This window comes from Canis lupus, chromosome 13 (assembly GCF_048164855.1).
Source record: "Canis lupus baileyi chromosome 13, mCanLup2.hap1, whole genome shotgun sequence".
Taxonomy (NCBI): Eukaryota; Metazoa; Chordata; class Mammalia; order Carnivora; family Canidae; genus Canis; species Canis lupus.
In genome coordinates this window covers 34,096,732-34,584,318 of record NC_132850.1, presented here as the reverse complement: position 1 = coordinate 34,584,318, position 487,587 = coordinate 34,096,732, and the positions used below count along the sequence as shown (strand labels likewise).

The 487,587-nt window shown below is 39.4% G+C and overlaps 2 protein-coding genes, 6 long non-coding RNA genes, 1 other non-coding gene and 2 pseudogenes across 17 annotated transcripts; 5 read left to right on the top strand and 6 right to left on the bottom strand.

The window, feature by feature from the left end:
• Positions 1–798: 798 nt before the first annotated feature.
• Positions 799–52,614, bottom strand: LOC140602865 (uncharacterized). Of its 4 annotated transcripts, none has more exons than XR_012005800.1 (4): positions 52,226–52,614; positions 41,534–41,666; positions 31,890–31,990; positions 799–1,478 (listed from the first exon to the last, which is right to left on the bottom strand). It is a non-coding gene; the product is annotated as an uncharacterized lncRNA (long non-coding RNA). The 4 variants fall into 4 exon arrangements; XR_012005798.1 differs by lacking the exon at positions 799–1,478 and adding an exon at positions 8,277–8,688 and having other exon boundaries at positions 52,226–52,613; XR_012005797.1 differs by lacking the exon at positions 799–1,478 and adding an exon at positions 8,277–8,685 and having other exon boundaries at positions 52,226–52,612.
• On the top strand, positions 22,444–22,549 carry LOC140603272 (small nucleolar RNA U13). Its single transcript, XR_012006283.1, has one exon. It is a non-coding gene; the product is annotated as a small nucleolar RNA U13 (small nucleolar RNA).
• Positions 51,363–163,428, top strand: EEA1 (early endosome antigen 1). 4 transcript variants are annotated; one of them, XM_072773063.1, is made up of 30 exons: positions 51,383–51,598; positions 73,782–73,874; positions 80,672–80,797; positions 85,116–85,240; positions 85,825–85,879; positions 85,968–86,033; positions 88,721–88,760; positions 89,652–89,765; positions 90,407–90,528; positions 91,361–91,516; positions 99,821–99,937; positions 106,394–106,732; positions 113,098–113,247; positions 114,256–114,375; positions 120,548–120,751; positions 123,210–123,410; positions 124,455–124,568; positions 126,974–127,129; positions 128,845–128,984; positions 136,027–136,357; positions 138,011–138,112; positions 143,729–143,923; positions 149,656–149,838; positions 154,812–154,997; positions 155,560–155,691; positions 156,659–156,844; positions 157,802–158,040; positions 158,311–158,431; positions 159,073–159,171; positions 159,858–163,428. In XM_072773063.1, the coding sequence occupies exons 1-30, from the start codon at positions 51,575–51,577 to the stop codon at positions 159,978–159,980; spliced, it is 4,359 nt and encodes a 1,452-aa protein (XP_072629164.1). In that variant the 5' UTR covers positions 51,383–51,574; the 3' UTR covers positions 159,981–163,428. The 4 variants fall into 4 exon arrangements, with proteins under 4 accessions (XP_072629165.1, XP_072629166.1, XP_072629164.1 ...); XM_072773066.1 differs by lacking the exon at positions 80,672–80,797 and adding an exon at positions 82,901–82,957 and having other exon boundaries at positions 51,385–51,598; XM_072773064.1 differs by lacking the exon at positions 80,672–80,797 and having other exon boundaries at positions 51,363–51,598.
• LOC140603248 (U6 spliceosomal RNA) lies at positions 101,332–101,404 on the bottom strand (annotated as a pseudogene).
• A 3,041-nt stretch (positions 163,429–166,469) lies between the features above and the next one.
• Positions 166,470–245,046, bottom strand: PLEKHG7 (pleckstrin homology and RhoGEF domain containing G7). Its single transcript, XM_072771588.1, is given in 28 exon segments — positions 166,470–167,061; positions 168,018–168,113; positions 169,670–169,683; positions 170,831–171,314; positions 171,972–172,053; positions 173,249–173,373; positions 178,465–178,531; positions 178,533–178,560; positions 179,077–179,172; positions 179,174–179,194; positions 180,988–181,057; positions 181,060–181,116; positions 181,119–181,143; positions 185,593–185,791; positions 186,585–186,645; positions 186,648–186,688; positions 188,492–188,571; positions 190,247–190,348; positions 191,378–191,482; positions 195,797–195,945; positions 205,006–205,099; positions 209,947–209,984; positions 213,211–213,299; positions 213,301–213,332; positions 227,495–228,232; positions 228,290–228,398; positions 244,591–244,656; positions 244,931–245,046. Coding segments are annotated over 28 exon segments (3,291 nt in total). The 3' UTR covers positions 166,470–166,954.
• LOC140603245 (U6 spliceosomal RNA) lies at positions 191,037–191,134 on the bottom strand (annotated as a pseudogene).
• A 25,211-nt stretch (positions 245,047–270,257) lies between the features above and the next one.
• Positions 270,258–271,073, top strand: LOC140602203 (uncharacterized). Its single transcript, XR_012005176.1, has 2 exons — positions 270,258–270,436; positions 270,540–271,073. It is a non-coding gene; the product is annotated as an uncharacterized lncRNA (long non-coding RNA).
• Positions 271,074–347,392: 76,319 nt separating this feature from the next.
• LOC140602862 (uncharacterized) lies at positions 347,393–353,298 on the bottom strand. The gene is made up of 2 exons (XR_012005794.1): positions 353,186–353,298; positions 347,393–347,518 (listed from the first exon to the last, which is right to left on the bottom strand). It is a non-coding gene; the product is annotated as an uncharacterized lncRNA (long non-coding RNA).
• A 24,538-nt stretch (positions 353,299–377,836) lies between these two features.
• Positions 377,837–389,989, bottom strand: LOC140602863 (uncharacterized). Of its 2 annotated transcripts, XR_012005796.1 has the most exons (4): positions 388,424–389,989; positions 386,359–386,408; positions 385,830–385,957; positions 377,837–378,300 (listed from the first exon to the last, which is right to left on the bottom strand). It is a non-coding gene; the product is annotated as an uncharacterized lncRNA (long non-coding RNA). The 2 variants fall into 2 exon arrangements; XR_012005795.1 differs by lacking the exon at positions 385,830–385,957.
• A 14,930-nt stretch (positions 389,990–404,919) lies between these two features.
• Positions 404,920–437,675, top strand: LOC140602202 (uncharacterized). The gene is made up of 5 exons (XR_012005175.1): positions 404,920–404,993; positions 429,812–429,881; positions 430,693–430,863; positions 432,805–432,926; positions 437,548–437,675. It is a non-coding gene; the product is annotated as an uncharacterized lncRNA (long non-coding RNA).
• Positions 437,676–450,386: 12,711 nt separating this feature from the next.
• Positions 450,387–462,105, top strand: LOC140602201 (uncharacterized). 2 transcript variants are annotated; one of them, XR_012005173.1, is made up of 5 exons: positions 450,387–450,598; positions 451,177–451,263; positions 452,201–452,985; positions 460,378–461,160; positions 461,693–462,105. It is a non-coding gene; the product is annotated as an uncharacterized lncRNA (long non-coding RNA). The 2 variants fall into 2 exon arrangements; XR_012005174.1 differs by lacking the exon at positions 451,177–451,263.
• The last annotated feature ends 25,482 nt before the right edge of the window (positions 462,106–487,587 follow it).

Genomic DNA, 487,587 nt, shown 5'->3' with positions numbered 1-487,587 from the left:
TCATTGTGGAGTCTGCTGGGTTTCACTCTCTACCTCTCCCTCTGCCCCTCCCCTCCACTCTCTCCCTCTCCAAATAAATACATTTTAAAAATATCTTTTTAAAAAAAAACCACAGAAATATTTCATTGATAGCACCATAAATCCAACCAGGCCTATTCGTGGTGAACTTTCATCTCCTCCTTCACCAGAAAGTGTACAATGAAAACAATGTTCTTTGGGGGTATAGGCTAGTTAAAGGAAAAGGAATATTATTTTCATTTCACTGCCACAGCATGAGTCTTCATGCAGAGGAGACAAGTGCTAAAACAAAGCATTGCCAGGAAGAAAAGCAGGATGAAAGGCCGGACAATTCACCTTTATGTCTGATGTACATTATAGTGGGAAGAATAAAATGACAAGGACACAGCGATTTTACACCTAATCCTAATCTTAGATTTTAGATGTTGTATGCTTGTATAAATTTTATTGTATTTTATTAAAAAAAATTTTAAGATTTTTATTTATTTATTCCTGAGACACAGATAGAGAGGTAGAGACACAGGCAGAGGGAGAAGCAGGCTCCATCCAGGGAACCCAACGTGGGACTCAATCCCGGAACTCCAGGATCACGCCCTGGGCTGAAGGCAGGCGCTAAACCGCTGAGCCACCCAGGGATCCTGCTTGTATAAATTTTAAATGAGACCAACAAATACAGAAATAGAAAAGGAACATCTTTCATTTTGGGAAAAATAATCGATATGCCAAAACATATGCCCTCAATTCAATTTTAATAAAGCAAATTATAGTTTAATCAAATCCATTTGTTATTTCAAAGATCTGAAATAATTAAAGCCATTGGATGGAATATCATACTATTTATAACATAATAATGAATATTTTAAATTAACTTCAGAACATGTGGTTATTTTATTTGGGCTCTGAAGAGTTTGTCTACCTTGGATCCAGAGTAAAGCACTGCTAGAAACCACAGTTGATTACATAATAGAAAATCCCAGCAAGGTATGCATCTGATCCTTACTTTGAATTAGTCTTGTTTTATTTGTCTTTAAATTAAAACCACGTATAATTTTTAAATTAAGACTAACGTTTTTTTTCATTTTGGTAAGCTATTAATAACAGCTTTTCCAGGACCAAAATATGAAGGAATCTAAGAAAGGATTGACCTTTTTCTCATTCTCTAAAACATCTAAGAATGTAAAAGTGAGATATTATAGCCTCAATTAAGCTATTCATTGTTACCAGTTGCTAAAATGCAATGTTGTTGATACTGAATTTCTGCATCCATGGGAAGTCCTGACAAGAATAGTTTTTATATAAGAAAAAAAGATTATAGATTGGAAATAAGTTATAGATTAGAACAATACTACATATCATTCTCCTTGGCCTGCTCTGCCCAATACTGTCGGCTGCAGCCATATGTGGCTATTGGGTGCTTGAAAAATAAAATCTTCATCTTCTTAGGTTCAGTAACGGGGGACCTGCAAAATAAATTAACAAAAGCCAGGTTAGCAATATAAAAAGGCAATAGAATTTGTATTATGGGGATCCCTGGATGGCGCAGCGGTTTAGCGCCTGCCTTTGGTCCAGGGCGTGATCCTGGAGACCCCGGATCAAATCCCACGTCGGGCTCCCAGTGCATGGAGCCTGCTTCTCCCTCTGCCTATGTCTCTGCCTCTCTCTCTCTCTGTGTGACTATCATAAAATAAATTTAAAAAAAAAAAAAAAAAAAAAAAAGAATTTGTATTATGATTTATGTGCCCAGGAGTTCATAAAAGGAAGTGAATCTCAAAGAAGGGGTTAGCCTTGGAGGCTCATATACCATTTTAACAGAGGAAAGGGTTTTGGACTTGAAGGGATGATAAGTCATAGAGAAATGACTAGCAAATATATGGGGGAACTGATGGAAGATAAGTGTTATCTTAGTAAGGCCTGTTGTTGCAAATTCATCTCCATATCTCCGGTGATTAACAGTAGCTCTTCCCTTCCTGGCACAGGGAGGGGATCATCTTTACAAAAGGAAATGTGTGCCTTGGCTTTTAGGCAGATAAAGAAGAGCAGAGAATCCTTCCAGTATCTGTTGATGCCCAACCCCCTTTATTTCAAAATAATCCTTATACCATAGTGGCATAGTTTGGGGTGCCATGTCCTGATTCCCTTCAGTTACAAAACTTAATCAAGATGTGCCATAAATGTAAAATACACACTAGAGACTTAATATGAGAAAAAAAGAATGTAAAATATCTCATTAATAATTTTCATATTGATTACCTGCTGGAATGATAATATTTTTATATACTTGGCTAATTGAAGTGAAATTGATCATTTAATTTCACTGGTTTCTACCTTTTTTTTGTTTTTTAACATGGCTACTACTACAACATACTACATTTAAAATGACATGTGTTTTGCATCATATTACTATGAGACAGAGCTGTCCTGGACATTAATGACTCTAGTTGAGGGTGTACTCGGATTTTTTTTTTTTTTTTTTTTTTATTTATGATAGTCACAGAGAGAGAGAGAGAGAGGCAGAGACATAGGCAGAGGGAGAAGCAGGCTCCATGCACCGGGAACCCGATGTGGGATTCGATCCCAGGTCTCCAGGATCGCGCCCTGGGCCAAAGGCAGGCGCCAAACCGCTGCGCCACCCAGGGATCCCTGTACTCGGATTTTAAGAGAGTGGCCTTTGCCAGCCGGACAGCAGATGTTAGCTTATTTACTAGAATGACAGCAATTTATACTCGCTTAAACAATGGGAAGACCTCCTAGGATGCTTGGAACACTGGAGAGCATTTTTGTTGTGTTTGTTTTTTTAAACTCCCAATGATATATGGGTAGTCTATTTGGGGTTACACTTTTCATGTCTACTTCAAAGACAATTCTCCATTCTTGAGAACGTAAGACAAGGACAATAAATCCTGAGTTGAATGGTTGGGATGAAATCAAGTCAAACAGGAGGAGGATCTGATGAAATAAAAGTTAATTTAAGAGTCATTCCCAGTGGCCAACTTGCATACAAAGAGTGTGACCATTTATACAAACATAACACAGCAAACGTAATCTCCTAGGTCACCTGAACCTGAGACAGAGTGAGGGTACAAGGTAATGGTAATGAAAAGAAAAACTATTGCCTTGCTCAAGCCACTGTCACTAATTCCTGGAATTTGGGGGAGTGTTACTTGATGGCTCAAGACGGCCATGGAGATGGCTGTGAATGAAGCCCAAGGAGTCTTTTTATCCCACATTTTCTCTGGGCTTCTTGATTCTGAGGTGGCTCCCAATCATTTCCAGGGATTTGGGGGACCAGAGACCAGTGATCTATGACCTGCCAGTTCTGCGCCTGCTCATAGGACTTTGGCGGAGCTGATGTCACTCCTCACATTTCTGCCCCCAGCAAACCTTGACAGCTTCTCTGTTCCCCCAGGGGCCAGCAGTCCTGAATTTACAACGGCTTGCCCCTTTGCACAAGGAACTAAAATTGTCCTAGCTTCCTTCCTTCCCTCTTTTCCTGTGGGGAATGTTGACCTTGGACTGACTGAGTTTGGGTCTGATGATCTTACCCTCAGCCTTTGTCCATCTCATGCTTATGTTTGGACTATGTTGAGTTTTACTTGAAGGTGAAGAAAGACTCTTTTGTGTCAGGAGAATGGCTTACTGCAAGAAACAGCCCTCTCCACCTGACTTCCGTAAGGATCATGAAGCTCCCCCTTGTTTACCTATCACAAAGCCAGACATAGACCCCATCAAATTCTTGCTTTTTGCCTCAGAAGTGATTAGTTGAGCTTGTCCCTCACTGATCAAAATCTTGGACTCTGGGAAGCACTTTCCTGTCACCTTCCCAAGCCTTATATTTTACCCCACCACCAGACAACCAAATGGCAGTTCCTGGGCCAGATTCAGCCCCAGATTTCCTTTATCTGATCCACACAGTATCAGAAATATTTCTTTTAATTAGTAACCACCGTTTTTAAAAATCAGGAGACTCACATAAATATTCTAGCTTCCCTTGAAAAATAGGAGCCAGAAACATTGTTTGCGTCTCTGCAAAGAGCAACAAGTCTTCTTAATTCACCTGCTTCTTCGCTCATTTCCATTACCTGCCCAGTCTGTGGTCTTGAATGCTTACCGATGACCATGGCACGAAGCAAATGGTACTTCTCTCATTTAGTTGTTTTGAGCTCAAAATAAGATAAAGTACACAGTGGCTCCCAGTAGGACCTCCATAACTGGTACTTCTCCATCCTTACTTGCTGGTATTTAGGCTTGTGGGCTTACACGGACTTTGAAGCATTTAAATAGATTTTCTACCTTGAATACATGGCTAATGATTAAAAATAACCACAAAAGAAAGGTTAGAAGCACATCTGAGATGGAGTAAGTCCTTAGGGGAAAAGAAGCTGACTTCAGAAGCTTGAAAAAAAATGTGTTTGAAAGATAAACCTTTTTCTTTAAGACTTAAATCTTAGACTGTAGTTAGGTCTTCCAAGTGAATCACTCAATCAATGAAATTGTTCACTGGTAAAATAGATGTTTTCCCTACACGGGGCCAAAAAAACAGATTTGATTGATTTTACAATTAAATTGAGGGAGGTGGCTGATTGTTTTTGCAAACTCATTCCTTGTCCTTTATTGATTTGGTTTAAAGTTTAGCCATTGAACGTTACAGTAAAGTGACTAATCCACCTTGAACTGACAAAAGCAAGGACAGTCACCAGTTGAAAGGACCATACATAATAAGCATGTGTCACAACTCTTACGGATTTTTTTGAGTCCAACTTTTCCTAGAAAATTTGCGTCTGATCACTGGACTATGAAGGCTAGAATCTCTACCTTGAGTTTAGCTCTGGGCCATCAAAGCTGCCTTGATCATTGCTGCTTGTCTACGGGGTTCAAAAGTTTTCCTAAGAAAACTGGCAGGTTCCATTTCCTTCTCTGAAGATTTCTTTGCAGATCTAAACCCTGAAGAGGTTTCTCCCTCCTACCAGTCTCACTTGTGCTTCCTATCAAGTCTACTGTGACCAACAACATATTTCAAAACTCCCAAGTGGTTCTTCTTCCCTCTAATCCTTCCTGAGCACTGAAACCAGCATCAGTTTCGGGAATGATGTGCTTAGTTCAACAGCTGTCAGAAGAACACCTCCCATTTACAGAATCTACAGACACCTCACACCAGGCCTTAAAGTCCTCATTTCTGGGCATGAAGTGCAGGATGGAATTTGGCAGAAGCCTGCCAGCCTCACCTCTTGGACTTGCAACTTCTCCCAGCCTCAGGTTTTCCTTCACAGTACATACAATATTTTCTTCTAGATGCTTCTCCTGGCTAGGCTTTTCTTCTTTGCTTTTGAAAAACAGTGTCACGTCTTTTCCCCAGTGGAGGTCTCTGAATGCATCTGGCCTTTTCGCAGGCTGCTTTCCTTTTTTTCTTAAACTTTGGTTGTGAAGCAAAATGCGGCAAATTTAAGTGTTTCATTAGCTCTTGCTAAGCTGCTTCCCCGCTTGCTTTGTCAACTCTTTCCAGGACTCAGTGAAAGTTTAGGCACTTATTTTGGTTTTGTGAAGTGAACTAGCACCCTCTATAGGCCAATCTTTTCATAAGTAGGAGAAACCATATCTCACAATAGAGTGTTAAATTTCTAATGCCAGGGCCTCAGGCAAAAAATCGCATTTGTCAAAATTATTCATGAAAATCCCTGAAATAATCGGCCAGCATGAAAGCCAAAAAAACTGGTTCTTTTGTTTCTCTTTGAATTTGGTGGCTGCCTCCCATTATCTGGAGCAACACTTCAACAGGGAAGGGAAGATGAGGTTAAATAGAGACAGTCTCTTTCTCCACTCCTCTTTCTGTCTCTCTTGCCCCCAATTTATTTTGGGAAGCTTGTATTCTTCAGTTCCCATTACGTGTATTCATCTGGCAACATTTATGACTGCCTGCAAGGTGCTAACCACCGTTACAGTCTCTAGCAGAGAGACCCCTGCTTTCATGAAGCTCACGCTCCCATGACCAGAAAAAGAAGATTGACATATAGGTTCTGAAAAGAGAGGAATTTTTTTTCAGACAGTGCTAAGTACGTTGAGCGTGCTGTTTGCCCCACTTTGCTGCACTTCTCTCCTGGGGTGGCTCCCACCCTTTCCTCCCTTGCTACTACCCACAGCTGCTTCGGCCTCCTGGGCTCTGGGCCTCCATAGCTGTGGGAGCATCTTTCCCACCCAGGGCCGACCAGGCAAGCCTTCCTCAGTGGCTGCCTGAAGGACGATAATAACCACTCAGAACTATGGGGGGTGGGGGATGGGGATGGGTATTAACACCCCACTGGATGAATTTGACCAGTGAGAGGCAAAAAAATCCAAAACTGCTACCACATAATTTCCTCTCCTCTCTTTTACCCCACTAGTGTGCCAATGCCTTGCCTACACTGCCTACACCTGGTAGCTTGTTAGAAATGCAAACACTTGGGGAGCCTGGCTGGCTCACTTGGTCAAGCATCTTCCCTCAGCTCAGGTCATGATCCCAGAGTCCTGGGATCAGCCCTGCATCAGGCTCCCTGCTCAGTGGGGAGTCTGCTTCTCTCTCCTTCTCCCCCAACTCATACTCTCTCTTGATGGCTCTCTCTCAAATAAAAAAATAAAAATCTGAAGAAGGAGAAGGAGAAGAAGAAATGCAGACACTCAAGCCAAGTCACAGGCCTATGGAATCAAGTCTGTATTTTAACAGGATCCCTGGGCGATGCATATGCACACTAACAGTTTGAAAAGCATCACTGTAAGAGGCAGCTGTTCCTCAAACAAAACAAAACCAGCACCTAGACACATCCTACTCAACTACTGAAAACCAAGGATAAAGAGAAATCTCTAAGGCAGCCAGAGAAAAAAGACAGGTTACAGAGGATCAAAGAATTACAGCAGTCTTCTTGTCAGAAGCTGTGCAAGCCAGAGGGCGGGAGGGTGTCATCTTTACCAGGAGAACAAAACGGTCAAAAATATCTTTCAAAAATGAAAGATAAATAAAGACTTTTTTCAACAAACAAACACTGAAAGAATGAATTATAAGCGGTCCTGCATACTCGGGAATCTTAAAGGAATTTCTTAAGCGATATTATATCAGACAGGAACTTGGATCTGCACAGAGCAATAGGGCTAGAAATGACATAAATGAAGGTAAATTATGAAAAAATTTTAAGCTCTATTTTTTTCTAAAATGGCTGGTGATTTATTAAAGCAAAAATAGTAACACCAGAGAATTGTATACAGCACACGTAAAGTAAAATGTTAACACCATGGTAGCACAAAAGATGGGAGGCACGAATCAGGAGCATATTGTTATAGGATATAATATTATTTGAAGGTAAGCTGCACTTATTTAAAGATCAACTGAATTGACTTTGTAAAATGCTCACCAAAAGAGAATATAAAAATATGCTTTTCAGCTATAGCAGAAATAAACCAGACATTAGTAACAGAAAGATATCTGGAGAAGCCTTAAATATTTGGAAATTAAACAACACACTTCTTTTTAAATTTATTTTAATTTTAAAAAGTTTGTCTCGGGACGCCTGGGTGGCTTAGCGGTTGAGCGTCTGCCTTTGGCTCAGGGCGTGATCCCAGATCCTGGGATCAAGTCCCACATCGGGCTCCCTGCATGGAGGCTGTTTCTCCCTCTGCCTGTGTCTCTGTCTCTCTCTCTGTGTCTCTCATGAATAAATAAATAAAATCTTTAAAAATAAATAAAAATAAAAAAGTTTTTCTCTTTTAATTTTAATTTCAGCATAATTAACATACAATGTTATATTAGTTTCAGATTAAACAACACACTTCTAAATAACCCGTGGCGCAAAAAAAAAGGAAGTCATGAGGGAAATTACCAAATATTTTGAGTTAAAGAAAAATGAAAAATATTGGTGACCTACAGTTCATGTTACAGGGAAATTATTAAATTATAGGGCTCACCCATTTTTTGGCCTCCCCCTCTACTGGTTTCTAGGTCACTGCCTAGGTGCTTCTTTGTTGAGGAAATAGGGTAAAGTAAGAAAACTAAAAAATCCAAGAAGGCTTGGTTGATATCCATAATAGTGAACCGAGGTGCAAATGGAGGAAAAGTGTCAGGAGAACTTTCTGAAACAGAGAGAGACAGCGGAGAACGTGAATTTGGGGGAAGCCACTGCAGAGCACGCAAGAGAACTCAGTGATAAGAGGGTGTCTGAAGTGTATTTTAAAGAGTTTTGCTTTATATTAAAAATATACCCCAACTTCAATATTTTATGAAAAAACTAAGCAAAGAATTACATTTCATTTGATTTTATTTTCCTGGAGGTCTGTTTCTTTGAATGTGACTCCAACACAGGACCTCATGAAGCCCCATCTAGCCAGAAACAGGCCTATCCACCCCCCCTTTCCACCATCCATTTCACCAAGGAGCATGTCCTTTTTTCATTCTCCTGAGGTCAACAGGTTATTCTTTTGTAATTTATGTTCTTCCTGAATCCCTCCCTGGATTTTCATTTGTTTCCTTTCCTTTACAAGGAAAAGCCTTTGTAAGGAAGAGGCTTTGGAGCACCTGGTGGGTGGAGGGGCTCAGTCAATTAAGTGACAGACTTTTTGATTTCAGCTGTTCAGGTCTTGATCTCAGGGTCTTGCTCTCAGAGTCGTGAGTTCAAGCCCCACGCTGGACTCCAACGCTGGGCGTGGAGCCTACTTAAAAGAAAAGAAGAAGAAATAAATTAAGGAAGAGACCTCATGCACTCCCCTGACCGGGGGGAGTAAATCCCTCAAGCCCTCTAGGAATGACCCCTGACATCTCACACTTACTTTGAGATCATATAACCTTCTATTTTCATCAGATATCTGGATGACTTGAGCATTTTGAAGTCCCATAGGACTTCCCTGCTCCACTCCAACCAGCAAATGAGGAGCACATGACCCAAATGAACCCAGGAATTTGAGTTCAGAACATAAAGACACACAGTTGGAAGGTGGCCAGAGCTGAATCATTTTGCTGGCAGCCTCCAAAATGTCCTCTTCCAGGAATCCCTGGTACTGAGATCCTTGGAGCTGTCCTGGTTTGGTTCTTTCTGAGACTGGTTTTCTCTGTCGATCCTGCATTTTCTTGTATTATTCCAATCAATTCTTTATTGCTTGAATTAGCCAGAATCTGTTTCTGTTGTTTGCAAGCAACTGATCATAACTGAGACAAGTGGCAACATAAAAACAGTACTGAGGGCTGTGCCAGACTCTTTTGAGTTGATCCTGCTGGTGTTGATGTAGGGCTCGGTGATGATTCAGTGCTCCCACAGTTTTCTCCACTTATTCTGCTGTGACACCTCTGATCTTAAGTGGACATTGTGCCAGGACATCATTTTGTCCCTCATTGGTGCAAACGCATTATTTATGTTTTGAGTTCACATTTGTTCTTTATTTATTAGTCTGTGTGTCAAGTAGTGGTACTTGACACTGTACAAAACCATTTGGGTCATAAAAGTAAATAGCATCCCTCAGTTATAAAGCAGCCATTCGAATGATCCGAATATGTTCATATTAAAGTTTTGACATTATCATTGAAAGGAAAACACGTCACTTAAAATAATTTTAAAAAGGCTGTTGTGGTAGCCCTGTGCTTTGTGTTGTAATCCAGACTTTGTCACTCTCCCTTCATGCATGGTAGGAATCATGACCAAACGTATGGTTGAGTACCATAAGCTTAAAAAGTTAACATATGCTGACACGAACAGAAATGTCACAAAAAAGGAAGCATAAGTGGCCAAAAAGTATAGGAAAGTGTGCCTAATTTCAGTAAGATCTAAGATGTTTAATGCATCATTCATGACGGTCTAGGTAATACCACAGTAATGCTCAACCCCAAATCACAGTGGCTTAATACAACCAAGGTTTATTTTTTGCTCATATTTTTCATGATTTAGCTTGAGGCTTTGTTTCATGGAATTGATTAAAATGGCATGGCCGTGTTAATCAATTATTTGAACTGGGCCAGTTTTTGGAATGTTATTGCTGGTAACCAATAGCCTGAGTGAGAGACAGCTCTATAGGGTCTTGCACTGGAAACGAAATACTCAGTCCAGGTGATAATACAGTATGGTGTGTATTCACAACTCAGTGACCAGCACAGTCCACCTAACCTCAAATGCCATGAAATTCAATCCTATTGTGTGATCAGGGAGTGGAAAGTCAGAAATATTTGGTGTGCAGTACTAACAGCTACAACAGGTGATCAAAACAGTAATAAACTTATTTTTCAGCTATCAGATCGGTCACTTGATAAAGATACATGCAACGTGGTCTCAGCAAGCACTTGGTAGCAGGTGCTCTCATGCATCAGGAGTGAAAGTTTTTTCATCATTTCTGAGGGCAGCTTGGCTGCACACACGCGTACACACACACACAGAGTGTGTGCATGTACTTTACCCTACAATTCCCTCTGGGAATTTAACCTAAAGAGATAGTCACAGTTATGAAAAGATAGGTTGACAAACACATTCATTACAGCGGACAAATGGAAAGGCCCCATGAATGTGACAACCTTGTGACGGCTGAGCAGTTTATGTTACAGCTGTACCATACATTGTGCTTCCAAAGGATCTAGAACTGAGTACTATCTTTATTTTCTGAGGTTAAATGACAAAGCAGCCTGTACACATTCGGTGTGACTTCTCACTGCAAGTGAAAAAAAAAAAAGCACTGCACAGTTTTTTCGCTCTCTGCTTGGGAGATCACAGCAAAGCCTGGAAATTTGCTGTTAGGACCCCAGTAGGGCTGTCCTTCCATGGGTGACTCTTGGGCTATTTTAGAGCTCTACTGTTCTGCATCCACAAAAGCTATGCTCCATTTCCCCGGAGGCTTGTTTGTGTTCAGGACTAGGGAAGAGGACAAACTCCATCCCCAGAGTTTTCTCAGCTCAGTTTTCCTCCCCTCCTGCTCTCAAGGGATTAGCGAAACACCCCATCCTCTCCATCTTCTCACTTTGACTCCTCCTGCTTCCTCCCCTCCTTTTACCTTCCTTTCTTTCCTGTTTCCTCAAAAGGCACGTTGAATAGTTTTATTTTTTTTAAGATTTTATTTATTCATGAGAGACAGAGACAGAGGAGAGAGAGAGAGAGAGAGAGAGAGGCAGAGACACAGGCAGAGGGAGAAGCAGGCTCCATGCAGGGAACCTAACGTGGGGCTCGATCCAGGACCCCGGGATCACATGCTGGGCCAAAGGCGGGTGCTAAACCGCTGAGCGACCCAGGGATCCCCACGTTGAATAGTTTTAAGTCACAGGTACTATACCCAGTGCTGGGACACCACAATGAACGACTTTCTCTGCCCCCCTCCCCCCCCAACCGGGGGCATTTTATCCATGAGCGCAAAGCAGAAAACGAGGCAATTGTAACAGGCCCCTGTGCAGGCACCTGCGAGGGCCCAAATCCTCGCTGCCTGCTGACGTTCCTGCCCGGGTACAACCGCCTCTCCTGAGTGTTGCCTGGATTGAGTTGCTTAGAACACACAGACCTTGGCAGAGCCGTGGGCTGTCACTCCCGAGCTCAGGTGATGGCCAGACCGCCCGTGTGCTCCCACCACCTCCCGCCTCCTCGCCCTGCTCCAGGGGAGGGCGCCCCCGCCCTGGGCCTCGGCCCTGTGCCACGCAGCCAGGGCCGACCGTCAGAAATAAGGAAATAGTATTCCTCAGCCACCAGAAAGGATGAATACCTACCATTACATAGGCATGGATGGAACTGGAGGGTATCAGGCTGAATGAAATAAGTCAATCGGAGAAAGAAAGACAATTATCCTACGGTTTCACTCATATGAGGGATATGAGAAACAGCACAGAAGATCATAGGAGACGGGAGGGAAAAACAGAATGGGAAATCAGAGAGGGAGACCAAACCATGGGAGAGACTCTTAACTATGGGAAAGAAACTGATAGTTGCTAGAGGAGAGATGGGTGGGGGCTTGGGGCAACTGGGTGATGGGCACGAAGGGCAGCACATGATGGGATGAGCACTGGGTGTTATACTATGTTGGCAAATTGAATTTTAAAAAAGGGAAATAGAAGGCAATCATAAAACCAATCATGTTCAAATCTAACAAGATGAGATTGCCCACTGAACGCTCGGAATCTAAGACCTCCTTGCTCCTTTTGTGGGTGTCACTCCTTAGAAGAGAGGTGATAAAACCTCAGGAGGACCAAGCTGACATATTGTCTTTGATATGCTCAAGATTAAAGAGAACTGAAAAAAAAGAATCATGTGGTTTTATTTTAGTTACTGCTGCAACCACCTGAATGCACATGTAACACTTACCTGTTTTCCATGACACTTTGCAAACACTGCCCTGCTCAAGCCCAAGACCCTCCTCCACAAATGTAGCTCAGTGCTCCTTACCTAGGGAAAGCTGTGTTTTTGTTGTTGTTTTTGTTGTTTTGGCTTAAAAAAAAAATTTTTTTTTTTAAAGTGGGCTCCACACCCAGCATGGGTCTTGAACTCACAACCCTGAGATTGATTGAGAATTACATTCTCTACTGACTGAGCCAGCCAGGTGTCCCAGGGAAAGCTGTGTTTTTAAGGCAGACCCAAGGCAGTATCTGCAGCTGGGTGCATGGCACAGTGGTGTTCCATGAATTTTCACAGTGTGCTACTAGATTTTGATCAATATATAAAATTGATGTCCCCCTTCCAGCCGAGGATACACGTTTTTCTGTATGTATGACAGGAGGCTCGGCAGAGTGAGTTGCGTATCCCATTCTCCCTACTTAAGAAACATCACCTTTCTGTGGAAACGGTGAATTGGAACAGTAGTCAGGACGATAACCACTCAACAGCTTCGTAGCTACATACATAAGGGCGACCCAGTGAATAGCAAAATAACTGAAGAAAGATTTTTCAATCTTCCAGAACTTGCTTTTTAAAAATGATTCACCTTGGGACATCTGGCTGGCTCAGTAGAAAGAGCATGTGACTCTTGATCTCAGGATTATGAGTTCAAGTCCCATGTTGGGGGTAGAGATTACTAAAAATAAATAAATAAGCTTTAAAAAAGAAAAAAAGAACCAAAAAAAAAAAAAAAACCCCAAAAACCAGCATTCACCTTTTCATGCCTTTTAGCACATTGTCCAAACTTCTAGAATTCAAAGATGTACCTAACCCTCCCATTTTAGGGTTGAGCAATCAAGTTAAAATCAACATTTTTGCAATATGTTCTCATGTGTTTATAGGAACAAATATTTCTTATTCATTTGTACTATCCAAGCAATAAAATATGACTAATGATTTGTGGTGATAAAATTCTCTCTGAAATGCTTCCTAAAATGCAACTTGATTTTTTTCTCTAAGATATATTATGAAAAACACTTTGAGTTTGCAAATGATTTGTTCCAAGTCACAACAGAAAATAATATTTCTTAAGGAACAGTATTTTTCCTTTCTCAGAGTTTTAGAATATGCCTGATGTATTTTTAAACAAATTAAACCAAACAGTATGGTCATGCCCCGGAAATGCAGGGGTGGGGGAAGAGGAGTGCAGGGGAGCAGTTGGGGGTACAGTTTTGTGCATAATAACAGAAGAAGGAGGCACAGGGTTAGAGAATTATTATTTCTTCTCTGGTGCAGAACTGGGCCATGTTTGGGTGCCTGCAGTGAGCTTGGCAGAAAGTCACTTGCTTCCTCGAGCTGTTATGTTCCACAGGACTTTCTGTCTACATGACTGTCTTAGTGAATGGCCTATTTTATAAACTAAATGCCACAGTACTTTCACATACCCAAATTAGAAGAAAAACGTTGACCCAAAATATGGAAATCTATTGAAATATCAGACTTGATTATCTTCTTGCTGCAATTTAAATAGTCATTCTTGCCTAGCATCCCCAAAATGATTTTATTTTATTTTTTAAAAGATATTATTTATTTATTTATTTATTTATTTATTTATTTATTTATTTGACAGAGATGGTGTTTGTGAGTTCAGGCAGGGGTAGGGGAGAGACAGAAGGAGAAGGAGAGACAGTCTCAAGCAGATTCTGTGCTGAGCACAGCCCTTGATCCTGCAACCCCAATTTCATGACCTGAGCCAAAACCAAGAGTTGGGCACTTAACCAAATGACCCATCGAGGCACCCTCGGCATTCCCCCCCCCCAAATTATTTTAAATAAGTATCTAACTTGGATTGAAATGTTTGAGTCCCAGACAGAAAAAAAAATAAGTCACATGAGGAGACAGGATATGAGGGATTCAGGTAACATTTTCTCTCTTACAGATTTGTGACTTACCCACCATTTTCTGGCCTGGAAGAAGGAGCTTTCACAGAAGCAAAATAAGTTCTATTTGCTTAAAAGAACAAATCAATAGCAATTACATTTAATTGGGACATTAATAACTGAGGAAAAAGGACAGATTGTCATACTCTAGATGGTCAGCCTCAGGGCATGCGGGACCTCAGTCTGGCTGGTGGGGAGGAAATGGAGTCTGAAACCAGGCTCAGGGACATGATTTGGCTGTGGCTCTGACCCCCATACATGCTGGCCAGTGGTCCAAGTTAATGTTCAAAGGGGAGGAATAAAAAATGTGATTGCACTCAGAGCTGATACCTAAGGGGGTCAATCGTGTCAGCAAAAGTCTCCAGGCACAGGTGACATTTCAAAATAGCAGGGAACTAATATCATACTTGCAAAATTTTTTTTTTTTTTTTTTTTTTTTTTTTTTTTTTTTTTTTAAGAGCAGAACCTCAGCCAGCAATTCAGGAGCCCGTGGAGAGTCTCTAGACCCCCAAGAAGAGGAATGGTGAGACTTGGCAATGCTCCAGCAAAGCAGAGCTGGGATCTCCTTCTTAGGGAAATTAAGGCAAACCAGACCCCCATAGTGAGATTTAGGGGAGTGTTATAACTCAGTGGGCCCACTAAATACATCACAAACATTGGGTCTACAGAAAAACAGCTATTTTCAGAACCACTCCCTTGTAAAACTGGGCTTCAGGGAGCTAACTTGAAAGATATTAATGTGAGATAACCAAAGTACTTTGCCCTGGTAAGTAGGGTCTGCAATACTCATTGAAGGTGTGTTGAAGGGATAGTCCTGTAGTATATTTTATGGAAATAAAGTATAAAAGAATTTCTAGAACCCCAAATGGTCAATGAACAAATGAAAGATGCTCAACTTCATTGGCAGTCAGGGAAATGCCAAGTTAAAACCACAATTTAGGAGCATTTCACACGCATCAGGTGTCCATGAGAACAGCATTGTAGCATTGCAAAAAAATTAAAATTACCCAAACATTCATCAATAGGATGGATATTTGACTTTGCAACAAATTTTATGGTAGTTTAAATTTTGTATTGTATTTTGCAATATGATGCTATATAAAGCAGTGAACATGAATGAACATGAGCGAGTAGAAAAAACTGAAAGCACATTCATGAAACAAATCCTTTATTTCTAGAATAACACAAGCTTAAATTATAGAATGAATCTAAATATGAAATTTAATGCAGAAAAGCACTTTGTTCTTACTTCTAACATAACACTTGGCAGATTCTATTGCACATTTTTATTTAGGTACCCAGTGACACAACATGACAGTAAGTTTTTTTATTAAAATGTAATTGACAAAAAAAATTTATTAGTTCCAGGTGTACAACATAATGACTCGATATTTGTATAAATTATAAAGTGATTGCCACAATAAGAATATTTACTATACATCCTGACACGGAGTTATAGAAAAATATTTTTCTTATGATAAGAAAGCAGAACATTCTGCTTTCTTGGCAACTTTCAAATATGCAGTCCAATATTACTGACTATAGTAGCCATGCAGTACATAATATCCCCATGACTTATTTATAACAGTAAGTTTGTACCTCTTGATTCCTCCCGCCCTTTTAGCCCATCCCCCTCCCCTGTGGCAGCCACCAATCCGTTCTCTGTGTCTGTGAGTTTTGTTTTGTTTCTTTGTTTTGTTTTTTAGATTGCACATATAATGGAAGTCATATGGTATTTGTCTTTCTCTGACTTAGTTCACTTATGTTATTGCAAATGGCAAGATATTTGCAAATTATATATCCAATAAGAGATTAATATCCAAAATATGTAAAGAACTGAAACAACTCAATAACAAAAAAAAAATAATCTGTTTAAAAAATGGGCAGAGGGTCTAAACAGACATTTTTCCAAAGAAGGCATACAAATGGCCAACGGGGATACAATAGGTGCTCAGCATCACTCATCATCAGGGAAATGCAAATCAAAACCACAGTGAGCTATAACCTCACACCTGTCAGAATGGCTAAAACCAACAACACAAGAAATAACAAGTGTTAGCAAGGATGTGGAGAAAGGGGCTGATGGTAAGAATGTAAATCGGTGCAGCCACTATGGAAAACAGTATGGAGGTTCCTCAAAACATTAAAAACAGAGCTACCATATGATACATCAATTTCACTTCTAGGTGTTTGTCTTAAGAAAATGAAAACACTAATGCGAAAAGATATCTGTACCCTTATGTTCATTGCAGCCGTATTTACAATAGCTAAAATATGGATACAACCTAAGTGTCCACTGATGAATGGATAAAGACACTGTGATACGCACACACACACAGCACACAATACACAATGGAATACTACTCAGCCATAAAGAAAAAAATCTTGCCATTTGCAACAGTTAGTGTTTTGAAGGCAAGAACCAAGCAGAACGTCTTTACAGAACGAGTACTGGATGACATTAGTTGAACGAATTAGTAAAGTGAATGAAGAGTGAAAGACACAGGTTGCTTAGCCGTCATCTCGTGGACCAAGCTCAAAGCCATCATTGCTAATCTTTGGCTCCTGCCCCTCCTCCCATCTAAGTGGCCTTTTCTGGAGCCCCTCACTTTTCCTTCTTATGTTCTTACTGGATCAATCAGGGCAAGTTGGGAGAACAACGATCTGCCCCCATAGCTCACTCTCGATCCGTATTTTTTCATCTCAGCTTGAATAGTCTGGATGTCTTTAAGGAAACCTTGCATATTGGACTGTGATTTTTCTATTATATGTATTTGTGTATGTTCATGGGCATGTTTTCATGTGCACATGCATAAAATTCAGGCTGAATGCCTAGGCCGAATGTTGATTTCAATACTAACCAGTAAATACAAGGCACTTATACACAAATCACATTAATCTGCTTAAAACCTTCAATGGTTTACACTTTCTTTCTACCATATCACTCCTAATTTTAGGGACACTTGGAAAAGTCACACACAGAAAAATAAATAAAACAAATGAAATGTGAACCCTGTGGCTACTCTCAGAGCACTTTGATGGGCCTTCACTTTAAGCGGCATCTCAGGGACATCTCTAGAATAAATCCAAAGAATAGTGTGTGCTAGGAGGGATGGAGGCCTTTAAAAATTCTAAAAAGGACAATAACAAAAAGAACGTTCAAAGAGTATTTAAGGCAGGAAAAACAAGAAAAAGAATAAACCTACTGCCAAAGGAACAGGAACAGATGGCACAAAGAAAATGAAAAAACCTCACTTTTGCTTTGATTTTCAAAAGCATCACTTCTCAAAGTGGGTTCCACAAAATGCTAGTTCTTGAGTACATTTTGCAGGAAGAACATTTGCATGACCAGATACATTTGGGAAAATACTCCGATTTCTTTACTGCAGGATTTATTTTTTTATGCTTAAGATGCTACAGTGTCATTTGAGACCCCAAGAGAAGGGTAGAGTCTTCACTGTAACCAGATTTATGTAATAATCGACACTAGTATTTTGCGGAATGCATTTTGGAAAACTGTCTTGAAGGCAAAGAGAATGGTTTCCAAGACAAAACTACATCAATAAACTAGTTTTGTCTTTGAGGGGAAAAAAAGAGAACTTGACTATTTTCAAAGATTTCAAATCTTTCAGCCCAGGAGATATATTCCAACTATGAAAATCAGTTGTGAGAAGTGAAAGAAAAGGTTAAACTTTACATTAGATTGGAAATGAACAAGTTGCATATCCAAAGAAACGTTCTAAAAACTTGAGACCAAAATACAATCTCCTCTTAACACTAAAATAGATTTTCCTTCCATTATGATTCTTCAAGTGACAGAAACCAACACTGACCTTTTTAAGGAAAAAAAAAAAAAAAGTGGATGAACTGGTGGGACTTTTACTGGGAAGAAAAATGAGAGACTGGAGACTCCGTCTTGAAACTGGGACAAGAACCAAGGAAGCTGGGCACACACGGAACCCAGAATATGTGCTTTAAAATTTGCCATGGCTGAAACAAAGTTCTTCAACATCTCCCCCCGCCCCCCCCATCGGTTACTCTGCTAAAGATGCTAAGTCCTGGGAGAGGGATTCCATTGGAACCTGCCTCTTGGCCAAGGGACAGCTGGCCACCAAGATTGTACACAATGGAGAGATGTGTTACCGAAAATAAAACAAACTGTTGCTAGAAAGAGAAAAATGAATGGTGAGTGGCTGAAAGTCAAAAAGTTCCCACTTTATGTTTCCTAAGAACAAGCTGTATCAGATTAATCTAATTGCCTGGAGTTGGTAAAACCCTGAAATGGCATAGAACTGTATCAGGGATTCATTGTGTGTATTTAACTCATTTGTTTATGTGTAAATATTCAATACTAACCAGTAAACACAAGGCACTCAAGTACACAAATCACATTAATCTCCTGCTTAAAACCTTCGATGGTTTACACTTAGAACAAAATACAAAATCCCTAATGTGGCCTCTGAGCCTCCTGGATTCTCTTCCATCCCACCTCCTTGGCCTGGCCATTCCAACCCCATTTCCCACACACTGGTGCGTCTCACTCAAGCCTGAGTAACTGGAGTCACTCTAGCCATACTGGGCCTCAGGTTAAACGCTGGTTCCTCGGAGAAGCTCTGCTAAAGCCACAGAGTCTGCCTCTCCTGCTGTTCCAGCCCCTGGCACCCTGGATTCTTGCTTCCTAACATAAATTGCACTCTCCCGTTTTTCTCCTGTTGGTTTACGTAAGACTCTCTTCCTCAGGAGATGGCACGCCTCCAAAATCCAAAGAGCACATCTCTCTTGTTTAATTCTAAAATGTTGTATCTAACACAGATCAGCGTTAGGCCGGTGTTGGCACACAGCAGATGGGAGTCAGGAATGAGTGTGGACTGTGTTTACCATGGAGTCTGGGTTCTGGGGACGAAAACCCTGATGACCACTGTGAAAAGTGCAGTCCAGGGGGATTGTAGAAAGTAATGGAAGGAACACCCTGAGGGAGGGCTACTTTGGCCATGAGGCAACCTCACGAGGTCTCTCCTCGCGTCCTTGAAGAGTTCCCCACAAGGGGGAAATGGGGTGTGGACAGCACCAGGCAGCCAAAGCACAGGGGGAGGAAGGGGAGGACCTGAAGGGTACAGGCTTGGGGGCGGAGGACGTGCCCCAGGACTGTGGCTATTGCTGCCTCTGCAGTCGGGATCTGAGACTTGGATGAAGACCGAAAGAATAATTATGAAACCTTCACAACACAGAACTAGAAAGAATGACTAATACACTGCCTTGTCCTGAAATTCTGTTTCCTCAAGTTTGCTGTAAAAATGTATTTCATGGGGGCACCTGGGTGGCTTAGTTGGTTGAGCTCAGGTTACATTTGGCTCAGGTCATGATCCTGGGGTGCTGGAGGTTGATCCCCACGTGGGGGTCCCTGCTCACTGGGGAGTCTGCTTCTTCCTCTGCCTCTGCCCCACCACTCTGCTCAAACTCTCTCTCTCTCTCTCAAATAAATATTTTTTTTAAAAAAAAATGCATTCTATGTTACATTCCTTGAACATTTGCTTTCTATTCATTAGTAATGTTTTTGTGTTTAACTATATTTGTAATTTAATTCATATGATTTGGTAAAGGATTTTTAAGAGAAGAGATCAATGGCTTGATATTCTGGAATGTTAAGTATGTTACAAAGTGAATTCGTGATGCCAGGAACATAAAATCCAAATGTTTAATATTCCTTTCTCCAACTCATGTGCTGTCAGCTTTTTCAATGGTTACCATGACATGATTTTTATTAAACTCTTACTTTTTCCCCCTTTGCACATCAGGTCTTCTCCAGAAATCTTTCATTCATGTTAAAACTCCTTATTGCATCCAATTTGCTGTAACAGAATTGCTCCTACACACACACACACACACATTCATCTAAGGATACATACTAATTCACTATCGTGCAGTTCTTGGTTGGTTTATGGTTCATTCCTACTTTGAATTCAGAATAAAAATGTACCCAGCTGACTCTTCGGTGAGTCAGTAAGACTTTTTATTTCCTAATTCTAAATCTAGTTAAGGCTGGAATAAGCAGTTCTCCACCCAGCAATTGTAATTAAACCCACTAATTAAAAAAAAAAAACAAAACCACACACATAGACCTTAATACATCAGTTAAAATGGCTACAGGTTATATCTAATAAAAATGGGAATCCAATGAGTATATAGTTCTGCATGTGACATATTAAAAAGACTGGCTGTATTTAATTCAGCTGATGTATCACGGTCAATCTGGTTCCTCATCCTCTGTTGCTGTCCCTTCCTTGCTTTGTTGTTTTGGTATTTAGTATACTACCCAGGTCTTCTTGAGTAAGGACAGAAAATAAACATTTGTTAGCACTTAGGCTTGATGTTCACCAACATCCCACTGACACATGAAAAAAAATAATCATGGAGCATATTATTTAAGTTAGAATTTATCTAAATCATTTCATTTTATATTTCTTTTAGAGGAGGGGTGGGGTGGGGGTGGGAAAAGAGGGAGGAAGAATCTCAAGCAGACTCCATGCCCAGCCTGGAGCTCAACATCGGGCTTGATCTCACAACCTCAAGATCATGACCTGAGCTGAAATGAAGAGTTGGATGCTTAACCAACTGAGCCACCCTGGCACCCCTAAATCATTTAGCTTAAAATAAAGTAGGAAATTCTATATGCTACGTTTAGGAAAACTACTTTATAAAGTGAAGATGAGGGTAAATCTTAATAGATTGCATGGATGTAGATAGAGATTTTTCTGTTGATAAGAATTGAAGATACAGCCTCAGAGGTGTGGATTATGAGTGAGAGGTAGCCCCACATTTTAAAGAAGGGTTCTCAACACACATACATGAGAGGTCTCATGAGAGGAACATTCCAGTCCAGCAACCATCTCTCCCACAGCCATTAGCAGAGAAGGCCAAAGATTCAGTTGGGCAGATGCATCTTTGGGGGGACTTCCCAAGAGGAGACAGCACAGTAGCATTTCTTCCCTGTGCACATGGGACATTGCTCCTCTACCAGAGCCAAAAGAGGGACACAGTGAGAGAGCTCTTTAGAGAACTGGGAGTACTAGCCAGAAAGGAATGCTGGACTCTCACTCCTTGGCCAGAGGCTTGCCCGGCGGGAAGAATGTGCACATTTGGCCTGTGCTGCTACAGTAGTGGAAGACAAGTGTGTTCTGGGAAGAATTTGACCAGGGTCTCCTGGAGTTTGAAGAGTATGGAGAAACAGTAGACTGGAGACTGCTGGAACTGCTCCTAGTGGCTGAATGATGATGACAGAGGGTCCTACCATTCAGCTGGGTGAGAATGAGCAACATTTTCCATGGACCAAGGGGACAAGATGGAGACTGTCTACCAAATGAGATAAAAGGACAGGCCATGCTATAATAAGAGACACAGGGAAATTTGAATTAGATGAAAAATTAAAGTTAATTTAGATTGGACTGGAATTTCCCATAGCTGAAAATGAGACTCTTCCCCGATCTGAAAGGGACCCTAAAGGTAAGGGATCTGCCTGAAATGTCACTGGGGGCAGAGAAGGGAGATCTTGTTTAAAGGCAGAGGGGGAAGGGGGCGCCAGGCTGGCTCAGTCAGTAGAGTGTGTGACTCTTGATCTTGGGGTTATAAGCTCAAGTCCCATGTTGGGTGTAGAGATTACTTTTAAAAACTTAAAAATTTAAAAAGAAGATAAAATTGGGGTAGCTGGGTGGCTCACTTGGCTAAGCATCTGCCTCTTGATGGTGGCTCAGGTCATGATCTCAGGGTGGTGAGATTGAGCCCTGCTTTGGGCTCTGTACTCAGCAGGATGTCTGCTGGAGATTCTCTCTCTCTCTCTCTCTCTCTCTCTCTCTCTCTTTCCCCCTACTCATGTGCTCTTTCTCTTTATATATATAAAATAAATAAATATTTTTTAAAAATAAAATGAAGGCAGAAGTGGGAGAAGAAAAGCTGTTTACTGCTTATGATCACTGACTCAGTACATTGAATAGAGCAATCACACCATTTATTTAAAAAGTAAGCTACTATACCACCTATAAAGTATTCTTACCAAAACAACAACAAAATATTTCTGAACCTGAATTTAATCAAGCCTCTTGAACTAACTAGCAGGTTATGAAAAAGATGGGAGATGGAAAACTGGCTAATGACACCAGGGGGCTGCTATCCATCAACTCCAGAATATTAGAAACACCACAGGACAGAACCTTTTGTTGTTCACAAGTGTCATGATTCCGTATCCAGCCACCATGTGAGATGTGCCTCGCTCAAACCTTGTCACAACATAATTGGCACCTTACCCATCTGAAGTGAAAAGAAGAAAAAAGAATCCCACGGGACAAAATCCCTTTTTTCTTCAAAAAACACATGGTGTAAAAGAATAAAGAAGAGGAATTGTTATAAGTTAAAAGAAACCTAAGAGAATGCCTGGATATGTAACGTGTGCACTGTGCTTCAATTTTTACTTGAACAACCGTAAAAAGACATTTCTGAGACAATCAGGGAAAGTTGAACTTGCATTGGATATTAAATATATTGAGGAGCTTTTATGAATTTGGGAGGGCATGATAATGCTATTATATTTTTAAGTTCTCATGCACTATAGAAACATTCTGGGGGATCCCTGGGTGGCTCAGTGGTTTCGTTCCTGCCTTTGGTCCAGGGCGTGATCCTGGAGTCCCGGGATTGAGTCCTGTGTCAGGCTGCCGGCATGGAGCCTGCTTCTCCCTCTGCCTGTGTCTCTGCCTCTCTCTCTCTCTCTCTCTCTCTCTCTCTCTCTCTCTCTATCATGAATGAATAAATAAAATCTTAAAAAAAAAAGAAAGAAACATTCTAAGATATTTATAGGTGACGAGATATGATGTCTGGGATTCATTTTTAAATATTGTAGGATAAAAGAAAATAAAGTGTGAATTTGAGAAAAGGATCAGTGAAAAAATAGTAGAATGGGAACAATTCCTGAAGCTAGGTGATGGGTACATTAATGCTTCATTATACTATTCTATTTTTGTAAAACTTTCTATGGAGTGCCTACATGGCTCAGTTAGTTAGGTATCTGACTCCTGATTTCAGCTCAGGTCATGATCTTGGGGTCCCGGGGCAGAGCCTCACATTGGGCTCCACACTCAGTGGGAAGTATTCTTCTATCTCTCTCATCCTCCCCTGCCCCTCCCCCTGCTTGTGCACTCTCTCTCTAAAATAAATAGATAAATCATTTTTTTTAAACTAAAAATAAAAAAATGTATAATAAAATGTTAAAAATTAAGTTAAAAAGATCTTTAGTATCAAATATTTTTATTTTTACTTTTTAAGGTCTGTGTTGTAGCAGAATGGTAAAAAGTTTAAGAGTAGGTGTTAAACTTAGTTTTGAATACTGGCTGCAACTGTTACCAATTATGTGATGTTAGGCAAGCCACTTAACTTTCTAAGCCCCATTTTCCCCTCTGTAAAATGGGAATAATAGTAATAATGCCTATTGTTGTTGCTGCAAAGGGTTTAATGAGATAATACATATAAAATTTAATAAACCACAGAGCTGATGCAAGTATTAGAGAAATGAGTAATGTCTGCAAGGAGGCACAGAGTAAGTGCTAATATTAGCTTAATTAGATTTAATTTTCACTTCTCTGTTCTCTGTTTGAGTTACTATCTTTGATATTATAACTGCCTTGTTATCTTTATATCTGAAAACAATGCTGAAGTGAAAATGTGCTTAGGCAGAAAGCCTCAGGTAGGGAACTGGTTTTATATCTCCTCACTTTGGAATACATCCAGACTTTACCTTTGATCAGTTGGAGTTCTATGATTGCAACTCACATAAACTTATTTTCAATAACTGAAGGGGAAAAAACAGATACCTTACAGGGGTGCCTGGGTGGCTCAGTCGGTTAAGCACGTCTTTGGGTCAGGTCCTGATCTTAGTGTCCTGGGATCAAGCCCTGCATCGGTCCCTGCTCAGTGGGGAGTCTGCTTCTCCCTCTCCTCCCTACTTGTGCTCTCTGTCGCTACCTCTGTCTCTCTCAAATAAATAAATAAAATCTTAAAAAAAAAAAAGATATCTTACAGCATCCAAGGACAATCTGGACCTAGGAAGGCTGACTAAGGGCAAGCTCAGGAACCAGGAAAACTCTAGTAGAGATCTGAGTAACAAAAAGCCATAATGTTTAAATTCCTCAAGTCACTACAAACAGGATGAATGAACTTGAATTATTTCAAGCCTCTGTATCACTTTGCTCAAGATTTGGCCCAGTTTGGGTCATATGCCCATCCATTGATTGGAATGGGGAAGTGGATTTGGTACCTCTAGTGACTGTATCTGGTGATGAAAGGGATTGTTATCTGTGTCAGACCACTAGTTGTTTTGTAATAGCCATTCTTCCGTTCTTTCATGGAAATAGGGTTTTAGCTGGCTGACTACCTGCCCAGCTAAATACTACATTTCCTAGCCTCCGTAGAAGCTCCATGAGACCATGTAACTCAGTTAGGTACCATGGGATAAAAGCAAAATATGTGACATGTCTAGGTTCTGCCCTTAATAGAATTGGAGACATGCTCCTCCTTCCCGTGGCTGAAAGAAAACTAGAGCTGGAACAGCCACCTTGGATCAATGACAGGAGTAGGGCTGTGAGATTTAGTAAATAAAAATACAATGCCCAATTAAATTTGAATTTCAGATGAACAAGGAAGCCTTTAAAAAAAAAAACATAAGTATGTCCCATGCAACATTTGGAGACAGGGAAGTTCAATATAAATTGTTAAGTGAGAATAGTATGTATGCACTGTATGTTAATGACCTATATGCTAGCGTATGTTTAGAAAAGTCACTTATGTTTAAATATGACCATTCTGACTGTGATATGAACATGATTTTGAGAGGAAGGAGAGGAAGAGAGGCAAGCCTGGACCAGTTGGCAGCATTACAAATGGAAAAGAGTAGACAGGGCAGCCCTGGTGGCTCAGAGGTTTAGCTCCACCTTCAGCCCGGGGTGTGATCCTGGAGCCCCGGGATCAAGTCCCACGTCGGGCTCCCTGCAGGGAGCCTGCTTCTCCCTCTGCCTGTGTCTCTGCCTCTCTCTCTCTCTCTGTCTGTCATGAATAAATAAATAAAATCTTTAAAAAATAAAGGAAAAAAGTAGACAGTTGGTGATATACATTGAAGATAAATACATGTGTTTTGAGAATATGCTAAATCATTACTGGTGGTTTTAACAGGGTGGGCAGAGTGTAAAATAATGTGGGAATTTCACATCCTAAATCATATAATTTTAATAGGAAATATTGAAATTTTTGACTTCCTAGAAATAAGAAAAACTGTATGTTTAAGTGCCATGAAAAGCTAAAAGATGAATGCAAAACTGGAAAAATATAAACTATAAAATATACCTTGGACAAAGGATTAATATTCCTAATTTATAAAGAGCTCCTACAAATCCAAAGGATAGAGATTAACATACTTGTAGAAAATTGGCAAAAGACATGAAAGTCACAAAATAAATGTGTATCTCCAAGATACTGAAAACATTCTACCTTGTTAACCAGAACAGAAAGGCATATAACAACTAGGTAGTATTTTCTTCCTAAACTGGCCTTTTTTTTTTTTTTTAAAGAACAATCTCAGTGTTGGTTATGCAATTTCCTTGAGTAAGGCTGTTATCAGAGAGTGGGATTTGGGAGTTTAGTTTGTCTGCAATGAAGTAGCTTTGGTGATGACAAAGCCAAAGGTAGTCCCCAGAGTAGGTCACATTTTGTGCACGGGATGATGGTGGCTGAAGAACTGGGAGATCACAGAATCACGTGGGTTATAAATGTCTAACACAAGTAACAGTAACTATTTGAGTATTGAAAATTACTGAGTATTGAAAACATGCCAGGCAAATGCTGAATGCTCTCCAAATTCTATTAAAGGAGGTGCGAATGTCCTTCACATTCTACCAGGAAAAAAACAAACAAAAAAAAACAGGTCTTGGAAAAGTTGAGTAACTTGCTATCTTTTCCACATTTACATAGGTGGCATATCTGAGATTTAAATGACTCAGAAACTCTTCATTCCTGACCACCATACTGTACTTCATTCATACTTACAATAAACATCAAGTATTAGGCAACTGCATTAGGAAATACAAGTACAGCAGTGAGCAAAATCCCTCTCTGTGTAGCTGATTGGCTAGAAGGAGACAGGCAACTAGGCAATTATAATATAGGGCCCTATGCGGTCTCTGAGAGACCCACCTAAAACCAGGGTAGGTATTAGAGCTGTCTTGTGCTTGCTCTTATCAGCTCACAAGAGCTGACTGTTACAGCAGCATTATTCATAATTGGCCCAAAATGGAACATTGATTAATGTTCATCAACTGATAAATGGACAAATAAATGTTGTATATCCATACAATGAAATATTATTCAGCAATACAATGAAAATGAAGTACTGATCCATGATACAACACATATGGACCTTGAAAATATGTACTAAGTGAAAGAAGACAGTCTTATAAACGCATACACATACACAAAGCATGTTGTATGATCCCATTTATGTGACATGTCCAGAAGAGGCAAATCTATAAAGATGGAAAATAAATTAGCAGTTGCCTAGGACTGGGACAGGCGGATGGTTGGAGGTTAGTGAATGTTGTTAAGGACAAGGTTTCATTTTGGGGTGGATGAAAATGTTTGAAAATTGATTGTAGTGGTGGCAGATGCACAGGTCCAAATATGTTAAAATTGATGAACTATCCATTTAAATGGGTGAATTGTATAATATGTGAATGATATCTTAATAAAAGTTATTTTAAAACAAGTTGACGATAAACATCTCTTCCCAATTTTTCATTCAATGATATATTGGTGGGAGTAGGGTTGCCAGATTTAGCACGTAAAAATACAGGACAACGAATTAAATTTGAGTTTCAGATAAACAGCAAATACTTTTTAAAAATAAGCATGTTCCATGCAATATTTGGGGCATATTTATATGAAGAATTATTCCTTATTTATCTGATGTTCATATTTAACTGGGTGTCCTGGATATTATCTTGCAACCCACGTGGAAGTATTGACACAACAGAAATGAGTAAATTCTACAAATCCCACTCCACTCCTCCTCCCCAGAGCTAATTGTTAAGCATGTATCAGGGCATCACTACCTAAGCTGTTAAAAAAGAGAGAAAGACAAAAAGTCAAAGGATGTAAAAAATGTATATATAATAAGCAAATACTAACCAATGCAAAGGTAGCATGATTATGTTCATATCAGGCAAAATAGATTTTAAAGCAAAAAGCTTTACTGGGATAAGAATAAACATATTGATAGAAGATTAACTTAATTAAGATTCAATAATTCAAAGTTCTATGGGCCCCATAGCACAGCGTTGAAATACTTAAAGTGCAAGTTGCCAGGACTGCAAGGAGATTCAGCAAATTCATTACCATAGTGGGGATTTTGATGTATCTATATCAATAATGAATAGGTCAATCATAAAAGATACTGATAAAAATATAGAAGATTTGAAAAATACAACTAATAAGCTTATCTAATAAACCCTCATACCCCAAAACTGAATTACATCCACTCCTGCCATAAAACATTTATGTAAAAACTTGCCAGGCTAAAAAACAAGTTTGAGTAACTTTTTAAAGAACTGGTATATGCAGAGGTGCCTGGTTGGCTCAATTAGTTGAGCATTTGATTCTTGGTTTCCACTGGGGTCATGATTCCATGGTGGTGGGATCTGGCCCTGAGTCAGGCTCCACATTCTGAGTGGGGTCTGCTTGAGATTCCCTCCCTCTCCTTCTGTCCCTCCCCATTCTCACACACACACACACACACACACACACACACACACAGACATACACTCTCTCTGTCTCTTTCTGACAAAAATTAAAAAATAAAATCTTTTTTATAAAAGGAACTAGTATATGCAGAGCATGTCCCTAAGTACAATGTGATTGAATTAGAAATGCATGTTAAAAGATTTTTAAAAATATTACATGATTGGAAATGTTATAAACATACTTATTGAAGAAACACATGTCTCAGAGAAGAAATTGTAATGGAAATTTAAAAATACTTAAACTTGGATGGTAAGAAAAATACATATCAAACATTCTGGAAAAGAATTCTTAGAGGAAAATGCATAATTCTCTGTGCTTATATTAGAAAGAAAAGTATACTAAAAGGTTAATGAGCTACCCTAATATAATCTATGAAATAGGAAGAGAGATCAAAAGAATAAAATCAGGGGCACCTGGGTGTCACAGTTAGGTGAGTGCCTCACCCTTGGTTGTGGCTCAGGTTGTGATCTCAGGGTCATGAGATCAAGCCCTGTGTCATGCTTTGCACAGAGTCTTCTTGGGATTCTCTCTGCCCTGTCTCTGTTTCTGTGTATGTGTCTCTCTCTCAAATAAATAAATAAACCTTAAAAAAGGAATAAAACCAAAGATAGTGGGGGGAAAAGGAAATAATGGTATAATATTGAATATTATATTATTCAATAACATACTGTATATGTCACATTCAATATTGTATTCAATATTAATTCAATATTATATTGAGTGTAATAATGAAATAATAATAAATGATTTAAACAGAAATTATAAGGAAAGAATGCACAAATGAACAAATTAAGGGAAAGTGGTTAAAATAATAAAAAATTGAATTGGCATTTTAACATCTTTCCATGCATGAAAAGAAACCTACTAAGCCCAGAGTACTTTATCAATGAGTTCTAATACACTTTCAATAGATAGAAAATGATGAGAAACAGTCCCCTCATTTTCTGAAGCTGGGTATAATGGTGATATCAAAAATAGACAATCTCAGTATAAGAAATGCAATCTATAAGCCCTTGCACTTATGAACACCAATGCCAAATCCTAAAACGAAATTGTAGAAAACTGAATACAATAAGAAAGACACAGATAAAGACTATAGAATTTTGCCAAGCTGATTATAAAGATGCAGGATTGGTTCAACATTAGAAAATCAACTAGTGTATTGGGCACCTGCGTGGCTCAGTCTATTAAGTGTTGGACTCTTGATTTCAGCTGAGGTTATGATCTCTGGGTTGTGAAGTCAAGCCCTACCCTGCTACAAGCCATGATGGGGCTTAGCCTACTTAAGGTTCTCTCCCTTTCCCCTGGCCCTCTCCCTCCCCCAAAATAAGAAAAGAAAGAAAATCAACTAGTGTGATTTTCCACATCAAGAGATTAAAGGCAATGTAATCATCTCAATAGATACAGAAAAAAAATTCAATAAACTTCAGCAACAGTTCATGGTTTAAAAAGCCATCTTAACCTGATTATAAGTACTTGAAAAAAGGTATAGAGAAAACAACATATTTTAATAGTAAAATATTAAAGTTATACTTTTAAAATCAACAAGACTAGGTTGCTTGTTATTGCTGCTTCTATGTAACATTGCAACGGAGGTCTTATCCAAAGCAATCCACAAGATAATAAGAAATAATGACTGGAAATAAAGTTTTGAAAACTATCATTATTGATAAAGGAAAGGATAGCCTTTAAAGAAAACACAAATGAGGGCACCTCGGTGATGCAGTTAGTCAGGCATCTGATTCTTGGTTTCATCTCAGGTCATGATCTCAGGGTTGTGATCTCAGGGTCATGAGATCCAGCCCCACATCAGGCTCTATTCTTAGCACAGAGTCTGCTTGAGACTCTCTCCTTCTCCTCTGCCCCACCCTCCATGCCCTGGCTCTCTCAAATACATAAATAAATCTAAAAAAAAAAAAAAACCCACAAATGTATCTGCTCATTTATTATTGGATAAAAGGGTTAAACAGGATCATTAGATTTGAGTTAAAAATATAAAAGTTTAGTTACATTTTGATATAGTAGCTAGAGTCAGAAAATGCAACAAAAATATATTTAGAAATAATTTTAACCAAAGACATGTAAGATCCTTTTGTAATGAAGTGTTAAGACTTTACCAAATGGTATTAAAGAAGATCTAAATAAATGGAGAGACAAAACATATTTATGGATTGAAGGATTCGATGATGTCAATATTTAGTTCTCCCAATACTAAGTTGATTGAAATCAATATCAATTAAAATCTCAACAGGATTGGGGCGCCTGAGTGGCTCAGCTGTTTAAACCCCAACAATTCTGCTCCTGGGCATGTATTTTATAGAAGCTCTTTTATATGTACTTCAGAAAATGAGAATATTCACAGCAGCACTGTTTACAGTAGCATAAACTTGGGAAAAACTCATATGTGGACTAACGGCATTGCTTTTGTGGTAGAGTTATCCAATGGTATATTGCACAGGAGAAAAAAATAAACCACAGCTATATACATTTGCATATTTGAATTAAAGAACCTGAAATTAGAGCAGAAAACAGGAGATTAGATAGAGTACAATTGTACTGAGAGAAAGGTAAATTATAGGCAAGACTAAAAATGTATGTTTTGTTAAGGAATACCTACACATGGGTGGTAAAATTATAAAGAAAAGAAAAGGAATAAGTAAAAAATATATAGTGAGGTATGTGTTTGGGGAAGGGCATGCAAAAAGACTTCAGAGATATTCCTTTACTTTTTTTTTTAAGTTTTTATTTATTTAAGTAATCTCTACACCCAATGTGGGGTTTGAACTCATGACCCTGAGATTAAGAACTGTATGCTTTTTCAACTGAGCCAGCCAGGTGCCCTTCCTTTACTGTTTCTATTATATATAAATTTTATAATACTATGTGTCAGCAAACTATAGCCCATGAGTCAAATCTTACCTGCTGCCTGTTTTTGTACAGCTACAAACTGAGAATTGTGTTTACATTATTAAATAATTTTTTTAAAGGAAGAATATTTATCACACATGAAAACTAAGTTAAATTCTAACTGTAGTATCCACAAATAAAGTTTTATTAGAACACAATGCCCATTTCTTTAGGTATTGTCTATGGCTATTTCATACTACAATAGCAGAACTGAGTAGTTGACCCAGAATGATATGACAGGCAAGTCCTAAAATATTTACTATCTGGCCCTTTACAGAGAAGGTCCTGAAAACTCTGCTATAAAGCTCATAAGTGTATTGTTTTTTTTTTTAATTTCTTTTTAAATTTATTTATGATAGGCACGCAGTGAGAGAGAGAGAGAGGCAGAGACACAGGCAGAGGGAGAAGCAGGCTCCATGCACCAGGAGCCCGACGTGGGATTCGATCCCGGGTCTCCAGGATCGTGCCCTGGGCCAAAGGCAGGCGCCAAACTGCTGCGCCACCCAGGGATCCTTCATAAGTGTATTGTAACACCTAGAAATAAAATTATATCATAAAATATTAACATTTAAAAAGTTATAGGAGTTACTAGCTTATTTTAGTAGATGTCTATACACTAGAAATTTGATTTTACAAGTTTTTATGCTGAAGACTGAATGAAATATTCCATGTGTATGGATTTTTTGAGGATGCAAGGAATTATTTAAGAAACATTTTCTTATTATGGCATGAAGTAAAGTCTATAATTGAGACAACAAAATGTTTATACATGATTATCAACTTGTATTTATCTCAATAAATTCCTTCTTTTCATATAATTATCAAATGTTTTGGATTGACAATATATTATTGATCAAATGATTTGAGGTTATTTAGATGGTAGCATTAAAAATATTATGTCAAAAAATATTACCTGATTTTCACAGTAGATGCCAGCAAGGGGATTAGTGGCTGGAAAATATAGGCAAGGAAAATTGCTTTTCCTCTATTCTCTAAAGTTTGGTGCCTGGAGCCCTGCAAATTGAAATGACCAAAGATGGTTAAATAGGAGAAGGTTTCTTTTACATGGAGAGCCCTTACAAAAATGAAGTGAGGAGATCAGACCCAAAGGCTTATATATCATTTTATCAAAGAACAATACATTTGTGGAGAAGGGACAAGACAAAGGAGAAAAGAGATTTGAATTTCTAGAAAGATGGAAGATAATGGTATTTTGCAAAATTTGTCATGCAGATTCCTCAGGTATTTATCCAGTCTCTGGTCTGGTAAGAGTTGAGCTGTCTCCAAGGATTAAGAATCCCAAGGATTAAGAGTTGTTTTCCCTTTCCAGTACAGAAGGAGACATCTTTATGGATGGCAAAGTTTGTCCTGCTTTTAGCTAGATGGTGGAGGGCAGAGAGTTTTTTTCCCCCCATGACCATAGTTTCTTATTGCCTTCAATTCAGAATGATGGTCATGCCACATTTTGGGGTGGCATATTCTGGTCCTCTTCAATAATGAGTGGCTGCTCAAGGTAGGATTATCTCAGTAAATTTCACAGTCTGGATCTGGTGTCCCCTCTACCCCACCTCAGCCCTCTTCAGAGAACACACACATTTCTTCTCCACAGATGCTGCTTGTTTTTCTATCTCATCATATGTCATTTCTATTAATCTCTCTATGGAAGGTTGGACAGGAAATTTCGTCTACTCAAGCACCACTACTGAGGGCTTCAGTATCCTTCAACCACAATTTAGTTTACTTTTTAATTTACTTTGGGCCTATTTATTATACATTTTTTCAATTTTTTCCTCTTAAAATGGTTTGTGTTCTTAAAGCCAAAGAACCACATCCTAATTTGATTCTACTCATTTATTCATTCAACACATGTTTTTGAGTCCCTATTATGTACCAGGCACTGTTTCAGGTATTGGGGGATACTGTAATGTAGAAAAGCGGAAAACACTCTGCCTTAATATCCTAATGGAGAGTAGACAATAAACAAGATAAATAGGTAAAATATGTAATATTAGAATGACAAATGGTAAAAATGACTGTAGGAGTAGATGGTAAATTGTAGAAAACCAGAGAGTGATTGATGCAAATAATCCCTAAGTGATTGCAATGCAAATAACCGTTGTCCCCTAGAGATGCAAATGATTTATGTCTGGTAGAAGAGATTACAACTCAAAGGTTAGATTTATTGCCCTGTGAGGTGTTAATCGGTTTTTATGTAATTTAGTAACCTTATTCCGGCATTTTTTCCCTCAGTGACTAGAAATATTTTGTCCTATGCCCTGTGGCTTATCACCTTTCTCACTCTCTCATTAACAAGATAAACAGCTCTTTGACTCTCTATCTGTATTCTGAACATCACAGTTTTTAACTTCCTGAAAATTCTATATCATCAAAAAAAATTGATATATTTAGCTCTGATTTGCCAACCATCTTTTTAATGAGCAAACAAAAAATTAAAAAGTACATATATTTCAAAATATATATGTTAAAAAATAAAACTAGAAACAAATCTTGTGGGCTGATTTTTAATATTCTAATGTTGATGGAATATTAGGCATTTAAAATGGAGACCATGAAGACCATACAGTTATAAGGGATGAAAGGTTATGAGAATGTTTTAAAAACATTTATATAGTTTTCGGGGCACCTGGATGGCTCAGCTGGTTAAGCATCTCAGCTCAGGTCATGGTCTCAGGGATCAAACCCTGCCTCAAGCTCACGTTGGGCTCCACGCTCCGCAGGGAGTCTGGTTGTCCACCTCCTTTTGACTTCATGCTCTCTCTGTTCCTTTCTCAAGTAAATAAATAAAAAATAAAATCTTTAAAAAATATATAGAATGTTAAAAGATAAACTGAGGCATATTAAACTTTTTGAGTTTTATTTAAGCAAAAATCCACTTCAAACTTGGCAATGTCAAATGAGGAGTGGTTAGTGGCACTCCACCATCAGGAGCTGGGGGACAAGACTTGTAGAGAAGGTACAGGAGCAAAGCAAGGAAATTGTTTGATTGGCTACAGACTAAGTATTTGCCCTATTTGGAAAAGGCTACTTGGTTGCTTGTGATTGGTTGTTCTTAGGTTTTGATTTCTTAGTCTTGAAGCATTTTAGGCTTAGGTTTTGATTTTCTTGGGTAGGCTGCTGAGGCATTAAAGCCACCTCATCAATGTTTAATTAATTTAGCAATAGGTAAATAAATAAAACATTTGAACTTGTAGAATAATATTGCTTACTCTAATAGTGTTTTGTATCAGTCCACTAGCCATTCAAGTATTTGAAATTATTAATAGTTCAGGCTCTGGAGTTAGACTGCCTGCCTGCCTTCAAATCTTGGCTCAACCACTTCTTGGTTTGGAAAAGTTATTTCATCTCTGTCTCATAGGAATATTGTGAGGAATAAATGAAATAACATAGGAAGTTCTCAACAGTGTTAGTAAATTCTTGTTACCTGTGAGCTTTCTGTGGAGTTACTTTGTCCTTGCAATGAAAAGTCAGGCCGTACAAAGTAATGTAGAGCAAGCAAGTACCCTTTGCAACTTAAATCGTCATGTAAATTACTTTAAAAACAATACAGGATGTTTGCAACGTTTACTAGAATGATGTTTCTCACTATTGGAAAATTCTACTTAGCAGAGCTTTTTTCAAATCAAAATGGATTCTTACCCACCAAAATAGCCCCATATTTTATCTTTATTCTATAGTATAATGGAACAGTTTACAACTTTAGTTTTTAGTCAAACCTAGGTCACAACAAACAGTGCTTTTTTTTTTTTTTGCAAAAGAACAAGAAACTTCCTAAACTAACTGTTACTCAAAGAAACGACCTGGGAAACATTTCTTCAGAGGATTTATGAGTAAACCTACTTCTGCCAAACGTTAGCAGTTAATAATTTCCCAAACTACAGAAAAAAATACCCTTCCCCCCAAAAGAAATACAATAAAATGAAAACAAAAATAGATACAGTTCCTTTGAAACTATGGACAGGATGATTCAAGCCAACTTGCTAAGCAGGTTCAGCAAATACTATGCAGGCTTAAAAATGACCTGGTGTTTCCAGATGTCTTAAGATTTGAAAAATGGCTTGGTCTTTCCAAGTGTCTTCAACTTTCCAAGTCAGAACAGAAGATACAACAGATCCCTTTATTCTATTCCATCATACCATATTTTAAATTCAACGAAGTTGCCAAAATTGAGGGACAGAAATCTCAGTTTGCATAACAACAGCTTAAACTTTGCAACTCCAAATTACTCCACTAAGTTGGTTGCATACTATCTTAATTTTTCCTCAGCATATAAAAGGATTTGAAGATGTTTTTTGTCACTTATTTCCCACCAGAAGATGAAATTATTTATTGTGAGCTTTAAATCTTTTTAAAAGAAACATTGGGCCCCAAATAAAGTCACTTTTGCTAGGCCCTGCTGGGACTTCATACCTACCCTATTGGCAGTTCCTGCCTCTCCCAGAGGTGGAATTTTAATCCAGTCAGTCTGGAATTTCCTGGTCAGTACTAGTGAGGTAATCTGTATGAGGAGAACCCCTGCCTTCCTCTCTAGGAGAAGGTAAACTTGCATCAAGTAATCATCTCTACATTTCCTTGTCCCACCCTCCTTCCGGCCCATAAAAAAACTTTCATTTTGTGCAACTTGTGGAGAGCTCCCTTCTCTTCCCTAGATGGGATGATGCTGATTCGTGAATCATTGGATAAAGCCAATTAGATCTTTAAAATTCGACTTACTCAGCTGAATTTTGTTTTTTAAACAAATTTTATCCTTGGATTTTATAATGCAATTAATGGAAGATGGTCGGAAAAAAGGCAGGCGGGGCCTAGTGCGTCCCCCACACCGTTCTGAAGAGGAAACTACCCTTAAAAGGAAAAAGATCCCATCCTGTAATTCTACACCACCCTGGAAGGAGCCCTCCACCCTTTCCCACGTAAACAACCAACCACCTGATAGGTAGATGAGCACGTAGACAAAAACCTGATTAGGTGACAGCCATGGAGGGTGAATCAGATGAAAATAGCTCACTCACAATCTCATAAAAACTCCTAAACTTAGAAACTCTGAGGCAACCCTCTGGAGTCCCCTTTCTCTTTGGAACCCTGTGCTATCGCCCAATAAACTATGCTGTGCCCCCTTCTTCCCAGCAGTGTGACCAAGAGCCTCAGCCACAAAAGGATAAGAAATCCTAGAACACAGTGGTGTTATATGTAGCAGTTTTTTTTTTTTTAAATAAGTTTCTTTTTATTTATTTATTCATGAGAGACACACAGAGAGAGAGAGGCAGAGACATAGGCAGAGGGAGAAGCAGGCTCCATGCACTGCTTGGGAGCCCGACGTGGGACTCGATCCCAGGTCTCCAGGATTGCACCCTGGGTCAAAGGCAGGCACCAAACCGCTGCGCCACCCAGGGATCCCTATGTAGTAGGTTGTTGAGTGAACCATAAGAGGAGGAAAAAGAACTTTGCATTTACCCTTCCAAGTTATTGGCTGAGACACCCTGTAATAAAAATCATGTGGAGAAAAAACCAAATAGTGTATTATTGTATATGCCTTATGTACACCTGGGAGATACCCAGGGAGAAATGGGCCACTCCCCAGGGAAGTCTAAGCCACCAGTTTAAAAAACCACCTTCAGCTTTTGTATTGGTCAGTCGCTGGGGGGATGACAGGGATGCATTTATGGGATGGAACCAGGATGGTATTCCCTCTTCCTGGTACTGACAGAGGACACTTATAGAGGTTTCTTTACAAAAGGATAACTTATATTCTGTTTTCACAGCTTCTGTGTCAGCCACTTCTCAAAAGGAGAAGCTCTAAAAAATCCTTATGCCAAAGAGGTATACTTTGGGGTGACATTCTGCTATCCATAGAACAAATTTTCCACCTGGATTTCAAGTGAATTGGGCCCCACCGTGCTCCACACCTCGGAAGAGATGTTTTAGATAGAAGGGGATCAGAATATGCTGCTTGGGCATGTTAATTATTTTGAGGTAAAGGCAGTTGGGAAACAGCAGATAGAATCAAGATTCGTTAAAATAAATGTCTGGTCCCAAGACGTAGCTGCTCCTGCAGGGGGCAGGGAAGGGGGCTGCCACATAGGCAAATCAAAGCTTAGACAGCCTTTCTGGTGGTAGGAGCCTGACGAGAAACATAGTTATACCCAGTCAACCAATCCCCAAAGGCCAAGGCAACTAGAGGCCTTCTCACTGAAATTGATGCTGTGGCCCCCGCTGAACAGATATTTTCTATTTGTCTCTTCCTTGTTCTTCATTCTTTATCCTACAAAAGCTTCTTGCCTTCTGCCTCATTTTTTTTTTTTAAGTTTTGTTTATTTAAGTAATCTCTACACCAATTGTGGGGCTTGAACTCACAATCCCAGGATCAAGAGATGCATGCTCTTCTGACTGAGCCAGCCAGGTGCCCCTGCCTTCTGCCCCATTTTGCTGTTCTCTGAAAGAAGATGTCCACTTCATGAAAGGTTAAATAACATTTGTTGGTAAAACCTAAGCTGTCTTCTTAAATCATCTTTATAACAGAGTTCTCTACTCTCCCTCTTTCCGCCTAAAAGCAGGGCATAAGCTTCTCCCCCCTGTACCAGGTGAGGAGAACTATTCTTATTTCTCATTAAGAGATAAACTCTGAGGCATATTAAACATTTTAAGAGTTTATTTGAGCAAAGCTGATTAGAATGGGACACTGCCAAATAAAAGGGGTTAGCATTCCACCCATCTACTCAGGGGTAAGACTTCTACTTGCTAGTGTCAGGGAGCAAGAACTCCTGTCCCTTTCAAGGGCCTTCCAACTGGACTAAGAATCAAGTCAGCATGAGACAGATTAGCAGAAGAAAATCAAACTTAACAGGGTTATATACAAGAAATCCACACAGACATGGCAATTCCAAAGACAGTCAGGCAAACCGAGGTATGTTTGTCATTCTGAACCAAGAAGGAGGGGGAAGGGGTGTGGGACTTCAAAGGGAAGTAACTCCATTCACAGGAAGATGAAAAAGAGTAAATATTTGGTAAACAAATGTTTGCTCGGGACTACAGATGGGTGACTCAGATTTCATGTGTCTCTGCTAATGACCCTTATTCTAGGAAAGACCTCCAATTTAGATTCTTCTATGTGATTAAGGGAGGGGTTAAAGTTTCTCTTGAGCCTGCAGGGTCTTGATTGCCTTTGGCTTGAAATAGTCTGCATGCCAAAGTAGCCCATTTGGGGGCAACCTGCCCTCAGCCCCTACACCAGTCACTTTCCTATCATTTATCTGCCTGAAATACCTAAACTCTTTTTCCTTTGTCTAGTCACTTCTCAACATATCACCCTTTGGTAAAATGATATATATGCCCACAAATCCAACTACTTCTTTGGGGTTTTCTCTTCTTTCTCTTCTCCTCTTTCTCCTTCCCCTCCCCCTCCCTCTCCCCTTCCTCCCTCCTCCTCCTCCTCCTCCTCCTCCTCCTCCTCCTCCTCCTCCTCCTTCTTCTTCTTCTTCTTCTTCTTCGTGAAGTCTTTATGCACATATACATATGAACATCAATAAAAATTGTCTTTTCTCCTGTTAACCTGTCTTTTGTTCCTTCAGTTTGCAGATCCTCAGATACTTAAGCTGAGAAGGTCAAGGAAAAGTTTTTCCTCACCTACATGGTAAAAAAGAGAGAAAGGAGACTGTGTTTTCTGAAAGTTCTTCTCTAATTTTCTCACCAGATTAATTGGTTTGCTTGTCCATTTTATATATTGACTAAAATCTGTCTAATGAAATATCTTTTGGTATCTCATTTTTTAGCCAACTAACCTGTAACAAGCATTGTCCTTAAACTCTTTTTAAAAGTGTACCATGTGTTTTTTATGTTGAACATCTTGAAGATGTTGATATTAAATATTTCAAAATTTTTAGAAGTGATAACATGAATGAGGTGACTGCTCTGAGTTATCAGATAGATTTTTTTCTCTTTTAACAAAAGAAAGCCTTTTTTAAAAAAAGATATTTTAAATTAATTAATGTATTTAGTTATTTGAGAGAGAATGAGCGTAAGCACAAACAGGGGTGGGGTGGGGAGGAAGAGGGAGAGGGAGAGACTCTCAAGCAGACTCCCCACTGAACATGGAGCCCCACACAGGGCTCAATCCCACGACCCATATTCCTAATTTCACTTGAAGTGAAATATGGTTCAAAATGAATAGGCAGATAGGGGATCTCAGCAGAGAAATGGAAATTCCAGAAAATGACCCAATGGAAATTCTATAAGAGCAAGACTATATGTAATTTATTCTTTAAAGATTTATTTATTTATTTGAGAGAGTGAGAGAGCGAGAGTGCATGCCAGGGAGGGGCAGAGGGAGAGGGAGAGAGAGAATCTCAAGCAGATTCTGTCCTGCTCATGGAGCCCCATGCAGGGCTCAATCTCATGACCCTGCGATCATGACCTGAGCCAAAACCAAGAGTCAGGAGCTTAATTAAGTGAGCCACCCAGGTGCCCCAGGTTTTTTTGTTTGTTTTGTTTTGATTTTTTTTTTAAGTACAAATAGATAACAGAGGAGAGAAAGTATGTATGAGAGCTGCTTTTTCACCCAAAACATTTTTTACACAATAATAATTTAACTATGAATAATAAAGTAAAGTACTTTGTCATCTCTCATTCCTCACTCATCTCACCATTTCTGTGGTAAGACATTTTCAGATTAGGGTATTATAAAGGACCATTTATTTAAATCTCAACTATGATATTCTACTTTAGATTTTCAGACTATTCAAAAGCTGTCTATGGGCTTAAGCAACATATTACTTAAATAGATGGCGTTTGGAATCTTCTAGCCCTGAGTTTCTATCAAATCATAAGGCAGCGATTGAAGTGTGGTAGGTCTAAATTCTATGCAACTCATCATTCTAATTATGCAGCCCAGGAAGGCCAACTGGCTGTCAAGAGACCTCAGGAAGTTCATTTGCATTGGTAAATTCACTATAGTACAAGCTCTGAATCTTTGCTTTGCAGGCTTAAAACTTGAACTTTTGTCAGCACATTGAAAGTAAAGTTTTCTCTAGGCAAACTCTTCCCACTCATTGAGACTGAAATGTCATTTTATTAATTTACAATGGGCAATAAAATATTCATGTGGATTGTTATGCTTGTATCAACAGGACCAGTGCATTTCCCCTTTACAGACAAAACTACCTGGGAAGCCAATTATAATTGAAAACTCTGGGGGTGGGGGTGGGGTGGGGGGTGTTCTGCAATCAGAACAAGAGGAGGTAGTTGAATGATGTACCTTAGGGACAAACTTGTCCTGTAGCCTAGAATGTTTTGAGTTGGCCAAAGTCTTTTCTTTCCCGTAAAAGGATTGGGTACAAAACTGAGGTGCACATAGGTTGTGTAGCTTAGTTAGGGAGTATTGGGTGGGGGGCAAGAGTTGGGCATAAGTAGGAATTGGATAAAGGGAGGATGAATGTAGGGAACTTTTCAGGCTTATGGAGGGAACATTCAGGAATGTAGGGAACTCTTCAGGCTTATGGAGGGAACATTCAGGAATGTAGGGAACATTTCAGGCATATGGAGTAGCATATGTAATGGCTTAGAGTAAAGAAAAGACTAATGAAGCAGAAAACTGCAATAATTCAGTATGCCTGGGTTGTACCAGTGCAAAGGAAATAATGTCAAGAGATAAGGACAGAGGGGTAGCTGGAGCAAGAGCATGTGATGACCATGGAAGCCACAGTAAGGGATTTGAATTTTTATCCTCAAAATGATGGGGAACTCATGAGAAATTTTAAGCAAGGGAGTAATGCTGATCAGATTTCTGCTTTAGAAAGATCACTCCAGCTGCAGTGTCAAGAATGAATTAAAGGAAGGCAAGACCCAAAACAGAGATGAGTTGGCATCTCAGATTAGAATGGAATGAGTTGAAAAATGGGATGATGTGAGGTAGAATTTATGGGAGTGGGTGATTAATTGAATATGGACAAAAGTAAAAAAGGGACAGAAAAAAAGAGGACAGTTTCTAGCTTGGGCATGCTGGTGCCAGCAATGATACAGGAACCCTGGAGGTCATAGGGAATTGAGTGAAGGGTGAGCAGAAGAGGCAGATGATGAGTCACTTTAGAGGTTAGACATTTCAAACTGAATGTGAGGGTTCTGTAAATCAAAGTGCATTTGTCCAGTAGGCTGTTAAATATTTGGGCTTCATATTATTTACATATTTATTGAAGAATTCTATTTTATTTTAGAGAGAGTGAGTGTGTGTGTGTGTGTGTGCGCACGCAAATGGGAGGAGGGACAGAGAGGGAGAGAGAGAAAGAAAGAGAATTTCAAGTATACTCCCTGCTGAGTGTGGAGCCCTCCTTGGGTTTTGATTGCACCATCCTGAGATCATGACCTGAGCCAAAACCAAGAGTCTGTTGCTTACCCAACTGAGCCATCCAGGCACCCCTTGGCTTCATATTTAGAAGAGAGACAGACTGCATATTTGGGGATCACCAGCAAATAAATAATATGTAATAGAAACCATAAGAATGCCCGGTGACCTATTGAGAAGGTATGGGAGGTAGGTAATAATAATAATACCTGTCACTCTTCTGTATACCTTCAGGTAAGGTCCTTCCAAAGTTGAACAGTTCTGGTACATGACTAGAAGCTTCACTTTCAAGTTCATGACACCATTTTCCAAAGAAGGCAGCTTCTTGGAAGATTTATTGAGCTAACAATCGCATAAAACAAACAAACAAACAAACAAACAAGTAAACATTCCACTTGTATTTGTTAAACACTTTAGTCTCAGAAGTCATACAGCAACTATTCATTTGGAACAACTCACGAAGTCCTGCTCATCTTCAAGGGAAGAATTAGAGTCTACCTTTTGGTGGGAGGAATGTCAAAGAATTTTCACATGTATTTTTTTTTCAGGCATATTTTAAAATCACCACAGGGAAAAAAGAGGCTATGTGTTTTGGAGGCTATACCCAGTAAGTTTACTACCAACAAGTGGTCTGAAATATAATTCTTCCCTTCCGTCCTTCTTCCTTTCCTTCCTTCCTTTCTTCCTTCCATTCATTTTTCAAAACTCACTTAACAGACATTGGCTGTTAAGTGAGTTATACTGTGACACTGTTACACTGTGTCACAATCAATAAATTCCAAATTCAATGGACATATTGTTCATTAAAAAGAGAGGGGCTTTTTGTTGTTTGTTTTTGGTTTTGTTTTTAACAGTGCAGATATGTTATCTTAACAGTTCTAGAGGTGAGACGTCTGCAATTGGTTTTAAGTCAAGGTGTCTTCAGGGATGGTTCCCTCTAGAGACTCAACAAGACAATGTTTCCCTGCCTTTTCCAGCTTCTGGAGGCTCGCTATATTTCTTGGCTCATGACTCCTTCCTTGCATCATTCTGACACAAGGAAACTGGAGGGGCTCTGTGAAAAAAACTGTTTTTTTTCCTTGCTTCTTTCCTGCTTCTGTTCTCGCTAGGACCTGCACTTCTGCCTTACAGAGGCCTTAATGTTTGTCCTCCTTATAAAGGTCAAGGAGTTTATGATTTCTTGGAGCCTTCCAGCACAATAGATAGTATCTAGGGGCTGACAAGATGAAGTCATCATGTATGTTTTCTAAGACCATTGACTCCAGACACCTTGATGCCAAGACTCCTGACTCTAGAGCATCAGTGACTTATGGAGGACACCTGAGCAAGGACTTGTTTGACCAGTTCCTGGATGCCTGTAAGGACACCTACACCAGACCATCATCCTCAGTAAAAACCCCAGACCTCAAGCAAAGATGAGACTCATTCTCCTTTTCCTTTCCAAGTCTCCTGGACATTCCCTCTATGTCTATGCTCTCTCTACATCTTTAATAAACTCTTCTCTCACTTCCTTCTGGTCCACATTTGATTTGTATCCTTAACTTTTATTTCTTTATGCATTTTTAAGTAGGCTCTAGGCCCAGTATGAGGCTTGAACTCATGACCCTGAGAGTAAGAGTTGCATACTCTACTTGACTGAGCCAGCCAGGTGCCCCACATTTAATTTCTATCCTATATGTAGTCAAGGACACTCTTGGATGGTCCTGCAGGACCCACTTTGGGTCCTCAGACCTGGCCTGCCAGCATCAATTCCAACACCTTGCTTTCACTGTCACATCTTTTTAAATTGTGGTAAAATGTACCTAACATAAAATCTAGCATTTTAATTATTCTTAAGTGGACCCTTAGTGACATAAAGTACACTCACATTATTGTATAGCCATTCCCACTATCCACTTCCAGAACTTTTTAATTGAAGAGTTTTAAAATGTTAACCATTGTTTTTATTATTACCTTCAATGCAGTATATGGAAAGAATCAGAGCTTTGTAGGCATGGATTAATTTCCAACGTCTGATCCCCATGCACTCATGTATGATATTTAGATAGTGTTGTAGACAACATGGATGACATGTCTAGTACTAGGCCAGACTCTTTGCTTTTAATTATTTAGACCTAGTATATGTGAACATATAGAATCCAGTTTATTTTCCAACATTTTTCCAGAGGAAAGATAGCTCAGCTTCTTTTTAACATGAGATCTTAATTGCTCAGCTTTCAGAGGCTAACTGGATCTGCTCATCAAATCCAAGGCTCCCTTGCTCCTTGTTGGGATGGACCAGTGGTAGCTCCTGCTGTTGCTAACCTAGGTGTGCTTTCCCATTTCTTCCTGGTTTTCTTAACTTCTGACTGTATCTATTTAAACAGTGCCCTCCTTCAAAATATCTTCAATTACATTTTTCCCTCTGGGCCCCTGATTGATACATTCCTTTTTGTGTGTGTGTGTGTGTGTGTGGTTGTTGTTGAAATAAATCTTACTCTGAATTCCATTATGTAGAACAGATAAAAGTGAAACTACATGAGCTTAAGCAAGGGTGAATAATGTAGGGCCTCAATTGCTTCTCCTCATCCTCTGAGAACATAGGATTTGAAGGAACAAATTTAGAAAAACACTGGACTGAGAAAACCCAAGGAAATGCTAGCCCTGACCAATGCTTGGATGACATCTCTCTTCCAAACTCATGAAATAACTTCACCTGACTTCGCACACATGCTTTGGAAGCATGTGAGAACACACCTTCAGGTATCTGAGTTCTACAGTGCATCCACACCATCTCTTATGGAAGTCCTTGTGCCTTATTGAATCTGGTTAGCTGTTCAGTTAGGGAGTCCACAGATTGCTTTCTCAGTTTGAAGGCTGATAAGAATGATGACTTAGATTTAGCTTCATACCAATTTCACTTTGATTTACTATTGAATTTTTTTTCAAATAGGCAATGTAAAGAATATTCACAAGATAAAAAAGATGAGTTATCTTGGACCCCATTGCTAGTCTAGTTCTCAACACGTGTGGTTTTGGAAAATCTAGGCAGAATGAGAAGTCTCCCAGGTCAGAAATCCTAACCATGCATTTTGGATGGGATGGCCATCTCAGGACTCAAGAGGTCCACCTGTTATCACAGATGGAAATTTTTCTTGTGTCATCTCTGCATGATTCCATGGTCTATTTTGTACTCCACTAATTTGTGACTTAAATGCAATAGGCTTGGCTATAGCCTATCACATAAATATTAAGGGCAGTATTTTTAATAGATCTTAAAACATTAACTGTTATTTTGGATCTTCACTAAAGCTGCTTCTGAAGAAAGCCAGCGAAGACCTGATACCTTTCTTGAGATTAATCAAATCAACTAGAGTATGGAGGAAACCAGTAGTGACTTCTGGAGAATTCATATTATCTCCCCACTCTTTTGAAGTCCTTGCCTTTACTTCCCTCTTCCTACTGCCCTCAAGGGCTGAAAGAAGCACAACTTGATACTAGGCTTCAATTAGTTGGTTCAGTGCTGCTAATATAATTTGTTAAAAGTGAGCAATTCAATTAAGTTAAAAAAATCTAAAAAAAAATCTCCTTGATGCCAAATATATGGTTAGTAGTCCTGTGTATATTCCTTAGAATTCCTTTTTTTTTAATATAGATTTTTTTTTAAAGATTTTATTTATTTATTCATGAGAGACACACAGAGAGAGGCAGAGACACAGGCAGAGGGAGAAGCAGGCTCCATGCAGGGAGCCCAACACAGGACTCGATCCCAGGTCCCCAGGACCAGGTCCTGGGCCAAAGGCTGCGCTAAACCGCTGAGCCACCAGGGCTGCCCTTCCTTAGAATTCCTAAACTATTTTTGCCTTACATATACAACGTTATCACCTGCACTGTGCTTATTGTGTTGTGATTGCTCATAGAATTGCTTCTAATTGCAAATGAATTATTTGGTTGTCATGTGAAATTAAAAAGAAGAAAAATGTTCTAACTTAAAGGTCAGGTATAAGTTGTTTCCCATAAATAGTGGGAAATTTTCAAGAGTCACATAACATACATACATACTAAATGAAAAGAAAATAGATCACCAAGTAGGATCAAAAGACTATTAAATTGCTCTCAAGATCATTGGATTTGAGTAATATCTTCACAAGTAGGAAGATACTAAGTTGAGGAACTCTTTGAGGCAACTGTTACACAAGTAGTTATATGCCCTTCTATCTTAGCTTGAGCTGCTATAACAAAATTCCACAGATCAAGTGTTAGAAATTTATTGCTTATAGTCCTGGAGGCTGGAAGTCTGAGATCAGGGTGCCAGCATGGTTGAGTGAGGACCACCTTTTGGATTGCAGACTTATTATTAATCTTCACATGGAGGAAGGGACTAGAGAACTCTATGGTTTCTTTTATGAGAATACTAATCACATTCATGAGGGCTTTCCCTTCATGACTTAATTACCTCCCAAAGACCCCCACCTAACTACTATCACCTTCAAGGGTTAGGATGCAAGTATGAATTTGGGGTAGGGGCATAAACAAACAACAGCCCTTCTTTTCTTCTTTGCTTCCTTGCTTGCTTGCTTCCTTCCTTCCTTCTTTCCTCCACAAATATCTATTGAGCACTGTTTTAGTTATTGAGGATAGAGCAGTGAAAAAGAGTCAAGGTCCTTGCACTCAGGGAACTTATATTATTATTGGATGGACATAAATACAAAGATAAAAAAGTCAGAAATGATAGTTTGCTCTGCTATGCAGAGAATTAAAATGGGTGATGTGATGGTTTGGAGACCACATCAAATAAGGTGATCCTTGAGAATATATCTCTGAGGAGGTGATTTTTTGGAGTTTATTTATTTTTTTAGTAATCTCTATACCCAGTGTGGGACCCGAACTCATGACCCCAAGATCAAGAGTCACATGCTCTTCTGACTGATCCAGCCAGGTGCCCCCTGAGGACACTTTTCAGGTACAATATGAATGCCATGAAGTTAGCCACAAGATGTCAGGGAATAATATTTCCTACAAGGCAGGAATGACCTTAGTGCGATTGAGGAGGCTGGGGCATAGTGAACCAAGGGGAGAGTGTTATAAATGGGAAGCAGAGAAGGAGGCAGGGCCAGATAGACAAGATATGTGAGCCAGGATGAAGTATTTGGAGTTGTGATTGTGGTGGGAAGCTTCAATTAAGGACAGTGACATTATTTGATTTGCATTTTTAAAAGCTGTTCTTTGCTGCTGTGTAGTTTATGGAGTAGAGGGAAGCCAAAGTAAAGACAGGGAGACCAACCAGGAAACCTTTACAGTAGTCTGGACAAGAGATGAAGGCTCTATGGCCTAGGCAAAGAATGGAAAGAAGTGACAGATTTAGGATATACTTTGGAGGTAGACTTATCAGGATTTCTGGTGGATCGGCTGGAAGAAGGAGAAGTGATGAGAAAAAGAGAGAAATCAAAGATAACTCCAAGATTTTTGGTTTGATCCAACTAAATTCCTGGTAGTAGTATCTAGTGAGACAGGCAAACTGGCAGAGAAGTAGTTTCGAAAATAAAAATGAAACAGCTTTGTATGGGCCATGTTAAGTTAGAGATGCTCATGAGACATCCAAGGAGAGCTGTGTAGATGGTTTGTTGTGCAGGTCTGGCAATCTGGGGAGAGGTCAGTGTTGAGATATAGGCTTGGAGGTCTTGGGCAGACAGATGAAATTCAAAGCCAAGAGATTGGTTGAAATCATTTCCAGGCTCTGTGGGACAGATAAAAAGAGGGACTGTAGACAAAGCAGGGAGTTTTGAACAATAAGCTATGCAGTAGAAAAGTCAAAGGAGTCTGAGAAGGAATGATCATTGAGGAGAAAAACCAGAAAGTGAATTGTCAAGGAAGCCAAAAGACTAAAATAATTTGAGGAAAGAGTGGTCAACTGCTCTCGGTGTAAACAAGGGTCAAATAAAGCCAAAGCAATAAAGTTGTTCGGGGATTAGACAACATGAGCAGTCTCATTCGAATAGGTGAGGAGGCTTTTATTTTATTTTATTTATTTTATTTTTGAGAAGGAGGCTTGATTGGTTGATTGGAGTGGCCTAAGAAGAAAGTGCGATGTAAGACAGTGAAACCACCATGGGTGTAAAAGCCATTTTGGACAAAGAAAGACCAGAGAAGAGAAAGAAGACCAGGAAAGGGAAATAAGATTGCTGCCAGACAGTGTCGAGAGCCTGTCTGAGCTCTGTGGTTATTAATGTAAAAGAAGTGTTGTAGCCCCCGCTTTACCTGTGCACCGCTGACGGTATTCAGCTGCCCTTGTGCAGACACAGTGGATGGAGAGCTGGGTTTGGGTTCTGCTAGATGAAAACAACGGACCAAGAAGAGAGAGGTGAAGAAGTTAAGCATATTCATAAGAATGGGCGCTTATCAAGTTGGATCATGGACTTGAAGTTAGGTTTTGATGGAAATGAGGTTCTAGAAGCAGCTGATAGTAAGAAGGTGAGAGGAGTCAATCAACTGGAGGTCTTGATGGAGTCAAAGAATTAATGGAATATTAATGTAAAGAGCTGAACAGATGGGGATTAGTGGCAAGGCAGGGTAAGCACAACGGTTATGTGTGGGAGCTGCTAAATTAGTGAAGGGTATTCTTACATTATTATGTCTCACTCACTGCTTATTTACTTTTGAGCAATTAAGTTCTCTAGTGTGTTATTCCAGTCATATCATAAGCTGCAGGGGAGCACCCAAACTTTTGAATAAGCCATCCAGCTGAACAGATGAGAGTGTCTTATATTATTAGGCAAAAAATTCCACAGGAGAATTCCAGTGTAGAAGGCCTTAGCATGTGACATTAATAAGCAGCTTTAAACTAGATTAATTTTTGAAAAATAAACAAAAAAGGGAGACAAATATGACTTTAAAGGAGAAAAAATGAAAACTTGTTTCCCATCTCTACTTACAACACACTTTTAAAAAAAGTTTCTAATTGTTTAATTCTTAAAATGATTTATTTATTTATTTGTGAGAGAGAGAGGCAGAGACATAGAGGGAGAAGCAAGCTCCCGGCCAGAGGCCGATGTGGGACACGATCCCAGGATCCCAGGATCATGACCTGAGCCAGAGGCAGACGCTCAACCACTGAGCCACCCGGGCGCCCCTATTTTTTATTTATAAGGATCTCTACAACCAATATGGGGCTCAAACCCACCACCTGAAGATGAAGAGTCATATGCTTTACTGGCTGAGCCAGCTGGGTGCCCCTACTTATAATACTTCTAACCCCAAATGTGTGGGGTTTTATTCTGCAGCAGGTAATTTGCTAATTCTGTGGACACTGACTGGGTGTCCTCTAATTAAATTCAGTTGTGATACTAAGCACCTGGAGTTAGTGCAGACCCTCCAGGGTCAGGGCTCAGTTCTGCAGGACAACCCCCGCTTCAGACACTGGTCACACGTTCCAGGTTGCAACTTTGCTTTGAACCAATTGGCTATAAATTGGGGGTTCCCACAACACCCTTCTCAGGTTTGAAAATTTGCTATAACAGTTCACAGAACCTAGGGAAACACTTTTCTTACTGTCACTGGTTTGTTATAAAAGATGCAACTCAGGAAGAGCCAAAGAGAAGGGATGCATAGGTCAAGATATGGGGGAAGGGGTGCAGAACTGTCCTGTTCTCTTTGAGCACATCATCCTTCTAGTACCTTGATGTGTTCACTAACCTAGAAGCTCTCTAATCCTCATGGTTTAGGATCTTTATGGAGGTTCCATAGCATAAACAGCCATGATTGATTAAATCAATGACCATTAGTGATTAACTCTTCCAGCTCCTCTTTCCTCCTGGAGGTGGGGGGATCGTGGGCTTGAAAATTGCAACCTTCTAATCATGCCTTGATCTTTCTGCAGATTAGCCTCCATCCTAAAACTATTGAGGGACCCCCAACCACCAGTCATCTCACTAGCATATACTCTTATCACTGTGGCTAGTCCAAGGGTCTTAGAAGCTTTGGTGTCAGGAATCAGGGTCAAAGATTAAATATTAGAACAAAAGCTGCTCCTAGCATCCGTTCAATCAGGAAATTACGAGGGTCTTAGGAACTCTGTGTCAGCAACAGAGACCAATTATATATTTATTAGGGCACATAGTTTTATCTTCCTATGTTGGTCAAAGAATTTCCCATGTTGTCTGAAAATAAAGCACCTTGTGTCTAGAAAGATGGAAAGTTGCACTTTGCTATGTTTGTCTGGAAATATTTAAGTGCACTATTATCAATGGTGATTAATAACGTATTAGTTGTAGGTATGACTATTTTGCTGCACTATGGACACACACACAATAAAGAACAGAACATGTCTGGAATAGAAACATATCACACCATATAATAATGGCTTTACACTTTACAAAAACATTTTATATTAACTCATTTGAAAATATTTGCTGCATCTTTTCAAACAATCTGGAAGTACTTTGCAAAAAAGCATCCCATTCATTGCTTGGGGTAGACCTGAGGTTTCCCCCCTCTCCCACAGCAAGGCCAATTACATTATTCCCTCTTTCTTTTCTTCCCTCCTTCCTTCCTCCCTCCCTCCTTCCTCCCTCTCTCTCTTCTTTCTCCTTCCTTTCTTTTTCTTCTTTCTTTCTTTCTTTCTTTCTTTCTTTCTTTCTTTCTTTCTTTTTCTTTCTTTCTTTCTTTCTTTCTTTCTTCTCTTTTCTTCCTTTTTTTCTTTCTTATTTATTTATTTTTTTAAATTTTATTTATTTATTTATGATAGTCACAGAGAGAGAGAGAGAGGCAGAGACACAGGCAGAGGGAGAAGCAGGCTCCATGCACCAGGAGCCCGATGTGGGACTCGATCACGCCCTGGGCCAAAGGCAGGCGCCAAACCGCTGCGCCACCCAGGGATCCCTCTTTCTTATTTAAACAATATTAAAGTCTTCCCTCTTCGTCCCAGGGTAAAGCTCCTGAACCTTGGCTTGTGAATGCTAGCAGAATGGTGGGACTCTGGAGCTGTGATTTTTTTTTTTTTTTTTTTTTAAGATCTAAATATTTTAGAGAGACGGAGAGCCGGGCAGGTGCCCATGTGAGGAGGGAGGGGCTGAGGGAGAGAGAGAGAGAGAGACTCTCAAGCAGACTCTGCGGAGCCTGGAGCCCAGGCGGGGCTCGGTCCCACCGCCCGGAGATCGCAGACCTGAGAATAAATCCACAGTCCCACGCTGCATGGACCGAGCCACCCCAGCTATGATTTTTGGACCTAAGTAACGACGTGGTGCCTGGAAGTCAGTTTGAAGTCCACACGCCCTGTTTATCTGTGACCTTCTTCTTCTCTCTCTCTTTTTTTTTGTTTTTTTTTTTTTTACTGAAACAGACGCATTAACGTTGCTTCAGTGGATACGCCTGTTAGCAGCACAGGACTTGAAATTCCTTGGGAGTCGGGCCACGCAGGGGCTTCCCAAGGAGAAGGGGTTAGAGACCTCCGCCGATTACAGACTGATGCGACGATCCAAAAAGGACGCCCCTAAAGTTCTCTTGCCAACTCAAATTCGTTTCTCCCTCTCCTTCCTTCTGCTTCTTTACTTTCTCTCTGGCCGAAATCAGCAGCGAGAAGGGAGGACAGAAAGGAGACCCGGGATCGAAGCCGAGGCGGGAAGCCCAGCGGACGGGAGAAGCGTGTCCGCGACTCCCTGCTTTGCCGCGGAAGTGAGGGTCCCGTGCAGCCTCGGGCAAGAGCAGGGTCCAGCCGACCAGCCTGACCCGGCGGCGCGGACCCTCCCCGGGGCCCTCCTCCCGCGGGGCCCGGGGCTCCCCGCCCGCCTCCCCCCGCGGGCTCGCGGCCGCCGCGCGGGCACGGCCCCTGACGGAGCGCGGGCGTGCGCTCGGCCGCCGCGGCGTCCCCCGGCCCGCCGGAAGGAGGGGCGGCGCCAGCGTCCCGCCGCCTGTCCGTCACGCGGCCGCCCACGCCGCCGCCGCCTCCGATTGGCCGCAGGCCCGGGCCGGGCCCCTCGAGGCCCCGCCCCCCGCGGACGGACAGGCCGGGAGGGCGTGGCGGCGGCGGCGGCGGCGGCGGCGGGCGGCCCGCCCGGCTGTCAGTTACGGGGGCGGCCCGGCCGGCGGGCGCGCGCTCCCTGTCGCCGCCTGTGGGGAAGTCGGGGCCGCCCGAGCGGCCGCCGCCACCGCCTAGCCCCGGCCTCCTCCCGGGTGCCTTCCCGACTCCGTGTCCCCCGCTCGCGCAGCCCCGGGTCGTGAGGGGGCCCGCGCAGGGTCCGGAGAGTCACCGCGGCGGCCCGGGCGGCGTTTAAACCATGTTCAGGAGGATTCTGCAGAGGGTAAGCGAGTGCAGCCGTCCGCGGGGCGGCACGTGAGCGGAGCCCGCCGCCGCCGCCGCCGCCGCCGCCGCGCTGAGGGGCCGAGGCGGTGGCTCCTTCCTCCTGTAGGCCCCGCAGCCGGGAGGTGGTTAGGCCTCGGCCGTCGGCGCCGGGGGCGGGCCGCGGGGGAGGGCGGGCGGCGGCGGCGGCGGGGCGGCGGGGCGGGCGGGCCGGAGCCCGGGCGGCCGCCGAGGCCCCCGCGGCCCCGCGCGCCCAGGCCCGGCCGGCGTCGCGCTCCCCGCGGGGCTGTCAGCGCGGCGGGCGGCGCGCGGCGGGCGGCGGGGCGGGAGGGTGTGGTGCGGCGCGTTCCTCCCCGGCCCGGGGACGCCGCTGCCTACCCGAGTCGGTGCCTCGCCCGGCGGGGAGCGCCCGGCCCCTCCGCCGCCCGGCTTCGCGCGCACCTGCCGCCCTGGGCCGCGGGGTCGCGGGGTAACGTGCCCAAGCCCGGCCTAGCTCGGGCCCAGTCGTGGTCCCGACACTTCCTGGCGAAACCCGCCGAGGAGGAGGAGATTACTCACTGTTGGAAACTTTTTTTTTTTTTTTCCGTCCCCCAATTAAAAATGCGTTTCCCCCTCTCAGCCCCGGTACCTTTTTTTTTGAGCTCTCCGAGAGTAAATTCGCAGTCCGCTTCGTCTAGTGTTCAACGCTCGCTCCGTCACTTTCTGCCAGCGCTGTCCCTACTGGAAAGCTGGAAAAACCTGAAGCTGTAAAGCCAAGAGCATTGGAAAGCTGTACGTGTGTTGTTTAGAGATCGACTCCTAGAATAAGAAGAGTATCATTTCCTACAAGCGTTGCTGTCACTCAAGGTTTTGTTTTGGATAGCTTTTCTTTTCTTTTCTTTTCTTTTTTTTTTTTTTTTTTTGGAATCTGAGAAGCTGCGACAAACTGTAAACGATTGAAAAGTTGGGGCAAACTGATTAGTTGGTTACTGAGGGAGTAGGATTACTGGTTCACAGGACGGAAGAAATTAGTGAATTTGTAGTATTTAGCCAAGGAATGTGCCAAAGACAGTTGAGTCATCCACTATATGGAAAGGGAGTGTCCTTGGCTCCTGCACAGCTTTGTGAAATGGTCAAGTCATGTGAGACTTGGTCGTGCATCAGGGGAGAAATAGTTAACTTTTGTATCTGCCGCCCTGTATTGACATCTGATGATTTTTTTTTTTTTTTTTGCAGTGGTTTTGTCAGAAATCTTGATAAGCTGATGATTTTAGCAATAGCAAGGACATGCCCTTTACCCCTGTCGTCCCTTCCTGGGTCCAGCAGTAAAGACGAGTGTGCATGATTTACTTGTGGTACTTGGAGAGGGTTTCCTTCTAGTCCAACCTGGAGGAACCGATTATCCCCTCATCCCTCAGACTGTGTTTCCGCTATAGTTGCACATCTGAAAATTAGTCTGCCTATGGTTTGCTTTAAAGTTGATAAATAAAACGAAGTGTTTCCTGACTCAGGAGTGGCGTCTGGTAGGGGCGCCTGGCTGGCTTCATTGGAGAAGCAATGCCATTCTTGACCTAGGAGTCCCGAGTTTGAGCCTCACATTGGGTGGAGAGGTTATTAAAAAACATACATGAATAAACTTTGAAAAAAAGAGTAGCTTCTGGTAGTTATAGTTTTCGGAAATACGGGATGCTTTCCCGTCCTCGTGGTTTAATGTTGTTAAGCATTACCGTTGTCTAAGGACCGTTCTTATATAAAGACCATGTGTTGGTGCATGCACGACTATTAATAGAAGTTTCAAATGAAACTGCAAAATTGGGATTCTGATCATTGCTGAGATGTGACATGCGATCATCACATATGAATAAGTCAGGTGACAGTTGACTTTTTTTTTTTTTTTAATTTTATTGATTTATTCATGAGAGAGAGGCAGAGACACAGGCAGAGAGAGAAGCAGGCTCCATGCAAGGAGTCTGAGTGGGACTGGATCCCGGGACTCCAGGACACGCCCCGGACTGTAGGGGGCGCTAGACCACTGAGCCACAGGGGCTGCCCGGCAACTTTCTTAACCAAGGCACTACTGATATTTTATGACTGGATAGTTCTTTTTTTTTGTGGGGGGCTGTCCTTTTGCATTCTAAGATGATGCTCTGGCTTCTGCTCACTTCATGTGGTTAGCAGTCCACCCCTCCCCCCACCCCTTTCCCCTTTTGTGACAACCAAAAATATATATATATACTTTAAGATTTTATTTATTCATAGAGACAGAGAGAGGGGCAGAGACAGGCAGAGGGAGAAGCAGGCTCCATGCAGGGAGCCCGATGTGGGACTCGATCCCGGGTCTCCAGGATCACACGCCAGGCTGCAGGCAGCGCTAAACCGCTGCACCACCAGGGCTGCCCCAAAAATATCTCTTGATTGAGAACCATTGTGTTAAGTGTGTATACTCTTTTATAGGGAAATTTGAATTGTTTCTCACAGTTACTTTTTCCCCTTGTGTATTTATATTGAGTGTCAGTAGTCACCAGACATATGCAAGGGACTGGGAAATGGTTTATAAGGTATGGGTCCTCCCTTTAAAACTCACAGCCAGGTAGGGGAAGTGGACATTTAACAGTGATTACAGTGCTGTGTAATAGAAGAAGTGTGCCCTGGGTGCCTCTGTGTGAGGGTGTTGGGATCCTCAGGAGAAGCTTCTAGTAGGAGGTCATATTCGCAGCTCCAAAGAGGGAGGGGCATGTCAGGCAGAGGGAGACCGAAATGCCAAGGCATCTTGAAAGGGTAGGAGGAATGTGAACAATTAAGGTTAGGAAGTGAAATGAGGTGCAGGGATAGGTGGGAGATGAAGATGCCGGGGTAGTAGAGGCTGGATCCCTAGAGGACTTAGACTACCTTCAGAGGAGTTCAGCTTTATCTTGCAGATGGCTCACTGTTATTGCTCAGCATATAATAGGGGTGTTTTGATAAAAACCTTAAAGAAATCTGGTGACTTGTATTATTAGTTTAGAACCTAAACTATTATTATTAAGTCCACAGGTGTATTTACTAACAAGTATAACTAGAATCTTTATGTAACATGGCAACCGTTTTATTTTACCCCACCCTGATAAATCTTATTTCTCAACAGAGGTAATAAGATACAAGATTAAGACAAAAATTGCTAATTTAGAGATTTGTTTGAAATAGTCTCCATGCTTTGGGATTATATTGCATTATTTTAATATTCTGTTTTAGATGGCCTTTTCTTTTTAACTTTTGTTATTTTCTTCTGAATAGTGTCCTTTAAAAAGCGTTTTTGAAAGAAGATACGGACAATATGCTTACAATCAGTTGTAACTCAGTATTTGAACGTTTGCAATGAGGTCCCAGGGTACTTGACAAAATTTGCTGCTGCTGCTGCTTTTTCTTCTTCTTTCCATTAACTTACTAAAAGTTGGCTTTCTGAGGCTTGAAAGGATCTGAATTAGAAAAAAAGAAATTAAGGTAGCTCCAGTATGTATGTATTGACTGTTTTGCTTAATGGTCCTCTGAAGAGAAATATGAATTTAAAGTGCTTGATGACTGTGGGGGCACCTGGCTGGCTGTTGTTGATCTTTGGGTTACAGGTTCCAGCTCCACGTTGAGTGTGGAGATTACTTAAAAATAAGATCTCTAAAAGGAAAAATAAAGTGCTTGATGGTCAGAGGAAGAGATGATCAGTATTTATTACTTGAGGCAATTTGTAAGTTTTGTTGCCATTTCTTAAGAAATTACTGTAATTTAGTGTATTAGATTTCTTTTCACTGGCATATATAAATACCATTGCCAAAGAAAAAATGGATTTAATTATTCTAGAATTGTAGAAACAAACAGCTTCTTTTATAGTCAACAGGTCCCTCTCTGATTTTAAAAATGAGGAAGTAAAAATGGATTAACTGATTTATCTAAGGCAACACAGTAGATGTCAAAACTGAGACAAGAGCCAGATTTTCCCAACTCAGTCCATTTCCCTTTTTCTGGCACCTCGTTGCCCTTTCCCCACTACTCAAATTAATATGATTGGCACTATGCTAATCACTGTGGAAGATATGGGGAAAATATCATATCCTTCCTTAAGGATGCGATTAAGTGCCAACGAAAATGATACACACAATGAAGGCTGTAGTGGTACAGAGAAGGAAAGATCAGAATGAACCTGGGTGAGTGGGGAGTCTTCTTGGAGAAAATGAGCATGAGACGGGGTTTTGAGGAATGTGTGTGTGTTTAGGAGAGGTCTTAGAGAAGAAAGTTTCTTTTTAGGAAGGAGTTACAGTATAAGCAAAGATGCAGAGTTGGGAATAAGTTCATTTTTCCCTGCCCTTCCTCCTTCCTTTGCACATTGCCTTTTTTTTTTAAGATTTTATTTTTATTTATTTATGAGAGAGGCAGAGAGAGGCAAAGACACAGGCAGAAGGAGAATCATATTGCCTTTTAATAAACAGATATTAATAACACTTGCTATGTGCTAGAAACTGGGGACACAGCAGTGAATAAGATACAGTCCTAAGCCTCAAGTAGCTTAACCCTTACCACATCTGGAGGCCCATGATGTCTTTCTGTCCTCCGTAGGTGCCGTTAATTTTGATTACCTTGTCAGAGGTCGGGGGTAGCCGAATTTTTTGATTATATAATATTATTTTTTTCTTCTTTTACAGTTAATAGCATCTACCTAGAAGATCATGTACATATCTTGCCCCTTACCAAAATTTGCCATTAATTTAGCATTCATTGTTCATTCTTGCCCGATCTAGTCTTCTCCGTAATGACTGCAAAATGATGATTTTTCCACTCCGGCATTCCCTTCACCTTTACCAGGTGATTCTTGGCTTTCCTGTTCTTCTTTCCTCCCTCTCAGCTTCCTTTCTTCTTTTCTATTTGAGTGGACTCATAATTTCAATTTTTAAAAGTGGTTTATAACTCATTACAATATTTAATTATTTTGGTGCTCATATTTGAACAGTGGGAGCCTTTTCAGTGTGGCTCCTATGTTTTGACATGGTCCTATGATTTTTTTTTTCTTTCTTTCTTTTTTTTTTTTTTTAGTCCTTCTTTACTTTCTGGCATAACAGTGTATTCATCCCTTACTCTTTCCCAGCCCTGAAATTAGCCATTTCTCTGAGGAGCCTTATTTCTTACAGTAGGGAATGGTATTAGAAACCCAAGTCTGGGGTGGCTTTCCTTCTCATTTCAATAGACAAATCTGACATTTTGAACTTTATTCTGTAGGCATTAGGAAATCAATAAGATTTTATTAAGCAGTGAAATATATTTGGTACGCAGGAGAGGCAAAATTTTCCACTACCTTCTTTGGGTGTCTGGCTGGACCTAAGAATTAAACATATAAAGCAGATTAACAGGAGAAAGGATACACGTTTTATTAAATTTTTACATATACACGGGCAGCTTCACAAGAGAGTTTAAAGTCTTTCTACAGAATTCGGGTGCCAGACACCCAAAGAAAGTGGATGAAATTGTGCCTCTCCTGCATACCGAATGTTAGAAGTAGCCAAGATAATAAGGGTTAGTTTAACAGGGTTGTTTATACAGATTTCTCAGCCCCAAATTTTCTGTCTTTGGTGATGAGAATAACTTTTTCTCTCCCTGTACAGTGAGGGAGCTTTCCACATGAGAATTTTATCTCCTTTCAGGAAGAAGAAAGAGGGTCAGAGTGTTCTTGTGTACCTGCTGCTTTAGTGCCTTTAATTAAAAATAATCAATATGCCAAAGTGGCATATTTTGGGGGTGACATCTTGGTATTCTTTAGGCACAAAGTAGAAGTTAAAAATGTTTGTTTTTAGGAAGATTAATTGGTCAGTTGCATGTGATACATTAACACCATAGGGGAGGAGTGCCTGGGTGGCTCAGTTGGTTAAGCGTCTACCTTTGGCTCAGGTCATGATCATGATCCCAGAGTCCTGGGATCGTGTCCCATATTGGGCTCCTTGCTCAGTGAGTGGTCTGCTTCTCTCTCCTTCACCCTCTGTTCCTCCCCCATTCGTGCTCTTTCTCTGTCTCCAATAAATAAATTCTTTAAAAAAAAAAAAACCTCAAACAACCCGTAAAGGAGTATAGGCAGAGATCAGATAGAAATTTTAATATTTTAGGCTCTGAGAAATTATGATTTGCATTAGAATGATGACAATGTGACAGAAAAAAGGATGATGAATAGGGAAGAAGACCTTTTTTTTTTTTTTAAAGATTTATTTATTTGAGAGAAAGAGAGGTGTGTGCACACACACACCTGTATGCAAGCAAGGGGAAGGACAGAGGGAGAGGAAGAGAAATCCTTAAGCTGACTCCATGCTGAATGTGGAGCCTATGTAGGACTCCATCTCATAACCCTGAGATCATAACCTTGAGCCCAAATTAAGAGTTGGACGCTCAACTGACTGAGCCATCCAGACACCCCCAGAAGACCTTTCAAGCATATCTATTCCTCAGATGTCTAGTATGGGCCCACCGTGTGCTGTGGATACACTGATGAGTGAAGAGACATAAACCCCTGTGGTGAAGCTTCGTGAAAGAGGAACTGTTCAGAGAATCCCATAGCTTTTTGGTCACATGAATGAGTCTTAAGAAGCACAAAGGCATGGGGAGATCCACGAGCATAAAGCAAGAGGGCCCTGATCTAAACTGAGATATTAGGGAAGGCTTCCCTGTCTGGTTACACATTTAAGTTTGATGGAATTACTACTAATTTATTAAATTTTAAAATGTGGAATTATTTTCTCTTTGTGTAGATTTATTTATAGTGTGTTTAAGAATAGAGATTGAGGTATAAAAGAACCAGGGCTAGAACTAAGTTTTTTCTGTTCTTATCCTGGTGGTCTTTTGCTTGTGCCAAAGAGACAGTATGATTCGTGGTTAATAGCCTGAACTCTGGGGCCATAGTCCTGGGGTGGTATTTGTATCCCATTTACTAGCTGAGTAACTTTGGGCACGTTACTTGATTTGTCTGTGTCTCATTAAAATGATCATAATAATAGTACCTGTCTCATAGGATTGTTGTTGTAAGGACTGACTGAATGAGTACCTGTCAAGGTCTTTGACAGTATCTGGCACATGGTAAGCTCTCTGTAAATGTTACCTGCTGCTAATGTTGGTATTTTATTATTATTACTATATACTCCAAATTTCTTTAAGGAATACTTTTCTTATCACTTTTTTTTTTTTTTTAATCATGCGTGTATGTTTGTGTAGACATTCATCACACCATTGGGCATTCTGTGCTACTTACTTTGCTGGGTTTGGGGATGAAAAAACTCTTAAGGAGTTTTAATGGGGGAGACAGATACTTAAATAATTACAAAATAATGTGATAAGTGTTAATAGATACCCAGAGGAAGAGTTCGTGAGTACAAAAGAAAAAGTAACTAATCCTGTGAGGGAATGTTTAGGGGGAGATTGTTGGACTGGAGATTGTGGAGGACCTTACAGAGGCTGGAAGTGATAAGCAAAGAGGAGCAAGGAAGAGAAGCCATCTTTAGAGACAGGGACCAAGGAAATGTAAGAGCATGAAACAGTCTAGCACAGCATTAGAAGAGTTGTGAATATTTCTGCATGTGGATGGGAGTAGTTATAAGAGATGAGATCAGAAAGAGGTTTGGACTTTATACTATATACAGTAAGGAGCCATGGAAAGTTTTTTTTTTTTTTTTTAAAGATTTTATTTATTCAAGAGAGACACAGAGAGAGAGAGAGGCAGGCAGAGACACAGGCAGAGGGAGAAGCAGGCTCCATGCAGGGAGCCTGACATGGGACTTGATCCCTGGTTTCCAGGATCACGCCCTGGGCCAAAGGCAGGCACCAAACTGCTGAGCCACCCAGGCTGCCCAGAAAGTTTTTAAATTATCAAATTTGTAATAAGGAAAACCCTCCAAAGATATTTTTCGTAGGTAATCTTTATAAAAAGTAAATTGAATGTATCGCTCTTCTGTCTAAAATATGTTGATGAATAATCATTGCCCTTTGGAGATGTCCAAACTCTTTGCCTTGGTACACTTGGCCCATAAAGCTCTGTCCTTTTATAGGATTTTAGGCTCATCTTCACCTACCTCTCTGAACATGCCCTTGACCTTTCCATTCTCACTAATTGTGTTTCTCACAACTTACTCTATTCTCTCATTCTTTCATACCTCTGTAGAAGAGCTTTATTCTGTTCAGACTGTCCTACCTCATTTGTAGACATTGCTCAATTCAAGTGACTCTGGGAGTTTTTTGATTACTTTTTTTTTCTTCTCCCCAAACATCCCCATACTAACTAGAACAGGCTTTTGGTACTAGACCATCATTTAAGGCCTGTGTTCCTCCATTTATGAGGGTGAGATCTTGTACAAAATTTCAAGCTTTCTGAAAAGCTTGAAATTTGCTTTATCTGTAAGTTGAGGATATTATGTATCTCACAGTGTTGTGGAAGGATTAAATAATGTTCATGAAGCATTCACTGCAGTATCCAGCATTCAATAGACATTTAGTATATGGTAGTTGAGTTCAGATCTCTAGAAAATTTATGTTGTTTTTGTAATTTATTTATTTGACCATTTCCCTATAGACTTGAGCTCCCTTAGAGGAGGTATTTTGTTTTCTTTTTTAGTGTGTAGAATCTAACTTAGTATTTGATGCTTGATGTTTTTCAGTAATATATGTTGACTACTTGGTGACTCTGTAGAGAGGGTGGCTCCATTAGGGAAGAGACTGGCTAGAAAATAATAACTTTTTAGTTCTAAAATTGCTGCGCATTATTATTATTATTATTATTAATTAATTAAGGATTTTATTTATTAATTTGAGAGAGAGTGAGGAGAGAGAGCACATGTGTGCATGAGCCAGGTGTGATGGGGGAGGGGGAGAAGCAGACTCCCCACCCAGCTGGGAGCCTGGTGTGGGGCTTAATCCCAAGACCCTGGGATCATGACCTGAGCCGAAGTCAGACGCTTAACTAATTGAGCCATTCAGGCGCCCCTAAAATTGTTGCACATTAGAATCATTTGGAATTCTTAAAAAAAAAAGAAGATTTTGAAGTCCCTCTATTGTATCAATTTCTGGATCTTCAGTTTTCAGTTCAGGAGATGAAGAAAACTTGAAGTTAGACAATGGCTTTAGGGATAGAGAAAGAATGATTTTCAAGAAAATTAAGATGTAAAATTGATAGGGCTTATTGACCTTTGAGTAGTTTGGGCAGCTGAGGGGGTGGTGGAATTGGACTAAGGTAAAGAATAGAGAGGGAAGAAGAACAGGTTTGGGAAGGAAGATGAATGTGAGCTAGACGAGTGCCCATCCCAGTGGAGATGTTCATAAAGTAGGTGGAAATATAGGTCCAGCACTTAGGAGACAAGTGGAGGCAAGTATAAGATATGTACAAATACATATCTTGAAGAGAGGTAAGTACTGAGAAGTGTACATTGAATGGAACAGTTGAGTCATACCTAGTTCAGTTTTAGGAGAGTCACAGGGACAAATTGGGAAGTAAGGAAGTAGAATCAAGGAGCACAGACTACTTTCTGAGGAATATGGAATAGAGGAAGCAGAAACTAATTAAATATTAAATACATGAATGAAATTTGTCATCCTTGGACAAGATTCTGATAAATGATTTTTATTTTCAAGGATTATAAACTTCCTCAATCAGTTTAAGTTGAAAGGGGGGTTTATTATAAAGTTTCAAAATGATCATTGAGCAAGAATTGCTGTACACTTGGGACTTAAGAGAATGTTGTTAGAGACAGAGGCATTTCTTCTCTTTGTTTTACTCTTTCATAGACTGCTGGCATCTTGTCTCTGATTCTGTGACCATCCTCCTTGTTGCTGCTTACTCAGTGTGTTCAAGACCCAGATGGTCATCTGACCGCTCAATTCTGTATACTTTTCACCTTAGCTTTGTATAACCAATTGGTCCAATGTCTCAATTCCCAAAATCCAAGAGAAGACTTTAAAATGTCCTCTGCATCTTTTCTCGTTGGATCATGCTTAGGTCTCTGGATGGCCAAAGACGTTCATTGATGGTTTAGTCAACTGAGGTTGGAAGTGGAGTGTGGTCATATAATACTTAGGACTATTCCTTCTAGGAGTTGTGGTACAACATACAATGTTGTGTAAACATACAATTTACACATTGTTCTTCTAGAAATAAACTTTACCATGGCTCTGAAATAGTGATAATAGTTATGATTAAGTTCATTTGATTCTAGGAATAAAGAATTCATCAGGTTAGCTCAAAAGTAGCATAGTAGTGAGTATAAGGATGCGCTCAGCAGTAAGAAAGATGGAATTTCATGGAAATTCAGAACCAAACATTTAATATGGGGTTGATCCTCTCAGACATTTTTACTGGAAGGCTTTGAAGGCTCCATGGCAGTGCTATCAGGGACTTTCTCTACTGGGCTTTATAGATTTTCACTGTAGAGTTGAACTGTTAAAGGACTCAGTGACTCTTAATATATTTGTGTTCCCTGTATCTAAATACTTTTGTTTCACCTTTCAGCTAATTTTCTTACCCTCTATTCTAGTTTTTTTTTCTTCACAGCTTCTGCATACTCAGAGTCTTTGGTCTTTTGAAACTTTGGTGAGGTTATAGCTTTGATTTGCTGAACACTTTTATGTACTCTTACTTTACCTTATGATTACACTGTTTATCTGTTTAGTGCCAGTTTGTGTGTTAATTAATCATTTCTTTTCATATATCGCAATTCACAGGCCTAATCATGGAACTCAGCAGTAGTTCACTCTTGGCATTGGGCACTTTTTCTTTTTTTGCTACTGGGCCATTTTATTTTATTTTATTTTTTTTGTTTTTTTTTTCCCCATTATTATTTCTTTAATGGTAACAAATAAAACCTCGTAATGTTTATAAATGACTTGGAAAATATTCATTTGTAAACCAATCAAGTAGGGTAATTATTCATTTTTTGGAATACAAGGAAAACAGTGATAACAAAGCTACCTTAAGCTTTAGATCGGGGCTTCCTAGCCTGTTTTTGGATCAAGAATGTTAGGCTCCGTAAGAATAGAGATGTTGCCATTCTAGTCATCACTGTATTACTGGCTTGTAGAACTATGTCCAGCACATAGTCATCCACATTATTATTATTATTATTTTTTTTTATTGGTGTTCAATTTACTAACATACAGAATAACACCCAGTGCCCGTCACCCATTCACTCCCACCCCCCGCCCTCCTCCCCTTCTACCACCCCTAGTTCGTTTCCCAGAGTTAGGAGTCTTTACGTTCTGTCTCCCTTTCTGATATTTCCCACACATTTCTTCTCCCTTCCCTTATATTCCCTTTCACTATTATTTATATTCCCCAAATGAATGAGAACATATAATGTTTGTCCTTCTCCGACTGACTTACTTCACTCAGCATAATACCCTCCAGTTCCATCCACGTTGAAGCAAATGGTGGGTATTTGTCATTTCTAATAGCTGAGTAATATTCCATTGTATACATAAACCACATCTTCTTTATCCATTCATCTTTCGTTGGACACCGAGGCTCCTTCCACAGTTTGGCTATCGTGGCCATTGCTGCTATAAACATCGGGGTGCAGGTGTCCCGGCGTTTCATTGCATTTGTATCTTTGGGGTAAATCCCCAACAGTGCAATTGCTGGGTCGTAGGGCAGGTATATTTTTAACTGTTTGAGGAACCTCCACACAGTTTTCCAGAGTGGCTGCACCAGTTCACATTCCCACCAACAGTGTAAGAGGGTTCCCTTTTCTCCGCATCCTCTCCAACATTTGTTGTTTCCTGCCTTGTTAATTTTCTACTGGGCCATTTTATAGGCTGCTAGCTAACTTATAAATATCTGCTATTTGGTCCAGCTGATCACATCTTTGGTCAGTTGGCAATAGACACAGAGTCATATAACTGGCTATCTTGGACTATGTTTTCAACATGGCGTATGGTAAGATAGCTTTCTTTAGGATGGAAACATGGCTTTTGCCCACGCTATGATTGATTGACATATTTAGTACAATAACATGAATAATTTAGTTGCATTGACATCTGTTTAAGTATTGCATAGACTATACCAGTAATTGAAATTTAAAATCATCCTTTATCCCCTCATTTCAGTTTATGGCTAAGTTTTACATAACTCTGCTAATATAGAAGTTTTTAGAGTCTCGTTGATACTTTATCAAGTATCATTGGACTTTATTTTTTGATATAATCTCATATTTGTTTGCAACTTTTAAGTATTTTAAGCAATCTAGTTTTAAAAATAAAAATATTTGAAAATAAAATTTTGTTTCTGGTTATGAAAATAAACCATGTACATCACAGAAATTTGAGTAGGTCTGAGAAGGAAAATCGAAAAGAAGCAAAAGTGTAGTATAGTGGATAGTTTAACATTAAGAGCACAAGCTTTGAAGTCAGATGGAATTCCAGCTTTGTGAATTACATTTGTAATCTTAGCTAACAACTTATTTAGCTTCTTTAACTGTATTTTCCCTCCCTTGGCTACATGGAAGCAATCCCTTTGACTTTATTCAAAAGATTGTTTTAAGCATTAAATGACATAACGTAGACAGAGAGCTTGGTATTCTTGCCTGTCAGAGAGGTTATATGTTAGCTATTACTATTAATAGACAGAGAATATTTCATTTAGCCAGACTACCAAACTGACATTTCTTTAACTAGTATAAAACTCAAGTTTCTTATGCGCATGATTTTGAAAATGCAAATGATTCAGAAGAAGCTGGTATTGAGTTTTACAATAAGATTCATGCCTCAGGGTTGTTTTGATTTTATTAAGTTTTTAGGTATAAAGTCACCAGGGCAAAATAGGGAAATCAGTAATTTGGAATCAGGAGATTTGAGTTCACGTTCTTTGGCAAATCATTGAGTTTTTCTGGGCTTCACTTTCCTTATCTGTCCACTGTGAGTGTGCTACCTTAGGTGATTTCTCAAGTGCTTTTTAGGTTAAAGCTGTTATTTGAAAATCAAGAAAGTACCAAGATTTTCAGTACCAAGATTTTACTAATGAAGATCATTTGCCAACCCTAAAGTAGCATTTTAAGTGAGTTATGTAACAAATCCAAATAATGTTTACCCTATTTTCTAGCACCTTTGCTGAGAAAAACTGTCTTCAGGAAGCAAGGATTCAGTGATAAAATTTGATAACTTGTGTAAGGTGACTGTCATGGCATTTGCGTGTAGTAGGTTCCAGAAGATAGTAGGTCTCCTTCTCTGCTGAGATCTACCCCCTGCCCTTCTGGTGTATGGCCCTTTATGAGTATCTCAGATGCAAGTAAGGTACATTCATGGTGGTAGATGCTTTGATGCAGCACTTAGATCTTCCTTCAGGATGGAAACACATTGCCCTAGCTGATTAGAGTTAAGGCTGCTGATGGCATAAAGCTGCATCCTTTTCTGGGAGTTGCCCTAACAAAATAAAGCTGCCCCATGCAAGATTTTGCTCCTTTCTTGGAAGCAGCCTCATTACTGTTCAATGTGGAGAATACAAAGAATCATCTTCTTGCCTTGATTTGGGACTTCTGTGAAGGGCCATCTAGCTTCAGGACTCTTGCTAGGATTAGCTGAGGCTGCTGTGGCAACTGTGTTGCTGATCAGTGCTGTTTATCTTCTCCTTCTGCTCAGTCATGCTGCTCCTGTGCTCACACAGGTGTTCTTGAGAGCACTGCCCAATAAACCTGCTTGCAGATTTCAGAGTTTCAGAGTCTGTTTCCTTGGGAACTCGAATTATAAGTCATCTATTTGAATAGTCTTTGTTAGAGATTTTTATATTATAAATGATGACTATTTTCAGGATAGATCTTAATTTTTATGAGCTTTGTGTTCTACTTCTTTGAAACTGATACTCTACATATCTTTTATAATAGGAATCCATAGCCAGTAGATTAGAATTTCTGTTAGATTCTAAAGTGCTGTGTAAGACCATTTGCTGGGATTTTGAGCATGGCCCATTGATGCTGTGTTTAGGAAGTTTTATTATCAGCACCATTCCCAGTTCCTTTGAGAGATTTTAAAACTTCAAAAATGAAAAGTGGCTTCTTCTCCAAACTAGAGTATGAACCCTTATTTTGGTATATTTTTGTGTCTGCCTATCCATATTTGTTGAATCAAAACACATAATACTCTAAATTTGCTTCACATATGTAGCTCAATTTTAACTATGTGTTAGATATTTAATTATGCATTAGATATTCAAAATATAGTAAATGTTAAAAAACTTACTCTTTTACTTAGTATTGACTTAACTATATGATGTCTGCAAACCCAATTAAGTTACTAATAACTTATGTATAGTTTTAATAATCACAATCACTTACTGACTCGGCTGCTCTTTGTTTCTTTCTTCCTTCCTTCCTTTCTCTTCTTCCTTTCTTCTTTTCTTTCTCTTTTTGACCTGGCTGCTTTTGAGAGGTAAATTATTTTCATGCAACCATTAATAATAACTGGTAGAGGTTTTAGAGTTTTGAAATGTCCATAAGTATATATAGAGATTAGAAATATAGTTGACTGTTTCTATGGACTTGCTTTTAAATTAGCCAGTTTAGGACCCAAATGAATCAGGGAATGGGAATTTTAGAGCTAGAAGGATCCATGATCATGATCCATGATCTATCCCTGTAGTATATCATTAAAGAAGTTGAGATTAGAGAAATTAAGTGTCTTGATGGATATCAGATGACTAAGAAATATTTTGGTTAGAAAGAATATTGAATTGGGATGTGGGAAACCTAAGTTTTAATTGCAACTTTACCATTAGAGAGCAGAGTGGTGTCTGTCCACTAAGCCAGATGTGCTTTCTAGGGCTTAGTTTCATCATCTATGAAGTCATACAATTGGAATATAATTTCTTTTTTTAAATTATTTTTTAAAAGATTTTATTTATTTATTCATGAGAATACGAGAGAGAGAGAGAGAGAGAGAGAGAGGAGAGGAGAGGAGGCAGAGACACAGGCAGAGGGAGAAGCAGGTTCCATGTAGGGAGCCTGATCCAGGGACTTGATCCCTGGTCTCCAGGATCACGCCCTGGGCTGCAGGCGGCGCTAAACTGTTGAGCCACCAGGGGTGCCCTGGAACATAATTTCTGAGATGCTCTCCAACTTTTCAAGTTTGATTCTAGTCTTAATAATGATGAGAGCGACTACTATTTGTAGTATATCAAATGTTAGGCACTGGTTTAAACATTTTAAATGTTTCATTTCATTTAATCCTTACAAGAGTTCTATGAGGCTGACATTAGTTCTACTTTACAACTGGGAGTTTGGGCTTATAGAAGTTAAATAAATCTACAAAGCTTCTAAGTGGGTAAACTAGAAGTCGAATGCAGGTCCATGTGACTCCAACTTCTATATTCTGAATCACTATTCCTGGATATAGGTGGACTTTTATTTTTGGAACACTTGATAGGCCCTGCTGAAAACAAGAGTTAGTTATATTAGGTAAGTATATGTTTCTGACCCCCTTCTCTGGCAGAGTGTAGTATTGTGTGTCAGTAGGTCAGGCAAGAAAGACTTAGGATGCAGAAGTATGTTGTGTATTAACACAAGATATTTTGGAGAGGGTTGGAATTAGCTGCAACAGGGGGGATAATCTCTTAGAAGTTACTTGGAAAGACAAATTGAATAGGGATTACAATCAGTTTAGTATTAATAATTTAACAACATGGGTGGCTGTATTTGCTTGCTCATTAAAGTTGTAGGATGGCTCTAGGTTAGGCGAAATTGCTCACATTTCAGAAAATAAGAATTGTTCTCAGCTGAAAGCTGATATAAATAAGTTAGAGTTAAATGTGGTATATTGGTAAAGAAGCTTGCTATTTCTTAATTTATTTCTTTAAAGTAATCCTACCCAGTATGGGCCTTGAACTTACCACACCTGAGATCAAGAGTTACATGCTCTACCTGTTGTGCCAGCTGGGTGCTCCAAGAAGCTTACTAATATTGTGTGTGATTTTATGATGGATAGAGAAGCATCTATGGAGTTATTTGGTGCCATAAATTTTTTAGGTCATATTATTGCAAAAGTCTAAGTAAGCCTTCTACTTCAGGATTTGATATGGATCAGGATATATTCGGTTTTAAGAAGACAGAGAAATAAGAAGGAAATCTGAGGACAAAAAAAAAGTAATTAGCAAAAATGAATTATGAGACAAGTTTAAAGGTGGTAGAATTATAGTGGAGATTAGAACGAAGAGTATTAGTGACCATTTTCAAGGTTGAAGACTTAGAATGAGCAAGAAGGACTTAAGACACAAATTTTATGTGGAGTTTGAGGCTGATATCCAGGAGTTAGAATTAGAGGAGTACAGAAGGTATAAAATGAAGAGTAGAGGGTCCCCTCCCCAGTAATCATTGCTAATAGTTTCTTTGTATTTTCCCAGAATTTTCTGATGGATATATCCATTAATATTATAAAAATATGATCTATTCTTTGTATGAGTTTGAAATTTTTTTACTTAATATAGTTTGGAAGTTTTTAAGTGCCAGCACTTTGAGAATTACTTTTTTTTTTTCCTTTTCTTTCTGAGAGAGAGAGAGAGTGCATGTGAAAGTGGGCAGAGTCGGGGGGGAGAGGGGCAGAAGGAGAAGGGGAGAGAGTATCTTAAGCAGGCCCCATGCCTAGCACGGAGCTCCATGTGCAGCTTGATCTCATGACCCTGAGATCATGGCCTGAGCTGAGATCATGTCCTAAGCCGAAATCAAGGGTTGGACACTTGATTAACTGAGCCACCCAGGTGCCCCAGAACTATTTCTTTTATATTCTATTCTATGAATTATCAAAATTTAGTTCCCTGTTGAAGGACATTTAGTTTTGTTTCCAGTTTTTCTGTTACAAACAATACTGCAGTGAACATGCTCGTACATATATAGGCGGTACTTTTGCTTGTGCATGTATAGGTGGTACTCTTTTTCACTGAGTAATTTCCTAAGTACTAGGTCAGAGAGTATGTACATTTTTTTTGCGTTTAGTTATGTTCCCACTAACAATGTGTGAGAGGCTTGGTTTTCCAACATTATTTCCACCAATGACTACTGTCAAAAAATAAAACATCTTGATATTACTCAAATGCCCTGAAAACTAGATTGACAATTGTCATTTAGTTTTCCAGTTGCTTGTTTAACTTAAACAGTTAAAAAAGAAAAGATGAAAAAAAGAATGATGTAAACTTGGAGTAGTTACATTAATCCTTTTTAAAAAATGTGCTAAAACTATTGGATGTCCTATTAAATTCAAGTAGACACTTTTATTGTGTCCTTACTAGGAATTGTGATGAGTACCTCATTCTGTATAGGGTCCCCAGCCTCAAAAAGGTTCCTTTTCTGTTTTGTGGAGAAGCTACCACATTGCATCTACTATATCTACTATATCTAGTTGTACCTGTTGCATAATAAACCATACTCAAACTTTGGCTTTGACTTAACCGCCATTTTGTTTGCTCTAGATTTTGTGGGTCAGCAATTTTGGGAGGCTTGGCTGAGTAGTTCTTCTACTGGACTCTCTTGAAGTTACTCATATAAGCAGGAGTTATTTGTCAGTTTGGAATGGATAGTCTAAGGTACTTACTCAGATTGCTGATTGTATTTGTTGGGCCACATAAGTCTAAGGTTAGTCTGGGCTTATATTATTGTAGCAGAAGAGTTTCCATCAATAAGAGAGCAAATCCCATTGTGCAAGTACTTTTCAAGTGTCTGCTTGTATCTCATTTGCTCCTCTACCATTAGCCAAAGTGAGTTTAGTGGCCAGAGTGCATGTGGGAGGGAATTACACAAGAAAATTACAAGGGCATTAAAACATAGGGGTGATTCATTGAGGGTCATTATTGTAATGATTTAACACAGATAGCACTTTCTTCTTTATATTATGAGTTAGTGTTACAAGAGTATAAATAAGAGACATGATAGAATTTAAAGGACAGTAGAATTTCTTATTTGAAAGAGGAAATTCATGAAAGGTTTTATGTCCTTTATGTGGAAAGGACTGATTTTATCAAGTTGCAAAATGATGATTTTCTAAATATTTCTTTTTTTCTGCATACATTAACTGACATTTTCCTGAAAAGAACTTTCAACATCAAGCAGACCATTTGGTTACCATGAATTTCTGGAAGGGCAGGGTAAATGTTTAATACTTTTTCTTTAAACACTAATTTTCAGATAAGAATTGGAACATACTTTAGCAATGATGAATGAGCCTTGCTTGTCTTTTGACTTTTTCTGTCCTTAAAGAAAGAGAACTCACGAAGTTTTAAATATATTTTATGAACTCATAGGTTTATATATATTTAGTAGGTTTCAATCAGTTGAAGTCTGAAATTTTTTGATGTGCAAATTGCCCTGCTTTAGCTACTGGAAGTGCCTTCAAAGTGACTTGTCATTTTGACAGGATCTGATTAGTATTTACTAGCTACTTTGCTTTTGGCACAACAGTATGTCCCAGGTTCATCTTGTAACATTTCTCCTCCAGGCTGAAATCAGCCATTTCTCCAAAAAGCCCTGGTTCCTTTCAGTGGGGAATACTATTTAGATAACAATGGTTTGGGCTCTAAGGGTGCTCATTGCTTCTGGGTTGTCATTGCTTTTAAGTAATAAGAACTAGGAAGTATTTATATCCATATATATGGCAAAACAAAACATGAATTCAAATTTAAGAGTATGAAATAGTTATACTATGAATTTATATCTTTTTTGTCTAATACTGAGTATCTTGATTCTTAACATTGATTGTTATTTTTTCCTAAAAAATACATAAATAGCTTTAATATAACAGTACTGATATTACCATTAATAAGATTATTGAATGTTACTGTGTTTTAAAAGCAGTTATTTTTGTCCTTGTATTATCTATGTAGTTCTTAAATCATTTGAAATAATTATTTTCTATGTGGTTGGTTTTACCACCAACTTGAGATTCAGTTAGGTTTTCAAAAAGTTCTTAAATTTTGAAAATTGAAATGACTTTTCCTTCAAGGAATGAACTTTTTTTCAAATATTGCAAGTAGCATTGATTTATTTTTTCTCAGAACTCTGCTTGCATTCAGAGCTCTTCCATTTAGCATTTAAATTTTTTAAGTTGTTTCCTACTTCTTTTTGTTTACATTAGTTTGGTTTCTCCGGCCAGGTTTTAGTCTACCCCAAGGCATGGTCCTTGTTTCTCTTATGCTCTCCTTATATGTCTCCTTATATGTCTCCTTATATGTCTCCTTATATGTCCTTTTGACATCCAGAGCCTTACAGAATGCTAGATACTCCAAGGGAGATGAACAAATGTGTTACATACTTTTTGGTTACTATAAAAGATTTCTAAATTTAGGTAATACTTTCTATAAAAACATAATTTGGATGATATTTATCTCCTATTTAAATTTTTAGCACAAATTATTCTTTTTTTTTTTTTTTTTTTAAAGATTTTATCTATTTATTTGACAGAGGAAACAAGAGAGAACAAGCAGGGGGAACAGGAGAAGAGGGAGAAACAGGCTTCCCGCTGAGCAGGGAGCTCCATGTGGGGCTCAGTTGCAGAACCCTGAGATCATGACCTGAGCCAAAGACACTTAAATCAGCTGAGCCACCCAGGCACCCCTAGCACAAATTATACTTATCCTCTTGTTTTCACAAAGTAAAACTTTTATAAGTAGAAAAGTTAGAATGCTTTAGATTGTTTGTTCAGGGTCATCATTACTGTAATTGGACTTCTCATTGAAGTAATGGGATTTTAGTGACTTAACAGAACAAGAAGTTATTAGACAATTTAGCAACAGTCAGGGAGAATGTGTTTAAAATATGGGTATGAAAAGCATCGATAGTTTCTCTCTTGTTTTTCCTTTTACTCCCCATTGTCTTGGACTTTCTTAGATCTGTTGACAAGGACTATTTTAGGCAAATATAAGAAAAGGTATTTTTGGTGAGGATAATAGGATTATGTAGATGTATCTCTGAATTGCTTACTTCACAGGGAAGGTAAATCTCAAATGAAAAGCCACCTGTAATCTGGAAAAAGAAAAGATAAAGAAATGTGGGGAAAATGTAATCCTTGGGAGATACAGCTTTAGTTTCCAGTGCTTTTAAGAATGGGGTCACTAATTTTAAAAGCCATTGTGGCATGAAGCTGTTGAAATGTTGATGGGTCAAAAATGAATTTCTGGTGTTATACAATTCTTTATATTAAGTATGTAATATAAAGGGTCTTTGACTTATTCAACATTGAGCTACTTTTTTTGCCAGGTGCATGAGTATCATTAAATCCAGATAGCTGGCTTTTATTTATTTATAAATTCATGTCTAAAGCATGCTGTTTTGGGAAAGAATCTTGCTTTGTTTTTTAGAGGAGAGTAGCTAACAGAATAGTTAAAACATGAGAATTTTATGGATTTTAACTGAAAACAATAAAGCCACACTCTGGATAAGCTTAGAAAGTTTAAGAAGACTACATTTTGGGAAAATATGACAGGAATGTGGATCATCCATTTTGCAAAGGTCCACTTATTTTTTTTACTATTTTTAATATTAAGAAAAATTTCAGTGTACAAATAATTTAACTGTGGATCTAAAATTCTAAAAAAAAAAAAAATGAGCAAAACCCAAGCCTGAAAAACTAAAAGCCAAAATATCCATAACTGTGTCTTGCTACAGAAATCATTATTTGTATTTTGGGATATATATATATCCTTTGAATTTCTTATAAATAGTTTTTATACATAATTGTATTTTTTAAATTTTATTCTATTTTATTTATTTTTTAAAAAGATATTATTTATTTATTTATTCATAGAGACAGAGACACACACAGAGAGAGAGAGAGAGAGAGAGAGAGAGAGAGAGAGAGAGGCAGAGACACAGGCAGAGGGAGAAGCAGGCTCCATGCAGGGAGCCCAACGCAGGACTCGATCCCGGGTCTCCAGGATCACATCCTGGGCTGCAGGCAGCGCTAAACCGCTGCGCCACTGGGGCTGCCATGTATTTTTTTTCAAAAAGATTTTATTTATTTATTCATGGGAGACACAGAGAGAGGCAGAGAGGGGCAGAGGGAGAAGCGGCTTCCTGCAGGGAGCCCGATGCGATACTTGATCCCAGGACCCTGGGATCACGCCCTGAGCCAAAGGTAGATGCTCAACCGCTGAGCCACCATACATAATTATAGTGTATATGTTTTCTCATTTTTTTGTGTAGCTTTTATAATCATTTCAATTAGTGAATTTCAAAGTATCATTGCCTCCTTATTTGGCATCTGTGTTGAATATTTAATAGTGATGAATAGGAGGTTTGTGTGTTGAGACAAGTATAGTGAATTGCTCTCAGTCATGGGTGCTTGAGGTACATTTCAGTGGAAATGTCCATAAATCACCAGTATGGTTTAGTGATTATGGGCCAGACTGCTTGAGTTACAGTCCTTTCTCTCATTGATTGGCCATGTGATTTTGGGCAAATTACTTAGTTTCCACACCTAAGTTCTCTTTTGTGTGACGTGAGAATGATGAAAGTATGTACCATAAGTGTTTTTTGCTAAGGATTATTAAGTTGGTTGTTGTGTTCCAAATCTTTCTTCTTGCCCAGTACTTTATTAGATTTTTAGTTCCTTTATGGTAACACCTAAGTATTAATGAATAATTATGTGAGAGGATAAGTGTTGCAGGAGAAAAAGAAAAAAGAACTTTAATCCTCCAAACTGTGTATTTTTGATAATGGAATATCAAGTATTGAAGACAAATTGGTAATGATTGGCATGAATGATCTGTGTTGGTCTTTTGAGCAACCCTCATGTTATAGTTTAGTTGGTGTAATAGACAACAATGTAAGAGGAATCAGAAGATCAGCGTTTTAGTTTTTTCTGATTTTTGTTAACAGTACAGTCTTGAGAAATCTTTGGGCTACTTTGAATCTCTTTTCTCATGTATAGAGGTGACATATGTCCTGCGTCTCTCAGAGATGGCACTATGATTAAATAAAATGTTCTGTGAAAGTGAGTTGAAGACTATAGGCAATACATATAAAAATAAGCTTTTTATTAATTTAAAAAGACTAAAAATGAGAGAATGCATGCAGAGATCTTGATGCTATATTAGGCATAGTCTTCAATAAAGGATAGCTGCTAGTACAGTTTGTTACTATATTGAGAGGACATCTACTTTTATGTGTAAGGCTAGCCCTGATTATTGTTTAGGTTATTAAATAGTTTGTGAATATATTATTAATATCTACTTTGATTTTTTTTCTGTGTTTCAGACTCCTGGGAGAGTTGGCTCTCAAGGTTCTGATTTAGATTCATCAGCAGCTCCTATAAACACAGTAGATGTCAATAATGAAAGCTCTTCAGAGGTATGGAAATAATTTGGCAAAACAATTTAGTGTTATTTAAGGGAAAATGAACAGATATTTGGAGTAATGGTCAGTAATTGTATTGTAGGAAACATTCTCATCCTTCTTAACAAACTGGAATGTGACTTTTGAATCACTTGTAGAAAAATTCTGGTATTTAGTTTTAAGACTGAGAAAGTGTATATTAAGACTGAAAATTAAATTGTGAATTTATCTTCAATGTTAATGTCATCTCAACTTAAGGAAGATTTTAAAATCTGTTTATAAAAATTACCAGGTGATTAGTGTTTGCACTATCATGACTACTGAGCTAAAATGAAAAATGAGATTATCTATGAAGTTTATACATTATTTGCTGTCTTCATTTATGATTTTTTAACAGCTTCTATCTATCAAAGTTTATTAAAAATTAATGAGGAAAGTAAATAAATCTAAGAAAGAACTCAAATTTTTGGAGAAGTCAGCCTTAGTAGTAAAGCCTTGCTTTATTATTATTATTATTTTTGACAAACAAGATTTGCTCATTATAGAAAAAGAAGAAAAGGAAAAAGAAGAGCATAAAAGCCATCAATAATATTGTCCCTAAGATATTGATGTACTCACATTCTACTCTGACAATTTCTGTCAGTTGCCCCTTTCTGGGCCCAGTTGTACTGTTAACCCAGTCCCCTTTCCTGTGTTCCCCCTTCTGCACCTCTTGGTTGGTGAGTCTGTCTTCTGTCTTTCTGAGTTTGTCTCTTTATCCACTCATTTCCCTGTTTTGTCTCTTTCTGGCCATCTGATTTCATATATATGGATATTAACCATGATGAGATCTAACAAGACCCTGAGAGCTAAGAGAAAAGTATCAGTTGAACTTTATTAAGAGCAAATTTAATTGTTAACCTCAGTCAGGCCAAAACAAAACAAAAAAATCTCCAGTGGGTAGTGAACAGTGCCTGGTAGTCTTGCTGTATTTACTTATTAGTGTTATTTTCCTACTGTCGGAGATAGTTTTACTTTCTTCTTTATCCTCAAATCTCTCTTGTGTCTTACTCTATCCCACCTTCCCTCAGGCATCTTCTATATTAGGAAATATTAGGTGAACACCAATCGTTTTGTCACCAAAGCTATTTGCATCCATCTTTATTCTCTCTTACTTTAATACATGAAAGATAGTTCTCTTTTCCTATCAGATTTCAATCCTTTCTCTTGTGTTCTGGATTCTCTTCTTTTCCACATTCTCATTTTATTTTCTCTCTCCTTCCCTCCTGCCACTTTAGTTTCTACCTATGTCATGAATTATTCCTATCAGCATACAAATACTGCTGTAGAGAGGTTCATATGCCCAGTGCTAGGGTACATAAGTGTCAAGGTCTCAGGTGATAACTCTATCAGCCTCTCTCTCTCAGGTTTGTTTCCCCTTTACCTTAAGGTTGTCATCCCATTTTGAACAATTTTTTAACTTTGTCCCCTTAGCCATCTATATGGAATTTGAAATATGGTCTTCAGGACTAATTTTTTAAATTAATTAATTTTTTTTTTTACAAAGGCTCCACGTCCATCGTGGAGCCTAGAGCAGGGCTTGAACTCATTACCTTGAGATCAAAAGCTGAGCTGAGATCGAGAGTCAGACACTTAACTGACTGAGCCACCCAGACACTTGGGTCTTCAGGACTTTATTATTTATTTATTTATTTATTTATTTATTTATTTATTTATTTATTTATTTATTTTAGGACTTTAAAGAAATAGAAATAAAGCAATATTTTGCTTTATATCATATTTATGTCATATTTTATATTTTGTTATATATTGATATATAATGTTTTCTTAATATGGCTGTTGTAACAAAAGTACTATAAACTGAGTGACTTAAACAACAAACACTTATTATTTCTCAGAGCTCTGGAGGCTAGGAAGTTCAAGAGAGGCAGAGGGAAGCAGAGAGAGAGAGAATCTCAAGCAGACTCCCCCCTGAGTGCAGAGTTTGACAGGACCCTGAGATCATGACCTGAGCCAAAATCAAGAATTTGATGCTTGATGGACTGAGCCACCCAGGCACCCCCAATTTTTCTTTAGTTGTTATCATCAGAATGATAGTTCAGACTATTTAGTTTAATGTATTGCCAGAAGCAAACATCTTTGTTCACTCTTTATCCCTTTCTAGTCTGACTTCCATCCTTGGTACCCACTGAAACTACTCACTTATTTTCCTGGTCCTTTAGCTGGAGAGGGAAGGCTCTTTTTGTAAGTGCTCACTAAAGTGTCCCTAGTACCTAGTCTGGTACTAGTCCCTAGTACCTAGTTGCCAGCTTCCCTAGTACCCAGTCTGGAATATATGAGGCAAAAGAAAATCCAGTGTATTTATTACTATGTCAGTCCTTGGATCCTGAGATGCTTAGCTGGTCCACCTTCTCATCACCTTTCAGAATTTTCTTATGTTTCTTTTGTTTTATATATAACGTCTAGGGATGTTAGGTGTAGCTAGCAGGAGGAAATGGGGCAAGTCAATCTATTCCATTTTGTCTGCAACTGGAAAACTAACGATTTCATTTATTTATTTATTTTTAAAGATTTTATTTATTTATTTATGAGAGACACAGAGAGAGGCAGAGACATAGGCAGAGGGAAAAGCAGACTCCCTGCAAGGAGCTTGATGTGGGACTCGAACACAGAACTCCAGGATCACGCCCTGGGTCCAAGGCAGGCACTAAACCACTGAGCCACCCAGGCATCCCTGAAGTCTAATCATTTAAAAGTTGGATCATTTATCTTTTTGTTTTTGAAGTATAAAAAAAATTTTTTTTAATCTATTCTGGGTATAAGTCCTTTATCAATATTTTGATTGCCTCCTATTTATCCTTATTGGTTAAGGCTGTCGTAGGCTTATAGGGATGGCTGAACATACAATTAGCCTGACACTGGACAGGTTGAAGTCAACAGCAGTTTGCTAACCACATATACTTATGGCCCAGGAGAACACTGTATGCCTTGAAGAGCCATATGAGGACTGAACTTGGGAACAAAATGAACAACCACGGGCTGTGAGAGGCAGGGTTTATCTTATTATCAAGAGGATGGGGTGCCCCTTGGTTCCTGCAGGAGATTGTCATTGGCTTGTTTGAATTATTCTGTGGGCTGGCAGGGAACTGAAACCTGCTACTTAGGGATAAGCAGGCTCTGTGAAGAGGAGGTTTTTTTTTTTTTTTTTTTTTTTAAGATTTTATTTTTTAAGTAATCTCTACATCTAATGTGGGGTTTGAACTCACAACCCAGAGATCAAGAGTCATGCACTTTACAGACTAAACCTCCAGGAGTAGGGTATTTGACTAGAGGATGCTCTTTGTGGGAGCAGTGTGGGAAGGGCACTTGCAGTTAGGCCATTTGAAGCTCTCCCATCACCACCTGAGAAAGCAGGGCATAGTATTGGGCCATAATTTTGGACTTTACACCATAATCAGATATATGTGATGTGTATATTTTTTCTGTCTGTGGCTTTTCATTTTGTTAATGGTGTTTTTCAAAGAGAAGAAGTTTGGAATTTTGGTCAAGTCCAGTTTGTCAGCCTTTCTCTTTGGTTAGTGCTTTTTGGGTCCTTCTACAATTTTTTTTGCCTACGCCCCAGGATTGCAAAGACTTTCTGCTATGCTTGCTTCTGATATTTTTTTAAAAAATCATTTTAGTGTATACATTTAAGTCTGATTTATTTTAAAATATTGTGTATGGTATGAGGTAGTGCTTGAGGTCTCTTTTTTTCATATGGATATGGAAACTAGTTTTCTATATGGTTATTTCAGTACTATTTTTTGAGAATATTACCTTTTCCCATTGATTTAAATTTTCCCTTTTATGAGAAATCAGTTGACCTTATATGTGTGGTTGTATTTCTTTGTGCTCTGTGATCCAGGCATACAGAACTCCTGCTTTTAAGGTGTGCCAAATTTGTTCTTATCTTTGGGCTTCTATATGCTGATCCCCATACCTTACCTGCCCTTTTGCTTTTTTGTCTGGTTAACATCTGATTATCCTTTAGGTCTCATTACAGATAATTACTTTTTCAGTAAACCGTACTTGAGATTCACATGTGGAATAGATGCTTCTTTTGTGTGTTTCTGGGAAATTGTATTTTCTATCCTTTGGTAATGATTATTATTGTAAGATTCATTTATTTACCAAATATATATTGTTGTCAGACATCGTTCCGGATGCTAGAGACACGGCAGTGAGTAAAATAGTCAAAAATTTTTATCCTGGTAGAGGATGTTCTAGTAAGTGGAAATAGGCAAAATCCCCAAAACATACAAAAAATGGACAGAGGGAAACGATTGGTGTTAGAAAAATAAAGTAGGGAAGGAAGCATAGAAAGTGTTCTGGGTTGTTGCAATTTCAAATAGGATTGTAGGGAAGACTTCTCTGGGAAGGCATAGCCCAGGAAGAACCGAAGGAAGTGAGGAAATGAGTCATGTGGTTCCTGGAACCACTGTGTTCTGTTCTGTTCGCGTGGAGCAAGTAGAAAGTCTCTGAGGTGGGAGCCTAGCCTGTCGAAAAAGCAGCAGGGAGGCTGGTGTGGTTGGGGCGCAGTGAGTGAGGAGAGACTGGATCTGTGAGGTAATCAGGCTCACCTCATGCAGGGCCTTAGGGGCCTGCCTCAGAGGCCTTTGTGCAGACTTAGGTTTTTTACTTCTGGTGAGATGGGAAGCCCTTGGAGAGTTCTGACTAGGGAAGTGACAAAATTTATTTACATTTTTATAGGATACATTCTTGCTGCTCTGTGGAAAGTAAACTGTTAGTGGGGTGAGGAGAGAAGCAGAGGGACTGTGGAAAGCGATTGCAGTGATCCATGTGCAGGGTACCGTGGCTTGGCTCAGAGTGGTGACAGTGGAGGTCCTGTGGTTCTAAATATATTTTGAAGGCAGTTCTAATAGGGTTTTCTGGTTAGCGGGGTCTAAAATGTAATTTATTTTCTTTCATAACTTTTTCAAGAAGCCTGTAAGCTTCCTGAGGATGGGGCTTTGCCTTATTTTACAATTATGTTCTCAGAACCAAAGCATAATGGCTGGAATCACACTCATAATCACACTGAGTACATACTTTTTGAATGAAAGATTGAATGATTGTACATGGAAGCTGAGGGTGAAGAAACCAGTAAATTGAGAGGCAGCATAAAGCCATCATGGCAGAAATAAATGCACTGATGTGTTCTTTTAAGTAATTATTATTCTGTACTTCCAGCACTTTGGACTGTGGTTGCCTGAACATAACCCTTTTTTCAGTAAAAAGAATTCATATTCCTCACTTTCATCCCCTGGCTAATCTCCTTTAAGGGTTGTTAACAAAAGGAATAATGATAATAATGATAGCTAACATTTATTGAATGTTTTCTTTGTATCAGATGCTATGATAAACACGTTGCATGTATTATTTAATTCTCATGAGGACCCCCCTCCCCACCCCCCCGGCAAAGAAATAGGTATTACTATTACTCCATTTCACAGAAGAGGAAATTGAAGGTCCTATAAGCTACTAAGAGTGGTGTGAATCCAGGATTCAAGCCCAGGCCTGGCTCTTAACTGCTACCCTGCCTTGCCTCCCACCTTGGGACTTTGTTTATAGTCATTGTCTCCTTTGCTATTATCCTAAGTGACATTAGTGACTCAAGGAACACCCTAGCCTCCCAGTTCATAAGTTTTCAATGCTATTGATGTTATTCTTTTCTAGCTACTCAAGTTCGTAACAGTACCTTCCACCTTATTACTGGGCAGAATAGTTGACTTGAGATGTTAAGACCAAATGTTCCCACGACTACCTAGCCCCTCAAAAACCTTCTCATATTTTTATTACTTTTTTGGCCTTGCTGAATATTTCAGGTGTTTAATTCCTGTCTTTTCTTCTAGCCTTTCAGTCCTTCCTGACTTCATTTCTTTCTTCTCTAACCACACATCTAATGACAATATTTATTGAACACTTAAAATGTTGCAAGCACTACACTAAGGATTTTATGTACCGCACAGTAACTCTAGAGGAATAGGTGCCAACATTAGCCCCATTTTATAGATGAGGAAATTGACATTTAGTAAAGTAAAGTGATTTCCTTAAGGTTATATCGTCAGCATTGGTCGAATCTCAAATCCACATCTATTTTTGACACAAAAACTCACAGCTTTATAATCTTTATCCTTCACTATAGTCTTCATTTTATTTACTTTAAACTGTAGATCAGTGTGGCAACCCACATTTTAAAGTAGAGCTATTGTTAGGTATGGAGAATCTGGGAGATTGACTGAAAATGATTTTGTTTTGTGTATAAATTTAGAAGGAAGGGTCCCCTATTGGGAATTATGAGTGTGGACAAAAATGGGACTTAGGCTAGTGGAATATGGTGAAGATTAAAAATTGCTTTCATTTTAAGAACTTTTTTTTGTTGAGAGCATTATCTCACATAGAGCTGTTTGTTGTAACTGCCAATCATTTCTTGATCTAAAATAAAGGCTAACTTGCCAATAATGGCTCTCAGATAAATAAGGACAAAGTGTCCTAAACAAAAAGAGTAATTAATATTCCAACTAAAGAAACTGATAACTATAATAAAATTGAACCAATGGGAATTTCCAGCAAAAGAATGGAAACTAGTTTTAGTTGTCCTATTTTGGATAGATCTTTCACTTTTTCTATATAGTTACTATGTGAAAATTTCCCTTACATATACTAAAAAGAGATATATTAATTATTTTCCTATTGTGTCTGTTTTCATTGTCTGTATTTTGATTTATAGATAACTTTTTATGTATATCCTCCTAAAAGTTGTTATTTCACAGGGTTTCATCTGTCCATTATGTATGAAAAGATGTATAACTGCTATTGATTTGTCGGAGCATTACCAGCAAGTGCACACTGAAAATGAAACAAGAGGACAGGAACTGCTTAATGACTCCAGTGTTACTGTGGGTCCTATGTATTTTGCCTTAGCAGCTTGGTTATGGGTTGCTCAAAATAGCTTTGTTTTTTCTTGCCTTGGTGTTGCTTAACTTTTTATGCTACAAAGGGAATATGGATTGCTTTAATTATGCATGCTTAAGGAAAGGTTCAATAAGGAAAACAGGCTCTTGGGAAGTTGGGTTGCTCTTACTTTTTCCAGCTGTCTTTTTTGTGAATCTGTAAATAAATATAAAAGTTTAAGTTAATATTTTTGCATAAATTTTGCCATGAAATTTGAAATATAGAGTGGATGATATTTGATTTCAACATCTGTATGTTATATCTTTATTATTTAGTTAATGCTGATGAATGTTTTAAAATGCTTTAGGTTAAAATGCCTTACTCTTACATGGAAAGAGGACTTTGCATATTAATTGCTACTGTGTTTATTTGAGAAAATATATGGCATTAGAATCTGGATCTACCACTCTTTGAATCTTTGTTTTGACGCCCTGGACTTGAGGAAGGTGACAGAATGGCACTACTCATCATTAACAGTGGATTACCCAAATGTTTCTCTGTAGCGTGTGGGACTGGGGTTTATCTAAGGCTGAGGGTGGAAGCCAGTGAGGGGAACTATTGCCCATTTGCAGACTGGAAAAAATTTCTTAGATGATCTCTTTCCTTTGAAAATTGTTGCAGTATTCTAAAAACAAAAGAAACATAGTTTTTTCTTCCCATTCTTTTGCAAATCTTACAAAAGAAGGAAACTTCTTGTACCCAGAAAGAAAAAAAAGTTTGTTTCTCCGTCTGGCAATTACATATATAAGAAAAATATTTTATCAGACATACACTTATTTATCATATTAATAGTGAACTTATGTACCATGTATTTTGGTAGGTAAAGGAGATAAAAAGGTAAGTAAGATATGATATCTATCCCAGGAAATTTCTGTGATAAATATTTGCAAAAAGAATGCAGTGGTGATTCAACTTGAGGGGAACCCCAGAAAAACTTCACTGGGAAACAGTTAAACCAGGACATTTTCTAGGGTTACGGGGAAAATGGGCGCATTATAGGAGGATACCAGTTAAATTAGTTACCTGGTGCAAGCAAGGAGAGAGGCATAAAAAATTCTTAGCATTCTCCTTCGCATTTCACCAGTGTCTTCCTTTCAGAACATGTGTGTCAAGTTTTCTTCTTTATGGGTTAACCAAAATGAAAAGACACAGCGTCACCTACTTAAATAAGAACTTTCTTTTTAATTGAAAGAACACTTGGTATAACAGGGATGCCAGAAGTGTCAAGTCAGGTTCTTAGCTGCAGTGTATCTGAGAAAGGATTAGAGCTAACTGAAAGCTAAGAGTGAGGGGCTTACTGTTTTTAATCTTAAGTACAGTGTGTGTGTGTGTGTGTGTGTGTGTGTGTGTGTGTGTGTGGAGGGGGAGGAAGTTGGTGAGAAATTTGGAATGATTAAGGGAAATATAACTGCCAGTTTTTAGTGTTTTCTTGTAGTCTACATTTTGTGGAAGTTATTGATCTAGTTAACTTTAGTTCCCTTGGAGGTGGTTGAGAAAAAAATAGAGAAGCAGTCTCTTAATATCCAGAATTAGTATTACAAAGTTCATGAACTATAAAGATCATGCACTTTATTCATAAGACATCCCTCAGATATTCATTCTGAGCTTATGTTACTGTCATTTTAAATGAGTGATGTGGTTTTAATAAACTTTTTTCTTTATCCTTCTCATCTATATCAGGTGGGCATTATTAGAGCATGTGAATAATTTTAAGAAATGATTGTGGAAAGACAAAACAGGGTGTAGGAAAAAACTATAAAATGTGGATATAGAAGTTAAAGAGGCCAGAATTAATAAAGTAGAAGCCACCCATTCAGTGATTAATATTTATGTCTCTGAGACATCAAACAATAGTTTAATATCATCTATTTAAGAAGATGAGAAAGTATATGTATTTTAGAAAGATTTCTTTTTATCAGAAATGTCCCCAAATTAAAGTGTTATTTAAGCATGGAAAATTCACTTAGGTAAATCATATGGAATATTCAGTTAGGTGGAATATTTCTATAATAAATATATATTACTGAATTTCTAAAATTTCTCTTTAGGGATGAATCAGTTCTTTCTGGAGTATTAACCTGGTAATATTTAGAAGCTCTAAGAAGGTATGGCATACCTTAATGTGACATTAGCTTTCTCCAATTCTTAGGTATCTAGAGCCAAAATCTGGAAGTAGAGACAGTAGTCAAAAAGCCAAACTTGTAAAGATTAAATAGATTTAAAAAGATTAAATAGTATAACTGGTATATGGATTCTCTGAGGAATATTCTATAATTTGCTTTCTAATTACCAGTAGAAGCTGAGATGCAAAAGAGAAATGACAGGCTTAATAGTATAGGGGTTGATGTACTGTTACAATGAAGGCATGTTAGCTCAACAGTATTGGATAGGAGTTTCTTATAAGAATGACAGGTTAAGCATCACGTGGAACCATTATAAAACATGATGGTAGATAATAGGTGATTTTGAAGAAAGAGCATAACATCAGTTAGATTAGCACATAGGCTGGGAATATTCATTCATCCAAAAGACAGTGCTGAGCACCAAAGATCTCTACGGCCTAATGGCATCATTCAGATGTCCAGAGTTACATCGTTAATACTTCCAGCTTTGCTCATTTCAGGAGTTTCATAGGAGATCATTGCATTCGTTTACCTGTTGTGCCTCTGCCTTTTCCCTCTGGCTCTGTGACCAGGATACACCAGTTTCCCAAATGCAGCGTGACTATGTTTCAAACCTCCTTCCACACTTTTGTTAGAATGCCTTTCTCTTATTTCTGACAAGTAACTGCCACTCAGTCTTTAAAGGTATCTTATTCCAGTGTCCCATAGTCAGTGTATATACACAGATACATTATATATCTGTGTATTTTTTATAAAGCATTAACTCCTGCCACAGGCACAGGTGGAGTTCTCTTTTCCTGTGTTCCCATAGCTCTTTATGGATCCTTGTGTTATCTCATCGTCTGCTCATGTTTGTCTGCATGTCAGTATCCCCAAGATGCCGCGAGCCTTGATTCTGCCTCGTGATGTATGTAGATGAGAAATGATGATATGCTGTTTGTGAGCGTCCAATGAAGGAGAAATTTTTATTTTTTTTTAGTGTTTACTTGTTTAAAGCATTTATTATTATGCTCAGGCTGTCCTTGGAAGGTTTTATAATCTGCAAACTGTTAAAGCTCTTCTGTTTTTTTTTTTGTGTGTGTGCGCCAAATTCTGCCCTGTTAGGTTCATTCATATTTTATATATATATGAAGTAGGCTTCACTCCCAATGTGGGGCTTGAACTCATGACCCTGAGATCAAGAGTCACATGTTCTAATGACTGAGCCAGCTGGTTGTTACTTTATTTTATGAAATAAATATTCAATGTAGAAAATAGAGAGTATGTTCAAAAATACTACACTAGCCAACATGGGTAGAAAGCTCTGTTGTGTTGTGTATTATAGTGAATGTAGAAACTTGACAAGCTACCAAGAATAGTGCTGGAGGGAAAAAGCAGTATATATGCAAAGGCCCTGAAATGTGGAATACCATGGTATGTTAGGGAACATAGTTAAGTCAGAGGAGTGGAAATGTTAGTATAGTTGGAGAGAGTGAGAGATGTCCAGGCATCAGAGTGGTTAGGTTATTGAGGGAATACTCATGCAGGACCTTGTATGCCATAGCTGTATAATTCTGAGATTATTTATAAATGTGTACTATTTTATGGGACTATTAACTTTAGGCTTTTACAGCGTTAATCTTAGGTTAGCAAGGAATTTACTGACTATAGTGCTTCTCAATCATTGTAAATATTCTGAAGTAATTCTAAATTATTTACTATATTACCTTCTTCCTCAGTGATCAGAATACTTTCTGTTTTAATTTTTTTGTTCTCATTCCTATGAAGTAGATTGGGGCAGATATTATTTTACTAAGGGGGATATCTAGAAAGAGAGAGAGAAGATATGATGGTAGATCTTTTCAACTAGTCTTCTAGATTAAACTAACTTCTCAAATTAGACTTCTGTATTCTAGCCATCGATTCATTCAACTTAAAAGATGGTTGTAAAGGTTTTCTTTTTGTTTTATAAATTTCAACCAGAGCAGGCAGTTAGTACCTTTACACATTACCAGAATTTGGGCCTAACATCTTAAATTACAATTTATTAATGGCACCATTGGTGTAAGTAGTAACAGTTGACTGTATTTTGTGATACATACATTGCTGTCTTAACAGTATTAAACACCATTTTGTAACCTATTCCTGCCTCTTTCTGTAGGGTTTCATATGTCCCCAGTGTATGAAATCCCTTGGATCTGCTGATGAACTTTTCAAACACTATGAGGTAGTTCATGATGCTGGTAATGACTCAAGTCATGGAGGAGAGGCTCTTGCTCTGAAGCGGTACAGTACAATCGCTTTGAAGTATAATGCTGTTATGAACACATGTGATATGATCTCTTTCCTGTGTTAGGGCCTTGAGTAGTGTGCTCACTGTTCTTTGTCTCATTGACTCTTAGGTCAGGAGCATAGAATGTGAGAAGGTTTGACAGGACTCAAGGAACAGAAAGAAATCAGTGTTGCCTGAGCTGAGTGAGTGAGGAGTAGTGTTAAGGCAGGAACTATACTGTATAGATTGTATAGTCCTTGTTAATTAGTTTAGATTGGATGCTAACTGCAATAGGAAGCTATTGATCCTTATTATTGGTAGATTAATGGGGGATATTTTGTTTCTGGCTCAGGTACTTGATGATTATATCATTTCTATGATAAAGTGTTTTTCCATTTATAAACAATGAGCTTTTGGAATAAAAGTATTTTTCTAAGGGTTATACATAAAATTCTATACGTAAAATTCTAAGGCAGTTTTTTTTTTAAATTGAGAAAACTAGAATATTAATGTACAGTCATTAGCCATGATTTATTAAGAGACCAGGTTGTTAGAGAACATTAGCTATTAATTTCTTTCTTCCCCAATTTATGTTTAGAGATGATATAACACTACTTAGACAAGAGATCCAAGACCTTCAGGCATCACTTAAGGTAACAATAACAATGATTATATTTGTTTATTTTCAGTGTTTCAGATAATAAATCTCTTGAAATTAAAAATCTTTTTTTTTTTCCTTAGGAAGAAAAATGGTACTCAGAAGAATTAAAGAAAGAATTAGAAAAATTTCAAGGGCTCCAGCAGCAAGTAAATGCTTTTAAATACTTGAAGTGTGTTTATTAGTTGTTTGTTTATTAGAAGTTGTGTTATTAGTTGTTGAAAATATGCATTTTGCATTTTTTTAAATTTATTTATGATAGTCACAGAGAGAGAGAGAGAGGCAGAGACATAGGCAGAGGGAGAAGCAGGCTCCATGTACCGGGAGCCTGACGTGGGATTCGATCCCGGATCTCCAGGATCGCGCCCTGGGCCAAAGGCAGGCGCCAAACCGCTGCGCCACCCAGGGATCCCGAAAATATGCATTTTGTAAGCAGGTGGCCTGATACAAGTAACTTCTAGTTTACTGTATTTAATAGCTTACAGTGTATGTCTTTTGTAATTCTAATGAATGCAAACAAATATTTGGGAAGCTAATATGTAACTTCTTAAAGGTGTTCCATTAAGAATCCCATTACCTGTGAAGTTTTTTTTATACTAGGCTGCATTAATTCTAATTTTCTGACAATATTCCTAAATGGTTAAAAAATAAAGGTTCAGACAATAGTGAAACTCTTCAGAACATGTGTTATGACAAATTGGAAGTCACTAAATTGTCTACTAGTAGGGAAAGAGTTATTAACTTTTTTGTTTACATTAGTGCAGATTGAAAATTGGAGGAATGGTTATATTAACAATTTTAGGGTTTTTTTTTTTTTAACCAATGTTGGGTTTTAAAAAAATAGAATAAAAATACTTATATATGTGTATGTGTACGGACACACACAGCTTTATATAAAAATAATACATGAGAAAACCAAATCATTGGTCTCAAAAGTGGTTTTTTTAGGGTAAGATTCTGTTGGTATATAGTTTATCATATTTTCTAAAGAAAACCTTAACCAATTATGATTTTTATGTTAAAATTATATTGGCTTTTATATAACAGCTACTTAAAGAATCATGGAATAATGAATTTTATCAAACATAGTTTTCATTTGTAATAATAAAGCAGATACCCTTCAATAATAGTTGTAATATTTTTATAAAATAATTAGTGGTCCCTTTGCATATTAGTATATTGTGAATTCAGGCTTTTTGCCTTTTTTGTTTTTTTTTCACCAAAAATTGTCATTTGGACTAAAAAAAAACCCCAAATGAGAACAAGGTAACATTCTTATTACTACTCAGCTTCTGTATTTGAAGTGAAAAGAAGTTTTTAGTAATCTACCATACTTACGGTTCATTTACTCATGTTTTACATAGATGCATTAACAATTAACATGAAACATATGCTGTATTATTTTCTGTACCTGAAAACAGAGGAAACTGTTTTCTACATTTGGGATGACTATTTCACATTTAATAAATGAATTCTCCATAATGCATGGTGAAATTGCCTTGGTATAGGAAATTGACTTTTGGGGGAAAATGTATTTAAATATTGATGATTCTTATCAGCCAATATGTCTAAATCTAATGTGTAGGAAAATAAAAAGGCAGATATACTATGAAATGCCTTATTAAACTCTTTCAGATATGTATAATTCTTTAGAATATGGAAATAATGACTAGTCAGTGTAGTGTTTTATTCCTAATGTGCATAATAAATTAACTTTATGGAATATATTATTTATGCTTTTTTGTTTTATTATATATTTTATTTATTTGACAGAGAGAGAGAGAGAGTGTGAGAGAGCACAAGAGGGGGAGCAGCAGAGAGAGAAAGATAATGAGAGAGAGAGAGCAAGAGTGAAGGGAGGGAGAGGGGAGAGAGGGTGAGGGAGAAGCAGACTCCATGCTAAGCGTGGAGCCCGATGCTGGACTCTATCCCAGAATCCTGGGATTATGACCTGAGCTGAAGGCAGACTCTTAACCAACTGAGCCACCCAGGTGCCCCAATTTCTGCTTTTAAAAAGATGATTTATAATTCTGAATTAAATATTTGTGCTTTTAATGCCAGGGATAACTCTATGGCATATTTTAGCTTTTGCAAATCTTCTATGTTATAGGATTGAATCTTTTACATTTTTTTTAAAGATTTACTTATTTATTTGAGAGAGAGAAATCAATATATATATATTGATTAGGGGGATTGACGAGGAGGGGCAGAGAGAAAAATCTCACTGAGTGAAGGGCTTGCCTTGAGACTTAGTCCTGCGACCCTGAGGTCATGACCTGAGCCGAAACCAATAGTCCATGCTTAACCAGACTGAGCCACCCATGCACCCTTATAGGATTATGAATCTTATCTGCTGACTTAAGTATTGGCTTTAGAATCTATGTTTATAATTCATAATAATTTATGTTATTTTTAAGTCTTTATTGGTGTGCCTGGGTAGCTTAGTTGGTTAAGCATTCAACTCTTGACCTCAGCTCAGGTCTTGATCTCAGGGTCATGAGTTCAAGCCCAGTGTGGAGTCCACATTAAAAAATAATAATAATAAAAAAATAAAAAAACTTTACTGAATTTATGAAATTTAAGATGCTATTTCAAGACCCATAATAAAATATATATTAATATAAAATTCTTAGAAGCAGTAACTGCAGTTAGATTGTTATGCCAGTCTGCCTAATGGTAGTTTAGAAATTTGGAAGATTGTGAACTGACCAAAATTTCATTAAAATCTTATTACTTCCCTGACAGAATGTGGCTTTAGAGATTTTTTCACACTGACAATGGTAACAGTATTATCTTTTCCTTTTAATGTGTTTGTTTATGTTTTGTTTTCATTGAGGAATCTAAACCTGATGGATTGGTGGCTGACTCATCAGCAGGTAACTTAAAACAGATATTTTTTCTTTTATTTTATTTTTTCCTTCTTGCTCATTCTTCTTTTTTACTTTTGACTTTTTTCCTAATGCCTGCTGCATGAATTTGAATTGTGGTTATACTTTATGGCTTTAAAACAGTGAAAATAATAGTCATATTTTAGGTTTAGAGCATTACCTTTGAACTCCATAATTAATCAGTCAACAAAAATCTTAGTGTATTCTTAGTTCATTATATTCTGTAGTTATAAATAGACTCCTGGAATATTACATTCATACAGTTTAATGAAAAGTTAAATCTATTTTAAGGAGTGATGTACTCTTTTTCTCTTGAAATAAAATGACGAAACTAGCATCTTTGTAATTGACTTCAACTGAAGCAATGCTCAATGAATAATTAAAATTATATTTTGAGGTTAGCTGTTCTATTTACTTTCTCTCTGAAATCTTTTTATGAGAATGAAGTATTAGGAGTTGACTGCATATTTTAGTTATTTTATTTAAGACCTTGATTTTAAACAATTTCTTACTTCATTCTCATTAAAATAAATTTTATTTAGAGAGGCAGAGTATATTTCTTTCTGGTCAGTTGATGGTTATAAGAAAATAATATGTGAAGTCAAAATAAGCTTGACATGAATATTTATAGATTATTTGGGCATTATGCTAAATATTTAACTTGTTTTATATGTTTATAAATTATGACTTATGATTTAAATGAATTAGATATGCTTAATTCTTAAAATGTTGAGATACTCTTTGTAACTGGATGATTCATGTCTTTTTTTATGTTGATTGTCTTTACTTACTACAATGATTAGGATATAAGTAATAACAATTTAAGAAATGTAATTAGCATTAATTATGTATTTGAATAACAATGATACTTTTTTGTAGAACTACAGTCTTTGGAACAACAATTAGAAGAAGCCCAAACAGAAAATTTTAATATTAAGCAAATGAAAGACTTATTTGAACAGAAAGCAGCCCAACTTGCTACTGAAATTGCAGGTAAATTGAATCAGATTTTTTTAGCCAATAAATCAGTCTTGTTACCTTTCTGCCATTGTATATCCTAGAAATAAGGCATTGATTTTAGCATATTGTATTGTAGTGTGATAAGGCATTTGTTATAGACTATGGTGGTGATTACTGGAATTTAATAATAGAGTTTCTATATAAATTATTTGTCTTCTCACCTCCTCCTTTCAAAGGACTGATTTTTTCCTGTAAAATTCTTGAAATTTAGAGAAGATGAATTTTTCTGGAGGAGGGGTATGCTTAAAGATTAACAAGTAACATTTTGAAGAAGTTACATCGTATATAGATTTAACATTTGGTTATGCTAATCAATTACTTTTTTTAAAAAAATGCATGCTTTTAGGTAAAATTACATGATTAAGTCTACATTAAAATGCTAATTAGTAACTGCTGTGTGGAATTTATGTAGACAAAAACATTTGATTAGTTTAAGTTCATCTCATTTAATCAGAAGTAAAAGTTTATTGTATATATTTATGGTTATCTAAGGAATGTGAATTTGAATCAATGATATGTAGATATAAATTGGGTAATATACAGGAATTTGTAAAATTGTCCTTTCTTAGAGTTAATGTCATGAAACTAATGTTTATATAATTATCTGTAATTAGATGTTAAGTCAAAATATGATGAAGAAAGGAGTCTTCGAGAAGCTGCTGAACAAAAAGTGACACATCTGACAGAAGAATTAAACAAAGAAACAACTATAATTCAAGATCTGAAGACTGAATTGGTAATTTAGAAACCATTTATTGGAATGTACTTTTATAATTTTGTAAATTAAAAATGAAAAAATTTTGAAAGTATGGAGGAAATGGAGAAAATAAAAATTTTTATAGTTCTATCTTCTACACATATCCTAATAGGATTTTTTACATAGAGATGGAATCTATGATACAAAATTTATTATCTTAACATTTTTGGTGTTTTTATCTTAATGTTGTCTTTTTGCTAATTTCTGTATCTGCATCTCTGATCCTGACTGATTCCCTGCACTTTGGTTTTATAAATCCATCAATTTTTATTAAGATACTTCTGATTGCATTTGTAGCTTTTATTTTAAATTCAACAAGTGAAGCATCAAGTCATCATATTTTCTCCCCAACCATATTTCTGTCATTGGTATCATACATCTTCAACATTCTCACAATGTCTAACAACCTTGAATCTGTCCTTGACTCCTTTCTGTCCTTTATTAAGCACTCAATAAATATATGAACAAACTCAACCATATCAACCTGCAGCAAACCCTAATTATGCTTACATCTGCTCCTTTATTTTTATTACCAGTTTCCTAGGATAGAAAATGAGGTATTTATGCTTCAAAATGTGACATTTATCAAGTGATTGTTATGACCATTGGGTGTAGTTTGTGAAGGAACGACAAGCAAATAAGATGCTAAGGAAATTATGAATTTGCTATTTTATACCTTAAGTGGTAATACTGTTAAATAGGACATATATTGGGAAGTAGAGAGGCTTGTGGGGGAAAGGTATCAGTCGTCAATGTTTGCAGTGCAATAATTGATATCAAAGATTATTTTCATTTTCAATGTGCTTTACAGCTTCAGAGACCTGGTATAGAAGATGTTGCTGTGCTGAAGAAAGAACTGGTCCAGGTTCAAACGCTAATGGACAACATGACATTGGAACGTGAGAAAGAATCTGAAAAACTCAAAGATGAGTGTAAAAAGTTACAGGCAGAATTTGTTAACTCAGAGGTAAATAAGCTCAGTATGCCTAAAAGTGATTGTTGTTAACTTGGGTAGTATATACTGTTGAGTAAAGCCAACATTTGAGATTTTTCTGAGTGATCTATCAAAACAGGATTTGACTTTCATTTGTTCTGATTGATATTTGTATATGGTCAGTCTAGTCTGAGAGACAATATTTAACTTTGCTTTATGAAGCTAGACATTCAAAGAATGTACAAGAGTATTATTTTATTTAATAAATGATGTATATTGTGGAGAGATGATATTTAGAGTTAAATTTGACCCAAGCTAGTCAATAAGTGGTAATTGAGTTTATCTCAGTTTGATATGGGTATGATTTCATTTTTTACACTTGTATTACCAATGTTCAGAAAAAGTATTTAGGAAAAACTTAATTTCTAGTAGACTTGTTTTTCCTTGTTAATTATTGAATTACGTTGTTGAAGGAAATCTTAAAAATCAGCTAGTCTAACACTTTACTCAAGATTCCACTTCATAGCATCTGATAGGTGATTCCCAATTCTTACTAGGTGGTGTGTGTATGTGGGGGAGGGGAGTTGCATTTTTCTTCATAAGTCAGCCATTCCATTGATTTGACATTTGTTTTCCTATAATTTACATGCACCAGTTCCAGTTCTTCTTAGGAATTACACAGAATAAATTGTTCCTTTTTCCACATGAGATATTTGAAGACTGTTCATATTTACTCAGTTCTTTTTCTTCCAGGATAAACATTTTCAGTTCTTCTGCTGTTTGTCATGTGACTTGACTTTGGCCTGTTAATCCTTGATATGATTATGTCAGTATAGGACAAGTTCTAGGATATGGAATAAATATATTTGCTTAAAAATGCTAACCTTTTTCCTTTTTACTATATTACAGAGGATATTTTGTTATCTATTAATATTTTATTAACTATTATTTGTAGTTCTTAAGAAGCTCCCTTATGTGATGTGGACCTCTGCTTTTCACATTTTCACTTTAAAAATCTGAATTATAATGACATTTCAGTTTGCATTTCTCTCCTAGCGTCTTTTAAGCTGGTGATCTAAAAGCCACTCTATTCGTAATTAGTAACATAATTAGCTATGGAATATCAATATTGTAGATAACCATGTTGTCCTTTGTCTTACTTCCTCCTGAATCTTGTCAATGGGGGAGTGGTGAAAGTTTATGGCTATAATATGCATAACTATGTGAAGCTTTATGGTGCTTAACACCTCAGACCTCAAAGTTTATGAACTTCATTTTTTTTTTTTTTAATTTTTTTACTTATTTATGATAGTCACACAGAGAGAGAGAGAGAGAGAGAGGCAGAGACACAGGCAGAGGGAGAAGCGGGCTCCATGCACCGGGAGCCTGACGTGGGACTCGATCCCGGGTCTCCAGGATCGCACCCTGGGCCAAAGGCAGGCGCTAAACCGCTGCGCCACCCAGGGATCCCCAAAGTTTATGAACTTCAGATGCAGATTTCCTAAAATTGATCTTTGTAGCCCAATGACACCTAACCCTACAGTTTTTAAAACAATTTCAGAGAGTTCATGAACTTACAGAAACCAGTTAAAAGCTTCTAATAATGTAATCAAGGAGATCCTTAATCAGATAAGTCTCATGAGGAAGAAATCCCATTCTGATAATGTGAAAGCAGAAATACTTCAATCTGGGTGAAATGAGTCATTTATTTCTGTACTTAATAAGAATTACTTTTGATTAAATCTGCCTGCCCACTAGTATTTTTCTGATTTTTAAAAAATTATATTCTCTTTTGTTTAAAGAATTCCTTAAATTTCAAAACAAATGTAATGGAGTGACTAAAATTGAATCACAATAATGGCACTTGTATGATACATCTATTTTAAAGTGCAGTCCTCTCTGACCTATTCTTGCTGAGAATATGGAGTTCTAAATATACTTGTTAAAGAAGTAGAATTAGAACAGGAGAATAAATTTATATATTTACTTGCATTTTGGGAAAATATATGTGGGAAAATATTTCTGAGTAATATTTTATTTAAGAATTACTTTAATATGGAAGATTTTTATAAATTTGTATTTTTATTCATGTAGATTAAATTATATGTCATGAGGAGGTCATTTAAGATGAAAAAGTATAACTAGAGTAAGATTTGGGAGAAAAGGATTTAGTGTCTTCCTGCAGGAAACAATGATTTTTTTTTTTTCTCTTGGAAAGATGTTTCTGGAAAAGAAAAATGGCGTAGAAATCCATTCTTCACATCTTTCACATTTTCTTAAAATTTATCTTTTTAAGTGTTTGTTTGTTTATTTATTTATTTATTCATTCATGAAAGACACAGAGAGAGGCAGAGACAGAGGGAGAAGCAGGCTCCCTGCAAGGAGCCTGTGAATGTGGGACTTGATCCCAGGACCTCGGGATCATGCCCTGAGGCAAAGGCAGATGCTCAACCACTGCCACCCAGGCATACCTTTTTAAGTATTTTGAAATAAATTTTAAAATAAAGAGATTTATTCATGCTGAATAAATCATATTTTTTTTAAAACAAGGATAATAGTCCCTTCTTAGTTAGCTAATAGGTATGTAATGATTGAGACCTCACATTATACTGAAGTATTTTGAACAACTTTATTAAATAGTAGCATAAGAGTTAAAGTAATATTATTTATTATTGGAAACAAACTCTTACTTTTTGAGCACCACTAGGTTCTGGATACAATGCCAGGTATTTTAAATATATGGTCTCATTTGTTTCTTTTAACCTGCAAATGGAGTATTATGTTTGCTTTATATGTTAGGAATCTGAGGCTCAATGAAGGTCAATAACTTGTTTAAGTTCATGTCCCTCATACTAGGAAACTGGGACTAGAACTGTGGTCTTCTCCAAAGCTTGCAGTCTGTCCCTATCATGTTCTCTCTCATATGGGGTGGTCTGATGATTGCCTTAGAAGTAAATCTGTGCTGTTAATCTTGGTCTAATACTGTTACTACTTTTTATATTTTGCCATATCGTATGTTGTAATATTTATATTGAATACAACTTAAAATACTTCTGACTTGTTTTATACCATTTTCATATTAAAAAATTAATGTCTAGATATTCCATTTCATTTATTTGTTTATAACTCCATTAGTTTTTAGCTTCTGCTTACTTTTGAAATATCTGACCTATATTTTACTAATTTATTAAAATTCAATCCTATTTATTCTCATATTTGTTAGTGAATTATGAATGAAAAAATTCATATATTACTACTTTATTGAACCTAAATATTGGTATCTGAAACAAAATACATTAAAAGGAGCTAAAGGAGATAAAAATGTAATGATTTATTTGGTATTTCTAATTAAGGCTGAAGGCATAATCTAATTTACATTATTAAGTATGTTCTTGTGTTCCATTACTTTATTTATATATACCTCATGAATCATTGACACTTTTTTGGTCCAGATATTTTAGAAAGCATATAAAAAAACTCATTCCAAAGCATTTGAAAATACTTTATAAATAGCTATGTTATAGATCAGAAATTGAGGATTTAAGGGTTAAAAAAGTATTATTTTAAAAAATTTACATTATTGAAAATATCAAAGCCATAATCAACTTGTATTTGGTATTAAATGGAAATGATCTTTTAAGAATTTTATTTGTATTTGTATTCCAAGTAAATTCATTTTAAAAACTAAAGTATTTATAAAGATGGAACAAAAATGATTATACTCATGTATAATTATTAAAGAGAGTACTTAAGTATCTTTTAAAAGCATGCAAATATCAGAGATCAGATTTAGTACGTTTGGACATTTGTATTGTATGTTCATTGTGTACTTTTTGTCAGTCTTGTCTTCCACCTTTCATCCATCATTTTATTATTTTTTTTTCTGCTTTCTAATGGAGATGCTTAAACTTGAGGTAATGTGTTTTTGGAAGGTTTTTAATATTAGTAATACATAGAACTTTCTATTGTCATATGGCAATTTTGTGTTTTAAGGCAATCTCAGAACTTCAAAGATACTTTCATTTTTTTGAATCAGGCAAATTTCAACCATCTTTAAATGATTATTAGTAGTAATATAGTATTAGGGCAATAATTATTCTAAAGCACTAGAAGGATGTTTGCTCAAAATATCTTTCTTAATTTTTTAATTTAAGATTTAAGAGTAAAGATCCAATGTTGAATTCAATAACATGGCTTCAGGGAATTGCAGACTATTTTGTTGGGTCTGATATACTGGGAACAAAAATCTATTAACAACTTGGAGACGAATTACTCATTCCTTTAGTGAGTATTTTTTGAATGTCTGGGGTCAGCAACTATTTTAGGTATAGAGAATACAACAGAGAGTAAGAGTGCCTACTCTCATAAAGCTTATATTTCTTTCTTTCTTTCTTTCTTTTTTTTTTTAAGATTTTATTTATTTATTCATGATAGAGAGAGAGAGAGGCAGAGACACAGGCAGAGGGAGAAGCAGGCTCCATGCTGGGAGCCCGATATGGTACTCGATCCCGGAACTCCAGGATCGCGCCCTGGGCCAAAGGCAGGCGCTAAACTGCTGAGCCAGCCACTCAGGGATCCCCCAAAGCTTATATTTCTTTGTAGAAGCTAGACGGTATATAAATAAAGCATGATAGTCAGTTAATGCTAAGGGCTATAAATAAAAATAAAGCAGGAAAATTAACAAGTCAGGAAACAACAAGGATGTGGAGAAAGGGGAGCCCTTTTACACTGCTGGTAGGAATGCAAGCTAGTGCAGCTACACTGGAAAACAGTATGGAGGTTCCTCAAAAAGGTGAAAATAGAGCTACCCTATGAGCCAGCAATTGCACTACTAGGGTTTTACCCCCCAAAATACAAATGTAGTGATCTGAAGGGGTACATGCACTCCCATGTTTATAGCAGCAGTGTCCACAGTAGCCGAACTATGGATGGGAAGAACCCAGATGTCTATTGACAGATGGATAAAGAAGATGTGGTGTGTGTGTGTGTGTGTGTGTGTGTGTGTGTGTGTGTGTGTATGGGAATTCTACTCTGCTATCAAAAGAAATGAAATCTTGCCATTTGCAATGATATGGATGGAACTAGAGGATATTATGCCTAGTGAAATAAGTCAATCAGAAAAGGTAATTTTCACATGATCTCACTCACGTGGAATTTAAGAAACAAAACAGGATCATAGGAGAAGGGAGGGAAAAATAAAACAAGACGAAATCAGGCAGACAAACCATAAGAGATTCTTAATCAAAGGAAACAAACTGAGGGTTGCTGAAAGGGAGAAGGGTGGGGGGATGGGGTAACTGGGAAAAAAATAATAAAGCAGAGTATGTATGCGCAGTAGTGAAGCTGGCAATAACGTGGGACAGTTTTAGATAGAAGGATCAGGGAAGGTCTTCTCAAAGAGGGTGTGTGTGAGAAGTAAGCAAGAATCAGGGTGAAGAATTGAGAGCAATCATTCCCAGGAAGAGGGAGTGTAACTTAGAGCCTCAAGGGGCAGATGAGTCTGGCCTGTTATACACTGAGGAAAGTCAGTGTGGAGAACCATCTTTGTTGGAGTTTCACCCATAGTCCTACTTGAACAAGAATATATCTATTTCTTTTTTTTTTTTTAAGATTTTATTTATTTATTCATGAGAGACACAGGGAGAGAGAGAGAGAGGCAGAGACACAGAAGAAGAAAGGGAGAAGAAAGCTCCATGCACGGAGCCTGATGTGGGACTCGATCCTGGGTCTCCAGGATCAGGCCCTGGGCTGAAGGCGGCGCTAAACCGCTGAGCCACTGCGGCTGCCCGGAATAGATCCATTTCTTGCAAATTTTGACTTTTTAAAAATTTTTATTTTTTCCCTCATACAAGCATAATACATGCTTATTGTAAAAGATTAAAATGATTTATAATGTACAACAGAGAAAGTGAATGTTTTGTAATTCACTCGCCTCCTCTCCTTGCCCATGACTAAAATATACCTTTTGGTATAAATTCTTCCCACATCTTTCTTTTTTCCACCCTTGAGTAAAATAAAAAATTTCAAATGCTTGCTTTTTAAAAAATTCTAGTTAAATAAATACACTTAGTGTACAAAGGATAAATGATACACCTAATGTTTAATTCTTTAGGTATTAAAATTATAAACTCATAATGTGTCTAAAAACCATAAAATATAACAATATTTTTGGATATATTTGCTTTACATTTTGCTTGTTTTTTCTATATGTTGGAGTTAATCAGCAAGGTAGACACTAGAAAGATACTACTTACTCTTGGCTTACTACATCTTATAAACTTAAATGCAGAATCATGGAATATACTCATAATTTGCATCTTAATATATACTGTTATTTCTGTTTGTTATGTACTTTGCTAAATCCTTTGATACATAGTAATTTAAAATAGCCAAATTGTTCCCAATATTTCTATTAACATCCCGTAATGCTACTAATAGAAAATGATCTGAGATTCAAAGTTGTTAGATTGAAATAAACTCCCAATATTAATAAAAAGGTTTACATGATCAGTTTAAGAAAGAAGTTATTAGGTTATACCTTTAACTTGAATGTAGTTAAAAATAATAAATATTTAAACATTTCCTTCTTTGGAGCGCCTGGGTGGTTCAGTCAGTTAAGCATCTGACTATTGATCTTGGCTCAGGTTTTGATGTCAGGGTCATGAGTTCAAGCACCACGCTGAGCTCCATGCTGGGTTTTAAACATTTTAAAACTTAAAAACGAAAACAAACCCAGCATTTCTTTCTTTTAAGTATATAATATACATATAACATATTACATATATATCAGTTGTTATTATTGAAACATGCTGTATAAGCTGTAACTATAAAGCAGTGTGATAGATTGCTTTTCATCATATCAGAATTGGTTTATTTACATGAATATTTTCCTTAAAAAGTCAGGCCAGGAAGATATCTTAGACACGCTGTCATTCATAAAAACATTTTTGAAACCTCTTTTAACTGACTTTAAACCAGTTTGGAAAATACTCAAAAAACTAATTTCATTAACTTAGGGCTATTAAAATAATAAAAGTCCAAGTGTTTGATCATTCAGCTCAATTACTTAATCTCCTTTACTAGATGGTTTCCAAAACTTTAAGCCAAAGCACTGTCATGGATGAAGATACATACCTTTTAAAAAACAAGAATCCTTTGAAAAAAACAAAAAGTGCTGTACATACTGGAAGAATTTCCAAAAGAAGAGTACCAGAAGATCTCTTGGCATTATTGTCAAGATAAACTGATAGCCTTCTAAGGTTTCTCCCTTGAAAATGAAAGTACTCATTTGTAATATTTGATACAGATAACTACTGATGTGTTAAAAAAAAGTTTAAAAAATTTATATTTTTCATGTGAAGTTTATTTAATAATAAAGAATATAGACAATAAAAATGATTGTAATTTTGGGAATGTAATAAGTGAAGCCAATAAGCAGTATTAGAAATACAGAGTTGTTTTGTTAATATCACTTGCAGGAAACCATACTTAAAAACAGTACTTAGTCTCTTTCTCTCGAGTTGTTTGAAACTCTCATGTAAAGGAAGTTTCTATTTCCGAGAGCTTTGCTTGTTTTCTGTTATTTTTTAAATGATCAGACCATTGTCTTAATTTCATTAAAACATTTTAAAACGCATTAAAGCAAATTCATGTCCAGCCATTATACCTGATCATGGAGTGACCCAGCTTAATGAAACTTTATCTAATAAAACTATGTAACTTCTTTGGACAAAGACTTTACTTTATAGTCAAAATGATTTACCAACTTTCCAAGTGATTCTGTATGGTATGTTTGCATTTATTTAACATGTTTTTAAAGTAAAAAGAAAAGACTATCCGATAGAAATTGGGAGAAAATATAGGCAATAGCTTGCATATCTTCTTTAAATCCAGAAGGATTGAAGTATAGAGCTTCAAAGCCAGTAAATTCAAATTTACAGTTTGATGCTGACTCAGACACATAAAGTAGGATGCCAGCTCTTCATTTCTTGCATTATTAAATAAATGAAGTGCATTTTGGATAAATTTTAAAAGTTAATTTTCAGACATGTGGGGTGGCTATAGGAGTGGTAGGAAAAAGAACTGAGTTGAAACTTCTAAGTATTATTTCAATTTAACAACAGTGACAAAAATCTGTGTAACTTAAAAACCTTTGGATGCTCCTATTTCCTTTTCCATTTTAGTTTTCTCTAATTTCATTTTTCTTTTCTTTTTCTTTTTCTTTTTCTTTTTCTTTCCTTCCTTCCTTCCTTCCTTCCTTCCTTCCTTCCTTCCTTCCTTCCTTCCTTCCTTTTCTTCCTTTTCTTCCTTTTCTTTCTTTTCTTTCTTTTCTTTCAGGCTACAATAAGCCAGCTGAGGAGTGAACTTGCCAAAGGCCCCCAGGAAGTTGCTGTATATGTGCAGGAACTACAAAAACTTAAAAGTTCACTTAATGAATTAACACAGAAAAATCAGGTAAGAATTTAAATACTACATATAGTGGTGAATTGAATTTGTATCTTAAAGTTTAATCTTGTGTGTGTTACATATATATTGGCACAAGTACAATGTGACTTACTCTGGTTTTAAGTGTTAAGGACCTTCACATTGTTATGAAATCAATCTCCAGAACTCTTTTCATCTTGCAGAACTAAAACTCTACACTTTTTGAACAACAACCCATTCAGGGCCATCTTCTGTAAAGAAAAAATTCTCCTTGAGAAGTCTTGTCTTCTCTATCTCAATACCGTATTATTATACCTTTACTTCTGACACCAGATGTGTGAGTGCTCCACACAGCAGTTCTGTGACACCAGTTGGTGTCATACAATGTAATTCAATTCTGACACCATTTACTTGGAGATAGTGTCAGATCCCACAGTATAAGAGATTAGTCCCACAAGACTGTGCCCCTACCCCAACACCCATTGAAAGTCCATCTTGTTATCTGTACTTTGCATCAAATGGCTGTAGATAGGAGGCTCCTACATCCTACAACCCTTTCTTTAAGTAATTTGCTAGAGTGACTCACAGAACACAGGAAAACATTTTACTTACCAGACTACTGGTTTATTTAAAAAATGGTACTTCAAGAGCAGCCAGATGGAAGAGATCCTTAGGGTAAGTTGTGTGAGAAGGGGCATGGAACTTCCATGCTCTCTCTGGGTGCTTTCTATGTGTTCACCAACCTAGAATCTCTCCAAACCCTGTCCCTTTGGGTTTTTAAGGAGACCTCCTTATATAGGCATGATTGATTAAATTATTTGCCATTGGTGATTAATTCGACTTCCAGCTCCTCTTTCCTCCCGAGGTCTTGGTGATAGTTGGGAGTTGGTGGTGGGGGTCCAGTTGAAAGTTCTAGCCCTTTAATCCCGGTTGATTGCCACGGTGATCAGCCCTCATCCTTAGTTAGGGGCTTTTTAAAAAATCATTTCATTAACATGAACTCATTGGTGGTTGAAAGGGCTTTGCTATGAATAACAGAAGACATTTTCTTTGCTCTTATCACTTCCAAGGGTTTTTGGAGCTCTTCCAGAAATGAGAATGAAAAACCAAATGTATATTCCTTATTATAAATTACAATCACACTTTTGATGCACTGAGTTTTTGACTTGATATAATCCGGTTTCTCTGTTTTTGCTTTTAGTGTCATATTTAAGAAATAATTGTCAAATCCAGTGCCATGAGGCTTTTTCCCTGTTTTCTTCTAATTGTTTTATAGTTTCAGGTCTTAAGTTTAGGTCTTTGATTCATTTTGACTTTTTTTTTTTTTAATAGAGTAAGGTAAGGATTTACTCTCATTCTTTTGCATATGGACCTTTTGTTGAGAGACTTGTCCTTTCCTATGGTTTTGACACCATTGTTTAAATTCCTTGTGCAGGGACCATAATAATATTCTCTGTATCGTTCCAATTTTAGTATATGTGCTGCCAAAGTGAGCACCCATTGTTAAAAATCATTAGACCATGTATGTGAGTGAGTGTTTATGGGCTCTCTATCCTTATACCAGATAGTATACCTTATACCTTATACTATATGTCTGTTTTTTTTTTTTTTTAAGATTTTATTTATTCATGAGAGACACAGAGAGAGAGGCAGAGACCTAGGCAGAGGGAGAAGCAGACTCCCCGCAGGGAGCCCCATAAGAGGCTCCATCCCAGGACCCTGGGATCATGACCTGAGCCAAAGGCAGATGCTCAACCACTGAGTCACCCAGGAGCCCCTATATGTCTTTCTTTTTGCCAGTACCATACTGTTTGGACTATTGTAGCTTTTAATAAGTTTTGAAATCAGGGAATGTGAGACATTCAACTTCGTTCATTATTTTGTATTTTGTAATGTTAATATTTCCCACCTTGTTTCTTTATAGATGAGCAACAGATAACAGTTTGGGGGCAGGGCAGGTATTGATTAGTATTTTTCTTTATGTTTTTACTTTTTTGGTGGTGGGGAAGTAGGGAGTCATTAAACACTTTACTGAGTGAATTTGTTGGCTTTGCTTGAACCTAATATTTTGGTGAAATATAACAAAGGAAACACCAAAGAAAAGAACATGGTAGAGGGAGAAAAAAAACAAATTGACTATAAACTTCGAGCCTCCTTCCAACAGTCAGATAAACGAACTTGGAAGAAGATCTGCCAATTCTTGTCAAGTTGTCAGACTATAGCTCTGGCCCACAACTTAACCACAATGTCATGAGAAACCCTGGGGAAGAACCACTAGCTAAGCTCTTCTGAATTCCTGACCCTCAGAAACTGTGTGAGATAATAGATATAATTTTTACCTGCAAAGTTTTAGAGTAATTTGTTGCTTGTGCCATTGGCCAGTAGTTCTCAAACTTTTGATCTCAGGAATGCTACATATTCTCAGGTACCCCAAAGAGGTTTGATTTTTTGGATTATATCTATGGGTACTTAGTACATTAAAGATTAAAACATATATTTAAAAAATATATATGTATTTATTTTAAGAACCTTCTTAAATATTAATGACCATATTTTCCAAACAAAAAATAATGGTAATATTTTATATTTTGCAAACCTCTTTAATGTCTGGCTTAGTATTAGAACAGATGGATTATCATATCTGCTTTTACATTTCATCTGTTGTGATATGGTTGAAAGGTATGAAGAAAATTCAGTCTCATATAGATATGTAATTGGAAAGAGGAATATCTTAATAACCTTTTCAGATATATAGCTATTTTTATCTGATACTATACCAAAACTAGATAAGGCATAGTTTCTCAAAAGTTAGTTACAACGGAGAGTCTGAAACCATACCAATGCTATTTTTATACTTGTAACATTAAATTTAGTAGTTTTTCTTGCATTTTGAGTGGATCTTTCTGGTGCATGATTTTATAACATCATGCATTAGTCAGGTGGAAAATATTGGTTGTGCAGATCTTCCAAATATTGACAGATTTCATTGTACCATATAAAAACAGTATCATTTGCCAATATCACCGTCAATCTTAGAATAGACTTTAAGTAGGAGGAAGTGTCAAGCTCATGGTGATGGATACAAGTTTTCCAAAAGTCTAAGCTTCATGTGGAAGCTGAATTGTATTATTATACTATATTTATTATTTATTATAGTATCAGTTCTGTTCTCTTAAGTGACAGGTTCTTTTCTTACCCAAGTCTGAAATATAATGGTTTGTCTGTTACTCTTTCCAGTAAAAATGGTGTTTCATGAAAAAAGCAACTAGCTCACCTTATAATTTGATACTATTAATGCCCTTCTGTGTGACAGTTATATTCTTTGGTATGCAGTAGAAGTGATCTATGCATACTTCTCTGCTTTTTAACATAGATTTTATTTTTCCTTGCTCTTATAAATATTGCAGCTATGAACATTCACATACAAATCTCATGCATCTGTGTTAAAAATTTCTTTGTTATGTACTTCCAAGTAAATTTGCTGAATTGGAGGCTACACACATGTTCAAATTTAATAGGTGATCTCAAATAATTTTACAAAATATATGCTTACCATTGTTCATTTCTTTGTCAATTCTTGATGCTGACTTGATCTTTTTGTCTGGCTTATTAAAACCTATTTACCCTTCCACCTCCCTTTTTCTCCTGTCAAGCTATATGTAGAAGACATCTACATAAAATTTAGTTTTATTTTTGTCCCTCAGTTTGATTTTTAATTCCTTTCAGATCAGAGTTGACGTTCTACTTTTCGGAAACTGACCAGGATATGTACATGATGTGAATGCTTATGATCAGTGTCATTTGTCATGCAATTTTAAAACATTAAACTGTTAATAAAGGGCATGATTTGACATTGATAGCCTCAAATGTGTAGTCAGATAATGAAACACAAATTGTATATATGTATACATACACACGTATTATTAAAGGAAGTATTATGGCTATTTCATGAATAATATATAAATCAAGATGATTTAGTCTGATAAAATTGGAATATTATTGACTAGGGAATAATAGAATCTTCTATTAATCTTAATAATCCTTATATAAGTTATAAGACCTCACTTTTTTTTCCAAAATGTTTTCCTGTTTAGGGTTTGCTCACCAGTTAAAGTAAGGACAGACATGCATCCTTTTCTTATTATCCTTACAATTTGCCTCTTTCACCCCTCCCTACCCTGTGTCCTTGGCAAACCATAATTGTTGACAGTGGTGATATCTACATTTTGAATTTGGAAGTCTTTGCACATAGTCTTATGAAGGCCATTTCATAAAATGCCTTGGGCTGTTTTTGTGTGTGGCTCAGCAGCATCAAGGTGGATAGATAATATTTTAATATACAGCGAATGGAAAAAATAATTGCTTTTATGCTACTGTCAAGATCTTCAGCATTAGATAAGTGTTTTGTAATTAACTGCTTTTGAAACCTTAAAAGGGGAATATTGAAGAAACTTCCTTCTTAGTTTCTAATAAAAATCATACTCTGACATTTAAACAATTCTGCAGCTCAGTTTAATTATTTTTATATAAATTCTGGAAAAATCATATGCTTACTTAAAGCTACTAATATAGGTCATTGTAAGAGACTGAGTAATTTTTTGGGTTTCACCTCTCACCCCTTTTCCATCTTTTATTACTTTTCCCTTTCTAGCAGTCCTATTATTAAGTTGCTGATAGTCTGAAGCAAGAGCCAGCTATGGCTAGTAGTTCTATTGCTGTGTGTTACTACTGTATTACAAAGTGGCATATTGAGGAATATTGCAGGACAGTGGTCAAAGGCATGTTTAAATCCCAACTTTGCCACTGACTGTGACACCCTCTCCAAGTTTGTTTCCTCTTCTGCTAAGAGATGATATTTTACCCACTTGTATCTCAGGAGCGATATGTGTCTTAAATAAATTAATACTAAGCCCTTAGGCTTAGACCAGTATCTGGCTTTTCGTAAGCACCTCAATGTTTGTTGTTTTTGTTTTTATTTGATAAGTGTGATACAGCATTGGGTCAAGATGAAGGTGGAAGTTTTCCCAACTTACTGCCTACTAAATCAGGAAAGGCTTTTATAGAAGACAACTTTTTAGCTTAATCTTCAGGGATCCTAAGGAACATTTCACATGGCAGAGGGGTTAATGGCAATTCATTTTGAGAGCTAGATATGCAAAAGGCACGGGAACACCTAAGAGCATAAAAGAATATGAAATGTCGGGAATTTATAGTAGTTCAGTTTGTTCTTTGTCACCAAGCTCTTTTGAAGAACAAATGAGATGAGATCTCTGAAACTCCTTTGTAAACCAGCAAACTTTAAAGAATTGCCATCCTTTTGCATTCATTCTCATTACCTGGGCAAGTAACAAAGTGAAAAATGGAGTAATACAGGGAAATTTTCTCTGAGATAATCTGTTGAGTGAATAATTGATGAGGAAATCAAGAGAACTGAACATTTAGAAGGAATGAATTTTGTTTACCCAATGACAATTGTGTAATGAATTAGAGTTAACAATCATTTATTTTTAATCATTATCATTATTTTATTTATTTTTTTTTTGAGAGAGAGAGAGAGAGAGAGGAGGGGAGGGACAGAAGGAAAGGGAGAGAATCTTAAGTAGTATCGATACCCAGCTTGGAGCATGTTATGGGGCTTGATCCCACAACCTTGAGATTGTAACCTGAGCCAAAACCAACAGTCTGGGCGCTTAACACAGATTGACTTGTCAGATGCTTATAGTGACTTCCTATTTAGTTATCTTTCTTAACAGAATTGAGTCAAAATTCTGATCTATGTCTTATGTGTAAGTGTATTGACTTAAAACATTCAGTATTAGTTGTAACACCTCCACTTAAACCAGATTTTGACATTTGATTAGACTGGTCGATCCAAATCTTTGAGGAGGCGTCATTTTTATATTTTGTACTTAAAAATATTAGTAACATGACAAAATATTAGACGGGTAAATTGTTTTTAGATCACTATTTTTACGTAACTAAAAAGATATTTAAGTTAAACTTATGACTCTTAAAAAAGTGTTTAGCAAGAAGAGCAAAAATAATCAGTAGCATCTGCATACCAGAACAGTGAATAATATTGATATGCTAAAGCTCTTATCAACTATGAAATTACAACACCCCAAATCAGAATTGTCATTAGATATTGTTATTCAAAATAATTTTTGATGGTGGAAGGTAGTTTTAATATTTAACTCAAATGGTAGAATAAAAATATGTTGCATACCCTAAGAAATCCAGCAGATTTTAGTGTTTGACTTTATGTCAAAATTTTGTTGGTAATTCTTAAATTATATTAGTAGAGTTTAGCCAAGTGGACCAAAAATAAAATAAGTTAGCATGCAATAATTTAATCCTTTTTGGCTAGAATATGTTCGCTGTTTTTATATTGCAGTTTTGACTAATTTTGATGGTACTGCTATAAAGATTGAATAATTAGAATAATTGCAAATATTAGCAAAGGAAATTTTTACATTGATATTTCAGAATTTGTCTGAAAAGTTGCTGAAGAAAGAACTGGAGTTCACTCAGTTAGAGGAGAAACATAATGAAGAATGTGTGAGTAGAAAGAATATACAAGCAAGCCTTCATCAAAAAGATCTAGATTGTCAGCAACTTCAGTCAAGATTATCTGCATCTGAAACCTCCCTGCAGAGAATACAAGCAGAACTAGGTGAAAAGGGAGAAGCTACACAAAAGCTCAAAGAAGAATTATCAGAAGTGGAGACTAAGTACCAGCATCTTAAGGCTGAATTTAAACAGCTACAACAGCAAAGAGAAGAAAAAGACCAGCATGGGTTACAACTCCAAAGTGAAGTTAATCAAGTAAGAGATGTTGCTTTTATTTATTGTAACTCCTCCTATGGTTTCTTAGTGTGCTTGATAGTTATTTGACCATAATATAGTTCTTAAAAAAATACTGTCATTTAAAAAAATTAACTTTTAAATTAAAAATACAATTAATTAATCGTGTTAATACAATTTTAAATTACAAAAATATTGTAATTAAGAAAAATTGACTCTTAATTTTCACAACTGATAGTTTTGAGTCAGATTTCATTTCCTTTAATTTCGGTTTTCCTTAATGAGAAAAAAAATATTAGCCCTCATTATATAGTATTCCTGTGAAGTGTTTATGAGTTAATAACCTATAAATTACTTAGGATGGTGCCTGGCACATGGGAGGTACTCAGCATATATTAGTTCATTGTAATTAATTCAAATTGTTGATCATTCTTTACTGTAGAAATTCTTATCTTTTTTCTTTTCTTGTTACTAAATTTTCAAAATATAATTATGGTTAAACTTAAACTAATAATATAAAAATTAGATATTTTAAAACAAAAACCATGTTAGTCTTAACTATTTTTATAATAATATCAAACTTAAATTCTGTATTCTTATTTCTTATAGGTAACATTAAAAATTGATTGAAAAATGGAAATTTAGGGGACACTGAAGGCTTCAGCCACTTTTTTGATAACATTCAACTATTTTCACTTAAATGGTAGTGATCCTTGTTTTTATGGCATCAGTCCTTCTGTCTCTTGGCCTGAGATAGTTTTCTTATTCCTCTTCTCCTTGCTGAACACATCACTTACTTCACTTGTCACTTTTCTAGAAGTCCTTTTCTGAACATTGCCATTTCTCCCTCCTTTGACCTCCTAATGTTGGCTTAAGCATGTATATATTTTGATTGTTTCACTTGCCACAGTATAGTATATTATCATAACTTATGTGTCTTTCCTTACTAGATTCTGAACTCTTTGGGTACAAAGACCATGTCTTACTCATTTTTTATTTTCACTACTTGGCACATTGCTTTTTTTTTTAAATTTATTTATTTATTAGAGCACGCAAGTATGAGCTGAAAAGGGGCAAAGAAAGAGAGGGAGAGAAAGAATCTCAAACCTACTGTGCATGAAGCACAAGGCCTGATGTGAGGTTAGATCTCATGATCCTCAGAACATGACCTGAGCTGAAAATTAAGAGTCAGACACTTAACCAATTGAGCTACCCGGGTACCCCATTCACATTGATTGTTAATCAGCAGATGTTTTAGTGAATAACTTAGATATATGATGTTCATTTCACATAAACAAAATTTGGCATTTATGGTTTCCAAAAGACATCATGTTTTATTTGTTGGGAGATGTAGAACTGAAAAAAGGAAACCATACTTACCTTAAATGGTTTTGTGAAATCTCATTGAGGATAAGGCAAGAACTATCCTATATGAAAGAATGTGAGGATTATAATAAAATGATCCCATATAGGATAGGAATTTGGAAGAGTTCCTCATTTGTTTTCTTCCCCCACAGTACTTCATTTGTGTGATTATTTTATCCAGTTATTTGATCAGGAAAAGCTTTGTGTAAAACAGAGGTGGTACATGAAATAATGAATATTCTGTAGATATTGACAAGTTTGGAGGTAGGAGAATCTTCCAGGAGGAAGAATTAGTGAGAGTAAACTAGTGTCAGGAAAGTATTGTAAGAACTAGGAAAGTATATCTCTTAATATAGAGTGTGTGTAATAGAAGTGGACTATTGTGATTGGAAAGAGCATTTGGAACCTTATTATGTGGGGTCTTGAATAGCAGGCCGAGGAATTTGGGCTTTATTTGGTTGTCAGTGGGATGAGGAGCATGAGGAATTTTTGAGAACCTACTCAAACATATTTTTAGATAAAGACTTGAACATGTGATTAGTGGTTTAGTCACAATTCTGTGATAAATAAAGAAGTTACACTGAAGACCTTCAAGTGATACCATTTATCTTCTTTCTTTAAGCATTCTTCCTTCAAAATATGTCTCATACACTTTTCATCATCTACACTGCTCCTGCTCTTAATTTAAGCTACTTTATTGGCCTTCGTAACGTTTTCCTTCTCTTGACCTCTTTAATCTGTTTTCCATGAAGAAGCAGAGGTATCTTTTTAAAACATGAAGGATATCACTTTGTCTGCTTACAGTGGCTTTGCATTACACTTTGAAATTAATCCAGATATCTTACTTTGGCTTGTGAGTTCTGCATGTAGCATCGCCCACACTGTGTCTTCAAACTCATCTCCTACCACTGTTAAGCTATGTTGATCTCCTTTTAGTTCCTCAAACATACCAATGCTCCAAGCACTTTCCTGCCTTAGGTCCTTTGCCCATGTTTTTTTTTTCTTAGTGTGCCCTTGACTTCGGTTCTTCAAAAGGCTGGCTCAGGTGTCATTTCATCAATAAAAACTTCAGGACTGCTCCATTTAAATAGCTTGTTTTCCATATATTTTGGACCCCTTTTTTATTTCAGCAGGCTTTTTTATTCTTCTTTATAACACTACATTGTATAATTAGTTTTTTGTTTACTTGCATGTTGTCTACCATTCCCCTTGGACTATGAACTCCTTAATGTGAGAAATTTATTTTATACTCTGTCAGCCTGTGTATTTAGGGCTTTCAGCAAATATTTATTAGAAGGATGGAAATAAATCTCACCTTAAACCTTTTTTTTTTTTATATTCTTAAAGAGTATAGGCATGAACTGGGTTTATTTTGCTCTCTATTGTGTCCTTAGCACCGATTTCAGTAGTGACAAAGTAGATAGCTGGCAACTGTCAACAAAAGAAGACAAAGCAGCCTATATTCTTCATATTTGTGTCTATGAGCACAAATGTGTAAATAGCCATAGATGTGTAAATAATGATGTTACGTAATTTAAAATCAGATTGTCATCATTTTATTTTTTATTTATTTTTTATTTTTTAAAATTTATTATTTATGATAGTCACACACAGAGAAAGAGAGAGAGAGAGAGAGCGAGAGAGAGAGGCAGAGGTATAGGCAGAAGGAGAAGCAGGCTCCATGCACCAGGAGCCTGACATGGGATTCAATCCCGGGTCTCCAGGATCGCGCCCTGGGCCAAAGGCAGGCGCTAAACCGCTGCGCCACCCAGGGATCCCAGATTGTCATCATTTTAATTTTTTAAAATTATCTAACCTGCATCTTGAATAGCATAGTGGATTGATTGGTTGATTGATTGATTTAAATGTTTTATTTATTTATTTTGAGAGAGGGGGAGAACGAACATAGAGTGGCAAAAGGAGAGGGAGAAGCAGGCTCCCTGGAATCATGACCTGAGCCGAGGGCAGAGGCTTAACTGACTGAGCCACCCAGGCACCCCATGTGTTGATGGATTTTGTTAAGCACCAGCCCACCTTAGTTAATATTTGCATTTAGAATAGAGTTTGGCACTTAGTAGATATTGTTAGCAATATAATGAGTAAAGAATTATATATATAGGTGTACAAATTGAATTTATTATGGAGTATATACATATATATGTGTATCTCAAAATAGGGTAGACTATTCTATTAATAATTTCAGTGTTTACTATTTTTACTGTTGATTTAACCTCATTTTCTTTAACATGTTTACTCTACAATGGTATAGGCATCATTGTTTAAGTGATTTTTGGCCTGCTCCTACCCTTTGATGGCCTTTTTTGAGACTTTATAGTACATATCCCTTTTTCTCATCCCTTTAGTAAATCTTCACTTCAGAGCAATAGTGCTCTTTAATTTGGTTGGTTCTTGGTTCTGTCTGCACGTCAGAATTACCTGAGGAGATTTAAAAAATTAGCAATATCAAGGCCTCCCTTGGTCCAATTAAATCATAATCTCTTGTATAGTCCTGGGCACTGGCATATTCAGACATTTCCCCTGTAATTAACTGTACTGTGCTGTTGAGCTTGAAAACTACTCCTTTTCAAAGTATTACTTTTTGGCAAGGGATTTCTAAAGTTTCCTGAAGCTGAACATCATCTGATTGTTGTTATGAAAACATGGATTTCTGGGCTTTAGCTTAAATGTATTAAATCTAATCTTACATGGAAGGAGTCTGATTATCTGTGTATTAACAATGATATCAGAAGATTCTTTTATTATTATTTTTTGGTGTGTGTACGACATAGTGATTTGGCAAAATCTGTATGTTAATGAATGCTCACCATGATAAGTGTAGTCACCATCTGGCACTCTACTGTTTTATTACGATATTATTGATTGCATTTGCTATGCTGTACTTTTCATCTCTCTGACTTATTTTATAACCAAAGTTTGTACCTCTTCATCAGCGGAGATTCTTATCCAGCAAGTTTAAGACGCTAGATGTGAGTGATGCCAGTTTGTAAGAGATCACACAGTCTAGGTGCTTGTAAAATGAGTTTACCTTGAAGGCCTCCTTTGCTTTTGCATATTAGAATTGTGCCTAATTGTTGTAGTGAGAAGGTTTGAAACTTACTTTATAGAGCTAATCCACTGCATTTTAAGAAGAGGCATAAGAAGAAAGATGTCAGAGTGCTGGCTAAGGACAAGATTAAAATAAATGCATTCTCTTAGACTTGTTTTAGTTAGATGAAAACATGTTTTATTTTAAAAATTAACTTTAGAGGGATCCCTGGGTGGCGCAGTGGTTTGGCGCCTGCCTTTGGCCCAGGGCGCGATCCTGGAGACCCGGGATCGAATCCCATATCAGGCTCCCGGTGCATGGAGCCTGCTTCTCCCTCTGCCTGTGTCTCTGCCTCTCTCTCTCTCTGTGACTATCATAAGTAAATAAATAAAAATTAAAAAAAAATTAACTTTAGAAAAAAATAAAATAAAAAAATTAACATTAGTTTTCTTTATTAAGGATAGAGTATATTCTAATAGCCACAGGTTGTTTCACAGCATAAGAGAATAGTGAGTGTCCACTTTTCTGATAGAACTTTGATCATGACCAAATATGAATTTTTATGGAGAAATATGCATGTGTAGCACATATAAGTATAAACATGACACATGTTAATATTTTCACATTTAACATGAATAGTTTTAATTGAAAGCAATTGTACAGGGTGTTATTAATTTTTAATTTTGCTGAGGCACATGCCTTTGCATGTGTTATAAGGCTGGTATGTAGGAACACTCTTAATGTGTAAGCCTTGCTAAATGTTTTGCAACTTTAAAAAATATCATACAGTTCATTTTCATTCTATATTCCCAGCACTCATGAAGTAATTTTTCTGAAATTAATACAAGCTTTTTTTCTTTTTTTAAATGGATCTACGATTTCTGGTACTATTAGAGAAAAATAAAGAATTTGAGAAAGTGATGGTTCTTAGCTCTAGGACAGATCTCTCCTTTAGTTTTAACGGGGTGGCAATTTTAAAGTTAATGAATGAAGCCACCTAATGGTTTTTTAAAAAATAGTCTTTCTTCTCCTTTATTTGGAAATTATGTGCCAGTTCAAGGATTTGGGATTGCTATATGCTCTATTCAATACTCAGATTTAGGAAGTAAATTGTGGTGGTACATAACTATGAAAAAACAATCACTTGAAATTAAAAAAAATACTGTGGAATAGGTGTGAGTGTGTTGATTGATTGATCGATATTTATTTATTTATTTATTTATTTATTTATTTATTTATTTATTTATTTATTTATTTATTTATTATTTTTTAACTGGACTCATAACCCTGAAACCAAGACCTGGGCTGAGATCCAGAGTTGGAAGCTTAACCTGCTAAGCCACCCAGGTGCCCTGAGCATCTTGATTTTTAAATTTTATTTTATTATTATTTTATTATTATTATTTTATTTATTAGGTTCCTCAAATGCTTCTAACACCCAAGTCCAAATAAGAGCCTTTGGTTCACTGTAATTTTGTTGTTGTTGTTGTTGTTGTTGTTGTTGTTGTTGTTGTTTAGAATAACAAAAAAACCCTAAAGCTGTGATGTTTAATCACAGTTTTATGTGATCCATCATAATTTATGTGATTAAAATTCAGTTGAATCTTAGGTTCCTCCAAAGTATATGAAAATTAAGATTTATACTTATATTGGTAAAAAGAAAACATTGTTTAGAAAGTAGGTAGGTGGTGGGGATCCCTGGGTGGCTCAGCGGTTTAGCGTCTGCCTTTGGCCCAGGGCGTGATCCTGGAGTCCCGGGATCGAGTCCCATGTCGGGCTCCCGGCATGGAGCCTGCTTCTCCCTCCTCCTGTGTCTCTGCCCCTCTCTCTCTCTCTCTCTCTCTCTCTCTCTCTCTCATGTCTATCATAAATAAATAAATAAATCTAAAAAAAAAGAAAGTAGGTAGGTAGTGTTAGTGATGTGGGGATGATGTATAGTATATATGTACTATACAAACTATTTTCTTTTTAAAAGTTACATAGCAAACTTCTGGAGACAGAACGTCAACTAGGTGAAGCTCATGGTAGGCTAAAGGAACAGAGACAACTTTCAAGTGAAAAATTGATGGATAAAGAACAACAAGTGGCTGATCTACAGCTCAAACTTTCTCGTTTAGAAGAACAGGTAAGCTAACACATCAAATGAGTTTATAGTAGTTTATTGATAGATTAGAGGCATCTTAAGTATTATTATGGTTCAGTTTTTTTCAAGAGCTTTAATTGGACATTTTTTTTAAACTTTAAATTGACATTTATTTTTCCTCACTACAAACATCTTACTTATTATTAACTGTATTAAGTCATTTTGTTGTGACTGTATTCTCTAAAGTTCTCAACTAAAATGTGTTATAAGAAGACTACTTTTTTAGCTTTAGGCAAGATAGATTCTGGGGATCAACCTTTTTGAGGCTGATGAAAGGGAGGAGTCTTCCTAACCAGTAAGAACAACTTCCCAATAAAACAGCTTAACAGGAACACAGTGAGGATCTTTAATGACACATATTGGGTGCATATAAATTTTGAGTTTACATTTAAGAATTTTCACTTTTACAATTTAAGCATAAAATTGAATGCTCTCCTAATTAAAGGTGTTGCCAAAAATGGTAACTATTGGTTAAAGTAAAAGTTATCATTGTTAAATTATTTCTTTTACTAGGATTGAACAAACATTGAGAATTAAAATCTGTAACTTCATCAATAGATTTTATTCTAGATTCAGAATCTTAGCTGTGGTAGATGACCCCATTATTTTCTAGTAAGCAGTGATAATGTTGTGGAAAAAAATAAAACTAATATTGATACTATGGTTTAGATTATTATTACAAAAAATCTGTATATAATCAATTCCTTGATCATATTAGTATACAAAAAGCATTAATAAACTAAATGCCAACCTGGGGAAAGAATTCTATTCTTAGGGTTAGAGTCTATTCCCAGAGAATGCTTTCATAATCATGAGATTAAGATTCTATAAGTAATAGATACTGCTTTTAAAGTTGATTTTATATATTGTCAGAATTTAGGTTTTTTTCTTCAGACTTGAGAATTTTGAGAATTAAAGTAATGCCAGATCTTTATGAATGATAGCATTATGCCTTTAAATTGTCAACTGACAGTCTACATTTTTTTTAAGTTGAAGGAAAAAGTAACAAATTCTACAGAATTGCAGCATCAATTAGATAAAATGAAGCAACAGCATCAAGAACAACAAGCTCTTCAGCAAAGCACTACAGCAAAACTTCGAGAAGCTCAGGTAAATATTAGCCTTTTAAACAGAAATTAACCAAATCATTATTCTTTTTTTGTGGTAAAACTGTATAATGCAAAAAACTTGATTGTGAATAGTTTTGATAGTTTTCAGTATCTGGATAATTTGAAACTCTGTTTCTTTCAATTGCTATTTTGAAATTTTCTATTTTAAAATTATAACTAGACTTATTATAAGTAGACATATTCATATAAAATATTTAAATTTTATTAAATTTCTTTACTAAATAAATTTACCTATTAAGTTTATTTAAATAAAATATATTTAAATTATGTATACAAAATAAATTATTACTTATTAGTTTAAAAATACCATATTTGAAAAATTTAAAAACTGCAAATAAAATTTCCTGATTTAGTTAGCCCAGTAAAAAAGAACATTTTGTGTTTTCTACAGTAGAACTTGATATTTATTTGTCCCATCTTTCCCTGCTTCAGAGCTATCATATGAACTTTGGAATTGTAGGTATAGAAAATATAAGAGATTGGGTTAAATTTATATAGATTCTATAGTGTACCTTAGAAGATTGAAAGAAGTAAAATTTTTGTTTTGTTACAGTGAGGGGAAGAGGGTACCCAAGTGTTTGAAATGAATTTGAATTTGATGTTCATTTATCCCTTCAGTCTTTCATTAATTCATTGAATATTACTTAGCTATATATGTCAGGCACTGGTAAGCACTGAAAATAAAGAGATGAGTAAGACACAGTGCCTGCCTTCTAGAAAATGGCAGTCTAATGATGTGCACACAGAAACAATGTTGGAATTTAAAGGAGGCTGTAAGTAACTTGTCTATCTTACCCTTCTGAGTTTGGAGAGTGGGATGGGAGTCAGATGGATAGAGATAAAAATATTGTACTCATTTACTTGTTATTTCATTTATTGGGTCACAAATGTGTATTCATGTCTACTCTTGGCTAAGGAAATGATTTTGTGGATATGGCAGCAAATGAAATAGACAAAGCTATCTGCTCTCATGGAGTTTAGTGAGGGAGACAAAAGAAAAGCCAAGGTAAGTAGGCAAAATATGTAGTGTTAGATGGTGACAAGTGCTATGGAGATGCAAAAGGGACAGGGAGTAGAAAGAATCTGGGAGGCTGGAAGGGGTGCTGCAGTGTTAGATAAGATTGGCAGAGAAGATGAAAGGCCTGAAGAAAGGGGGGGTGTGAGACATGTGGATATCAGAGAGAGCACCAGTACATTAAAAGGCTGTAAGGCAGGAGCATGTTTAAGGAATATCAGGAAGCCAGTGACTAGAGTGGTATGAGTGATGAGAAAGGGGTATAAGTGATGAGACATAGGTAGAGGGAGAAGCAGGCTCCAGGACCCTGGGATCACGACCTGAGCTGAAGGCAGACACTCAACCACTGAGCCACTCAGGCACCCCCAAGTGTGCTTTTTTATAGTATACCCCAGAGTTAAATTTATTCATCTGGTCACAGACCAAGCTGAAAATGACAAGCTTTCAATAACTTTAGGCAGGTTGTCTCTTAGACTGAGGGGAGAGCAAGGGGTTGAGTTAAACATGCTTTAGTTCCTTATTCTAAACTTTCAGTTAGTTAAATTCTCATTCTCTGGGGAAGAATAAGAAAAGGATGGCAAAGAGGCCAGGCAAAGTGTTTCATTATGGAAACATTAAAAGTCCTAAAATTAATTAAAGAGATGTAATCAGTGTTGTTATAGATGAATATATGTATAGAAGATTACTATGGTAGCACAGAGGGCAGTTATCTGAGATAGAGTCTGGAAAAGAGCAATCATTGGAAACCTCTTAAAAGTGACAATTTGATTGCACTTTTGCAAAGGATGTGCAGATGGTTTCTGGGTCGTGAAGATGATGATAGTAAGGAGTATGTTCCAAATAGAAGTTAAAAGGACAAGGATACTAAAGCTGACATGAACTAAACTTTTAGGTTTTGCTGAAGCTTAAAATATAACTTAGAGATTAGTTAGAGTAGAGGCCAGAGCATTAGACATGAGTAAGTTTTATAGAAGGTCTTGGGCGACATTTATCTTTGAAGATAGAAAGGTATTGAAGGTCTCAAGATAGAACTGCTGTAGCCAGATTTGATTTTTAAATAGGTCATTGCTGTGTTTGTGTGAAAAGTAGATTTCAGAGGGAATATTCTGAAGCAGGAGTTCAGCCAAAAGACAAATATATGCAGTAGTTTAGATGAAAAATAATAATGTCCTTATTTCAAGCAATTGTTAAAAGATGTCATAGGGCAAATCTGAGTAATACTTGAGCAGAAAATAAGTAGGACTTAATAATTAGGGAATTATTAGTAGGGAATGAGAGAGAGAATGACTTCCAGATAGATAACACTGGGTACATGGTAAATGGAGGTGTCATCCACTGTGTGAGTGGATGTGAGACAGATGCCCATTTCATTGGCTAAAACTTCACCATGATAAGTTCAGGTTTGGACATGGTTGAGGAACCTATAGGATATATTTATTTAAAGCTTGGAGGAGAAAACCATGTTATATTTGTACATATAGCTGTGAGCTAATATATATACATATATATATGTATGTATTATATATATATGTATGTATTAGCTGTATATATATGTATGTATATATATATATAGCTGTGAGCTAATATATATATACATACATATATATGTGTGTGTGTGTGTGTGTATATATATATGTATGTATGTATTAGCTGTGAGAAACATCAGTATATACGGAGTAAATGGAATTATTAGAATAGATATGATCATCCGGGGAGGGAGTGTAATGAGGAGAACAGATAACTGGTAACACAGAACTTCTGGGAAATACTAGCACCTAATGGCATGGATGAATGGAGGAAGAACAGCCCAAAGAAGGAGAATGATCAAAGTAATTAAGGAGAACCTGCAGAGTGGAAGTCAAAAGAGTGAGGAGAGTCAAAGGTTGGGAGTAATCAGCAGCTTCCAATGTGGATGTGTAGTGGGGATTGCCAAGTATGATAAGTGAAAAATGTCCATTAAACTGTAATTGTATGTTGTAAGTATATATTCTTATATGTTAATAAGTCATTGACCTTGTTAAACATAATTTAACAAGCTGCTTTTTGATGAGTAAATGAGAGATGGGGGAGTTGGAAAAGTGAATTTGAATTTCTTTTGAAATTTAAATATGAATTGTATAAAAACTGGGCAGAAATGAGTGGAGTTTGGTCTGGGAAGCGTTTTTGAAAAAAAGATACTCGGGGGATTCCTGGGTGGCTCAGTGGTTTCGCGCCTGCCTTTGGCCCAGGGCGCGATCCTGGAGTCCCGGGATCGAGTTCCGAGTCAGGCTCCCGGCATGGAGCCTGCTTCTCCCTCTGCCTGTGTCTCTGCCTCTCTCTCTCTCTCTCTCTCTCTCTCTCTCTCTCTCTCTATGTCTATCATAAATAAATAAAAATAAATCTTTAAAAAAAAAAGAAAAAAGAAAAAAAGATACTCGAACATGTTTATAGTCTAGGACAAAGGGACTGGTAGAGAGGGAATGGTTGAGCATATTGAAGGAAAGGTGACTGAAGTAATAATAAGGTATTGAAAAACTATGAAGTAAAAAAAAAAACTGTGAGGTAATAGGAACAATGGGTGGTGGTAAAATTTATCTTCTTTTGTAGGATATTCTTTGAAGTTTGAGAAAACAAATACGGATCTATCTACCTATTTTTATAGATAAGGGGATTGAAAATCAAGGCACATCACCCCTAAAACTTCACCCACCTCTCCCTTTCTTTTGGATAAAGATGGCGATGGTAATGGTTTAATGAAAGGCAGGCAGAGATTAAGAATCTGGAGAGAATTTTGAGGCTTTTAAGTAGTTACTGAGGCAAATATTTGAGAATGAGAACCTTAGTCAAGTGAGAGGATTGACAAGTATAATGGAGGTTGGACTCTAGAACGCTGTAGTGGCAGCAATCTTTGAAGATTTATGATTTTGCTCTAACAGTACTTGGAAATGTAGGTATGGAGTCAGCAGATTATAATATTATAGATTATAATATTGATCTAGGATTGGGCCTTTTTTTGGGTGGCTGTGTTGGGAATTTGGAGGTGAAAGCAATTGGAGAATGTTGAATAGCTAAGAGAATAGTTAAGGTTAGTCCATATCCATTATATTAGGTTCAGAAAGAGAAATGAGATGTAAGCTATATACACTAGAAGAAAATTGAGATCAATGTCTCTTTGACATTGAAGAACAGAAATGAGGTCATGAAGTTGGAACATGGTCAGGAAGTTGTGGCCATAGAGTAGGAGAGTTGAAATTTTTCATCTGGTACAATTTCAAGTGATTACAAGATCCTACGCGTGAGTGATTGAATAGGATGAGTAAAGGTCCAGGAATTAAGATGATATGAATATTTGAGGCTGTGCTCTTAATTCTCTATGTATTTTGTGTTTCCCAGGAAATTGGCAGAAATTGGGATTGAGAGAAAAACTAAATCAGGTCTCAAGTCTTCAGTGAATGAGGTAGGGGTTTATAGATGATAGCAACACAGAATAGAGGTTAGAATAAATGAGTGACATATTCCTCAAAGCAGCATGAAGTTTTTACATGATGGGGAGAGTTTTGGGGTGAAAAACCAGGAAGGAATCAATCTCTGTTGCTTGCCTAGCAGAATGGTCCTTATGTATCTGATAGTGTTAAGGAGGTATCATCATCTGTAAAGAGTGAACCAAATTTCACATCTGACTTGGAAATAGAGTGACTGTTTTGGAAAAAAGCTTAGGCCTGGAGCTGTGGTTCCAGATGATGAGTGGGATGTGGAAAAAGGGGTCATTAGTGGCAGGAGTTAGAGAATAAGAACAGAAAGGTTAGGGTGCCTTTCATCATTTTGTGATTGAAACTTAGGGAGATGAGAAACATGTTTGAAAGTGGTCTCAGATGGTGCAATACTGGTGCAAATTATTGAGAGTACCTGGTGGTTGCTGACTCTGTTTGAGCAAGATAGTGTGGTGTACTATAAGGTTTGCAGAGGGGCTTGTTAGGGCCTGATTCTAGGGAAAGGTTCTCTCTGGCTGTCTTAGAATGATTGGATCAAGCCAAAGGCTGTGGGTTAGATAGCTCCAGAATATTAATGGGCATTGTCTGGGTGCGGACTAATGCACCCTGCTCTGTGTAACATTTAGGCCCTTGGTAGAGTAAAAGAAGTGGTCCTTTGATATATCAATAGAAGAGCCCTATTGGAATATTGAAGTGAGCCTTCCTGAGTGTGTGTATTAGAGTGCAGTTCTTTATTTCTCACTTCATTCAACAAATATCTTAGAGCATATGTATCTTGGATACATCAATGAATAAAGCAGACAAACATCCTCACCTTGTGGAGCATACATTTTAGTGAGGGGGTGGAGGAAGACAAATAAAAATGAAAAATAAGTAAATTATTTAGTGTTTTAAAAGATGAGTGCTATGGATATGGAAAAAACATTCAGGAGAAGGAGTATTGGGAAAGGCTGGAATTTTATTTTATTTTTTTAAAGATTTATTTATTTTAGAGAAAGAGTGAACAGGTGCATGCATGAGTTAGGGGGAAGGGCAGAGGGTGAAGGAGAGAAGCAGACTTCCTGCTGAGCACAGCAATGTGGAGCTCAATCTCAAGACCCTGAGATCATGACCTGAGCCAAAATCAGGAATCAGATGCTTAACTGCTGAGCCACCCAGGCACCCCGAAAGGCTGCAATTTTAAATGTAATGGTTAGGGTAGGCCTGATTAAGTGACATTTGAACAAACATTTGAAGGAGAGGGGATGAGCCATGTGACTTTGTGGGAAAGGTATTCTTTCTAGATAGCAGAAACAGTGCAAAAAAAGGCCCTGAGGTGGGAGTGTGCCTGGTATGCTAAGGAATGAGGAGAGTCTCATAGGTCTGAAATGGGTTAAACAAGAATAATAGTGGGCAGTAGGACCGAATGTTAGAGTAAGAATGTGGCTAATTGAAGGTTTTTTTGTTGTTTTTTTTGTTTTTAGTTAAATTCTAGTTTATTATCAATAATACAGATTTATATTTTTAAATACATAGTTCTAATTATTTAAGTTTACCATGTTAAAATGTAATGAGCAACTAAAAAATGTAAGACTAAGAGTTTGAGTTGTAAAATGTATTATCATTTTGTTGAGGAATAATTTTTTAAGTTCTTTATCCTTAAGGTAGTAGTTTTCACTTCTTTACAGAATGATTTAGAACAAGTACTACGTCAAATTGGTGATAAAGACCAAAAGATCCAGAACCTTGAAGCCTTACTACAGAAAAGTAAAGAAAATATTTCCTTACTAGAAAAAGAAAGAGAAGATCTTTATGCAAAAATTCAGGCTGGTGAAGGAGAGACTGCTGTTCTTAACCAGTTACAAGAAAAAAACCACAACTTACAGGAACAAGTAAGCATGACAAATGATTCTGTTTCTAAAATTGGGTTTGTAAATCTTACTAAGTGCTTTATTTAAATGACTCTTCATTCTGGTAATTTTTAGTACTTTTTAAGTATTATTTTTTTTTGACAAATAACATCTCATTTACCTTAGAGGTAGTTGCTATTGTAGTAAAAGTAAGTTAGCATAATCTGACAAAGTTTCAGTTCATGTCCCAGCATGTAACTTTTTACCTGTGTGACCACAAGCAAATCATTTCACCTTGTCATCAGCTCATTAGAAAATTAGAGATGTTATTAACAGTGCATTCTTGCCTCATGGCATTTTGTGATGTTTTGAAAAAAGAATGAATAACAACGTATATTTATAAACTGAAAGTACTAATTGTTAGTTGTCACTATGTATTGGTTAATATGCAGGCTTACTAGTTACTTATATTTTGGTCATTATATGTCTGTGAAATACATAGCTAATAATAATTTTGGTAAGTTGCTTATATGTAGTTTAAGAGAAATTTACAAAATTTTACTTAATATATTTTCAAACTGAAAGAATTTATAGTTACTTTTTTGGAAGAATTGTCCAATAAGAGAGTTATAAGTATCTAAATGAGACCATTGTAAAACAAAACATCAATAGGTAATGGCACTTTTCTAATTCTTTTTAAGAGAATAAATAAAAACAAACCTATCTACTTGAGCTTCCTGCCTTGTTGGAGTAACAAATACCTATTTGGTCCTATCACCATAAATGACTAGAAAAGTAGGGAAAAAATGTGTAAAACCACCGCTTCCAGATACTGTACAATAAGCAGTGTGGGGCTTTGATTCAGGAGAAGCAAGGGAAGTGAACCTTTTGATCATTCTAGTTTCTGACTTGGAGACATTTTCCAGACTGTGGTGCAGGTTGGGGGGTTCCAGGGAGCACAGCAGTCCCACTGCAGTCAGGGGTGAGAGACGAGTTCACAAAGGGTGGGGCACCTCACCTGTGCAGGACAGACTATCAGAGAGGGGTGGGGCCAGGGGAGAGAGCAGCCCCAGCAGTCTACTGAGGTATTCACTTGGGTCCTTAGCTGGCTGCAGCACTTTGCATTGGCACGGTGGGATTCCGTGAGGCTGGGCCGTGAGCAGTTACTAGGAAGCTGCAAACTGAGACGTGGTCAGGACTGGGAGATGCTCAGGTTCCAGCAAGGGAATAAAGACGTAGTTGAACACTTGGGGGACATTTAGTAAAACCCCAGAAATGTCACACCATAGGAAACTAAACTGCCCTAGGGTAAAAGCTAGTGTACACCTGGCCTAATAAAGCATAAGAACAAGCCTCAAAAGGATCCAGCTGAACCTCATGTATATTAACTGCCTGCTAGAACAAAATTAAGTATTTTTGAAAGACGACAACAAAATCAAGACTTGTTCCATAAATATCAAAAAATTGCTGACGTTCAAAGAAGAAGAAAACATATATGGCTCTTAAAATATGCTTATAAGGGAAAAATTATAATAATGGAAATAGAAGTAGAGATGATAAAAAAAGAATTAAATAGAAACGTATAATTGAAACTTCATTGGATGGGCTTAATAAATTAACCAAATAGAAAGCAGTAGAGAACATTAAGACAAACCATTGAAACTGTCCAAGATGAAGCACAGAGAGAAAAAAAGGCTGGACTAAAAAACAAAACAAAACAAAAAAAAAACCAAAAATCCAAAACAAAAAAACTATGCTTTAGTGACCTGTGGGACAGGATCATGTAATCTAGTATACATATAATTGATGTAACAGAAGGATGGGGAGGAGAAAAAGATTTATTGAAATGATGGCTGAAAAAAATTTCAGTTCGATTAAAAATAATGAACCCACAGAGTCAAGAAACTCAATGAACTCTAAGCAAGGTACACCAAAGAAACATCACATAAATTGGATTTCATCTAAATTAAAATTGCTTGCATTTCAAAAGTTATCATGATAAAAGTAAAAGCCAAGCACAGACTAAGAGAAAATATTTGCAAAACATATAACTGACAATTCAGAAATATTCAGAATATATAAGGAACTCATTATTTAGATCAGTGATTGGGGCTAAAGATGAGTAGAGGGTACTGACTGCAAAGGGGCATAAGTAAACCTTTTGGGGTAATCGAAATGTTTTCCATCTGTGGCAATGGTTAAATGAGTGTATATATTTATTAAATCTCAAGCTGTGCGACTAAATTTGGTGAATTTTATTTCATGTGAATTATAGCTCTGTAGAGGTGGTTTTAAAAATAATAAAAATCTCTGAATTTGTTATAATTTTGAGTGCTTATTTTTGGAAAGATGTGAATAAATTAAAAAAAAATATGAGATAACTTATCATAAAGCACTTTAATATTCTCATGGTCCTTAAATTTTTTTGTTTTGTTTTGTTTTTTTAGTTCTTATTAAATCATTTGTGACCTTCATAATTAGAGTCTTGCTTATATGATAGGTAACTCAACTAACAGAGAAGCTGAAGAATCAGTCAGAAAGCCATAAACAAGCCCAGGAGAATTTGCATGACCAAGTACAAGAGCAGAAGGCACATCTTCGAGCTGCACAAGACCGTGTTCTTTCTTTAGAAACTAGTGTCAATGAATTGAATAGTCAATTAAATGAGAGCAAGGAGAAGGTCTCCCAGCTTGACATACAGGTAATGTTGAATTATGCAATTTAATGTGAGTTTGTCTGAATAAAACTTCTATTTAAGCCATCAAATATAAATTCTGTTTCTCTCTCCTTGTGTCTTTCTTTGTCCCTCATCTTCACCTCCCTCTCCCTCTTTCTACTTTACTTACTAGTGGAAAGACATTGGGAATAGGAATTAAATAAAGGTTGTGTTTAGACAGTTTGTTGAGCTTTTGTGTTTGCCTTTTTTGCTCTTTATGTTTTCTGGCAATCTAATCTGAAACCACCCGATCTTTTTTCTTTTCTTTCTTTCCTTTTTTTTTTTTTTTTTTCATGAAATCCTTGTTTTTTGTTTTTGTTTTTTTTTAATTCAAGTCATTTTCTATTATACCATTATATTTCTGTGTTAAAAACTTTTCGACTTTGATTTTTAGATTTTATTTTAAAGGTTTAATTAAAAAATCCCTTTTTATGTACTATTATATGATTTTAATATACATTCTTTCAGAGGCCAATATAGGTCTTGTTCAATGAATCAGTGATGATGGGATGGGAATTAAAGTATTTATTTTTCCATTCTTATTGTTGGTTTCTCATTCTATACTATAGTAGAGAAGGTTATAGAAACATTTCTAAGCCTTGATTTTATATTAGGAAAATAATTCAATTGGAAATAAGAAATATAAAATAATATAATAAGGGATACTTAATAACTTGGAAGAAGAGGATATATATTTGTAGATGAGTTGTATGTTAACCCAATATTTGGAGTCCAATTAGAGAGAGGGAGATGTGTTTTGGTGTCATGTAGGGGCATATATATCATCTTATATATCATGATAAACTTCATCATTTATGCAAACATTATTAGGAGTCTCTTTTCTCCTACTCATTCCTGTTTGAGGGATTATCACATACTTATTTTTCAATGTCTAAATCCTTACTTTTTTTTTTTTTTTGCCAAAGGACCTAGTTTTTAAAATAATTTAGTGACAGAAGCAATGTATATTCAAGCAAGGGGAAATCAAGAACTAAATATGAATTAAATGACTGGTCAATTTTGTTACAGATTAAAGCCAAAACTGAATTACTGCTATCAGCAGAAGCAGCAAAAACTGCTCAGAGAGCAGATCTTCAGAATCATTTGGACACAGCCCAAAATGCATTACAAGATAAACAGCAGGTAGGTAAACCTGATGCAGTTTCATCCGATAATGTAATGTTTTGTTAGATGAATTAATTGCATACATGTATAAAAGTGATTCTCAGTTTTATTAATGTCCTGATCAACTTGCTTTTTCCCTTTAATTTCTCCCTGATTTCAGAATCAGTTGAGTGTTGGATGCAGGAGTCAGACAGATGAAGATAAAAATTCATTTTTGTTTTTGATAAAGCTTAACTGGTGTGCACCTGTGGTTGGGCTTCTTAATATTATATTACTCTTTAGTATAGGCCATGGTGTGGAGCTGAAGTATCTACTCCTAATTGTTGAATTGTTGCATTCCATCAAGTGCCAATGATTGGGAAAGAGGGCCAGACTTTCACACCTGTTTTTAGTAGGTAATCTGGGCCATGACTTGGATATACTTACCACTTGGAAGCAGGAAAAGAGTACCACCATGTATTCCATTGCAGTAAGAGTTACTCTTTTACCTTGGGGGTAAGAATAAGGAGGGTTATAGGGAGTGCAGAAGTTACTTTTCTCAATACTGCTGATAAAATAAAAGCTTACTACTTTAGGGCCAAGATAAAAATACTGAAAGATATTTTTCATGTTTTACCAGACAGAAAGTTTTAAAATTTATACTTATTTTACAGGTAACACTGGTTGTTGGTCTAATTTTTTTTTAAAGCAGTGTAGTAATATATTAAGTGAACAAACTAAAAACTTTGTTTTCTATATTTTACCCTAAGCTTTAATCCCATTTTGCTCCTTGGATGGAATGTTTACTCTTAAATTTTGTATGTATCATACCAGAGTTTTATAAGCATTGAATAAATACATGTGTATACGTTTATATATAAACACATACACACAACACACACACACACACACTGCTATTTTTATGTACATAGAATTACTGTGTATGTATGTTCTATAACTTTACTCAAATTTTTGCTAAATATGTCTATTTTCTGAGCACGAGGTCAGTGCTAGAAACTGTAATAGAAAGAGTATTTATAAGAATAATCACATAAAAGTCTAACATTTTTCTGCCCAAAATATCACTAACAAAGTTTGAAAGCACATAGCAGAAGAATAAAACATTTTCTAAAATGTGTCTGATGAAGGGCTTAATATCCTTTTATTTAAAACACTTAGATAAGAATTAAGGAAACCTACAGAAAAAGTAAATGATCAAATATATGTTAGCAAATGTTCAAGTTCATTAAGAATCAATTGTAAATTAGTATAGTAACAGAAGATGCCCTTATTGAGGTAAGATGTCTGTGTTTAACACTAGAAGGTTTGGAGAGGGTGTAAAAGAATAAGCCATCTTCATACATTGCTGGTGGTTGGCTATGTTAGTTCAACCTTTTAATGATGGTAAGGAAAGCTGTTTGGCAATATTTTTCAAGAACTTTAGGATTTTTCATTCTTTAGCTCTTTTTAGTTCTTTATCCTAAGGGAATAATCCTAGCTTTTAGGGGATGCCTGGGTGGCTCAGTGGTTGAGCATCTGCCTTTGGCTCAGGGCGTTATTCTGGGATCCTGGGATCGAGTCCTGCACTGGGATCTCCACGGGGAACCTGCTTCTCCCTCTGCCTGTGTCTCTGCCTCTCTCTCTGTGTCTTTCATGAATAAATAAGTAAGATCTTAAAAAAAAAAGTCATAGCTTTTAGGATGCTCTTCACATTTCTGTTAATAAAATGAAGAAAGTTTATAGCAATCTAGGAATCTAATGCAGGACATTTGGCTAAAAAATGATCTGGATCAAATAAAATAGAAATTTATGCAGTCAAATATCATTATATTTTAGAAAATGATGTCACAATTTCATGATACATTTTTATGTTAAAGGTTAAAATAAAGCAGTATGTAAAGCAAGATTCTCTTCCTGTTTCAAAAGTATAAGACAAAGAAACAGAAAAGACTAAAAGGAAAATTATCAAAACATTAATAGTGACTATTTATGGGTGGTATTTACTACTGGTAATTTGTATTTTGTTCTTTCAGTGCCTCTAGATATTACAAATTAACAAGTTTAATATATGTAGTCACTGTTTTTAAATGTTATTTTTTAAAATGGCATCTTGAACACTGAAAACAATTATAAAAGCGTTACTTTATTATCAGCCTATTTAATATTGTTATATCTTTTGGCTCCTAGAATAATTCTTTCTAGAAAAGGTTATTGACTGGTTATGCATATAAACTTGGTAGCTCTTACTGTGTGCAGTTTCAGTTCAGGTCCTTTATACTGGTAAATACAACCTTTGATTCATTATTAGACTTATTTCTAGTCTTACTCCAATAGTTTCTTAAATAAAATTAGAATTTTCAATTTTACTTTGATGAAACATTTGGGCATACAATAAAGTAAACCTTCCTATTACTAAAGTTTTCTTCAATTGTGCTTGTCTATAGGAGTTATCTAAGATCACTACTCAGTTGGATCAGGTCACTACAAAGTTGCAGGATAAGCAAGAACATTGCAGTCAGCTGGAAAGTCATCTTAAAGAATATAAAGAGAAACACCTCTCTTTAGAACAAAAAACTGAAGAATTAGAAGGTCAAATTAAGGTTTGTATAAAAGATATCAAATTTACCTATATTTTCTGCTGCTGTAGTAATGGAAACTGATAACTAGAAGGAATTGAAGATTTAAAATTTGTAAACACGAGTGAAGTTGTGATATAAGACTTTAAATTATATGTAATATTCAAGTTTTATTTTTGAATTCCATCTTTAGTTCTAACTTGGTAGAGTTAGAACTACTAAATGGGTAGCTTTACAAATGGCAGCTTTAACATGTATACTAGTTCCTTTGTAATGTGTAACTAACTATTGCAAAGAAACAACCAACCAGGGATCTACTCTAATTATATAAACTTATCATTTTGTTGTTATGAAGCCTCTTCTGTTCCATCATTCCCATCTCTTTAGCTCCTATTCCAATATATATTTCACATATGACAGACTTCTTCCTTTTTTAAACTTAAAATTTATACCTTTTGAATTTTGTTTTTAGTTTAATGATAAGTTTATGCTGTGGTAAACTACTTCTTATTTTAACACGATTCCAAGTGAAAGTGTTGATTTACTAAAGAGATTAAATGACTAGACCTTTCAGAAGAGGATTTGACCTCAGTCCTTTTTCCTTTAAATGGGATCTACTATTAATTAACTATATCTCAAATGACTATGTATATGTAAGTTATATCTTCACAATCAGATGAAACACTTCTGTAGAACTACGTATATACATACACACACATACACTGATACAACATGGGAGAAGGTTTATGTTTACAATTCTGTTTAGGGATTTCTTTTTCTTTTCATTATGGTCAGTGATAATAGTAATGACAAATGACTTTTTGTAATGGTTGAAAAGAACAGAGACCATTTACTGAAAAGCATCTAATGAGAATTCTCTTCGGGTATCTTCTACAAGTAGTTATTTAGAACCAAGAATGTCTCATGTGATTAACATTTGGTAATTATTTTAGGAAGTATTCTATGTGTTTTATATAGCTGTTTTAAAATTTTACAGTTTATATCAAATATCCAGTATAAGTGTTGAGTAAGTGCCACAGATACAGAGGTTGGTTTATACAATATATAGGGTGCAAAACTATTACAACTGTATAAGAAAATGCCTTGCTCATCAATATTTAAACTTTATACTTAACAGCTTGATTTTGTAAATTTGTAAAAATACAGCTATATGTATGTGTATGAGACAGAAACTATACTATGAAGAACAGCCATCTCTAAACCAAGAACTTAAAGGTGCAAAACCAAGAATTTAACTGACTTTATATTTAGGGCCAATAGGTGTTAACGGGAGGGATAACATGACAACTACATTTTAGTTTTGGATATTTATAATTACATTGGTGTTGTTCACTGAATATAAAGGATAATATGTTTTAAGTGGGCCCATGTGTAAACCTGTTACCTAGTTTTTTCATACTTGAATTAATAACTTTTATTCAAATAATAGATATAATTATTTTAAGTTTATTCTCTTTAGAGTTAACGTTTAAAAGTAGAAACTTAGTGACTGCCTGTCATGTATAAAGCCTGCTGGTAGGTCCTCTGAAAGATTCCAAAATAAATAGTTCCTTTACTCAGTAATAGCTGGGAAGGAAAAATGTGTTTTTATTATATCATAAATATTGTATGGTTATTATTGTCAACACCAATGTAAATATAAACAAAAATGTTATATTTAATAACAGATGGATAATTATTGGCATTAAAATGGTTACTGTATTATATTTCTTCCATAGAAACTAGAAGCTGATACTCTTGAAGTTAAAGGAAGCAAGGAACAAGCTTTGCAGGAACTACAACTACAAAGACAGCTGAATACAGATTTAGAGCTTAGAGTCACAGAATTGAGTAAACAGCTTGAAATGGAGAAAGAAATGTAAGCTAATCTACTTTAAGGGAGAGGATTATAAACTAAGTATTAAAATCTTACGGTTTCAGTTTTGCTTTTGCAGTGCTTAAAGATTTATTAAATGTTTCTTATGTTGATTCTGTAAACTCTGATGTTAATATGAATGAGTGAAAAATAAAGCTGTCATAATATGGTTAAATTTACTATCACTAGAAAGGATTGAAAGTTTGGGTCATCTGGTCTCTTTTCAACAGTAATGTGGTACTCATTCCTCTGGGTTAAAACAATTGTTCTGAGTTATTCACTGATTTGAATAAGTTAATGTGAAAGTAACAAATAGAGGAGTATTTATATATATCACCCACGAACAATCAGGCTTCCTCTTTGAGGGACTATACCAAATATGGAATGTATACCTTTTTTTATTTTTTTTTATTTTTTATTTTTTATTTTATTTTTTTTAAATATTTTTAATTTTTTTAAAATTTTTATTTATTTATGATAGTTACAGAGAGAGAGAGAGGCAGAGACACAGGCAGAGGGAGAAGCAGGCTTCATGCACCGGGAGCCCGATGTGGGATTCGATCCCGGGTCTCCAGGATCGCGCCCTGGGCCAAAGGCAGGCGCCAAACCGCTGCGCCACCCAGGGATCCCACCTTTTTTTAAAATAAGAAATACTCTATTTAGCTTTGTGATGCATCTTGATAGATTGTATTTATGAGCACAAGGAAAACACCAGAATCAGTTTATCTTTTTAAAAATTATTATTATTATTATTTTTAAGGATATTATTTATTTATTCATGAGAGACACAGAGATAAGCAGAAACATAGGCAGAGGGAGAAGCAGGCTCCCCACAGGAAGCCTGAAGTGGACTCAAGCCCTGAACCGGGATCATGCCCTGGGCCAAAGGCAGATGCTCAACCATTGAGCCACCCAGGCTTCCCTTAAAAATTATTGAAGTAAAATTTACATACCATTAAATGCACAGATCTCACATACACAATTTGTTTGAGTTTTATTAAGTGTGTACTCAGTGTAATAATATGCGCCCCCTTCCCCACAAAATTTTTATTACTCATGGAGTTTCCTTGGGGTGCCGTTCTAGTCAAAACCTTGTAGATGCTATAGTTCTGATTTCAGTGTCTATACATTGATGTTGTGTAGTTTTGAATTGAAATCATATAGTATGTTTTGTTTTTTTTTTGTGACTGGCTTTTTTTCACTTACTGTACTGTTTTAAAAATTCATCCATGTAGTTGAATAAATATTGTTCCATTGAATGAATATACTATAATTTGTTTATCTAGTCTTTTGTTGGTGGGTATTTTTTGGGTTATTTGCATTTTTTGTCTGTTTGATAAAGGTGCTGTCAATATTCTTATATAAGCATTTTTGTGAAAGTTCAGAGTCATGGTGGGATAGATGTATGCTTAACTAACTGTATGAAAAACTACCAGACTTTTTCCCAAAGTGTCTGTACCATTTTATACTCCTACTGGGAATGTTTCAGTTGCATCATATCCTTGCCAGTATTTGGTGTTGTTAGTTTTTTAATTTTAGCTATTTATTGAATATTAAATGGTATCTTATTGTGGGCTTAATTTGCATTTCTTCATTTGTGAAGTGTAAATTATTTTGCCTATTAAAATTTTTTTCTCATTGGATCTTCTTACTATTCTTTGTGTATTCAAAATACTAATCCTTTTCCAGATAACCAGCCAGCTAACCAGACAGACAGCTAGATTATCAAGACATTTCCTAGCAGCTTTGCTTTACGTTTTTTTGGTAGTGTCTTTCAGTGAAAAAAAAAATTTTAATTCTGGTTGAATTCAATTTATTTGTTTTATTTTATGTTTAATGTTTTGTGTCTTTTCTAAGAAACTTCTGCCTATCCCCATGGTTTATGAAGAATTCTCTTATGGAAATTTTATAGTTTTAGTTTTTACATTTAAGTATAGGATCTGCCCTGAACTTATTTTTGTAAGAAGTATGAGATAGGGGTCCAGGATCATCTTTTTTTCCCGTTCATCATGAAGTTGTTCTAATACCATTTTTTGATAAAACTTCTTTCTCCCAATGAGTGGCCTTTGGTGCCTTTGTCAAAAGCAGTTTACCTAGTATATGTAGGTTTATTTATGGGTTCTATTCAGTTCCATTGGTCTATGTTCTGTGTGGTATCCTGCCAGCATGTTGATTTTTGTAGCTTTGTGGTATAGGTCTTGTTATATTGTATCAGCCCTCCAACTTAATTGTTTTTCAAGATTATCTTGAGTCTTTTAAGTTTATTGCTTTCCATATAAATTTTAATATTAACTTATCCATTTCTACAAATAAATTATTGGGTTTTGATTGGAATTACAATGAATCTGTAATTCAATTTGGGGAGAATTAATGTTTTAAGAATACAGAGTCTTCTAGTCCATGAACATGGTATATCTTTAGTATTTATGTTTTCTTTAATATCTCTCATCAACATTTTGTTGTTTTAAAAATAGGAATCCTAAATATCTTTTGTTAAATTTAATCCTAAATATTTTATGTTTTTCAATTTTATTGTAATTGGAATTGTTTTTAAAATTTTCTGATTTCTTGTGGCTTGTATAAAAAAGCAATTGAATCTTACTACCTTTAGCATTGTTAAATTCACATTTTTGTTTTGTAGAGTTTTTAGAATTTTCTAAATGGATAGCTTTGCTGTTTGTGAATTAGCAACAGTTTTACTTCTTTTTTTCTTCAATCTGTAGGCCTTTTGTGTTCATTAAAAAGTTTTTTTTTTTTTTTATTTACTGTTAGCTGACATCTACAGTGAACTTTTGAATAAAAAGATAGTGGATATTCTTGCATTGTTCCCAGGCCTTGATAGGAAACATGAAATATTTCATCATTCATTTTGAGGTTAGCTGTGTTTTTTTTTTGTTGTTGTTGTTGTTGTTTTCCCTAGATTCCTTTATCAGATTGAGGGCACTCCTATCCATACTAGTTTTGTTAAAACTTTTTTTGTCAACTTCTTTTTCTGTATCTATTGATCATATGATTTTTCTCCTTTATTCTGTTAATATGGTAAATTACATGGATTGTTTTTTTAAATAGTAAACCAATCTTGCTTTCCTGGGATAATTCCCACTTGATCATCTTGTATTATTCTTTTCATATATTGCTGTATTTGACTTGATAATACTTTGCTTAGAATTTTCTGTGCATTCATGGGGATTTGTTGGTCTGCAGTGTTCTTTAATATCAGCATCATAGTTTTGGAATCAAGGTTATGTCGGTCTTAAAAATAAATTGACAGTTTTCTTTCTTTCTGAAAGGGTTTGTGATAGGTATAATTTATTTTTTAAGTGTTTTATTGAATTCATCAATGAATCAACTGACCTGAAGTTCCCTCTGAGTTGTTTCTTAATTTGGAGTTCTATTTATTTAATAGATACAGAGCTATTAACTGTTTTCAAATATTTTACTCGAGTCAGTTTTGCTAATTTGTGTCTTTGAAGAAATTTGTCCATTTCATCTAAACTTCAAATTTATTGGTACAGTAAGATCATTACACTTTTAAGATCTGTAGTATCTGTAGTGATGTCTTTATTATTTACTCTGTTAATTTATGTTCTCTATCTTTTTCTTGATCAGTCTAACTTGGGGTTTATCAATTTTATAAAAAAAAACTTTTGATTTTGTCAAATTTTTTTAGATTAGAACTTTATTTATTTTTAAAAATTATTTTAAGTAAGCTCCATGCCCAATAGGGGCTCAAAACTCACAACCTGGAGATTAAGAGTTGCATGCTCTACCAACTGAGCCAGGCAGGCATCCCTGATTTTGTCAATTTTCTATTTCATTTATTTCTCATCTTTTCTTTAGTATTTTCTTCTGTCGACTTTGGTTTCAGTTTGTTCTTCTTTTTATAGCTTTTTAATGTGGAAGCTTCCCTGTGACTGTTCACCTTTTGTAGTATCTGTTTCATTTTCAGTTACTCACCCTCTTTGTAGTTTGTCAGGTTTCTGCAGGTGATTATTATATGTCGTAGTATAGCATGACACTTTTTCAACAGATAGAATAAATTACCTTGAGGAAGATTGTCTTTTCCCATTTGCACTAAGTGCTTAATGGGCTTATGACAACTCTGAGTATAAGGGTAGGTTAGTTTAGAAGATACTAGGATCTAAGAGATTCAGTGATATATGAAAATTCAGATGTCCTTGGTGGCAGAAGGGGTGTGTGCCTGCAGACATAACCCATATTTTTATAAAAGTGCTGAGATGGAGCATCTTTTCTTACTTCTAAGGTAGAATTAGTCTCTTGCTTAGCTTGTTCTTGATGCTTGCACTGGGTCTTTCCATAAGATCTTCAGTGGACACATACTTACCAGAATTTTGGTGGATAAAAATCAGTTCCACTCCATTCATCTGGATATATCTTCAAAGGAGGGCTTATGACTAGTCACATTTCAGTAGACTTTACCTTTAAAGGCCAAATAGGCCACTCTGAGTTGACAGACTTGATCTGTGTCAAGGGTATGAAGGTTTTTGACTCTCAGTAGTAAAAATGGAAGCTGAGAGCCTTGGAAAGATATCCTTTAGGGAAATGAAATAAAAACCCATCAGATTGATGATAATTAAGTTGTTTGACACCTTTATGGTTTTTGTCTTTGTTTGGGAGTGATGATAAAAAAAATTTCTTGTATTATTTCTAGTGAAATAAGTCCTGATACTTTGAGGATATAGAAGTGCATTGTATGGCATTCCTTCTCACTGTTAGCATCATGGTTTAGGGTGCATAGGTATTTGGGGAGCACATGTGATCCCTTATATCATCCCCTGAGTAATTTAATTAAATTAATTTACTTCTGGAACCCAGTCATCAGTCCATGAAGATCACTTCCAAGTTGGTTCTTGTTCTTCTTCCCAAGGCCCTGTAATCCCAAAGGTGCTTCCATTTCTAACGGGCTCAATGTAAATGGGCCCATTTCTATTGTATGTTCTAATCTTATGTTTAGAACTCACTTAGGCTTCCCTATCATGTTGAGATAGGGAAACCTTTTAATACTAAAGTCTTTTTTTTTTTTTTGTCTGTATACTTTATGGAAATGTTTTGTTTTATTTTTATTTTTTGTGTGGAATATTGTATTTCTCCTGTACTACCTTGGAAAAAAGGACTAGGTAAACACATCTGGGTTTGTCTAAACTTTACCCCTGATCCCAGGGCTCAGCCCAAAGAACAGGGTAAAGTTTCCCCTTTTATCAAGCCCACTTCCATCTGTGTATCCAACTCTACTTCCAACTGTGATCTTACAATATATTTTCATTAGTGTATAGTGTAATGTACTTTCTAATATCCTTTGTGATTTTATTCTTTGATACATGGAGTATTTAGAAGTATGTTGTTTACTTCCCAAGTATTTGGAGCTTTTCTTGATAGCTGTTACGTCTAATTTAATTCTACTGTGAACAGAGAACATACTCTGTAAAATTTAGACTTTTCATATGGTCTTATCACCCAGTGTATGGTTTATCTTGGTTAATTTTCCATGTGTACCAATGTATATTCTCTGTTGGATGAAGTGTTTTATAAATATCAACTAGGCAAGGTGATTAATAATACTTAGAAAAAGGTTTTTTTCTTTTTTTTTTTTTTTTTTTGACTATAGTTGACACACAATGTTACATTAGTTTCAGGTATATAGCATAGTGATTCAGCATCTCTATGTGTTCTGCTAAGCTCACCACAATGGTAGCTACCATCTGTCACCAGACAACACTATTACAATACCATTGACCAGGTTCCCTATTTTGTATTTTTTTGTTCCCTTGATTTATTCATTCCAGATAATGTTTAACTTTCAATATACTTGCCTTTTTCCCCCCTGTGGTTCTGTCAGTTTCTGAGAAAGGAGTGCTAATCATTTCCAACTATGATTGTAGATTTATTATTTCCTTTAGGACCCTTTTTAAAATTAGTTTTACAGTGAACACAGAAGGCTTTATTTCTGTTTTGCCTTCTTTGATTCACATAGTCTTATGATTTTATAATAATTATTTATGGGGTAGCATAGTTATATATATCAAGTCCTAATTTTAGAGTTGCGTATAAATATAATTCTGGTATTGTATGAATACCCAACTTCCACAATGTGGCTAGTACATCTTTTAACAACCTCTCTTTAACATATTATTAAATTTATACTGATTGTATAAAGTATATCAGAAGTAGTATGCATTCCAGAAATACTGCTTTGCATCTGGTTTTATTTTCACTTTAAAAATAGTTGATCTTTAATAAATGTGTTTCTCTTTTCTTTTTCTTTTTCTTTTTCTTTTTTCTTTTTTCTTTTTTCTTTTTTCTTTTTGTGTCTTTTTCTTTTGGTGAGTAATTTTATTCCTTTTATCAAAGCAGCAGCAGTTTTTAACTTTCTTAAAGCTGTATCTTCATTTCCTTATTCTTGAAGCTTATTCACTCAGGTGTAGAAAACTTATGTTAAGGGACAAAAGATAACAAGTCTCTTGTATAATCTGCTAGGCTCTAGAATTAAAGTAAATAGTTCGTCTTTTCTCTATGTTTGAAATGAAATATCTCTCTCTTTTTTTTAGTTTTTTTTCTGGGTTAATCATGTTTTGAAGCTTAATATATAAAGAGACATAATGTATTTTATATTTTCAAGGAAGAAGACAAAGTTCTCTATATGCGTGGGGGTTAACACAATGAATAGGTTCTTTAAAGTACATGGAAAACCTTTTCTGGCTATTGTAGACTAGAGGCTCTGCTATATGTACAATTTGGGGGGCATCCATTGCAACAGACAAGACTGGATTAAGTAAGGAGTCTTAGATAGTCTTGGCTTTACCATTAATTTATTTAACTTGAAGAAAACCATCTTTATCTGTTAAGTGATCAGATCAGATTTAAGGATTTTCAGTTTTATGACATTAAATTATGATTTTTACATCTGAACTACACAAGAAAGTTTTAAAACAAAATTATTAATTTAAAAATAGCAATTAATTTTTAATGCTAAGTTAAGAATGCTAAATTATGCATTATTTTAAAAACTTATTTCTTAAATATTTAGAGTATCCAGTACAAAGTTGGATCTACAGAAAAAATCTGAAGCCCTTGAAAATATTAAGCAAATGCTTACCGAGCAAGAGGAAGAAAAAAAACTCCTTAAACGAGAAATTGAAAATTTAAGTCAAGATGCAAAGATGCAGCACAAGGAATTGAATAACAAAATTCAGACAGCAGCAGCAGAACTACAAAAAGTGAAGATGGAGAAAGAAACTCTAATGACAGAGCTTTCTGCAACAAAAGAGAATTTTTCAAAAGTTTCTGAATCTTTGAAGAACTCTAAAAGTGAATTTGAAAAGGAAAATCAGAAAGGAAAAGCTGCTATATTAGATTTGGTTAGTTGTTTATGTTCACTACGTTAGGTAGAAGTGATTTTTATTTAAAATATACTGGTTTTTCTTCTTAAACCCACTGTTGACTTTTTATCCTACATTTAAGTGATTTTAAATAATTCTTATGAGGAAGGAAAGTGGGATTGCTTAACCTGAGAAAAAGATATTAGTGTTTGTGTGTAAAATTTCCAGAGGCCCAGGAAGCTTTTAGTTGGATATACAGTTTTTCTCTATTGTGTTACAATGGATTTGGGAGAGATAGCTGCCTATTTGTACACAGAGACATTTTCACAGAGAATGTAGCTGCTGGTACAAATGTTATTCACTTGCCTGAAAAAAACCAAAAAGATCAGAAAGACCTTGTTGACTTTTAATTCTGGTACTAGAAACTTTCTAATTTTCTACTGAATATTCTAAGACTCTAGATAATACCGTGTCTTAGAGATACCATAAAACATATTTAAACTATATGAAACAAAAGTCACACAGTTTCAGGAAATGCTTAATGAGGGCTTGTATTCTCAGAAATATTTTATCCCATGGACGCCTGAGTGGCTCAGTTGGTTAAGCATCTTGGTCTTGGCTCAGGTCATGATCCTCGGGATCCTGGGATTGAGCCTCATGTTGGGCTCAGCATGGAGTCAGCTTGAGTTTCTCTCTGTGTGCCCCTCCCCCTACTCATACTCACTCTTTGCTCTCTCTCTCTCTCTAAAATAAATTAATCAACCTTCAAAAAAAAAAGATTTTAACATGGAATAACAGAGTAACAGCAAAAGTAAAATTCTCTTGTTTTAAATATAAAAGTCAGTGAAAGTATTTAGTAGCACAAAAAATACATGATATTTGTATGGTTACTTTTATGTTCCTTTCTGTTTGGAGAATATATTTCCTATCTTTACATCTTTCCTCTTAAGTTGTGATTGTTTTATGTGAATTTATGTGTATATAATATATATGTATACGTAAACATATTTATATGTAATATAAATCACATATTTAGTAATATGTAATTATTCTTTATTTTAACACTTTCTTTTGCAAAAATTTCCTTTCTTCCATTTTTTTAAAAAAAATATATTTATTTATGAGAGACACAGGCAGAGGGAGAAGCAGGCTCCGTGCAGGGAGCCCAATATGGGACTTGATCCCAGGACTCCAAGGATCACGCCCTGGATTGAAGGCAGGTGCTCAACCACTGAGCCAGCCAGGCATCCCTCCTTTCTTCCATTTGGTTGAATATTGTTGTTTTACTTTTATGAGCTTTTTAAAAAATAGCTCCCTGCCCAAATGGGGCTTGAATGCAGTACCCTGAAATCAAGTCACATGTTCTACCAACTGAGCCCAGGTGCCCCTCGTTATCCTACTTTTAAAATAGCATGACACGTTAATTAATTACAATTAATTGTGTGACATAAAAATATGGTTCCTAAAGTGTTGTGCTGGTTGATGATAGAAGCTCTTAACCTTTTTCTGTCCCTCTACTTTACTGCTATAATATTTGGCTGTTGTATAACTGAAATGGATGATTCTATCCCATGTTAAACCATCAGTGATTGTAGTTTATTTCCATGTGTGGATCTTACTAAGCATATAAATCAAACTTCTTAAACTTACTACAAATACTTTCTGTATAATGTAGTTTTCATTTGTTTTTAGGAAAAAACTTGCAAAGAATTAAAGCATCAGCTTCAGGTACAGACAGAGAATACACTTAAGGAACAGAATGAACTGAAGAAGTCACTTGAAAAAGAGAAGCAGGTAAGATTTTTTTCTGTAAATAAAATATGAAGAATAATAAAGTCTATTTTCAAAATAATTTCACACTTAAGCCAAAGGAAGTTTATTTCTCTGAAATGTAATGGATCACAAAAATAGTTTAAAATTGTCATTTATGTTTTATCTACTACTAAAAAGATTTAAGATAGTTTATTTATTTATTTTTTATTTTTTATTATTTTTTTATTTTTTTAAGATAGTTTATAATAAAAGACCCAAAATAAAGGATTATAACTAATAAAGTTAATTGAGTCAACTTACTATAGAATTATAACTAGATAATTTAGATTAAGGAACATTATTATGATTGGGAAAAATACCTTGATAGGCTTTCCATAGAAATAACATTGTAATGGCTCTTTATTTCATGGATGTCTAGGTTTAATGGTATGTTAATGGTTGTATAACAATAGTTTTTTTCTGTGATTAATGCTTTTATTACTATCCATCAAAAATAAGCAAGCAAATGAGTAACTAAATGGGTATAATATATAATTCTTATTCTCTGAAGACCTACCTCTAGCAGTTAGAGTCTAGGAATACAGTTTTTCTAGAGATCTGGTTTGTTAAAGCAGCAAAACCTAGACCTCAGAAGTCTTTTATGTGATTGTAGTCTGGTTGTTGATTTAGAGGAGACCACCTGTGTTTTAGATACCCGTCATCAAGTGGCAAAATTATAGTGGCTTAGTGTCAAGCTCTGAATCCAGATTGTCCAGATTTATATCCTGACTGTGCCATTTGCTAGGTATGTTCTTTTGCCTTGTTTTAGGCAAATTGCTTAATCTCTCTGTACTCCTGTTTCCTCAGCAGTAAAATGGGGCTAATAACAATCTATGCCACAGGATTATTGTAATTTTTAAAAATTCTATTTGAATTCAGTTAACTGAGATACAATGTATTACTCGTTTCAGAGGTAGGGGTCAGTGATTCATTAGTCATATATAACACCCGGTGCTCATTATATCACATGCCCTCCTTAATGTCCATCACTCAGTTACCTATCCCCTCACCTCTTACCCTCTAGCTACTCTGAGTTTTGTTTCCTATGATTAAGAGTCTCTTATGGTTTGTCTCCCTGTCTGATTTTGTCATTTTATTTTTTCCTCTCTTCCCCTATGAACCACTGTTTTGTTTCATAAATTCCACATATGTGTGAGATCATGCAAAAATTGCCTTTTCTGATTGACTTATTTCATTTAGCATAATATCTTCTGGTTCTAACCACATCATTGCAAATGGCAAGATTTCATTTTTTTGATGGCTGAGTAGTATTCCATTGTATATATACCACGCCCTCTTTATCCATTTATCTGTCGATGGACATCTGGGCTCTTTCCATAGTTCGGCTATTGTGGACATTGCTGCTATAAACATTGGGGTGCAGGTGCCCCTTCAGATCACTACATCAATATCTTTGGGGTAAATACCCAGTATGCAATTGCTGGTTCGTAGGGTAGCTCTATTTTTAACTTCTTGAGGAGCCTCCACACTGTTTTCCAGAGTGGCTGCACCAGCATGCATTCCCACCAGCAATGTAAGAGAGTTCCTGTTTCTCTGCATCATCGCCAACATCTGTTGTTTCCTGACTTGTTAATTTTAGCTATTCTGACTAGAATAAGTGGTATCTCATTGTGGTTTTGATTTGTATTTCCCTGATGCCAGGTGATGTAGAGCATTTTCTTATGTGACTGTTGGCCATGTGTACTGCTTCAGAGAAATGTATGTTCATGTTTTCTGCCCATTTCTTGATCTGATTATTTGTTCTTTGGGTGTTGCATTTGATAAGTTCTTTGTAGATTTTGGATACTAGCCCTTTATCTGATGTGTCATTTGCAAATATCTTCTCCCATTCTGTCGGTTGCCTTTTGGTTTTGTTAATTGTTTCCTTTGCTGTGCAAAAAGCTTTTTATCCTGATGAAGTCCCATAAGTTCATTTTTGCCTTTGTTTCTCTTGCCTTTGAAGACATGTCTAGCAAGAAGTTGCTGCAGCTGAGGTCAAAGAAGTTGCTGCCTGTGTTCTTCTCTGGGATTTTTTTTTTTTTTAATTTATGATAGTCACACACAGAGAGAGGCAGAGACATAGGCAGAGGGAGAAGCAGGCTCCATGCACCGGGAGCCCAACGTGGGATTCGATCCCGGGTGTCCAGGATCACGCCCTGGGCCAAAGGCAGGCGCTAAACTGCTGTGCCACCCAGGGATCCCTTCTCTGGGATTTTAATGGATTCCTATCTCCATTCATTTTGAGTCTGTTTTTGTGTATGGTGTGAGGAAATGGTCCAGTTTCTTTCTTCTACATGTAGCTGTCCAGTTTTCCCAGTATCATTCGTTGAAGAGACTTTTTTCCATTGGATTTTCTTTCCTGCTTTGTCAAAGATTAGTTGATCATGGAGTTGAGGGTCTATTTCTGGGTTCTATATTCTGTTCCATTGATCTGTATGTCTGTTTTTGTGCCAGTACCATATTGTTTTGATGATTGCAGCTTTGTAATAGAGCTTGAAGTCCAGAATTATGATGCCACCAGTTTTGGTTTATTTTTCAACAATCCTTTGGCAATTTGGGGTCTTTTCTGGTTCCATATACATTTTGGGATTATTGTTCCATCTCTGTGAAATAATTTGATGGTATTTTGATAGCGATTGCATTGAATGTATAGATTGCTCTAGGTAGCATAGACGTTTTAACAATATTTGTTCTTCTAATCCCTGAGCTTGTAATGTTTTTCCATTTCTTTGTGTCTTCCTCAATTTCTTTCATGAGTGTTCTATAGTTTTCTGAGTACTGATCCTTTACCTCTTTGGTTAGGCTTATTCCTTAGATATCTTATGGTTTGGGGTGCAATTGTAAATGAGATGGACTCCTTAATTTCTCTTTCTTCTGTCTCGTTAGTGTACAGGAATGCAACTGATTTCTGTGCATTGATTTTATATCCTTCCACTTTCCTGAATTCCTGTATGATTTCTAGCAATTTTGGGGTCAAGTCTTTTGTGTTTTCTTTATAGAGTATCATGTCATCTGCAAAGAGTGAGAGTTTGACTTTTTTGTAGATTCAGATGCTTTTTAGTTATTTTTGTTGTCTGATTGCTCAGGCTAGGACTTCTAGTACAGTATTGAACAGCAGCGGTGATAGTGGATATCCCTGATGTGTTCTTGTATTCTTGAAAAGCTGTCAGTTTTTCCCCATTGAAAATGTTACTCACTTTGGGCTTCTTGTGTATGCCTTTTATGATATTGAGATATGTTCACTCTATCTCTACAGTGTGAAGAGTTTTAATTAAGAAAGGATGCTGTACTTTATCAAATGCATTTTCTGCATCTATATGTTGAGAGAATCATACGGTTCTTGTTCTTTCTTTTATTAAACTAAACATTTATTAGTGTATCAGATTGATTGATTTGTGGATGTTGGACCCCCTTGCAGCCCAGGAATAAATCCCAGTTGGTCGTGGTGCATAATCTTTTTAATGAATTGTTGGATCCTATTGGCTAGTATTTTGATGAGAATTTTGGTGTCCATGTTTATCAGGGATATTGGTGTGTGATTCTCCTTTTTGGTGAGGTCTTTGGTTTTGGGATCAAGGTAATGCTGGCATCATAGAAAGAGTTTGGAAGTTTTCCTTTCATTTCTATTTTTTGAAACAGCTTCAGAAAAATAGGTATTGTTTTTAAATATTTTATTTATTTATTCATAAGAGATACAAAGAGAGAGAGGCAGAGACAACAGGCATAGGGAGAAGGAGGCTCTATGCAGTGAGCCTGATACAGGACTCAATCCGGGGACTCCAGGATCACGGCCTGAGCCAAAGGCAGATGCTCAGCCACTGAGCCACCAGGCGTCCCCAGAAGAATAGGTATTAATTCTTCTTTAAATGTTTGGTAGAATTGCCCTGGGAAGCCATCCAGCCCTGGACTCTTGTTTGTTGGGAGATTTTTGATTACTGCTTCAGTTTCCTTGCTGGTTAGGGGTCTGTTCAGATTTTCTATTTCTTTTTGTTTCAGTTTTGGTAATTTGTTTATTTTTTTTAAAGATTTTATTCATTTATTCATGAGAGACACAGAGAGAGAGGGGCAGAGCATAGGCAGAGGGAGAAGCAGGCTCCATGCAGGGAGCCCGATGCGGGATTCAATCCTGGGACTCCAGGATCATGCCCTGAGCCTAAGGCAGACACTCAATCACTGAGCCACCCAGGCATCCTGCAGTTTTGGTAGTTTATACATCTCTAGGAATGCATCCATTTCTTCTGATTGTCTAATTTGTTGGCATATAGTTGCTCATAATATATTCTTATAATTGTATTTCTTTGGTATTGGTTGTGATCTCTCCTCTTTCTTATATGATTTTATTTATTTGGGTCTTTTTTTTTTTTTTTGTAAAGTTTGGTCAGGGGTTTATCAGTTTTATTAATTCTTTCAAAGAACCAGCTTTTAGCTGTATTGATCTGTTCTACTGTTCTTTTGGTTTCTATTTCATTGATTTCTGCTCTAATCTTTGTTATTTCTCTTCTCTTGCTGAGTTTAGGCTTTATTTGGTGTTCTTTCTCCAGCTCTTTTAGGTGTAAGGTTAGGTTGTATATTTGAGAACTTTCTTGTTTTTTGAGAAAGTATGCCATAGGATTAATAAGAGATAAATAGGTTTAAATATTTCAAAGTGCTTGGAACCTTTAACATAACAAAATAAAGGCTCAAATGTTAGTTATCAGTTTATCATTGGTCATCATATTATAATAATCATCATTGTTACACTACCTGACTCCTGTTTTGCACAAAAATATTTTCCTTTGTGTGGGAGATAAGCTGAAGCAACCATATTTAGGAGTGAAACTTTTCAAAATTAACTTTGAATATGGTCAAATGCTCAAGTTAAGTTCATAAGGCAAAATGCATAAAACATGGAAACATGACTTTGGCTGGAAGGGCAGGAGATCATTGTAATTCACTTTGACCATAGTAGAACCTCAATGTGACTTCTGTATGATACCTAATTTTGAGAATTATATCCTAGTAGATTATAAAAACAAGGTAGTAGCACAATATTCCCCAGAGCTCTGAATGAGGAAACTATTACATGGTATAGTTCAGTATCATCAGTCATAGACTAAACATATTTGCCAAAAAAAATTTTTTTTTTTGCCATAGTTGATATGGAGCTATCCGTTTTGATTAATCATGGCTAATAAGCTAAGTTGGCATTTTGAGAATATTCTTGAAAGATAGTAGACATTCCAGAAATCTAAAGATTGATGTCAATATTCCTGTTTTCTACAGTACAAGTTTATACTATTCTGGCTCATTTATATATATTTTTTTATTTTATATATAATATATACCAAATATATACTTACAAGTTAGAAAGGGAGGTAAGGTTAAACACATATTGAAAATTAATCCAGCATGTTATCTAATAGCAAATAGTGTCAATTAGGAAAGCTTCATGAGGGCAGAGATTTTTTTTTGTTTGGTATTTTGATTTACCACTGGTCACCTTTGGCCACCAGGCTTAGTAGTTTCTACCTAGAGTAGTGCTTGGCATTTAGAAGGTCCCCAGTAAACGTGTCTTGATTGAATGATGAATGCTAATAAACAGGTTTTATTTTCTTTTAGACTTCTCATCAGTTGAAGTTGGAACTCAATTCAGTTCAAGGACAAGTTGTACAGGCCCAGAATACTTTAAAACAAAAGGAAAAAGAAGAACAACAACTTCAGGGGACCATAAATGAGCTGAAGCAATTGACTGAACAGAAGAAAAAGCAAATTGAAGCACTCCAAGGAGAAGTTAAAACTGCTATTTCACAGAAGGTAGTAATACGATATTTGTTTACTTTTTATGGGAAGAAAATCTTTGCAGTTCATAATATAACAGATGAGTTGCAGCAAAGAAAAATTTATATATGTTCAAAATTTTTCTAAGTAATTTTTCTAAGTATTTTTTAATGTATAAAAGCTCTTAATTATGTAATTAAGTATGTAAGTCTGGATTTCCATTCACTAGAACCATGTTTTTAGATAATCTTTATTTCAAATTAATCATCTGATATAAAATTACCTTTTTTTTTTTATTATTCATGAGAGACATAGAGAGTGAGAGAGAGGCAGAGACACAGGCAGAGGGAGAAGCAGGCTCCACACAGGGAGCCCAATGTGGACTCGATCCCAATCTCCAGGATCCCACCCTGGGCTGAAGGTGGTGCTGAGCCACCGGGGCTGCCCTAAAATTACCTTTTTATGTAATAATATAATTAACACTTAATGTTATGGAAATAATTTATATAATATTTCTAGTGCATTAGAAAATTTTAAAGGAATTTAAAAATTATCCTTATTAAGGGAAGATAATCAAGAACAAAACCCATAAAATGGTACATATTAAAAAAATTCAGGAGTGTAGGTTTTATGTGGTTAAAATTGTTTGATATTTCAAGTTGCATCTTATTGGTTTTCATTTCTCAACTATTCTAATTTATTATTGAGCATCTATTTTTTATTCTTAAATATATTTTAGTACTTGTCTGTACCAAGAGTTGACAAGATAGATTGTACTTAATAGTTGAACAAAAATAACTTTTCATTACTGTTGGTATGTGCTTGCCAGTTGGTCAATGGAGAAGAGAGAAGTGAAGTCTTTTCTTCTTCTTTTTAAAGATTTATTTATTTATTAGAGAGAATATATGAGCAAGAGCAGGGGAGAGAAATGGTGGGGATGAGTAGAGGGAAGGAATCTCAAGCAGACTCCGCACTGAGCATGGAGCCTGATGTGGGCTCCATCTCACAACCTTGTCTCACATGCAACCCTGAGATCATGACCTGAGCTGAAATCAAGAGTTGGATGTATAACCAACCGACAGAGTCACCCAGGCGCCCTGAGAAGTGAAATCTCTCTTATGTAGAACAAACAAAATATGTCCTGTCATTAAGAGTGGGCTATCACATTATGAGAGGAAAAAAAATTAACCTTGCAAATAGGTATTTTATGTTGACAACTGTCAATTATTTCTATTTCTCTTTACAAAAGAGTAATTTTCTAATAACACAAACAATAGTAGACAAATTTGCCTGTGCATTTTTGGTGTTATATATAATCATAAGTCAGGATATAATTATCACAATACATTTATTGTATGCTTTGGTATCTTGAGTTAATTCTTTTCCCCCAATCTATTAATATCATATTTATGTATTCCCTAGATCTTCATTTTTATAGCATACCTTCATGAATTAAAAAAAAATAAAACCCAGCTATTTTTAGCACATTTTCTTAAATTATTAGTTACAATATGATTTCTTTTAGATTTATGATTAATGTATATTGCCTATACTTTGCATGGCTTTACTAGATTACACCTTAAGAATTATGAGAGCTTAAAAAAAAGAATCATTTAAAGGAAATGCTTTTATTGGTAGATGTCATAGTTTGGATTGCTATAACAAAAATACCATAGACTTGGTGGTGTAAGCAGTGTGTTTATTTCTCACAATTTTGTAGGCTGGGAAGTCAAATATAATGACACTGGCATGTCTGGTGTCTGGTGAAGACCCATTTCTTGGTTTGTAGACAGATACTTTCTTGCTGTATCTTCATATGGCTGAAAGAGAGATAATCTTTCTTGTGTTTCTTTTTGTAAGGACACTAATCCCTAATCACTAATTCATGAGGGCTGTACTCCCATGACCTGATGACCTCCTAAAGGTCACAGTTCCAAATAACCATCACATTGTAGATCTGGACTTCTTCAACATGAACTTTTTTTGGGGAGACACAAACATTCAGCCATGGCTATATTAGTTTCTGTTAGTGTATGGATGCTAAAATAAGCACACTTTTTAACTTTGGGATAGATGGTGGATGGCATTTTGGGGAATGTTGGGTTGATAGTCAATGTAAATTAGACTTTGAATTTAGAGTAACTAGAGAATCATTGAAAGGCAAGTATAATTTGGTTTTGTTGGGGAGCTGTGTAGCATGGAAAGAAGGATAAATTTTGGAGTTAGGCAAGATCTGAATTTAAATTTTGTGTGACACACATTAGATTTATGGTCATAAGGAAGTGAATCATCTTTCTGGGCTAAATAAAATGGAGTTATAGAGTTGTTGTAAAGATTAAGAAAACATATTTAAAATATGCAGGACTGTCCCCAGTGCAGTATGTAAGCAAAATAGTTTGCTATTACATGGAAGTATGTCGGTGTGCATGATTGACTATGCAGTGATGGTCTGTGACAAAGTTACAACTGTCCCACAATGCAATAGAAAAAAAAAAAAACAGTGTTTAAATGGATCTAGATATGTATGTGTATGCACTTATGTAATCCACACACACAAACCCACACACATATTTTGGATATATATGATTGTTTGGGAGCCACTGATCAAGGATCCTGTAAGTAGGATCCTGCAAATAAGTCAAGGCCCCTATACTAAATTTATTTGAAATCTATTGTGGGAATACAGAATGAATAGGATAGCACCCTTAACTCTCAAGTAGCTTATAATTTAATAAGGAAGTAGGTATGTAAGGGAAAAACTAATGTATAAAGGAGAATGAAACAAACTTAAACAGAAATATGAGAAAAATTAGAACTTAATGGAAATTTTGACTGGCTTTCTAGGGAGCTAGCATTTTAACTGGGCCTTTGGAGATGATTATAATTTTAAAACATTAAAAAAGAGGAAATTAGATATTTCAAGGAGCTAAACAATATTAGCAATGTTTGTAAGACTTAGAAAATGTCATTAAAGAACATTAGCTTTTGGAGTACATGGTAAATGGAGAAGTGAGGGGAGGGATAAGGCAATAGAATTGGATGAAATCAGATCACAGTAGATGATATATAGTCATTTCCACTTTAAAATTTTAATATTGGAGGATTAATAAAGATTTTTAAGAAGGATGGAATGTGATCAGATCAATTTTAGAGCAAAAACTGGTCAGTTTGTGAAGGGTAAATTGTAAATGACTGACCTTCCTGTATTCTCCTTTGGAAGTTTGGGTTTACTTCTATTAAAGCAACTGTCAAACTGTTTAATTGATGTCTTTTTTTCTTTAATTTCCCACTAATATTTCTGAGTTCCTTAGGGTCAGAGAACTGTGTCTTTTGACAAATAAACCATCAATAATTATTTGAATGAATGAATGAATGAGTTTGTCAGAGTAAGGATAATGATAGCCCAAATATGAGCCCAAAAGGGCCTTTAATTAAAGGTTGTCACTGAGATTTTGCAGAGGGCTTAGTTGAAAGCCATGAAGATTAGATTAAAGAGAAAGAAAACTAGATTTGTGGGGGAAAAGTGTTAAAGCAAAGAAGTAGTATTCTATAAAAGAAAATGTGTAATAGCAATATAGTTCTCAAGATGAAAAAAGAGTCCAGGAATTATTCATCATAAAGAATCTAAGTTGGAAGAAGTGGAAAGGAGGTGACATGGGATTCTATGAGATAACATATAGGGAGATCAAACCCCCTTTCCTCCATAGGCATTAGCACCACCTCCTGTCAGTCGGCCTCCTAGCTCTCTTGAATCCATTCTCTTTTCTTATTTCCCATGACCACAATCTTAGTCCAGGCTATTTTGTTCTCTATCCAGGCTATTAGAATAGCTTATTAATAGTCATCCCAGGCTTTTCCACCTCCAATCTATTTGTCATTTATTCATTTAAGAAATATTACTAGGCACCTATTTTATACCATGGCACAATTCTGGGTGTTGGAGATACAGCCATGAACAGACAAGGAAACTGTTTTCATGGAGCTTACACTTTTTGGGGAAGAAACTAAAGCGGGTGATATGAAAGACAGTGATGGGACAGAGTCCTACTAAAGACTGTGTGATCAAAGAAGAAATCAAATCTGAAGAGATTTGAGCTGATACATGAAAGACAAGAGCTGTGTATACAAAGGTCCAGATGGACAACTAGTGCAGAGACCTTAAGCTAGAGCAAGCTTGGGATTTTCTAAAAATAGAAGACCAACATTGGTTAAATATAGTGGGAGAGTAGAAGAATGATATGAAATGAGCTCAGAGAAGTAGACAGGGGCCAAAGCATATACATGCAAATTTATAGATTATAAGACAATAATAATGATAACTTTGTTCTAAGAATAATTAGAATCAGTTGGAGAATTTTGAGCGGAAAATGGTACAGTCTGACTACAGGGGGATAAAGGAGCAAGCAGAGAAGGCACTGAAAAAGTGTTGGTAGTAGTCCAGACAGTTATAATGATAGCATGAACTGAAGTGTTGTTAGGAGTGAGTAGATGATTTGGGAATATATTTTGGAAGTTGAGTCATCAGAACTTGCTGATTAGATGATGAGAGATGATGGAAAGAAGAATCAACTACATTTGATGATGGAAAGAAGAATAACTACATTTGTGGCTTATATAAGTGCATAGTTGATAATATTTATTGGGGAAAAGTAGCAGCTTTTTGATAAGCAGTGTCAGGATCAAGAGTTCTGCTTAAGATAGATATCTATCACTCATTGAAATGGAGATGTCAGGGAGTACTTGATCATAATGAGGCCAAAGTTTAGGCAGAGAGGTTAGGGCTAGAAACATAATTCAGAAGTCAGTTGTAAATAAATGATATTTAAAGCCATGAGTGTAGTTGAGATCTTCTAGAAAGAGACTATGTATGGAATAAAAGAAGGACAGGGACAGAACCCTGGGGTTCTACAATATTGAGAGACCAAACAAAAGAACTAGTAAAAGATTTTAAGAAGGAATGATCAATAAGATAGGTGCCCTGAAAACAAGCTTGAAAAATGTTTCTAGGAGGGAACATCATTTGCCATTTCAACCTCCCATACAACTGGGAGGTTAAGTAAGATGTGGACAAGGAGATGATGAATATTGAATTTTGGAGCAGGAGGGTCATTGGTCATTGGTTAACAAAAGTTGCATTGAAGTAGTGTTTTTATTTTAAAAGCCAAGTGTTTATTTTCCTAATGTGCACACAAATTTTAAGTATGTCATATTTGTACATATCTCCTGAATCTTAAAAACTAAAGACAAGTTTAGAGAAGTCAGACCTTTGCAAGATTTTCCTTTCCTTCTGCCTTGTTAATAAAGATAATCTGTAAAAATTTCCCAAGTTATTCTGGAATTTCAAGGAGTAGAAATGATAGACTTTAACACAGTAATGACTCTTTTATTTCTTTCATATAGAAATTTCCTTTAGTTCAACCTTAAATTACATCCTCTTCTAAAGCATCTAGCACTGCATCTTCTATCAGAATGTGGTTATTATTCTCAGTCTCCCGACACATTGATATCACCCAGTGAAATACTTTTTTTCTTTACTTAATGCTTTTTTATTTTTTGGTTTTTAAATCGGGACTTGTTAGATTTTGGATTTTGTACATACTTTAAGTTTGTAATAAGTAAGTAAGTTACTCTTGATTAAATAAGAATTTTAGGACCTAAATGCTGTTTACTTTGTTCTCAGGAATCTTCTTAGTTGTGTGGATTTCATTTTATATTTGTAACTGGTTTTCGATATGCATACTGTTCTAAATAACTATTGTGTGTTCCAGACAGAACTTGAGAGTAAACTACAGCAGCAGTCCACACAAGCAGCCCAGGAACTTACAGCAGAGAAAGAAAAAATGTCAGTGTTACAAAATACCTATGAAAAAAGTCAGGATAATCTAAAGCAGCTTCAGTCTGATTTCTATGGGAAGGAATCTGAGCTTCTTGCCACCAGGCAAGATCTTAAGGTATAGTAAAATATATCACAAAAACTCAGTAAGTTGCTTATAGACATTCATTAAATGGTTGATTTGAGCCAGATGGGCAAGGGAATGTTAGTATTTATAGAATGTGATGCTTCTTTTCTGTTATTATTTTTGGAGTAACGTGCCTTTTTTTTTTTTTTTGTAACATGCTTTTTAAAATTTAAATTGTTTTATATTATAAAATGTATAGGTAAATACAGGCATTTAAAAATAACATCTGTAATAATAAAATAATTTGGAAATATGTTAATTACTGCATTATTAGCTTATCTAAAGACCGCTGTCTATGGAAGAAGGTAACTTTTAAAAAGGACTGCTGATGGAAAAATCCAAGGAGTTTTAAAATGTAAACCACTTGTGAAAACGCAAGCATTTTCCTGTTGTTTGTCAGGCAGTATTGACTTTAGTTTTTTATATTGGTCAACTTCTCAAGACTACCAGAAAGTCTAATGATTAAAATTAAGAGATTTAGCTCAAAGTAAACTTAACCCTAATTATCTAAACATATATGGAAACCTTGTTCTTGACAGTACTGTTTTAATCAGTTAAAATATCATGTTAAAATGATTAAAATATCATGTTAAAATGAAGGATATACAAAAAGGATAGTTTTTATGTAGCATTAAGGATGAGTTCTCTAAGATAAATGGAACATTTTTGTTCTCTCCCAGAAGATTCAGCTTAGTTCTCTCTATTTTTTTGTCATGGTGCAGTATTATGCTTTTTGTTTCTTCCCTGTTTAGTTTTTTTTATTTGTTTAATTTAAAGTACATTATTGAAAAATTTTGTTGAAAATCACAGGATATTTATATGTTATATATAAATATAGTATGTCTATATTTTATTATAGGCTGTTATAGGGAAGACTTTATGAGGGAGAAAGGACTTGAACAGATTCTCAAGGATATATAGAATTTGAATATATAGAGTCATGAGGAAGATCATTTCACTTAGGCACATTTGGGAAAACGTGCTGCAGGGGAAATGACCAGAGCCAGGAGGCAGTTACCAGTTGACTACCATGCTATTTTGTGTCTGGTGGTTAAGTTTTAAAAGATTGGGATCAAAAAATCATGAAGTATCTTAGACGCTTAACAGAGATGATTGGACTTTATATTTGAGGGGGGAAATAAAGAGTCTCAGCAGGAATAAAATGAAGAAAATAGTACTTTGGACAACTTAACCTGGAAGAGGTTTATGGACTACTGGATTGGACCTGGATAAACTAGAGGTAGGGAGATTAGTTAAGAGGCTATTATCTTCTTTTCTCCATAAATTCCATTAATGAAGGTATGAATTGATTACACTGGGCTTAAAGTTCAAGAGGAAGGAGCAGAAGAGATGAATGAGAGAGATCGGGTGAAACAGGAGGGCTAAATACAGATAGGCCACAATGGAACCACAGGAATCAGTGGTGACTAATGATTTGACAAAGAAATAGGAAACTTGGGTCAAAGAATTTTCCTCATGCCAAGTTGTTATAAGAAGAAAATACCACCTGACATTTAGAGAGTGTCTCAATTGCTCTGTTTTCTAGTAGTTTTAAATTATTGGTATTTTTTTTCTTTTTAACACTATTAAAAGGCAGGGAAGGTCTGTGGAAGAGTTTGGACTTTACCCTAAAGGCAGGAGGGACCACAGAAAAGATTTGCTTGGATCTGTAGGTTAGGTCAGTGACTGGCTGAGGATAAAGAATGGATTGGGGAGCAACAGGGCTGAGTGTGGAGACTAGAGAGGACACATGGCATAATCCAGGTATGTGTGATGGCAGAAACAGTAAGGATGGAGAATGTAGATGAGTTAGAAGGATGTTTAGCTGATCAAAGAGATGAAGTTTAATAATTGATTATAGAAGTCCTATAGAAATCATACTAATTTTTTTCTCATAGAGCTGTATTATTTACCCAAGAGCATAACCTGGTGACAGGACATAGAGCTCTTAGATCAGTATTCTTTCACTAAGCTAACAGCTCTTTTTATTATGCTTGAAAACTACATTGTATACTAATAATTTTATACATGAAAGAAAAATTCAAAAGATTGAAATGTTTGGACAAAAAGGGAAAGTGGAGGAATAAGGCTACTGAGGAGTTTTTCAACTATTAAGAGACATGGCTAGATCCTCTATTCCAAAGCCTCCTTTTGCAGATGAGGCTAAGACCTGGAGTGCTTTGTGGCAGGCCCAAAGTTGCACAATGACAGACCCATGATTAGATCCCAGTTCTGATTCATAGCCCTTTACTCTTGTTATCATTTCGCTAGGATTTTTAAATATAAAATAGAATATTGCTGAATTCTATTAGTAATGCATCCAAAAAGAGAAGTATCTGAACTACTTAGGAAGTTTAAAAAAAAAAAAAAAAGAATTCCTGGAGAACTTCAGATGATATTTATGGACCAGAATAAGAGATGGTTATCAGCCATTATTTTTCTTTTGCTTCATTGATGTTATATGATCTTGTTGCTTGGAAGTGAGAAAGGGAGAGATTGAGAACTTTGTTACATGACACCTGCCTAAGTCAAGGCTGCCATCTGTGGGCTGACAGTGTACTACTTCAAGACACCAGTAGAATGGAAGACAAGCTGGCCTGATCTATGCCTTTAGCCCCATCTGCTGGATTATTTATGAAATACTTATATGCTTGTTGACTGGATATTTCAAGTTGGCTATGCCCTGTGCTATTCTTTACTGTTGAAGAGAGATAGAAGTGGAATTTAACTTATATTTTGTACCCTGGTAAGTTTAGAATTAAATATAAACCATTAGCCTATACCATTCCTTATGTCATTTAACCAGACATCAAGAAAAAGCAATAACTAGAATTTTAAGTTTTATTTTGAAAGAAGAAAGGGAAAAATTGTTGGGCAGGCAAGAAACAGTAGTTACCACAGAATGCTGCAGAAATTCCTTTTTAACTGCACTGCTATAATGTGATTGTGGTATTCAAGGTCAAGGTTGGTAGTTGATATACTCAGGGATTTGCCTGTTCCAGTGGGAGTAGGGTGGTTAAAGATAGGTCCACAAAACATTGAGTGGGAGAGGGGAGTTCCTTAAAGGAAGAGATGCTGAGCAGATGAAAATAATATGGACTGCAACAAGAAAGATAAAAGGAATATTTAAAAGGCATGGCAGTATATCACTGAATGACAGAGACAAATATTCAGAGATAAGAGCAATATGTCTAGGCATCTTCAGAAAAGAAGAGTGCAGATTTTGAGCTTGATTTTAAAGATTTAGTCACTGGGATTTTGGGAATTTAAAATTCTATTGGATGTCATTTATACCATGGGCAGTTTGGAATTCTTGTGGGCAGAGATTGGGGGTACTGTTAACTTAGTATTTAGCAAGCCTTGGTGTAGTTAGTGTTAGATCAGGACCTCTATTAGTTGATAATAATAATTGCTATAGACTGTATGGGCTAGACTTTGTCAAATTGTATTATTTTTACTTGAAATCACTCTCACCCTTTGTGATACTTATGCCAGTTCCCACATTTACCATGAAGGCTTCTGTAAACACATTCCAGGCAAGGTTCTCTCACACACATTGTTTTTCTGTGCATTTGATGCATAGCAAATGCTCTCCTAGTGTGTATAGGTTCCATTTTACATGCTGGTTCTGTTTTTCAGGTATGGAGTCAGCTTCTTTAAGTCAAGGACTCTCTCTTACCTCCCTGTTTACCTAAGGAGCACACTCAGTTAATGGTTAGCTGCTTGATTAGTAAAGGACTAGTGACTTAGAAACCTTAGGGTTTTTTAGTATTCATTGGAAGCCATTGGAAATTGAAATTTCATTTTTATTAGAAAGACTTCTGAATTGGGTTTATTTGTAAGGAATAAACTTTCTCCTTAAGAAAGCTTGAGAAACTACTTAAATAAGGTCTTCATTTAAAATTTTTTTATCTATTTTTTTTTTCATTGAATAGCCAAGCCTAGCCAGCAGGGATCTTTCCTAGATTTTATCTTCTGCCTCTTTTTCAAAGGAACTGTGTCTACAGAATAAGAAAGATGAACTTCTTCCAGATGGTAGAAGAGCATCTTAGAGTTCCTCTCCTTCCCTGATGATTCTTTACAGTTGCAACTGAGAGTGGCAAGGTTCCTGCCACCATCCATCACCCACTTGTTGCCATAGCTACCCTGAAATGGAACATAATAGATCAGAAAGCTTGCCCTTTCCACCAGCTTTGGCTTCACAAAATATTTCAGCTTTAGAAGAGTCAGTAACTATGGGCATTGTTAACTAACAACACTACTTCTACCATATAGATTGGAAGTTAAGAGGCTGGGCTAATGGCTTTGTCAGAAATAGAGCCCCAGATGTCTGGTTGATTTTCTTTTGGTTCACTTGATCAGGTTGGTAGACGTGAAATACAGTTTTTCTTTTTTTTCCCCAAAAATAAAAAACTTTTTTTTTAAATGTATTAAAGATTTCAGCATGTCAAGGGACATCATAGATCCTGTAAGACATATATGTATATGTAATATAGATGTAGCATTTAAATACATCTCTTTTTAAATTGTTTTTCATGTCTTCCCATTTCTTCTTCTTCTTCTTCTTCTTCTTCTTCTTCTTCTTCTTCTTCTTCTTCTTCTTCTTCTTCTTCCTCTTCCTCTTCCTCTTCCTCTTCCTCCTTCTCTCTCTCCCTCTCTCTCTCCCCCAGCTGCCCTGAGGGTGTTTGATATGATCCCTTCTTATTTGATATTTAATACTTATGGATTATTTCTAAAGGTTTTGGAATTGCTTCAATTTTATTAAGTGTTTTATACTAAAATTGTTTCCTTAGGCAAAAGAGTTGTCTAGTGTTCTTTCTCTTTTGCGTAATCTTACTGAAGGGTATAAGAAGCTATCTTTTTATAGTATTTTGCTTTCTACTGTGCTTATGCTGTTGTATTTCTGTTAAAATTTGCTAAAAACAAAAAGACATATAATAATTTGGGAAAATTGTTTTTAAAAGTCTGTAGAAGAGAAGCTTTCTCTAGCACAGGAGGACTTGATTTCAAACAGAAATCAAATTGGAAACCAAAATAAATTGATTCAAGAACTGAAAACTGCCAAGGCTGCATTGGAGCAGGATTCTGCAAAGAAAGAACAGCAGTTGAAGGAGCAGTGTAAAACACTACAAGATATTCAAAAAGAAAAGGTATTTATTTTATTTTCTGACTAAATCTAGAATCTGAGAGTTGCAGTGGCTTTAGAAATAATCTAGTCAAATCTCTTACCTGATATAGGCATCACCTTTATCTTCAATAGCTCTCCTTAGATGTACTCTAAACCCTTTGTTCCTTTACTTATCAAATGAGGATTAAAAAGAGCTATTTAGTATAGATATTAAATTAGGTAATATGTAATACTATTAACTAGTGCCTTATAAAGATATTGCTAGTAATAATAGTAATAGTGATAACAGCATTAATGAGAGAATAAGAATGGTAGTTTTGGCTAAATTTTGCAGTGTTCTTATTTTGGCTAGATACTATTCATTTTATGGTATTAACAGTATTTAATGCTTATAAAGATCTTACTGTTGTTCACATTGTATAAATAAGGACATAGAGGCAAGTGAAGGTAAGTAGTTTGCTCAAGTTAACTTAAGTAGAAAGGGACAGAGACAGTGTCCTAAATAGTAGCAGTTATTTTCTTACATTGATTTTCAGTTAAGTATTTACTTTAAAATTAGTTTTTAATAAATTATTTTTCTACAGTCACTGAAAGAGAAAGAACTAGCAAATGAAAAATCTAAATTGGCAGAGATAGAGGAAATTAAGTGTAGACAGGAAAAAGAAATTGCTAAATTGAGTGAAGAATTCAAGTCCCACAAGCAAGAAAGCATAAAGGTATGTTAAGATAATCATTTTTCTTTCCTCTGTACTGTATTGTCATTTAAATAAAAAATAAATATGTTACTGAGAACTTACTGTATGCCACACATTGTTTTGTTGTTTTGACAATGCTCTCACCCTTTTGTTGAATAGTGTCTATCTATATGTATATTGAAACTATGTTACTTATGTTTTCAGATTACTGAATAAAGCAGAGTAACTGTACTAGATGAGGAGACTACCTAAAAAATGAAAATAAAATAAAAAAGATATTGATTTAGAAAATCATGCTTATAGATAGTAAACTTAAAAATATGTAAGAGTTTAGAATTAAGATTTTTAGGGAATACTGTTTTTTTATTTGTTTTTCTTCCCTGAAATCTTTTAATAATCTGTCTTGAACATTTTCCCTTTCTATTTTGAACATTTTCACTAGGCTGCCAGTTGAAAAAACTAATTGTCTATAATTTGCTTTGTAAAATGTTTCTAATTTTCTTAGAGAAAGGTTAAATTCTCTCTTGAGCACTCTCATTACCTTTTATGTCTACCAATATACATATTTTGCTTTATAATTTATCACTTTATATCATTATGTTCTTGCACACTGTGACTTCCTTAAAGCAATTAATGTATATAATTCATCTTTATATATATTCTTAAAACCTAACACAGTGTGTGATGCCTAAGATGGTGACCAGTAAACTTGCTAAGTGAAGAATGGGAAAACAGAGAGGTAGAAGTTTTTCACATATTTTAATCAAAACATGCATGTAAAGTTATTACTTGAATTAAAATGGTTGTTGAGCAGAAAGTAAATAATCTTGCATCTTTTTAGCGAATTGCTTAAAATATTGAACTTTAAGAATCTCCTAAGAGATTAAAACTCAAATTATATATATTGTTATGATAACTTGTATAAATATCAGCTATGCTTGGAAATGTTTACCATAAAGGATGATTTATTTTTGGCCTTTTTCAATAGGAGGTAACAAATCTCAAGGATGCCAAACAACTTTTGATTCAGCAGAAATTAGAGCTTCAAGGGAGAGTAGATTCTCTGAAGGCCACCCTTGAACAGGAGAAGAGAAACCAGCAAATGCTAAAAGAGCAGATGAAAAAGGAAGAAGATGAGCTCAAGAAAGAATTTACTGAGAAGGAAGCTAAACTGGTCAGTAAGTTAATGGTGGGAGTGTGTTTTGTAATTGATTTTGTTAAGTCAATCCAGTAAGAGGATTTTTCTCCTTAGAAGTTAGGATTTAAATGCTCTCACCTAGTATTTTAATTTTTGATTGAGAAAGAAGATCTGATTTGTTCAAAGAGCTGATATGTGATTGGAAATATTTTAGTCTGTTATTATATTTTGGTTTATATAAGTGAAAATTCAATTAAACATAATTCAAAAAAATAAAAAGACTTTTAGTGCCAGGAAAACAAATCCACAGCTATGTAGATTGAGGTAAATGGCATGAATGCTAATAACGCTAAACTCATTTGTTTGGTCAAAGTGAAGGTTGATAAGGGAGAACGGAAACTTCAGTTTGGAATTTTGATGACCAAAGTCTACTTTTCCTTCCCTAAATTGTGCATGCCAACATGGGAAGCATCTGGCTTTCCTCTATTGAATTAAGTCCAAATATCCCCACATAACTTGAGTGCTGAATGTTTTAGTTGAAGATTTGCAATTTCAAGTTCACAATGATTTAAAGAATTTGTATTTTTGTTTTGTTTTGTGTTTTTTTTGTTTTGGCAGGTTGATAGAGAAAAAGATGCATGTGGATTTTGAGACTGAAAATGCCGACTTTGTGTCCAGAGCACATTGCTCTCCCTAACTATGTGTTCTTCCCCTGCTCTAGTGAGAAAGGGAAATTCTCAAATTGCTTTATGTTAATTGCTCTTGTAAGAAGCTTGCTGACCATCATTTCAGCATGATGGCCTTTGAACCAGTTCAGAGTCACAGATACTTGTGGAATCAATTTAATTAGTGTAAAATGAAATATATCCTGCCTTCTTTCCTAAATAAGTAATAGTATTTGTGTTGCCAATATTTTAAATTCAGTAGCTAAATAAATTTATTTTGCATTACTTTTGTAATAGGTTTCTTTTCCCTCTGTTATTCTTTTCTCAGCATTCTGAAATAAAAGAAAAAGAAATAGGAATGAAGAAGCATGAAGAAAACGAAGCTAAACTTACCATGCAGATTACAGCATTAAATGAAAACTTAGGCACTGTAAAGAAGGAGTGGCAGTCCAGTCAACGGAGAGTCAGTGAGCTCGAGAAACAGACAGATGACTTACGGGGTGAAATTGCAGTACTGGAAGCTACAGTTCAGAATAATCAGGATGAAAGGAGAGCACTACTAGAAAGGTGATTGATGTCTAGTAAAATTAGTTTGTTTCCATTCTTGGTGATGAAAAGATGGTCTTTTTCCACAATTTTTAAAATGGAAGAATCTTAAGAAAAGTATATATGTCCTGCAGGTGTTTATGTAGCTATTTAGAAACTTAACTCTTAAAACAATCAGGTGGTTGAAATTAATGTATTATATTTGAAATTACTGAAGTAGTTTATCATCTATGTTCTGGAAAGATCTTTATCATTAAAAAAAGTTAATGATGTCTTTGCAATCTGTTCTAGATATCTTAAAGGAGAAGGTGAAATAGAAAAACTTCAAACCAAAGTCCTAGAATTGCAAAGAAAGCTGGATAATACCACTGCAGCGGTGCAGGAACTGGGTAGAGAAAATCAATCCCTTCAAGTAAGTCATCTGGTAATGTGAGGCTGTTTTTCAGACTGGAATGAACTCTTAGTGAAAAGCATATTTTCAATCTTTAAAACAAACAAACAAACTCCTGTATTTAATAAATACTTTTGAATGGTTACTGTCAATACTACCACACAGTAGGTGTTATGGATAGTTAAATAAAAGCAAAAAGAATTTGCCGGAGAGACCCCTGGGATTAGTTAGAAAGCCTTGTCATTCATGAATTTTCAGTACTGGGAAAATTCAGAAACACCAAGGAATAGGTGAGTCACTATGTGTTAAAGAAGCAATGGACTTGGTGCTGAGGAAGGTTGAAAGATTAACATGGATGGGAAATCGCTAAAGATTAGAAATTACCAATGACTTTGAGGACTAAAATTTGATTTACTTTATCTATCTATCTATCTATCTATCTATCTATTTATTTATATCATTCGGACTTAAGAATGTAGTAACTTTTGACAATGGAAGCTGACCAAAGCATTTCTGATTTTTAAAATTCTATCCAGTGGTGCCTATAAGTCAAAATTATAAAGCTTGGGCACCCAATTAGAAATTATGCATCAGTCTTTAAAATGTTGAATATTATAATATATGGGCAGCTGTTTGTTTTGTTTTGTTTTGTTTTTTAATAGATCAAACACACACAAGCGTTAAATAGGAAATGGGCTGAAGACAATGAAGTACAAAACTGTATGGCCTGTGGGAAAGGCTTCTCAGTAACAGTGAGACGGGTAAATGATTTTGTTCATATTGCTATGGTTCTGGATTTTATTTCTCAGTATCAATTAATGTCTTAATCATCAAAATATCTTGCATTTGACAGATTAAAAATATTTTCTATTGATTTACTTTGCAACTGTATAGAATCATTAAGTTTTATACAGTCTAGTTTCTGGTCAGCATATTTTAGTTTTAAATTTAGTTGTTGCCTTCCTACTGGGTTACTCTCTGGAATAATCATTTTCTGAACCAATGGGCCAGTATTAAGCTCATATGTTTTAGTCATCATTGGGTTCTTTTAAAGAAAAAGCAGATATTAAAAAAAAATTAAATAATACCCTGTGATATTTCAGGTTTATATTCTCCTTGACAAAATTATGCCTGAAATACTTGGCAAATGGGAATGATTTTCACCTGATAAAATGAAGTGCTTTATTATCACTTTTTAGATGCCTCTTAAGGTACTTTTGAGAATTCCATGATAAATTTCATATAAAATGTTTAACATAATATCTGATAAATAGGAAACATTCAGATAACTAAGGGATAACTTGACATATTGAAATATTATTAAATAAGACACTAATCACTTGAAAGTTAATATGCCTTCACAGTGCAGTCTGCAGTATTCTTGTAGTCTCATAATGCTTTTGGTATAGTCATATGCTTGAAATTGTTTAATTTTTGTCATTTACAGCATCACTGCAGACAGTGTGGAAATATCTTCTGTGCTGAGTGTTCAGCCAAAAATGCCTTAACTCCTTCTTCCAAGAAGCCTGTTCGTGTCTGTGATGCATGTTTCAATGACTTGCAAGGATAATGGGTTATCACAACGTCAGAGTAGTATTACACTAACATTAGATTTTTAATAAATGCACTTAATAGAGGTCTTGGACTACTATTTGATTTGGACAGTGGTTGCAATATTAGACCAAATTAGAATTCATATATTTTGGAATGTTATCAAGTAAAAACTCTTCTATTTTTGTGAGACTTGGGCTCATCTTTCATCACTTTTTTCCATTTTAACCCCTGGAACAGCTTTCATGCCAAGTTTAGAATTAGCCAATGAAATGTAAATAAACTTTGGACAGAAAATAGCAATGTATTTTTTTAAATATAATTTCATTGTTCACAAATGACATGAATACACTTCCTTAGCTTACTTCTTTCTCCCAAATTTCGTGTACAAAAATGTACATGGGCGGTATTATCACATCATATATGTTGCACAATAGCACATTAATTATATTAAATAATCTTTGTGAAGTCATGCACAGAACTATAAAGCTTTCTGTTTTTCTTATATATAGATCCATAGCTCAATTGCATTGTTACGTTATAAATTTACCACTCAAGTGTTCTAAATGCAGTTTATGTTGAAATATATATTAACCATGAATTCGAACATGGTTTTCGTTTTAACAATATTGATTAAATTCTCTTGGGTAGATTTTCTGGAAACCTCTGTAAAATCAGTTTGCTTACTTTATGGTTATCCTGGGATTGTATTTTAAAGATTAGGGTTAATTTTTCTTTTTCTTTGTCTTATTTCTATCTCATTTTTAAACTCTCATATTCTCAATGAAGAATTCTATAAAACTTCTCACCCTCACCCCAATTGGAGGATGAATAATAGAAATTGTATAATGGTTCTATTCTCAGTTTAAGTGGGAAAAACTTCCATTTTAATCTGAGATTAGCCTCATACTGTCTCTCCAGCCTCTTTGGGTATCTGAGTTTGCTTTTTTAATCTATTTTTCCCCCTTTATTTGGTTTAACCTTTCCAAGCATAGCTCAGCTTCACTATTTATAATTTTGCATCTTAAAGCCAATAACTGATACTGCTTTAGTCTTATCTGTGAAAACAAATACAAATGGTAAGGAGACATTAAATATTCTACTTTACATTTTTCTTACCTAACAGGGAAACATTTTTGAAAGTTGTGAACTTAAATTTAAAATGATTCTGAATTTGGGGTTCCATACCAGCTGGTAAATCTTTTTACTTCCCAAAAATATTGCTGTGAAATTATCTCGAAGTAACAGGTGGAGAATAGAATATCACCAAAAACAAATGTATTTGGGAATCCCAAAGTTATAATCAGAACTGAAAATGGCTAATTAAGGGTAATTAAAAGCTAGCTTATTTGTATCCTGAAAAATGAAATTGAACTTTAATTTATCATTATCTTATTAATTTGGCAAATTGGAAAACATCTGTAGAGGTCATTAATATTGGTTTATTCTTTCTAGAGAAAAAATGTGAAGTTATCCATTTGTGCAGAGTAATCATTTAGAAATAATAGCGGGGAAGGATGGGAGTTAATATTTCATTTACAATATTTTATAATATACACTTGCTTTCAGATATCATGGTGAAATAAAGTTGTGTTTATGCTTTATCTGTAACATCTGTGAACTAAAAGAGATTGCCATACATTCATTTAATTATTTAAAAAAATTCATTTAAGTAAATCCTGTTGTCAGTAGTTATTAAGGACCCTGATTGAGTCCCTAGATTTGGATAAACAAATATCCTTGAGCTTATTTAAAGAGGAAATACAATGAGTTTTTTTATTAAAAATAATAGTTGGATAATATAAATTGAGCTAAAATTATTTATGCATTTTTATATACTTATAAATCCTTTCAAATAGTATTAATTCTACACTTTAACACATAAGAAACTTAATATGAAACTTAGAAACTTTCTGTGTTGGAAAAATAGATATAGCACTGTTGTTTTTTTTTAAGATCATAAAAATTCATGAGAATTCTAGATTCAAATATTTGTTTACTTCATCTCCTAATTGGGTACACTGAAGGAGTTTTCCCTGTCTTGTCCCCCACCCACATATTCACAATATGTTGTGGGGAAGACAACAAATAAAACCATATGCATTTGATTAGCTAAATGAAAACTAGATCTCATTTTATAGATCCTGAATAATTTACCATTGGCTACTACACTAATAATATTAGAAATAAAACTTTTTTTTTGCATATTAACTCTGAATTTAAAGTGTTTTGGAAACAGAATTTTCTTTTTCTTTTAATAAAAAGTCATCCTTTGAGTTCTTATTGGCTCTATATTTTAGATGTTTGCTGGTACAATTTGTCAGTGAGTTAGAGCTGGCATATCTGAGCTTTTGGCTCTAAACGCAAAGTCTGTTGGCATCACACGTTAGTAAATTCCAAACCCGAGCACAGAAATGTGAATTAAAGTCAAGTTTTGCTGGGTTAGTGTACCATAAACTATACCTATAGATTTCCTTTAATAGGAAGAAGACAAAAATGCTGGTATAGAATTAGTTCATTTTGAAGAAAAAAGAGGGAAACAAACACAAAGACCTCAATGCAGTGTACAAATAATATTTTGTTCAACTACCTCTTAATGTGGAATTAGCTAGTGTAATAGTTTCCTCACAGTAATGTCACATAGTAACTGCCAAATTTGTTAGTTTCCCATCTCTCTTAGAAAGGCTTTAAGATTATTTTATAGTTTTGAGAAATTTGAAGCCACTTTTTTTTAACTTTGCATTTGCATAAAAATGTTTAGCTTTTAAGTGGAGAGCAAATTATGATCATATATTTTGATATTCATGAGCTATTTGACTATAGCAATTTTTTTTAATGCACTTTGGCTATAAAACCATGGATGATTTGATCCATAAGATTTAAATGTGCCATCAATTTAGTATTCCTAGACATGAGCTTGATGAATGGTATTCTGTAATTATAATGTGCCACACATTATCGTGTTTTAATTGCCCTTTGCCTGAATTTTAATGATCAATTTGTTATTGTTGCAGATGTGAATATTGTGCATAAACTTACTAAATTTATGTAAAATTGTATAAAATAGAATTGGAAATAGGTTCTTTCTGTGTAGAAGTAATGAATTTATTGTAACATGATGCAGTCATGTATATGACATTCTGTACTTCCTTGAACTGGATCATATATTCATAGTTTCTATAGAAACTTTTGCATGAATATTTTTTCATTTAGGTTTTGAACTCATTATTTGTATTGTGTTTACTACTTGTGATCATGTAGTTGTGCCTTATTTTGTGAGAGAGTTTAGCTCAGTAAATACAGTAATTTCTAAACTCAGTGAGTGGAAGGTTTATTGATTATAAATATAACTGATAAATTACACAACAGCATTTAAAACTGTATAAAGAACAATGGAAGGATCCTTATTGAATTGTTGCTTTTTTTAATTTGTTAAAGATGATATTAAAAAACATTTCTTTCTAGTAGATGTATTCTGTGACTATAAATTATTTTGTCTATTTTTAAAAATTTTTTATTTATGATAGTGACACAGAGAGAGAGAGAGGCAGAGACACAGGCAGAGGGAGAAGCAGGCTCCATGCACTGGGAGCCTGATGTGGGATTCGATCCTGGGTCTCCAGGATCACGCCCTGGGCCAAAGGCAGGCGCTAAACCACTAAGCCACCCAGGGATCCCTATTTTGTCTATTTAAAATAGAGTATAAAACAGCAACCAGGGATCCCTGGGTGGTGCAGTGGTTTGGCGCCTGCCTTTGGCCCAGGGCACGATCCTGGAGACCCGGGATCAAATCCCACATTGGATTGGGCTCCCGGTGCATGGAGCCTGCTTCTCCCTCTGCCTATGTCTCTGCCCTTCTCTCTCTCTCCCTGTGACTATCATAAATAAATAAAAATTAAAAAAAATTTAAAAAAAAAACAGCAACCATTTTGTATTTACTTACAGAATGTTAGAACTTTGCCCTTGGATTGTAGAGAGTGGGTAAGCTTTGATGTTCAACTTAGAATAGTAAGTTCATAATTTCAAGAGAAATTACGAAAGCCATTTTGCTTGAGACATTCATTCCCTTTCCATTCATTATTGTGGAAAATTAACAACTACAAAGAAATATTACACAATATCGAAGTAATTCCGTCTTTCATTGTTTATCTAAGTTTAGTACCCAGGTGACCATTTAAGGATACACTTCTGAGGGCTCAGGATGCCATCATTCTGTATTGTGTTTTTCCCAGGAACCAAAGTTCTGGAAGTGTTCTTTCATTTTACTCGAATGTGCTTGCCTCTGAAGAGTTTAATGTGTATATCTTTAAGAACTTACTAGATTAAAAAAAAAAAGAATTTACTAGATTATATATTAGATATGTTATTTTGTGAGCTTTATAGAATTCCAGTTTACATATATAGCAGATTCTTTATAAAATTTTATTGTGGTAAGAATACCTAACATGAGCACTACCTTCTTTGACAGCTTTTTAGTTGTATAGTACAGCAGACCTTTAGAGCTTTCTCATCTCACTTCACTGAAACTTTATGCCATTGATTGGTAAATCCCCTTCTCCTCCTCCCTTGGAAACCACTGTCTGCTCTGATGCTATGAATCTGACTACTTTGGATACTTCATGTCAGTAGAGTCACACAGTATTTCTCTTTCTGTGACTCTTATTTCCCTTAGCATAATGCCCAAGTTTCTTCTGTATTGTTGCGAGTTGCAGAATTTCCTTCTTTTGAAGGCTGAAACAGTATTTCATTGTATGTATCTACCATATTTTCTTTTTCTATTCATATTGATGGACATTAAGGTTTCTTCCACTTCTTGGCTATTGTGAGTAGTGCTGTGATGAACACAGAAATGCTAATATTTCTTTGTATATAGTGTATTCTTAAGCTGTTTTATATCTTTTTTTTTTTTTTTTTTTTTTTAAAGATTTTATTTATTTATTCATGATAGTCACACAGAGAGAGACAGAGAGGCAGAGACACAGGCAGAGGGAGAAGCAGGCTCCATGCACCGGGAGCCCGATGTGGGATTCGATCCCGGGTCTCCAGGATCGCGCCCCGGGCCAAAGGCAGGCGCCAAACCGCTGCGCCACCCAGGGATCCCAAGCTGTTTTATATCTTGATGCTTATTTACTCAGTCTTTCTCTCCCTTGATTGAGATTTAAGGGTGAAAATAGCTATAAAAATATATATAAATATATATATATATGTATACACACACACACATACACACACACACACACACACACACATATATATATACACACTTAGTGGACTCGGGACTTTAGGAAGGAATTCCAAGAGATTGCCTCATCCCTGTCCATTACCTTCCTCTTGGGTTGGCTTATATCTAAAAATTCTTGTAAGATGATTGTTGATTTTTTTTCTCAAAAAATATGTATATTATTTTTTGGCCAGAAATTTCTTCCTAAATCTTCTTTGCATAAATCTATATTGTTTTCTCCTGCTCGTAATTGCTGTCAGTCTTATCTGGGTTCCATCTCTAGGAACTCACTTGAAATCTAGTCCCTGTTCTTTGCCCTTTTTTACCCCTCATTTATTCTTAAATATTAATGTAGTTATTGCTTTCCAGATCTTCCTCTTCTTTTTTTTTTTTTTTAAGATTTTATTTATTTTTTCATGAGAGATGCAGAGAGAGAGAGAGAGGCAGAGACACAGGCAGAGGGAGAAGCGGGCTCCATGCAGGGAGCCTGACATGGGACTCAATCCTGGGTCTCCAGGATCATGCCCTGGGCTGAAGGCAGGCACTAAACCGCTGAGCCACCAGGGTTGCCCCCTCTTATTTCCACTTATTCTAATATCTGAGATTATTATACAGAGAGTGTGACACTCTCTTCTAGCAGTGCTTTACCCTTTATGCTGCTCTTATACTGCCTGGTTTACGTGGTGAAATCTGTGTTTTCCTCAATTAACTGTGCACGTGACTTCCTCAGGCATCATCCTCTCTTTTCCATCCTCTAAAACTTAAAGCCCAAATTGATAAATTTAATACTTCCACTTTGGAAATTGCAAAAGTTAGCATTCCTGAAGTTGAAATATGTGGATTTCTTTTTTATATAATCTGATTATAAGAACTAGTTTTTTAAATGCAGTTAATAGTATATTGCACCATGACAATATAATTCAAGCTGCCTTTCTTCCTAAAAATACCAATGATGTTTCAAGTCCTTTCTGCCAAATAAACTTGACTATACTGTGCTAACACACACACATACACACACACCACTCAAAACCAGAAAGTAGTTTTATGACAAACTTCATCAATCTTCAAAAAATGAGGTTCAGAGAAGGATATCTTAACTATTTCTATGAAAAGCTCCCATGTAAAACTGCTATCTGATGAAACTGGAACAAATACTTTTTTTTTTTTCTTAAAATAAGGGAATTTAATATCAGGGATTTCTGAGTTAGAGTATTATTATAAAATATACCTGAGATGAGGAAACTGTTGGCAAATAGGAATTTTAAGACTATTAAATATAGACCTTATTGATTGCTTAATTTGTTAGGAGAGCAAAGTATACATCAGAATTATTATTGCATGTGAGGACTCCAAAGCAGTAAGACTGATGTACAAACCGTGTAGGAAATTAGGTTTCGTTCTTGACATAGACAAAGTGAGATGCTAGAGTCCATACTGAGCACAAGCAGTGGGCATTGCTTTCCTCCTGATGCTCCATTCAGCTGATCTTTCACCCTTTACAAATTTTAAATAGCACCATGCTTCCCTCAAGTCCTACTAAAACATTATAAGGTACTCTAGGTATCAGTATATGCCTGCCAAAAAATTCCTCATAGTTCACATTTGTTGGTCATTATTCCTCTATACTGAGGATTTTCCTGGCTCAAATTCTCAAATTCTGGAACTTTTTTAAGATGCACAATTCCTTCTAACCCATCATTAAGTGTTACAAAGGTTTGAAAGAGTATCTTAATCCCTAATATCTAAAAAGGTGCACCACTTGTTTTAGATCCTTAAATTTCAGAGGATTCTGCAGGCAATGTAAATAAAGATAGATTCTTGTTTCCTGATTCTTGATGAAACGAGATTGCTGCTGTTATTTGTGCCATCCATGTTTTCTGTTAAAATATGTGAATTTTTCACATATTTGGACTAATATTTACCTTTGTATTTACTGATTTACTCTTTAAAACTGAAGACTAAGGAACATTTACATATTTCCCATTTTCTTTCTTAAATCTAATATATCATAAATATCTAATCATCTATGAAAATGCAAATGGATTAAATGAGTATGGTATAGTAGTTGGAAAAACAGTTATGAGTAATCAAGGAACCGTAATAGTCAATGATGACTAATTAGAAAAATGAGCGCCGAGAATATAGATAAGTTTGAAAGTTGAATTTCTTGAATTTCCATTTTGTATGGAAATAGTTCTTAACAAGTGGCGTAACTTGAAAAACAGACCAAGGGAGGTGACCCAGGAAATTGAGTTATTAAGAGTAATGCAATACCGCATTAATTGTCTGGCCATGTTGTTGCTATGATGAAAACCTTCCTGGGGAAAGACAAAAATGGAAACGACTGAGATAGAGATACCAGAGTCAGCTGCTTTACCCCCTCCATAGCTGTATCACCATTGACATATTTTCAAAGGTAGGTCACTATGGCAGGGGCCCCTCATCTAAGCTGACATCACATTGTTTGTGTACCGGGACTTTGGAAATTGATTGGAACACCTTCAAAGCCAATCATGCAGCGTAAAAGCAGTTCTTTCCCCATTGTTCTATTTAAGCTGCAGAATTTAGAAGCAGCACTTGAACCTCTAGTCCTCCTGGACATGATGACGGCTGTGTCAACTACGCAAGTGTAAGGAAATGATCAACTCCTGAAATGTCTTTGCATGATATGGACTAGATGTCCACATCCTTTGCCTCTTACCATCTGCCCTTCCCAAGAGCTGGTGAAGGAAATACACAAGATTTCCCATTAAATATTATTTAAAAGGCCTGGAGTGAGATTTTTTCCTTATGTCAAATCTGAAGAATCAAACTCTATAAAACAAATAGAACCTTTGATGTTTTCCATTTGGGCTTGTAATAAGAGTGCTGCTATCCACTGCTGATGTCTGTTTTCACGTTGTGCAAGGCAAGAATTTCTCAGCCCAAGTGCTAGAAAAAGATCACAAAGACAAATCATTTAATATGAAATCCAACAGTTCCTCAGTGTAAGAACCTGGAGTATTTGTTTTTAATGAATGTGGTGGGTTTATATAGATTACAAAAAAAAAAAAATCTGAAAAAAAAAAAAGGCTGAAACTTCACTACCTATATCCAAATAGAGCTCATTTAAATATGAAAACCCTTTCTTCCTTCCTTAGCTGAAGACTAGTGGGGTTTTATGAAATGCAATTATGGCTTGGTGGAAAATGGGCACTTTTAAGAAGAAATTTAGCATGTTAGGGGGATAGTGTGTGTGTAAAATATAGACAATAAAAATATGGAAAAGTATGTAGCTGTTGTTTCTTGTATTTCCACCACTCCTTTCTAAAATGTTACTTTTGTATTTAAAGTGAAATCACAGCAAAACAAGGGTTATAAACAAGATGTAGCAAAAATACCAAATCTGAGGGCCAAAAAATTGACTCCAAATTCAGCCTCTCCCAAACTATGTGAAATGTGAAACAAACAAAAAGAAGTGTTGGTGTGGTTTCTGCTCTTGCAAAAGAAGCAGTCTGTTGGGTCATTTCCTAGCTGGTCTCTTAGAAAAATGACAGGAGATACTGGGAAAAGCAAACCCCCCCCCCCCCCCGCTTGTTTTGTTTTTTTGGTAGCAGGAGCTTTTTAAAATGAAAGCTTCTTCCTTGAATTATTAATACAACACAGGGAGTAAAATTCTGCAGCCTATACAGTTAGTTTAGGTGTAGGAACAAACAGAAAAACAAGCCAGGCTGGTCCTCGGGTCACATCAAGTAGCCCTCAGGGGTGGAGGAGGTGGCACCGGCCTTTATTCCAGCGGAGCCTTAAGCCGGTGCTCGTCCGCTGTCTTATTTGTATTTGATGAAACGTGTGGGTCTAACTGAGACTCCCCGCCAGCGGGCTGGGACACATTTCAGTATCAAAGCGAATGTAAGACTTTTATTTTCCTTTTTTTTTTTTTTTTTAATTTTTTTTTAAATTTTCATTTATTTATGATAGTCACAGAGAGAGAGAGAGAGGCAGAGACACAGGCAGAGGGAGAAGCAGGCTCCATGCACCGGGAGCCTGATGTGGGATTCGATCCCGGGTCTCCAGGATCGCGCCCTGGGCCAAAGGCAGGTGCCAAACCACTGCGCCACCCAGGGATCCCAAGACTTTTATTTTCTTAACTGCAAGAACTATTCTAGTATCACAGGTACCACGCAGTGGTCTAAGCCTCCTAATTCCTAAATTCTAACACAACAAAGCCTCTTAAGGTCATGAAATTCTGTCCAGCTTTTCTGAGGTTGAGAGGACTATTAAAATGACTTTCTGGAAAAAAGATCTGACTGCGTTTGTTTTACTCCCTGATTTTCCTCCTTATAAATTCCTCGTAGCAAGTGAGGCTTTACAGATCAAGTTGTTGTTCTTGGCTGGATTTGGAGTCCATTCGCCTCAAAAACTGCAACTGTAGTTCCCAATTATTCAAGGCATCCCTTGTCTGTTTGATTTGTAATATGGGCACAGGGGACTTTATAAGCATAGGGAACCGGTCCAGCTAGGCCTGTAAAATAAAATGAGAGGAGATATGCGGTCAAGAATTGCCCTTTTTCTTGCCTGACATTCTAATGTAATAATAATTATAATAACTGACACCATTTATTAAGCCCTTTCTGTGTACTGGGCACTGGGCTGTATTTTCCTCCTTTTTGTGTCAATTAAGCCACACACCAACCGAATAAGCCCTCTAGTTTCTACTTAGGAACCAGGAAACTGATTTAGTTTTTTCAAGCTCACCCGGCTTGTAAAGGACATGGCCAGGATTTGAAACTGGGTTGTCAATCACTCCGAAGCACCATCTCTTCTTTTTTTGCTCCTTATTCTTTCTCATTCTGCCGCTGGTTTGCTTCATGCACTACGTGTCTCAACAGTTGAAATAATAGATGAGAGGAATGGGGGGGAAAAATTATATAATATATATATATATATATAATGAGATGGTAGTAACATCAGAAAATAAAATGGTGGACATATAGCTTTAAAAAAAGATGCTTTCATTAAAAAAATAACAACAACATGCATCTCCCAAGGTAATCCGTGATGTGGGGTAACCTGAGCCCTCACCCTAAGCCGCCACCCCTGCCCCCGGGGTTCTGACGGCTTCCTCCCCTCAAGTCCCTGTATCATTTTTTTTTTTAAGATTTTATTCATTTATTCATGAGAGACACGGAGAGCGAGGCAGAGACACAGGCAGAGGGAGAAGCAGGCTCCACGCAGGGAGCCCGACGCGGGACTCGATCCCGGGTCTCCAGGATCAGGCCGTGGGCCGAAGGCGGCGCTAAACCGCTGCGCCCCGGGCCCCCCGACCATCTTCTAGCTGAGGCCCCTGTAGTGCGAGGAAAGACTCGCGCCCCAGGTAGCCTCTGCCAGAGACGCTTCCCCGCGTGGACAGGTGCCTCGGAGCGCCTCGCCCGTCTGCGCCTGCGCTGCTCTGCCCGGCACCGGCACCGGCACCGGCACCGGCACCGGCACCGCGCGGAGGAGGACCCCTCCCGGCAGAGGCTCCGCGCCCCCGGGACGCCGCTTTCAGGCCTTCTGTGGGATCGCCCTCTGCCGGCGGCACACGCTGCTCTGTGTGCACCGCAAGTGGCTCCCGCCAATGCGGACGTGAGGCCCCGTGGCCTGACCACCACGCCGCCAGCGAATCTTACTGGAAGTGGGAAGCTCGGAGGGCGGAAGGCCCGTGTCCGGACGCGGGCGCCGCGGGGGGCCCTTCTGCGGCCGAGGCGCCTCCCTGCGCGAGTTGGCACCTGCGCGGGCTGCGGTCGCCCCAGCGGTGCGGTGGCCGCTCGGGGCCGGGCGGGGGCGCTGCGAGCAGCGAGCAGCAGGCAGCGCGGGTGCTGCCCAGCGCCTCGGGGCCCGGCCGGCCGGGCGCCGTCTCCGCTCCCCGCCCGCACTGCCAGCGCGGCTCGGCCTCTCCCAGGGCCTCGTCCCCGGCGGGAGGAGCCGCCGCTTCCTTCCGAACCCAGGCCCAGGCCGGGACCCGGCGCTCGGGAGCTGGGGTGCCTTCCGGTCTCCGGAGTCTCGGGGCTCTCACGGCAGGACTTACCGTCGAGTTTGATGGTTTGGAGGGTTCCCCCAAACGGGGCCTGTTCCTGGTTTGTCTTTGTAACTGCGGGCTGCGCACCGCGTGCCCTGTCCGGAGGCGCTCAGCGAAGGCTTGAGGCCGTGGAGCTGACCCTGTATCTCTGTCGTAGCCACGCGCGTGCAGACGTGTCTGGGGCCCGCGTGCACAGGTTCGTTTCTGGCACGTTTCCTTCCATCGGGCTACTGCGCTGTCTCAGGCTTGCACGGCACGCCGCGGGCCCTCAGTTCTCCACCAACAGCAATAGCCCTGGCCACGGTATCCTAATACTGGGCGACAGTTGACGGAGTGCTTTGCAGGCGTCATTTCATTTCCTTCTCCTGACCACCCACCGAGGTCCATATTCCTATTTTACCGAGAGAAACCAGTGGCGGAGAAAATTCATGGTCACGCAGCTAGGGAGCGGCAGAGCTGGATTATCCGCGCGTTGGAAACCAAGCCCAACTTTCTCCAGAACTAATCCATAGAGTGAGTGACAGCCACCTAGGAACTCAGCATTGTATTTTATGAAGATTTAAATTGGATTCATGTCTTATTACCCCAAAAAAGGACCCTACAAAACTCTGTGATGGTAAACAGAGAAGCTGGATGATACAAAACAAAACAAAAAGACAAAAAACAAAACAAACAAACAAAAACAAAAACGAAAACCTGACATGGGGAGTAGATCAATACTTTTGTCCTCTAATCTGTCTAGTGAGATGGGCATGAACCACCCTCTTTTATGACTGTTTGCAGCTCAAGAGTAAGCAAAGGACACAGCAAACCAGTGTCGGAGCCTCCACGTTTCTGAAAGTAAAGAAGAAAATAGTGCAATAAGTAGAAAGTAACTACTGATGCGCATACCTAAAGTGCATCCTTAACCAAATCAGTTTTTAGAAATAAGTGCTTGAACTCCAGCTATTTTTTTTTCTGGATCTTGGAAAGCATTTCCGTCCAATACCTAGCGATTTAAAGCTTTAACATACATAGTGTTCCCGATCCCCAAGTTTCATTGTCTGAATAAATAATGAGTGATGCTTCACAACTGGGAAACATTGAAGTCTCCACTGCATCATTGGGAAGATTTTCATTTCCAGTATCTCTCCCTAGTACTCTGTTGGTTGAGTCAGAAAGGGGAGCCTCCTTTAGGCCAACTCTGTCCGTGGAATCTAACACTAAACTCTAAGTAGATTCCATGCCTATGGCTTGTAAATAATTGAATGACTTAAGGTGCTGAATATAAGATGCTCAATTAAAAAAAAAAGAGTGTCAAAGATTGTGATTTGCATGACGTATAATGTGCATCAAATAGCAAAGAGGAAACAAAATAGAGGAATTTAAAACATAACATTCCTTTTCTTTTTTTTTTTTTTAAGATTTTATGTATTTATTCATGAAAGACACAGAGAGAGGCAGAGACAGGCAGAGGGAGAAGTAGGCTCCCTGCAGGGAGCGCGATGTGGGACTCGATCCCAGGACCCCAGGATCACGCACTGAGCAGAAGGAGGACGCTCGACCTCTGAGCCAACCAGGCATCCCAACATTCCTTATTTTGGAATCCAGTTGTGAAGCATGAAACCAACATATCTTATTATATGGTTACTGTGAGCTGCCAGTAATTCTCATGCTCTGATCTGTGCCACTATTTGAAGTGGAGGCAAGCTGTGTTGGCCTCATGGTTTTTGAAGGGGATGACGATTTCTTAGAGCTCGACTTATTCACACACACTAGTCTGGGTAGTTTAAAACACAAGAAGGCCAACCAGCTCTCAAAACTGCGACTCCTAATTTCCTGCAGCACCCAGTTCCTTCCCTATCACCGATCAGCTATTCACAGATGGATTAATGGGTATCTATTTTACTACGTAAAGATCCCTAAATTATTTAGCTCACCTAGCCAACATGCCATCTAGAAGCTCTGGTTCTTAAAAGATGTAAAATAGTTCATGATCTTACCTCTGTGTAAGGCTGAGTCATTTGGTAAAGAAGTGGGATGAACCAACAGTAGGCCCCTGAGGGCCTATGACACACTGCAGCCCCTCCTCCCTGCTCTGAGGGGCAGATGCCCGAGAGCCTTGGGGGAGTCCCCACTCCTGCGACCACTCACACATGTCATTCGGGGAGCACCCTATGAAGGGGAACATTAAACAGAAAGCCTTGAGTGGACCGCAAGACCCCACGGCCTCATGCATGGTAACAGCCACCATAACGGTAACCACTGATACTCCAGTCATGGAAGAAATGCCCGTTCTCAGGAGAGATTTTGTGGCTTTAGCCCCGAGTTGACTCATTCTGCGATGCCAGCTATACCTCAGTTGGCTTCTGCAGTTCTTACCTACAGGTAGACACTGAGAGCCCAGGGCTCCCCGGTCATCGTCTCTCAGGGACTGTGTGCACTTTCAAATCAAAATGAGGGTGAAAAAAAAAGGAAAAAAAAATGAGGGTGAAGATCACCTCAGCCCAAGACAAGAGAAAGTTTAGAGACCCCCCTCAACCCCCGCCCACAGCTCCGCTCACTGGCTGCTTTTGCTCTGGTGGGCAATCTGGAAGGCAGTGATGCTCATCACGATACCAATAACACCGCCGTGGATGGTAGACGAAGGCCAACATGGGCAAAAGGAGTTTGGCTTCACTTACTTAGGCAGGTCAGGCAAAAAGTCTAGGCTTCTGAGACTTATTTCACAAGTATACAGACAGAGTCTAAGAATGTATTTCTATTTCTTTTATTTATTTTATTTTTTATTATTTATTTTTTTAAAAGATTTTATTTATTCATGAGAGGCAGAGACATAGGCAGAAGCAGAAGCAGGCTCCATGCAGGGAGCTCGATGTGGGACTCGATCCCTTGGACCCCAGGATCATGACTTGAGCCAAAAGCAGACGCTCAACCGCTGAGCCACCCAGGGGTCCCCCTCTATTTCTTTTAGAGGGTGAAACCTATGTGATGTAGAACAATCTTTGCATTTTTAACACAGCCTATTTAGGAATATCTCTAACCTTATTTAGCAGACTTATTTAGAAATACAGCATTTTACCTTTTTGTGGCGCTTTTATAACTAAGAGGAAATTATCGGAGAGAAACAGATAAACAACTAGGAATCTTGTGCTTCCCGAGGAGGGGAAAAAGGCAAAATTACTATCTGGCAATAGTAAGCAGAAAGGTTTTTTTTTTTTTTTTCAATCAAAGAATCCCCTAGAAAACAAGACAGAGTGGGTATCAGGGCACACCAGGCTTACACCTCTGGAAGCTCCAATCATGCGGATCAGAAAACTGCATTACTGTTGCATTGATTTCTGCCGAAAGCAGAGATTTGATGTGAGCCCAGGCTTCCAACTTTAAAGACATTATACTTGTGATGCATTCCATGTGGATCTAAGATAATGCGGATGGTATTTGCGGTGGTTCCAGCTAAGCCTAGGCCACATCTATCGACTAATGGAACTTGCAGTATTTTGGCCTTTTGACTCATCCGGGCGGTCATTGGCAAAGGTACACGTGACTAAAAAAAAAGAAAAGGCATTTTGTTATTGCTGTGAACTGAATTGTGCCTCCCGCCGCCCAAACTCCTGTGTTGAAACCCTGACCTCCACTGTGGCTATACTGGGAATAAGTAAGGAAGATTAAATATGAGTGGAGCCCTGATCCAATAGGATTAGAGCCATCGAAAGAGGATACACAAGAAAGGCCTCTCTCCCTGCCGCGTGGGGCCACTGAGAAGGAGGCCGTCTGCAAGCTGAGAAGAGAGCCCTCACCACAAACCTAACCAGCTGGCGACCTGATCATGGACTTCCAGCCTCCAGAATTGAGAGGAATAACGTCCTGTCCTTTACGTGGCCTCGTCTGTGGTATTTTGTTATGACAGCCGTCGCTGATTAAGACAGTCATTGGGCAGCCCGGGTGGCTCAGCGGTTTAGCATCGCCTTCAGCCAAGGGCCTGATCCTGGGGACCCGGGATCGAGTCCTGCATCGGCCTCCCTGCGTGGAGCCTGCTTCTCTCTCTACTTGTGTCCCTGCCTCTCTCTCTCTCTCTGTTTCTCATGAATAAATAAATAAAATCTTTTTTAAAAAAAGTCATTCCCAAGTTGTTTCCCAACTTCTGCAACGTGTCTGTACATGTTTAAATATTCGTTGTGTAGCTTTAGATTTACAAACTTTTCTAATACCACTTTTTATAGTTACGTCAGGCAAGTGGGCTTTTATACTTTTCCCCAAGAAGGAGATAGTAGTAGAAGAGAAATCGAGTATTAGAATGAGGATTAGCCTTCCCTAGTCTACTCGATTTCCCTGGAAATTAGAAATAGGAGTGGTTAAATGTAAATAATTTCAGAGGAAAAGGCAATCCATTCCAAGGTAGACATAACAGATGTTTAAAGAAACTATAAGAAAAATCAGTAAAATACTTAATATTATTCTAGAAGCTCTTTCTCTCTCTCTCTCTTTGTTTTTTTCTCTTTCTCATTTACTGTAAATCCCAGGAAGCTGTGGGGCTAAGGTTAAGTCATAGATAAAATATTAAGGGTTCATTTCTATTTCCTCACCTCTTGTCAGTTTAGAGGAAAGATTCCATACTTGCATGGAGAGACAGTGTACATTTTATTCAATCTTGAATTGTCCCTGAATATTTTTTTAAACTATTACTACTAGAAACTTTCATTTTCACAAATCAAGCTGCTGCAAGGACTGCTCGCTGCTTGTCCCTCAAAAACCATTCACGCCCCCTTTGTAGTAGTGGAGTTTCTGAGTTTCAGTGTGTACATGTCCACTTCCAATAAATACTACACCTCCCAGCTTCCCTTGTAGCTAAATATGGCCAAACAACTAAATCTACAGATGGATATGCGCAAAAGTGTGTAACTTCTGGGTCACATCCTTAAACAGCAGGGCTCTGATCTCCTGTCCCCGCTTCCCCTTCCCACCTGTTAGAATGTAGACTCACTGGTGACTCATGCTGGGCCGTGCAGAAAAAGCCATTCCCCAGGGATGCAGAGCCAGCCTCCGCCCCACACTCCATGCAAGCACCCCGAGCCCATGTGACGAGTGAATGCACATCTGACATGGCTTTTCACTGAGAGATGGTCGTGAGCATGTTTATCCAGCTTCCACATGACTTCTCATCATGACTTCTCACCTACACTTGAATCCTAAAACTGACTCCCTGACCCACTTTCTTGTCTATCCTCAGTGTTGTTCAACCAACCTTTTAGGCACACGGATTAGAACACCTGAGGATGTCTTCGACTCATTTTCTGTTGACTCTTTTTATCAATCATCAAGTCCTCCTGCCTTCACCTTTGAAATCTCTCTCACATTTATCTTATTCTATTTATGTGCATTTCTGACAGTTTAGGATAGGCCGGTACACCTCACAGGGTTGGCAGATAGAGCAGGGGGCGAATCAAAGTCTCTGATAATGCCAAGTGGAGGCCAATTTTGTAGGGAAAGGCAGTCTTAGTGCAGAGTTGTTTTGCTTCCTTACTTTGATTTGGTTTTGTGATGTGGTATAATTATTTTTGAAGTGGCGAATAATTAAAAGAATCAAAATTGTCATCTTTTCAAATGGACGTGGGCAGGGCACGACTTACGGGGAAAGGAACAGTTGAGAAGCCCAGGCCCAGGCTCTTCTCACCTCACCCTGCTTCACTGAGGAGTTTCACTCACAAAGTAAAGGTCTCTCTACTTTGGTCTCCTTCTATGCGCCCTTTTGCGCTTTGCTTCTGGTAACTCTTTCTTCATCAGCATTGGAAACCTATCATTCCTGTCCAAGAACTCAACTTCTTGTTGTTAGCAGTTTCCTGGCTGGGCCCCTCAACTTGGCTGCCAAGCCAGTTGCTGTGATTCTGGAAGCCTACCTATGCTGAGGCGGCCTGACGCGGGCCTGGTCTCTGCTGTTTGACATGCCAGGTGAACTTGAGCATGGTTATAGCCACAGATTCCTCGTCTATACCATGGGATTAAGTGTAACTTCTCTGCATAACTCACTGGAAGGAGAAAATGCATGAAGCAGCCCCTTGATGTAGAATGCTGGACACACGTCTACCCTTCCTGGTCAGCAGTAGCCAGGTGGCCACTGTGTCCCAACCTGACATCTAGGGCAAACCCTAAAATATCACAGGTTCTCAACAATGTGCATTCAATCAGGAGTTACCACCCAGCACCTCCTCCCTGGACAAAATACTGGAAATAGGCAACCCCGTGTCCCACGAGGCTTCACACGCAGCAGGGGGCCAGTCGAGGAGTTCGTGCAGAAGTGAGTAAATGAATGACTGCAAGTCTTATTTCAGTCTGGCAGCCCTTTCTGATCATGATGGCATTAATTGAGTGCCGACTCAGTGCCAGCCATGCTTTCCAGTACCTCTCCATCCGTTAGCTCATTGAATCCTCACAACAGAGGGAGGGGAGCACAGGGCGGCAGGATTTCTGGAAGGGGCCGAGGGTCACAGAGGCAGAACGGGCACAGCCAGGAGGTGAGGCTGGCAGTCGGCCTCTGGGGCTCAGCCTCCACACCACCAGCTGCCAGGACCTACATCCTCAGGGGCTTCTCTGCCTCCCATCCTTTCCTCCGGCTCTGTTCTTTATCTGGGATGTCATCCCACCTATCCTTCCAGGGACTTCCAGCCTTCCTAAGGCCTCAGGCCTGCCTGCAGCCCCATGGACCACATGCAGCCTTGCTCAGTCAGGTACACCAGCTTCACAGACTCTTCACCTTTCTGAACTTGCACTGCAGGTCTGCTCGCTGCGGCAGAGCTTTCCCACCTCAGGGACAGGGGTTTGCTGTGCTTCCTGTCCTCCAAGGGTACCTACCTAGCACAACCTGTAGCACAACATAATGGGGCCCGACCAACACTAACAGGATGGTTGCCCTGCCTACTGGGGGAGTAAAACCAAGATGGCAGCAGATGCCGCCCAGTGTTTGCCATGTTCCAGACCACCAGCTAAGCTCTTTTTGTCTATTATTTCATTTGATCAACAACCTGTGAGATAGACATGGCTATCTCATTGCACAGAGAGAAAGTGGAGAAACTGTGGCCTTCACAATGTGAAGTCGTTGATCATACCAGAGTGGTGTGAGAGTCCCCAGGAGGCCCTGCTCCACAGCTTCCATGGCCTTGGCCGTAGAGAGGCAAATACAATTCCTCCCACGCTTCTGTTCACAATGACTGGACAAGCTACAAGGTAGCAAGCAAGGATGTTGAGTTGGTAAAGGAAGCAGTGTTTTACCTGCAGGAGTTAATTTTCTTGTGGAGAGAAAGTGTCTCTTGGTTGGTGACACGATGTTTTCTGCCACACATGTGTTCCTTAAAAATGTTTCAGGCACTTGTTAAGGGAGAACAGCAGAGAGAGATTGTTGGTCATCGAAGGAGAATATATCCCAGGAGCTGGGGCAATGCATTCTAGATAGCTAGAAGGGGGGCAACGCTCAGAAATGCTAGAAGGTGGACATGAGAATGGGACAGAATGGAAACTGCTCAGAAGGGCCACCCCGAGAATGGCTGGTAATGTCAGCCTCCCACATACAAGGTCACATGGATGAAAGCTTCACTTCTTGTTCATAAAACTCGATTTCTTATTCCAGTGGACAACTGGGGACTTTCTAAGACTCGTGTATTAATTTCTACTTAAATGACAAACTTCTAGAAAAGGACACAAGTCTTAATTGATCTTTTTTGTACCTCTGGAATGAAAAGTGCTTTTTTTTTTTTAAAAAAAAAGATTTTATTTATTCATGAGAGACACGGAGAAGCAGAGACACAGGCAGAGGGAGAAGCAGCAGACTCCATGTGGGGACCTGGATGTGGGACTTGATCCCAGGACTCCAGGATCATGCCCTGCCACCCAGGCATCCCAAAAAATCTTTTATCTCTATCCCAAAGGGGAGGCCACCCTCTAATCTCTTGTAGAGGTCGACATTTTTGGAAATTGTCAAGCCTTCACCTTTCCTTCAAGATCCCTTGAAAAAACAAGACACAATCAATATAGTCTTAAATGCATGTGACATTACAGCACAAAATATAACCAAGATCCATAGTAATCATTTAGAGAAGCTGACTGCCCCTGGAGACAAACCGTATCTTAGGTTCATTTAACATATTGCTTGCTGTTTAAATGTCTTCGAAAAACTCACTAATTTGAAATCAGCCGCTTGCAGAGAAAAACGAAGCTTAACTATTGTAATTCAGCAAGTTGGCAATGTATTGTGCATTTTTATTTCAATAATATGAATAAAGTCTTTGGTAGCTTTATCTTATTCTGTAAACCATACAGCCTTTAATTAGAAGGGACAAAATCAGATGAACAAGGACAAACATATCTTTTTGTACTAATTATAAAACCTACATCCACTTCATGATAAGGATAATTATTGCTTTTTGAGAAGAACTCATTTTACCTTCTGAGGATATGTATTAATTTTCCAACATTTTAAAATAACATACTATGGGCACCTGAGTGGCTCAGTCGGTTAAGCACCTGTCTTCGGCTCAGGTTATGATCCCAGGGTCCTGGGATGGAGCCCCACACTGGGATCCCTGCTCAGCGGGGAGTCTGCTTTTCCCTCTGCCCCTGCTCCGCTCTCTCTTACTCTCTCTCTCTCAAATAAATAAATAAAATCTTTTAAAAAATTACAAAACATATTACTATTGAAGTTTTGAAATAATTTTTGGAAATATGAAAAAATCATAGATTCATAGAATCACATGGTGGGTGGAATTCTAGAGAATTCGTCATCTTTAAAGTCATAGACTTACAGGAAGCTCACAGGAATCTCTTCCCTCAATGACAAGGTCCCATATTTTATTGAGAAATCTCCAGAAGAGAACTGTTGTCTTCCTCACTAACCTATCAAAATGGGTAATAATCTCCAAAATGACTTCAAAAGTTTTTGTTTTTTTTTTAATCTGTCTTTAACTGAGTTTTTGTCTTGTTCATCAAGAAGCTCAATTCTAGTTCCTTGGGTCATTTTAGAATTTGAACAAAAAAATTTAAGAAGAAAAGAAGCTCCCAATTGAATGGCTATTTTACTTCAGAACTTGTAAAAAAATTTTTTTTTGTTTCTGTAGAGCTGATAATCGTCAATTTGAGTTGTTCCTTTTGGATGCTTCCCAGGAAATCTTGGTTTATGGGCATGTGTCATGGATTTCTTTATTTGAATTTAATTATACAAAGATCCACAAATTAACTTAAGTCATCGTTGGGCTTGCTTAGTTCCTATTCTCAAATTTTAGTTTTTGAGACTGCAATTAGCATAATGTTATTGGCCCTGGAGTTCAGTGACCTTAAAAAAAAAAAAAGAAATATATATATATTATATTATATATATATATGTATATATATATATAATGAATGTAGTTTATCCTCCAGAAAGGCTCCCTGTGGTGTTTACCCCCATTTACTTTGTGTGTGGTTCAGTATGGATGTTAAAAACAAAGCGCCTTCACCTTCAGTCATCTGGGAAGTAGGTCTTTTCCTGCCTGAACTCACTTTTGAAGGCCTTGGAGACAGACTCACATTCTCCACAAGCTTGGTGTTCTCCTAGAGGCTGCCAGGGTGTGCCTGGAGCCCATTGTTTTGTGTGTCTGAGCATACGATGCGCTCAGACTCAAATCCATGTTTCTGAGAGCCATGACCTCAAGTTAATGGAATTAGCTTCTAGGATGGAAGTGCTCCTGGTTCCCAGCAGCCACAGAGCCCTCTATCCCTTTAAGTAAGCTCACTCAGGGGCTCTGGGGCACCTGTCTCAAGGACTTACTGATGGACTTCTCCACCTTTTCCTTGATGGCATCGATCACGATTTTCTCTGTAGAGTTCCTACTGCAATAACAGAGGGTAGGTACCACGTCAGCCTGTGCAGTGCAGCCACCAGCAGCTCAGCCAGTGAAGCTGGCTGCACTGTTCTTTTTGCTCTCACCGCTGTGGAAGACAAAAGCAGATATATCAGAATATCACTTCTCCTATCAAGGCACCAAGAAGCCTGGACGCAAGAAACTCTTAGGGACTTTATTCAGTAATGACATGATATACCTGTGAGCTTGGTGGGCAAGTTTATAAGCCTGTGGCCTAGACTTTGGTTTTGAAAATTCCATCTTAAACTGTCATTAGCAAGCATCTATCTACAGGTGCCAAATTCAAGGTTGAAAATGGGGTCCTTAAACGTGGTTAAGTATTATTGTGGGACTGACATTGTTATTTGCCAATGAAAGAAATGAAAGAATCCTTGTTCAGATGTCTTGCTTTCCCAGTAATGATGGTGAAGGCAGCCGCCATCAGCACTCCACCAAGCAGGGAAATGTATCAAGATTTTGATACACAGGAAATACTTGAAATCTGTTAAATGTCCTAGAGTATGCATGTTCCGGTCAGGGGCAGTGATAAGATGTATCAATATACGGGCTCCAGCTTTGTTTACCCTTCTCACTTAAGACTTTAGTCTCACCCATTGGCTTCTTCCCTCTCTCTGGCCCTTGGGGGAGACTTCTAGTTTCACCAGCTCTGCTCCCATGCTCATTGTGATGCATAGTTAGGAGAACTGAGAATGAACACTGGAGGGTAGATGGGAAAGCAAGGGGTTTTGCTAGTTGGGACAGTTCCTTGAGTTTCTTTTGTTGCTGAGAATCAGGGTAAGGAAGGGAAAAGGAAAACACAAGTCCAAGAGGTTAAATTGATCTACCTGATACAGAGCAGCAAGGAGAGGGGAGAGGCAAAGACAAAGACAATTTTCAATAGAGAGAGCTTGGATCAAGAGGCAGTTGCAGGGTGTGCAAGCACTGGGGAGACAGAGACAGTACTCTTAGTGAGTACTGCCATGGCTCATGCACTGGATTCCATAAAAGGTATTTGAGAAACACAAGCGAACATGAGAATAGCTCTTCCATTTGTTTCATCTACTGGACTGTTTCTTTGAACGTGACACTGTCTTGAACGGAGGGGCCCTGGCTTTTTGGTGACACATGATTCATGGAGCCAAATTTCTGGCTACTACGCACCTAGGTGCCATCAAGGACATGTGTTCTCTTCCTCTTCCCTTCTCCCACCCACTCACGCCTGTGTTGAGCTGTAAAAGGGTCCTACCCTTAACTAAATGTTTTTCCTGCCCCAGGCTATTGCCTGTTTTCCACTTTCCAGTTAAGTCCTTTGTCTCATGACCCTGGCATTTCAGGGCCAGCCTCTGGAGGGCCCAAGGCATACTGTAGAGGCTCCTCTCGCCTCCCCAAAGATAGCTGAGCCCATCTTTCTGCCCAGATGTCAACCTTCGCACTTTGGAGATGGGGGTACAATTGGCTCAATGGCCCAGGGACGTCCGAAGCCCTTCTGTAGATATTCACGTACTTGCTGAGGGGCACTGAGATTCCAATGGATTTCTCTGGCCCCTGGGATTCTGTTTGTACCCATACTGCTTCTCTCTTGAACAGCATGGGCCAAATGCCAAGTTAAGTCTTTTGGTTAGTTTCCTATGTTGGTTTCCACCGTAAACCCACTCAGGGAAAACATTTTATGAATTATGAATTATTATTTAACATTTATTTTACTGAAGATTTTGGGTTGAGGGGAGGGGTCAAATATACAGCCCACAGCCCCCCACCATTTTTCTGGTTCCATTTCCTTCTCTGAAAAGAGAGCTCTTTCTCTCACTGCTGAACTTATCCCTTCTCTTGCCCAGCCTCATGCTTAGCAATTTGCACCTGTCTTTCAAAGTTTGACCATATCTGTGGGGTTCTCGTCTACCCACATTAGCAGCTTTATTGAAATTATTTCTTCTGAAAACATTCAGTGCTCATTCCTCACAGGAATTTGGGCAGACACAGTCTTTTCCACTTTGCCACATACAGATGGCAGGTCATGAAAGTGAGCACATGGGTGTGGGGTGGATGGAGCTCTAGGATCCAGGCTTCAAGGCTTGCTGAGGGATCACCCTCCCTTCTCCGTATCCCAGATTCCTCTTTTGGGAAATAGTGGAAGGTACTAGATCATCTCCAAGTTCTCAGCCAGGTCAAAGACGGCTGTGATTCTCATCAAGGCTGTAAGGGATAGAGAAGGAAGCAGAGACTCCAGGTGCAGAAAGGCTGGGGGTGGAATCAGTGGAAAGAAAAGACATTGGTGGTGGTGGTGGCGGGGGGGTTCACCTGTGGCCTTCAGGGCTGGTTTCCATGCTGACTCACTGGCAGCTGCATTCCAGCTGGGGTGGTTGGGAGCCCCAGTAACGGATTTCCTCAAAACACAGCCCTGGGTCATTGCCCCAGATTTCCACACCTCAGGGGACAGCTCTGGCTGCCAGCACCCACTGGGATTCAGGGAGACTGTAAAAACATCTGAACCCCCCAGATAACAGTCGGGCAAGAAGCATCAGTAGTAAACAATTTAGCCAAAGATCCAGGCAGGGATAATTGGAAGCTTTTAGAATTTTGAAAGGCCTCAGAAGAGAGAATAAAGATATTTGATGATTCTGAAAGTAGCCATAAGTTTTTCTTTCATCTCCCTATTGGCTTTCTTTTCTTTCTTTCTTTCTTTCTTTCTTTCTTTCTTTCTTTCTTTCTTTTTTTTTTTGTGCATTAGGGAAGAAAAGAACATTTCTGTCAAGAAAGATTGGACATAAAAGGCCTTTTCGTGGATGAGTCTAGATCAATAGAGCCTGCTTTTGTTTTATAATAAGTATCGAGTGTGTTTAGGGGAACAGTGACAGGAATTCAGAGCCCCAGACAAAAACATTCTTCTCATCAATCTGTCTTGAGGGGGATGTAGCATTGGGCTGGGCAGCCTGTGCTTGTGGAATCTTGGGAAATTTACATAAGCTCCCTAGGACTCGACTGTGAAATTCAAGTAACAGGAGTGCCTGTCTTGTCAGGTTGCTGAGGGGTCTTGAGCTCATCTACACGAATGCCTAGAACAGTCTACAGCAGGTAGAGCTCTTAGCCATTGTTTAGTTGAAGCCTATGGACAGAGCTCGCATCAAGTTTCCAGTCTCTTTCTCTGTCTCATCTCAACTGTCTGAGAAAGAGCAAGGAGACTTCAACTCCCATCAGTGTCCACCACCACCACATACAGACACCCATAAGGCCTAGTCCCACATGGTACAGAGGGTAAATCCCAGTGCATTCAGGTTCCAGGTGCATTCCCGGTTCCAGGGAGCCCATAGCATGACACAGATTTCAGTTCTCCAACCACGCTGTTTAATTTTTTAAATTTATTATTATTATTATTATTATTATTATTATTATTATTATTATTATTTTTAACCATGCTGTGTAGATCAAAGCAGAGAAGGAAAACACATGTCTGCTTCAGACAGGACTGCGTGTGAATCGTTCCTGCCCTCTGCCCAGAGTGACCCTAATTCCCAACAAGTTGCCTCATTTGTCTAAATTCCTGGAAAATGGGGATAATGTCAGTGCTCACAGGGGAATTGTACAGACAAAGAGATGGTGCATGCCCAGCATGCAGCACAGTGCCTGGCCATAGCAAGAGTTCAAGAAGGAGTCATCTTTTCACCTTTATTATTATTACTACTTCTTCTTATGTATTATAATTATTCCATGTTATAAGCACTATGTGTATAATTATTGTATTTATTGTATATTTTAATACTATGATTATCAACTATCAGTGATGATCCTTTTGTTCTGTACTGTGGGGCTGTGGAGGGCAGATGCACCTCCCATTTCTCCAGAGCCTCCCCCTGATTCCTCAGCTTTGTCTCATGATGCTAACAGCTCCCCAGAAATGGGAAATTGCCTTGAGGACTAAGAAATAATTGTGGTGTAAGGAGCATTGAATTATTTTTTTTTTCCTGGAGACCTTTATCCAGGTTCTTTTTTGCCATCTACTGGCCATGTGACTTTATAGAGTCACATCATCTCTCTGAGCCTCAGGGACATATGGAGACAATGTAATCAGCTTCAGAGTTTTGTGCTAAGGATTAAGAGATGTTTGAGCAAGTGCCTGGTAAAGCCTTACGCGTTGTGAGAGTATTGTATGTTACCACTATGACATGGCCCTCCCTAGTTCTTTTCCTTAAATATCTCAGGTGCTATATACATTTCACAGATAAATGTAAGCCAGTTGATATGGGGTTTTCCACAGTTACTTGAAAGTAGTGGCTGAGCTTGGTTAAATTAATCTCTGCCCTAGCTTGGAAGGGAGAGACATGGACCTGGATTCTCGCCAGTTTGGGGCCCTGGCCAGGAATCCAATCCATCAGCTTCCAGGGAAAACTTTTGCCACAGGATTATTTATACGTTTGGAAATCTAATGAGGTTTTAGTTTGAGTAGCAAATTGAACACTGAAAGGCTGAAGCTACAAAAATGGAGCCAAGTCTCTTCCCAAAGATCATCTCTCTTATCTTGGCCAGGCCACACCCAGGCTTTCTGGCACACGTGGACCACAGCAAAGGCGCAGTGATTCACAGCGAAGTGTTTCGGGCCCGTGGCCACTTTCCCTCCCATGCCTCTGAGATGGTGCTCTGGCAGGGGCTTCTCACAGCTGCAGGGAAGAGCTGTTTTCTGGAAAGGCTTGGGCCATGTTCTCTGGATCATACAGAAGGGCTCTGGCATGATACTGAAGGGATCAAAGGAATTAGGGAAGTCAGGGAAAATTCTTTCCAGTTATTTTGTTGTTGTTGTTTTTAAAGATTTTATTTATTTATTCATGAGAGACAGAGAGAGAGAGAGAGAGAGAGAGAGAGAGGCAGAGACACAAGCAGAGGGAGAAGCAGGCTCCATGCAGGGAGCCCGACGTGGGACTCGATCCCGGGTCTCCAGGATCATGCCCTGGACTGAAGGTGGTGCTAAACCACTGAGCCACCCGGGCTTCCCATCTTTCCAGTTATTCTTATTAGCAAATGTTTAAGTTCCCCTACAGAAATTTCTTGCTTTAGGACCCATGGCTGCCATGTTGTACAGCTCCCTGGGCAACACTGCAACACTAACTTTGTGCTCCGTGAGGTGTGAGGTGCTCTAGGGGTCACCATTCCCATAAACTGCAATCTAAGTGGTGCTCCGGGCTTCTGTGCAATAGGACTTTCCTGGGGCCAAATCCTACAAAAGCCAAATGTCTGGTCACAAAGCCACACAATGTACCGATTTCTTCTACAAACAAACCAAAGAACAAAGAGCATTTTTAAGCCCTACCTACCCAAATTTTAGGAAAGATGATATAATGTTTCCGGATGGGCACCACTGCCAATTCCTAAGTGTCCAGTGGACTAGTTATTTACAGGGAAAGCAGATTTGTCATTAAAAGATATTATTGATCATTTGTTTTTCTTCTTTCCCTTTTACATGGTCTGTAATAACTCTTAGAACCTGTTACATCCAAAGAGTCCTAGGGAAAACATAAAAGGAAATGGTACTTGACTTTGAAGTAAATTCCAAAGTCATCTCTTTGCCTCAGGCTCTCAAGATAAAAGATGTGGCTGAGTAATTGAGGCAATAGGTCTGGTGGCTCTCTGAGCTACTGCAAAAAGAGCAGGACAGAAGGAAATTCAGAAGCAAGGAGAGCACAGACATTCTTTCTCCCTTCACCTTTACCATTAGCTAGGGCCGGGAAATGAGAAAGTCACCACTGTCAGGTGGGAGCTGTGACTGTGGACAACAGGCAGTCTTTGTGATAAACACTTTTTAAACAAAAACGGTATTCCCATAACAAACAGGTAACTCCTCAATAAGCCACCCCCCCCCCCACTTCCTATACTTAAAGAAAATCTCACTTTGGACAGCTTAGTTTAATTCACCCTTTACCTCTGTTTATGCTTTGTTGAGGTCTACACAGCCCACGTGGTTCCTGATCACAAACATTGCCTTTGATTTCGGTGCTCATGTTGGTGGTTGTTAAGCTGGCATGGATAGTACGTGATTTACCTCTTCATCAGCTAGTCCTCAAAAATATCCATAAACTTGATTCTCCTGCTGGCTTCCAAAAATAACAGCATTAAATTTGCCCCCCACCCCCCCGCATTGTTCTCATGTTAAATCTGATGAAGAGTTAGATGTTGTTACTTTTATCTTGTAAAATTTTCATCGTGTCTTAAACCTGCTGCAATGACTTCACACTTGTAAGCTATCTCACATTTATTTTAGCAGAGGGCAGATGGCCCATCCGGATGTATATGTTCACATATATGAGGGTCAAATGGAGCACACCACCCAACACGCCACTCCCTCAGGGAAGTGTTTCTTTGGAATCACAGTTACCTTCTCTCATGGCCAATGCATCTGCCTCCTTCCTGGCAGATGCTCTCTTCAGGATTCCATAGTGTCTGCCACATTGCTAGCCCTATGTGCTCCTTGATAGATTTATTGATTAAAATAATGAGTCATGGGTCCCATTCAGGGATTTCCAACAGTGTCATAATGTGATGGAGGGAGAGAAAGAAGGTACGTGTGCTTCCTGGTAACATCACCACTACAGTGAGTAGAGAAAGCAGACCCAGCCTATAAGGCCACTAAAGGAAGTGACAAGAGTAATGACAGAGATAACAGAAGCCCAGAAAATATTTTGTGGCAGGACCTCAGATGACAAAACACTCTGGAGAGAAAGGTTACGTTTCAGCTTCAGCAAAAAGTGATTTTTTTTTTTTAAGATTTTATTTATTTGACAGAGAGAGAGAGAGAGCACAAGTAGGGGGAGCAGCAGGCAGAGGGAGAGAGAGAAGTAGGCTCCCCGCTGAGCAGGGAGCCTGATGTGGGGCTTGATTCCAGAACCCTGGGATCATGACCTGAGATGAAGGCAGACGCTCAACCAATTGAGCCACCTGGGTGCCCCAGCAAGAAGTAATTTGAAAGATGATGATGCGAGTTTATTTTCATGTTGGGGGCTTTGATATGGGGGCAGGAAAGACTTGGAAATAGAGAGCAGGACTTCTCAGAGGGCACTGAGAGCCCTGACAGATGTCATTACCAAGAGGCAATTGTTAAGACCATGAAGAGTTAGTCTTAGAAATCCAGTTCCACAAGCTCTGTGACCTGGGCCAGATGATCTGACCTCTCCACACCTCCTTCTTCTTCTCAGTGACTCGCACAGATGACTCACCTGTGAATAACAAATGCCCCAGTCTGCCCCCAGTGGGCTTCTTATGAGGCACCGGGGTATTACTCTTCACCGGTTCCCTTTGCCCGGGAGGAGTATAGGTACCCACTCCACTGAGGGGCAGCTTGGCCGTGTGACTCTCTTTGACCTTTGCCCTGTGAACAGCCATGCCATGGGTTGCTTCAGGCAGAAACTTGATGAGTCAGTGAGTACTCTGCCCTCCTCTCTTACGTCTTTGCCATGAACACAGGTAACGCTCCAGATGGTGGCTGTTCCCTCCGCATGGGTCCCAGAGCGAGGACCCCCAGCCACTGAGATTTGGAGGTTGTTAATGTGGCACAAAAATGAATTTAACCTGATTGATACAGGACAATTTAAATTTAGGAAAAGCTTTTACAACCCATCTTTGCGCATTTGTAATACAATATGAAGCATTCACATGTGGGTTTTACTATAGACTTTTAGGAGAGAGCCTATTAATGCCCCATGCTTAGCAGGCCATAAGGGCTTTAATGCCATGGCCTAAATATCTGTGTCCCCTCAAATTCATATGTTAAATACAAATCCCTAATGTGACAGTGTTAGGAGGGGGGCCCTTCCCTTGGAAGATTAGGTCATGAGGGTGGAGCCGTTGTGAATGGGATCAGCACTCTGATAAAAGATGCTCCAGGGAGCTCTCTAGCTCCTTCTGTCCTGTGAGGATACAATGGGAAATCTGTGAACCAGAAGAGGGCCGCCACCTGACTATGCTGGCACCGTGATCTTGGATTTCCACCTTCTAGAACTATGAGAAATTTATTTATGTTGTTTAAAAGCTGCCCACTCTGCGATATTTTGTTATAGCAGCCTGAGCAGATGAATACAACTTATGTGTTTTGATGAGAAGTTGATGTTTCTCCAGACTATTTACTAAAAACTAAATTTAAATATATTCTGAAGGACTGAGAAATCCTGAGATTTTTATCTAATTCCCAACACTATGTTCTTTCTCTTGTTTTTCAGAGCACTTCTTAGTCAAATCTGTTTTCAAAGTTTTACTAAGGATCTCCTTACTTTCACTTAATTTCATGCTTGTTTCACCTTATTAAATACTCCTTCGTCTCTTACCTTGAGCATCATTTCCTCCCAAAGGATTTCCTATGTCACTACCTCACCATCTGCCCCAGCCTGGAAGCTTTCTTCATAGTATCTCTGTTCTTTCCTCCCCAGTATTTATCTCAATTTGATTATATCATAACGTCATTATTGGATCGATTTCTCCCCCATGACTGATAACTCCCCCAAAGCAGGGAGTGAGTCTAATTTTGCAGATTAGCATGTACAGGGTCTCAGCCCCACACCTGAGCACTTAGTAAGTGCTCAATAAATATCAATCCATCTATGTTTTTTTTTGAATGGCCTATAAAAATTTAAATCTTGCTCCCTGAGCATGGGACTGGATTAAAAAGGTCAAAGTAAAAAAAAAAAAAAAAATGGGGGTGGAGGTCAATATTTATTCAGGAAATAAGTAGCATTTATCATACCAGAGGTACGGGTCTTTTTCTCTTCTCCTTCCATACAGAAGTCTTATTAAGGATGTTCATAGATGTGAAGGTTTATTTTGTTCCTTTCTGCAAGCCTGGTACTTTGTTAGAAGAATAACTGAACCATGTAATTAGCCTACACAAACTGTTGCCATGAATATTGCTTTAAGTTGAAGTAATTTAAAAAACAGACTTGGAAATGGAGTTTCCATGCATGCAGAATTTTGTGTTAATAAAACCCACACAGGAGAGGTGACAGTGGCAAACAGAAGCTGCAAGTTATTTTTGAAAATGTTTACTGGCAGAGGAAAGGATGTCTCCTTTGTGGGAGGGTGCGCGTGGAACTTTCTCAGGCATAGTAGCACAAATCAAGCAGTAGTTCAAATCAAGCAGCTGTGAACAACCCTCCCAGGATGGGGGTCAATTTATTGCCTGGAGCTGGGAAGTCCCACAAGGATTTCACCTTCGTGAGCCCAGAAATGAAATCCAATGGGAGTGAGGTCTCTGAAGGCTTGGCATAGTCTTTGATGATGCCAAAAAGACTGTTCACAAAACCAAAGCTTGTCTAGGGCCAGGGAGAAAGAAAACAAGAAGTAGGCACACTTCCAGGGGCAAGGAATAAAAAATTGATGAGCTTCGAATATCACTCTTATAAATGTTTTCCATTTTGAATTTATCACTTGGCAAAATCCAAAGACTTCCTTTTCTCCACTCTCCAATATATATTTTCTTATAAGTTTTTCTTATAACTAGATTCTTGTTGGTATCTCTCTTCCTTTTTAGAGGAAAGATATTATTTATTTATAATATATGTGAGAAAAGGACATTTATGTGAAAATAAATATTTATGAAGATGATGGAGATCTTAAGAATGTGTTTAACTTTTTTTTTTGTATTCAGCATTATTTATTGAGGAAATTCTATATTCAGTGTTATTTATTTATTTATTTATTTATTATTATTTTTTATAATAAATTTATTTTTTATTGGTGTTCAATTTGCCAACATACAGAATAACACCCAGTGCTCATCCTGTCAAGTGCCCCCCTCAGTGCCCGTAACCCATTTACCCCCACCCCCTGCCCTCCTCCCCTTCCACCACCCCTAGTTTGTTTCCCAGAGTTAGGAGTCTTTTGTTATTTAGTAAGTCCTCCCAGATACCAGGCACTGTTTTAGGTCTCCTGGATACAGCAGTGAACAAGATGGGTTCCTGAGTATATTCTAGAAGAAGTTCCAGAGTGTGTATTCTAGAAACAAATATGGAACGTTTCACAAATTTGTGTGTCATTGTTGTGCAGGGGCCATGTTAATATTCTCTGCATGGCTCTAGTTTTGTGCTAATGAAGCAAGCGCTATGTTTACTTTTTTAAATGGCCATGGCAAGGTGAAAAATGTTACCGAACCCCCACTGGTATCTGCAATCTATTGGAAAGACGTCAACAGACATTTAGATTTCCTGCTTATTAACCCAAACTCCTGATCATGAGGTTATATGGGGACGGAATATAGAATATAAGCCACAGGAATAGAATGAGCATACATTTTTTATGATTCTCTGGTGAATTTTAAAACGTAGTTACTGGAATCTTCCCACTATGATTCACCTGACTTACTCCTGTAGGTTTGCTAAAAGTCTCCATAAATCTACATCCAGGAGATATTCATGAGTTGGTAGATATTTTAATGTATTCATGAAGATCTTTAAGAAAAATGCATATTACTTTCTATTTTCCAATTTTGAAACTTGCCCTTTGAGAGAACATTAAACATAAGGCTCCTGAGTATAACTTTACAAAACAATGTAGAAATCAGTATTTTCAAGGTTTAAGAATTTTACTAAATACAAAAGATGACATTTAAGCCCCATAGGACATATGGGAAATGAGCTGTTCTGTTCAAAGTTGCTGTTGGTCACAATTCCTGTTGAACACTGAATCTGTTCAACTGGGCCTTCTTGGCTTTCTGGGGCCAAAGAAATCTCAAAGTTTCTCTTCTTGCCAAAGGTATTAACTTGAGACCAAAACAGCATTCAAATTGAGTTCTCATTTATTCCTTCCTCTGGAAAAGACCCAAATATCCTGTACATTCAGGAAATTAAAAATAGAGGACTAATGAGTTAATATCTGATAACTGGGAAGATGTTTAGATTTGGATAAAGCCATTAAATATTGATGAAACATTAAGGCAGTCTTTATGTTATTATTACTTGATCTGATGCTTTCATATAGTAGGAAAACTAGAACAAGTCAAGAAGGAACTATAATTCTCACAGATAACCTGCCCTCATTCTATAAACTAGAGATCAACTTGTTAATAATTCTTTCTTTTATAGATTTTATTTATTTGAGAGAGAGAGAGAGAGAGAGATACTGAGAGAAAGCATGAACAGAGGGTTGAGAGAGAAGCAGATTCCCCACTGAGCAAGGAGCCTGATGTGAGGCTCAATCCCAGGACCCTGGGATCATGACCTGAGCAGAAGGCAGATGCTTAACTGACTGAGCCACCCAGCCACCCAAGATCAACTTATGGAAACAGGACTACTTTGTATAAATATGATGAAGTATTCAAAAGGACCAATTATTTCAAGGAGTTTAGGTGCTAAGAAAAGAACTCTAGACCACCAATCTTCTCTAGTTTCCATTTCCATGTATTAATGCAGTGAATGTTTCTAGAACTTGCATCAGAACCACCTAGAAACCTTGTTAAGTCAGAGATTAGTGCCAACTCCCCAAATTTCTGATTCGTAGGTCTCTGATGGGGTCTGAGAATATATATATATTTTTAAGTAGGCTCCCTGCCCAATGTGGAGCCCAATGAAAGGCTTGAATTCAACCCATGATCAAGACTGGAATTGATATCAAGAGTTGGATTCTTAACTGACTGAGCTACCCAGACACCCTGAGAATATGCATTTTTAGCAGGTTACCAAGTGACTCTGATGCTGCTGGTCTAGGGACCCCATTTTGAGCACCACTGACTTAGAGCTTCCTCACATCCCATGTACAGACACCCCTCATAGTCTTGCACTTCATAGATATACCAGTTTTTACAAATTGAAGGTTTGTGGCAACCCTGCATGGGGCAGGTCTTTTGGTGTGTTTTCCAAGCATTGACTCACTTCATGTCTGTGTCACATTTTCATAATTCTCATACTTCAAATGTTTTCATTATTATTTATTGGTTATGGTGATCATGATCAATCATTTTTGATGTTACTATTGTAATTGTTTTCTGGTTCCACAAACCACACCCACTTAAGATGGTGAACTTAACTGATAAGCATTGTGTGTGTGTCCTGACTGCTCCACTAACCAGCTGTTTCCCATCTCTCTCCTTCGCTTTCCTCAGGCCTCCCTATTCCTTGAGACAGAACAATAGTGAAACGAGGCCTGTGAATAATCTTACAATGACTTCTACGTGCTCAAGTGAAAGGAAGAGTCAACTGATATGACAAACTTCATTTTTTCCTTATTTTAAGAAATTGCCACAGCCACTTCAGCCTTGAGCAACCACCATCCTGGTCAGTCAGCAGCCATCCACACTGAGGCAAGACCCACTGCCAGCAACAGGGTTCTTTTTTTTAATTTATTCATGAGAGACACAGAAAGAGAGAGAGAGAGAGGCAGAGACACAGGCAGAGGAAGAAGTAGGCTCCATGCAGGGAGCCTGACGTGGGACTGGATCCCAGGACCTCAGGATCATGGTCTGAGCCAAAGGCAGATGCTCAACCACTGAGCCACCCAGGCACCCCAGGATTTTGACATACTGAAAGTTCAGATGGTGGCTAACATTTTTCAGCAATGAAGTATTTTTAAATTAAGGTACGACCATCATTTTTTAGACATACTATTGCATACTGGAAAGACTGACTATACCATAGTGTAAATGCAACTTTTATATGTACTGGGAAAGCAAAATTTCATTTGACTTGCTTTATTGCAATATTCACATTATTGCAATGGTCTGGAACTGCACCCACAATCTCCCTGAGGTATGCCTGGAGTATTGGTTGTCTGGAAATCTGGCAATATCCAAGTATTTAAAAAACATAATCGTAAGAAACAGAAGTCATTGCTACAGATAAATCGGGAACATTTAGAAGAAATAGTATTTTTGCTATAATATTTTTTCCATTATAGAAAATTTTGCCACTTAAAGAGATGTTGAATCCTTTGGCATACTTATTTTACTACTTGACTTACAAAATATAAGTAACTTGGGGAACTTGTATTGACTGTGCAAAGGGAGATACATATACTCTAAATACACTGGGACCTTTGAAAATAAATAAACTCAAATTGGCATTAAAAAAAAACAGAAAATGCTAGTTTGAAAAGATTATGCAGTTTGCAGTGGAATTAAAAAATTCTTAGGCAGCTTATTTGGGCAAAGGAGGTAACATATAGGCCAGGGGTTAGTGAACATCTATTGGCTACCACCCAGCTTCAGTACTCCCTTTCCCTTGTACCTTCTACTTTTCAGTTCAGTGTCTAATCTTCCCCATGCCTTGCATGTGCCATGTATCAAGATGGCCTTACTCCTAGGGATGGGTCTTGATTGCCTTAGACCAATTAGCACTTTCTTTCCTTATCAGAGTAGTTGGTTCAGGAGAGGGCATGTGACTGAAGCCAGTCCAACTGGAATGAAAATCAAGACTTTGGCTGTGATTTCTCTCTCTCTGTCTTTCTCTCTCTCTTTCTGGCCTCAAGGGCAGCAGCCACTCTGTGACTACAACATAGGATGAGGGTGACGCCCTGGAAGGCAGGGATAAGAGATGGAAAAAAAAATTCTGTCCTTGGTTTTGAGTCCCTTGGTCGAACCAACCTTGAACTCTCTCCCATCTGTGGACTGTACACCCACATGAGCCACTAACATCCTGTATCACTTAAACTCTTTTTACATATCCTGATACGTATCATCTCTAAATCTCAATTTCCTGAGTGTCTTTGTGGTTTAAATTTTGCTGGTAAAGTACTTAACATTGTGACCAACACAATCAATATTACTTATAGAAGATATTAACTGACATTTGTATAGGACCGGTTAGATTTTGAAGAAAACCAATGTGATCATCACAGTGATGGGACGTCATGAGATAGCCGGAGATGGGATTGTCATCCCTCTTTTATAGCTTAGCCCAGGGGTTGTTAAATGACAGCCTGTGCGATCAACCAAGACTACTACCCAAATAATATTTTAATGTAATACAGCCATGCACATTATTTATTTTTTTCTTTCTTTTCTTTTGTTTTTTTCTTTCTTTTTTTTTTCTTCTTTCTTCTCTCTCTCTCTCTTTTTTTTTTTTTTAACTAATTATCTATTGCAGCTTCTTTGGCTCTGTGGCTGAAGAGCCAAGTAGTTGCAATAAGGACCACATGGCCTGCAAAGCCCAAAATATCTACTGTCTGGACCTTTATGGAAATGTCTGCCAACCCCTGGTTTAGGAAATGGAGGACTAGACTTTCTGAAGGTCAAAGTCATAGGCAGATCCAGAGCTTGAACACACGTCTCCCCACACAGTGTTGTTCCTGTGTAAGAGTGTGGCCAGAGCTCAAAAGCTTTATGGGCAGAGGCAGCCCTGTGGTGAGGTGGCTCCTGCTCCCTGTGGCCTTGGAAGGCCACTGCTCCCTTCCCATTCTTTGCCCTGTGGTTCTTCCTGGAGGGAATTCTCTGCCCAGAACTGCCCTGGATCAGGGCTGCAGCCCCACACCACCTCAGGGGCACCAGCTCCCGGGAGACGCCAGGAATATGCTGTGTCATCCAACCCCACCGCACACCAGGAATGGTTGCCCCGGGCATCTGTGCCTGCGAGGCCATGTTTTTAAAAAAGAACAAAGAGCCAACTCAGTAGCAGATAAACAAAAATGAACAATACATGCAATTTTCTTAAGATCCCCTGAAAGAAGAGACCCTTCCCCCAATTTCATTTTTTTTAAGCATGGAGGGGACCATAAGTCCCCAGAGAATCAAATTAATATTTTCCATCTACTACAAAACTGAGAGCCAGCATCACAGTCTTAAGAACTAATAAATGGCCCAAGAAATCAGTGCATTCACTTGTGAAGAGCTCTCACACAGCCTCTTGATGCTTTCTCAAGTCTAATTGGTCGGTGGGAAGTTTTTGATGGGTTTCCAGGACTTCGTTCCAGGTTTCACCATGAATGTGGGAGGAAAGAGAGAACAAACCATGTCCACCCCGGTGAGCTGGCTTGCAGAATGGCAGGAACAGGCCATTCCCAAAACCATGTCTCCCACTGCAGGCCCTTGGCATCCCTCTCACTAGTGGCTCCTCAAACTACTCAAACGACAGAACTTACATATAAGTTAGAAATAAGTCCCTGTGCCTTTGAGATGCCAATTGTACTTGATGCCAAGCATGGGCTGCAGTTTACATACATTGTTTTTCGTTTAAAATGAGAAGAAATCCAAATCGATGTTGTTTTGAATGACACTTCTGAATTTCATGAGTCCTTCTCAGTGTATTACAAACAAAACAAGACTATCCTCAAAGAACCCCAAACCCAGAACTGGGCAGTATAATCCAGGTTCCACTGGCAATGCTTGTTGAAATTAACTTTTTTAATTTTTTAATTTTTAATTTTTTATTGGTGTTCAATTTGCCAACATATAGCATAATACCCAATGTTCATCCCATCAAGTGCCCCCCTCAGTGCCTGTCACCCAGTCACCCCCACTCCCCATCCACCTCCCTTTCCACCACCCCTTGTTCGTTTCCCAGAGTTAGGAGTCTCTCATGTTCTGTCTCCCTTTTTGATATTTCCCACTCATTTTTTCTCCTTTCCCCTTTCACTATTTTTTATATTCCCCAAATGAATGAGAGCATATAATGTTTGTCCTTCTCCGATTGACTTACTTCACTCAGCATAATACCCTACAGGTCCTTAGGAGGGGCAAGATGACTGTATCCTTTGCTGTGCAAAAGCTTCTTATCTTGATGAAGTCCCAATAGTTCATTTTTGCTTTTGTTTCTTTTGCCTTCGTGGATGTATCTTGCAAGAAGTTACTATGGCCGAGTTCAAAAAGGGTGTTGCCTGTGTTCTTCTCTAGGATTTTGATGGAATCTTGTCTCACATTTAGATCTTTCATCCATTTTGAGTTTATCTTTGTGTATGGTGCAAGAGAGTGGTCTAGTTTCATTCTTCTGCATGTGGATGTCCAATTTTCCCAGCACCATTTATTGAAGAGACTGTCTTTCTTCCAATGGATAGTCTTTCCTCCTTTATCGAATATTAGTTGCCCATAAAGTTCAGGGTCCACTTCTGGATTCTCTATTCTGTTCCACTGATCTATGTGTCTGTTTTTGTGCCAGTACCACACTGTCTTGATGACCACAGCTTTGTAGTACAACCTGAAATCTGGCATTGTGATGCCCCCAGATATGGTTTTCTTTTTTAAAATTCCCCTGGCTATTCGGGGTCTTTTCTGATTCCACACAAATCTTAAAACAATTTGTTCTAACTCTCTGAAGAAAGTCCATGGTATTTTGATAGGGAAACTCAAAGACAACCTACAGAATGGGAGAAGATATTTGCAAATGACATATCAGATAAAGGGCTAGTTTCCAAGATCTATAAAGAACTTATCAAACTCAACACCAAAGAAACAAACAATCCAATCATGAAATGGGCAAAAGACATGAACAGAAATCTCACAGACGAAGACATAGCCATGGCCAACATGAACATGAGAAAATGCTCCGCATCACTTGCCATCAGGGAAATACAAATCAAAACCACAATGAGATACCACCTCACACCAGTGAGAATGGGGAAAATTAACAAGACAGGAAACAACCAATGTTGGAGAGGATGTGGAGAAAAGGGAACCCTCTTACACTGTTGGTGGGAATGTGAACTGGTGCAGCCACTCTGGAAAACTGTGTGGAGGTTCCTCAAACAGTTAAAAATATACCTGCCCTACGACCCAGCAATTGCACTGCTGGGGATTTACCCCAAAGAGACCAATGCAATGAAACACCGGGACACCTGCACCCCGATGTTTCTAGCAGCAATGTCCACAATAGCCAAACTGTGGAAGGAGCCTCGGTGTCTATCGAAAGATGAATGGATAAAGAAGATGTGGTTTATGTATACAATGGAATATTCCTCAGCCATTAGAAATGACAAATACCCACCATTTGCTTCAACGTGGATGGAACTGGAGGGTATTATGCTGAGTGAAGTAAGTCAGTCGGAGAAGGACAAACATTATATGTTCTCATTCATTTGGGGAATATAAATAATAGTGAAAGGGAATATAAGGGAAGGGGGAAGAAATGTGTGGGAAATATCAGAAAGGGAGACAGAACGTAAAGACTGCTAACTCTGGGAAACGAACTAGGGGTGGTAGAAGGGGAGGAGGGCGGGGGGTGGGAGTGAATGGGTGACGGGCACTGGGGGTTATTCTGTATGTTAGTAAATTGAACACCAATAAAAAATAAATTAAAAAAAAAAAAGAAAAAAAAAAAGGAGGGGCAAGATGGCTGAAGAGTAGGGTCCCCAAGTCACCTGTCCCCACCAAATTACCTAGATAACCTTCAGATCATCCTGAAAATCTACGAATTCGGCCTGAGATTTAAAGAGAGAACACCTGGAATGCTACAGTGAGAAGAGTTCGCGCTTCTATCAAGGTAGGAAGACCAGGAAAAAGAAATAAAGAAACAAAAGGCCTCCAAGGGGGAGGGGCCCCGCGAGGAGCCGGGCTGAGGCCGGGGCGAGTGTCCCCAGGACAGGAGAGCCCCGTCCCGGAGAAGCAGGAGCTGCACCAACCTTCCTGGGCGGAAAGGAGCTCGCGGGGAGGTGGAGCAGGACCCAGGAGGGCGGGGATGCCCTCGGGCTCCCGGGAACACTAACAGACACCTGCGCCCCGGGAGAGTGCGCCGAGCTCCCTAAGGGCTGCAGCGCACGGCGGGACCCGGAGCAGCTCGGGGGGGCTCAGGGGCGGCTCCGCGGAGGGGGCTGCGCGGTTCCAGGAGCAGCTCGGGGGGCTCGGGCGGCAGCTCCGCGGAGGGGGGGCTGCGCGGCCGGGAGCGCGAATCCACCAGCGCAGGATCCGGAGCACAGGGCGCCGGGACACAGCCCAGGATCCGGCTTATCCCGGGACGGGCAGAGGCCGGGAGGGCCCAGGACAGCAAGGACGCTCCTGCCCCGAGCTGAGCAGATCAGCGGCCCCGCCCCGGAGCCTCCAGGCCCTGCAGACCGAGAGCTCCATGGTTACTGCGGGGGCTAAATCCAGGTTTCCAGAGCTGGCCCCGCCACTGGGGCTGTTCCTCCTGGGGCCTCACGGGGTAAACAACCCCCACTGAGCCCTGCACCAGGCAGGGGGCAGAGCAGCTCCCCCAACTGCTAACGCCTGCAAATCAGCACAACAGGCCCCTCCCCCAGAAGACCAGCTAGACGGACAAGTTCCAGGGGAAGTCAAGGGACTTAAAGTACACAGAATCAGAAGATACTCCCTCGTGTTTTTATTTTTTCTTTTTGATTTCTGATTGCTTCCCCCACCCTTTTTTCCCCTTTCTTTTTTTCTTTCTCTTTTCCTTCTCTTTTTTTCCTTTTTTTCTTCTTTTTCTTTTTCTCTTTTCTTTCCTTCTTTCTCTCCTCTCTTTTGCTCCTTTTCCCAATACAACTTGTTTTTGGCCACTCTGCACTAAGCAAAATGACTAGAAGGAAAACCTCACCTCAAAAGAAAGAATCAGAAACAGTCCTGTCTCCCACAGAGTTACAAAAACTGGATTACAATTCAATGTCAGAAAGCCAATTCAGAAGCACTATTATACAGCTACTGGTGGCTCTAGAAAAAAGCATAAAGGACTCAAGAGACTTCATGACTGGAGAATTTAGATCCAATCAGGCAGAAATTAAAAATCAATTGAATGAGATGCAATCCAAACTAGAAGTCCTAACGACGAGGGTTAACGAGGTGGAAGAAAGAGTGAGTGACATAGAAGAGAAGTTGATGGCAAAGAGGGAAACTGAGGAAAAAAGAGACAAACAATTAGACCATGAAGACAGATTAAGGGAAATAAACGACAGCCTGAGGAAGAAAAACCTACGTTTAATTGGGGTTCCTGAGGGCGCCGAAAGGGCCAGAGGGCCAGAATATGTATTTCAACAAATCATAGCTGAAAACTTTCCTAATCTGGGAAGGGAAAGAGGCATTCAGATCCAGGAAATAGAGAGATTCCCCCCCTAAAATCAATAAAAACCGTTCAACACCTCGACATTTAATAGTGAAGCTTGCAAATTCCAAAGATAAAAAGAAGATCCTTAAAGCAGCAAGAGACAAGAAATCCCTGACTTTTATGGGGAGGAATATTAGGGTAACAACAGAACTCTCCACAGAGACCTGGCAGGCCAGAAAGGGCTGGCAGGATATATTCAGGGTCCTAAATGAGAAGAACATGCAGCCAAGAATACTTTATCCAGCAAAGCTCTCATTCAAAATGGAAGGAGAGATAAAGAGCTTCCAAGACAGGCAGCAACTGAAAGAATATGTGACCTCCAAACCAGCTCTGCAGGAAATTTTAAGGGGGACTCTTAAAATTACCCTTTAAGAAGAAGTTCCGTGGAACAATCCACAAAAACAAGGACTGGATAGTTATCATGATGACACTAAACTCATATCTTTCAATAGTAACTCTGAACGTGAACAGGCTTAATGACCCCATCAAAAGGCGCAGGATTTCAGACTGGATAAAAAAGCAGGACGCATCTATTTGCTGTCTACAAGAGACTCATTTTAGACAGAAGGACACCTACAACCTGAAAATAAAAGGTTGGAGAACCATTTACCATTCAAATGGTCCTCAAAAGAAAGCAGAGGTAGCCATCCTTATATCAGATAAACTAAAATTTACCCCGAAGACTGTAGTGAGAGATGAAGAGGGACACTATATCATACTTAAAGGATCTATCCAACAAGAGGACTTAACAATCCTCAATATATATGCCCCGAATGTGGGAGCTGCCAAATATATCAATCAATTAATAACCAAAGTGAAGAAATACTTAGATAATAATACACTTATACTCGGTGACTTCAATCTAGCTCTTTCTACCCTCAATAGGTCTTCTAAGCACAACATCTCCAAAGAAACGAGAGCTTTAAATGATACACTGGACCAGATGGATTTCACAGATATCTACAGAACTTTACATCCAAACTCAACTAAATACACATTCTTCTCAAGTGCATATGGAACTTTCTCCAGAATAGACCACATACTGGGTCACAAATCGGGTCTGAACCGATACCAAAAGATTGGGATCATCCCCTGCATATTCTCAGACCATAATGCCTTGAAATTAGAACTAAATCACAACAAGAAGTTTGGAAGGACCTCAAACACGTGGAGGTTAAGGACCATCCTGCTAAAAGATGAAAGGGTCAACCGGGAAATTAAGGAAGAATTAAAAAGATTCATGGAAACTAATGAGAATGAAGATACAACCGTTCAAAATCTTTGGGACGCAGCAAAAGCAGTCCTAAGGGGGAAATACATCGCAATACAAGCATCCATTCAAAAACTGGAAAGAACTCAAATACAAAAGCTAATCTTACACATAAAGGAGCTAGAAAACAGCAGATAGATCCTACACCCAGCAGAAGAGTTAATAAAGATTCGAGCAGAACTCAACGAAATCGAGACCAGAAGAACTGTGGAACAGATCAACAAAACCAGGAGTTGGTTCTTTGAAAGAATTAGTAAGATAGATAAACCATTAGCCAGCCTTATTAAAAAGAAGAGAGAGAAGACTCAAATTAATAAAATCATGAATGAGAAAGGAGAGATCACTACCAACACCAAGGAAATAACAAACGATTTTAAAAACATATTATGAACAGCTATATGCCAATAAATTAGGCAATCTAGAAGAAATGGATGCATTCCTGGAAAGCCACAAACTACCAAAACTGGAACAGGAAGAAATAGAAAACCTGAACAGACCAATAACCAGGGAGGAAATTGAAGCAGTCATCAAAAACCTCCCAAGAAACAAAAGTCCAGGGCCAGATGGCTTCCCAGGGGAATTCTATCAAACATTTAAAGAAGAAACCATACCTATTCTACTAAAGCTGTTTGGAAAGATAGAAAGAGATGGAGTACTTCCAAATTCGTTCTATGAGGCCAGCATCACCTTAATTCCAAAACCAGACAAAGACCCCACCAGAATGGAGAATTACAGACCAATATCCCTGATGAACATGGATGCAAAAATTCTCAACAAGATACTAGCCAATAGGATCCAACAATACATTAAGAAAATTATTCACCATGACCAAGTAGGATTTATCCCCGGGACACAAGGCTGGTTCAACACTCGTAAAACAATCAATGTGATTTTTTTATCATCATATCAGCAAGAGAAAAACCAAGAACCATATGATCCTCTCATTAGATGCAGAGAAGGCATTTGACAAAATATAGCATCCATTCCTGATCAAAACTCTTGAGAGTGTAGGGATAGAGGGAACATTCCTCAACATCTTAAAAGCCATCTACGAAAAGCCCACAGCAAATATCATTCTCAATGGGGAAGCACTGGGAGCCTTTCCCCTAAGATCAGGAACAAGACAGGGATGTCCACTCTCACCACTGCTATTCAACATAGTACTGGAAGTCCTAGCCTCAGCAATCAGACAACAAAAAGACATTAAAGTCATTCAAATTGGCAAAGAAAAAGTCAAACTCTCCCTCTTTGCCAATGACATGATATTCTACATAGAAAACCCAAAAGCCTCCACCCCAAGATTGCTAGAACTCATACAGCAATTTGGTAGCATGGCAGGATACAAAATCAATGCCCAGAAGTCAGTGGCATTTCTATACACTAACAATGAGACTGAAGAAAGAGAAATTAAGGAGTCAATCCCATTTACAATTGCACCAAAAGCATAAGATACCTAGGAATAAACCTAACCAAAGATGTAAAGGATCTATACCCTAAAAACTATAGAACACTTCTGAAAGAAATTGAGGAGACACAAAGAGATGGAAAAATATTCCATGCTCATGGATTGGCAGAATTAATATTGTGAAAATGTCAATGTTACCCAGGGCAATTTACACGTTTAATGCAATCCCTATCAAAATACCATGGACTTTCTTCAGAGAGTTAGAACAAATTGTTTTAAGATTTGTGTGGAATCAGAAAAGACCCCGAATAGCCAGGGGAATTTTAAAAAAGAAAACCATATCTGGGGGCATCACAATGCCAGATTTCAGGTTGTACTACAAAGCTGTGGTCATCAAGACAGTGTGGTACTGGCACAAAAACAGACACATAGATCAATGGAACAGAATAGAGAACCCAGAAGTGGACCCTCAACTTTATGGTCAACTAATATTCCATAAAGGAGGAAAGACTATCCACTGGAAGAAAGACAGTCTCTTCAATAAATGGTGCTGGGAAAATTGGACATCCCATGCAGAAGAATGCAGAAGAATGAAACTAGACCACTGTCTTTCACCATACACAAAGATAAACTCAAAATGGATGAAAGATCTAAATGTGAGACAAGATTCCATCAAAATCCTGGAGGAGAACACAGGCAACACCCTTTTTGAACTCGGCCACAGTAACTTCTTGCAAGATACATCCACGAAAGCAAAAGAAACAAAAGCAAAATGAACTATTGGGACTTCATCAAGATAAGAAGCTTTTGCACAGCTAAGGATACAGTCAACAAAACTAAAAGACAACCTACAGAATGGGAGAAGATATTTGCAAATGACATATCAGATAAAGGGCTAGTTTCCAAGATCTATAAAGAACTTCTTAAACTCAACACCAAAGAAACAAACAATCCAATCATGAAATGGGCCAAAGACATGAAGAGAAATCTCACAGGGGAAGACATAGACATGGCCAACATGCATATGAGAAAATGCTCCGCATCACTTGCCATCAGGGAAATACAAATCAAAACCACAATGAGATACCACCTCACACCAGTGAGAATGGGGCAAATTAACAAGGCAGGAAACCACAAATGTTGGAGAGGATGTGGAGAAAAGGGAACCCTCTTACACTGTTGGTGGGAATGTGAACTGGTGCAGCCACTCTGAAAAACTGTGTGGAGGTTCCTCAAAGAGTTCAAAATAGACCTGCCCTATGACCCAGCAATTGCACTGTTGGGGATTTACCCCAAAGATTCAGATGCAATAAAACGCCGGGACACCTGCACCCCGATGTTTCTAGCAGCAATGTCCACAATAGCCAAACTGGAAGGAGCCTCGGTATCCATCGAAAGATGAATGGATAAAGAAGATGTGGATGGAACTGGAGGATATTATGCTGAGTGAAGTAAGTCAATCGGAGAAGGACAAACATTATATGTTCTCATTCATTTGGGGAATATAAATAATAGTGAAAGGGAATATAAGGGAAGGGAGTAGAAATGTGTGGGAAATATCAGAAAGGGAGACAGAACATAAAGACTCCTAACTCTGGGAAACGAACTAGGGGTGGTGGAAGGGGAGGGGGGGTGGGGGTGAATGGGTGACGGGCACTGAGGGGGGCACTTGACGGGATGAGCCCTGGGTGTTATTTTGTATGTTGGTAAATTGAACACCAATAAAAAATTAAGTTATTAAAAAAATACCCTACAGGTCCATCTATGTCAAAGCAAATGGTGGGTATTTGTCGTTTCTAATGGCTGAGTAATATTCTATTGTATACATAAACCACATCTTCTTTATCCATTCGTCTTTCGATGGACACTGAAGCTCCTTCCACAGTTTGGCTATTGTGGCCATTGCTGCTATAAACATCAGAGTGCATGTGGTCCGGTGTTTCACTGCATCTGTATCTTTGGGGTAAATCCTCAGCAGTGCAATTGTGAAATTAACTTTTGAAGAATCATGAAATATGGGTTTTAACATTTAAAGAGACCTTTAGAAGTTGTTTCATCAAAAAAGACCCAGAAAGGTGAATGATGGTAGCAACTTTTGACATTTTGCACGGGGCTTTCTGGTCCCCCAAGTGTTCTCTTGGCCATGGCTTTGTTAAGATAAAATAGCTTTCCTAGGTTTCAGTGTGCAACAGAGAGAGCCAACCGGGTTCTGTCTCCCACATTCTGCTCGTATTATGAACAAGGCAATAATTTGACAACTTAAAATAATGACTACACCAGCAACAACAGCAACAACAACAAAAAGAAGGCCTGCCGCGGCCGCAAACAAGGTATGAGCTACCTTGGGGCCATGGAGCTCACAGGCCCTGAGGTCTGCAATCTTCACAGAGGACAGAGAGCCTTCCAGATGGGATACGTGCTTAGATTCGTCTTGGCCTTGCTTAAAGATCTTTAGAAACGGGACTTTCAAGCCTGCACTCTTTAAGGACACAGCTTTAGCAGCCTCAGTATGTTCCACTTCATTCTCTAGGATGTATGGGAACAGACTGCATGCACATTTTGTGAAAAGCCATTTCTGAGCCATAGTCTGACCCACAGAACCACAGAGTATCAGACCCAGAGGACAGAAGCCAGGATGTCTAGTCCAAAGGTCTTGTTTTACCTGAGAAAAGACACAAATCCAAGGCTCAGGACAGTCAGGTACTAACTGCGGTCTAGCACCCGCCCTGGGGTGATGGAATGTCCTTCTCCATCCTAACTTTTCCAAATACTGGATCACAGCATGTTAGCATCAGAGGTGCCTCAAGTGTGTTAGCTCAAGTCCTCAACTTAGCAGATGACTAAATAAAGCCTTGAGTGGTAAAGGCTGCCCAACATGATAATTCTCTGCCACAGAATACCAGAATATTCTAGAAACTCTGGTTTCACTAGAATGGGACCACTCACTTATTTTTGTTGTAATTTTTATTTTTAATAATATTAGTTTTAAAAATCTGATTACAGGAGGACCTGGGTTGCTCAGTGGTTGAGCGTCTGTCTGCCTTTGGCTCAGGGCGTGACCCCCAGGTCCTGGGATGGAGCCCCACATCGGGCTCCTTACGGGGAGCCTGCTTCTCCATCTGCCTGTGTCCCTGCCTCTCTCTCTGTGTCTCTCATGAATAAATAAATAAAATCTTAAAAAAAATCTGATTACAAAGTTATTGCAGAAAATTTGAGAAACAAAGAAAAGCACAAAATCGAAGTTACCGATATTCTTTATGCCTAGATAACTGCTGAAAGCATTTTTCTGATCGTATTTATAAGTAATTTTTAACGGTGTTGTACTTACACATCCTTTTGTAACTTGGTTTTTAAACTTAATGTGGTGTGACCTTTTCACTTTTTTTTTTTTTTTGACTCATTCAGTATTCTGCTGAAAGATCATGAATTGCCACTGAAAGAGCTCATTTCACCAGGAAGAAACTCTCATAACAATGTGGGAGTCTTTCTAAAGTCAACTTGGCTGCATTTCAAATACGTGTTTATCACAGATAATTTTTTAACTTGTTCTATAGCCCCAGGCCTGATGCATGGTGCTGGCCAGTGGATCCAAGCAGTTTGCTGGAAGTTACTCAACTTGACAGGTTATAAGCAAGAGAAGGCATGGGTTTCCTGCTGCTGTGGTTAGATGGTTCCCTGTGTATCTGAAAGGAGACCTATATAATAGTTTTAGAATGTGCTCAAGGGCTGTGGCTGGTATTTCTGGTAGGGTTATGGCACTGGAGAAAGGAATCTGTTAGAAGCTCATTAGCTTCCACGGTAGCAAAGGAATCTTGCAGCCAGCTGGAGACCTCCTACAGCAATTGGGACATATGCCTTTTGTTGATGTCTGAAACCATAGCGAGTGCATGTTGTGGAAATTTTAAAAATCAGCAGCCAGTTAGAAAATAAAGAAGCTGAGACAATAGAAACAGTGTTGGGGCTATGGGAAAGTGGGCGCCAGCCCTCTCTCTTGAGGGGCACTCACTGTTACTTTCCATGGGTCTGACCAACCTCCTGACCAAAGTGCTCTGTGGACATACCAGTGAGGAGGGAGGGGACAGTCCTTCCAGAGGTCACATTAAGTCTTTAGAGTAAGAGACCCATTTTCCAAGGCCTTATTGCTTCTGCTATGGTGGCATTGGCTAGGAGACGCAATAAGAAGCATTTGAAGTGTATTTGAAAGGGTATACAGGACAAAGAAAAGGAATAAGACAAGGTTAGTTCTAGAGTCTCAAACTGAATAACTCTTAAGAGGTAGATGGGATGGAGTTTGCAGTGGCCACTGGTGCCATGGAACTACAGCAAAATGGACATACGTGGATATATACGTTTTGGAGTGGTTGACAAAGATGGCATTGAATTGGTGAGAATGGGGAAGACTTTTGAGAGCTCTGATGAGAGAAAGGAAAGAAGCTTGTCCGGGGGTGGTCATGCGGAGAAGCGGGGCAATGTCAGAACTGAGACCAGAGCCAGACGGTGGGACCCCTGGGGACAAGGCCCCATTTTACCATATAAGAGCTATGCGACCTCAAGAAGCCAATCCACCTCTCTGAGCCTTGGCTTACCCATTTGCAAAATGGGGACAGTAGCATTACCGACCTGGATGGGTTGTTGGAATAATTAATGAATCAACATGTGTAAACCCTGACATGCACGAATAGGAATGCATGTAACAGAATCAGTGCCTGGTCATTGGAAACATCCCGTATGTGCTTGCTTTTATCCCTAATATTGTTATTGATGGTTGGGAAGAAATGAAGGAGAGAAGGAAGGATGGTAAGAAAGGAAAAATCTGTAATAGATTGGGGAAAGACATTACAATGTAGCAGCATGTTTGTTATATTCCTGTGGATTATCATTTATAGAGATGTGAATTAGGTGATACATAGGCCTCAAAAGATGAAGGAGCAAGTAGACAGGTTGATTTTAAAGGGAGGAAATATTGTATCCTTTTGAAAATGAGCCTTCAAGAAATTGAGTTCAAGAAATGAATTTCCCTTCATTACTGAGAACATTTGCTGAAACGTTTTGTCATTCCACTAATTATTCTCCACCGCTGCCTACCCACCTCCAACACTGTGCAAGTTATTCAGCACATTTTTTCTTCTAATTTACATGCCAGTCGAACCTTCTCAATTATGAGTTGGTGATGGGCATCTTGGTGTCTTAGCACATACAGTCACCCGGCACATGTGGGACATGTTGCTTCTTTAGGAGGAATAATAGAGCTACTAAAATCTAAAAATAGATGGGTCATCTTATAGGAGTGTGCTTGTAGGGGTATCCCTTCCTTAGGTAAGTTTTTCCCTTCTGATAGCACATTCTATCTCCTTGGCAGCTCTTACAGCTTCCTTCCTCTGGAGGAAAGCTGGTGGGAGATGCCCCTTCTCCTGGGACCTCACACCTGCCTGGTAACTCTCCCTGCTCCCATTTATATGATGAAAGAGCCCAGGCAAAGCAGTCTCAGATCTGCCAGGAAAATAGTCAAATCGAGTCTCTAAACAGGGACAAAATGAGAGTGACTGGTGAGCAACATCTCATGTCATTGTTGATGACGACGGTGTCACAATTGTACCGGTAGTTTATGATTTGAATCTAAACATTTGTAATGTTTAGACTGTGTCCCTACAAACTGAATGTTTGTATCCTCCCCAGATCCATATGCTAGAGCTCTAACCCCTAAATGTGATGGTATTTGGAGATGGGGCCTTTGGGAGGTAAGCAGGTTTAGATGAGATCATGGGGGTGGGGCCCCCAGGTTGGGATCTAGGCCCTTATACAAAGAGGAAGAGACAGTAATGTGCTCCCTCTCAGCCATGTGAGGGTGCAGCGAGAAGGTGGCCACCTACAAGCCAGGAGGAGAGCCTTCACCATAACCCAACAATGCTGCCTCCTTGATCTCGAACTTCCCCAGCCTCCAGAAATAAGTATTTGTTATTTAGGCTTCCAGTCGTTGGTAGTTTGTTACAGCAGTCCAAGCTAAGACACTTATATGAGATTTTTTTTTTTATGCTTGAAAAAAATTATGTGAGTCACCCACGCATTCAGTTATGAGAACAAATAGTTTTCCAGATCCTAATTATTTTTATTTTTTAAAAAAGATTTTATTTATTCATGAGAGACACAGAGATAGAGAGGCAGAGACACAGGCAGAGGGAGAAGCAGGCTCCATGCAGGGAGCCTGACGTGGGACTTGATTCCAGGACCCTGGGATCACGCCCTGGGCTGAAGGTGGCGCTAAACCGCTGAGCCACCCAGGGATCCCCTCCAGATCCTAATTAAAGTAATACTACCAACACTATGGCCAGGATAGATTGCCATGTTTACCACATGTCCCATTCTGTGGCAAGCTCCACAAACATTGTTTGATTTACTCATCAGGACCCCCTTCTGAGGCTGGTCCATTACCACACCCCCCTCTAGAGGGAAGGACTCAAAGCCGAGGGAGGATGATTCATCTGGCCAAGGTCACAGAACAGTAATTAGAGCAGCATAGACTGGAACCTCAGAGGACTTCGGATTTAGCTATAGGACTTAAAAAAAAAAAAAAATCAATGTGTGTGTATCCACAGATGACAAAGTGATTGGAGGCCATGTGGGCAGACTTTTGTACTAGAATGGGGCACAGCCACTACCCAGGAGGCCCTACTGCTCCGCCGGCTGCAGGTGTGTAGACAGCAGTGAAGCGTGCCCACTGGGAAGGCCGGCTGGCCGCCAACTCTTGTCCTAGGTGGTAAAGAATCAAGGCTCACCGCTTTCTATTTATAACCCTTCAATAATGGATGGAACCAAGAATGAATTTTAAAAACCTACTAGGACAAGTCCAACTGGCTTTCCCAGAAATAGATGTGTATTTGTGGAATTCGCTTCCATAATATCTCATTAATTTTTCAGTGTTCCCAATGCGCACGGCGTCGACTGCAAACCGGGCATACCCTTGTGCAAGCTTGCTTCAACGAGTGAGCCGCCTCCTAGGCTGTATCAGGTTATAAATTTGCAGTTGTCAAGCATCACAATGTTAGCATTGCTTGGTTTTTTGCAGAGCTCATTACCCACTGGCAATCAGCATGTTCCGCTGCACGCAATGGCATCGTTTGGCATGTTTGGCAGCCACTGCCGTGGATGTGATGATATTGTTTAAACTCCATGTGCCATCTGCCATCACGCAAAGATAAAGTGGGATGAAGGGGCTCTTCAGCCATCTCTCACTTCCTTAGCTACCGAGGCTTTCTTAAAGCAAACATGACAATGCACAACACTCACCACCTGTCTCTTGGAGAAAGGCCATCTTGGCTTTTTGGATTCTGCTGAGTGAAATGAAAGAAAATACATGAATATTTCAAGTAACTGGTGACAGATCATTACAGGGCTTGACGCAAATGAGCCCTGCAAATTTATCCTGCTTTAGTGCTCCTCTGGAGCATCACAGAATGAATATTTATATTTATGCAGATGAGCAAATAAAGCAACATCACAACCTAAAAGTTGGCATCCCATTGCTACCTCGAGGTGATATCGTCCTGCTTCCCAATTATTGTTTAGCTTTCTTTCCCCCATCAGTTGGAGAGAAATTTATAAAATATGATAAAGAAGTCCAGTAAATCCTTTAAGACAGAATGTCGTGGTCACACTGGGCTACCGGAAGGCAGGCCAGCATCTGCAATGACCCAACTTGATACGTGGAGATTGTGATGATAATCCCCAGGTGTGGTTAGGCAAGCCCTGGAAATAGGGGGGCCATCAACACGTGTTACCCATCTTTATTCTGGGGCTTTTCATTGCTATTGGCTACCATCCGAACAGTTCTTGGGAGTTTCTTTAAGTTGTGAAGAAAGTCATTATCCAGTAACACATTTCTGGGGATTCTCAGAAAGCAGAGATTAGATTAGGGCCTCTTGATTTTTTTTTTTTTTTTTTAATGGCGTTTGCATCAACTTGTAATGCTAGTCAGAAAAATCTGGGAATTGTCTCTCAGGTTTAGATGAACTGGTCTCGTGGCTCAATATATAACACGATGTCTTCTGGGTCTATCTCCTTTCTATTAAATTCATCAGGAGATTGTGCAGAGCACTCCCATCAAATGAAAGCAATTACCCAAGCAGCACTTACTACAAAGGATGTGCTCCAGGGACTTTTCCTCCTGGAACCCTGAAAGGCAACTGTCTAGCTGATTATCCCGCCAGTTCTGACCACCCTATTGATCTTTTTAAAGGGGATATTAGGTGGAATCTCCCTTAGGGACAAATCAGCTTTCACGGCGCTCAGCCCCCAAATGCCTGGTGGTAAATTATTATGTCCAATTTGAACTGCAATAATTGGGGTCTCCGATCTTAGCAATTTCTCTCTGCTTTTCTAACTTTGGGGATAAGTTTAGGGCCTTGGGAAAGATTCGCAAGCATTCAGAAGGAGATTTAAAGTCTTTACTGAACCCGCAATCTTATTATCTGTATTAAATATTCACTTTTGCTGAGTCGGAATCTCTATTCCAACAGTATCATTAGGTGATGCATTTGCACATCAAAGCTTGGGAAGCAAAAAAAAAGTAAAAAAAAAAAAAAAAAAAGCTTGGGAAGCACTGCGTGCACCATGATTTTGGGACTTGGGGAATCTATTCAAAATCTATTCTTCAGAAGGAGATGAAGAGAGGTAAGGTGCAGGATGTTGCGCATCTTTTACTATGTGGTATTTACCATGATGCTAGGCATGTGACAAAGAATACTTAGTAGGATTTAGAAGCACCGGGCCTGGTGCAGACTTTCCCGGGCTCCTTCCTGACATACATGCAGGCAGAGCCAATTACTGCTCAGGTCCCGGGTCCCACAGGAAGGGCGCATCTCCCACCAGCTCTCCTGAGGGCTCCTCCAACGCAGGGCAGCTGTAGGACTGTAGGGGAGATAGAAATACGACCTTGTTCCTTAGCATGGGGGTTCTCAAACTTTAGTTGTCATCAGCATCACCTGGAAGGCTTGTTAAAAAAACCCAATTGCTGTTTTAGGGGCTCCACTCCTAAACTTTCTAATTTAAAAGGTCTGGGGTGGGCCTCAAACCTGCATTCCTGACAATTTCCCAGGTTAATACGGAAGCTCCTGCTCTGGGACCACCAGCCTTTGGGAAACATGACATTTGCTCTAAACATGTACTAACTAACTTCTATCAAGGTTATGCTGTGTTCAGAGGAAGCTCTAGTTTCTAGGGGCCTGTCTTTGAGTAGATCACTTAACTCCTCTGGGTTGGTTCACTTGGGTTATTACATCCTATGAGACGGTAGGTATTCATTTGGATTATTGTATCAGTGAGACAGTGGGGGTGAAAGGGATCCCTGAAGACTGAGGAGCTAACAAATGTTAGCTGTGATTTATTCACTTGTGGCTTCTGGACCCCATACACAGAACCTGCAGCTGCCCCTGCAAGCGCCTTGCTAGCCCTGCCAGGGCTAGTGGTCAGAAGCCTAGATTCCATTTGTCTGACTTGAACCAGTTAGCACCGTGGCTGGGTCACTTCTTTCTGAGTCTCACTTTCCCCCTTTTGTGAATGGGGAGTGCACTTGGTGGTTTCCTAGCTAGGTTGCTCAGGGTCCAGGGCTTCTGGGGATGGTGAGACTGTGGGGCCCACCCCAGCTTCCACCCCCTGGATTGGATTTCCAAACAAGGACAGTTTTGCAAAAATGGCTCTGCTAAAAAAACAAAACCAGTTTAAAAATGACCAGAAGAAGGTGCCTGGGTGGTGCAGTTGACTGAGCGTCCGACTCTTGATTTAGGCTCAGGTCACCGTCTCAGGATCCTGGGATGGAGTCCCACATCAGGCTCTCCGCTCAAAAGGGAGTCTGCTCTAGATTCTCTCTCCCCTTCTCCCTCTGCCCCTCTTGCTCATGCTCTCTCTCTCTTTCAAATCAATCAATCAATCAATCTTTTTTTTTTTTTTTTTTTTAGTCTTTTAAAAAAAATACCAAAAGGATAATCTTTAGCTTTCAAACTTCACCCTCAGAATCATGGAGGTTGTACCCAGAATAGCACAGTTATTCTTACCTTTCACGAGTGAGGTGAAGATGCAGATTTAGCCCTGGAGCTGCCTCTCTCTAATCTGCTCTAGCAGGAATCTGTTGTCACCAAGACCTCTGCCTCCACATGCCACCACCCTGAAGGCCAGGAGTCAGGTGGGGGTGATGTTACAGCAATGATGGGGGAGCTGCCCCCCAGCACAGAGAGAGCATTCTGCTCCATGATGATGACCGCCTCCAGTGGACCTGTTCCAGGTTCTAGACTCGGGGTAAATTATTTCTCAAGAAGAGCTTTTGAGAGAAGGCTCATACTTTCTCCAACTCTGTGAGGTAGTGCCCGATTCCAAGACTGGTATTGAGTTGGTTCTAGTAATTCATGACCGGTGCCTGTACCAACTGGTGAGACATTGGTTCGAGCTGGTTAGTGCACATGTTTTACTAGTTACTAAATATTTTGACGATCTCCTCCCCTCCTCGTTACGATAGCTATCCCGTAGCGGGCATGCAATGCAAGAAGGCTGAGTGAATGGGACCTGAATTCAGTAGCACAAGTGTGTGGCCCAGGTAATTGGCAGCTCCCTCCAACACCACAAGGGCCCCAGGGAGCACCTCCAGCCCAGGGGAGTACCACAAAACTCCTCCTACACTCGAGGAACTGGTAGTCAAGAGGTGGAAAGTGAGATCTTAGAGCTGGCACATAGAGGGTCCTTGGGTAGACCTCTGGGCACGGGGAAGTGACTGCTAGCAGCCTGATTAATGCCCGCTTTCTTACAAGGATGGGCAGGCCACGCCAAGCTCCAGGCCCAGGAGGGCTGTGAGGACACCCACACCCCTCCTCAACACCTCTTGAAACTTATTGACTGTTCATGCTATTGACTAACCCTCAAATGGGGGAGCTCACCTGGAAATGGCAACACACACATACCTGAAGTGTTATGACCCTGAAGGATACCAGGAGAAAGTCCTTGAACACAGCAGTGTAAATTATGTTCCAGTGAGGCACACTGGGATCAGAGGTGAGTAGGATCTGTGATGCAGCCCCCAGCATCCCTTGCAATCCGAGCTACCCAAAACGTATGTGTGACCTGGTCCCTCCTGGCTTCAAATGGCTCTTCATCTGATACCCGATGCTGATGGTTCAGTGGCTCTTCATCTGGTACCCGACAAACATGTTATTAAGATACACAGATAACCCTTTATTTTCCTGGTATTTCTTACTTTGCAATTTATTTTCTGGAAACAGGGAATGGATCATAATCTCGACACAAAACAGCTCACACTTTGGTGGCTTAGCTGGCAATGTTTCGCCCTCCCCAAGCCTGTCTAACTCCCACCCATCTTGTGAGATTAGTGCCATGGATCATCTGGTAAGTAATTTAAAAGGGAAAATACTTAAATAAACTTAGGCTGATATTTATTTAATTATCTGTGTTCCCTTGAATTTTAAAACCCACTTTGATTTGCCCTTTCTCTGCTCTTCTCTCTCGTTATTATTTTCGCCGGAAAACTTTAGTGTAATGTTGCAGACCCTGCTGGCTGCTGACCCAATATGTGGGCTTTCCATTTTTCTGGCTATGAAAACCCTGCTTCACTCACTCATGCAGGTGCGGAATTAACACACTCACTTGCTCTGACTGCAGCTAGCAGGGGCCATGTGACTCAAATGTAGCAATGAGCTTCAAACAGGAGCTGCTGGATGTGGCTTCTGGAAACACTTTCTTGAAGGTGTCCTAGTGGACTAGTTTCTTCCTTTTTGGTCTTTGCCCTCCTTGTTGTCTGGAATATACCTTGATATCTGAAAGGATACCAGAGGTTTTGCAAAGATAGCATCAGAACAGAAAAACTCAAGGAGCCTGTCAGGCTGCTAACATCTGCTCTGGCCTGGGCTCTGCTTATATTACAAGAGGAATTCCCTTTTACAGGGTACTTGGGTGGCTCAGTCGGTTAAGTGACTGACTCTTGATTTCAGCTCAGGTCATGATCTCAGGGTCCTGAGATCGAGCTCCACATTGGGCTCTGAGCATAGATCCTGCTTAATATTCTTTCTCTCTTTCCCTTTCCCTCTACCTTCCCTCCCCCAACCTCCTTGTTCTCTTTTTCTCTCTTTCTCTAAAAAAGAAAAAAAAAAAGGAAATACTCTTTACTTGTTTAGGTTATTCTAGTTGAATTTTGTCATCTACAGGCAAATACTATTCTAACTCACACAGATCTCCCCATCCTGGACTTCCTTTATCAAGAAAAAGGTCATATTTTGGCATTCTGACATCTTGTGACTTTTCTTTTTTTTTCTGCCTATTTATGATGAGGTTTCATAATAAGATCATTAGAGTGTTACTTCTTATAACTCTCCCCGTCTTGCTATTTGCCAACCCAATGCTTGTGGTGGTTATGAGGATAGAGAGGGCTGAATTAGGTAGGAAATGGAAAAGTTACAGTAATTTGAATGGAGATATATTCCAGTTTCATTGGGTAGAGAATATTGAGACTGACACATAAGAAATGAACAGCATGCAAATCCAGCCAGGACTTTTCACTGTCCTATTAAAAATCCATTAGATAACATAAAATACTGCGAGCCCACAAGAGGACCCCTGAAAAGAAATGTTAGTGGCTTCCCCATCAAATTTATACTTCTCTTGAGAAAGACCCTACAGGCATCTAATAAGAGAGTTGGGATTTAAGGCAATAGATGGGCCTGAATTGGATGGGGACTGGAAAAACAATACAATGAGAAATGTTAACCTCGTTGGGTTCTGGGGGAAAGGTTTACCCTTGAGCTTGAACTCTAGATGTTTCACAATCTGGTAAGTGTTAGTATTTTGTAGTTTCCTGAGATTAGGTAAGCTATCTTTGTATTCCCTGGAGACCTCAGAGAGGGTACGTTACTGGGGAAACAGAAAGACTAGTCCTCCGAGGCCACATCTAGCCTGGCTTATCTTCCCGTACGTCCATAGTTCTCCGGAGTGATGGTTGAGAATGCAGAGTCAAATTGTCTGGATTGTAATCTTAGCTGTGATCAAGCAAGTTAATGACCTCTCCGCACCTGACGTTGCCATTTGTGAAATGTAGACAATAATGATATTTACCTATTGCATGAGGATTATCAAAGTTAATCAATAGAACACTTAGATCAGTGTCTGGAATTTAGTAAGCGGTCAATAAATGCTATTACGTTGATTACTGAATATGCTATGATATAATGTTCTATTTATGTATCTGTTCACTCCACTAGATTGCCAGCTCCTTCAGTGCAAGAAACTTGTGTTACTTCTTGATGTGGTTGGTGCTCATTTGGTATTTAATCCATCGTTCTTGATGCGCATAAATGAATGAAACATCCTTCTAATGTTGTCCTCTCTTGTGAGGAGTATCTTACTTTACAAGGTAGTTTTGCAGATTTATGTCTCATCTCCTCCCTTACCCTAAGCTCCTAGCTCCTGTTGTAAATCCCTCTGTTTAGTAAGAGCTCAATAAACATTTGCTAAGGAGATAAAACCATAACCAAACCCTCACATGCCCAGAGTCATCACTGTCAGTTCCTGATGCGAACTCCCACAGAATGTGTCCTTTGGTGATAATAGCAAGTTGCTCACTGTTCTTTAAAAGCTACTCTGTACTTTGCCTCTCCATGCCTTGGCTCAGGTAGTTCCCATCTGCCTGCCTACCTTCACTTTGCTTGGCAAACTCCCATTCATCTCTAAATTCCAACTTGGACACTCTTCCTTCGGAAGTCTGCTCTGATTCACACAGCAAGAGCCATCTCTCTCTCTCTCTCTCTCTCTCTCCCTCCCACTTCCACCCCCACCTTGTCTTTCTATTCTATAATAATTTCATTGAAGACTCATACTGTGTCTCACATAGTATAGAACCTAAGCAGCTCGCCTAGCGCTAGACATAGAGCTGGTATTCGAATAAGCTTCTTATAGGAATAAGCAAGTTGACCTATAGAATGATATACAGACAGTCCTCAAATGAAGGTGCTTTTCCATTCTAAGTCATAAATAATCACATGCATTTACAATCTAGCAACATGCAGTACCAGTCCCCCCCCCTTGTTAGAGGTGGTTAAATTATTCTATCCATTTCCTTTACCCTTATCCTCTTATTTCCCTACCCCCTTATGACCTGACATGAAGCATCCATTTGAGGGGCACATAGGCCAGGTTTTGGAGTTCAATTTGTTTGTATGGAGCAGAGGGAAGACAATGGCTGGCACAAGGTTTGAGTCTTGACTTTGGCTCTGTTGCTTTCATGTTAAAAACCCAGTGGTTCTCATTCCAGAAAGGTGGGCAAGGCCCTGGAAGGGCATAATAGAATCTTGTGGACATGACATTTTTATGTTCATAAGAAGGTATGGATTAATTAAAATATCAAGTATCACAGTTTTGATGATATGAAGACCCAGGAAAGCAGTAAGGAAGATCATGTGCATATAGTGACATGAAGAGACATGAATTGGTAGAGAACACCTGCCCTGCATCTCCCGTGCCTGGCAGTGGACTAGATTTCTGGGCGCTCTGGAAAGAACCCCATGTCTGTGTCGCCAGGCTCATTCAGATCACTGGATTAATGACATTAATGCAAATGGTTGCAATGATTATTTCTGCTCTTCCAAATGTAATTAGTTCTTATAAAAAAAATGGCATGCATGCAGGATCCTTGTGTCTAGTTCTGGACTGATTATCTACTGGAAGCAATTACTGTAATACAGACTTTTTTTATTTCCCTTCCCTAAACAAAATGGTACATGTGAAGGGCAGTGGCATCCTGTGTGGGGGGTGGGGAGAGAAGTTTCTTATACCTATATTTCTCAGAGGGAGGTTAAGCTAGGAGATGGACTAACTATAAATGCAAAAGTGTTTGGGGTGTGGCTGGCAACCCACTGTCTCTGTATAAACACAGTATAACTTAATGCTGCCTTTATTTGTTTGGAAAAGCACAACTAAACAAATATCCTTGAGAAATGCATTTTTCTTCTTTGTTTGCTGGTTTGATGCTTGGCTATTTTGCCTATTTGCTTCAGAACAAAATTCTGGACCTGAGAGGTTCTCAGTGGACAAGACCTGACCCAGATTCTGCAGCCCGCTTGGGCTTGCCAGCCTCCTCCTGCCCGTCCCTCTCCATCCCCATTCCTAAACCCAAACACAACCACACTAACCCTGAGTTGCGTTGCTCCAGGCAGTCATATTTGAAGAGAGTAGTCCCATAGTTGTTGGAATAACCTTGTCTCCTCCCCGGTACCAGAATGTCTCCTTATTCTGTCCTCGCTGAAGGTCCAAATGTCCGTGGTGTGGCCTGGGACAGCAACAATGTAGAGAATCCAGAGAATTCTCCCCCCACTGCTGAGAAGGCCACACACCCGTGTGTCAACACTCAACAATGAGCTTGCTCTTCCATGTTGGTGCCAGAAAAATTTTTGGCTGGTGGAAACGTGTCTCCCCCATGGACCTCAAATGTATACACGTGGTAAGGGATAGATGGGTCTTGGTAAATATTTTATCATTTAAAATCAGCTGGCACTTACCACCAGAATACTTTAACATGCATTATCACACAGATTTTCACAAACATCCCATAAAGTGGAAATCACTGCTGTCATTACAGAGCCAAGAAAACCGCAGCAACGAGAAGGCTATATAAACAACCGACTTAAGGTTGCATGGCTGCTGAGTGACAGAGACAGAATTGCAAGTTCGAGTATGCAAGTCTGTCTCTAATAAGACATAAATAGGGAGAAAAGATACTATAGACCATGTGGGAGCACTAAGTTTGCTTGTTTTTTTAAGATTGATATAATGACGGTGACTGCTTTGGGTAGAAGAGGAAGTGGAGTGGGTTGAATGGAAGCTCCTAGAAAGATAGGTTCATGTCCTATTCCCTAGAACCTGTGCATAGGATCTTATTTGGGTAAGTCTTTTTGCAGATGTCAGTAAGTGAAAGAGCTCGAGATGACATTATTCTGGCTTATCTGGGTGTGCCCCAAATCCATCGACACCTCAGGAAGAGGCACAGAGAGTAGAGAAGGTTGTTTGAGGACAGAGGCAGAGATTAAATGCAGCCACAGTGAAGGAAGACCTTGAGGAAACAAGGGAAGGTCCTCGCCTAGAAACTTTGGAATTAGTACAGCTCTGATAGTTCCTCGATTTTGGATTTCGGGCCTCTAGAACTATGAGAGTGTAAATCTCTGTGTGTTAAGCCACCTGGTTGGTGGCCATTTATTACAGCAGCCATAGGAAACTAATAAAGGGGGCAGTACAAGTGAGTGGCAGGGGCGCTCCACTTACGACCCCGATTCCCAACTCTGACCTTTATTACATTTCATCTTGGCATGTCACTTCCCTGGGACTCAATTTCCTTATGTGGAAGACAACTGCAGGTGAGACCCTTTCTGTCTTTGGTGATCTATGAATCAAGAATTTAGGAGCATTGCTATCAATTTCCCTGCCAGTGGCCAGTGGGTGGGAGCAGTAATTATACGGTGACCTTTATCTTGGCAGAAATGTTTGAAGATGAATAATTAAAGCTCCTCCTTTAGAAATATGACTAATGCATCATTTGCATTTTTTTTTCCAGTGGGCTTAAACCAAGGCTTTTAATCCCTGGATGTACATTTTAAAGGAAAATAATGAAAAATGCTAGAGATTATGGGGGTTAGCAACTGTCCTACAGTGACATGTGTGTCTCAAAGGAGTCAAAATCTTATTGACAGTACAATAATTTGGGTAAGGCATTATCTAAGTCTTCGCCCTGCTATGAATGATGCCCAGTGGTTTCCTGTCAGGCAAGCTCATGAGGCTTCATTTTTCAGATGTGATAGTCCTTGCCTGACAGTCAAATTCATGGTAAATATACCTTTTTCAGCAGGTGGCTTTCCAGCAGTTGTGAGACTAGAAAAGGTAGGGATTCTATTTTAAGAACCACAGTGTTTTAGTCTATGCAGGCGATACAGTGTAATTTGGAATGCTTGCTCGCAACTATGGGTTGATTATATAAGAAGAGCAAACTAAGAATCAGCAACAGTCTTAAAAAAAATCTCCTTTTAAAATAATCAACAGAGAAATGGCAAACTTTCCAGTTACGGAACTGTCGCCCTCTCGGTGAAATCTGGGACATATTTTGCCATTAGGAGTCTCAAAAGATTATTGGGAACTTTCCTTTGCATGTGCGACTGTAATCTTTAGTTCCACTTTCTACCAAATGTCCCATTTTCTAGAATCCAGAGAAGGCAGCAAGGATGGGGAGCCTGTAGGTCAGGGCCCAGGGCCTGCTACCTAGTGGCCCCTTCATGAATGTAAGTGAACAAACAGCAAGTTTGTTGATGAGTTTGCATCACTCATCCCCGACAAGTCGGTTTCAACACAGAACAGAGGCAGCTTATGGAGTCTCGTCACTGTGGGGCATACCCGATGCTGTGACATCCAGGACTTAGTCAGTGACAGTCACCAAATACACATGGATTCTGGGTCCCAGGGCCGCTGCTGGTACTCGTCGCTCCTACTCTCATCATCTTTTTAGGCTACTGTCTTTGCTGGATGAGAATCAAAATACTGCCCAGGGGGATCAAATGATACTTGTGCAAATCCCTACCCACCCAGAGCACATTTAAGAGACAAACATAGATCCGATTGGGAAAACGGGAGGGTTAAAAGGAGGCGGAGGGAGACAAGTAAGTAGCTGGAGGAGAAAATACACAAAATGAAGGGGGACCATATACTTTCCCCTACCAGGCTTGTCCTAACCTCACTAAGTGACCAATTGATTTCTTTTGTGCTTCAACTTTTATTGAACATCTACTATGTGCCAGGCTGTGTTCTAGGCATTAGGAATATAGGAAGTGAACAAAACAGAGAAGAGCCCTGCTTCCATGGAGCTTCCACTCTAGAGGAGCTGAGGTCAATGGAAGAAGCACACACGGGTCTTGCTGTGTAGGGTAGCTGCCCGGCCATCCTCGACCTTCCAGCCATGTCCAGCCCCGTCTCCCTGAGACCACAGTCTCCTCTTCTGATGAATTAACAGCCTGCTGCCTATCCTATGAGAGGGGAAAAGAGTTATAACTATGAGGGGTGATAGATGTTAACTAAATTTATTGCAGCGATCATTTTGCAATATTCATTATACACCTTAAACTTCTACCACGTTCTACGTCAATTATGTCTCAAGAACATTGGGAGAAAAAAGAAAGTGATACAGTAAAATATGATGCTGTGGAGTGTGAAATGTTTCCAAAAAGCTAAAAATAAATAAATAAATAAAAACTCAGCAACTAATATGTTACTTATTAGTCTCTAGTTAATACCTTCTTAACAAGCTCTCAAGCTCTACAAGAGCCTGGACGGAGTGTTCTCCCTCTCCGGTGTCACCCAGGGTTTAGAGACAGTGCTGGGTGTGTAACAGGTTTTAAATAAATAAAAGTCTGTGGAGGATATAATATCGTATTGAATCTGATGTCCAGACACCTCAGATGAACTGCAAGCATGGGTCATCCCACCCTGGAATCAGAATAGCTTAGAAAGGATAAGTTGGTGACTCGAATACAGGAAGTGCTTAATGAATGAATGAATGAGTACATCCTTTATTTAAAAAAAAAAAAAGCTAATATTTGAGTTGTTCTCTTGATCATATCAAAAGCCTATTAGATGGTACTATTTGCATCGTCATTTCAACAGATGAAGACTTGGAGGTTTAGAGCTGTTGAGATCCGCACCTGAGACCACGTTGCCAGAGAGAAGTAGAGACAGGTAAGGTTCAAGCCTAAATTCTTCACACCTCAGTAAGAAAGAACTCTAAAGATTTTTTGTTTGTTTGTTTTTGTTTTCCAGGAGGCTTATTTTGGTGATAGGAGAAATTTGGAGTGAGTGTGAGTTCCGAGGAAGAGAGAGGATGTCCGCAAGTGTGATTCCAATAGGTCTTAACACTATGCTGTACCACTTCAGATCTGGCTGGGGGGAGGGTGCGGGATGGGGGGGATGTCTTCCTGGCATTCAATGTTTTTGTCTTCTTTCTTCTTCTAAAGTGACTTTCAAAATACCTCTCATTTGGTTTTCATGATGTTACCCCATTTGAATATATTTAGCTTTCTTCCTACATTTTGAAGGAAGTTAGCCTTTGTTTTCCTAGACGTGGGATGTACATGTCCCTTTTCAGCTTCAGGGCAGACTGAAAAAATGAAGTGAAACAGAGTTTTTTTGTTATAGATTTTAAGGGGGTGCCGGAAAGGTCTCCCTACCCACGAGATCTCCCCCGCTTGCTTCCTGACGCTTGCAGTCCCACCAACGCGGCTTCATTGTTTGGTTCCAAGTCAGTTTTCTGTCAAAATGCAAATAAATCAGGGATTGATAATGGCACTGTAAGCCAAACAGCCTGCCAGCCTGCCCCTCTCCCTTCCTCCACCCATCTTTTCCTTTAATAAATACTGTTGGAGATAGACTCTTGCTGTGTAATGGGTTCTAGAGTTTTAAAGGTATTTAAGTGGTCCCTGCCCTCAGGAAAGTCTTGACTCTGGAAGCAGAGGAATTTAAAAGAAATGCAGTAGTGTTTGGTATAAGGTGTGGGGAAAGCTAAAAGGGAAAAATACTCTGTTTTACTTAGAAAGATGAGCACAGATATTTCTTAAGCCTTAAGTCCTTCTCACTTCAGTAAGAAAGAACTATACAAATTCTTTTTTTTTCCAGAAGGCATTTTTTGGTGATAGGAGAAATTTGGAGTGAGTGTGAGTTCAGAGGAATATTACAGAGGGAGAGAGGGAATGACAGTAAGAAAAACACAAGGAGAACCTTGGAATCAAGGTCGTAACACTGAGCTGATTTCAGAATTGGGTGTCATAGATTGGGCCCTCCTCACTTACAGGAACCTGCCCCACTGTCAGGCCATGTGTTAAAACACCACAATAAAAGAAGAATCAGTATTTTTGCAAAAGGACTTGAGTCTATTCTACAAGGCAGAAAAGGTTTACTGTGACTGATCGGTAGGCACAGAGGCAAGCACTTCTCTGATATACTAGGGGGTCAGCAAACTTTTTCTGTCTACTACCAGCTAGTTAATATTTTTTTTCTTTTAAAGTTTTTTATTTATTCATTCATGAGAGAGACACACACAGAAAGAAAGAGAGAGAAAGAGAGAGAGAGAGAGGCAGAGACACAGGCAGAGGGAGAAGCAGGCTCCATGCAGGGAGCCCGACGTGGGACTCGGTCCCGGGACTCCAGGATCACGCCCTGGGCTGAAGGCGGTGCTAAACCGCTGAGCCACCCGGGCTGCCCCAGCTAGTTAATATTTGAAGCTTTGTGGGTCCTACGGTCTGTAGTGACCGTGTTGCAGCTCTACCTCAGTGATGTCAGAGCCCCCAAGGCCAGTATTCAAATGAAAGGGTTGTGGCTGCTTTCCAACGAAACTACTTACAAAAGCAGATGGATGTCCACAGGGCCTCATTGGCCAGCTCTTGGTTTATACCATTTAATAGACATATTAAAGGCCTGAATTAAGTAAGTGTAAGATTTAAATTAAGTTTAAATACATTTTTTTAAGGTGAGGGTCCCATCTCCTGGATGGACAGCAGGGTCTCCTGCAGCCCATTCCTTATGTTAGATGACTGCACAGCCTGGTGTGGAGCCACTGGAAGGAAGTTGCCCTTTGAGCAAACAGCTGCTGAAAAGTCTGTAGTGAGTGAAGAAGAGAGGGAGGGCACAGAAAGGCAAGCAGACAGTCAACAAAACTAAAAGGCAACCTAAGGAACGGGAGAAGATATTTGCAAATGTTTGATCAGACAAAGGGCTAGTATCCAAAATCTATAAACAACTTATCAACTCAACACCCAAAGCATATATAATCGAATCAAGAAATGGGCAGAAGACATGAACAGACATTTCTCCAAAGAAAACCTAGACATGACCAACAGACACATGAAAAAATGCTGCACATCCCTCGGCATCAGGGAAATCGAAATCAAAACCACTATGAGATCCCACCTCACACCAGTCAGAATGGCGAAAATTAACAAGTCAGGAAACAACAGATGTTGGCAAGGATGCGGAGAAGGGGGAACCTGCTTATGCTGCTGGTGGGAATGCACGCTGGTGCAGCCACTCTGGAAAACAGTATAGAGGTTACTCAGAAAATTAAAAATAGAGCTACCCTGGGACCCAAGGATTACACTACTGGGTATTTGCCCAAGGGATACAAACATAGTGATCTGAAGGGGCACCTGCCCCCCTGCCCCCCCCAGTGTTCACAGCAGCAACGTCCACAGTAGCCAAACTGTGGAAGATCCCAGATGTCCATCAACAGATGAGTGGATAAAGAAGATGTGGTCTATACATACAATGGAATACTACTCGGCCATCAGAAAGAATGAAATCTTGCCATTTGCAACGATGTGGTTGGAACTAGAGGGTATTATGCTAAGTGAGGTAAGTCAGTCAGAGAAAGACAAATACCACATGATCTCACTCATATGTGGAATTTAAGAAACAAGGCAGATGAACATAGGGGAAGGCAGGGGAAAATAAGGTGAGATGAAGACAGAGAGGGAGGCAAACTGTAACAGATGCTGAACTCTAGGAAACAGACTGAGGGTTGCTGGGAGGGGGTCATAGTCATTAAGGAGGGCACTTGATGTTATGATGTGATGAACACTGGGTGTTATTTGCAACTGATGAATCACTAAATTCTACCTCTGAAACTAAAAAAAAAAATGCAGGTAGACAGGATCGTTGTGCCACAGATGCTTAGCTGGTTACCAAAAATTCATGAATTAAAAAAGTATAGAGTGAGTAGTCTATGACTGATGAAAAACTGCTGCATTTTAGTGATAATATATAAATGTTTATCAAACATGCTAATTCACAGATTATAGTTACTCAGGCCTTCATGTATTCATTCACAAACATTGCTTGTCACACGCCAAGTATTGCAGAACGTCCTGGAGAAACAATATTGACTAATTCAGGGTCATCCCTGGACACCCAAGATGTCCAGGTTACCTCCCGTCTAACTCCCTGTTTTTGGTAACGTTCTACTATTTGGTAATATATGATTATGATACTGGACTGCACAGAGTGTTTTTAAAGCCTCAAGCCCTTGGACCAAGTTGTGCCTTTGAATTTACCAAGACTAGTTCTGTTATAGTCGTGCAAAGATCCTGCCGGTCGGAAACAATTACCTGCATGCCATCTTCTGCAGAATGGCCTGACGCATCCCATCACTTAAGCTGTATGTCTGCTAACTCCATCCTATAATCAGAGCCGGACACAGACTTCACCTGCTCTAGAAAGCGTCGCCTTATTAAAAACTCTCAGGTATGTATCCCCATCCCTGATGGCTTCTCTCATCAACTACACCCTCAAAATCTCCGTTCTGATGATCCATAGGTCCTCAAATTCAACATGCCCAAACTTGAAGTCGAGACCTAGACCCCACCTACCCTTCCTTCCCTCCCTCACCCTCCCACACAAAGTCACCAAATCAGTGAACAGAACTATTTGCTACCCAGTGAAGCCACCCAGAAGCTTGGAGGTCAGTCATTTTCGACACCTTCCTTCCTCTCGCCCCTAACGGTCTACTATTCACAAAGTCTAGGTGATTCTATCTCCTAAATACCTCCTCAGCTGAATACTTTTTCTAACTCCAGTGTGTTCACCAGAGCCTAACCTACTAACTTCTCGTATCTGGCCGTTCTAATTGTTCTGCTGGAGTCCGCTCTCACCTAAATGTCATGCCCATCCTGTATCCATCTGATCATATCCATCCATTCAGTGGTTTCAAACTGCTCTCAGGCTAAGGAACAAAATACCTTGAGTATCCTGTTAGATTTTTGCACCATCTACTCTAACCAACATCCCCATGTTCCTCTGAGGCTACTCCCTTTTTCCCTTTTTCTGACACGTCTGAATTAGGTATCATTTTTGAGCTTTACTCCGGTCTGCACGTGTAGATTTGTATTAATGATTCCATTCTTCATCAACTTTTGTATCCGTACCCTTTGCCAAGTAACACTTCTGTGCTCTCCCCCTGTTGGTGACACATAACTTCCTGTCCCTGGGTTCAGTCATATGATTTGCTTTGGCCAATAGAATTAGGTGCAGTACTGACCCCAGTATTGCAAGAGGCCTTCCTGGCTTCCTTGTCCTCATGAACCTCTTCCTTCATCATAATAAGAACATGCCTAGGGTAGCCCTTTGTTTCCATGAAAAAGTTGAGGAACATGCTGAGTGGAACTATCCAGCTGAGACCAGCCTCCATCAACTCACACCCAGTAGACACACATATATGAAACAATAGCTGGTTGTTTTAAGCCACTGAGGTTTGGGGTAGTTTGTCAAGTAGCGACAGCTAACTGATACACTACCATAATAATCTGCATTTTCCTGCGGCTTGGTAAATGTCCTCAGCCTTTGTTTTTGCGTTGAGGTCAATGGGGGTTAAAGTCCACAAAGACTACGTAGATGGGTCTCATTCTTCCTACTTGAACAGCAAACTTGTGCTTGAGGATTGAGGTCTGGTAATAAAACAATGGCTACTTCCTGAGATTTTTCTCTCTGATTTTCCAAATGAAATTAGGGCTTTCCTACCCATCTTGCGAGTAGTGTGGATGAAATTGAGCATGGATCTTTTCCTTGCTGCCACAGAGGATCTTCATCCCTGGGAGGGACGGTGAATCCACTGCTATAAACTGAGGACCATGCTGAAAATTCAGGCTGGTTTCGTTTCGTTTCATTTTGTTTCTTTTTTCTCTTCTTTCTCTTCTCTTCTCTTCTCTTCTCTTCTCTTCTCTTCTCTTCTCTTCTCTTCTCTTCTCTTCTCTTCTTTCTCTTCTCTTCTCCTCCCCTCCTCTCCTCTCCTCTCCTCTCCTCTCCTCTCCTCTCCTCTCCTCTTCTCTCTTCTCCTCTCCTCTCCTCTTCTTTTTTCTTTTTTCTTTTTTTCTTTTCTTTTTTCTTTTCTTTTTTCTTTCTTTTTTTTTTCTTCTCTGTTCTGTTTTTCCTTTTTTATTTAAATTCAGTTTGCCAACCTGTAGTATAATACCCAGTGCTCATCCCATCAAGTGTCAGGGCTGGTTTCTGAAGTGACACACTCTACCTGCTTCCTAACTAAAGGCCTGGGTGTCAGGAGAGGCCTTTTGAAAGGTTGGCCTAGATTGAAACAGCACGTCTTGTTCTTTTTATCCTTGTCCTCTGAAGTTCTCTTTGAAACTCTGTTGAATGTTTCTGGCCTTTATATTTTCTTGACCTAACAAAACCAATTACTAAGTGGATGTTAATTAAGCCACAGGGCCAAGTCATTGGCAATTCAAAATGAAAACCATGACTGCATGTGGCTGTCATACTTTGCCCCAAAAAGCCACAGCAAAGCACTGTGCTCTTCAAGGAGACTCTTGAAATTAAGACTTTCTGAGCCATAAATGTTAAGTGACTTGAGGGCTGTAAAACAAAGTGCCTTGATTAATATGCCATCAGGTCTGCTATGTCAGGACAGAAACAGAGATGGAAAAGCAAACAGTGAGCAGTTTTCATGGCACCAGAGCAAATAAAGACATACACACGTGCATGGATACAATTCTTCTCCTAGAAATAAATTTTAAAAACACACGGGTTAGTTTTGCTCAAGTCCACCCAAAATTCCAAAGCAGACATCTGGAAAGGAGAACAATTAAGCATCCTAGCTAAAATGCTTTAGATATTTTCTTTTTTGGTGGGGAGGGGGAGAAGATTAGAAATTTGAACAATTTGTTCTTTCTCTGCCTTTAAACCAGGTTGTCTTCAAATGGCATGGATTTGCACGACGGCCACCTTTGCTACCCAGTGCCTGACAGACCGTCGCTAACCTGACCTTCTCTAGAAGAAGAAAGTGAGCTAGGCTTCCATTCTCCTTCTTCTGCAAACTACTGTACCCTTTTACTTGGGAGCCAATGTGTCCTGATAAGTATGTATCCCCTCGGCAGTGACTTCCTGTGCCATCTCCCATCATAGGACGCCCTGGCCTGAGGGGTAATATGGGAACCCAGAGATGTATCTTGCTCTGTGGTACACAGAATGAGCACAGGAGGCTCGGAGCTGTGTTCCCTGAGGACTGGGGTGGGGTGGGGGGGAGCTGCGTGGCAGGGCTGGGTGGTCAGTGGCCTCCTTTCTCTGGAAGAGAGGCCTGGAAAAGAGCCTGCTCAGTGATGGGCTTGAAGCTCAAGAAGGGGTTCAAATCAGTCCGTTGTGTTGAGGGCCCTTTTGGGGTCAGAGGCCATCTTGATTGGAGTCTCAAACGCAATAGGGAGTGTGAAGAATTCTTTGGGCTTCCAGGTGGACTCTTGGAGAGGTAACATAGATAGTCTACAGGCTCCTTTGCTTCTAGGCTCCTTCCTGGTGGGCATATCCAAGGTCTTTTGCTGAGACAGCAAGTGTGAAGTCCCAAGGCCATTGCCCTTAATCTCTCCAAAGTGGGAGAGGTAAAGATGCAGCCCGGGGCTTGTTGGTCAAAGTGGAGAAGGTTCCTCTGGTTCTCACAGTGCTGCTTTGACAGACTTCTCAGGGGGACAACCTTAGGTCTGTACCTCTGGGCCAGATGGCTCCATCTTCCCTGTGTAGAGAAAAGGCCCCATTACTGGATGCTTCCAGGGGACATTGTTGGACTTACTCTTCTCTGGACCATGCTGGGGTTGTTCACTTTCTGAATCCAAGTGCTGTTTTTCCTCTGGTATGTCTTTGTCCTTTCCCAGAGGATAGTTACAGGCAGGTTGTTGTATCTTTAGTGAGGAAGAGCAGAGTGTGCAGTCTGTTGCAAATGAGGGAGACCAGTGTGAAGAAAAAAAAAAAGGCATCTGAAATTTCACATGAAAACCTCTAATTTGTACAGGAGATAGGTTGTCATTAGTGTCCTTTATGTTTTGAGAATAATTAACATAAGTGATTTCAGCCTTCCCAGCCGAATAGTTTGCATGTTGAAGTTTGTTTACTATTTACTTATTATACCTTCCAGGTTGAAACAAAAAGTGTTTTAAAAACCTTAGTAATGGGGCACTTGGGTAGCTCAGTTGGTTAAGCGTCCAAATCTTGGTTTCAGCTCAGGTCATGATCTCAGGGTCGTGGGATTGAGCCCCAGATTGGGCTCCTTGGGGAGTCTGCTTGGGATTCTCTCTCTCCCTCTCCCGCTGCTCATGTGTGCTCTTTCTCTCTCAAATAAATAAATCTTTATAAAACAAACAAACAAACAAACAAAAACCCTTAGTGACCTACAATACTTTTTGGAAGGCACAAAGCTCATCCCTTTTTGATTATTATTCCATTTTAAGACAAATATACATTAATATTTTCTTTCTTTCTTTTCTTTCTTTCTTTCTTTCTTTCTTTCTTTCTTTCTTTCTTTCTTTCTTTCTCTCTTTCTTTCTCTCTCTCTCTCTCTTTCTTTCTTCTTCCTCCCTCCCTCCCTCCCTTCCTTCCTTCCTTCCTTCCTTCCTTCCTTCCTTCCTTCCTTCCTTCCTTCCTTCCTATAGTACTTTGGTGTATTCCAGCGATATAAGGATATAAAAAGAAGAAGAACAAAGCCCCTTCCCTCAAGGTTTAAATTACAGAATGAGACATGTTTTCAGAGATACTGCTACTAAGTATTTTGCAAAAGGCATTCTAGATTTTATCCATCCTCGTGTTTTGGAAAAATAACTTGCAAATTTGAAAAGAAAAATCCAGTGTCACCCACATGCCCCACTTCTCATGATTAGAAGTGTTTTCTAGGATTCACCAATGCAGAATTACATTAAGCTCTTTTCATGCTCAAGGTAAGCTGATTCTACCATTTGACAACTTGATCTGTGGCCACATGGCAGCGACTTATGGTGACTCCATGATTTTGTAGTTTCCCGTATGAAGAAAGTAGTTGTGTGTAGAATAGCATTGATCCTTACTCATCCTGCTACCATAAGCGTTAACCCTTAATTATTTACAGACCTGGTGTGGGGATGTGGATTAGTTGTAATAACCATCTTCCCTTGCCGTGGGCAATGTGGAAAATGGTTTCAGACTGTGTTTGGCTTGTTTACAGATACAAACATCAGCAGTTGACCTCATATTCTGAGATCCCCAGTAATAGTTTTAGCCAGTCTGTAATTCTAGAGCAAGACTCAGCAATCTGAAATGCTTTGGGAATGAACACATTCGGGTTGCCAAATTTTAAGGATCGCTAATAATTTCTCCTTTAGTGCTATATGATTTTAATTGTGCTGACAACACTTCAGGAGACCTATTTCTGCAGTGTATTATTTACTTCCTCAACCTGATAACAGAGAATACTGCCCAGCAGTAAGCCTTTTCTTGATGACCTGGCCTCCTTATGTTGATTATCACTCACTGTACTAGTTGACATGCAATGATTTTTACTATGTTTACTGCAGTTTTATGGAGAATACAATAACTGTTACAGATTTTTACAGCATATGATTATTTACCCCACATTAAATGGCCTCCCACTGATGTATTCCCGAATTCTTATTCATTATTTCTCATCATAGTTGGGATACTTGCCTATGGCAGCCACTCTCACCTTTGTTTCTTCCAGAATGCTTCAGGCATAGAAGTCCAGGAACCCCATATAGACAGGATTCATAGGCTTTTAGGTTTACTCTCACCAATAAGGAGTAGGAGTCCAATGTTATGACATGGTCATGACAATACTGTGACCCCGTATTCTCTTATATTTGCTCCCAGGTTCTCATCTGGTTTAAGATCAAATGAAACTAACAGATACCAGATTTTAGACTGGAGAGTTGTTCAAGGAGCTACTCAGATATGAATTAAAATCAATTCAACTCTTACTAACAAAAGCAATAGACAATTCTTTTTTTTTAAATTTTTATTTATGATAGTCACAGAGAGAGAGAGAGAGAGGCAGAGACACAGGCAGAGGGAGAAGCAGGCTCCATGCACCGGGAGCCCGACGTGGGATTCGATCCCGGGTCTCCAGGATCGTGCCCTGGGCCAAAGGCAGGCGCCAAACCGCTGCGCCACCCAGGGATCCCCCTAGACAATTCTTAATATTGGGTAGCTTTAATATTTTGAGCTGAGTGGCTACAAAACTTCACATGTAGAACAAAAATGCATGATGTATCCTGATTTTGGAGGCAAGAGAAGAGCTAAGAAACTTACATTTTAGTTAAGGTGGGCCTGAACTGATTTTGGTTTTAGATTGATAATTTCTGGCTGCTTCTTTAAAGGCTGACACCAGCTTTGTTGGAGGACAATGAAGAGGCCCATTCTGACCTTTTTTTTAAATTTTTTTTTAAATTTTTTAATTTATTTATGATAGGCACACAGTGAGAGAGAGAGAGAGAGGCAGAGACACAGGCAGAGGGAGAAGCAGGCTCCATGCACCGGAAGCCCGACGTGGGATTCGATCCCGGGTCTCCAGGATCGCACCCTGGGCCAAAGGCAGGCGCCAAACCGCTGCGCCACCCAGGGATCCCCCATTCTGACCTTTGATGAAAACAGAGATATAAGGTCTTTTATTAGGTCCTGCATTGGAGGGGCCAATTCCTCATTCTCCCAAGAGACAAAGGGCTGAGTTGAGGAATAGAGTTGCAGGTACTTTCACACACATACACGTCCAGGAAATTTAATTTTTTTTCTCCTTGATAACCAAGTCCAAGTTTTAGGCAACAACTCTATTAAAGCAATTTGGTATGATTCCATAGATACTTGGAGAAAAGTTCTATCAGAATCCTTACTACTTGGGTTTCTCCTGGTTCTTGTGATTTCTTTCTCCTGCTTTGAGGAGTTAGGGCACTGTGTTGACTTCCTTTCCAGTCCTAGTGGCTGGTAGGAAGTCCTGATGTCTGATATGACTTAAGGGTCATTAATATTATTGATTGGCCAGTGTTTCAAATACTGGAACAAAAGCAGTAGTAACTGCTGGCATGACTCACCGCAGAACCAGAGACACTTTAAATACAGCAGGTCTCTGGGAGACAGTTTGAGGAGAAGAGAGAGCATAGCCTTGGGAGTAACCTACCTGTTGGCTGTCCCCACCTCACCACCAGCTAGCCTGTGACTTAGGATAAGTTATTGTTTTCTGGCAGCTGCTAGGCTGCATTTATGGAAGGGCATCAGAGTTCCTCTCTCACTCGCTGGGTAGTTGCAGGCATTAAGTGGATAACACCCAGGTTCTGGGGCAGCCCTCCCTAGACTTTAGATTACTCCCATGGAGCTCGTAAGGAATCAAAAGTTAACAGAAAAGGTAGGACAAACTTCTCCTTTGTGTTCTTTAAGAGACAAACTCAGTAAATGATCCTTAAAAAGATTTACCAGCCTTTGACCTCCTGAGCAAGCACCACTTACTGTTGGGAAAGCAATCTCAGCGTCTTCGAAATTAAAATCACACATATTAATGTTTCACCATGCTTCTCAGACCTGGAGAGGCCAGCAAGACAGAACCAAGAGAAGCTGGTAGCAACAGGATCTAAAGCAAGTGGAAAGTGTGAGAGGGAAACACAGCCAGCCCCAGAATGTTGCCTTTAAGACCAGGGGGGTGGTCTGCATTATCCAGGTGGGTCCTGACCAGGGAGGGAGTCAGCAGATCCAGAGTGAGCTGCCAGGCTAAGGTTTGGAAGGTTCCACACTTGTTAACAGTGGACTTTCCCAGCCAAGTACAGGCGAATTTGAGGCCAGTTGAAACAAGGAATTGGCCTCTCCCCTCCTTAGAGACTTTTCTAGTTGTTTCTGAAAAAGCCTAAAAGGAAGAAAGTTTGGAATCTAAGACTGCCTAAGAAAAATGATTTGTTTTTGTTGAACAATGGATGATCCAATTTGGAAATGATGCAAATGTAGCTTTTTACTTACCTTCAGGTGTTCAATAATAATCAGCAATTACTCTGTGATACAGTTCTGTGCTGTTCAAAGTTGTGAGAATTAGTCCTTTCAACCTGACTTTGCTCACATCTTAAAGTAGTTTATGTGGATCTGTTTAATGAATGGGCTGTTTTGATAAGCATTGAATAATAGAGGAAATGATCATTATACTTGGGAACAAATTTGTGTGCATTAATTTTCAAATAATTAAAGTGGGAATGGAAAAACATTTGTAGCTACCAGCATTCTCATTTGAACAGTACCTAAGAATGTATGCAATACTAAAACATATTTCTGCAGGATCTTTATAAAAACAAATTCAAACAAACTCTAATCATCTAATTTACATAAGTTTAAATTGCTTAGACTCTTTACAGATACTTTTGTGGAGGTTTCTGTAGATCAGTTGTTCTCAGAGTGAGGTCCCTGGATCAGTAGCATCAGCATCACTTAGGAACTTGTTTGAAAGGCAAATCCTCTGAATTTTTTGGGGGGATGTTTAGTTTGATAAGTTCTTTATAGATCTTGAATATTAGCTCTTTATCTGATATGTCATTGGCAAAAAACAATCTAGCCACGAAACGGGCAGAAGACATGAACAGACATTTCTCCAAAGAAGACATACACATGGCCAGCGGGCACATGAAATAATACTACACATCACTTGTCATCAGGGAAATAGAAATCAAAACCACAATGAGATGCCACTTTACCCCAGTGAGAATGACTAAAATTAAGACAGGAAACAACAAATGTTGATGAGGATGCAGATAAAGGGGAATCCTCTTACACTGATAGTGGAATGCAAGCTGCTGCAGTCACTCTGGAAAACAGTGTGGAGGTTCCTCAAAAATCTAGAACTAGAACTACCCTATGACCCAGCAATTGCACTACTAGGTATTTACCCCCAAAGATACAGATGTAGTGAAACCAAGGGGCACCTGCACCCCAATGTTCCATGATAGCCAAACTGTGGAAGGAGCCAAGATGTCCTTTGATAGATGAGTGGATAAAGAAGATATGATCTATCTATCTATCTATCTATCTATCTATCTATCTATCTATCTATCATCTATCCACACTAGAATATTCCTCAGCCATCAGAAAGGATGAATACCTACCACTTACATTGAAGTAGATGGAACTAGAGGGTATTATGCTGAGTGAAATAAGTCAGTCAGAGAAAGACAATTATCATATGGTTTCACTCATATGTGGAATATAAGAAACAGGTCATGGAACTGTAAGGGAAGGTGGGAATGGAGGAAAATTAGAGAAGAAGATAAACCATGAGAGACTCTTAAACTGGGAAACAAACTGAGAGTTGTCAAAGGGGAAGTGAGTGGAGGGATGGGATAACTGAGAGCCCTGAATGTTATACTATATGTTGCAAATTAAATTTAAAAAAAAAAAGAGAGAAAAGAAAGGCAAATTCCTCTCTTCCCCCACCTCTTGAACTGGAAACACGGGTGGGGCTGGAAGTCTGTGTTTTAGCATGTTTAGCATGCTCTCCTGGGGGATTCTTACATTTGTTAGAGATTTGAGAAATGTTACCTTAGGGAAAACTGAGTCTAACTTACATAACTTGGCCTTATGATAACCTTACTGTTAGTCTTTAATCTTCCCACTTTGGCCTTATTGGGACATCATTTACTTAGAACTTTGGAAAATGACCTGACCTCCTTCTGTTACAACCATTACCATCCACCACTGCCACCAAACCAAAAATGTGATATCAAAAGCCAGTATGAAATAGTCTGAGCTCTTGTCAAGGCCAGAAATGATGTGTTTCATTTTAGGAAGAAAGAAAAATGAATAGAGCATTTTTAGCTTTTGGTTTATGGAATGAAGGTCGTGCTTTATCTACTAGTCTCCTCATGCATGCGTGATTGTAAAACTCTCTCTCCCCAGGGGGGATATGATAATGGAATATTTGATCCCCATCCCCAAATTTCCAACCTCTGGTTGTAATTTCTATAAGAAAATTAAGAGTCTACAGAAAGGTCACAAAGTCATTACCGTTGGGGGTGGGGGTGGGGGGTAGGAATAGCACAACCTCTAAGGAGAAGAGCAGCAGGGAGGAATTTGGGATGGGGAAGGGGCATCCTGCAGGATGGGCAGGCCCTAGATCTATCTCTCCTTCAGGACCCTCGAAGCTATTGCCTTGAAAGCAAAGGTGGTCCTTTCCGGCTCAGTTGTGCCCATGAAGATTCTCTCCAACACTGCAGAGGGGGCAGCTTTTTGCATGCTTTTGCCTCCTGCCTGGCTTATTTGATCAGGATAAATTTTGGTTGTTGACAAGGTCACCTGGGATGTGCCTCATGCAAAGTCTAAAGCCCAGCAAGCTAGTCTTCTATCATGGATATCTACATCTGAGGCTGCCAGCTGCGGCATCCTGATTGGTCCTCTAGCTTAAAAAAAAAAAAATTAATCCAACATCAAAAATTAGGAGATTTTACAGAAAAATTTGGATTGCAAGCTTTTTAAAAAATATATTTTTATTAACCAATCTGGCAACACTATGTCCATATTGGATCATTTCCATATCTATAGAAAAGGAGTAGATCTGAGGACGGGTTTTCTGTGTCAGATGCGACAAGCAGAATCCAGTTCACCACATTCTCTGCCAGTCCCTACAGTGCCTCTGAGGCTACCATTGGTTCCTATTTATCATTGTGTATGTAGTTTGATTTCCTCCCAAAACACTACAAATAATGGCCCCAAACTGGAAAAACTCTGATGTCAATTATTTAAATAGGACCTCCATCATCAACAGACAAATACCCTGATATGTTCCCCTACGAAAATAAAGGCGCAATTGTTTTTATCCCAAACATAATGTTTAATGAAGCCAGGCTCTATGATTCCATTTATATAAAGAGCAAGAGTGGGCAGAGTTCATCTAGGGTGTTCCAAGTTGGGATGGTAGTTCTTATCCTTGGGGAGAGGCTGGAGTGTGGCTTCGGGGATGTTCATATTCAATTTCCTGATCTGGGCGCTGGTACCTGGGTGTGTTGTCTTTGTAGAGATTCATTCACTGGTATCCTTGTGCTATGTGCATTTTTCTGTCTATGCATGTTCTGCTTGAGTCCAAAGTGTCCTTAAAAAAGTATGTGTGTGCTGAGAGCTCACATCCTGATTTACTTACTTATTTATGTGACTTACTAGCTAATATGTATCTTCAAATAAGCCAATTTCTAAAATTTTTTCCCCTAGTGTTTGAAAAGAGGCTAAGATTCTTAGTTGGGTTTTCTTGTAGGTCTTAGGGTTATAAAACTCCTGGAGAACCATGTTTAAAATTATTAATCTCAATGCCCCTAGATATGTCTCAATCTCTCTGAATTATTCATTTAAGGAAGTTTGCTAGGCGGTACACATTCGAAGCTGTTTCCTACCTGAGATTGTCTTTATTTTGCCATCACATATGAATCCTGGATATGGAATCCTTGCAGCACATATTTTCCTCTAAAGGGTCTATAGACATTTTTACATGATTTTCAGTCATTAGTATTTGAAACAGGAGACCAATGGAATATTGGCTCTTTGGAGGATATTTTATACTTTTTTGTTCTTAAATTTATTTGTGATCTTTTCAACTGATAAATTCATTTCTATGTATTTTTATTTTAAAAAGATTGATTCTTTATATTTGAAGCTAGAAATGCTTAAACAGCATATATCAAAGTAGGTTCAGTTCTGCCTAGGATCTGGTATGTACTCTCAATTAGTCAAAATACTTTTCCCAAGTAAGAAATATTTCTATATTATTTAACAATTATTTCTCTTTTTTAATTTTCTTTTTTCAAGGGAGACCTATTATCTATTGGCTGCGATATTTCATCTTCTCTGTACATTATTTTCATTGCTTTTAACTTATCCCTTGTAGTTAGGGAGAATTTCTTGACATCATTTACTATTTTTCTTATTCTATTTTTTGCAGAGTCTAAATTACTTTTAAGTACTTCTATAATGGCTTTGGCGTTAATTTCACTTTTAAGATACATAGGACTATTTCCAGTGAAATTATTTTTTTTTCTAAACATTTCCATTTTCATGGTGTGGACTCTAGGTTTCTTGAATCACGTTGAAATACAAATTATTCAAGGTTTCCTGAACTGAGGCATGTGATGAATTCAATTGTACACTTGTGGTCTAAAAATTAAAGTCAAAGAATCACAAGTCAGATAATTTCTAATTTTTCTATTTCTTGAAATAACTCTGTTTTAGAGAAAGGTAGCTCTACTGATCTTAGAAATTTTTACTTCATTCTTAACAACCTGTAGACAATTCTACTGGGTTCTGTATTTATTCTATTTTCTGTTCCTATGAGGTATTTTTTACTTGCTTGCCATTGATTTATGGCCATGGAAGAGTTGAACTAGGCTCTGATAATTGGTGGGTTTATGCCAAAATATCTCAAATAGAATTTGTTTTGAAGGAAGAAATGACAAACACAAAAAAAGAAAGAAATGACATATAGTTAAATCATCAGATTGCTTGCTTACTGATTTTGAAGACTAAAAGGCATGGAGAAGGATCTAGAGCCACAGCTGTACTCACAACCAACATTTAGGCTTCACGCCATTGTGGGAATCAAAGACAATAGCTCCTTCTATGCCCAATACTCTGCTTGCTGAGACTTTTAGCAGGAACAAAGTCTGAGGCCTTCCCACATGTAGCCCCTATGCTACTTAAGGGGTGAGATGAGAGAGTCCTAAGTACTGGGCTTCCCAATGAGTTCCCAATGTCCTCCTCTTTTTTGAGTCTCAGGACAATGCCGACTTCACCATTTTGAGTTAGGATTGTAGTAGACATTTTTTACTAGCCTCTCTGGATCCATGTTCTATGACCCTTTCTAAAGAGTTGTGATTTGCATTTAGATTTTGTGTGTTTCTATCATGCTTATTCCATGACCAACTTGAGAAGTGGAACACATGACTCGGTTAACACTAACCCCCTCTACTCCACAACCAGATCAAAGATTGTTTAGGAGATGGGTATGTGAGCTAAGCTTGTCCAATCAATGTGACTCTCAGAAATTTTGCTGAGATACTGGGACAAAGACTCCCTTTCCTGATGGATTTGAAAGAGGAGACATGCAGTCCTGGGACCTGTTGTCAGCTGTCTTGAGACCATGGGGGTGCAGGAACTAGTCTTAGGACATATTTGACACCAAGGCAGAGAGAGTGCTCTTAGAAAAACAAAATAAAACGAAACTGGGATTTAGTGACATCTTTGAGTAGCTGAATCTGTCCTCGTTAGATTCTAGGCAGACATTTCTCTATATTTACATTTTTCCAAGTCATTAAATTTCCATTATTGTTAAGCCACTTTCAGTGATGTTTTCTTTGGATACAAATGGGTCTTCACTGGTATAGAGGTAATGGCTCTAGGTCTACTAATTCCTCTTCCTAACTTCCAGATCTTATTCTCAGGAAGAGGGCAGCTTTCATAATTTTTTTTTTTTTTTAAATCCAGAACTGCATAGACTGTATCTGGAGAATAAAATTCTGTAGATTTCTGGTCTGTAGATGGCACCAGTCCTTAATTTAAGTGGTCATGCAGATGTTTTCCAATGTGAATATTATTTTGGTCACCGTATTAGTTTTCCATTACTACATAACAAATTGCCATAAATTTAGTGGCTCAAAACAATACATATTTATTATCTTACAGTTTCCTGTGGGTCAGAAGTCTGAGCACAGCTTATCCGAATCTTCTCATTGTCTCACAAAGCTATAATCAAGGTGGTTGGCTGCCTTCCTTTCTGGAGTTTATGGTCTTCTAATCTCACGTGGTTATTGAAAGAATTCAGAAGGCACTTGGGTGGCTCAGTTGGTTTAGTATCCACCTCTTGATTTCTTCTCAGGGTGATGAGGTGGAGCCCCGCATTGGACTCTGTGCTTAGCACAGAATGTGTCTGAGAAATCTCCATTTCTGCCCCTCTGCTCGCCCTCTCTTTCAAATAAATAAATAAAATCTTTTTAAAGAAAGAAGAATTCAGTCCCTTGTAATTATAGAATTAAGGCTCTCCCTTTCTAGAACCCATGATTCCCTGGCACATGCTCCTTTCTATAGGCAGTTCATACCATTGCTTGCTTCTTCAGGGCCAGCAGGACAGTGTTTCCCTCCAGTTTGGTAAAGGTGGAGTCTTGTAGATTTCTTGTAACATGAACACTGTAGTGATGTTCCATGACCTTTGCCATATTCTGTAGATTAGAAGCAAAATGTTGTTCCAACCCGCTCTCTTAGGGAGAGGATTAATTAAGAGTGTGACCTGTGGGGTGGCACATTAGGCTGTGTCTACCACAGTCTTTTAAATTACTCTTTTCAAAATAATTTAACTTTTTATTTATGTAGCAATACTAGATATATCCCCAACCACTTGCACCATACTTTCATTTTACTCTTTTTTTTTTTTTTAAGAGATTTTATTTATTTATTTATGAGGGACTCAGAGAAAGGCAGAGACATAGGCAGAGGGAGAAGCAGGCTCCCTGCAGGGAACCCAATACGGGACTCGATCCTAGGACCCTGGTATCGCAACCTGAGCCACCCAGGTGCCCCCTTTTTACTATTTGACATCATATTGGTCTGAACTATGATTTTGGTGTTTCTGAGAGATAGAAGCCAGTGGGGAAAAGTGGAAATAAACCAAGCAACTACACATCACAGAAACTCAAAAAGTATGCGCAACTATGATTTCACAATTCCTTGTTCCTTATGCCTTTGGCTCTGTACCAGCCCATCTGTGTTTGCCAACACCCGACAGAGGCACTGTGGGGTCTGCTTCTTCCATTTAATTGTAGTGTGGGCTGCTTTGAATTTTACTTTGACGTTCAACAGCGGCTTACATTAACACTTAGACTTATATGAATGGATTTCTTCTGATGTTGATTCAGCCAGCAGCAAATTATCTACCTTGGAAAGAGTGGGGATGAGATTTAGGTGTGAAATTCATTTCTGACTGGCGCTGAAGTCCTGGTTTACCTGGCACATTTCATCCAGTTTGACTCAACCAATTTTTAGTAATGACATTTTTAAAGTGACTGAGTTTGCCTCCCTTGTCAGAATTCTGGCTGTGAAAAAGTTAATGATTGCAATAATAACCTTAGAAATGATTTTTAAGAGACCACTAGGGGGGAAAATGAGTCTGTGAATTTTATTTTAAAATGTAGTAAAGCTAGAACAGATAAGTTGGTTGAAAATTATCCTGTTTTTGGTTTTTCGTTGTGATTTAGGAACCATTGTAAGATTTCATCCATGTCTCTGTGTTCTCTGTCCTCAAGTCATAATTCTAGTGTGATTACATCAAAATTATCTCCACAGTAGCCAACTGTGGTGTTACAAACAGAGAATTAAGACTTCAGGAGGTGAATAAGCAGAAGCAGCAGGAGCTCTAGAAACGGAGAGGCATAAACCTTCTGATCTTCTGAAAATGTTCCTGAGGACAGCAAAGGAAATGGGGGGTGGAGAGAAAAAAAAACGTGGTTTATTACATAAGCCAGAGTCACTTCTAAATGGAAAGAAGGTGGATCCAATTTTTCTCAAATGGCACTCATGAATCTTTCTCAAGCAAAGGGACTTTGTGAGATGGATCATATTACCGTTGCATTCTATATGGATGGAAACATTTTTCAAAATGCAACATGTGCATATTTTTTGTTATACAGCCGACAGCCATTATATAAAAATAAAATCATTTTTAAACTTTTATGACAAAAAGCACTTTACCTGATTCTATTTTTTCTTTTCTTTTCATGCAAGAATATTTCTCAGGTTATTATTAAAGGGATTATCATAATCAGAAACTGATTTGTGCATGAAATACTGTGGTGAATACATTTATTGGGGAATGGTCAGTGTACAAGGCTGATGTTAATATAGAAAGTTAAATAATCACTTATAATTATTTAGTTCTGTTTCTTATTTCTTTTAGCTGAGATCACTATATTTTGTGGCTATTCATTTTGTTTTACCCTAGGAGTACCCTTTGTGCATCATTAAAAACTCATCTCACAGGGTCAATCAAATTAACTTAGGAAAGATTCCAGGGGTCCACATGGCACTGGCTGAAAAAACAATGTTTTATATTCTTTTCTTCTTTTTAAAGGTTTTATTTATTTATTAGAGAGAGAATGAATGTGCATGAGTGGGACCCGAAGGAGCAGACAGAGAGAGATAAGCAGACTTCCCACTGAGCAGGGAGCCCGATGTGGGGCTCAATCCCAGGACCCTGAGATTATGACCTGAGCCAAAGGTAGATGCTTAACCAACTGAGCCACCCAGGTGCCCCAAAAATGCTTTATATTCTTATTTTCTGCTTTTCATACATAAGGAGAATTTTTTATATGTATGCAATATACTTTAATTTTAACATGGCATCAAGCAAAGATCTTCTGAGCACCATGGGGAAAACTGGAGTTCAGGAATCTCAACAGAGATCAATTGTACCCTAAAAAAAAACTCTTCCTGATAAGTGTGGAGAGCAGTCTATATAGAAGGCCACACGTTTTTGTATCAATCAACATTTTTATAAATGTTTTTATGATGGATTAGAAGTTCTGTTCATCAGATTTATAATGTCTCATGATAGATGGGGAGGCTGACAGAATGGACAATGATCAAAATGACACAAGACAACCCCCTTCACTGATTGAAATTCAAGAAGAGGGTATATGACCGGATACACCCTGAAAGTGACTTAAGTTTTTCTTTATTATATTTTAATTTTAGATAATAAAAATGTTTAAAAGTCATACGAAAAAGGAAATGTGTTTCTCATGTATTCGCTTTCTAACTGCAGCTTTTCATCATGTTTTATAGATTTTTGAAAAGAATGTGTATGTGTACATGCTCATACACATATTTATACATTTTGAATGTATATAAGTAATACAGAAACATGTTACCCTGTGAAAAAATATTATATGTGAAGTCCTGCTGTAGTCTGCATGTGTCCCCCCCCCCCAAATCCATATGTTGAATCCTAACCCTCAAATATGGTGGTAACCCTCAAATATGGTGGTAATAGGAGGTGAGGACTCAGGAAAGTGATTAGGTCATGACCTTTATAGATGGGATTAGTACTGTTCTCTCCTACCTCTGGTACTATTCATACTAATTCCCTATAACCAAATATGTGAATTTTTTACATGCCGACCAATTCTCTGATACCAGCTGGGTGTCCTGCAACTCTGTGCAGCTCAGACACGGTCCACCTGAAATAAGCATCAGGTCCCACGAGTCAAGTGCTCAGTCCCACAGGACTGTTCTCACTTCAGACACCAATAACAAGTCCTAGGTTGTACCCTGTATTTTTGATCAATTGGTTACAAATTGAGGTTCCCACAACCTTCTCCTTGGGTGAGATCTGGAAGGGTCCTGGGCACAGGAGCTTCTTCCTCTGTGGAGTTGGGGTACATCAATTTCCTAGCACATACATGGGAGCTCTCCAAGCCTCTACTTTAGGGATGTCTATGGAGGCTTTATACGTCACCATGATAGATTATTATGCATCATTAAAAACTCATCTCACAGGGTCAATCAAATTAACTTAGGAAAGATTAGGCCCTTAACTTAGGAATGATGGCCCTTCTTTCCTCCTCAGAGAATAGAGGATGGAGTTGAACATTCCAGGCTGCTAATTATGGCTAGTCTTTCTGATGACCAACCCCATCCAGGAGCTATTCTGGAGCCCACCAAGAGTCACCTCATTAGAACAAAAGACATTCTTATCACCTAGAAAATTCCAAGGGATTTAGGAGTTCTCTTTCAGGAACCTGGGTCAAAGACCAAATGTTAGAACGAAAGATGTTCCAAGCACCCCTATTGCTTGGGTAGTTCCAAGGGTTTTAAGAGCTCTGTGTCAGAAACCAGGGGCAGAAACCAATATATATATATTTCTTATTATTTCACACCTTTAAGCACCATTGTGCAAGCTTTTAAAAATGTAATCATGACTCTGTTGGTGTCGTTGTCACCTAACTGGTAGCAGGACATTGCTAAATGAGAGTGGTTTTCCTCTATCCCTACTTTTGGCATTTGTATCCTTTTTCTTTTTTTTGGAGTGGGGCTGCTTTCCTTCTCTCTTCTGCTTGACACAGAACAAAGGCTGGTCAGTCAGAACACTTTATCACTCTGGCTACATGTGATTGGTTAGTAGTTGACAAGCATTACAATCCAGGTCAATCAAGACTTTGGCTGGGGTTCAAAGAAGCAGATGCTGCTTGATCTTCAATCATATGCCATGAAGATGGCATCAACTGGGTTTCGCTCACAGCCATATTTGCAATGATTTGGAAACAGCTTCTCAAAAGGTGAAGTAAACTCAAGGAAGATAAAGCATAGGGATACATAAAGCCAATTCTAATCCCTTATAATTTCCCAGCTATGTCGTAAATTCTCCCCTTTAAAAGCCAGGTTAGCTAGGTTTCTATCACAGATATCCCAAAGAGTCATAGTTAATATAGAAATAAGGTGTAGTTAAAAGAAATGGAGATATTTAGCTTGTATAAGAGACAACTGGCAGTGTAAGAGAACTCCCTCCCTGCACTTAAACAACTGTTGTGTGGTAGTAGTCTTATTCTGAATAGCTTCATACTAGAATTAGGCTGTAATTTAGAGAGAGGTACATTTTGGCTCTAAATAAATAAAAACGTCTAACACTTAGGGCTGTGTAAGAATGAAGATCTGCTTTTGCAGGCATTCGGGAAGCTACATCCTGGAGCAGTAATGTGTCAGCAAGAAACTTCTATGCCATACAAAGAATACCTGTGGGTGTGGCCTAGGTCTCAGTCCTCAGGTCATTAAGGGTGGCAATAATGGGATGAGGGAAGCACCCATTGGAAGATCGAGGTCTAGCTAGGTTTCAATTCATACAAGATTTAGCATATGTCTCCAGGGAAGAAAATAGCTAACAATCTCAGTTTACATAGAAAGGTCTTTTCATTGTTTCTAGAGTAGCAGCTAGCATGATGGCTTGTCGCTACTACTATTTACTACCTAGATGAAGGAAAAATCTTGGCCCTGGTAGATCATAGCAGCTTCCTCCAACCATCTCCACTCTGAATTCATACAGGGCCCACAAGTTTAAGCCCTTCTAAGTCACTGGAAACTCACAAACGAATATGCAGAGAACTTTTCAGTACTTAAAAAAAATCTTCCAGGACCATGCACCTGTAGGTCATAACAACAACAATAACAAGATAAAAAACAGTTTATTGTTCATGTTTTATATTTTAGGTATTGTTCTAAACCTTTTCTCAAACTCCATGAGGAAGGCATTATTATATCCTTGTTGTATAGATGTAGAAGTTGAAGTTCCAAGAAGTAAAGTACATTGTCCAAATGTCACTCAACTCTCAGCTAATGAATGGCAGAGCTATAATTCAAATATAAGCCTATCTGACTTCTGTTTCTCTTAATCAATGTACTATAAACAGTCGCTAAATGAAGGACATCAGAAATTGTAAGTCAGAAGGCATAATAATGGCCTCTTTGTCATGTGTAACAAACCTATTCATACCAGAAAGCAGCTGTACCTCAATGACCACTCACTACCATATACACTTCTCATCTAAAACTGTATTTGGGAAGACCGTATGAATAAAGTCTTGATATTTATCAGGACAGATCCTTCATATTATTTAGTTCTGGGATTATTTCAAGTGAACTCTTGCTATTCTCCCAAATGATTAGGTTTCAAAATGTTTAAGACCCAATATTTAAGCATCAATTTGATGTTCATCCCATTTTCTCGTCAGCTGAACCATGTATTTTTGAATTTGTTGCAAGATACACAAATAATTTTAGTTCAGTGGATCCATAAAGTAAGGTTAGCTTTGCTAAGTTTGGCTAAGTTTTGGCCCTAACAGTTATCTCCTGATATTGGCATTGCCCAGAGATTTGGGAAATGGAAGCATCCTCCACTCATTGTTCCCACATGTTTTCCTTGGTTCTGAATGTGGTTTTACTTTGCTGTTTTTCAGATACAATTGTCTCATTAGAAGGTCTATGGCTGTGTTATCCTGGCTCATTATATCTATTTTTTTCTCGTATTTTATTTTTTAGCTTTTAGATGCCCTTGGTCAAAACTCCCACGCGTGCTTCCTTCCTTTCCCGTGGTTTCTGCCGGCAGCAAAAACAGTCTCAGAAATTTCCAGCTGGCTGAGAACAAAGAGAAAACCACAGAAAATATGGTGATAATAGCTGCTGCTTCTGGCACAGGTTTCTCAGGGGACTTAACTTCTTAGGCCCCATAGATAGCAAAGAATCAAAAGCTGGGAGGAGAGTAGAGAGTCAGCAGTTAAAAACTCCTTCATTTTTTCAGTCATGGATAGAAAGCCCAGTGAGATTAAATAATTTTCCCAAAATGATTTAGCTTCTGGTATGATGCTGGCATTAAAATCCAGGATGCTGACTCTGAGCTCAGTGCTCTCACCAAACCCCATCACTGGCCAAGCCCTCGTTATAAAGCCGTTCATAGTGTCGCTGAGGAGGATGACACCACCATGATGTTTTATGACTTGTTCCTTCATCAGTCAGCATTTCAGGCATCCTCATTTATTCCTTTTTCAGGTAAGCCAAGACATTGGAGGACCTTATAACCACTATCTGTGATACCAGAGAACTTAATGGTGAAACTTATTCTGGCAGCTTTGTCTTTGACCGTTTTTTAAGAATTTTCTATCCTGTGGAGGTCTGAGCAACAAAAGGGGTCATCTGCATCAGAATTAAACAACTGTCTTAGTGCATAGACTTGTGTAAGTCCACAGCACCTGTTGAGCTAAAGAAATAGTGAGACACAGTGGCTTTTGGTTTGCGAGAAACAAAATGAATGTACAGTCATAAAAAAGCTCAATTTTATGGATTTATGTATTAGATCTTTATTATTAATATTTTTCATTATTTATTTCATAGATTTTTTGGATCATTTTGTATCTGACTGTGCTCCCCCATTTCTGTCTTATCTCTGAGACTCAGTTCCCATAAGCATACCAGAGATTATTCTGCTTCTAACATTTGGTTCATCAGCCACAGTACTTTTGATCAAATTGTGCTCCTAAAATATCCCAGTAAAAGCCTATATTAACGCATTTTTGGTTTATACTTTGCCTATCTGCAGTAGCCTTTTCACTATGCTCCATGTGATGAAAGAGCTCCGGATTGGAAGTAAATACTCATTTACTACCTCAGTTTAGCAAGCATTCCAATATTAACCAAAGCCACACCAATAGTGACAACAATTGTGGAGTTGGTACTTTGTGCCAGGATCCAGAGGCAGTATGGTGACTAAGACATGGTTGTTGCTAATTTGCGGGTTCCTTGAGGGCACCCCTGGGCCCCGTTTGTCTTACTGCTCCTCCCTGCACCTGCCCTGCATCCTGCATGCAGCAGCATTGGGATTTGGCCAAGCACAGATGATGTGGAAGGGCTTTCCGATAGAAGCAGGGTTTGAGTGTGGACAGAGAAAGGAGGTGGGCCTGAGGACAGAAGGGTTTGCTGACCCGGAAAGCTGAACTGACTTAGGCTCAGCCATGTCTCATCAGCAGCAAGGCCAGGGCGAGGCAGGGCCCTAAGGGGATGTGTGTGGGGATCCTGATGCCCAGGAGAGTACAGTAGGAGAGACCCAGACACACAGGGCGCAACTCTGCAGCATCTTGCAGTGAGAAGAGTAAGGTGATGCCAATGAGGATGAGAGCTTTTCTTTGGTGAGCATTTCATGTGTGCCAGACACTTTCCATACATTCTTTCTATGAGTCTGACAAAGGCTCACACATTAAATCTAGGCTACAATTGTATCTTGTCCTCACGAAGAAGTTAATTGAGCTGCTCATGGTCACATGGCTGGTAAATAGTAGAACCAGGTTTAATCTCAAATCCATCCAACTCCAAAGTGTCTGCACAAATGGTGTACAAATAGGTTATACTCTGCCCTCAGACACCTTCACAACTGGTTGCTCCTGGTCAAAGTCTATTCACAGAAGGATTGTCACCGGGGTGAGATCCTTGCTCTTTTCCAAATTGGAGGAAAACTATCACTGGAAAAATCTTTCTTAGTAGAGGATCACTGTTGACAGACAACAGTGGCAGATGTGAGAAAGTGCTCGCCTTCTGGTCATCACAGTTGAGGAGCTTCCTAAAGGGTCAAGGGACAGGTCTGGAGAAATCTGGAACCTGAATGCTGGTTTTGCTTCATTCTACATGCACATTTCTTTGCTATTGTGGAAAGTTATTTCTGTGCTGATAAATGATCTTCTCGATTTCTCATCCCCACACTGAGATTGTAAAATAATTTCCTGCTCCAAAATAGCTTCTTGCTCCCTATGGATTGAAATTGCGATCTCTCCAAACCCTTCCACACTCTGGTTCCAGAACGCTTTCCCCATCTTTTTTCCCCATTTCTCTCCCTTTAATCCTGGGTCCTGGAACAAGTGTCTTTCCCAGATATAACCATGCCTCTTCTTTGCTTATGCTGTCCCCTTTGCGTGGGGATGACCTTTTGCAATCCGACCTCCTCCCTTCAGATTTCAGTATCTATAACCGGAAGTGATCCTTTCCTTTCTAGCTAAAAATTCTGTTTTATCTTCTTAAGCTTCTTAGGTCAACCTTGGAATAATACAGTTGTAGTAAGGTATTTAGTGGATTATTTTAACAGCTGGTCCTGGAATAACTCTTAGGGAGGAAAAACCACAGATGCACAGCTAAGGGACTTGCAGGAAAAGATGGTGTTGCCTTCAGCAGGAGTCCAGAGAACAAAGGTGATGGTTATTCTCCAATGAAGGAGACAATGAGATGAATGCCTTGTGCTTTTGAAAAGATGATTGGAAGGAGAGAGTGGATAGAGAAGCGAGAGGGGCATGTGTACGAAGGTAGTAAGAAGGTGGCCAGATAAGCACTGTGGCTGGATTTCCTCAGGGGTCAAGTGGCCAAAATTCCTGGATGCTTGGTTGGCTAAAAGGCATCTTAAGAACAGAGAAACTTAATGTCTAACCTGAAGCTGCAAGTTTAATGGAACGCACACCAGATGTTAACCTTACCTCTGTAACCCTTCAGTAAAGTCTGTTATAACCAGACATTCTTTTGGTGTGTGGTTGTGAATATGTCTGTCTACCTGTTGCAGTGTGGAACCAAAGTGAGCTATAGTGGGCAGCAAAGCAAGAGCCTGGATGTGACCACACCCACTGGACCTGGCAAAAATCTGGGACCGGCGTTGAACCTTGAAAGTGGCTCAAGCCAACCTCATTTAGGTTGCAGCAAATAGTTATATACTGATCTTATTTTATTTCCTAAATGACATCCTCCTGGAAGGCAAAGCTCACATACCTTTTGTTCATCTAAAAGATCTTCTGATGCGATACTAGAAATAATGATGCCATCTGTGGAGCAATTTTACTTCATGATAGAAAGAGGCAGGACCTCAAAAGTGAAAAGATCCAGATTTGATTTCCAGATTTTGTATTTCCTAGCTATGTTAACTTGAGGCATTTCCTCCCATGAATCTGATTTCCCATCTGCAAAATGGAAAAACACTAGCTCTAATCCCTAGCTTGTTGTGAAAATGAAATTTAGTTGTCCCACTCTACAAGGATTTATGGAGTGCCTCCTATGCGCAGAGGAATTGCAGAGCTAAGAAACCAGAGCATCACCTGGTCCCAGCCCTCGTCTCCAGCAGCTACATGTGAGCAAGCACCACTGGCAGCCACACTGTGTCCCCTGGTTCTTAATGGGAACCTGGAGGGTCTGTTTTTCCATCTTATTTGCATAGATGGCTCTAATGAGACTGAAATTGCGTGAAGTCGAAGCATTATGAGAAAAGGGTCAATCTGGTGGCAGTTTTGTTCACAATGCTTGTTTTCTGGAACGTGCAAATGTGATCCCTAAAGCATGAAAGTCAGTGCCTCATTTGCCCTGTGAATCTAGATATTATATCTGTTTTCTCCTCTGGGGAAGTTGATGTTGGGCTACCTCTGGCATTACAGAGTCTATCCAGCTTTGGAAAAATCATTTGTATTTCAGGAGCTCTTGAGCATCACCACAGTAATCAATGATGCCCTGAGATCTAAATTCTTATTGCAGTTCAAATATTAATTGGGAAAAAAATCACTACTTCAGGGAAAGAGATTGAGTGTGTACTTGTGTGTGTGTGTGCACGTGTGTGTATGTGGATATGAGAGCAGAAATATCTTATTCTTTGTTCATGGTGGTGGTCATCCCTCTGACCCACCATGGAAGCCTTAGTTGCCCTTTCATAGTAGGGTTAATTTGCAAAGAATCCTAATTCTCTCTCTTCCAGCGCCAAACGTGTCCATGAGCTTTTCAGAGTTTGAGAGTCGAGTTTGAACAAATGGGAGCGAGGGAGCATTTGTCTGCAAAAATTATCTCTTTATATGAAGAAAATAAAATTCATGGAGAGGTGGTTATAATGGGAAAGTCACAGATGCTGAAAATAAGTCTTAATGATTCAACTATTTGGTGATGAAATTACACTTAATGATTTCTGTTTTCATACTCGGTTAGGAGATACATTGTCACGTATGATGCAAACCTGCTCCACTGCTACTTAGTAAAGTGAAGGGAATTTTCCTTCCTTTTTTTTCACTACAGCACTTACCATTTAGCACAGTGAATCTGCAGTTTCTCTGTGGATAGACTCACATCTTTATTGAGTGCATACAGTAGATTTTGATGCAGTCCTGTTCATTCATTCCTATAATTGAGCTGACAGTTTGTGTCAATATATAAGGAAAATATGTCATATATATGCTTATGTATAGATAGAACAGAAACACACAGAAAAAAGATATTTAATAATGCAGGAGAGGTCCTTAGATAGGAAGCTGATGACATGAGATATGATTTGCTCTTCTGGAAGAGTCAGGTGCTGGGCTAGACAGAGGGGGCATATAAGGGAGCAAAAGCTTTTTATACTTGAAATCATAAGTGCTCAGCTCACCAAGTCCCACTTCCCACTGTATCAGGGACCTACAAAAGTTCCACTGTTCCCCCACAGGTCATTATAGGGAGAAGAGCATTACAAGGTGGATCTTTTGGAAGAATTTAGGGTCACCGTTTGTGCTCAATTATGGATGTATCTCCCAATCGTAAATCAAATTATCCCACAATTTAGTGATCTCAAACAAATGTTTATTGGGGCACGTGGGTGGCTCAGTCGGCTGGCTGAGCAACTGACTCTTGATGTCAGCTCGGGTCACGATCTCGGGGTTGTGAGACAGAGCCCTGCATCAGGCTCTGTGCTCAGAGGGGTGTCTGCTAAAGATTGTCTCTCCCTCTGCCCCTCCCCACCCCTGCTTGCATGTGTGTGTGCTCTCTCTCTCTCTCAAATAAATAAATCTTAAACAAACAAACAGATTATTATCTCACAGTTTCTGTGGGAAACTCTGGGGCAGAGTAGCCCTGGTGGCTCAGCGGTTTAGGGCTGCCTTCAGCCCAGGGTGTGATCCTGGAGACCCAAGATCGAATCCCATATCGGGTTCCCTGCATGGAGCCTGCTTCTCCCTCTGCCTATGTCTCTGCCTCTTTTCTCTCTCTGTGTCTGTCATGAATAAATAAATAAAATCTTAAAAAAAAAAAAAAACTTCTGGGGCAGCCCAGTGGGGAGCCTCTGACCCAAGCCTCTCTAGAGGCTGCCATCAAAGTGTTGGGCAGGGCTGTGATCACCTTGAGGCTCCAGTGGAAGAGTGTGTGCTTCCACTCTCACTTGCACAGTTGCTGGTGGCCTCAACTCCTTCCTGGCTCTTGGCTAGATCAGTTCCTGCTAAGTGGGCCTTTCGCTAGGCAGCTCATAACACAGCAGCTGGCTTCACTTGGAGTGAGCTGAACCAGGACGGTGGCAGGGGTGGTGGTGGTGGTGGTGAGTGTCCAAGACAGAGGTCACAGTCTTCTTGTAACCTAATCTGGGATGTAACACCTCACCACTCTTGCTGTGTTTCTTTCTCAGAAGTGAGTTGCTAGGTCTAGCCCACCCTCAGGAAGAGGGGATTACATCAGGGCATGAGTGCTAGGAGGTCGGATTCACCAAGGGGCCACCTCAGAGCCCATCTGCTACACCTATGGATACTCCTCTTGCTTAATGTGACAAAGTGGGGAAACGTTCCCCTCCCGCCCCAAATCACATAGCAGGGGAGCTCAAGGAGGGAGGAGAGCCCAGATGGGCTCCTCATGGGATTGGCCTCTGAGACATTCCACATGAAGCAAACGTGGGACTTCTATCCTGCTACTGCAAGTAATGTCTCCAGCCCTTGGCTCTTATTCCAACTCTGAAGGTCACGTCCTTGGTGGTTGGGGGCAGCTGGCACAGCAGGCTGTCAGGCCCTGATGCATTGCATCTCTGCTGGAAGCAGCTGGGAAGCAGCCCCACAGCTTCACAAGGTCTAACATGGGCCCGAACCACTGAAGGGCTTTCTTGACCCCTGGGAGTCAGAAGCACTCACTTCTAGATAACTTTATCTTATAGTGGATAATTCCAGACAAAGAGCATTTCTGTTAGAACTGCTGATTCTTACGGAGATCAGACCTTTTGGATTTACTTCAGGGCACCATAGCCAAGGGGTTGAAAATGGTCTAGGTTCGAGATGAAGGTGAGTGCTGGCTTACTAACTGGGTAAATTACATGTCAATTAGCCTCACAAAGTCCCACTACACAAAGTCCCAGTAAAATGGGGACTGGCACCTGCACTGCCCCCTCCCCCCGAGTTGATGTGAGCTCTGTCCTTGATGTGAGCTTGGTCATAGTCTAGATAAAGGGTTGGTCCTTACTGTTGTGGTTCTCATGCTGATTATGTCTGTGGAAAATGGACATGTTGCATTTCATGACTTGGTAGAGGGATTTTTTGGGTATTTTTACCCCAATTCCCAGACATAAAAAGATCCAGAAGAAGATTTTCACTTTCTCTCTGTTCCTACACTTCCTCCTTCCTAGAAAGACTAGGGTGGCTGGGGGGGTGGGGGGAGGGTGGGGAGAAACCCAGCACACTCATCTCCCTCTGCACATGGAGTAGTTTTTCCACTTGCTTGTTACTATACTGAAAGCTCATCTAGGCAGAGTCTGTCTTGTTTGTGGGGAGCTGTATGGTTTTGGGGGGGTAAATTCTTCTTTGCAAGGTGGGGGTGGTGGCATTTGGGGGAAGCCTAAAGTCGCATTTTTCCATCTAGCTGTTATCAGTAATAAACCTGCCAGTTTGATCTTTATTTATCTGCATTTTTAAACTAATTTCACACAGATATTAGTGTCACTTCTCAACACCCCTTGCCTCCCCTTCCCCGCTCTGCCAATTATCATGATCATCATTCAGTCAGCTGCTGGGAACCAGCCCAGGTGTTTGTGAAGATAAGAATGAAGGTGCAAGCATCCATTTATTGGGTCCCAACTCTCTCTTTCTCAGGAGAGCTCTTGTGGGGCGATTTGGGCCAGATTTGGAGATTAAATGATCTGTGGTGCTTTTCTCTAGAGCATATAGAGCGGGTCTGACTCCTGGAGGCAGATGGTGTTACTGCAAGCCCTGGGGACAGCGGGGGTAGGGTGGGGTGGGCTCCCCATCCAGGCCTGAGGGAGAGCAGCCCCAGGTGCAGGAGGGGGGCTGCCTGCCTGCTGGGGACTTGAGCTTCAGGAGGGGCCTCAGCTGGGCAGGTGGTGAAAAGGGATTTTAGTATCTGATCATTAAATCTTCTAGCTCCCGGTTCTCAAATAAAAGTCCTTTGCATATTGAATCATCTCATCATCTGTGAACAAGCTGTCATTTCACTCCTGCTTTGTGGAAAAACAGTTTCTAAAATTAGCCATTCAACTTTGTCATAATTATAATTACAGTGTTACCAAAAAGCCACACCTCACAGGGACAGAGGATGCTACAGAGGATGGTTTTGCTGATGGTTTCAAAATGCCCCCACCTCCCCTCCCCTCTTGCCACTTTGAAAAGAAGAAAGGAAAATAGGAAAGGAACATAAGGTAGATCAACTTAATTGCTAAGAATTTAAGGTTGTCGTTGAGTGGCTTCAGTAGTCTTTGCGAAAAAGCCACATGGAAATTTATTTGCACTTGCTAAAGATCCCCTCAGTTCAGAGAGACTCTATGAAGAAAAAATGAGATATGTGAAACCCTTCGAGTCGAGCACCTGTAGCAAGTTCTGAGTCAATAGTAACTCAGAGTAAAAATAACGACGATGGCCCTCATAATAGTGTGGTTGGGACCGTCATTTACAAATGCTGCAAGGGAAGCCGGCAGCTGAGGGCCACGAGGAAAATCCAGTGAGTCAGCCTGCCCGGAAGGAGCCCTCGGGCTCACATACACGGCCTGGATTCTAGTATAAGCCTAATCAGTGTTTCCTAAACTGGGGTTCCCAGGAACAACATTTTAGGAGATGATAATAGATGGCAGGAATTAAAAATAGAGTTCCAGGGTCAGATTTATGAAAATCTGCATCTTAACCCTCCCTCTCCCTAGAGATTCACCACGTGTGTTCAATTTGTAGCCTTCGGGAAGTCTCATAAGAAGGGAAGCAGATTCCCTCTGATTAAGTCCATTTTCTAGATTAGCACGACCCTCCACCCTCCATGCTTTTGCCAGAGCAACTGCTTCAGAAGACCAGTGTGCCACCAGGTCCCTGCTCAGAACCCCTCAGTGACTCCCCTTACTCTCAGGATGAAGTGAAATCTCTTCCACAAGGCTCACAAGGCTTGGCTCTGGTGGCTGGGTTCCCAGTTTTTTTGTTGTCACTTCACTCCACACTGTCCTTTGCTCTCAGTGCTGTCACTCCCTGACCACCTGAACATGAGGTGGTCCTTCCTGCCACAGGACTTTTACACAAGCTTCCCTCCCTGTGGAGAATTTCCTTGTCCCCTCCCACGTCCACTTGTTATCCTACCTCACCTTCCTTCAGCTCTGTTGTCACTCTCTTGGGCTTCCTGTCATCACCATGCCTGTCATGCACAGTGCTCAGGGCAGCTGTATTTGCTGATGGGTTATTCACTTATGGCCCCATCTCCCAGTATGGTGAAGTCCGGGAGGGGACCCCTCCTCCAAAATTCTGACTACTCTTTGGGAGTCACATGGGCCACTTGGAGGGCCTACCCATCAGGTGGGGTGGACCAATGAAGTACCATCTCTGTTGCTTTTGTTTTGTTTACTGTTATGAAGACTCTTCATATTTCATCTTGGAAAACACTGAAGGACAGAGTAGAATGTGCTGGAGGTCCTCTGGGGGCTCCAGAAAGAGCAGGGCTCTGCACCTACACAGGAAAGGTAGATTTGGAAGCCATGATGAGAGCCCACATTTGTGAGGTACCCTCTGTGGGTCAGATACCACCCTAAACACCTTTCAGTATATACTCAGTTAATCCCATAAAAACTCCCTGAGCTTTTACAAATGAGGAGGACAAGACAGAGGTAAGCTGTCTGATGCCATACTTCTTGTAAGTGGATGAGCTGCCATCTCAACCCGGACAGCTTGATTCCAGAGCTGCCATGTTGATGGTAGGAATGGCCTCCTAAAAGGGGTGGTCTTTACAGCAGACCTTGAAAACTCACTAAGAGTTGGATATTAGGAAGAAGTGGAGTAGTGGGAGGGGAGTTATCAAAGGTAAAGGCAAAAGCCAAACATTGGGGAGAGGAGAGCATAGGCTCCTGAGTTTAGTGGGAATGACAGGGAAGGAAGAAAGGTAGTGAGAAAACACGGGGTGGAGGGCTGGAGGGCTGGGGCCAGAGCATTTTTTTAAAGATTTATTTATTTATTTTAGAGAGAGCTTGCATGAGCAGGGGGAGGGCCAGAGAGGGAGGGAGAATGTGTAAGAAGACTCCCGGTTGACGGTAGAGCCCAATGTAGAGCTATAGTCCAGGACCCTGAGATCAAGACCTGAGCTGAAATCAAGAGTTGAGCACTTAAGTGACTGAAGCACCGAGGTGCCCCAGGGGCCAGAGCTTTTTTTTTTTTTCTTTTATTTCTTTTTGGGGCCAGAGCTTTGAACACTAGGTTCTTGAATGCTATGTTAAGAAGAAGAATCCATTTGATAAGCACCAGTGAGTTAGTGCAGGTTTTCATCCAGGCTGTGCAGTACCAGAGTTCAGCCTTTGGAGGGTCAGTCTGTCAGAAGGATGTAGTAGGATCAGTGACCATATACCCAGGATAGACCAGGGTTATACCTGTTGTCCCGAGGCAATCATGAATACAGCCCTTTTCACTCATAAATATCCTGGATGATAAATTGAATGCTCATCCTACACTGGCAGGTTTGGTGGTAGGAAAAGATGCAGGTTGAGAAGGAGGTTGTTCAGTACCCAAGGGAAAGGTAGAGAGTTCTGTGACTGTGGGACGGTTCACACACACACACACACACACACACACACAGAGAGAGAGAGAGAGAAGAAGGTGGATTCAAAGGAGAGGATGTTTCACAATTATGTGGATATTTGGGGGCAGGGGAGACTGAGGAATCACAGGTGGCTGGAGTGTTTGTGTAGTTGACGGATGGACGGTAATCATCGTGTTGTGTCAGGAGCACAGGCACAGGTAGGTTGAGGATGGCTCTCTGGGGCTCTGGGGCTCTGGGGCTCTGGGTGCCCTTTGCTCAGAGGGACTCAGGTGGAGATGTTGACCAGAGAGCCCAGCCAGCGGACCTGCCTGTGGGACAGTCTTGGGCCTGAACACTCAGGTTTGGGGGGCCTGTTCACCAGGAGAGTTAAAATCTGGAGACTGGTTGAGATCAAGGCTGATCTAGTTTCTTTACTTACGTGTTTAGTTAATTACTCCTACGACTTAGAAGAGGGGGCCTGGGTGGCTTGGAACAATGACCAGCAAGCCCCCAACCATCAAACTAGAGGGAAGAGATGAATGACCAAGGGAAGGGGGACAAGGAGGGTCTGCTGAGGTTGAAAGTATGGTAGAAAACATGAGGGCCAGAGAATAGAGTGTGAGGAAGCTCTTCAAGTGGGGAGTCTAAGTGGGGTGGAGGATAGAAGAGAACCAAACTTCTCGAAAGCTCCTGTTACCACCACTCCCATGGGCAGGTCTCCCTAGCCCTGGAACTGCTCCCAGTTTCTCTCCTGCATTCCCCCCTGACCCAGCCTCCCGGAATGCTTGCAGGAAGCTCACTTTCCTACTATGGGTCCGGAGACTCCTCTCTGCTCTGTGATTCTGATCACAGTGCCCAGGGGGAGCCGTGGAGAATGGGGACCACAGCTCCCCGAGGAGCCATAGGGGTCCAGGCACTTGGAGGGCATTACTTTCCATCTTTAGTTTCCTATTTTGTGTCTGGTTCGGGGCACTGCTTTCTCCTTTAACCACTGGCAGGCACATCCAATACCTCAGCAAGAAGCCGCATCTCTAAACAGCAAGATGGTTTTATCTGCACACTTCACCTCCTCCACAGTTTCCAGAGTCTCCCCAAAGAAGAAATATGTGGCATCCTGAGAAGGTCATAATCATCTTCACGATTATGTGGTTGAGGTTTTCTGGCTAAATGTCTTTTCAGGTTCTGTTTGTGTCCTGGCCAGGGCTTATGGCACCACACTGCCCTTTGCAGGCCAATGTTGCAAGTTTTTTCTAAAATATCCCTTGGGTTTTTAGCTTTGCAAAAGAGGTTAGATCTAGTAGAGAATTGCCAGAAGGGATGGGAATGGAGTGCCAGCTCAAGTGCCAAGAGCTGGAGACTAGAGTCTCTGATTTGTAGCCAAGGAATGGGGCTCAGAATCACCCCACAGTGGTAGAGGTTCCATTTAAAAGAGTCATCAGAAGGAATATGCCAAAGGAGTCAAAGGCCAGAGCTAATTTTGATATAAAAAACCCACTCTTCCAGGAATTGTTTGTCTTCTAGAGCTAAAAAAAAAAAAAAAAAAAAAAAAAAAAAATCCCTGTGTTAAAGGACATTTTTTTCCTGCCCTCCTTTTCCCTTTCCGAATTTTTATTTGGATTACTTGTTTTTAACTTAACATTCAGATCATGTTGACAAAATCAGAAGACAGTGGAGCCTTCTGAACTCCAACTGGCTGTGAAATCTCTTCCAAGTTCAACAATTCTTTATATTGAACAAGGGAATCCACACATCAGTACCCTTCAGTTCAGTGATCAATGGAAGAAGAAGGAAAGGCTTTTACTTCTTTCTATCACCATAGTTCAAGTGATAGTGGGGAAAGCGCAGAAGCTAATCTGAGCTAAATTAAGTTGATTTGGTAGATTCAGGGGGCAGGAACATGTGATGTCCTTTGCAATGACATCTTTCTTGAACTCCTTCTCATCCATCAGCAGCTGTCAACTGCATGCTGGCTAGGAGTTAATTTCAGCCTTGCTGTTACTTTCTAAAGGCTATCAATTCTTCTGACACTTAATAATTGCATGATGGTGTGGCATCCAAGGTCAAGGCTCATCAATATCCTAAAATATCCCACCAGGGGGTCATTAATAATAATGAAAATAATAATAGAAAAGTCCTAAAATATTCACTTGCCTTTAGTCTGGTTTCTTTTAGACGCTTTTAATATAGTTCATAATTGAAGACCCATTAACTTGTGTTAATCCCAACATAAGTTGGGAGCTAACTTATGTTTGCCAGAGACCTGGAATTTCAGTCCAGGGATGGGATTCTAATGATGGGCACGACTTTAAGTAAATTCTTTCACTACCATGTACTTGAGTTTCCTCATCAATATAAGGAGACATATACCCACTACACAGGTATTAAAGATAAAAAGGTGTTTAGCAAGCATAACAAACTGCATGTAAATGTAGTTTATCTTATCTTATTTTGATGAGTTTTTGAAAATTAAAAATTCATTCCAATATCAAACACAGCAGAGACATGTTCGTACAGCAGAGGAGGAAACACACAAATAACACAGGTCTCTCAGCCTTGAGAGTGGGGCCAGGGCTGATGGTCATTGATGATTGACAGAAAAGCAAGCACCAAAGGGACCCCCTTTTGATGGAATGTTAACTACCATCCGTCTACAGTTCTTCCCTTACATTCTTTTTTGTGACGATGCTTAGTCCATCTTAACAATAATTATGTCAACATATTTGCCTAATAAGTTTGGAAAAGGAATTAGTTTGGAGAAAGTGCTCAAGTTGAGCAACCTTTGGCTCCAAACCAACCCTTCCCTCCATCCTTGTCACTACAGTCAAATCTCTGCCTCTGGATCATATGTAAACAGAGGGTCAGCCTGGGGATGGCTGACAAAAAGAGCCAGTGATCTCACCCAACGAGGAGGGTCATGACACAAAATGATGTGTAACCACAGATAATAAAATTGACCAGCCTAGGGGGTTCTAGGTAGCAGATGGTTTCATGGTTCAAGTCTATTTTGTGGGGAGAGAAGATATAGATCTAGGGATGGAAGAGGTATGGTAGAGGATTGAATATATGGCTTTAATAGGAAAAGAAAAAGCCTGGGCATGCACATGAAGTCCTCCTCTGTGAGAGGGGACTGGACAGGAGGGAGAGGAGGAGGCAATGATCTAAGAGATCTATCTAAGATATAGATGAGGTGGGATGAAAAATTGTGTCTCTAAAGTTATTATTATACCTTGATTGCTATTATGGCCATGTTTGATGAGTTGTCATAGAGCAATAAAAGTCTTCAGAATCACATGTTTCATCATTGAAATCACAAGCAAACAGCATTATTCAAGACCCACAAATCTGTGTGCTTGGCCACTACCTGCTGCCATAAGCACATTTGCACGTGCCTGATTCAATAGACACTAAAGAGGTTTTACAAATGCCTATATCATCCCAACAATGGGGTCTTCTCTCTAGAATTGAGACAGAGCTTATTGTTTGGTGTAACAAATCTATGTTGATTCCCTCTCCCATAGGCCCTGCTCATGTTCTTTAATGAAGAGTAAATGAACGAGCGTTTGTTTTTTGCAACTACAAGGGTGACGACTATTAAAAAACTACTAAAATTCCTTAATTTATGTGAAGATATAGTGAATGCAAATTTAGATGGAAGGGGAGGGAATTGAATGTTATGCTATGTAGATTTTACACTCCTATTAGCAAAATGATAATGATTACTGATGTCCCAGGAGTTGTCAAATATGTTTATCTCCTAGATCATTCTCAAGAAAGTTTCATGAGTTCTTTTGAACTATTAATTCCCTCTGCTTCCTGTTTTACAGATAAGGAAACTAAAGCCCAGAGAGACTGTAAAATCATTGTTGCAGGGGCACACAGCATGTGGCCAAGGCAAATTTAAAGCAAGTGTGAACCCAAACACCTTGTTCTTTTCACCACATCCTTTTGCCTCTCAGGAGTGGGGATACTGAGAATACGGATGCTCTGAACAACCTCTGTCATTCAATAGATTATAACCACAGGCCCATATAATAGGCCTTGTGATTTTTGTATGATAGAGATCTCGAATCAGTATTACTAGAAGAAAAGAAACTCATTTTTGGAAGAAAAAAATAAAATCCTAAAATGATCTTCTGGTGATACTTGTCTTGTAAATTGAATAAGTACACCATGCTGAGTGGTATCGCCTGTGTAATTCTTGGACTTACGAAAGATTCAGGGAGCAGACATTATGCTTCAACAGTATACATCCCACTTCTCTCCAAGCTTTATAATGTTACAGATAGTATGAGAACAACTGAAGAATCCATTCTGCTTTCCTATTTCCTATTTTATTTATTTACTACTTCCTATTTCCCATGAATTATCTCACTTCATCCTCAAACATCCACTCAGAAGCAAAGATCTAATAAAGACAATGATTCGCCATTTAGAGGCACAAAAGGTTTCAGTGATTCGCTCTGAGTCTCTTGGATAGTAGGCGGTGGAGGCAAGACTGTCCATCCATGCCTTGGAAGGGCAGATCCAGTGCTTTCTTGGGGCCTCCCCACCTTCCACCACGGCCCTGCAGTTCTGCAGGAAACCATCTTGGGCTGTGCCTATGGTGTAGGATGATTTCCCAAAGCTGGAAGGAAAAGTGTTTGCTTCTCTCCCTTTTCTGTGAAGGAAGCACAGTAGTAGCCACAACAAGGGAATGGGGAGCCCCCCAAGATGGGGATTTTCTTACATTTCCAACCTTTGGGACTGATAATTAAGTGAAGTCAATTAATGGTATAAGTATCATATTTTTATTAAAAGTATATAAAATATTTTCAGAACAAATGAGGACATAATTACTTTTTTCTAAGTAATCTTTTTAAAAGTTATTTATTTATTTTAGAGAGGGAGAGAGAGTGTACACTCGATGGGGGGAGAGACAGAAGGAGAGGGAGAGAGAATCTCAAGCAGACTCTCCGCTGAGTGCAAAGCCTGACACAGGGTTCCATCTCACGACCCTGAGACTATGACCTGAACTGAAGCCAAGCACGATATGCTCAACCAACTGAGCCACCCAAGTGCCCCTTTCTGAATAGTCTTAAAGAAGTGTTCTAGTTTCCAGCTCTCTTCTCTGGGCTCAATTTTGCCACATTTAGTTGGCTCTGGGGAAACATCAGGCCTTTTATATCCTTTTTCAAAAAGACTAGGGATTAGGGCAACTTTGGACACTTTTCTCAATTTTAGTTCCCAATATTTGTAAATATTTTAAAAATATGGCTCATTTTTCCTAAAAATTTTACTAGGGGTTTCTTAAAACATAGCCAGTTCTTGTGCATTACTACTAGTGTCATTTAGAAATTCTCCACTGAATGTTTAGTCTTGTGATTTATTTTTGTTAAACATTTACAAACTAAAACTACTGAGGGTAGTAGACAGCATAATTTTCTGGATTCCCTTAATTTTTAATCTGGATTTTCAATGCAAAAAGGAAATGAATGGTTTATTTAAAGGTACAACATTCTGTGTATCTGTGCGTATGTGTGCATGTGTGTGCGTGTGTGCGCGTGTGTGTCCAGCTCTCCAAATTTAGAATATTTAACAATATCAAAGTCATTGACTTGATTTATGACCTTGGTTTTCATTGGGAAACATCAAATGTACTATTTAGAAATCAAAATTCACATGATGTAATCCCTGCTATTTTAATTTGCCTTGTGTTCTATAATCGTTTGAAAACCTCCAATGCGCAAATTTCTTTGCCGTGAATTTTCTTTGGTAATTTTCTTCTTATAGCTTAAACATGTGGGAATATGGCTCACACAAATTATATTTCTTTTTGAAGTAATGAATCAATGGTGTTCTCCATACACATTTCCATCTGGAAGCTTCAGCTACTTTTCCAGGTTCTCTGTGTCTCATTGGCCTTGTCCAGTCAGTAGCCAACTTTTGCAAATCCTGACTGAGAAAATGTTCTCATTTCTTTCCTGACTGACAAAGACTTAGCTCAGGCTTCACCTTGTCTTGCCTGCACTATTTTCTATCACCTTCCTCTCCGGGCTTCAGGTGTCTGGTATCATCTCACTCCAAATCGCCTGCTACACTCCATCAGCTTACTTACCCTTAGATATAAAGCAAGAACAGCCACAAAACCCAAAGCAGACCATTTGGTTGTTTTCTGAATCAAAAGTCCCCATTACCTATATGGTAACAGGGGAAGATAAACAAGGCTGGATACTAGGTGAGGTGGAGAGGACAGATTGCAGTCGGTATATATTACCACCACAGGGAAGACAATCCAGTGTGAAATGAATTCAAGTGTGATTTATACAGAGGTGACTGGGTGTCTTAAGGGTAGACTTAGGGAATAGGGAAGGGGTTATGGGACTCAGTAGAGTCAAGGAAATAAAAAATTACAAGTGGGAAGGGGGTTGGTCTGTGTGAAACCCACTTTGTTTGGCTAATTAGCATTTATTGGACTTAGGGTCCTCCCCTCCCATGGAGGCTAAGGGACAAGGAGGGGCTCTACCTTCAGGGCTTGGCTGAAAGGAACAATAAATTCTCTGGGCAGCCTTGAGTTTTCTCAGGCAGGCACCTTAAGAGGGACTAGGGTCATCCTAGGGCTGCAGCCTTGAGCTGTTGGAGATTATGTTAGTGTTTTGTTCATATTTCCATGGGCCAGATTGAGGCCTAGCTGGGAAGAGGCCTCAGAAGAGCCTGGCTAGAGTTGGTCAAGGAGAGAGTCTATGGGAAAACAAATTCAAAGTCTTGAGCTTGGTGGATAAGACCTGATGTACTTAGACTCCCTTATAGGTTTGTTGCTGTTTGCTTACCCTGTGGCCTTTTTGCTTCCAACACATGCATTTTCTCCTTCAAATGTGCGTGGTCTCTCAGGTCTGTGCTTTTGTGTGCACTGACTCCTCTTCCTAAACATCCTTCCTACCGTAAAGCAAAGTGAAATCACCTTTCTTGGACGTTCTTCCAACTCTGGGCCATGCATGTATTCTCTTCTGGATTCTTTGAGCACCTCGTTTATAATTCTAGTTTAACTCCCTCCACCTTGTTCTGTTTTCTCTATGGTTATGTGTATGTTCTTCTGCCCACAAAACTGAGCATGAAGAGGGAGGGACCATGTTATTTCAGCTTTTCCTGAGTGTCACATTTGCAATTTCTGTCATCTGGGACTCCACTGGAAGCCATGATGTTTCAACGGATGGCTGAAACTGCATATTGTGATATGCAGGAACAGTCAGTACCTACATCAGCCCTGCTAGTTATATTTGTAAGCAATGTGATGCCCGAGCATCCTGCAGTAGACAAACAAAACAACAAAAAACAGCAGACAGAATGAGGCAGAGCTGAGATGGAACATGATAGAAACAATATAGGAAAAGAGAATGTGAGAGAGACCTGTCATCACAGCGGGGGGGACCTGGACCCAGTAGTGGCTACTGTAGGACTCCTGCCTTTCCAAGCATAAAGCCCACTTGTGCAGAAATTATAGTATGTTCACCAAAACCCAATTCTTCTTCCTCTAGTTTACCATAGCTAGACTATGGTTCCCAGACCTCTTTGCAGTTGAGTATGGCCTGGAGTTCTCACCAAATGTGGTTGAAGCACATATAACCTATTTCCAGGCTTAGCCCATAAACATACCCCATGAGGGATCTTTCATTTCATGTCCCTAGTCATTGAGTAAGAGTCTGCAGCTTCAGGGAAAGGGTGGATCCTATAGCCATCTGACTAGAACACCACCCTTGAACAGTGGCATGAGCTAAAAATAAACATTCATTGTGAGAAGACACTGATGTTTGGGGGTTTAACTACTAGGCAGCTAGCGATTAATACCTTAACTAACCTAGGTAGTGGTTAACCTTTCATTACATAAGCTAATTTAGGTTGCATTTCTTTCACTTGCAACCTCAAGAGCCCTGCTTGCAACTCGTGGCCACTTTAATGTCATAAAGTGAAGGAGTGACAGTGTTGCAGTGGGAAACATTAGACCTAAAATCAGAAGACCCAATTTCCTTGTCTTTGCTCTATTAGCTTTGTAATTTTCATTCAGTGCATTTTGGATTTACAGTTGTAAGCTGATTTACTTTCTTGGGTCTGACTTTTACCACGGCTTTTCAGCTAATCTAACCTCCAAGTCCATTACTTGATTCCTTCTGCTTCCATAGTGACATCATGATATGGGCTTCTCTGAGCAGTCAGGCCAGTGGTTGTAGTATATGGTCTATTCAATTCAGTGATTGCTTTCTTTCCCGGTACTTGGAAAATCTCAGGAACAACCTTAAAAATCTCTTCCCAGCTGAAATATTTTTAAAAACTATTTTGGAAATGTTCAAACATATGCAAAAGTAGAGAAAATAGTATAAGAAACTGCCATGTGGTCACCCTCAACCCTCAAACATTAACACTGTAACATTTGCCCATTTTATCTCTTCTATTCCCTGCCATCCCTCTCTTTGCTCTGCTGGAGCAAATTCCAAGCATAATGCTCTTTACCCCTAAATATTTCTATGCGTACATATATGCATAGGTGTGTATATGTATGTATTTATTATACATATGTATATATTACACATGTGTGTATATGTATATATTTATATCCCTAAGAGATAAGGACATTTTTTTAACCTAAGCACAATGCCATTATTACATCACACAACATTGGCAATAATTCCTCAATACTCACTCCATTTTAATTTTCCCCATTTATCTCATTAATGTCCTTTTACATTGTCCCTTTACAAGTTTATTTCAATCATCACCCAAAAAAGAAACAATCCACCTATTACTTTGCTGTGTGTGCCTTTTGAGATTTCTCTAATCTAGAAGTGATTGTGATAGTTTTAGTTGTGAAATCACTACACAACTTAGTGGCTTAAATAAACACTCTTTCCTTTAGCAGAAGATTTTGTCATTCAGCAATTTGGACTGGGCTCAAGTGTGATTAGGTGCTGGGTCAGCAGAAGTCTGGCTGGGCTGAGGGCAGGGGGCTCACCTGGGGTTCATCTTTACTCCGTGAAGTCAGTCTATTATCCCCCAGGAGGCTAACCTGGGTTTGTTCATGCGGTACCAGGTTCCCTAAGTGGGAATTCCTGTAAGGCCTCTTGGAGCCTTAGTCTTGCACCACACATGCCCTTTGTCATAGTCTCATGGGCTATAAAAGTTGTGAGGCCAGCTCACGTTCAAGAGCTAGACGTAAACCTCACCTGTTGATGGGAGGAGTTGCAAAGTCATATTGCAAAGGACATGGCTATCCAAGGAGGGGAATAATTTGTAGCCAGTTAGCAATCTTCTTAGAGTCACCTTCCATTTATTCTTGGGCAACTATGTTTGAGCTCCCATCACTGTTACTAGCTGTCAATATAGATATATGGCCTAAAGTTTACAATTTCAGTTTAAACTAATTATTCTTAAACTGGTAGAAATTGATCACTTACAAAGTTTTGAAATACAGTGGATCAAGAGCCTTAAGATCTTTTTGTTCCTGTGTAAAAATTCTGTCTCAAATTTCCTTCAGATAGCAAATTCAGTTTATAAATGTGTTTATTTCCAACACACCTTCGCAATGTCCAAAATAAATTCCTTGAGTTGTACAATGAAAGCTGAGTAGAAGATTTTGAATTTTAATTTCAGCATATGAGTAAGCAGATTTTTTTCTCCACCCTTCCAGACAGTTACCAAATGCATGGGAACCATCAAGAAAGGAATTCTGTTTCTCTGGTCCCAGGCACTAATTCAACAGGAGACAAAGAAAGCTATTTATTGAAGCTATCCATAGGCCAGGGGCCTAATTTTATGTGGTGGGAAAATTTCTGCCAAATGCTTGGTAATAAAGAAAAATTATCAACTGTTAGAGACCTTGCCAGGTCAGCTTAATTTGGTGGTAAAGGGAGGTGATGAGACGGTTGATAAAACAACTGTAAATCTTTACTGAATATACAGCTTTAATTGTCTGTCTTTAAACTTACAGGCTTTCCTTGTGATGTGCAGGAGCCAGCCTGGACCAGCTTGTGAGAGCCAAGTGTGCTCATGTCTTTCTAATTCTGTGTTCAGAAAAGTCACATTGGTTGCTCGAAATTGGCTAGAGTGGGAGTATTTACACCAGGGCAATCAGCAAATGCTACAAATCAGGGCCTGTTTTTTGACAGATAGTTGTAAAATATTTGCAGCATACTCCTGGCTTTTACCCGCGTAATAAACAACAGGTACCTCTGTCCAAGAATATTCAGAAGAAGTTTCTTTGGTGGTGGAGGACAGCCATAATCGAGGAGACAAGGGTGTCTCTTGATATCTTTTCCATCAACCTGTGTCTCCAGAAGGCTGGCAGCCCAGTTGGGTATGAACAAAGAAAGTGCACCTTCGAGAAATGAAAAGAAGCAAGGATGAGAAAAAAGACACAGGAAGCATGGTTGGTCCCTAGTAACTTGGACCTATATCAGACTCAAGGTAGACATGCTCTTTAGCTTGTTTTGAAGTGTTTAAACGTCATCTGAGCCTGTGAGCAAAGAAGACAGAAATTGAAAGACTCTTTCTATATCAGAGAATTCTGCAATTTAGCTCCACATGAGTCCCTTACCTGCCAACACATTTCCCATCGGCAAGACAGAGATGGGACACCTGTTCCTCCCACCATGTAAGTAGTTATGGCTAATGCCATGTTGCCTCTCATTGTAGCATAGAAAACAGAACAGACTGAGATTATTGAAAAGGCTCAGGGCTCTCTGTGGAGAAGAGCTGGAAGTCATCAGAGGTGATCTTCTTTTTTTTTTTTTTTAAATATTTTTTTTCAATTTTTATTTATTTATGATAGTCACAGAGAGAGAGAGAGAGAGAGAGAGAGGCAGAGACACAGGCCGAGGGAGAAGCAGGCTCCATGCACCGGGAGCCCGACGTGGGATTCGATCCCGGGTCTCCAGGATCGCGCCCTGGGCCAAAGGCAGGCGCCAAACCGCTGCGCCACCCAGGGATCCCCAGAGGTGATCTTCTTACTGAAAGTGTAGTTTGTGGGCTGGCACCATTGGCATCACCTGGGAGCTTGTTAGAAATGCAAGAATCTCAGGTCCCACTTAGGTCTAAATGCATCAGGATCTGCACTTTAACAATGTAATTTTTATGCACATTATAAATCTGGGAATGATCTCAGTGATGGTTAATTCATGGAGCAGAGAAATACTCATATAGAGTATGCATTTAAATCTTATTTCTAGCTCTTTCTCTCCCCCCCTCCCCCAGTCTTTATTTCTCTACTTTTAGATTCCCATTTAAGTTTCATGCTCAGCAAACTGCTTGGCCTTTCCAGAAACAATATATACATAATCAGCACAGTAGAAAATGTATATTGATTTAACTAAAGTAGTGGCACACTTACCTTGGGAAAATGGGGAAGGTGAGTGTTAACTCCTCATCCGTAATAGCAGAAATCAATGGATCAGGTAAAAAATGTAAAAATCAACAAATAGCAATATTGATATATTATTAAGAGATATGAAAGCAATGACTAAGGTTTAAAAAAATAGCTGAGTGATTTAAAGTAGTTGGCTTTGGGAAGTGGGACTATTAAAATTCTGTTCAGAATATTTAAAAAAAAGAATATTTTCTAAATTGTGTATATATAAATTATTTTGATATCAATTAAAGATGTCATGCAATCTTGTATTTTATTCATTCCACCTTCTGTATTTTATGCATTCCATTCTTATTCCATTTTATATAAACTGCCTTGGATCCTTTCTGAGGAAAAGGGAGACTATAAGCAAGCAAACACTCAAGACCGAAATCTTCCCCACGGAGGACAAGCTGCCTATAATGTTGGCTAAAATAGGAAACATGGCAGTTTATGCAAGGAGAAAGGTGTCAAGTATCTTAACTTTGAGAGGAAATGAGCTGATCATACCAGTGATGACCATGTATTGGTGAACTTCTATTTGAAGACTGAGAAGAGGAAATGTGGGGACAGGAGAAGAGACAAACAAGCCATGCAAGGTTGTAGCAGGATAATATTCATGAGAGAAGTCTGTGTTCCAAGGAGAGGAACTTTTTTCAGAGAGATTTCCCTTGGTGATTTATCTGCCAGAGATGAAAGGACTGGTGTATGCTGGAATAAGCAAAAACATGAATTTTGAGAAAACAAACCACAGAATAGGAATAGACTTTAATATTGTTTAGGGCAAGAGTTTTCAAACTTCATTTTAGCTGTTGAAATTTTTTTTCCCTCAAATACTCTGAACTCCGATGTATTAAACCAGAAGCAAGCAGAAATGCCGAGGTCGAAGTTGAGGGTGGAAGATCTGTGTGGCCAGCTTGCTCCCACAAACCTCTGTCTCCAAGATGCTCAGAGCTCTGAACACAACAGAAATTAAATGATGTGGCAACTCACAAACAGCTCTCATTTCACTAAGGGTTGGGGAGACCCATGTGATTTGCTCATGGACACATATATAAGGTCAATGGCAGAGCCTAATCTTAACCTCACATGCCTTGACTCTGAGGCCAGTGCTCTTTCCAGTTTACTTCACTGCTGCATGACCTAGCTGCGATAGACTGTAAACTCTGTGCAGACTAGGACTGTTCAGCATCTTCACTGTTGCAGAATGCCTGGCAGGTGGTAGGACCTCAGGTAATATTTGTTGAATAAATGAAATATGCAATGTTGTAAGCTGGCTTACCTCCTTGATGCTTTTAGGGAAAGAAAGGGAGTTAAAAGATGCTAGGAGTATGGTTAATTCATCTTGTAAGATTCTCTGTCCAACAAGAGAGATTAATTCCTTGAAGATAAATGATTTACTATTTTTGTCTCTGTAAGCCTTACATGATCCTTCTGCTAACCCTCTCCAGTCTGGTACTCTTCAGCCAGAGGGTTTTCAATTGTTTGGGATTAAGGTCTTTTTGGTCTTCCTGTCTTTGAATAGCCCAGAATGCAGGCCATTCTCTAGACCAGCTCTTTTATAAGCTTTCTTTGGAGATTGACTTTGGCTGTGGGGATGCATGAGTTGGAAACTTCTCACAGACCCACAGTTGAGTTGAAGGCAACCCAGCAGTGGCTTCTCTCAGAAAAATCTTTATTCAGTTGAAACCAAGCCCTCTTCAGCTTTGCTACTGATAGGAGGGGCAGTGACTGGACATAATAACTCAGCTGTGATCACTCACTATAATTGCCTGTCAGTGGCTTGTCTTGAGAAGGGACTTGCACACAAAAAAATCTGTGTGTTGGTGTCAAAGTTTCCATTTAGCTCAGGTAAAGATGGCAGCTAGTGGCAAGCTATTTGATGGCTCCTCCCTGTGTCTTACTAGGTGTCTCTCCCTCTCAAGGGCCTTGGGCAACTGATAGTGTGAATGAACCTCAGGAGAAATGCATCAAGGAGAGAAAAGAACGAGTAAGCCATTAGCACTTCAGTTATCACAGCTACTGATCGTAGCTCAGTTTGGCTGCCAACACATTCTCTAGGGCCCTGAGGGTGTGTGTCCAAGTTCACTTCATTTTTTTTTTTTTTTTTTTTTTTTTTTTTTATAAAGAACAAGCAAAAAGTATTGGTTGGCTGACCTACCCGCTGTACTCTGTGGCTGAAACAGCCTGTTTAGGCCAGAGTGAAATGTTTAGTTATTTCTTTATCCCTATTAGTTATTTGACTACACTAATGTTACCTTTCCAATGAAGCAGCTACAAAGATCATTTTATCTTCAGTGTCAAGGGGTGGCCAAGGAGAAGTCATTGCCAAATTGTGGAGTGGCTGGAGATGATGGGCTGCTAGTTTCCATGCAAGCAAATGGACCAGAGGGGGTTTTAAAAAGTTAGCATCAGGACATATTTTGTTTTGTCTTGCTTTCTTCTGACACTAATGAATGAAGCATGTTAGGCTTGTTTTCAATTATGCAACAAGTCCTCATTCATTAGAAACCAAGGCAGTGATCCCAGCTGTTCTTTGGTGACTGGATGTACAGCTCCCTGCTGGGAGCAAGGTCGGGCAGTTTCATTGTTTAGCATCTGTGCTGCCAAGTCAGGTAGCCCGGGAGTGATTAAATGTGGGCACATTCAGAACACAGAGCCAAATCTTTCCCACCTGAGTTTAGAGGGCTCAGGCCTTGTCATTTGTTTCTGGGATATGGAGAAGTGGGAGAAGCAAGAGTTCCAATCTTGTTCCGTACTCTGAAGGAAGGGAATTGTCATACTGCTGGGTGGGCGAGACCTTTGGGTGGCCCCCCTCCCTGTTTCCTCAGCATCATGGCTCCCTCCACATTGTGTGTTTGGGAATTCCTATTCTTATGGCTAGGAACATTCAAGAAGTCATAAAAAATCTAGACTTCTGGGTATTGGAGTGGGTGAAAACAGAATCCATTTACATTCTTAAGTCCTAATTTGTCATCGAATATGAGATATATCCTGATTTAACAAAATTTTTTTTTGAGAGAGGGAGTTGGGGGCTGGAGAGAAGAAACAGAAGTATACAAGTAGCTATTGATTATAAAGTACAGTTCAATATCAGAAACATCAAAATGTGAACAAATGCCTTGAACAATGTTTTATTGGAGCGGCATTATTAGGCACATTATTAGAAAGTTATTTCTCTTCCAATTATTTGCTGGACCTTTGATGGTTAAGAGGAGCTTGCAGATTTTGCTGCTTCTTGACGGGCAGAGAAAAGATTGGGGAATTGGACTGCATAAAGGTAATAATGACAATAATAACAATCATGAAGAATAAAACGACTATGTGAGACACTGAACTGGATGCTTTATATATGTTATTTCCAGTTCTTTCTATAATCTGGAGACATGAGTAATATTCACCCTATTTTACAGGAGAGGAAATCTGGGCTCAGACAGTTTACATGGCTTGGCAAAAGGCCATTAAACTGCTAGCCGATTAAGATGATATTTGAAATGTGTTCTGCTTGATTCCTCCAAAGTCACGCTTCAAGGGTGGAGAAAGGTGAAATGGTTAAGCCTCACACCAAAGAATAGCAGAGTGGAAAAGGAAAGAGTGATGGGGAAGGCAGGGCCTTTTTGGGGCTTTGGAGAGGTTCTTGTCTTGGCTCCACAGTAACAGCAAAACTTATCATGTGTCAGGCTCAAGGCCAAGCACTCTGCATGCATTGTCTTATTTAATTTTTATAGCAGTCCTGAGAAATTATTACTATTCTGACTATACAGACAAGAAGAAGGCCCAAAGAAGGAGTTATTTAGTGGGTAGGTTTAAACCATGGTCTGTCTAACTCCAGGTCCTGTGCCCTTGACCAGGAAATTATTTTATGACACACGACTTAACATTTTCCCTGACAAGTTAGAACATCTCTTCTGTACTCTCTCCCAAACTTCCACTTCTTCAGCCCCTGTTCCAAATCTATGGTTGCCATGACTGGTTTTGTCAAGCCCCAGCTTCATTTTTGAGCTTGTGATGAAGGAACCACAAGGTGGCAGTGTAACATTACACAGTTTGAACACGGGGGGACGGGGTCTGTACCTTCCTGACTGCTTTTCACCATGTCAGACTCAAATGTCTGATAGACAAACCATTGACAGTACAATTGGCCTTAGCAGTTCATCCCGTCGCATATGCAAACCCACGGAATTCATAGCTGTCTAGCTAATTCAAGGGGAAAGGATCCTCAGAGACCTCAGCTGAATGACAACAGTGGTCCCAATGCTATGGGGTACTGGGGTAAGTGCTCTACCAAGACCTTGAAGAACTAGGAAAAGCTATTTTATTTTTATTTAAAACATTTCTTTTGCGTCTTGACCTTCTACTCCCCCTCCCTTTTTAGGTTTTATGGCATTGATGTTTGAAATGTACCGAAGCAGTGGAAAGGGCAAGGAGAATAAGCAAAGAAAAAGAGCAGGCTTTGCCGTCAAAGGACATGGACTCAGTGGGCACCTAGGCTGGCTCCGAGATATTAACCATGATACCCAATACTACTGGACTAATTTCTTCGTGCATGAAAGGAGAGGACACTGTTGGCTTTGCAGATTGTTGGAAGTATTAAATAAAGCAAAGCCATGAAGGATTTTTAGATGCTGAATCATGGAAACCATGAGCTTTCTTCAGATGTTTGTTTCCTTAGCTTAGAGATGTATGGCGACTAAGAGAAAGACCAAGATTCGCATTAAAGAAGAGAAGGGGACAGCCCAGGCTGGGTAGAAATCAATGTACAGTCTGTGGACAAAGAGAATTCTGGCTGGTATAATAACATAAGAAATATTTATGAGGCTGATGGAACAAAGGGAATTCTGTTTGCTTCTCTCTACGTCATGTTGTAGTTTGTTGTATAATAGCAATAAAAAATAATCATGTTTTTCAAGAGGAATGAGAAGATTTACTTAGGGAAATTATTTCATTTCTAAAGGTTCTTAGCACCAGGGAAGTTTTTTGTTTTGTTTGTTCATTGGTTTTGTTTTGAGAGAGAAAGAGCATGAACCCAGAGTGACGGAAGGGGAAGGAGAGAGAGAATTTTAACCAGGCTCCAAGCTTAATGTGAAGACCAATGTCGGGTTCGATCTCACAACCCTGAGATTGTGACCTGAGCTGAAATGAAGAGTCAGACACTTAACTGACTGAGCCACCCAGGTGCCTCAGGTGCCAGTGAAGTCTTATAGATATGTACCTCACAGATCATTCTTCACATGTGCCAATTGTTGCCTGAATATAGACCAGGATCAGGAGTGAGTGAGCTCTGGTTTCAAATCTAACTCTGTTGTTTACTGGCTTTCTGATTTAGAGGCACTTGCCTAACTTCAGTTTCCTCATTAAAAATAAATAAGTGAAGGGAATCCCTGAGTGGCTTGGTGGTTTAGCACCTGCCTTCAGCCCAGAGTGTGATCCGTAGTTCCGAGATCGAGTCTAGTTTCGGGCTCCCTGCATGGAGCCTGCTTCTCTCTCTGCCTGTGTCTCTGCCTCTCTCTCTCTCTCTCTCTCTGTGTGTGTGTGTGTGTGTGTGTGTCTCATGAACAAATAAATAAAATCTTTAAAAAAAATGAGTGAAAATTACGGTAGTTCCTACTTTACAGACTGATATAAGGATTATATAGGATGATGCATATGAAGTGCCCAGGGCATTGTAAGCCACAAGCAAGTGCTGGTCATTATTATGGATAATTTTGCCCAGTTACAATAGCAATAATGCTTTCATAGGCCTGGAATTCAGTCACAGCTGGGAATCTGGTAATACCAGAAATTGCCTAACTTGAACAATAAAGACACAAAACACAAAGCTGGGCTCCTCCTTGAAGCTCTCTGCGGCCTGACTTTCTCACATCCTTATAGTGTGATTGTGGCAGTGCCTAGGATTGTGGTGCCTTCATCAGGCCAAATGAACTTCCCTTTGCTCTTAAATTGCATTTTCGCGGGTCACTTAAGAGGCTGACAATACTTTGAGATTTCAGCAAGCCAGTAGGATCAGAGGAATCTCTGGTTTCCATTGATTCACAGAATAGATATTCCTCAAATAACAGCATCTTGATCATAATTTCAATTTTATTTCCCATTCCTCACCTTTTTATAGGGATGCTTCCATTTAAAATCAAACACCCTTATGTTCAATAATTAAAAATTTCCTAACAAATAAAAGCCCAAGATGATATGGCTTTGCAGGTGAATTCTACCAAACATTTAAAGAAGAATTAATTCCAATCCTTTTCAAACTCTTCCAAAAAAATTGAAGAGAAAGGAATACTTCCAAATTGGTTTTACAAGACCAGTATTACACTGACACCAAGGCAAGGATACTATAAGAAAATTACAGGTCAATATCCATGATAAACATAGATGTAAAAATTCTCATCAAAATCCCAGCAAACTGATTTTGAGAAGACACTAAAAGGGCCATTCACCATAATCAAGTGGGATTCATCCTGTAATACAAGGTGGCTCTACATATGTAAATTGATAAATCTGACATACAACATTAACAGAACAAGGGATAAAATCATATGAACATTTCAGTAAGTGCTGAAAAAGCACTTGACACCATTTAACATCTTTTCATGATAAAAACTTTTAATAGATTAGGTATAGAAGGAATGCTTCTCACCATAATACAGGCCTATTTGACAAGACCACAGTGAACATCATAATGGTGAAAAGTTAAAAACCTTTCCTCTAAAATTAGGAAAAAGGCAAACATGCTATTTCTGTTCAGTGTAGTACTGGAAGTCCTAGCCATAGCAATTAGGCAAGACAAAGAACTAAAGGGCATCAACATTAGAAAGGAAAAATAAAATTTTCTCTGCAGGTGACATGATTTTATATATGTTACATCCTAAAGACTCCACCAAAAAACCTATTAGAACTAATAAATGAATTCAGTAAAGTTACAGAACACAAAATCAACATAGAAAAATCAGTTGCATTTCTATTTTAATGAGAGAAATTAAGAAAGCGATTTAATTTACAATAGCATTAAAAATAATAAAATACTTTGGAATAAATTTAACCAAGGAGTTTAAAGACCTGTACAGTGAAGACTATAAGACAGTGATGAAATATATTGGAGAAGAAGACACAAATAAGTAGAAAGATATCTTATTTTCTTGGATTTAAAGTATTATTGTTGTAAAAATGTCCATACAACTCAAAATGATCTACAGATTCAGTACATCCTTATCAAAATTTCAATGGCATTTTTTTTCCTATTTTTACAGAAATAGGAAAAAACTATCCTAAAATTTTTATGGAACCACAAAAGACCCTGAATAACCAAAGCAATCCTGACAAAGAAGAACAAAACTTGAGGCATCACACTTTCTGATTTCAAGCTATATTACAAGGCTATAGTAATCAAAACAGTGTGTTAGTGTTAGGGGGCATAAAAGAGATACTATTGGAACAGAACAGAGAGCCCAGACATAAACTCATATGTATATGGTCAACTAATTTTTGACAATGGTACCATGAATTCACAAGGGAAAGAATGGAAAGGATAGTCTCTTCAATAAATGCTGGGAAAACTGGATATCTAGATGTAAAAACATGAAACTGGACCCCTGTCTTCCACCATTCACCAATAGATCAGAAACTTAAATATAAGACCCGAAACCATAAAACTCCTAGAAGAAAACAGGGGTAAAAGGATCTTTGACATTGGTCATCACAATAATTTCTTAGATAAGAAACCAAAAGCACAGGCAACAAAAGTGAAAATAAGGAGCTTCCGCATAGGAAAGAAAATAATCAATAAACTGAAAACACAAGGTATAGACTAGGAGAAAATACTTGTGAGCCATATATCTGATAAGGGCTCAATGTCCAAAATATATTTAATAAACCTCATATAACTCAATAGCAAAAAAGCAAATAATACAGTAAAAAGTCGGCAAATGCCCTGAATAGACATTTTCCCAAAGACATACCAATGGAATGCCAATCGGTAGATGAAAGATGCTTAACATCACTGATCGTCAAGCAAACCAAAACCACAATGAGGTATCACCTCACACCCGTTAGGATGGCTATTACTGAAAAGACAAGTGATAACAAATGTTGGCAAGAATGTGGGGAAAAGGGAACCCTTATACACTATTGGTGGGAAGGTAAATTAGTACAGCCAGTATAGAAAACGGTATGGCACTTCCTCAAAAAATTTAAAAGTGAACTATCATATGGTTCAGCAATCCCACTCCTGGTTATATATATTTGAAGGAATTGAAGTCCGTATCTTGAAGAGATAGCTGGACACCCATGTTCATTGCAGCATTATTCACAACCACCAATATATGGAAATGACCTAAATGTCCTTTGAAGGATGAATGGATAAGGAAAATGTGGTGTATATACATACATATTCACACAAACACACACACACACACACACACACAGACACAGTGGAATATGATCCAAACATAAAAAAAAAAAAGCAGGAAATCCTGCCATTTGCAACAACATGGATGACCCAGAGGATGTTATGCTAAATGAAATAAGTCAGACAGAGAAGGACAAATAGTGTATGATATCACTTAAATGTGGAATGTAAAGACAGCCATATTCATAGAAACAGCAGTGTAGTGGTTGCCAGGGATTAGGAGGGGGTGCAGAGGAGGAATGGAGTGATATAGGTCAAAGGGTATAAATTTTCAGTTATAAGAAGAATGAGTTCTGAGGATCTAACATATAACATGATGGCTGTGGTTAATGATATGTATTGTGTACTTGAAATTTCCTGAGAGTAGATCATAAGCATTCTCACCACACACACACACACACACACACACAGATAGAGAAAAAAAGGAGTAAAGCACGTGAGGTGATGGATGAGTTAATTATGCTGATCTTGGTCATCATTCCAGAATGTGTATGTATGTGCAATCGTCACATCATACACCTTAAATACACACATTTGTATTTGTTAATTATCCCTTAATAAAATTAAAAGACAAAACAAGACACTGTCATGTTCTTCCAACCATCTTTGTGGAGCTGAGCATTACTACAGAAGATCAGGTGTCTTCAAAGTACAGTCCCTAGACCAGCATCGCCATCACCTGGGAGCTTGCTAGAAATGCAAATTCTTGGGCTGCACCCCAACATACTAATTCAGATAAAATGCTGGGGCCCAGTGCCTTATGTTTTAACAAGCTTTCTGTGTGATTCTGCTGCTTACTCAAGGCTGAGAATTCCTTCTTCTTGCCTTTGTGCCTTGGAGATGCTCTAGTACTTGTTTCCAAGACCCCAGCTATTGAGATCAGATTCATGACATTCTTTTTGATGGTTTTGTCTATATTTTGTCAAATCCTCCCTGTATTTTGCCTGTAGGGACACCAACAGGATTTGGAATCCTTCTTTCAACCAAATCTAGCTGTCTTACTCCATCTGCATATACATTAAAATATTTAATTTCTTTCCCCTACTCTTCGGTGCCGTGAGGTTGAAAACATTAGCTGAATATGCCCTTTCAAAAAATTAACAGTAACATGTGCTATTGTGTTTCCTAATGATTCTCTTATTTTGTGTGGGTTTTTTTCCCCTCCCTTCAGGATACAAAATAGTGTCTCTTCATCATCTTTAATTCTGAGGCTGAAAATTGAGAACTGGTTGTGGATTTTGTGGTGTGTGACAGCACTTGTGATTGCTTCAAGTACTAATAGCAACAATGATAAAGCTAATATATTAAATCAGGCTAATGCAGCCGTGTAATTTACAGATCACTGTCATAAGTATTTTATTCTTACTCTTGCTCTATGTTTTATTCTCATTTAGAAAATAGAAAACCTGAGGTTTGGAGGGGTTTCACTTTCATCATTGAGCATCATATGATTTTTTGGTGTGTGTGGGGTGCACTATATGATTTTAATAGAACTTTCTCTTGGAACAACAATAACAACTATAGCATAGTGGGCACTTTCTGTGGGTCAGGTGCTGTGATAGCTGTATTCTGTTTTATTTGATCCATGAGTCAGTCCATCTAATGGAAATATTCCTATTCCCAGGAGTGGTTGAGCTAGGATTCAGATCCAGGTTGGTTTTAATTGAGCATGTGTTATTATTGGCTAATTTACAGGATCTGTGGAGATGCTGCATCTGAGGAGTCTCCTAACTTTTCAGAGATGGTTAATTCTATAAAGGGAATTTCACTCTCCAATATTTTCTATGAAAAAAGAAGCCAAGGACATTCCACCAAATACCTGATTCCTTTAATCCAAGGGACTTTGTTATTATGGGTTGGAACAAGAAACAACTCACCCCCTATTTATCCTATCGTTATTGATGGTTTATTTTGTCAATGCCCACCTTTGTCCAGAAAGGATTTTAGAAAGCTCTGAGGGCCCATAAGAGAGGTCACAAAATCCCACAAATAGCTTTATCTGCCATAGGGAAGACAAGTGTCTTCTAAGAAGACAGCCCCCAAGTAGGTTATTTTAAGTTAACTGGAACATTCTGTTATCCTCACCATACAAAGGGCCCAGGTACAGCCGAGCTTGAGACATCTACCTATCCATTCCACACAAAAGTACTTTGAATAAGAGCAAAAATAATTATAGATTGCTTTGCCAATATTCAAATGGTACAGAAATACAGAAAGCAAAAATGAAACCCAAGCTTTTCTGTAATCATATTTTTACATCTGAATGCTTCAGGAGATCAAGCATTGAACAAAGCTGATGGGAAGAAGATAATAATCCTCCCCTGCCCTCCCACCCCCAACCAAGCACCTCTTAGGTCCCATTGCAATAGAAACAAAGTGTACTTTCCTTTAGCCTCCTCCAGTCTCTGGTTTTCCAAAGGCTAAGCTGACATGACAGGACTCGGCACCTAGGCAAGCATATTATCAGCCACCCTCTAACTGAGGTTTGTTGATCTCTAGTTTCTGTTAAGGGCTGGTCTGTGCTTTAATAACCACTGAATGGTGTTCATCGTTTCTTTGGTATCAATGCGATTCTTCCTTGTTTCTAAGGCTTTACTTGTGCATGAAATAGAGTTGCATGCCATAATTCTAGAAGGAAACTCAAAGTTCTGAGTTTAGATTCCATTTGTGAGTTTTTGTTCCTCAGAGAATGGCTCTTTTGGTACATAATTCAGGTAGCATATAATTTGCATACCATACCCTTCAACCATTTAAAGAACGAGACATTTATTTCCCTGTAGCATATGAATTGCCCTTAGATTTCTCTCTTGTCTTCAATTTATTCAACAGATATTTATTGAGTACCTCTGGTGGGCCGGGCATTGGGCTAAATGTTGGAGCCCTAATAGTAAATAAAATAGAGCCGGTCCCTGCTTTCATAAAGCCTTTAGTCTAGCAACAAAGATCTCAGGATTCAAGTGAGCTTAGAAATAAAATAGTTATAAATCATGACAGGTGCTACACAGGAAACACATGAAGGTGTGTATCAGGATAGGAAATAAAAGAGTTGGATCTGTGGGAGGAATTTCAGGTGAGGAAGAGGATGACATGAGACTGGATGGCTGAGCTTGGAAAGACCTTGGTATATGCTGGGAACAGGATGGAGACAGGAGCTGAAGTGTATTGAACCACGGGCTGGAGAGGGAGACAGCCACACTCACATATGGTTAAGAGCTCAGGCAGGTACTATTGAAAGGATGAAAATGGGAATCACCATAATCCAATTTATAATTTTCAGGGTTTTTTTTGGTCAGTATCAGAGAGCTATGCTTCAACCTCTGACAAAGGTCAGTCTGAGACCCCCACCCTCTTCCCTTCCCTTCCTTAGTGAGATTTTTCTGGAATGTCTAGGCTTGAGAAGTCATGGTATCTTGTCATGGTATATTCTAGAACATAATGTGACTGGTGCTCCCAGGAGTCAGACAGTGAAATATAGTGACTTCATGTCATCTCAAGATTGGGGTGCTCTCACAGGCCATTTCATTTCTAGCCCAGTTCAGAGGGGTCAAAGATTACCCTGCCTTGGACTAAACCTATTTCTCTATTGTTATATAACAGTTACTGTTGCTAATTCAAACAAAAATATTTAGTGACTTAACTGGCTTGATTGAACCAAATTTAAATAAGCTAATTTCCCCAGCCACTTGATAATTCCTCTAGATCTTAACAGGTCACATAATAATGAGGGAGTTCTTGTGAAAACACACACGTACATACACAAATGCCTAGACAACCGTAAAAATCTGTTTAAACTCAACCACTAATATTTCAGAGAATGCTCAAATGAAGAAGGCACTTTTGACAGCCTAACCCAGTAGTTACCCACATTTGTATATATTAATTTTGCAGATTTGAACTGGTCATCTGAAAATAGTTCAGATAGAAAAAAAATCCAAAGTCCTCTCAGCATTTTTTCCATCTAAAAAAGATCTGTTAGTGAGCTTTGTTCAGCATAGCCAAGATTCAAGACGTTGTACACTTGTGACTGAATCGGGCCATGGATGAGTTCCTCTGGACCCATGGTCCCCAGTCAAGTCAGTTGGACTGCTCATGGCCACCTGCTGAGGATCAGCCATGGAGATGCACAGTAATAATAGCTGATGCCAATGGAGCCCTTACTGGGTACTAAATAGGTGATAAGTTTTTTCATTTGTTATTTCATTTAGTCCTCACAGCAACCCAATGAGAGATGTTACAATCTCCTTCCTTTTATAGAGGAGGCATTAAAAGATTTACCCAAAGTCCAGTGGTTAGTAAGTGGCATATCTGGGATTTGAACCCAGGTATCAGATCAGAGCTTGCCCTTACACTGTGTGCTCTGTTACTCTCCACTCTCTGTTACTCTTAACTAGGGCTTGCTGGGAGAGTGGTGACTGCCTGAACTTAGAGTCACAATCTTAGAGTAGCCCAGCCAGCAGTCAATGACGGAACGTGCTAGATACTGCTGTGTCAAAATCAGAACAGGGCTATTCACTAGGCCAATCCGGTTTCCTCCCATGGTATGAACCGAGGAAGATGGCAAGGGAATATAGAAGGAAGGGGCCAACATCCATAACATCCCATGGATAGAACTCAAGTAAATTGAGGCCGTAGGGCCACAGAGATCTAGCAGGGTTGTAAATGAACCAAAGCAATGGTCATCTAAAAGTATTGGCAAGTAGAGGTGTAAGGTAGGGAAAAGATGTGGAGCAGGGGACAAAATGGATAGTGATGGGAAGAGACAGATTATGATGTATGTGGCAGAGAGCTTCAGTGAACTCCAATGGCCAGGGAGACAGAGTCTGTGTCAAGGGTCATATGCATATTCCCTGAGGCCCAAGGGATCCCAACAGATGCCAATGGATTATGTAGAGAAGGAAGACACACTCAAGAGGGGGAGGTGGGTTCTGCTGATGGAAGCATACCTGAGGACCTCCAAGAACTCTTGCTGTGTCATAACTCATGTGATCCCTCGGCTTCAGGAGCCAAATGACTTTAAGGGACACTTCTCTCTCTTCATGAGATGTCCTTCTCCCTTATTGTCAAGAGTACCATTTTGATTAAACCCCATTTGCATTTCCTGAGGTTGCTTAAACCTATCTTTTTAAAAAATAAGAACAACCCAACAGCAGAGAACATTGTTTATGTGAAAAGAGGAAACAATTTCTCTATACTCCTTCAAATTTTTTCTTTTCCTCTCATGAGGAATAGGAATAAGAACATTTAATTTTCCGCCCAAAAGAGAAAGCTTTTTAAAATCAAAGCATCTAAAGCTAAGGCCTGCCTGGATTTTTTAACATCTTAAGTGTAACAAATTTCAAATTACCTTTCAGTGGTGAAAGATGTTTTGTTTTCTTTCCTTTGTAAAAATTCAAGATTGATCATACATTTGCATGAACAATCTAGATAATGACTTTCCATTTATTAGAATAATTTATAAAATCTATCTCACATTTTCTCCTCCACTGTCATTTATATGCCTCAAGAATAGAGCTCAAGGGCAGTTTCACAGAAAAGTTTATATCCTCTGCTGTGTTCCTTGATACCCTGTCTTGAACATGGATTTAAAGGATCAGCTAAGCACCACGTGGAGCATGCTTCATGGAGAGAACAAGATGTTGATTCAATAGTCCTGATGCCTAGTCTCATTTTGGCTCCTTCTTCTGGAATAATCTCAAGCAAAACACTTAACTCCTCTGAATAACAGTTTTATCATATGTAAACTGGGGTATGTAATAGCAGATTTAATAACAGTTTAATGATAACAATTTAATAGGATTTGTGTTAAATTTTTGATTTAACAGCAATTTTCATTATGTCGGATATGTGAAAGCACTAATGTAATGATTTTAGTGATTATTTCAGATTTCTCCTTAGCATTGATTATTGGCTACAAGCTGATTCAATTTTGCTATGTGCTATTTCCCGCACACATCTTTAGTCACTGGCTGGATGACTTCAAGCAAGTCATTTACTATCTTCATCAGCATTCTTGGGATAAAGACCAAACTCTTTAATATTCTTCACTATATGTTAACATGTCTCTCCACATGTTGACATAGTCTTTCTATCTCAAGACCACTTCCTTACCTTGCTGTCAAAGCTCTTTCCACTCTAGAGCCTTACAAATGTTGTTTTCTCTGCTTGAAGTGCTCCTTAATTCCAACCTTGCCTCATCCTGTTTTTCTCTTAGTTAATGCTCTATAGATCTCAGTTCAAATGTCATCTGCCTGGGGCCATCCTGATATCCTCAAGATTAGCTCAAGTCTACCTGTTCCAGGGCCTCTACCATCCTATACTTTTCGTTCTGGTACTTTTTGTGTAACAATTGCTTTGTCTTCCTGGAAACAGAGACTATGTATGTGCAGCTTCCATTGGGAACCCAACAGATAGTTCAGTGTCTGGCATATAGTGAACACTTGATAAATATTTGTTGACTGAATGATGGGGGAAAAGTGAGTTACGTATAAATATAAAAAAGACAAGGCCAGGTAAAGAGCTAGAATAAATAGACTGGAGGGTCCTACAGAGTTAATAAAATTGAGCATCAAATGTCATTTTCAGTTGTTTGGGGCCAAAACAAAAATGAGAAAATGATCAGTTAGCTGATCACCGTTGACCTGAGGAGAAAACATTCTAGTTTCTGGGAAAAAAAAGCTGTTCATGACACTTTTTTTTTCTTTCCCCCTGAAGACATTTCTTTGAAGGGGCAGGACTTGCTTTCTTCATGGGCCCTTGAGGAGCTTGGCAGTCAAGGGTACTGTTCCCAGTTTCTCCTCTTTCCAACAATCCTCTCCTCTTCCCTTCCCCACCCCCAATTTTCCCTCCTTTTCTCTCTCTCTCTCTTTTTAAGATTTTATTTGTTTATTCATGAGAGACAGAGAGAGAGAGAGAGAGAGAGAGAGAGAGAGGCAGAGACACAGGCAGAGTGAGAAGCAGACTCCACGCAGGGATCCCAATGTGGGATTCGATCCCAGGACTCCAGAATCACCCCCTGGGCCGAAGGCAGATGCTCAGCCACTGAGCCACCCAGAGGTCCCTCATTTTATTTTCTGAAAATTTCTTTCTCATTGCAATTAAAAAATAAGCTCAAAGTGTCACTTCCCCATAGTTGGGGCAGCACCTGGGGAATGTCTACACCGGGCAGGTCCTAATCCATAGGTGTCTGTCATAGCAGAACAATAGGCAGATGCTGCCCTAGTTCTCACTCTACCCTTTCCTGGCCTGAGACACCTGATCTCCCCAATGCTCACTTTTTAGGTCTACAGGGGGTTACTGATTTCTCCTTCAAAGGGCAGTTGACACCATGAAGGAGCGAACACCTGGAGTAGTGCCCAGTGGATCCCGTGTTTCTCTCTTAGGCGTTTCTTCTTCCCTCTCAGAACTGGCACAAGGGTCAATGGAGATACTACATATATTTGAAAAATTCTTGATATGTGTGAGCATGTGTATGTTCTAGAGGCTCAAGGGGAAGAGAGGAGGAACTCATTCTCCTGGCTTAACAAACAGAAGGGGAGTAAAAATTGCATATATTTCTTTTTCATAATGATCTCCTCCCCTGAGTATTTTTATATATATTAATTTATTTTTTACCCAAGGCAAAAAACAAACAAGAAATAGATTCATAGCCTCTCATCTTTTTGCTATAATTTATATATATAGTTTAAAATTTATATGTGTATGTTAATTTTAAAAATCTAAATTTCTGCAAGTTAATATGACACTGTGTCAGTGATCTATGCAAGTCAAAACAAACAGGAAGTTGTGGGAACCAGCTGAACTCACAGCCAAGTGTCAGGAATGGCTTAGTTGAGCTTGAATTGGGGTTCCCCACTTTCACTGCCTTTAAGCTGGAAGATTGGGCTCCAGCTTAGCTGAACTTAATCATTGCCAGAGATGTCTCTTTCTATAAAATTCTCAGAATGTTTATTTGATCTCTTTTGCCAAATTTCTACATTAAGAAAAGTAATAACTCAACCTAGATTATAAAGTCTATGATCCCTGAGCAAACTCTTCTTGCCTTTCTAACTTACTCAAACCAGATTTTTTCATTTGGGAAGGTTATGAAGAATGTGTAGTTTCTTTAGGAGCCCCTTGAGATATGGTGGTTTCCATGGCAAAGTCTCGGAGTGACAAACTATTTTTCCCAGTGGTCACCAGCGCAGTCACCAGAGGGACATGATTATTTGTACAGTAATTTCCTCTAATTTTTTTCTCCTGAAAGAAAATATCCTGGTAGCACACCAAATCTAAAATTGGATACCCTGTATGTGTCTCATTATGGTTTTGTGGACAAAGGAACTAAAAACAATGATAGTTTAAAAATAAAATTGCTTTGTTTCCTCTGGCAGTGTCAGAAATGTAGACTATTTAACCAGGAGAAAAGGGTACTAATTGTGCGGTTGTAACCTACTAGCAAAATGTATCTAGTATTGAGCATTATAACTGGTAAAAGCTAGGTGGAATTATACACAGAAAGCCAGGATATTTTTCTCTGTTAAGAATATTTAGATTTAATAGTGTATGGATATTATTGAGAAAGATGTTAGTGACCAGTATTCGTCCAGATGTGATATTGACTTGACTGGTAGACTGACTCCTCTGAAACATCTGGCATTTCACTGGGTTCAGCAATTTTCTATCTTTAAATTTTCTAAACTTGGAGTGGTAACCCCAAACACAGCCACTGAAGGCTTGTGGTCTGTGAAACTCTTACGCAGTCCTGCTTTGGGACTGGCAAAAGCTCTCCTGCCCTGAGAAACTAACATGCTATTTATTATAGTGTCTACATAGTACCTACGTAACATGTAATGAAGATGAACAGGTCATGTTCCCTTCTTTGAGTACTTACTATATTTGGTACAGCTCCAAGTCCTTTACCTGTATTATATCATTTAACTCCGACTTTCTGTTTTATTCCAATTTTTCGGAAGAGAAACTGAGCTGCTAAAAGCTTAAGTGAAAGCTGGTGTATATCATGGAAAACACATTTGAATCCAGGAGTCTCTGGCTGTGGATTTGTTCCTCTGAATTGCCACGTGTATTGCTCCACAAATGTCTGGTTAATAAGTTACTGAATTATCAGCAGGACAGAAGGAGTAGATCGGTTTCTAGTCATAGCCTCCAGCTTATTTCCTATGTGACCTTGGGCATGTTATTTGTTCTTTGGCCTTGGTTTCCTTATCAGTGAAATGTGGAGAGTTGAACTAGTTGTTTTTTAGGATTCTCCTTATCATCCTATTTATGAGTCTGTGATTAATGTGATTGTTTGGACAGTTTGGATAATTTGAGAAGGCAGTGGCTGTTGTGATCTGTATCAGAGCTCTAAGGAGAGTTGCTTCACAATAACGCAGGGCAGGATGGTATAAAGGAAAGTGCACTTGACTAGACATCTGACGACCTTCTGGAAGGAGGTCAGAAGATCTAGGCAGTCACTTCTGCTATAGACTCAGTGTTGGTGTCCTCCAAAATTCATATGTTGAAACATAACCCTAACCTAGAGATGGTATTAGGAGATGGGGCCTTTGGAAGACATTCAAGTCATGAAGGTGGAACGTTCACGAATGAGATTAGTAACCTTATGAAAAAGACCCCAGAGAGCTCCCATTCTTTTGCCATGTGAAGTTATAGTGAAAAGACAACCATCTATGAACCAGGAAGCAGGGTCTCATCAGGTGCTGAAACTGCTGTCACCTTGACTTTGGATTAGCTAGCCTCCAGAACTGTAAGAAAGAAAATTCTGTTGTCTATAAGTCACCCAGTCTATTTGTATTTTGTTACAAAAGCTTGAAATGACCAAGACAACCTGTTGTACCACTTACTAACTACATAAGCTTTATCAGATAACACTGCATTCTGAGTTTTGGTTTTCTCCCCTGAAACCGCAGTGTCTATCTCATGCTCAATGTCTTGGGATTAAAAAAATGTATACAGAAGCCTTTGTACATCCAAGGGCATGATTATTCATAGAATTGTTGAAAGAATATTGATAAACAGTGACAAGGAGAAGAGTAAAAAATGAATTTAGACTCACTAACTTTAAATCGTGTCACAGTATTATGGGCTGAATTATGTCTTCCCAAAACCCATATGGTAAAGTCCTAACCCTTAGTACTTGAGAAAAATAGGATTATATTTGGAGATAGGGCCTTTAAACAGGTAATAAGGTAAGATAGTTTGTTATACAGGTCTGCCCTCATCCATTATGACTGGTGTGCTTATAAGAAGAGAAGGCCTTGACACAGACATTTGAGTACACACAGAGGAAGACCATGTGAGGCCACAGCAAGAAGGTGGCCATCTATAAGCCAAAGGGAGAGGCCTCAGGAGAAAGCAAACTTGCCAACCCATCACAGACCAAGTAACCACAGAAGCATGCATAATTTAGCCAGCACTGGGATGGAAGAGGAGTTTTACATGATTTCTGCTCTCCTGTTCAGGTTTTCAGCTTCTTCTCAGGTCTCTCCTCATTCTACTCTTATGACCCTTTTCTACAAGAGATAGATGGCCAAGTGATGGTGGAGCATTCCAGACACCACTGGGTTGCCTCATTGGCTGTGCTGCTCTGGGGCTGATCTGCTCATTTATATAACTTGTTCTTAGAGTGTGAGCACCTAAAGTGCTCAGTCCTGCCCATCATACAGCCACCACCCAGTCCTGTGCTTGCCACAGTCAGACTCCCATGAATGCTTGCTGGAAGACTGTGGGCCCTTGCAATCTGTTTAGGCACATGACACAGAGTATATTTATGTAATAACATCAAAAATTATAATAAAAATGACAACAACAATAATAGCTATTGCTTACTGAGAACAAAGCACCCAGCCAACAGAGGGTTATTACTTGCATATAAACCATATTTGGATCATTTACATTTGATCCTTTAATTCCTTTTTCCAGGCCAAATTTGGACATTTGGATCTGGAATGACAAGTTGATGTTTTTACCCTGGGAGAGCTGCCTCTCAGCTCATAGTTCAGTTCTGGTGGCATCCTCCATTTTAATCTTTACGGCAGTGCTTTACGCAATAATTTGAATTTTATTGCGCTTTTGCACATATTTTATAAAAATGTATGAAATGGAAAAAGGAAAATGTAAGAGTGCTGGTTTTAATGATAAGTAATTTGATCTCATAAACTTAATTCAATTTAGAAAAAGATGGGAATTATCTGGTTGCCAAAAACGGAGACAATTTATCCTTAATTAGACATTTATTGATCTTAAGCCAGTCAACTGTGGTTCAATTGTCAAAGAAAAGAACAAAATTATAGGCCATGTGCAAACCCATGGTCAAAGATTATGTTTCAAATGGGATGTAATTGAGAATTTTATATTTTTTATAGCACACTGAACATGGAGCCCCAATTGTATAACATGTAATAATGATGTTCAATATTTTTAAATTTGAAAAATTTCGGTAATGTCATGTATAATAAAATTAAGAACCTCATATGTTTTGGTTACCTCTTCAAACAACTCTTTTTTAAATTTATTTTTTAAATTTAAATTGAATTAATTTACATATCATGTATTATTAGTTTCAGAGGTAGAGGTCAGTGATTCATCACTTTTATGTAATACCCAGTGCTCATTATATCATCTGCCCTCCTTAATGTCCATCATCCAGTTACTTCATCCCCCAAGCCCCCTCCCCTCCAGCAACCCTCAGTTTTTTTTCCTATGATTGAGAGTCTCTTATGGTTTGTCTCCCTCTCCGATTTCATCTTGTTTTTTTTTTTTTCTCTCTTCCCCTATGATCCTCTGTTTTGTTTCTTAAATTCCACATTTGAGTGAGATTATATGATAATTGTCTTTTTCTGGTTGACTTATTTCACTTAGCATAATATCCTCTAGTTCCATCCATATAGTTGCAAATGGCAAGATTTTTTTGATGGCTGAGTAGTAGTCCATTGTATATATGTATATATGGACCACATCTTTATCTGTTCATCTGCTGATGGATATCTGGGCTCTTTCCACAGTTTGGTTACTGTGAACATTGCTGCTATAAACAGAGGGGTGCAGGTGCCCCTTCAGATCACTACATTTGTATCTTTGGGGTAAATACCCAGTAGTGCAGTTGCTGGGTCACATGGTGGCTCTATTTTCAACTTTTTGAGGAACTTCCACAGTGTTTTCCAGAGTGGCTGCACCAGCTTGCAGTTCCACAAACAGCATAAGAAGGTTTCCCTTTCTCTGCATCCTCACCAAATTCTGTCATTTTCTGACTTGTTAATTTCAGCCATTTTGTCTGGTGTGAGGTGGTATCTCAGTGTGGTTTTGATTTGTATTTCTCTGATGCTGAGTGATGTTGAGAATTTTTTCATGTGTCAGTTGGCCATTTGTAGGTCTTCTTTGGAGAAATGTCTGTGCATGTCTTTTGCCCATTTCTTGATTCGATTATTTGTTCTCTGGGTGTTGAGTTTGATAAATTCTTTATAGATTTTGGATACTAGCCTTTTAGCTGATGAGACATTTGCAAATATCTTTTCCCATTCTTCTGGTTGTTTTTTGGTTTTGTTGATTGTTTCCTTTGCTGTGCAAAAGCTTTTTATCTTAATGAAGTTCCAATAGTTCACTTTTGCCTTTGTCTCCCTTGCCTTTGGAGATGTATCTGGCAAGAAGTTGCTGCAGTAGAGGTCTCAAACAACTCTTAAAAGTAAGAATAGTCCTCACCACAATAGAGAAATCACATATCTAACAAGTGGCAAAGCTCCAGTCTTAGTTTGCCACAGTGGCTATAACAAGATCCTCTACAGACTGGGTGGGTTAAACAGATTTTTTTTTTTTCCTTCAGAGTTGTGGAGGCTGGATGTTCAAGAGTGAGATATTGGCAGGTTGTTTTTTCTGAGCCCTCTCTCTTTGGCTTACAGATGCTGCCTTCTTGCTGGATCCTCATATTATCTTTCTTCTGTGTGTGCTCACACATCTGTATCATGCTCTCTCCTTCCTACCAGGACACCTGTCGTATTGGATTAGGGCCCTCCCACAGTCATATTCAGATATCCTGGGGGTTAGGACTTCACCATATGAATTTTGAGAGGACACAGTTCAGCCCACAACACTATGACATAAACTGAACTTAATGACTTTAAACTCATTTTGGGGGTCTTGGGGGGAGGGAAGAAGAACTTATGTTGAGAAAATAAGACCTAGCAGAGGTGGCATAGAAGACACGCATAAGGTGCACTTGGGTGGCTCAGTGGTTGAGGTAGATACCTTGGCTCAGGTTGTGATCCTGGGGTCCTGGGATTGAGATCGAGTCCCACATCAGGCTCCCTGAAGGAAGCCTGCTTCTCCCTCTGCCTATGTCTCTGTCTCTCTCTCTGTGTCGCTCATGAATAAATAAATAAAATCTTAAAAAAAAAAAAAAGAAGAAGACTCGCATAATTGGGAGATCCATGTGGGAAGGGCACCAGAGACAGAAAATTAGCCCTGGGAAGTTAAAAATATCTTTCTTTGAAGCAGTTTTGCTTTTCCATTGTTGATAGAATAAGACAAAACAAAAGAAAAAACTAACTAAAACAAAAATAATCTTGTGGTTGTAAGTAGCTTGACCCAGTATAATGTTGATAGAAGAGGCCAGGTATGTATTAGTGTGTTGGGTCTTCATACAATGGATGCTTCACCATGAAATGGCTAAGGTGTTCAGGGAGCTTTTATTAACCTAATCAGGTCATCTTAGAACTTAAATGGGTTCTGGTTACAACTCTTCAAAAACTCTGAACTACTTTCTGCATCCACAGGCTAAAGGGTTATTAAATTAGTTGCATAGAGAGATGGCATTAATACCACGTGATTGAACTAGGACCATCATATTCTAAAAAGCAATTAAAATAGTTCTGACCTTTAAAAAGTAAATCATGAAATTTTTATGTTAAATTTGAACCTGAGAAAAGGCAAATAGTGAATGTAATAAGTATGAATGAGTTATGTAACTGAAAAAAATTTTGGAGAGCTTTTAGTACATAATTTTCTTTTAAAAAGTAATTTAGCAATAATAAAATTCCATTTTTTACATTCCCCTTTATGTTGAAGAAGGCTAGTGCTAAAGACTTGTGAAATATCTCACTATGCATACTTCTGCACATATTCGTACCAAGAAATGCATATTCTTTCATATATATTCATATATATATATATATATATATATATATATACCCAACATTTCATTAATAGCTCATTTTCTCGAGTGTTCAGAAGTCATTTACCTTGTCATTTCAATTGCCAGCACAGTAACACTTGGAAGGAAGCAGATCAACTTCTCAGAAGTAAAACAAGATATTGAGTTCCACTTAAGTATTGAAGTATTAGAATTTAACTCCTTGGAGAGTCCCTCTGTTGTCACAGAGGACACATTTCTAACTAGCTTAATAAGCATGACTTTGAAAATGCAAATTAGAAAAGGGCTTGACCAAAATAGATTCAAAGAAAGTAGATGGGAAGACAGAGAGAAATGACAACAGCAGGCGCAGAGCTTATGGGGGGCAAAGCTAACTTCCTGAGTTTCCATAAGCTTTGATGGCATCACCGCACAGCAACGTAGGTTCCTATCAATGACTCGGAGTCACAAAGACAGAGTTAAACGGTATCGGTGTCACCAATTTAAAAAGGTAGATTAATGTGAAATGTAGAAAAATTTCTATCTGATGTGGTAAAATAAATTGGAGAGAAGGATAAAAATTGGCACATGGTATCTCTGGGAAATGAAATTCTATGAGTTATTTGTTTATTCATTCATTCCTAGATGACATATTAAATACCAACTATTTATTCATTAATCCACCAAAAGTTTGTTAAGTGCCCAGTCCTTAGACTCTAGGGATATACTGATGAATACGACAGATACCACTGTGTGTCCTCTTCTGTTTATATTTTCTTTCATTGGAGGAAACAGACAATACAAAGCAGAGTAATATATAAGGCTTCTGTAGAGAATACAAACGGTGTTAAGTGCTGTTGGCAAAAGTAAGGCCAGGACAGAGGAAAAGCAGGGTGGGGAGAGTGGGAATGCAATTCAATGTAGGTTGGCCAGGGAAGCCCTGAGGTCGAAGGTGATGTTTGGGCAAGGTCTTGAAGGAACTAAGGGAGTGAGCTCCTTGGCTTCTAGAAGGAAGAGCACTTCTGGTGGAGGGGATGGTGGTATGACGTCCTGGAGTAGGGATAGTGCCGGGGGTAGTGGAGAAACAGCCTAGAGGCCAGCAGGTTTCCACTGGGAGTCCTGGGGGTGTGAGAGAGGTGGGGGAGGGGGGAGGAGGAAGAGGAGGAGGGAGATTGGATACTGAAGGGCTGTTGCTCTGGGGGTGTGGGAAGCCATTTTAGTGCTGGCAGTGGGGCACTGACGAGATCTGACCTAGATTTTTAAAAGGATATGCTAGTCAGTGTGTGAACAGACTGAAGAGTGGAAGTTCAAAGGCAGGAGGCTGTTGGGATATTCTTGGCACGAGGCCATAGTGACTTGAAGAAGGTGTTGGTGGCAGAGGTATCCAGAAGGGGTCAGGCTCGGGTTATGCTTTGAGGGCACCGTTGCTGGGATTTACTGATGATGCATCAGATACAGGGGGTTGAGAGAAAAAGAATGGAGTTAGGGGTGATGCCAAGGTTTTTGGCCTGAGCCAACTAATGGAGTCTCCATTTATTCAGAGAATAGAAGACACAGGTTTGAGGGGGTGAGTCAGGCTTAGAATTCCAGTGGGGGTAAGGAGTTTGGCAGATAGATACACAGGACGAGTTCCGGGGAGGGGGGAGAGGGCTGGCTGGAGGTATAAATTCAGAAATTGTGAGAGAAGAAGTAGTATATGCAGGCTCAAGGGACAGTCTGTGGGTTAGGATAATGTTAGAAACAAATGATGAATATGTAATCTTTCCCTTTAAGCAGTGAAAACACAGAAATAAAAATAACCAAAAGAAGAGGGCGGAATGCATAAATAGTTAAAAGAAAACAAAAGGTGCCCACTGGTACGCTGGGAATTATGAAGAAGCAGTGCGTGTGACCAGTGGAGCGTGATGCAGGAGAACACGATCAAAATGCTTCCTAAGGAAATTAGGGAATGCTTCACACAGAAGAGGGACTTGTTTACTCAGTCTTAAAAGGGAAGAAAGAATTTTTGACAGGAAGAAATAGACGGAGAATGTAATCCAGGTCAAAAGGCCGTTGTTAGCGAAAACACTCAGAGAAGAGATCACTGATTATTTTTGGAGAGGGATGAGAATATTTTTACCAGATTCTCATCTCTAAAGGACCTTAATGTTCCATGAGAATTCGTTAGCAGGCTGGGTGGTGCCATTTACTAAACTGTGTCTTAAGTTGGAGCATAACATACCCACTGAAAAAGGCGCAAATCTTAAGTGTGTAGTTCAATGAAATTTTATCCCATGAAAATACCCTTTTAACCAACATCTTTGACCCAAAACCACCAGCACTCAAAAAAACCTCATTACTCCATCCCCTAAACATGGAGGAAGCCACTACTCTGACTTCTAGCACCATCCATTTAATTATGCCTGATTTGAACTTTACGTAAATGGAACCATTTACTTATACTCCTTTTTTTTTTTAAGATTTTATTTCTTTATTTGAAAGAGAGAGAGAGAGAGAAAGCACAAGCAGGGGGAGCAGCAGGCAGAGGGAGAGGAGGAAGCAGGCTCCTGGCTGAGCAGGGAGCCCAACGTGAAGCTCTATCCCGGGACTTGGGGATCATGACCTGAGATGAAAGCAGATGCTTAACCAACTGAGCCACCCAGGTGTCCCTATACTCTTTTGTACCAAGCTTTTTTCAGTCAGTGTTTTGAAGTTCACATAGATTGTGGCTGGTAATAGTGGTTTGTTCCTTTTCTTTTCTGTGAATACTGTAATTTATTTCTTCAATCCACTATTGATGAGCATTTGAGTTGTTTTCAAGTTTTGGCTCTTATAATTACACTGCTATAAACATTCCTGTGTGTGTCTTTCAGCGAACACATGCATTTCTTCTGGGCATTTGCTTGAGAATGGAGCTACTAGATCATAGGTCTTATAAATGCACAGCTTTTGTAGATACTACTGCTAGTTTTCCAAAATGACATTTACCATTCACCATTAAACTACTTTTACGGTGCATAGTAATTCCAGTTCCTTCGCATTCCTGCCAACACTTGGAATTTGGACCTGTCAAGTAGAATTTATTTCTTAGGTTATATACATTTTAAGCCATTCTAGTGTGCATTGTGCTAAGTTATTATGATTTTAATTTGCATCTTCCTGATGACTAATGATATTTAGTACCTTTTCTTATGTTCAATTATATTTGAATGTTTCACTTATACTGGCTTATTTGAGTTTTTTTGCCCAATTCTAATGGGTTGCCTGTCTTTTAAATACAGATTTCTAAGCATACTTTGTATATTCTGGACACAAGTACTTTGTCAGATAAACTTTACAAGTATCCTCTTCCATGTACAATGCATTTCACTCGCTCAGTAGTGTCTTTATTTTTAAAAATATTTTATTTATTTATTTCAGAGAGAGAGAAAGGAAGGGAGGGAAGGGGGACAGGGAGAGGGAATTTGAAGAAGACTCCATGCTGAACACAGAGCTGGACCCGGGGCTCTATCTTACCACTGTGAGACCACTACTTGAGCCATGGATGCTTAAGCAACTGAGTCACCCAGGCACCCAGTAGTGTGTCTTTTAAAAATTTTTTTTATTTTTAAAGATTTTATTTATTTATTCATGAGAGATACAGAGAGATAGAGTCAGAGACATAGGCAGAGGGAAAGCAGGCTCCCAGCAGGGAGCCCGATGTGGGACTGGATCCCAGCACCCCAGGATCACTCCCTGAGCCGAAGGCAGACGCTCAAACGTTGAGCTACCCAGGTGTCCCCCCAGTAGTATCTTTAAATGAACATATTTTCTTTTTTATCTTAAAGAAGTCTTGATTATTCATTTTCTATAAACGTTATATTTACTGATGAAAAAAAACCCAAATAAATAGCCAGGTAAGTAGATAGGTCTACCTAGTTCCATACATTGCATATTAGGTACACATGTGCATATGTACTTATGACACACCCACAATATTGTTTAACCCAATATTTGGGCACCTTGTGGCCCAGCTAAGTTGACATATAAAATTAATCATCACAAGTAATTATAATTAAAAAGGTTATTTTTCATCATAAAATTAATATATGTTGTGGAATTTTGGAGAGCTGAAAAAAAGGCTCACAACTCACTGCCTAATAAGGTACCTGGCACTTAATAAATTCTCTAAGATTGTACACTTAGTGAATGAATTGATAAATGAATGAAAGAATAAGAATATACCCGGTGGGGAGGGGGTGTTGTTAGTATCTTAGTGTTGGCTGCTTTTTCCCCCTATGCATCTTTTTTGTTTTATGTACTTTTGAAAATGTATGTATTTTTAAATTACGTTTTGTTTGGACTGTTTGATTTTCAGTATTGAGTCACTTGTTTCTACTAAACAAATATGAACACTTATCATCTGGTATATTCTCATCTTCTTAATTAACATGATGTGAAGATAAAGCACGTGCTATATCAATCCGTCTTGCACCAAAGTCTCTTTATGACAAATGTAAAATACTCCTGGATGCACATATATTTTAATCTAATGGAAACTAGTTGAGTTATGTGATCAAACACATTTTTTTGAAATTTCTATAATTATCAAGAAAACTCAGAAATTGTCTGTGTACCATAAATTAGGGCAATGTGTATGTGAGTGTAAGAAACATCTATTTTAGTTTATTTGACTTTGGCTTTAGTTCCATAGGATTTGAGTTTCCTATGATTGAGTCTAAATAAGGAGAAGCATATGAAAAAATAAGAGATCAGAATGCAAGACTTGGTGCCTTGTTGGGCAGGGGACAGAAGCCAAAAAGTGCCTCGGGCAGAAGAACAATTCATTAATTACCAGTGGAAAAAGTTGAATCTAGGACACGTCTTTCTTGATGTGACATAGAAAGGCTCGCCAGTTGGAGCATGAAAATAAAAGACAAATATGTGTGTTCGGGTATTAATTTTGTTACCAATACATTGGGTTAATAAGATATTCCATCCTTACCATAGATTCCCTACTATGAAATGAGGAAGGCATTTCTGGGGGTTAATTTTGACAGTTTGATTGTGAAATCATAATTTTATAATGTAAAAGTTATGGAAATTAATTCACTCATAATGTGCACTGGATAGCTCTGATATGCACAGTATTCTATTTGTAGTTATGGGATGGAAAAGAAGTATAACCCTCTTGCAATGGTTGAATATTTGTGCCCCTCAAATCTCATATGCTGAAATCCTAACCCTGAGGTGACAGTGTCTGGATGTGGGTGCGTTGGGAGGTGATGAAGCCAAGGGGGCCAGAGCCCTCACAAATGGGACTAGTATCCTTATAAAAGAGGTTCTGATGGAGCTCCTGGGTGGCTCAGTCGGTTAGCATCTGCCTTCAGCTCAGGTCATGATCCTGGGGTCCTCGGTCGAGTCCCACATCAGGCTCTGCCCTCAGTGGGGAGTCTGCTCCTCCCTCTCCCTCTGCTGCTCTTGTTGCTTATGCTCTCTGTCAAATAAATAAACACCCCCCCCCAACAAAAGAGGCTCCGAGGGATCCCTTGTCTCCTATCTTATGAGGACTCAATGAGAAATCTGCCCTCTACAACCCAGAAGAAAGGCTTCATCAGAACGTGAGCATCACTAATGGGATTGGCACCCTCATCCAAGGGCCCCCAGAGAATTCTCTCCCCTTCCCATCAGGTGAGGATATAATGAGAAGGCAGTAGTCTGTGACTCAGAGGAGGATCCTCACTAGAGCTTGACCCTGATAGTGGAGACCCAGCTTCCAGGGCTGTGAGAAATAAATCTCTGTTGTTTATAAGCTACCCAGTCTGTGGCGGTTTGTTATAGCAGCCCTAACCAAGACATCGCTCTATCTTTGTGGTACTTCAAGAAGGACTCAGCACACAGCAGGTGCTTAATAAATGCTACACTGAAGGTCGCTGCCCTTGCGAAGCTGGCATCTATTTGGGGAAGATAAAAGACCCATCTGCAGCCTGTGAAACACAGCAGACCTTGCCCAAGCCCCAAGTGAGTGTCTAGGCAAGGGTGTCACAGAAGCTGGACGGGCCTGCCTGGGAGCTAGGATCCGTAGGTGGAAAGATGAGGAAGGTGCCACAGGCAGGGCAGGGAGCTGCTGGCAATTGCACCGTTTCTGGGGGTGGAACAATCCACCTACCTTAAAAGGCTTGTTTTGGGAAGCAGCAGAAGGTGGGAAGGTGCAGCTTCAAAGAGCCCAGCGCCTGCCTTGGCCCTGAGCTATCATATGGGGACTTTGTTCTTTATCCAGTAAATAGTGCTTGCCTTTGTTTTTGAGCAGAAGAGCCTTCAAGTAGCATTTTTAGAAAGATCCACTAAGTATGAACCAAAGGAATGAACTGGAGAGGACCCCAGCTGGGAGCAGGAAGCTATTAAGAAATTTTTAGCGGGGTGTAGTTCTGAGACGGGGAGAGTCTGGCTTTGGGAAACGGGAGGAAGAGGAGGACGGTTCAAAGGCTGTGATAGTGGGTTCCTGGGGAGCTAACAGAGTGTGGTAACCGGAGAGGGCCCCCGGAGGAAAAGGAGAGTGATGGACAATCACAGGGGACTGGGAGGATCAATGAGCCTCTGGCAGAAAGAACACAGAAGAAGGCAAGGAGGAAGCCAGGGGAAAGGGAGAAATAGATGACTGCAGTTTCATAGGGACACACCCTGCCGAAGGGGGCAGCACCTAATTCGGTGTCTACAGAACACCTTCTGGGGTGCTGGGCACTCTTCCAGGTGTGGTTTGTCATTGGTGAGAAGCCAGAGCAGTTGCTTAGAGACCCGCAGGTGGTTGGAGGTTTGCAAACGCAGGTGGATGCAGGGAGGAGGCTGCAGAACCAGCTCGGAAGGGCCCCCTGGAGGCCTGCGGAGCCCATGGCACAAGCGACTCCTTTTAACCCCGTTTACTTCTCACTTGAGTCACTTAGTCTGGAGTAGCCCATCTGGGATGGGGCGACTGACCCTCCAAGGAAACAGCGGCGGCCAGGGTTCTGAAATCATTCTTCATGCCCTGTCGGCATCCCATCGTGGCCATACGTTTTCTTTGAAAAAAATTTCTTTCCGCGGACCTGATTTCCACTCGCAGATGCAGCAGCATCTTGGAACAAAACCCAAACGGGATCTGCTGGTGCACGTTCCTGTCGGCCAGGGCTGGGGACAGTGATTGGCAAACTGAATCGCGGTGGAATGCTTAAAATTCATGAGCCAGAGAATTACTGATGTGTAATATTCAAAAAAAAAAATGCAGTGAGTGCTAAGTATCTTTGACACGTTCCCTAAAGCTTTAACCATCGTGGGGAAAAAATGTTAGAAGTCTGTCAGGAACATATTGGGTTTTCCTAGAGCATATGGTGATGAAATAGAATGTCGTTCCATGAGAAAATATTGTCATACCGGCTTCCTGGCCCGACGTGTCACAGGCACTTTCTATTTCTGTTCTGCACTTGTCTTTCTTTTGTGCCCTTTATTTCTGGGATGAATTTCCTTCCTGGTCTTGGAAGAATGTCATTGTTTCACCCCCTCTCTCTGTTTCTCTTGGCCATTCCTTTGTTTTCATTCTCCCTTCCCAAGTCTTTTGTTCTCCACACTGAAATCTCTATACCGTGTTTCAAGACTGGGAGGTGTGCGCTTTGATCAAGTTTTTGTTTTGACGACACGAAGAGAGTTTTCATCTTCCAACCCTTTCTCCCCTACATGGTTTGTGTGCCGCTGTTTCATCCTTTTTCAGGAGGACTTGCTTTCATCCCAGACCTGGCCGGGTTGCAAGAATGGAAGTGCTTATTCTCTAGCTTGCACTAAAAAAAAAAAAAAAAGAAAAGAAAGACAGAAAGAAAAAAATCCATTTTTATTTCAAGAGGATGATGAACAGAAAAAAAAGAAAAAGTCAATGGGCCCTTTTACCACATTCTCTGTTTGGTCCCCCTTGGGCTCTTTTTTAAGCATTGAAAATGTTCCCAGAGTTGGTCTAACCCGCATCACCCAGTTGGATTGCAGGCACTATTGTGGGTTGGCCTCCCTGGGGTGGGTGGATGGTTGGTAAGTTCAATATCCAAATTCCTGGAATTGTCGTGTTAGTCTGTTTTGTCAGGCAACTAATGAGCAAGGCAGTCTTCCCTGAGGGTTTTTATTATTTTAGAGTTGTAGAGGCCAAGTGGGCATTTCCAGTTGGCTCTGAATTTCACAGTCTTTACTATCTGCTTTCAAGAATGAAGACTCAGTGAGTTTGGATGAATTATTCCTCCACATAGTTCCTCCAAATCCTCTCCCTCTCCCTGGTGAGGACAATGGAAGCCTCCCTCTAAAGGCAACTGAGATGTAGTGAGTTTTAAATTCCATACCAGAAAAGAGGCTGGGACAACGTGGCTGAAAGCTGGACCCAAACAAGGATTGGGGAGGCACTTCACCTGGGCTACGTCCTAGCTGCTGGGGTTCCCTGGGGAGCTGGTTCAGTCATCTGTAGCACTGAAGAGAGACTTACCTTTGACTTGAAGCAAGACAGAGGCTTGAGGTCACAGCCAATTCAGGGCGAGTAGGAGCAGTGTGGCAGACAAACATTCCCGGCAAGGCCACGAGCTTCCAGAGGAATGATCTGGATGTAAACCTTTCAGACAAATACTATTTGGAAAGCTGTAAACCTTGTTCCTTAACAAAATCACCATTAGGTTGCCACATGGAGAAGGAGGTGTGCAGAAATAGAGAGACAGGATATGATGCTGTTCCTCCTCATACCCATTAATGACCCCTGTTGGTGATGCTATTGGATTTTTCTGGAATTGAATGAGATTTCTATCGATGCTGGAAACTTGTGGCGGAATGTCAAAGCCTCCTGATAAAACGCCTCCCCTCAAACCTCCCATCTGTTTGCTCTGATGCAGGACTGTCACCAAGAATCCAAATCCAGGACAGCAGCCAAGTGTGGGGTCGGGAAGTGTGGGGTCGGGAAGGCAGGGTCTGCAGGAATGGAACACGGTTTCTTGGAAATAAATTCATGAAATACAAGGAAAGGACTTTTTGCAGGCCATGGCAAGTGCTCTGGTTTTCTTCCTTCCCCCTGCCTTTCTCATTCTTTCCTTTCTCCTTCTCCTCCCTAGCTCTCCTACTTCCTGGATTCAATCTGTTCTCTGTATTAGTAATACATATATCTCTACATTGCAGGTTATCCGTTCCGCACCCGTATTGCTCTAAAATTACTTAGATTGGCCCATGAATGTCACTGAAATGTCTAAATCACAATACTGTTGCAAACATTGTTTTCTTTCTTAAGATTAGTTAAATAGTTAAATTCCACTATAGCTTTTCATGTCTCCATTTAAAACCACTTTATTACCTTATTTAGATTGTACTTAGAAACCTCTGTGTTTTTGCTGAAGCCTCCTGCTGGAATATTCTTTTCCCCATTTCTCAATTATTGAGGCCCTTCTCACTGGTCAAAGCCCAACTCAAAGGCCACTTTTTCTGGAAGACTTGCTTTCAACAAATTTTTATTGAGGGCCTTCTCTGTGCCAGGTCGTGTTGTAAGGGCTGGTGCATAGCAGTGAAAAAGGAAAAAGTCCCTGCTCACATGGGATTTACATTCTGGGAGTTGAAAATAGCTACTGATAAATAACCAAAAAGGTAGATATGTAACATGTCAGGGAATATAGGAGGTAAAGTAATAAAGTAAGATAAAGAGAGGTAAAGGGCTAGAAAGTGATGGAGAAACCAGCAAGGAGACAATTTTGCACTCCCTTTTGCACTCCTGCAAAATATAATTATACTTTAAAAATATGATACACCTTTTTATACATGAGAAAATGACTCAAATGCCTTAGATATTGTAAACTGCTTACAGACGGAAAGTTATTTAGCTTTGTATTCACCAGTGCCTCATATACAATAGGCACCCGACGAGTGTGCAGTACACCTGACATTGGCAGGACGGGGGAAGTGACAACTTATCCATAACACCACTGATACATGTAGGTGTCGTGTGATCTAAGTCATGTCAAGAAATGGAGAAATATCACCTTGTCATTTGGAGAGCAGGAAGCGACAAGGGAGAGAGGAATCAGTCTTCTGAGGCTGGAAGTCTGTCCATGGTGAAGGTGAGAGAAAGCCAAGGAGGCAGGCATACAGCAGGACGTGTGCTGAGAAGGGTCAAGTCGGGGAGAGAGAGAGACAGGTTGCTGCAGCAGAAGGACTCATTGGTGATGCTCTTCTAGGAAAGAGTCCCTCCTTTTCCCCTGGTTTGCAAGCCTAAGAACCCCCAGTGGCTGGGATTTCAAAGAGCACTTTGCATTTCAGCATCTATATGGTACCCCTTTAAGGTAGCATGGGCCATTTAATATTTATTTATATTTAAATAATGGGCCATTATTAAATAATGGGTCATTTAATATTAAATGCTGTCCTCCATTAATTAAGCATCTGTCTTGGATAACCTTTTGGTAAGAGTACTAGCAAGACCAAATCTGTTCTGTAGTTCAGCTGTTTCCAGGGGTATTAGGGTTGGGATAAGTAGTGAATGGAAAGAAGGCCAACAGTGTAAATCGTCTGTGTAGCTCATGACCAAGAAGTTCATGATAGTATAGAACCACAGATCTGAGGAGCTTTTTTTTTTTTTTTTTTAAACCAAGAGGACACATGTGTCAGGCACTATGCTAAGCATTTTACTCATCACATCATGTCTTACTTTCGTATTGCTCTTCTCCATCGTACAGATACTTCCAATCTCTTGACTGGATCTTTCCAACAACCTTGGGAGGTGGCCTTCACTGTGTCTGGCCTTTCGATAAGGTGAGGGGCACAGGCCTTGCCAGTGAGCTGAGCAGAGTCCCACACATTCAGAGGGCTGTGGACTCCAAACTCCTGTGCTCAGGCCACATATAGTAAATTCACGAATCTATAGATTTTAAATGGGGCTGGATATTGGCCCAGGGGTCATGCTACTTTCTAACGTTGAAATGAGCCAGCTTCCTCCAGCCCATCGGCTGTCCAGTCAGATAGTGAGGCAGTGGTGCATTTTGAAGCTGTGTTGAGAGAAGCTTTTTTTTTTTTTTTTTTTTTGCTTGTCTTCCCTGGAAGGCTGTTTTTTCAAATTGTGCAACACTTTTGCTAGAGAAGAGTCATCTATTTTGAAAATTTGAGAACACTGGAAAACTTTTTGCATCTGAGAGAAATCAGTGGGTACCTCTTTCTTCTTCATATTGATGTAGTTTTGTAGTTTTTGACTACCTTTAAATATGGAAGGGAAAAAAACTCAATATATTTTAAGTGAGTAAATAGGGCCTTAATTTAAATCTATATCTATTATTGACAATCTGATATGCTTTTAAATGACTCAAAAATATTTTCTTTAGTCTTTTTTTTCTCCCTCTCTCTATTTTGTGAGCTCTCACGAGGCACAAATGAGGCATAAGAAACCAAAGTGATTTATGCAGGTTTTATCCAGTGGGTAATAAAATTCTGAGAGTAGAGAACCCAGGCTAGGAAAAGTCTCACACTCTTTTTTTCTGGTTTCTTTACTTTATGTGAATTCTCTAGTGGCTCACAAAGTTGCTAGCATAACCTTTAGAAATGTTTTGCTCATGAAATGGGGGTATTGATTCCTTGGTTTACCCTTTTTCTCCTTCTTACTCAGATTCCCTTTCACATCCACAAGAGGGAAGGAAAGAAAGAAACTATTGGAACCAAATACTGAAATCATGGATAAAGATGAAGACTGCGAACGAATAAAGCTAATGCTTTAAAGTTGGTCTGATTATTACATTAAGATTTATTTTCCCAGAAAAAAGCTAGTTGTCCTTGTATTCTGAAAATCACCATGTGTGAGTGGTTGTATGTCATTAGTGACACATGGTATATATATATTTTTCTAAATCAAAATGACTCCTGGGCTTTGGGAAGATGGAATCATAAACTCAAATACCTACATAAGCTGAGTTGTAGGAGAGAGTGAAGTGCATGGTGTGAAAGACAATGAGATTTGCCTGGAGTATGGAGACTTTGAAGAAGTCTAAGTGTGAATTTGGGCTCTGGACAGCTGCATTTCCCAATATTCCAAGCTGGGCATCTAGATTTATATGTGAAAGCCCCCAATTAAAAATTGGTATCCAAGTCAAGAGTGGGTACCGGGCCACCAGAACACACTAACCGACTGGCCTCAGCTTGGGAGAGGCCCTGATTTTATCTCGAACATATTGGATCCCTCTGCACATTTTTATTGTTTAATTTCATTTCAAAGCCAGAAACAGCTACAATGAAGCCATAAGAACATGGGAAAAACTACTGGGACATTACTGTTCCAAAGACGTCTATTCTAAATGGTTCAGAGAAACACTGTTTTAGAGGAAATTATAAGAAGGTCCTTTACATTCCAAATGAACAGTGACTATGGTGTTTGGGAAGGGGAAAGTGAGTATATTATGCAAGCAAGTATAAATAAATAAAATCTGGCTAATCTTTCAAGGCTGTCCTTAAATACCATGTATGCTGCCTTAAAACCAAATGTGACATCTGTGCTGTCCACCAGCGTACTGTAGTATTTGTATTCAGGGTGATAGTCAATGAGTGACTTAACAATAGGATCGTCACGGATCATGGCCTATCAGAGGGTATCCAGCATTTTAAGAGACCAGTACAGCTATGGTCTGTACTGATGTACACGAGCTAAATACAAACCCTGTTTATATCATACACAATAACCCAGAACTTTGTTGCTTAAAGAGTAGACCTCAGACCAGCAGCAGCAGCAGCACCACCTGTGTGCTTACTAGAAATGCAAAATCTGGGGTGCCTGGGTAGCTCAGTTGGTTAAGAGTCCGACTCTTGATTTCAACTCAGGTCATGATCCCGGGGTTGTGAGATCAAGCTCCGCATTGGGTTCTGCACTGGGTGTGGAGCCTGCTTGAGATTCTCTCTGTCTCTCTTCCTCTGCCCTTCCCCTGGTCATGTGTGCACGTGCTCTCTCTCTCAAAAAGAAAGAAGAAAGAAAGAAAGAAAGAAAGAAAGAGAGAGAGAGAGAGAGAGAAAAAGAAAGAAAGAAAGAAAGAAAGAAAGAAAGAAAGAAAGAAAGAAAGAAAGAAAGAAAAGAAATACAGAAACTCAGGCTCTACCCTAGACTTACTGAATCAAAACCAGCTAATAGGATCCATATGTGATTGGTGCACACAGTCCAGTTGGAGAGCACTGTCTTGGAACATTTGGTAGCTCTTTTTGCTATGTACCATACCTCCACTTGTATCAAAGTCATTTGAGGTCTTCTTTGTGACTACAGGCAGACTATTACTTTGTTGAAGGCAGAGGCTCCATTAAAAAAAATCCTACTGTGAGCACTGGGTGTTATACTATATGTTGGCAAATCGAACTTAAATAAAAACAAATGAAAAAAAAAATCCTACCACTGCACTTGGCATCTTGGCCCTAGGAAGGTTGAAAAATTTGTATTGAATGGAAGGGAGACAGTGAAAGAAAAAAAAAATGTCACAGCAATAATTATAATCAGCGACTCACATGTGTTGGGTGCTTCTCCATGCAAAATGTGGGGTTCAGTATGTTACAAATCTTATTTTATTTAGTCCTCACAATTACAAAGAAGGTAGAAACCTCCTGTGCAGATGAGGGGACTGGGGATTCCCAAGGTTAAATAATCTGTGCTGGGAACGAAGGGACAACGAGGGGGCACCTTTGTCCTATGCCAAGCCTACCACACTGATAGCTGGCTTGGGTTGGTAGATGTGAATGAAGGACAAAAGAGAACATGATTGGAAGAAAACTCTTTTAAGTCTGAGATGGGGAGAAGGCTGTTTTATTCTTGATGGTATCGGAGGATTCATCAATAATTGTCTCCAGGATCTGGCCCCTGAGATGAAATGCTTCCTTTTACAACTGGGAATATTTGCTGGTGAACATTCATCCTCGGCCAGAAGATGGAGCACTTTTGTCTTCATATTTTATTGATTCATCTGCCTGGAGATGAAAGGGCAAGCAAGACCGCCTTTGCCTGTGACAGTCGTTTTGCTTTTTTCTCCTAAAGAAGCAAAAGGAATTAGGAACTCAGCTAAATGTAGGAAGGATGATTGAGAGCGGGGAGAGGAAAAAAAGGGAAAATGTCTCTTGGCTTTTCAGACCCTTCCAGCAGGAAGCAAAGAGCTTGATAGATTCTGTGCCACAGGAAGACCTAGTAACAATTTAATGGGTCCACTAGACAGTGCTATTATGGGGTGATAGGCAGTATATAATTATTTTTAACATGCACATGTGGTTAGGGCTTGAAATGTATCACGGTGCTGTCCAATACTTCAGAAGTGCGGATGAACAATTCTCCCTGTGTACTGGGAAGGAAACCAGTCTAAGTAATCCACTGGGGGATAAAAACATGAAATGTAGAGTTTGATGAAATTAAGTCTCTGTAAGAAGAAGTGAGATTCCCTCTTAATAAGCAAGCTTTGAAATATTTTAAATTGCTCTTAGGAGGAAATGTCTTCAGTAGTTCACAAAACTCTCACTTGGAAAGAATTGTCTTAAGCTGCATTTGCATCCTGTCTGAAGAACTAGGTGGTGAGTAAGGCAGAGATTTTTGTCACCTCTTAACAATTAGCTTCAGGAGATATTTGTTTAGTTAAACATCACTACAAGTGAAACAAAATATCAGAATATGTTAATAATCTCTCCGTAATCATATACGCCATTGCCACTACAACCTCAGAGAACCCCTCCACCAACGTTCTGGAAGCATATTATCTGTGGAATCCAAGAATCTATTAACATCAGGTTGATTGAAAACCATCCATGCTTTTATACGTATTGTCAAAAGTTAGATGAACAGGTCTTATGAGTCATTTCTTAAATTTCAAAATTAATGTCTTATGATAATTTATTCAAAATCCATATGCAATTACATATCTAAACTTCCATAATTATTTTTTCTGGGATAATAATAAAAAATTGGCTCCTCTTAAACTCATCCTTTTGGTTATTTAGAATCATAGTATTCTCTTATTGGATGCTTAGGTGATTCAGATAATGCTTCAAATATAGGATCTTAGCCAAAACATACGTTAAATTCTGTTTTGGAATGAAATGCAAACATTTGTAATTGGGATTCAGAACAATTTAAATTATGGAAAAATTTTTAAAGATTTTATTTATTTATTCATGAGAGACACACAGAGAGAGGCAGAGATATAGGCAGAGGGAGAAGCAGGCTCCTTCAGGAAGCCGATGGAGGACTCGATCCTGGGACCCCGGGGTCACAACCTGACCCGAAGGCAGACATTCAACCACTGAGCCATGCAGGTGCCCCTGAATTGTGGAAATATTTTTTAAAACCTCAGGCTCTGTATTTTATTTTATGAAAATCAAACAAAATTTATCATAACACAATGACAAGTATTTTGGCTATCTCAGTGTTTTATGTTCACAAAATACTCAAGATTAGTGAGAATCCTCTTCCTGAATCAAGAGACCTTTAAAATGGCTTTTCATTTTTTTCTACTTAAGACAGGAGTTGAGAGAAAGACTCCAAAAAACTGTCTAGCTTTGAATTGAGACTGACACCAATTCCTCTACATGTCTCAGTCTCCGAATCCAGAGCATGGAAATGCCTGGAAGGGAAGTACCTTCTCTTCCCAGCCAGTACTCCTGTCTCACAGGAGAGACTGCAGCTGGAGCAGTTACTAGTTGAAGCTCTGGAGATTGGCTTCAGATGTTAGTTTTGCCACTTATAGTTACGGGACCTGGGATAAACCCTCTGAGTCTCATTTTCATCATTTGTAAAGGAAGGGTGATAAATAACAACACCTATGTAAAAAAAATTGGACTAAATGAGATGGTGCAGATACAGGACTTGGCAGTGTTAATCCTGAAAAATGCCCCCAAACAGCTATTTTTATATTTTATTATTATTATTATTATTTAAAGATTTTATTTATTTATTTATGACAGACAGCAGACAGAGAGAGAGAGAGAGAGAGAGAGAGAGAGGCATAAACACAGGCAGAGGGAGAAGCAGGCTCCATGCAGGGAGCCTGACATGGGACTCGATCCTGGGTCTCCAGGATCACGCCCTGGGCCAAAGGCAGTGCTAAACCGCTGAGCCATCTGGGCTGCCCATATTTTATTATCAAACAGCTATTATTATTATTATTATTATTATTATTATTATTATTAAAATAGGAGAATAGAATCCTATGTCTTCATTTATTTATTTTCTTAAGGTTAGTCTTTTTAAAACTTTTTATGTATTTTCGAGAGAGAGGTAGCTTGTGTGTGTGTGAGTGGGGTTGGGCAGAGGGAGAAGGAGAATCTTAAGCAGGCTTCACCCCGGTGTGGAGCCCGACACAGGGCTCAATCTCATAACCTTGATATCATGACCTGAGCCGAAACCAAGAGTCTGATGCCTAACCCACTGAGCCACCACCCAGGTACCCCTCCCTTGTCTTCATTTAGTCATTAAATAAATCAACTTGAATTGCTACCATTTAATTTTATTTCTGAAATAATATTTCGTATTTATTTTATTACATAAGCAGTATACAACCATTATAATTACAAATTATAAATTCATATAATAAGAAAAAAATCATTCCGTCTTACCACCCAGAGAAGACATCTGTAATGACAATAACTACACATGTGCGCGTGCACACACACACACACACATACCTTTTTTTCCATGCAGAGCTGTGTCTCTGTGAGTCATAATTACATTTAAAACAAAATGGTGTAAACACTCTACACATGTTTGTTAAAAGCACATGTACTGGAGTCAAACTGCCTTGATTTAACTCCTGACTTTGCCACTCAATAACGCACATGACCTTGGGCAAATTATTGCCCTCTTTTCTTTATCTGTACAAGGGGACTATCTAGAGGATCTCCTTCAAAAGGTTGTAAGGATTAAATACAAATTTATATAAAGCATAGTACGCTTAATTACAGAAATCACTGAGTAGGATGTATCTTTTAAGGATCCCATTTTAAGGACATTTCACTGGTAAAACACCAGGATCCAGTGCAGATCTGTTCCCATTACTACTCTTCTCTTTCTGCCACCTTGATGCCTTTAATTGTTCACATTAACATCATTGAAATTCCTCTGAGTTGTGCCTTATTAATGGAGAATTCTAGTACAGTTCAGACAAAATGCTCACAATAAGATGATTTCTCCCAATTCAATTTAGGGAGTAAGAACTGGATCTTATACTTGTTCATATTCTCCAGATATCCATAAACTATGTTTTGAATTTTAAAATTTTGGTGCCTTTTGAAAGGGTACTAGAAAAATTGATTAAGTAACATTCACTAACTCAGAAAATGTCTACTCAGTATCTTACATAAGTAACTTGGATTTCTTACTTTAGAAAAGGTGATTGGGGAATCCCTGGGTGGCCCAGCGGTTTAGTGCCTGCCTTTGGCCCAGGGCGCGATCCTGGAGTCCCGGGATCGGGTCCCACGTTGGGCTCCCTGGCATGGGGCCTGCTTCTCCCTCCTCCTGTGTCTCTGCCTCTCCCTCTCTCTCTCTCTCTATCATAAAAAAATAAATAAATCTTAAAAAAAAGAAAAGGTGATTGAATAATTTTTTTAATACAATATTGCTTGAACTGCATTAGAAAATTCTTTTGGCTTTGCTTTCAGGTCCTTGTAGCATTAAATATCTTTTCTTAAGTTGGCATTTGCTGTTTGCTATTTGTCCAAAATGTATGGACAAATAAGGCAAAAGATGAAAGTAATGCCCTAAAAAATTGAAATTTCTCCAAAGATGACTGTAACAAAAATTACCCAGGCAACTTTATAATTAAAGCCCTTGATAAAATGCAAATGTAAAGTGAGTTTTTTGGAGGAGACTCTCTTTCTGCATTCTCCTTTTAAAAGATTAATTCATTTAACTGAAACCAACCATAGGAAGGAAATCCTATGCAGGCTTGAAATTTTGTTTGGAAACAGTTAGGTTCTGTCCTTCCCAAAATATAGATGGTGCAATTAATGGGGAACTTGGCTAGAGCAAGATTGTTGACAAGATGTAGCTAGAATATTTAAGCTATTTTTAGTTATTATGCTGTTTGTACTTAATAACATTTGACGTGAACAGTCACTTACATGGAAGTTATCCTTTTAACATATAATGAGGAAATAGTTGGCATTTGTTTTGGGAAAACATTCAATTTTTAGTAAAAAAATAAAACAAAACAAAAAAAACACCCTACACACCAAAGAGATAAGTATCCTCATTGACTTGAAGTGTGGAGAAATTGTATTAGGATATATAACACTTAACGTAGAACACTACAATTGTAAAACTTATTCTGAAGAAGTAAAAATTCTCATCTACAAAACATTTTAACACTTTTTTTTCTTTCAAGTATATCTAGTCCCTGAAAGTAGCCTGATAAAATTTTGTCTGGTACAGAAAATTGGGGGAATTGCTTTAATACATAATAATGGTTTTTAACCAACATTGTCAGTAAAAGGGGTCCTTCTAGAGTCCTTGAAAATACTTAAAAACAGCTTCCCTGTCTGCAATAGATTGTTTCGATTATGGCCTTTCTCTCACTATTTTGTCCTTCATAGGTAATAAAAACTAGTTTGCATTTTGTCCTTGTTAAACACCACACGTCTCTAGCGAGTGGGGCATGAAGTAATGAGATGTAACACTTCAGCATTGCGTGAATCCTTCCCATAAGGGAATGAGTCATCCAAATCAGAGAGTAGATGTTCCGCCTCTGGAGTTTGCTTCCCTGTGCATGGGGTTCAAGCTTCCCTCCACGTCCTGGCTTCCTCTGCAGACCCGGAGAGCTCTGGAACTCCCAAAGGATTCCCTTCACTGGGGCCCTGGTCTGTGCTCAGGATCTCATTAGACAGAGTCAACTGGGAATCCAAGCAGGCAGCTCTCATTGTTTCTAACACCACAAATCCAAAAGTTGCCTGGAAGCCCAACACATGACATGTCCAACAAAAGGAGAACATGTTTTTGTTCCTGCTGCCGACTTGATTGGTTTAGGAAGCCAGACAAGTCTGGACAGTGAAATGACTCAGGAACAGAATCTGCGAGAAGGCTGGTAGGAAGCATCATGACTGCCTCTCTCCATTCTTTTTAGTATTCGCTAGGGCTGGGTGTGAGTGTGCGTTTAGTTTATTCTTCTGTCAAAAAGTCACACATAGACCTAGCTTATAATCATAAAAATAACAAAGTAATACATAGACAAGTATTATAATAAAATAAGAACAGTGCCCAGCTGTGCCTTAGCCCACCTCATTTCCCTTTTCTGGTTCCTTACCTGGGAAGTAACTGCTTACAAATTTTTCAACTCCTTATTCTGGTATTTACTTACATATTTCTAAATAATGATTAATAAATAGTATCTGTTTTTACAGATATTTCTTGATTTTTCCAAGTTTAGATATTAACTACTGACTGCCTAGCAATCTCGCAAAAGTTGAGAGTTGAGAGTTATATCACATATTTGGTAAAATCCGTTTTAGTGCTACACGCACACATACACACACATGAATCTTCTTCATAGCTGAGCCACATAACGTATGGATTCTGGGTCTTTTTCTCTGCAGTTTTTCTTCCCCTGATGTTAACATTGTCTCAGTTTTTTTTTTTTCTTCCATTGCTTCATATTCTTTCATGAACCTCTAATAGTCCCTAACATGTACTTAACAAATGTTTCATGCCCAATATTGTTGTAAATAATTTACAGATAAGAGGTTTGGAGATAGGGAGTATATCATACTCCCCATACATAGATATCAAGCCCTGGCATAAAGGGGTAAAGTCCAGGTTCCTTGCTGTGCCATCTAACATGTGGCTCTTGGCTCCCCACTGGCCTCATTCCTGTCTTCTCCTTCCCATTGGTTTGCAGTCCAACCCCACCGGACTTGAACTTTCCAAGCCTTTTCTGTTTCCCTGGCCGTTTCCAGCCTCCTGCTGCCAGAATCACTCCTCTGCCCCCATGATTTGCTCCTTATCCACCCTCAGATGTCAATCCTCCCCCACCCCTAAGAACTGTTAGTGTCCTGTGTTGTGCTCCTGTAGCACTGTGTTCTCTCCACCCACCACTCTTTATGTTTATTACTTGATTACTGCCTGTGTTTCTCACTGAACCATAAGCTCCATGAAGGTGGGTCTGAGTAGTCTTGTTCCCGAGGGAGGCTTCAGTGTTTGGCATCTGAATTTTTGGCTGCTTTATAAATGTCAGCTATTATACGATGGGGTCTCTAAGGAGAAGGTCAGTGATGTAAATGCACATGAAAACATTGCAGTGACTCAGGGTGAGAAAATCCTAAGTGAGGATAATGAATTGTTTACTCACATGAAGTAATTCTGTCTCTCCTTTATAAGTTGCCTAACCTCAAACTGGCTGAGACTTGTTGCGATGATAAAGTGAGAGACACGTGGCTTTAGAGATTGGGCAACCTGAGTGTAAGAATCTAGGTCTTACTCTGATTTTGCAGATGATCCTGGGAGGCCTTGAAGAAATAAATTAACATCTTGGAGTGTCAGCATGGCTGGCCATATATTCTCGAAGCTCGCATCCACCATAACACACCGGAGGGATGTGCCATGCCCAGAGCAGTGGTTCTCTGAGTAGTGAAACCAGAGAAACCGGTGGAGGCTCTGTCTTCATGGAGTTTCTAGTCTAGAAAGGACTAAACAAGCAGCAGCTCAACATACATAAATATTGACTTACAGATGGACAAGAAATGGTGTCAAGTTGGAGACTAACTAGTGATGAGGAATAGAGAGGAAGTTTTGTATAGGTGTTCCGGGAAGGAGGTGCCTGAGTGAGTATCATTTAAATAAAAAGCCTGGGAAAAGGCATTCCCAGCTGAGGAAATCAAGTTCAAAGTCTCTAGGACAGGTGGTGGTTAAGGGGTTACCTCTCTAGGACAACAGGATTATGTCTAGAACCCAAAAGGAGTGCATTGTGGCTGGATCAGAGGAAGAAGCACTCAAATTCAAGTCTGAGAGACAGGCAGGAGCCTCCTTATTTGGGGTTGGGAAGCCCGTGCTATTCAGCTTGTTGTCTGAAAGTAAGCTTCTAGCCTGCCAACTGCTACCTGTCTGTGATAAGAAAAAGAGCTTGTGTAAGTGTAAATCAACTATGTCACCTGAAACACATCTTACTGAGCTTATACACACACACACACACACACACGTAGCACAACTTGCTCAATGAAAAAAGGAGTGTGCTGCTTTGTGTTTATGTTCTGATGTACATTCCTTATCTTGTTGCAGGCCAGCACATAGAGTATACAGTGGACACATACTGAAAGATTGTTAGTGCATGTGAATGTGTGATTGGTGGTGAGGGAGTTGGGGGTGGTGGTGTTATGGCGTGATTAGATTCACTTTCCAAAGTGATTTCTGTGGCTACACAATAGAGAACAGAGTGGGGAGAGGCAGAAGAGATCAGTCAGGACCAACATTCTAGCAAAGAGAAGACGATGACCTGGACCAAGATGGCGGCAATGGAGGTGGAAGGTTAGTGAACAGATCATGATATATTTGGAGACAGAATCTATGGGATGTTTTCATGAATTGGGGTAAAGGGAGTTAAGAGGGTAATTGGAACTTGGCTTCCAGATTTCTATTCCAAACAACTGTTTGAATATTCATGCCATTGCTTGCCATAATAATAGTAGAGGATGAATGAGTTTAGAATTGGGAGGGTGGCGTGCATGGCTATTAATATCAGTAGTTATAACAGTGGATTTTTAAATAACAGGAGCATTTATGAACTCTCCAAATTAATAAATGCTACCATAGTCCATATTTTTTTTCTCATAAAATGCTTTTTTTGAAAGCAGGAGGAAGAAAAATCAAAACTTGTGTTGAGCTATAGATAGTGGGAGGGGTTAGGCTCACTCATCAGCTGAGGGATGTTTTCATCATAAGTGATTCGATTACGTGGACTAAGCCAAGTTATCTAGCTATCATGATCTTGAGGGGTGCTTCCGAATGGCTGAAATTATAAATGTTAAATCCATGAATACCAAGGGTATGCCCAGGGTGAGGAATAAGTTTCTTCTTAACTGTCGTCTCTGATTAATTTTTAATGGATGCTCAGAGAACTCTTTTGAGGTTGCACCTGGAGTGAGTGAAAAGAATGTTGTCATCGATTTTAAGTGCATACCTGGGTTGCAGGAGGAGCTGTGGCAGTAGGCAGGCCTAGTATTTGCTGACCCTTTGCATTTTTCAGGTACAGAGAGTGAGTTGGATAAATGTTCCAACACACGGCACTGCATATAGGACTTCAAATATTGTAATGTGGAATGAGCACGAAACTTCAGAGGGAACTCTCTATGTGATTAAAACTTAGAATGGATTCCAAGAGCTAGAATACAATGTTGTTACTGTTGTTTCCTTCCACCATGATATTTGAATCAAAGCTGGTTGATAACAACCAAAATGCCTTCTGGGACGTCAATGTAGTTTTGTTCTGGGATCTATTAGGAATGGAAAAACAGCCTGATGAAGACTGGGCAAATTCCACACGTCTAATAGGGATAATTGCTGGGGAGTCAAATCAGATGGCCGCACCTGGTGATACGGTGGAGCATTCTCAATTTCTCACATGTTATTCTATGCACAAAGACTGTACTGCGCTCTGTTTACTCATTTCAATTTCATTTGGCTCTGTCATCCCTCCTACTATCTCTGAACCTTTCCCAGGTTCAGAATGAGGCCTTTTGCTTTCCTACCTCAAAGAAGATTTAAGTGACCATGTGAAGTTCAACTTTGGGTTGCCAAGGAAATTGAAGACTCAAGTCTGGATCATCAGAAAGTGGCCATGTTTTGGTGGAACAAACATTGGGAAGGCTGCTGCCAGCCTCTGCTCAGATTGTGGAGATAGGAAGGCTGATGTATGATATTAGAGATGATTATCTCAGGAGTCTGCCAAGCCTTCATGAATAAAAATGATAATAATTACTATCATGGTGAAGCAGAAGGGGAATAATGATTTGAGAAAGTTGACAGAACAAGTCACGTGAGTTTTAGGGTCAAAAACCGTGAACAGCCTTATTTTCCAGTGGAGAGAAGACACTGGTGATTTTTATAATTTAGATATTTTGTTAAGGAGCTCCTGAATTCACTGTTGGACAGGAGGAGAAAGAGGCCACATTCAAAAGTATTACTTTTGATTCACTTTGAGCTGTTTGACATGGGAGTAAAAATGAATTCACTAGCAAGTATATGCCTATTTGGTCATATTCATGGGGACTCATTAGAAAGAGTTGAAGATGTGTGATGTCATCCAGTTTAGGAGGATTCAAACTCTTTATTCTTTGTAATAGCACAAGTTAGAAAAAAAATAAACTCTTGTTCAACTCCAATACCAAACAGGTAAAAACAAAGATGATCATGGAGGAGATGGAATAGAAAGTCAAGAGAGTGACCCACCCGGGTCTGTGTCCTTCTCACCCACCTGATTTTTACAGGAGACACCTCTGGTCTAAGGGCTTAGTTTAAAACCAACAATCTAATGCAACTTTCTTAATTTATAACAGAAGCTAAGGTGACCTACCCAGCACACTTCAATTAGTTACCTGGGGGACCAGGTTCCCTATACAGTGACATTTCCACTACATCATACTTGGAGTGTCAAGAACAATCCTCCCATTTCCTGAGCCCCCTCTAAACCTTCCTACTTTTTGTGTCTACAGGGTTCCATTCAGTATTTTTCCCATGTTAATCAATAGACATGACAATTCTCAAGACAGCTTAAAGAAATCTGACTCCACCAACCCATACTCCACATACCCAAGAAAGCACAGTATAGACCTGCCTTCCTCAGTCCAGACCCACTGTGACTTCTGCTCCTAAACACACCCTGTGAAGGAGGGTCCCAGTCCATGACCAGAGCTGAGTGAGAGATGGGGAAGGAAGGGGAAGTCTGTCTTGTCTTTTATAGTGTTCCCCTGTTATGTGACAGAAGAGAATAATGAGAAATTCTCTGCAGGTCTCAGGTTGGTTGAAGCCACCTCTCTTTCTCAGAAATGACATTGTGTTTGGCCTTTAATGAGTGACACATTTTCATAACCTGTTTTGTGAGATTTTTAATCACGTGCAGTTAGTAAACAGTTACAAAGTGGTATAGAATCTATCACCATTTTATATGGACTTGTACTTTTAAGAATCAACAATTTTTAGAGCTAGATGTGATCATAGAGAATTTCTCATCCAATTTATTTTTTTTATAATGAGGAGGTTGACACTCATAGGGGTGAAGAGCTGTGTCTCTGATGAATCAGATGAATCAGCTAGTTTGAGCTGTGAACTCAGTCCTCCTTGCTCAAGACCCATTGCTCATTCAACTCTTTGTTGGCTTGATTTGATTTAAAAAATATGTGTGTCCCCCAGTGTAAAATATCTGTGTGAGAGAGGGAGATTTTTCTATTTTCCTGATGGAGAAGGGCAGAAAATAAAGACCCTCTAAGAGCTGGGGTCCTTACCTCATCTACAAGAGATTTGCATCCTAAAAGCATTGTTTGACAGCCCCTTTGGTCATTTTTTTTAGTCTGAGAGAGCAGTGTTTTATGCTGAGAGTTTAGGTATAGTCAGCGGTCCTGGCTACAATCTTTAGATTAATGACGGAAGCTTTTATCTTTTACATTAAATAAGATACAATTTGATCCAATCATTCTAATGCTGTCAGAGCTCTGGAGTGAAATTCCTTTGAGCTAATTTGCTAAGTTGAAACTCATAGCTATTGATGTTACCATCAAATATGGGCAGGCATCAGGCACATATGGGACAACGGATCTATCCAAATCTATCATCTTTCTTGGAGAGATAGAGTGACCCATATAAGACAATGACAAGGGGGAGGAGCCTTCATGGTATTACCTTCATCCTTCAAGAGTAAATGATTGCTATATTCCTATCTTTGAAGGCAGTCTGTTAGAGATAAAGAGTTGGTGCAGGAGCTGGACTGAGTCTGGATCCCAGGCCTGCCTATTACCGGCTATGTGACCTTTGTTGAGTTAGTGAACCTCACTTCACTGTGCCCAAAGTTTTGCATCACAGAATAGGTTAATAGGAATAAATATCTCAAAGCGTTCTGAAGATTAAATGAGTGAATACATGGAGGTATTAGAACAGTGTGGCATATAGTAAGCCCTTAATAAATATTATTTATTATTACCCTCATATAAATTAAAGGTGCCCTCTAAACTCTAGGTAAACACCAAATTTCTAATTGTTTAAAACTGTGAAATAATAAATATTTGTTGTTTGAAGCAGTTGTATTTTGAGATTATTTGTTATGAAGCTGTGCATAACCAATACACACATTAAGCATGACTTGAAGTCACCACTAATACGGATACAGTTTGGACAGAACAGGTCTAATTCTTGTTCTTTCACATACTTACTCAATAAGCATTTACTATGTGCTAGGGCAGTGTGGACATAAAATCAGCTTTAAAAAAAGACACTGTCCTTGCATTCTTGGGAAAGGCAAGCTTGCAAAATGTGTGGCAAATCTATTTATGCAACTTTACCAACTTAAACTATGACTTGTTATAAATGCTTAAGTAATTTATTAAATGTCTTTGCTCTATTAAACAAAGAAACAAACAAAAATCCCTTCCAAATGTCAAAATGGATTCCAGCTGTCTTCTTACTTTCCACATTCAGAAAGTTCTAAGGAATCATGATAGCCTCTTCTGGGCAGACTTTTTGTGTTATTTAAAGCCAGAGTTAGGGGAAAGTCTGTTTTCTGTAACTATTCATTTGGCATGCATTCCTGAGTGTTACTGATGGGACACGCCCCAGGCCAGGTGAACTAGGGGTGGAGGGAGGGTAGGTGAGGACATAAACATGATTAAGACTTGGTGTCTTCAGTTGGGCGGGTGAAAGGCGGGGATGCAAAAAAGGTAGAGTAGTCCTTGACTTCAAAGTGTTCACTGTCCTGAGAGAGATAAGATCAGTAAACGTAGAGTGACAAAGCAGTGAGAGAGGTACAAAGTGCTAGAGGAGCATGGAAGAGGAAGTGACTAAGACAGCCCCAGAGAACCCAGGGAAGCTTTAGACAGGAAATGACGTATAAACTGGGTCAAAGGATGACTGTTGGAGAGAGGAGTGAGGGTGGGTCTTAAGGAGGGGGAAACTGCATGTGCAAAGGCACGGAGGCACAGAAGTTGGCAACACTGGGATAGCATGAGCAGTCCAGAAAGAGCATGGTGCTGTCCTGCTTCAATGACGCATCATTGGCCAATTTCCTTAACTTAGCTGGCAGAGCCTAGCATGAGACAGTCCCTGTCCATCCTCCCAAGCCCATGTCTTGCTTCACAACCACCAGCTACGTGCACTCCTTTTTGTCTTCAGATCATCATAAGTAAGCACGATTCTACTTCAGAGCTGCTGCACTTACTACTTCTTTTCTCTGGAACATTCTCTCCTACCTGTTTGTATGGCTGACCCTTTCTTACTCTTTAGGTCTTACCTCCTCCAGGAGGCTACCCTCAGGGCCATTTTCCCAGAAGCAAATCCTCTAGTATTCCCTATCACAGCACATACCACATGTCACATGGGATGCATTGTGACCTGTCATTACACTCAGCAGTGTAGTGTGAGACCTGGGAGCAGGGACGCTGTCTTGTTCCTGTTGTACCCGTAGTGTCCAGATCAATCTCTGACTCTATGATTGATAGAAATTTGTTGAATGAAAAAAGGAAAACATCAATGAATGAATGTAGGAATGGATGAAAAATTTGGAAAGAGACTGGTCTGGGTATCTGCCATTGGTTTCTCCAAGTTCAATCTCCATCCTTCATCCAATTCTGTGTCATGAAAGGCTGACCTGTACTAACCACATCAATATCTACCCTCTGGGTTGGATTCAACCAAAAGGAAGCAGCTAAGGGAGAGAAAGGAGTTGGTGCCTCCAGCTGGCTGCATCTCTCCCCTGATGGTCTCTGTAAGGATCTCCTCACACAGTCTCTGCTTCTAGGGAAGGGTAAGTGCTTCCTCCCTTCCTCACTTTGAGGGGATTGACACTTCCTTTTATCTTTTCATGTCACCACCCTGTGGTTTCTCTATACCTACATCTTTGTCGGTATTAATCTTTCTTCAACTATGTTGATCTGTTTCCTGCCATGATCTGGAAGGATACAAGAGGGTTGGGAAAGGCCTTGCACACATCTAAGGAGCTCAGACTATATTCATTTGGAAATGGAGAACTATGAGAGATAGATCTTTATGAGGAAGTAACACATAACCCAGAGTTTGGCAAACACTGGTTGGGGGCAGTGTAGACTATATTCTCTAAACCTTTGATAGTGGGCCCCATCAGTGAAAACTGAGCATGTCCTGCTACTAAATGCATATCTGTTTATTTGTAAATTGTATACGTCCATGCTTGTACTAGTAACTGTTGTATAGTGTAAAATATAAAAGCAGACATTAAAAAGGACAAAGAAAAAAAAAGGACAAAGATAACCTATATTTAAAAGATTTAAAATTGATTTTCAGTTTTTATCTTGCTGAAAACCATACCATTACTGTTCTGATTGCTTCATTTTTAAGTGTCTCGCTAAAATTATAGCGAATATTTTAATATACACCTAGAGTGGCATTCACTGTCAGGGAGAGTACATAAAAATCCGTGTTTCAAAGCATGTTCTTGATAACTTCAGGTGGGTAGAGATGGGCCAATCTCTTGTCAAATCTAATTATAGTATAATTGTTTTGGACAGGGAGTATGGTGACAGAGCATTTCTATCAAGTATAATTTGCTAATTTTCTTATTCTTTTCCATATTTCTAGCACAGAAAACAAAGAAATTATAGTAATAACCATTTACTAAACACATAATTTGGCCCACATGATTAAATACAGACCAAGAACCAAGAGTTTCATATGCCATTTTAATTTCATACTAAAAGAGAGACCCAGTTGGATACACTGCAGAACAATCCTGTGAAACAGGATTATTTTCTACCTTTTTGATAATGAGGAAACACTTTGCAAACATGGGAAGATTGAAGAACTTGCCCAATAGCTAGCAAGTGTCAGAGAAAGCTTTAGCCTGCCGGTGCCCAGAGAGCTTGTCCCTAACCCACCATATAATCCAGATAAAGAAGAGGGAAATTTGTTATGTTTTTATTGGACTGCTTTGATTTTCTCAATAAAATAGAAGAAGAGGCTTAGTGGACTTGAAAGGCTAGGTTCAGATAAAATTGGGTTGAAATGTACTGATTACCCAGCTGGAAGGCAGAGCACCTTTGAAATTACTATCTTTGCCCTTCTCCACATTCAAACCAAGAATATAACATTCTCTCCATACAGTTCACTCTTATACGAACCTGGTTTCTCTGTGGTTCCTTCCCCCTCAGCTAGAGGTTTCGTTTGCTTGGCACCGGTTAATGCTATAAGTGAATAAGAGCTTGTATGGGGGAGAAACAAAGAATGCATGTTTCCTTTACTTGTTATTTTTGGTTCATTGTTCTTAGGCGCAAGCTGCAAGATGTTGAGGTGAATGTCAAGTAATGCTGAGTTCCCAGAGAGGAAATGGTGGGACACCAGTTAAGAAAACCCTTAAGGGAGGCCACGATTATGAGTCATATAAACCTTGATGAGAATATCCACACTCCTAGCTGGGCAGGTGACACTAATATCACAGTTTTTATGGAGCTATGGGCACCATCATATCCGTTCAATGAGTCTTAAGTCTGACCACTCCCTGTCTTCTGTTACAGAGACATAGTACTCTAAAAAGTAATAACTATTGAAAAAGGCTCAGAGATAACAGGTGTGTGTGTGTGTGTGGGGGGGTGTCCCAGCACAGTTAACAGGAAGACACTAGCTAAGAGAGTGGGTTACCATGGGTAAGGCGGGAACTTGGGTGAATTTTAGAAAAGCAGCCATGAGAGTGGGGAAGAGACCAAGGAGTAACCAGAAAGGAACAAGAGGAGCACTGAGTTACACATGAAAGAGTCCTAGCTCTTTAAACACTGAGCTTTCCACATGGGGCTGTTATGTGCCCCTCCAGAGAAGGCTGCTGGAGAAACAAGCCACTTTAGCTCTCGACAAATACATTTTCAAAGATTACAGTCTTGGGTGGGAGAGAAAACAAATAGGATTTTGTGCCTGCAAAGTAATTCATAGTAATCCACTGGGATGCCGTGGGAAATTCAAAGCCTTATGTTAAGAGCATGAAAAGGTAGCACTTTTAATATATTTCCTATTATTTCTAACTGAATAGGTCAAGTGGTAAACAGTGTTGAACACTGGCCCTTTATTGTGGCTTGGGAAATTTTGGAAAGCATTATGAATCTCTAATAAGCCCATAAAGTATAATGTTTCTATTGGGCCATGTTCTTTTGGGTCTACACACAATGGTACACTCTGGTGTAAGTGGGGACAAAGAGCCACTGCTGTCTCCCTGCAATGGGCCTCCCGATCTCCTGCCAGCAATCAATAGTACGATCCCTCTGGGCCCTGCATTGGAGGGGCGAGTGGAGGATGGGCTGAGGTGGGAAAATCTGAGTTATTAAATGCTGTTGGAAAAACCCACTCAAATTTGAAAGCTGTCCAGTCTCTCTTACACCCAGCCCTCACCAAAGTTAAGTGTTCCTTCTATTTGACTCCCACTGACTGTCTTCTGTTTCCTCAGGGGCCACTATAACACCTGTGTTTCCATCCCAACAACACTCTCCTTCCACACTGTTCATCACAAATTATTGGCTTCCTTCTCTCAAAGCACATGACCTATTCACTTGTTTTCCTGGGAAGATTTGGTTCTATTTATTTCTTTCCCTTTCAAATTCTTCATTCTTCACCCTGGTCTTCTCTTCTTCTGTCGGGTACTTTGAGTCATACCGCACTTGTCCCATCTCCATTCCTTCTGACATCCTTTCATCTAGAGGTATGCTCAGGTCTTTCCTTCTACTCAAGATACCTGTTTCCTCCTGAAATTTCAGCTTTATTGTTCCAGCTACCATCTCAGTTCATCACTAACCTTTACTGCTGAGGTTTTCCAAAAGCATATATTTTATAGTTATCTACTCTATTCCTTGACTTACTGACTCTAGGTTTTTCCATTCTTCTAGCACTCCATATAGAATGGTGGGAAGACAGAAGGGTATTTAGTTTGGAGGAGCAAAGGCTCAGATTTGCCATGCAAATGATGTTCGAATATATAAAGGGCTCTCTGATGGGGAAAGATTACTTTTCTCACCAGCCTACAATGGAGAATTTGAATTAACGAATAAAAGCTCTGCAGAGGCAAATTTTCAATACAATATTGGGATGTATTTTATTACCAGTGAAATTATCCAGAAATGAAATGGGCTCCTGGTGGGTAGCAGCAAGCTTCCTGCTACTGGAGGTATTCAAACTCAGCTTAAGTTGTAGTAGAATAGATTTGAGAATCAAATGAGCTCTACGACTGGATGTCTGCTTCCAAATCCTGAGATTTTGTGATAATCGTGAAATCATTTCCAAATTTTGTCTCCTCTGGTTTGTTTGCAGCCTAAGTCAACATTGTGTTTATTTTCTTGTTTTGTCGATTCACAAAAGTAATAACGATCATTACAAAAAATGTTAAGCAACACCGATGTACAAATGTCCAAGCCCTCCTGGCTCTGGCCCACTCCTTCCCACTCAAGTCATTCCTGCTGACAGCTTGAGTTGTTAGGTAGATAATGTGAATATCCTTCAGTCTAGCTGTATATGCATCTGCACTGAAATGGACTTGCACTCTATCTGCTGCTCTGTGGCTTACTTTTTGCTCACCATGGAATAGGAAGGGTCACCCTCCAGGTCAGTATATGTAGTTCCACCTCTGTTTCGATGGTTACATATAATTTAATAGTTTAGGTGTGGGTGAACTTTTTTTAAAAGATTATTTATCTTTAAAAGAGACAGAGAGAGAGAGAGAGAGAGAGAGAATGAGAAAGAAACAGGTAGAAGGAGAAGCAGGCTCCATGCAGGGAGCCTGATGTGGGACTCGATCCCAGGTCTCCAGGATCATGCCCTGGGCGGAAGGTGGCGCTAAACCGCTAAGCCTCCGGGGCTGCCCAGGTGAACCTTTTTTTTAAGGGATCAGAGAATAAATATTTTTGACTTTGTGGTCACTATAAGCTCTGTCCTAACTAACCAACCCAGTCATGTAGCATGAAAGCAACCATAGACATACGTGATGAGTGGATGTGCCTGTGTTCCAATAAATAGTTATTTACACTAAAATTTGGATGTCATATATTTCATGCATCATGGAATATCATTCTTCTGATTTTTTTTCAACTATTTAAAAATACAAAAACCATTCTTAGCTTGGAACTGCACAAAAACACGCAGTGGGCAAGATTTGGCCCATGGGCTGTAGTTTGCCAATCCCCCATAAATGTCATTAGGGAGGATTATTCATTCTTCACATCTTGTGTGCTCTTCATGTGGAGTGAGTGCCATTAACATAAGAACCTGCCTTCTTCACCTCCCCTACTAACTGCCCCAAAGAGGGTGGACAGATTGATATGATTGGTGAGGTTAGAAGAGAAAGTGGGGATGTCCTTTCCTCTCTCTTTCCTTTTTGGGAACCAGCTGTCCGTAGGGAGCATACATTTTTGTTTGGTCCAGGAGGAGTCCCCACCCCGCCACCCCCCCAACCAGCACTGCACGATGGGCAGGCAGTCTTTCTAATTCTGAGCATTATATGGGAATGTCCATTTGCTTTTCTTATTCAGATATAAGCCACTTTATCCAATATCAACTTCATCAATAAGAAAGGTAATATTTTGGTCTCTAATCTTTCTTGCTTTTTTGCCTTTTTTGCAATTGATTGAGACGCAGAATATACATTATTACTTATTACTTAATTACTTATTAAGTAATTTACTTAGCCATTCCTCACTCTTTCAATCCTAATGCTTTGTACTCTTTAGGTTAACTCTTCATAATCTAGTCTGTGGACTAAATCTTTATTCTTTCTTGCTTCTCATGCCATGTGAAAAAGGGACATGTTTTGTCGGCTTCTTTGAAAACTCTCATCGGTATCTCTAGACATGACCAATATAGTTTCCAACCCTCATCTCTTTCCTCTTCTAGATTTGTTGCCTGCTATTACCTGCTTAATATTATGATAGCATGGCATTGAGATGTCAGATACATCATGTTTGCTCAGAAACCTTTAATGAATCTCTATCAGTCATTAGATAAAGAATAAGTCCTTTGATGACATTCAAAGCCTTCAATATTTTGACCCTTATTTATTGTTCTAGTTTTAACTTTCATTATTTTAAAAAAGTGTTAATATGTATAAAATGTTTATAGTAGTGCCTGACATGTAATAAACCCTCAGCACGTGTCAGCTAAATTGTTGCTTTTCTCACACACACTCCAATCACTTTCCAATCATAGTGACAACTTACTATTTCCTACACAAGTTCCTTTTATCTGCATTTCCCCTTTTATTCAAGCCATTTCTTTTAAGCCATCATCTCTGCCAGTTGAAATCTTATCTAACCTCCAAAGCCTGCCTAATGAACTTTCTTCTCTGTGCATTATAATCTTATACTTTCAGAAACCTTAATTTAGCACATGAGCTCAATAAATGGTGAATTCCTATGGAACACTGTGTGAAGGGAGCCTTATGATGACAATTATTATCATTTTTAAATATTTTTATTTATTATATATTTGAGAGAGAGAGAGAGAGCAAGAACGATAGTAAGCAGAAGAAAGCCCAAGCATGGGGAATGGCAGAGGGATGATGGAGAAGCAGGCTCCCTGCTTGATCCCACATGGGGCTTGATTCCATGACTCTGGGATCACAACCTGAATGGAAGGCAGACACTTCACCAACTGAGCCTCCCAGGATCCCCAAGATGACAATTACATGGTAGTGATTGACATGTGAGTAAGAAGTTGCTATAGAATATATGATGGTTAATTTTATGTGTCAATGTGACTGGGCTAAGGGAAGCCCACATAGTTTGTAAAACATTATTTCTGGGTGTGTTTGTGAGTGTCTCTAGAAGAAATTAACATTTGAGTAGTAGACTGAGTAAAGAAGATCAGCCTCACCAATACAAGTGGACATCCATCTCTCAATCCACTGAGTACCTGAATAGACTATAAAGGCAGTCTAAGGGCAGCCCTAGTGGCCCAGTGGTTTAGCACCGCCTTCAGCCTGGGGTGTGATCCTAGAGACCCGGGATCGAGTCCCACGTCAGGCTCCCTGCATGGAGCCTGCTTCTCCCTCTGCCTGTGTCTCTGCCTCTCTCTCTCTCTCTGTGTGTCTGTCATGAATAAATAAATAAATAAATAAATAAATAAATAAATAAATAAATAAAACTTAAAAAAACATAAAGGCAGTCTACGAGATAATTTACTGTGCTTCGGTTGAGATACTCATTTTCTCCTGCCTTCTTCACATCAGAGCTCCTACTTCTTGGGCTTTTGACTTAGACCAGGAGTTAAAGCATTAGATCCCTAATACTCAGGCTTTTGGACTCAGACTGAATTACACTGCCAGCCTCCCTGATTCTCCAGCTTGCAGATAGCAGATCATGGGACTTCTACGTCTCCATAAAAGTGTGAGCCACTTTCTATAATAAATCACCTCCTATGGCTATCTTGATATATCCTATTGGTTCTGTTTCTCTGGAGAACCCTGACTAATACAAAATGTGAGATGTGAAATGATGTAAGTGATTTCAAGGTAAAATTTTGTAAATAGCAGGGAGTGATTCACAAATTTACTCTAATGAAGATTTATTGAATGCTTACTACGGGGCATGTCTTGTACCAGGAACTCCCTAGTGGTTAAAAGTAGAACTGGCCCTGTTCTCATAGGAATTTACCATCTGCAGAAGGAGACAGACATTAATCAGTTAACCTAACATATACTATAAAATTTAAACTTGGGCAAATGTACTGAGGGCAGATACGTGATGCTATGAGAGGGTAAGATGGAGTGGAGTCGACCTGGAGGCAAATGGATGGGTTAGAGATATGTTTTAGAGGGATAGTCAGCAACATAGTAGATGTGGCTGCCCCCTTCATTACATTCCCTATCAGGGCTTTGAAGGAGGAATTGGGATTCAGCAAGTAGGTATGTGGAAAGAAGGGATTTCAGATTGAGAAAACAACTTATGCAACTGCATGGAAATAGAGTACAGCATGCTGAGTTAGGAATTGCAAGTTGTTTAGTATGGCCAAGATGGAAGGTATGGGCAGATGGTAAGGAATGCATCAGAATGGGGAGGTAGGAATGACCAGATCGGAAAGGATCTTGTATTCTAGGGATATTCAGCTCATCTTGAAGACAGCGAGAAAACACTGAATAACTTTAAGTAGAGGAGTTACATGGCAGTTGTGTGGAAAATGGGCAGTGGAGGGGTAGGGATGGGACAAGTTTGGAAAAAGAGAGATCACTTAGATAATTACTACAAAATGCCAGAAGGGAAATGCTAAGGGCCTGCTTGGATCCTTGGGCACTGAGATCCTGATACGTTACCCTCATTAAATATTTTTAAAGTGAGGGAATGATCCTGTTATACTTTGCCAGCTCTGGCTTTTGGGATCTAGGTTTTTAGGTTTTTCAGATGGGTGCATCCAAAGACAGGTTTCCACAATTATTTACATTTGGAACTTGCAGATACAGATCTCAGAAAGGATTTGAATACAAGCTGCTTATTTGGGAGGTGATCCTAGGAAATGGTAGGAGAGTGACAGGAAGTAAGTAGGTGACAGAAAAGCATCCAATAAAGAATGTATTAGAGATGAGATTAGTGCTGTGGACAATTGAGATTCAATTCCTCTAGGGATCCCTGGGAGATAGCATAGACCAGGATTCCCAGAATGATCCCATCAAGTGTATTGGAGCTTGTGAGTTTATTCAAAACTCTATCATTACTTGAGAGATAGCTCTTCTGGATTGCCCCTTTGCAGGTAGAGTGGGCTCCAACCTTCAGATACAGTCGTAGGGCAGTGGGAGCCAATGGTATTTCTCTAGACTTCAACCTCGATACGTGTTTTCAAGTGAGCTAAGTCTTTGAAGCGATCTGAGAAATTCCAGGCACACTGCAGGAAACTTTGGATATCACAAGAGACTTTTTGTTTAAAAGTACAGCAATCCATATCATGGACTCCATTGAAGTGTTTAACGTAGGGTACCACGTTGGCTCATGTGACTTCTACATTGTATGGAGGTCAACAGTGAGGACATGAGTGGGAGATATCTAAAGGCAGAACACGAGACACAGAAGGAACTCTCACAGATCATGTGTCACTTACATGCCAGGGACAGTGCTGAATAATTTCCCATACCTTGTCTAAATTTATAAATTTAAGCACAGCAGCCACCTTGTGAAGAGGTCATTGTGCACTCATTTTGCAGATGAGGAAACTGAAGAAAACTAAAGCGTGCAGGGTAAAGTGATTTGCCTTGTATGTGATACACTATCACATAGTGTATCAGTTATCTTTTGCCACAATTATGCTGCATAACAAAACCCACACAGCCCAGTGCCTTAAAATAGTGTTTACTTAGTTCCTTAGTCTGTGGGTTGATGATTTAGGCTAAACTCAGCTGGGAAGTTCTGCTCTGAGCTGGGCTTACTTACATGCCTGGACGTCAGCTGACTGTCAGCAGTTTGGGATTGCTTGGGCTGGGATTACTAGGAGGCCTCAGTTATGCTCCCTTTGCCTTCTGTTATCTACTAGGCTAGGCCTGGCAAGTGCTCCTGATAATGGCTGAGGGAAGGAGCACAACCCTGAAACACGCAAGCACTTCTTAACCCTCTGCTTGCTACATGTCTGATAACAACCTGTTGGCCAAAGAAGGTCATATGGTTGGGACCAAAGTCAGAACCTGGACACGGAAGAGGTGAAGAATGGAAAATTAATGCAATCAACCTACCAAATTGGCCAGTAGGTGTCACCTGAGCTTTAAACCCAGAGCCTGGCAGGCCATTTGCTGTGCACCACGAGTCTTTGTCAAAGGAAGCCCCACATCATCTAAGATGGGCCTAGAATATGTCATTACTGGTTTCAGAGAAGGTGCATTTATTTAATCCTTTGCACGTTTGCATTGTTTCCAATGCATCCTCTGACCTAAGATGAATTTGACTCAATTTTTAAATTTTTATCTTTTGTAAAGAGAGAACCAGTAAGGAGAAAAGAACTACCAGGCCATTTTTTGCTGATTGGAAACTTAACTCTGTGGCCATTGGACTCGAAAACTGTCATAAAGGACCATGATGGATGCGTATCGTTTTATCTTTTCACAGTCATTTCGATAGTTCTGAGAGGAGGGATAATGGGATGATTATGGCCAATTTGCATTTAAAAGGATTTTCTTAGAGTTCAGTTATAAAAGGTCAGAAATATTTGTCCACCAACCAAGATAGTGTAGCTAAGGAGTGCTGGGATTGTCCCCCCTGCCCTGGGAAGCCTTGATTTAGGAATGCTTTCTTCCTCTTCCTTTGAAAGAAAAGTTGTGATCAACTCTTTGTGACCTGGCAGGAGAAAAGAACAAGACTTGACCTCCTTTTGTTCCAACAATAGCCTGCAACCGCCTCATTCCATTGTCTCAACGTGCATCATCTGTCACTCATCAACTCTCCTTCCAGGACATTGCTGCATTCACCTCCTGTTATCGCTTTGCTACGTGGTGTCCTTTTTCATCTGGTTTCGGAATTTAAAGGGGTGTGTGTGGGGAAGACCATGAAAAATGTGTAAGTTGGATGCTATTCATTCACTTATTTATAAATAAATGGAAACTGACAGGCACCTCTTCAGAAAATGTTTACTATATGGACAAGTGTTGATGACATGGGCTGAAAGACACAGTCTGGTGCCACCAGGACCAGCTGCTCCTTCACTAGTTCCCATTGTGCAGCCTCGCTTTCGTTTTGGCTTGGCACATGCATTTTCAGCCTGCCTTACATTGTGTCTCCAGGATACTTTATCTCTGGCACTGTCTGCCAGAGACAATAGATGGGCCTTTTGACCAGGCCTGAAAGCTTGGGCTTTGTGTGCTCTTGATCTCTGGTGTTACTGCTGCTTACATAATGGACCTTGCCTGATGCCAACGGATGCATCTGCTGTTGGCCCAGTAACTTTGGTTCATGGAAATGGCACTCATTTTTTTTTTTTTTTTTTTTTTTGTCCTCATGCTGCTGTGCTGACATTTGCTAAGCTGGACAAATGTTTTTGTTTTCAGCGGAGAAGAAATGCTGCTTATTGCCTAGATAGGGGAGCAGTGGATTAAGCTGTTGGATTTATAGTAGATCTCAAACTGGCCCAAGTCACAGATCCTGGGCCATCTCTCTGCAACTCTTCTAAGGGGGGCCATGTGGAAAGCTGCTGGAGAATTGGTGGTTGGATGCCTTCGGGATGTGTGGCTCCCCTGTATGAGCTCTACATTTTACAAGCCTGTTACATAGTTACAACAAAAGAATTAAATCCTTGTCAATCAATGGATCATCCAACCAACCAACTACCATCTATATATAGCTGCCTGAATGCAGGGAGCTGTATCGAATTCTGAAAATATAAAGGGACATTGGTTAAATCCTTGCTTTGGAGGTCTACAGGTTGACTCAGAAAAATTATACATATACACAAACTACACATACACATAAGGTATTATTTATCACATGGGGGGTGGGTTTAGAAAGGGGAGCTTGTTGTGAGCGGAAATGTCTGGGGAAGACTTCCTCAGGAGAAATGAAATTTAAACCGAATGTGGAAGTCTAACTGATACATTGAGGGTTGAGTGAACCCAGATGGATAAAAACACACAGTCATAAACAGAGCTATTCTTGGACATACAATGGTTGTTTTAGAAACTAAAACACCCCATGCCTTTGAACATCACATTTTTAATCCACAGGATGCACTGTGTTTTTTGTGTTTATTGGCAGTATCCTCCAGAGGCCTCAGTAAGCCGAGGGGCGAGGGCTTACATTTATTAGCCACCTTATGTTTGCAGTGCGCCGTGCTATCCGATTTACATATATTATCTCATTTCACTATTTCACAGTCCTGGGAGCCATGCTCTCCTGCTCCTGTTTATAAATGAGGAGACTCAGGCTCAGAGGGGAGGTTCAATCACTCGCCCAGGGCTCATGATTTTCAGGTGACAGCTGTCTGCGTTATTTATACAGGGCCAATGGTTTATTTGATTTTTAAGGTAGTCAGGAGAGTAGAAAAAATACCGTATCAATGGCATTTCTAAACAAATAATTAAAATTCTGCCTATGAGGTGATCCATTGTCAATAATCACAAAAATGAATTAAGTGGGGAAAAAAAAAGAAAAATAGCAGCAAAAGGAAATAAAATAGTTGATGTGTATCCTTTTGGGACCCAAAGGCCGTAGAGCATGTCATGAAGTATGTGGAAGCAGGATGTCTGTGTGTGTGTGTGTGTGTGTGTACGCACACGCATATGCGCACACACACACCTCTGGTGTTCTGGATTTGGCCCACCGCACATTTTTGGTGCTTACTAATGGGGTCAGTGTCTGAATATTAGAGTCCAGTCACAGAATGATGAAGAACAGTTCCACTCAGACTCTCAAGGTGACAGATGTTCTATAGCTAAAATATTGCTTTGGGGAAACCAGAATAGATCGCCGCACCTAAAATAATGAGCCAAAAATATAAGGGGAAAAAAAAGAGAAGACGGAGACTTGGGGCATTCGATGTGAGTGACAGCTCTCAGATTTTCCTCTGTGGGTCGTACTTGGCCTTGGATTGTCCATTGGTTCTTCTTCTTGTGAAGTTGTGGCCCTTTCCCACTCTTGGCCACCCAGCCTCTGCTGTCTTGCGTGAACGGAGTAGTGGAGGGTCCTACACGCCAGCCCCTGGGGCGGTGACTTGGTGGGGGCAGCAGACTGGGGCACGAATGTCGTGATGTGACTTGCACAAGCAGCTGCTTTCAGACTATAATTTTGCCCACTGTCCTTTAGCTACTCTTGGTACATTTCCAGAAGGATAATCCCTTGCAGTGAAGCCCCGTTCCCTCCCTGACTCCTGTTTGGAAACATCGCCTGGTCCCGTATGTCTTGCCCTTGTGTTCTGGGCTTCTTTCTCACACACACCAGTCAAGGTGAGCATCTCTGGGGTCCACGTCCTGGGCCAGGGAGCAGGTGACATTACTCTCTTCTATGCCGCCTTCTCAAGTATTTGTCCCTTTGGATCTTGCTGAGAAGTAACTCAACACAAGCATTTCTCTTACCAGGACCACTTGACTCTATAATCTATGTTAGGCTGTATTTTGGTGAAAGAAATGGCCAGACCTTTTTTTTTTTTTTAAATGACCAGACTTTTGTATGAAAACTTTATCATGGATCATGGGGGTGGGGGGCACCTGGGTGGCTCAGCGGTTGAGCGTCTGCCTTCAGCTCAGGTCATGATCCCGGGTTCCTGAGATGGAGTCCCGCATGGGGTGCTCCTCCCTCTGCCTGTGTCTCTGCCTCTCTCTGTCTCTCATGAATAAATAAATAAAATCTTTTTTTTTTTTTAAATACAACTTTATCATGGCGACACACACAGAGAAAAGTACACCAAACAAACTTATATCTTAGTGAATTATACAGTGAATGCTCATATAATTGCCATGTGGGGCAGGGAATAGAACATAGCCAGCACCTCGGAAGCTTGCTGAGTGTCCCTTTCCAACACACATACCTTTTTTCTCTCAAGATAGCTCCTGCTCTGACTTAATCTGGTAATCATTTCTGTGTGTGTGTGTTCATCAGGGAACACTGCAGTTTGGAAACTGACAGGCTTTTTAGACCTTTGACCTCCTTCTGTTTACCCAGGGAGACCCCACAACACAGGCTGGGAGGCTGTGCACCAGGAGATCTTGGCCTCGACAAGGTTGGGGGAAATATATGCTTTGCCTTTTTTTTTTGCCTTTTTTTTTTGGCTGTAGGGCTTTGGCAGATCACACAGACACTCTAAAGTTACTTTTCCTTATTTATGTAGTTGGAATAACAACTACCCACAGGGCTATTCTACTGGAAGTGAGGTGACACATGAAGCCACTTAATCGGTTGTCAAATGCTTGGCTGTGCAAGAGGAGTTATGAGACATGCCGTCTGCTCCTGCCCCCCCAGTAAGGCTTCTGCTCTCCATCTTCTGCTCCAGACAAGGCTCTCTGGGTTGTGTGGTGTGACCATCCACTCCCACCTTCCCTCACGGCACCAGAGTGGAGGTAGACACACACCAACTTGGGAAATAGTAGTCACGGAATGAGCATTGGCGGAATGAATGGCAAGCGAATGGGTCACCTTCTCGGCCCTTCTCTCCAACTTTATCATCTGGTAGAGAAGGTGAGGTCTACAAAAGGGATGAGGAAAGCCTCCTGAGGAAGCAGTATGGGGCCTTACTTAAGAGTTCCCGGCCTGCTGCTCTACTTACTAGCTGAGAACTGGGGCGATGCATTCAACAGTCTCTGCTTTAGCTTCTCCACCCGTGAAATGCAGCTGAAATGGTGACTAAATTGTGGGAAAGAAATGAGAACAACAGGTAAAGTGCTTACAGAAGGGGATGGCATGTGGTAAGTCCCATCAAAGGCGACTGGTGGGGCGCCTGGGTGGCTCAGTGGGTTAAGCGTCTGCCTTTGTCTCAGGTCATGACCTTAGGTGCTGGGATCAAGCCCCACATTGGGCTCCCTGCTCAGTGGGGAATCTGGTTCCCCCCCTCCCTCTGCCCCTTCCCCTTGCTTGTGCACACACTCTCTCACTCTCAAATAAATACATACATAAATAAATAATCTTAAAAAAATAATAAATGCGATTGGTGGTCTTACTCTTATTTTCATGAGTGACAAAATGCCAGGACAATTTGCAGAAAAGATGGGGATAGAGAGACTAAATACCTGAGGGGAAATTGGCAGAGACTTTTCAGGAAAAAAGCTTATTTGCACCTGGCTTTCAGCCTGTGTAGGACTTAGATTTACCTTCTCTTCCAGCCGAGGGCCCTCGGAGGTGCTGCTCCCACGCCTGGGTTGTTTTTGCCTCACCTTCCATGCCTGAGCAACGCTTCCTTATCACTTAATGTCATTATTCTCCAAGAAGGCTTTTCCTGGTCTGCCTGACAAGGTTAAGACATCTGGTCATAAAAACACTCAAAAGCACTTACATGCTTGGTTTTTAGAGCATCGACTGTATTTATGAATTTATTAATGCAATTAAAAATTTTTTCTAACTCACCCCCCACTGGATTGTCAGATTCTTGAAGAAAGTATTTGTGGCTTTATGTTTTTCCACTTTATTCTCCATGCCTGTAAACACAGTGCTGAGCCTGTGGTAGAGCCCAGGAAATACTTGCTGAGTGATTTCTTCCATCTATCTAGAAGTGGGGAAGGCCTTTTAGGAAGAGGAACAAATAGAGTGAACCCCTGTGGGAGCCCTCAGGGATTATAATAAACCCAAGGGGCAAGTTAACAAGCCCTACTATGTGATGGCAGTGAGCTCAGTGGTCTCTTCCCTCTGTGTTTTTTCTTTGTATCTACACCCAAGGTATAAAATATTTCATTTCCAAGAAAACTCTTCAAATCTTTGAAAGTTGCGGGTGATCTTGCAAATCATCTTCCGTTAGTTCTGCTTGACTTTCACTCTTCTCATCAGTCAGTCAGAGCGAGTGACTTTACTGAAAGATTTATTTGCTCCTTTTTTGGAGAAAGACCTGGCCCTCAATCTAGAGGATTTAGTCAGTCCCTGCTTCCTGTCAGTTAGTCCTAATTTCCTCTCTTTTTGCCACAGTGTCATCAAATGTATGAATTTCTTTTTCAATGTCCTACAAATGTTTCCTGGAATTTTCCTTCCTTCTTTCCTCCCTCCCTCCCTCCCTCCCTCCCTCCCTCCCTCCCTCCCTCCCTCCCTTCCTTCCTTCCTTCCTTCCTTCCTTCCTTCCTTCCTTTCTTCCTTCCTTCTTTCCTTCCTTCCTTCCTTCCTTCCTTCTCCCCTTCCCAATAGAAGCAAGAATATCCTCTTTATGCAAATCCACCCACCATTTATCTCTGGAAAGAAGCTCTTAGGGCTTGGACAATCATCTTCCTTCAATGACTCCTAATTTATATTTTTGGCATTCTAAGACTTGTGCATTCTATGCATTGTGAAAATGGTAGATAATAGATATTTCACAGGGCCCAGAGGCTAGTGGGGGGCCCGTCAGAGTGAGGGTTAGGCTGGGGATGTGGTGGATTCCTGAGAGGGAAGGAGAACTTGATGGACTCCTGACTGGTGACCTTGCCTGCTGCGCCCCACCACACCTGCTAGAGAGCACTAAGTATGCTCTCAATTCTTGCCACTCAATAAAACCATTTACTGAGCACTCACTGTGTACCAAACATGGTGCTAACCATACTTTTTGAGGGACATATTATCATTTCCTGTAACAGATGCCGTTGGTGCCCTGCCCAGATCCCCTTTACTGCTGCTCAGTCAGTCCCCTGGCTGCCCTGAGAAACGGCTCATTAACAATTTACTGACACATCCTTGGGAATGGGGAAGGGGCAGCTTCCCTTGGCCAATGGGAACCCTCCCCACACAGACCTTGGCCAACACCTGACTGACCCAGGAGGTACAAAAGGCCAGTCCCCTTATCTCAAGGCCAGACTAACTCTGATGTAATTTATGTTTCAGACTTTCCTTGTTTTTCTTTTTCCTGCCTCATCCTGCTTCACCCACTCCTCTTCTCTGGAGAACACTCTCCCAGTAAATTGCTTGAACAAAAGTCTCCAATTCGAGTTCTACTCCCAGGGCACCTGCCCTAAAACACCTCCCATTCTACACACAAAGACATTTGAGTTTAGGGTGATTCAATTGTTTGCCCAAATCACACTGAAGAGTGGGGATACAAAGTCCAATTCCATCCAATTCTGTTCAATTATTGTTTGATAATTCCTCCCAATGTCAGTTTTGATCGACAAGCTTCCCCCTCCAAGGGGACATGGCAGTTTCCTGTCCAGGTAGGCAGCTGGCTGGGTTCAGTTCAAGTCCAGAGCTGCAGCACTGGGAGGCGGTGATCCAGCCCCGAAGGGGGCAGGTGGCTTGTGGGTGCAGTCTTTCCACAGCAATGCTTCCCCTCCCACCACCCCTGGAATCATGCTATCTCCTCACTCCCCACCAAGGCTGGGGTCAGTTTGGAAAGCTGTATCCATTTTCTCTGGTTGTCACCAAGACCATGCCATAGTCCTTGCCTTAAGTGAGCATGGCCAAGAATGCCACAGAGTCTGCAACACAAGGGGTGTTTCTGCTCAGCAAGGAAGTGTTTTTGCACCAGTGCTCCTGTTGAGAAACACTGTGAAGTGTCCAGGGTCAAAAAGTAAGTGAGCCAAATGCAGTTATCAAGTCCAAAGGGCAAGGGGATGATGAAAAAGGGAAGACAAAGCCAAAGAGGGGATAGCCAGGCAGCTCTGGGGCTGGTGCCAGCCACGCTGAAGAAAAGGGAGTGAGAGGCTGCTGTGCTCACAGCTTGCTCTTCTCAGCATCCACTCTGGAGGCTCCCCACCCGGGGGAGTCAGGGCTACTTTAAAAGTTCAGGACAAAAGGAAGAATGGGGTGGATGTCATGGGAGCCCAGGAAGAAAGAAAATGTCCTTAGAGCCATTGTTCATTTATTTATTCCAACAGACAGGTAGCCAGCCCTGAATTTTCTAGTGCTATGGTGAGGGCTAAAAAAACCCCCAAAACACCAAAAAGTTGGACTCTGGTCAAGGCGAAGAAGTAGGTGCAGTAATGATTTGCTATATTTGAATTTTGATTGACCAGCCCTTGACCCTTATCCTATGTAGGAATTTTTTACCTTTTTAAGTCCTGCTGGGCAGGAGGCCATGGCTCACGTGAGAAGCTGAACGTGCTAGATCTCAGCTTTCTCTCCTCCCTTGCAGGCAGGCGTGGGTAGATGTCCTGGATTTTTAATTGGGAAGTTGTTAGCAAAGAGTGGAGTTGAGAGGACAGAAGTGTCTTTTCCCTAAGGAATAGCATTCATCAGGTGCTCTTTGGGGCCTTGTTTCTAGCCACACAGATCTAGGGTCTGGAATCTTCAGGCTTCTGGGAGGTTCTGGGCACGACCCAACGTCCTTTGAATAAATTCTTTTCTTGCTTAAGTCAGCCAGAATTAGCTTCTTTGGTGGGCAGATACGAACACCTACTGGGTACCAGCTGTTGGGAAAACAAACAGACATCAGACAAAGGTCCTGTGTTCTCGGTCTGGATGACAAACAGGTACCCCAGTCAGACTTGGGGAGTGCTTCTGTGTGGGTAGAACCAAGAACCGAGGAAGCCTGGGATGGAAAACAATTCATGATAACCTGCACCGGGGTCAGTTTGTTCCAGAGGCTAAGAACCAGGGAAGCTAGTGTGAGATAGTGGGGAAAAAAAAAAAAAAAAGATGAAGGGAGAAACTCATGAACATTTTGTTAAGAAGAGGTAGAGAAACGAGTCACATCCAGACCAGCCTGATTTGAGGACGGTAAAGGCTGTGAGCAGAGATTATGGTGGGACCGGGCTACAGAGCACTGGTTTCCCGGGCTCAGATTCCCCCTTGCTTTCCTAGGAAAAATAAAGGACAAAGAGCTGTGTACACAGTAGCCAAACTTCTGGCCCAGTTTATCAATGATCCTAAACCTCCCAAAGATTGTTTTATTTCTTCCACTATAAGTTTGCAATCCTATGATTTACAGTAGATGGTCCAGCCTGTGGTTTGTGCTATCTTGTGTAAATTAAATAGAATTTCATTTTAGGGAATTGAGGTAGGGAATGAGTCCAATGCTCGATTTCCCTTTTACTAGGTCGCTGTCGTCCATTGAGCATCTCTTCCATGCCAGTCTCTTTCCACATATTATCTGTAATCTTCAGCATAACCCTCCAAGTGGGTAATATGGGGTTAGTCGTACAGGTGAGGCCTAATGATTTGGCCCGGATCACCGAGCTGGTCGGTGACAAAACTTGGAACCTGTGTGAGTCTGGATCCAAGCTGACCTGCTTTCCATGACACACACCACGGTGCCTCTTTACCAGAGATCATAAGTCAAGAAATCATGCTTAGGGTTAATATGTCCATTGATCCATCTGTTTGTAACTCGCTCCCAGCTGGTTTGCCTCAGATAGATATCAAGCATTCTTAAGGGGTTGATTAAATTCAGTTATATAATCAGGAAAGACCAGTGGTGAATAAGTCTTTTTGACTTAAAAAAACAAAAAATCCTATGATTAAGACACTGCATTGTAAGCCCTCTTTCAGGCCTGATTTCTATGAATTCTGATTAGTCTGGTTGGTGGGAGAATGCTGCTGATAGTCGGAAGAGTGTTGTCCTGAGGTCAGAGGCACCAGAGTGGGCCCGTTCGCTCAGACTTGCCAAGCCCTCACCACTGCTCCCAGAGGACAAGAGGGCAAGCTATGCGAGCCAATGAACTGCTAGTAGGAGTGGTAATGATAACAGTTCACATTTTTGAGCACCTGCTATACGTTAGTGCTGTGATGCGCATCATCTTTAATCCTCTGCATGAACCTATGAGGTTCCACTTTTTAAAAGAGGAAACAGACTCTGGGAGGGTCAGTGACTAGTTAACATCACCCAGCAGCAGGTGGGCTATCTGGGGTTTAAACCCAGAGCTTTCTGCCCCTAGAGCCCGAATCTAAGGGTTCCTGTCATATTATCATAGAGAAGCAGGTCAGCTACACCTGTGAAGAGTCTCTTTAAAGCCAAGACCCATTTATTTCACAATTATCGACCAAGGCCTATTTTAAGATGAACAATGTCCTCCCAAACAAAAGAGAGAAGATGGCCTCGGCCTTCATGGTAGAGGAGAAAAAAAGAATCAAATCAGTTCACAAATACACATATAATTATACACCGTGCTATGTGCTACAATGGAAAGGCCCAGAAAGGTAAGAGAGTGTGGCCCAAGAGGACCTAATCTAATCTTCCATCAGGGAAGACTTTTTGGAAGCAGTGGCAACCGAGTAAATACCAGAGGGATGAGTGTAGTTGACTAGGATGGGAAGGGAAATGGGAGAAGAGAATTATTGGCAGAATGAAGGGCTTGTGCAAAGGCCCTGAAGCAGGAGGAAAGAATTTTCAGTCTGTGGTCATTAGACACCGCCGGCCTAGGGGATAAATTTAGTTTGTAGATATTTGTTTTGGCCCACAGATTCTTCTGGAAATTTTTGAGCTTCAAGGAGGAACTGTATAAATATTCGGACATGAAGCTCTTCTCAAAAAAGCCTAAGATCTGGCAACCCTTGGCCCTCAGGGCTTCAGGCAATAATGACAAATGCCAAGTGTCTGAGCAGCTGAGGTGGGGCACAAGTGGGGCACATACACTCCTCTTCCTCAGAGTTCCCTCCCGGAGGTGGGGGGGACATCTTCCCAGCACCTGTTACCCTGCATCAGCTTGTTGGCACTGTTGTTTTTCTTGCAGTCAAGTCTTTCTCCATATCTGTCTTGATCACAAATGAAAGGTACACCGAGAAAACCCCCTGCTCTTCCTCACCCTCAGAGTCTGCTCCTCAGGGGCCCTGTCTTGGTGCCTGTGGGCATTTAAATCCCCTCAACTCCTACCTCGGAGGAAACGGAATAATGGTCAGTAGCACGTTGAACTATTTAATGGCTTCAAACATATTGACTTTTTTTCTTTTTTTTCTCAGTGATGACTGCAAATGCTTAGTGACAATGGGATGGGCTTTATGCATGGCCAATCCTACCACCGAGGTAGACACCGAGAGCTGCCTGAAGGCTCCATTGCTTGGTAGTCAAAGGAATACAAAATACTGGTTCTGTGCTTCTAAATGCAGTAATGCTGCACTTTCAATTTATTAGTTGTTTTTAGTTGTCTTTCATTTTATTAAGCATTTCTACTGCAGTAAGCAAAATAGACCATACGAGAGCCCTGCTCTGGAGACGTATGTTTACCCATTAGTGTTTCCTTGGTCAGATAAATTAACCTTGGCGTCTCCAAACCACTGCTCCTTACATACTAGCAAGACAGCCAAAAAATCAGTTTTGATTTTTTTTTCCTGTACATTTATAAACATGTTAAGTCACGCAGACGTGTCTGGTATGGTGTAAGGACCCGGGGCTGTGATGCAAGAAACCACTTTGTTTTGCACAGTTAACACGTTCCTGAAAGACAGGGTGTAAGTCACGTCACATGTGCAGAGCGTGGGAGAAACTCACTGGGGGAACTTGTGACAAACCATTTTGTTTGCAAAGCAGAGAATTTCAATGTCGTGTGCACAAGTCTTTCATTAATGCATCCTTTTTGTATTCTGTTAAAATTTAATGAAGTACATATGCATCAAATATGTGGCACGACGCCTACATATTTAGGATATATGGCCTAAAATGTCCATTTCCTTATACGTAACTAAAATTAGTTGGTTTTAATTTGTGTCTGCCTTTTACCCCCTGGTGTGTGGCTTTCACTTAGCTGTCCCTGCTCTCTTTGCCCTGCATTGTGTGACTAAGCCCTGCTACAAATCAAAGCTCCAGCTTGAACTCAACCAGCAGAGGGTACTGTTTGAGCACTTAAGGGGACTTCCCATCTTTGTCCTACCCATCCGAAGAGAACAATATCTGAATAATAGCCAGGGACGATATTCAATAGGCAAGGTGCTGGCAAGATAATACACATCAATGATCATGTTTCAGCATCACTTTGCAGGAAATTCCCTTTGTTCTCTGCTGCTCACAAAGGACATTCCACGCAAAATGCACCTGTAGCTCCTGGTGATAAATGCATATATGAAGGTAGATGAAGACGGGTGGTGGTGGTAGAGGGGTGGTATCTGCTTCTAAATTTACCAAGTACTTATATCCACTTTAGGTTTAAGGTTCCGAATCAAGATAGCCCCATGTGTTCTCAGCTTGCTGGTGAATGATCATGAATAATTCTTGCAGTAGCAAATGACATAATAAAATAATCAGGCAGTCTATGCACATTGTAAACGGATGAGTGCAGATGTCTCCAAATGGAGGGGATATTTAAAGACACTTTACATCTGGGTTCGGAGCGGTCGAGAGTTTGTTAGTGACAGTTTATCAAAATAAAATGAGCATCTCTCCATTCTGAAATCATGTTCAGCGTTAAAGATAATTAAATATACTGTAGAAGAATACTTTGTCACTTAATTCTTACATGAATTTGATCCATTTGTGGATAGTGGTGGATTCTACATTTCTTAATAGAATTTATACGCTTGGATTTTTATATAAAGATTTTGAAAATTTTTCGTCAAAGCAAAAACTGCACATAGCAATAAAAGCTAGAAGCACTTAGGCCGAAAAACAAGAGTTCTCTGTCCCGTTCCCTATCTTCAGTGTCTTCTCAGATGTGACTTTTAACTTTTATGGCATTTCTTTTTGTTATTTACCTCTGTATCTCTAAACGATATTCTTGTACTGCTAATTCTTGGGTTCTTAGTTTTGGACATTATACATTGTTTTCCTGTGCTGATAGATGAGATTGTTACTCAATTAAGTCACTCAATGCCTCCTGTTTGTCATATCTCTGCTTTAGATATTTATTGGTTACCTATGCAACATTAGATAAAATACTTTTTCCTTTAATAATTGACAATTTGAGTTCCCATCTGTTTAGTCCTTCTTTCTCACTTCTTCATCCCCCTTATTGTAGCCTGTACCTGTACAACATTGAGGCTATTAACATTTGCCCTCTGCTCTCTAATCAAAATTCTACCATCTTTGTCTTTAGGTTGATTCTAAAATTGTAAACCAATAAATGGTGTTTATATTGGGGCTCTATATTGTTTATTGTGGTGTTACATAGTATATTGTTTTTTTTCTTTTTACATAGTATATTGTTATGACACTTCCTGTACAGCTTTTAATTTTACTGAGTTTCTAGTTGCCTTTTTTCTCATACTACTTGCCTTGCTTGTGTGCTCATTTTTTTTGTCTATCCAGAGATTTTGTTAAAATTTTTCCTCTTCATCTTGCTACTCTTGTCTGTATTTGTTCTATAGGCCTGCTACACAGTGATCATCTTGGTATTAGCCTTTTTTGCCCTATTTCCTCATTTCTGGAACTCAAGTCTTTTGCTTTCTTTGTTTACTTCTTTTTGCTCCAGTATATACTCAACAGAATTCCTAAGAAGTTATATGTGAGATGTCACTGTTCCGATTCTTTGAATGTATGAAATTCAGCACATACAAGTGTGATCTATGTTCACACTTGAATAATAATTTAATGAGGTGTAGAAAATATAGTTTAAAAATAACTCATCCCCCCCAAAAAAAATAAATAACTTCCCCCAGAGTTTTAAAGGCATTTTTCTGGACCTTTTTCTGGAACATCCAGTACTGCTGATGTGAGGTTTACTGCCAGGCTAGTTCTCATTCCTTGATAACTTGATTTTTCTTTAAAAAAAATTGTTATTAAGGTAGCTGACAAACAATGTTATATTAGTTTCAAGTTACAACATATTGACACAACAATTCTATACATTACTCAGTGCTCACCACAATAAGTGTAGCTACCCAATCTGCTTTTTATTTCTGCTTTTTTCTTCCAGCAATGATCTGGAGGTCTTTTTATAGTCACTGATGGGCTATCCCAGTCTAAAGTCTTAAGTCTTTCAGCTATCCCAAATTCTCTTGTGTCATTCAAATTAACAATACCTTCCCCTCCAGTTTTGCTAGTTATTTATCATAGTTCCTACTAATTTTCAATTGGCTCCCTCATTTGATCCTTTTGTCTACTTTTTTTTTATTTTCCATCCTGATTTTCTTAATTTTACATTCTAAAATTTTTCTTTTTCCTTTTGGCAATCCTGTTTTTTTTTTTTTTTTTCAGTCAAGTTTCCTTCTTAATCTGTTTGTTCTTTTTTCATAGTATCCTTTTCTTGTCCAATCAATACAATGCACTCTTGGATCTTTCTAAGGATGTTAGAATTTCCATAGAAACATCCATTTTTCATATTCTCTCTTTTTATTTTGTTTTTTTTTATTTTTTTATTATTTTTTATTTTTTTAAAATTTTTATTTATTTATGATAGTCACACACAGAGAGAGAGAGGGAGAGAGAGAGAGAGAGAGAGAGAGAGAGAGGCAGAGACACAGGCAGAGGGAGAAGCAGGGTCCATGCACCGGGAGCCCGACGTGGGATTCGATCCCGGGTCTCCAGGATCGCGCCCTGGGCCAAAGGCAGGCGCCAAACCGCTGCGCCACCCAGGGATCCCCTCTCTTTTTATTTTGGAATAAGTATTTCCTCTTTATCTTTGTCAGAATCTCCCATGTTAGAGACTTTCTCAAATGTGTAGAAATCATTGCTTTTCTGTTCACATTTTAGAGTGAAGCAAACACCACAACTGGGGGTACGATTTACATCGTGGTGAAATCAGCTATTCCATAAACAGAGTTTTGGTTGATTTATTCCATTTTTCAGCCTAATGTGCCGCTCCCACTCCTATCCACCCCTACTGTGTCTGAGTTATCAGAATTCTGAGTATCTCAGTGATTCTTCTAGGCAACTTATCTCCATTTCTGTTAGCACACCACCTCACCTTCCTTTATTTCACTCTCAGCTAACCTTGTTGGAGCCCTTTCATCTATTAGCATGTCTGCATTCACTTGTCTTCCAAAAATTTGTTGACGGTTTTTGTCAGCCAATGATCATGTCTTACTCTTATTTTACCTTGTAAGTTTATACTTATTTGCATTCCTTTACTGACATTTTAATGGGCTTCTGGATAGAAGAGACTATAAATACATGTGCACAGCCTGCCATCTTTAACTGGAAGTTCATGTTAATTTTGTAAAAAGATTTTATTTATTTATTTGAGAGAGAGAGAGAGAGAGCACAAACCAGAGGTGAGATAGAGGGAGAGGAAGAAGCAGACTACCTACTGAGCAGAGAGCATGATGCAGGGCTCCACCTCAGAATCCTGGGATCACGACCTGAGCTGAAGGCAGATACTTGACCAGCTGAGTCATCCAGGTGCCCCAGTTCATGTTAATTTTTGAAGGCACATTCGTATGACTGGAAATTTCTAGATGTGTATTCAGTACTTATTTGTAGCCCACATAATTTGTAAACCTGTATTTTCAGTGGAACTATTTAATATGTCTTTTACTATGTGTCCTTTCTTAAGCTATATTCTTAATATTAAGAAGTATAATAGCAAGTCAAACATTTGTTTGATCCTTTTGAGATATAAATAACTTCAAATGTTTATATTTGTTCTTTAAGATCACACTGTGAAATAGGGTATTGCTATTTCATTTCACAGATGAGAAATGGAGCTTCTGAGAGAGTCAAGTCACAAGCTTAAGATTATAGAGTTGGTGAGCACAAGCCTGGTACTTAGATCCAAACCTTCTAGTGTTTTTCCTCCTAAGCCACATCATGTCTCCTACCTACTACCTGATAAAACCCAATAAATCCAACAGTGTAAATAAATAACTTTGTCTAGAGATAAATTTCTATTTCCATAAAGTTTCATGTGAAATGTTTAGTTTTGGTATTGGTTGTACTTTTCAAATATTGTTTAAAGCTATTCATGAATATTTGATAAGAATGTAGCATTCCTAACTTCTCAGTGAACTTAATGAGACCTTCCACTGATAAAGTGTATCAATGTTGCATAAAGGAAAAGCTGTTATTTCAAAACACCGGGAGCAGGGCTAAGATAGAGCCAGAGTATTCCAGTTGTCTTCAACTATTACATATCTTACTACATTTTAGGTCAGATAATCTGGCTCATGACATTCAAAACTGTATTAATTATGGGATTTTATAACGAGGTTATGCAGTGTATGTTTGCCAATTGGGAAAGAAAGATAATTATGCTTGAATGTAGGTCACATTTAAGAAACTCTCTTAGGCCTAATGGGAACCATGTTTCCTTAAAAATCAAGAATTAATGACATTCAAGAGAATGGTGTCTCTCTCATCCTCTCATCCTGTGACCCAATTCTTCTGGTCAGAGATTTTTTTTTTTTTTTTTTTTTTTTTTACCTTTTTTGGTGGCAGTTCTTAGGAGGAGAAACTTGTGTAATTTCCCATAAGGCATTCTGAGCCATTTAGGGTAGCCACTGCTGAATTGGATCTTGTTGGTTGTAAGGAACTGGTGAATGAGGTATTACCAATGCGGACATTGGCAGGCACATTTCTAGAGCTGATACCTTAAGCAGATCATTCTAACTCTCCTCAAAGTCTTTTACGCTGACATTTATATGAGAAGGAGATTTTTATCTACTATGTGTTTGTCTCAGTCTTTCCCCTTGGACAATTGCTGTTGTGTTTGAACTGTCTGTGATTTTTGTTTTTTGCTTTTTTGTTTCCCCCTGAGCTCTTTTTGTTTCAGCAATACCAAATGGCAAATCTGAAGAACCCCGTTTAAAATGGGAGTGACCTCCCCTCAAAATTAACAAGTTTGTTATGAGGAATATTATAGTTACCCAGTAAGCTGATGAAATATTCCAAGGATGGATTTAATGGCCTGCATCTCTGTTTGTCTCTTTTTCATCTTTAGAGAATTAAGGTTCTTAAATAGGAGGCTGTTTTAAGGAACTAATGATGTCATAAAATGCACTGTACTTTAAGATTATTGGGCATTTTTCAGTGAGGACATCAAGCCTTGGTAAGACATATGACACATGAAAGAATGATCCAGACAGTGGAAAGATCTAGATACTGAAATAACTCTCCTAATTGAGTTCTCCAACCTTTCCTCCCAGAAAATACTTGGCCTTGAGGGCTGATGCTTTGTTTATATATCTATTTATTTCCCCATTTTTCATCCATCCCACCTCCCCATAATAATTTCCTCAAATTGGCTTAATTCTCTCCATTGGCCTCGCCATGAAATTTGCATGGTGGTTACTGAACATAGCAAAAGCTCACAGCAAGCTGTGGATGACCTGGATGCATGTCTTAGCTGCTTACTTAGACCAAAATCATCATCATCATCATCTTGGAATCCAGAATTGAGAAAATGTAGTTTTTCCTGGGTCTATTCAGACTCACCTAGCTGTTAATTTCCATTTTGGAGTTCTTTTATGCATGAGTGATGTGGGAATTCCTCAGGGTTTTGAACTTTATGTGAATAAAGAACTCTGAGATCAGTGCTCACGAATAGGTGTGCTGTGCTATAGTAACCCATCTGCTGCCTGTCTTTGGGTGTAGGATGTTTAGCTAATACTACTCAATATAATTCTAACTGGGTGGCTCTTGTTAAGTCTTTGAGGGAAAAGATGTAATATTCAGGCCAAGGGCACATGAAGAAAATACTCCCAACTCCCCCTGTCTCAAAGCACGTACTTGATTCATGCTTTTAAATAAGATTTATAAGCTACTCAGACTGATCTCCACTCCAAGGTTGTGGTTGGAACCTAACCAGGATAGTAGTAACACCACTTTCATCAAGTGGGGCATTGTTCAAGGTTGTAATGCAGGATGAAGGAGAAGTAATGGATATGATGCTTAAAGACATGTCTAATTGCTGGGAGATCTTTCAGGTACCGACCTAATAGCTCTGCTCCAATGACTTGTGGGAAGACATTTTTAAATGCTGAAGAGTGAGACTTTTAATAGGGGAAGGATTGTGGTCAGCTAAGTCTCCGTAAATTCTTCTTAAAGCCCTGGGATGACTTGTTAGGGTGTGTACCTGACGGAATAAATGCAAGTGTTTCTGAGACTCTAAGACTCTGTAAACAGGAGGCTTTTAGGTAGATCCCAAAGAATTTGAAGTAGCAGAAATGGTGGGGGCTGGATAAAGAGTATCACACGGTGAAGGTCTAAATCTGGTTAAAGTTAAAGATGCTACCTTTCCCTATTTGAATCACATTCAGTTTTGAAATTTGTAATTGTAATTTGTAATTGTGGGACCTTTGGAGAAAACCTTAGGCTCAAGAGCAAGGTGTCTGTCTTAATGCTCAACATAGCAATTTATTTTTATGAGGAGATGAGTAATTTGGGGATGATTTTTGGGTTTTAGAACAGTGTATTTGGTAACCCTATTATAAACTTCTGGATATATATTCCGCTCCATAAGATAGCTACAACAATTTGGATTTTTTTTTTCAATGTCCAGAGCCATTATAGGCTACAGCTCTTGGAGTTGACCCATAATGCTTCACAGTCCAAAGCAGTCTCTAGAGCCCAAACCTTGGCACCAATTCCAACAAAACAGTAGGTCAGCCCTGGAAGAGAGAGAAAAAAAAAGTGTTGCCTGATTGCCACGAATGGAAACAAGAGAAGAGAAATTCATATTAGAGTAAATCAACTCCTAGTCTTATTATTAGTAAGGGAGCTGTGAGTGGGTGGAAGGAGAAATAGGTGCAGGGCTGACATTTACCCAGCACTTACTCAATGGCTCACATGTTATTAGATGCTTTAACACATTTTTTTTTTTTCCTCTGGTCCTCACTAAGTCCTAAAAGTTTTATTATCTTTGTTATTACTGATAAGGAAGCTGAAGAGAGGCATGAGAGAATTGCCAGAGGTCCGACAGCAAGCTCATGGTGGAGATGTTTGTGAACTCAGGTGACTGAGTCTAAAGTGCAGGCTCTTTCTACTCCACCACAGAGGGTGCTACTTAGAGTAGTTGTTATTAACATCTGCTGTAGATCTAAAACTGTTTAGATCTGTGTGCAATGGCCATGGGTGATCAAATCATTCTGTTTTCTAGGGCTTGAAAAAAAATCAAGTCTAGCATTCATGGAACCTTGATTGTCAGCCATATATCTTTGACTTCATTCATTCATTCAAATCAATATTTGCTGAGCTCCAACTGCATGCCATGTACTGGGCCAGGTAATGGTAGTGCAGCAAGAGAGAGTTGTAGTTCTGGTCTTCATGAGTTTACACTCTAGAAATAGTACACAAGTTAAGAGGTAAACATATTCAAGCCATGAAAACATTAGATCAGGAGTGGAGCCATAATGTTATTTCAATGTGCCAGGTTGCTACAGGAATGAGATGCACAAGAAAACAGAATGTTCTGGTTATCTACACAGACTTTGCCAAAAAGTGAATCCAGGGGTATGCGGGTGGCTCAAATGGTTAAGCATCTGTGTTTGGTTCAGGTAATGATCCTGAGGTCCTAGGATAAAGTCTTGCATCAGGCTGCCTGTTCAGCGAGGAGTCTGCTTCTCCCTCTGCCTCTCTGCCCTGCTCACTCTCTCTCTGGCAAAAATAAATAGATAAAGTCTTTTTTAAAAAAAAAGTGAATCTGGCATTACTACATGGAAAAAACCTATGGATTTTTTCACCTATGTATTAGCTGCTATACAATGGTCCTCTTCATCCTTCTGTGTATATACCATTCAGTTTGTTACTGTTTAAATTTTTATTTTCTGACCTTCCCCTTTGGGGGACTTTCCTTGATTTCATTGATTATTAAAACCATATTAGAGCACCTGGGTGGCTCAGTAGGTTAAGTGTCTGACTCTTGACTTCAGCTCAGGTCTTGATCTCAGGGTCATGAATTCAAGCCCTGTGTTGGGATCCAAGCTGGGTGTCGAGCCTACTTAAAAGAAAAATAAATGAATGAAATGATACTAAAGACCTTCAATATGGTTATAATATCTTTATTTTGGGGGTGGGGGTAGTTTTTCAAGAAAGGGAATGGGTTTTTCTTCTTTGAAAGGTCACACTATTTTGATTTAGAATGCTCTTGAAGATATTTAGATGAATTAAAAAATAAAATTTGCAAATTTATTTTAAAAATTCTGTCAAACAATACTGCGTATTTTTAAAGGTGCATATATACGCAGAGAAACATCTAGGAGGAGACATACCAGGGCTTTAGGAGAAACTTGGGAATGTAGCTGATGGCCAAATGGAATTTTGTCTTATTCGTGCTATTTTACTTTTACCTAGAAAGTGTGGTCATATATTCTTTTTATAAGAAAAAAATTGTGGAAAGAGGTAGATTTGATGGAGAGTAGCTAAGAAGCTGTTGCACTATCACAGAAAAGAGGTGATTCTGATCTGAAATAAAAATGGAGATGATCTAGCCTAGTAGTTATAGAGAACAGAGAACAAAGGCTCTGATTCCTAATGATTTGGGCTTGAGTGTCTACTCTCACACTCACCAGCCATGTGCCAACTGGGTACATTACCTAAACTCTTTGTATCATGGCCATCTCATCTGTAAATGAATATGCAAAAAAATAGCACCTACTCATAGAACTATTGTGATAATTCAATGGCTAGTACATGAAAAGTGCTTGGAACGATGGAGAGTACATAATAAGCCTTCTAGAAATCCTAGCTACTATTTTCAGGGGGTGAGCAGGATTGAGTAGGGGAAATGGGAAGAATGATGAAAAACTAAAGATGCGAGTACATTTGATACCAAATTGATGCTGAATATCTTGGCAGGTCCTGTGAATCATCATGCTTTTATGACCATCGCTTCCCACTGTATGTCCTGAGGTCACAGGGGTAGAACAGCTTATAATGACTCTCTACTAATTCTGTGGCAGGTACTGGAAGTTGTTTTTCTAATCATGAATTGCAATCTGGAATGAGCTGGTCACATCACTTAGCCTCCTGTCGAGTTCTCTAATTAGTAAGTTGGTAACCATGTCACTTATCTTTAGTGCTTAGAGATTTTTTTTGGTAATTAATAAGGTGACTGTACACATTTCAGTGGACATAAAAGGCCTCTTCTCCCATTTCCCCTGTGTACTTTATTCCATTTTCAGTCACTGATAAATCTGCTTCTTTGGATAATGCTGTGGAAAACAAGAGAGGTCAAAGGAAAAACTTATTACCTCTCAGGGTCTGTTTGTGTGAAAACACAAAGACAAATATCACTTGAGGGGTAGCGTGGGGGTGACTCTGGCATACCGCCTAACACTGAATTATCCTAAGGATCCAATGAAGAAAAGTATGCTTGGAGAAAATATAAAGCACCATATACATTAGGATTCAGTCTATTAGCTTTCTGTTTGTCATTTTTTTGTTTCCTATTCCATGTGAAAATGCTATATAGAAAATTCTAGATGGCTTCACTCTAAATAAACAGAATCCTCTGAGTTCATATTTCTCTTCAGTTTTGTCTACTTGTCTCATCTTTGGGTTTACTGACTACTGAGAGATTGTTTAAACCTTGACATTTTATTCCCTACAATTTTTGTCCTACACTGGTAGGACAATTGCCAACTCTTTGGAAAAGGACAGATATTTAATTTAGATGTGGTTCTACCATCTGTATAGCATCAATATACATGTTTTCTCAGTATGACACTAAATAAATCTTTGATGACATTAAGTCTCTTCATTGGTGCTCAGGAGACTCTTGGAGCCTTTCCTGAAGGTCTTAATTTGCCTTTATTTGTCTTATTTTGGGTCAGGATCTAGCCCAATGTCTAGCCTCTTATAATAATATAATTATATTATTGTAATATATTATAATTATATTATTATTGTAATTATTGTAATATATTATAATTATATTATTGTAATATAATAATCTACAAACTATAATCAATAATTCTAGTCCTTTCCCTACGGTGGTCCCTGTTCCAGCTGATAACATCTTCCTTCCTTCTGCCTTAAGAGTAAAAGGTCTCCTGTTCCAATTAATTTTCTTCTTCTTTGCTTACCAACAGTATTAATTTACATATATCTGGGCCTTTCCTCATCTTGGCTTTTCTCACTTATATATCAAGAAATACCATCATATGTTATCATGAATTTGAAATTTGATTCTCAACTCAGAAGATACTGATATTTTGTAAAATTCTAAAACACGCTTTTTGAAAATACCACTTTACTGAGGTGTAATTGGCATACAATAAACTGTACACATTTGGAAAGCACAATTTAGAATCTACTTTTGAATAACAAACCTCGATCCATTTCCACAAAGCTCTGATTTAGGTACAAGCTAAGCTTGTCAAGGCCATTGTCTTAACTCCCTTTCCTTAATTACTCATCTTCCAGTAAAGTCCATTCTGTCCTCTCCAGTCAGGCTTCTGTTCTTGTTCCTCAGGTGAAATTGCTGTGGCAAAGCTCAACTGCCAAATTCGATGGCAGTTTTCTAGTCTTTTCTCTGGATTCTGGGTGCCATTTGCCCCCATTGACCTTTGTCCATCATCTTGAAAAAGTCAACTTTCTTGGCACCCACCAGGATAAACTCTCTTGGTTCCTCTCTTACCACTGACATGGTTGCTTCACAGTCTCCTACTACCTGCAGCAACAGGTAGTAGGCAGCTACTTAAGTGCAGCAACACCTTAAGTGGCAGCAACACCATGGCTGTGCCCTTCATTGCTCATCTTCTTAATCTCTACACTCTCCCCAAGTGAGCCTGTGCACTCAACTTCTGAGTCATACTGAATGTATGTTGACAAATCACAAGTACATAATTTCAGTTTAGATTTCTCTTCTGATGTCAGACCCATGTACATAAATTGCCTAATGGACATTTCTGCCTGGATCTACTATGGGAATATAAAACTTAGCATCTTAGAAACTCACTTCATTATCATTCTCTCATAAACCTCCTCTGTCTCTATTTCTTGACCTAAGACATAGGCCTTCCCTGTGGGGAACCTACCTTGTTGGTTGGTGAAACAAAATGCAAGCTCATGAAGTAATCACAAACAATCTTGTGTTGTTAGTGTCAGTTTGGTGTAAAAAAGCAGCAAAGAACTCAGTGGTACTATACAACCATCAGGGAAGAGAATCTTAGCAAACAAAGCCCTGGTGATGGGGAAGAGTTGATAATTGCAAAGAATATTCAGAAAAGTGAAAGTGTCAAAGTTAGATGGGGAAGGTTGGTTAAGAAGACTTCACAGAGCCAATGCAACTTTATTCTTTCATTTATTGAGCAGATGCTTGTTGAGGCTTTTCCACATGTGGAGAACTCAGGTTCTAGAGAAGTTTCAGTGGAATAGAGTCAGGCTCATTCTTGGTCTCATGGGTCTGACATTCTACAGGAAAAATAAGACAATGAACATGTAAAACATTAACAAAAGTATAATTTATATAGAGATAAACGCTACAAAGGAGTTAATGGAGTGTAATGGACTAGAAAGTGATAGAAAGGTGGAGGGATTCCTTTAGATGCTATGATGAGGGAACTCTCTCAGAAATGTGACATTAGAGCTTTTGGCTGAATGAATAAATGTATCTTTCTTTCTTTCTCAGCTCTGAAAAGAAAAAGTTTTAAAAACCAAATTGAACTACTAGAAAGAAGCCCATAGAGTGGGTGTGAGCCACTGAGTTTATTAGAATCCCTCCAAAAAATTGGGAACAATTACTTCTTTGTTCTACTTTCTTTGACATTTGAGATAAGATGCAGACTTACTGGACTTTTCTTTCTCACCCAAATATTGTGCTTGTGCTTGTGATGCAGAGAAAATAGGAAAACTCTGAGTGAGGAGACGCCTCTCTGCAGTGTCGGAAGTGAAAAACCCTTATCAGTAAGTAAACTTTGGTCTCCTATTTATTTTCAATGTTATCCCCAAATCCTAGTTTCTCCAACATAAGGGGAAAGAATATAACAGAACTGTTTTTTCGCAAGTGGCATCCTGAATGTTTATTCAGGAAATTGAATTCAGGATGCTGGCTTCTGGGAAAATAGCAATAACTAAGACAAATTCACATAAAGGTCTTATCTTCTAGTGGGAGGAAAAAGACAGTAAAGAAGTAAACCGGTAAAAATAAAACATTTAGATAGTGATAAATACTATTAAAAATAAAGGGGAGGCTGGTAGGTGACAGAGGAGCAATTTTAGGAGGTGTCTCCTGGGAAGTGATATTTGAATGCAGCCCTGAAAGATGGGAAAGCACCAGGGGTGTGAGGGAGAGGCAAATCAGAAGGGCAGCAAGTCAGTTGGCTAGGAGTCTGGTTCATTCAGCGGATGGGTAATTTCTCACTTCAATACATTGACATCTATAGCACACCATTTCTACAAACATGATATTAAGACCAGAAAGGGAAGTCCACTTGGCCTACAGATTTCGTATATTGAGAAGAATCACATTAATTTTCCCCCTAAAGTTGTCTTATTGTGAATGAGCTGATGTCCTCAAAAAGTGCATATTCTATTCTTCTGTTGGAAAGAGACTCATAAAGCGTTGGTGCACTGCAAATTTAGTTTTGCTATAGCAGCAGCTGGAGGATAAGAAGGGCTAAATACAAAACTGGCCTTTTATGGTTTTGTTGACTTTAAATTCGATGAAACAAGATGTAAGAACATGGATGTGTACTAAGCATTGTTACACGGAGGGGAGGGGAACATCATCCCTCAAAGTTTCATTTCCTAACTTATGTTTCTTTGCTCTGCTCTTGGAAAGCCCAAAACTCCCCTTGAGGGTTATAGTTTTTTTTTTTCGTTTTTTTTTTTCACATGGAAAAAGGAGAAAGAGCTAAGACTTGCTACTACTAAAGTGAAACCAGAAGTCATTGGTACTTGGTTTTCATTGGTTTTGGTTTCTGTTTGAAGGTGCTTGCTTTTGGAGAACACATAATGCTGATCTGGGGAATTTCTGCTTGAGGTTACAAATGGTCCATATGAGCTGGCTGATGAGACAGATTTTTTTTTTCTTTAAAGAACATTTTAGGGAGATGATAGAATTTGAAGTCAGAGCCTGGAAGTTGAGTAAACAAGCCATACTTGTTGTGTGGCTTTTAGTGAGTCGCAGAAATCATCTTTCGGGACAAGGAGGACTCAGGAGTCTGGTGTTTGGAAGTTGCAAAACACTTTGAAAATATTAGTTATTGGCCACTGTTGTGCTGATAATCACTGTTTTTATTCTCTTGGTAGATTTCTCTCCTTTGGAGGATTCATCTTCCCCAGCAAATTTACTTACTTGAGTTTTTCCCTACCATCATGGTGGTGAAGGAGTGTATTCTACTGACATAACTCAATACAAAGATCTAATTTGAAAAAAAGGAAATAAGGAAATTACACATTAGAAGAGGCTAACAATCGAAAAAAAAAAAAAGAAAAAAAAACATTGAAAAAAAAAAAGAAGAAGAGGCTAACAAGACAAGAAAGACATTATCTTAATGTAACGTAGGCTAAGAAAAGAGCCAGGAGGAAGACGTAAGCCAAGAGTTGAAGGAACAGAACAGGGCATGAAGGATGAACTGTCACGGGGAGCTGGGGAAAGGCTCCATACAGGAGCAGGAGTGTAGAGAAAGCTCAGGTTGTGTGCACAGAGGTAAAACAGGCTGAGAAGGGCCCTGGCCTGGAAGTAGGCCAACACCCTCTGTCCGGGCAGGCACGGGCCAGAGTGGGCAGGAAGTCCAGAGCAGCACGTATGATTGTGTCTGGTAAGCACGGCAGCAGCCAGCATGTGATTTTCCAGGACAGCTGTCAACATCAGAAGACTGAGAGCAGGAAGGAAGGGCAAGTCCTCGCAGGCCCAGTGACGGGGGCACAGGAGTGAGGGATCATAACAGCTCTTGGCAGCCAGGCAGCAGCTGATCAGGACCAGACAACCTGGCATGAGTAGCAGGATTGCAGAAAGCTTTCCCACCATCAGCCCATCACACACACACACACACACACACACACACACACACACACACACGCCCCTGGTTTCTCTTCTATTGAAGGTTACAACTATTTATCGAGCACAGCCTCTAGAGTCAGAACGCCTGATTTGATTCCTGGTTCCACCATCAATTGGCTGTAGGACCTTGGGCAAATTTCTCAACCCCTCTGTACCATGGTCTACTGACTGTGTGGGGAGCTCCCCAGCACAGAGGTGCTGTGAGGAGTGTGAGATCATGTGTGGGAGGTGTGTACCACAGAGCCTGGTGCATAATAAATGCCTAATAAATAAGATGAAAGAAAATGAAACCAGTGCTGGAGCCAACACTGTGCTCGCACTATGAGATTCGAGATGATCTCGCATAGAGATGTACTTAAACCCGGAGCGGTGGGAAGTGTTAACTAATGCTACATCTCAGAGGGTGGGGTGAGTTACCTTTAGGCCTCCCCTGCCTGGCTCGAGGTGGTTCTACAGATTGGCACAGGGCTGCATTTCAGGTTGGGGGGTCAGGGGGGAGTCATACAAGGTCCAGAAACCTGACAGGTGCACGGTATGCAGCAGGGCAGATGCACAAGGGCCGGTGGGAAAGCCGGATAACAAGGGCTGAAGGGTGAGGGGGTCACTAGGAGGTGACATCAGTGATACAGCCACGAGGTCCTCATGTAAAGTTCCAGAGAGTTGGAGGTTGACAGAAAAGATAAGCAAGACTGAGTGAGAAGCCTTCAGGAGCTTTCTGCAAGCCTTCAGTTGACTTGCGTCAGCTGTTGATTTAAGAATAAACTGAGGAAATGAGAAAGAGAGTAAATAAATAAGAGAGAGCAAAATTGATGGGAAATGTTTCTGAAAGAGAGAAAAAGAGAGAGATCGTGACGTGGTTAGGTGGAGTCACTCTTGGAATGAAGAGGCATTCCTGTCCAGAGCCAGGAGGGTGCCGATGTTAGAGAAAGAGTGAGATGGAATGGAAGGAAGACAAAGGGTCCTTCATCTGGTGGCCTCTGTGTCAGAGAAGAAGGGGATGAAGTCATCAGGCGGGGGGGAGGGGCAGAGGCTTAAGGAAATGGTGTCAAATAGTGACTGTGGGGAATTTGGTGGGGGGCCAACTGGAGGTGAATCAGTCCACCGTCCTGATTCTGGCGTTTCGGGAAGGCATGTCCCCAGGCTGGCCTGAATGGAAACTGAACGTCGTCTATACTGATGGCCTGAATTAGCACAACCCAGCTCATCTTCCCCTGCTCGGCTAACACCAATTGCCCACCTACTGTGCCCACCTCCCCCCCGCCAACGCCCCCCTGCATGCCCACTCTGGCCGCAGGCTCTGCTCAATCGGAGGTCGTCCAGGCAACGAGCCACTGCTGCCTCCTTCCCCTTCTTACTCTTACTGCCGTCCCTGGAGAATCAATAGTCTCTCCCTGCAGCTTCCTCCTTCATCCTCTGCCCCTATGTTTGCACAACAGATTCTTTCCCGTTTTGCAGGTCTCTCTTTGAAAGTTGCCACCTCTGAAACAGGCTTTCCTGAAACCCTACTGGAAGGTTCTTTCCTACACTGTAATATGTAAAAGGGAAGAAAGAGCCCTGTTGCTTTGCTCATTTTCTGGCTCCCCGACTAGCCCATAAGCTCCCTGGGGCCAGAGATCCAGCATTTAACACAGAAGGTATCCCATAGCAGGTGCTCCATAAATATCTGTAGAAGGAAAGGATGGACAAATAAATGAATGAATTGACTTTGCCTCCCTCCTGCTCTCCTCCCGCCTCTTCTTGCCACCCTGTTTTCTTCTCCCTGCCTGAAAGTGGCAAAACAGACACATTCCCACATCCAAGGTCCAAGTGTAACCTTCGGGCTGTCAGTGTGCCTTCGGGCCCCTCTGGTGGTCCTGTGCAAGCCTACCTGGTTTCCCCACCTCTGAGAACCTTCCCTCACTGGCACATCTATCACCCTGGATCCAGAAAATTTTTGTACAACTTCAAATACTTCCTAAAATACACTCTCCAGTTTCCTGGCAGAAACCTGAAACATCATGAGGCCCGAGAGGATGACCCGATCTAGAGGCAGCCTCGAAAACTCTAGTCGTGATGTGTGGCTCATGGCCTCGTGGGCGTGAGGCACCCAATAAGCGGGCAGGTCACGTGGCAGAGAGTGGGTCCCTGCTCATGAGTCGAGGGGTGGTTTTCTGCAGCTATCTCTGCCAGCCTCCCAGGGAGCTGATGGGGAAGCCTCCTGGAGAAACGTCTGCTCAGGAGCGTGGCCTTTGGAGTCCCTGCATAGAGTGACATGCCAGCCTCACCTCTTACAAGCAGAGTGACCTTAGTCAAGCATGAGATCTCTCTGTAGCTGTTTTCTCAGCTGTGCACTCGTGGCAGCAGCTGTTCCTTAAGTCCCAGGGTGGTTGTAGGTGCTAACGACTTAGTGCCCAAAGCGCTCAGATCTGTGCCTGGTACATCACAAGTGCTACCATAGGTTGGCTCTTAGTGACGGAATGGGGTGCGGTCACCACAGAGGGCTGGCGAGAGAGTCCTGGGGCAGGGAGCATGCAGGTGCCCATGAAGACAGGTGCCTGGGATCTGTGCCTCAGAACACAGACAGTGGCTCACACCCTGAGCTGCTGGTCTATACAGCCAGGTAAGGCCCAGAACATGGGTCCTCCAACCTGAGGTCCCACGGATGTTTGCATCAGTTCTCTGTACACGTTGATGAGTTTCCACGTGGCTTGTGAGGTGCACTCTCATTCCTCACCAGGGTTGGAGCTCTGCCGGGACCCCTAGTGCCTCTGGCCTCCTGAGTCTCCTCTTTGGTCAAGATCATATGTGTAAGGATAACATGTGAGCCTCCCTTGGATTCTGACAGAGATTGAGGGGACTGGGGGTGGCCCTGACCTTCCAGCCACTCTACTGAGGAGAAGTTAATCTTTACTGCCATCTTAATCTTCCCTGGCCTCCTCTGCTTGCACCCCTCTGGGTTTAATGAAATAAAAATTAGGGTTATTATGGAACTCTGCAGTCAGCCCACACCTGTATCTCCAGAATTTTTTCCCTATAACCATCATGCCAGTATCTTAAATGTTTTCAAAAACTTGTCTCTGCCACCCCCCAACAACCTGAAGAACTATGGAGTCTTTCTCTTCTGAACATTGGCTCCTGCTGTTCCTTTTCCTCTGCTCTCACTTATCTGGTAGTGACAGCTCTTAGTGAAACTCTGTGAGGTTCGAAGCTCCCTTGTGATGTAACAGGAGCCCCCCTCCCCCAACGTGGTTTCTGCAATGAGTGAGAGTCCCTTCTTTGGAGGTCCTACCTGCTTTTGTTGGGAGCTGTGTTTCTCAAGTGTGCAAACCAATCACTTAGGGAATTTTGGTAAAAAGCGTATTATGATTTTGGAAGTTCTTTGTGGGGTCTGAGAATCTGCCCATGTTATGGGTCCTTGTGTCAACTTGTGACATTTTCTAATTTCGTTGTGTATTGATGCCATTCATTCCACTGTGTTTTGAGATAGTCCAGGGTGGCATCGGTGCTGTAATGGATCATCACATCCTCCTAAGGGCCGGGTGCATGGTCTGGTTGCTGGTGCGCAGTGAATATCTGGAGCATTCGTGACAAATGCTCCAAAGTTCTACTTCATCACAGACTGGCCTTATAGACAGAGCTTCCCTTCTCCCTGACTTTTCCTTTATTGGTATCCCATGTCACTTCCCCTAAAACATGTAACCTCCACCCTGGGCCCAGTCTGTCACTAGAAAGAATCTCCCTCATAGTAAAATGTTAACGAATTGAAGTATTGCCTATCTTACAGATATCTGACGGAATAAAGGTCAATGTTGAACATACACGATAACCGGTGGTCTATGCAATGTGCCCCGTGTTCCTCCAGGCAAATAATTTTATCATCTCTTCATCGAAAGATGAATGGATAAAGAAGCTGTGGTCTATGTATACAATGGAATATTCCTCAGCCATTAGAAACGACAAATACCCACCATTTGCTTCAACGTGGATGGAACTGGAGGGTATTATGCTGAGTGAAGTAAGTCAATCGGAGAAGGACAAACATTATATGTTCTCATTCATTTGGGGAATATAAATAATAGTGAGAGGGAATATAAGGGAAGGGAGAAGAAATGTGTGGGAAATATCAGAAAGGGAGACAGAACATAAAGACTCCTAACTCTGGGAAATGAACTAGGGGTGGTGGGAGGGGAGGAGGGCAGGGGGTGGGGGTGAATGGGTGACGGGCACTGAGGGGGACACTTGACGGGATGAGCACTGGGTGTTATTCTGTATGTTGGTAAATTGAACACCAATAAAAAATTAATTTATTAAAAAAATAAAAAATAAAACTTCTAAAAGTTTTCAAAAACAAAAACAAAACAAAAAAAAAAACAAGCAAACAAACAAAAAATTTTATCATCTCCTGCTGAGTAACAGCTCTCCTGGGTATATGTGAACTGGGGGAGAAACTTTCCCACAGCAGAATATTATTTAGAGCTTTCATAAACTGGAGATCTTTAATTATATGGACAGCAGAATTGGACAGACACAACTTTTCTACCTTTGCTTCTGAATAACCACTCACCCACCCACCTGGTCATGTGGAGTGGGTACTTTGATTCAGGCTTCTTGATTTCCTACTGTCCTGGACTTCAGTGAGCAGGCCGATTGTAGTTCTCTCTGTGGTCCCCCATGGCTTTACATGATATGCTCAGTCTTGGAAAATGGCAACAAACAAACAAAACCAAAAAATCCCAAATATTTCTAATCCTTTCCAGTGGAGTTGCTACCTCTGTTCCACCCATGCTTCTCCTGGGGGTTCAAGCTGCCTTCTGCTGCTTTTAGGAATTGATGGACCTTGTAGCCACTGCACAGCCAGCTCTCCACCCCATGGCTCCATGTCCACAGATTCAGAAGGTGCTGGGAGGAAAGGGAGAAATCAAATCATTTTGGACAGGAGGTGACTTACTTTCATTTTCTTTACCAGTTGAACTATGGCTTGCTGGAGAGATCTTCTGGGCCCTCTGTGATTCCTTCTTCATCTGAGTGTCCCTTTGCCTACATCTGTCCTCCAGCCTAATGTCCTTTCTGTGGCACATGCCTCTGTGACAGTAAGGGCATAAAGGACTGGGTTCTCATGATGGCATTCCAGGGCCCTTAACACTTAATCACCAGACATATTTGAACAGAGAGGTCTTCCTAGGCCTTTGACCCCATTCCATGTGGCCAACCATTCCCTACATCTATGCCTTCTCATTGAATGAATCATTACTTTAGGATCTGCTTTGTCATAGTAACCTCATGTTGGCACAAAAAAAAAAAATTCTGAATATGGCTTTTCCTCAGGATGCAAATAACCTCCCACCTCAAACTGCTGATGCTTAGAACTGCATGTGATGCTGTAGCATGTAGGAGCAGTTTGCCAATGGAATATCATGCATTGAGACAGAGAGACCTTCAGAGCTCTTCTCTTTAGGGATTCCTTGCCCATTACCTCAATCCTTCAGTGTCAGCCTCAGTTTTTATTCTGGCCATGTTAGTAATTATTTGCTTTCACACAAAATATATGCATCTTTGTGCATCAACATCATACCTTATTCTCTTCTGTGGGAGAGGGTGAGGCTGTCACTGGCTCATTTGAAAAGAACATGTTCAGGGTGTGGCCAAAGGTTCATCTGAAACCCTAGAAATTCTAGGTGGAGAGTATTTCACAGCATGTTTGGGGGAGGCCAACCGGGGGGAATTGTTAATAGTCTGGAGCAGTAACAATCATGTAGGTTGTTTCAGAAATTAACTTAATGTGAAAACGGAGGTCATCTGACTTGCTTAAATGTCAGGATAAGGAGCATATGGGCCCAAATTTGGCTTCAATTTCCCTTTGAATTTAATGGGTGTGGCAGGTGCTTATCTAATCATGATATTTGGACCAATATGTTTTGCACATTCAGGACTTTGTAATGAGATACAGTGTTTATTTATGTTCCATTCTTTTCCCTACAGACTGCAAAAATACCCTTTGCTCAACCCTGTCTATTTATTGCCAGTGTCAACAGTCAAAGCTAGTGACAGAAGGTAGGTTTATGGGGCAGTAACCCTGCCCAGTTGGCATAAGAGATCTATTCCCAGGGAAAAAAATGCTTTAAGCAATCATGTAAACTTCAGACTGAATAAGAGAGCTTCAGTGGCTTGATGATTCCAAAGTAATGATCTTTTGGTCAGGTTGGTAGTGAATACAAGAGTGGGGTAGGTGGGGAAGTTTGTAGTTGATGGTTGTTAAATATGTATATTATACATGAGTCTTGTCTCTTTCAAAGTCAAACTTAAATCCCTGTGTCTGGTGTCTCCGTCCACCAAAACACTCACTGGTCACTCCCTACATTAATTTTTATTAATTAAACATTCACCAAATACCTACTAAGTTCCAGGTGCTTGGGTTAGCTTTGGAAAGTCAAAGAGAAAATGATCTGGGGCCAAGCTTTAGGATCTCTGTATCTCATTCTGAATTTCTACATCACAGTTTTTCTAGAGTGTGATTCCCAAACCTAGCTACTTGTTGGAAGCACCACTATAGCTTTTAAAATACTGGTGCCTAGATCTTTCCCCAGATATATCAAATCTGAATCTCTGGGCCTGGGGCCCCCAAATCTATATATTTAACAAGTACTTGTGACAGTTCTCATGCAGATCAACTCTGCAAAAGTCTGCAGATCTAAGTTTGGGGACCACTCACGTCCCACTGCTTGCTTGATACATAGCAATGTTACAGGTCTTTTATTAATTGTTTTATAGGTCAAACTCATACAACCTGATTGAAAATTACTTGAAGAACTGTGACTTCTTATATTCCTAAAATAAATCATAGTACTGTGTGCCAACCTTTGATAAATCAGTGTTTTGTTTTGTTTTTTTTTAATCTTGAGCACATATTAGAATTTTTTGGAGAGCTTTTAAGAAATGCTGACACTGGGGGGCACCTGGATGGCTCAGTTGGTTAAGTGTCTGATTCAGGGTTTTGGCTCAGGTCATGATTTCATGGGTCGGGAGATCAAGTTCCATGTTTGGTTCTGTGCTCAGCAGAGTCTTCTTGAGATTCTCTCCATCTCCCTACCCACTCCCTCAAATAAACAAACAAAACTTAAAAAAAAAAATGCTGGTACCAGGTCCTTACTCCATGCCAGCTAAATTGGAAACTCTAGACACTGAGTCTTGGCCATTGACATTACAAAACAAATAAATAATAATCTCTCCAGTTGATTCTAATATGAATCCAGAGTTGAGACCCACTGAAATAAATGTTTGCTGTTGATGAGAATAAACATGTGGAATTACTATCTTTCTGGAACCAGCACACACTTTTTTGATAATTCCTTATATTTTGTGGTTATTTTCAGCTTTCAGAGTGCCTTCATCTGTCTACATACAATGTTGTGAACTTCTAGAAGAGGTCTCAGAGATGGTCTATGCCAGGGGTCAGCTAGCCTTTCTGTGAAGGGCTAGGGAGCAAATATTTTAGGCTTTGTGAACCTTATGTCACAACTACTCCGCCGCTGTAGAATGAAACCAGCCATAGACAATATGTAAATGAACGGGTGCGGTGTGTTCCAATAAGTGTTATTAACAAAACAGGTTGGAGCTGGATTTGACCCTTGGGCTGTTATTTACTAAACCCTGGTCTACACCAGCATTCTAATTTTGCAGATGAGGAAACCAAGTTCCAATTGGTGATATACTTGGACTCATATCCCATGGCTAGGCAAAGGCAATAATGGGCCTGAAGTTTAGGTACTTAGACCTAAAAACCCCCAAACACACCCAAACAAAGACCCACAGTGGGTGAATTGTGTTTTTTAAAATTAAGGCACTGGAAAGAAGTTTTTCTCCTGCTCGCCTTCTGTGTTTGCCTGGCCTTAGTTGTGTTATGGTGGCTGTGTCAATGTTTATCCCTGTAACCCACACTGCAGGCTCCTAGAGACTAGAGTCTGAAGTCTTCCAGTGTTGTCCACGGGCCTGGGGCAAAGTTGTGCCCAGTATATGTGAGCGAATCAAATATATCAGAGTCCTGAATTTGGAGCTCAGTCCCAGGTGTTTATTTCAAGGCAACTCTGGCTGGCTCATTGACCCTCTTAGCTATCTGTTGTTAATATCTAGCTTACTAGGCTGTGCTTGTGCTCTTGTAACTTCAAATGATGTTTGCATAATGATAGAGAATGTTTTAGGGTTGTGGCAGTGGATAAAGCGAAGGTCAGAAGTCTAGTTATTTTGAAGAAGTTGCCCTCATGTTTCAGTAACTGTAAGAAATCAATTTGACTGCTCTTCTCCACGACATTGTTCTATCTTCACTTTTTCTTCTGTCCAGGCATGTAGGACAGTACATATTCAGTATGTTCCCCTCAGATGTTACATCTAGAAACCTTCCTCCCTCTGCCCCCCAACTATTATGCAGACTCTCCAGTTTGACCTTGGGAGGGACTGTTTGCAGTTGGGTGAACCTGGGACTCTCCCTTCTTGATTCAAGCTCAGCAAATGAGCAAGAAAAACCTGCAGAACCTGTTCAGCAATTTCAGACTATAAGCAAGCAATCCAAAGGGAATAGGGGGGTATTACTTTATGAATGCAATTAAAGCCTCCCTAAGTTGTCCACATACCAGGTTGAGTGCAGCCTGGGAAAAGTTGCTCATTTACCAGGCAGGTTGCTGGTTAGCCTGCAAGCAGTGCCATCCTGGCTGCAAAGTGCAGTGGGCTGTTATCCTATGTCCCTTGCTTTGTCAAAATATGTTTTTCACACACATAATGTCTCAGCATGGAAAAAGTGCCAGATGGAATATTATGGTCTTATGAGGGAAAGAACTTTTAAAGATGATTTATTCTTGGGAAAAGTGGGCCAGATGCTTGGGAAATAAATGAAGAGGAGAATTTAGCCAACAGATACAAGATATGGCTCTAATGTCACATAATTTTCATATCCATGGTGCAGAACCACAGTATTTGATTTAAAACTTTTGTACCATGATTGATAATTTGGGAGATGAAAGAAAGAAAAAGAAAGAAAGAAAGAAAGAAAGAAAGAAAGAAAGAAAGAAAGAAAGAAAGAAAGAAAGAAAGAAGAAAAAAAAGAAAAGAAAAGAAAAGAAAAAAGAAAAGAAAAGAAAAGAAAAGAGAAGAAAAGAAAAGGTTCCTGTCAGCTACTAGTTGACAATGATTGGAGGAGAAAGAACAATGTGTATGTTTTTGAAAAATGACAAAGATGCCAGATGAATAGAATGGCAACTTTTTACATGGCTTCAGAGGAGAGGATGGTTGGGACAAGGTGATATTTGATTAAGTCTTGAAGGATTGATTTAGATAGCAGAGTGGAGGGTAAGACATGCCAAGCTAGAGGCCAAACCAACAGAGACAGAAGAAAAGCACGCAATCTGGCTGGGCTAGTGCAGTTTCCTGGGGCGTGGCAATGCTTTGGTTGTAGCATAAGGTGGGAAAGTGGCTTGTGGAAAACCAAATAATGTCATGGTAAAATCTGTGGGCTTGGATCCAAATCCCAGCTTTGTCACTCTCCATCCATGACTGAAGGAAAGTAGCTTAATCTCCCTGAACCTCAGGTTCCTTTTCTGTAAAATTAGGTAATATGAGCATCTATCTCTGGTTATTTTGAGGATTAGGTGAGATAATCCATGTTAAACTCTGTGTGTGCTTAGCATACAATAAGCACCCAATAATAATAGCTATTGAATTATGGTAGATTTTGTAGGTCAAAGGAAATCATAATTTCCCAGACATGTTGGTGTTTATCTTTTTAAGGCATTTGCTTGTGACCTAAAAAAATCTCTTTTAAAACTAATGCTTCCTTCCTCTCTTATCTCTAATTTAAGCAAGACTGTCCCCACCATGGAGAGCCTTGTGAAAGCACCACAGGATGCTCTGAGACTAAACATTGGACTGGCCATTATGAACCAGGACTTAAGAGTTCTTTTTCTTTTCAGTCTAATATTTTAATGAGGAAAGTTAAAGAGACTTTAAACAGAAATGGACTCAGAAGAGAATTGTGAGACTTAAAGAACAAGCATTGCTTACTACAGAGAAGTTGATTTAAGAGGACTTCATTCATGACACATAAATATATATGAACAGTTAGGCTGAATATAGAGACAAGCTCTCATCCCCCTCTTGTGAAGATAATAGAAGAGAAATTGAACTCAAGTGATAGTTATACAAATCAAAAATAAAAATTAATTTTAAAAAGATGATTGATTAAATACACTACACAATGTAATATTTTTGGTTAGATGATGTTACAAAGATGTATTTATTGGCATGATTATTTTTTAATGCTGAACTGTTTTTCAAGTAGCCATTAAGAGATGATTTCTTTTCTGAGTAATTTTCCTGTTGTTAATTTCTTAATAATGTAAATTTCCAATTTTAGGTAGGATAGCAAGCTTTCAAGATATTTTTTCTTCCAAGTTTTTATTTAAATTCCATACAGTGTAATATTAATTTCAGGTGTAGGATTTAGTAATTCATCATTACATACAACATTCGTTGCTCATCACAAGTGCTTTCCTTAATCGCCTCATCTATTTAACCCATTCCCCTGCCAGCAACCCTTAGTGTGTTCTCTATAGTTAAGTCTGTTTTCTGTTTTTCAGGTTTCTCTTTTTTATCCCCCTGCTAAGTTCATCTGTTTTGTTTCTTAAATTCCACATATGAGTGGAATCCATCCATGTTATTGCAAATGACAAGATTTCACTCTTTTTGATGGCTGAGTAATATTCCACTGTGTGTGTGTGTGTGTGTGTGTGTGTGTGTGTGTGTGTAACACATCTTCTTTACCCATTATCAGTCAACGGACATCTGGGTTCTTTCCATAACTTGGCTATTGTTGATGATATTGCTATAAACATTGGGGTGCATGTATCCCTTCAGATTAGTATTTTTGTATCCTTTCTATAAATACCTAGTAGTGCAATTGTTGGGTCATAGGGTAGCTCTATTTTTAATTTCTTGAGGAACCTCCATACTGTTTCCAGAGTGGCTGCACCAGCCTACATTCCCACCAACACTGTAAGAGGGTTTCCCTTTCTCCATCTCCTCACCAACATCTTTTGTTTCCTGACTTGTTAATTTTAACCATTCTGACTGGTGTAAGGTGATATCTCATTGTGGTTTTGATTTACATTTCACCAATGATGAGTGATGAGCATCTTCTCATGTGTCTATTCACCATCTGTATGTCTTCTTTGGAGAAATGTCTGCTCATGTCTGCCCATTTTTTAACTGGATTATTTTTTTTTGGGGGGGGTGTTGAGTTTTATAAGCTTTTTACACATTTTGGATACTGACCCTTTACCAGATATGATGTTTGCAAATATCTTCTTCCATTCTGAAGGTTATCTTTTAGTTCTGTCGATTGTTTCCTTAGCTGTGCAGAAGCTTTTTATTTTGATGAAAGGACTTGGAGGTTCTAATCTCAGTGATCTAACTGACGCATTCTCTGTGCCTTTGATTACCTAACTGCCCATCTATAAAATGGCCTTTGACTCTGATACAAGGAGAGAATCAACATCTTCTCACATCACCTTTCCATTCCCTGAAAGGTATAAAATTCAAAGTAAGAATATTATATCTCTTGGTACACTTTATGGCATGTGTGCTAAGCCTCAAGTAAAAATTTTAGAAGGAAAAAATAAATAACTTAGGGTGGGAGTATTCCAAAGAACCCACAAGCTGTCCCTAAAGAAAATGTTTATAGGTGAGGAAACTAAAGAGTATCACACACTCAGGGTCACACAGAGCCGATCTCTGAGTGTAAATTGGAGGGCTCCTTGTCCATCATACTAATCCTACCTGCTGATTTCTAGAAGTATTAGCCATTTTGTTTTCCCAATAATTAGGACCTCAGTTAGGACAGAGGACACCTTATTGCCTCCAGAAAAAAATTCTGCCAAGTAAAGATTATGCATGGAACATTTGTTATGCGAAACTCTGCCCTTGGTAAATACAGAGATCCCAGGGGCTGTGTTCCCCTCCCTGGGACTGCCAGTGTGTCTGAATTGCTGGGAGCACCTCCCACCAGCCTACATAGATGGGCTGCTCCTTTGATGGGCCTGTCATGACTGTTTGATGGCCGTGAAATATCATTTAGAAGAGAGGTTAATGTCTTTTTGTTGTTGGTCCTTAACTCCATGGAGTCTGAGCCTCTGAGGAGTCTGCTTTCATGCCATGTGCACAGAAAGGTTTTGCTCAGCCTGAGCCAGTTTGGTGCTGGTTGCCAGGGCCGGCCTGCCCTGACTGCTACTGTTTCCTGGCGGTACCAGTGGGGTCCTTTTCTTCCTAACTGCACCCCTAGGACAAGTCCTCTAGGGCCGCTTTGTGTGTGCTCCTCTGCAGGGCTGCACGCTTGGTGGCTTGGCGTCCTGTGCATCCCGCCCTCTCCCTCCCCTGGCGGCTGAGCTGTTCCAATCGGATTTCCAGGGCAATTTCAGTTGACTGCACCCCGGGGGCATCCTCCTGAAGTTACTCTGTCCTGTGCTGTTTGGACAGCCTAGAAAAGTCCCTTGGGAAGCTTCTCAGATGGGCTGGTGTCAATAGCAGGAGTCTGGTTCTCATCATCAGGTTGCCTTTTATTTTCCATATCATCTTTACTGTCGGGTTTCCCTTTAAAGAAAAATTGTAAGACAAACATACTCTTTACCAAAGAAGTGTGGACTTTTATTGGGAGAGTTCAAAGGAGCCTCCCTGTGTAAACATTTCCCCTCCCACTCTCATGTGGCAACTTTGTTTGCTTTGAACCTGGGTGGGTGAGACCAGGTGGTTTGATCAGCTCCCTTCTCACCTGTGGTCTCCCTTTGGCTTCTGATCCTCAGAGAGCAGCCTGGCAGTGCTCTCAAGAATGAGTGGAGCCAGGTAAGCTTCTGAAGGCATCTGGACACCCAAAGGCCCTGAGTGGGCACAATGAGCACAAAGTCATAAATGGTGTCTGAGACAGATCCCCTGGGCCTGAGGTCTGGGAAGACATGACACAATAACAACCATTAACAAGGACCGAGTGTTGAACTGTGTGTCAGACCAGAGATGAGCGGTTTCCAAGGGTCATGCTATTTGATGTTCACAACATTCCAAGACACTGTTTCCTCTATTATTTCCATTTTACAGATATTAATGCTCTGAAAGGCTGAGTTTCCCAAAAACACATAGTTATTGTCAGAATCAAAATTTGATCTTCAGGGCTGCTGGACCCTGGAGCCCGTAACTTTCACCACTACGTTATAATGATTGAGTCCTGGTGTGTAGGGAAACTTGCCAGTTTTAGGAATAACCCATATCTAGATATAAATAAAGCATAAACATGGGCATGGCTAGTTCATGGGCACATTCCTTTCAAACTCCAAAGGGTAAGAGGTTATCCTCGTGACTTCGAGAAGAAACAGAAGATAGGTTGTAAAGTTTCTTGGGTAATTCTAGGTATTTGGACACCTGTTCAGTTATTCTGGGATTCTGTGGTAGGGGAAGGGGAACATGGGGAGGGTGAGGTCATTATTGTACAAACCATTTCCTGAGGCTTCGACTTCAGGAAATGCTGGGGCATTAAAAATACCAGTTGTGTGGGAGCAGTGGTAGAAGCATGACTCATGTTCAGCAATTGTGTCTATAGGTCACAAAGGATTTGGGGAACACAGGGGATATTCATACAAGATTGTGTTTGTGGGCGGTTCATTATGAAATTTTTAGTAGGTTGAGCAGCATGATCAGATTTTGAGAAGAGTGACATTTAAAATTTCCATGGAAATGGTGAAACTTGACTCATCCATTCATACATTGATTCGGCAACATCAATTGTCCTCCTACTAAGTGCAAGGCCTTGCTCTGGGTGCTTGGGGATGAGGCAAGGGGAATAAAGTGTGGTCCTTGCCCTTCAGTGAAGTATTTATGAATTGTTGACAATGAAGCAGCCTGCTTTCTCGAATTATTTTTTCCTTGGCCTCGTGATGCTTTGATTAAAAGAGGACTAGTTCTTTTTTTTTTTTTTTTAGATTTTATTTATTCATGTGAAACACAGAGAGAGAGGCAGAGACACAGGCAGAGGGAGAAGCAGGCTCCCCACGGGGATCCCCAGGTGGGACTGGATCCCAGGACCCCCAGGATCATGACCTGAGCCAAAGGCAGATGCTCAACTGCTGAGCCACCCAGGCATCCCACGAGGACTAGTTCTTAAAGAAAAACATTTTGTGTTATTTTCCAGCATAAATAATTCCCCAAATTCTGGTCTGGCAACCCCCAGGTCTTCCTAACAGGAGGCTGCGATTGTCAGGAGAAAAGAATCAGGAGCTTGGCCTGGTTTGGGTACTTTTGGTCACTATAGAGAGAGAGAATAGGGGCAGCCCAGGTGGCTCAATAGTTTAGCGCTGCCTTCAGCCCAGGGCCTGATCCTGGAGCCCCGGGATCAAGTCCCACGTCAGGCTCCCTGCATGGAGCCTGCTTCTCCCTCTGCCTGTGTCTCTGCCTCTCTCTCTCTCTCTCTCTCTGTCTCTCATGAATGAATAAATAAAATCTTAAAAAATAAAAAAATAAAATAAAGTAAAATAAAAAACATTTAAAAAAAGAGAGAGAATAGGAATTGTTCATTGTTCATATTCTTTACCTTTGAACTGTGCTTAGAGATTTTTTTTGCTCTGTTTAGTAGTTTAAAATTACATATTTATATAAAATTTGATACACCCTAGAGAATAATAATATAATGATGACCCATGAAACCACCATACAACCTAAGGACCAGAAGAGTATCAATAACTTGTATCTCCCTGTGTGTTCCTCCCTTGGCTCTAACAGACCCTCTTGCCTCTCCTCTCAGAGCAAGCCACCACCTTGGAATTTGTATTTACCTGATAGAGGGTAAACATTTCAAATCGGTCCATCTGTGTGTGAGGGAGACAGAGAAGTAGCTTAGTGTCCAGAGCTTGCTTTGCTGCCACCAATAAGTCTGTGACTGTGTTTGTTTCCAGACAAGGGTACAACCTACACCCAGATGCAGTCCCTCCTGCAGAGGTTGCATAGCACAGGGGTATGAGTATTGCCCCAAAGTCTCTAGATCTGGCTTCAACTCTCGCCCCCATTGGTATGAAGCAGGTGTGTGACCTCAGGCTAGTGCCTTCACCTCTCTGAGCCTCAGTCCACGGGAGATGAAGGGAGCAGTGCTTATATCTCATAGTGATGGTAAGGATTCAAGGAGTAAGTGCACAGAAACTGCTTGGCACATGGACAGCTCTCCATGACGAGTAGTCAAAGGAAAAACTAACTCTCTGAAATACTATGCAGCATCCTACTGTTACTAAGGAAATACACAGATTCTAAATTTGGTAATCTATATTATTTCTCCGGTCTCTCTCTCACTTTCCCCCGCACTGGGTCTTAACATGTTGGCCAATATCATATATAGGTCATTAAGAGAAAAGTAACTGGAACACTAGCTATTTCAGGCAAAATGTGATATGATGAAATTCGAGGCAAAAAGTGTAAATGCTAGCCATGAGCAAGCGTAATGTAAATTAAATATAAGCATAAAGACTGATTTACTTCTTTCTCTGTGTTAGTAGTACCTGATTAACAAAATTCACTAATGTTTTCAAGAACATTAATACAAATACAACAATTTTTTAAAAAAATCTCCTTATTTTTCCTTAGTAAACAAAACTTTTCTTCCTCTTAGAAAAGCTTTGTCTCTGAATAATACATATATAGTGTATACATATATATACAAATATATATATATAGATAGATAGATATGTATATTTGTTAAGTTTTCAAGTTCCTTTTTTCCAGACTTGACAAAGAAAAGGGTATTCAGCTGTGAACTGCTGCTTATGAATTACCTGCAAACAAATTTTAGGATTTTTTTTCTTTCAATTAACTAAGCTCATTCATTCAATAAAATTGTCAGCAGATATTTATTGCATAATTATGAAACAAGTGTATTTTTAGGGTTTGGAAATAAGTCATAAATGCCAGGAGACATAAAACTGTAATGGTTTTCAAGCTGGATTTTAATCACAAAGTCAGTACATTTAAGAACTATCCATCTGAATATCCATTTATAATAGAAACATTGGAAATTTAGGAATAGAAAAATAGATTTTCTTAATAGAAAAATAATGTACTCTGGATGGAATTAAAATGTAGTGGGTGTCATGAGTTCCGGGCACTTTACATATGATGTCTCAGTTATTCCTACGATGCTGAGAGATAAATGTTCACATCTTTGTCTTATTGATAAAGAAACTGAGGTGCAGAAAAATTGTGGGATTTGTTCTGTTTCAAGCTAATAAGAAATACCATCGATACAAAGCAAATGTCAAGTCTTATTCCAAATTGTCCTTTCTCCTGTTAGAAACTTTTTTTTTTTTAAATCAGTAAGAAAATAAAATGACCACTCTCATGTGTATTCAATATTGTTTTTGAAGTTCTGGTCACTGCAAGGAGATATTTTAAAAACTAGAAGAATTAATATTTGCAAACAAAATTAAAATGTCATTTTTAGATATTGTGATTGTCTTCTTCTAACTAAAAGGAAAAGTCTAAAAAACATATAGGCCTCAATAAAGCAAAAAGATGAATGTAAAACAAATATCTATGAATTACTAGGAGCTTTTTACCCCACATCAGAATAATGACATGATGTCTAAATGATTTAAGAATATTCTTATAATAGAGTTACACATCTTGTTTAATATAAACAAAAGTGTAAGACTTCACTGAATGTTAAAGATGATGAATGGAAAGGCATGACGTTTTCCTTGAAAGTAATGATAAATCAGAGAGACTTCTATTTCTTTCAATCAGTTTACAGCTTGAACATAAGCCAACTCAAAAATCTTGATTGGATTTTTTTTAATTTAATGAGTATAATTTGCATGTACAGAAACAGATCCTATTTATTCAGCACTTACTATACACCAGGTACTATGCCAAAGGCTTCACATACAGTGAACAATTCACTTAATAACTCATCACAGAAAACAGATACCTGTCTTTAGTGCCCTCATTTTACAAATAAGGAAACTGAGGCCAAGGGAGATTAGATAACTTGGCCACATTCACACGAGAACTGAAAAATTGCTGAGCCGTGGTTCAAATCTAGGCCGTCTGTCTCCAGTGCCCATGCACTTCACAACACCACACTCAGCTAAGAACATTAACTAGCATTTTGCAAAATGGAGCATTTGCAAAGTGGAGCTAGGTCTTCCTTGAATAAGCATGTAGATAAATGGAACAGCATAGTTTGGAAATGAGCATACAGTGTAATAGGCTGTAATAGGTAACAAGAGACATCTCAAAAGAACAGTGAAGAATTATTGAATACTCATTATTTAGGATATTTAACTAACACTTTTTGGGGAAAAAAAGTCAATTTAGTACCCCAATGTCATACCTCCTTGTCAAAATACATTTTAAATGGCTAACATGATAGATAATAGAAAATTTAGCAGAAAATGGAAGTTATTGCCTGTCAGATACCTGAAGAAGCCATCATTATTTTTTTTTTCCACTTTGAAGTGACAGAAGAAATCACAAAGGAAAAGACTGACAGATTTGGCTACATAAAGAATTGTAAACACATGTACAACAACAAGAACAAAATGACTTAGGTCAGCAGAAGAGAAAGGATCACATCAAACATGACAAGCAGAGGCTATCATCTGTACTGAAAACCCTCAAAGGAGAAATGAAAGCAGTAGACCAATTTTTCTCCCTGTGGGGGCTGTGGCAGCAGAAGAAGACTCACTGCCAGGAGGGTGCATGGCCGGTGTGGTGGGGACCCGCCTGGGATCTCCCCATTGCACGTGGCCCATGCACGAAAAAGGGGATGGACCTGATGCTTGCCTCGGTCTGCAAGGCTCTGAGGACTGACGATCTGGAATGGTCCGAGGGGAGGGCAAGATGTGGTCACCCAGGCATTTTGTCTTCCACCACGGTCCTTTAGTCAGAAGGGAGAAGGAAGGGAAAACAGAGAGCATGCAGCTTTGGACATGCCAAGTACTGGGAGAGCTGTCCGAGAAAATAAGCTCAGTGCCAAGGAGAGAAATTGGCTTGCCCAGGCCAAGAAGACGACGGGGTCTCCTAAAGACCCACTGGAACGTGGACGGTCTGCAAGCAGGAGAAACAGGATCCCGTGGCAGGTGCATTTTTCTTAGCTGTGAGTAAATTTTTTATGTGGTGGTGACAGGGCGGTGGTTTCTAAAGACAATCATCCCAGGACTCGGGAGACCACATGGGAAGTTGGAGGGAATAGAAGCTGCCGGGCAACTTATGAGACTTCACATTAAGAAGTCATGTAAAACACGGAAAAAAATGACACAAATCAGGGGTTTGCACAACTGCAATGACAGGCAGCCAAGGAACATGCGATGGAACCAAGGAACATTCATGTAACCAAGAACATGAAGCTGAAGGAATACTGGAAAGGACTTCAGGCCTAGCACACCAGCTTCCTTCCATGAAATCTAAGCTCCCTGCTGAGAATTTGGGGTTTTGTTTACATAGGAGATACCCAATGAAACTTTCTTAAATATAAACCACAGTGCCTGAGTGTCCCATTTGTGCCCAAAGCTGAATAACTCAAACATTGCTGATGGGAGGCTAAATTAGTTCAATATTTTGGGAAAACAAGAAGGCGGTGTATCATTATGCCTTTGCCACTGTCCAAGTCTTTGGAATCCATTAGTGTGCCCTGGGAAATTTATTCTGGGAAAATGATTGAACATCAAAACAAGGCTATATGTATCAACTTCTATAATACTAGAAAGAAAGTAAAAAAAGAAAAAATAAAAAAGCTTTATAAACTACATATATTGATGAAATACTGTTTATCCATCTAAGATGATCATGAAGAAGACTCTAGACTCCACAATAAGTGAATAAAGCAGGACAGGAAGGGTCCTCCCTGCTGCCTCCGATGGGAAGTTATTCAGGCACAGCTTCCTCTGCTCCAAATCCTGCTGTGGTGAGTGCAGACCCCGTGGACACCTGATAAGGCTTCCAGTGTCACAGTGATGCTACTGTGTCCACAAGTGTGACTGCGGCTGTTGCTGGTACTGCAGGTGCTTCCTGCTAATGCCCCCCAAGTCCCACCATGTGCGCACCCACTTCAGTGCCACGTCTCCCACTCTGGTCCCCATATTGTATAATCTTGTCTTCTCAACTGTGTCAGAAAACATTACATAGTAAGGATGTTATGTTCATCTTTCTTCCCATACAACGTGCTCCATCCAAATCATCAAACTCCTCCCTGCACTGTTTGACCAAAAGTGTGTGTCCGACTCTCACTTGTTTAAGTGACATTTTCTGAGGAGTTCTTGAAGTTCCTCATGGAAATCAACCCCCATGGGCTATGACTCTACGCATGCCCCAGCATGTCTGAATCCTCTGCTGTCAAGAACTACTTAGGTGCAAATTAAGACCCCTGATACGACAATAATTTTTTTGTTAAGTCGTGAGAGGAGATGTGTGCTTTGGCTTGAATAATGTTCTTATATTTTATACTTATGTGTTAATGTAAAATATACAAAAATGAAAAAGGGCTGCTGTCTGTTAACTTCTTGGAGGTTCTCGAGTCACTGTTTTGTATTTTGTTCTTGCATTTTTTAGTTTAGTTTAAAACATTACTAATCTAAGGAAGGTTTGAAACCATCCAAAGGTTTATAGAGAAGAAGGTGAGACTCTTCCCTATTCCATCCAACCCATTTTGACTCCTCTGAAAAACAAATGCTAGTAGTTTGATGTGTGCCTCTCCTCATATTTCTTTTCTGAGTGCTTAGACAGATAAACCTAAATGCGTGTTCTCGTATATGGGGAGGCTGTGTGCTGATGGAATCAACCTATACACATAAATTTGACACTTGCTATTTTTCACTTATTAATTCATCAGGACATCTATTCTGGCCAGCTAATACAGATCCCACCAATTATATTTATAGTAGCATGATATTCTGTAGTATAAATGGTTCATAGTTAATTCAACTATTTCTCTATTTTTGAACAATCCATTTTTGCAATTACTTAAAAATGTTACAATAGATATTCTTACAGATACATATTTTATTTTATTTTATTTTATTTTATTTTTTTTAATTTTTATTTATGATAGTCACAGAGAGAGAGAGAGAGAGGCAGAGACACAGTCAGAGGGAGAAGCAGGCTCCATGCACCGGGAGCCTGACGTGGGATTCGATCCCGGGTCTCCAGGATCGCGCCCTGGGCCAAAGGCAGGCGCCAAACTGCTGCGCCACCCAGGGATCCCCAGATACATATTTTAAATAAATGTACAGTTACAAACATATACATACACATATAAAATGTTGGTGTTTTTGTTTCTTTCAAGGATGAAATTGACATTGCTTCATCATGTGCTTTACATTTTAATATATGTTGCTAGTTTCCCAAAATGAGATGGTCATTGACAACTCCATCAGCCACATGCTGAGTGGACACATTCCTTTTCTTACTTCTTTGCTGAAATTGAACACATACCTTAATTTTTTTCCAGTTTGGTGGGTGAAAAATGGAATCTTACCATTATTTTATTTTATTTCTACATTTTTTAAATTTAAATTCAATTTGCCAACATACAGTATAACACACAGTGCTTATCCCATCACCATTATTTTAATTGGCATTTCTCCAACTATTTGTTAGGTTGTATATGTTTCCATTCGTTTATTGTCTTTTGAATTTTTCTTTCTGGTACATAATGTTTGTTTATATGTTTATCCATTTTTCCTTTTTGGCATTAGCTCTCTGCTTATGTTTTTATAGGAGCTTTTTATCATGGGCATTACAGTGTATGGTATAGAGGAGGAAAACTTGTTTCTGTCTACCCATCTTAGGTCCATTGCCTGAGGCCCTATAAATTAAACCAACAAAAGGTAGGTTAATAAGAGAAAAACAAATAGATGTTTATGAACATGTGTGTTGCACATACACATGGGAGAACTCAGGGATGAATAACTCAAACAGGTGGTAAGAACTTGGCCTTACATAGCACCTTAACAAAAAACAATACATTGTTCCAGAAGAGATGAGACAAAGGAAAAGGACTTTGCAGGGGTAACTGTTGGATGATAAATACTGGGGGAGCTAGTGAAAGATACAGGCTGGTCAGTAAAGTTTGTTATCTAGATTTCTCTGGTTTTGTCTCTAGGCTGATAAGGTTCTGGGGTATCTCCAGGAATTCACTTCTGTCCTTCCTGGAGGTGGGGTAGCTTTATAAATTTATGTCTTGTTTTTATACAAATAGAGGTAGAACAGAGAGCTTTTCTTATATCTGTTCTATCTCAATTGCCTTCAGCTCCAAATAATCCTTATGCCAAAGTGGCATATTTTGGGGTGGCATATTGTACTCCTCTTCAGTTGCTTACCTTTTAACTTTGTTCAATGGCATCATTTGTCATAAAAAAAATTAAAATTCATGGACTTAAGTCAGTTGTCTTTTGTGATTTCTGAGTATCCTATTTTGCTTTTAGGAAGATCTTCCTTCCCTAGATTATTCAAATTATTGTCTATATTTTCCTTCCCTCCCCCCCCACCTTGTTTACTTTTAAAATGTTTCCTGGAAATCCAGCTTCAATTTTCTTCTTAAATTTCTATGCTCTTCTTGGATGATCTCATTTATTCCCACAACATTAACTCCTGACAATACACTGATGTCTTCCACATTCATAGTTTTTATCTAATTCCATAGCTCTTATCATATCTCCAGAGGAAGGCTGATGTATTCTCCAGGCTACAGAGCATCTTGCAGGTACCAAACTGAATCCATGATTGTACTCCCTATCCTTTCCCCTGACTTTACATTCCTGCCTCTCTAGCCATGGATCAACAACTACCCCAAATTAAGAAACCTGGAAGGGAAACTTCAATTCTACTTTTCATGTAACTCAAATGTTCAACAAACCTGGGGTGCCTAGGTGGCTCAGTTGGTTGAACACCCAACTCTTGACTTCAGCTCAGGTCATTATTTCAGGTCATGATCTCAGGGTCCTGAGATCCAGCCTTGCAGTAGCCTGTGTGCTCAGCTGAGAGTCTGCTTCTCTCCTACCTGACCCTCTTTCTCTGTCCTTCCCCGGCTTGACTACAGGCTCTCTTGCTTTCTGTCTCTCAAATAAAAAATCAAATCTTAAAACAAACAAACAAACAAAAAAAAACAACAAAAAAAACTATTTCGTCTTTCCAGTTAATTTGTCCTGAATCAGTCTACTTCCCTGTTCTCATTTCACCTACCTGGGCTACTATCATAGCCTCCCAACTGTTTTCCTTAACAAATATTTTCCCCATCTGATTCAACATTAAAATTGTATTTAGAACTATTCTGAAGTGCAAATCAGATTATACCTATATCTAAAATCCCTTAATACTTTCCTCTTTTAAGCTAAGTCTAAATTATTAGGCATGGCCTAAAAAGCCACTCACAATAATAAACTCTTTGAGAGTAAGCCCACATCCTATCTATTTTGGTATCGTAAAGTGCTTAGTACATATTAGTGGGATAAGTGAATATATGAAAGAACACATTTCTGGAAAAAAGCTATCACATACATGTATTCCATTAGTGTCAAAAGCTAGAATTGATTTTATATATCTCTTTTATAGTAATCTGAGTAGTTTTCTATTGAATGATAAATAAGAACTAATGTTATAATGGATGTAATAAAAAAGGAGGTTCAGATTGAGGAATGAAAATAAAATATTTTTGAACAAATGCTTAGATGTGAAATTATTATGCCGATTTTATGTCTGAAAGGCTTTGATGAATCTTTTCAAATTGCTTTTGTGAGATATTGTTCATGTTTGAAACACCTCCAGCTGTAAGTTAAAATCTTGAACCTGAAGTCATATGATGTTTGTAACCAGCTTTCAAATAGTTCAGCAAGAATTATATATATATAATTTAATTTATGTATATACATAAACAGACATATACAGAACTCCTCTACCACCAGTGCCTCCTCCGAGGTCTCCCTCCCCCCAGCCTTTACTAAATCATGATTTTGCAGAAGTTCCAGGGAGAGATCCTAGTTCTTTGCCTCCAATAAAGCAATAAATATAAGAATGAGCTTTGGATACTTAATGGAAATAGACATTACAGCTTGCCTGGTGATCATCACATATGGAGAAAGAAAGAGAGGGAGGAATTCAATGTGGCAAATGTTAACAACTACTGAATACAGTTGAGAGGTGTATGGATGTTCATGATACTATACATTTAGATTTTCTGAAAATTTGAAAATTATCAAAAGAAAATATCAGGAAAAAGAATCCTAGCAGGAGTGTTTGAAAACATGTATTTCAAAACATCTCAATAGCCATAACGTTATAATAATTAAAAACAATCTTTTCTGATGTAATAGAAGTTGTATATGATTTTATTTTTTACTTCTTTAGCTATAAAGATCAATGTTTTTCATATGTTTGTAAGAAATTTTATTTCTCCTTTCATGAGTGTTCTTTCTCAATTTTCTGTAGGTGGTTTATTTCTCAAAAGCATTTTATATGTAAGCATATTGATGCTTTGTAATATATAAACAGATAATAATGAAACATGTCATTATACAAGAATTTCACATGTTATAAAGAAAGTACCACAAACCAATGGAAAAGGAATGAATTGGAAAAGTTGGCAAACTCTCACACGCACATATGGCATTTTTACCATATCTTACCCTAGGATAAACAGCAAAATTAATGCTGTCTGAGTAAAAAGTTGATTGTTAAGAAAGTGTAAAATCTTAAAACAGTTAAAACAAATATAGATAATTATTGATTGATCTTGGAAAAGAACTTTCCATAAAAACAATGGAAGAAACGACAAAGAAAATACTGGCAAAGTATTCAATTAAATACAAACCTAAAAAAAAAATACATAGACAAACACAAGGGTTGAAATCCTTAATGTAAATTCTTGAAATTGATAAAAACAATAATGTCACAATAGAGAAAAGCATTTAAAAAAGACAGGAAGGGGATCCCTGGGTGGCGCAGCAGTTTGGCGCCTGCCTTTGGCCCAGGGCGCGATCCTGGAGGCCCAGGATCGAATCCCACGTCGGGCTCCCGGTGCATGAAGCCTGCTTCTCCCTCTGCCTGTGTCTCTGCCTCTCTCTCTCTCTCTGTATGACTATCATAAATAAATTAAAAAAAAAAAATGTTAAAAAAAGACAGGAAGAAAAAAATAAATAAATAAATAAAAAAGACAGGAAGAAGAAAATTCAAGTAATGAAAGAAGAAATTCCAATGTCATAAAAGATATTAGCAGATATTTCAAGACAGAAAATGCAAAGCATTGGTCCCATTGGCTCAAGGCAGTCTGTGTGAGTGAGATTCAACTTCAGCTGATGACATCCAGAGAACTGGCAACAATGCTTTCAGAAATGCTGATAAAATACTCAACTCTCTTTTAGCAAGAGCACAGCAGGCAAGAAGGGCAGATCCTCCAGCCATACTTGGCATTGGTCAGGCCCTTATTAGCGTAATGCAATCAATGTGGGGTTCCACCCTTTAAAATGCATATGAAGAAACTAAGAGGCACTACCAAAATGATTACAGAGAAAATCAAACCGACTGGGGAAGATTAAGGGGATCGTATTTATTTAGTCTAGAGAGGAAAAAGCTAAATAGTGAATAGTTATTTTCAATTATACGAGTATTTGAAAAAAATGATTATCCTAAGGAAAGCTAGGTTACTCTATCTATATGATAGACAATAAACGAAGAGAAATATGGTTAAATTGCGCCAAGAGACTTTAATTAACATCAAGCCTTGCAAAACTTCAGGGCAGGCTAACAAAGAAACAAAGGAACCTCTGTCTTTGTATAACTTTCTGAGCAATTTAAACAACCGCCTATCTTGTGGCTTAGTTATAGAATGGCAGGTGGCTGGGTCCTTGATTAGAATTATAGGTTTTTAGAATCTCAGAACTGAAAAATAGACTCGGTAGATTAAAGTTTCTCATTTGCATGTTTTGTAGATTTCTGTTGCCACCCACTCACCAATAGCATATACAAAGAAAAGTATAGGATATGAAGCCTTGAAGGTTAGAGCTTTATCGTGGTTGAGTGACTGGAGCCTTTCAAAGCATCTGCTCAAATAATGTGAACAGATCTTAGTTATCTCGTATGAAAAAAACAAACTGTAAATTAGGGCTGGGTAAGACTTTCATACTAAAGGTTTCAGGTTTTTTTTGTTTTTGTGGGTTTTTGTTTTTTGTATTTAGTTTACAGATGAAAACTAGTCTTTTACTCAAGAAAAATGCATCCAGTTACATGCACCCATCAATGGCCCCCAAGTCCCCAGCTACAGTGGCCAAGATGGAGGCAGTATGATGTAGTGATTAAAAGCATAGCAGTTATATTATATTTATATCTATATTGAGCTATTCCCTTTTCACTTACTAGCCTTATAATCCTGGGAATGTTAAGTAACTTCTCCGCTTCTGTTTCCTTATTTCTAAAATGGGAATAACTTGAACTCTTCATGCAATTTTTTAATGAACATTAATTAAAAGGAAATGAAAAAATTCTTAAGTAAATGGTTTGCTGGATAGTAGATGCTATAGAACAGCGTTTTTCCAGTTTCAAGTTGTGATCCACTGTAAGAATTTGGTAGTAAAATTGATTCAATGGATAATAATGGATGTTACAAAAATGAAAAAGTAAAAAATATTAATTGCACTTAGTAATCATAAGCATTGCTTTGAATAATTTTTTTTTCTGGTGTACGTATGTTTGCTGTGTGAGTATTGTGGAAAATTTGTGTACTAGTAGTGATAGATATATAGCATTTCTTATTGCAGATCATGGTCAGAAGATTGTAGTCATTATTGGTTTTTGTTTCTGTTGTTTTAAATTTTATACCTTTGTTTTATTTTTCTAGTGCTTTTGGTGGGACCATGATACACATACATCCATACCTCAACACGGTCTAGTTTGAAATAACATGACACCACTTAGTATATAAAGCAACAATATTTATGTTGCCTACATACAATGTACCTATGTTAGTACACCTCCCACAGCAATATACCTCCATCTACCCTCTCTAGCCTTGGGTGCCATGATCCTCATGTATTTTTACTTCTACACATGTTACAAACCTTATAACATACTGCCATCATTTTTGCTTTAAATGGTCAACTTTCTACCAAATAAATTTTAAAAAGGGGTTAAAAAAAAACCCTTTCCATATTTATTATATCTGGTGCACTTCAGTGTTTCCTGTAGAACTGGGCTTCTATCCTCCCCTAAAGTTCCTCCCTCAACCTAAGCAACCTCCTTTGGCATCTTCTGAAGTGTGAATCTGTTGGCAATAATCTCTCTCAATTTTGACAATCTGAAAACATCTCTATATCCTCCCCACAATTACAGGGTATTGTTGGAGGTTAAAAAACTTCAGACCAACAATCCTGTTTCTCAACACCTCAAAGATGTTGTTCCATTGCCATCTGGTCTACTCAGCCTTTGATGAAAAGTCGTCGTTTCTCTGTGCAATGTTTCCTCTTCACTTGTTGCATATAAGAGTTTCTCTTTATTCTTGATTTTCAGCAATTTGGCCATGATGTCCCCCACCCCAGTATTGTTTGGTTTGTGTTTTTTCTGCTTGAGATTCATTGAGTTTCTGGGATCCTGGAGTGGATATTTCTAATCAAATTTGAAAATTGCTCAGCCATTAGTTTTTCAAACATATTCTCTTTTGTCTCCCTCTGAGATTTCAATTGCATGTCTAGTAAAGACCGTTTGACTTTATCTCTTAGGATACTCTCTGTTCTTTTTTCTCTCAATCTTTTTCCTCCCTGAGACTCAGATTGGAAAATCTCTACCAATTTATCTTTAATTTTACTAATGCTTTCTTCTAAAGTATACAATCCTCTTGTGTTAGTTTGGATACACTAAGAAGTAGATGCAAAGATAGGATTAGACTTCCAAAGATGTATTGGGGAAATGTCTGTGAATGATAAAAAATGAGGGAGTAGGAGCAGCAGAGAGAACCTTCAGACCATGATCAAAATTTGATGCCTGTGGAGAAGAGGAGATGTGAAAGGAAGAAGGATTATACAGGAAATTTAGACTTTTGCAACAGAAGTACACAAGTTTTTCCAGGCTGATGGGAATCACTCGACCTAAAGTCACCCATTGGAGAAGTCCAACAATTTACAGAAAAGGATGTACATTAATACACCTGTCATGCCATTGGCTGGGAGCAGCCTATTGGGAGCATGGCTTTGGTATGAATCGCATGATAGATCCAGAAAAACAGTAGCTAGGCTCTTAGTCAATTTTGCTCCCCATGGCAGGAAATTTGAACAATAGGCATTCGTGATTAATATATTGCTGTTAAGCCCATTTTTAAAGAATTTTAGATATTGTGTTTTTAGTTCTATAATTTTTTTCATTTGGTTCTTTTTTACTGTTTCTATTTCTGTCCTAGAAAATTCCATTTCTTCATCCATTACATCTATCTTTTCCTGTAAATTCTTTTATATACTTACATTAGTTATTTTCAAATCCTTTTCTGGTAATTCCAACAGTTTGATCATTTGCTGGTCTTATTCTTTAGACTATATTTTCTCTTCAATATGATCACATTTTCCTGTTTTGTTTTGTTTTGTTTTGTTTTTGCAAGTCTTGTAAATTTTAAATTTGTTTTCTGGATATTGTGTATAGAAGTACGTTATTTTTATTTTGTTCAAAATCCAGAAAGCGTACGTTCCTTCTTCTGTATTTTGGTTAGAATGGAGAACTAATAATTCATCTGTCTTTTAAGGGGGTGTTGAGCTGGTGCTAGATTGCGGCTTTTGCTAGATTGAAATCAACTCTGATTAACCATATTCCCAATTTCCTTCACAGACTTTTTGACCTTGTCACTATTTGAGCTGGAGAAGATCCGTCTATAGTTTTACCTTTGAATCAAAATCTGAAGGATCCCTGGAATTTGAGCATTATGAGAATGTGAGAGACTATGTCATTATGTTCTTTTTTTTTTTTCAGTCTCTCCTCCACTGTTTCTTTCTCACTCTAATTTGGAAGTCCAGACAAGGAGAGCACCATCAGGCTGAGTGATTTATTTTTTATCTAGGGCTCTATCAGATTCTAGTCCCTCCTTCTGGGCTTCATTGTTGAATAACATCTGGCTGTGTGTTGTCCTCTTTGAGAATCCTTTACAAAATCCTTTAGAGCAGGAGTCAGTAAACTTTTTCTGTAAAGAACCAGAAAATAATTTAATTTTTGTGGACCAGTCTCTGTCATTAATATTCAATGCAGCCAGTGTAGCATGAAAGCTTCTTGGTCATTCTTACCTTCTTGCAAGTTGTAAGGTCACTACATAAATAGGGTATAAAGGAATAAACATGGCTGTGTTCCCACAAAATTTAATTTACCAAAACAGATAGTAGTTTTCTGACATGTCTTCTAGATTATTAGTAGACCTAAATAATTATGCTTATTAAATTGTAAAGTGATTAATTGTTCCTCTGGGCTACTTTGAACATAGTTACTGTGTGATGTACTCTTTTCCGAGCCTATATATTCGGCACACAATAATTCTTTGCAGAATAAATAAAAGAAAGAAAATGTGAGATGATTATGGAAGAGAGAAGCGAGTGAGAAAACAGTATTTGATAAATAATGCTAGCCTCTGTAACATACCCTCCCTTGCCCCCACTGCCAAATCTCAGTGTCTTGACACAACAAAAATTTATTTCTTTGTAGTTTATGTGGTTCAATGTAGGATGGCTCTATATCATCATTCAGGGACACCAGTCTTTCCATCTAATGGCTTCACCAGCCTACTATAGGTCCTCAGAGTCTTCTCCATTTAGTCAGGGAAAGAAAGCAAGAATCATGAATGGAAGGTTCTGATATCTTGGGACTGGAAATGGCACCCATCTCTTTCATCTATGTTCTGTTGTCAAGATCTTAGTCACAGGCACTGCCCTAGGGTGACAAATGGAGGCTGAAAAATGTATTCCAACTCCGTGCCTGGAAAGAAGAGGGAATTATTGCTATTGGGGAGCACTAGTAGTCTAGTTTGGGTTACATTAAAAGAAGGCAATGAGGGGATAGAGCAGTTTAGATGAGAAAGCAATCAAAATGACACTTCCCAGAGGGAGGAAACAGCATTTTCAGTGATGGCATACAAGTTAATTTTCTCAGTAGAAGCTTGCAGTGCTTGTAAGTGCTATCATTTGCAAATGCATAAACCATCTTAGATAAATATAATTGTGTGCCAATGTAGGAAAAATCTTCACAAAACTGTGATTGGCCACACTCCAAGATACACTAGCACACGGTGACAGATATATGGGAATTTACCTGTCCTTGGTCTGGGAGAGGTTACAGGCATTAAGTTTAGTTATTTTAAAGCCCAGGGTACAATTATCAATCTCTGAAAACAATTTTATCCTAATTTAATCTTAATTACATTGAGTCTCTTTCTCAGTAGCTGCAATTATGTCTTTCCAAATAATCCCACTGGATATTTCTCATAGTTACAGAGAGTGCTTCCTTATCAGAGTTGGTGGGAAATAGTGGTAGGAGTGGGAAGGCAGAGATCTTCATATAAGAAAGCACTTTATAAAGTACTGCATGAATGAAAGGCATTGATAATGCAATGATGTGTGGTCATAATATTATTATCATCATCACTTCAGTTTATTTATTGCAGTTGAATTGCTTATGGACTTGAAATACCAGTAATGATACCTGCCTAAAGGAGATTAGCCCATGAGACTTTTTTTTTAAAGTAGGGATTATAGACAAGCTATTTCCTGGTGATGAGAAAGAAAGAAAGAAAGAAAGAAAGAAAGAAAGAAAGAAAGAAAGAAAGAAAGAAAGAAAGAAAGAAAGAAAAGAAAGAAAGAAGAAAGAAAGAAAGGAAAGAAAGAAGGAAAGAAAGAAGGAAAGAAAGAAAAAAAGAAGAAAGAAAGAAAGGAGAAAGAAAGAAAAATAGAGGAAAAAAAAAAGGATTGTGGGTTCCTTTCAAAATTGCACTTCCTTTAAAAATCTGATTTCAAAGTGGACTTTCCAGGGCAGTAGATAATGTGGAGATACTGCCATTTAGCATTCATTTCTAGGCCTGAAGTCCTGTTGTCCCTATAGTGGTTTATGGCACAAATGAAAAATATCTGGAGTTAGGTTCAGGCTCTTGAGCTGAGACAGCTTAAAGAAATCCACGGAGGAGGTTGGAAGAAAACATTGCCCTTTCATTTACAAAAGGATGAGGCATCTCCACTGAAGCCGCAGTTCCTTAAATAGGCCCTCGATTTTATCCCTGACAGCTCCGGAAGTACCCAGGACTGCTCTCCCTCGGGGTCTCCAGGAAGGTCGCCAGCGCTTCACCCTTGCTGTCATGACTGTAGCTTCCTTGGCAGAGTGTACAAGCCTTCTTACTGCCATGGAGCATGGGTATATTTGGCTCAGTAACTATGCTTAGAAGTTGGGTGGAAGAAGTTGTCATGACAAGCTTCTGTTCTGTCTTTTCCCCAAGGATGTGAGTTATCTTGGTTGACACTGAAGAATGACTAGAATGCAGATGTAGTAGGGGTGAGTGCAGCCTATAAATTCATTTTCATATTTGCCATATATTCCTTTTATATATTCAAGGAATTTGTATGTGCAGGGAAGAATGTAAAATTTACCAGTATAAAGAGTTAGAATGATATATGTACTGTAAACTAATGATTATGCTAACCAAAGAAAGGAAACATCACCATTAAGTAGGTAGTTGAGATTTTATTTCACTTTGGAAAGTTGAAATTCACGGGAAGAATTAAGGGATGTGTGTTTTACGTTACTGGGCTTTCAGAAATGCAGCAGCTGTCAATAGGTGATTGTCATAGTAATAATTTTAGTTAATATTGATTGAATGTTCATCATGTGCCAAGCAATGTTTCAACAACTCTGTAATGTAAGGAGTATGGTTTCCATTTTATAGATGAGGAAACTGAGGCATAGAGAATTTATGGATCTTGTCTAGGTCCACAAAGTAAGCTTAGAGCCACAATTCAATCTTAGCTAGCCTGACTCCACATCCCCACCCAATAACCTTTCCTACATTCTATTGCCCACTAAATGAGTTCACTTTTCTGTGCCCCTTTTCTTTTTCCAGATTTTTCAGGGTGTAGTTATAAGAGAAAGAGGACATCATCCTTTCTCATTTGATGCCTACAGTTTTTCTCTCCTGGCAGCAGCCATAGCTCCAGGTGGAAAAGGCAACCTACTCATTGAGGAAGTTCTAACCTCTACAGTCCGGGCTCCCTGGAAGAGGTAAGAAGGCTCTAGGACAATGAGAAAGTAGAAATGAGGGGTCTTCTGCTCTCTTCCAAGTGCCTCAAAGGGCTGCAGCACAGATTAGCTGGAATGGTTGTCATGGAGTAGGTTGAAAAAACTTTTTTACTGAGAATAATTAGACACAAATAATTTCCCCTCTCCGCTATCCTCAGATATATACATTCACATACACAGAGGTGCATGTGTGCACACACACACATGGTACATGTTTGAAATTTTATATTTCAAGCATTAATAAATTGAGATTTGTAGGCATTGTGGCTTGAAAAGAGCAGCTGAAAATCATTACAGCTCAAATGTTTCTGCCCCCTTTGCACAAGGAACAACAGAAGTAATAGTCTAAAATATATGGCAGGAACAATTTCAGCTTTGGCTTCAAATCACCTTACAGAAAAAATTTAGAGAGATACCTATGGAAGTGTAAACTATATGATGTTGGTTATTCAAGTCAAAAAAACCAATGTTCAAGTAGTGTACCAGATTGTGTTCATATTGATAAAATCAGTCTCCTCTTGTAGTAGAAATTGGAAGGTCATGAGCTTATTCCAATGTTCTTGCCATGGCTAATCCAATTTTCTTTAAATATTTTAAAGAATCTGATTAATATTCTTTGCAAGTGATATTGATTGGTAACAGACCATTGCCCTTGAAAAACAAATTATATTTATTTTTTAATAGGAGGAAATAACCAGGAGCTGAGTCTGAAGAAACGTGGGGGATTTAAAAAAAAAAAACAAAAAAAAAGTGATAAGGCTGTGGTGAAACCCAGGGTGTGGTTATAATAGTAAGATTAAATTTAATTGTGTAAAGTCATTGCTGTGAAGGTAATTCCAAAAACAAAACAAAACAAAAAATACTACGACAACAAAAATTGCACAGATGTGTGGCAGCCTTGAGTTTGTGGTGTCTAGATCTGAGTAACAGAAGTCTGCTTGATCTGTCAACAGTCTTTTATATGTTTGAATTCACTTGAGGGTGTTTATAAGACTCAGTTTCATATTTTACGGTCGCATGATACATACGTATAAAACATACATATATGTATATATGTATTTGAGTAATGATTGCAGTATCATATAAATTTAATAATAGAAAAATTAATGTTTCAGCATTGTCTGACAAGAAGAAAAGTAAGATTTGGTCAGCATTTCTGGTTTAGAGATAATTTTACTGTAAAGCCATGTCTTCATCTTTTGTACCTCATATATAATTCTTCACCTTTAAGGAATATTCAAAATAGGTTAGAGTAATGCAAGGTTACTCTCAGCAGAAAATTTATGGACTTCTTTTGGGAACTTGATATATGACTAGCAGGTGTTTTATTTCTTTTATAGCATTGAGGGGAAAATGAACATACTTGAAACTTCCTTAGTAGGACTTCATTTTTATTATTGCCAGGTTTAAAAATTCCAAAGGGATATTCTCTAGTTCTGAATCCTAATAGAAAGCTTCATATTTCATGCTTGTTACTCTTAGGTTCAGTTTTGGGAACCAGTGTTGGTTTCCCAGTGACATGGCAGAGAAGAAAGCCCTGGGCTAAAAGTTTACAGATTTGGGCAAAGTCTTTTCTCTATGTTCATTATCACTAGATTTGTGATTGTGTTGGACAAGTTAGCCTGTCTCTCTTGGCCTTCATAATGGCAGGGTTAAAATGAATGGAATGAACAAGATGTCTAAAAGTTCCCTTTCAGGTTCTCACCTTCTATAACTTGGTTTCTCTATAGTCACAAATTGGATATTTTGTGGTTTTGATGGCACAGATATCCTAAGACACGGGCTTACTTGGCTCTGGCATTTTAAAGAAAGGAGCCAGATCAGCAAATCCATTTTGTCTTCCTTCAAAGTTTGAGCTGGAGTAGGGAATGACCTACCCAAGCACTAACACAATCATCATTCTTATGGTGAGGCAAGTTAACAACTAGCTTGCCTGTTTCTTGGTTGACATACCCAGAAATTATCATCATTACATGCTTCATGTATTGCTTAATTGATGGACTGTAGTATTTTTGGAGTGGTGAATTTTGCAATACTCCCTTTCTTTTGATGGTTTTAAACCATAGAGTCATTATGGAAAATCAACTCTCTTCCGTATGTATACATAATTAGCATTGAATTCTCATGCAGATCAATCTGATTATAACTATTCTACATTGAACTAGAGCAATTCAGAACAAAGAGCAGTTCATCATTTTCATGGTCACAAAATTGTAAACCGTTTACATTTTTTGTTGGGTCACAAAAATATTGTATATAAAGCCCTTTTAGAAGTCCCTCAGTTCCTAACTCAGCATCCAGAGCTCTTTTCACTGTATCACAAGGCTACAAAAATAAAGCAAAATATTTGCTGACAGTAACTCAATATACTCCTCAGATTACCAGAAAACCTTTGCAAATTCAAACACCATGGCACATAAATTGAACTGCTCCTACTCCTGGTTTAAAATATGTTTCAGGGACTGAACACTGAGGCATCTAAATTGCGTATCCCTGCTCAGCTTCCAGAAAGTGACTTGAGTGATTTAATGGTAAGTTCAGCTTTGTGCACCTTCTATTGAATATTTTAAAAACTCAGCACATTTAGAGGAAGGGCAATATTGCTTGACAATAGGGAGTCATAATTGGTAATGTGCACCACAGTTGAAATTCAGAAATACTGGTGTATGTGTGTGAGTGTGTGCGTGTGCATGCGTGCGTATTTAGGGGAACTGACCTTGAGCTAGAAAGCTCATGGCAAAAAGGCTCTTCAGTAAGATGATCCTTACTTTAAAAGTACAAGTTCTACATCAAGACAGGATTTATGATCCTAGCACTTACTCAAGAAGCTGTTCATGGTTGGACAAGCCAAGGGAAATGGGAATACACTTTAGTATACTTAAAAGAAAGTGTCAAACCCCTTCAAATATCAAGTAGTTTTTGGAAGGTTTTTCAAACTTTAGAGGTTTAGGGTTAAACAAGTTCTTTTAATATTTTAGAGTTGTGGACTAAACTCTTAGAAGAGTATATTTATTTTTTGCTTCCAATAGTGAACATCTTTATATATCTATTTATATTTAGTTTCCTTGCATCTTCCAAAGATGGCCAAGAGTAGATTTGGGGTAAAGACAAGGAAGAAAGACAGAGAAGGGAAAATGGAACAGGAATGGGAGGAAGGGGAAGAAGAAGGAATATTATGCAAGAACTTAGCCAATTTGTACAAACTCTTTTTGTCTTGAATGAGTTTCTTTTATACTTCTCTATTAAAAAAAGATGTTACAATGAGCTCTGACTACTCTTGCTTTGGTATAAATCAGCAGATAAATCTCTTTTTACCCTCACTGACTTTCTTTCTTTTTTTTTTTTAAGATTTTATTTATTTATTCATCAGAGACACACACAGAGAGAGAGAGAGAGAGAGGCAGAGACACAGGCAGAGGGAGAAGCAGGCTCCACGCAGGAAGCCTGATGTGGGATTCTATACCGGGTCTCCCGGCTCAGGTCCTAGGCTGAAGGCGGCGCTAAACCGCTGAGCCACCCAGGCTGCTCATACCCCCACTGATTTTCTTAAGCAAGAAAGGAAATCTCTGTTTGGTTGATAGTAATATATTTTTTTAATAGTAATCTCTTATTGCAAATTTTCCTCCATCTCTACGATGGCATCCTCTTGGCAGTTCCAGCAGAGCTATGAGGCAAGGTGGCTTCCATATCTTTGAAGTCTGTGAGTACAAAAGTTAGTCCACTGGCTTTACTGGTTGAGAATTCCACTTCCTCATGACTGTATTTGTGCCTTCCTGAAGCCATGCGCTTGGATAATGCTGATGGATGACTCACCCAAGTGGGAATGACCATTTTTTCATTAGTCAAAAAGCTCCAAATTTGAGTCAAATGATATATAATTTTTGTGGAGGAAAGCGTATCCATCATCTCTTGCTGGGTTACGCCACGATAATAAATGACCCTCAAATTTCAGTTCCTTACAAGAATAAAAACTAATATTTCGCTCATGTTCCATGTTGGTTAAGGTCACCTATGGCTCCATCCCTCCTCCTCTTCACTTTGGCATCTGTGTTGCTAGAAAATTCCCAACTGAGGATATGATGAGCCTTGTGTCAGAGGGAAAATGTATTGGAACCTCACATGGCTCTCAATGCTTCTACACCTGTCACTCTCACTGCCATGTCACTTGCCAGAGGAAATCACATGGCCAAATCTAATAGGAATGTAAAATTGTCCCAAAGCAGACACAGTGACTATTTTGCAAAATAATAAAATCTATCAGAAGGAGTGTGAGACAAAACTGTTTAGAGTCTGAGCAAGACTTGTGGGGAAAATCTTTTGTTGGCACCCAGGGTGCCAAATGTATTTCAAAAAATAGCTATCATAAGAGACCTTTAAACTATGACCATAGGACGAGGTGCCCCAGAAAGCTTTCCTAAATTAGCCCAGAAGTCTCCTACTCACCAGCTTTCTTAAGGAGAGTCCCCTTCCACTGTCCTTAATCCATCAGTGAGCTGTTTTCTTTGTGGCAATATAAAATAATTATGAAAATATGTCTTACTGCTTGCTTCTCTTATTGGATTAGAAGGTATCTAAGAGCACAATAAATGTCATTGCTTAACTGTAAAGTTCCTAAAAAATCACAGCAAATCCTAACTTGGATATTATGTTCATTTCTCAGAATGAGAAAATAATTTGGTTCCAAGATCCTTTATCACTTATTTTTTTCTTTTTCAAGATACAGAGCAAAGCAGGCACTATTCATCCATCCATCTATCCAACAAATATTGAATGCCCATTCTAGTCCATCCACTAAGTCAGGTATTGAATTGTGATACCAGATGCTCAGTTTTTGCCCTTGTGAATCTTACGTTTTAGTGGGAATGACCCAGACAAATCAAATAACCACAAAAACGTAATTATAAACTGTGATAAACATTAGGAGCAAAACATAAAAGCATAATTTAAGAATATATATAGAGGACTAACTTACTTGGTGTCTTTATGAAGTCTTCTCTGAGGCAATTACAATTGAGCTGAGATCTGGAAGAAAAGTAGCAGTTAACTATATAAAATGAAGACAAAAAATTCAAAGAAGCTGCAAAGGCATGTGCAAAGGCCCTGAGGTGGGAGGAAGGGAAGAAAAACCAGTTGTGAGGGAGTATAAAAAGCAAAAAAGCACACAATGTGAAGCAAGTGGGGCCAGTTTACTCAGTGTCTTTTATGTCTTTTTAGTCTTTATTCACTGAAAGGTCTTTAGAAAGGACATACCAAAATCTGAGTTTTTAGGTGTCACTCTGGTTGGCATGTGAAGTAGATTGGAGAGTGGCAGATGAGTGGATGAAATCTTTTGCAGTAACAGCGATAGAAATTTCTGCTCAGTGCAAAACTAGCCCCTAAAAATTGAATGGCATACTACTGACATTCTGGATTTTTAGTTCCAATAAATATTTTTTTAAAAAAATTAGACTCTGGGACACCTCAGTGGTTGAGCTTCTGCATTGGGCTCAGGGTGTGATCCCGGGGTCCTGGGATTGAGTTTCACATCAGGCTCCCCATGGGGATAAAATTAATAAAAAAAATTAGACCCCAATTTAGCAGAACTAAAATCTAATTTAAGTTAGCTCATGGTTCATGATTTACAACACTGTTCAAAATATACCTCTGAGCTGAATAATCTCAACTATACCACAAGTGTAGGCCTATGACCCTCTAGGATTTCAGTGGAGGGGCTTCAGGGCATTCACAGAGCTTCCGAAATTCCATAAAAATTAGGTATGTTATTCTTACATGTTTTTCTAGGGAGAAGGTCTATCAATTTTATCAAATTCGTGACCCCCAAATGATTAAGAAATACTGATTCACCTTACCACTTGACCAACGCATAGTTACACTATCCTGGGAAATATGTCTTGAATTGGTGGGAAAGGTTAGTAGGCCAGCAAAGGTTTGATTCTCCAGGGCAGAGGGGCTGCTGGGATGTGGCTGCCTAGCCAGAGACTGTGTACCCCTGTTCCCTGGGATCCCTCAGTGGGGAGGGAGGGATGTGACCACTTCTGACTGATAGGATGTATGTAGACATTTTACATGACACTTGTGTGTGAAGTTGGGTATGTATCTGACATACCTTTCCCATAATTTCTCCACCTTCTCTAGTGACCATGGAGGTCACGTTTTGAAACGGACAGCATCACAAGATGGAAGAATCTTTGACTGCTGAGTCACAGAGTCAGCCAGGAGGGCTGTCCAACTCTGAACACCTGCATTGGATTTTTGTGATTAAGAAATAAATTTGTATTGTCTTATGCAATAGAGATTTAAGGTTATTTGTTACAGCAGTTAATCCACTCTGGCATAAAAAAAAATAACATCTCACACAGGAAAGACACCGTAATATGGGTGTGTTGGCTGGAAAAAAGTCCTCTTTAGAGTTCTTCCTGGAATAAAGTAACAACACTGTCCATAGTTACTTCATGTCTTTTTTTGCAATATGTAAATTACTCTAAATTCCAATTTCTGGTAACCTAGGTCTTAGCTGTCATAGATAGCTAATGTAAATGGCTTTAGCCACATGAGAACAGTTTTAATAAAGTAAAAGAGGCATGTTTTTAGTGGGTAGAGATATTCACTCATTCATTCATTTCACAAATATTTGTTTATTGAGTTTCTTTAATATATTTTAAAATGTACCTGGGATTTTGTTTTGATCAAGTTTGGTAAGATAACAGACACAGAGATAAGTGTTTCTGAAAAAAGCTTTTTGTTTACAATTCACAAGAAGATAAAGACATGTTAAGCCATGTGGAGCCACGCGGAGACCTACCAGAGTTGGTTGGGGGGGTGGGTAGAAGGAGGGAGGGGAAAGCATGAGCAACTGGGTTTATTTTGGTTTTCACAGAAAGAAATGGGCAGGGCAGGTGAATGAGATGAAATGAGCTCCTGAGCAGGTTTAGGATTAGTTTGAATAATTTTGACAGGCTATAGGGCTGGTCTCTAGTTGTCTAATAACTGGCCTTGGGGTGACTAAGAGCACAGGATCATGTCCCAGACCACAGTACCTGATAAAAGGAGGTGGTTGACAGTATGGACTCATGATGGGTTGGTTTGCATAAGAGAGCTGTGTTTGCAGGCAAAGTGTTTAGTATCTCCAGGAATTAGCGAATCCGGAGTAGTTCCTCTTCAGTCCACAAGGTCCCCAAATGTCAAAGCATCACAAAAAATAAGAAATTAAAAAATGATTAATACACACTGCACCAGACATATTTTAAAAAATAAGGCACCAGGGTTTATGTAAATAAAATTAAATAATTACAAGGACACGGACTTACTAACATTTAATAGACACAATTAGTGTCTCATTACACCATAGAAGTCACTTTGACCACTGCACATTTCTACCAAAATTATTCACTTAAATATATTCGGAGTTGTTCAAGCTTAAAATAAAATCATAGGTATTTCAAATTACTAAAAGAAGGTCCTTGAAGAATTGTCTAAGTACTTTAGGGTTTAAAGTAGACTTTACATAGATAGATACACGAACATGAAAAGTGTACAGAGTTTCCATTAGTTCTGGAAGGTAAATGCAATTCTCCCTTAACAAATAATTCAAGTTCTCACCCAAGTCCCCGCTCCACACCTCCTCCTGCCCCAAGAATGGCGTTCTAGAACATAGCCCCGTGCCTAGAACTCATCAGGGGTTCCTCGTTGCCTATCGCCAACATTTTCAAACTTCAATCATTTATAGACCACCTTCCTTCTCAACTTTTGTGTTTTTTTGCGTGTATTAGTATTAGTTTTTTGTATGTATTAGTATTAGTATTAGTATTTTTCTACAGACCAGCTCATCCTGGTACTATGTTAGGCCTCGTTGTAAGCAGTTGTTGTATCTGAATAATTGTGGATTTTTTTCTGATTTGTATACAATAAACATAAAGCTTCTGAAAACCTTTAAAGCGTTGCTTGTGCACCATCTCAGGACACACTGGTAACTGCCAGGGGTGCTAGTGCCAGCCTGGGGGGAGGGCCCAGCTGGGAGGCTGGTTCAGTCCTCCGAGCACATTTTGCAAAGCTCCTCATCATCGAGCCCCTGACTCTCCCTTTTCTACCATTCTTGTCAGTTGCTGGGCATTGTGGTAGCAACGACTGACCTTAATTTCCTGCCAAGGACCTTTTGTTTCCACGACGCCCTGAACACGGTCTATGCCTTTAACACTGCTCTCCCCCACCCCAGATGCGCCATCAGGCTGCCTCTAAAAATCCCCTAGAGCTCTGTGCAAAGGTTTCTCTCCAGCCTCTGCCTCCTACTCAGGCCTCAACCCTGGGCTGCCTCCAGCTCCTGCTTCTCCACCGCTGGGTTTTGCCTAAAGGACACTATGTGGGTATTTTTTCCACTAGGTTTAATTCTACCTTTCTCCCTGAATGCTGCCTTTGGGGGTTCCTTGGTGTCAAACTCTGAACCCATAAGCCAGTTCTATCCCATCCCACTCAGTTTTTCCTCCTGGGTTCTCAGAACCCCAATCAGAATAAGACATCGCAGACTTGTCCAGGTCCCCAGGAGGAGGACAAAGCTTTTTCCGTGGCTGTTCCCTTTGCCCGTAATGCTGTTCCTCCTCTCCTCCGTCTCCTGGTTATGCACCTACTTAGCTCACAGAACTCATTTCTGACATCACCACTTCCTAAATGCCTTCGATGCCCTCCCTGGGCAGTGTTCTTTTTTCCCTGTGGTGCTGCCACTTAGAACTCTCTGTAATTGCTATGATTGTCAGTCTGGGTACCTGTTTCTTCTATATATTTGAGGACATACAAGGCAGGGAATATAGTTTAGTTATCTTTAATTCTCCAGGACTTAACACAATGCTCAGTACACAGACAGTGTTTAAAGGGTGTCTACTGAATATATGAATAAATTAATAAACTGGAAATATATTAATATGTACTTTGGAACAGAGTTTTGAAATTTAGCTCCTGGCTAGGACATCAGAATGGGAAGAGAAGTGTTCTTACAATAAAATAATGTCAGAAATACTTGTCATTAAGCTTCCCTCCCATCCCCCTCTCCTGACCCTCCAAGCCCCGACTCCCAGCCCCATTCCTGAGCAGAGGAGACCCATGGGACAGTGAGAACTTTTACTTATAAGTTGGAGCAGGAAGTGGTCTCTGACCCAGGGGTGAAATGTCATGTTCACGCCCAGTCCCCAGAGATCCATTAAACTAAGCCCTGTGAAGAATTTTGTTAGGACTAAATACGAGGAAAAACACTGAATATTTACACAGTACATTTTTCCCCAGTTTAAGCCGAAGAAGAAGAAGAAAAAAAAAAGTAGAAAGGGGGGAAAGCCAAAATTAAATAAGCCAGCTGGTTTAACTTCTCTTTTTACATATTTTCCATTGCAATCCTCTCTTAGTCATAAAATCTTTCTCAACCACTTTACTGCTTTTCATTTGGCTCAAGATTTTCAGTTTTTTCTATATTAAAAAAAATACAGAATCAAAGGTTGAATGGATTTGACTTTATTCTCTTTCCCTTCTCTTCTTCCCCCTTCCACTGAGACACACACACACACACACACACTCCAACTGTGCTTGGTTAAAACCAGTTTCTGATAGCTGCTACCCAGAAACAGGATCTCTGCTCTTTTTGAGAAACAAAGCACATCATTTCTGAGGTGAAGAAATATTAGATGTTACTCACACTCCATCCCTGAGTCTACGCTCAAGCCCAGCTTCAGAAGAGCTGCTGAGCAACAAAAGCTCCTAACAGAGCCAGTAAATAGACAAGGCCTAATTTTCTTGACCTTTTCCACCTCTGCTCCATCCTCAGAATAGTGTTTGGATTCTGGACTGTGAGGGGGAGGGAGAGGAGGATGAGAGGAGGCTCCTTTTTCACTTGGTCTTTCTCTGTCCTTAAAAATAAAAGAGAAGTGTTCATTGGGAAATTTTGCTTAGTAATTTTGTTCCTGGTCTTAAAAAAAAAAAAAAAAAAAAAGTTACGTGCTGTGTGTGTGAGCGTGTGCGTGCATGTGTGTGTTTAGCAATTCCATTTGAAGAGGCTGGGTGATTTGCTCAGCGAGGAGACTCACTGGGATCATTCGGGCAGGTCACTCCACCTGGACAAGCTGGCCGATGAGGAGGGCTGTGGCCGGTGGTAGCAGCCGGGCATTTCCAAGTAGGTAAAAATCGGTTTCATAGACTCCCGTAGGAATCCGTAGGCTCTGTTCAGCTCTCAGACAAGGACCACCCAGTAATGCCTTTTGCCATGTGATAACAAGGCCTTTTCTTTCAACATAGAAAAAAGAACGTTCCCAACTCTTCTTCCCCGGTTGGGAACATTTAATCTTTATGGAGCTCAAATGAAACCCTGGCTTCCTGGCTGAGAACTGGATTCTGGAGACAGCAGTCACCCCAATCCTTGCCATACAAGCCTCCAACAGAGCAGCCTGAGGCAATGGACCCTTCTTTTTTTTTAAAGTCAGCGAATGAGAAGCAAATCAAAGCTGTGAGCTTTGCCTGTGAGGCTGCCCATGTGTGCGAAGCTCAAGCGAATCACTTCTCTCTCCCCTTCCTAACAAAAGACCCACTAATCCTGATTCCCTTAGGCACACATATATACACACACACAAAACCAAAGTGTAAAACCAGCCTAGGGGCTGGAAATAAAATGAAGGGGAGCAGCTCGCACATGCATGCCCCCCAAAACCCTCGCTAGCACCTCACCCTGAAACCCAATCGCCCTGCCTCCACGGGGGCTGAGGAGGGATTTCGTTTTGCTAAACTAAAGGCGGTGAAGTATATTTTTAACACATCAACCCAATGCGGGCCAAGCATGTGCATCTTGAAGCCAGTCCAAGCTTCATGCACCTGCTTCATGCACTCTCGGGACCCCTGCCCTCGGCTGCCACCTGCCCAGGCCCGGATTCGGAAGAGCAGCCCAGAGGGGTGAGCACCCCCCCACCGCAGGTGAACCCCAGGAAGCACGGCCCTGCCCCCACCCCCCACTTTACCACCAAACACTTCCTTTCCCTTTGGAGGAGCCACTGCCCAAGCCAGCCTTGGTCATTTTATTTGCGTCTTCTGAAGTCTCTCCAACTGGAAGGGGGCAAGTGAGTGAGAGCACGCTGAAAGCGAACAAAGCGGATGGTGGAAGCAAAAGAACATTCGAGAAAGAAACCCCCATCCCCTGTTCGTAGTGCTCGCCCCAGCCCGCGTGCTCCCGGCCTCCCCTAACTGAGCGCTTCCCCCAGGCTGCCCAGTGTGATCACACTTAATTCCAAGCAGCAAAGTCCATTTCAACCCATCTTTTCACACTAACAGGGTGAATCTGAGTAATAGGCGCACTGAGGCTGGTTTTTGAGTCAACAGCCCGGACGTGATGAATGTGACTTGTTCAGAAGAGAACGTGTTTAATAATAGCTCAGAAGCAACCTTTTGCCAACCCTAGAATCACCTCAGGAATCCTGTCAAGTGCAGCTCTTTGAATATGCTGGTCTGGAAGGATGGTGGTCTCTCCATGTACCCCTCTCAGGTCTAGTGCTTTCTCTCTCTCTCTCTCTCTCTCTCTCTCTCTCTCTCTCTCTCTCTCTCTCTCCCCCCTCACTGGAAAGTTTCTCCTCAGCAGCATAAACCCCATCAGAATCCCTGGCTTTTTTTTTCAGTTCCCCAGGACCTTGACTTGAGAGCCTAACTTGATTTTCTTGGTCTTCCTAGCATCTGAATAACCCTTCTTGTGTTTCACTGGGCTTGCTTCCTCCTCCAGTTCTCTGAATCTGAATAATTTCCTGGGGATTGGTTTCTGGGTGTATCACAGGATGCGATCCCTGTGCCCAGTTGTAGCCTGACATCCCACAAGATGTCAGAGCTATCCCAGGTTTCATGTCAAGACCAAGCTAGAACAACTTCCAGAGGAACACAGGAGGCCGTCTTCTCTCAGGCCTCCTTAGGAGCTTCCTGGAGAACTTCTTACATCTTGTTGGCTAGATCTGTGTCCCATGGACATGCCTAAGGAGATGGAAGTGACCAGCATTGGCTTAGACTATTCAGGATCCACCTTCTTTGATCTGAAAACGACTTCTAGTGAAGCTCATGGCTGAGGGCAGGTAGGGAGATAACTGAATGAAAATTTGGTTAAGAAGGTCAAAGTGGGGAATAGAAGTTGAAAACCCAGTGTCTGTTACCCTGCTTGTCCTTTTCTCTCTTTGTGAACTCATGGGCTCTCAAGCTTTTAATTGTCTCTGTGTGGACTGGCAAGACTCCTCCTGATTCCTAGCTACACATTCCCATTCAATGCTATTACCTCTAATGGAACCATGTGGTTGAAATTTATCTTCCCCTTTCTCTTATCCACTATCCCCCAGTTCAGTCCTTCTTTTGATTTCCCTGATTCTGTTTAGGTAGGACCATTCTCTATATCATTAGGATTCTTCTTTATTACTTCAGTCCCCCCAGGCTATGTTAAATTAGTCTCCAAGTCCTATTGATTCTTCTTTTGGAGGCTTGTCCTCATCCCTTTATTTCCATGTACCTTAAACCAGCTCTTTACAAGTCCCTCTTCTTTCAGTGTCTTCCCACTTAAGCAGATTTCAAACAAATCTTCCAAAACAACGCTCCATCATATCATCCCTTTTCTAAGAAAGCCTTTATCCCTACTATCTAAGATTTAATAAAAACTCCTTAGGCTAATATTCAAAGTGAACTTCCTCAATCTGATTCCAACCCACCTTTGCAGATATTTCTCCTATTACTTCTACATATGAACCCTTAACTACTCACAAATTCCACAAACACATCTTGTACTTAGAGACGAAATTGGTTTGGCTTCACAGTTTGCCCCTTGCCAGCCACAAATATTTGGACAGGTTACCTTGTTTTTAGAAGGCTTGGATTAGTTATCTGTAAAATAATTTTATATGGGGCATAAATAAGAAAAAGAATATTCTTACGGTGTTTATTATGTAGGCATGTTTAATAAGAAGAATTAACTCTGTACTTCTCAAGTGTAGTAGTCAGTGTGTTATTATCTATGGCTGCATAACAAATGATCACAAAAACTTAATGGCTGAAATAATATTTATCTTACAGCTTTTGTAGGTTAAGGACCTGGAGATGCCTTAGCTGGTGATTGGGGCTCAAGGTTTCACTCAAGTTGATGACTGGGACTGAGGTCTCATCTAAAGGCCCAACTGGGAAGGGAGGATCCACTTCCAAGTTCACTCATGTGGTGTTGGCAGATCTAGATCCCTCATCACATGAGATTCTATACAGGGATGCCTCATAACGTTAACAGTGGTGTTCTCCAGGGTCATTGACCCAAGAGAGAGCATGAGAGACGACACCTAAGATCAAAGCCACAATTTTTTTTGTAACCCATTCATTAGAAGTGAACCAGTAAATCCAGGCCATACTAGAAGGCAAGAGATAATATATCGGCATGAATACCAGTAGACAGGAATTAGCAGGGGCTATCTTAGAGGGTGTCTACCACAGTCAAGGACTCTTGGTTGACAGGGAGTGAACTCAAATTACTTTTAAAAATAAGACATGTATTTGAAGAACACTGAAGTATCTCATAGGATTGAAAGAGGAGATGTAGAAATAAAGGGTCCCAGGGACTGAGTATAGTACATATGTTATATCCTCTTGAACGTTTTCTTCACATTAATTCTAGAACAACATAACCCCCTTGATTTTTCTCCTACTCACCTACATGGTTCTTCTAAGACTTCTTTGCTAATTTTCCTTTTTCCTGATTTTTAAATGTTGAAGGACCTCAGGGATTAGTCTTCGCCAAATTACTTTTTTTTTTAAGATTTATTTATTTGAGAAAGAAAGAGAATATGTGATATAGGGGCAGAGGTTAGGGAGAGAGAAATTCAAGCAGACTCTGCACTGAGTGCACAGAACCCAAAGTGGGGCTTGATCCCACAACCCATGACCTGAGCTGAAACCAAGGGTCAGCATTCAATCAGCTGTGCCACTTAGGCACCCCCAAATTACCTGTATTCTCTATCAAAACCTAGTCCCTATAAAATGTCTTATAGCCTCATGTTTTAAATGACATTTATACATTAACTAATTCCTTTACTAGTTAAGATAATACTGGCCACTGTAACAAATTCTGAAATATGCTCTGATTAAGCATAATGACACTTATTTGTAGCTAACAGGAAGTCCAAACTGGATTTCTTGATCAGTTGACAACATTCTTCAAAGTGGCCTCCTTCCTTTTGTGGTTCTACTGTCTTCAACGTATAGCTTCCAAGGTTATCGCATTTGTTTGTAACAAGCTGAGAAAAGATGAAAAAGTATGAATGATCAGGCACAAGAGATTTCTGTGGATTTTGCCTTCTATGGCATCCATCATGCTCATTCATATGTACTGGCTAGAATTCAGTTGTATGATTAAATTAAATTGTAAGGGTGGTTGGAAATTTTAGTCCAGATGTGAACCCAGCAAGAAAAACACATACATTTGGGAATGAGTCTCTAATCACACTCATAAATTTTTACCTTTTATCTCTTGCCTCGCCTTTCTCTCTCCTTTCAACTCCTGGCTTACTTATGTACTCGCCCAGTTGTCATCTGCCCAGGTAACATCCCACAAGCAGCATGACCAGAAAGGACAAGCAATTTCTCTTTTGGAATTTCAACTCAAACATCCCAGGGGAAGAGTTTTACTGGCCCTGATTGGGTCATCTGACCACCTACTTGGATCTATCACCATGGCCAGAAAAAAATGGATGTTCTGATTGGCCTTGCCCACTCTGTGACATAGAGATTGAAACTCACCAAAGAATCAGAGATGGCCACTGGAAGAACTTTTCTAAGTTGGGCAGATGCCATGATATCTGCCTTTTTCATGAATTCTGTTGCTGATGTAAAGCACAGAAGTTGAGGTGAGGCATTGGACTTTAACTCATCAAGATCATTGGGCTTGTGTGACATCAAATAGTGAATGCTGTGTCATAAATTCTTTTCATTCATTCATTCATTTATTTATTCATTCATATCTTCATGCAGTGTTTATTAAGGCTCTGATACATAGAAGGCCCTGTCTGAGATGCAGAAATCCTTTTAATTGTGGGGAACATGGTAAGCCCTCAGAAACTACAACTGAATCACTGTCATATTCTTTCTTGTGACTCAGAAATTCCTTTTTTCTGGGCAAGAAATTGTCCAGCTTGACTTCACCTTAGCCTCATGACTCAGTCTAATCTGTGCCATCACCAGAATAATAATTTTATTATTCTTAGATTCCATTATTGGGAAAGAGAAAGATTCTTGTCAATATGAGAATTAAAATAAAACCATGTATTATTTACTGGCTCTTTATCAATGAAGATTGATGAGGATAATTTATTTCAAGCCTACTTCTTCTAAAAGAGTGATGAAGAAGCCACACTTATAATTGTTTGAAATACTATCTACTATATCTCCACATTGCCAACACCTCCAAAGGAGGTGTACTAGGAGGTGGTTGGGTTAGGACTCTGGATCTCAAATTGGTTACAGATTGATCCCCCTTCTCCATTTTCCTTTCAGCTCCAGGTGTTGAACTGATCAGATAAAGCATTCACATTCTTCTCTCCAATGATACTTTAAGGGTGTGGTTCTCAAAGTAAGGTTCCCTGGGCCAAAAATAGCAGCATTACCTGTAATGCTGTAAGAATTTGCATTACCTGTAAACCTATGGTAATGCAAATTCTTTGACCCTACCTCAGACTTACCTTCGACCCTAACTCAGAGACTCTGGGTGGGGTTAAGGCTCAGCAGATTGTGTTTTAACAAGTCTTCCCCACCCTACCTGCCACTGCTCCCCACATATACCCCAGGTGACAGGATGTTAGGTAAAGCTTTAAAACCACTGACTTTTCTGTTCCACAAAAGTGATTTTTCTGATGATGAATAAAATGGAAAATTTATCTTTTCTCGGCTCTACATTTCTGATATTTTCTTCAAGAATTACAGTGATAGTAATTCAACTGATATTCTATTTTTAATTATGACTCTCTTCCTATATGAAGAGTGAAGAAAAATGTGTGCACTTAGTGTGTGTGATTTACATTTCATTTGGCTTACTCAGTCCAGTTGTTTTGAGTAAGAGTTAAATAGGAGTAGTTTTGGTTTTTTCTTCCATTTCCTCATATAAGCACATACCTTTGGCTCCAGGAAATGCACAAAATGACATGATAGCCTTGCAAGGCAGAAGACACAACCAGATTGAGATATGGTGATATCAGCTATAGTACATGTATGCATGTGTATAGTACATTTGTGCACCATTTATATATAAATGTAACATCAAAGCCAAAAACAATGCCATCCTTTCTAAATAAAGAAGGATACCATTATAATCTTAGGTCCTCTGGTAATGACTTGAATTTTCAAAATTACATTTGACTATGTATAGATATTTATGTAGGGAGGATAAAAAAAAAAAAAAAGAATGAAAGAAAGAAAAGGGTATGACCCCAGATAACTGAAGCTGCTAAAATCTTGGCACTTAATGAGAATGACATCATTCCTAGGAATGTTACTTTAGAGCTGATCAAGGATCTAGATGAAGTATTTGTTTTTCACTGCCATTTCAATGCTTTCTGTTTTCACAAAGCTAATGTTGTCACCAGCAGAGCCTCTAAGTGATAAGATTCTAGCACTTATTCTATTTATGGATATTTTATAACCAAGAATAGAAAGCTGGTGTGCTGACTTCTTGTAATTGAACTAAATTGTTTTTTAAAAAATAATCAGGTGCAAACCTTTAAATTCTCTACTCAAGTCATGGTTAATAAACCATAGCATTTCAATGATCACCTTTGAACAATTTCTTATTTCTAGCAGAGGCTGATCTGGTGGGTTGCTGAATTGCAGTGTAGATTGAATTCATGGCTTCATCAAATTTCCCAAGTAAAAGTAATCAATAAAAAATTATTGCAATATTTTACTTTTTTTGGCCTAAGTTTTCAAAATATGATGTGCATTTCATACTTCTATCACAGTTCAATTCAGAGAAACCACATTCAGATGCTCAGTAGCCACATGGCTAGTGACTGCCATATTGGAGAGCACAGGTCTGGGCCATAAAGCTGAGCAGACCATTTAGCATTCCATCAGTGAGTTGACTTGGTAATCGGTTTAAGGAGAGCTTAAAGGCTCCCCCACTTGGGTAAGTGAATGAACAGGTGACTCACACTCCCAGGGTTCCTACTCTTCCTTTTCCAACAACTCTACCTTAACCCACTCCCCAGGATTCATCAGATACTCTCTATGACAAGTTGGTTGGTGGAGAAGAAGAAAATCCCGAGTCTATTTCCAAATTACTGTGCACACTCTGGGCTGCTGGCAGCTGGGAGTGGACTGCTATAGCCACAGGGGTTGCCCTGAAGGAAAATGCAAAAGGGAAGCTCATTGGACTGAATTGCAAGTGACACATTTGATTTCCTGCCTTCCCTGAAAGGAAATATGCCACCTGAGGACTGATAACTGGTGAAATTCAATGTAACAGTGTGTGTTCCCTGCTCTATGAGCAAGAGATGACCTCAGGCTGGAGTTAACCAGTCTGCACAAGAGTTAAAAAGAAGTGCTGCATTGCTCAGGTAGGTGTTCCCCGCCTGAAGTCTGTGATTTAGGTCTTGTAAAATCTAGTACCTTTGCAGTTTTGTTGAGTTGGAAGTCAATGATTTCTCCCCTCTCCCCAGTCTTTTTTTTTCCCCCTCTCCCCAGTCTAAAGCAGTTTAGATAGTAGCCTCCTTAGCAGGAGATGGCCACACTGCACAGGTGGTGGGCTACTCCCAAGATGGGATGTAGATTGTGATCTTCCTACCTGAGACCTTGTTCAAAATACCTGCCCATCTTTGGAAGATTTTGAAATGACAGGACACAGAATCTTGTAGGTGAAAGCAAGTCTTCCAACTTAAAAACTATTTTTAGATAAAATATTTGACTGTGGTTACCTGCACAGAAACTTATTGACAGCAAATAGATGGAAAATCTCTTTAAGTTTTTGAGAGAAATACACAGCCAAAGAAACCCCAAGCCTATCTGAAAAGTAGCTTGTGCTATAAAAATCCCTAAATAAACTTCCAGGCCCCTAACCTGTACCACCTAGAAGTGGGCCGCTGAAGCTAGCCAACCCCAAGTGTTGTGGACTGAATGTTTGTTCCTTCAAAATTCACATGTTGAAGCCCTAACATCCAATGTGATTGGTGATGGGGCCTTTGGGTGGAGATTAGATTTTGTTGAGGTCCTTAGGGTAGAGCCCTCATGGTGGATCAGTGTTCTTATAAGAAAAGGAAAAGACCAGAGCTCCCTTTCTCTCCCTATCCTCTTACCCGTCTCTACCCCCACCCCTACTATATAAGAACACAGCTAAAATGAGGCTATCTCTAAGCTAGAAAGGGCCCTTACCAGAAACTGGCCATCTTGGACTTACCAGCCCCCAGAAATGTGAGAAGTAAATGCCTGTTTTGTTTTGTTTTGTTTTTTAAGATTATTATTTATTTATTCATGAGAGACACACAGAGAGAGGCAGAGACATAGGTAGAAGGAGAGGCAGGCTCCCCCTGGGGAGCCTGATGTGGGATTCAATCCTGGGGCCCTGAGATCACGCCCTGAGCCAAAGGCAGGAGCCACCCAGGTGTCCCAAGAAGTAAATGCCTGTTGTTCAAACCACCCAGTCCATGGTATTTTGTTATTGTACCCCAAGCTAAGACACCAAGGAAAGAAATATTCCACAATGTCTACCTTGGCTGTGGCCACAAAAGATGATACACAAAGAAGAATTTCCTGGGGTGACCAGTGTCAAGGCCACAAGGGACAAAAGACAAGGGAAACCCTCCCAGGGATTAGAACCAGGGGCTGTCAGTGCGGTCAGCAATTAACCTTGCTCACCATTGCCATGGTCTTGTCATGGCTATGCTGTTTCTGCACTGCAGCATTTGATCATTGCTAGGGAACTGTGACTGCTATGTGTTTCCTTTTCCTTTCTCCCAAAACAGTTTTATTATTATTGTTGTTGTTGTTGTTGTTGTTATTCAGTTAGCCTATTCCGTTTATGACCATTTTATATTTGGTTTCATGGGAATAATAACTTGTCTTCTCATCTTATAGCAGCCACGTCTGACCCTAATAGAGAGGAAAGCACACAGATTCTAGGCTTTGAGCTGCATATGGTAAATGGATGCAGTATGTTCCATGCATGGGGATGAGTACATTAATGTGTTTGAGTAGCTTAGAGGATGGAGTTCACTACTGGCTTTCCAACAGCCCCCTCTCATACCTCACCCCCCCCCCACCTTACTCCTTAGTAACCCTGGGCCACAGCCAAACTTTATGATATAGAATAGAAATAAACCCTGTAGAAATTACTGCATTTGCAATAGGTATTCACCTACTATTGAGATCATTACTTATCTTTTTTTTTTTTTTCATTGAAGTGATGGCTGTGAGATTGTTCAAGGGAAAATGAATGGTTGCAGTTGAATGAGCTCTTAGTTAATCAGTGGTCACCAAATTTAATGAAAAATCCAGTGAGGCTTCTAAATGACCAGTAGCATCTGAACAATTGTCACACCTCTAAATGCTCTTAAACTCCTGTCAACAGACATGCTACATGATGAATATTCTTCAATTGTGAGACCTTTGGCCCCACTGTAACTCCGAGATAAAATCTGGGTATAAACTGGGGTTATTCCAGTTAGCAGGATTTCAGAATGAATCTGTTTTTGTCTTGAGATTAGGATTCAATAAAGATTTATTTTCATTTCTGTCATGGGCCCTCAAATCATGCATATTTATATGTTCAGGGAACTCTGTGAATATTCTTATCCCCGTAATGTTCATGTAATATTGGCATACATTAATAGCAAATTGATGTCTTTGTCACCCTTTAAACTCATTTCAAAAACAAAGGAATATTGAGGCATAGCAGATGATTTTAAAGATGGTACTCTATCCCTCTTACTGTAAGAATTTGCTAATAATCTAAGCTAAGTAGGCATTTGTCATAAAAATGGGGTATGAAAATATCTACATAGATGGTCTGCTTTGAATGTTCTTAATTTTAAACATGAGATTTGAAGCATACTGAATAAAAAGCCCCCAGCTTCATCACAAAAGTAGAATTTCTCTTTTGTTTTTTTTACATAGCCACCCACTTAAGAAGGATGTTTTTCCAAGAAGTTCCTGCAGTGGGTATAGGGCTCAATCTTACACACATGGTTTCCCACATATGATCCTGAATAGGCTGCTGAATGATAAGATAAGATGGACAAAAGCAACACCAGAAGGTTGCTTTTCTTTCTTTCTCTCTCTCTTTTTTTTAAAGGAATAATAGGCTCATTGTACAGGCTTCCAAATGACAAAATAGCTTACTAAAAATGCAGGTTCGAAGCTAGTTGATGTTTCACTGCAGTTTAAAAGCTCTTTCCAAGCTCAGATTAACACATTGATAATTGAAAACTATCTGGACACGTTATATGCTCTAGATATTAATCTGAGGCATTCATGAGTACCTATACCTTCAGACCTTCACACTAGGTAAGTGGCCCTAAATCCTTTCTGGAAGAAGGCAGGGCGTGAATAAATCTACTGGTTAAAACAAATTAAATGAATACACTGTCCACATTTGTTGAGACAGCTTTCAATCTCGAGAGGATCTGTTCCTCTTATCTAATCAGCCTCATTAAAGATGCAACTGCCCAAACCAGTTTTATAAAAGCGATATACCCTGAAATAATCCAAATTAAGTGATTTCTTAGGGCAGCGTCAAAGAACTTCCTGATAATCTTACAACGAAAGAAGCCAAAAGCAGTAACTTCATTTTGTTGTTTTCTCCTATGTGTAAAAACGATGGAATTTGTTTTTTCTGGAGAGATGTTTACCATAAGATGCTTTGCTTACATTTATTTTCATGTGAACATAAACATCTCCCAACTGCAGGATTTCAAACAAATATCCAACAAAGGAAGGCGTTGCTGTTGAAGGGAATATTTGTCATCACAGAAACTACCAAAACCATTGGCCATTGTGAATGGCAATGGGTTTTCTAGGACGGACACCATTTTGGTGACTACTGAGGGTAGAGTTTGAAGACTTTCAATACCTGGCTAAACCGGAGGTCTACGATATTCCTGAACACTTAATTGAATATGGCATTTTCCTAGGTGGTTTGTTTAAAGTGTCTCCAGGGCCTGTAACCATTGGGTGCAGATCTGATATGTTTATGAGCACTGATGTGGTTTTTAAGAAGATGTAACCAGACCTTGGCTTGTCTTTTTTTTTCCTACTCTGCTTCATTTTAAATCTTCCTTATGCTGGTGTTTTTAGTTCATTCCCTTGCTTTGAAATGTATATGAACCATCATCTTAGTATATGATTTTAAGGGCACCTGGTTGGCTCAATCAGTTAAGCTTACAACTCTTGATTTAGGCTCAGGTCATGATCTCAGGGTCATGAGATCCAAGCTCTGGGCCAGCTCTGCACTCAGCAGGGAACCTGCTTGAGATTCTCTCTCCTCAAATAAATAAATCCTTTAAAAAAAAAAAAAGAAAGAAAGAATATGATTTTAAATTTCAAAGAGGCACTTGGATTTGAAAACAGCCTTTTTTTTTTTTTTTAAATTCCCCCCACATTTGATCTGAGTGGTGATTGTATTAAATCTGGCTCTTATGGAAACATTATCATTACACACTTCTCATAGTCCCTCAGGACAGGCTTTAGAAACACAACACAGGCCTTTCTGATTAGGGTTATAACTCCCACTTGTTTGCAATGGTTTTGTGTTTGATTTGTACCAACTCACAGCTAATGATCCTGTTTTAGAGTTATTTAAAGAAGTCCTAACTAAAATTGTAAAGGAACTAGATGAAAAACATTAAGAGCAAACATTAACATAATAAATACATGTGTGTCCCCATTCCAGGAGGTGAACAATCCTTCAAACCCTCCTTATTTTTCTACCCTTTTCTTTGATTTGACTTCCTAAGTCCCTCTTCCCTCTCTCCTTACCCTGGGGAGCCTGGCCATTCCTCAGGGTGCTAAAATCTTGTATCTGCTTTTTTTCATTCTTTCTTCCATGATCCTCCAGGCCCTCAGTTCTGTTCTGTCCTCCCACTAATTCTTCTTGACTTTTCCATTGCCTAACCCCTCTGGGCTGCTCCTCCATCCTTTTCTTTATTTTCTTTGGCCTGAATTTTGGAGACTTTTTTTTTTTTTTTTTTTTTTTTTGCCTTCTTGTTCATTCTGCTGCTAGTCAGAAACTACCACTTCGCCTTGGAGTTTCCCACCTCCACTGAAATCTGTTCAAATCTGGACAAATCTTTAGGACTCTCAGAGCAGGAATTTCCTGACCTAACAAAGCAAACACCAGAGCACAGCATCCAGTGTTTCAGAAGCAATTGTTAAACATGGCCCTCCCTACTACAAGCTATGAAAAATAGACGCATACAGAAGGCAGATGCAAGATCAAAATATTAGCTATTGATATATCTTGATATTTATTGATAAAGCTGGACTAGAGACCCCGGCTTGAACTGTGGTCAGAAACAAACTTCCATCTTTAGTTGTTCCTTCTGGTCACTGGCAGAGCAGTCAGGCAACCAAATGTTGAGAACCTTCCATAAGTGTCTCACAGCATAGAGCAAGGACAGATGTGGGTTTGCTGAGAACTCTTGTTTTTCAACCTTGGCAATGCTCCTTGAATACCATTTCTTCTGTGAATATTATGGTGAATCCAAGTACACAGTTAATGCTGATGCCAGTCCCTAATTTATCCATTAGATCAAATCGTGTGTAAGAACTAATTTGAATCTACCCATTTATCTAATACATCAATACAGTTTTATAAAATTCTGACTGAACCCCTGGTAACTTTCTGAGCACCAGGGACATAAACATGAATTGGACATGGATGACTTTGGCCAATATGGTACAGGTGCAGGAAAATTAATTATATGTAATTATATGCAAAAAAATATTACGTAGGAGTCCTGTATGAAAAGTCCTCATGGGGGAGAGGCATCCTTGTTTGCTGCTTTTATAAATCTGTCTAGGCAAAATAGATAGGTTTTGTTGTAAACCGAAAGTTTATAGAATCTGAAGGTCCATTTTAGAGACTATAAAATTATGAATTTAAACTCAGTTTCAAAAGTGGGTATCTAACATGAAAATAGAACCCCCCTCCACAAATTATAAAGTCTTAGAGATGCAGGTCCCTTACTTTTGAGATCCATCGAGACATTTTCTCAGAAATGCTTCATATTTGCTAACTGGTTTCTTGTTCCATCAAGTCTATAGTTCCCGGTAGACTCCCAGAACTCACAAGGAGTGTGCAAGTGGACCTGACACTTGTGTCTGTCAGTGCCTTTAGAGTATAACCGTTCTGCAGCAAATCTCCAGAGTTGGAGTGTTGACTGAACCATGCCTTCAAATAAGAGAGTTTGCAAAAAGGAGAGGGCCTTGGAAGAGTTCTATGCATGTAGTTGGACAACTTCTCATACTCTCACAGATTTTCAGGGAAAACTACAAAGATCACAGTAGGTCTGTTGTGTCTGTTTCTCATAGAAATGGGCAAACAGTTACTTCTGCATCTTGGTTGGTGTGGGATCAAAACAGAGTGGAGAAGTAAATTGACAGGTAAGTAATCTACTTTGCAGTATCTTAAATGCCAGCATGAGAGATCTTTGTTCGAACTATATTAGCTTCTAATATATAACAGTATATACACCAAATCCTTATAAAATATAACACATGACCATATATCACAATGATTTATATCTGGTATTGGATTAATTTATGCTATGCTATATCTCAAACTGAAAATATCTAAAATCATATGTTTTTTTCCTGAAGCCTTCTCATGGATTTCTGATTACCCTTAATGGCACTTATACCCATGCCATCTATCCAAACCAGAATCCAAAGCCACCAGGTCTTATCCCTTGCACTTATGATACTTCATGCTTAAGTCTTGTTCCCTTTTCCTTGTCTTACCAATGAGTGTCCTATTAAAACCAATCATTCATTCCTAAGATATGAAGGGTATATACAGTATACTGAATAATGTCCACACCCCCCTCCAAGATGCCTACATCCTACCTAACCCCTGGAATCTGTAAATATGTTCCCTTACACAGCAAAAGGGACTTTACAGATGTGATTAAGGTACAGATATTGAGATGGGGAGACTATCTTGATTTTCTGTGTGGGCCCAATGTAATCACAAGGGTCCTTAAGAGGGAGGCATTTAGATCAGATTAAAAAGAGAAGAAAATGTATCTCTGTAAACAAGGAGAAAGAAAGAGGGAGATTTCAGAGATGCTGTTCTACTGGTTTTAAAGGTGGAGAAAGGGGCCAGCAGGCAAAGAATGTAGACAGTTTCTAAAAGCTGAAAAAAGCAACAAAACAGATTCTCCCTTAGAGTCTCCAGAAATAATGCAGCCCCAACACCACCTTAATTTTAGCCTAGTAAGATTCATTTTGGGCTTCTGACCTCCAGAACTGTAAAATAATGAATTTGTGTTGTCCTCAGTCACTATGTTTGTGGTAATTTGTTAAGGCAGCAATAAGAAAGTATTACAATGCCAATAATTCATTCTTTGCCACTGTGGCCAAAACAGTCCATTCATCAGCTTGGAGTATTAAATAAATTAAAAAAAGCTAATATTAAAAAAACAAAAAACATTTAAAATGATTGCTAAAACCTTCACTTTTCTTTCCTTTGGGGCTTTCCTCTTCACCTTGTGTTGGCCCAGAATCCCAGGGACCAATCTAGAACAAAGGGGTAAGCCAGTGTTGCTTAGAGACCCAAGGTAGCAGAGAGTGGGGGACTCTGACCCAGCAGAGATGTGCTGTGGGTTTCACAACATCTCAGTGGAAAACCAGTAAACATATATCTATTGCTGTGGTGGTGGTCTGGGCCTTGGTGCTTATTCAGGTGAGGGTGATCTTAGACTCACAAATGGCCATTTTCCTAGTGCTATCATATCTATACTGAGAGCCACTCTGTACCACTCTAGAACCCTCAACCCTGAAGGTCAGACTTCATGTCTCTAACAGAAAGCCCCTTTCTTTGTTCATCTTACTGCAAAGAGACCTCAGTTGCTCTTGTCCCAATCCATTAAAGATGTTGAAAGTCCATTTCATAAGAAGACAAATGGAATTCCAATCTCTTTCCTTCTAAGAAGGCCATTTGTTCCAATGAAAGATTTCTCCTCTTCTCCCTCATGACCATCTCTCTACACTGAAGATCTAAGAGAAAGAAAGAAAGAAAGAAAGAAAGAAAGAAAGAAAGAAAGAAAGAAAGAAAAGAAAGAAAGAAAAAGAAAGAAAGAAAGAAAGAAAGAAAGAAAGAAAGAAAGAAAGAAAGAAAGAAAGAAAAGACACAGTTCTACCTTCCCTAGGAAATAGGGATTTATTATCCTTATTTGCCACAGTTGCTTAGAAAGAAGAAGAGTGAGTTACCAGGAAGCTAATTTTCAGTATTGTGGGAAGAAAGAACTTAACCACTGCAGGTTGTCACTGCAAGCACAGAACACAAGTGTTAGGAAGCTGAGCTGCATCTTCAGGAAGAGTGGTATATACCACATACAGCTCCCATCACTCAAGTGACTTGAAGGCTGGTCATGACTGCAGTCCCTGTGTGCCATGGCTGTGCATGTCTCCTCTGCCTCTAGAAATAATGAACTGGTGAAATCACCAGCTGACAAACAATCCAATTTCTCCATAAGGAGATGACTGCCGAGGGCTATTTTTGAAATGATTTTGGCAATCTGAAAATTGAATTTTAAACTATTATTTTATTTACTGTTACCTTTTGTTTTCTTAGAAGCATATCAGCTGTCTGGGGTGCCTTGATTCCAGTAAATATTCCCTCAATATTCCCTAGTATTCTGGTTTATTTTTATTTTAAAAATATTTTAAGTTTGAGCTTTAATGACAAGAAAGAACAACTCTATTTTTATATTTTCACCAACATCTACCCTTGTCCTAAATTTTCTCTCCCAGGCCTTCATCTAGACAAAAACAAACAAAGAGACAAATAAACAAAAGCCTTAACAATTTTAAGGAAATTTAATGAAAACATTATGTCTTCCAGGCACTATGCCAGGTGCCAAAAATAGAAAAATGAATTAAACTTAGTCCCTGTTCTAGAGAAGCTCCCAGTTTCATGGTAGAGCAAAGCATGTCACCACCATAAAGTACAGCATCACTCAATCAATATTTGAATCCCTACTTTGTGCAAGTTTCTGTAGTTTCAAAAGTGAATACAATGGGGATCCCTGGGTGGCGCAGCGGTTTAGCGCCTGCCTTTGGCCCAGAGCGCGATCCTGGAGACCCGGGATCGAATCCCACGTCGGGCTCCCGGTGCATGGAGCCTGCTTCTCCCTCTGCCTGTGTCTCTGCCTCTCTCTCTCTCTCTGTGACTATCAAAAAAAAAAAAAAAAAAAGTGAATACAATGAACATGAAGCCTACTCACATGTAGCTTTGAGTCTGGCATAGAGAGTATCCTTTGAACTAATTTTTACAAGTATGATCCATGTCTCCAAGGAAAACCAAAGCATTGTATGGAAATATTTAAAAGGGCCACCACTCCAGATTGGAAAGAGAGAACAAACATTAGTTTGGAAATAGTGGTGGTAATTGGGGTAGTGTGGAGGAAGAGAACCAAGAGAAGAATCCCAACAGCATGTACAAAAATCCTTCAGGTTAGGAAGAGTATGAAGTATCCTGAAAACAAAAGTGTCCTGCAAACAAAACAGTGGGAAGTGTCCTGAAAACAAAAGACTCCAGTCTGTTTGGGGGTGGAGTAAAAAGGGGGCGGTAAGAAAGGTTTACCTAGGTTATGTTTTAAAATCTCTAGTACATAAAGTCTCCCAAGATTAAAGATATGTCAACCTTGAGAATTTTCTTAATAATAAAATAGTTGTATATATTCATGGGCAATGCTTCAGGTACTGATTCATTCAACAAGAGCTTACTGAGGGATGCGAGGGTGGCTCAGTGGTTGAGCATCTGCCTTCAGCTCAGGGCGTGATCCCAGAGTTCCAGGATTGAGTCCCATATTGGGCTCCCTGCAGGAAGCCTGCTTCTCCCTCTGCCTATGTCTCTGCTTCTGTGTGTGTGTGTGTGTGTCTCTCATGAATAAATAAATAAGCACTTATTATTAAAAAAATAAGTGCTTACTGAGTGATCATTATGTGTCAACTCCCTGGAAGAAGGGAGAGTAAAAAGGTGAATAAGGCAGGGATTCTATGCACATTGCATAGTTTGTATCAGGATGGAGGCAGATACAAGATGTGATAAAAACAGAGATGAGGAAACAATTCTATATTCACACTGTTTTCAAAGAAAGCACAATCCTTACACAGCTATTCCGGGATTTCTGGCCCAAATCAAGTCTAAAAATAAAGAGGGAGTGCTAAATGGTGGTAGAACTCCAAGCTGGTTATATGCCTGATGCTGGGCAGGTTTCCCAGTTCCAAGTGCCTGAGTTCTTCTCTAGATCTAGTATATTTCAATCTCTGGAAGTGAGACCCAAGAATCTAGAATTTTTACCCTCCCCCGCCCCCCAGTGATTCTGTGTTTATTCTGCAATTGGTACTTGGGAAATACTGAAGCCAAGTACGGTATCGGTGAGGCCATGGCTACATTTCCCCAAATGTGTGCTGCATGCTTTTAATAGATGACATTTGCAAAAAGGGTTCAGTGTTGAATAAATAGTGTCCTCACCCCTCCCATGTTCATTCACGAGTCCTGACTCCCAGCACCTCAGAATGTGACCTTAGGTGGAGATGGGGTCTTTACAGAGGTAATCAAGTTAGGATAGGCCCTAGGATCCAATATGACTGGGATTCTTATGAGCAGGGGAAATTTGGATACGGATACAAAGGCAGAATGCCTCATGAACATGAAGACAGCCATCTACAAGCCAAGGAAAGAGCTTGGAAGAGAACCTTCCTCACAGTCCTCAGAGGAAACTAAATAACACCTTCTTCTTAGACTTTTTGGCCTCCAGAACTGTGAGGCAATAAATTTTGTTTTTTAAACCATACTTTGTGGGACTTTCCAAGGCAGCCGTAGCAAACTAAAATAAGCAGTTAAATAAGTTTTGGAAGTTCTAAGTTAAAGAGAGTTAAACATGTTTTTTGCTTTGTTTTGTTTTGTTTTCCACCGTGAGGCCCTCAGAAGCTCACATATGCTAACATGTCCCGTGGGCCTCTGAGAGGTGACAGCGTGTGTGTGCCTCTTGTCCAAAATTTGATGACAGAATGCTTTTCAATTTGTTGCAGAGTATTTCTTGAGACTAGTGTTCTGTGGTTCTGATGCAGGGAAGTGTTGGGCTTGTTTCTCTTGGAGAAGCAGTCACGCTGTGAGTCTCACAACGGCAGCAAGGTCAAGCCTTGTGGAGCTTGGCTGCTTTTAGTAAATAAGTGGTGGTGAAATTTTTTGAGTGCATTAGTTCCAATCCATCACACCTCCTGGGAAAAAAAAATCAGCTCCATGGGAACAACCTGCTGGAAGTTATTGGAAACCATCTTTCTTGATCCATGAATCCTTTGATTCCTGTTATTTTACATCAGTGGCTCTGGAAGCAGCCTTTCAAAAGGAAACAAAGCCAAGGAGTATTTGGCTTCTTAGTGGTCTCCCTTAGCAGGAGTAGTTCAGGAAATGTAGGAGAAAAATATGCAAGGGTGATTCTATCAAATTGGACACACCACCACACATTTGTCTTCCAAACACTCCATTTACTCCCATTGTTGTTCCTTCAGACCTTGCCAAAACGGTGATCCATCTCTCTTGAAATGGAACATTGGGAGACAAATGAACCACTGTCATTGTCAATGGTTAAAAAAGTAAGACTGCAGAATTTAACTTGGATATTTATGTTATTAAACACACCCACCCACACACAGAGTGAGGAAAATGTGAACTAGATGAACCCAGGTTTTTTAAATTTTGCAAAAGTGCAGGACTTCAACTTCTTATTTATCTGATCTGTTTTACGTTACTTAAGGCTAGATTTAAACATATGGCAGTTTTAGACTTGATTTTAGATCTACAATTGTGACGTGTGTGTGACTACCCCCCATGAAAAGTTGATGTCATGCAAACAAAACATTCATCAATTTTCATTTCCTATTTGTCAGCCATCATTTCTTCATGCGACCCACCCTTCACAGCCCCTGCAGACTCAGTGAAATACCTCATTTAACATCTGCCTCCCTGCTCAACAGTTCCCTGTAACCAGTGCCCATCAAGCAAAACCACTGCCCACTTCAAACAGAAATGCCACTTCTTTGGTTCTACTTCTGGGTTTTCAAACTTGGGGCTAAGTTGAAAATCTGTGTCTTTAACAGGCATCTGGGGTTTCAAACTTGGGGCTAAGTTGAAAATCTGTGTCTTTAACGGGCATCCCGGGAGGGAGTCTAATGATAGCTAATTGTGAGAAACAAAACTACTCATTTGGCATTTGGCAGATCCAGTTTCAGCTGTTATTGAGACTTCCTTATCTGGGATCACCCTTGCCTTAACTGAATTACATTTGTAAAATATAAAAACTATGGAAAGTTTTTTTTTAAGATTTTATTTATTTATTCATGAGAGACACAGAGAGGGAGAGGCAGAGACATAGGCAGAGGGAGAAGCAGGCTCTCTGCAGGGAGCCTGATGCAGGACTGGATCCCATGATCCCAGGATCATGACCTGAGCCAAGGCGGATGCTCAACCACTGAGCCACCCAGGTGCCCCATATGGAAAGTTGTTTTAATGCTCTTTTTCATCTCTGTAAGTGAGCTTTTTACTCTTTTTTAAAGTGGTTGTCTCCTCTGGCTGTTCTATTTTAGCAGAAGAATATCCTTCTTGGTATGTGGATCATTATTCCTCCATCTGACTCCTGAGTCCCCTTGGGGTGTTCATTATTTTCAATGTTGACCTCTGGTTCTGATTGCCTGGATTAGCATTGCGGAACCCTGAGTCACAGGAATGGAGGGAGATGCAGCAGTGTGGGTCCCTAACTGGCAAATCGCCGAAAGGAAACCATTTCCCCACAAAGTTGCAAGGTGGCTGGCCAGCCTCAAAGGCAGAGAGCACCAGAGCCTGTCTGTCTAGGTCTGTCCAAACTCCTTCAAAGCCAACGATACCAGCAGGGGGTCCCAAGATCATCCCCCAAGATGGAGCACTGCCCCTTAAGGGTTCACAGATCCCCCCTCCCAGACTATACTCTCTCCAGGAAGCTTGGCACTCTGACTCTTTCCCCTAGTTCATCATTACTGGTGCATGGAAATCAGCTCACCACCAGCTTTCTGCAGCTGGACCCCCAGAGGTGGGAGGTCTGGTATGCATCCTCTACGCTCCATCTAGCACCCTACCCCAAAGATGCTCCGCTTAAGTTGGAAGTTGATTTGAATTAGAATGAGGGGGTAGGAGAAGAGGTGGCAGGGTGGGTGCTCAGGCCACCCTTTTTCAAGAATACTCTCATTATTATTGAGCTTTCCATCTGTGTGTGTCTGATTTCTCCAGCTAAGGGGCTTTGAATAGATCCCCTAGGCTCACGATGCCTTACGTTCCTTATTTTGAAAGCAGAGATAATAATAACCCCCACATAAAATTGGCATTTAAAGCACAACTATCACTATTGCACAATCTCTCTGTGCCAGGCACCTGGCTAAGTGCTCTGTGTGCATTAATGCCAAATGAGATAATACAGCTGATGCACTTAGCACATTGCCAGGCACACGTGGGTGCTCCATACATGCCAGTTGTCCTTTCTCTTCCGTTCTTGCTCTTAGCTCAGACCTCAATGAGGGTAGAAGCGGTCTTGCATATTTTACAGCCCCCCTCTTCCCTCTGTACTTTATACCCCACCTTACAGAGAGGCACTCAACGTATTTGTTGGTTGACTAACTGAGTAGATCATATGCTTCCAAATGGCAATTTCCTATTTTGTCTACACTTGGTCAATTCAATTAATTTTACATGTTGCTAAAAGCCCTAGCTGAAAGTTCACTGCCTTTGCAAAACTGCTCGTAATCTTTCCCCCCTGATAGAATGTCATCTACACATTTTAGAGGTGATTTATCCCCAACTTTACCTTGTATGTATACAAGTTATTTATGCATGTGAACTATATCCTTTGCTAGAATACACTTCTTTTCTGCTCCAAGTCAAGGAGTGTTCTATATGTGGAATTCTTCTTCTTTTTTTTTTTTTTTTTTTAAACCCTGCCCCTAAAACATGGGAGAATTACAATAGGAAACAAGAATTAGAGAAATCTTTTCTTCGTTTTTGGGGAGAGGAAAAGCTGTCAAATTGGCACTGTATATTTTACAAAATCTTTTTTTTAATAGGTGATTGTGTTTTGGAATCCAGCTTCTTATGAGCTGGAATCAGGCCCTCATTTATGACCAGCTACTACCCCAGCAATCAGTGCTGGGGTTCTGTTTAGTATAATACACATTATTTCATTGTCTGGTGTGGGTTCTGCTTTGTGCAATCTTTGATCAGAAGAATGTAGAAGGTAGGAACATGGGTATGGACATTTATACAGCAGGGTTAGGGGCCTGAAATACCACGTACATACCCTCTGGATCCGTAATGAGCTTGACATCAAGCTTCTGCTACATATTAACTATTATTAATGATAAGGAAATAGGACACTTGGAAAAATTTGCTCAAGTGCAGGCTACTGGAAGCCAAGAGGCCAGTTTCATTTAGTTCAAAACGTTCCACAATGCCCAGCACAGAATCTTATCCAAGGTACTGTGGCTAGCCTCTTCCAGAGTGTGAAGTTGTCACAGGAAAGTGGCTGGCCCATTGTGAAATTCGTTTCTCAATCATCTTGCATTAGGTGTGGCTATGTGATTCGTTCACTCCAATAGCATGTGAACAGAAGGTGGTTTATAAAGGGGAGTCTCTCAAGCTTCTTTTTCCTTATCTTGGGTAAGTAGAGAAGGCTCTGAGGCTCCAGAAGATGGTGGAGACACAGGATGAGGGATTCTGACTCCCTGAGTCATACGAATCACTCCCAAGGCATTGTTTCTGCCAATGAAAATTAAACCTTGATGATATTAAAATTTGGCCCTGAAATTTAGGGGCTTATTTATTACATCAACTTGCATTGCTTTAACTAATACTGCTATTCAGCCAATTTGTTGAAGAAATAAATAGGCTGTATAACTAAAACACCTCTGGTACAATGCCATTTAGTACTTAATATAGATATATGATAATCCATCAATCTTACTTCATCAATCTGTGGTTTCAAATAGAAACAGTTACAGTCAAACAGAATTTGAAGTGGGGCAGTGAGATGGGGTAGCTCTGAGGCAATATCGTGGCTTTTCTTTTTTGTATTTAAAAAAATATATTAGACCCTTGAAAAAAGGAAAGAAGCAAAAGAACCAAGGAGTGAAGTGGGGGTGGGGAAGCTCTTGTCCATTGTTGGAGTGTTTCGTCTTAGCAGTCAACTAATGAATGAAATCGAAATCATTTGTATATTTTCTGTTCAATCTACAATGTATTTTTGTCTTAAAAATATATATATATAGTCAATAATCCCCTTACTGAACTGAGAGAGAATTAGAAAAGCCTGCTAATAGCTTTTGTGTTTAGAAGTGTAATAATGTCTTCCAGTGAGTTATTTTATGGGCGAAGTGTCTGAAATTGCTTATGAATACTGGGTTATAGATTTTTTTCTTTCCTTTTTCTTTGTTTAACTAAGAGAACTTAAACATGATATTTAAAAAAAAAAAAAAAAAAGCATTTTGTCTTGTGGTAGAAATGTCAGCCACATTTCAATTCACTCTTAGGTTTCCCCTAAAAGGAATGACTTTTACGCATAACAATAGTCTTGTTTTTATAAGTGGTTGGTAATATCTGCAAATGTGTAAGGCATTCATTTTCTAGGAGCTCTTTTCTCCCTGGTAACACACCAGGAAATATCAGAGTGTTGTTATTTGAATTCTTTCTTAGGCTCTGACTCCCAGATGAATTGAAATTCAACTTCACAGTCAAATGAGTAGCCATTTAAAGCTCAGGTGTGTATTTCCTAAGACCCTCTCAAAGGATATATAACAGCTTATGTCTTTCCTAAAGACAGCAAACTGAATTTTAATTGGATCTTGCCTCTCCCAAGAGATCATTATCCCTATACTCCAAGGCCATATATTATAAAGCTTCAGTATGAATTGGAACATGGAGCCTGTGTTTGGGTTTAATATTTAAAGTTGAAGTTATAGCAGCTGACACCTGAGTCATTCTAGCAACTCCCCAAGCAAAATTTTATTTAATGTGAGTTCCTCAAAAAATGAACACACACACACACACACACATATAACTTGCATGTCAAAATTCCATAAACTTTCGGATTATGAAAAACAGTTTGTTTTCTCAGGAAATAAGTCCCAAATGGGGCTAGTTCCAAATTTTTCTTGCTTCAACCCTACCTTGACCTTGTCAGAGGGGGTAAAAAAAAAGAAGCCATGGAAAAGTTTGTACATCTATTAAAGACCTGCTGACTCAGAACTGGACTTGGGAGAACCTCATGTGGCTTAGAAAGAATCTTTCCATCCAATGGACAGAGATGGTATGAAAGATCATCTTATGCATGAGCACTTCTAGGGCTAGTCTCACTCTGATCTTAGAACTTGGCAAGACAACATGTAAAAGGAAACCCAAAGATTTGTGGGGCTAATTCACCAATACTAAATAACACAGTCATGCACTCCTTTGTTCTTTATAGTTGAAGAATCTGTGTAATTCTCCTGAGGTAAATCAGACTATGAAGACCAAGGTCAAAAATACTGTGAAAACACCCCAGAACATGCTGAAGAGTGGAATTCATACTTAAAACTCTTAAGGGGCACTGTTATGGTCTGGCCTTATACCATAACAAAGTGGATCTTTGTGTATTATATATACTTAAGACTAGCTTTTTTTCCCCCCTCCCTGGAAAATTTAAGTGGTATCTTTCTTCCAAATGTGAATGTTTTAGAAATCTGGACTTTTTTCCCTTAAACTTGTAGGCAGAGACTTGGGTTGGCAACCAAAGTACCAGAGTAGAGAGCAATATCTCTTAGCTTTTTTTCTGAGATGTGGTTTCTTCAATTGTAACATTAGGGGGTTGAAGTAAGTGATCTGTAGACCAGTTAGAGTTACAACATTTCATGGTTCTAAATTTCAAGTGGCTTTTTCTCTATTTATACATCTCTAGATTTCAGCATTTTTCTGCCATGATGTAAAAGAATATTTGGATTACATACTCAGAACACTCAGTACTGGAATCTTAGACAGGCTTCAGCTTGTCCATTTATTTCTACTTAATTATCTTCTACTGATAATGGACTGCTTGCTTCTCCTTCATTTTCTTTATCTGTCAGTGGTATCAACAGCTTCTCAGTTACTAGGTTCAAAATGCTGTACTTTTCCTCAATTGTTCATTCTCTTTTGTCTCGAACATTAAATCAATCACACAATTCTGCTGGGTGCACCTCTATGATGGTGAAGACTAGTTTTACAAAACAGAATTAGAGAATTGTAGAATTGGAAGGGATTCCATTTACTGGTTCACAGGTTTTATAAAATTGCTTTGAGGATCTCAAGAAATATAAGTACCACATCCCAGGAGGGGAAAATATATATGCATAGGGGTGTGTGTGTGTGTGTGTGTGTGTGTGTGTGTGTACATACAATTTTGCATGTGATTTCCAGGCATTCAAAGACTTCATGATGCTCACCTGTGGGTCTCAAATTAAGAATCCCTCAAGTAGGCCAAATGTCTCCAAAGGCAGAATTTCACTCAGAAACAATCTTAGTAGATGGCTGAGTAGATATGTTTGAGTATCTCCAGTGAATGAATGAGCTCAATTCATTTTGGAGCTTTCTCTTCCCTTGTTTGTAATGAAACTTTCATGACTGGAAATTTGGGGCAGGGGGGGGCGGTTAAAATCTGTTTGCCTGTAGCTTCCAGTTGATCCTAGGTCTCCAGTATCCAAAAATATCTCCCAAATCCCTCCAAATCTTTAATTTTCCATGTTAAATATTTACCATTGCTTTTTTTTATTGCATGGCTTCCAGACTTTTTTTTAGTATAATGGTCATCTTCCTCTGGACACCCTCTAGTTTTTATTTAATTCTGTTCCTTAAGATGAATAACATTCTTTATATGTGATTTCAATAACCAATGTCTTGTTTATTGGAGATTTGTTTTCATTACTAGCATTCAATCATAATTGAAGTCTTGGCTCTGCTGTTTTGGCCTAGTGCTGGTTACTTAACCTTCTCCATTTTCTCCTCTGGACCAAAAAGGAACAGTTATCCTATCATTATAACTTTATTATCTTAGACATATTAGGTACTCAATAAATGATAGATGTTATTTTTATTAATTCGGATTAAGATTATTTGGGATATTTTGAAGGTCATATCATAATTAAGCATGTACAATAAAAATCTCCAGAACATTTTTAAAAGACTTTATTTATTTATTCATGACAGACACACAGAGGCAGAGACATAGCAGAAGGAGAAACAGGCTCCCCACTGGGAGCCAATGCAGGACTCAGTCCCGGGACCCCAGCATCACAACCTAAGCCAAAGAAAGACGTTCAACCACTGAGCCACCCAGGCATCCCTCCAAAATATTTTTTTTAATTTATTTATTCGGCTTAGAGAGAGAGAGAGAGAGACAGGGAGAGCATGAGTGAGAGGAGCAGAGGTAGAGAGAGAGAGAATCTCAAGCAGACTCGCTCCGAGTGCAGAGGCCAACGTGGGGCTCTCTCTCATGACCTTGAGATCACAACCTAAGCAGAAACCAAGAGTTGGATGCTTAACCAACTGCACCACCAATGCACCCCTCCAAAATATTTTTAACCAGTATTAAACTTTGCTGATCCTACCCCAAGGCTGATATTACATTTTTTAAAATTTAAATGCAGAATTTCATAATTAGTATATATTGTCCAATGTTAACATATTGGGTTTGGCCCCCATGCCAGGCTCCTAAGATATTATTGAACCCTGATCCTGTCACCCAGTGTGTTACCTGTCCTTCCCAGTTTTGTGGTCTTTACTCCATGTGGGACAGAGGACCACATATTAGCCACTTCTCCCCAAGTTGACTTAAATTCATTAAACAACTCTCTGTCAGGACCAGAGTTTGTCATGTACCTTGTTGACACCATCTTACATACACTAGGCATTTGGGATTCCCCTGATTGAACTACCAAAAAAAAAAAAAAAGGGGGGGGTAGAAATTGATATTACTGTGCAATAAGTTGTTCTGCATGAAGTCACCATGTCTCAGTCATTTATCTGAGTTCATTCCAAGTCCCCTAAGCCATAATAAAACTATGTGAAGAAGGTGAGGAATGTCCCTAACTGTAACAGAGCCAAAGAGATCTTGAGGTGCTTCCCTAAGTGTACAACAGATCATTTCTTTGACTCCAGATCAGAGTGAAGCCGGATGCAAGGGCAAATAAAGGGAGCAGGCCTCTGTCTTCAGAGCATGGGCCAGTTCTCACAAATATGGTAGCTGTCCATGCTTCCAGAGAAATTCACGGAGCATGGTGGTGCAGCTCCTTGGACTTGCTAAGGAAAAGTGGGGTAGTAGGTAGTAGCCTTCTTTTTTTTGCCAGATCTCTCTAATCCTCCCCCAAGCTCAGGGACAGGGAAAAGGAGAAACAGCAAACTAGCTATGCATCCTTTCCAAAGGCCTGCTAAACTGAGACTCTCTGAGAAATTCTTCAACAATCCTTATGAATGAAATTTTTAAAAAGAATAGTTTTTAAGATGGATTTTCCAAACATCTTTCATGATGAAAAACGAGAGAGAGAAAGAAAGAAAACTCACTGCTTATACCCTTTTCATGAGCTCAGTCTATTTTGCTCTTTCTTGCCTCCAGCTGTTGCATGAGTTAGGGTGATATTTGGAAGGACAGCTCATTCGCTTTGGAAGGTCGAGCAGGGGAGTGTGCAAGAGGAGAGGCAGAGATGCCAGACAGGCGGGCGAGCCAGCAGACACACGTGGACAGGGCTCAGTGAGCTCCTCTTACTAGTGGAGTGTCGCTGCCTGAAATGCAATCCGAGGATCCGGCCTCGAGAGTGCAGGAGGACCGTGACCTCTCTGTGAACCTGGCCATGAACTCTCCTAGAAAGTGCTTCTGCTCAAGGTCCCTGACACTCCAGAGGCCCTTTGCTTGGAGTTTAGATTAATTGAGAGCTCTGTGAATCTGATCGAATGCACCTTCCCAACCCTGCCATCCACAAATAACAGGAAATTTCAAATGTTTTCTTTTTATTAGAGTCTGTCCTAACGGTTTAAGGTATGGTGAGATGTAGGATATGAAAACGTTCACTTTCTTCCAAGGAAGATGCAATGGCCGATCAATATATCTCTCTTGTTTTACCCCAAGCTTTTATTTAAAGCAAATAACAAATGTCCAAAGACATCTGGCTCTCATTTCCTGGATAAAACACAGAATGAATTAAATTCCCCAAATACATAAACTTCTCCCTACAAATTAGCACATGGAATAAGGCAATGAGCCTTTCAAGTAAGCATTCAGTATATAAAATGAATGACCCTCATAAGAACACATAAATAGTGGCATAGGACATAGCAAGGAATTCATTTAGCTCTCCAAAATCCCCCAATACCAGGAATGCATTAAACTATGGAAGAAATTGGCACTCTGCGTCTATATGGCTTCTTTGGAAAGGTGGTTCTCTTAAATCATCTATGCCATTTTTATGAAAAAAGAAAAAAAAAAAAACAATACTTAACAAATTGTGTGGTCTAGGGCGTGCTACCTTCCATTCTAATGGCTCAGGTTCCCGACCTGAAAAATAAACGTTGTGCCTATTTCCTCGCTGGCATACTTGTGAGTACTAGAGATGCCACAGATAAGCACAGTTTCTGGTTCCGAGGGTCAACTTAGCAAATGGCCAGCTGGCTGTCCTTGTAATTCAAAGATACTTAGAAGCAATGTCTTTGCAGACACCCCGGCCTCAGAAAAATTCTATGGCAGAAACCAACTGGGGGATCCCCTAAGTGAAGCTGTCTTGTAGTGAGTACCTTTGGAACTTTATCCATAAATTCCCCTTGAGTTGATGCCCTGTTGAGCCTGTCATATATGGACTTCCATTAATTTAAGAAACACCGTTTACTGAATTTCAGAGATCATGGAAATTATTGATTCAAAGCGCTTTGCCTCCCAATCTATCTGGTGTTAAAGACTTCAGCCCTTCCTAAATGTCACAAAGTAGTCTCACAGTAAGTGATTCTAAAGAGACATTTTCCCCCCCCAAGATTTTATTTATTTAAGAGGGAGGGAGAGAGAGAGAGAGAGAGAGAGAGAGCATGGGATGGGGAGGGGCAGAGGAAGAAGCAGACTCCCCGCTGAGCAGGGAAGCCTGTCGTGGGGCTCGATCCCAGGATGCCAAGATCATGGCCTGAGCCAAAGGCAGATGCTTAACTGAGCCATCCAGATGCACCTAAAGAGATCTCTGGCTCAGGAAATGCTCCCAGAGTCCAGGAGATGGTTGGAAACATAGGCCCACAGGAGTTCGTCTCAGTTTGTTTTCTTCTGAGGTGGATGCCTTTGCTGATAACATTTCCACAGACCACAGGGCAGTGAGTCATTATTGGCTTTGCTTAGGAGATAGGAACTAAATTTAAAACCCAGGTATTTGAGGAAAGTCATCTCATGCTCCTTCAGGTCACACACAGCAGCAGCAACAAAAAGTGATGATAATGTGGAGAGGTAGAGAAAGAGACCTAGGAAATGATATCCTTTAACCTGGGTTTTCATTTATGGACATGAGAGGAAGAAAAAAAAAAAAAGATGAGGGAAACCTTTCAAATATTCACTTCTTCCCCCACTCCTGGATCTGCATCTTGGAGATTATAAAAATTGGCAGATTCCATGGCCGGGATAAATGTTTTGAAGAAGTGACTCATTGATCATGTCCTCTCACTTGACATGTGTAACCAGACTAAATCAATACTTCTTAGAAGGGCAATGGCTTTGTAAAAAAACCAGCAACACCACCGGGTGACACGAAGCCCCACAGGATAAAAGATTCCTGTAGGCAAATTCCTTCTTTATCCTTACTGCATCTGTGAACGTCTTTGATTCAAACTCATAGGTGTGTAGCTATCCTGAGTGCCTGAATTCATGACGGTCAGGGCACAGAGGAGTTGTTGTGATGGTTGTTGTTGTTTTTTCATTTCTCAGTGCATTTTACTTGCCAACCAAGTTGTCTTAAAGGACACACATGAAGACAAAGAATCTTAGTTTTAAATTGAGAAGAAAAGGTTGAAAATAGAACTATGCAAAAATCCAGAGTGTCATCCCACACCCCACACCCCTTTTTAAAAATAAAGAATGTCTTCAGTCCCAGCATATTTAGGAAACAGTGCACCTTTAGGTCACAGCAGCACAGCATCTGCTTTCAGGCTTTATTCCTGGCAGTTCACTGACTGTGGTATGTCAACCGGAGAACATGCAGCAAACACACAAACAAAGGGTGTTGTTGTTGTTGTTGTTGTTTTAATCATTTTCATCCCTTCAGAGAAAATATGGAGGGAGAATCATTTCTTCATTTTGATTGTTACCTGGATTCAAAACTGTGCAACCAAGAATGGTTTCAGACAGATGGACAGATGGGCCTGGCCATTAAGAGGGATGGTGGTGGGAAAAAGGAAGAAATGAATATACTGTTTTCTTGTATAAGCAAACAAAAGGGAAGGGGGCACAAAGGGAATGAGCCAGCCACAGCTGAATCGGAGAGCACCTCTAAACACACCCTGACTTTCCTATACGGGGAGATCTACTTCTCCGTGAGCCAGTTCTGCACAGATGCAGACTCCTGAACCTAAAGATGCTGCCTCTCCAAGATAAACACTGCATTTTTGAGCAGTGCACACAGAGGTGGCCGGGACAGGACCCCACTGTGTGAGATGAGCAGTGATGGACTGCTGACCCAGCCGGGGAACGTGAATCACATTCATTTCATTCGGTATTGAGTGGCACATCTTGGACAGGGCTTGGCCAAGTGAACTGGGTGTGCAAAGTCCTTGCTTTGGTCTGTGCCTGGGGCGGGGACTGAGCTTGGGTACTGGGATGGTGCCCTCAGTGGGGAAAAATACATCTCACTGCTGGCTGCCCAGTGGCCCTGGGCCCTGTTGGCTTATGTTTACTTCTTACACAAGATTGCAGCTGTCTCTTTCCGTAAAAGGAGTAGAAGAATGGAGCAACCCACCTCACATGTTCCCTTCCTCCAAATGCATGTGGAGCCCCCCAGCTGTCCTTGCCCATCCTGCCACTCAGGGATGGGATGACTCGACAGGATCAGGAGTAGAGTGGGGAAGCTGAGATCGTTGGCTGGCTGGCGGTGGCAGGTGGGAGTGAACTGTTCTTCTAATGGGCTCACGTGGTGTGCTCCTCCGGGGATTGCCTCAAAAAAGAAAAAAAGAAGCGTTTAAAGGAGGCGATGAAGGAAAGTTGAATATACATGTCTTGTATTTCATACTTACAGATCTGAATGGCTGTGAAGGATGAATTCACTGGCTGTTAGTGCTGGAAGGGATTTGAAAGGTCCTCTTGTCTAGGAGTTTTCGAATATTTTTAGCAGTAGATTTTTTTTTTTTTTTTTGGCCCAACACATCTTAGCTCAGGAGCCTCATGTCATAAATGGAAATACCTTACATGGAACAAACAGGAACATCAATGGGAAAAGTGGGATATAAGAAAAACAGCCCTAATAACAAATGGGCTCAGCACCGGCACGCAGTGGGAGTGGTGGGGATTGTGGCAAAACTGGCAGTGCCAATTGCTCCTCCCTTCCAGCTTATGGCTTCCTGTGCCAAGTGGGAACTCATTCACCCATTCGTTCTTTACTAAATATTTATTCAATCCTTACTACTGTTTCAAGCACACATAAAATGGACAAGATCCCTGCTCTCATAATGCTTATATCCTAGGGAAGGAGGCAGCTAACAAAAAAAGGAAATGCATGAAAATGTATGTATTTGTAAGTCGTGAAACATCCCAAGAAGAAAATTAAAGCAGGGTAAGGGATGAGGAATAACTGAGACACGAAGCATTAGAGAGAACTCTCTGGAATGGACTTTTAAGGGAATACATCATAGCAGAGAGCTAAAGTGACAGGAAGAAATGATCCATGTGCAGATCTGGGTGGGAGTGTGGTGGGGTGGAACCAGGGGTGGTGAACCTTCCAGGGAATAGAAAAGAGAGTGTGGGCACTCCGAGGTAGGCTTTGCTTTCACCACCACCACCCCTCCCCCCAGTAGTGGAGCACAATTTGGACTTCTGTCCTAGTTCAAATTCTCCTGTGCACCTTAGGTGAGAGACCAGAGAGGTGAAGATGCTTGTCCAAGGTCCCACAGGGAGGCGCTGGGACTGGAGCCCAGATATTTCAGCTTCCATCCAGCCCAGTGCTCCTTTTCCTAACAAGTATATGCGCACTCATCATTTTCTTCCATGCCCCAAGAGTGCGGTCGTCTTAATCGAATCGACATGACTAAGGCTTAAGTGACTAATGAACAGCAACACAAAGAGTAGCAATCTCCAGTTGGGAATTCAAGGAAAATATCTAAACTTTCATAGAGTTCTATCCTAATTCGCCTACTCAATTTCTACCCTGGGGTATAATTCTCTGTTGCGTACAGCCTTCACATCTTTCTGTGCTTTTTTGCAAATATGATTAATGTTTAAGTCATTTACTCTTATCTAATAGATTAAATTCCACAGCAACAGAAGAGTCTGGGATACAGGAAACAAAACAAAACAAAACAAAAACAAAAACACCCAAATTACCAATAAAGAGAACAAAAAATTATCAGCTAAGTCTGACCAATTTTAAGAGGCATGCTGATTTTTTTTAATATGCTCAAATTATCTGGTACCTCACATCCCTAATTCACTTTCCACTCAAAGTTAGGTCAGCCAAGAGATGAAATAACAGTCTTTGATTATCTCTGGGTTCAGAGAACAGAATACAACAGATTGCTTCTGCTCAGTCAACCGACTGCTTGTTTTCCAATCACCCCGACATCAACTTCAGGTAGAAAATGAATATTGACCTATCAGAATGGCTAAAACTTCATAGCAGTGGTGTGCGCCTCTTCCTCACCCTTCCCTCCTCGCTCGGGTTGCAGCCACGACCAGGCTATGTAGCCTCCACCTCTTTTAAAGGCACGCTCCAAGACAAAAATGCACCTTCATCTTCTGGAACAGGTGTAAAGTGTCCCCTGATAATAACAGCCTACAACTTCTCTCTTCATTTCTTAAATACAAATAAGTTTTGTCTTTCATTCATATTGGATTTTTAAAAATATATATAGGTTAAAGAATCACAGAGAGAATCTCACTCAAAAGAATCTCTTCTGGATTTAGTTTTTCCTTCTAGTCAGTGGATACGAAAGGCAGAATCATATCCCACTCGTCGAAATCTTTTGAAATGCCTTTAGACTTTCCCGAATCTTCTAGATAACCCTAAAGGAAATCGATAGAGATCTTCCCAGGTGAAAGGAGTTTGACTAGCTAATGTGTCACTCATTTCGTTTAACCAATTAGAAGGCAGTCAGTTGTTAAATATTGACCATGTTTCATTCTTAGGCATTTATATATGCTTCAGTGGAAGGTTTTATTTAATAAATATCACTGACAATGGCAGTGCCCAAGGAGGAAAAACAAACTATAAATTATAATGTAGGTTTCTCTTTTATCGAAAGCACAGTGGAAAATTACCTTGAGATAAGCATGGACCATATGTGGGACATGTCTCAGAAATGTTTGTGTTTTGTATCTGTGCTTTGGGGTGATATCAATTTCGTTAAATCTATGAGTTATTTTATTAAGCATTTAATTTAGTGGGTATCTATAGTGAGGGTGGTAGGAAAATGTGGGTGTAATTTATATGGCTGCTTACAGTCTCCATAGAGATTGGACTAACCCATAAAATAAGTGTCACCAAGTATAAAATTTGTGTTATGAAAATTATAAAGGGCTAAAATTACTGGAGAAGAGTTCATGGAAAATGAAGGTTGGATTGGGTCTGAAATCATGGGTTAGGCTTTGGATTTGTGGAGAGAAAAGAAAGCTGGCAGGCAGACAAGCAATAACAAAGCCACAAAGAAGCAGCAAGCCTGCCCTGGACGTGAAGGAGTGTGGGGGGTGGTGACGAGATAGGAACAGAGGGGATGCACAACAGATACCAATAAGGCATGCCCATATTGCAGAGAAACTTGGAGTCCAGGAAGAGAATCTTGTCTTATTCTAAGACATGCTAGAAAAACCTCGCTGGAGAACTTGGAGAAGTGATATGCCATTGCTGATATGCAGACAATATCTGAGGGACATAGGCTCAAAATTGCAAAAATCACTTGGAAACTTACTGCGACATTCCTGTGTAAGCAGCCCCAAAATAGTGGTAGCAAAAAGAAAGGAGATCTAAAGAAAAAGAAGAACGTGGCATGATGCTTGATTCCATCCTCCATTTATCCACAGATAGGAGTTGGATGCCTCTATGTGCTGTAGATATAAACGCCCAATACTGCCTCTCCCTCGTGGGGCATAAACACTAGGAGACTGTAATGAGGACTGGGGTGGAGACCCATATGTGGATCTTTCAGCAAAGTGTGATGTCAAATGACTCCTGAAGAAGATAAGACTGAGGCCAGGGAAATTAAAATGCTTCACAAGTGCTCAGGCTGTCCTTTTATCCTTCGAGAGCCAGGTTGTCATGTAGGAAAACAACTAAGGAGTGACATATGCTTGGTGAGCCTGCGTCTCCATCGGCCTTGGCAGTGGCTGAAGGTTGACCTCTGAACTCCCCAAGCTCCACTCCCAAATCCCAGCCATTTTTTCAGTATTAAAGCTGGTGGGATAAAAGCTCTGGACCAGTACTCATAAGTCTCCTGATGGGAGTCTTGATTCTGCCACTTGCTTGGTGGCATGATCTTGGGAAGTCACTGAGACTTTCAAAAATCTCATTCAGCTTCTTCATTTTTAAAACGAGACTAATACTACCTTCTCGGCAAACTCAGAGGATTGTCAGGAAGATCCCAGGAGAAATATATATTAAGGCGACTAGAGCACTATGATGGTGGTGGGCAACTGGAGGAGAATGAAGGCTGCTTGCCCTGTTGTGGTTACCAGGGTGTGATTTTTAAAAAAGATACATAAGAATCATTTTCATGCTAGGAATTTTAAGCCTTGCTCTAAAAAAAAGCCTTGATCTAAAGAAACAACTCTGGTCTAATGAAGTGTTAGTTAAATGTTATTGCTGGGGAGTGTCTTTTTTAGCTCCAAATGAAAATTTGCATAATGTTTAATGTGTAAGACAGAGAAAACCAGGAGTCATTTTTAGTTCAAAGATTTTTAAAAATAATTTTTAATATTTACTTGTTATAAAATCAATCAATGGGAATAATGAAGGTTTTTTTCTGATTAACAAGAAATTAGAAATGGAAATCATATCCACTACAACCCCCAGTTTTATTTTTTTCTTTATTTTGGTTGCAGTGTCAAGGCAATTCTGCTTCACATAGATAAGTAGCTAAAAATGGCAATAATTAACTTTGTCAGCTTACCTTGAATTCTCTGCAGAATCTTTAAATAAACAGAACAGGAAAAGCTTTGCTTCAATGTCTGAGCACAAAAAAAGTTGACAGGACCTGTTAACACACAGAGGAAGAAAAGAGGTTAAATTTGGTACACATTGCATGAGTATAAGTTTCATTTTACTGGAGTGTTTTAAATAGTAAAATGCTTTAACAGCATTGTTTGGATCAAATATCTGTGGGACTTTTGAAAGAACTCTCTGGAACCTTAAGTGTCTGCAGAATTGTGTTTGAAAGCTGTCCACATGCAATGAGCACAGGAAACTGTTCTAAGCACTATTTGTGTTTTATTTCTTAATTCTCATAACCACTGCATGAGGTAGACGAGACCCCAAGACACACAAAGTTGAGTAATTTTGCATAAAGCACACAGTTGACAAATAGCCCCAGGCAAGATCCAAACCCGAATTGTTTGACTTCTAAGCCCCTGGAGTAGGAGAATGGATTCATGGTCTGGCTATACAACTTAATAATCAAGCAGTTTCAGTTTTTACACCAAACCAATCAGTTGTGTAGCTTAGTTATGACACTATCTGAAAACCTGGACATTTAGTAGGTGTTTAATAGATGTTGGCTGAGTCTGACTTTACCCTATGGTGTTTAATAGATGTTGGCTGACTCACCCTCACAGAGCCAGCTGCATAGAAGAATCCTTTAATACAGGGCTTGGCAAACTATAGCCACAAGCCAAATCTGGCCCACAGCCTATTCTTGTAAATAAAGTTTTATTATAACACAGTGATTCATGTTTGTTTGTCTATTGTCCATGTAGTTGTGACAGAGACTGTACGACTCACAAAGTCTGAAATATTCATTCTCTGGCCCTTTAGAGGAAAACTTTGTCAATCCTTTGTCTGTTTTCAACTTCTTGTAACACGGAACCATCTCAGGTAGCAATTCAGGTGTGTATAGTTGAAGGAGGAGGCAAGGGAAGGGCCTCACTAATGCACCTGCATGAAATCAGGACTGGTAAAGAGGTGGTAAGTGCCCTCTCTCTGCCCCCGCCTTGTCCCTGCTCAGTCTACTAACTCATTTCAGTCTGCATCAAAAAATTTTTAGCACATCTTATACATTGTAAAACATGGCTATGTTTAGTAGGAGGGATTTAAAAACAAAACAAAACAAAACAAAACAAAACAAAACATGGGATTAAGAAATCAAGCTATCCGTGGCCCAGGAATGATTTAACACTTTAATAATGGTTTGCAAAATTCAAGAATTTTTTTTTAAGGAAAAAGTTGGGCTATTCTCCATCATGAATGTACACCAAACAAAAGAAACAGTATTAAATTGGATATTATTGAAGTTAAATAATTATTTCTTTTGAGTTTAAATTGTCATTTGTGGAATTTCTTTTCTGTAACTTAAGGGACACATAATTTGAAGGTGGTAGGGAAGTGATACAGGTTCTACATCTCATTCTACAAAATGGACAGGATGCTTTTGTTAAAAAAATTCCATATTATATTTGTTAATCGTATCATATTGACAGTTTCAAGCCTCATTCTCCATTTCTTTTTTTTTTTAAGATTTTATTTACTTATTCATGAGAAAGAAGAGAGAGACACACAGAGACACAGACAGAGGGAGAAGCAGACTCTCTGCGGGGAGCCTCGTGCGGGACTGGATCCCAGGACCCTGGGATCACACCCAGAGCTGAAGGCAGACGCTCAACCACTGAGCCAGCCGGGCGTCCCTCATTCTTCATTTCTGTACATATTTGAAGCTTACTAGAAAGTGAACATTAGCAGAATAGATTCTAAGTTTTGAAAACCTCAGTTATCACTCACCTACTTACAGCCATAGTGACCTACGTCTGTGACTAAAGAAGTTTCCCCTACCTATAGAAGTATATTTCTGTTTTGAATATAAGACTATAATAGTAATTTTAAGTATATAAAGCAGTATCTAAAATTTTGGGTAGAAATTCCAGTCATTCATTCATTCAACAAATACACAGTGAATACCGATGGCGTACTAGCCACTGGTAATAGGTGTCATCCAACTCAGACACGTTGGCAATTCTGATGGAGCTTGGGAAGACAGACAAGAAGTAACCCTTAATTTTTTTTCAAGTTTTGATAAGCACAAAATAAAGAAAATGAACAGGATGAGGTGATAGAGAAAAACATGGTAAAAAACCATATCAAGTGGACCTATGGTGGTTGTGGAGGGTGAGCAGGAAGACGGATCTGGCTGCATGTGCGAAGGCCCTGGGACCTTGGGAATGAGCTTGGGATATTCATGAACTGAAAAGATGGCAGTGTGCTTGGAGAAAGTGGAAGAAGATGAGGTCGGAGGATGCACAAATGATCTCTCAAGCTATGTCAAATGAGAACAAGTTAAGGTTTTAACATTTCTGTTAATGAAAATGTTGCTTCATTTACTACAAAAGAGACCAATGCAAAAAAGCTTGTCTCGATGAACCTCTGATGTCTCTTTTAAGCGATGTTATTTCTCATCTATTTATCTTTGAAATCTCCAGCTAAGGGAAAGGTAGTGATTGTGTAATATGACACGCCCTTTTGTGGATAATTATATAATGCCACTAGGGTAGAAGCACTTAGAGAGAGGAGGTAATTTTACTCTTTTCAGCCCGGAATTTTTAGTAGATGAAGATAAAACATTTCAAGCTGTCTCCCATACATTGCCATCTCTCCTTTTTCCCCTTTACAAAAGATTCGTGTCTCGGTTTATCACACTAAATAAGAACATGTACATAAACGCTGCAAATTGCATCCCTGAGGAACCACCAAAATCAAAAGAAAATAATTATGCAGGATGAATCTATATACGTGTTCTATTGAACTTTTTGCCAAGCCACACACGGTGTTGCAATGTATGGTGCTATCAAAGTGAACCTGACAGGGAATTACAACTTCTGAAATGTTAGGGTTTTGCAGGTGATAATGCATGACACTATCACTACATATAAGAATATGATGCCAGCAGGTATCACAGACCCCACTGAAATTTAGAGGATTCTGAATAAAGTGATAAAATAATGATGGTGATAATTATTAGGATGAAAGCCAGCTATCTCCGAGCAGCTGGAGAGAACAGAGAGGTCAGGATTGATGACCCTTTAGAGCCAAGAAGGAAACTTGGCACCTTCTGTGTTGTGGGTTACTCCACTTTGAAGGGCTTGGTTGTGAAATATGAGATGATAGCACGGATCCCGTGAATATCGCTCACATCAAATAGGATCAATACAGAACTGGGAAAGGTAGAGTTTCAAGTTCTATAGTTTCCACCTGCAATTTCACTGGTAAATGGAAAAGCCTGGATTGATTACTTAGGAGATTAAATTGCTATTATTGCTAAGCTGTTGTGGGGAGTAGCTTAGATGTCCTTTGTAAGCACGCTTTCCTGGGAGAACATGTGCAGTGTCTTGGAAAGAGCAAGAGCAAGAGTCAGAAGGACCTAATCTGCTTACTGCACATTAAGTATGAGCTTGGACAGGTCACTTGATCTCTTTGTCAGCTTCCTCCGCAGTAAAATGAAGCCAGAAAATATTTCTTTTTTGAAACCCACTTCACTAGAGGTTTTCAGCTGCAAGATAACATTTGGTTATTTGTGAAGCACTATACTTTAGCATGAATCATCATGTTTTGTTTTAGAGTAGGGATCGAGAGATGACTGCAATGTGGTCAATGTTTGTGCCTTGTCCCATTTTTGGGATCCAAGGGACATCTGTAACCTTAGGAGATGTCACTTCGACGGAGACGGGTTGTAGATGTACTTTATCTTTTTAGTTATACTGGGTCTCAAAAAAATAATAACTCAAACATTCTTCTTTTTGCTTAAGAGTCCAAGGTCTGATTAGGAGAATAGAACACTTACAAGGAGAACAAAGCAACAAGGTGGGCTTCGGTCAGGTGAGACCCTCTTGCACTCTTGCTCTGTGGTTACAAAAATTCTAAATACAACTGCCTTTTGGACATCTCTTTTGGATGTCTCCTCCTTCTCATAACAAGTAATATGATCATCCCTTTCTTTGCCAAACCCAGCAACCCAGGAGTTAATTCAGATTTTTCTTCTAGCTCAACTCCCACATCTGTACCCAACACCAATCCTGTAAATTCCATTTTCTTAATTTATTGTACAGCCAGCCATACGTCCCATTCTACTCGTGTTACCTCTGCATTGATTCCGATCCTTATTTTTCAAAGCAGAATTACTACAGTAGCTTCCTAACTGCTCCCTTGTCTAGAACCAGCTCTTATAAACCATCCTCGTCAGTGATGGCAGACTGACTTCCTAAATTAGAGATCTGACCAAATTATTCCCTTGTTACAAATTTGGTAATGCTCCCCAGGGCTTCCAAGTCATAAATTCTTAGCAGATATGATTTTGTTTTCTGCCTGCATATGTGTCCCCAATCAAGCCTCATTATCCACACCCAGAAGTACGTCCTTTGTTCTGTCCATATCATGTTGTTTCATGCTTCCAGTCTTTCACACATGATGCTAGCATAGCCTAGAAAATTATTTTCCCCATTATATGCCTGGCTAACTGTGGTTTATTCTTCAAACCTCAGCTCTATTGCCATCTCTTTCTAAAAGACTTCCCGATGCCTATTCATTTTAATGTCACTTCCCCGGGCTCTGAATGTGCCCTGTGTACATTGTTACTGTATTCATAAATCCTAATTAATCCTAATCTTGATGTTTTCCTGCGTATCTGTAGATTCTAACAGTGATGGGCACATAACCTGGCATTCAATAATTCAGCTTCTTCTGAATGGTCGAATCAGCACATCTAATATGATGGCCACACCAGGAGAGAAGATAAAAATCATACCCTGACTGGGTTGAATGAGACAAGGGGAGCCAAACTGTAAAGGCATTCTCTGTGAAGGTATTGGAGTGACAGCTTAAGGAGGAAAAAGGGAACAAACAGAAAAAGAATGAGAAGCAAGGAGACCAAAAGAAGTTCAGGTTAAAGCTTACAAAAATAATGTTCTAGCTGAGGATTGACATACCCATTAGGTTATGGGAGCGTCCTCACTGTTAGGAGATTGCAGCAGACACTATTGTATTTTGCATTGTTCGAGGGAGAAGGAAGAGTCAGTGAAGAGACAAGAGGGTTTAAAGAGCATACAGAAGGCTGGTTTGGCTGGGATGGAGTGAGTGAGGGTGCTTACACTGAATTGTGTCCCCTCAAATTTCATATATTGCAACCCTGACCTTCGGACATCAGAATGTCACTGCATTTGGAGATAGAGCCTTTTAAGAAATGATTAGGTTAAAATAAGGCCATGAGGCTGGGCTCTAATCCTATCTGACTGGCATCCTGATAAAGAGAAAATTTGGACCTAAAACAAGATGCCAGAGGAAAAACCCATGTGAGGAATACTGCGAAAAGGTGGCCATCTACAAGCCAAGGAGAAACACCTCAGAGGAAACCAAACCCAGTGGCACTTAGATCTTGGATTTCCAGCTTCTAGAACTGTGAGAAAATAAATTTCTGTTGTTTCAGTCACCCGTTCTGTGGCATTCTGTTATAGCAGCCCTAGCAAATTAACAGGGGGAAGAATGATAGATCCAGTCAGCAAAATAGTAGGAGTTTGAGCAGACAGTGTGGAGGAAAATTATGTTGTGGGGCCTTACAGGTCATTGTAAGGACTTAAGGTTTCATTCTAGTGAAATGGGAAGGCTTTAGAGGATCTGGAGCGGATGAATATTATAACCCGACTTTTACCTTCATGGAGATTAGGAACTGACCGTGCAGGAGTCACATTGATAAGAAATTCAAAGTTGTCAACTGTGTAAGAGAGAAGGACATGGAGGATGCTTCCTCCCTTCCATTTAATAACCGAAATAAATAAATAAATAAATATCCAAAGTGAGAAAACAGGATCCCAGAGTGACCTGCCCAAGATGATGGAGTAATTGTGTAGCTATCCTAGAAGAAGAATCAGGCATCCGGTGCTCTTGACTACTTTGTGCTTGGAGAAAGATGCAATTGGCTTCTCAAGTAGGGACTGCAAATCAGATTGCATAATATTTTGGAGAGGTTGGATGTCTTTGTGTGAGATAACACTTGAATTCTGGTAGCCATGGAATGGCTCAACTGCCCCTCCCTGTGTCTGTGACTCAAGGACACATATCTTAAAAGACTGGCAGGAGCAAGTGGAAATTATTCATGGGCTCTCATCACACACTGTGTTTCCACAGATGTCCTTCATGGTGGATCATTTCATTGATAGAACAATTTTCAGAGATGACAATAGCAGTGGCCGATCTCTAAACAGTTCTCCAACATGTACGACAATGGGGAATTCTGATTTTAGGTTAATAAAGATTTTGTGTGTATGTGTGTATATATACATATAAATGTATATATACACAACATATGTAATTAATTTGTGTAGTACCCATACAACATATACATATGTGTGTATATATATATCATGTGTGTGCTGTATCATATATGCTATATATTTCTATATATGATAGAGAATATCAAACTTAGAGATAATAAAATATGCTTAATTATATAAATATGCTCAATTAGGTCTGAAAGATGTTGCAGTGAGGTCTGAGTTTAAATCCCATTTCTGGCTCTTAATAACTACATGAACTTGGAAGCATTACTAACACTTATCAAGGTTCAATTTCCTCATCTGAAAAATAGGATAATAATCATGACTAACTTATAAAGTTGTGACCAGATAGAGCAGGTACAGGGCATAAGTCTCTTAAGAAAACACCTAGGTCACAGTAATTCAATTAGGGTAGTTTAATTTTTAAATTATTATTATTTTTTTAATATAAAGATTTTATTTATTCATGAGAGACACAGAGAGACTGGAAGAGACACAGGCAGAGGGAGAAGCAGGCTCCCTGCAGGACTCGATCCCAGGACCCCGGGAACATGACCTGAGCCAAGGGCAGATGCTCAGCCACTGAGCCACCCAGGTACCACTGGGGAGTTATATTTTCATTAATTTTTTTTTCTCTTCGTCTTACCTTGGGTTTAATTTCCTCTTCTTTTTCTAGTTTCCTAAGGTGTAAGCAAAGATCATTGGTTTGATCTTTCTTCTTTTCTAAGGTAAACATTTAATGCTATAAACTTTTCCCTAAGCACTGCCTTAATTTCATTCCACAACTTTGATATATTGTTTTTATTTTCATTCAGATCAAAGCGTTTTCTAGTATTTTTTGGAATTTTTCTCTTTGATCCATGAGTCAGTTTCCAAATATTTGGAGAGTTTTACAGGTATGAATTTTCAGTATTGAGTTCTAGCTTAATTTTCTTATTAATAAGAAAATGGCCATAAGAAAATGGCCAAAGAACATACTCTGTATAACATTAATACCCTTAAATTTATTAAAAATTGTTTTATGGCTCATAATAATGTCTACTTTATTTTAGTGAATGCTCTATGTGCCCTTGAGAATAATATGTATCCTGATATTGTTGGATTGGGTACTCTATAAATGCTAATTAGGTCAACTGTTGTTCTAGTGGCCAACTATTCTATATCCTCACTGATCTACTGTCTACTTTTGCTATCAATTACTGAGAGTGAACTGCTGAAATTTCCAACTATAATTGTTGAAACAGTAAAATGTCAGATATTAATACAGTCACTCTAGAATTTCTTTGATCAGAGTTGGCTTGGTGTATCTTTTGCCTTCTTTTATTTTTGATTATTAAAATCTATTTGTTAAGTGGTATCTTTCAGGCATCATAGAGTTGTGCTATTGCCTTTTTATCCAATCCAACAATATCAGTCATTTAGTTCATGTCTAGACCTGTTATGCTTAATATAGTATGGATATTCTTGGTTTTAAATATTCCATATTGCTATTTACTATTTATCTTTTCTTATTTATTTTTCTCTCAATTATTTTTTGTGTTAGGTGAATATTTTTATTTTTGTTTCATTTTTCCGCTATAACTTTTTAAAATTTTTAGCGATTGCTGTGGAATTTACAATATATATTTTTAGCTTCTCACAATTTACCATCAAGTAATGTTATACCACTTCACACATGATATAAGAACCTTACAACATTGTATATGTCCATTTCCTGTTTGATCCTTTCTGTTTTGTTGCCATACTTTTCCTTTTATTTATGACATAAAATTCAGAATTCACTGCTTTTTTTTCTTTGAAGAGCTGCCTATCTTTTAAAGAGGTTGGAAAATGACAGTTTTATATTGACCCAAATTTCATCTATTTCTGATGCTCTTTATTCCTTTGTATAAAACCAAATTTCCACCTGTTGTCATTTTTTACCTGCCTAGAGAATTTTCTTTAATATTTATTGAAGTGAACATTTGCTGATAATGAATCATCTCCCTTTTTGTTTGTCTGAAAATTTTTATTTGACTTAAGTTTGGAAAGATATTTTCACTTTTTAAAGAATTCTTGATTGATTTTTTTTTTTCTTTTTTGGTCTTTCAGTATTTTAGATGTCTCTCTAGCATCTTTTGACTTGAATAGTTTCTGATAAGAAGTAAACCTTCATCCTTTTTTTCTTCTCTATGTAATTTGTCTTTTCAAGATTTTGTCTTTATCACTGGTGGCCCTCCTCCAATCTCATTATGATTTTTTAACTTTTTTTTAAAGTTAATTTTTTTTTGCTGAAGATTCATTGAACTTCTTGGATCTTTGGGCTTATTGTTTATAGTTTAAATAAAATATTGTAATTTTTAGCCATTATTATTTCAAATATTTTGCTTCCCACTTCTCCCCTGGAACTTTAATTTTATATGTTTTATACCAATAATATTGTCTCATTGTCACTGATTTCTTGTTTATTTTCATCAGTCTTTATTTTTATGTTTATTTTAGATTTTTTTGCTCTATGTTCAAATTCACTGATATTTTCTTCTATAGTGTCTAATCTGCTATAAATCCATCTAGTGCATTTTTATATCAGATATTATATTTTTCTTTTCTAGAAGTTCCATTTGGGTATTTTTATATCTTTGAATTTTCTCTTCATCATGCTCATCTTTTCCTCTACCTTATTTAACATATAAAGAATATTTATACTAGACATTTTTACATCCTTGCCTGCTGGTTCCAGCATCCTTGTCATTTCTAGGTGTTTCTGTATTAATTGATTTGTTCCTAGATTTATGAATTGTGTTGTATTTTTAAATTAATATTAGATTTTTTTTTTCCTGGCACATGGCTAAGTTACCTGAAAGCAATTGGATCCTATCCTGTAAGCTCTGTTAGAGCAACGTTTAGTCTAGGGCTAATTTACCCCATTACTCAGACAGTGCCCCCCTGAGGATTCTACCCAATGTTCACTGAATTATGAAGTGTTTTATTTCTTGCTTTTAGGATAACAAACTAGTCTCCGCCCTGTGTGAGATCTAAGGGTTTTCCCGCCTACTCCTTTCTGGTATTTCCTTCCCCAGTCTCAGGTAGTTGCCTCCCCTAAATGCGCAGATCAGAACTCAGCCAATAATGCGAGGAAACCCTTCTCTGTATCTCTAGAGTGCCACTTTTTCCTGTGCACAACTTTCTTCTTTTTGTTACTCACCCCTCAGATTCTAACTTTGTCTCTCTAAACTACTATCTCTATTTTCTCTGTTTATTAAGTCTTGTGGGCTACATTTGGGTCCCTTTTTTCCTGTGCTAAAGCTGGAAACTTCCTATAAGAAATCAGCTGATGAAATTATGGGGCTTTTAGGATGAACAACTTTCCTGATTTAGCCAGGATTATTCCAGTTTTAGCACTAAAAATCTCCTGTTCTGAGAATCTTCTAAGTTCCATGCAAAAATCATTGGTCACTCTCAGTCACATTGTTGCTTTCCTTATTTGAGGGAAATCACAGTTCTATACTACCTTTGGGTCAATATCTGAAAATTGTGGGACACACACACACACACACACACATTTCAATATTCTGATTGTTTCAAGTTGTTCCTGCTGCTCTGTTTTGGCCAGAAAAGGAAACCCTGATTTATTTTTAGAGTCATTTATTCTTCTGTGTGAAAAATTGGAAATGACAAAAATAAAATTGGGAAGACCTGTTGAGACCTATTATTGTGGTCTTTGATGATGATGGCTTAGACTACATATGGTGATATATCTGATAGCTATGGGTGGAAGGAGTTGAGATATATTCGAGAAATATGTTGAACAGGACAAGTCCTAATGTAATTGATGAAATACTTTTTCTAGACTTACTTTGATAATCCAAATAATTATGAACCCAGCTACGGTGATTCAGCATATATTCTTGGATCTTGCCCAGAAGGGCTCATGGATAAGATCTCTAGATCCAGGACCCATGCTCATTGGGCAAATAATCTGGTAGTTGGTGAGAAACTCAAAAGGAAGGAGTCAGCAACTCACAGAGGATGGAGAGAAAGAGATTACATTTCAGGGCATAGTGGCTAGGATACTTTGGGTCTATCCCTGGAATGGAAATTCCCATCAAGTTTGTAGTGACCAGAAGGGAAGAGGAAGTCACTTATGTGTTTAGGCCCAGTGGGCCATGTCCTTTGACATCTAATAGGTTCATAACTACTCAGGCACAAATTCCTTGCTAATCCTTATGCAGAAAACTGGGCTTCATCAAACTTCACCCAGGATGGAGGAAAAAAATATTTACGTCCTCCATGTTTTCTTTCACATCACATCAAGATTCAGATGCCATAATTAACTGGATGCAGACTAACTTTTTGGGAATAGGGAAGAGCCATAGCCTAAGAAACACCCAGATGAGAATATCTCTTGGGATAACACAAGATAACATATAACTCTAACCTCTGTGGAAATGACTCACAGGAAGGCCAAACAAATTCAAATGGCTGATGTCAGATCTTTCCTTAGTTACCAGAAAAAGATGTGGAGATTTGATATCTGACACAGCAGAAAGAGTCAAATCAAGGGAGAAAAGAGGAAAAAAAAAGTGACTTTATCAAGGGTTTCCATCCTCAGATGAAAATGACCAAAGAGAGAGAGAAAAGGTGACCAAAGCATTTTTGTCATGCATGGCTGTGAATGCACATTTTTATTATGTTTTATAAAAATAAATCTCTCTTACAAGGCAACTTTGTGCCTCAGTGATTTGTATATTTTTGTTAGCAAATAGCTTTTCAGTGGCAGAAATCTGGAAAAATGGCATAGAACAGGTCTCTCCAAAGAAAATTCTAGAAAACAAAGGACTGAAATAAGCAAACCATTAGAATATAATATCTTTTAGGGAAGGGACCATGTCTGATATATTCAATTAATCTCCAACACCCTTCCCTCATGCCTGCACATGTTAGGTGTTCAGCAAATATTTATTGAATAAAAGCCTAAAGTTTGGGAAATGGAAACATTCCCTAGACAAATGAGTCTGGAAACACTATATCCAATACCTCTGTTTTTGTAAATTCACAACACATATTAACCTGTCAAAGATTCCTAAAAGACCTACAATAAGAAAACTTATTTATTTATTTATTTATTTATTTATTTATTTATTTATTTATTTATTTTTTAGGAAACTAGCTTTTCACCAATACCTTTGACCATGGAACTGATTTTTTTGTTATTTGTTTTTGCTTTTGTTTTTTAGGGAATACCTGTTCTGCATCCTGCAGAAATTCTGCTGTAACCCAATTGTCTTTGAGGAGGCAAAGCTGATTGTAAAGAGAAGAATTTGAAGAGATGACTGTGACATCACATCAAACCCTTGTTACATTAAATCCATACCACAAAAATACTTAATGTATTCAAGTTAAACTGGTTTATTGTCTTAGCTTACTTGGTAGGTAGAAAGTAGAAAGCAATTTTTATTTTGTTTCCACCCCTTCCAACCTGATATTCACCTCGAACCCCCGGGTTCCATCAACCAATATAACTTAGTTTTTCTGGTTACCAACAGGTAATAAATTAAAATAAAACACACACACACACACACACACACACACACTCCCTGCAAGTCCCACTTTTTTTTCAAGTCTGGTGCAGTAGAATGTCTACTTGAACATTAGCTGTCTCCTCTCACAGCTGTTATCACTTGTGTTGGAAGTCTAGGACTAGGAGAAGGGTACCAGGTGGATTTCCTTACTTTCTCCTCTTTATAGTGTTGCCACCTTCCCTAGCTGTGATTTTCATTCTCTCCAGAGACAGGATAAGTAGGTCAAGGGAGGGAAAGATGGAAAGGTGGAATTAACTTCACTCAGGTTATCATAATCTGTTATGATCCTCTGAATAGTAGACATTCCAGTTGACTTTACTCTCATGGAACATTGGGTGAGTCTTTTTTAAAGATACCTCCTTTTGTCTACATTGTAGGGCATCTCTCAGTAGTTGTTCCACTGACTGCAATTATGCCTTCTCAGGCTAGTCAGTTATGACTCCTTCATTCTCTCGGCTTCCAGTGATACATTCCACTAATGGGGTCATGTCACCCTTCCAGACCATCTCTTCCGAGATGACCCAATCTACCTTTCTTAAGTAGGGTCCTTATTTGTGCCACCAAATTCTGGAAGTGCTCATTATCCCCAATATATCTTGGTCCTGGACTGCAGAGAAGAGCAGTTCAGGCTACAGTCCCCTGTGTTTTTGAGTATGTGTCAGACATCAGTTCCTATGTTTTATAAAGTCCCAAAGACATATATCAAGCTCTCTGAGTGGTTCCATTGACATCTCTCTCTTTTGGTTTGTGTTAAGGAAAAAACACATCTGTTGGCATGGAGAAAGAGGATGGGGACACTTATTAAATTGATTACTGCTTCCAAATAATCTTCAGGATCCGCTTCTTTTAAGTCACACTTGATAGGCTGGAGATTGCCAATGTGATAACGTGGGTAGAACCACTTCCGTAACCTCTTAGCAAGCCCCTTCATATGTAAGCTACCACCTGGCTTTGTGAGTCTCCTTGGCATCAACTTTATTGGGCCTTTTCTGGAACACCTCTATGACAGCAAATGACCCATTTAACTTCCCATTGCAGGTGACTTAATATTCTCAATCCACACTAATATCTTTTATGAGAAATGAGCAAGAGGAACCAAAGTTGAAATAAGAACCAGCCAGGAGTATAACTGCCGAGACTTAATCATGTTTTTTATAATGCATAAAGCCTACAAAATAAGAAAGAAAAAAATGGAAAGTATTAGTTTTATGCACCAATTATTAGCTTCATATGGTGAGTTTTACAGCCATTTGAATGTGGACAGAGATTGAATTTCACTTGCAAAAGGCTCATTTTGCTCTATTGCCCAGTTCGTGGCCACCAGGCAACAAATTAATTTCCCCTATAAATACTTATCTATGCTGGGGCTTGCTCTTGTCCTCTGGCTTTCATTTGTGTTTGACATTTACAGCACCTTTGTTTGCCTAGACATCTCCTGTTGTCAGCACTGGTTCCAAATGAATCCAAAGGTACTAAGGCCACCAGAAATTATACTAGAGTTAGGAGTCACAGTTAAAAAAAGAAAAGGCGGTTCATGTTTTTTTAAAAGATTTTATTTATTCATTAGAGACACAGAAAGAGAGGCAGAGACACAGGCAGAGGGAGAAGCAGTCTCCATGCAAGGAGCCTGATGCGGGACTCGATCCAGGGAATCCGGGATCATGCCCTGAGCCAAAGGTAGATGCTCAACCACTGAGTCACCCAGGCGTCCCAAGATGGTTCATATTGAATGTCAACTCTCTGACCCGCATTCAAGCATCCCATCTCCAGGAAGAAGAGATATGGCAAGTATATTGGCCAGACTATGGTATGCTTGGCTTTGCCTACTCAGTGCTTCTTTATAAATTGATTGGGTTCCATCATTTAAAAACCAAGAGGTTTTTTTTTTTTTTTTTTTTTTTCTTCAAGATTTTATTTCTTTATGAGAGACACAGGCAGAGGGAGAAGCAGGCTCCATGCAGGGAGCCTGACGTGGGAGTCGATACCCGGTCTCCAGGATCGCGCCCTGGGCTGTAGGCGGCGCTAAACCACTGAGCCACCAGGGCTGCCCCCAAACCAAGAGTTTTAATGACAACATTCTAACTCTAGTTTCTCTAGAAGGCTCAGCTATTTGGGCAATAACGGCCACTTCTCTCCATGGTACCATGACAGGTAGCTGGTACCAGGTAGCAGCGACCACGTTAGAGCAAGCCTATACTTTCCAGTTTGCCCACAAGCCTTGCCCGTTGGTGGTCTTGCCTGGCTCCTGCAGACAGAGTTCTGGACTCCTATTATTGTCCAAGTTTGGAGACACCTTTCAAACCTTAGCCCCTTCCGTTTTCAAAGGCAGTCAACTCCAACTTACCCCCAAAGAGCCTTCTTTGATCTGAATGGCTCAAACAATCCCTTAACCCCCGATTGTTTAAAAGGTTATTCAGTTTCTCTCTTCCATTCTCTGCCAGCCCATTCTCCCCTCCCCCCCAGAGAGTTTGTTCTGTTCTTTTGCTTTAAAAAGGAAAACAAAGTGTGACTACACGTCTTCTCTCCAAAGACCATAGCTCTTCGAGGCTGAGAGCCAGATGCCTGATTTGTTTTCCATCCAGAGCTGTACATACAGAAAAAGTCATCGGCACAAGGCCATTCTGCCTTTGACCTTCCTAGGGCTGAATGCACAGCTAGTCAACACTGGAGCTGAAAATAGAACCCAGGACTTTCAAATCATTGTTCTGCTTGCTGGGCCGTGCTTCCTCCCATAAGAACTTGGTTAAACAATGTCCTGTTTTGCAAAAGCAGAAATCATAATATATGTATGACAATATTCAGACTTAGAAGAAACACAGGCCTTACTCTCGGGAAAGATGGCATGGTAGTGTAAAAGGAGTGTGAATCCATTTCTAACACTGCAGCTTATAGGTAGGATGCACTCAAGAAATGTGTGTTGAATCATCAGCTTTGTAACGTGTGGCATTTTGAACAGGGAGTTCTCACTGAGTGCCAGGAATGTATTTGCTTGACAACCCCCGGAAAGCAAATTTACGACGTTAGAAAGGTTATCATGGAAACGACTGAACTGGTCTATAAAGATGGTCAGGGACCTGGGGGTAACTTCTTAGCAGAGGGTAGCAGCAAGTGTCATGGGGAGAAACCTGAGGTTTGGTAACACTGTGATTCTCAGCTCCACGTATGTGTGTGGCCCACACAGAGCACAGAAAGCAGATGTGAACAATAGGAGGTTGGAGGTAGCTGCTGTTTTTCAGGCTCCCAGGAAGAGTGCAGAGCTCTCTCTCCCGTGCCGCCCTTGTGCAGCGCGCTCGCCTGTCTTAGGGGTCATCACCCTGCTTTGGTGTTCAGTGAGCTCCCAGCGGGCCGGCCCTGGGCCCTGGCACACAGCCCAACCCCAGAGGCAGCAAAGCAGAGCCCAGAGCCCGACTTTCCGAGTTGGAGTCTTGACTCTACAGTCTCTCAGCTGCGAGACTTTGGACAGGTGACTTTCCTCTCCGTGTCTCGATTTTCTCATTTGTAAAACAGTAATAATAGTTCTTACCTCAAGCAGTCATAATGAAAATCAAATGAATCACCACTTGTGAAGTTGTTAGAATGACACTCGGCACATAATAAGCATTCATGAAGTGTTAGTTATTAGAGACCAAATGTACATCATTTATGAATGGGTGGCCCGGCTAGCAGCACAGGACAGTTAGAGTACACCAGGTGACCTGATCACTTGCATGGATTGCTCCATGCAACTCTAAAAACAGGTGCACGGAACAGCCATATTACAGGTGAGGCACTGAAGCCCAGGAGAGTTGACTACTTAGTCAAGGCCACACAGCTGGTGAGGGACAGAGGAAGGATTTGAAACCATAAGGTCTGATGCTGCAGCATTCTGCCCAGGAAATATATGCTCCCCAGGAGCAATACAGGTAAAGCTGCTCTACGATGTTCTTATGAGGCTCAAATATAATCATTTATTGACACTTTGAAGGGAGTAAAAAAAAAAAAAAAAAAAAAAAATGTGAGATGATGGTGATGACTAATAAACACATGAGAAATCCAGCTCTTATTAGCCTTATTTAGCATATCAAAAGGTGTTAAAAATAATGATTAGCCTCAGGAACTAAAGAACAAGTAAAACCAGTCATTTTGACACACCAAATGCAATTTGATATGCAAGTGTCATGTACTCAGGATAACAGCCATTGAATAAATTAACAAAAGGGCTTGTCAGGAACTGGAGCACCATGATCTTTTGCTTGTTTCTTTCCTAAAACTTACTTAGTTATGATATATTTTACTTATTTACATTCTTTGTCTCTGAATAGTTTCGTCAGCTATAAATATGAGGAGAGATGATGAGATCATTTTTCTCTTCTCCAAAATTACTGGGGGCATTCTGGTGTCATGGAAAACAAACCAAACTTGAGGTTGAGAGATAAGGTTTCTGGCTCTGACTTCATTCTCAAGTGACTCCCTCTAGAACCTGAAGCAAATCTCCCAGTCTTCCTGGGCTTCCGATTTCTCTGTCTGAAAGCAGAGCTTTGGAAGCCATCGATTGTAAAATTCCTAGTACTTTTAACAATTGTTGGTTTTCCTCCTGGAAACTTTTATTACACAGCACACCTTTCCCCAACTCTATCCCCATACATCTGCTTCGACCTTCTTAGAATCAGAGTATTTTACAATTAAAACACACATTAAATGGAATCTTTTCTGTTCCTCTTCTTCTCCTTTTTATTTCCTCCTCTTTTCTTTTTCTCTTCCTCATCCCACTCCTTCTTCTTTCCCTTCTCTTTCTTCTGCCCTGAAATACTGTCATTGAACTGATAGTGAATCTTAGATTTAAGGCAAAAAACAAAACCCAAACAGAAAGAACATAACATCCACCACCACAAAACAATAGCTAAAGCTGTTCCAAAGACTTGGTTGATATGTGAATGGACTTGTGTGCTGAAAATACAGAAAGAGCACTCAAGTGTCATTACTGCTTCATTTTTTTAAAGTTCAGGCCCTCTCCCAGGGGATGCATTGTGTTTTCTCTCTAGCAGCTATGATCCCTGGGTGCCCCCTATCACTGATGACAGCACCCTTTCAGAGACAAAACACTTTTAAAAACTAAAATGTCTCAGTGCAGTTGATTCTGCAATCATCTGCATGTACCAGTGACTAATCTGTGCAAAGCCAAGTCATTTCTTTGCAGTCAGCAGAGAATACCAAGGGGCCCTCCTGTACTCCAGGCATATCCAAGTGGGAGAACAGCTGTTCTTTGTTTCAGGAAAGGATGGGGCAAAGGTTAGCTAATGGGTAGAGTTTCCTGTTTGTAATGTCTGAAACCCAGGGAGGTGCCAACAGTTTGGAAGGTTTTATTAAAGGGGAGATAGTTCTTGCAAGGGTAAAGTTACGAGGAAAGTGAAATTCCTTCCCCAGTTGATGTCTTAGGTACTGCACATGTGCAGAAGACTAATCATACAATCTCCCTGCTACTGTCCTTCCATGGCTCCCCTTTCCTTGCTGGATAAAGTCCAAACACTTCAGCACTCTCTTAAGTCAGAATTATTTGCAGTTCTATGAACGCACCTTGTTCCTTTGTGCTTGGAATGGCTTGCCCACATGTTCACCTGGACAGCCCACCTGATAAGATTTAGCTTGGGTGTCATTGCCCCATGGAAGCTTCTGGTAGCTCATCCGTTAGGATAAGAGCTTTTTCTTTGTAGTCTCAAGCATCCCATGTGTCTGTCTCTATCCAAGGGATTCTCAAACAGCTGCACAATGGAATCACCAGAAAAGCTGTCAAATATGCCCATACCCAGGCTCTGCTCAGGGAGCTTGATTACACTGGTCCGGGTTGGGGTCAGGCTTCTCTAGTTAGTGAATCAGGTGATTTTAATGTGCAGCCAATGTTGTGAACCACAGATTTATTGTAAACTTTATTACATATTGTATTGAAAGTTTTGTTTAACTTCCTCCAGACTAAGTTTCTTGAGGACTGGACTTATTTTATAGTGGTACGTATATCCCCTGAAATTTAAAAAACATCAAGGACCAGCACTATTAAATAAGTAGTGTATGAGGAATGAAGGAACGAATAACACATACACACCCCAACATTCTACCCACCTATCCTGAGAGGCTCACTAATGCTCATGCAATTGTTTAGTGTAAGACTGTGTGGAAAACAGAAGAATCAATGTGGATCCCAGGTGTTTGGGGACAAAGGATGCAGTTTAATAGAAGTGTCTGAGAAAACAAAATAAGGCCTAAGAGAAAACCAGGGAAATTTTGAATTAATTAAGAGCAGCTGTGGAAAAAAACCAGAACCATGAAATCTGACCTGGGCAGGAACTTTGAGAGAGAAACTAATGCAAGATATTTGGGAGCCGGAGATTGGGAGAAGGGAATAACCAGCTCACAACGTAAGAGGTTGGGAAGAGATTAGCTTCTACCTACACTGGATAGAAATACAAGGTACATGGGGTCTGTCCAGAAGAGACTTAGCTTTTCCTGAAGACTCCAGGGTCTAAAGCCTTAGTCAAGGTGACCTGGTAGCCTAAGAGGAAATCAGTAGCATGCGAGTCAAGTTCGAACAGCACTAGACTCTGCTATACTGTAACTGCTGTTCTACAAATCTATATTTTGTGGGCCCTAGTATGTGCTAAGTGCCCTACATGTTATCCCATTGAATGTGCAGGCTTAGGCTTATGAAGTAGGCTTCATCATCACCAGTTTTACAGATGAAGACACTGAAGTTTAGGGGGGTTTGGTAAGAGTCCCAAGCTACCTGTACTATAAGTGGTAAGTATCATTTTCTATCACTGACCCGATGACATCCTATGGAGGAGAGATATTGGGGAAAATGGAAGGATGGGCTGGAATTCCAGGTTCTTTGGAAGGATGGGCTGGAATTCCAGGTTCTTTTTTTTTTTTTTTTTTCTTAATTCCAGGTTCTTAATCCAAGAAGAGGGCCGTTCCTCTCAAGTCCTGGCAGTGGACTAGAAGACAGAAGGTGAAGGAGACTTTGGTTGATGGTTGCCTCAAGTGTTTTGATTTTTAAAAAGCTCCAACTTGTTTAAGCCCAGGACCACTAAGTAGCCTTGAATAGTGAGCACACAAAGCTCTCTACTTCTGAATTCCTAGTGAATATATTTTCTGGCACATGCGCTTTCTCCGAGTTGAGAAGATAGTCAAGAACACTCAGAATTCAACAATTCTACAAGATGGAAGAATGCTGCTTGGGTGTGAAGTTTGGACTGTGGGGAGCCTGGGTGGCTTAATTAGTTGAATGTCCAACTATTGATTTCAGTTCAGGTCATGACCTCAGGGTTGAGATTGAGCCCTGAGTTTTGCACAAGAGCCTGCTTAAGATTCTCTCTCTTCCTTTCCCTCTGCTCCTCCCCTCTCTAAAAAAAAGTTTGGACTGTGTTGTTGGGTTTTTTTTTGATGAGTTATCAATGTATTACCTTCATAATATGGGGGTTGGTTATACTCCACATAATGTGTCATCAAAATTTTAGTCTTGAAATATTTGGTATGCCATTTTAAGGGGAATTCCCTCCCTCTGAATCTCCCTCTTCACTGTTGACAGTCTGGGATGAGGCAAGCTTCTCTCTTATCTTAATAAACATTAGGTTCCAAAATGAGGTCCGACCTTCACTATTAGTCTCGCCAATCAGGTTAGTCTATCTGTCTCATGGTGTGATGATGACGCCTGCAGATTTGTGTTCACTAAAATCAACTTCCCTGATCAATCAACTGTGATGACTAGTCCGTCTGAATTAGTTCCTGTAGTCATAGCCTTCATGCCAAGCACGTCGGAGCCACTGGCCTTTCCCCTAACCCTGCACACAATTCCTGTCTGTGGGAACTATAATCACCCTCCTGGAAGAGATGCTTGCTTGGCAATATGCCAGGAGGAGTTGGGCTATTTCCTTGACTTATTGGGAAATAACCCAGGTTTAAAACTTAGTTGAATCTCGGTTCAAAATCTCACTCTGCCATTTGCAAACACTTCCAGAGCCAAGTAGAGCTCAAGAAATGTTGATTTCTTTCCTTGTCTCCCTTTGTTGAGAAACAGTGCACTCCTCTTTCCAGGGGATCATTTCTGTGATGCAATCATATGTATGTTCAGTCCAACACACCCACACAGGAAGCACACGGTTATGGATTTTACTCTCTGCTGCCCTTGGTTTGTTTTCAAGAAGTCAGGATTTTAGAAACCACTCATGAGCTGTCTGTATGTCATGGCAATTTATTATCTCACTTTTCTCCAGAATGTGAATGTTCTATTACCCCTGGCTTTCTGACGTGTAAAAAAATATATTCCTTCTTGCTCAGTCTGTGTGTTCCGATAACAAGTTTAGATGAGCATTTTCTCAATAATAAAAGAGAAGGTGACTGTCACTGGCAGTTATAAATGACCTTATTTCAGGATTCTGTTGTGCAACTCTTACCTCACTTGCCAGAGAGAGGCAGTGTGTGTCAGTGTGAGATCTCTCTACAGGGAGTCAAAACAAAAGGCAGCGCCTGATCTTGGGCACGTTCACTCATCTTCTCTGATCTTGGGTGGGTTTTTCTCTGTGAAGGGCAGATTGTGCCACGTGGCATCTCAAGTCCATTCCTCTTCTAAGATATCTGAGTCTACTTCTTGCTGATTTATAAGAAAACACATTGACTTGCCTGAAGATAAAAAGACATTAAATGGCAAATATTTAACAAGAGAACTTGTCTTTCTCAACTCTCTCTCTTTTATGTCTAAGTTATAAAATTATTATAGTGATTACTTTTTCATCACCCACCTAATCCTATAAAACACCTCTCACTATATAAATGCACATGGCCTATTTTCCTGTAGCAATTACTCATTTCGCTCATGGGAATTGGGTCTTTGCTAAAGGCTGGTAAGGAAGGGTGCTAGTTTTTTGCTAGCAGACTTTGTTTTTGTCTCTGGGCAAAGGTTTACTGTGGCTGAGACCAACTCAGCATCATTATTGTCTTCCCCTAAGGGAGAATTACCAACTACTGTTTAGGGGCTCTAAACACTAGTGACATGTGCCATGAAAATGGGAGAGAAGGGAAGTAACATTTATGAGTAGGAATAAATGAGACATAGTAGATTCTCTTTATTGTACTTCTCATATATTGCTCAGTGTTAACTAGAAAATTTCATGTAGTGATCTCATTTCTTCTCTTTTACACTTATGATGATCCTTCAGAGCAAATCTTAAACTTCTTTTATAATTGAGAGCATGGGGTTTCAGAGATGTTAGTAAATTTCCCACGGTCACTTAGGTCTCTGGAAAACAAAGCCTGTGCTAATTTGTGTGATCTCTGCCAAGAACTCCTACATGTGTCTAAAGCAGGTAAAGAGAAAACTGTTCCAGGATGTGGAGAAACCCCAAAATGACCAGCACCACTGAAGCAACCCTGCCAAAATGGTGTATTCTGTAGTTGCAAAGCTCCAAGAAGGGACCTCATGAACCTGGAAATAACTACTGAAAGATTCAACACTCCTATATCAAGTGGGTTTTAAATCCTTTTCCCCAGTAGAATCACAGAAGATGGACATAAATTCAGATGTATTCATCATGGAAACGATTGATCGAACTCATTATGTTCCTGGGTCTGTACCAAATACCTCACTAGCACTATTTTATTTACCTAGACAATGCCCCAGGAGATGGTGATTACTCTCCTATATAGACGTGCGCACTGAGAATTATGAAGAGGTATCACTTACCCAAGTGGCATGACTTGGGAGGGTTGGAATCCAGGTCTATATGAATCTAAAGCAAAATGATACTATTGACTAGTTGATAGTGCCTCTGCACTGAGGAGAAGAACAAGACTCAGGGAGTCCTGTTCTCTCCCTCCCCTGGGTCTGCACTTCTATATGGTAACTTTAAGAACTTGTGAGAATCACTTCTGTGAACACAGAATGTCCACAACTGGCAGTAACATGCATAGGGAAGATCAGCACTGGAAGTTCCCACTATACTTGCATTCATTAAAAATAGAAATTTAAGGGGAAGAAGCCAAAGGGGAAAATCCCTGTCCCAAATGAGGTCATTTGAACAATAGAGCAATCTTGCTAATTATTTAGAGGGAACATAACTGATTAGGTATCAGGACTAGAACTATAAAGAGGCAGCCCTCTCCAAAAGCTGCCTCCCTTAGAGCATTTCCCTGAAAGATCACTTTTTGTTTACTTGAATAGTTTTAAAAATAATAAGGGATAACAAGATCTGCCAAGCTAGATTGATTAGCAGATAAAAGATTCCCAACAATGGAATGTTTTCAGTTGATTGTAGCTTAAGGAAGCCAAATCTAGCAGGTCATCATTAAGGAAATGTATGTAAATACTGCCTTTGGATTTCACAATAACATTTAAGCAATATTGGCCTAATCCAAGTTTGTTTGTCACAGAATACTAGACTTTCACATCATGGCTTTCACTCCTTAGCTGAGAGTTGATTTTTTTTTTTTTTTAAGATTGTACTTATTTATTGAGAGATTGAGAGATAGAGCATTAACAGAAGGAGGGGCAGAGGGAAAGAGAGAAGCAGACTCCTCGCTGAGCAGGGAGCCCGATGCAGGGCTAAATGCTCGATCCCAGTACCCCGAGATCACCACCTGAATCAAAGGCAGATGCTTGACCCACTGAGCCACCCAGGCACCCCATTAGCCGAGAGTTGATTATGAAACAGCAGGTCTTTTCCTGGACACGGAGTTTAAAATATATCATGACCTGATATCAGTGGATTAAGAGAGACAGGGTCAGAGATAGGAAATGAATCAGGCTTGGTAAACAACCCTGGCCACTCCTGTTGCAGCTGTGTGGGATGAAGGGTAGCCAGTGCACTCCCTGGAGTCCTGTAGAATAGACTGGCCTTGAAACATCTGCCAGCCCTGTCTCTTCTGATCGCCAGTCACATGACTTTCTCGAAATGGCAGAAACAAGAGCTTCTGTGTTTTTACCCACTTTATTTTTATTTATTTATTTATTTATGTATTTATTTATTTATTTATTTATTTTTTACCCACTTTAGAAACATCACCATCTTCAACTTCTAACCCAGACCTAATGTGTATAGATCGGCCCTTGGGAAGGTGATGGGGAAACAAATACATTCATTTTTTCAAATATTTAGTGAGTACCTACAAAACACCAGGCATTGTATGGCATGTGGTATAGATGAGGAAGCAGGACAGAGCCAGTGAAAAATAAACAACGGTGCACAATTGTTCACACTAAGTACAGAAAGAGGAAGAGGCCAGGAGTGTGCACGTATGAAGCAACTGCTGACGCCAGAGGACAGCTCTCAGAGTTGCAGACCAGACACTTATACTCAGAGAAATAAAAACTCCCTTTAAAGTGGAGTGTGACAGATAGCATGGTTTTCTGAGATTAATCCAAATCTAAGGGTGGTTTAGACATCAAAACAAAACAAAACAAAACAAGGCCTCTTAAAATAAAGAAAGAAAAGAAAATAATTTCATCCACCTAATCCCACAAAGGAAGTACCGCAAGAGGGCTTAGAAGAGAATTAGTTCAAAGATATTTTCTGTTTTCTCTTTGCTTCTTAATCCAAGACCCACACAGAATTGTTTATAGTAATCAATCTAGTAGAAGTCAATATCCACTAGCCTCTATACATGTAAGAAGAAAACGAGGCTCAGAGACACCAATTAAGGTGGCCCAGGAGTAGAACAGCAAAATTCAGGTGTCTGGACTCTGTATCGCCTCCCTAATCTTTGTGATGACTCTCAGCTTGGCTGCTTCTGTACAAAAGTTATAGGATTTTCAGAGGAAAGATAGATAAATGTTAAATTATGATAATAACTGAATCCTTGATTGGCTGTTATCAAAAACAGAAATAAAGAAGACATAAAGAATATGCCCTGTAACTTTCTGATCAGCAACAAGAATTTAGAGCAAGCTCTCTATTTGCATTTGTAGGCCAGGGTATGAAGATACTGATCTCTGTGCAGCAGGGAATTTCCTGCCTGCCTCTAATAAAGCACATTCTGCACAGCTGATATTCTGGGAACAAAGCGTTACACCTTGGAGTTTCCCTAAATCTGAAAAGAGAGTATCACTTTCAACTTTCCTTGTGCTAAATAACTTAGTCTAACTTCCCTAAAAAGATGGACCTATGTACATGTTAAGAATTTGATATTTTCACTTTCTCTAGACCCCCTCTACCTTTCTCTCCTAATCACATCTTCAAGTGGTTGACGTCATCACCTTCTTTAAAAAAAAAAAAAAAAAGGTTCCATTTCTTTCTCCTGACTCCACACAGATCAACTGCCTCACACAGGTGATGTCTCTAACATCATTGGCACAAACCAGTTCCATCATTAGAATCCTGGAATGCCTTTCCTGCTAAAATGAACTGTCCTTAACACATTTCTCAAGTGGCAGTAACATGTCTCTAAATTCTGTGTCAGAGGGAGAAATCAAGTAGATTCCATGTCCCATCCCCCCTTTAAAGCCTGTTAGATTCTATAGAATGCTGGAAAGGAAATCCTTGGCAACTTCCAATCCTAGCTGGAAAAAGTCCATGCAGCCTCTGCCAGTGTCTCCTGAGGCAGTCACTCTGAGAGTTTTGCCTCCTGTAAGAAGTTCATCTATCTGGTGTCCACCACTTAGAAAGACCACATCGAGATACCAAATTGAGAAAGTGCTAAAAACTCACGCAAGGAGCTTCCTTTGTACCTAGATCTGATTTAGATGGTAAGATTCTGAACCTTGAACCAAAGGCTAAGGAGACACTGAGGAGTCCAGGAAGGAGCAAATTTATGAGTGTGTTTTGCATGTGAGAGAAATGTAAATAATTTGTGGCCAGTAAGTACACTTGGAATTTTAAATCATGTTCACGATTTTGTGCCACTACTCCTATCAAAAGATAGAGTGTAATTCCTGTTCCCTTGAATATGGACTGGCTTTACTAACACACTTCTTAAAAATAGAATGGACCTTATGCTACTTTAATTTTAAGCTCAGGTCTTAAGTAGTGCAACTTCAACCTGGCTCCCTCTTGGAACACTTATCCTTGCACCCTCAACCTTAGTATGAGAAAGCCCAGGCCAAATGGACAGTCCCAAATGCAAATGCACCAAGGCCCCAGCCACCTGCTATTGTAAATAAACTTTTTTTCTTTCTTTTTGGTCTTTTTTTAAAAAACAGACAGACACATTCATTCATTTATGTTTTGCTATGGTTGCTTTTGCACTACATAGCAGAGCTGAGTAGTTGTGACAGAGACCATATGGTTCACAAAGCATAAAATATCACTATCTTGTCCTTTACAGAAAACATTTGCTGACTCCTGAGATCACTGAAGATCTCTTTCTTAAGGAATTCATAAAATATCATAAATAGGAATTACAGACAGACAGGTATGACCTAAAACCCATCTCTATTACTAGGTGTGATCTTGAGAGAATCTCTTAACTTCTCTGAATTTTAAGTTTTATAAAAGCTTGAAAGAGTAGTTAAGACCTTTGTCATAATTGATAAATGCCAAGATACTGACACATAAACAGAATATTATTAACAGGGATCCCTGGGTGGCAGCAGTTTGGCGCCTGTCTTTGGCCCGGGGCGCGATCCTAGAAGTCCGGATCCAGTCCCACGTCGGGCTTCCGGTGCATGGAGCCTGCTTCTGTCTCTGCCTCTCTCTCTCGATCTGTGTGACTATCATAAAAAAAAAAAAAATATATATATATATATATATATATATATATATTCTTAACATGTTAAAATTAACACCAATATTTTAAAATTAGAGCCAAATTTAAGGATCATATAATTAGAGGCAGAGGAAATAAAAAACATCAAATATTTTATTTTAGCAAACATTCATAATAGAGCACATGAGAAGGAAACAATAACAACTTCTGTTAGGTGTGAAACACAAATGGGAATCTATGGTCAGTGAAAATTCAGGTTGTGAATTTGCTTCTGTAGGCCAGATTTTAAAAGCAAATCCTACAGGCAGAGATGGCTTCACAGGAAACAGTTTTCCAAAACCAAGTTCTGATCGATTAAATGCCAAAATTTGAAGAAAGAACTCTTGGTTGCCTCTTGAGCTAAAAGCAGAATAATATTTTTTCCACACTATAGCTGAATATTTTTCTTTGAGAATATGAGTAAATTTAGAATCCTAAAGGCAGAGCAATTTGACCTGACTAAAATTATTACTTTCTCAAGTCTACAGATAGTCCAAGCAACTGTCAGCAAGTTAGTTATTTCATCATTCCAGCCACAATGATTTAATACTGTGGGGGTTGGAATCTTTAAAATGGATCTAAGTAGCTGAACTGTCTGTTTCAGTTCCTCGGAGAGGTGAGTAGTTCCACTGCTTGAGGAAGCATGAGAACCTATTTTGGAGGGCATCGACTTCCTTTCGGTATTGTTACCAGGAGACCTGGTCCCAGTGAAAGAGCTGCGGAGTCACCGGTCACCTCAGTTCCCAGGTGATGTAGGTCACTTTTGCAGGTATTGATTGCACATCTGTCTACAGGTGTGGGCAGTGCTCTTCCCCAAGAAAGGAATTGTGGGCCTGTGACTGGTATGGCTGTAAAGTGAGTGAAGAGATGACCCTGGGCTTGATGATGTACCTTGGTGAGAATCAACTGAACATCACCTCAAACTGCTGTGTGGCTTCTGGTTTTTCAGTCAAGTTTCTTCTCTTTCCCTGTTTTCAGTAGTCACATACGTAAAGGGCAGTGAAATGCCAACCTGACCTAACTGAAAGTCCTGGAGGTATGAAACTGTAAAAGAAGATAATAGACATATGTGGAGCTGACTGGAAGCCCTTGATAGCATACTTCACGTTCCTGTTTAACCTTTTAACTAGAAAAATGCACTCGTTGAGTAGAAACGTCTGCTAGGAAAAAAGAAAAGAAGAAAGGAAGGAAGGAAGGAAGGAAGGAAGGAAGGAAGGAAGGAAGGAAGGAAGGAATTCTGTTTCAAATCCTTTGGGCATATTTTTAGTTTTGTACCATGTCAATGCATTGCTTCATTAAAGAAATCACAGACCCTAGAGGTGGAAAGTTCCTTAGAGATACTTTGTCAAGATTTGGACTCATGCAGGACTCTTCTGTGTAAGTACTAAGGTAGGTTCATTTATTCACTCAACAGTGTTATCTTTTAGCATCATCTATACCAGGTATTGATCTAGGCAAAGGGCTAAACATAATAGACAAACGTCTTGCCTTCGTGGAATCTGCTAATGTTCAAGGACCTGTGCTTGGACATATCCAGTGACCAAGAGCTGTTAGTTTCAATGAGAGAAAATTGGTTTCTGAGATATTTATTTATTAACAAACTTTTCTGGAGCAGAGTTTTAAGCACTTTATGAATATTAGCTCAGATGATGCTCTTATTAAGCCTATGAGGTCGATATCATCATCATCATCATCATCCCTCTTATTCAGATGAGTAAATTAGGCACAAAGAATTTAAAGGAATACCCAAGACCCCATAGCTGGTAAGCAACAGGGACAAGAATTAAACCCAGCAGTTGGGTTTAGAGTTTGGGTTCTTAACTACTAGGCTATGCTGTCAATATTTGGCTAGCTTAAATTTTTGTCTTGGTTCTGTTTTTCTTTTTTTGTTGTTTCTTTTTTTTTTTTAAGATTTTATTTATTTATTCATAAGAGACTCAAAGAGAGAGAGGCAGAGACACAGGCAGAGAGAGAAGCAGGCTCCATGCAGACAGCCTGATGTGGGACTTGATCCTGGGACTCCAGGATCACGCCCTGAGCCGAAGGCAGATGCTCAACCACTGAGCCACTCACGTGTCCCTGCTTCTGTTTTTCCTTATTAGTATCCCTTACTCGAAAATATTTAGCTCCTTTCTGTCTGATTCTTGGAGTCTTTAACTGTGTACTCTAATCCACTGAATACAACCAAAGACGATGCCGGACTCTTGATTATATAGGATGAGTCAGCACCTCCTTAAAAGGTGGGGGTCCCCCTGGTCCTACCACTCCCACTGCCCATATAGAAAGGTGGTACCTGCACATACTAGGCGATCAGTAAGTGATAGATCTTGTTATTAATTCATAACTTTCTGGCTCACCAATGCCTGAAAGTCCCCAGTTTAGCTTCCTCCTTCTAGTGCAAGCCTATTCTCTAGGAAAGGAAGCCAATTAGGCTTTATTGGACAAGTTTTCAAAATTTTCCCTAAAAGTAGGTTTTAATAAATGGGAAAAGACTTCATAGGGCTGAGCAGAGAGACATTGTCATCACTGACAATGGCAAAAGGGAGAAGGAAGAGGATGAGGAAGTTGGGAACATGGAAAAGCTCACATGTGGGCCATTCGAAGGCTGCCTTCCACAGGAGCTCACGCAATTATGTTAGAAATAAAACAGCCCAGCTGTTCCATCATGGAATGAGAAGTAGGAGGTGTGGGATAAAAGTTTGAATAGGGTCCTAATGATTTTAAACTTTTTCTGAGTCAACTCATAGGTTGGTTTAATCCTGTGTTTGAAAGGAATTTAAAGTTTTGTCATGTGCCTTTTCCCTTCAAATGAAATCATCTCAAAATAACCTTAACATCAATCCCCAGTGATTTCTGGATTATCACTCAGGATTCCTCTTTCTGTCATTAATGAGATTAATCTAGTCAATTTTCTAGTTTCCTGGTTTCAGAATTCTCTGTCAATGAGCCTCAGCCAAGATGACTTTCTTTCTCTTAACCAGTCCTCCTACCTGCAGATTTGGTCTACGGAAAGTATGATTCCTCATGCATCCCCTCTTTTGCTTCTGTCATTCCAAACAAGAGGCTGGGCCTGACATAGGATTACCTACCTCTTGTGTTCATGCAAAGCCTCCCTTACACTTCGTCTTCTTTTGCATGACACTCCCTGGGTATTCTTCTAAACACAACTTGCAGCTGTTCCCTGATCTGCTGCTCCGGGCTACAGTCCTGCCCATAGAGCCATTATTTAAACTAGTAAACCAGTTAACTCAATGAATATTTACATGCACAACTGTGGTCATAACTGTTTTAAAACCAATCTAGTTATAATAGCCAATGTGTAAGCATCTGGGAAGCAAAAGCAAGAGCTACTCGACACAAGCATCCCAGACTGAGCTTATAAAAGAGAGTGCCCTTTAAAAATTTTTCACAGTGCATGGTACTTAATTTTTTTTTGCAACCAAATCTTGGGAGAGCCATATACATCTGCAAGAAAGGTTTTTGAAATTAATAAATTGTAAATTTCTTGACATCCCCCTGAGAAATGTTACTTTTTCTAAGGCAAAGTTGGTAAAAATAATTTGTGACATTTGCCACAATCTCTCAAAAAATCTGGCTCAGAATTTGAGTCTTGGGATCAAACACAGATACTGGCAACCCAGGTGCATTCCTGTTTCATCCAAACGAGTTTGTTTTTCTTTTTCCTGGCTGGTACTTTTAAGTGCCTGCTGGTTATTAGGGAAGAAGTGTATCTTAGGCTATTAACGTAAATAAAAAAAAAATTTTTTTAAAGGAGGACATTTCTTTTGAATTTTCCCCAAATGCTTTGGATGGATTTCTGTTGCATTATTGGTTGAGAATATTCTTACCATGATAATCCACTTTTAGTAGCCTCATTTACATTAGCTATCACTCTGGAGAGCCATAGTAACAGGCCGCTGAATTACCCTAGAGAAATTACTCTTGAAAGTAATCATTGTGAATGAATTTTCATCACTTGCTCTCATCATTTCATGCTGTTTTGTCTCTTTCTTTTTTGCCCCTGATAAAAGTTAAGCATAAAGAGGCCTTTTGTTATTATCTCATTTTCATTAGAAAACTTAGTCTTAATCATAGCAGCCAGTTTGTATAGCCAACCAAAGGGCATCTCACACACACACGAACGCACAGAATTTTTGAAATGCATTTTATTTTCTTGTGGTAAACATTGTTTTGTTTTTAGTCTACTATATCTCATGTAAATTTGTATTTCATGTAACTCAGTTGGTTCAAGGTTTATGTTTTTGAGGGTAGGGGCTTTTTTAAGCCAGATAACTTTGTTTCAAGTCACCAACACCAAAAAAAAAATGAAATTTTAAACTCTTGGAGAAAAAAAAAAAAACAAAAAACTTTAGAATAAATAAAGAAGTAATAGCAATAAAAAAATATTTAGCGAGTACTTACTTGAGACCAGGCCTTATTTTAAAAGATGCTTAAAAAAAAAATAAAATAAAATAAAATAAAATAAAATAAAATAAAATAAAATAAAAGATGCTTAAAGGAGATTTTTGTTGTTGCCATTTATTAGTTTTACATTCTTTCATTTGCTCCCAAGATGTTGGTGCTATAATTTTTGCTACTTTCCCTATTTTCCAGATGAGGGAACAGAATTTCAAAGGGATAGGTAACTTGTCCAAACTCACACAGCTATCAAACAGTGGTTCCAGAATTATAACCTGGGAAGGGTTATAATTATAACCAGGAGGTCTGATTTCTTAATCTTTCCATTTTATTGCATTGTATTATGTGGTGACTACTAAAGAATACTGAAGTGAATGGAAAACATGATTAAAATTCTATTTAGCCACTATTTTATGTGGGATTATAAAGCAACAGAGAATGACTGGCCTAGTTGTTTAACTGTTGAAAAGGTTTCTCCCAAGATATCATTTTCCATCTATTCAAAATGAAATTCTCATGATGCCTAAAAGTGGGAAGATTTGGATTTTTTTTGTTTGTTTATTTTTGCTTTTATTTGATAATATCTAAAGAATGGGCCAACAATGAGATAATCATTGGGGAAAATCGACATCAACAGCTGTTTTCTTTACCAAAAACACTTGTGTTCAGAGTCATATTCAGCAGCATGAAGTCAGAGTTTTGTAGGTTGAGAAACTGGTAGAGATTTCCACCAGGTTCTATTTTTTAGATTTAAATTTAAAGTAATAAAAAGTGATTGCAAATCGCATCCTTTTTAATTATTAAATTTTGTTACCAATCCGTTTCCAGATGTCCATTCTACAATTAATCCTTTCAACAGACGGCTGTTGACACCTGCTCTGTACCATGCTCTACTGAGACCCCAAGAATATGATGGTAAACAGACCAGACAACTGGCTCTCAGAGATTCTGTGCCACCAAGGGAAAGAGAAAATTGAAAAAAAAATATAAATAAATATGTTATATAACATTAGGAAGTAGTAAATTCAATGTAGGAAAAAAATAACACTGGGTAAAGGACAGAAATCTGGTAATTAGTGAAATCAGTGACATTTGAAGGTCACATAAACAATATAAAAGAGTTGTGGGACACAGTATGAGGCACAGGAGAGTTTTTTCTGTACATTTTAAAGGTTTGAATGTGGGCATCTCATTTTTAATCCTCAGCCACCCCCCACTCACCTTATGTTGTTCTTTTAAAACTCCAGAGTATAAGTTAACAGTTGCTTTGTGAATGGTTGCCCTTTTTTTTTTTTTTTTTTAATGTATAGTTATTTTATTTTCTGCATCTGGAAAAAGAAGCACAACTTAGCCAAATATTTGTCAATTCTTTTTTCATTTTACAAATATTGTTAAAATTCCAATGTACCTTGATGCAACATTTGATATTTTTACTTTTTCAAGTGTTTTTTTCATAATCCACTGGGAGATCGAATTCTTCCTTCACGCTTTTTAAGGAAAAGGATACCCTGACAAATAAAATTAGTCTGACCTCAGAATTAGCAATAAAAACATTCTCTGGCCTATATTCACACTCACCTTAAGAACTAGTCACTTGTAAAATTGGGTGAAGAGTCCCCAACTTCATCTTCCACCCAGGCCCGGTTTCTTGAGCCCTCATGGCATCGGCGGCTCTTCTTTCCTCAGGGATGGACACCTGACCTGGGTCAGCCCAGTGAAACATAATGCGGGCTCTGGACTGGACCATGGGGAGAGGAAATACTCAGACGGTATTGTGAGTCTGGGGCTGCCAGCAGCTGTTTTGCCACCTCCTTGGGGAGAAGCTGCCTGAAAAGGAATCCAGTGAATGGGAAGCATTTTAAAGAGGTTGGGAAGGAAGAACCAAGTTCTGTAACGTTGCCTGGTTCTAGGACCCAACACTAGTTTTACTCACAGACTTCTCAGTTCTCTGAATTCCTAATTCCTTGCAATTTGATCTAGGCTTCTGTCACTAGCTGCTCAAAGATTCCCAATTAGACAGCAAGGGAAGACCGCAGGGTAGTAGTCAAGGAACCAGTCAAAGCAGAATGGAATAGAAATATCTAGGCAACCAGTAGCTTAGGAATCACGCAGCTGTGTATCTTGAGATGATCGTGCCAGGAACAAAAACACTACCTCATCTTGATCATAACGTAGGGACTGCTTGCCCTCTGGCCTTGTATTTTCTCTGTAAGGCAGAAAACCGGTGGCTCTGAGATAACAGATGTCCTTCTAGAACTCAAGTGTAACTGGAGAGAGTATCTACAGAGATCCATACAATCTAGTCTTGGCCAGAGCAAAACAAGAGAAATTAGGATTATTAGAAGAGTCTTGTCATCCCCATCAGCTATCAGATCCATAAAAAGATTTTAGGGCAAGACAGCTTATGCTACTTATTGCGTGTAATCACTGATAAGACATTTTATGCTTTCTGAGCTTATTTTCCTCTTTGATGAAATAGAGGAAAATTCTACTACTTAACCCTCATAGTAGTTGTAGTGTCTTCCAAATGGAAACACTTCTGAGAAAGGGGTGGGGTGGGTGTTCATAATCACGATGGTTAGCCACCCTCAGGGAGGGCTGTTCCAGCCGATCAGCGCCTATGGCCACTCTTTCCTCAGTCAGTTATCCTGGTTCTTTCCTCACTGGATTTTTCACACCTACCTTCTGCCTTCAATCATCTGTAGAAAATGAGAGCATTCTAGATGGCTCCTCTCTCCTTTTTTTTTTTTGCTGTGTCCACAGCTAGCTGGGTCATGGTGCTACAGTAAGCAAGGCATTGCTCTGTATTCACCTCGTCTCACTGCGAGGCAGGAATGACTTGGGGATAAGGAACAGACTCAGGCCGCTCCCTGAGTGGGCCTGCCATATGGAACGGAGAAGCCAGAGCCTTTGCTCTTTGCATAGCACTCTGCTGTCTTTTGGTCTTTCAAGTGTCTATGTGGGTCCAGCCAGCCTCATTTTCCCCTACATCATTTAAAGTCTGGGGGCTTAGAATTTCCAAAGATAATATATTTTTAATAGTGCATTTAAAAATTATTTTTGCATATATTTTAATAATAGAAATGAATGCAATATACATATTTTTAAATTTGAGGTCTGCCTCCAAGTCTTTCCACTGTGGCTTCTGAAGGATGTGCTAATAAAAACTGAAGGGAGGAACACCTGAGTGGCTCAGTTGGTTGAGCATCTACCTTTGGCTCAGGTCATCATCCTGGGGTCCTGGGATTGAGTCCCATATCAGCCTCCTTGCTCAGTGGGGAGCCTACTTCTCTCTCTCCCTCTGCTACTCCCCACTCCCCTTGTGTTCTCTTTCTCTCTGTCAAATAAATAAATAAAGTCTTAAAAAAAAAAAAAACCTGAAGGATGCTTTCCCATGGGTGTCAATGTCCTGGGTTCTGCCTAGGTCTCTGCTTAGGATGCTTTCCCATGGGTGTCAATGTCCTGGGTTCTGCCTAGGTCTCTGCTTAGAGTCCTTTCCTGGGGTCTTCTGTGGCCAGGCTCAGCCACCTGAAATAGATCCTCCGAGAAGGTGGAAATGAAAGTGAGATCCCAGGACCATCATGAGCATTCCACAGAAGCAGGAGCCTGCAGTGGGTGACACCCAGGCCAGAGCATTTCCAGGGCTCTTCTCCTCTATTCCACAAATTTATTTTCAGTAATAATCCTGTCATAACCCCAATAATGATCCTTTCCTTGATTTGTTCTTTAGTCTTAAAGCAAATGCCAAGCTTAAGAAGAAGAAAAATCATACTTTTAACGATACTATTGAAGCTTGAAAAAATAGTTCACATATTGAAATTTTGTACTTAAAAGCCAAGAACATTACAACTCGCAGCTCATACTCAGTTTCACTGTTTGATATTTTAGACAAAAAAATCCTAAGCCCTCTCACAGAATGACAGAATTGAAGCAACTTTAGTTCAATTTCTTTGTCTTTATAATTACCGTATTGTTCGCGATGATTTTGAATCTGTGACTTGAAAGCAGAAATGCAGGGTGCCACAGTATCACACAGACTAGGGTCATGAACTTGCCCCAAACATGTTCCTGAGTCCATGTGAGTTAGAGACTGATTGTACTCAGGAGTATTGATTGTACACCTGAACTTTTTCCAAAATAATTTTCATGTTGGATTCAATGCTTAGTAAAGGTTAAGTAATGACAATGTGCTAATTTGAAGCTTATCCATGTATAATCCAACTCAGTAGTAACCACAAAAATTATTTAAAATGTAGACCAAAGAAATATTTTTTTCAGGGTGGAGTAAATTTACTACCAATATTGTTTAGAATCATGGTGCAAAGCAATAATGATACCAGATTGGATTATTATCGGTTTCAGATTCTCTACAGACAATGTGGTCCCTTCTTGCCTGGACCAGAGCTTCTCATGGCTCTGAACTTGGAGCCCCACCGCTTGGAAGGAATGAGTATCAGTATTCAAAAGTATTTAAATAATCCTGCTTACCCCAGTTTTATTCAGCAAATGTCATCTGTAATAAAGAAATGGATATTGGCAATTTTTTTTTCACAGCTACTGAAGGATCTTGAGAGCACTTTATGATAAAATACTCTTGTTGAGCCCTTGATACCCATAGGCCAATGGGCTGGGTTTGTCCCAAATGATGCCCCATGCCCCAAGAGCAAGGCATTACCCCAGTTTACGTGCCTATCCCCCAACTCCACATAATCAAATGCTGAGTTTTTGAACTTTATAACATAGACTGATTAGTGACCCCTTAATTCTTGAAGGCTGGTAGATGGTCTGTCTGCTTAATTTTATAGCTACCCAAAGGTTTTCATCAGCACTCACAAGTTCAGTTTGATCATCCCAGCACAGCCTGAGCTTGAACTTCAGCTACAAGTGCTGAGGCGATGGGTTCTTTGGGTCTTGTTCCTAAAGACTAGGAAGTGAGAATGATAGTGACTTTGTTTCCCTTGTGGGGGAATTCTCTCCTCCGTAGTCTTGCTAACAAATTTGTCTCCCAAACTCTGAGATTTCAGGGGGAAAACAAAGGGCCTCCTCTGTGTACAGGAAAGTAAGTGATGGAAACATGCCGAGGAGAAGGAGTGACACACTCAGGGAGTGCCTGTAGCACCATGATGGCATGGGAAGAAATGGAAGGTATGTCCAATAGAGAGCAGGTGAGGGATGTGACCTCTGGGCAAGTGGCAATACTCAGGACAACAATCATACAAATTTGGAAATGGGAATCAGTGTATAAAGTACACAAATAAAGCCAATGAAGCCCAAAGAATGGAAACCATCCCAACAAGAGAAAGTGGAACCATGCAGACATTTCATGTGACAACTCAGATCACGATGACGGATCGAGACAGCTGAACAAGTGAGGGGCGGAGAAACAGCTCAGACCTGGACCTTTCTTACTGCAGTCCACACCTTGTGTCAGAAGAATGAATGACCAAAGGGAACCATCTTTGGTTTAAGCACAGAAGTAGAATGTACCTAATTTTATCTTTAGCTGCCTGTGTTTGGGGGTCTTAATATTTTTGTAATCAAAACCATCATGTATTAGGTTCAAGCATTTGAAGTTGCCAACATGCATCCATTTTTTACCCACAAAAACTGCATTTCATATGCTTCAAATTTTTAGATGCAAAAATATACTAAGGGTGCTTTTTGGGTTTGTCTTCAGGTCCATATTGGAGATGAAGAAAAACTGGCCGTTACTAAGATTTCTGCATTCTTCTGGTGTTGTGATCTACAAATTCGGTGCCATCTGTGGAAGTGACAATCCCTGACGTGTTCAGCCTGCCCCTGCCCCTGGCATGAGAGGAGCTAGGGAGAAAGAGAAGTCCCAGAATTACAGTGGCCGAGGGAGGTGGTGATAGCTTCTGTACATGTTTATTTCTTCTTGTTGCTTTGCTTTTGATTTCAAACTCATTTGTCTTCGGGTTCCAGATTTCTTTTCCTCATTGTAAACTAGGTTTTGAAATTATTTGGCCCATCTATGTGTTTCTCTTAAATGAAACGTAAATTGGCTTTTGTTTTAAATTTCAGGTGTTTCAGGTTTGACTCTACTACTCATCTCCTAAGGCAGTTTAGCTATGGCAGTGAATTTATTACTGCCAAGAACAGAGAAGTCTTGCTGTTTGGAATCCTTTTCTTTAAATAAATATGCATTTTTATGCAAAAAAATCAGTTTATGATGGTCTGATGGTCTGATTTGCTTGCCTATGATCTTATGATTTCTTTCTTTTTTCTCATTATTTTCTACCCTGTGACCCCTTTATTTATGCTATTATCACATTTCTTTTTATATACCCTCCCTATGTAAGGAGCCCAAGATGAGCCACTATCTGTTCCTTTCTCAAAGTTAAAAAAAAAAGAAGAAAAGAAAAGAAAAGGAAAGAAAAGACAGAAAGAGAGACGCCTGTGGGATCATGCTGATTCCTCTGGGCCCCTTGCATAAATGATCATAGTGCATTAGATAATGACCCTTCATTGGCCAATCAATAATTATTGAGTGCCTCGTTTGTGCAGACTATGGTCCATACTACAGTGTGGGTAATGATGGGAACATATTTCATGAAGGACATTGAAATATTCATGGACATGGACTTCCTTGGCAATTATGCTTTCGAGATCCATTTATAACAGACACATACTTGGAATGGAAGAAAGCTGGAGACTCTCACAAAGGTCTGATGCAATGTCTTTTTCATGAATCTAACCGCTGTGAAGTTTAGCATTTAGCTCATATCCATCCACTGTGTACCTCTGGTGACGCCACACTATGGAAGGTATGCAGGTAAGAGGTTTTTCCCAGGTGGTAAAAGTCCTACATTACCAAATACTCTCCCAAGTAACTCTATGTTACTGTCATACTACCAAAATGTTTTCTTCCTGGGGATTATCTTAACGGTGACATTTCTCCATGTAGTATTTTATTACCCAGGAGAGGGTGCTTCGTATCTAGCCAAACATTTGGAAGAACAGCTGATCCCTCTCTTCACATGGCAGGAAACAAGGGCCATGAGCAGTTGAGGCACATGATGACTTTACATTGACATAAAGAAGTGGTTTGGGAAAGAGTTAAGAGAAAGGTGGTCTTGTACAGGTCTAGGGAAGGAAAACAACGTTGGGTCCCTCAACAGATAGAGGTACTGAAAAGAAGGAAGAGATGCCAAAGAAGGGAACTGAAGAAACATCAATGAAGAATTCACTTTTGCTGCAATTTAGCTTTTGCCCAACCTGAGTAGGAAAGTTTTGATGAGCAGTGGGGCAACTTTGTTGGAAAGCTTGGGAAAGCTTTTATCAGCCATCTGAATGGGGAGGCTAGAGTAAGGAGACTGATGGCAGCCAGACGTGCCTGAGCCTTTCCTAGTTTTAACACTGAATGTCCCACATCCCTCAACTCCCCTCAGCCCCAGGCCGCTCAGGAATGGTTGGTCCTCCTACCTCCCACCTCCGATACTCAGAACACCGCCATCTGATTTACAAATAATTTTGCCAGGAAATCTGCATGAAAATCACTCATCATAATAGAAGCTAGGTTGTAGAGGGTGGAGCAAATGCAAATCTTTGATCTCTTCTGGTATTTTCCTGAGTTTCTGGACCATCTCTGTAGGTTATACTGTTTTTTGGGTTTTGGTAGCATTAGCTTTCCCTCCAGCAGAACATTACCTCACCCTTCTGCGCTCACCATAATTGTTTTGCTTTTTGATTTTAGAAACCATTTCATTCGAGGAGCATCACCTCCTAAAGTCATTATTTGGTGCCATGTGAGAAGATTCTCTGAGGGCTCTGATAGGTAGGGGCTGTGAAGCTGTGACAGAGGTGTCATTCCCACTAGAATTCAACAGTGAATTTCCACCTATTTCCACGTGGAGGTAAGTGTGAAGTATGATGGTGACTTCAGGAACGTCAGGTCCTTGGTCCTAAGAAATAAGCAGTTACTGATTTTCTCATGGGAAACCTCAAATACTCTAAGATGTGCAGCACTTATATATGCTTGCCCTTGTGTGGAGAGGTCTCTGTTTAATTTACAGTTTATGAAAGATGTTAAGCCGTGGCTATAATCCTATATGTCCTATATGCTGGTGAGAATCTGTGGCAATACCATAAAATCATTTATAGACTCCATTAACTGGAGAATGTTTTTTAAAAAGATTAAATGAAGTTAAATAACTCACTAAAAAAGGGCAGATAGGTGAAATAAAATACATTCTATTACTTAAAGATATTTGTAATAAAGTTTCATACCATTCTAATTCTTTACTACAAAATAGTCAAGTTCTAATGCCCTTACGCAAGTAAAATGAGAGCATTCATAAATTAGGATTTTGTTCGTAAAGTCAACTTCTCACTAATGTGATGAACAGTGGAGAGAAATGCATTGTTTTCTTCTGTTTTAAGCTGAATCAGAATTAAAACAATTACAAGTTAACAAAAAGTGGTATGAAACTCAAGTCAGTTAAAAAATGCACCCAATGTTTGGGGACACAATCACTATTGAATAGAGTTCATCCAAAAGTGGAAAATTCATATAAGGGTTTAATTTAGGGACATTAAACATTGGAAATAAACAGCCAGAAGCTTTTGATCTGTCAAAATAGTCTACTGTTGGTGTTCCTCAGCTGAGTCGAGCCCTCAAATATTTGAATAGTAAGAATCTTAACTGAAGTTTGTTAGTTTCTGTGTGAAGTGTGTAAGGCTTACTGGTTTCTTTCCATGTAAAATTTCATTCAAATCACCCAACAACCCTGCAAGGAAGGTACAGCTATAATCCTCTCATATTTTCATCATGAAGGTTAGGTAGCAAATACAAAGGGACATATTGTGTGGCCCACACCTTCTGAATTGGTGTCTCCGAAGGTGGGCCCAGGAATCCTCATTTTTAACAAGTTCCCAGATAATTTGTATGCCATCAAAATGAAATACACATCTAACAATTAACAGTCTGTTATTACTATTAATGGTATTATTACTTTCTTAGTGACCTTCAGGAACCAGGCAGTACCCTGCTCTTACTTTTAGCCAGAATAGATGCACCGATTTCTCAAATTACACTGTGGTGTAGAACAGTTTCTGAACATGAGAGGAAATTTATCTTAAAAGAACCATACAGAATTTGAATATATCTGGGAAGCACATTAAATCTTCCTGTGCTAATACCAGTACCTTGAATATTTAAGTGACATTAAGGAAACAGTGTTTTGTCTATAGTCTTTACATTATTTTACACAATTGGAATGACCTTAGCAGGAGCTGGAGGTAAGAGAGAGAAAGTGTATGAGGGAGAGAGAGAGAGAGAGAGAGAAAGAGAGAGAGAGAGAGAGATGCTATTTTGATCCATGGAAATGCCCATAAATGCCATTCCTGGTAAAGTTTAGGAAGAAGTAGACACCAAATTGCATGAATACCTTTGTAAGAATATCATCCAGGAGGTTTATTTAAAGACCAGAAACTAAATAAATAAATAAATAAATAAATAAATAAATAAATAAATACCAGAAACACATGGCACTAAAGAGAGCGTAAGAGTAGAGGCAGTGGAGAAAACTGGTTACCGTAAGGTTAGAGTGTTTTGGCAAAAAAAAAAAAAAAAAAAAAAAAAAATGCGTTCCTTCTTGTGGCTTGGAGAAGTAGAGCAAGTATTTTGAAACCAGGATTTTTACAAATATTTCATAGTGTGGAATGGGTTTCTCTTCAAAAAAATTGAATTAAATGTTTACTGGCTATTTTTTTTCCATAAATGTATTTACTATCATGCAAGCCAAACTTCCAAACTTGAATTTCTGAGCATATCAGTGAGGGCTGAGTGCATATGGTTTATGGTTTAAGAATTGCCACTTCTCCTGGGGTCCTGGGTGGCTCAGTCAGTTAAGCGTCTGATTATGATGCCAGAGTCCCAGGATTGAGTCCCACATCAGGATCCCTGCTCAGCAGGAGTCTGATTCTCCCCCTCCTTTCACCCCTCTCCCTGCTCCCTCTCTTTCTCTAAAATAAAATAAAATAAAATAAAATAAAATAAAATAAAATAAAATAAAATAAAATAAAATAAAATAAAATAAAATAAAATAAAATAGAATTGCTACCCTTCATTACATTGTCTTCCTGAGAGCAAAACCCACTGATGACCTGCTTCTCTTCTTCCTCTGGGCAACATGTTTTTCCTCATTTCTCTCTCCTCTGGTTCATTTCTCTGAATCTTACCCTTTTTCCAGTCACACGTCAGTTCCCCATCTCTTGTTCCCAACCAGCACTAGCCCACAGAAATTTCTCCTTTTCCTGACTTCTCATATTACCAAGTGTCTGTGCCAAAGGTTTTGGCTCATGGAGATTGTAACTCAGAGTGTTGTTGGATTGTATTTTATGTCTAAGTCCAGTTCCCTCAGCTAGGTCCTAAAAGTTGAGACCCAGAAAGAGAACATATATTACTTTTTCATTTCCAACAGAGTACATAAACAGTGTTCAATAAATATACAGTATTTTGAGTCACATCAAAAATTTTTCCCTCTACTTTTCCAGTCAAATCTATCTCTTTTGTTATTCTTGGCCAGTCATGGTGATTTTCACCTTATAACTCCTCTGATAGGATGAGGAAGAAAAAAGAACTAGCAATCACAATGAAGTTATTCATTTGTGGGAGGCAAAGTGTTAAAGAATATTATTATACTTCATACAAGAAATGTGAAGATGGTTGTATTTCAACTAATTTTGACAAGTCGGGTGGTAAGAGCCATCTACCAGCACATAGATCCCACCTATTACTTGGAGAAGCTACCTAAGAGTCAATATAAATTTCAGCTCTAAGAAGTAGCCATTTGAAATGTGGCTAATTTATAAAAATACTTTACCTAGTTAATTAGACCATTGGGTGTGTTTGACACAAAGACTGTTTGCATAATGTCAGACATTGCATACTGACATTGGCCATATGTAGGATTTATCCATCTATAGTCAAGTAATTATTTTAAATAAAAGAATGTTTTACCAAAGGAGAGTAAAGTCCCATAGACAGTGGTAAGTGTCAAAGGACAAGTGGTCAGCAGTCTTCAGGAGTTCTTACTGAGTGAGTTTGAGATCCTTGTAGACAACAAGCATTCAGGAACCATTTGAAACATATGAAAGGAGACCTTTTCATGCATTCATTTCTCAGGGCCTTGAAAAGAACATAAGCCGTGTAATGGGAGAGCTTCAGTTCAAATCCCACTTCTCTACTTTCTGGCTATGAGATCTTGGACAGGATACTCAATGCATTTAAATATTTATTTCCTCATTTGTAAAATATGCATAACAGTATTTCAGTGGGTTTTTGAAAGTAATGAGAAGAATCGATAGGTGCTTGGCAAAAGACATGGCAGGTGTTTTTCGAACGATTTCGTTCATACCTCAGTTGCCCTACATCACACAAGAAGAGACTGGCATGGACGTTATAGGACAAAGGTAATTAAAATTTACAGTGTGAGGCTCAGAGATCAAGAGACATAACTTAAAGGTTAAGAAATAATGTAAAAAAATAAATTAAAAAAAGAAATAATGTATGAATCTGAAAAATTGTGTTTTTCTACGTGTGTCTGTCATCAAGGCATGTAAAGTGAACACTTTCCTCTATGAAAAATGGCCACGAATAATACACAGCCCTAGAACACAGGGCCACAATGAGAGGCAGGCTAGAGGCCACCAATGGCCCACGTGTGCCACATGTGGGAATGCTTAGTGGAAAGCACAGGACCCACACTGGGCAACAGGGGCACGGAATCCTCCCTGAAACAGCCTCAGCTCTGAAGTTAGGTATCTCCTGAGCAGTGGGCTGGCCAGAGAAGAGGCTAGAATTTGCAACTCATGACATCTAGCCATGGTCCACCTTTCTCTCCAAACTTCCTGTGTGCCAGGCATTATGCTTTATCTAATTTAATCCCCTCAAGAACCACCTGAGGTAGGTGTTGCCAGTATCTTCAAATTACAGATGAGTAAGCTGAGGCACAGAGACATTATGTTATTGGTTTCAGGGCACAAGCCTAGGAAACTATCAGTAGGAGCTGAGCCTTGGTGGCCTGAATTCACAGGCTGCTTTCTCTGATGCTCTTGAAAGCAAAACACAGGAGATACATTTGCATGGGGACCAGTAGAGGTGCCTCATGGGATCTGGGGGAAGAGATGGCTCTACAAAAGGAAGGACATGTTGGTCAGAGAGCCAGCCCTGTGTAATTTCGTCAGTCTGGCATGCTGCTTAAATGGCATGGAATCTGCTCCCAGACAGATGCTGGCCGAGAGTAGAGTCTGGGTGATAAGAAAGGCTGTATGTGCGGTGTGGCCCAGTGACAGGGTGGGTTGTCTATTTCCAGGGCCTGGGGGCTGCTCTCCCAGACTTGACCCAGATAAGTGCCAGACATGGGAGCACAGGTGCAAGATCAACTGGTCTGCTTCTTGGGTGGAATTTTCCTGCTCAAAAAAAAAAAAAGAAAAAGAAAAAAAAATGCAGGAAAAGAACAGCTTCCTATGACCTCATTCTGCTTAAAATTCCTGGATATGTCTCTACTTCCCTTCTGGTTCCAGACTTTTTCATACTTACTTTTAGACTAAATTCAGCTTCTTTAAAAGGAAACAAGTGTCAACTTCATAAAGAAGTGGTGTTGATTCCTTTTCCAGAATAGTTTGAACTGCAGAGCCAACACTTCTTATTTAATTGATCTCTGATTCAGTTTTTTTCCCAGATGGTCAACTTCTCCTGAGAAGGTGCTTCACAGACTTTCTGAATAAGAATGACTGGGCATGTTTATTAAATTCAGTCATTCATTTATCAAAGCTGTTTACTGGGTAGGTGCTATGTGACAAGCTTTGTATTAGATATTGATTAGCAGTCCCTTGTCACACCTTCCAAATTAGTGTCTCTGGAAGTGGGCCCAGAAATCCTCATCTTTAACAAGTTTCCAGATTAATTTTATGTTCTCAAAACTTTGAAGACCACTGATTTATATTATGAACTCTTCAAATACAGAATATGGGGTTTCATGTAGGTTTGTTTCTAATCCCTAACAAATTGCCTGGCATGGTGGTGTTGATATGTAGTTGACAGTGATTCAATGAAAAAATGCATTTCCAAACTCACTGCTAGCACTGACTTAGAAGATCAAACGTATCGTCTATTATCTTTTTTTTGGAATATTTTATTTATTTGTTTGAGGAGAGAGAACACAAGTGGTGAGAGGGACAGAGGGAGAAGGAGAAGCAGACTCCTCGCTGAGCAGGGAGCCCAAAGCAGAGCTCAATCTCAGGACCCTGAGATCATAACCTGAGCCAAAGGCAGCCCTGTAACTGACTGAGCTACCTAGGTGTCCCATCTATAATTTATTCTTGTTCATACTTTTTTACTTTTTAACTTGTTGGTCTTGAGCCTAGCTGGTCAGACACCTATAAGTCAAGCATTTACTTGTTTATTTTCAAGTTCTGGCCTTTGTTTTGTTTTGTTTTGTCCAGGAATATATTGGTCAATGGGTCATGCATTTCTTTACTGGAATATTCTCAAAATCCACTTTGCATTTTTTTATTATTATTTAAAAAATCAGAGAATGTTAAGTTTGAGTTGACCTTAAAGATAATAAGTATTTCAATCATTCATCAAGTCCTTTGATTCTTCTCACAGTATATTCTTTGTATTAGATCAGAGTAACTGCTTTAACAAACAACATCAAATTTTCATTTCTTCATCACAATGAAGTTCATTTTTCACTCATATCTTAGTAGGGGCCTGTGTCATTCAGGGAACCCAAGCTCCTTCTGTCTTGTGGCTCCGTTCTTTCGAAAACCAAGGTTTTCCCTTTTCAGCCAGCAGATGGGGCAAGAGTGTGAGCATCACACATTGGAGGGTGAGGGTTGGGGGTTCAAGCACATCCTGGATGTGGCGCTTTCACTCATTTTCATCAGCCAGACTTCAGCCACTGGACCACACTTAGCTGCAAAGGAGCCCAATGTATATCTAAGTATATGACTGTATGCTCTGCCTTAGCCTCCAAGTGGCTTTAGGGCCCCCCTACAATTCTTCTGGAGATAGGGGGCTCATTATTATTATTTTTTTTTTTAGTAAAATAACATATCATCTTTGAACATCTTGGATAGTTTAGAGAGTTCTTTTGTTGAATTGAAATATATCTTGCTGCATTGGCAAGATAGCACAGTAATAAGAATATGGGCTCTGGAGTCAGACGGCTTGAGCTTGTATCCCAACTCTGAACTTTGGATTTCTTTCCTCATAAGTTAATCCATGGGTTGTGCCTGACATGAAGTCACTTCTCAATAGTTGTTACTATGAAATCTGTGTGTTCTACCCCTGTCCTCACAGAGATATATCCTTATCCATGGACATCTGAAGACATCTCTGCCCCTATTCTGGGTCGTTTCCAGAATTTTCAGCTATTTCTCACAACTATTTCTGTCATTTAGCATTACCTCTCTACCTTGTTCACTCTCAGATTGTGGTCCAGTGGGTCCATCCCTTTGAAGAATGTGGCACTCTTACAGAATATAAGATTCTAGCATGTTCTGACCAAGGCAGAGAGCAGCAAAACTATAACTTCCTCATTTTGAGTTGCTGTGTACATGTACTCATGCAGCCAAAGATCACATTAGCTTTTTCAGCCACCACTTCATCCAGTTGATTACATACTGACCTTATTTTGTACTAAAATTTTAATTTTTTATACAAAAAGTATTTTATATAAATATAATTGCTAAGCCAAGTCTCTTTCACTATTATAGGATTTTTTGGTTTCAAAAGCAGACTTTTATATCTACAGATTTCTAGTATATTCTTTTTGATCTTGTATTTTCAATCCAAAAGAAAGAGTTACTACACCCTTGGGGCTCTCCTGCTACCTAAGAGTGGTTAATACAGTTTTACTCCACACACAAGGAGAGTGATTAAGACTCATCCGTTAGTGTAAATTTCTTCGGGTCAAGAGTACACAAGAAAAACCTACTAACACCACTGGTATTTACTAAACTGTTTAGGATTTTTTTCTTTTCTATTTTCTAAAAGTTGAAAAATAAAAAAAAGACAAAACACCAGCATATCCTCCCTTGGAGACTCACACCACTTACTGTCTCAACCTGAATCTCTTTGCCCTTTTCTTCTTTGTTGGCAGAAGTTTCTGTGTGTGTGTGTTAGTGAGGACATGTGCCTTTAGGGGAGGACAAGAAGGAAGACAAAAGATGTGGTGGAAAAAGCAGGTGGATACCGCAGACACCACTTCAGGCCCAGCAGTGGGTGAACTAGCTGATCCTGAAGGCTCCTTGCAAACCTGTGATTCTAAGACTCCATGTCATTAATAAATGGATTCCAGCTCCAGTAGTCTCAGTGTACCAACCTCAGAAATGGGAACATTCTGAATTTTGAAACACTCATTCTAAGTTCTCTCTCTTCAAATCAAAAATAACATTCTTCCCACTTAATAGTTCATCTGTGATTACTACTCCTCTGTAGTGTAAGAGCCTGATCCTGGAGCCTAATCCACTGAGACCTCTGGTCTTCTCTACTAAAGTCAGTCTTTGATGATGATTTGATGCACTGGGGCTTTCAATAATAATAGTGGCAACAATAACAGCAATACTAATAACTAATACTGATCAAGAACATACTGTGTGTCAGGAACATACGACATGGTACTATCAACCACAGGGTATAGAGGAAACTGAGACAGAGAAAACTGAAGTAATTTGCCCAGGGTCCTGTAGTAGCAGAGCTAGCTAAATACACACCCTAACTATAGAGTGCAAACCCCCTTTCACCAGTTACAAAGGCCCTACCATTTCCCAGCACCAGAGGCTTTGGGCTTAGCTGCTCAACTACCAGAGTCATGTCTCAGGCCATATGCCACTCATACCATTTTGTGGACACATTTCACTAATTCGCCTGACTCTGCCATATTGTGCTTCAACTTAGTGCCTATTAACCTAGCATTTGGTAAGAAGCTGAAATGGTATTTGGGTGTCATTTCAGAATGATCGGCCCCAAGCCCTGGGCAACACTGGAATTAGTGGTGCTTCAAGGAAGACAAGAAGAGATACTGTAGCATGTTAACATGACGACTTAAAAAAATTCCTTACAGAGCCAAGGCCACTAATCCTTTCAGCTGAGCTGGAACTGAGGGTGGGGAAACCCCACGAAACAGAACAGTGCAAGCACCTCTTTCCATAGCCCACATGCACAGCTGATTTCTGAGAACTGACTTGAACTCATTGAGGTTTCATGATGAGCTGCTGGATGACATCCGGCACTAACCCAACCGCTAATCTCAGATCTCATAGCAACACAGATCCCCTGCAACCCAAAATAGTCTTACCTCGAGCTCTTTTCACTTCTTATCACTTGAGCAAGAGCCTGTGTGAGGAAGGCATCTGTCAGCTGACAGCAGCTGGTTTGCAGAGAACCAAGTGGATGTGTGGCCCATCCCATTCAATTGGGCACCATCTATCAGCAGCCTTAACGCTTCCACGTTTCCAGCCAACTCCACCTATGCAGATTTCCTCTTATCCAAGAGTCCACTGGACTTTCTCAAATTCACTTGCACATGTGATGTTTTTCTAGGGCTTAAAATGGAATGAAATCCCCTTTAATCCCAACCCTTCTCCACTTTATTTGGTTTCTTAACATTTTCCTTTTGTAGAAACACATCGAAGGCTAATCCCCAAGACCTTGAGAGAGATACACATAAGAATAGCTTTTTGACTTTGCCAGAGGATCTTTAGCTTGCCTGAAAAGCTTGGATATCATCTGTTTACAGCTCCCCGCGTCTTCATCCCTTGGCCTCAGTTAGAGACGCGGCTGCCATAAAGTGGATTACTCCTGATAAAGGGCACAGTGTCCACTATAATAACATCGCTTCCATCTATGACAGCTGTGGGACCCGCAGCCTAAGAACACTTTGTTTGAATTCTTATCTCAAGAAAACTCTCTGGGTTCGCCCAAGAGCAATTTACATCGGCAGAAGAAATCAACAAAAAAACACTAACAGAGTATATTGGGATTTCTTGTATTTTATATGATAAAAAACCAATAATAATTTTTATATTATGTATATTTCAATCACCTAAATGAGTGGTTCCTGCATTATATGTACTATAAGAAATCCACATGAAAAAATCCTCATCCTTCCCCTAACCTCTGCCAAGCCCCCTTTAAGTGGTCATGTGGAACCTTCCATACTTTGTGGTTGAAAGGGGTTGAGGAGCCATATTTTTTCTCTGCAAGTCCCATATGCTCTTGCTTCCAGGTCAAAACAACCAAGGATATGCCCTACTTTGTTTTTTTCAGAGTTGAATTTAAATTATACCAAAAGAGTTCTTCAAATTCTGAACAAAGACCATTATATGAGAATCTGCTCAGAAAGACCAAGTGAACTGCTATATTGCAGAGCCACCAAGGGTTTGGTACAATTCAACTCAATTTGTGAGCAATCGTTAATTGTTTACTAAGGACAAACCATTTGTTTCATTTAAGAGGGTTCTCTCCTGCCTTTGAAGCAAATTTAAAGGAGGAGAAGGAGAGGAGGAGGATGGAAAAGAGGAGGACAGCCAGGGGAAGGGAGGAGGAGGGAAAAGGAGAAGACACTGATGATGATGACGATGACGACGACGTCACCACCTGCTAAGGAATCAAAAGGTAGATCTATTGGTCCTCCCCTCCCCCTGCCTTCCAGCCACCCGATCTCAGGTGTTGTCCCCCTGTGGTGCTCACCAAGTCAGAAGAACATAAAACAGTAGGACCCTCTGAACTGCCCACCCCAGCAATACTCCCAAGTGCCATCCTCCCCAAGGATTGGAAGGGAACCCATATTTACTGAACTCTGGCACTTTACTGCCTTAGATGCACAGTTTCATCTAATTCTCAAACAAACTTATGACGTAGGCAGTGTTATTCTCCTTTGTATTGATCAAGATTAAGAAGTCGAGAAACTCACCCAGGGTCACAGGGCTGACAAGCCAGAAGCTGGCATTCCAATCTGCACACCTGGACTGCCACACCTAGGCTTGTCCCATCCTCTCCTGCACACTGTATCCCTGTTCTGCCAGGAGATGGGTGTAGTGTCTCCTTTCCAACGTGGCTGGAAAGCTTGGCCCAATCGGAGTTTCCAATGTGAGTCCCAAACATGTGTATTTTGCTTTCATAGGTCACTTTTCCCAAAGCGATGTGGCTGTGCACTTAGACATTTCTCACCACCTAACATAAGACTGACCATCCCTGAGGTATTAAGCACTAACCTCACAGCTACCTGGATATGCTGGCACCACACAGATCAAAGAACTCTTCATTGAGAAAAGCAGATATGGGTTTCCCCTGCTATCTGAAAGCAGGGCATTCCTCTGAAACCTTTCGTAAGGCAACATGACATAGAGCAAAGAAATGATTACAATCAATCCATCAAGGTATTTTTATCATTAGTTTACATGGAAAAAAATTTGAGCATTCCCAGACCCCCCAAAAATAACCTCTCTTAGGCTTTTCTAGAAAATACCTTAGGACACATTTAGCTAATGGATGCACCGAATAAATCGAGAGAAAGCACAGATGCTCACAGACGCAGCTCAAGGCTCTGGTGGCTGGATGCTGAGTGTGGTTCCAGGGCAAAGAGCTTGGCAGGGCCACTCTCCCTGCTTGCGGTGTGCATTGCCTCTGTAAGGCTCACTGCAAAACAAATCCTGAACCCTATTTTTGATTTCCACCTTTTCCTGTAAAAGCGAAAATCCTATTCAAATGTCTTTCAGTGAGAGAAAGCAGGCAGTAACGTAGGTCTTTCGTACAAGTGAGGTGGCGTAATGCAAACTACGGAAAAGATGGGAAATTGATGAAGACAGCTTTCATATGATTTGGTGATATTGGTTTAAAATATCTCTGCTTTTCATTTCTGATCAGATCATAAAATGTTATCATGCATGTTGGCACTTTGAACTGTGAGTGTGAGGTGCCTTTTTTATGAAGTAGGAGACTCTCCCTGGGTATTCATAAACCCTTTAACTGAGATGAAAGAAAATCTCCCCAAATTGTTGACTGTGATGTGGTATTTTTTTTTTAAAGGTAGGTGTCAGGGAAAGGATACACCATCACAATCCATATTAAGGAGAGGGAAAAGGGATTGGAGACAAGAGCAAGTAAACTGAGTGCTGACTGTGCCAGCCATGTCAATTAGCCTTGACGCCGGCTAAATTTATTTTCTTTCCACTGTTTCAACAATCCTGCAACATAAAAACATTCTACACCCCACCACAACCATCACCACCCCCACACCATCACCACCCCCACCCCCACCCCCACCCCCACCACCCCCACCATCCCCACCACCACCCCCACCACCCCCACCATCCCTACCACCACCACCACCACCACCACCACCACCATCATCACCCCCACCACCACCACCACCATCACCACCACCACCACCACCACCACCATCAACACCACCAAAACTCAAGGAGGAATGCTTTGTCTTGTCTCCAGTGGCCACTGAGTGGTGCAGCTGGGATTTGAACAGCAATGTCTTTCTTCCTGGGCTGTTTTCACTACAGTGTACAATCTCCTAAAAAGCAGGGCTCTGTTTTGGTCCTGGGGAGTTAAAGAGTGAGAAAACATACCCCTGTTTTCACCTCAGGAGGCTTACATTTTAATTAGGAGGCAAACTGTTTTAAAAAGTCAAGAGCAGGGACACTTGGGTAACCCAGTGGTTGAGCATCTGCCTTGGGCTCAGGTAGTGATCTCAGGGCCCTGGGATCGAGTTCTGCATCAGGCTTTCCACAGGGAGTCTGCTTCTCCCTCTGCCTATGTCTCTGCCTCTCTCTCTGTGTCTCTCATGAATAAATAAATAAAATTTTTAAAAAAAATCAAGAGCAACATATGCTTGCAATAAGCACATGGCAACAAAACTACAGGAGCTCAAGGAGCCATTGGTGACAGGGTTTTAGTAAAAGATGGAGATTTGAGTGAGCCTTGGAGGAAAGCTGATGACTTAGAAATGGAGAAGAGGCCAGCAGCTGTCCAGGAGAAGGGATCATCCTGAGCTAAGAACACAGTTGCTGCACTCGGGAATGAGGCAGGTGGCGGTGGTAGTTGCTGCTGTTTCCAGGAGTGCGCGCAGACGGAATTGAGAAGTGTCCCTTTGGAAGGTACGTGAGGCCCTTGCTCCTCAAAGTAGGGCCTAAACACCAGGGCCACCACCGCCATCTGAGAGCATGTCAAAAATGCAGAGTCGGGCCCTGCACCAGACCCATTAAATCAGAATCTGCATTTTCACAAGATTCACCGTGAAACTTGGAGGCATGTTGGAGTCTGACAAGAACTACTCTAGAGAAGCAGATCTGGTCCTCTCGTCTTCCTTCTCTTAGATCCCAAAATAAGACCAAAGAGTACAGAAGCCTTTTTCTGCTCTCTGTCCCATTCTTTCTCTTTCTATAGTGGCCCAGGTGGCTGTCGGTGACCTCAGGGACTTGAGTGATGCTTCCTTTTTACTGCTTTGCCTAAAACCCAACATCCTCTTTCTGTAACTTCTGTGCATCACTGTCTTCTTCCTTTGCACTGGCACGCACTGATCTGTGAATGTCACACTCGAGAATGTGGAGCAAATGCATTTTGCACACAAATATCTACAAAATGGAACAACTCAATTGCCATCCCAGGAGGCAGCCTCAAACTACCAGCCCATTTGTAAAAGCAGCTGACCTGTGCATAAGAGAATGTTCTGCGTTAGCATCACCCATTTTAAGCAGTGGGGGTTGAAAGGGCCTTGCTACCCACAGTGGGACCATTTGGAAACAGAGCACCTGGGAGACAGAGAGGCAGCCTCAAAGTTTGGGCTCTGCCTTCTGGTTTACCCGAATTGGACTATCCAGTCCCGTGGATTTTTTCGATCTTCAGACTTGAGACCACAACTTCCATGTGGCAAGATGCTAGGTTTAGGGGAAGCTCGGCGGGGGGAAGGCAGGGCAGGGAACAGAAATATCATACACATAAATTGGGGGCATTTTTGGTTTCCAATTTCTACTTTTGGCACTCCCATCTATACAACAAGAACAAAATTGTACAAACCAGGGACTCTTCTTAGATCCTTCAGAGATCACAGAGCAAACCACTGACCCCCAAACTGGAGAGACAGGCAGATGGATACAGACTCTCAGCTCACTAGGAGCAGAAGGCTTTGAAGAATCTGGTACCAGAGTCAGAGAACCCAGACTGTCATTCACAAATTGCTAGAGACTCTATGTGGGTAAGTTTAAAAATGCAAAACTCCCAGGAGACCCTGTCTGGGGGGTGCTCCCCAAATTTTTGTGAGTTTTACCTCCAGGAGCTCCATTAGGTTTCCCAGGATGGAAGCAGAGAGCTCCCTCGCTACTTCTTGTAGAGGGAGTGGAAAAGTAGGCATTTTGAGGTGCTCCCAGAGCCCTTCATTCTCTTTAACAAGCCCTGCCCACAAGGGTAACTATTTTTACCAGAGCCTGACCCACTGGGGTTTTACCAAGGGCCTAGCCAACCTAGAGAAGGGAAATACCCAAGTCAGGTCCAATAAGAGACCAAAACCTAGTCCTAAGACTTCAGAATGCTGTTGCAAACCCCACATCTCACCAACACAGCAATAATGCCCCTGATAATAACAGAAGATCGCAGCGACAAGAACTGCAAGCCTCAGAGTCCAATGGAGGCGTCACTCGGAGATTTTAGCCTCTGACAGCCTAATTCCTCACCAGATAAAACCTCACGCTAAATGCTTATTTATATAAATGGGGGGAATCTCTATTGAAGGTAGCTACTTGACCAGATGTCATTTCTGCTCACCCAGCAAAATGTTCTGGGTTTTCTGCTTAGAAATCAAACAAAGGATGGAGAGAAACAGCCACAGGGTTTTAGGATTTGGGGAGGAAGGAAAATCACCTTCCTGCAGGCTCTGCCCTCTTTGAACTTGACAGTTGCCATCTCGCCATAAGCAATGATTTATCTGTATTTCTCATCATCCCACTTCAGCTGATATTTTAGAGATTACGGAATCCAGTGGGCTTATTCGTTACAAGTCATCGAGATGTCTACGAAAGTTTTCCAGTTTATTGTGGTCATGAGTCAGTTCATTAATGCTGGATATTTATAGTGATAACTTTATCTTGACAAATCTTACCTGTTCAAGTTTTTCTCCAGTCTCTTTGCCCAACCTGCCTGCCAATGTGTGGGTGTCATGGGAAAAGAAGTTCCTGGGAACAAAGGCCATCTATCTTCTAGTTTTGATTTTACCATACATTTGTTGTATAATCAAGGGGAAGACACATAGCCTTTTGGGGACTCAGTTTACCCAGAAGTGAAAGAGGATAATAATGGCTGACCTATTTCAGCCCCAAAGTCAAGATCAAATAAAATCACAAGTTATCATATCAATGCACACTATTAATGTCCACGAGTCTATAAGGGCATATATATATATATATATAACATGGTGAGAGTAAGAAAAACAAATCACTGAAGTTAAATGTAATTTAGATGCAACTTGAAGTCAGTCTTCTGAAAGTATGAATATCGTAGTAGAAACCATGCATTTCTCTGTTTCACGTTATTTTTCTGATTTCTGTACCTTATCCTGAGAGTCTCCATTCCGTCTCCTTTTGTACCCCTCTATAGAGCTCCACTTATGTTTTGAAGGTGTTTAGGGAAAAAGAGAAAAATTTGCAAACATCTTTGGGGCACTCTAGCCAGCTGAAAATGGGCTGTATGTGGATTTTCTCTAAAAGGAAACCAAATAAAACAGTCTTGACATGGCAAACAAACAGCCATCCTGAGGGCAATATTTTTAGGAGCTAAGTGTAAATGAAACAAACAAACAAAAATCCATGGTGATTTTCCCCAAAAAACATAAAAGAAACTAAAAAACACATTTCTCATCCCAAATACAATTTGAATCGTACTAAATTGAAAACAATTGTGCAAAATATTGGAGCCATTTGAGGATCACATCAGGCATCTGCCTAAAAATCTTAACCACTTATATGTAACACACAATTACTGGGTCGCTGAGCAAGAATAAATCATTCCAGTGATCCAGGAGAGGACAAAATTGGAAAAACACAGCATTAGTCACAAATCCCCAGGCATGTGTCATGAAGGCAGACTTGTGAGAGGGAAGACACTAGGCTTAGGATTGGTTCCTACTGTTTACATGCTGGTGGGATGAAGGAGATGTACCAGGTCTGAGAGCCCTGTGTATGGTCTGGGACTTGACCTACTTGATTAAACGAAGAAAATGGATTCATGCCAGGACTATTCATGTCTTCGAAATAATGTGGGCTGAAACACAAGTTCTAACAGGGCTATGAACTGCGAATCAAGTGTTAATCACTTTGCCAGTGGGTTTGGCTTTCTACACCTACTCTCTGGTAGGCAGAGAGCACAGATGTTAAGAAATTCTGGAGTCAGACAGTGCACTTCTGAAGCCTCTCTGCCTCGATACCTTCATCTAAAAAAGTGTGGTCATGAAAATAATAGTATTCAACTCATTGGGTTGCTGTAAACATTAAAAGAGACAACCCATGCAAAACAAAATGCCTAGATTTGTGTCCTGCCCATAAGGGTTATTGTTGCACATTCGCTTCTCTCTCCATTCTACTCCAAGACCTCCAGCTATCCTCCTTCTGTCTTTGCAATCCCACCTGGCCTCAAGATAATATCCAATAGCCTATGTTCTAAGCATGTCCCAATGAAAGCCTCTTTATCACTTCCCCCAGTTCAATTATATAAACACTTTGCTAGAGCACCACTTTCCAACTCTAATGTGCATATGAGGGTCCTGGGGGATCAAAATAAAAAGCAGACCCTGATTCAGTAGATTTGAATGTATCCCTAGGAGATTTTGCATTTCTTTTTTTTTTTTTAATTTTTCTAGTTATTTATGATAGTCACAGAGAGAGAAAGAGAGAGAGGCAGAGACATAGGCAGAGGGAGAAGCAGGCTCCATGCACCGGAAGCCTGACGTGGGATTCGATCCCGGGTCTCCAGGATCGCGCCCTGGGCCAAAGGCAGGCGCCAAACCGCTGCGCCACCCAGGGATCCCGATTTTGCATTTCTAACAGGCTCTGATGCTGTAGGTCTCTGGGCCACACTTGGAGTAACAAACACTAGGTAATTGGCTATCCAAACTGACCAACATTTTAGGGGGTGGGCACTTGAAGATTGAGTTCTTCAGCAGGATACTAATCGTCTATAACCTACAAGCAATCAGATCCTCTTTCAGTTATGGAATCCAGTTGCCAGATGGATGTTTCACATGGCTGCATTTGTTTGCATGCAAAATTTACAATTAATTACATTAATTCAGACTAAGGTTTTGAGGATGAATGCCCCATGTGTGACCCAGCAGGGAGAAATTTTACATCTAAAGAAGCTTGGTAAAGGATACCATGTGAGGCTAAATATTTTAGATTGATATAGGTAGGAGGAAATATACTTTGTTGGCAGCCTGGAAATTACAAGGCAGGCATTTATAATGTCAAGCCATTCTGATGGCTAGTTGGCTAAAATGAGTGGTAAATAAAGGCAATTTTTCTTCCATCAGTATAGAAATACCGGTTAAGTAACATCCTCCAAAATTCATGTCTACCCAGAATCTTATTTGGAAATAGGGTTTTCTTCAGATGTAATTAGTTAAAATGAGGTCATACTGAATTACAGTGGACCATAACCCAATCACTGGTGTTTTAATAAGAAGTGACACAGAGAGATACAGAGGGACGGATGCAGAGAGGACTACAGGATGATAAGACACACGGGGAGAATGCCCCGTGACTATGGAGACAGAAACTGAAGTTATGCTTCCAAGATCCAAAGAACACCAAGAACTGCCGGCTACCACCAGAAGCTAGGAGAAAGACATGGAATAGTTCTTCCCTCAGAGGCCCCAAAAGGAAGCACATCTGAAGACACCTGGATTTTGGACTTCTAGCCTCCTGAACGTAAGAGGATAAATTTCTGTTGTTTAAACTATTCTGTTTGTCATCATTTGTTACATTTGTTACATTCTCCCACAAATAAACCATCTGTGGGGGACAAGGTCAGCCCAGTTGCCAAAGGAGCGTCTGGAGCTCAATGTTCAAAGGTTCTCTCCCCTTTTTAATCTCTGGTTGCTGAGGTGGTGATGGAAAAGTTAGGTGCATATAAGGGGATACTGCCAACGTGGGCATCCTGGCCTCCTCTGCTCTCTTGGATCAATAGTGACAGGGGAGAAAACAAGAGGTGGCCTATTCCTCCTTGGCTCAAGGATTAATTCCACTGGAGTAAAGACAATTGAATGTTTCTAAAAGTGGATTTGACTAGTTGCTCCCTTTCACATCTGGCCACATTGCCCAAACACAAACACCTCCATGTAGTTAGCTCTGTGGTGAGGCAGGTAGCAAATGTGATCTAGTGGTGGAGGAAGCACTGAATGAAGCCTCCTGAGGATAATGCCCTTGGGCATGATCTAATGGAAGGTGATGAGAGATGCTTAGGAGACAAAGGAGGACTTGGTTAGTGAACAGAATGGAAGTGGTCCAATCCGTCAGTGCTATTTTAATCTTCTTGTAGGCACTTTGGCTTGGTGTTTCTTGTCTCTGCATGGATGCCGAAGCTTGCCTCCTAGGCTTTCACAACCTCAGACAACTTGGAAACTTTTGCTTTGACTAGTGAGGAGCCTGAGATCCACATTTATCTCAAGAAAACATACTCAATTAAGGAAAACATACTCCCCACCCATGATTATTCTATATTCAGTAACACTGGTTAAACATAGGCCTCCTGCCAAAAAGGCTCCTCAAGTCTTCAGTCTGTTTAAACAAAATGAGGAAAATGCCTAAAATTATTCTTTTTCCCATTTCCAGCCCAGTGCATTTATGGTTTAAGGCAATACAATGCATTCAGAAAGCACCTTTTATCTACAGAAATTAAAATATCCTATTGAGATGCTCTAAACGCACTGCTAATCTGCCAAGGTTGGATGCAAATTACATCACCAGGTACTTCAGGAGATTATCAACATGAATATGTGCATCTGAGGAAGTTTAAGTCCCATCTTCCGTCCAGCAACAAAACTAAACAATAGTTTCAGGTTTAGAGTTGAAAGAACTTTCTGAGTTCAAGATCTGCCAGTTACCAGGGACATTGAGAACCATTCTAAAGTCTCTGAGCCTCAGCTTGTCGTACATAAATAAATTGCTCCTGAATTTGCAGAGAAGTCTTTATAACAGATTTATAAGTCATATAGTAGATCATCTAGCCAACAAATGATTCAGATTAGTTTTCTGAATGCACAGATGGTGAAGAAAGAACTTCACTTTGAGTAGCTTCAACATTTTCATTGTTTATGAAACCATTTTCTTTTCTGTAGGAAGTTCCTCTTTCTCTGATTTTTTTATGTGGCCTGAACTATATTTAATCTGGTACCAGCCTATCTCACTTTTTACCAAATATGGACTGACTCACAACATGCTCTATAACTGTTATCTGGATCTAGTCTCATATCTCTAGAGTTCTCGGCCCACTTTCATATCTAACCATATAGACAATTAGGACAATAGTTAAGCTTTAATTCCAGAAGATTCTAGTGTTGCTGGAGCTTGAACAAGAGTCTCAGGATGCCCTGGTGATTCAAATTCCCATGCCTTAGCCATCATCCATAAGGTGGATCATCACTCAGCAATATGATATAGAACAACAAAAACAACAAAATATTTTGATTATTATGTTAATAAAATAAGATATTCTATTTGGATAACTAAAAATTCCAAAGCGCTATACAAAGTATCAAAAATTGAGTGGAAAAAAAAATGAGTGCATTCTTCATTTAATAAGAACTTTTTGAGCAAAGGGACCTGGCTGTGTTCTCCTATAGCATACTTTTCAACCTTCTAGACTTATCTCTATCACTTCAGTTTTATGTGAGACTCAGTATCTTCAGAGCACTGAGGATGCCTATATTTATTCCTTCAATAAGTATTTTTTGAGCACCTATTATATAACTAGTCATCTTCTAAGCATTAGGTATAGCACAGAGATAGACAAGAAAGTCAGAATCCTTACTCTCATGGAACCTCTAGGAGTGGAGACCAACAATGAAAAAAAAACACCTAATATAATGTTTCTAAATTGGTTTAATACTATTAAGAAGACAAGGAACAAAAACAAACAAGAGAAGAGCAACTTCAGATAGTCAGTTTGAGAAGGCATCTCCAAAGAGAGCTATTTAACCTAAGATTAAAGGATGAGAAAAAGATCTGTGTGCCAAAGACCTGATAGGAAGAATGTTCTAGAAAGAGATATTTGCCTATGGTGTGAAATAGCAGCTGAATGGAAAGATATGCAGCTTCAATGAGGTGAGTGGGGGGAAAGAGGTGAATGGGAAAGTTAAAATAGGGGCCAAGGGTAACATTCTACAAGGCCCTGCACGGGCCACGTTTGTGGATTTTATTCCAAAGTTGACAGCAAGCCATTGGAAGAAGTGAAGACACAAGTGTGACATAATTTGATGTATATATCCAGAGAATCACTCAGAGTTCTGTGAGGAAAATGAACAAAGGGAACAAAAACAAAAACAGAGAAACAGTTATAGAACCATTGCCGTGTTCCAGGCAAAGCCAATGTATTCACACACAAAAAACGAAGCAAAACAAATAGAGCTGAAATCTTTTGGAGTTTACAGAACAGGACTCACTAACGGGTTAGATGGTGGTGGAAGGAGGGATGAGAAAAGAGCAGAATTCGGATTTGTCTATTTCTGTGTCCCCAGCCCTTATCATAACGTCTAGCACATAGTAAACACTCAATAAGCATGTTCAGAATTGTTTGATTTTCTCCTGTCAGAGCTAGGTGTCCCAAACTGTGATGACCACAGAAAGAATGGAAGAGTCTAGAAAATAGATAAATAAAAAGAGACTCTAGAGAATGAATCAAGGGAAAAATGGACACAAAGACTTCCTTTTAGTGAAGCTGGTAATGACTTTACTGTCAGCAGATCAAGATTAAAATCTTCCTTTACGTCTCTCCCTGCAGGTGGCTTTCCAATAAATGTCTAAGGATGTCCTGGGCCAGTAGAGACCGGATTGAATACTGCAATGGCGAATAAGGGATGGGACTGTATATAGAAAAGATATTTTTAAAGTTATCTGTGATTTAGGAAATAATTTTTCCTCATTTCCTTGGCTGAGTTTGAAGAGAGAGCTTAAGAATAAAGAAAAGACCATGAAGCATATAGTCTGAAAATGATAGAACCAAGTGATTTTGTCTTGGTACATTGATTCAGATGTTACAGAGGGCATCTTGTGAGCCCTGAGTAGCCCTTGGTATTATCATTGATGTCGCATTCATGCACAGACATGTTCCTTTTCAATAAGACTACCAAAAAAATCCCCTGAGATAGGCAATGTAACCCTTGCAAAGATTTTAAATGGAAAGCACAAATAGTCCCACATTTCAGACTGATGAGCTTAAGTAAGAATAGTTGAGGGTCATCCATATTAAATACTATATAAGTGATAGCAGACATCCAAACTTTGATTGGCACCCATGGTTGAATTCAGGCTCTCTTAAAAATTCTGACATTATTGGAAAGGGGTTTCAAGCACCCATATTCCTCCCTAGTCTGTCTTCCAAGATTCAATTTATAGGCCATTTAAAAAAAAAATCTTGCTGGCTCTTCATATACTTTCAAGTGATGCTTCAAAAAAATCCCCTCTAAGTGAACTTCAAACTAAAGCGTACTTGCTTTTATGCTAATGTCATTTGGGGTCTAAAAATGTCGTTGACAACTTTCATGTTGCTCTTTCTCCTCTGGCTGCAGAACTGGCGTCTCCTGTATGTGACTGATGGATAGTCTTTGCTCCCAGAACAAGCCACATCATATACATCTCAATTCTACTCAATAAGCACAGAGATGCACTTAGGTTCTCTTCATTCTCTGTCTCTAACTATAGCTCTTTCCCTGTTCTCTTAGCCAAATGTTATCTGAAATATTGACAGCTTCAAAAAAATATATCTATTTATTAAAGGATGGCCCAGCTATTGCTGGGCTGAGAGGACATGAGAGAAAGGCTTTGAAATGGAAAGGAAATAGAATTCTAGAGCATTGGCAAGTGGCATCAATAAACACTGCCCTAGAGACTGAAAAGTCTTTGGGAAGGTCCCTCCAATCAGGTGTCTGGCTTCTTGTTCTCTCTACTCCACGGCCAGCTCTGAAACTCCCATCTTCTCCAGAGGTGCATTGGGTTCACAGATGAGCACAGCATGGGAACAATTTCCTTGGTGGAATATATAAAAGGCCACTCACCTTTCTTGTGGCAAAATTTCTAAGAATGCCCTGGGCCTTCTTACTGTGCCTCACAACTGTCCCCTCTCCCCTAACCAGGAGTGAGAATACTGAAGGTTTTATACAGTCCATTTATTTTATGGAAAGTCCATAACAGATATCTTATTTCTTTCTGACCTCCTACCCCTTCCCCAGGTAGAATCAATGGCTCCTTTCTTTGGATCACTTGGCACCTGTACTTACCCCTTTACCCTCCTACACACAATAGTATTTTTTTTTTTGGCACTCAATCATATGTACTATGTTGATTGTCTTCCCCCGCTAGTCTCCTTAAGAGAGGAGACTAAGATTTATTTGTACTTTTATTCCCAAATGCATGATATAGTTGCTATTTTGGTGTCCCACTCCAATGGAAGGATCAAGAAAGATTCTCCACTCTATTAAACCCTGTTAAATCCTGCTTCTTCGGGGTCCTGTAAAGTAGGAAAGCACAAAGCAAAAAGAGACATTCAAACACATCCATTCTTCACTGTTCCAGATCATCAAAAGGAGTGTGGAAGTTTTTATGGGACCATACATAACACATAACACTTTTATCCCGTCCATGTTGTCCCAGCCATGGAACAAAAAGGAGAAATGTAGGAGGTCTTGAGACTCCTCCATGCTGAGTTGGGGACAATCTGCTTCTGGCTGTTGAAATTCTGCAAGGTCAGACCCCCTGCCACAACCATGGAGTGATTGCTTGTCCCTTGTTGTTGTGTTTGTCAGGTAACACCTGATCTTAGCATTCTTTCCTCTGCAGCTACAGAGGACCCAGTGGCTTTCATTTATCTAATGTGAACTTTCTTGAGTTCAACCAATCCTATGCATGAATTTTAAGCAGCAAACTCAGAAACCTAGAAGCAATGCCATTATTTCCAAAGAACAACCTCAGTCAACTAAAGTCATTACCTTCGAATGTCAAATTCCTGAAAATACAGGATTTGAACCTATACTGCAGAATAATTTATTGGATTACCAGGGCTACTAACAAAACCTTCTAATCTAATCAGCATTACAATCTTTGGTCAGAGGCAATGTAATCCTTTCAAAGTGATTTTTCTGGGATAATGACCAGTAACTTTGGTGAATGAATGAATGAATGAATGAACGAACGAACTAATGACTGGCATCTAAACTGGCTCAATTTTCCCTCTTCCACTTAGTACTCTGCATAAACACTTCCTTTGGCGTCATGTGCTACACAGCCCGCATCACAATCTGATTTTATTTCTAGAAGACAACAAATGTAAGGAAGAGACTTGGCTGATGGTATCACAAAAATGCATCAGAGGAGTTTTAGATAACTCCCAAAAGATGACTCTTTGAAGTCACTACTTTTCAATCAGGAGAAGAGTTGAAGTTTTTATTCAACCTTTCAGAAGAGTAGGGGTTGATGGTTTATAGTACCTGTCCCAGAAAAATATCAAAGTACATTTAAGGAAATTTTAACCACAAAAAACTTTTAAATATATCTTTCTCCATAATTTCAGAATCTAAATGATTCTAGAACACATCACTTTACTCATGGTGCCATGTCTTTTGTCACCTATGTGGTTAATTCCTCTCTACGGAGGTCTTTTCTCTTTCTTTTCTTTTTTAAAGATTTTATTTATTTATTCATGAGAGACACACATATATAGAGAGAGAGAAAGAGAAGCAGGCTCCCTGCAAGGAGCCCGATGTGGGACTCGATCCCAGAACCCCAGGATCATGCCCTGAGCCAAAGGTAGATGCTCAACCACTGAGCATGCTCTTTCTTTCTTTCTTTCTTTCTTTCTTTCTTTCTTTCTTTCTTTCTTTCTTCTTTCTTTCTTTCTTTCTTTCTTTCTTTCTTTCTTTCTTTCTTTCTTTCTTTCTTCTTTCTTTCTTTCTCTCTCTTTCTCTTTCCTTCCTTCTTTTTCTCTTTCTCTTTCCTTCCTTCTTTTTCTCCTTCTTCTTTCCTTCTTCCTTTCTCCCTTCCTTCCTTGCTTTCTTCCTTCCTTTTTATTTCTCTTTCTCTTTTTCTCTTTATTTCCTTTCTTCTTCTCCCCTCTCCCTCTGTTCTTCTCTATTTTCCTCTCTTCCTTCCCTTTCCTTCCCTCCTTCTTTTTATTAGTCACTAGACTTAGATATATTCATAACCATTTAATATAGTCCTCACAACAATGAAATATAAATAATGTATGTAGTTATTTTATAATTTGGGAAACTGAGTCTCAGAGATATTAGTAACTTGCCTAAGGTAACAATAGAGCCTGAATTCAAACCCAGG

Excerpts from the sequence above, each read along its gene's own strand:
- EEA1 (XM_072773063.1), top strand. The coding sequence starts at position 51,575 with ATGTTCAGGAGGATTCTGCAGAGG. Across the intron at positions 85,880-85,967 it reads ACCTTCAGGCATCACTTAAG|GAAGAAAAATGGTACTCAGA; the intron begins GTAACAATAACA and ends TTTTTTCCTTAG. Across the intron at positions 114,376-120,547 it reads CAAAACTTCGAGAAGCTCAG|AATGATTTAGAACAAGTACT; the intron begins GTAAATATTAGC and ends ACTTCTTTACAG.